Raw genomic sequence first — 557,806 nt, forward strand, 5'->3', positions numbered from 1 at the left:
ATACTACGTATTTCCAGTTCTCCTTTCTCACTGTCAGAGGAAGTATGATGAACGTGGTCGAGGTTTTATAGTCTTTTTGCTCTGTTTCTTATTTTTTTAAAAAAAAGACCGATATTAGATTTTCCTTGGAGATTTCTCGTTGGGAAGGACAATCATTTTTATCTTACCCCCTTATCAGTGTCAGTCCTAAAACAGAACGGGGATGGGATGGGTCATCTGAGAGCTGGCATGGACAGGACGGGCTGAATGGCCTGCCCTTGCTGAGGAGATTCCCGTCGGCGTGCGATCCCGGAACGTTTGTTGGGGTCGTGGCAGCCGGGGGAACGGCTGCGGCGGAGTGTTGGTGCCGGAAGTGTACGTGGGGTGGCGGTCGGCTCGGGCAGTGATGGACGGGGCTCCTGAGATGACTGAGATGTACGACCAGGCGCTGCTTGGTATCCTGCAGCACGTCGGCAAGATCGAGAACTTTCTGGAAGTCTTCTTCGGGTTCCTGTACAGGAAAACCGACTTCTTCCGCCTGATGGTGCTGAAGGAAGATCGGCTGGGCTTCCCGCCCGGGGTGGCCGAGCGGCTGGCGCTGAGGGTGAGGGGTGAGGCTGGGTGCGAGCGGGGGAGGGATGGAATGTGGGGTGAGGGTGGCGGGCTAGAGGTTAATAAGAGTGGTGAGGAGATAGGGAGGTGGTGAGGAGATAGGGAGGTGGGGCGGGGGAGTGGTAAAGTTGGAGTGCTTGGAGGAGGGGCAAGACGTGGAGTGTGGGAGAGGGGAGGCAGAAACGGGGGGGATGGAGATGGGGAAGAGAGTGAGGGGGAGTGGTAGGGGAACACGGACAGAATGAGTTGGGAGTTAGGAGGGGAGCTGAGATGAGATAGGAGGAGGGATGAGGGAAGGTAGGGAGGGGTAGGTGGTAAGGTGTGATGGGGTTGAGGGGAGGGGAGCGTATTGGGGTGGGAAGGGATGTATTGTTGATATCTCAGGATGGAGAGGGAGGGAAAAGGGAGGATAAAGGAGGTGGGTAGTGAATAGTGGTAAGATGGGAGGAGTAGGGGAATGGGAAGTGGGTGGGGAGGAGTGGGCAAAGGGGTGCATGGTTGTCAGGGTAGGGGTGCGAGGGTGATGATGACGTGGATGGGGGTGAAAAAAAGGAATGTAGGGAAATAGTCGAGTCACAAGAGAATGGGGCAGGAGTGGGAGGTAGGGACTCAGTTGCTCTGGTCCAACCTGAACCAGTGTCTACTCCCAAATACACATCTTACCCCCACTACCAGAACGTCTCCACCCGTCCGAATCCCCCCCTTCACAAGGATTTTGGCAGGATCAAACAGCCACAGTTACAGGGAGAGGTTGACCAGACTCAGTCTATTTCCATGGAAAGTGGGGAAATAAAGGGTGACATTATAGATTAAAATTATGGGTAGGGGGCGGGGGGAGACAGAAGGTAAACAGTAACAGTCTTTTCCCTGGGGTAGGGGAGTCCTAAACTAGGGGACTTTGGTTTTGGTTGGGAGGGGAAAGTTCTAAAGCTCTTTCACAGACTCTCACATGGTGGATTGGATAGTGGACTACTTGACAGATAGACCTCAGTATGTGCGGTTGGGAGACTGTAGGTCTGACACAGTGGTCAGCAGCACAGGAGCGCCACAGGGAACCGTACTCTCTCCGGTCCTGTTCACCCTGTACACATCTGACTTCCAATATAACTCGGAGTCCTGCCATGTGCAGAAGTTCGCTGATGACACGGCCATAGTGGGGTGTGTCAGGAATGGACAGGAGGAGGAGTATAGGAAACTGATACAGGACTTTGTGATATGGTGCAACTCAAACTACCTGCGTCTCAATGTCACCAAGACCAAGGAGATGGTGGTGGACTTTAGGAGATCTAGGCCTCATATGGAGCCAGTGATCATTAATGGAGAATGTGTGGAGCAGGTTAAGACCTACAAGTATCTGGGAGTACAGTTGGACGAGAAGCTAGATTGGACTGCCAACACAGATGCCTTGTGCAGGAAGGCACAGAGTCGACTGTAGGTTGGCGTCATTCAATGTCTGCAGTGAGATGCTGATGATGTTCTATAGGTCAGTTGTTGAGAGCGCCCTCTTCTTTGTGGTGGCGTGTTGGGGAGGAAGCATTAAGAAGAAGGACGCCTCACGTCTTAATAAGCTGATAAGGAAGGCGGGCTCTGTCGTGGGCAAAGTACTGGAGAGTTTAACATCGGTAGCTGAGCGAAGGGCGCTGAGTAGGCTACGGTCAATTATGGAAAACCCTGAACATCCTCTACATAGCACCATCCAGAGACAGAGAAGCAGTTTCAGCGACAGGTTACTGTCGATGCAATGCTCCTCAGACAGGATGAAGAGGTCAATACTCCCCAATGCCATTAGGCTTTACAATTCAACTGCCAGGACTTAAGAACTTTTTTTTTTTTTTTAAAAGCTATTATTAATGCTTTTTGAGTTAGTGATTTAGATGCATATCATATTATTACTGAGTTAAGTATTGTATGTAATGAGTTTTTGCTACAACAAGTGTATGGGACATTGGAAAAAAATGTTGAATTTCCCCATGGGGATGAATAAAGTATCTATCTATCTATCTATCTATATGGAATGAGCTGCCAGAAGAAGTGGTTGAGACAAGTACAATAGTATCAGTTAAGAAGCACTTGGATGGGATGTGCTTGGAGCATGTGGACCAAATGCAGGAAGTTGGGCGGGCACAGTGGTCATCATGGACTTGCTTTGCTAAAGCGCCTGTATCCGTGTGGAGTTGCTCTGCGAATCTCCCGACCAAATCTACCACCCCACCTCCCTTGGGCCTGTGTATTGGAGGACAACCTTTTACACTTGCATTATGCGTGAAACTAGCGTTAGCCAAAATTCAGGTAGCCTCTTTTTTTCCCCAAATAGTATGCACCAATACACGGTTTGAATAGGTTTCTCTAACATCTGACCCCCCTTCACTCAATCTCTGTCTTTGTATCCCTCACATTGTAGAACACATTCCCAGCTCTGGATTCCTGAACCATTTGCTTCATCAGAGGGACTTTCACAAAGGTCTGTTGCATTCTGTTGGAAACATTGCTGTCTCCCTGTGACTCCAGAATAGAATCGCACACCATTTTAGAGGACATGGTAATACTAGCAGTATATACAAAAGTGCACTGTAACGAGGTTCCTTTATAATTACATCAGCATGGAAATACCCCTCTGCCCCAATATCTAAATCTTTAAACACTCCACCATTAAAGAACGTCCTGGTTCAGCTCTAGCAAATTGCATTCCGATTTTCCCTTTATGTGTTACGATTCCTAGGATTGAAAAAGGTCCAGAGGAGGTTTACAAGAGTAATCCCGGCAATGATAAGTTTAGTCTATGAGGAGCGTTTGATGTCTCTGGGTCTGTACTTGCTGCAATTTAGAAAAATGAGAGGGATTGCTCTGAAACCGACCAAATATTGAAAAGCCTAGATAGAGTGGATGTGGAGAGGATGTTCCCAGTAATGGGAGAATCTAGGACCAGATGGCACAGCCTCAGAATAAAAGGAAGTTCATATAGAGCAGAGTTGAGGGGAAATTTCTTTAGCCAGGGCATGGTGAATCTGTGTAATTAATAGTTGCAGATGGTTGTGGAGGCCAAGTCGTTGAGTATATTTAAAGCAGAGGTTCTTGTTTAGGAAGGGCATCAGAGGTTATGGGGAGAATACAGCCATGATCGAATGGTGGAGCAAATTCAATGGACCGAATGACCTAATTCTGGCCCTATGTCTTACTGACTTATTCTGCAATCCAAAGGTTTCCATGAGGGTAGGTGAACTAGCCACTGGAAATTATGCATAAGGTGGGTGAGTGTTGGTGGGCATATGAGAGAGAATAGTTCAAAGTAAATTTATCAATACTCATTATAAAATATCTGTCACCATATACAACCCTGAGATTCATTTTCTTGCGGGCAGACACAGTAAATTGAAGAAGCACAATAGAATCGAAAGACCACACCCAACAGGACAGACAACCAACCAATGTGCAAAAGACAATGAACTACAAATATGAAAGAAAAAATAATAATAAATAAATGAGCAATAAATATCGGGAACATGAGATGAGGAGTCCTTGAAAGTGAGTCCATGGGTTGTGGGAACAATTCAGTAATGGGGTGAAATTATCCCCTCTGGTTGAGGGGTAATAACTGTCCCTGAACCTGGTGGTTTGAGTTCTGAAGCTCCTGTCCCTCCTTCCTGATGGCAGCAGTGAGAAGAGAGCATGGTCCGGATGATGGGGGTCCTTGATAATGGAAGCTGCTTTCCTGCAGTAGTGCTCTGTGTAGATGTGCTCAGTAGTGGGGAGGGCTTTACATGTGATGGACCGGGCCATATTGATTACTTTTTTGTCAGATATTCAGTTCAGGGGAAATAGGCAGAAAATGGGATTGATGAATTTGTGAGCTTGCATTGGCTCAGTGGACAGTGAGCCTCCTGTGTCATAAGGAATATGTCCCGCTTGGTGGCGCAATAAGATCAGCGCCAGATTCCAGAGTGAAGGTTGCGAGTTCCAATCCAAGTTGGGTTGAGCGTCGAGCTAGCAACTCGGCCTCGTAAAAATAAGAATGGTTTGCTACGGAAACACCGTCATGACGGTGCCCCGATAACTCCACTGCCGAGTTAAGGGCTATTGTCCTTCATAAGGAATATGAAATATATGATCCAGAGTCAATTGCTGTTTGTGGAAAGAGAGTTCTGTGGCCATGCATTTTGAAATTTAAGCTTAATTCATAAAAGATCTCTTGATGACTTTTCAAATTGTGCCTTTTTTTTTAAACTTACCAACTGTGGAAGTACTTTTACTCTCTTGTCTCAGTTCATTTTAGTTGCTTTAACTTTAAACCAAACCTTCCTAAACTTGTTGACTCTGTGAGAACAGAATCCCAGTATGTAATCGTCCTGTGTGATTTAACCCGTGTATCGTTCTGGGGTGGATATTCTGCACTCCCAAAGGGTGGTGTTCAGAGCTGCTCACAACACTTCAGATGTGATGTTGCCAAGGTTTTGAGAAGCTGTAATGTGACATAATGCACCTTGTACTGTAGATCCTCCACATTTGAAAGGCCACCAGTCTATTAGTGTTTGTGATTATGTTTTTGAACATGACCGTGACATTTCATTCATCTTGGATGCACCTCCTGGTGGTATCAAGAAACTTGGAGAACTAGTCACAGCTGGTTCTTGGACGTCATAAGTAATTGCATCTCTAGCCAAGCTGTTCTAGTACAGTACTCTACTACATAGGTCATCATAAACCTGATGAAGGGTCTTGAGCCGAAATGTCGACTGTTCACTCTTTTCCGTAGATGCTGAGCTCCTCCAGCACTTTGTGTGCATTACTTTGATTTCCAGCATCTGCAGATCTTTTCTAGTACAATACTGGCCTCCACCAGACGCCGTGAAAAATAACTTTGGTATGTCTCGCTCACAAAACCTGAACCAATTCAATCCAGCAAGTTATTGTCCGATCAGTATACTCTCAATCATCAGCAGAGTGATGGAAACTGTCATCAGAAGAATCCTTACTGATCAATAACCTTTTTGCCTGTGCTCAGTGTATCTTTCACTCTAACCACACTGAAAATGGGCCAAGAGCTGAATTCTAGAAGTAAGGTGAGAATGATTGGCCATGATGTCAGATCAGAATTTGACCGAGAGTGGAACTGGGATATCATGGTAAAAGTCAATGGGAGTGAAAGGGAAAACAGCCCAGTGGCTGGAGTTGTATTTTGCATAAAAGGAAGGTGGTTACATTTGTTGAGGATAAGCATTCTAGTTCCAGGACATCACCGGAGTTCCTAGGGGGCAGTGTTCTTTGCTCAACCATCTTCAGCTGCTTCATCAATGACCTCCTTCCAACATAATGGAGATGTTTTTGCTGATGATTTCTCAACTCAGTTTCATTTGTACCTCATAGTTGAACGCAGCAAAACCAAGAAAATTCTCAAGAATGTGTTGATAATTGACAATTAAGTCTTATGGCTTTCAAGTGTCAGGCCATTTCCGACAAACGAAAGTCTAACTCTCTGTCCCTGATTCAGTGACATTACTATCATTGAGTAGCTCCATTGTCAGCATCTCTGTTGACCAGTTATATGAATACCATGGCTGCAAGAATGGGGTCAGAGCCTGGGTATCCTTCAGTAAAGACTCACCTCCTGATACCCCAAAGGCAAAAGTCAGAACAGAGTAGAAGAATAATAGAATACCAGCCTTTATTGCAAGGGTAGGGAGGTTTTGTTAATTGGTATATAAAGAAGGCTTGCATTCGAGGCTGTGCAGAGAAGCTTCACTAGATTGATTTCTTGAAAACAGTTACTGGATGGATATAGAAATGTTACAGTGTGGAATAAGATGTGATGATTTTATTGAAACAAGATTTGGTGGAGGATTAAGGTGTCATTGAGTAATACAGCGTCGAAACAGACCCTTTGGCCCAACTTGTCTATGCTGACCAAGGGTCCTATCTAAGCTAGTACCTTTTGACCCTGTTACGTACCCCATAACTGGGTGTCAGACCAGCAAAGATAGAAGTATCCGTTGGAGTCTGGTGGTACCAAACTAAAGGTGTTTATTAGTAAACTACACAATACAATATCAAAAATGCAAATATACATATAAAACAAGTTAGCAGTAATAAACCTAAAAGTGTAGGAATAATAATAATCAATAATAAACAAGCTCTATTGATGTCAAGGGGTAAATGAATTGTCATAGGAAAGTATAGAGTTCACTTCATAAATGCTGAAGTAGTTATGGTTGTTGTATTGAAATCTTTGGAGAGAGAGAGAGCGAGCGAGATGTAACAGCAACAGTTGCGGCAGTCAAACCTTTTTGTGGCCTTCTTAATTCATCGTATCGTTGTGGTCATTCAGTTATGACCCCTCTGGTCTTCAGCTAGACCGTTCTTCCGTGGTGGACTCGTCACTCTGGCACGAGTGGACACACACACAAGTCCCCACCGCCTCTGCTGTAACACTGTGGGCTTTACTGACAGATCTCCTGGTTCAGTCTTTGAAGCCCCCACCTTTCTGTGGGTTCCCAACACTCAATCAGTGTCCACTGGTGTGTCTGAAGGGTGTCTCTCCAGACCTGTCTTTTATCCCCACTCATGGGGTCTCAGCTATCCATCAACTCTGAATGACCGTGTTCATCAAATCAGGCCACTCCTGCTATCTCCTGAGGAATGTTAACGAGCAAAGTACAGTCCTTGTAGTAGAAGGTAAATAATCCTTGTAGAAGTCATGATACAGTACATCAACAGTCTCTCTCCCCCTCTTATCTGTAGCAAATGTTCTTGCCTGTGTTTCATCTCTCTCTATCATGAGCAGCATAGCAACAGCAATAGTTCATGGTTCTCAGGGAGGGGGGATGGGTAACTCTGCACCCCATTGTCCATCAGATCTGTTCATCACTCATAACAACCCATTATCTGCCTAAACATCTCCCATACACATATTTATCCAATTGTGTCTCGTGTCTTTATTGTACTTGTCTCTCTGTCATCCTTGGTCATTGCTGACTTATTCTTGCTGTAGGACTCTTGTCTTTACAGAGTGTAAAGTGATTGTATGACAATAAATGTCTTAAGCACTTCCCTTCATACCCCTGAATTCCATTTGATATTACATTCACACACTATTAAACTGTTAACTAACTCGTTAAATCCAGTATGACTTTCTCCCTTAATGTTTCTAGGGCATTGTTACTAAAAACTATCTTGTGCATGTTCCAGAAATGTAAAATCTTTCAGTGAAGAATAAAGACATTGTGGGATTTTCTCAAGTTTACTTGAAAGAATTCAACTTCATTCCTCTGCTTGGCATCTACTGAAATCAGATTGTTCACAGTCTTGGAGCTGTAGTTCTCCTTACGAGTTTGCAGCTACATATCTGTGCCACCACTTAAGATCTCTTATTTTCACCGCAATAATTTTAACCAAACCTATTCCACTTTTGGCTCATGATCTGTTGAATGCTTTTGTTACCTCCAGACGTGATAATTGTAACGCTCTGTAGACCAGGCTCTCATCTTTCACCCTTTCATAACTTGAAGTCATTCAAAACTCTGCTGGTATCAAGACTCACAGAGTCCCTTTGATCTACTACTGTTCTGCTTTCTGACCCATCTTGGCCAGTCCAGTAGCACTTCTTCCCTTCAATTCTCATTCTTTATAAACTCTTTTGTTGTTTTGTCCCAATTCTGCTGTTTTGTGACCGTCCAAAATCTCAGTGCTGGTTTAATTCTTGCTCTTTGCACATCCCTGATTTTAAACATGCTATTTCAATTGAACTGGAATCTGAGCCCTTGCCTGATTTTATGCCTTTCCTCACTTCTTGTCTACAAGATTCTTGAAGCCTTCCTACCTCTCATTCATACTTGCTTTTGCTGGAAAGGTGAAATGAAAATAGAAGGTCAGACAGCGCCAGTGAAAATAGGAGCAGATTTAGCATGGCAGGACAAAGACATTTGGTATTGAATTGAATAGGTTTTATTTCTTACATCCTTCACATACATGAGGAGTAAAAATCTTTACATCTCCGTCACAACCGTTAGGACTAGCAAAGAAAGAAATTAAATTAGTATTAATTTTCAGTTCTAATCAGTGGCCTTTTTCCTGAAATATTAACTCTTGCTTCTCTTTCCACAGACCTGACTTTTTCCAGCATTTTGTTATTTATATTTAAATACATGTTTGTATGTCTAAATCTCAGTTATTGTCCAAAGCAGTACGAGATCCTTAAAGCATTTTGAGTTAGAGTATAAATACAGGTTGCTGTGACCTGGATGCCAACTATATTACCTGTTCTGCAACTAACTAGCTCAGCTAAGACTAGGAATCCAGTGATCTTGGTGGGTGTGGTGTGGCTTGGTAACAATGTATTTCAACAAATTAAATGATCATCTCATGTAGATTTCTCTGAAATGCTCGTGCAGAGTACAGTTTGAGTAGATTATTGACAGCATATTCAAAGGCTGCAGGATTTACTTGTCAGACATTATAAGTGGAGACCATCATTTTAAAAAGAAGTCCTACTCAGTCCACGGTAGCTACATGGACCTCAAACAGCATCCCATGCAAATCACTTACTGCCAGGATTCCTACTGTGTGTCATTAGTGTCAAAGATCTCTCAGGTGACCTCAGAATAGAGAGTGCCCAGAGGGCTATTTGAGGTGGGAGACTGAAGCCTTGCATCTGTTCACTGAGCTATGACACAGATACAATATCCACAAATATTTCCCTTTTTAAAAAAAAAATGTGTTGTCACTATTTCTTTGAGCTTCCATTCTACACAATTCTTAAAATTTGTCTTTGTAATGGCCCTGCCATGTGCTGCTTCCTGACGGTTCATTACCAGGCAGCCAACTGAATGATGCACGTTGCTTAGTAATGAACCATCAGCAGCTCCTCAAGACGAGCCCTGAAAGTTCGGCATTTTAGTTTGTCATTATTAATGAAGTTGACCATTTTAGACATTGTCATTGATATGAGGATAGGCCCTCACCTTTCTTTTTTTTAAAAAGTGAACGCAATTCACATCCCCTCCATCACCCTTTGAAAATTTAGGGAAAAAATAGAAATTGATACATTTAATTTGGTCTGCTTGTATGGTTTTAAAATGCACAGTGTCACTTTACATTGTATTGTTAAGCATTGTGTTCTGTGTTTCATTGTAACATTTTATGATTTAGTTCAAACCCATCTTGGTGATTCTTTCCAGTTCCTATATAATCAGGAAATTTCAGTTTGGATATTGCCAATTTAACTCTGTTGGAAGTCATTAAGCTGAATGCAGACCATCTAGAATTTAGGTTGCAGCTGTTCCCCCACACAGCCTCAAACAAGAGTAACTCAAACCATGTTGGAGGGTAGCTAGCACAATTTAACTAAGTACTACATTCAGTACTCATTCAAGCAGCCAGTATATAGTGGGTAAAATCATCCTGGGATTGTTTTTTTTTGCACTTCCGGAAGTGACTGAAACTAAAATTGATTTTAATTTCCTCAACACTCAGTCCCTGTGGAATACCTCAGTGTTTCCTGATCTGACAATGCTTCAGTTGTAAAGTTCTTAGATTTGTTTTCAAATCCCTGCATGACTTCCTTTACCCACTTCTGTAATCTGATGCCCGCGGTCCCCTAGAATCTCCGTGCCTCCAGTTTTGAATAGTTGTACCTTCTGTGCTCTACTGCTGTGAGACATGCCTTGAGCTGTTTGGGTTTGAGGCTTTGCAGTTCCTGCCCTGAATCTCCGTCTCACTGTTTTCCTTTCTTTTAAAATCTTTTTATTAATTTTAAACAAACATAAATGAAACATGAATACAAAGTTTGAGAGTACATAATAGGTTAAGTATACATTCAGATAGATGATAATCCATATATAATAACCTCCCAAACTCATAGTAATTGCGATAAAAGGAGTAAAAAAAAACCCAAAAAAGAAAAGAAAAAAAAACCTAACCAACATGGGCTATTGCATTATGTCAAATATACACAGTAGCGTCATTAACTCCGTACCTCCATCCAAATAATTAAGGATAATAGAAGCAGGGTTTAGGAAAAGTCAGTTTAACTCATATGAAAATGTTGGATAAATGATCTCCAAGTTTCTTCAAATTTAACTGAAGAATCAAAGACAACACTTATAATTTTTTCTAAGCTCAAACAAGAGATAGTTTGAGAAAACCACTGAAATATAGTTGGAGGATTAATTTCTTTCCAGTTCAATAGGATAGATCTTCTAGCCATTAATGTGACAAATGCAATCATCCGTCAAGCTGAGGGGGATAAACAACTATTATCCACCATTGGTAAACCAAAAATTGCAGTAATAGGATGCGGTTGCAATTTGATATTCAGAACTGTTGAAATAATACCGAAAATATCTTTCCAATAATTTTGCAAACAGAGGCAAGACCAAAACATGTGGGTCAATTCAGAATGACATCTGTCACAGGTTGGATTAACATAGGAATAAAATCGAGCAAGTTTATCCTTGGACATATGAGCCCTATGTACAACCTTAAATTGTAACAGCTATCTAATAAATACAATTTACCTAAAACTCATTTTTTTAGATATTTGCAAGTTAGAAATTTCTTGAATAATATGTTAGTCATTTCCGAAATTATGACCAATGGACATTACGGAAAAAATTTTAGCTCTGAATCCTTGCCAGAAGGGTTTAGTAGCCACCATTTATAATATGATCATGAAAATACAGCCAGAAGTATCAGAAAAAATTAAGAAGGAATGGGAAAAAGAACTTCATTGTCTTACTGAACAGTGGGAGAAAATTTTACAATTAGTCAATTCTTCTTCTATCTGTGCTAAACATGCCCTAATACAATTTAACGTCTCACTTTTCCTGTAGGATAAGTTTTTGATCGCCTATACTAATTTTCCCTTATCTGATTTGGTATCAAGTTATTTGGATAATTGCCCTAGTGAAGCCCCATTGGCCATTAACAATGCCAGAAGTTCTATATAATTGCAACTTATTGTTGATTGTAATGGAAGATAGTGTGATTATGTGGCTGAAAGCACCTGGATATAGGTTTTCTAAGCTCATTCTGTATTAGGGTTCAGCAATTTTCTTTCAGATGTTGACATTTTAGTAATCTCTGCAACACACAGTGTCCATGCTTATTAATTTGGACAGTACCACAACAACAAGGAATAATTTGTGTTAAATGGATGTTTTAAGGAAGGAACAGGAGAAGGCCATTTAAACAAATAGTTCACCGTGATCATGTACCTCATCTTCCTTTTCCTGGTTTTGCCCAGCAATCCATCCACATCCTTGCCTAATGAAATTATCTTTTGGTCACAGCCTTTGAAATCAAAGTGCAACTAATGTTCCAACTCCTTTTTTTTTAAAAGGCTTTTAAGAAGTTTGAACACTACTCTATTCAAGACAATGAGAGACGGATGAAAGAGATAGAGGAAAAACTCAAGAATAGGAAAATGGAGGAAGAGCAGTCGTGCGTTCCGCCTCCTAGTCAGGAGGTGGAGGTTGATTCAACACTTGAGGAGCAGCCTCATGCAGTGGAGATTGCAGCAGATGCACAGCACCCGGCCAGCGTTGCTGCAGCCTCTGGACCCTTAGAGGGCGCCACCGCTGCACCGGATACGAAAGAGGAGCCCAGCCAGCCTTCCAAGTATGTGCGCACCACTTAAAACACAATAAGAAATAAGATTCAATGTCCAGATCTCTTGTATTCTGAGGAGACTGATAGTTGGTGTATCCCCTTTCAGCAGGCCCAAGGCAGGAGGTCTCAGCTTCTCTCTAAATGCATTTGGGTTCCATTTCACAATATAAGATAATGCAGACAGTCTGCTGCATTGCAGCTGTGTACCTGCAGACACACTGGGCTTTTTGTTTCTCTCGGTTTGATTGCTCCCTCATTAACATCATACCTGACTGAACCTTGCTCTTGCAGCTTGAAAGACACCGACTGAGATGGATAAAAAGGTTTAAAATGTCAAGTGCATGTATGTTGGAAGAACAAAGTGGAGTGATGTAATCTAACTAAAACAAAACGATGAGAAGCAACAAAGAAGCCTGAAGATTCTATACATAAATCTTTCAAGATGACAATCTAGGTGATGAGATTGTTTCCTTTATAAGAATATTTATAATGAGAAGAATAAGAACACAAGAGAAATGAAGTCAAGCTAAGTCTCCCTAAGTAACACTTGAAGCTTCAGATGGAGTGTTCTGACTATATCTAGGAACTACACTTTGAGAAAAATGTCAAGGCTTTAAGAGGGTAAGAGATTCACTGGAACGATAGCTCAGAGAAACTAAAATTGTTCCCTTTCAAAAGTATGAAGAGCATTCCAATTATAGTTTTGGTAGAGCAAATAAGGGAATGTACTATTGGCAGTGCTATTGTCCAGAATGCGTTTATTTAAAATAATTAAGAAAAGGTCTGAGGTGGTGATTTTTCTTAATGCAGCTGCGATCCAAACTGCATTGCCCTAAAATGGTGATGGAAGCAGATCCAGTTGTACTTTTCCAAGGGAATTGTCTATCTGGCAGGTTAAAAGCAAGGGCAGGGATGTAGAATTAAATGGGCACTATAATTAAGAGCTTACAGAGGGATGATGGTCCTTTTGTGATTTTTTTTATATAGAGTGAAGAGATAACGTCAATGTAATGATGTAATTTGCTCCAATTTTTTCATCATAATTCGCTTCCTGTTCCTTTGTGCTGGCTGTACGTTTGAATCTGGTAAGGTTTTGCTCTAGTTAGGCTTGTTTTTCCACTGGGCCATTGTGGGGTACTCCCCGTGATGGAACTGGTGAAGAAACTTTCACTACAGATGATGTAGCTTTATGGAGTAGCTCTCCACAGGCTGCTTGCCTTTCTCCTCTCCTACCAGCCTCTGTTCCACCCTCCAAAACACTGCTATACACTGGCAATCTTTCTTATTCCCTCCCAATCCTGATGCAGGGTCTTGACCTGAAACGATGGCTTACCCTCACCCTTTTTTCTACAAAGATACTGCTTGACCTGCTGTTCTTCCAGCATTTTGCATTTTGTTTCAATGCAGACTTCGTTTTTTAAAACAAGTATCGATCTGTACTTTGTCCACTTTGTTTCTTGTGGGTGTTTCAGATTTCATCCAGTGAGATCAAGTAGAAGTGTCTTAAAGTGTAAGAAGCCATTTATTCCCGTTGAGTATGAGTAGGACTGAGTGTACATAGATGTCGTGAATGGAGAATGCAGAAGAAATCAGAATCAGGGTTATTATCACCGGTATGTAACATGAAATTTATTAACTTAGCAGCAGCAGTTCAATGTAATACATAATCTAGCAAAGAAAAAAATAATAATAAATAAAAATTTTAAAAATAATAGTAAATAAACAAGAAAATCAATTACCTATATTGAATAGATTTAAAATAATGTGCAAAAATAGAAATACTGTATATTTTTAAAAAAGCAAGGTAGTGTCCAAAGCTTCACTATCCATTTAGGAATCGGCTGGCAGAGAGGAAGAAGCTGTTCCTAAATCGCTGAGTGTGTGTCTTCAGGCTTCTGTACCTCCTACCTGATGGTAACAGTGAGAAAAGGGCATGCCCTGGGTGCTGGGGGTCCTTAATGGACGCTGCCTTTCTGAAACACCACAGAAGGAAGTAGCAGAAATGAGAAAATTCTTAACACACAGCAGTTTTCAAAGTCTATGTTGAAAATTTAGTTCCAATTCGATAGAGCGTTTCTGTGGAATTTAAGTAACTGACTACAACGATTAATAGTGTGTCAGATATTTGACTATTCACAGTTAAAGACACCCAAAGTGCAGAATTAGAACAGAACTTGACCTTTTAATTTCTTTTGAAGCCAACAGCAACTTTTTTGTGGGCACTCATGGGTTAACAAAGACATAAATTCAGTCCCATCCATAACTGCACTGAACATCACATCTTCTGGATTAAATAGGTTTCTCTGTGCAACAACGGACATACCCGTTGTCCTTCTTTTACTCCATCTGTGATAACCCTTCCAGGCTAGGCACTGTACCTGTACCAGTATCACATTGAATCTCTTCAGGTAGACATGCTTGTGATTGGGGTGGGGAGGGAGGGAAGGATGATCTGTGTGCTTTTCCTTTTAGAGTGATGTTACTTGGATTTTTCTGTAAATAAGTATACCAGTTTGGTCCTAATGAGTCTACATTTCTTTTATTTGCTAGCTATTGGAACGACCTAGTTTGGGCATCACCAATAGAATTCTAATTTGCTGTGTGTGCACAATACAAAACCAGTTCTTTTTTTAGTACCATTTAAGAATCATACTTTGAAGGTACAAATGAGATATCACAGTAGTGTAGTGTTTCTCTTCAGTGGCCTGCTATTGATGGCGTTGTTAACCTAAGAATACTTACTGACAAAGGGCTTGAAACAGGAAAAACAAAATATACTGTACTATTAATATCTTGTCAGTGTTGTGAATGTGTTACATAAGTTCCACGCACTTACCAATCTGTGTTTTTAAAAAAACTGCATCTTGACATTCTCCGTATACTTTCCTCCAATCATCTAATAAAATTATGCTCTCTCATGTTAGCCTTTTCCGTCCTGGGAATGAGGTGCTGACTGTCCACTTATGTATGCCTCTTATCATCTTATACACTTCATGATTTTATCTGTTGGTTTGCCTACAGAAAATGTGAAGAAAATTTTGACAGCTATAATGGGGCAGTGAGAGACAACTACGTTTGGTCCCAGGATTACTCAGACCTGGAAGTGAAAGTGCCAGTTTCCAAGCAGATTGTTAAAGGAAAACAGGTAATAGCTAATCACCTGAAATCATCAGTCTCAAATTTTAATTTTGGGCTGGTTTAATGTCCATTGCTGATGACTTCCAGACCCCTGGGCCAGGAAGGACAAGTCATCACCCAAGCTTTCTGTTCCTGCACCATCCAGTGCTGTCTGTTGGAAAGTGTGCTTGTGCGTGTGGGTAGATCTGTTGGATATAATTGGAATTGTGCTTGGCTGTGATGTTTTCATTGGTCCAATATCTTACTGTTAGTCAATATATGGACTACAGAAGAATTATTTCTTGAGTGGGGAGCTGCCAGATGGCCGAAGTCTATGAAACCAAACCCAGGAGGAGTAAATGCTTTGCAGAATAATAAGACTAGAGCAAATTGGTGCTAAAAACTGATTAAATTAGAACTGGATAAATCTTAACACTAGAGGGCCTAGAACATAGAACACTACAGCACAGTACACCACTATGTTGTGCCAACCTTTTAGCATACTCCCTAATGTATCTGCACAGTCCTCGGGGGGCCACTGGGTCCTAGTGCTCTTGGAGGTGTTATCAAAATTCTAAGATTTATTGAATGGCCTGTAGTTCAAACTAACTGTAGTTCATATTGGCCTCTTTCAGCTCTTTTTTTTCTCTTGTTCTGGCCTGTTCTTTCTTTTTGCAAATTGGTGGTCTGGAAGTTTGGGTGATCTGGTAGTTCTTGCGTAAGGGGGGCATCAGGGGTGTTTGGGGTTTGTGAGTTTTTGCTTCATTTTCTTTTTGTGCAGGGAGCGATTGATGTCTTCCTTTCAATTTTCTGTATTCCATGGCTATCTGGAGAAGATAAGTTGCAGAATTGTATTCTGCATACATGCTCTGATAATAAAATGAACCTTTGCCTTTACCGCTATCTCTATTTAAATAAATCCTACATCTGACATTCTCCCTATATTTTCCTCCAATTATTGAATAAAACCATGCTGTCTTGTATTAGCCTTTTCTGTCCTGGGATAAGGTGCTGGCTATCCACTCTTTGCCTCTTATCATCTTATACATGTCAGTCTCCTTTGCAGCAAAGAGAAAAGCCCCAGCTTGCTCAAACTTTCCTCATAATACATGCTCTTCGATCCAAGCAGCATCCTAGTAAATCTCTGCACCTAGGTTTAAGGTGAGAGTGGGAAAGTTGAAAGGAGCTGTGCGAGGCAAGTTCTATTCTAACACTGCAGTACTTATCCAGAATGTGGTGCCAGGGCAGTGCTAACAGATACAGCAGCAAGGTTTCAGAGGTATTTAGATGGTACATGAGCTGTCTGGGAGTAGAGGGATACGGGTCCCGTGCAGGAAGATTGTTATTAGTTAGATTGGCGTCATGGTCAGCACAGACGTGGAGGGCTGAAGGGCTTGTTATTGTGCTATACTTCTGAAGAAGGAATTGATTAAGTTGAGATGCAGCAGTGTGTTGATGGTGCAATGGTTTATCAGTCACACACTGACCTGCAGAGTGCATCAGTGTTTGAAACCTTTCCTTCATCCTCATAAATATTTTATCAGTGGTGTTTTTCACTCAGTCGCAGTATATGTCACTGAAGCCTTGATTCAGTCTGTACTTGCGCAGTACAATATAGATTTTGGCAAACTGACTTGTCAGGATTAGACCACAATTTGTCACCTCAGTAGAGTTCTTCCAATTGGACATATCTGAATTTTATTTTAGAGATATAGTGCAGAACAGTCCCTTCTAGCCCAAGGAGCCTCGCTGCCCAGCAGCCCATCTACTTAACCCTAGCCTAATCACAGAACAATTTACAATGATCAATTAACCTACTAACCAGTACGTCTTTGGACAGTGGGAGGAAACCAGAGCACCCGGAGGAAACTCACACAGTCACGGGGAGAACGTACAAACTCCTTACAGATGGCTCCGGAATTCAACTCCAAACTCTGATGCCCTGAGCTGTAATGGCGTCGCGCTAACCATTATACTAGCTCAGTACATAGTACTGTGGGATTAGACTGTCTGCAAACAGCCCATAAATTGCTGCAAACAGGAAACTGAATGGTCACTGTCATGCAATGTTTCCCAAGTTAATCCTGCATTTTTGAATTAATGCTGAGTTGAAGGAGATGGTTTGTACATTTAAAAGAAAATGTGTAAACCCCCAAATCCATGGTACTCCCAGTGTTATTGCCTGTGTGACCCACAAAGGTGATGGGAAGCTTTTAGTAATGTGTCAAAATTTCACAAAGTACTGGCTGGTGTTTTAAACTGAGTTTGGCCGCTTGGAACTCTGGCATATAGATTATAAGTTAGAGTGTGATATAAAATTTTGCTATTAATCCAGGCTGATGCTACACTTCTGTTCTTGGGACACATCGCACAGTTGAAGATGCTGCCATTTGGTCACCATGTCTATTCTGACACAGTATTCAATCTCTCTTTGGGTTTGAAACTCTGTCAGTTTTCTCATTCTGATCGAGTCTCAGCTGTGAATGGTGACCTCAGAATTACGTTCCTGCTCTCTCAAGAGCATTGATTCCCTTATAGTTTGGGAGGAAGGCTGGGTTGCAGACTACCTGTGACAGAATAGCAGTAAAAAAAAATTGAAGACTCCTTGGCCCATCAAGACTACCTGCACTCTTTTGAAGAGAAGTCCAGTGATTACACCCTCTTTCCTCACATCAGTAGAATTTTTGTTTCTATTAATTATTTATCCAGTTTTCTTTTTAATTTTGCTATTGAACTTGTTCCCACCATCCAGTTAAGCGTAACATTGCAGAACTAATCACTCATTGACTGATGTCCTTTGGACACTAAATCTCCCATTTCAATTGAAGGAAGAAATGCTTCACAATGTCGCCCAAAGACCCTGAATTAAATGTTAATAACAGATTAGAAACATGGATTAGTTTTGTCAATTATCAGGTCTCAGAAAACTGAAGATTAGCACCAGATTGCAGCACTGCATGTAAAATGATTTGAATCTTTCCAGACAGATGTGAAATGTACTTTGAATATACCAGTAATGTGTTAAAAATATGAAAGATGATTTGAATTTATCTTGCAGGTGTCAGTTGACATACAAAACAACTGGCTGCGTGTGGCTGTGTTTGAAGGAGGGAATGAGAGAGTTATCGTGGATGGAAAGCTGACACACAAGATCAACACCGAAAACTCCATGTGGAGCTTAGAGCCAGGGCGCTGTATTTTGGTAAGTCTGCTAGCACGTGATATACTGTAGATGTCCTCAGAAGCATGCTGTTTGGCCCAGTTGGTCCAAGTTGGTGTTTATATCCCGTGCAAGCTGCCTGCTGAACAGTATCATCTTACTTTGTATGCTTCTCTGCGTCCCCAGCTTCCTCTTAAATCCACCATTAAATCAAACGCGGAAAGTAATCAGCACACGGTTTAAAAATGCAAATTCTCAACCTAAATCATGGTAGAAGTTGTGTTAAATTTGTTTTGTGTTATATGCACATGTATCATCCTTTTTTTGTTTTACCTTCACCACCCTTATGTCAAAGCCAAAACACAGGGCCTTAGCCCGAAGGCTATAGAGGAATAGCTTAACTAAGTCAATTATTCCCATCAGTCACTGGCTACTGATTTGGCAGCGGCAACATAGGCTGACACTGCTTCTGTTCCTATCTTAGGCCGGCAGTTAAGTTGTAACATCAGTATTGAAGCTAAATTAGCACAAACCAGGAATCAAGCCAATGTCTTTTTATCTGAACCTAGTGTATTTATTCACTGGAGCAGCAAAACAGATTTTACCTTATTGAAGTTAAAAGTCCAAGTTGAATTTATTGTCAAATGCACAAGTACACATATTGCACAAATAAAATGTAAAGACTCTTCATTTATTACCAAAGCATGTATGCATTTTACAAATCTTGCAGCCACATCACAGGTTCATGGCATCATTTAATTAAGTTACTTAAACAATACTGTTCAAAATTTTTCAACTATGCAAGTCTGGTTTTGTTTGAATCAATGTACATGAGGCAGAATTGGAGGAACTGGCACAAAAGAAGGATTGAGGCCAGGATAGATGAGCCACGATCATGTTGGGTGGCAGGTTAGGCTTCAGGGGCATGTGTGCCTACTCCTTCTCTTCGTTATTGTGTATTGTTTTCTTTATTCACTAGTGGATGCTGGAATGAATTGGGCCTGTGTTTTGCAATGAATTCTCTTTTCAGCAAGTAGCATTTTATACTAGAACAATTAAAGTTCACTTGTTGGGGAGAGTCTGGGGATGTGCTGGAGATTGTGGACGAGAAATTTATCCTCTGTGTGCATGGAAGCCCAATACTGTAACAGGTGCATGTAAACTCTGTGTATGATACTCATTTCTATTGAGGTTCACTGAAGGGGAATTAAGCAAGCAACTGCCCACGTAATTCAGAAACAAGTTTCCACCCACGTAATTCTGAAAGTAATTATTGGGTTTCAGGTTTCAGCCGTGATAGGCTTTTCTTAATGAGTATGTGCTTGGTTCACATACTTTCTGCTATTAGACTGTCCCAGAGAGCGTACTTTAACTAAACTTGGGCTTTCTGTGGGCCTCCATCTTTATACTGGAATCCTTGCTGGAAAGTGCGTATGTACTTAATGATAGGTGTTGATGATCCATTTTTGCATATTGGTTCATTTCAGTTTGGTCAAAATACACTTTGTCAGATATACTGTAGCTTGATCTGTGAAATGGCCCTGGAGACTATGATACTCAAACCTCTAGATAGTAAAGTAGCGCACACAAAATGCTGGGGCAACTCACTCCTTCGGCATTTAGTGTGTGAGACTTAGATTTCCAGTATCTGCATATTTTCTCTTCTTTGTGAAATAGTTGAGTATTTGGCTCTGTTGGAATTTAATTTCAAGTCAACTTATACCAAGGTGTCTGCAGAAGTAATATTTGCATATTGTGGAGTGGTTTTGTGTCTCTGTTTTTGTAGTTATTTTGCCTCCTGTTTCCAGACTTTCTGGAATTTACATCTCACTGGCAATTTTTAATGACTTGAATCTTCTAATCACTGGGGAAAAACTCACTTGCAGAATCAAAAAAAAAATGCACAGTGGTAATTTAGTATTGATTCTTTGATAGCTTGGAGGTCCCAAAACAGTTAGGCTGCCCATTGTGATTGCTGGATATATTTTAACACTGCACATGCACACATCTTTGTGGCAGCTCCCACTCTACTTGATTAGTTTAAATCTATTGACTCATCAGGTTCTGCTACCATTGGTGAAATGTATTGAAATGTGCAAATGTGTCGGGGTGGGGGGAGGAATGTTTAAAGGGAACCCAGGTGAGGCCATATTTTGTTGCTCTTTTCATCTAAAACATCTATGTTTGGATATTTGCTGATTTGTCACTGTTACATAAGAATGTTTCACATTTTTCGGAAATAGAATAATCTTACCGGAGTAACAATATTAATCACGTCTAGTGTCATTGCTTTAAAGCCATAAGAACAGGCAGCAGTGGATCTATATCTGACTATGCTGTGGGCCCGAATTTGCCTCCATATTAACTGGCTTCCATTAGGCATAGAGAAAACAAAGGCACTTTGACAAAATGTATTACAAAGTTTTGTCCCTATGTACTGGTTTCCCTGGACATCAAATCAAGTTGTTTATTGTATAGTGAAGCTCAGGTATCAGTGTCACAGGCATGTAGGAATGCACTTTTTGTGTGGCAGAACGTAGTAAATGTTTTCATTATCAGAACATTCAGGTTAAGTGCCTCATTTATGATGGAAGCCTGCAAAAGCACAGTATTGTGTATAGAGTACCGAGGCAAACGGGCCAAGTAGTTATCTCCACCAACGCAGCAATAGTGAGCTAAATTTAATCTTCATTTCCCAAATCCTTTGAAGGAAAGGAAGACATCAGCCTGGTTTTCTTGCCTAATCATTATCCTAGTCTTAAAAGAGTCAACTGAGCACAGGTATAGGGTTGTTAGTGGAGCCTTGATCTTTTTGCTGTCAAATAATCATGTAAAAGCTCAGATGCTGTTACTCTATTTGAGAGATTTATGGAATTGGTAGTGGTTCCTGTCAACCCCTAAGTAGGTATTTGTCCTGAGGGAAAATTAAATACTCATTTATCCCAATAAGAAAGAGGAATTCTGTGGGAAATGCACAGCATTTTGGTTAAGGGCAATGTTAAATCAAAATGTAGGGCACTCAAACTACTGAGAGGCTAATGGTAGACAGAAGGACTGGGAATTTTTCAGGAATCAACAGCAAAAAAATCAGAATCAAGTTTAAGATCCTCTTGCATTTGGATCTCCAGCATCTGCAGAATCTCTTGTGTTATGAACTTTGTTGTTTTGTGGCATTACAATACAAAATAATAAAAGCTATAAACTACAATAAGTGTATAAAAACTAGAAAAGAAACAAGTAGTGTAAAAAGAGAGGAAAAATATAGTAAGGTAGTGTTGATGGGTTCATTGTCCGCTCAGAAATCTGATGGTAGTAGGAAGGAAGCTGTTCCTGAAATGTTGAGTGTGCCTCTTCAGGCTCCTGTATTCCTCCTTGATAGTAACAATGAGAAGAGGGCATCTCCTGAGTGATGGGGGTCCTTAATGATGGATGCTGCCTGTCTGAGGCATTACCTTTTGAAGATGTCTCGATGCTGGGGAGGCTAGTGCCCACGATGGCGCTGGTTGAGCTTACAACTTCCTGCAGCTTTTTCCGCTGGCCCCGTCCATACCAGACAGTGATGCGACCAACTAGAACACTCTCCGCAGTCTGTCTGAAGAACGTTGTAGTTTTGATGACAAACCAAGTCTCCTCAAACTCCTAATGAAATATAGTCACTGTTGTGCCGCCTCTGTAATAGATCTTCAGTGATGTTGACATCCAGCACCTTTCCTCTGCTGATCTCTCGATGAGGACTGGTCTATTTTACCTCGACTTCCCCTTCCTGAAGTCCACAGTCAGTTCCTTGGCCTTACTGACGTTGAGTGCAAGTTTATTGTTGTGAAACCACTCAACCAGCTAATCTATCTTGCTCCTGTACACCTTCTTGTCACCATCTTAAGTTCTGCCAACATTAGTTGTGGTATCAGTAAATTTATAGATGGCGTTTGAGCTGTGCCTAGCCACATAGTCTTGGGTGTAGAGAGTGGAGCATTAGGTCAGGGACATATCCTTGAGGTGCACCAGTGTTGATTGTCTGCAGGGAGGAAATGTTATTTCCATTCCACACAGACTGTGGCCTCTGAGGAAGTCAAGGAACTTCTGATTGCAGTAGTGAGAGATTGAAGACGTCCTTGAACACTCCTGCCAGTTGGTTGGCAAGGGTTTTCATTGCCCTACCAGGTCCACCATCAGTGCCTGATGTCTTGCGAGGATTCACTCGTTTGAAAGACGTTCTGACGTCAGCATCCAAGACAGAGACCTATGATTCGTACAGGTATATTTTAAAATCTTACAGGAAAGAAGAACATTGATTTTGAGAACAAATTGATTATAATACCAAAACAGTCGATGTTTCTGTAGCTGCGTAAGTGGAAGAGAGTCAAAGTTTCGTGTGGGACTTAGAATGAATGAGACTAGGGAATTAATATAAGGAAACAAGGAAATGGCAGATACCTTAAAATGATTAGAAGGACTACTTCAAAGGATGAAGTCTTAAGAGAAATTCACAGGAATAAATGTGGCTACAAAAATAGGAAACCTGTAGGTTAAGGTTTTTCAAAATTCACCAGAAAACAGCAAATGTCACCCCTGTTCAGGAATAGAGAAAGATAAAGGTGGGAAGCTGTAGGCCTGTTAGCTAACATCTGTTGTTGACAAAATGCTACAGCTAATAATCAATAAAGCAATGACAGTTGTATATAATAAAACCAAGTTGTGAAGCTTTCATCAAAGACAAATCAAGTTTGACAAATTTGTTTACATTCTTTCGGATGTACCAAGCAGAATAAATAGCGAGAGATCTATAGATGTAGTGTATTTGGACTTCCAAAAGGCATTTGACAAGATACCATGTAAGAATCCGTGGTACTAAATGAATTATTATATAAGAAAGGATTGAAAACTTGGTCATCTGATAGAAAACAGAATTCGTATTGTTACGTAACCTCGTAACCAGGTAACTTACCAGCAAAGATAGCGGGATCAGCTGAGTCGGATGCTACTATTTTCAAACGTTTTATTCAAAAAGGGGCACAAACGTATGGTTAATACAAAACATTCAGATCATATACATCGTCAAAACTCAATCTAAAACACCGGTGTAATAATAATCAATCAGAAATAAGCTCTATAGTTGTCTAGGGGGTAATACTGAGTCCAATTGAAATATAAAGAGTCACTCAGAAGTCTGCAGGCTTTTCCCTTTTGGGAACCGCTGGGGTTTCATGTTGTGGAGAGAGAGAGATGGTTGAGAAAGGATAAACACTTGCCCATTGTCTTTACAGAGCAAATCCTTGGAATCAGGGGAGCAGGCTTCCCCGTTGTTAGTTAAAAGCGGTCTTCCGTTGGTTCTAGCCACAGATTCAAAATTTGGAATCTAACGCACGTGGCTTCCTTCAAAATGGCTTCCCGCTCCCACGGGAATCGGTATCGTGCTTCCTTGGTGTCTCCTTGGTGCGTCTGAGGGTTGTCCCCCCCTCAGACCCTCCTTTATACTTCTTCACGGGATCGCAGGTGTCAATCAGGTTGCAGGTGATGCGATCTCTCTCTCAACCAGCCCACTTTGCCCGAGGGCTTTTCACGTGGTCTCCATGAGACAATAGTCAATGTCGCCTTTATTCTGCTTCTCGGGAGAACGTGGTCTTCCGCACGTCTCCCTCTCTCTCTCCCATTTCCTGTGTCTATTCAGCACGTCTCTCCCCCTCTTGGGTCAGTTGACCCCCCCCTTGACTAGGGCTCTTGCGATTCTCACAAAGGAGGGGGCCGAGGGCATAACAGTATGAATCGGATCTTTTTCAGAATGGTAGTTCTAATAACCCAAGTACCCCAATCATTTTAGCCATCAATCATTTTCCATTTATATTAGTATGCTAGAGAAGACAATAAGACACAATAAAACCATAAGATATAGGAGCGGAGTTAGGCCATTTGGCCCATTGGGTCTGCTCCATCATTCAATCATTGCTGATCCTTTTCCTCCTCCTCCTCAGCTCACTCCCTGGCCTTCTCCCCATAACCTTTGATGCCATAATATCCATTCAGGAACCTATCAATTTCTGTCTTAAATACACCCAACAACCTGGCCTCCACAGCTGCCTGTGGTAACAAATTCCACAAATTTACCACTCTCTGGCTAAAGAAATGTCTCGGCATCTTTGTTTTCAATGGGCACCCCTCTATTCTGAATGTGCTCTCTTGTCCTAGACACCCCCCACCAAGGAAAGCATCCTTTCCATGTCTAGCCCTTTCAGTGTTCTAAAGGTTTCAATGAGATCCCCCTTCATACTTCTAAATTCCAGTGAGTACAGACCGTGAGCCATCAAGCATTCCTCGTATATAACACTTTCATTCCCAGAATTATCCTTGTGAACTTCGTCTGAACCCTCTCCAATGTCAGCACATCTTTTCTTTAAATAAAGAGCCCAAAACTGTTCTCAATACTCAAGGTGAGGTCTCTCCAGTGCTTTATAAAGCCTCAGCGTCACATCCCTGCCCTTACATTCAAGACCTCTAGAAATGTATGCTAACATTTAATTTGCCATCCTCAACACTGACTCAGCTTGCAAGTTAACCTTTAGGGTGATCTGCACAAGGTTTCCCAAGTCCCTTTGCATTGCAGATTTTTGGATTTGCTCCCCATTTAGAAAATAGTCTGCACGTTTATTTCTACTACCAAATTAGATGACCGTGCAATTTTCCGACATTCATTTGCCACTTTCTTGCCATTCTCCTTCTGCAGCCTTCCTGTTTCCTCAACCCTACCTGACCCTCCACCACAGGGTGACATTGGAGCAGAATTAAGCTATTTGTGCCTCCTAGTCTGTCCTACATTCAAACATGGCTGATTTGTTTTTCCTTTCAACCTTATTCTCCTGTCTTCTCCCCATAGCATTTCACACCCCTACTAATTAAGAACCTTTCAACCTTTACTTTAAATATACCCATTAAGGGGAGGGGGGATCTCATTGAAACCTATTAAATGTTGAAAGGGCTAAATCGAGAGGATGTTCCCTATGGTAGGGGAGTCTAGGACTAGAGGACACAGCCTCAAAATAGAATGGAGATAAGGAGAAATTTCTTTAGCCAGAAGATGGTAAATCTGGAATTTGTTGCCACAGGCCGTGTATTTAAGGTGGAGGTTGATAGATTCTTGTTTAGGGCATGAAAGGTTTAACATGAATCACAACAACCTGACATGCAGGCAAGTGCAGCATGTAGCATACACGAGGAAATTTGCAGATGCTGGAAATTCAAGCAACACACACAAAATGCTGGTGGAACGCAGCAGGCCAAGCAGCATCTATAGGAAGAAGCATTGTCGACATTTCGGGCCGAGACCCTTCGTCAGGACTAACTGAAAGAAAAGATAGTAAGAGATTTGAAAGTAGGAGGGGGAGGGGGAAATCCGAAATGATAGGAGAAGACAGGAGAGGGTGGGGTGAAGCTGAGAGCCGGAAAGGTGATTGGCAAAAGGGATACAGAGCTGGAGAAGGGAAAGGATCATGGGACGGGAGGCCCAGGGAGAAAGAAAGGGGGAGGGGAGCACCAGAGGGAGATGGAGAGCAGGCAAAGAGTGATGGGCAGAGAGAGAAATAAAAGGGGGATGGGGTAAAATAAATCAGGGATGGGGTAAGAAGGGGAGGAGGGGCATTAATGGAAGTTAGAGAAGTCAATGTTCATGCCATCAGGTTGGAGGCTATCCAGCCGGTATATAAGGTGTTGTTCCTCCAACCTGAGTGTGGCTTCATCTTGACAGTGGAGGAGGCCATGGATAGACATATCAGAATGGGAATGGGACGTGGAATTAAAATGTGTGGCCACTGGGAGATCCTGCTTTCTCAATAGCATATAGCAATAGCATATTGTTTTTTTATTATAGGAAGGCTGGAAATTAAAAATAGGAAAGTTTTGCTCTACTTAAGGTAAGGTGCCGCATAAAAGACTTACCATATGGTAAGGATGCATAGAGTTAGGGGGTGATATAGTAGCACGGATAGAGGACTAGTTAACCAGTAGAAGGCAGAGAGTTGGATATATGGGTGTTACGCTGGTTGGCGATCCGTTGAGTAGAACTAGGGGATTTAGGACGGAGATGAGGAAGAACTGCTTTTCCCAGAGAGTGTTGAATCTGTGGAATTCTCTGCCTAGTGAAGCAGTGGAGGCTACCTCAGTAAATATGTTTAAGACAAGGTTGGATAGATTTTTTTATAGTAGGGGAAATAAGGGTTATGGTGAAAAGGTGATGAGTCCATGGCCAGATCAGCCATGATCTTATTGACTGATGGAGCAGGCTCGATGGGCCAGATGGCCTACTCCTGCTCCTATTTCTTATGCTCTTAATTGTACAGCGTGTTCGGGGTCACACCTGGCTTACTGTGGGCATTTTGGGTCCCCTTGCCCAAGGCAAGATACTGTACCATTGGAGATAGTCCAAAGAAGATTCACCAGGCTAATTCCTGGGATGAAGGGATTTCCAGCCTCAAGAGAGGCTGGAAGTTTCAAGGGTACATAGTTTCAAGAAAAGAGGCCAGTCATTTAAAACTGAAATACTTAGAAATGTCATCTCACAGGTATAACGAATCCCTGAAATTCTCTACACTGAGTTATGGAAACTAGGTCATTAAGAAGTTAAAGTGGAGATAGTTATCTTTTTGAAAGTTTGGGGGATCAAAGCTATGTGGATCTAGCATAGGGGAGAAACTGAGGACTGGCATAGATCAGCCATGTTTGTTTTGAATGGTAGCAGGCTTAAGGTAGCTTGCTCATATTTGTTCATATATCTTGGACCTTTTGCTGATAATCAAGACTTAAAAGACCTAACGTGAGGTTAACTGATCCAAGTAATCTGCTTCATCTATTTCATCTGCTTCATTCTATATAAAATGAGATAGAAATATATAAGAGCATGGTTGACCTTTATTTTTTTTAATATTATCTTCTTCCAGCTAAATAGTAGTGTCCTTTGCCAGTTTTGTTGAAATTTAGAATGTTAGTATGGTATAAGGGCTTGTAGTAATAATGCACTACTAAAAGACAATACAGGCAACCCCCCCCCCCCCCCCAACCCCGACCACCACCACCATCTTATGGAGGAGTTGTGTTTCTAGAAATCTGTAGCACACACCACCTTTTCCAATTGAATCTTCTGTTAAAAGCGGAGGTGTGTTCTAGCTGGGTGTTTTTCTCTCTTGTTAAGCCATTTCATGGCACAGTGACAGAGTGCCATTATTTAACAGCCAAAGCAAACATTAGACTTGGGGGATGGACAAGGTTTGTGGATTAGGAAAAGGTTTAGGAAGTGGAATATCAGGGGGAAAAGGGTGGTTGTCATGGATCAGGGTTATGGGAACAAGGTGGTGGAGTTGGAATTCAGGGTTGAAGCATGGATTTAGTGGAAGTGGACTAATTCTGGGGATTAGTTTAAGGAGCTGATTACAGCCACTGTGGCTCCCCACAGTGCAGCACAAAGAGGAAGTATTAGCAGATGAAGAATATGGCAGTGTTGCTACCTGAGAGGTCCATTCACGTATCCTCAGACTGGAGAGGTTGTGGCAAAGGAGGGACTCCAATCGACGTGATGATATCACATCCAAATCTTAGTGCCCTACAGTACTGAGTGATTACAAATAAAAATGAGACAAGTTATCGCTCTCATTTTTTATTTAATTCCCACACATCAAGGCTGAACTGGGGTGGCAGTGTAGCGTAGTGGTTAGCACAGTGCCTTACAGTACCAGCAACTGTCTGTAAGGAGTTTGTACGTTCTCCCCATGACTGCATGGGTTTCCTCCGGGTGCTCTGATTTCCTCACCACAGTCTAAAGGCGTACCAGTTGGTAGGTTAAATGGTGATTGTAAATTGAGCTGTGAATAGGACTGGGGTTAAATCGAGGGTCACTGGGCGGCAGGTCTCAAAGGCCATAAGGGCTTGTTCAGTGCTGTATCTCAGTAAATTAATCAATCAATTCCGGTCCTCATTTCCTCCTCTGTGTTAGATCCACATAGCTTCAAGCTCCCCCATCTTTCAAAAAGATAACTATCTTCTCTTTAACTACTTAATAAGCTAGTCTCCATAGCTATCTGTAGAGAATTCCATATATTCGTTGCACCTGGCAAGATAACATTTATAAGTACTTAAGTTTTAAATGTGTATTTTGTTCTATATGTCAAATTTTTGGGTAGTGATTTGTGAATTTTATTTCCCAAACAGCCTTAACGCAAGAGCCTCTCATACTAAATGTTGTGCTTCTCAGTTTGCAATTTATATTTCACCTGACAAGATGGTGATGATTGGTAATTAAACATGTCAGGCTTCTTTCAAATAGAATGGATTTGGTTTCACTTACCTTGACTCGAAAGAATTTACTAGTAGAATTCTAAGCAAAATGTATTCGAAATGCATGAAACTTTTGAAGATACTGAATGGAGATAGAACCAGCCAGATGTAGCATGGGGTTTGTTAGCTTTTCAGTTCCTTGGTCTCAGCAGATAATGACACATTCTTGTATGCTCAGCAGCAGCTGGAAGTTTGTAACACTGGCCCAAAGGCATCTGAATGGGAAAATAGCAGTGTCACCAGCTATCACTTTTCTGTTCACTTTTTTCCCTGTGTGCTTTAATGTCTTTGATAATTATTTTTATTATATAATATTGTTCCTGTCTGCAGATTGCTGTTCCACCGTACACACTGCCCAGTGAAAAAATAATATTTGTAGCTTGCCATGAGATATCATTATTACAAACAGCAGTGTATTTTATAAGCCACCTGCATGGAAAATGTATTAATCTTCTTTCAAAGCCACAAAACCTCAAGCATAACAGATTTCCCACTTACTGATATTTTGCAATATTTAGACATATCTGGCAGGCACATGATCAGTTTCATCAGTTTGTTGAAATAGTAATAATTCTTTTAAGTTTGGAGAGAATTATCAGTGATTACACCTTTTTTCTTTCCTGTCCTATTTTCTGTTGATGAGACCGGGTTCTGAGGCCGTCCTCATTGAATAAAACCAGATTAAGCAACATGCCCATTCCATTGATGTTCAGTTAATTAGCTTGTTGTTCCCCTCATTTCCCAAAACATTGATGTCAACGTGCATGTAAGAAGTGTTTTTTAAACTTATTATTTCATTGATTACTTTTTAATGCTGTCTATTTTTTGCCCAGAGATGTTTGACCATCTCTGAAAAAAGTGAAAAACTTCTTGCTGTCACCTTCACACAGATCCTCATCTAGCTATAAAGCCCTACCCATGATCCTGTAGTTCATGGCTAGCCTCAGGAAATAATCCTTAAATTGTTCCAGTGTGTGAAGAAAATTCTCCACAGTCACATGATAAAAACCACCAACCCAAATTTGTGCAAGTGAAATTTGGAGTGCCAACTCCATTTTATCAAAAACTAACAGTAAATTTATACTGCAATTCCAGAATTAGGTTAGCATTTTGAAACTGCAAGTGGTATTTTTGTAAATATGGGGCAGCTCATTATTGGAGTCAGCTGTCTGTAGTTTTAAGTAGCAAATTAGCCTGGGCTGTACATGAACAATTGGTTTACCTTGTTTGGAATAAGTGGACAATGCAATACAAAGGATCTTTAGACTTGCAGTATGAATGCACCAGAAGGTGCATTGGGATAAGGACTTGCTCTCGAACCAAATATCATCAAGGTAAGAGTTAGGAGCAATCTTCTTTAGCATCATCATTTGAAATTTCCATCTCATATCCCAATCTGAATTCAGCCACCTAGTCTACTTGAAGAAAGCTCGATGACTTGTGCTCAGTACTTTTGTGATTGCCTTGAATTCTGAAGATGCTTTCTTGGGTTGTTTCCGCTCTCAACATGCCCAAACCTTTTAAAAATGTATTGCATTAATGTTGGTTATGGTACAAGCTCTAAAATTGGAAGATCTGATTGAGCATTGCACCTAAACATTGTCAGTCACAACAAGAAATGTAGCATGATTTTGTACAAACACCTTGGAGTGACAGGAGTTATCTATGGAAGAAATGCACAGAAATGAGAAATAATTTATACATCGTCTTTTTTACTTGCACTACAAAAATACTTGGTCAGTTGTGGGTCCATTGCTTACAGTCTCATCTCTCTTTGAGTCAGAAGGTTTTGTAGTCAATTCCCATTGCAAAGACTGGAACACAAAAATCTGAAATAACACCAGCGTTGCAATGTAGAAGGTGCCATCTTTTGAATAGCAGCTTAAATCAAGGTCAAGTGGAGTAAGAAGCCCTTGGCAATATTCTAATTAGAGATTTATTTCTCCCTCAGCTAACAATACAAAATATTAAGCAAATTGGCTCCTCACATCACTACAGACCTTGGGTCATCTATGTGTGGTGTTTTCCTGTGGCCACGTGGAGAAATCCAGTTTACTCCTACATCCCAAGTACGTGCGGGTTGCCCCTAGTGCGTAGGTGCGTGGTAGAACTGGGTTGGAGTTCATAAGAAAGTGGAGAGGATAAGACAATAACAATTGATGTAGAATTAGTGTTATGGGTGGTTGAAGGTTGGCACAGACTTGATGGGCTGAAGGGCCATTTCCCATGCTGAACGTACCATGCCTCTGCTTGTTAATTTTCCCACATTACAACAGTGGCAATGCTTCAAAAGTAACTTGAAGTACCTGTTTAAAAAAATAACTTCTGAAAGGAATTTGAAAGGTATATAAAAGCAAAGCTTTTATTCCATTTACCCTCAATACTTTTGAGTCACAATTATTGAGATTTGTTATTAATGAGAACTTATATTTTTGCCTGTTACAGTAATAGAACTGCAAATACGGCAATCTGAACAACAGTCAACAATAATCATTTTTAAGGAAATATTAGTCAGAGTTCAGTGTTTGGGCTCAGTGTTCAGCCCGAGTATGTTGATAATGTATTTGTTAATGGCATTATTCTTACAATGCCTGTTGTATGAAACTGGTAAATGCATTTAAGTCTCTGGATTGTGAATTGCTGTTGCTCTGTCTAATAAAGAAGATTTATTCATTGGAGTAATAGTCAGCATGGCTTTGTGAAAGGTAGGTCATGCCTTACGAGCCTGAATGAATTTTTTGAGGATGTGACTAAACACGTTGATGAAGGTAGAGCAGTAGATATAGTGTATATGGATTTCAGCAAGAGAAGGCATTTGACAAGGTACTCCATGCAAGGCTTATTGAGAAAGTAAGGAGGCATGGGATCCAAGGGGACCTTGCTTTGTGGATCCAGAATTGGCTTGCCCACAGATGGCAAAGAGTGGTTGTAGACAGGTCATATTCTGCACGGAGGTCGGTCACCAGTGGTGTGCCTCGGGGATCTGTTCTGGGACCCTTTCTCTTTGTGATTTTTATAAATGATCTGGATGAGGAAGTGGAGGGATGGGTTAGTAAGTTTGCCAATGACACAAAGGTTGGGAGTGTTGTGGATAGTGTGGAGGGCTGTCAGAGGTTACAGTGGGGCATCGATAGGATGCAAAACTGGGCTGAGAAGTGGCAGATGGAGTTCAACCCAGATAAGTGTGAGGTGGTTCATTTTGGTAGGTCAGATATAATGGCAGAATATAGTGTTATGGTAAGACTCTTGGCAGTGTGGAGGATCAGAAGGATCTTGGAGTCCGAGTCCATAGGACACTCAAAGCTGCTGTGCAGGTTGAGTGTGTGGTTAAGAAGGTATACGATGTTTTGGCCTTCATCAACCATGGGATTGTGTTCAACAGCCGAGAGGTAATGTTGCAGCTATATAGGACCCTGGTCAGACCCCACTTGAAGTACTGTGCTCAGTCCTAGTCACCTCACTACAGGAAGGATGTGGAAACTATAGAAAGGGTGCAGAGGAGATTTACAAGGATGTTGCTTGGATTGGGGAGCATGCCTTATGAGAATAGTTTGAGGGAACTTGGCCTTTTCTCCTTGGAGCAATGGAGGATGAGAGGTGACGTGATAGAGATGTATAAGATGATGAGTTTGTTTGCTGACTTGGGTCCATCATTGCTGGCCACACACACCAACTACTCTGAGGTGCATTTGCAAGTGTTTTGCAAAGGAAATAACTTTTTAATGCTTATTCTGCTCACAGATTAACCTGAATAAAAATGGAGAATATTGGTGGAATGCTATTCTGGAAGGTGAGGAAACTATTGATATCGACAAGATAAACAAAGAACGGTCGATGGCAACAGTGGATGAGGAGGAGCATGCGGTTCTGGACAGACTGACCTTTGATTATCATCAAAAAATGCAGGGCAAGCCACAGAGTCATGAAAAGGTAAGTAGATGGCTAATCACAGAACACACAACTGTGTCAATAATTTTCAGAAATATCTCTGCTTCCTTTCCATTGCTTAGAATTCATTTTGGAATCAGAAAGATAGTGCAGTCCCTTCATCTCAATGAGTGCAGGCCCACCATTAACCACTCACTTCCACATCCAACATGAATCTTGTCTTTCCCCACAGTCTCATCAGCTCCCAGCAAATTCTACCATGTGCTCATACACTAGGGGCCAGCTAACCTGCCAGCTCGCATGGCTTTGAGATGTGAACGGAAGCAGGAGCACTCCCGTACAGACACAGGAAAACGTGCAAGCTCCACGCAGATAATATCCGAGGTCAGGATTGAACCCGTGTATCTGGCACTCTGAGGCAGTGGCTGTACTAGCTACGTGCCACAGTGCCACCCCTTTAAGACAGACATGACAGGCTGCAAGAACAACTTTTTTTTTGTTAAAGGGTCAGGTTGTCCCCAGGTTATGGCACGGTTCAATTCCCGCAAATGGTTTGTAACCCAGACCGTTTGCAAGTTAGAAGTGCAGCAATGGAGAAAGTTTCCTACAGCAGAAGATGTCAGCAGATCCATCCTACTACCCATTTCCAGAACACTCAGTCAATTGTACAGGTTGTACACAAGTTGGGCACTTGTGAGCTGGAGCCAAAGGTGCTTGTATATATTTTTACAAAAATGCTGTTGTATTTAATACTTCCAAACAAGTTTTTCATGGGGAGTGGTAGTTATACTTTGGCATTTATATTCAGAAATGTGGCATTACTGCCTCAAGCTGTAGGTGTGAGCATCGACAGTATGAGTCAGCAACCTGTAAGCTGGATGATCAACTGTATTGCATCCTCTGACAAAAATCTATTTGTTTTTTAAACATGTTTAAGGGCATATTTGGAAAGCTTTATTGACTTAAAATTTATTGTGTAATTTATAACACTCAGTAGAAGGTCTGTACCATACTTGAGAGAGAGAGAGAAAAACAAGAGGAGGAACTAACTGTTGCAGTTTTACAGGTCTTTTAATTAAGATGTTAAAACTTATATAAGTTTCAGCATCTCGGGTCTTTTTCACCGGTCTCTCAAATTTAAGCAATTTCCCTCAAAAGATAACTGGCAGATCAGCTTTTATTAAACTGCACTCCTATTTTCAATACCTAAAACTATACAAGATGCAGACTCAGTTGACACCAGCTTGAAACCCATTTATTTAACCTTGCTTTTAACTAACATCTTTTTGTCTTTTATTTTCATATTTGTACTTTTATCCCATTGTAAAGCACTTTGAACTACGTGATCTGTATGAAAAGTGCTCTACAAATAAAATAATTATAATTATTAAGTTTTGTAGCTCTGAGACATTCAATAACTTTCTGAATCCTCATTTCAGAAAACCTAAAATAAAATTTAGAAAATACACTGAAAACTTCCAGTTATTACCAGTTGATTAGTTTTATTTAAAAATGAACTATCAGTTATTGCATCTGCGTTACAGGAATTAGATTATCTTTTTAGCAACAAATTGCATTATCCCAAACATCATATTTGTACTTGACATTCTGTATCGATGCTGTCAGTTCCTTTCTCAATTCACAGATTGGTTATCTAGAGAAATTGAGTCCTATACTGTACCTTTAATACAGCTAAGCTCATTCATTTGATAAAAAGAATCCTGAAATGTTGCCAGACCCCAGAATTCCATTGGCGTCGTCAGACGATCCTATAGCACCTCTGCTAATTTGTAGGAAGTCAGTATCAGAGCGGTCATTTTGCTGAGTTTAGTAAGAATGTACAAGGCATATGGAGCATAAATATAGGAATGTTTTCAAAACCAAGTCCCGGGAAGCTTTGATGGAGTTTTCCAAGGTGCAGATAAAACTGAGCTTGGAACAATGTACACAGTTTTGGTCTCCATATTTCAAGATTGGTACATTTGCATTGGAGGTAGTGCAGAGAAAGTTCACTGGATTGACTACTGGGATGAATGGGGAGAATGTATGAAGAAAGACCGAGTAAGTTTGACATATACTAATTAGAATTGAGAAGATTTAATTGAAACCAATATGATTCTGAGAATGAGGATGATTCCTTTTGAGAGGTGTTACTTCACAATAAAAGCGTCCCTGTTTCAGACAGAAGGGGAGGAATTTCTTCTCATAGGAGGTTGTGATTATTTTTGGGTTTGTGTTGCTGTGGAGGTGCGAGTGGTTGAATACATTCAGTGCAGAGACTGACAGCTAGTTCAACAAAGTGGTGTTGAGGCAGGTCTGGATTAACCATGAGCTTACTGAATGGTGGGCCAGGCTCAGTGGCCTTCTGGTTCTTTCCTTCTTCACACACTCGCCGAGAACATTTCCTTCATGTCTGTAGTGTGAGGTCAAACCACTGAAAATAGGATGGGGCAAAATGAAAAGGTGAAAGCTAATCCATAATTAAGCACCTGAGAGGCATATTTAAAAACTGACAATAAATTATAATGAAGGTTCAATTAAACATTTGTTTCTGAGTTTTTCATGAACTTGAGTTGGAAGGTATAAAGTGCATTATATTACAATACTGTGCAAATCTAATATATAACTTCATTGTTTATGTGCCATTGCAAACGAAACAAGCTAGCTTTAATTCCCTTTACAATCTCCCAGTCTTGAGGTGCAGCTCACAAGAACTGCAATTGTGTGTAATTTTAAAATGGGTGGTAGGGGAATCACTGAGGCAATGTGCTACAGAAGTTGGATGATCTACTGTAGAAATGTCTTTCGCATGATTGTAACTTAAGCTCCACATTACGATAACCTTGGCAGGAACTTATGAAAATACAGTTTTAAAATGTTTTTATTTACTTAAGTGAGTACTTGTATTATGACATCCTGCTCCTCAGGGGCTGCCTCATATCATGTATCAGCGTTTATTTGGGAAAGTAACCAGTGTTTCAGCTTGTTCGAGGGTCACATTTCAGTCTATATGAGTAGACCTATTTCCTATAACGTTATATCATCATTTCATTTCATTTCCCCAATGTCTTTTCTTGGGCTTGGTGCCAGCCTTTGTCAGTTAATGCCTTTGAGCATCTTACCACATTACAAGTGGTAAATGAATCCAAGCTGTTGATAACTTCCGTGCTAAATTACAGCATTTGTTCATGCCCTTGTTTCTCCGTTGAGGGACTGTGGATGCAAGCGTGGCTGCAATCTAAGCATTAAGCTGACATTCCAGTGCAGTAACAAGGGAGTGCTGCACAGTCAGCAACATTGCAAAAGGCCCATTTCCTTTTTCTTGTGACTCATTTATGTGTTGGATATTTTATAGCACCATTTCAATTACTGTTGGACTTTCTCCCCAACACCAGCAGCAGATAATGCTGTTATGTAGTTTTTTTACTTCGTACAAAAGGATTGCTGCATATACTTGTGGAACAAAACGTACTATAATGAATTTTGAAACTTTAAAATTAATTTTGTCTGAAACAATTGGACGACATTTGACAGATCTGAATTCTTTTGTAATCAACCAATGATTTCAGATTTTTCTCGTTTCTCTGTTGTGCTCTTGCCATTGTATCAATTCATTTTAATTCCTCGGCAGCTGTGGGAGGAGCATTTAAAGAGTGTTGGGTTACTTTTTGTGCTATAGATTCTGCATAGTCCAAGGCTGATCTCTCCAAACACTGCTATTTCTACTTTGTTCTTTCAGTTGTTAATAATTGTCTCACTATGGTTGCATTTTGTTGCACAGCGAGCAGCAAGGCTCCTGAAGTGGAATATTGTTACTCCTATATAACTATGATACTATTGGCAAAGTATTTGACTGTAGGTAAATGTTCAGTGAGGAGCAATATCTTAATTACATCTAAATATAGATTTGTGCTGATGACAGAATGAAATGGCAGCCAAACCGGTTGGATCATTAGAATCTGTTTTAAGGAATGCTGAACTGGCACTTTCATCTGCTGAATGCTCCAGGCAAAAGCAGATAACTTTGCCTTCTTTGCCTTCCATTTCTAAAAGCTGCGTTGAAGACGTTAAAATTTTGCTTTGGTCTCACTTATTGCTTAAGTCCAGTGGCTAGATGTCGCTTACCTCAATTCACATTCTAAATTAAAAATGTTTTAAAAATAAATCTGTAAATGCACGGCATGTCAAGCGGCGTCTTTGGAGAGAGGAATGAGATAACAGTTCAGTCCCATGAACTTCCATTAGAACTAGGAAAGATGGGGGAAAATGTTTTGCATGGTGTCTCAAAATAAAAGGAATTCCCTTTAAAATTAAGATGAGCTTAATGGTGGTGAACCTGTGGAATTTGGCTGGAGAGGCCAAGTCATTGGGTGTATTTAAGGCAGAGATTAATAGGTTCATGATTGATAACGGGATTAAGGGTTATAGAGAGCAAATGGGAATGCAGAACAGACTTGATGGGCTGAATGGAAGGGAATGGAGTGGAAAGAGCAAATGAGATTTCTGTGATGGGTGGAGATCGAGAGATTACAGGGGTCTGGAGAATCTCTGGAGGCAAATGAACAGTTGGCGTTTTGAGCTAAAGCCCTTCATCAGGAGGTCTCGGCTCAAAATATCGACTTTTCATTTCCCTCTATAGATGCCACCTGACCTGCTGAATTCCTCCAGCACATTGTGCATGTTGCTCAAAATTTCCAGCATCTGCAGGTGGATAAAGAAGAATTGTTAAATGCAATTGTTGCAGGTGTCAATAGAAGGAATGAAAATGACATGCTGGAACCTTGAGTTATAGAGTATTTGCAGTGGCTGGAAAATCTGAAATAGGAAAGATTCTGGAAACATGGAGAGAACTGCACGTTTTATCAGATATGGTCAATGGAAGATCTGATGTTAATATGCAAAAAAAAACACACACAAAATGCTGGTGGAACACAGCAGGCCAGGCAGCATCTATAGGGAGAAGCACTGTCGACATTTTGGGCCGAGACCCTTCGTCAGGACTAACGTTAGTCTCGGCCTGAAACATCGACAGCGCTTCTCCCTATAGATGCTGCCTGGCCTGCTGTGTTCCACCAGCATTTTGTGTGTGTGTTGTTGTTTGAATTTCCAGCATCTGCAGATTTCCTGGTGTTTGCTTGTTAATATGCTAAAGTTGGGTTTAGTTGGAGCATTCATCTGAACTGCTCTGAGGTTTAGAGGTGTCACTTGCACATTAGAAACTCAACAAAAGGCAGATTATGATGGAAGCAAATGGTAGCCGGGGGAACTCATTCTAAAATGAGAACCTGGCTTGACCCACCTCTATTTCTCCTGAAACATTGCAATTCACCAGGAAGTGTGCTAGTGAGTGAATTTGTTGAGTAGGTGTTAACAACGTGGTCGTTAATATGCTATGTTGATTAGTATGTTGCACTGACCTTAGTATATGATAGGCTGTGGTACTTTCATAGAGTCCTTTGATGTTTGACAGCTAGTGCAACACAAGATACACCACAGGATTAATGTTTTGCTACAGTAATATGATTTTAGTTCACACAGCTCCACCCAGCAAGGTTTCTTTTTCCTAAACCATCTGATCTTAAGACCTCTACAAATTTAGCAGCAAGAAATATGGGTGGTTTCATATCATCCATGTGCTGAAAATGAACTGGATCATTCATTTTCAAACCAAATGTACCATCATCGTAAGAGTAATGTTAGCCTACTTTTTCCAGCAGGCTGTATTGGAACTGAGGTGAGGTGGTCTCTTTTAATCTATTGCTCTGTCTTATCACAACCCTTTCTACTCCCTTTCACTCTTTCATTGAGTTGTTCTGGTTCCCTGTTTTAAATTGCAGTCATGAATACAAATCCAAGCAAGAATGAACAGAAGAGAGCAAGGGGTGGCCACTCAGCCCATCAAAGATATCCCACAGTTCAATATGGTCATGGCTGATCTCTGCTGATCTCTTCTCTGCCGGGTCCCATGACCCTCAGTTCCTCTATCTGTCAAATACTTATCTGTCTTCATTTTAAATATATCAAATGATCTGGTCTCCACCACCCTATGGGATACTGCCCTCTGAGAGAACAAAATTTCTACATACCTCCATTTTAAATCATTGACCCCATACTTTGCAACTACGTCTGCTTGTTCATGACCCTTCCCCCAGTGGAAAGCAAAGACTTGTGTGTGGTTTATTCTATCACAACCTGAAAAAAGGGGTAGGTTCTATCTTTTATTTCCTCCCACCCCTTACCTAGACATCGTTCTAAAGTTGTTGCTGATTGGTTGATCTTTTTTCTAGAAAGTGCACGAAATGTTGAAGAAAGGCTGGGATGCTGAAGGCTCACCATTTAAAGGACAGGAGTTTGATCCGTCTATGTTTAACATATCTCCTGGAGCAGTGCAGTTCTAATTCCTCCTGCCAGTGCCTCGAGAGTGCAGAAGACACAGACCTGACCCTGACCCCACCGAAGATCAGCACAAACCGTGGATTGCAGTCTGCTCTTGAGCAACATGAGACTTTCTCTGAGCTTTGAGTAAGGTCATTGCAAACCATCAGTTGCCAAGTCTTTGTCGTGGACAAATGTATTTATTTCTGTTAATTTTGCATATTTTATGATTTTCCTGAGACTTCATTTGCTGTCTCATTAATTGGGAGAGATGTTCAAATTCCTGGTTTAGGTTGCTTCCCTGTGAATAGTGAAAATAGTGTTTGATATTCTTCATTTTCTTGACCTGATATTTATATCCTTCTCACAGTTTTGAAACTAAACAATAAAACATTTATGAGTGAACATTATAACAATGTGGTCTAACTTAATTTAAGCTTAATGTAAATTTAAAATGTGTTTATCTGAAAGGAAGTTGAGATAAGAAGGACTTCTGTCCAGTTTTAGCTTACTGGAAGTTAATTTAATCCAATCACATTATAGAAGTCCAGCTGCATGAAAACCACATCCCCAAGCTACTCTGATCTAAATAGCATCAGTTTGTTCTGTTATCTCTGGGCAAAGTTACTTGAGGGAGGGGTCAGGCAACAAAATTTCACAAATAAACTAAATCACACAATTACATATTTAAAATGCAAGCTAACTCATAAAATTGTTAATACATATAACTATTAAGTTCTTTTCAATTGTTGGTTTAACTGCTGTTAATGACAGTGTTACAACAACCAGTCATATGGGAGGCAGGGTTTAAGGGTTGGCACAACATTGTGGGCCGAAGGGCCTGTACTGTGCTGTACTATTCTATGTTCTATAGTGGAGATGATTGGGTAATTTCCCTGACAATTAAACTTGGGGACCAGAATCAATATTATTGATTAAGATGGGATGAATCTTCTTAGCTGCAACCGATAATTCCAAAGGGGTATTTCAGTATTTAGGAAGCATTAAATACTGGACTTCTGTAAGTTCAGGATTTGTTAGGTATCAGATGCCCCTGTGACTGTCTGTCTGCTGTCTCAATGGATTCACTGTGGCTCTATCAGCAAAGCCAGGCTCGCACTTTGGAATTGCCTGTCAGATCCATAGCATTAGATCTGCTGAAAGGTGAAGGCAATTTAAAAAAAAATATACATTAGATTTTTTAAATGTTTTCAGTGAATTGTGTTTTGAAGAACATTTTTATTTAAAGATTTTTTTAACGTTCTTTACATGTATTTTAATTATTTTAAATGTCTCTGAATATCAGCAAAATTAAAAAACAACCAAAATGTCTCTCAAGTTCAACAGAATTGAGAACCTGTACGGGTGTTCCAGGGTGGGGACCGTGAACCCAAGTCACCACCTGAACCAGAACACCCAGTTCCATGTTGTAAAGGGCCTGCAAGGCTGGAAGCAGAGACATGAAATTTCTCCATTCACTGCATTTGTCCAGAGAAGTTGTGCTGTTATAATGACAAGTTTGATGTAGTTTCTATTATTTTCCTTTTTTTAAATCATTGTTTTGAATAAGCCATTTTTGCTTGGCTTGCCACACCTCCAACTAACGCTGTGGTGTCCACAAAACTTCAGACAGAATCTGTAAGTTAGTTGCAAATTAAGAACCATTCATTTGAAACACAAGAGAAAATCTGTGGATGCTGGAAATCCAAAGCAGCACACACAAAATGCTGGATGAACTCAGCAGGCCAGGCAGCATCTACAGAAAAGAGTAAACAGTCAACGTTTCGAGCTCATGGTTTTTATTTTCATTTGAAATACAGGTTTTTGAAAATAATTGTTTCATTTTCCTTTGTGCCTGGGAAGCCTGAAATATGTTAACAATTATTTCAAAATTGGGTAGAGATATACTTGAGGATCATGTGATGTTTACGCTGCTTGTGTTTATGTTAATTTTAATTAACTAATTATCTGAATTAAGGGCAGTCTGAAATAATGTTCTCTAGTTTTAACACAAGCAGGAGGTTCCAGCAGAAGTGCCAGGATTGATCCATTGTCCAACACGCATTCCAGTATTTTTGTACTAAAGCTTCCTGTCAGAAATTTAACCTAATTTCAACAATCTGTGAAAACATTCTGGATACTATAGTAAGGTAAGATTTGTTTTTTTTTTATGGTCATTTGAGTACCTAGAACCCAAATTGATTGGCACCATTCTGTTTTTGTTTGTCTCTGCCATAACATTGTGACACAGTGAGATTGCCAGTTAGACCAATCTGGCCTTGGAAGTTCCTTTCATACAGGTGACGAGAAGTATAGAGGTGCTGTAGCATTAACAGTCCTTGATTTTCGAGATTCTCTTTCCCTCCTTGCTTCCTCCATTCTAGCTTTCATTGACTACCCTAAAACCTTTGTACCAGACCCAAAATACACTGTGATTACTCACAGTAGTTGTCAGCACCTCGACATCCAAAGGTATGGTCATAATTGCTGCCAGGAAAGGTTAACCTCCAGGTTGAGTTGGTGGCGAAGAAGGCAAATGGAATGTTGGCATTCATTTCTAGAGGTATAGAATATAAGAGCAAGGATCTGATTTTGAGGTTTCTTTAAGGCACTCGTGAGACCACACTTGGAGTATTGTGTGCAGTTTTGGGCTCCTTATTCTAGAAAGGATATACTGACATTGGAGAGGGTTCAGAGAAGATTCACAAGAATGATTCCAGGATTGAAAGGGTTGCCATATGAGGAACGTCTGGCAGCTCTTGGGCTGTATTCCCTGGAGTTCAGAAGAATGAGGGGGGATCTCATAGAAACGTTCTGAATGTTAAAAGGACTGAACAGATTAGATATGGCAAAGTTATTTCCCACAGTAGGCGAGTCCAGGACAAGAAGGCACGATGTCAGGATTGAAGGACTTCCATTTGGAACAGAGAAGCAGAGAAATTACTTTAGTCAGAGAGTGGTAAATCTGTGGAATTTGCTGCCATTAGCAGCTATGGAGGCCAAGTCATTGGGTGCATTTAAGGCAGAAATAGATAGGTTATTGATTAGCCAGGTCATCAAAGGGTATGGGGAGAAGGCAGGGGAGCTGGGATGACAGAAAGAATTGGATCAGCCCATGATTGAATGATAAAGCCGACTCAATGGGCTGAATGGCCTATTTCTTCTCCTATATCTTATGGTCTTAAGAAATACAAGGGCTGTTGGTCTATGGTAACACTACCCCTTGCAGTTTCTGTTGAAGTCGTGTACCAAGTATGTTGCCATCCCTTCATTGTTACGGAATCTGAATCCTGGAATGTCCTCCTCAATAGTAATGTGGAAGTTTCTGAATCAGAAATTCAAGACTCTGGCACACCACCACTTTCATGAAGACAATACATAAATAAATTTACAAAAAGTTATTTACTTTTGATTTAGTGATTCAGCACAGTGCCAGGCTCTTCCAGCCCAATGGCATGCATGTGAGCAATTAACTTATAACTTGTACGTGGTTGGAATTTGGGAAGGCACCAGAGTACTTGAAGGAAACTGCACATGGTCACAGGGAGAATGTACAAATTCTCCACAGACAATGGTAGAATTGAGCCTGGGTCGCAAGCGCTGTAATAGTGTTACGTTAACCGCTATGTTGTCATGCCAATTCTTCAAGTTAAGCAGATGAAAAAAGTCAAGAAGAAGTCATATGTAATATAAGTTAGCATATGGCAAGATCATGCGAGGGTGTATTGTAGATTTCTGCAGAAGAATGTAAGAGTATCAACAGAACAAAATTATTAAAATATCTATTAATAAGTGTGATCTTCATTATATTAAAGTCACGCTTTAAAAAAAAAATTGAATATTGGGATACTGCCAGAAGAGGCTGCAGCAAAATGCAGTAATTATTGTACACTTAACAGCTCCACTGAAATTGTCTGCGAATATCCCTTGTCCAGGTGCAGTTACATTTGTGCTTGCTTTTAGATGCCCTCAATAACAACTTTATTAGGTACACCTGTACACCTTGTTAATGCAAATATCTAATCAGCCAATCATGTGGCAGCAACTCAGTGCAGAAAAGCATGCAAGCAATTGTTCAGTAATTGTTCAGGGCAAACATCGGCATGGGGAAGAAATGAGTGACTTTGACCGTGGAATGACTGTTGGTGCCAGACAGGATGGTTTGAGTACTTCAGAAACTGTTGATATCCTGGGATTTTCACTCACCAATCTCTAGAATTTACAGAGAATGGTGCGTAAGAGAAAAAAAAATTCAGTGAGCACAGTTCTGTGGGCAAAGTTGCTTTGTTAATGAGAGAGGTCAGAGGAGAAAGTCCTCACTAAAATCATTCAGTCTTCCCCAATCAGAAGCCCTGGATCCAAAATCAGAGGCATTCAAGTCTGATGACCAAGAAGGTTACAAGAAGTCCAGGAATGATTTGCAGAATCACGGTCCAGCCATCTCACGGGCGAAGTGACAATTTCACACCAAACTTGAGTCAATGAAGGATGTTCAATAGTTGTGGCAAGGCTTGAATACTACCACATTTTGTTAAGTTAAATCAAACTACATAGAAGATAGCAGGGTTTCACTTCCAGATGAGCTCACTTTGACAGTCCCCATCCTTCACATCTCCCGATAATCTTATGATTTCAGTCTCTGAAGTTGATATGCAAGCAGCCTTCAGGAGGGTGAACCCACAGAAGCATCCGGCTCTGTTAGGGTACCTGGCCAAGTACTAACGGCCTGTGCTGATCAACTGGCTGCTGTGTTCACTGAGATCCTTAACCTCTTGCTTCAATGGTCTGAGGTACCCACTTGCTTCAAACAGGCTTCAATTATACCAGTGTCTAAGAAGAACATAGTGACCTACCTCAATGTCTATTTCCCAGAAGCACTTACCTCCACAGAGATGAAGTGTTTTGAGAGGTTGCTGATGAAATGTATCAACTCCACCCTGAGAAGTGACTTGGATCCACTACATTTTGCCTATTGGAGCAATAGGTCCTCAGCAGATGCCATCTCATTTGCTCTTCACTCAGACTGGAAAATCTGGACAGCAAAGATACATACATCAGGATGATCTTTATTGACTACAGCTCAGCATTCAATACCGTCATCCCGTCAAAACTAATCAATAAGCTCCAAGACCTTGGCCTCAATGCCTCCCTGTGCAATTGGATCCTGGATTTCCTCACTTGCAGACCCCAGTCAGTTCAGATTGGCAACAACATCTTCTCCACGAACTCCATCTGCACAGGTGCACCACAAGGCTGTGTGCTCAGCCCCCTGCTCTACTCACATTACACTTATGACTGCGTGGCTAAGCACAGCTCCAATACCATATTCAAGTTTGCTGATGACCCCACTGTCATAAGCTGAATCAAAGGTGATGATGAATCAGTATAAAAGAGGGGGGTTGTAAATCTGGCTGAGTGGTGTCATAACGACAACTTCTTACTCAATGTCAGCAAGACCAGGAGCTGATTACAGTATAGTCTTAAGGAGAAGGAAACCAGGGGTTCAAGAGCCAGTCCCCATCAGATGTTCAGAGGTGGAGAGGGTCAGCAACTTCAAATTTCTTGGTGTTGCTATTTCGGAGGACCTGTCCTGGGACCAGCATGTAATTGCAATTATGAAGAAAGCACAGAAGTGTTGCTACTTCCTTGGGATTTTGCGAAGATGTCATACCAAATCTAAAGCTTTGACAAAATTCTATAGATTCAGTGGAAAGTGTATTGACTGGCTGCATCACAGCCTGGTATGGAAACACTAATGCCCTCGGATGGAAATTCCTACAAAAAGTAGTGGATATGGCCCTGTCTATCAGTGGTAAAGCCCTTACAACCATTGAGCACATCTACATGAAAACTGTTGCAGGGAAGTAGCATCCATCATCAGATGCTCTCTCCTCACTTCTGCCATCAGGAAGAAGGTACAAGAGTCTCAGGACTCACACTACCAGCTTCAGGAACAATTACTGAACCTCAACCATCAGGCTGTTGAACCAAAAGGGAAACTTCACTTGCCCCTTCATTGAAATGTTCCCCAACCGATGGACTCATTTTCAAGGACTCTTCATCTCATGTTCTCATTATTTATTGCTTATTTAATCATTATTATTATTTCCTTTATGTATTTGCAGTTTGTTGTCTTCTGCACCCTAGTTGAATGCCCTTGTTGAGCGACCTTTCATAGATCATGTTGTTATTATTCTATAGCATTATTGAGTATGCCCACAAGGAAATGAATTTCCAGGATGTATATCTACTTTGATAATAAAACTTACTTTGAGTTTACTTTGGAAGTTGAGGAATGTGACTAGAATATTGCTACCTGATTACCAGCTAGCCTTGCACGATATCCTTTTGCTATTGAGTAATTCACACACAGACTAACAAAGTTGATGGGCCGTTGTAAATGTAATCACAACTTTAAAATAAGGTATTGACTTTGCTAATATTTGACAGATAATTTAAAGTTAGAGGAGTGTAATTACAGACGGTATCTTTGAACAGTACTCTGGATGGCTATGTGCTTCATTTGACTGTGTTCTGGGGAACTTGGCAGCATTCCACAAGGTAAAATTCGATCTGACTTTCAGATCAAACAGTGCAAGTTATGCATCTATTCTGCTGCAGATTCTGCCCTGATATGGAGTCATTGAAACACAATGTATCGTGGTTGATAATTATGCAGTGAACACCCTCATAAATTGTTCATGGATCTAATGCATCTTCACATGAACTCCTTTTTCTCATTTCTTTCCTGTTTCCTCAGCCTGTGCATCTTTGCCAGGTGGTTAAGTGAACATTGTTCTGTTGGGGATTTGCCAGCAGCGTACTCCCACTGTGCATCTTGTACAACCAGCGAACTGAGAGTGCAATGGTTTGCATTCAACTTCTCTGCCTGATCACTGAGTTTACTGCTTGGAGTCTGTAGTTTTGCTGTTCACAGGCTTTTGTGAAGATTTCTACACAGTTTCTTCTGCCGCCTTGGGATTCATCAATGACATTAAATCCGTGATCAGAAGAAGGGGAAGAAATAAAAAAATTATGTGGAGGCATCAAGTTATAAGCAACTGAGTTAACTTCCATCGGGGTACAAGTCTCAGGTATGTAGAAGCAAGAGAAAAATCCTCAGTTGTGTTAACTTAAACGCAGTCCAAATGGATATGGGATTTCAAGAAAGATTAGGGAACTGGTTTTGAGTCTAAAGTGTCTTTATTCTGCATTACTCGCTGTATATTGCACCAGGCTGTGGTTTCAGAATAGCCACACGGGGCAGCTTTGGAGTTTTTATTTCTAATAAAGCTATTATTCTTATTCAAAGGTTCCTTTTATTCTCAAAGTATACAACTCTAAAATTCTTCAATTCTCTGGGTAGCCATGAAACCAGAAAAGGAAAGAAAGGTAGCATGATCGCCAATCCCAAATCATACCTCCCCGTTAAAAAAATCAGGCACATCAACCCCCAAATCTCTCCTCCCACACAAAAACCAGATCAGGCACATCGACCCCCAAATCCCTCCACCTGCAAAAAAACTATGAGCAAAATAGATTAGACACATTGACCCCCAAATCCCCCTCCCCACTCAAAAAAAATTACTGAAACCAGGTGAAAAAACACAGAATATAGAAACTGGAAAAAGAAGATTTTATAATCCAAGCACACATCCAAAACTCAGAAAAATCCTGGGCAACGCTCTCCACGTGGCAGTCTCTCTCCTCTCCAGTTGTGTAAAAGACAGGAGGATCGGCTCACTTCAACTGCCCTCGTCGCTTTAGTCGGCTAACAATGGAAACATTGGAGCCAAACATCAGCTCGTGCCCCTGTCCTGTGAGGTTTGCACACGAACAATGGAAGCTGTAATCGGCAAAATGGGGTCAAACGTAGGCTGACGCACCATCCTGCAGACTTCTCGCCACTTGTTTTGCTCACGCTGCCTCTGCCTGCTGGAATCTCGGAGTCTGCAAAGTGCTGAAGCACCCAAGCAATCTCCAGACGGCCAAACACAGGCCCCAACAGTTCCAGAATCACACTCAAGATGAGAAACAGACCTAAAAGAAGTGAAAAAGATGGTTCAGTGACCTATCCAGAAGGTACCAACCAAAGGTGTGTTGCACACAGGCCAGAATTGTTAGTAGTAACAGATATAAAATATATATCAATTTGAGCCAATTGTGTAATAATTTTAACCTGCTTTTACTGTAATGTCTGTTCTTTGTTGGTTGTTGAACCAATGTGCAATCCAGGAAGCTTCCTGGCTTATTTCTGTTTTTGTTGGGAATGGCTGGCGTTTGGTTTGGAAATTTGATATCTCAGTTGAAACATTGAACAGATTGTTGTGAAGCCTGAAACTGTGATCTGTTTACAACTTATCAGTCTCTTGCTGAAAGCAGCAGACAGGACTTCATATACAGTCGATTCCAGTTAATTGGGACACATTGGGACTAAAGCATTTTGGCCCAATTAGCTGAAGTTTCATGGAAATAATTTAAAAATGTATAAAAAAGACTAACTGCAGTTTAACTAAGTAACGAATTATGTACGTAAATAAAATACAGATCAAATTATAACACTACCAATGATATAAAACTGTGTGTTAGTTCCTGGTAGTTATCAAAAGTTAATTTATCAGGTGTACACTGCCATGTTCTTTAGATTGACTGTAAATGAACAAGATCAGTGCAGATAATGGAATTGCCTTTATACAATGCTGTCAACAATTGATTCCTCCAAGTCTTCATTTTCATTGTAACAGTCAAGATGATTGTTGATGCCTTCAAATACTTCATTGTTCTTAATTTGTTGAAGTAGTGAAATAGTTTCATTTTCACTCCTGGCTGTCTCTGGCAGTGAAAATGCTTGAACCTGCAGTGAGCAAACCATCCTGAATTCTCTTACCGATTTCGCTTTCATCAGTAACTTAAGTTGCTGTTTTTTGAACACAAACACATACAACTGATGCTATTTAAAAACCATTTATTCTAAGCGTGGAGTAGTATTTAATGGTCATGCAACTGAGGCTAATTAGAAACTGTTCGGCAACAGTCCGGTCTTAAATAAGCTGCCTTGATTCACCGATAGCCCAATTAACCGGAATCCACTGTATTTGAAAATGAAAGCAATACAAAATGTATTTTATAAAAGTACAAAGCTACAGATGCTGATCGCTTTTCTGATAGAGTCAATTGAGTGAAAATGTCTTTCATCACAGCCGCTTACTGACCTGCTAAATATTTCTAGCTTTTTATAACATGTGTAAAATGTTCTTTGATGCCTGTTGGCTGAAGTCCAGGACTCAAGTTTAATACAGTGAAATGAGATGCCTTGGGGATGGCTGTAATTGAGTTAGAAATGGGAAAAGTGATCAGGATTTCCTTTCTTAGTAACTGACGAGAAACCCAAAGCAAGATCCCAAGCAGAGGAGGATAGACTGGGTATTAGGTCCTAGAATTTACTACCACAGAATATTGTAATTCCACCTATAAACCATTTTAAATAACAAATTGTGCTTTCCCTCTCGTCTTCCTTGCCACTGCTTTTCCTTTCCTGAATGTGTTCATTTCCTATCACGACAGAATATATTTCTCAGACTTTGTTCCTTTGTTCCACAGTTGATTCATCTGTCCCACTGACAGAACTTTGGCTGCAGTTTACCTTTCTGCTTTGTCAAGCAGATGTGCTAGCAAATCATAAACACAAAAGATTTTGCAGGTGCTGTAAGTACACACAAAATGCGGGAGGAACGCAGCAGGTCAGGCAGCATCTACGGGGAGGAATAAACAGTACAGGTTTCAGGCTGAGACCCTTCATCCTATTTATCATCTCCGTAGATGCTGCCTGACCTGCTGAGTTCCTCCAGCATTTTGCATGTGACCTAGGAACCCCAAAGGTGCTTTTCAGAATTCTTACTTGATTGTTACATTGAGGATCCTCACTGAGAATCAACAAACTCATTCGTAAGGCCGGTGATGTTGTGGGGGTGGAACTGGACTCTCTGACGGTGATGTCTGAAAAGAGGATGCTGTCCAAGTTGCATGCCATCTTGGACAATGTCTCCCATCCACTCCATAATGTACTGGTTAGGCACAGGAGTACATTCAGCCAGAGACTCATTCCACCGAGATGCAACACTGAGCGTCATAGGAAGTCATTCCTGCCTGTGGCCATCAAACTTTACAATTCCTCCCTCGGAGTGTCAGACACCCTGAGCCAATAGGCTGGTCCTGGCCTTATTTCCACTTGACATAATTTGCCTATTATTATTTATGGTTTCTACACTATTCTTGGTTGGTGCGACTGTAATGAAACCCAATTTCCCTCGGGATCAATAAAGTGTGTCTGTCTGTCTCTTAGTACTGAATTGACTTTGGAAGCTGGACTGTTGATGTGATGCAGAATGTTTTCTGTATGTAAGGCTAGAAGATATCTAGCTGGTAGTGACGAAGAAGGGTAGATAGAAAAGTAGCACCAAGGGAACTCTCTGTTCTCCCAGCTTGCTCCTCGTGACAGCTGCGTGTCATGAATCAGCTGGAAAGGGAAGAACAAATGTTATGTAACATTTAAAGAAGGGAGCAGGTACCTGGAAAAAATTGAAACGTTTTACTGTAAACCAAATGCAAGTGCATCAACAGTCTCTTCAAAGGGAGGGAGCCCTTTCGGATGACACAGTTAACTAAGTAAATGAATGCATACTGTTGTCACATTAATTTCTAACTAATATAAAACAATACAGGTGCAACACTGTGGAGTTTCGCTGGAACAATTAAAGTCTTCACTGGACATTTAGCAAGCTAAGGGGCTGCGTACGGCTGGAACAACAAAGTACAGGAGGATGAGAGTGCTGAATCCCTGGACACATTGTGGTGCTGGTGATGTATAACTGCAATCGTTATAATTCCAGCTAGGTCACAAGTGTGCGCCACAGAGTTAGTGAAGCAATAAAGCCTCTGAGTGACTGCTCCAGCATGGTTAGAGTGCGTATGATCCTTACTGTTATGAATGATAAGAGTTATAAAGACCCTCTCGTGGCTCAGCAAGATGGCATTGCTGTAAGATGGATCATGGGTTTGGAAAGTTCTTCTCTTCCTCTGTTATTAAAGGGGCTCCTTCACCTCTTATTGTTGGTCAGCTTCTGATAATTAGCATTCTTGTTTGGAGCAATCTAAATTCTGGAGAAGTTAATAGTATTATGTTGATAATTTGCATTTCTAGCAGCCATTGTAATGAGCAGGAGCAGAAACCTCGGCTGATTTCCCCCATATACTCAGGCTGAACGTATTTGTAGGTGAAAATAAGATGGCAGATGCTGGAAATCTAAGCTGAATGCTGGAAGTACTCGGCAGATCAGGCAGGCTCTATGGGAGGGGAAAGAGTTAAAGCTTCAGGTCAAAGACCCTCCTGCAGATGCTACCTGACCTGCAGAATGTTACCAGTGTTCCTTGTAATAATTACATGAAAGCATTTGCGTTTTATCTGCTTCAGCATCATTGCTTGCACTACTGGTTAGAAATATATAAATATCAAATATGTTAAATATTGTCGGGGTCTTAACGAAAGCAACACAAATGCAGATACAAAGCACAGAGATCGGCTGCTTCGCTGAAGCCTGAGAGGATGGACCTCAGACTGGAACATGCAAATCGTGTCAGCACTGCCCTCTGACAGTTGAGATCCACGACAAGACCCTGGAAAACATGGTCCATTTTCCCAGTCTTGGGAGCCATCACTGGGCAAAGGCAGTGGTTGGTGACGATATAAGATGATCAGCCAGGCACAGCCGGACATTTATGTCGGGAGATTGACAGAAGAACACAGAATTGATGGGCTGTTGCTGGCATTCTGTGTACATGACATGCTGGCACCTGGAGATTGCTGCACATTAAACAACCGTGAAATTCCCTGTTGAAAATTCTTCAAATCCTCATTAAAGACTTGTTACACATGAAGCAAGAAGGCTTAAGTGAAGATTTGAAGCATTAATCTGCACTTGTGTGACAACTTCAGGTATTGAAACTGTACTTAAGTTTGTCTTCTTTGGTTATCGTACCATGTGACATTAGAATAGTTCGGCTTCACTTACTACTGTATATCAAATTTCTTAATGCATTTTAACTTTTATATTACATCTCCCCATTCCTTTTGGCTGCTTGGAAACCAGTCAGCTTCCTTGAGCATTTTCGATTCAAAGTTTATTCAATGATTGCACTGTCACAATAAAAGCCAACATACAATCCTCAAGACCACATAGAACATCTGGACAGTGAAGCAAACACTTCCAGCGGGCCTCCCTCACAGCTAGCCAATCAGAATCTTCTACTGCTAAACTGTTCAGTGTTTTTGAACCAGCCGACCAGAACCCGACACATCCATTCGGACCCCGGGGGAGTATATAAGCCAACATTCTGAGGAGACAACACCCTCAATTGTGTACTAATGAGGGCTTCTTGACTGGAGCTGAAACGTTGACAAACATTTCATCAAGCTCAGCGATCAACCAAACTTACATAAAACACACTATTTATGGTTTCAAATTAAAATACCATCATTACTATCTCGAACACACGCAAGCCTCTTGGGGGGGGGGGACAAGCCATGGGCTTTCAGTAGTCATACAGCCCTGGTACCATTCTAGTGGATCTCCCAAGCCTCGATGCCCTTCTTAGTCCTCAATTCTGATTAAAAGTCACCAGCCTGAAATGCTAACTGTTTCTGTCTTCACAGATAATGCATTTCCTTCTGAGTATTTTCAACTTTTTAGTGCCAAAGATGTTAAATAAAATTGATAGGATAGGTTAAAAATAAAGGGAGAATCAAGAAGGAGGATTCATCATTAAATTGGAACTGAGCTCTTCAGGGACACAATCAGGAACTCTTCCAACTTGCAGTGATAGAAATCCAAAATTCTTTAACCTCAGGAACCTGTAGATGGTGATTGAACTTTTCAGGATTCTGATCTTTCAGGCCAGATTTCTGAGGCGTTGAAGGGCATAGAACATACAATAAAACAGTAGACGAACATGCTCTAAAATCCTCAATGTTGTTCCGAACTCAGTAACTATTAATCAAATATTACGTTCTGCCTACACAACTTCATAACCCTCTGTTAGTTGTATATTCATGGACCTATCTAAGAGCTACTATCGTGAATAAACTGTGCTCGGGCTTCTGGCAGGTATCAATTTTAACCCATGTTTCGATGACAAACTCTGCCATTTTCTAAACGTCATTTAAAATCGATTCCTGTACCTGGATGGAAGCCCAAGAAGAGTTTACTCATCATTTTACGCTGGGAAAGCACTAGATCCTTTGGCCTCCATTAAAACCCCTGGTGGTGCATGCACCCACCACTCAACATAAATCTACGTAAGTCTCCTTTGAACTTACTCCACTCATCATAAATGCATGACTAGTATTAGACGTTTCAACTCTGGGGGTGGGGGGTGTTGGATTCTGGCTGTCTACTTTTATCTATGTTCCTCATAATCTTAAACTTCTATCAGGCCAGCACTCAACCTCTGCTGCTCCAGAGAATATGACCCAAGCTTGTCTGACCTCTCTTCGTAGCACATGCCCACTAATCCGGGCACCATCCTGATAACCCTCTCCGACGCCTCCACATTCCTCCTGTACTGGGGTGATCAGACTGAATGCAATAGTCAATCCTGGAGAAATGGAGTTGGGGTGGAGATGGTTGTGATTGAGATGAATGGTTTATGACCGGTTCTTTGTGAGATTGTTTTTAAATGCTAGTAAAAGATCAATGTGTGAACTACAGATGCCAGCTTAAACTGCACTAGGGGTTAGCAAAATAAGAGGGCTTAGCAAAACTCTCTGGTGCTAGCCGGTGACTCGTCACACAAAGAGTGTCTGCTGAATTAGCAGAACTGACATGATCTATAGTTGCCCTCAGTGCCACTGATACCCAGTGGACAGAGCTGACAAGAAAATGGTGGCTGAGATGTGAAGATGATAAAGCCGTCAGGCAGAGGCAAAATGCCCTAAGCCACAAATGAAGCAATGAATAATTTAATTCTTGTAAAAGCACAGAAAGATTGCTCAAATCGAAATGGATCACTAATTCATGGGGGATAGATGATGTGATAACCTCCCCTCTTGTTTTATGGCATTAATTTTCTAACCCTCAGCTAATGTCTCTAAAGGGGTTCAGCAGTTTGTATAATGGCAACAGGATATGATAAAAACAACACTCAAGCTTACATCGAAGAACAAAATAAAGCATCTGCTCTCAATGCAGTCTGCAAATATGGGCGGGATTAAACCAACCCCAACAGAATTTGACAGTGTTGTTTATTCAGTGCTGAAGTTAACTTTGCAGCATTTTTAACTATTTCTTTACCCTTTTTTGTCTAACATCTAACCACCTGGCTCTTAATTTTATAGTCCGATCAGATTATAGAAGCATAAGACAGTCTGAATCGTGCACTGTTAGCTATTGCCCCCCCCCCCCCCCAGCTACACCATCTCCCTGGGACAGTGTGGGTTTGCCTTAGGTGTGTGAAAACTTCACGGGGTACAGGAACTTAAGGAGAGGGGTACCAATGAGACTACTGGGAGATGGCATTTGTCCTTTGGGCTGAATGGTCTTCTACAGCATTAATAAATAAACAAGCACGCTCAAGTCAATCAAATCAGGTAACTCTCGTTTGGATTCTCACGAGCTCTGTGATGTCCTTCTAGGACGGTGGTCCCAGACCTGGCTATAGTTCAGCAGGAGATTAAGCAGTGGTTTAAAAAAACTGACAAGGGATCCATGCCCTTATCAAAAGCTTTCATTTTATGCCCACATTGTTACATCAGGTGTCCCCAGAGATCTTTCCTTGGCTCCTTCCAACATTTTTACATCTCATTTGTGATATTATAGAAACTACAGAAAATCATAATAATCATATGATTTTTATCATCATCTTCCACTGCTACACTGGCGACTACCATTCCATGCATTGTCCAATTGCTTCTCCAAAATTCACTACCAACTGGAGTAGGAATTTCCTCCAACCAAATATTGGGAAGGACATTGCCATTGTCTTTAGTCTTCATTGCTGCTATTCACTGGATGTGTCCCATCCCCAGAACTCTCTGAGAGAAACCAAACTCTTTGCAATTTGAGCTTGGGTTATGAGTTTCTGTCTGCTTCGACCCATCTGTTACTGAAAGCTTCATCTATATTTTTGTTACCTTCCGGGCAACTGTTCTAGTAGAACAAGAAAAGGATGTGCTGGGAGGACTCAGCATGTGTGGAAAGAGAGAGAAAGTTAAAATTACAGGTCAATGGCCCTTCATCAGACCAGGTCATTGACTCTGTTGGACTCTTGATCTCTCAACCTACCTCATTATGATCTTTCAACTTATTGTTTACCTGCACTCCATTTTCCTCTGTAGTTGTTACACTCCATTCTGCATTGTTATTGTTTTAGCTAGTCTACCTCACTGCAGTGTTATGATCTGATCTGTATGAGGAGTGTGCAAGAAAATCTGCCACTGTATCTCAGTACATGTGATAAGAATAAACCATTTCCAATTCCCATACCACACATGCTGCCTGACCTGCTAAGTGTTTCTAGTACTTTCTGTTTCATTTTAATTTCCAACATCTGCCTTTTTAAATTTTTCAGTAACTATTCCTGTGGACTTCCATGGTCCTCGCCTGTGTTAACCTGATCATTCCTAACTCTATGTTCCTATCTGTATAGTTCCTGCAGCGACTGAGCTGTACTGGACTCTCATTAACCAGCAATGTCATATTGCCGTGACAGTTTCCATTCTGACCACACCCTCTCTGCCCCACTCCAGCCCTGGTAATAGTTCAGAATATTCAGTCAGGGTTGCCCACCTTGAAGAGCTATCTCTGGATCTTGGGAAACTGCTGGATCAGCCGGGATTACGACCTGCCTCAGCTTATGTAACCTGCCAGCACCACGTGGCTAACCCTCACTAGGGAATGGCCAGTCAATTCAGCGTTGTCAGTAGTTTGTGGAGAAAAGGTATTTTTAAAAACTTGTGCAAGAAAACTGTACAACTGAGATGTTGCAGTCCATTGAAAATTCATTTTTTTCTGCCTTGTTTACAAAATGTTTACTTACTCTGACTTGATGATATGAATTATGTTGTTTGGCCACTGTAGTAAGTGCAATGACAAATTACTGTAAATTACAGAATAAGTAAGTGATGCAACAGAAAAGAAACAATGAGATAGTGTTCATGGCAGAGGGAAGGAAGCTGCTCTTGAATGGTTGAGTATGGATCTTTAGGCTTCTGTACCTCCTCCCTGGTGGTAGTAACCAAGAATAAGGCATGTCCCAGATAGAGAGAGTCCTTAATAATAGATGCTACCTTCTTGTTGGGCCATCTCTTGAAGATATCCTCGGTGTGTGCCCATGATGGGCTAGCTGAGTCTGCTCTTCAGGTGACTAGATGTCGTGGGTGTTGAATGTTGAAAGGCTTTTCATCTATAGGAGTTTTGCCCCTCCAATCGTGAGACAATTCTCTTACTTCCCAGCAGAGGTCAACGGGAATAGAATCGAAACAGAAACCCGTGTTGAATTTCTCCCCGGTTTTGCCCCAAACCCAAAGGCATTTGAAAGCCCTCCCGGGACGTCTCAGCCTCACGCCTGCTGGAGCAGGGGTCCGATTGTTGTCTGGGTGGATCACCCCAAGTCCTTGACATCGTCTCCAGCACGAACCTGCCGCAGCCATCACCAGAAGCAAGCACGGGCAGAGAAAGCAGTCTGATCTTCCCTTAGCTGGGCTGTGGGAATCTGCAGTGGGACGCCTGGAAGGTGATATAAGAACACATTTTGCATGCTCTGGGTTTTAATGCTGCCAGTTACTTGTTCTTTTTATAGTTTTCCATTCCCTTTAGATAATCTGCCAACTTCTGTTGCAAATGTTTCTACCTGGCCCCTTTTTTTTAAACCCAGATTTATCTTTGATATCTGCATTAGAATGCCATTAAAAAAGCTTAACCTGCCCCTTTAAGATGCCAAAAGACTAATTATATACTTTAGCTCAAAATTGAACTCTGTGTGTCCTGCTGCGAAAGAGTGTTGATTGGCTAATTGCAATCCACTATCTTGGAGGTGAGGTGACAGGCGTGGGTAATAAAGGAAAAGCTTGCAAGCACAAAGCACCTTCCATGTTGAAATGAGTCAGCCATTAACCCACTTTAAGCTGATCTGCTATTAGAACTGTGGAGAATTTATGGTCTTAAAGGTGGCTGATTGCTCGTTGAGGGAGTTTTGCGTAACCAAAGCCCCCTTCCTTTGCCTTTGGTCACTTTCATGTCAGCAGCTTGTGGTCACGGTCCTTGGACCCAGGCATTGTTTATATGCGGTGAAGATTGTGGTAAACTATGCGTATACCTGTCTGGACACGCCCCCCCCGCTGACTGCTCCTGTGGCTCCTCCCACAGACCCCTGTATAAAGGCGATTGGAGGCACTGCTCCTCCCTCAGTCTCCAAGATGTTCTGATCACGTTTGCAGCTAATAAAAGCCTATCTTTTGCCTCCCGTCTCCCAAGAGTTATTGATGGTGCATCAAAGATACACTACAAATGCCAAAACAGAGGATACCCCTGCGGAACGTAAGGGAGAGGCCTACTGAGGCACCAGCACATGCGAAGTTTCCAGCTGGGGGGGATAAACTGTTCATCCTGTTCCAGCACCAGCTTCTACCTCTGCTGAGGCTAGCAGGAGTAAAAGTAATGGGGGCAGGAGTCGGAAGCTTATGATGGGGGCATGCATTGAACATGGGGGGGTAGGTTCAAGGAGGATGTGAGAGGTATGTCTTTTACCTAGAGTCGTGGATGCCTGGAATGATGTTAGAGGCAAATACATTAGAGGCTTTTAAGAGACGTTTGGAGAGGCACGTGGATGTAAGGAAGTTGGAGGGATTAGTGTTTAGGTTTTTCGATTTGCTTTCTGGCTGGTTCAGCACAACATTGTGGGCTGAATGGCCTGTTCCTGTGCTCCACTGTTCTATGTTCGATGTTCTAAGGCTCTTTCTCCTCAGCCCTGTCAAGCAGTGAGTCCCTTGTGGTGGAAAGGAAATCCCTTCTCAATGTATGTCACTTTTTGAATCGCTCTACACCCTTCCCAGTTGTTCAGTCAAGGTCCCTCAGAATTTTATGCCTCTCAGTTAAGTCTTCCTCGGCCTCCTCTATTCTAAAGAAAGTATCCCCGTCTTATTCAGTCTTTCCTCATTGGTAAAACATTACAGCCCTAGTAAAGCAAATCTTCGCTGCACCTTCTCTGAGGCAATCTAATTTTACCAGATGAAGAATCATAACCAAACTATCCATTTCCCACACCCACCCCCGCCACAGATTCTGCCTGATCCACTAGAGTTCCTCCGGCATTTTGTTCTCCGTGGAAGTCTGTGAAGACGAGTATTGCAGGTTGTATACCGTGCACACTCTCCATAATAAACAGAGCCATCTGCAATCATCTGCCATCAACCTGTCCCACTTCTCCAACGACGTGAATGTACCTTTGTTTTTCCACATCTCTCATTTATCTGCACAATCATTGTGCATTCCCTTGGTCTTCCTGCACCTTCTCAAATGCAGAGGAATGAGACTACTGCATTATATTCACTGCCACGTACCTGTGCATCTCAGCACATTTCAAACACTAAAGCTTCCTTCCTCATTCTAGCCCACACAGCCTTTTCTATTCATCTGGAAATTCATTTGTCAGGTTCCCCTGCATTTATTTTCAAGCCATTACAACATACTGCAAAATGTAATGAATCAGGTAGAGCCTTCTAATTACAAAAATATCTGTTCACTGTTTAATCTTTGCTTGCAGCCGCTGAGCCAACCTTGAGTCCCATTTCCCATCGTACCCTGTCAGCTGCAAAAAGTTGTAAACTCACCAACCTCCATCATGGGCACTTGCACCCCAGCATCCAGGATACCTTCAAAAGGCAGCTTTCTTCATTAAAGACCCCCATCACTCAGGCCATGCCCTCTTCTCATTACCACCATCAAGGAGGAGGTACAGGAGCCTGAAGACACACACACAACATTTCAGGAACAGCTTCTTCACAGCCATCAGATATCTGAATGGACTATGAATCCATGTACACTACCTCACTATTTCTTCTTCTTCTTCTATCTTTTTACACTGCATATTTATTTTTATAAATATATACACACACATACCTACAATGTCTATAAAACATAGTCACCCTCCCCCTTGGAAGTTTTCATGTTTTATTGTTTTACAACATTGAATCACAGCAGATTTAATTTGGCTTTTTTGACACTGATCAACAGAAAAAAAGACTCTTTCATGTCAAAGTGAAAACATCTCTACAAAATAATCTAAATTAATTACAAATATAAAACACAAAATTATTGATTGCTTAAGTATTCGCCCATTTAATATGACACACCAAATCATCACTAGTGCAGCCAATTGAGTTTAGATGTCACATAATTAGTTAAATGGTGATCACCGTGTGCAGTCAAGGTGTTTCAATTGACTGTAGTAAAAATACACCTGTATCTGGAAGGTCCAACTGGCTGTGAGTCCGTATCCTGGCAAAAACTCCAGCATGAAGACAAAAGAACACCCCAAGCAACTCCGCAAAAAAAGTTAAAGAGAAGCATGAGTCACAAGATGGATACAAGAAATTGAATATGACACAGCTGTAAATCTGCCTGGAGTATTCCTTCCTCAAAAACTGAGTGACTCTGCAAGAAGGGGACTATTGAGGGAGGCCAGCAAGAGGCCTATGACAACTCTGGAGGAGTTACAAGATTCAGTGGCTGATATAGGAGAGACTGTGCATACAACTGTTGCCCGGGTGCTTCACAAGTCACTGCTTTACGGGAGAGTGGCAAAGAGAAAGCCACTGTTGAAAAAAAAACTCGCATGAAATCTCAGCTAGAGTTTGCCAGAAGGCATGTAGGAGACTCTGAAGTCAGCTGGAAGAAGGTTCTGTGGTCTGATGAAACCAAAATTGAGCTTTTTGGCCATCAGACTAAATGCTATGTTTGGCGTAACCCAAACTCACCACCCCTACTGTGAATCATGGTGGTGGCTGCATCATGCTGTGGGGATGCTTCACTGCAGCAGGCCCTGGAAGGCTTGTGAAGGTATAGGGTAAAATGAATGCAGCAAAATACAGGGAAATCCAGGAGGAAAACCTGATGCAGTCTGCAAGAGAACTGCAACTTGAGAGAAGATTTGTTTTCCAGCAAGACAATGACCCCAAGCATAAAGCCAAAGCTACATAGGAATGGCATAAAAACAACAGTTAATGTCCTGGAGTGGCCAATCAGAGTCCAGACCTCAGTCCAATGAGAATTTGTGGCTGGACTTGAAAAGCGCTGTTCACTCGCGATCCCCATGAGCTTGAGCAGTTTTGTAAAGAAGATGGGGAAAATTGCAGTGCCCAGATGTGCATAGCTGATAGAGACCCATCCACACAAACTAAAACCTTTAATCGCTGCCAAAGGTACATCTACTAAATACTGATTTGAAGGGGGTGAGTAATTACGCAATCAATTAATTTGTGTTTAATAATTGTAATAAATTTAGACCAATTTGTAGAAATGTGTTTTCACTTTGACACAAAAGAGTCTTTTCTGTTGATCGGTGTCAAAAAATCCAAATTAAATCCATTGTGATTCAATGTCGTAAAACAATAAAATATTAGAAAGTAAAATATTTTTATAGGCTCTGTATATATTGATTATGATAATTTATAGTTTTTAAATTATGTATTGCAGTGTACTGCTGCCACAAAACAACCATATTTCATGACATATGCCATATGATTCTGATACTTTTTTGACTAACCCACTATTTGAGACCTTGCCAAAAGCCTCAGTGAAATCCATTTAGACCACATCAACCGTACCACCCTTATTCTTCTTGTTATCTCCAAAGAAATACAATCATTAGTCAGACACAAGTCCAAGTTGGCTCTCCTTAACTACCCTATGCCTTTTAAGTGCATACTATTAGACCATACCATAAGATGGACTAAGGTTATATCGTCCCTCAGGATGTGAGAGTTAAATTGGCTGGCAATGTGGTGATCTGCTTTTATCCCTTCTTCCCTCTCACGTTTTGACCTTCAGCCACTGATCTGCTTTCAATTAAACCCGGACATCCCAAAGCATCTCAAACCCAAGCATTTCTTGAAGAAAAGTCAGAATTGAAATTTTCCGTGAAATGCAGCAGCCTCCATCTTGCTAGGTAAGAACTGGAGATCGCTACCACAGCAACCAACCGAGGGTTACTTGTGATGATGTTGGGTGAAGGGTACTTGTATAAGAATTGCCAGTCAAATGGTGAGGTGGGGTTTTTTAATGTCAGCTCTAGGGCTTCGGGGAAGCCTCATTTTAGAGTCTCGCCAAATGGCAGTACGTTTTAAAATGCTCTGCTGGAGAGTCCCGGAGTTTGTGCTGAGTGTCTGGATGGGACTGACCTACAGTGGTAGAAGTGAGCTGAGCCATTTCGTGCACAGTAACTGCTCCCCGCTCCACCGAGGCGCATCGCGGCTTTATCGCTGGCGCCTACAGAATTAAGAAACGTGCAGTAATAGAGCACTGGCATTCTGATGAGGCACTTTCAATACAATCTTGTATCTTCATACTCTATTCCCACTCTCTCCTTAGCCCCCTCAATACCTTTTGTATCCAGAATTCTATTTTAAATATGCTCAGCATGTTGGCCTCTACAGCTTCTGTGCCTGAGAGTCCCAGACGTTCACTAGCTTCTCACACAGTCAGCAAGAGTCGTGGGGTAATGATGCAGCTCTATAAAACTATGGTTAGGCCACACTTGGAGTACTGTGTCCAGTTGTGGCCACCTCTCTATAGGAAGGATGTGGAAGCATTGGAAAGGGCACAGAGGAGATTTACCAGGATGCTGCCTGGTTTAGAGAGTATGGATTATGATCAGAGATTAAGGGAGCTAGGGCTTTACTCTTTGGAGAGAAGGAGGATGAGAGGAGACATGATAGAGGTGTACAAGATATTAAGAGGAATAGACAGAGTGGATAGCCAGCACCTCTTCCCCAGGGCACCACTGCTCAGTACAAGAGGACATGGCTTTAAGGTAAAGGGTGGGAAGTTCAAGGGGGATATTAGAGGAAGGTTTTTCACTCAGAGTGGTTGGTGCATGGAATGCACTGCCTGAGTCAGTGGTGGAAGCAGATACACTAGTGAAATTTAAGAGACTACTAGACAGGTATACAGAGGAAGTTAAGATGGGGGGTTATATGGGAGGCAGGGTTTAAGGGTCAGCACAACATTGTGGGCCAAAGGGCTTGTACTGTGCTGTACTTTTCTATGTTTTATAATTCAGGAACAGCTTCTTCTCCTTTGCCATCTGATTTCTAAATGGACACGACCCATGAACACTACCTCACAACTTCTTTATTTCTGCATCTTTTGCACGACTTATTTTGAAATTAACTATTTAGTACACAGATATACTTACTGTAATTCAGTTTTTTTCTCTATATTTATTTAGCATGGATTGCATTGAACTGCTGCCGCTAAGTTAACGAATTTCACGACGTGTGCCGGTGATAATAAACCTGATTCTGATTATCTGAGTGAAGAAGTTCTCCTCTTCTCTGTGCTGAATGTCTGACCCTGTTTGTTGAGATTGTGACCCCCACTTCTAGTCTCTCCCTGCCAAGAGAACATCCCCCCTGCATTTGGCTTGTCGAGCATTGTCAGAATTTTGCATTTAATTTAGAAAGGTGCTCCTTCCATGTGTTGTACGCTTGATAATGAACATAAAACAAAGGTTCCATTATCAGGTGCTACCGCCAGGAAAAATCTCAAACCATTATCTGTTCATTTTCAGTAAATGTTACTGTCATCACAAAGCAACACATCTTCCCACACGCTTTATTGTGCAGCCTAGTGCAGTGGGCAGAAGATAGTTGTTCTCCTTCACAGAATCACAGAATGGTTGTAGCCAGGAATCATTTAACTCATCAAGTTTAGTCAGATGGGATCAAGTAAATCCTTTGAGTGTTGGGTGTGTAGGAGTACGCCTGAGAAGGAAATCCAGAGGGCAAGAGGTGGACATGATCTATCATTGGCAGATAAGGTAAAGGAGAATTTTAAGAGATTGTGTATTTATATTAAGATCAAAAGAGTAATGAGGCAGAAAATACGTCCCCTTAATGGATCCTAGTTGTGGAGACACAGGAGATGGACTAGATCAAAAATGAATACTTCTCATCTGGAATAATTCATTACATGAAGGATGTGGAAGCTTTAGAGAGGGTGCAGAGGAGATTTACCAGGATGTTTTTCTGGACCAGAGGGCATGTCTTATGAGCTAGGGCTTTTTCTCTTTGGAGCAAAGGAAGATGAGTGGTGACTTGATCAAGGCGTACAAGATAATAAGAGGCAAAGATCGAGTGGACAGCCAGAGACTTTTTCCCAAGGGCAGAGATGGCTAATACCAGGTGGCATAATTTTAAGGTGATTGGAGGAAAGTATAAGCGGTATGTCAGAGTTAAGTTCTTTACACAGAGATTGGTGGGTGCATGGAACACCCTGCCAAGTAGTAGATAAATTAGAGGCACTTAAGAAACTCTTAGATAGGTGCGTGGATGATAGAAAAATGGAAGCCTATTTGTGACAGAAGGGTTAGATTGATCTTACAGCAGGCTAAAAGGCTGGTGTAACTTTGTGGGCCGAAGAGTGTGTGCTGTTATGTTTTATGTTCTAAATGTGGAAGCTGGTGAGTTCAGGACAAAGAAAAGTGGTGTCTTGAAACATGTTGACATTATGAAAGAGAAGTCATTGGGTGCTGAGGTGCATATCGGTGGATCAATCACTTGGGTCTGGCCAAGTGTATCTTAGAACACTGTGGGAAGCAAGAGAAGTTAGCATAGATTATTGGGGTTCCGCTGGAGATTTTGAACCTTCTTTAGCCATGGATGAGGTACCAGAAGGTTGGAAGGTGGCTAATGCCTTTAAGAAAGGATGCAGGGGCAGAACAGAGAACTACAGGCAGGTGGGCCTAACCTTAATGTTGGGAAAATTACCAGAGGGGATTCTGAGAGACAGGACCTCAAGTTCAAGTTTATTGTCACAAGGTATAAACGCCATGAAAATTAGCTTTTTGGAGCAGATGCACAGTACATTACAAACATGGCAGATTTAAGTTAAATAAATTAACACATTACATGTCACGTGACAAAATAAAAATAATGTAAGTGCAATTTGAGAGAGAGACAGACAGAGAAATATGGCTTGAAGTAATGTTCATGTTTTTCAGGCTAGTTCATGAACCTGATGAATCTACCAGCATTTGAAAAGGCAAATACTGAATAAGGGTAATCATTGTGGCTTTGTGTGTGGGGAATTGGATCACAAGAATACTTGTGTATTCTTAACTGTTAACTGTTTAACTGTTTATAACTGTTAACTGTTTATTATTTTGTTTGAGTTTTTGTGTATTTGCACAGTTTGTTGTATTTTGCTGGTAGGTTGTTTGTCGTCTTGCTGTGTGTGGTTTCTCATTGATTCTTTTGTGTTTCTTTGTACTTACCGTGAATGCCCACAATAAAATGAACGTATATGCACTTTGATAAAAGTTTACTTTGAACTTTGAACCAATTATCAACATCAGAGTCCAAATCAGGTTTATTATCACTGACATGAACGCAGTGGCCACTTTATTAGGTACACCTATACGCCTGCTTGTTAATGCAAATCATCAACCAATCACGTGGCAGCAACTCAATGCATCAAAGCATGCAGATATGGTCAAGAGTTTCCATCGACTATTTGTGTATTTCCAATGACAGTCTGACCTGGAGAGTTCCTCCAGCATTTTGTGTGTGTTGCTTTGGATTTCCAGCATCGGCAGACTTTCTAGTGTTCATGAAGAGGTTCAATTGTTGTTCAGACCAAACATCAGAATGAGGAAGAAATGTGATCTAGGTGACTTTATCCATGGAATGACTGTTGGTGCCAGATGGGGTGGTTTAAGTGTCTCAGACACTGGTGATCTCCTGGGGTTATCATGCACAACTGTCTCTAGGATTTACAGGCAATAGTGTGAAAAAACAAAAAACATCCGGTTAAAGGAAGTTCTGTGAGAGAAAACACGTTGTTAATGAGAGAAGTCAGAGGAGAATGGCCAAACTGGTTCAAGCTGATAGGAAGGTAACTCAAATATCCCTCTGTTACAACAGTGGTGTGCAAAAGAGCCTTTCTGAATGCACAACATGCGAACCTTAATGTGGACGAGCAGAAGACTACAAACATTTAATGCAGACAAGTGTGAGGGGATGCACTTTGGGATGACCAACCAGAGTTGGTCTTACACAATAAGCAGTCAGGCACTGAGTAGTGTGGTAGGACAAAGGATTCCGGGAATACAAGTCCTAATTCATTGAAAATAGCGTCACGGGTAGATAGGGTCATAAAGAAAGCTTCTGGCACATTGCAGCACATATTTTAAAAAATGGAAGAACTCAGCAGGTCAGGCAGCATTGATGGAAATGACAGTTGACGTTTCGGGCTGAGACCCTTCTTCAGGACTGAGAAAGAGGGGGGAAGATGCCAGAGTAAAAAGATGGGGGGAGGAGAATGAAGCTCTCTAGAAGGTGATAGGGAAAGGTCAAGGGCTGGAGAAGAAAGAATCTGGTAGGAGAGGAGATTGGAACACAGGAAAAGGGGAAGGAGGAGTGGACCCAGGTGGAAGTAATATGCAGGGGTGAAAAGTAAGTGATCAGAGTGGATGCATTAGTGATAATTTTTCAAAACTCCTTAGATTCTGGATTAGTTCCTGAGGATTGGAGGGTGGCTAATGTAAGCCCACTTTTTTAAAAAGGAGGGAGAGAGAAACCGGGGAATTAAAGACCGGTTAGTCTGACATCGGTGGTGGGGAAAATGCTAGAGTTGGTTATCAAAGATGTGATAACAGCACATTTGGAAAGAGGTGAAATCGGACAAAGTCAGCATGGATTTGTGAAAGGAAAATCATGTCTGACAAATCTTATAGAATTTTTTGAAGATGTAACTAGTAGAGTGGATAGGGGAGAGCCAGTGGATATGGTATATTTAGATTTTCAAAAGGCTTTTGACAAGGTCCCACACTGGAGATTAGTGTGCAAACTTAAAGCACACGGTATTGGGGGTATGGTATTGATGTGGATAGAGAATTGGTTGGCAGACAGGAAGCAAAGAGTGGGAGTAAACGGGACCTTTTCAGAATGGCAGGCAGTAACTCGTGGGGTACCGCAAGGCTCAGTGCTGGGACCCCAGTTGTTTACAATATATATTAATGATTTAGACGAGGGAATTAAATGCAGCATCTCCAAGTTTGCGGATGACACGAAGCTGGGCGGCGGTGTTAGCTGTGAGGAGGATGCTAAGAGGATGCAGGGTGACTTGGATAGGTTAGGTGAGTGGGCAAATTCATGGCAGGTGCAATTTAATGTGGGTAAATGTGAGGTTATCCACTTTGGTTGCAAGAACAGGAAAACAGATTATTATCTGAATGGTGGCCGATTAGGAAAAGGGGAGGTGCAACGAGACCTGGGTGTCATTGTACACCAGTCATTGAAGGTGGGCATGCAGGTACAGCAGGCGGTGAAAAAGGCAAATGGTATGTTGGCATTCATAGCAAAAGGATTTGAGTACAGGAGCAGGGAGGTTCTACTGCAGTTGTACAAGGCCTTGGTGAGACCGCACCTAGAATATTGTGTGCAGTTTTGGTCCCCTAATCTGAGGAAAGATATTCTTGCCATAGAGGGAGTACAGAGAAGGTTCACCAGATTGATTCCTGGGATGGCAGGACTTTCATATGAAGAAAGACTGGATCAACTAGGCTTATACTCACTGGAATTTAGAAGATTGAGGAGGGATCTTATTGAAACGTTTAAAATTCTAAAGGGATTGGACAGGTTAGATGCAGGAAGATTGTTTCCGATGTTGGAGAAGTCCAGAACCAGGGGTCACAGTTTAAGGATAAAGGGGAAGTCTTTTAGGACCGAGATGAGGAAAAACTTCTTCACACAGAGAGTGATGAATCTGTGGAATTCTCTGCCGCAGGAAACAGTTGAGGCCGGTTCATTGGCTATATTTAAGAGGAAGTTAGATATGGCCCTTGTGGCTAAAGGGATCAGGGGGTACGGAGAGAAAGCAGGTACAGGGTTCTGAGTTGGATGATCAACCATGATCATACTGAATGGCAGTACAGGCTCGAAGTGCCGAATGGCCTACTCCTGCACCTATTTTCTATGTTAATAAAGGAAGGAGGGGGAAACTTCGTTCACTGGATGGAGAAATCAATATTCATACCATCAGGTTGGAGGGTACCCAGATGGAATATAATTGTCGCTCCTCCACCCTGAGGTTGGCCATGGACTGACATGTCGGAACAGGAAAGGGGATCAGAATTAAAATGTTTGGCCACCCGGAAGTCCCACTTGCAGCAAATGGTGCGGAGATGCTCGACAAAGCGGCCGTCCAATTTACAACAGGTCTCACCAGTGCAGAGGAGGTCACAGCGGGAGCACTGGACACAATAGACAACCCCAGCAGGTTCGCAGGTGAAGCGTTGCCTCACCTAGAGGGACTGTTTGGGGCCCTGAATGGAGGTGAGGGAGGAGGAGAATAGGCAGGTGTGGCACTGAGGCCATTTGCAGGGAAAAGTGCTGGGAGGGAGATTGGTGGGGAGGGACGAGTGGACAAGCGAATCGTGGCAGGAGCAATCCCTGGAGAAAGCAGAGGTGGGGGTGGGGGGAGGTAAAGATATATTTAGTGAAGATGGGGAAAGTTCCGGAAGGTAATGTGTTAGAATGCAGAGGCTGATGGGATGGTAGTTAAGGACAAGAGGGACTTTATCACTATTAAGGCAGCAGGAAGTGCGTGGATGTACAGGAAATGGAGGAGATTTGTACAAGGACAGAGTTTAATGGTGGAGGAGGGAAACCCTGTTCTTTAATGGAGGAGGACATTTCTGGTGCCCTGGATTGGAAAGCCCCATCCTGGGAATAGATGCACATCGGCCTCCGTGGATCGAAGTATTGAGCGCAGGAGATGTTGAAGTTGGGTAAGACGTTGGTGAGGCCGAATTTGGAGTGTTGCGTGCAGTTCTGTTCACCTGCCTTCAGGAAAGATGTAAATAAGTTTGAAAGAGTACGGAGAAAAATAACAACAATGTTGCTGGGACTGGAGAGCCTGAGTTATCGGGAAGGATTGAATAGGTTAGAACTTCATTCGCTAGAATGAAGAAGATTGAGGGGAGATCTGATGTGTTCTACAATACTATAACACCCAAGCTTCTACAGATGTACCATGGAGAGCATTCTGACAGACTTCATCACTGTCTGGTGTGGGGGTGGGGGGAGCTACTGTACAGGATCGAAAGAAGCTACAGAAAGTTGTAAAATTAGTCAGCTCCATCATGGGTACTAACCTCCACAGTTTCAAAGACATCTTCAAGGAGCGGTGTCTTAGAAAGGCAGCATCCATTATTAAAGACCTCCAGCACCCAGGGCATGCCCTTTTCTCACTGTAAAAAATCAGGCAGGAGGTACAGAAGCCTGAAGGCACACACTCAGTGATTCAGGAACAGCTTCTTCCCCTCTGCCATTCAAATCCTAAATGGACATTGAACCCTTGAAAACTACCTCACTTTTTTTATTATCTCTGTTTTTGTACTACTATTCTTAATTTAACTATTTAATATGCATATATACTTACTGTCATTCATTTTTTTCTATATTATCATGTATTGCACTCGCAAAGTCAACACATTTCACGACATATGCCAGTGATATTAAACCTGATTCTGAATGATGAGGGGCATAGATCGGATAAATGCAAGCAGGCTTTTACCAATGAGGCTGGATGAGTCTATAACCTGAGGGCATGGGTTAAGGGTGAAAGGTTAAAAGTTTAAGGGGGAGCATGAGGGGAAACTTCTCCACTCCGAGGGTGAGAGTGTGGAACGAGCTGCCAGTGCAAGTAGTGCATGCAAGCTCAATTTCAATGTTTAACAGAAGTTTGGATAGGTACATGGAGGGGAGGGGTATGGAGGGCCATGCCCCAGATACAGGTTGATGGGGCTAGGCTGCTTAAATGGTTTGGCATTGACTAGATGGGCCAAAGGGCCTGTTTCTGTGCTGTAGTTTCTATGACTATGGCATGCATTAAATGGTCACTTTATTAGGTAGAGGAGTTACTTAATAAAGTGGCTATTGAGTGTATGTCATGAAACTTGTTTTTTGTGTCAGTGGGGCATTGCAAACTGTTAAGAAAAACTAAGTTACAATACAAAAAAAAGTAGTACAAAAATAGAAAGTGAAGTAATGTTCACGAATTGATGGACGCTCATTAACCTGATGGCGGAGGGGAAGAAGGCTTTCCTAAAATGTTGAGTGTGCATCTTCAGGCTCTTGTACCTCCTTTCTGATGGTAGCATTGAGAACAGAGCATATCCTGGGTGGTGAGTATCCCTAGTGATGGATGTCCTCTTCTTGAGGGACCACCTTTTGAAGAAGTATCAATGATGGGGCTGTATCAGGTTAAAACCCTCTGCAACCTCTTTTGATCTCGTGCTTTGGAGCCCGTGTACCAAGTCAGAATGCTCTCCACAGTACATCTGTGGAAATTTGTTAGAGTTATATCATATCTCCTCAAACTCCTAATGAAGTTTAACAAGACCTTTAGCAGGGATTTAGCACGGACTTTAGTAAGACCTTTGACGGGCCGCTCTGGAAGGTTGTGTCACGCGGGATCCCAGGTGAGCTGGCCAATTGGGGAAATATCTACTGACTTTGTGGAGGGAGTTGAGTTAGGAGGGCGGAAGTGGAGAGTTATTTTTCAGATTGGAGGCCTGAGGCCAGTGGTATGCCACAAGCTCCAGGTCCCCTGTTGCTTGTCATACTGTATGTTAATAATTTGGGTGAGAATGTAGGTGGCATGAGTTTGTGAGTGACACCAAAATTGGCGGTGTGGCGGAGAGAGATGAAGATTGCCTAAGGTTGCAACAGGATCTAAGTTAATGGGGCAAGTTGGTGAAGGAACAAGAGATGGAATTTAACTCAGAGAAGTAGGAAGTCACACATTTTGGTAAGGTAAACAAAGACAGTACAGACACAGCGAATGGCAGGGCCCTGAGGGATACTGTAGATCAGATCAAGCCAAGGCTGTAGATCCCTGAAGGGGGTGACACAGGTAGAAAAGGTGGAGAAATGGGTGTTTTGTTCACTTGCTTTTATCCAAAGCACTGGGCAGATTTGGGACGTCATGTTACAGTTGCATGAGCCACACCTGAGTGCTCTGTGCTATTCTGGCCACTGTACTATAGGGAGGAAGCGACTGAGTAGAGGGGATGCAGAAAAGGATGTTACCAGCATTGGAGAGCTTGAATTTAAAGAGAAACCTGGACATCTGGGGCTTTTTTCTCCCTGGAGCATTAAAAGGCTGAGAGCTAAAAGGATTGTAAATTTGTAAATTCATGAGGGGCATGGAAATGGTGAAAGACCAGAGTCTTTTACCCAGATTAGAGAAGCCTAAAATTAGACGGTATAGGTTTAAAGTGAGACCATAAGACATAGGAGCAGAATTAGGCCATTTGGCCCATTGATTCTGCTCAATCATTTGACCATGGCTGATTAATTTTTCCCTCAACTCCATACTCCTGCTTTCTCCCCATAACCTTTGGCTCTCTTACTGATATAAAACCTATCCACCTCTTCCTTGAGTGCACCCAATTACAGCCTCCAAAGCAGTCTGTACCATTAAATTCCACATATTTATCAACCTTTGGCTAAAGAAGTGACTCATTTTTGTTCGAAAGGAATGTCCATATATACTGAGGCTATGCCCCTGTCCTAAACTCTCCCACCACTAGGAGTCCTGAACACTACTCTACATCCCATCTGCAACTTCTTTGCCAGTCCTTCCAACCTATGCAAGTCTTTCTGCAGACTCCCTGTTTTCACAACTCTACCTGCCCCTCTACCCATCTGTAAAGCCATCAGTTCTGTCATCCATATCGTTAACATATAACGTGTAAAATAGCAGACCCCTGTGGGAACACCACTAGTCATTGCCAACCAGCCAGAAAAAAGGCCCCCTTTATTCCCACTCTTTGCCTCTTTCTAGACAGCCAATTTTTCTATCCATGCAAGTACCTTTTTTCTGTAGTGCCAAGTGCTCCTATTTTGCTTAGGAGTCTCATGTGTACACCTTGTCAAGGACCTTCTGAAAAGCTAAGTTAACAATGCCCACTGAATCTCCTTTGTCTACCCTGCTTTTTACTTCCTCAAAGAATACCAACATATTTTCATGCAAGATCTCCCCTTGAGGAAACCATGCTGCCTATGGCTTATTTTATGTGTTTCCAAATACCCTGATACCTCGTATTTAACTTTGGGTAGTTGAAACTCCCAATACATCACTGGCACCAGTCTATGCCATGAGAGCCTAGTGGCTAGGATGACACTGTAACAGCTTGGGGCCTTGGAGTTCAATTCTGATGCTGTCTGTAAGGAGTTTGCACGTTCCTCTCAGTGAACGCGTGAGTTTCCTTTGAATGCTTCGGTTTCCTCCCACATTCCAAAGATGTTATCACTTAGTAGGTTAATTGGTCATTGTAAATTGTCCTGTGATTAGGCTTGGGGTTAAATGACACACACAAAATGCTGGAGGAACTCAGCAGGCCAGGCAGCATCTATGGAAAAAAGTACAGTCGACGTTTTAGGCCGAGCCCTTCCGGCAGGACTTGGTCGAGTCAGCCCAAAATGTGGATTGTACTTTTCCCAGCATTTTGTGTGTGTTGCTCGCATTTCCAGCATCTGCAGATTTTCTCTTGCTTGGGGTTAGGTGGGATGCTGGGCAGTGTGTCTTGATGAGCTGGGAGGGCCTGTTCCGTGTTGTATCTCTAAGTAAAATCACATCAAGAACCACCATCAAGGAAATGTATACGGAAGGGTGCTGGAAAAATGCCAGCAATATCATGAAGGATCCCACTCCCATCAGGGAGAAGGCTACGCAGCATCCACGCCAGGACCACTTGACTCAAAAACAATTACTACTGCCACGATGAGGCCACACTCAGGTTGGAGAAGCAACTCTTTACATTCCATCTGCGTAGCCCTCCAACCTGATGGTGTGAATATCAATTTTTCAAACTTCCGTTAATGCCCCCCTCCCGCCACCATCACCATTCCCATTCCTGTTTCCCTCTCACCTCATCTCCTTACCCGTCCATCACTCCCCCCAGTGCTCCTCTCCCTTCCCTCTCTCCCATGGTCTTCTACCCTCTCTTATCAGACTCCCCCTTCTCCAGCCCTTTACATCTTCCACCTATTGACTTCCCAGCTCTTTACTTCACCCCCTCCCCTTCTCCCGGTTTCACCTATCACCTACCACCTTGTACTTCATCCTCCCCTCCCTCATCTTCTTGCTCTAACTTCTCATCTTTTTTTTTCCAGTCCCGATGAAGGCTCTCGGCCCGAAACTCTGCTGCCTGGCCCGTTGAGTTCCTCCAGCATTTTGTGTGTATTACTTCCCCCAAGCTGTCAGGCTGATCAACACCTCCACCATTAACCCCACCCCCCACCACCACAACATCCACATCACCTGGCGTCAGCTTATGTACATAAAATCGGACTGTGCATATAACAGTCACTTGTACACTGTGCTTTAAAGGATTGCTTTTATAGTTACATAATTGTGTTCTTTATGCATATATTTTATTTTATAATCCCTCATCAGATCTGGAGTAACAATCATGTTGTTCTCCTCTACACTCAAGTACTGAAGGATGAAAATGAACAAAGTTGAATCTTGAATCTTAATAATGAACTCTATAATCTTGACAACCTCTGATATTAGGCTAACTGGCCTATCATTTCCTGCCTTTCGCCTCTCTCCTTTCTTAAAGAGCGAAGATACATTTGCAATTTTCCAGACCTCTGGAATTGTTCCTGATTTTCGGGATTCTTGAAAGATCACTACAAATGCATCCACAGTCTCTTCAGTTACCTCTTCATGAAACCTGGGCCACCTTCAGATCTTTCCCAAGTACCTTCTCCTCAGTAATACTCACTACAGTCACTTCTGCCTCCAACTCTAGAAGTTCTAGGTTGTTACTGGTGTCTTCCACTGTGAAAACTGATGCAAAATACCTATTCATTGGCTGTTTCTTTGTTCTCCATTATTCCTTCTCCAGAATCATTTTCCAGCAGTCCTGTGTCCACTTTTGCTCTTTCTATATCTGAAATAAAAACTCTTGGTATCTTCTTTTACGTTAAAGGCTGATTTCTTTCTTCTTTTCTCCCCTTATTGCCTTCTGTTGGTTTTTAGATGCTTCCCAATCTTGTAGCTTCCCACTATTTTTTACAATCTTATATGCCCTCTCTTTTGCCTTTATGCCATCTTTGACTTCCTTTGTCGGCCACACCTGCCTCATCTTCTCTTTAGAGTGCTTTCTTTTCAGGGTGAGATGATCCTACGTCTTTTCAGAAACTCCAGTTATTGCTGTTCTACCGACATCCCTGCCAGTGTCCTCTTCTAATCAAGTCCTCCCCCGTGCCTCTATAGTTTCAATGCCCCCTGCTCAACATAATATTGATACATCTGATTTAAGCTTCTTGCTCTCAAACAGCAGGGTGAATTTTATGGTACTATGATCAATGTCTCCTCAAGGTCCCTTTGCCTGAAGCTCCCTAATGAAATCTGGTTCATTACACAACACCAAATCCAGAATTACTTTTCTCTAGTGGGCTTGACAACGAGCTGCTTGAAAAAGCCATCTGGAACATAGAACAGTACAGCACAGGAACAAGCCCTTCAATGCACAATGCGGTGCCAAACCAATTAAATTAGTAATCTAATGGCCAACTAAACTAATCTCTTCTGCCTACACAATGTCCATATCCTTCCATTTCTCTCACATTCATGTGCCTATCTGAATGTCTTGTAAAAGTCCCTAATGTTTCTGTCTCTACCATCAACCCAGGCAGAGTATCCCAGGCACTCACTACTCTCTGTTCAGAAAAAAAGTTACCCCTCACATCTCCTTTGAACTTGCCCCCTCTCACCTTAAATGAATGCCCTCTGATATTAGACATTTCAACCCCAGGAAAAAGATACTGTCTGTCTATTTCATCATAATCTCCTAGGCATTCTACAAATTCCTTCCCTTGGTTACTGCCTAGAGGCCTGTACATCACTCACACCAGACGTTTCACCCTTGCAAGTTTCCATCTCTGCCCACAAGGATTCTGTATCTTCTGATCCGATGTCCCATCTGGCTGAGGAATTGATTTCACTTTTTACCAACAGAGCCACCCCTCTCCCCTGCCACCTGCCACTTGATAGGATTTGCATCTTTGGATGTTTGGCTCCCAGCTGTGATCTTCTTTCAGCCACAACTGTGTGATGCCCACAACGTCATACCTGTCGATTTCTAACTGTGCTATAATAAGCTCGTCTATCTTGTTCCATATATTGCTTGCATTCAAGTATAACACCTTCAGTCCTGTATTCACCATGCCTCTTCTCAAATTTGTCACCATGTTCCACGAAATTAAGGTTTTATTCTTTTCTAAACTTCCTTATTTTTCATTCTCTCCCATACTCTCCTTCCATTTTACTTTATCCGTACTCTTCCGTTCTGTTCAACCCACAATTTAGTTTAAAACCCTGTCCACCGCCCTAGTGACGCTGGTCCCAGTGTGGTTCAGGTGGACCCCGCCCATCAGAATGGCTCCCTCCTTCCCTGATACTGGTGACAATGTCCCGTGAATTCAAATCCACATCTCCCGCACCAATCTTTAATCTGCTCATTTAACTCTCTAACCTCAGTGACCCCGTGCCAATTTGCATGTGACTCCAGTAACAATCCAGAGATTGTTCCCTATTTGGTTCTGCATTTTAGTTTAGTATCTGGCTGCTCAAATTCTCTCGGCAGAACCTTGTTTCTACCTACGTTGTTGGTACCCACATGGGCCATGACAAGTGGATCTTTTCCCTCCCAGTCCAACTTCCTCTGCTAGGTCAGATGAGCTGTCCTGAACCTGGGCACCAGGAAAGCAGCCTTCAGGACTCTTGATCCCTGTGGCAGAGAATTGTGCCTATTCCCCTGACTATATTATCTATATTATCCCAATTACAACCACATTTCTCTTCTCTCCCCCCCCCCCCGAATGGCTCCTGAAACATGATGCCACGTTTCGGACTCATCTTCACAGGAGCAAACATCTGCATACGAACCTAAGAAACTGGAGTAGGCCATCCGGCCCGTCGAGCCTGCCCCGCCATTCAATAAGATCATGGCTGATCTGACCACGGACTCATCTCTGCCTACCTGCCTGATGCACCATCAATAACTCTCGGAGACGTGAGGCGAGATAGGCTTTTATTAGCTGGAAGAAAGCACTGTCAGCAGCAAGAGACCTCTTCCAGCTGCCTATCACCTCTCTCATGATTCTGCCTTCTTCTACTACCCATAGTGCTTTCCCCTTACATTCCTCCTTCACCTTTCCTACCTATCCCCTCCCTGCTTCCCCTCCCCCACCCCCTGATCTTTCCTCTGATTGGTTTTTCACCTGGCACTTCCCACCTTCCCCTCAACTTCTTTATAGGGCCCCTGCCCTGATGCACCATCAATAACTCTCGGAGATGGGAGACAAAAGATAGGCTTTAATTAGCTGCAAACGTGACCACAACATCCTGGAGACTGAGGGAGGAGCAGTGCCTCCAATCGCCTTTATACAGGGGTCTGTGGGAGGAGCCACAGGAGCAGTCAGCAGGGGGGGCGTGTCCAGACAGGTATATGTAGTTCACCACACTGCCTCTCCCCCAAAACCCTTACTTCCCCTACTATGCAAAACTCCTTCCAACCTTGTCGTAAATATATTTACTGAGGTTGCCTCCATTGGGCAGAGAATTCCACAGATTCACCACTCCCTGGGAAAACCAGTTCCTCCTCATCTCCATTCTAAATCTACTCCCCCGAATCTTGAGGCTATGTCGCCTAGTTCTAATCTCACCTACCAGTGGAAACAACTTTCCTGCCTCTATCTCGGCTATCCCTTTCATAATTTTATATCGGAGCTCAGACCTATTAGGCAGGCTCAAGGGCTGACACTCCACCAGCACTACCTCCTCCACTCCCCTACCAGGCTCACTCATGACCCCAGCCACAGAGTGAATTTGGAGTACTTAATCTAATGGGTGTGACCACCTCCTGAGACACAGTGTCCGGGTAACTCTTCCCCTCTCCCTGATGTGTCTCCGTGTTCAAAACTCAGATTTGTAGCCGTCAATTTTGAGCCTGAGTTCCTCAAGCAATCGCACTTGCTGCATTCGTGGTCCCCACGAACAAGAACAGGGGTTCATCGTCTTCCACGTCACACAACCACAAAGCATCACCTGATCCTACATCCTTAATATAATTAGTTGTACTTTGGAGTCTTTTTATTTAAATACTTTGTTTAAGATGCATATGGACCCAGTATAAGCCAATGGGACCAGCTGCGGAAAGCACCTTGGTGAGTTTAGGTGATTTGACCTAAAGAGCCTGTCTCTGTGATTCTAACTGTATGGGTTCTCTGTAGCAGACCCTCTCTTCCCACTGTCCTGAAAATCTGCTCCTTTCAAGCACTGTGGTTGAATCTCCCTTCATGCATGTCACCTCTGGGTGGGTCTCAGGCAACAGGTTGGAAGCTCTCAGTGCCATATGTCCTTGTAATGTTCCAATCTCCGACGTCTGAACACTAGAAAGCTTTTGACAAGAACAGGCCATTCAGCCTAACAAAGCGTGCCAAATTCCGACTCACATAGTGTGTAGGAATAACTATTGAGTTTAGATTTGGAAGTCTCTAAGATACCATTCTCAACTACACAACTAGGTAGTTCATTCCATGTGTTCAGAACTGACTGTGTAAAGAAGTGCTTCCAGGTGTTCTCTGAATTCTCCCTTTAACCAGTCTCCACCTTGATGATGGAATAATTTTGAAGCAGCAGCTGGCATCTACCTTACTTATACCCTTCACAAACAAGAGAAAATCTGCAGCAACACACACAAAATGCTGGAGGAACTCAGCAGGCCAGGCTGCATGTATGGAAAAAAGTACAGTTGACGTTTCGGCCTGAAACGTACTTTTTTCCATAGATGCAGCCTGGCCTACTGAATTTCTCCAGCATTTTGTGTGTGTTGCTTGTACACCTAATGATTTTGAACACTTCTGTCTTGTCTCCTCTCAATCTATGCCTACTTAGGCTAAAAAGATTTGATTATTTCAATCTTTCTTCATAGCTCATACCCTGCAGACCTGGAATGAGTCTAGTCTCCCTCACCAGTGCCTTCACATCCCTCATACAATACGGAGACTAAAATTGTACATAGTGTTCAAGGTGTGGCCTCAAAAGCACATTATAGAGCTTAAGGAGAACGTCTCTAGACATGAACTCCACTGAGCGCATTATATTGCCTAACATTCTTCCTAATTGTAGGTCAGAAATTAACAACAATGCTAGAAAGATCCTCAGCCACCACCCCCTGCTGTTCTCCGGCATTCTAAACTTGTTGAAACTAGAATTTGATAATTGTTGATCTTTTTTAAAAGAAAACACGGAGTTAGATATTGCGCCATTGATGACGTGGCTATAATGGGGATGGTGTACAGTATTCTAATTGTCCAGGGAACCAGTACACTGACCACTGCATGTAGAGGAAGTATGATATCAGTGCTGAACACCTGGCCTCACAGACGAGGATTGGGTGCTTTGGTGTCAAGGCAGCACTGTAGCTGAATGCATGTGACATTTTTGCAGAAGTATGTCTACAGGGGTGAAGACAAAGGAACTTGTCTAATTCAATTGAAAGGACATGAAAGCAGACTGAGGAAGATTCTTCAAATGAGACTTTTCATCCAAGATTTCTTCCAAGTGGATACAATTGTGTAGAACAGGCAGTGACAAGCACAACATGATCTGGGCTGAGGTCTGTTTCCGTACAGGTAAAAGCACCATCAGCTTATTGTACTACAGCTAAAGTAACATAAATGATTAACTATCCTGGCTGTGGTAAAGCAAAATGCTTTTACATATGCATTGTGTTTTTTTTTAAACCAGTCAGCTTCCTCTCAGCTGTCCATCAGAACTATTACTGGAAAATACACTCGGTGGCCACTTTATTAGGTACCTCCTATATCTAATAAGTGTTGGCTCGTGGCCAAGTGGTTAAGGCACTGGCCTAGTGATCTGAAGGTCGCTAGTTTGAGCCTCAGCTAAGGCAGCGTATTGTGTCCTTGAGCAAGGCACTTAACCACACATTGCTCTGCAACGACACCGGTGCCAAGTTGTATCGGCCCTTGCCCTTCCCTTGGACAATATCGGTGGTGTGGAGAGGGGAGACTTGCAGCATGGGCAACTGCCGGTCTCCCATACAACCCTGCACAGGCCTGCGCCCTGGAAACTTTCCAAGGCGCAAATCCATGGTCTCTCTCGACTAACAGATGCCTATATATCTAATAAAGTGGCCTCTGAATGTATGTTTGTGGTCTTCTGCTGCTGTAGAGCATCCACTTCAACATTCAACGTGTTGTGCATTCAGAAATGCTCTTCTGTACACCACTGTTGTAACACATGGTTATTTGAGTTACTCTCGCCTTCCTGTCAGCTTGAACCATTCTTCGCTGACCTCTCTCATTAACAAGGCCCACAGAACTGCTGCTTACCGGATACTTTTTGTTTTTCGCACCGTTTTCTATAAACTCTAGAGATTGTTGTGCGTGAAAATCCCAGGAGATCAGCAGTTACTGAAACCATCCTGTCTGGCACCATCTATCATTCCAGGGTCCAAGTCACTTAAGTCACATTTCTACACCATCCTGATGTTTGTTCTGAGCAATAGCTGAACCTCTTGACCATGTCTGCAGGCTTTTATGCATTGAGTTGGAGCCATATGATTGGCTGATTAGATATGTGCATTAACAAGCAGGTGTATCGACTAAAGTGGCTATTGAGTGCTTAACCAACAAAATACTTCAAAAGGAGAAGACAGCTAGCGTCTCTAGTTCTAGCCATAAGGGGAATAAGCCTGAAAAAGTAAATTTATACCGGAATTAATGAAATGAAAACCCAGAGTGAGAGATTTATTTGCATTGGTTGGTTATTTTTTCACACTGAATTTAATTTGCAACCCTATTGATTAGGTGGTTAAGGTCAAGACATTTAGGTAACAATCAGATGTTGCAACGTGACGACATTTGAAGAGTATTCTGGGAGGGTGAGATCATTGAGATGAAGGGTGTTCTTCAAACCTGTTGTGTGACCTTGTTCTTGCGAGGAGACCTGACTCTGGCTGGAAACCAAATCTTCTGCTGGAAAATGAGGTTAAAACCATGAATACATATTTCAAAGGGACGAGAGTAATCATTTGCACCTTCACTGCAAGACTTTTATTTTGCAAAATATTGCCTCTACTCTGACTGATAACCTGAAATTGTCTTTTCACAAAAGGTCGTGGCAAATGTCTGAATTAGAATCTCTTGAAACCTTTGTTGCAAAATTGATGTTATCAAAAATATTAAAATTTCACCATTGTCAGGAGAGAGCTAATTTGGTTTAATAATTACAACATGATCAAGATGCATTTTTTTCCAGAACAGGGAATGTAGGAACCCTGCAAACATTGACTTGCCAATGTCTCTTCAACATGACTTCAGTTTAATTCACCCTTAAAAGGAGGTAAAAGGTGTGATGCAAAGGCAGGATTTTCACTTTCTTTATTAGCTTTCTTTTTCCATTTCCCCCTTTACATGCACGGTTCTAAAAATGTATTTATATCAGGATGGAACAGGTTGTCGGGGTGCTCGCAGAGACCCAGATGTGATCCTAACCTCAGGCCCTGTCGCTGTGGAGTTTGCACGTTCTTCCTGTGACCCCATGTGTTTCCTCCGAGTGCTTGGGTTTGCTCCCACATCCCAAAGATGAGGGAATGGTGGGTTAATTGATCACTGTAAATTGCCCCCGGTTCGTCAGTGAGGGGTAGAATCTGGGGGGGGGGGTAGAAATTGATGGGAATGAAGGAGGAATAAAATGGGATTAGTGTAAATTGGTGCTGATGGTCTGTGTGGACTTGCTGGGCTTCTGTGCTGTTTGACTCTGATTCAGATTTACTTATCACATGTACATCTTGAACCAAACACTTGCATCTGCTCTTGACTCTCCATTTACAATCTCTTTTACTGTTTTTAATTTCATTTATTCTTCCCATTCTCCCATCATTCACTGTCCTCTCCTATCATATTCCTTCTTCAGTCCTTTATCACTTTCACCTCGAACCTTGCAACTTCTCAGTCAGTTATTCCCCCCCCCCACCTCCTCTTCACCCTCGCACTCCTCTTCGCTCCGTCTTGTTTGGGATTTTGCCCCCTTCCTTTCTAGTCCTAATGAAGGAAATATCTGTCCCTCCATAGATGCTGCCTGACCTGCTGAGTTCCTCCAGCATTTTGTGTGTCTTGTTCCAGATTTCCAGCCTCTGCAGAATCTCTTGTGTCTCTGTTTGACTCTGTGATATGCAGTAACACAGAAATGTTCTCCCTCTAATTGCACTAACCTTTGTATGCTTTATCTGAATACAGAATTGTGAGCCCACCAATCTAGTTCCCTTTTTACTTCCCTTCAGTTCAAAAGTTCATAGTACATTTATCATCAAAGTATGTGTTCATTATATAACCTCAAGATTTGTCTCTTAGCAGGCAGCCACAAAACAAAGAAACTCAAAAGAACCCATTTTACAATAAAGACCGCCAAACACCTAATGTGTACAGAGAGAGAGAGAAAAACAAGTCACGCAAACAACAAATGCAAGCAAATAGCTTTCTGGACTGAATCTACAGAGAGAGTCCGTCCGAGATCCTTAGTTCAGTGCAGAGTAGAACAGTGAGCTGAACCGGCCCGACTCTGGCCTCACGTCCCGACACACTGACCATTTTTGTCTGGCCCGGTGCCAAAATCATTGGCCAAACATTGGGTTCTGTTGCTTCGAGACCCTCTGGGGCCTGGGCCCCACCACCTCAATTTGGCCTGTACCCAACCTTTCCGATTCAACCTAAATCTTTATCCAGGATTGCACCCGTCCCATGATGAGACACAACTTCATCCGTACTGGACAACTTGCCCGAATGGCTATTCAGTGTGTTTTACCTGGTAGAATGTCTCTCAATTAAAGCAACATCATCGGGGAATTCTACTCTAACCTCTGCTGACAACTTACAGAGGTTGTGTAATATGGTATATTGTACGTCACCAAGGTTGTCAAGCCGAGGAGTGGTAGTCGGGACAAGCTCCCACTACCTAAAAGTGCTCCTCACGGCATGCGCCTCAAATAGCCTCTGACAACCAAGTCCAACTCCTGGCCTTCTCCTGTGGCTGAGCCTCTAAGCCCGGTGGAACTGTTTCTACTGACAGGAGAAGGGGCGAAGGCAGATCCTGGCACCTTAAAACCAGTGCTTCGGGTAGGTGGAGCTCATCAGCCTGGGAAGGCAGTCCATCTAAGAGAGGGAAAACTCTGATTTCAAACCTCCGCTGCCTTGCGGCCATAACCACTCATGAGAAAGGCTTTGGGAGTAAACCCTGAGGACAAATCCAGAGCTCGAGTCCCTAAGGCAGTCGGACATTGCCTTCAACCTCACTCTGGCAACTCCTGCGACAACACCAGTGCCAAGCTGTATCGGCCCTTGCCCTTCCCTTGGACAACATCGGTGGCGTGGAGAGGGGAGACTTGCTGCTTGGGCAAATGCCAGACTTCCATACAAGCTTGCCCAGACCTGCGCCCTGGAAACCATTCCAGGAGCAGATCCATGGTCTCGCGAGACTTACGGATGCCACCACGTCACCAAAGATTCTCACAAATTGTTACAGATGTACCGTGGACAGCATCCTAACTGGCTGCATCACTGGAGTGGAGGGGCCACTGCATGAAATCAGAAGAAGTGCAGAAAGTTGTAAACTCAGCCAGCTCCATCATGAGCACTAGCCTCCCCAGCATCCAGGACACCTTCAAAAGGCGATGCCTCAAAATGGCAATTTCCATCATTAAGAATGCCCATCACCCAGGACATGTCCTCTTCTCATTGCTACCATCAAGGAGGAGATACAGGGGCCTGAAGACACACATTGAACATTTTAGGAACAGCTTCTTCCCTCCACAATTAGGTTTTTGAATTGGCCTATGTACAGTACCTCAATGTTAAGTTTTCCTTTTCTGTTTAATTTTTGCGCTATTTATTCAATTTAATTATTTATTCTTGTCATTTGTTTTTTTTTGCTATGTATTGCAATGTAGACTGCCATAAGCAACCTATTTGACGACATCTGCCAATGATATTAACCTGATTGTGTTAATCATTGTGAATTGTAATATCAGATAACTTTGCTCTCTTAGGGCCATTTGAAAACAATTACAGATACCCATTTGGTGCCTCTAAGTCTCTGACTCAAGAGTTGGAGTTGCAACAGTGAATGGCTGGCTTTTTTTCCTCAGTTATTAAATGTAATATATACTCTAGAACTGCAGCACTGCTTGGCAAGTACTTGTACTCTCTAATGGTGGAGGGGCTGGAAGGATAGATGGGTGATTTTATAGAAATGCATAAAAAAGACTTATATTTATGTAACACCTTCTACATCTTATTCAGGATGAACCAAAGCACTTTATATGAGTCAATTATTTTCAGTATGTGAGATTGGGGTTTGATTGCCGCTGCTGTCTGTAAGGATTTTGTACTGTCTCCCTGTGGGTTTCCTCCAGGTGCTGTCGTTTCCTCCCACCTTCTAAAGACAAGTGGTTAAGCTTAGTGAGTTATGAGCACGCTATACTGGGGCCAGACGCTTTCCCAGTGTCACTAAGCCTGGCCAGAACAGTTCTGGCAAACGCTGCATTTCACTGTGTGTATCGATGTACATGTGACAAATGAAGCTAATCTCTTTAATCTTGCTTTTGTGCTGGAGATAGTGTCTTAATGCACAACAAACCTTCACTAGCAGCATTGGCATAATGACTGTTTTTGTTAGTAATGTTGAGTGTGGGATAAGCATTGACTAGGCACCATCCCACCTGTCTCCTGAGTCATTCCTCCTCCTTGTAAGATACCTGCAGTACATCTCCTCAGTGCATAGATTTGTCGGGCTCAGATGCTCGAGTTCCAAAGCTTGTCATCACTGGATTCTTCCTGGTGTTGCAGGTCCTCCTGTGGGGTTCTCAGTGCAAAGACTTCCCTTTGAAAGGAGTGAACATCACACACCCACATTCAGCTCCCTGAAGCTGTTAGTTGTGATGAGCTGCTTTCGCCCAGAGGGTGCCGAGTACCTGGAAAGAAAGTGGTGGAAGCGGAGTCACAGGCCAGCATTTAAGGGGTGTCTGGACGTGCACTTCAATTAACCAGTAATGAGCTACAGGCTCAGTGCCGTAAAATGGGATTGGTGCAGAGCGGTCCGGAAGCAGATTTCGTGACTGCCCTGTTGATGGAACAGGGGTGCGATGTATTAAAAAAAAATCTCTCTGTGCAGACATGGTGATTGCGGTGCTGAGGAGATAGAATGACTGAAGAGTGGCCAGTTAGAGTGCCTCGTACCTTCACAAGTCGGCACCTGGTAAGTTCCCCTGTAACCAGAAGAAGGACCTCAAACCGAAATGCCACCTGCCCATTTCTCTCCGTAGATGCTGCCTGACCTGCCGAGTTCCACGGGCTTTTTGAGTGCTGCTCCGGATTCCATCACCTGCAGTCTCTTGTGTCTTCAGGCTTCTCTGTACAGTTTTAGAAGCAGATCTGTGATGTTAGCCACTCAGTGCCATAACTTGATGACTCAGTGCTGATGTTTCATTCTCCTCAGTTGCAAATGTGTTTCTCAAAGTTCAAAGTAAATTTATTGTCAAAGTACATACAATATATTTAATACCCTGAGACTAATTTTCTTGCCGGCATTTGCAATAGAACGGAGAAACACCAAGAACAATTTCTATTCTAATGTAGAATCAGTTCTACACACAAAGGCTGACAAATAACTAACGTGTAAAAGACAAGTCATGCAAATACAAATAAAAATCTAATAATAAATAAACCTGAGGACTCGAGTCGTAGAGTCCTTGGAAGTGAGCCTATACAAACAAGAGAAAACTTGCAGATGCTGGAAATCTATAGTGAGTCTATGGGTTGTTTTTGTCTGTTTTATCTCAACACCGGTCCTGGACTGAGCCATGACTTTGACCCGACCATTTGTGACTCTGAGTCTGCAAGTTCGGAGACTGACCTCTGCTCTGGGCAGTTTCAGGGAGGGGGAACCAGACTACTGACTGGTTTTTGTGTGGGCTCCCAGTGTGGTTGAGTTATCTGCTATCTCATTGCTGTCATTGTGAGAGCTCGCATACAGGGTGAGCTGCTCTATCTGTGGGTTATAACGATGGATTTAACTGGATTGAACAAATAATGGAGGGTCTCGAACTGAAATGTTGGCAGTCCCTTTGTTCCCACAGATGCTGCTCAACCCGCTGAGATCCTCCAACAGTTAGTCTTTGCTCCAGGTCCCAGCAACTGCAGTTTCTTGTGTTTCTGAACAAATAATAAACTTCTCACTTCTCGAAGGAAGGTATGAAGGTACGTAAACATTAACCGAAAAGTCTCCAATGATGACCTCTCAATCTCCTACATCAAAGTAAAATGCAAAACAAAAATAGACATGAATAATACTATGTTTTTTTTTTGTCAAGGCTTGGCAGCGGCATGGGGGAAATTTGAGTTTCTGGAACAACCTAACAAACTGAAAACCTCCATGTGATCGGGACTTTGCTGCAAGTTGTTGGCAGGAACCTCAGCTGCTCTGGAGACTGCTATGGAGATATGGGACCATAAAATATAGGAGCAGGATCGATCCATCGAGTCTGCTGATCACGGCTGATCCATTTTCCCTCTCAGCCCCAATCTCCCGCCTTCTCCCCGTAACTCTTCACACTCTGACTAATCAAGAATCTATCAACCTCTGCTTTAAATATACCCAATAAATTCCACAGATTCACCACTCTCTGGCAGAAGAAATTCCTCCTCATCTCCATTCTGAATGCACATCCCTCTATTCTGAGTCTGCGTCTTCCGGTCAAAGACTCCCCCACTATAGGAAACATCTTCTCCACATACACTATACCGAGGCCTTTCAACATTCAATCGGTTTCAATTAGATCTCCGCTCCCCCCCACACATTCATCCGAAATCCAGTGTGTAGGCCTAGAACCATCAATTAGTCCTCATATGGTAACCCTTTCATTCCCAGAATAATTCTCGTGAACCTCCTCTGAACCCTCTCCAATGTCAGCACATCCTTTCTTAGATAAGGAGCCCAAAACTGCTCACAAAACTCAAAGTGAAGCATCACCAGTGCTTTATAAAGCCTCAACATTACATCCTTGCTTTTATATTCTGGTCCTCTAGAAATTAATGCTAACATTGCATTTGCATAAGACACACCAGTTCTGTGAGTATGTCTCCGGGAGCAGCCAAATACAGGGTGGCCACTTGCCCAGAGAGAGGAATGAAAGTGTGAACTATTGAGTGTTTGATGGCTCTGGGCCTGGCTTGGAGTTTAGAAGAAGGAGGGAGGATCTCATTGAAACCTATTGAATGCTGAAAGGCCCCAATAGATTGGACGTGGAGAGTATGTTTCCTATAGTGCGGAAGTCTTGGACCAAAGGGCACAGCCTCAGAATGCAAGGACACCCCTTTAGAACAGAGATGAGGAATGAATTTCTATAGCCAGAGGGTGATGAATCTGTGGAATTCATTGCCTCAGACGGCTGTGGCCAAGTCATTGGGCGTACTTACAGTGAAGTTGATAGGTTCTTGATTAGTAAGGGGGTCAGGGGTTACAGGGAGAAAGCAGGAGAATGGGGTTGAAGGGGATAATAAATCAGCCATGCAGGAATTGTGGATCAGTCTCGATGGGTGGAATGGCTGAATTCTGCTCCCACATCTTTTGGTCGCATTCAGCATTTGTAGGGGCCGAGACCCTGTATCAGGATCCCAGGTACCAGAGTCCAGATACACTTGCGCTCCTCCTAAAGGTCAGTGCAGGCTAGCCAATGGAATGTTGCTGTCCTATGACAGAAATGTCCTCAAAAACGTATCCCCACTAAAATAAAAGAAAGATAAAGGACAGTAAAGAGAAAACCAAACCTGAACCTCAATGCATGTAAACAACAAGTTTGAAATAATTTAGTTGAGAGGCAAAAGGACACTGTTTTGATAGCAGATCTATAATGTGACATGCCAAGTCAGCATTGTCAGTCCAGTTGAAGTGCACACCTGTTTCTGTAATAGTTTGGGGACTTTTGACTGATTGGTTCAGTCAGTCCCAGCTAGACATCCTCTGACCTACAGACCACACGAGTAGGGTTTCAACCCAACACCTCCCCAGATCTGCCTGACCTGCTGAGTTCCACCAGCAGATCATATAAAAAAAATTGTCTTGTTTATCTGATTTAGAAAGTTTGTGCATTTGATTGAATCAGCTATAATAACACTGGGGCTGAGTAACAGTAGGGGTGACAGCGTGGCCAGTGCTTGTGGCTCTGTCTCTGTGTGGGTATAAGTTAACGTTGTACAAATGGGGAAAGGAAGAATGTTGGTAACAAACGAGGAAATCTGCAAATGCTGGAAATCGGAGCTACACACACAAAATGCTGAAGGAACTCAGCAGGCCAGGCAGCATCTAGGAAAAGAGTACAGTCGATGTTTTGGCCTGAAACGTTGACTGTACTCTTTTCCTAGATGCTGCCTGGCCTGCTGAGTTCCTCCAGCATTTTGTGAAAGTTGGTAACAAGCTAATACTCTAAACAAGATTTATTCTGTCTGTCATGCCTTTAATGAAAGTTTGCTGATTATCCTCTTAGTAGATAATCACCTTTCGTTCCTCACAAGATTACCTGCCTGCATTTCCTCCTCCTCAGTTGGTTAATAACCAATGTTCACAATCTGTGCAACTGCTCTTGTAAAACTGGTCTCTCCATTTCAATTTCAGTCCATTGCACTTTTCTAAAACAAAATGTCTACCCGATCTCTTCCTCGGAGCAATCTTTTCTCAAGCACATTCCATTAAGAACATGAGCATCCATCATTGAGGACCCCCATCACCCTTTTCTCATTGCTACCATCACGGAGGAGGTACAGAAGCCTCAAACACTCAGTGTTTTAGGTATAGCTTCTTCCCCTCTGTCATCAGATTTCTGAATGGATAATGAACTCTCATACACTATCTCAATATTTTTTCTTTCTCTTTCTCTTTGTACTACTTACTTAATTTTTAAAAATATACTTCTGTTGCAATTTATAGTTTTTAAAGAAATTATCATGTATTACAGTGTACTGCTGCCACAAAACAACAAATTTCACAACATATGCCAGTGATATCAAATCTGATTCTGATCTCGGAGAGTGAAATAATTCCTCACCACAGGGAACAGGATTTCTCTGTGAACCAATACAGGCTTGATGGGCCAAATGGCCTCTTTCTGGGTAACGCACAGAAGCCCAGCCGAAGTAGTGAAAGGAAAGCAGCATTTCATAAATTGCCCACATCCGTGCCCCAGCAGGTTTAATGCCCCAACTGTGGGCAAATCTGCAGCTCCCACACTGGCCCCAGGCACCTCAGAATCTACAGAACCAAGGCAGGTGCAGGTCATCCCTGATCACATAAGACATAGAACCAGAATTAGGCCATTTGAGTCTACTTTGCTATTTGATTGTGGATGACGAGAGGGATTGATTACGATATGCCTTATGAGAATAGGTTGAGTGAACTTGGCCTTTTCTCCTTGGAGTGATGGAGGATGAGAGGCGACCTGATAGAGGTGTATAAGATGATGAGAGGCATTGATTGTGTGGATAGCCAGAGGCTTTTTCCCAGGGCTGAAATGGCTAACATGAGGGGGCGCAGTTTTAAGGTGCTTGGGAGTAGGTACAGAGGGGTGTCAGGGGTAAGATTTTTCACACAGGGAGTGGTGGGTGTGTGGAATGCACTGTCAGCGACGGTGGTGGAGGCGGATACAATAGGGTCTTTTAAGAGACCCTTAGATAGGTACATGGAGCTTAGAAAAATAGAAGGCTATGCGGCAGGGATATGCTAGGCAGTTTCTAGAGTTGGTCACATGGTTGGCACAACATTCTGGGCCGAAGGGCCTGTAATGTGTTGTAGATTTCTATGTTCTTGATGCACCATCAATAACTCTCTCTGAGACGTGAAGTCGAGATATCGGCTTTTACTGACTGGAAGAAAGAACAAGCAGTAGATGACCACCATGCTACATCCTGGAGAATGAGGGCCGGGCTCAGGCCTCAATCGCCTTTATACCGGGGTCTGTGGGAGGAGCCACAGGAGCAGTCAGCAGGGGGCGTGTCCAGACAGGTATATGTAGTTCACCACAGTTCTATGATTTAACATACACACCATCCTACTGTCTTCTCCTCGTAACCTTTGACACCCTTGATGATGGCTGGTTCTTTGCTTGCAAAGATGATTTTTTTCCCGCCTGCGCTGTGTAGGTTTATGGTGAGGATCGGTGTGCATGGACTCCAGGGGGACATTCCATAATGGCACGGTGAGCTGCAATGACTGCAAGGCTGTAGGTTGAGTATCGGAGTTTTCCTTCTCTTAGACAGGCCGCCTGGCAAGGCTAACAGGTCTCATCTACCCGGGTTTGGAATCGGAGTTGTCCTTCTCCAAGGCTGGCTGATGAGCTCAGCCTGCCCGTCCAGTTATACCGCTGGACACCCAGTCGCGCCATGACTTACCAAATGCAGTAAGAACAGGGATGCCACATGAAGGTGTTGCTATGGACACAGTAGTGTAGGAGAGGCCATATGTGAGTGACGTCCTGCATGGCAAGCCAAACTGCGGTGATCACAACACCTGGAAAGGAGAGGCTATGGGAGACGCTTCACCTTCCTTAAGTGAGCAGGATGTCCTGCCCAGGACTCACCCGTCCTCTTTGGCACCCTTACTAATCAAGGGCTTATCAACCTCCCACATTAACAAGTCAATGTACCCAGTGACTTGTCCTCCACAGCTGTCTGTAGCAATGAATTCCACAGTCTCTCCACCTTCCTCATCTCTGTTCTGAAGGGATGATCTTCTATTCTGAGGCTGTGACCTCTGGTCCTAAATCTTCACCTATTGGAAACATTCTCTCCATACCCTCTCTATAGGCCTTGCAATATTCTGTAAGGTTCAGTGAGATCTCACCAACAACCCCCCCCCCCCCCCACCATTCTTCTAAACTCCAGCGAGTACACTCCCAGAGATATCAAACGCTCCTCATTCGTCCAAACACTTTCGTTCCTTGGATCCTTTTCCTCATGAACCTCCTCTGGATCCTCTCCAATGCCAGCACACCTTTTCTTTGATATGGGGCCCAAAACTGCTCACAGTACTCAGCATTACAGCCCAAAGGGCAGCCTCAGACAAACAAGGTCATTCTGTGTGGTAGTGGGCTGTCCATCAGATAAGATGTTAACTGGAGTCCTGTATGCTCTTGAAGTGAAGCAGCAAATTCTACACCATACCTCGATGCAAAGGAAGAGGGATTTAAACTTAGGGATACAGCACGATAACAGGTCCTTCTCCCAAAGAGCCAGTACTGCCCGATTACACCCACGTGACCCATCAGGATTTCCATTATCTGCTGAATCCATTGTGTTCATAACCTACTAACCCCTATGAAACTGGAGTACCCGGAGGAAGCCCATGGAGTCAAGGGGAGAAGTCCTTACAGACTGTGGTGGGAATTGAACCCTGGTCGCTGGTGCAGTAAAGCGATGTGCTGACCTCTATGCCACCGTGCCGCAATTTATTGAGTTGTTGATCAAGTCTGTGTTGGGCTATTGTTTCTATTTCTGTGACCCTGCCATGTATAAAGTGGCTGCTGTGTTTACAACAGTGACCATATTTTAAAAGTACTTACATTTATAGAGTTATACAGCATAGAGACATAAAGCCCAACTGTCCATGGCAACAAGTTGCCTAGTTAGTAGCGATTGTCTGCATTTGGTCCAAACCCTCTTGAAACCTTTTCTATCCACGTATGTAGAAATGCCTTTTAAATATTGTCATCGTACCTGTTTCATGTGCCCACCACCCTCTGTGTGAAAACTTACCAGTCACATCCCCTTTCACCACAACCACCATCAGCACTGCCGCAGCACAAGGCTGTGTGCTTAGCCCCCCCTGCTCTGCTTGCTTTACACTTATGACTGTGAGGCTAAGTACAGCTCCACGGCCATCTTCAAGTTTGCAGCTGACACCACTGTTGTTGGTCAAATCAAAGGTGGAGATGAGTTGGCATTTAGCAGGGAGATTGAAAATGTGGCTGAGCGGTGCCTCAACAACAACATCTTACTCAACATCAGTAAAACCAAAGAGCTGATGACTGACTACAGGAGGAAGAAGCTGGAGGTCCACGAGCTGGTCTTCATCAGGGTCGGAGGTGGAGAGGGTCTGTAACTTTAAATCCCTTGGTGTTATTAGAGGATCTGTCCTGGCACCAGCACATAGTGTCATCACAAGACATGACAGCATCTCTACTTTCATAGAAGTTTGCACAGATTCAGCATGTCACCTAAAACTTGGACAAACTTCTACAGATGTACAGAGAGTATCCTGATTGGTTGCATTACAACATGGTATGGAAGCAGCAATGCCCAAGAACAGGAAAGCCTTTAGAAATTGGTAGATGCAGCCCAGTCAGTTTCAGGAAAAGCCATCCCCACCACTGAGTACATCTACAAGGAACACTCGCAGGTAAGTAGCATCCATCATTAAGGAATCCCAACATTCTGGCCATGCTCTCTCCCGGTGGGGCGGGGAGAGAGGCCTTAGGTCACATACCATCAAGTTTAGGAACGGTTATTACTCTTCAAACTTCAGGGTCCTGAACCAGTGTGGATTTCTTCACTCAGCTGAACTCTGAACTGATTCCACAATCTATGGACCCATAGACTCACTTCAAGTGCTCAGTATAATTTATTGATTAATAATTTTATATTTCACAGATGCCATAGTGTAGCCTTTTGCTCCACCCGACCGCTGCTGCTCTGTGGTTTGTCAGGCTCTTCGCAGCCCTCCTCCAGGCTCTTGCCTTCCATTGGAGGGGGGGGGGTTCTGGGAATAGCTTTGGCCCCTGCAGCGGTGCCAGGGGTTGGTAGCTGTGGTGCCTTGGCCTGGACGACAGCCTGGGGTGCTGCGTTACATGATGCAGTCTGGCTCAGCAGCCTTGGCCAGCAGCCAGTCGAGGAACAGGGCAACTCAGACTCTGAACCCCGTCCGACGGAGCATAACCAGGAGAAGGGAAACTCCGATTCCAAACTTTCAGAAGGTCAATGTGTGCAACCTTGGATCCATGGATGTGCCTTGAGCATCCACCAACCATGCCCCAGCCATGGTAAAATGGCCTGCCGCCTTGTGGGCCAGTCTCAGGAGAGACAAAGGCTAAGGGAGCAAACCCTGACAGCAGATCTGGAGCGGAGCCCCTAAGGAAGCCTAAGGATGGCATTCTCTGCCTCCTTCTGGCAACTCCTGCAGCCAAGCCGGTACAAAATTGTTCTGGTTCTACCTTTCCTTTGGATTATATCAGCAAGGCCAAGAGAGGGATCTTGTTGTCTGGGCAGCCCAAGGTCTCCAAATCGCCTGTCCAGGCTTCTAGCACCCTGGAGAGGTCACTCCAGTGACCTTGGTACAAACAGAAAGTGGCAGTTACCGTTCCAAGTTCATACCAATTGGCTTAGGAATGAATGACAGTGGTCACTTCTAACAGTGGGAGAGATGATTGCATCTCTTTGGGCAGCTAATACCTGCCACAAGCTGGGCAGCCCCCAGCCAGTAAGGTGCTTCACCACTTCACAGGCTGCGTGGAGCTTAGAGACTGCCTCAACAGGCTGGCTGAACCTCCACGCCAGACAAACCTAGAGGAATCAAGAAGACTCCAGCTCCTCGGGTTGCAAACTGGAATGTCAGGAATGACATCCAACAGGTCAATGAAGCATGCAAGCCTGCCGTCATAGACAGAGAACTCTGCATATTGATATTGCCTGCCTTCAGGAGACTCGTCTGGCAGACAAGAGTCAAACTACACCTTCCTCTGGCAAGGGAAGCCTCAGCGTGAGCCAAGTCTGTCTGGTGTCAGCTTTGCGGTGAAGGATGCACTTGCCACGGCTGTTGAGCCCCCATTGGGGGGAGCAGACAGAATCCTTACTCACTGACTGTCAACATCTCCTGCCCCAGTCATCTTTGACAGCATCTGCGACCTCACTCTCGGTGCCACCCCTGAAGATGAAGATCTCTTCTATGGAGCATTGGATGAAGATCACTTCTATGGAGCACTGAATGAAGATCTCTTCTGTGGAGCAATGGATGAAGATCTCTTCTACAGAGCACTGCATGAAGCCGAAGCATTGTCCAAGATGTCTAGCACTGAAGGGTCGTACCTGTTGGGAGACTTCAATGCTAAAGTTGAAGCCAACAGCGAGGCCTGGCCCACATGGAGTGGGAAAGGTAAACAAAAATGGGCAGAGGCCGCTACCATGGAGTGCGTGTAATCGGCACATACTTCCAGTGCAAGGAGCTTCACAAGGTCTTGTGGGGACATCACGACCTTGCCACTGGGACCAGCTGGACCTTGTCATCAGCAGTGTGTGGATCTCAGAAGCATCCTTTTCACCCCTAGCTGTCACACTACACTGACCACTCCTTGGTAGCCAGCAAAGAAGCTGTGTCGCTCTAAGAGGAAGGGGCGGCCGTGCGCCAACACTTGCTGTGCACTCGGTGCCGAGCGAATGCAGAGGTTCATTGGCCGTTTTGAAGCTGCTGTGACAGCCTCCACCCTTGACAATCAAGAAGCAAGTGGCTCTGTCTCCTTGATGCCATCTACAACCCAGCCATCACTGCCTTTGGTAAGAGAGAACGCACACAAGCAGACTGGGTATGAGGAAAGCTGGGAGGAAATGGAACCAGTGAATGAAGCCAAAAGGAGAGCCCTCCTCGTCTACAAACACTTTTAAGGCAATGAGAAACAAGAAAACTGTCCGCCGATGTGCCAGCAATTGCTGGCTGAATTTGTGCAGCGGTAACCAGACTGCAGGGGTTGGACGAGGCATGTATGAAGGCATCAAGAAGGCCACAGGACCTTCTGTCACTCAGACTGCCTCTCTGACGTCTAAGACTAGAGAAGCCACATCTGATCAAGGCAAGCTGCAGCATCACTGGGTCAGGCACTACGTAGGGTTGCATTCAGCCCCGGACTGCACTCGAGGCTATCCCAGATCTACCAGTCATAAAGGAGCCAGATGCATTGTCAACACCGGAAGGCTTCCAGTCAATATGGCACCAGTGTACAATGCTCCCTCAGTTGACATCTTCTGGACAGACCACCAAATCATTTATTTCACTTCTTTTACATCTGTTTTCCATCTTAAGTGTGTTTCTGGAACTGTTAGAGCCTGTGATTTACAGTTTGGAGGTCGATTGAGTCACCTTGCCATCTCCGAGAAGATTCTGGGAAGCGACCACGAGCCTCAAGGCGAAGAAGTTGTGAGATGGTTTGACTCCATTTTGCCGATTAAAGTGACGAGGAAGATTGAAACATCGAGGCGAATGCAGAAGGCGAGTGAGGGTTCAGCGCCGACTACCTGCCTTCTGATCACTGATAGGATGCCTGTGCTGCCAGAGCAGGAGCCTGGGTGGCCTATTGCTGTGCTCCAGGAGCAAGCCTCTGCATATGAGCGGTGTCGCTCTCTTTTGTTGATGTCAGAGGTTCTGTGTTTATGGATTTGCACTATAGACTAAGGACTGGGGACTTTTTCAGTTTTACAATTTTTATATTCTGTTTTATTTTTGATATCCCATTCCTTCTTGTTGTTTTTGTGAAGGAGGAGGGTTTTGAACATACCAAACTGTTCTTGGTATGTTTTGTGTGGGGAGGGGGATTTAGGGGTCAACATTCCCATTGTTTTTTTGTGTGCGGGGGGGGTGTTTGGGGTCAATGTTCTCATCATGATTTGTGTGGGGGAAGGGGTTTTGGGGGGCACTGACAATCGTGTTACCATTTTTTTGTATGTGGGGTGTGTTTCTCTTTGAACTGACTTCCATGGTTTTCTTTGTTTCTTGCCTATCTGGAGAAGACGAATCTCAGAGTTGAAATACTGCATAGATACTTTGATAATAAAATGAACCTTTGAAACCTTTTGAATCTTTGACTATCTCACTTGAGGAAAGACACTGGAAATGACGGTGTCCCTCCAGAAGTTTTGAAGAGCATTCCTGCACACCTGCACGAGCTCCTCTCCCTCTGCTGGGACAAAGGCTACGTACCAATGTGGGAAGCCAACATTGTCACCTCGTAAAAGAACAAGGGCGATCGCAGTGACTGTAACAACTACTGCGGCATCTCCCTCCTCAGCATCGTGGGAAAGACGTTCGCCCAAGTCGTTCTGGCATGGCTGCAGCACCTTGCTCAGCCTGTCTACCCAGAGTCATGGTGCGGTTTTAGAGCAGGCAGATCCATTGTGGATGTGACCTTCTCAGGAGAAATGTCGAGAGCAGCAACAATCATTCTTCACTGACTTGACAAAGGTGTTTGGCCCGGTCGGCAGAAGTGAGCTCTTCCGGTTGCCGCAGAAGATAGGCCGCCCTCCAAAACTGCTGGGCATGATCACTTCCTCCAGTGAAGACATGCACGGTATTGTCTGCTTTAACGGCCCAACCAGAAGCCTTCCCAGTGAGAAGCAGAGTAAAGCAAGGCATTCCGGCACCAATGCCCCTCGGCTACTTCAGTATCCTTTTAGAGAATGTGCTGAGGGTGTCTACTTGCGTACCAGAGCTGACGGCAAACTCTCCAACATTGCTTGCTCACCTTTGTTACAAAACCAAGATGTGTGAGATCTTCATTCGCGAGCTGTGGCTCGCTGACGATGCAGAACTGACTTCCCACACAGAAGCCCAATGCAGCATCTCATCGAGCACCTGCCCCATGCCTGCAAGGAGTTCGAGCTGACCATCAGCTTGAAGAAGACAAATATGATGGGGCCAGGACACTGACTCCCTCCCATCCGTCACCATCGATGGTCACACTCTAGAGGTGTTTGACTCCTTGGGTCAACCATCACAAACACTCTGCACCTTGATGCTGAGCTGAGCTGTCATGGCTAGGCTGAGCAAGAGAGTGTGGAGCAAGAGACTGTGAATACCGAGCTGTGATCTTGGCACTCTGCTCCACAGCAGCGAAGCCCGGACAATCCACGCTAGCCATGAGAAGAAACGGAACCGCTTTCACCTCAGACAGATCCTGCACACACCTTGGCAGGACTGAGCCACTAATACAGAGGTCTTACAATGTCCAGGCACCCCCTGCATGTTTGCCCTCCTCAGCTGGAGGTGGCTCAGATGGGCTCTGGTCGCATCCGGAAAGACCTGCCGTCTGGGCAGGTGGCAGAGGGTGCAAGCAAAGTTGGTGACCCACAGCCTCACTTCAAGGACGTCTGCAAAAAAAAGATCTGAAGCTGGCCAGCATCGATGTGAAATACTGGGAAGACGTGCCGTTTGGACTCCAGCAGTTCAAAAAGGCATGCAAAGAGCAGAAAGTACCCACGTCAACAAGCTGGCTGTCCAGAGAGCTGGACGGACAGAGAGGGCCTCTCCAACCAGACGCCCACCTTCCTTCGCCTGCAGCCAGAGCGGGAGAGACTGTCACTCCAGAGTGGGACCCCTCGGCCACTCTTGGGAATGAACCACCACGAGCATTTTGAGACAGAAGGATGCCAAATGAACTTGCACAGATTGTCTTCTTTTGCACATAGGTTGTTTGTCAATCCTTGTGTGTAGCTTTTCACTGATTCTATCGTATCTCTTTCTAAATAACTGCAAGAAAATGAATCTCAGGGTAGTATATGATGACATTTGATAATATTTTTACTTTGAACTTTGAATGTTAAACCTTTCCCCTACGTACCTTAAACTTTCAGCTTTTAGCTTCAGGCACTCCTTCCCTGGGAAAAAGACCACGGCCATGATTTTATAAACTTCTGTAAGATCTCCCTTCTGTCCCTTAACTTGCTGTGTCTCTAGATTCTTGATTGGTCAGGGCATTAAGGGAGAAGAGGGGAAGGCAGGAGATTGGGGCTGAGAGGAAAATTGGATCAATGGCAGAGCAGACTCAATGGGTCAGATGGCCTACCTCTTCTCCTATATCTTATGGTCTAAACCAGAGGAGTCTGAAAGATGATTTTATTAACTTGTCTTTTAATGCTTAATTAAAAATGTTGTTGTGAAAGCCTGGGATTTATTTCCAGCCTGGATCTGAGATGTTTGTCAAGTTCATACACTATCTCCTAACTCCTAAAGACATTTATTCCAACAAAGAGGAGAAATGGATAGATGCTTTCTTAAACTTCCCCCAGGTATTTTCTTCAACTTCTCATTCTTCCCCCCCCCCCCCCCCCCCCCCCGAGCAAGATGGGGAAATAAATGTCAGAAGCTTAATTTAGTTCAAGCTTTGTGTTTTTTCTGTGCACCCAGTTAGTGTAATGGTTAGTGTGGCGCTATTACAGCTTGGGGCGCAGAGTTCAATTCTGGAGCCGTCTGTCAGGAGTCCGTACATTCTCTCCGGGACCACGTAGGTTTCCTCCCACAGTCCAAAGAAATACCAGTTAACTGGTCATTGTAAATTGTCCTGTGATTAGGCTAGGGTTAGATAGGTGGGTGACTCCCCACGTTTAGCAGTAAGGGCCTGAATCTCCGAATAGAATTGTCACTTTTATTGAGTTCTACACTGAGTGCCGCTCCTGCGTTTTTTCTTCCCAAGGAATGGTTGAATTTCGAAGCCAATTGCCTCAGATGATCGCTCTGGGATGGAAGCCAACCCATCTGTTAAATGACCTGCTGCATGTTCCCAGCTGCTGCCGTTGCAGGGATTGTTGTCGTTTGCGTGTTACTCGCCCCAGCTCCACGCTGCAGTCTTCCCGATTCCTGACAACATTGCAAAAGGAACAATATTAAGGAGAGGTCTTTTTTTAAAAAAAGAAAATCGACGAGAAACGCAAGGCGTCGGAGTCCGACGTCCTCCGCCCGCTTCGGGCGAGCTGTCAATCACGGGTCTGGCCCGCCCAGATTCTCCTCTCGCGAGAGGAGGGGCGGACGGGGACGGGCAGAGCTGTCAATCACCCGGGCCCCGGCAGCTCGCGCTCTCAATCTCTCAGTTGCAATTTTCCAACATGGCTTCGACTGGAAAGTGTACCCGGTTCACCGATGAATACCAGATCCACGAGGAGCTCGGCAAGTAAGTGACCCAGCCTCCTTCCCTCCCCTGCTGCAGCCCTCCCCGGCGCCCTGATAGTGCGGGCTGAGGCAGACCTCCACACCCTCCCGTCAACTCCCCTGTTGCGGAGACTGCAACAGATAGAACCCCTTTAATGTGTGTTTGTGTGTAAAAAAATAAAAAAAAATCCATTTTCTTGCGCGACATTGTGTCTAATTTTTGTGTTGTGTGCATATTCTGTCTATCCAGAGGCGCTTTCTCCACCGTCCGCAGATGTATCAAACTGTCGACAGGGCAGGAATATGCCGCGAAAATGATTAACACGAAAAAACTCCCTGCCAGAGGTTGGTAGCTGAATGTTTTATTGGAGTAAATGATTTCTCCCCCCCACCCCACATCGAGCCACACATTGCGGGCACAGTTTTGTTTTGGGGGAGTCTGTAGGTACGTGGATCTGTCAGTCTGCACCCACCCACCGAGTATGAGGTGACAGCGACGCCGAAATTTGGCCGTATTTTAACCTGTTAAATTTGATGATGTTTATAAAATGCGCCCCTCTCCCAGCCCCGCTTGTCATTTCCCTCGCCTGACATGTGCGGGGCTGAGATCTGATAACGGTTTATATTATTCTGTGCTTTGCAAAGCAGGTGGTGGCGGGGAGGACGTGAGGGACAAGTCGATGTCAATCCCGTGTATGCAACTTGTTACTGTATCAATCGGGCACTCGGGGCTGTAGCTGTTTTGACTGCGGGCTTTGCAGCGTGTTTATTTTCCTTTTCCTTTTCTCCTTATATGGCGATTATGCTTTCGCTATTAGCTTGCTTTTCGTTAGAATTGCATACAGCAGAGGGCCGTAACATCGCAGGAGCGGGGCGAGCGGGAAAATTTAGAAAGATTCAGTTTTCGCACGGGCGTGTTTTTTTTTATTTTGCGCTGTTGTGTAATTCGATGGAAAGTAGAGTGGTTCTGACTGCAGGAAGAAGCGTTCCGCTGCGGCGGCGTGTGGAAGGCAAGGCTCGGTAAAACGACGGGCACCGCTTCTTGTGAATTGCGCGGAGGAGCCCTTTTTAAACCGAGCATGACCCAGCTCATTTCACCCACCCCCCTCCCGTCGCTCCCCACCCACTAAATATAATTGTGCAGCTAATTTCAGTGAGCGTTGGATTTCTTTTACTAACCACGTCTCCGTGACGGTGCAGTCTGCTGTGTGAGGTGACTCCTGAGATTCGCCTCACCGATAAAGAAGGCGGTGGGGGGAATGAGTGCAATCTCTGATTAGTTTTAAGCAGGGGTCTTTGAAGAAGGCTTGCTTATAAATTGAATGGGAGGGGGGAAAAGACGTTCCTATTCTTGTCTGGTTTATATAAATAAATAGTTTTTATCTTGGTTTGTTTGGCTCCAATTCTTTTGCAATTTCATCCCATATGGAGTGGACACAGGACAGGTTGACGCGGGGTGTTACTGAAGCCAGTGGCATTTCTGTTGCTGCAGATGCCAGGCGTCTGTGTGTGTTTGGTGGGGGTGGGTGGCGTCTCTGGTGGGGGTGGTTCAGTTGGCACCGCGCAGCCTGCCCCATGATGGAACGCACTGGGGTCGCTCCCGATTTTAAAAGCCTGGCCCTTCATAAACCGTGGCCTGCTCCGGGGTGGGTGGGTGGGACTGTGGGCTTGGACTCCCCGAGTCCCCCTTCACCAGTTGCTTGTTTTCGCAGGCGCGGAGTGACCCGCTTCCTCTCTCCCCTCCCGACCCGTGCTGACAGTCGCTTGCCTTTTATTCCTGGGGAACGGGGGGGAAGGAGGCCTTTTACTGGCGGCGGGTGGTCGGGGGAGAGCGAAGCAACGCTGGTGTTTGGAGGGGAGCTTTTCAGAGGCAAGCAGGAGGGGTTTTTAAGAGAGGAGTATTGAAGGGGGTGGGTTCCATGTGGTGGAGAGGTGTGTGAGACTGATGAGGCTGCAGGCCTGATATCAAAGTCACTTTATTGCCACCGTTTACAACCTTGATAGTCGTTCCCTTGTGGACATTCACAGTGTATGCAAAGAATTAATTAATAAGCAGCAAATATCGAGAACATTACGATGAAGAGTCCTTGAAAGTGAGTCCATTGGTTGTGGGAACAATTGGGCGATGTGGCTTCAGATGCAGGGCCCCCAGTGTGGACACGTGGGGAGGGGCAGGGCCCTTCCCTTTGGGCTCATGGGGGGAGGGTACCCTTGAGTGTGGGGTTTTTGAGGAGTGGGAGAACTCTTCGCTCTGGGCACGAGGGCAACATGCTTGTGTGTGTTATATCTACAATCTGTGTGCCCTTTCAACAGTCTTCCGGAGTACCAACTGCTTCCCGTAGGTGTTCAGGACCATTTTTGTAAAGAGTGAGGAAGTGAAGTGCTCCATATTTATTTAGAGATACAGCGTTCTCACAGACTGCTGTTTTTCTCCATGGCTGCATGCGTCAACCGTTGCTCTGAGCGGGGATCGTTTGTACGGCCTGAAAACCGCTGCGGCATTTTAAACGTTTAACGGTTGAGAGAATCCTAGCTGCGTGGCAACAAGGGTATGTGAGCGGGAGCGTTTCAGTTACTGTGCGGCCACGGGTCCCAGCAACTTAGAAGGAGCAGTGGGAGTGGGCCCTGTCGGCCCAACCAGCCCCCGTCGCTTGGTTGCAACGTGACCAATTAGCCGGCAGAATAGGAAACTGGAGCACCCGGAGGAAACCTGCACACTCACAGGGCGAACTCCTCACAGGCAGTGGCGGGAATCGAACGCGGATCGCTGGCACTGCTAACTCCTATGCTGTCCCTTTGCGGTCTCGCGTAGCTGTGTGTTAGAGACCGGAAACTGTGCCCAGCCTGTGCTCAGTGCATCGGTAGAGACGTTCAGTCTCGCCTCCCTCCCTCCCTCCCTCCAAGCCTTTTGCGGGTTGGTGGCCCTTGCAAGCTCAGCTGCTCTTTCAAGTGTGGCTGGTAATCGGCAGATTTCAGGCCCTGCAGAGAGCTACGGGTTGCTGTCCGCTCTCTGCTTTGCACCCAGTATTAACACACGGTAGCCTTACACGCAGCCCCTCTTGTCGGCCGGTCGTCGTCTGGGGTCCAGCCAGAGGTGTGACCCGCGTGAGCCCATCTGTTTGTGCTGTGGATTCGTGTTGGGAGCCACCTGGCAGAGTACCGTGTGCCAGGTCTGCCACTCCTCAGGCGGGCACTCAAGGCCCGGGGGGTTGGACGTGCTGCATCAGAACCGAAGCAGGGATGGTGGGGGGGTGGGGGGGGGGGTGGGCAGGGACTCCTGCTCTCTCCGAACAGCGGGGATTAGAAGTGTAGTTTTGCTGGAGCACGGTTGGTAACTGGAGAGCAGAAGTTCGGCATTTTGTGCACAGCGTGACTGGTGGCTGGAGAGGTTTTCCTGGTGTGTTTTCTTTCCCAAGCGATACACGAGTTGGGGGAATCAGAAAGTCAGATGCCTGAGATGTGTAATTTCAGAAAGGAAACCTCTCTACAGCACAGCCAGGGACATCGTTGGGCACAGTATTCTGTTCTGGACTGGAGACCTGTAGTTACAAGAGGTGATTGGATAGGTTGGGTCAATTCTGAGTGGATATAGGGGCGAGCTATAGACATTGCACAGGGCATAAAAAGGTCCTTTCCCCAGGGCAGGGGAGTCTGGAACCAGAGGGCACAGGTTTTAAGGAGGAGAGAACTGAGGGGTAGGTTTTTAACACGAGGGTGTGAATACCAGGAATGAGATGCCAGAGGAGGTGGTGAAAGCAGGGTTCAATTGCAGTGGTTAGTGGTTAGTTCAGGAAGGGTGGAGGGTCGCAGGCAATTCCTGCTGCCGATTGGACGATGGGCATTGCGGTCGGTGTGGGTGAGGTGGACTGTGAGGGCCCATTTCTGTGCTGTACGCCTCTCTAATTCTGGTCGTTATCCTCAAACAGCAGAACTGAACGATCTGGTTCTGTTCATTTTGTTTGAGGGATAGTTACCTGCCGGGAGGTCGTGGATCACCCCTGTTGAGAACTGAGTCACCGACCGGCAGTGAGCACAGCCTCAGCGTCTGTTCAGCTTCCAGGCAGAGAGAGCCCCCTCTTCCCGTGCTGACCTGATGGTCAAGGGAGGCGATTGTGCTTGAAAGGGATTTGTACCACTTGAAAGCTCAAGTGGTAGGAGTAACTGCAGAGTTCTGTCAGCGAGCCGTCACGAGCCCAGCCTGCTGAAAGGTCCCCTGTGCTCCATCGTTTGAATTGCCTCCACGTGCGAGAAGATTGTGGGTTCAGTCTCCACCATCAATAGAGTCTACGCTGAGGCTCAGTGTTTGGTGTTGCTCTGAGAAAACCACTGCCTTCTGCCTGAGACAGCCCAAGCCGTGTTGGCCGGCAATGCCGGCGGGTGCTGAGGATTGCCCAGTGTTTAGAGGGCGCTCAAAGGGATTCTTTCTGAGCCAGCACACTCGTCCTGCTTGGAGAAATTTTGAGGTTATAGGTGAAAGTGAACCCAGGTCTATTTTGAATTTGTTTCTTTGCTGCTTTGTTGAAGGAAGTGGTCTTGGTCATTCAGGTGAGGCAGAAGGCTATCTGCACCCCACCCTGCTTTCCATCTCCTTTCTATTCCCCCTAATCCCCTTGTAGAATAGGGATGGGGAGGGAAATGGGGAAGAATGGGCTGGTGCCAACCATTTGGCTTCATTGTCTGCCCAATGGTGATGGAGGGAGAATGTTATCAGATAGGGGGACCAACAGCAAGTAGGCGTAGGCACTTTTTAACAGTAACTATTTTAAGGATAGTTTTTTTTTTCAGAAGCTTATTAATTACATTAATTGCACTAATGATTTGAATAAATTGAAGCTTTTGGAAGGTGGCAACACAATTACGGTAACTGTCACTGCTGCTAAAATTATATTTAAAGATCAGTTATCTTACAGGCCCGAGTAATATGAGAAGGAGCAAAGCAGGAGGACTGCGAGTTCGTTTTAAATCATCTCCCCGTTGTCTCAAAGATTTAATGTGATGGCGTAGTTGTTACACGACTTGGAGGCTGTTCCTCCACTGGAGATAGGATAAGTTAGAGACGACATGATGGAATGTATACAATTGGCAGGGGTGTTCCTGCTGTGGGGGGGGGGGGGGGGGGGGAGGATCTGGAATAAATGTTGCCCATTGTTAGATGGAGATGAGGTGCATCTTTTTTCTCTCAAAGTTCAAAGTAAGTTTATTATCAAAGTACGTATATGTCACTGTATTCATTTTCTTTCAGGCATTAATGGTAGAACAAAGAAATGTAATAGAATCAGTGCAAACCTACGCACACAGACCGTCTAACAGCCAACGTGCAACTTGAAAATAATAAATAAATAATTTGGGTAAATAAATAATACTGAGACCATGAGTTGCAGGGTCCTTGAAAATCCATCCGTAGTTTGTGGAATGAATTCAGTGTTGAAGTGAGTGAAATTATCCACGCTGGTGCAGGAGCCTGACGATTCCTGAACCTGAGTGGTGTAGAACACAAGGCTTCTATAGCTCCGTCCCAACGACAGCAGAGAAGAGAGCATGCATGGCCTGGATGATGGGGTCCTCGAATGCTGCCCTTTTTCTGGCAGAGCTCTTTTTAGATGTGCTCAGTGGTGGGAGGGCTTTGCCTGTGATGGACTGGGCTGTGTCCACCTCCCACCACTTCCAGTAGACCAGGTGGTCATGAACTCTCTTCCTCAACAAAGAGTGAAAGCAAAGTCTGTCAAATTTTTTTTTAAGGCAGTGGCAGATGGAATGGTGGAGCTGATTTTTAGGGACGGTGTGACCTACTCATGTACCTACAGTAATTTGCAAGTTGATATATCTTTTGGATGCCGACCTGAGTATCAAGTTCTGGTGGTCCTGAGTCCTATCCCAAAGGGCAGGTGAAGATTCTGCTGCTCTCACTGGGTTATCAGGATTGAGTGGGATTGAGAAGCTCAAGTTCTGGACTAAAGTTAAGTTGCCTGTGTATTTATCATAATGGATGGGGAAGTGAGTCAGCTTTCTACTGGGAATGAACTGTTCCTGCCTGATATGCCAATGTTCTCTGCCTCAGGGGATACCTGGGATGAGATAAACCAGTCCTGAGCTGTTTCTTAATCCTTGCCTTGATGCCACAGGTTTGGAGATAGCAAATCGTGGGAGGTTTACTTCTAAGATTTGCTTGATTTTATTTCGAGATACAGTGCGGAATGGGCGCTTCTGTCTCTTGGAGCTGCACCGCCCAGCAGACCCGCCCCACTTTAACCCCGGCTGAATCATGGGACAGTTTACAACGGCCATTGAACCTGCTGACTGGTACCTGTCTGGACTGCGGGAGGAAGCCGAGGGTGTGGAAAAGGCCTGCTCGTTCCACGGGGAGGTGGGTGGACATCCAGACTCCCCGTAGATGACGTCAGAATTGAACTCCGAACACTGCCGCCCAAGCTGTGATAGTGTCGTGCTAACCGCCATGCTACCCCATTGCCGGAGTTACGTTATTCCGAGACCCAAAGCATGCCGTTTTAAACACTTCTGGCAGATCTTGTTGTCCTCCAGATTGGTTGAATTCCACACTCTTGAGTTATATTGTCTACCTACACTGCACTTTCTCTGTAGCTGTTACATCTCATTCCTCATCTGTTAACGTTTTATCTTGTACTTCCTCAATGCACCGTGTAATGATCTGTATGAACAGTGTGCAAGATATGTTTTTTTTTACACCGTATCTGGGTACTTGTGACAATAATAAACCAATTCCAATTCTGCAATGGGAAGTACTCTTGAGCTTCATACCCAACTGCAGGCTTTCAGTATCTGATAGAAATGGGTTTAGAACTGGCATCTTCAGACAAATTATTAGTTTTGATTCATTTTGCTTCTCGCTCCTCTTCCGTCTGCCTCCCATCTTCAGTATTTATCTTGCGTACAAGCCTAAGGTGATTCACACTTGGGTTGCTCACTTCCTGACTGACATGGCGTTCATCGTCTGTCCTTTAGTATTGTCTGTACTGACCAGAACCATCCGTGATTTGAATTTAAAGCTGTCCTTGAAATCTGATCTCTCTGTCCGTCTCTCTGCCTCTTCCCTCCCTCCCTCCCTGCTCTCTCCCCCTCCTTTCTCAGTACCCACCTTCGTTCCTTAGTTATTTTGTTTAAAGTTTAAAGTGAATTTACTGTTGCAATACCTATATGTCACCATTTATATCCCTGAGATGCATCTTTTTGCGGGCATTCACGGTAGCGTGACGCTATTACGGCTTTTGGTGATTTGGAGTTCAGAGTTCAATTCCGGCACTGTTCTGAAAGGAGTTTCTATGCATCCTCCCTGTGGAATTGTGTGGATTTTCTCCCAGAATCCAAAGATGTCCCGGGTAGGATAATTGGAAGTTGTAAGATTGCCCTGTGATTAGGTTGGGGTTTATCAGGTCTGTTGGGGGTTGCTGGGGCAGCATTGCTCGAAGGGCCGAAGGGCCTTCTCTGTGCTGTATCACCAAAATAAAATAGCAATGAAGAAGTACAATGGAAAACCGCATACAACATGTTTGGCACAACTTTGTGGGCCGAAGGGCCTGTATTGTGCTGTAGGTTTCTGTATTTCTATGTTTCTAACAAGATCAATATTCAAAAGGTGACCAACTGTGCAAATACAAAACAAAACAAACACGATGATAATAATAAATAAACAATAAATGTCGAGAACATGAGATGAAGAGTTCTTGAAAGTGAGTCCACAGGTTGTGAGAACAGTTCGGTGATGGGACAGGTGAAGAGTTCACCTGTGTTAGTTACTGATTGGGTCACATCTCCCAGCTCTTGGTTCAACACTTTGGGAAGAGTGTCCAGGTCCCAGACAGCTGTGGAGGAGGTGCATTAAAGTGGCTGCAGGGAGGAGGGAGTCTGGCTGCAGGATCGGACCGGAGAAGCTCTTGCTTTTTATCTTGGTGTGAAGGAAGTTGAGGAGAGATTTGATGGAGGCGGACAGGAGCAGGAGGGGTTTGGAGAGGGGAGGGGTATCTGTTTCCATTAGTGGGCTCCAAGACTGTGAAACATTGATTTTTAAAAAGCAGGCAGTGAAGGAGGTGTATGAGGGAAGAGGTTTTACTGGGAGAGTAATCGGCTGAAAGCTGGTGGGGCCAGGAACCAAACAGAGTTGGGTAGGCCCTTGAGAGGGGATGATTTGCTTGGGGTATTGGTTTGATGGGCTGAATGGACTGTGTCACAGCACAGCTTTGTGGGGCCGAAGGGCCTGTATTGTGCTGTAGGTTTCCTAATTCCGGAGGATCCTTCCAGCTCTGCTTCCTCCGGCATCCCCCGACCATCATTTACCATGCCAACAGCTGCATTCCTCTCCTCCCCCCCCCCCCCCCCCCCACTTTAAGATGATTTTTTATCACCCACCTCAGTTTGTGCTTGGTTCTAATACTCTTGTGCAGCTCCTTGTGAAGAAAAGCAGGTTGTATGGCCACATGATGCTGGGTTTGTGCGAGCACTACCACACCTTGGGTGTATCTGCATCCTTCATCTCGTCAGCATCCTGTTTTTATGTATATTTGCAGAGGAGAACAGCTGGGGAGGCTGAATCCTTCTCACCCCGTGTACAGTTTGAAACTCCTGCGGATGCACGCCCTGCACAGACAGGGAAGCTCACCAGTAGCGCTACTTCTGACGAGAGCTGGACTGTGCACATCTGTACTCACGACCTACAGATGTGCAGTGAAGAACATTCTAATATGCTGCATCACTGCACTGTGGCAGACAGGGAGCCTCTACAATCGGGAGTCAAGACTGCCCAACGCACTCCCCGCCACCTCATCAAGAACATACAGTATATACAGAAAGATGCAGGAGAGGGGCCAGTAACATCATGCAGGATCCCACCCACCCTGCTCATGGACTGTTTGTTCCACTCCCATAGGGAGGCTGCTGTGTATCATCCACAACAGGGCCACCAGACTCAAAAACAGTTACTGTCCCCAAGCAGTGAGGCTGATCAGCAGCTCCACCCACTGACCCACCCCTCCGCACCCCCAAACACCACTACTTTATCATTTCCTGTCAGAGTCACCTTACGTACAGACACTCCTGTGCCTAGCGTCACTTTATGGGAACACAATCAATCTATTTATAGAAGCTATTTTATTATTGTGTTTTTATTTTCTACTGCACCAACTCCAGAGTAACAATTATTTCGTCCTCCTGTGTACTGTAAATGTCATTAAGCAATCTTGAATGGGTGATAAGGTGACATGTGGAATTAACCTCCGGAAGGAGCCATTGGGCTCAGCTAGGCCATGGTACAGATTGAGTCTGTGTGACACAAACCTCACCAAAAGCTGGACTGCTTTGAATATCGAAAGGTCTAGATCAGGGGTTCTCGACCTGGGGGGACTTTTTTTAGTCCATGGCATAAAAAAAGTTAGGACCTTCCCGCTCTAGGTAGAGTGGACATAGAAAATCTGTAGATGCTGGAAATCCAAGCAACGCACATGCACAAAATGCTGGAGGAACTCAGCAGGCCAGGTAGCATCTATAGGGGGGGGGAAAGTACAGTCGATGTTTCAGGCTGAGACCCTTCAGCAGTGAGGGTAAAGATTAGCTATATTTGTCATATTATAGCAAAAGGCATCGTATGCATCAAATCAAGTCATCGAGTACGGTGTGGCGATGCTTCCGACACTAACGTAGCATGTGCACAACTCACTAACCCCTCTTGTACCACGCAGTCACACACAAACTCCTTACACACAGTGGGGGGGTGGGGTGGAATCGAACTCTGATCGTATAGCTGGTGCTGTAAAGATATGTGCTAACCACAGTGTTACTATGCTGCCCCATAATGTTTCCATTAGTGCGAGAATCTAGAACCAGAGGGCACGGCATCAAAGAAGTTTAACCCGCCAGAACAGAGATGAAGAGGGATTTCTTTCGCCAGAGAGTGCTGAATCTTTGGAATTCATTGCCACAGATGGTTGTGCAGGCCAAATCATGGGGGTAGATTTAAATCAGAGGTTGATAGGCTCCTCCTTAATCAATCAAAAGTTCCCAGGAAGAATGGGGTTGTGGGTGGAAATAAATGATGGACTGTAGAGTGGGCTTGATGGGCTGAATGGCCTATTACGGTGTTCAGACCATATCCATCACAGCTCCAGTATGATAACATCTCCTTCCACATTCCAGAGGCATGAGTACACAAATGTGTAACTCCAAACCTTTCAAAGATCGGGACCTGATAGGCTATAAATAGATTGTTCAACAAAGCAACTCCCTGAATAATAATCTGGTCCAAAGCAGGGAAGTCATTAACTTTTTGAGGATGTATATCAAAACTCGGGAGGCCGGTGGTTTGAAGGTTGACTGAAAGGCTTCAATTAGAAGAGCTATCTGTGTGAAATTATACCTTGTGGAATTAGAATTGGTTTATTATTGTCACATGAGCAGTGACGAGCTTGTCTTGCATACTGCTCATACAGATAAGATCGTTGCACAATCCATTGAGCTAGAAAAGGGTAAACCAGCAATGATGCAGAATGAAGCGTAACAGCTACAGGGAAAGAACTAAAGGGGGAGCGATCTACCTCGTTACGATTTTTAATTTCAGAAAGATCATAACGAGGTAGATTGTGAGGTCAAGAGTCTGTGTTTGGGACTAGGGAGCCATTTAGTTGTGGGGCAAAATCTTAATTAAAAACAACCTTCCCTTAAAGATAATTGGAGTGAAATGTGCGTGCCATAAAACAACAGTTGGAGGACAGGAAAACTGGGAGTGTAGGCTGTTGTGATTGCTTCACTTGAGTTTATTGCTGTTCATGACCATGATGAGGCATAGTAACAATGAAAAGAACTTGCAGCAGCGTTGCAGGCAAGTTGGTACTGCCAACACACAGTTTAAAATTAAACATATTATGCATGAAATTGTATCGTCTAGTGAACGGAGAGCAGGGGAGAAAAAGACTGCAGATGCAGGACTGGACGCAGTCAGGGACCTCTCGGTGAAGGTGGTCCGTAATGTCCCATGGCTGAAGTGGGGGTCGAGGTTACGCAGGTCGGCTGGAGGGAAGAAGCTCTTCCTGAATATGCTGGTGTGGATCGTCAGGCTACTGTACGTCCTCCCTGACAGTGGCAGTGAGAAGGGGGCATGACCGGAATGGCGGAGATACTTGATGGGATGCCGTCTTCCTGTAGATTCTGTCAGAAACACCACTGCTCCCGGAGTATCTAGAACTTCCGAACCTGAATGAAGCTTTGGACCCTGGGCAAGACGGTGCGCGCAGTGGATGAACATCTTGCATTTATTTTGCAGACTAAATGGCGTTGGGACGTCCTGAGAGTGACCAGGCCAGTGCAGTGCTGGTTGAAATGTAGCAAGTGAGACAGCCAGTTTAGCCCAGGGCTGACCATGTATTAATGATGCGATCATTATGGTGTGAAAAACAGACATCAGAAAGCATCACCCACTGTTCTGAAGTGGGACTGGGGGATGGGCTCCCGAGACGGGAAGGTGGCGTTTTAAGCGAGATATCTCTTATGGGTGGTGCCCTGACACGATGCGGTGCTCCCTTGAGTACTGACCGAGTCTAAGCCAGCACAGTATGCCGATGAGGAGAGAAGGGTGTCAGTCTGAGTTAAAACTGGTGCAGGGCCCGGGCACTGAGGTGGGACTGCCATTCTCACTCGTAGTCACAGCGTAACAGAGCACAGAAATGGGCCCGTCAGCTCAACTCATCCATTGAGATGTTAAAGAATAATTTGTCCTGTTGACGTGCAGAAAATTAGATGCTTTGAGGTGATTAAGTGGCCTTTATCAAGTACTATTGAGATGTTAAAGGATAAATTTGTCCTGACAACATGCAAGAGTTTAGATACTGATCGCACACATTGTTCTCGGGTGGATGACCATTGTGACTGCTCGGGTATTCTTTGTCTCGTGCTATCACTGTTGCCAGGCACATGACTGTGGGGTAGCTAAAAATTGTATCTTGCATACGTGACTGACTGTGGTGTAAAACCCTATTAAAAGGGAGGATTGTTCCCTTGTTCGGGGAGCATCGCTTGACTTGGCTCTGCGAGCACTGCGAAGTTTGTTAAGTGATCCTCCGAAAGGTTTATACTTGCTTAAGTAAAAGAATCGTGGCTATCGACAGAAGTTAGCGCATTGCATTTGTATCAAGTGCGTAAGAATCTCAAGAGAACGGACCGACATGACACCACGGTGCTCACCCAAGCTAGTCCCACGTCTGTGTTTGGCTCGTAAACCCCTCCTATCCACGCACTTATCCAGTGGGCTTTTGAATGTTGTTCTTGTGCCTGCTTCAACCACTTCTCCTGTTGGCTCGTTCCACACGCCCACTCCCTATGTGCGAAGAAGTTTCCCCTCAGGTCCCCTTCACCTCTCTCCTTAAACTGATGTCCTCAAGTTTCTAGTTCCCCTTCTCTTGGGGGGGGGGGGGGGGGGAGAGACTGTGTGTGTTTACCTTTTCAATAGCCCTCATGATTTTGTGCCCCTATAAAAGATCATCGTTTGATCTCTTTAACTTGCCCCTCAAATCTTCATAAATGTTCCGTATACCCTTTCCAGCTTGATGATGTCATTTGTGTAATGAGGAGACCAAAACTGTACGCGATACTCCGGCACTTTAACGTCTTGTTCAACTGCAACACAAGACAGGCCTTTCTGTGGACAGAATCCTGTAGATGAGTCAACAGCTCAGTATGGGGTTTTGTGGTTAATTATTCAGAGCTATCATTTAGCTATCAAAACAGAAGTAGGCATGAGCTCTTTGTGGCTGATCCACTGTTCAATCAAGTCATGACTGATATTTTGCCGCAGCACCACTGTCCTTTGCTAATTTATACTTCCCTTAATGACGAGCGAAGGGGAGAGAGTGAGCAATTTCAGATTCCTGGGTTTCTCAATATCCGAGGACCTAACCTGGTCCCAACATATCAGTGCAGTTGTAGAGGAGGCATGCATGATCAGTTTGAGGAGATTTGGTTTGTCACCAAAAACACTGGCAAATTTCTACGGGTGCACCGCGGAGAGCCTCACCGTCTGGTATGGGGAGGGGCTACTGCAGAGGAATGAAGAAAAGTAGTCGGCTCCAACAAGGGGACTAGACTCGGCAGGACATCTTAAAGGAGCGGTGCCTCAAAGAGGCGGTGTCCATCATTAAGGATTCCCATTACCCCTCTCCTCATTCCTTACCATCAGAAAGGAGGTACAGAAGCTTGAAGGCACACACTCAGCAATTTCAGGAACTGATTCTTCCCCTCCATCATCTGGTTTCTGAATGGACATTGAACCCATGAACACTACTTCACTACTTTTTCAATTTTTTTTTGCACGATTTAATTAATCATTATATATCTCTGTACTTCCTTTTGTCTATTGTTATGCAATGCATTGTATTGCAGCTGCAAAGTTAACAAGTTTTTTGTCATATGACGGTGATACCAAGCCTGATTCTGAAAAAGAGTGTTAAAATCTGCCTTGAACGTACAGCACCCAGCGTGAGGGATTCTAGAGATTCACCGTTGTCTGAATGAGGACATTTCTTCTCGTCCATCTTTACTGACTGCCCCTAGGGAGAACCTCATCCCGGCGCTTCCCCTGCCAAGTATGTAAAAGAACAACTTTGTACATTTCAATGAGGTCACCTTTCATCCTTCTGAACTTGAGAGTCTTGTGCCCTAATCTCTCTTCTGTGGCTATATCTGCTGCCCTGGGATCAGACCCACCCTGGCGAGTATCTGCTTATAGAGTGAGAGCAGACGTGTGCAGTGTTTCAGATAGTTTTGGCAGAGCTCTGTATACCTCGAGCAAGGCGCTCTAGGACTCTACCATCTTGCCTTCTGAATTGCTTGCTGAATCTACATATTAACTTGAAGGATACTTAGGACCCTGTGAGAGCTAACTCCTACCTTTCTACTACTGGTGTATGTAGCAGGGCTGCAGTCTGCACCATCTTAAAAAAATACTAAACTCACCTTAGCTCCTCTGATGCCACCTTTCACCGTGAAGGTCCAGGCAGTGGGCACGTGGGCACTGTCCTCTGTGCTGCTCCCCCATTTCTACCCTCTCAGCATCCTTGTCACTTGGATATATTACACCTAATCCCCTCCATCCATGTTATTAACACAAACTGTGAGCACCTGGAGCCCTACTGCGGCCGTCCCCTGGCGCAACCACCCAGCTCAAAGCTGGTCCGTTCTGCTTTCCAGCCCTGCTCTCGCTCTGGTACAGAACCCACAGCCGCTCTGTTTCGCATTCTTCTGCAACCCCCTCACAGAGTCCCTGTGCGCACTCGCACTGGTTTGCTCTGGCAGATCCTCTGGCTGCAGCTGCAGAAACCCCGGCAGGTTTGTTCAATGCGATGTCCCTTCGATAACTTCACATCGACTCTGCCCCATCTTCTTGCGCCTGTTACTGCTTCTGAAATAAAATATTCCACTGGCTCCCCAGTCATTTAGTCGACACTTTTCTGGCTTTGCTCCCCATCCTTGCACGGGGGGGGGGGGGGGGGAGGGTCACATTTATTGCCTTCCAATATGTGGGAACTGTTTGGGAAGTGAGGGGATTTTGGATGGTGACAGCCAGTGTACCCATTCTCCAAAACCACCCACCCCCTTCAAAACCTGAGGACACAGATCATCATGTTTGGAGGATTGATCACCTTTCAATCCTATTAATTTTCCTACCAGTGCTAATTTTTTTTTCCTGGCTCTCATTCACCCTGGATCTATCGTTCTGTGCTACCTCTGGGCATTTTTACGTTCCCTGCATGGAGGCAGACTCAAATTAAGTGATTTGAGTTCTCTGTGGAGCAGCAGTCATGCTGTTTGATTTCTCTGCTGCCTCCTTAACCCTGGCGTACTTTCAGGAAGTGCAGGCGGTTTTCAGAGAACTCTGTCCCAGGTTTTGTCTGTGACCGTCACGTCAGGTACAGTGCCATTGGTTGTCTCTTTATCGCCACCTTGAGATGCTGCTCGGGTAATCTGTGCTCGGTCAAGAACCAGTCAGCCACATTGCATCCTTTGCAGGTTGCACCATCTGTAAAATCCATTGCAGTTATTCACTTCGGCTTGTCTGACACCATGTCCCACCAAAAACGTCACCAAGCAAGTGGGTACTCCGCCCTTTCTTGATTTTGGAACTGTGTCACGACCACTGGTCTGAATCCTGGAATATTCTCCTCACAGGTTTGTTGTTCTACTGAGATGCAGTGGAATGCTTCTATTAGCAACCCACCCAGACAGGTCGCTCCAGAATGAAAAGCAATTGCAGAGAAAATGGAGTGCAGATAGGCAGATGAAGTGTTATGTCCATGACGAGCTAGATTGGGGAAAATCAAGCGCCCATATGTTTCGTGAAAGAGGTTTGTGGGCGCCACGTTAGCGCGCGCTATTACAGCGCGTGGCGTGGGAACTCGGAGTTCAATTCTGACGTCCTCTGTAAAAATGTTTGTATTTCCTTCCTGTGAGTGCACGGGTTTCGTTCCACAGTCCAAAGACAGACAGGTCAGTTGGTCATTGTAAACTGTCCTGTGACTAGGTGAGGGTTGGATGAGAGGGGTTTGGAGGGATATGGCCCAGTGCAGGTCAGTGGGACTAGGCAGAAAAATGGTTGGGCACAGCCAAGAAGGGCCAAAAGGCCTGTTTCTGTGCTGTAATGTTCTATGGTTCTAACTATGGTGCGGCTCGTCAGGCCTTGCTGTACCCCCAAATAAATAAAAAGAAAGATGATCATGAGTCTTCTAACAGCAGGATCGAAGCTTGGTGGTACTTGCTCTCCAGCTCTTGTGTCTTCTGCCCGATGGGAGGGGTGGGAGGGAAGGGGAGAGAAGGGGAGAGAATGGGAGAGAATGGGGCGGATCCTTTGTTATGTTATGTTATGTTGGCGGCTTTCCTGGGGTCGCTGGAAATGTAGCCGGAGTCGGGAGAGGAGAGGACTGGTTCGTGAAATGGACTGATAGATAGATAGATAGATAGATAGATACTTTATTCATCCCCATGGGGAAATTCAACATTTTTTCCAATGTCCCATACACTTGTTGTAGCAAAAACTCATTACATACAATACTTAACTCAGTAATAATATGATATGCATCTAAATCACTAACTCAAAAAGCATTAATAATAGCTTTAAAAAAAGTTCTTAAGTCCTGGCAGTTGAATTGTAAAGCCTAATGGCATTGGGGAGTATTGACCTCTTCATCCTGTCTGAGGAGCATTGCATCGACAGTAACCTGTCGCTGAAACTGCTTCTCTGTCTCTGGATGGTGCTATGTAGAGGATGTTCAGGGTTTTCCATAATTGACCGTAGCCTACTCAGCGCCCTTCGCTCAGCTACCGATGTTAAACTCTCCAGTACTTTGCCCACGACAGAGCCCGCCTTCACAACTCCACAGTTGCTTGCAACCTTGGGCAGAGCAGTTGCCATATCGTGATGTGGAGCATCCAAATAGAATGCTTTCTCTGCTGTGTCTTTTTTTTAAAAAAAAACAAGGACGTGGTTCCAGATGGTGTTATGGGCGTATAGGTCCCTGCTGGCTGTATCTGTGACCCGAAGTGCATATAGCAGCTTTGCTTTGCTGCACCTGAAGGGAGTGTGGATCTCTGCACAGAAGTGATTCCCTCTTCAGAGTGAACTATGGCTTTGGTCAAAATTTGGCTGCTTTGTCCTAATGGCCTCTCCTGCAGCTTTTACTGCATTACTGGTGTTGGTGAATACAGTTCTGCAGAGCAGGATGCCACCACTGAGGGTCGGATATTACCCCTTTTTACCTGTGTCTACAACTTAAAATAAAATATTAGCCTTGTTTTTGTCTAACTCTTTGGATGAAAACAGTCTCAAATCCATGGAGAAATATTGTTCCCCTTCCAGCTGGGTATTCTCTCTGTTTGTACCCCGAAAAACGGCTGGCTTTTATACGGAGTTCTGCCAAGTGCTGTCTTGTGTCTGCAGGCCTGTTTAGTGTTTGAAGTGGTGGAGAGCTTGGCTCCTGGCTGTATTTATTTAATCCCAAAGCCTCCCAGATTCCCCTCTGAAAGAGCTGGTGTTGTGATGCGTTGAAGCTGTTTGGTCGGGCTACAAGTGAAGTGGAGGTGGGGGCTGATTGGAGTGTCGGTGTCCAACGATCAGAGGCTCCGTGAGGCAGCTTTGTTTCCTGGAATGTGGATGCTTCAACGGTGACTTAAAGTTTTGGGAAATGAAGTAAAAAAAAGCCTTGAGAGGAGAGCATTCCAATTTTAAGGCAGGTTTGACTGTAATGCCAGAAGTTAATATCAGTAGTGAATATCAGGCAGCCCTGAAATCATAAAGAAAGGAGAAGGTTTTTTCTCTTTTATATAGAGGTACAGCAGAAAACAGGCCCTTCCAGCCCAGCTCCACCCAGCAACCTACCATTTAACCCTGGCCTAAAATTACTATGACTGTTTAACCTACTGACCCGTGTGTCTGTAGACTGTGGGAGGAAACCAGAGCACCTGGAAGAAACCCATGTGGTGACAGGGAGGGCGCCCAAACTCTTTGCAGCTGGTGTGGAGATTGAACTACGGGCTCCAACGCCCCGAACCGTAAGGGGGTTGCTGCCGCGTTTGGCCCGTTGCGTTTCCATCCTGCAGTCGCCCCTCAGGCCACGCACTGTCGCGGCAGTGTAGTACGTTGGTGCGGCACTGATTCAGCTCAGGGCATTACCAGAGTTCCGTCCTGGCGCTGTCTGTTAGGGGCTTGTACGTTCTTCCCGTGACTGCGTGGGTTTCCTCCGGGTGCTCCAGTTTTCTCCCACAGTCCGAAGACGTACCGGTTAGTAGGCTAATTGGTCATTGTAAATTGTCCTGTGATTAGGGTAAGGTTAGCTCCACACTGTTCCACATTTTTCCACACTGTATCTCTAAATCAGGGGGTCCCAAACTTTCTTTATGCCATGAACCCGTACCGTTAACCAAGGGGTCTGTGGACCCCAGGTTGGGAACTCCTGCTCTGAATAAATAAATTACAGGATTTGATTCTCATTGAACACCCTCTGCACTATTTACAAAGGTCTTCTTAGAATTGGCAAAGTTATTTCCCGTGGTAGGGGATTCTAGGACAAGAGGGCATGACTTCAGGATTGAAGAACTGAGATGCAGAGATATTACTTTTAGTCAGAGGGTGGTAAATCCGTAGAATTTGCTGCCACGAGTGGCTGTGTAGGCCAAGTCACTGGGTGTACTGTATTTAAGACAGAGATAGATAGGGAATGGGGTGAAAGCAGGGGAGTGGGAATGACTAGAAAATTGGGATCAGCCCGTGATTGAATGGCAGAGCAGAGTTGTTGAGCCAAATGGCCTACTTCTGCTCCTATATTGTACGGTCTATGGTCTTCTGTCTGGCTCTGTAGTATTCTGCGGCCTGCATTACCTCAGATTGTATTAGCAAGAAACTGCTGGATACATTGCCATAGATTCACAGTTTTAAGGCAGAGCACTCAGTAGTTGCAATGAAATTTTCATGTCATGATTACCGTGGATACCGCACCCACTGAAATAAAAACATTGTTGCACACGTGCAGATAATTGTAAGTAAATACGGTTGCTAGATATTTACATATTTTCAATGTAACAAAGGTGTCCCGGAAGACTTCCTGGTGGGACCAGGCTGGAGGATAACAGAGGAGATGCTGGTTTCCACAACTGGATACAAAGTGTTCAGGAGCTTCCTGTTGGAATGAGAGGCTCTACTGTGGAACTGATCCCACAGCCGTGGACCACCTGCGGGAAAACAAGGAGACAGGAGGAGGAGCTGGTCACTAGGCCCTTCAGACCTGTCCTGCCCTTAACTGTGATCATAGCTGATCAATTTCCCCTTCTGTTCCGTCATCTATCAAATATTTAACCACCACCTCTCAAAATTCAAACTGTATCACCGTGCACCGGGGCAGGGAATGCTAGGGATTCACCACCCTTTTGGGGAAGAATTCTCTCCTGTAATGTGCAGCGTGCAAATGTGGCCGCCATCGTGCCAGTGAATGAACGAGCCTCACCGGGTTCTGGGTGCCTGGAGGCAGAATGCTGCTGTGGGTGGCAGAGAGGCTTGTCTGTCGTTGAGATTGGGGTGGGTGGGGGGAGACGGTGCAAAATCGGGCTCCTCCTCCCCACCGAGTTGGCACCGAGTGTCAGCCACTCGTTTACACTAAATACACAGGAATCCCATTCTCCCTCTCCCTCCGGGTCCTCCTACTCCCCCATGTAACAGGAGCAATTTACAATGGGCCGGTTACCCTGTCATTCACCACGACTTCCGGATGTGGGAGGAAACGAGGGAGCTGTGGGGGAAACCCCACCTAGTCACAGGGTGAATGTACAGAGCAGGTTAGGACTGAGCCTGGTGATCTGGCACTGTGAGACAGCATCTCCACTCGCTTTACCGCTGAGCTAGTCGCGGCATGGCAAGAGAGTTAAGACCTTAAGGCTCAGGCACAGCCCGTTGCTAGTTGCTTTAATTTTCATTCCCAGTCCATTCTTGAATGAAAGACCTGAAGTGTCAACTTTAGAAACTAATCCTGGGGTATAATCGTATAAGGAGCCTGTACCGCCTCGATCAACAAAGAAGGAAGTCCCTCTTGTTCCTCTACCCTCTCCTTGGAGATTTTGTTTCAGTTTTTCAGCCCTGTTCCCTTATGAAGGCTTATTTTGACTGTGTTGCTTTATTCTAAACCCCCTCAATTTGCCTCAGCCGTGTCTGGTCTGGTTGACACAGTGCGGAAACAGGCCTTTTGACCCAGCTGATCCCTGCTAACTGTTCAACCATGTGACTTAATACATCAACCCGTGTTTGGCCCACAGCCCTCCAAACCTCTCCTACCCACGTTCTTGTCATGGTGGCATTTATGTGCCCACCTCGACCAATAGTTCTAACTGCTCATTCCAGATACAAGCCATCCTTTCTGTGAAGAACTTATCCCTGATGTACCTTCAAGTCTCTTGCTTTTGGGTCTTAAACCCATTTCCTCTTGTTTTTTGCACCCTTTCCCTGTGTAAAAGATCGTACTTCCACCTTGTCTATGCCCTCTTGATCTTGTATAACTCCACCAGGTCACCCCTCAATCTCTGTTTTATGTAACCTCTCCTGACTCAGGCCCCAAGTCCATGCATGACCGTGTAAATCTTATTTGCACTCTTTATAATTTAATAAATCCCTCATCACAGACTTCTGGGGTGAATGTCTTGTGTGCACTCCCAAAACTTTTATTTTACTAAGATACAGCACAGAGTAGGCCCTTCGAGCCACACTGCCAGCAACCCCTGATTTAACCCTAGCATAATCATGGGACAATTTACAATGACCAATTAACCCACCAGCTAGTATGTCATTGGACTGTGGGAGGAAACCGAAGCATCCGGAGGAAACCCACACGGTCATGGAGAGAACGTGCAAACTCCGTACAGGAACCGAACCCAGGTTGCTAGTACTGTAAAGCATTGTGCTAGCCACTACGCTACTCTGCTGGCCCCCCCCCCCCCCCACCCCACCAAACTTTCAGATCCTTCCTGTTGTGCTGAGTGCTGGATCAGGTGCAAGTTAGCCAAGTTTTACGTTTGGCAGCGTGACCCATTCTTTCTGATAACCTCCTGACCCCACATTGGGGTTGAGAGTGATGGCAGGCCCCCTTGGGATTGTAGATTTGTCAGGCAGACTTAGTGGAACTTGTGTTTGATTTCACTTTGTGCTCAGTTGGATAACTTTGTTCAGGGTGCTGCTTGGATTACAGGAGGCGCCTGCCGCTTCTCAGAGCAGGAAAGGGTAGGAGAGGTCTCGGTCCTGTGCTCCCCTGTCCGCCCTGAGCACTTGGAGCAGCAGTTGAACAACCACTTTGGCAAATGGGCTGCACCCCCCCCCCCACCCTCACGCCGCGGTTCCAAGAACTTGCCGGATTAAGGCTTTTTTTCCTTTACGACCTCCCCTTGAATCTCACTCCAGTGGTCACTCGTGCGAGTGAGCCTCTCCTCAAATCCATCGTTAAGCTGAGGCCACCATTCCCACCACAGTGGCTGGAGCATCTCATGTCCAGCATCGGAAAGAGGGAAGGGATGCCTGGGCTGGTTTCTGTCCCTGGAGTAGATTACTTGCCGTTATCACGTGGCTGAGCGTGGAGCCCTGTTGTGTACAGGCTGGCGCCTGGCTTTCCAGATCTCATCAGAAGCTGTGTTCTAAGCAACACACACAAAATGCTGGTGGAAAGCAGCAGGCCAGGCAGCGTCTATAGGAAGAAGCACTGTCGACATTTCGTGCCAAGACCCCTCATCGACTGTACTTCTCCCTATTGACGCTGCCTGGTCTGCTGCGTTCCACCAACGTTTTGTGTGTGTTGCTTGAATTTCCAGCATCTGCAGATTTTCTCCTGTCTGCATTCTAAGCAATGTTTAATTGGCTTTGGGATGTCCTGAGGTCGTGAAAGATCATGTGTAAGCACAAGTTGTTCTTTTGCAGCACTAAGCGCATGATGAACTCATTCAAGTCTTTCCTCATTGAGTTGCTGAACCCAGCTCAGTGTGGTCCTGACACACAACGTGGATGTGTTCATCAGCCTCCGGCGTTCCCTTGTCACACCAAAGTACTTACTCGCCCTTTTTTTAAATTCCCTTCCCAAGTGCTTTACTGTGCCATTGTCACTGTTCCAACTTTCTCTGCCCAGCTAAATGTTTTTTGTCTGATGTAATGGTGTGGCTCCCAGATACTTGCTCAGAGTAGAGAGCCCCTCCTAGTTTTGGGTTTGGCTGTACATCTCTGTCCCAGTTGGATGGGAGCTCTCCGTTACGCACTGTTACTGATGAAATAGGTGAAATATTTAACTGGAACTCCTGGGTGGGAATCTTCTTTACTCAGAGGATGTTGGGAGTGTCAGAAGAAGCTGTCATCAGAAGTGGTGGATGTGGGTTCAGTTTCAACTTTTAGGATAAATTTGGATGAGTCCATCGATGGGAGGGGTATGGAGAGCTGCGGTCCAGATGCAGGTCGGTAGGAGTAGGCAGAATAACTGTTTATTTACTTCCTGCCTGTTATGCCACCGGTGGTTAGGGCAACAATGAAGGTCCTCCGTCAGTGTTCAGGGCTTCCTTCATTACGTCAGTGGCTTCTTCGTGATTTTCACTACTGTCAGTCACGTGAGTCCTGGGTGGAATACCATCACACTCAGATGTAGGAGGATTCTTTGCTGCTCTTTCCGTAACAGCTTTGTTTGACCAGTCAGGGTTGTTAGCCCTGAGCCGGACCCCTGGAACCTGGAGAACCGGTGGACCACTCTTAGTCTGGTCTCTACCCTTTGAGCTATTTGGCATGGGTGACCCTACCAAGAACCAGAGCACAAAGCCCTGACTCCAGCCAGCAATGCTCTCTGTGTCATTAAGGCATGCAAGCCTCCAAGCCAGGAAAAGGTTGTGGTCCTCTTGAGGAGAATAACAGTTTGGCATGGACTAGATGGGCTGAAGGGCCTCTGTGGACTGATTCGCAAAACTCAAGGCTAGTTTGCTGCACCAGGTGTTAGTTTTGACCCCCGAGTGTGGCAGTGCAGTAGGTAGTGCTGCTGGCCCAGGGTTAATCCCAACCTCCGATCCTGTCTCCGTGGAATCTGCACGCTCACCCCTGTGATCATGTGGGTTTCCTCTGGGTGCTCCCATTTCTCCCACGTCCCAAAGGTGTACCCGTTGGTACACGGTTTAAGTCGAAGCCGAGGGGGTTTGACAAGTCAGAGTGAGAGAGTATGTTAGGGACAGAGGGAGAGGGAAACGGGAGTCGTGTGATGTTCGGCATGGATGTGACACGCTCTGCATCGGTGGGCGTGCCCGATGGGAAACGGGCGGCTGCGAAGGGGCTTCAGAGTTCAAAGGCAAGAGATCACTTACCGGTGAGAGATGCGTTGTGACTGGCCATCATCGAGAGCTCTTGGAACTGGCAAGCCTACTGAGGGTCTCACTGATACCATTCAGCCTACACGACAGGCACCCCATCGACAGTCATCCTGTTAACTACACTACAGTGTGTACAAACCACGTAATGCATTGCAGCAACTCACCAAGGCTCCCGAGGCAGCAGCTTCCAAACCCCACCACCTCTGCCAGCTGGAAGGCACAGGGACACCGCATTCAGAATCAGGTTTAATATCTCTGGTGTATCTGGTGAAATTAGTACAGTGAAATACATGATAAATCAATATAGAGAACAACTGGGTTACATTAAATAGTTAAAAAAGTAGTGAGGTAGTGTTCATGGGTTCATTGTCCAATTAGGAATCAGATGGCAGAGGGGAAGAAGCTGTTCCTGAATCACTGAGTGTGTGCCTTCAGGCTTCTGTACCTCCTTCCCGATGGTAAAAATGAGAAGAGGCTGTGTCCTGGGTGGTGGGGATCCTTAATGATGGAAGCTGCCTTCCCAAAGTACTGCTCCTTGACGATGTCTTGGAGACTTGATGAAGTTGATTAATTTTGCAGTTTTTCTGGAACTTACTTCGATCTTGTGCGGAGGCCACCCCCTCCCCCCCCCCCCCCCCCAAACCAGATGGTGGTGCAGCCAGTCAGAATGTTCTCCATGGTATATCTGTAGAAATTTGAGATTGCTTTAGCTGACAAACCAAATCTTCTCAAACTCCAGTCAAACTACTGTCAAGATGAAGCCACACTCAGGTTGGAGGAACAACACCTTATATACCGGCTGGATAGCCTCCAACCTGACGGCATGAACATTGACTTCTCTAACTTCCGTTAATGCCCCCCTCCCCTTCTTAACCTATCCCTATCTATCTAATTATTATTATTATTATATATTTTTTTTCTTTTTCTTTTTTTTCTTCTTCCTTTCTCTCTTTCCCTCACAATAACTCTTGCCTGCTCTCCATCTTCCTCTGGTGCTCCCCTCCCACTTTCTTTCTTCCATGGCATTCTGTCCTATGATACTCCCCCTTCCCTAGCCTTGTATCCCTCTTGCCAATCAACTTCCCAGCTCTTAGCTTCATCCCTCCCACTCCTGTCTTCTCCTATCATTTTGGGTCTCCCCCTTTGCCCTCCCACTTTCAGATCTCTTACTGTCTCTTTCTTCCGTTAGTCCTGACAAAGGGTCTCGACCCGAAACATCGACTGTACTTCTTCCTATAGATGCTGCCTGGCCTGCTGCGTTCCGCCAGCATTTTGTGTGTGTTGTTTATTGAAGGCTGTCTTGCCTTCTTTATAGCTGCATCGGTATGTTGGGCCCAGGATAGGTCCTTGGAGACAGTGGCACTCGGGAACTTGAAATTGCTCACTCTCTCCACTTCTGATCCCTCTGTGAGGATTGGGTCGTGCTCCCTCGTCTGACCCTTTCTGAAGTTCACAAGCTGACGTTGTGTACAAGGTTGTTGCTGTGGCACCACTCAGCTAACTGGTATATCACGCTGCTGTACACCTGATCGTCACCATCTGAAATTCTGCCAGCAACTGTCGGTGAATTTATAGGTGGCATTTGAGCTAGGCACCTAAGCACTAAGGGTTCAGGCGATGACGATTTGAGCTGTGCCTAGCCGCACATTCATGGGTGTAGAGGGTAGAGCTGTGGGCTAAGCACACACCCCTGAGGTGTGCCAGTGTTGATCATCAGCGAGGTGGAGATGCTATTTCCGATCTGCACAGATTGGGAAGTTATCGCTGGGAAATTGCCCTTCCAAGTCTATGGACAACTTACATGGACTCACTTTCAAGAGCTCTTCATCTCATGTTCTTGATATTTATTTTTTTAATATATATATTTTTTTCTTTTGTATTTGCACAGTTTGTTGGCTTTTGCATGTTGTTGGTTTGTCCGCCCCATTGGGTATGGTCTTTCTTCAATTCTGCTGTGTTTCTTGGATTTACTGTGTATGCCCGCAAGAAAACGAATCTTGGGATGACATATTGATAAGAAATTTACTTTGAACTTTGAAACTTTGAAGTACACATGCTCCTAACCTGGGAATACCTCACTGGGCCAAGATCCTGAAACTCCCTCTCTGGAAACATTGTGTATGTGTACCCACACCTCAGGAGCTGCGGTGGTTCAAGAGGGCAGCTCTCTTCCGCCTTCCCAAGGACAGTTAGAGCTGGGCAATTAACTGCAAACCCCACAGCCCTCGAGTGAACAGAAAAGACTCTCTGACTGTGAGTGCACACACTGCTGCTTTCCTGGGTGTGATCTGCATTCATTTAAACCCTCTAGAATTATATATTTGGCCAGCACTAATTCTCCACTCCAGTCATAGGGATGACGGTTTGCCCTTTAGAGCCAATGTTTGGACTGAATGGGGACCTGGTGAAGGGGGAACCTGGAGGTGGTGGCATTTCCCGGCACAGTTATTCTTTTCCTCCCTTTCACCACACCAGCTGTGTGGTGAATAAGGCACAACAGCGCCTCTTTCACCTCAGACGGTATGGGCCCCCGAATCCTAAGAACTTTCTACAGGGGCACAATTGAGAGCATCCTGACTGGCTGCATCACTGCCTGGTATGGGAACTGAACCTCCCTCAATCGCAGAACTCTGCAGAGCCCAGATACAGCCCAATGTGAACTTCCCGTGATTCAAGATATTCACAAGGACAGGTGTGTAAAAAGGGCCCGTAGGATCATTGGGGACCAGAGTCACCCCAACCACAATCTATTCCAATTGCTATCATCTGGGAATTGGTATCGCAGCATAAAAGCCAGGACCAAGAGGCTCCGGGACAGCTTCTTCTACCAGTCCAGCAGACTGATGAACTAAAGCTGACTTGAGTGTATTCTATATTACATTGTTCTATTTATTATAAATTATTATAAATTACAATGATTGCACATTCAGATGGAGACGTAATGTAAAGACTTTTACTCGTGTATGTGAAGGATATTCAATGGAGGGTCAAAATGGCAAGTTTGAGAAGTGCGTTGATGGTGGATTGTTGAGCTGCATCTTGCAAACGTTGCCCACCACAGCGGTGGCCGAATTTTGACGCGAGGTTGCTGTTGTCGCCATTTCTAAACTGGCCACCCAACTTGGTGTGCAGTCGTTTTTCTCGCACCCCCCCCTTCCCACTTCTTGATCCCATTCATTCCATGTTAGAACTAGCAATTTCCTCGGCCCTACCTTGTACATCACTGTACTTTGCCATTAACTTGGTGGAATTCCTCAGAAATTGATTAAATTCCTCAGTTGGCGAACCCCTCCCCAGGCTCGGGTGAATTTGCCTAGGTACGAGAGGAGAATTTCCCAGACTCTTCCTCTCCAATTTAGCCGGGGTGGTTACTAACCAGTTGCTCCTCTAGGCAAGTATGTGACATTAGGGTGGGGTATCTCTGCATAGGTCTTTGTTCATAGATTAAATTCTGGACCAGAAATAATGGTCTTATTGTAGTTAACTGTGAGGTGCAGAGGTACGTAGGTCAAACTCCTGACGAGAAAGCAAGGGAGAGTTTATCATTGAATTCAGTTGAGTCATTCATATACTTTAAGTCATTAAAGTTCTTGGTTATAAATGGTTCAAAGTACTTTGATAATCATTCAGGGGCATTTATTGCCATTTTCAAGTTTGCTGATGACATCACTGTCGTTGGCTGGATTAAAGGTGGTGATGAATCAACATATAGGAGGCAGGTTGAAAATCTGGTTGAGTGGTGCCTCAATAACAACCTCTCACTCAATGTCAGGGAGAACAAGAGACTGATTATTGATTTCAGGAGAAGGAAACCAGAGATCCAAGAGCCAGTCATCACTGGGGACTGCATCAGAGGTGGAGAGGGTCAGCATCTTCAAATTCCTCGGTGTTGTTATCTTGGAGGACCTGTCCTGGGACTAGCCTGTGATTGCAATTAGGAAGTTTAGGAGTTTGCAAAGATTTGGCATGACATCTAAAACTTTGACAAACTTCGATAGATGTGTGCTGGAGAGTATATTGACTGGCCGCATTACAGCCTGGTATGGAAACACCAGTGCCCTTGAACGGAAAATCCTACAGAAAGTAGTGGATACAGCCCACTTCATCACGGGTAAAGTCCTCCCGACCATTGAGCATGTCTACACAAAACGTTGTCACAGGAAGGCAGTCTCCATCATCAGGGACCCCCACCACCCAGGACATGCTCTCTTCTCTCTGCTGCCATCAGGAAGGAGGTACAGGAGCCTCAGGACTCGCGCCACTAGGTTCGGGAGCAGTTACTACCCCTCAACCACCAGGCTCTTGAACAAAAGGAGGTGACTTCGCTCAACTTCACTTGCCCCATCACTGAACTGTTCCCACAACCTATGGACTCACTTTCAAGGACTCTTCATCTTCATTCTCAATATTTATTGCTATTTAGTTATTATTGTTTATTTTTGTAGTTGCAGTTTGTTGTATTTTGCACACTGGTTGAATGCCGAAGTTGATGCAATTGAGTGGTGTGGGCCCATTAGGCAAGAAGGGCTTGTGTCTCTGAATAGATGGGTAGATATCACCACACTATTGCAGTTGTGTGCCTTTGGGTGTGTGATTTTGTAGGGATGGATACAGGGTAGTTCTGGGATGGTGTTGAAGTAATTCAATTATTAGGCATTTTGCCAGATTGTGACTTAATTTTCCCACCAATCCCCCTCTCCAGGTTTGCCTGTAGAACCCTTCTTCCCAGCGCAACCCAGCATCTGGTACCTGTCTGGACACAGTGAGCAGAATGGTCACTGCTCTGTTCAATAAGGCTTAGTTGACAGTGGACATGGTAACCAGCAAGTTCAGTAGGAGCTCTCATCATTTCGACTTGCCTTTGGAATATTGTGTGAGTTTGTGTGCGAGAGGGGGAATGTGTTGAGTGCTCTTCCTAAGAAGAGCACTTCCTAAGAAGGTTGGCGTCATTTAATGTCTGTAGTGAGATGCTGAAGATGTTCTATAGGTCAGTTGTGGAGAGCGCCCTCTTCTTTGTGGTGGTGTGTTGGGGAGGAAGCATTAAGAAGAGGGACGCCTCACATCTTAATAAGCTGGTAAGGAAGGCGGGCTCTGTCGTGGGCAAAGTACTGGAGAGTTTAACATCGGTAGCTGAGCGAAGGGCGCTGAGTAGGCTACGGTCAATTATGGATAACTCTGAACATCCTCTACATAGCACCATCCAGAGACAGAGAAGCAGTTTCAGCGACAGGTTACTATCGATGTAATGCTCCTCAGACAGGATGAAGAGGTCAATACTCCCCAATGTCATTAGGCTTTACAATTCTACCGCCAGGACTTAAGAAATTTTTAAAAGCTATTATTAATGCTTTTTGAGATAGTGATTTAGATGCATATCATATTCTTTACTGAGTTAAGTATTGTATGTAATTAGTTTTGCTACAACAAGTGTATGGGACATTGGAAAAAAGTTGAATTTCCCCATGGGGATGAATAAAGTATCTATCTATCTATCTATCTATCTCTTGCACAAGCTCTGAGCATTCTTGAGAAACGGACCTAGTATGTGGTTTTCCTGGAAGTGTAATAAGCAATGAATAACCCAGATGGCTTACATTGCTCTACCATTGCTTCCCCTTTCTGAACAGGAGAATTTGAGTCCTGATTGCAAACAATAGATGCTTGGAATGTGCAGGAACGTTTGAAAAGTGAAGGAGGGCACTGAGCTGGTTTTTATCCAGGAAAAAGTGCAGTAAATTCAGAGTCCACTTTGAATTTGCTTGGTTCCCTCTGTTTTTAAAAAAATTATTAGTCTTTAGCAACATTGATTTCCGTTGTAAAATAAAATGCAGTTAAATGGTTTCACTGCAATGTGCTGAGTGTGGAGAGGAGGATGTTTTCAGAGGGAGTTGTATGTTTGCACATCTTGGGCATTACATTTTAACTTACTGTATTACAACACCTCTACTTAAAAGTTTGCAAAGATTTGGCATGCCATCTAAAACCTTTGATAAACTTCTATGGATGCATAGAGGAGAGTGTACTGACTGGTTGCACCACAGCCATCTATGGAAGCACCAAGGCCCTTGAATGGAAAAGCCTACAAAAAGTAGTGGATATGGCCCAGTCCATCACTGGAAAATCCCTCCCCTCCACTGAGCACGGTCTACAAGGAGCACCGTGCAGGAACGCTACATCCACCATCAAGGACCCATCCATCATCCTGGCCATGCGCTCTTCCTGCTGCTGCCGTCAGGAAGAAGGTGCAGGGGCCTCAGGTCCCACACCACCAGGTTGAGGAATGTTTATTATCCCTCAACCATCAGGCTCTTGAACTAGCATGGGTAACTTTACTCACCCAAACACTGAACTGATTCCACACTCGCGCTCAAAGACCCTACAACTCATGTTCTTGATATTTATTTCCTATTTATTATCATTTTTTTTTGTATTTGCACTATTTCTTGTTTTTTGCACATTGGTTATTTGTCTTTGTGTGCAGTTTTTCATTGATTCTGTTGGGTTTCTTGGTAGTTTCTGTGAATGCCCACAATAAAATGAACCTCAGTGTAGTATATGGTGACATATATGTACTTTGATAATAAAATTACTTTGAACTTGCATTTCCTCCTTGTTGTCATTGAAATGAAGTGGAGTTTTTTTTTACACTGGATCGCAACTGGCTATGACCTTTTTCAAACTACCTCCCTGCAACGGATAGTGAATTGTTTTCAAGAGCCTCTGGCAAATACAAGTGACAGAGTTGCTGTGCTGGGAGCCCTTTGGTGGAACAGCTCACCACATTTCCATCCTGTTGAATCAAAGGCCACGTCGTCACCCACAGGAGATGCTGGTGCAAAAGCAAAATGCAGCAGGGACTCAGCAGGTCGAGCAGCATCTGTGGAGAGAAATGAGCAGGCAGTCAGTGTTTCAGGTCGAGATCCCAACCCTTCATTTTTTTTTTCATGCTGGCCATCTCCCCTCTCCCTCTCCGTCTGGATGAAGGGTCTTGATCCAGAATGCTGACTGTTCATCCACCTCCCCCAGATGTTGCCAGACCTGCTAAGTTCCCCCAGTTGGGTTGTTACCATCTAAAGTAGGTCCTTGTGCTTTCTCGTTTCTGCCGTCTGCGACTGCTGATGAGATCGAAACTTTTCATTGTACCTGAAGTCGTGTAGGTTCGTTGAAATCTGAGAGGTGGTTTTGTTAGTGGCCAGAGAAGGAGCACCTTGCAAAGTTCTTTCAGATGTTGCCCCAAGTTCCTTGACTTTCAGGTAACACATTAACCTTTCTCACCCATTTCCCCTCTGTCTTTTCTCTCCCAGAATATTTCACCACCGACCTGTGTAACCCCCTCGCACTGCATGCTTACTCTGTTCTTGTGCACAATGCATGTTCTCCCTGTGACCACGTGGGTATCCTGCGGGCGCTCCGCTCTCCTCCCACGTCCCCCCGGTAGTGTGGGTCTGTAGGCTGGCCCCGGCTTTGTCGATGGGTGTCGGGAGAATTGGAGCAGTGAGGGAGAATCAGTGGCAGATTGAAATGGGGGAATGTGATTCAAAAAATACCAAACAGCCAGAGGAACTCAGCCAGTCAGGCAGCATCTGTGGAGGCAGAGGGGTGGTATCATGTATCAGGGAATGGGATTAGTTTGGGAGTTGGCATAGAATCAGCGGGTTGAATGGCCTCATCATAAGAAAGTATGAACTTAATGATTTTTTTAAAAAAGGTTGCATGGTCTTGAATGCCTGTCAATAAACTGAAATGTTGGCAATTATTGCTGGGGCAGTGAACAAAAATAGAAATCTTCCTGTGAGTAGAAACCATGAGTGTGTGCTGCTGGCAGATAGCACATACTGGGTTGACCAGGACAGGGGCAGTAAGTGGCCATCCCTTTACACACTCGGTAATTTTGCCTCGGTTTGATCAGGAAAGGGGGCAGTACGGGGTCGTCGCTAATACACTCGGTAGCTTTGCCCTGGTTTGTCCAGGAGAGGGGGCAGAAAGCGGCCATCCCTTTACACTTTTGGTAACTTTGCCCCAGAAGAAGATGGAGAGCATTGACTATCACTAGATGTTAAACAGAATGGCCAGAGAAGGTGGGGCCGCCAGTGAAGGAGAACAACATGTCTGCAGAGATTCACATAATCTACTTAGCAAGAACACTGCAGCTACTTACGTGAGTTATTTTACTGTTCTGTCTGAAAACTGAGCTGTACTTACTCTATCTTCTGCGAGACTTCCGAGATCTGAAAATGTGAGAAGCTGGACAAACCTGGGTTGTTTTCTCTGCAGTTACAAAGGCCGAGGGGAGATTTGACGGAAGTTTATGTGAGACACCGATAGAGTAGACGGCCAGTATGTTTCCCCCCCTCGGATGAAGTATCTAGTACTAGAAGGCATGTTTTTAAGGTGCGGGGGGTAAGTTGAAAGGAGGTGTCAGCAGCAAGTTTTTTTTTACACAGAGTAGTGGGGGCCTGGAAAATGTTGTTGCCGGGGGCAACGGTGGAGGCAGATGCCATGGGAACGTTCAGAAGATTCTGAGATAGGTGTGTGAATGAGTAGAGAAAGGAGGAGTATGGTCAATGTGTAGGGGAGCAAGGGCAGGGAGGAATTAGAGGATGGTGAATCTGGGGAATTCATTGTAACGATGCCCATGGAGGCCAAGTCATGGGGTATAGCTGAAGTGGAGATTGATCAGTAGGGAGAAGATGGGAGAATGTGTTGAGAGGGCTAATATGTCAGTCGTGATCAAGTGACAGAGCAGACTCGGTGGGCTGAATGGCCTAATTCTGCTCCTGCAGTGTGTCCTTTTGAAACAGATTAGGAGTCATTGATTTAATTAGTTCAGCTGGCTCCCATGGGCCGACGCGCCTGTCCTGTGCCGTTCGGTTCAGTGTTATGTTTAGAAAGTGCTGAAACTGCAGTGCCTGCACTTTGTTTTTTGATGGCTGTCTCTGAAGCTGCAGCGATAGCGTTGACCCCGCTCGACCTGACGTCCTGCGCCTGACAGTCGAAGGCTCTCTGACATCCGGTTCCTTCCCGAGTGGTGTGGTGCCTTCAGCAGGATCTGCGCCCGTCCCAGTTGTAGCACCTCTGGAGGTCAGGGATCAGTGAGGGAGCGTCATTATCTGCTGATCTGGGCATGGAGTTGAAGGGGCAGGGAGAGGCACCCGGTGGCCCAGGTGTCTGCTGTTTGCTGAACAACCATAAATCCGGCCCATGACTCTGAAGTCTTCGCTCCTGGTCCTCCCTCACTTTCCCCTCTGTGATTCGGGGTGGATGGACGGGGGATTACTCCCCTTCTGTGAAAGCTGCACACGCCAGCGTGGCTGCTCTGGGGCACCAGAGCGTCCTCCAGCCGTGCCGAACCAGTGCAGTTATAATCCTACACAGTGGGAGGCTTCTCAATCCACTGGTCAGCCTTTGCAAGATGATTTGTTTGGACATTTCACAGTTTATTTATCCTCGTGATGAGGCCATTCGGCTCCTTGAGCTTCTGCTTGCTCTTGGTGGCCTCCCTCTCCACTCCCCCGGTAACCTGTTCTCTTTCTCTCTCATATCCTGCCCACCGATTTCCCCCCCGACCCTTCGTGGACAAGTGTGGGCAGTTTCACACCGGACGATTAACCCATCCCGTGGTATGTCGGAGGAAACCGGAGCAGAGGGAGGAGAACCCGGCTTGTGGTGGAGAGAATTGACACGACATGGCAGCGTGGTGGCTTTACAACGCCAGCCGTACGGTCACCGGTCGAGATTCCTTTCTAGCCACTGTATGTGTGGAGTTTGTACATTGTCCCCATGACCACGTGGGTTTCCTCCGAGTGCTGTGGCTTCTTCCCACATTCCAAAGAGGTACGGCTAGGGTTAGTGAGTTGTGAGCCTGCTGCGTTGGCGGTGGAAGTGTGGCGATGCTTGCGAGCTGCCCGTTGTAAATGGCTGATTTGATGCGGACGCCCCATCTCAGTGTATGACAAGTCAAGCTAATCTTTCAAACTCCATGCAGGGAGGGCCTGAGGTTAGGATGGAGCCCAGGGTGCTAGAGGTGTGAGACAGTGGCAGTGGCTGTGCCCTGCGGTACTGTACTTGGATAAACTTTCCTGGCCAGGGAGGCAGAAACATCCAACAGGGTACTTTCCCCGGGCACCAACACTTGCTGGAAAGCTGGTGTGAGTGGGCAGCGGGTGTAGATGTGATCGGGCACACCGCAACAACAGATGGAAGAGCATTCCGAGCGAAGGTCCACACACGTAGGGAAAAAAAACAACTGAAACAATGGAAAGAAATTCCCTTTCTAGCCACTTTTAACAAATGTGGGAGGAGATGGTTTGGTATTTACCTAGTCAAGTCAAGTCAAGTGACCTTTATTGTCATTTCGACCATACTGCTGGTACAGTACATAGTAAAAATGAGACGTTTTTTCAGGACCACAGTGCTACATGACACAGTACAAAAACTAGACTGAACTACGTAAAAAACAACACAGAAAAAAAAACTACACTCGACTACAGACCTGCCCAGGATTGCATAAAGAGCACAGAACAGTGCAGGCATTACAATAAATAATAAACAAGTTTAAATCAAGATTGTCTGGGGGAAATCTGAGAGAAAATCTTCGAGAGAGACTGTCGGAAGTAAAGGAGTGTCACTGCAGGCCTAGGGTTTGATGCCCAGAATTGGCTGGTGGCCTTCAGTTCAGTGTTTAATATCCCAACATGAAGTGGAAATTCTTCTGTTTCCAATCATTCATGGCTTCGGGTTGGTTACTGAAGTGCTCTGGAGGTGTAGCCAAGCTTGTGAGGGCTTCTTACTAACTGGATGCAGTCAGCGGTGGTGGAAATGACCAGGTTGGGTGGTTTGTTTTCGCTGACATTTGAGGGGGTGACTTGAATCGGACTGTGTAGAATTAAGAGAGGCATAGTAAGGGAAAATGATCTGAGTCCCCCCCCCCCCCACCCCCCAGGATGGAAATACTGAATATTAGAGGGCTTAAATTTGAAGTGAGAGGGAAACTTTAAAGAAGATTTATGTAGCAAGACTTTTTTTAAAGAGTGGCAGATGTCTGGAACACGCTGCTGGGAGAGGTGTTGAAGGGAAATATGACAGCAATGCTTAAGAGCTATTTGGATGACATGATGGACAGGGAATGGAGTGGGGTAGGCCATGTGCAGGCAGATATACAGTTTAAATTGAAACCGTCGTTGGCACAGACATTATGGGCTGAAGGGCCTGTTCCTGTTTTGTACTGTTCAGTGTTTGATTTGACCTATCTCTAATTTCATGAAACTGGAACCTTGGCTGAACGAGATGAATTGCTGCCGGGGGCAGTAATTCTTGGCCAGGCAGCTGCTTCTCCAGGTAGCAACAGATGAGCGTTAAACGTTCAGATGCCACGTTCTTGGAGCGGGACGTGTACTAATATAAACCACGGAGTTTAAAGTTGGATCTGAGCTGTGACACTAGTCACCAACTGCATCTTTATAATTAAACTGTTCGGTCCCCGGTAAGATTTGCTTCTTTTTGTTTTGATTGATTTGCTGAACGCTCGGGGAATGAGAGTTTACGCGCAAATGGCATTTGGATCACGGAACAGTAAAGCACAGGAGCAGCCCCTTCAGTCCACCGTGTGGGGCTGAACTGATTAAGATAAAAGACATCTAGTTTCTTCTGGGTGACACACACAGAACGCTGGAGGAACTCAGCGGGCCAGGCAGCTTCTGTGGTAAAAAAAAAAGTACAGTCGACGTTTCGGGCCGAAACCCTTCCATGGTCTGTGTGGTGAACTACATATACCTGTCTGGACACGCCCCCTGCTGACTGCTCCTGTGGCTCTTCCCACAGACCCCGGTATAAAGGCGATTGAGGTCTGAGCCCGGCCTCTCTGTCTCCAGGATGTAGTATGGTGGTCAACCACTGCTTGTTCCTTCTTCCAGTCAATAAAAGCCGACATCTCGCCTTTACGTCTCAGAGAGAGTTATTGATGGTACATCAGTCTGTATGCCTTTATTCTCTGAGAAATCTTATTTGCTTCCCTCTCCACCTCTGGCAGCGTGTCCTCGGCACCTTCTGCGAGGGCAAAAAAAATACAGTGTGCATTTTTTTTTAAAAAAAGGAAAACGAAAACGAATCAAAAAAAAATCCCACCCTGCTCATCTCCTCTGAAGGTTCCCCTCTCCCTTTAAATGTATGTGCTCTAATATTAGACATTTCAGCCCTGGGGATGAAAGACACCAGCTGTCTATCTAATCTTACAGGTCTCCCATCAGCGTCTGCTACTCCAGAAAAAGCAAACCCCAGTTTGTCCAGCCACTCCTGACAGCCCATGCCCTCTAATCCACACAGCGTTCTGTATCAACGTAGTCAGAATCAGGTTTAATATCACCGGCATGTGTCGTGCAACTTAGCGACTGCAGTACAATGTACTACAAGATATATAGGGAAAAACGTAAATTAGTAAATCAATTGCTGTAAGTATATTCATGCATATTAAATCTTGAGGCCTCTGCCGTTCAGAGTTGACGGTGAATATTGCGTCCTAGCTGTCTAGATACGCAAGCCTGGGCAGAACGATACGGAGAGCAAGCTGTTGCCCATGTGGCAAGATCCCTGTCTCCATGCCTGTGATGAACCTAAAGGTACTGGTGCTGAAGCAAATGCAAAAGCAGGTTCTGGAGCCCCAAGTACCAACGGGGCGGCTGCGATGCGGAGGCAGCCAGCGTGGAGAGAACCTGTCGGCCAACGTGGATTACTTGCTTATCGTGATGCAGAAAGAAACGACTTAGCCACTCGGATCCGTCCCGGTCCCGGCAGAGTAGCTCTGTCACTTCTACCCCCCCCCCCCCCCATCTCATTTCCCTGTAGCTCTGCAGCTAATTATCTCCCACGCAACCCCTGTCAGCTCTGCATTGATTCATCTACCGTTCACCTACTCTAGGGAGAACTTATGACAGTCAATTAACCTACCAGCCGAGCATGTTCATGACGTGGGGCGATGTAAGAGCAGTGGAGTGGGGGAACCTAGGTATTCACATGCAAACTCTGCTCAGACTGGACCTAGGATTGATTTGATGTCTCTGAAGCTGTGATAAAGCTGTACCAGACTCCCACCCCACCAAAAAAGAACAAAGTCCATATGAAAGAGTGTGTAAAATCATTAACACTGATCCTCCCTTTATAGGTGCTGCCTAACCTGCTGAATATTTCTAGCATCTCAGTTTGTATTTCAGATCTCTGCTGTCTAGTCATTTGATTTGGATTTCCTCCATTGTTCATGCTTGCTCAGCATGTTGGTATAAGGGGCTCGTATTAATTTTATACATAATTTTTATGGCTCGCTCCTTATCTTGTTCCATTTTCCTCCTTGAGAAATTAGCCTGGTATTGTTGGGAGAAGTTTACTGCAGTTCATTTTTTGAATTAATTTTATTTTACCTTATCGATATAGCGGGGAGTAGGCCCTTCCAGCCCTTCGAGCTGGGCTGCCAGCAACCCCCAACGACCCCGATTAACCCTAACCTGATCACGGGCCAATTTACAAAGGCTGATTAACCCAGCAGGTACATCTTTGGACTGTGGGAGGAAACCCACACGGGGTGAATGAACATACTGAGACTCCTTACAGAGGACGCCGGGATTGAACTCTAAACTCCTGAACGACCCGAGCTGTAACAGTGCTGCGCTAACCACTACGCTACCAGTGGCGCCCAAAATTTTCTCTTTATTCCTCAAAGATATCCTTGTCTATTGAACACTATATTGTTGTTTGCTATGCGATAAACTAGTGAGACGAAAGCCCGACCTGACTGGTATTTTTGACAATGTAATTAGCACGTACTCCAGCACGAGTGCTACAGATGTTCACCTTTATCAGGCAGCACCTTTATGGAGAGGGACGACAACCGTTATAGGTCAGCGGGTTTGTTTAGAGAACGGGCGTCAACCTGGGGTGCTAATTCTGTTTCTCTCGGCCCTGCCGTGGCAGGTAGTTCCAGTATTTTCTGTTTTTAGTTTCATTTGGAAGTGTTTCAGTGAACCTGTCAAACAGGCGGTTGTTTGGGTGTGGGAGTGTTCTGCTGCGTTGCTTTGCAGAGAGTTTGCCAAGAGAAGAATGCGCTCAGTGCATGACTTTAGCCGCTGCACTGAGGAACCAGCGTTCTCGGGGAGTGGCTGTTCAGGTTATCTGGCAGTTTATTATCGACTGCATAGCATTTCTTCTAACCATAGAGACTAATCTTCTCATGGCCTGATCAGAGTCCAGATTTTGGTTGTTTCGATATCCTGAGATAACAGAGTTCTGGCACTACTCAGCCTGGGCCGACTGTGTCTCTGGAGGGATAAACTCGGATGTTTCGGGTGACAGTGTTTGATTGAAGGTCTGGAAGGCACATCAATCTGAAATCTTGACCTTCACCCTCCACCGATGTTGCCTGACCAGTAGAATGCCTTCAGCCTTTTATGATTTTATTTCAGATTTTTAGTATCTCCCAATGTTTTGCTTAAGAAATGCCTGAAATATAATTGGTTCTTTAGGCCGTGCCAAGGGACTGTGTGTTCTTGTTGGCACCACCTTTGTAACGATGCTGACTCTCTCTTCTTGGCAAATTTTCATTTCACCATGTTCCAGTGCTGCCTCAACTGCTTTGCGTAAATTAGCCAGCCAGTCCAAGCGTCTGCCTACGGTTAAACTTAAAGGGCAAAGCCGGCAAGTTGCATCTGTTTTTGATTTTGCCCTTTCCTCATTGTTTCCTCTCTGTGATTTCCACAATTCAGTGGTTAAAGGGATGATAGCTTCTGCATGGCTTTGTACTGCCCTGTTCTAACAGAATCTGTGATTGGTATAGAACACCTTCCACTCCGGTTGCTGGCCTGGGCTACTTCACCCTCCCTTGGTACACGGGGGAATCTGTTTGGCTTCAGTCCGCAGCCTCCCAGAGAAACTGAAGGAGTTTGCTCCTCCGAGGTTTTGTAGCACTGAGGCAAAGAGAGTTCTGGACTTCCTTTCTGCTCCCATCCCAATATGATTAAATCAAACCCTGGAAAACCCGTCTAATGCATTAATTGTTATTTTCGTAGTAATTGCCTATTCCTGGTGATTTGTACTGTTGTTGGTAATTAATAAACAGATCGTTTGATTAATTCAGCTTCTCATTCTGCTACTGTGTGTGCCATCTGAGTTAATTAAAACGTACCTACTTAAAACCTAGCTAGCTGAGCAGTGCAGCAAGGGTATTTGTTAGCCACTGGCCCTCATCGGTAAGGTGGTGATAATGGTCTGTGAGACGTGGTTCATGATGGACAAATAGATTGTGCAGCCTTTGAAAGAAGTTGTCCGAGGAACACAGTGGGGACTGATGAAAGAGGAAACTCAAATGAACCCAATTCACTTGTGTTTTCTCTCTCTCCTTATTGTAGCTCAGCAGGCAAGAGTGTTGTCTCTGAATCAGAAGATTGAGGTTTACGTTGTCTCTGGATTTCAGCACAACACTCTTGGTGCACCTTGACAAGCATCTTGGAGTGCAGATCACAGATGATCTCACCTGGCCCCTCAACAGCAGCATCTTGGCCTCCTGAGGGGATTGAGGCGAGCGAGGCCCCCATGTGAATGCGGAAGCATCACTATCTGGTATGGTAACTGTAAGGCATCTGACTGCAGGACCCTGCAATGAGGGCTGCTGAGAGACTCATTGGGGTCTCTCTTCTGACCCCCCTCTCCCAACGCCATCCAGGACATGTACCCGAAGTGCTGCATTCGTAGAGCCCTCAACATCGTCAAGAACCTCTGTTAGCCCACCCTCAATCTCTTTGACCTCTTACTGTCAAGCAGAAGGTAGCACAGTATAAGCAAATAGGCAGATACTGGAAATCCAAAGCGACACACGCACACCCCGAGAGGAACACCACAGACCGTGCACGCAGCGCCAGTGGAAAAGAGTAATTTGGGCTGAGACCCTTCATGAGTCCTGATGAAGGGTCTTGGGCTCAATGTCGACTCTTTGCTCGTTTCCATTAGATGCTGCCTGGCCTGCTGAGTTCCTTCAGCATTTTGTGTGTGTGTGTGTTGCACTGCCAGTCCTGTATGTTACATCTGTGGCCCCACGTGCTTGCTCAAAGAGAATGCTACAAGGAATGTTGCACCCCCCCCCCCATATGTGAGCCTTTTACGTAAACAACAGCGGCACCAAAGGCAGATGTGCGTCCGTCTCCTGTTTGCGTTGTGTTGGAAGTGCAAGTTTTGTGTTTCTTCATTGTTGTTGAACCGTGGAGCTGGACATAAAGTTGCTTGGGATGAGACAGAGGAAGTTGAGTCCACGCTGACTTATTGGCAGGCATGGATTTAGAGATCATTTTCAGGTCACGAGTCTTTAATAGAACTGTCAAGCAATTATAAAAAGTTAATTATGAGCTAATCAGCAATTTAATTGCAGTTAAACAAAAGTACCATTTATTTTAATAATCTAAAGAAAAGTGCTGTGTCTTTAACTTTCAGTGAACCAGTGGAAAATATTTTAGCATAATAACTTGTGATTTAAATCCTTTGTGGGTTTGCCCTATCTGATAACCTTTAGCAGTGTTTTAACTCGGATCTCTGTTCTACCCTCTTGGTTATGTTTGCTGTCGAAATTGCATTTAGACTGTGCGTTGAAAGAGGGAATGAGAGGCATGGTGGTGGGTGTTTTTTGGGGGGGTTTCCTCACTCGTCAATGCCCCAAATTCCCCCTTTTCATTGCCCCTTCCCCACATTTGTTCCTTTCTCTGTTCACCCTCTAACTTTTCCCCCCGTTGATTACCCCCCCCGTGCTCCCACTTGCCCTGGGGTTGAGCGGCAGTGAGAGTTGAACATGTCACAGCAGGGAGAATGTGCAAACTCTACGCTGAGGTGTGTGAGGCAGCGGCCCTACCAGCTGCGGCATTCAGCTGCTGATATCGTAAGTTGCAGGCGAGTGAGGTGAGATTCTCTGCCTCGACCCTCTCTCCACTGTGGAAAGCATAAGTCAGGTCTCTGCACCACCAGTGCAGGGAGAAGTGTTTTCAAGGATCAACTTTACTCACCATGTGCGTTTACATGCTGGAAGTAACTCAGAAAATGAGTTGATTGGGTTGAGTTGTTCTCTGATCTTGGCAATCTATTTGCAAACCTTTCGTCATGAATCACAAAAGGTTGGTTTGCAGGTGCAGCAGGCTATCAGGAAGGCAAATGGGATGTTGGCCTTCATTGCTAGGGGGATTGAATTTAAGAGCCAGGGAGGTTATGCTTTAACTGTATAGAGTACTGGTGAAGTTGCATCTGGAGTGCTGTATGCAGTTCTAGTCTCCTTACTTGAGGAAGGATATGAAAATGCAAACACGAGGAAATCGGCAGATGCTGGAAATTCAAGCAACACACACAAAATGCTGCCTGGCCTGCTGTGTTTGTGTTTGTTGCTTGAGGAAGGATATACTGGCTTTGGAGGCGGTGCAGAGGAGGTTCACCAGGTTGATTCCAAAGATAAGGGGGTTAGACTTTGAGGAGAGATTGAATCATCTCGGACTGTACTCGCTGGAATTCAGAAGAATGAGAGGAGATCTTATAGAAACATATAAAATTATGAAAGGGATAGATAAGATAGAGGCCGGAAAGTTGTTTTCTCTGGTAGGTGAGACTAGAACTAGGGGACATGGCCTCAAGATTCGGGGGAGTAGATTTAGGACGGAGATGAGGAGGAACTGCTTTTCCCAGAGGGTGGTGAATCTGTGGAGTTCTCTGCCCAATGAAGCAGTGGAGGCTACCTCAGTAAATATATTTAAAACAAGGTTGCATAGCAGAGAAATTAAGGGTTATGGGGAAAAGGCAGGATCAGTAATGATCTTATTGAATGGCGGAGCAGGCTCGACGGGCCAGATGGCCGACTCCTGCTCCTATTTCTTATGTTTTTGTACGAGGAGACATCATCAGTGCACTGTTAATTTGCACTGTTAATTTGCACTGTCCTCTGAATGCTTGACCTTTGGTAAGCATATAAAGGTCAAGCATTTGGAGGACACACTGCAAATTAACAGCCGATGTTGTTTCCTCGTATGGTGATGAAACATTTGTAAATGGATTGCCAGCGTCGGAGAGCAACTCAACCTGAACATTTACATGCATTAGGAATTTGCTGTGGTGCATTGGCACTACGAGGGGTGATTGATAAGTTTGTGGCCTAAGGTAGAAGGAATAAATTTTAGAAAACCGAGCACATTTATTTTTCAACATAGTCCCCTCCTACATTTACACACTTAGTCCAGCGGTTGTGGAGTTATACAGCTCTCGTTACATGCACATGCAGGTCAACTCTTTGAGTGATTATGCAGGAAGTTTGAAGTTAATAACTCGTCTCGTTCTACCTTAGGCCACAAACTTATCAATCACCCTGATGAGTTATTAACTGATGAGTTAACTTCAAACTTTCTGCATCATCACTCAAGGAGTTGACCTGCATGTGCATGTAACGAGAGCTGTATAACTCATCTCCTTCTGCCGTGGGCCACGAACTTATCAATCACCCATATACATACAACAAAAAAAAACCAACATTTAACAATTATACAGGTTAAATCTTTCAGTGAGCTGGATTGGTGTTGGTGCAGTGGAAAGGAGAATTTGAAATGTTGCTGGTGTTTGCCAGATGGCATTGGAAGGGAGGGGTTGCCCCTCGTCTCGCATTTCCTAGCTGGATGTGGAGACCACATCATTGACATCAAACCATTATCACACCGAGTAAGGTTTGTGGACAGGAAGTACATGGCCTTCGTAAGATTTTTGAATAAGTTTATAGGTTGTTGTTAGTGAACCACATTGGTTTCAGAAGAAGGAAGTTATTACTACCCACATGGTCCTGATTACATACATCGGTGAACTTTGGAACATTATTAAGCTTCCAGTTGTCAGCAGGAGGTAGATGGTTAGTTAGACAAAATCACTGAGTATTTCACATATTTGCTTCATGCAGCACCCTGAAATGCTGATAAATCTTGTGTACTAGCCGACAAAGTACCCAGGACATCTTCAAGCAGCGGTGTCTCAGAAAGGCAGCGTCCATTATTAAGGACCTCCAGCACCCAGGGCATGCCCTTTTCTCTCACTGTTACCATCAGGTAGGAGGTACAGAAGCCTGAAGGCACACACTCAGCGATTCAGGAACAGCTTCTTCCCCTCTGCCACCCGATTCCTAAATGGACATTGAACCCGTGAACACCACCTCACTCTATTAATATATATTATTTCTGTTTTTTGCGTGATTTTTAATCTATTCAACATGCATACACTATAATTAATTTATTTATATTATTATTTTTTTTCTATATTATGTATTTTGCATTGAACTTCTTCTGCTAAGTTAACAAATTTCACAACACATGCCGGTGATAATAAACCTGATTCTGATATCAGTCACTTACCACTGAAGGTGGTCCTGTGAAAAGATCTGTTAAAACTCGCTCTTTGTTTCTTGGGTCGAATGGCTTAATTCAGCTCCTCTCTCTTATGGAGACTGCAAAAGCTGGAATCCGATCAGTTCAATTGTCCCGACCCGAAACATAGGCTGTCCATTTCCCCACACAGAAGCTGCCTGACCTGCTGAATTTCTCCAGCATCGAAGTTTTGTTTCTTCTTGTGTCAACCACTCTACTGGACTGTTTAAATCACTAAATCCCAGAGGTCAGATGTTGGCCATAGTGTAAATCTGAACAGAGTGCAGATGGACACAGGGCAGAGGAGTAAGTGGGATTTTTATAGGAGAGATGCCTTTCAGGAGAATCTGTGGAACTAGCTGTCCCATAGTCTGGTGACTTGATCTGCTGTTTCATAGACATCATCTTATCCAAGCTCTTCATCGCACAGGGCTTCAGTTTCCCTATGTAGTTGATGGTCTTTTGAGAATCCATGCATTTAATATCAAATGTAGTCGGTCAAAAGACCTGTAGGTCTGACAAGGTGGTCAGCAGCACAGGGGCACCGCAGGGAACCGTACTCTCTCCGGTCCTGTTCACCCTGTACACATCAGACTTCCAATATAACTCGGAGTCCTGCCATGTGCAGAAGTTCGCTGATGACACGGCCATAGTGGGGTGTGTCAGGAATGGACAGGAGGAGGAGTATAGGAAACTGATACAGGACTTTGTGATATGGTGCAACTCAAACTACCTGCGTCTCAATATCACCAAGACCAAGGAGATGGTGGTGGACTTTAGGAGATCTAGGCCTCATATGGAGCCAGTGATCATTAATGGAGAATGTGTGGAGCAGGTTAAGACCTACAAGTATCTGGGAGTACAGTTAGACGAGAAGCTAGACTGGACTGCCAACACAGATGCCTTGTGCAGGAAGGCACAGAGTTGACTGTACTTCCTAAGAAGGTTGGCGTCATTCAATGTCTGTAGTGAGATGCTGAAGATGTTCTATAGGTCAGTTGTGGAGAGCGCCCTCTTCTTTGTGGTGGCGTGTTGGGGAGGAAGCATTAAGAAGAGGGACGCCTCACGTCTTAATAAGCTGGTAAGGAAGGCGGGCTCTGTCGTGGGCAAAGTACTGGAGAGTTTAACATCGGTAGCTGAGCGAAGGGCGCTGAGTAGGCTACGGTCAATTATGGATAACTCTGAACATCCTCTACATAGCACCATCCAGAGACAGAGAAGCAGTTTCAGCGACAGGTTACTATCGATGCAATGCTCCTCAGACAGGATGAAGAGGTCAATACTCCCCAATGCCATTAGGCTTTACAATTCTACCGCCAGGACTTAAGAACTTTTTAAAAGCTATTATTAATGCTTTTTGAGATAGTGATTTAGATGCATATCATATTTTTTTACTGAGTTAAGTATTGTATGTAATTAGTTTTGCTACAACAAGTGTATGGGACATTGGAAAAAAGTTGAATTTCCCCATGGGGATGAATAAAGTATCTATCTATCTATCTATCTATCTATCTATCTATCATTGATGAGAGTTCAGGAAGTTTTTGCGAAGTTCTTAGACTTGCCCAGTTTGATTCCACCTGGATTCTGAACGGGAAGTGGTTGCTCCATCATCCAGTCCGCTTTCTGATCTGCAGCCTCGCAGAGAAGATCCTGCATCAGCCAGCAGGAGCAGCTCATTCCAGCAGACATGGGAACTGAACTGTTTGTTACTGGGGTGGAGCAAGTAGAACATGGCTAAACATGGATCGTGCATGTGTACACGTCTGTCTTTCGGTTCATCTGCTTACGTATTTGTAAGTTTCCTCTTGACCATTACCACACTAAATACTGTTTATTAGTATAGATAGAGTAACAGAGCACAGAATCTGTTTATATAAAAAAGCAGGAGATTATAAAAAAGGATAACATGCATTCAAGAGTCTGACAGTGGGATAGAAGGCATCCTTGAGTCTGGTGGGACATGCTTTCAGGCTTTAACAGGTTCTCAAGAATTGCGTATAAAAGAGAATACCAAAAGATTTTCGGATCTGTAAAGGGTAAAAGTGATGCGAGTGTGGATGTAGGGCTACTGGAAAATGACACCGGAGAGGTAGTGATGGGAGACAAGGCGAAGTAGTAATGGAGGACGAACTTAAAAAGTATTTTGCGTCTGTCTTCACTGTGGAAGACAGCAGCAGCATGCCAGGAATTCGAGAGTGTCAGGGTGAGTGTAGTTGCTATTACTAAGGAGAAGGTGCTGGGGAAGTTGAAAGGTCTGAAGGTAGATAAGACACCTGGACCAGATGGTGAACACCCCAGGATTCTGAAAGAGGTGGATGAAGAGATTATGGAGGTATTAGTAATGGTCTTTCAGGAATCATTAGATTCTGGATTAATGGAAAGTTGCAAATGTCACTGCACTCTTTAAGAAGGAAAGACAGCAGAAGAAAGGAAATCATAGGCCATTTAGCCTGATTTCAGCGGAAGGGAAGATGTTGGAGTTGATTAATAAGGATTGAGGTTTTGGGGTATAGAGGTGCATGATAAAGTAGGCCAAAGTCAGCATGGGTTCCTTAGAAGAATTCTTACTTGACAAATCTGTTGATATCTTTGAGGAAATAACAAGCAGGATAGACAGAGGAGGGTCCATGGATGTTTACAAGGTGCCAAACATGAAGAGGCTTAACAAGCTAAGAGCCCATAGTATTACAGAAAAGTTACTGGCTGAAGATTGGCTGACTGACAGGAGTCAAAGAGTGGGAATAAACAGGACTTATTGTGGTAGTGTTCTGCAGATGGCTTTGTGGCCAATGATAGGAAGATAGGTGGAGGGGCAGGGAATGTTGAGGAAGCAGGGGGTCTGCAGAAGGGCTTGGGCAGATCGGGAGAATGAGGAAAGAAGTGGCAGATAGAACGTGGGAAGCGTTTGGTCATGCACTTTGGTAGAAGGAGTAAAGTTGTAGATTATTTTCAAAACGGGGAGAAAATTCAAAAATCAGAGGTGAAAAGAGACTCGGGAATCCTTCCTTGTACAGGGTTCCCTGAAGGTTAACTTGCAGATTGAGTTGGTGGTAAGGAAGGCGAATGCAATGTTAGTATTCGTTTCGAGAGGACGAGAATATAAGAGCAAGGATGTAATGCTGAGGCTTATAAGGCACTGGTCAGCGCACCTGGAGTACTGTGAACAGTTTTGGGTCCCTTATCTAAGAAAAGGAGAGCTGGCAATGGAAAGGGTTCAGAGGTTCATGAGAATTATTCTGGGAATGAAAGGGTTATGAGGATTGTTTGATGACTCTGGGCCTGTTCTTGCTGGAGTTTAGAAGAATGGGGGGGGGGGGATCTTATTGAAGCCTATTTGAATATAGAAAGGCCTGGATAGTGTGGATGTAGAGAGACTGTATCCTATAGAGGATGAGTCTAGAACCAGAGGGTACAGCCTCAGAATATAGAGACGAACAGAGAGGAGGAAATTCTTCAGTCAGATGATGGAGAATCTGTGGAATTCATTTCCATAAATGGCTGTGAAGGTTGAGTCATTGAGTGCATTTAAAACATAGGTTGATAAGCTCTTAATGAGTCAAGGGTATCAAGGAGAATGGGGTTGAGAGGGACAATAGATCAGCCATGATAGAATGGCGGAGCAGGTATGATGGGCCGAATGGCCCGATTCTGCTCATATGTCTTATGGTCTTAACATGTTGGTGGAGCTCTTCTCTATCCCCTGCAGAGTAATCATGTCCTTCCCAGAGTGTAGTGACCAGAACTTTAAAAGCCTGATAACACGTACCACCAGGCTCAAGTGCACCTGTCATCAGACCCTTGAACAGACCTCTTGTATGAGAAAATGGACTCTTGTCCTCACGTGTATGATCTTGCACTTCGTTTACCTGCACTGTAGCTTTTACACGGCATTATTGTCGTTTTAACTTATTCCAGCTCAGTGCACTGAGTAGCGATTTGATCTGTATGAACAGTTTGCAAGTCGAGCTTTTCACTGGATCACGGTGCATGTGACAGTAATAAACCAGTTACAACTGAATTCAGGTGCCTCAGACTCCGGGTGTCTGGATTATTACATCGATCACCTTTATCGATGTTTACAGATGCAGCGTAGGAAGCATCCTGCGTGGGTGAGTCATGGCTTGGCATGGTAACTGCTCTGACCAGGACCGCAGGAGACTACAGCGAGTTGTGAGCCCAGCCCAGTCCATCTGGAAAACCAGCCGCCTTTTCCCGGTCCTGCCTGCACTTCCCACTGCATCGAGAAGAGCAGCCAACATAATCCAGGACCCCTGTTAGGGAGTGCTTCAGAGTTAAGTTATATAGCAAAATATTAACTTCAGCAGCCAATCTTCAGACCTGAACATGGACTGTGGGTTAAATTTAAAATGCAGCCCTGGACAGTAGATTCCTAGAGCTGTGGACAGCAGTTAATTGAAAAACCAGACAATGCTGATTAGCATTCATAAACAGGAGGAAATCTGCCGACGCTGGAAATCCAGGCAACACACACAAAATGCCGGAGGAACTCAGCAGGCCAGGCAGCATCTATGGAAAGGAGTACAGTCGATGTTTCGGGCTGTGGCTCTCCATCAGGACTGGAAAAAAGAGATTGGGGGTAAGAAGGAGGGGGAAGGAGAGGAAGAAGTGCAAGGTAGTAGATGTTAGGGGAGGGGTGAAGTAAACGGCTGGGAAGTCGATTGGTGAAAGAGATAAAAAGCTGGAGAAGAGGGACCTACTACCTTGTACTTCTTTCTCTTCTCCCCTCAACTTCTTACTCTGTCTCCTAATCTCTTTTGTCCAGTCCTGATGAAAGGTCTCGGCCCAAAACATCGACTGTTTACTCCTTTCCGTGGATGCTGCCTGGCCTGCTGAGTTCCTCCAGCATTTTGTGTGCGTTACTTTCGTTAACGTTCATTTTGGGGGGGGGGGGGGGGGTTCTGGAGTGTGGGTGCAAAGGAGGCGTGAAAGTCGTATGTAATTCAAAGTAAGCATTGTAGATACAGAATTGTCCTTTGATATTTGGCATATAAAATGTCGTGTAATATTGGGTCTTCCTCTTCCTTTAAGAGTGTCTTGGTGTGATGCCTGGTTTTTGTTGGAAGAAAAACCACATCTATATCTGCTGGCTTCAGTGTCTCTCCAGTGACTTTGTTCGCATTGCAGCACTCCTCCTACCTCAGTCATTCTCTGTCCTTCCCCCTTCCGTTGGGCAGAAGGTACAAATGTTTCAGAGTATATCCCACCAGGCTCAAGGAAAGCTTCTATCCCACTGTTAAAAGACTTAAATGGACCTCTCATACGATAAAGACCAACTCTGGATCTCTGTCTACCTCGCCGTGGTATCTGCACTTAGTCTACCTGCACTGTACTTTCTCTGTAGCTGCGATGTCATATTGTGCATTCCTTTACTGATTTTTTCCTCTCTGTTTGTACTACCTTGAAACACCTCTTTTGGAGTGATGGGTATGGAGGGCATCCAGATAAAACTCTCAGTACATGTGACAACAATAACCCAATGACTACACCCCTACCGTTGGGTCTTGCATCCTTCTAACTTCTTTCTTGAATCTTACTGGGCCTGCCTTCCCGTGATTGCTACAGTGTTGTGAAGTGTACCCATGTCGAGGCGTTTTCTCTCCCATTCCTTGCAAGCAGCGGTTTCAAGCAATTAGCATTTTCTTAAAATGAGCAAATCTTCCATCGGGCATGACGAAACTAGCTGAGGTTACAGAAGATACACTTCTGGTTGGTGCTGCTGTCTGAAGTGTGGTGGGTACAGTAAGTCTTGACAGCTCAAGCTGATTTTTATCTCCCGGCATTTGCAGAGTCACAGCTGTAAAGTGAGTTTACAGTGTGACCAGCCTGTACCAGTAAGCTGCAGCCACAGATCTACTTTGAGCAGACCCAGTACGACCGTATAGAACTATGCCTGATCACCTGCATGATACAGGGATGAGGGTCTGTGTCCCGAGCGTGTGGGTGTGTGTAGTTCTGCCTTTGCCAATGGCGAGGGGTGAACTTTTGGATCAACTTTTGTTCCAGCAATTGTTTTACGGAGTTTATCTCTGGGTGAGCTGCAGCAATCTGTTTTAAGTATTTAGAGAACATCATAAAAACTGGTTTGGTGTGAAATAAACAGGTCTGCGTATGTATAGTGGACACCCTGCAGCAGTCGTCTGTGCCCACACTCACGGCCTTTGTATTTATGTGAGTGCAGAGGAGACTGGGTTCATTTCTCTTGCATAGTCTGGGCATGACGCGTTTCTTTCACATGCACTTTGAATGTCCCGTTTAGAAACATTTCTTTTTATTATTTTTTAAATGAGTTTTTACAATGCGACAAAACAATAAAAAAAGAGGTTTATACAGTGCAAAACAAACATGAACTGTATTTTGATATAACAGTTAAGTAAAGCACCCATAGTAGAATCGTATAAAGTTCGTTACCACCCCACCCTCCCACTACCCAACTCAAAGCCAACCTTACGATATATAAAAAAGTTTATCAGAACTATATCACTACAGAGCTGTATTTATAAAAAGAAGGTATATTGCCTACTACCTAATCTATAATATGTTTTCACATTAAAAAAAAACCCCATAAATCTTAACCGTAAGAAACTAGTAATAAGGGATTTAAATGCAAAAGAAAAAAAAGGCAGGGATGCACCCTTAATCTAAACGGGAATTATGAAAATATCCAAGAAAAGGTCCCCACACCTTTTGGAACTTTATGTCTGAATTAAGAAGTGAATAATTAATCTTTTTAAGGTTTAAGCAGGACATAATATCTCTAAGCCATTGAGCATGAGTGGGTGGGGCAGCATCTCTCCACCTAAGAAGGACTGCACGTCTGGCCAAAAGAGAGGCGAAAGACAATGTACGACACTTAGTCGGAGTTAAATGCATGTCAGCTTCTCCCGAAATTCAGAAAAGAGCAATCGGAGGGTTAGGTTCCAAATAGCAATTAAGTATATGAGATAAAGTTTTAAAAAAAAATCTCTCCAGAATGTCTCCAAGCTAGGACAAGCCCAATACATGTGAATAAGAGAGGCCTCGCCCCCTTTCCACTTACCGCAACAGGGATTAATATCAGGATAGAACCGCAACCATTTAGTTTTAGACATATGAGCCCTGCGTACCAGCTTGAACTGTAAAAGGCAGCGGCGAACACATAGAGAAGTTAGAAACATTTCTGATGTTCGTGGTGTTTCTGTCAACATTAGCCCTAACGTATGTGTAGGGATGTGCAGGAGCTTACGAAGCTCTGGACAACATACCAGGGTAACACAGTTGGTCATTGGGTGGTAAAATGTTTGGTTCGGGAGGGTACTTAAGCCCATCACCGACGGTAGCTTGTCAAACCTCTCTGTCCTGGGCCAGCCCTTCATGTTGTCTCCATCTTGGAGTCAGAACCTTCCTCCCCCAGGGATGAGGTGTCCGGAGCTTCTGTTGGCATTTCTATAGCCTTGGGTTTTTTATGTGATGGGGTTGCTGGCCCCATACCCAACCCTCCTGCTTTCGCAGCCGGCCCTGGGGCCGCCCATGGCGGAGTTTTCGAGAGGGTAGATTCCCAAAGTGTTTCCAGAGACGTGACGGGAGTTGAGTTGAGGGTGTGTGATTTCTATTTCACGGTCACTGTCGAGCAGAGCGTTCGCCTCACTTCCACAGCCCCTCTGTCATTCTGCGGCACGGCACGACGTGCTCGTCCCCCTGCTCACGACGTTCCCCGTTTATCACAAATTACTCTTCAAACCTGTGCTTCTCTCTGCAGCTTATTTGATGCTGACAGTGTGAGCCGTACCTGCCTGTTTACACTGGGTAGGATGGGGTTAATGAGTGGAAAAGCCAGTGTTAGTTCCAAAGTTCGTTTTTGCTGAGCAGCTGATGTCTGTGCATTTTTATTTAGACTGCTCATCAGTGTCTACGAGGTCTGTGTGTGTGTGTTTTCACACCTGTCTCCGTGTACATACATGTGTCCATGCACACACGTATGTGCAAGCCTGCCTGCGTCTCTGTGTACACCTCCCTGTGGTCTGCGCTGGTGAGCTCCTGCCAGCGTGCACAAGGCTGCGTTGGACATGCAGCCACTGCATTGCAGGTACTGGAGAGCACGTGCGAGGAGCTGAGCCCGGCTCCTGCCACGACAGGGCGCTGAGTGGCCCTGGGGTTACAGAGCCACCACTGGCCGACTCGCAGACTGCTTCGCTATTGGCTCGTGGGGTAAACCAATCACATCCTGTCCTGCTGCTTGTGATGTCACTGGAGGGGCAGCAAGTAAAGTTGGTTGATGTGAAGTGAATTTCAGTGTCTGCTGCTTCAGGGTGGCTCTAACGTCAGCTGTGTTCTGTGAAAGTGTTGTTCGTGAGTAGTGTTTGGTAGTCTGCTGGTTTAATGTTTCCCCCCCGATATATACCCCCTAACCGTGGGCTACGCAGCAGTTCTCCCCCCACAGAAGTTAATACCAGCTGCCTGACAGCGACACGCCTTCAGTTTATTGTAAGTGAAGGAGATGTTAGTTTTACTTTTTGTCAGAACGAATTGGGAGGCTGTGAGGGGAATGGAGATTGATAAGGGGATTAATGATTGTATGAAGTCGTTTCCTGTACGCCCATGCGAGGGAGCACAAAACAATTGCTACTCCAGATCTGATACAGCACAAGAAAAATAATAAACGCAGTAAACATAAATACGTGAGATAGCTTTTGTACATAGATTGTATGTCCATAAAGTGTCAGTACATAAGGGGACTCTGACAGGAAATGATAAAGCAGTGATGGTGGGTTGGGTTAGCGGGTGGAGGTGTTGATCAGCCTTACTGCCTGGGGAGAGTAACTGTTTTTGAGTTTGGCGGTCTTGCTGTGGAGGCTACATAACCTCCTCCCTGAAGGGAGTGGGACGGACAGTTTGTGAACCGGGTGGGTGGGATCCTTCACGATGTTGCTGGCCTTTACCTAGCACTTTTCTGTGTATGTGTCCACGATCGCAGGTAGGTTGGTGCCGGTGATGCAACGGGTAGTTTTGTTTACCTGTTGAGGAGCCACAGTGCGGTTTCCGTACCATGCAGTGATGCAGCTTGTTAGGTGTGCCCTGCTCTGCATCTGCAGAAGAACGAGTGTAGATGTGCAGAGTCCAACTTTCTTCAGCCTCGTCGGAAAGCTGAGCTCTCCTGATGGTGTGGAATGTGTACTCGGACCATGACAGGGTGTGCACTTTCAGACTATGCCACTGACGAATAGTGCGAGTTCTCTTGAACTCAATAACCATCTCCTTCGTCATCTTAGCATGAGGAAGAGGTTATTTGCTTGGCATGAGGCCTTGAGCTCTTTCACCTCCTTTCCGTAGTCCCGTCTCATCGCCGTTGGTAATGTTGAGTCATCGGCGAACTTGACCATGCGATTACTCGTGTGTTCGGCTTTGCAGTCATGTGTGAGCAGAGTGTATAGCATTGGGCTCAGCACACAGCCCTGGGAGCAGCCATGTTGGGGATGATGGGGTGAGTGGAGCGGTTGTGCAGCCTGACCATCTGAGGTCTGTTGGTTATGAAGTCCAACACCGAGTTGCACAATGGTGTATTTAGAATGAGGAGTCGGAGTTAGTTCATACCAGGAGGAACTGTAGGAGGTGGAAAAATCTGTTGTGACAGTATGTTTTTATAGAACAGTACAGCCTAAGAACAGGCCCTTCGGCCCTCCATAGCTGTACTAGCCATATCCCTCTATTCCCTTTATTCACGAATGTGTCTAAATGCTTTTAAAACATTGCTATTGTATCTACTTTCACCACCTCTGCTGCTGGTGAATACCAGCCACCCACTGCTCTATGTATTTAAAAAAAAACTTGCCTCTCCAAACCTTGAACCTCTGCCTTCCAGTTTTCAACATTTACAACCCTAGGGAAAAAGACTCTGACCAGAACCTTTCTATGTTCCTCATAATTTTAGATACCTCTACCAAGCCCTCCCTTCAACCTCCACAGTGGTCGAAATTTATCCACACTTTCCTTTTAGCTATGATTCTCCAATCATAGCCCTTCAGCACCCTCTCCAATGTCTGCACATGCAGACTGTATGCAAAACTCCAAATATGACCCAACCAAAGGTTTATACAACTGCAACAGGACGTCCTGACTTCTCTAGTTAATGGCCTGCATGATGAGGGCAAGCATGCCATTGGCCTTCTTTACCACCCGATCCATTTGTGTTGCCAATTTCAGGGAGCCTTGGCCTTGGCCCCCAAGATCTCTCTGTGCATCAGCACTGTTAACAGTGCTGCTATTTACTGCATGCTTTCCTCTTCTGTTTTATCGTCCCAAATGTAGCACTCCACGTGTCTGGATTAAACTTCACGTACCGTTTCCGGTGCAGATTTCCAACTGGTCTGTGCCCTGTTACATTCTTTAACAACCTTCCTTGCTGTCCACAACTGCCCAACTTTTTGTATCATCCAGAAATCTATGAATCAGTCCACTTACATTTTGATCCAAGTTACTTACATGGATGTGCCATGTAAGCAAGGTCACAGCACTGATCCCTGTGGAGAACCACTGCTGGTCATGGAACTCCAGTCAGAGTACCAGTGATCCCCATGTTATGGTTATCGTAATGGAAATGAGGTCTTACAGAGTTTGCAAATCACCATCAAGACATCAGGAGTACAGAATAAAAATCCACTCTTACAAAAATGAATAATTTTTAAAAAAAAACCTTATTCCTTGGCGACGTAGCTTCACATTACGCAGTCTTCCCATAATGTGGGGAATCACCTGTAACACTTCCCCACCACTACCCACTGTCTTCTGTGACCAGTTATGAATCCAGCCGACCAAGTTCTTGTGGATCCTGTGCATCGTAATCTCCTACCATGAGGGACCTTGTCAGATGCTTCACTGAGGTCCGATCCTCAGTCACCTTCATCACCACCTCAATTTGTTCATTCAAGTTTGTGAGATAGGTCCTGTCTCACACAAAGTCATTGTATCTGCTCTTTCTAAATATGAGGAAATCCTGTCCCTCAGAATCTGATGTTCCCACCACTGATGTAAGGCTCACCGGCTGATAATTTAACCTGGTTCTGGCACTTCTAATTCAGAACTGTGATGTCTGGTATTTGAATCTTCCGAAGTTTTTTTTTATTTCACTGCTTTAAAGGTGGTATTGGCTCAGTAGGCACTGCCCCTTGTCCCTCCCTCGCTGCTCTGGGCTCACTAGGCCATAGCTGAGTAGGCAGTGCGAATAGTTCTTTGGCTCTCTGGACGAAGCCAGATCTTCTGTTCTGGGCACATGCAGTGTCGCCCCAAGGTTTAACTCTTGGACCCTGGTAGTGTTGATTCTCTGTTTTCAACTAAATCCATTGACTTCTTGTAGTTCACAGTATTGAGTTTTACTTCAGCTGAATAAAGATCCTTCATTCCGATACATCTCAGACAGAGGTGTTTTATCACAATTAAACTTTTAGGGTTTTGTTTTGTGTGTGTAAGTGAACGAGAGAGAACTCTTGGCCAGTTTTTTTTAAATATAGCTTTGGCCACTATTGTTTTCTGTAAACTTCACAGTGTGCACTTACTTCGAGAGCTGACAAGCTGACTCACTGCAATATGAGATCATCTTTCAAATAAAGCCACAGATTGAATTCTGAAAAAAAAAATTGGAAAGCTTCGAATCACCTCATCATGTGTTTTGTGGATGGGTGAGGTAATTAGAATGTTGCAGTTGCCTTTGCTGTGAATCAGAAACACCGGCGATCTATATCTCATATAAATTAGTTAGGGCCATTGCACGTTCCATGTGCTTCGTTGTGAATTGATGTGGCGAACTTCTAATTACATCTGCGCTTTAAATTTCTCCCCCCATCCGCTTGAGCCTTCTAATGATCTCCAGCTGGGGAGACTGAAAACACTTGTCTCCTTCCTTTTAATCCTGAGTTTGTTGCACAAGGAGAAATTTAAGCAAACTTTTGTGCTCTTGAGTTTAGATGGGGATGATTTCACTGAAACCTACGAGGTTTTTAAGGGAGTTGAGGGAGAGAGTGGGGGGGGGGGAAGGTGGGATGCTCTTTCCCTATCTTGGGTGTTTAGAGGCACAGGCCGGAATCAAAAGGTGGGCTCTGCTGTGCCTGACAGAGATGAGCAGAATTTTATTCATCCGTCAGACCATGAATCCGTGACATTCTTTCCCTGGGGTGGGCTGGGCCCCTTCAGTGAGTATATTTTACACTTCTGGGCAAGTATGATCCCAGTGCTGAAGTAAAAGATCACCTATAATTGGGGTGTCATGGTAACGTGGTAAGCGCAATGTGATTGTAGCTCGTTGGAGGGGTTGAGAGTTCAATTCCTACGTCCTCTGCACTCCTCCGGTTTTCTCCAAAGACCTACCAGTTAGTAGGTTAAATCGGGGTTGTCAGGGTTGCTGAGTGGTATGGTTCGAAGGGCCTGGCCCATGTTGTACTTTTAAATAAAATCAATAATCTTATTGGAGGGCAGAGCTGGTATGTGGGGCCAAATGTCCTCCTGCTCCTGCCCAGTGTTTTAATGTGACTCCCTCAAGTTACGCCTGAATAGTGTCTTCGCATTGCACTTGAATTATTGGAGATTTCTCCCTCCTCATCGCTCCTTGTCTGATTACAGATGAGACAGGAAGCCAACTGTATAGTATGAGTACCCCCCTGGCCAGATTCTCTTTTTTCCCCTTCAGACCTCATCTTTTTTCTCTCCTGTCCTGCCGAAGGGTCTCGGCTGTAATCTTCTCCATGGATGCTGCCTGGCTTGCTGAGTTCCTCTAGCATTTTGTGTGGGTTGCTCGGATTTCCAGCATCTGCAGATTTTCTCTGGTTTGTGACCTTCTTGGGGACATGTTCGTTTCTCATTTTGATCCCCAAGCTGGATGGGCACACAGGCCCTCCTCTCTTCCCCCATCACCACCCCTCCAGCCCTACTGCTTCATCCCATTCTGAACACACTGCAGTTTCCAAGAGGCAGCACCAGGACTCTGTTAGGTTCAGTGAACACACCTTGAACAAAGCAGGGCCTGTATCTGCTCGAGCTGACTACACCGTAGAGGGAAGAGTGATGTCCAAGGATGCACCAGGTTCTGATAGAGTCGACGTGGGGCAAGGCACTTTCACTGAATTAGGTGAAGGGCAGATGTGAAAGGAGTGCTTGTGGGGCATAAATATCACTGTCTAAATGGGTCAAATGGCCGATCTCATCATTTGGAAATGGCCAGACAGGGTAAAATGACCAGCATTTATGGAGCAGCTTGTATAGCTTTGGTTCATGCTGGGGTGCTTGAAGAGCATTGAAGTGACCCTGCCTTTGTACTGTGGAAACCTGGCTATCAGCTCCTGCACAGTAACCTCCCACAAGCAGCGTCAGTTCCTGCACGGTAAGCTCCCACAAGCAGTGTCAGTTCCTGCACGGTAAGCTCCCACAAGCAGCGTCAGTTCCTGCACGGTAAGCTCCCACAAGCAGCATCAGTTCCTGCACGGTAAGCTCCCACAAGCAGCGTCTGTTCCTGCACGGTAAGCTCCCACAAGCAGCATCAGTTCCTGCACGGTAAGCTCCCACAAGCAGCGTCAGTTCCTGCACGGTAACCTCCAACAAGCAGCGTCTGACCCTGCACAGTAACCTCCCACAAGCAGCGTCAGTTCCTGCACGGTAACCTCCCACAAGCAGCGTCTGTTCCTGCACAGTAACCTCCCACAAGCAGCGTCTGTTCCTGCACAGTAACCTCCCACAAGCAGCGTCAGTTCCTGCACGGTAAGCTCCCACAAGCAGCGTCTGTTCCTGCACAGTAAGCTCCCATGAGCAGCGTCAGTTCCTGCACAGTAACCTCCCACAAGCAGCGTCAGTTCCTGCACAGTAACCTCCCACAAGCAGCGTCAGTTCCTGCACGGTAAGCTCACACAAGTAGCGTCTGTTCCTGCACAGTAAGCTCCCATGAGCAGCGTGCTGACTGAACCTTTGCTCAGGTTTTCTTGACACGTAGACAGAGTGAGGCTTATTATTAGTGACTTGAAATTTGTTTTGCAGCCTCAATACAGTGCAGACAAAATTAGTATGAATTACAAAATAAATATTGCAAAAAAAAAGGAAGATTGGCGTAGTGTCCATGGACAATTCTGAAACTTAATGGCAGAGGGGAAGGAGCAGTTCCTGAAATACTGAAAGTGCGTCTTCAGTTCCTGTACATCCTTGTGGTAACAAGAAGAGGGCATGTCCCAAATGGTGAGGATTCGGCCTACTTAGGTCACTGCCTGTTGAGGATGTCCTCGATGGTGGGGCGGGTTTTGCCCTGATGAAACTTGCCGAGTTGACCTGTGCAGCCTCTTGTGATCCCGTGAAGCCTCCAGAGGAGGCAATGTTGCAACTGGAAGCTCTCTTCTGCACATCTGTAGAGATTTGCAAGAGTCTTTGATGACATTACCAATCTGCTCAGTAGAGCTGCTGGTGAGCCTTTTCATGATTGCATTAATGTGTTGGGTTCGGGATAGATTCTTGAAGATGTTGATACCCAGGAACCTGAAGCTTCCTCACCCTTTCCACTGTTGACCCCCTCGATGAGGACTGGTGTGTGTTCCCTCGACTTCCCCTTTCTGAAGTCCACAGTCATGTCCTTGATCTTGCTGGCGTTGAGTGCAAAGTTGTTGCTGTGACATCACCCGACCAGCTGATCTATCTCACTCCTGTACGTGTCCTCATCACCTTCTGAGGTTCTTGTCAACAATAGTGGCAATGCCAACGAATTTATATCCATCATTTGAGCTGCTTCCAGCCATTCAGTGGTGGGCATGGAGAGAGCAGAGCTCGCACCCTTGAGGGGTTTGTTGTGACGCTTTTACCCCCACCTACACTCTTGTGGCAATATACTGTGCAAAGTTTGTCATGTGATCTGAAGAAATGCAAAAAAAAATGCTGAAGTGATGATAATGGAGTGACCGAGAGGTGACGCGCATTATAGCCGTCTGGTGGTGTAGCTTTGAGACAAGTGGTCCCAGGTTCGAATCCGGCCGTCTCCTTGCACGCTTCCCATCCATGCTGGGTTGAGTGTCGAGCTAGAACTCTGCCTCGTTTAAAAAAAAACCACACTCCACTTAGAAAGCTTAAGGAAACAGCAAAGGTTGCTGCCCGATGTGCCACAAGGCACGGAAAGGAACAAAAAAAGCATGATGAAGTCTGTGGAGAAACTATTGGCCGTTTTTCCTGGGTCTCCGTGCTCCTTTATCCTGTTGTTAGGGCTCAGACCCTTACAGTAACAGCTCAACTGAAGGCGATCTGACATGACTTTCAGAAAATACTCTGCTGGAGTTTTGTGCTGTTTACGTAGAGAAGGAGTTCACCATTCAGCTACCTGACATAGTAACACCGTGAACGTTTATCCCTTCCTTAAGCTGTTTTCCCATGATCTCCGCTGACGGGGCCGTGCTGGAAGCTGCTGTAGTCCTGGGTGAGACATCGCTGGCTTTTCTCTCCTGAGCTTGCTGTGGAGAGGGCCTCTTGGGGAAGGGTATCAGAGGGCACATTCGGAACCATATCCCCCAGGCAGCACCTCTCTCAGGAGATCCACTTACACCAACCTGCTGGTCCGTGTCACTCATCGAGATCTGCAGTAATTGTATCGGTGCCCTGGCTTGGCCATTGCTCTCGAGACAGGGACCTCCTGGTCAAGTGTCGTTAGGAATGTGGATTTTCAGAACTAGTATGCAGCTTAACAGTAAATTCTTATAGTCTGACTCGTACATATCATGGAGTGTGGCCTTTCTCTGACTAAAAGTACAGCTCAGCTGTTTTTATAAATAGTAATTTCCATACAGATATAAACAGACAAACAGGATACTTAATCCACACACTTTGATGCAGCCCTCCTCGAATTACAAACAATACTCCTTGGGATTTTTCCAAAGATCAGAATTTGCATGTGGAGTATGCCTCCTTGACATCTTCTGTTGTGTTCCTTGTGACCCAGAAGTGGGGTTAACCGGGGGTGGGGTGGGGTGCACGCACTGAGACAAGTCCTTGGAGTGGCTGGGAGTTAGAGTAGGCCCCTGGTGCCGGAGGCGCTGGCCTGGTGCGAGTCCCTGATTGATAGTGGCTGCAGAACTGAAGACCAACGGTGTGCGTAGCATTGGGGAAGCCCGTTACAGCAGCTTTGTAGATATTTTTACCCTATGCTACATCAGAGCTTTGAATTTAAGGGCTGGTTGGGCCTACTGAGGGCCGTTTGCTTCACAGCCTTCATTCTTGCCTTTCTTTCATGTGAAGGTGCACGTTGTTAAAGCATTGAATTTGTGCCCAAACGTTGTGGTTTGCCAAAATGAGTCGGTTTGATTTTTAAAAAAATTCTGTTTGAGAGGAGTGGAGAACTGTCATGGGCTCATGATAACCTGATTGGTTGCTTCTTCGATTGTGATCGTGTTCACTCAGCTTGTGTGAGAAGATGGCGCTTTGTGAGGGGGTGCACTGGGTGGCTAAAATTGCCATTCGCTTATTCGTTCTTGTGTTTGATTGAGTCTTGATGTGGATAAAGAATGAGGCCAAAGATGTAGAAAATAACTTCTGTTAATTTATCACTGTGTATAAGTCAGTCTCAGTCATTTGGGGTGCCCATCTTTGCCTTGTTATCTATCCATCCATCAGTCCATCTACTATATTAAAGTTCAAAGTAAATTTATTATCAAAATATGTAAACACTCAGTGGCCACTTTATTAGGTACACCTGCTCGTTAATGCAGATATCTGATCAGCCAATCACGTGGCAGCAACTCAATGCATAAAAGCATGCAGACATGGTCAAGGGGTTCAGTTATTGATCAGACCAGACATCAGAGTGGGGAAGAAATGTGATCTAAGTGACTTTGACCATGTTGGTGCCAGATGGGGTGGTTTGAGTATCTCAGAAACTGCTGGCCTCCTGGGATTCTCACACACAACAGTCTCTGGAGTTTACAGAGAATGGTGCGGGAAAACAAAAATAAAGAACATCCAGGGAGTGGCAGTTCTGTGGGCGAAAATGCCTTGTTAATCAGAAGGGTCGGAGGAGAGTGACCAGACTGGTGCAAGCCGGCAGGAAGACGACAGTCACTCAAATAACCACTCGTCACAACAGTGGTGTGCAGAAGAGCATTGAGCTGCTGCCACGAGTGCACTGCACGTCAAGCCATGAGGTAGATTGGCGATAGGCGGATAGATACTTTATTGACCCAAAGGAATTTAGTGTCACAGAAGCATTATAAGTGTACAGATATGCAAATATACAATAGCAGCAGAAGACCACAGCCATACACTCAGTGTCCATTAGGAGCAGGAGGTATCTAATAAAGTGGCCACTTAGTGTATGTCACTATATGCCTTGAGGTTCATATTCTTGCAGGCATTCGCAGTAGAATGAAGAATGTAATAGTCAGTGGAAAACTACACACAAACAAAGACTGATAAACAAGCAGTATGCAAAAGACGATAATCTATGCAAATAAAAATTGGGGATATCCACCTGTTGAGCGCATTGATGCCTTTGAACTGTGGTGCTGGAGAAGAATACTATGCATCTCTCAAAGAACAAACAAATCGGTCTTCAACGAGATCAAGCCAGGTTTCTGTCTGGAGGCTCAAATGACAAGGCTCTGCCTGTTGTACTTTGGGCATATCATGCAAAGAACCAGCTCCCTGTGAAAGGACATCATGCTCAGCAAGGGGGAAGGACAACGGAGAGAGGAAGGCCACCAATCAGATGCACAAAATAGGGACAGCTATGAACGCAACGTTATCAAAGATGAGCTGCCCTTGCGAGGATTGAAACTCGTTTCGGGCAGCTATCCACAGGGTTGCAATTAGGCGACGACTCAGTGGGACGTAACGACAACAACAGCCCACTGAACAGCCATGAGTCACAGTTAGGTTTATTATCATTGTCAGATGTCCTGAAGTGTGTTGATTTGAGGCAGCAGTACAGTGCAAGGCATAGAAAACACCATAAGCTACAAAAATAAATAACTAATGCAAATGAGGAGTGATGAGGTAGTGTTCTTCTCTCCCTCAGTTGCCCATCAGCTTCCCTCTGATGCTTTTACCCCCTCACGTAGACAACTTGCAGTGGCCAGTTACCCTAGCTGCCCTACATCTTTGGGATGTGGGAGGAAATCAGAACCGTCAGGGAAACCTACTGAGTCACAGGGAGAGCATGTAAGCTCCAGACAGACAGCGTCTGAGGATAGGGTCAAACGTGGGCCTTTGGAGCAGCGCAGCAGAAGCTTTAACTGCTGTGCTGTCATAGTTACTTAGCAACGTGCTTGAAGCTTGGCCCTGAAGATTCCTCACCTCCTTGACTGCCTGTGTGATGCACTTCTTCCACGCCTCCTTGGAGCAGCCATCTTTGAACCGGTGATGGCCACCTCATTACCCGCGCTCCAGCAAGGCGACTTCAGCTCTCACTGGCAGGTGTGGGGGAAGCAACTGGTCGCTCCATGTAACAACCTGGGTACTTCAACAAAGAGCAGAAAAGCTTCTCGCGACGGCAGATGGACTCTGCAGCTTTCCGCATTGGGAGGACACAGAGCCGTGGCCAGCCTACAGCAGCGGCGACGGTTCGCACCCACCATCACGTACGGCACACAGTGAATACTGCCGATTGGACTGGGACTGATCTCTGGTGGTTCACTTACTTTTCTTAAGCCAAGTCCTGCTCAGCAGCATTGAGGCCCTTTGCAACATTGGAAGGAGCCCCAGTCGGACCTTGGCACTAAACAGGAGTAGAGCGTCGGGTCTTCTAGCTTCTCTGCTCTCATTTCACTGCAGCTTAAGTACATTTTCAAGCCAACCTGAATGCAATTCCTTGACTGATGCCCGATTAACCTTTAAGTAATTTAAAGACAATATTAATTATCTTTTGTTGGGGGTTGGTAAGTGGGTGTGAACTATTTACAATTTCAACGGAATCGAATTATTCTGATTACTTGTAATTTCCTGGTTGCTCAAGTTAGAAGATTGCAACAGATGTTTCCATCATTAATCTAGTGAGGAGCTTTAAATTGGTAATTCATTTACAGTTGTTTTTCGGTGTGAAATCTCATTGTTCGTAATGATTCTGCTGGTTTAGATTGCAGTTTTACCGTGTGCTTGCATCTGGGGAAGAGTCAGTGCGCCTTCAAAGCAGTCAACAGAATCTGGGAAAGGCTGGAGAAAGTCGGCGGCTCTGGAAATGAATAAGCAGTCAGACGTTTCGGGCTGAGACCCTGCATCAGTACTGGAAAGGAAGGGGGTTATTAAGCGAGAATAAGAAGGTAGGGGAGGTGAAGGAATGCAGGGTAGAAGGTGACAGGTGGATGGGTGAGGAGAGGGTGTGGGGGATGAATTGAGAAGCTGGGAGGTGACGGGGGGAACATGTAAAAGGCTGGAGAAGGAGGAATCTGATAGGGGAGGAGAATGAACCGAGGTAGTAAGGGAAAGTGGAGGTGCGTTTGGGGGAGGTGATAGGCAAGTGAGGAGAAGAGGTAAGAGGGGAGACAGAATAGGGAATGGATGAAGGGGGAAGGGAGGAAAAAATACTTGAAATTTGAGAAATTGATTTTCATGCCATCAGGTTGTTCATAACGGAATCTGAAGCCTTGCCTACATCCAGTTTGTCAGGCTTTGTTACGTAGGAAGCGACAGAATCAGAAACAGGTTTATTATCATCGGCGCGTGTTGTGAAACTTGTTAACTTTGTGGCAGCAGTTCAATGCAATACATAATATAGAATAAGTAAATGTTCCCAAAAAGTTCTTGAAGGCATTTCGCACCCCTTTTCCCGGTCCATTTTCTTCAAATGATCGAAGCAACGACGATGGTTATTAATCCAAAGAAACAATGTCCACAATGGCTACAGATTAGTAAACCCAGGGTTCTGACTTCGAACCTAAGTAGCAAGTAACTTTTTGGAAAGTGTCGCCTGTTGTTCACATCACCTTGTTGCCTGTGTGAAAGGCACGGAATGTAGAGGATGAAGCCACGATCTGCGCTGTCCAGGAGTAATGTACCCAGGGCTGGACTGGCCTCTGGGGGATAAAAGCTACTGGGGACAGAACACTCCAGGGTCATGAGAAAATGCCAGTGAAAGAACAACACGCTTGTTGAGACTGAAGTGCAATAAGTAATGAAGCAGAAGTGCCCTGTGTCCAGGCTGGGTCCGTTCAGTTATTGTGCCTGATTTTTGTTTGTCTAAAGATATTTTTGGAAATGTGAATGCACTGCATTTATAGTAAAGCAACTGAAAGAGAATAACAGTAAGCACAAAATGCTGGAGGAACTCAATAGGTCAATGGAGAGAAATACGCAGTCGACATTTTGGGCTGAGGTCCTTCATCAGGACTCATTCCCCTCCATAGATGCTACCTGACCTGCTGAGTTTCTCCAGCATTTCCAGCATCTGACAAACCTCTTGTATTTAAGAATAACAATAAAATTTGTTTATCTATTTGTGTATTCAAAAATAATTTGGCAGAATCCATGGCTTGGACTTCTTCCCGGTGGACTTTAAGTACCAGGAAGGATTTATCGTCCAGCTTCCCGGACGCTTTCTCTGTCTTGACATTAGCAGCAGTTCAGGAGACTGACACCAAGGTTAGGGGTGGCACAGTAGTGTAATAGTTAATGTAAATCTATTGCATTACCAGCAACCTGGGTTCAATCCCACCGCCGTCAGTAAGGAATTAGTACGTTTTCCCCAGGACCGTGTGGGTTTCCACTAGGTCCTCCATTTTTCTCCCACATCCCGAAGACTTGGGGGTTAGGAGGTGAATTGGTCACGTGGGTGTGATTTTGCAGTGTAGGCTCATTGGGTCAGGAGGGATTGTTGCCAAGCTGTAACTCTTTTATAAAAAAAATATATATATAGATAATGTCATAGGCTGAGAACTGTCAGCAACTTTCATTGGGGTGACATTCTCCTTCGCCGTTGATAATGCATCCCCTCAGTGTGGAATCATGAGGATGACAGCTTACAGCGATTGATTGAAAATCCCTCTATTTGGGTGGCACAGCTGGTAGAACCAGTGCCCCTCACAGCTCCAAAGACCTGAGTTTGATCCTAACCTCGGGTGCTGCCCACGTGGAGTTTGCAGTGCCTTCCCTGTTGGGGGGGGTGGGGGTGGTGGTGGGTTTCCTCCAGGTGCTCCTGCATCCTCCCACCTCCCAAAGATGTTGACGGTTGGTGGATTAATTAGTTACTGTACGTTGCCCTTGGTGTGTGGGTGAGTGGGAGAATCCGGGGGCTGGTGGGGATGTGGGTCCACAGACCCAGGCTGCCCTGAGGGGGTGACTGCACAGCTAGGAGCCCTGCCTTTCAGGTGAGGTCTTCCTCTGAAGCATTGCCCACTTGTCCAGGTGGACTGGAGGAGTTGGAGCAGGAGCAGGCCTCCGGCTGTTCTGGCCAGTATTTATCCCTCATGAGTTCCGCGGTGGCGTTGCGGCGAGAGTGATGTTTTTACAGCCGGGGCATCAGGCTGTGGGTGTTCACTACCAGCGGCTTCTGTAAAAAGTTTGTCTGTCCTTCCCGCGGGTAAGTGAGTTTCATCCGGGTGACCCGGTTTCCTCCCCCAGTCTGAAGACGTGCCGGTCAGCAGGCCATTGCAAATTGTCCTGTGTTTAGGCTAGGGGTTGGTGGGCGGTATGACTGGTTGTGCTAGGGAGGGCCTGTTCCACACTGTATCTGTGGGAGGGTTCCTCCAGCAGATTATTTGTTGCTCCCTCCACAGACGTGGGTTCGACCTGCTGAGTTCCTCCCAGCAGTTTGTTTCAAAGTTCAAGTAAATTTATTATCAAAGTACATCTGTACACCACCTGAGATACATTTTCTTGTGGGCATTCACAGTAAGTACAAGAATTAATAAGAAACCACACACAGAGAGGGACAACCAGTGTGCAAAAGACAACAAACTGTGGAAATACGAAGAAGAAAAGAAACCCCCAAATAATAAAAGTAAATAAATAAACAGTTGTGAGATGAAGGATGATGATGTTGCTCCAGATTCCAGCATCTGCAGTCTCTTGGGCCTATATTATTGAAACTGCTGTCACGATGCGATCTGGAATGTAAAGAGAGAACTACGCTGTCCTGCATTGCCAGCTCCGGATTACATAGAACACAGAAATCTGCAGCACGTTACAGACCCTTTGGCCCACATTGTTGTGCTGACCATGTAACCTACTGTAGAAACTGCCGAGAATTTCCCTAGCACGTAGCCCTCTTTTTTTCTAAGCTCCAGATACCTATCTAAGAGGCTATTAAAAGACCCAATTGCTTCCACCACTTTCGCTGGCAGCAGTGCATTCCATGCACCCACCTCTCTCTGTGTGAAAAACTTACCCCTGACATCCCCTCGGTACCTCTTTCCAAGCACCTTAAAACCATTACCCCTCGTTCAGCCCGAGGAGGAAACCTCACACGATCAACGCCCACCTCCCAAGGGTGGCAGGTGCACATCTCCCCATCTGAGAAATTGTCAGGAATCGGTGTTTGCTTCTGCCCGGCAGTTGAGGTCCTCCGGCACCGACAGAACAAACACCGGGTCAACGTGAACCAAGTTCATCTGGTGAGCCAGGCTGATTGCCTGCAGCTCTTCTGCTTGACCACGAGAGGCCGGTTGGCCGTTCATGCAGAGGTGGGGGGGGGGGGGGCCGCAAAACCATTGCAGGAAAATAGAGAAAAACAATAGAATTGATGAAAAACTATACACCATAACAAAGAATGACCAATGTGCAAAAGGAGACAAATCGTGCTAATTATGCAGGGCCCTTGAAAGTGAGTCTAGCCTGCAGGTTGTGCACTCATTTCAGCATTCTGGTGACTGATGTCACCCCTACTGGTTCAGCAGCCGGATGGTTGTTGGGTACTGACAACTTACCGTGCTGTGGGACCTGGGGCCCCTGTACCTCCTGCCCGATGGTAGTAGTTTCAGGTTGACCTGTTGCTGTCATGTGAGGTGCTGTCTGACTGTATTGCAATAAAACAAAAGGTGATGTCAGCATTTTAAGGCTTGTTTTAACTGGGTACAACATTATTGGTAACTGGAAGTTAGCAGTGTTGAATACAGTGCATATTAGTTTAATTTTCCATTTCCTGCTTCCCCCTTGGAAATAGCTGAGTGAATCATAACTGTAAGCTCGGCGGCTGATGTGGTTTGTAAATACAGACTTGTTTTGAAGCCTGACAGTCTGCCCTCGTCTGTTACTTTCCAAACTTGATAATAAGCATGGCAAGTTCATTGAACCCCGTTACGAGAACGGCTGATGGTTGCATTGATCCTGGAAGCCCTGTCAGCAGGATTCAGCCCTACTCCACTTCTCTTTGAAACCGGCTGCCTTCGTTTGTCACACGCGAGTGCCCAGGCTGCTTGAGACTCTGAAAGATTTCTCGAAGCTTTCTCTGCCGCGTTGATTGCAGGATGTGAACGGAATGTGCTTCTGGGTTGTTATGGGAATTGTGTATTGGGAATGACAGGTGGAGTCCGATCTGGAGAAATGTGGATGATACACTTTGGAAGATTGAGCTTGAAGGCAGAGTACAGGCTTGTACATGGTGCTATGATAATAAATTTACTTTGAACTTTGAGTGTGTGAGGAACAGAAAGATCTTGGGGTCCAAGTCCAAAAAGTCACGCAAGATGATAGGTCATGGTTAAGAAGGCAAAGTGTTGGGAGAATTGAAAGTAATGTTACAGCTCTGTAAAATTTAGGCCTCACTTATTTTGATCAGTTCTTGTTTCATCATCATAGGAAGGATGTGGAAGCTTTGAGCAGTGGAGATTTATCAGGATGCTGCCTGGGTTAGAGAACGTCTTATGGGGAAAAGTTGAGTGGGTGAAGGCTTTTTTTTCCTTTGGAGTTAACAGAGTATAAGAGGCAACTTAGGGTGCCGTGGTAGTGTGGTGGACAGCACAGGCGACCAGGGTTCAGTTCCTGCCGCTGTCTGTAAGGATTTGAATGTTCTCCCCGTGACCGTGTGTGTTTTCTCCAGGTGCTCTGGTTTCCTCCCACTCTCTAAAGACGTACCGGTTAGTAGGTGAATTGGTCATTGTAAATCGTCCCGTGATTAGGCTAGGATTAATCGGGGGATTGCTGGGTGGCACAGCTCAAAGGGCCTGTATCTACACTGTATCTCAAGCAAGTAAATGAGTGACTTGACAGAGATGTGTGAGAGGCTTAGAGTGGACAGCCAACTCCTTTTCCCCTTGGTGGGAGTGGTTAGTACCTGAGGATATTATTTAAGGTGAGTGGAGGAAAGTTTTGGAGAGATGTATTTTATGCGGAGGATGATGCGTGCCTGGAACGCACTGCCGGGGTGACGGCAGAGTTTGAGACGATAGGGACATCAAAGAGACTCTTACATGATTGCATGGATATAAAAATTGGAAGGATGTGTGCTTTGTTGGAGGGAAGAGTGAGATTGATCATGGAATAGGTCGTCACAGCATCCATGGCTGAAGGGCCCGTGCTGACTTCTGTTGTTCTACATTCCATAAATTCCATTCCACAGCCAAAAATTGAAGCTCTAATCAACTTAGGATAACGAGATGCAAGGTTGTGGAAGCAGGCTGGAGAGCGTAATTGGATAAAATTACGATTTCTTTTGTCGCCAGCCTCTCTTGGCTTAGGTTATTTTGGTATCAAAGGCATCTGGCTGAAAGAGCTTATCGATAGTTGATGAATATGAGGAAGTGGACCCGTCCCCTTGTGTTCTCAATGCTTTCCGCAGTTAGTGCAGTGCTGGACCCAATCTCATCACGCATTTTCTGTTGTGAAGGCTGTTTAGGATGTCTGCTTTCAGAAGCCGTGGAAGGCAAGATTTATTGCGGAGTCCTCTGCGGGATGTAGTGTTGGTTAGGGGCGCTATGGTAGCATAGCGGTGGCAGCTCGGGGCGTCGGAGTTCACAGTTCAACCCTGGCGTCCTCTGTGAGGAGTTTGTATGTCCGCTGTGTGTGTTCTCTAGGTGGTCCGGTTTCATCCCGCACTCTGAAGATGTACCTGTTAGCAGGCTAATTGGTCACTGTAAACTGCCCCCTGATTAGGCTAGAGTTAAATCGAGGGGTTGTGGGCTCATAGGGCCTGTTCCACACTTCACCTTAATAAATAATTAAGGTCCTCATTAAAACTTTTATCCTGGACCCAGTCATCACTGTGAACCACAAGGCAAGATTTCTGCACCGTTTCTTCACTTGTCCTGTTAACCTGAAATTATTAACCTGCTCAGTTGAGGAAAAACACCAGAGACACGAAATTACCTCTGAAACGGTTTTTATTCAGAGAGGAGTTCGCAGCCCCACGCACTTCGGGCGTAAGGTAGCCAACTCCCAATTTGTCGGTTTACGAAGGTCATACTTATACCCAAAAGCAGGGTACTACATTCGCAAATATGGTTACCGATTCAAATTCATCGATTGATTGGCTATTGCATAGCTAAGCACGCAAAATACTCAGAATAAGCATAGACGCAAGCGTAATACTTGAAATGGGTATGGATGCAAGCAAAACACTCGAAATAGGTATATAGCTCAGAATACTTTGCCGAACACATTGTCTTGTGGTCGCAAGGTTCCTCTTCTTTGTGGTTGCCACATGCTGTCTGGAATCTCATTTTAGCGACCTCTTCCCTGTCCTCCTACACTTCCCCAATGACGTATCCTTTCCCTGATCCTGTCTACATATTTTGCTACACTTACCCCTCGCCCACCCCTTCTACACGTACCCCTTACCCTCTTCACATTCTCAGTCCGGTCTCTTTCTGTGTCTGATGAAGTAAAAGGGGAGCTCAATACTTCATATATTTCATACATAGAAGTTGCCAAGTGTAACTTTTTGATCCTAGGTGTTTTGTATCATTATTTAGCTGAGAATGACTGAACACTCTGCTGTAGTTTCAGCATCAAGCTGGCCTTCCAGTTGGTACCAGTGTTTTCCTCCACCCAAAGCTCTTGCCCTAATGCCCGTCTGATCTTGATTTCCCCATATCTTAACGATGTTCATGCGCAAGCATCTGTCCAGTTCTCTAAGGGAACACAGAAGATGCTGGAGGAACTCAGAAGGTCAGGCGGCATCTGTGGAGGTGAATAAACAGTTGATGTTTCAGGCCGAGACACTTCATCAGAACTGACGTTTTGATGAAGATTCTCAGACCGAAATGTCAATGGTTTATTCCCTGCCACAGATGTTGCCTGACCTGCTGAGTTCCTCCAGCATTTTGTTCATTGCTTTGTATTTCCAACATCTGCAGAATCTGTGTTTTACAGTTTTCTCCAAGGCTGTGTTGAAGCGAAGGCTTCCAATGATGGGGAAGACATCCAGGCCTTTCACTACCCTGTGTATTACCTCTTCATCCAGGTCCCAGCTGAATGGGTGGCTGTTAAATGTGTCGCATTGTTGCTCTGTGTCAATGGGTAGATGTCAAAACTGTCCCGTTGTTCTGTGTCAATGGGTAGATGTCAAAACTGTCCTGTTGCTGCTCTGTGTCAGTGAGTGGGTGTGAAAGCTGTTCCATTGATGCTGAAGTAAACACAGAGTATTCCAGTGACTTTCTATTGAGACCTGTTACTTCATGGGGTTGGTAGTGTGCAGTTGTTAAATTAATGAGCTTCATAACCCAGCTTCAAATCCCACCATGGTAGCTGTAGACCTAAAATTCAGTTTAACCATCTTGAGTGTGATGCTGCTGCAGTTAGTGTTGTTGCCTGACCTCGGGTGCTATCCTGGCGAGGTCACGCTTTCTCTGTACTATGCAAGTTTTTCCCAACTACTCCAATGTTGCAAAGGTGTTCGGGCAGATGACTTGGCTGCAGTAAATTGTCCTGAGCATAGGTTGATAATAAACAGAGTATCAGAATCAGGATGTGTCGTGAGATTTGTTAAAATAGCAGCGGCAGTTCAATGCAATACGTAGTAATATAGAAAGAAAAAATAGATATATTACAGTAAGTATATAAGTGTATATTGAATTGATTAAAAATAGTGCAAAACAGAAATAATGGATATTTAAAAAAATGAGTTAATGGGTTCAATGTCCATTTAGAAATCAGATTTCAGAGGTAAAGAAGCTGTTCATGAATCACTTCAGGCTTTTGTACCTCCTACCTGATGGTAACAGTGAGAAGAGGGCATGTCCTGGGTGGTGGGGTCCTTAATAGCGGAATTCGCCTTTCTGAAGCACTGCTTCCAAGATGGTGCTGACTAATTTTACAACTTTTTGTAGCTTCTTTTGGTCCTGTGCAGTAACTCCAGCCCATCTGAGATTCTACCAACAATTCTATCATCAGCAAACTCATGGCATTTGAGCAATGCCTAGCCACACAATCATGGGTATAGGGAGACCAGAGCAGTGGGCTAAGCACACACCCCTGAGGTGCACCAGTGTTGATTGTCAGCGAGGAGGAGATATTATCACTAATCTGCACAGATTGTGGTCTTCCATTCGGAAGTCTAGGATCCAATTGTAAAGGGAGGTACAGAGGCCCAGGCCCTGGAGCTTATTGATCAGGGTTGTGGGAATGAGCTATATCGATGAACAGCATCCTGACATGGGTGTTTGTGTTGTCTAGGTGATCTGAGGCCGTGTGAAGAGCCACTGAGATTGTGGCTGCTGTAGACCTATTGTGGTGAGAGGCAAATTGCAATGGGTCCAGGTCCTTGTTGAGGCAGGAGTTCAGTCTAGTCATGACCAACCTCTCAAAGCATTTCATCACTGTCAATGTGAGTGCTACCGGGTGATAGTCATTAAGGCAGCCCACATTATTCTTCTTTGGCACTGGTATAATTGTTGCCTTTTTGAAGCAGGTGGTAAGTTCAGACTGTAACAGTGAGCAGTTGAAAATGCCCATGAATACTCCTGCCAGTTGGTTGGCACAAGTTTTCAGAGCCTTACCAGGTCCCCCCATCGGGGCCTTCCACCTTGAGAAGATTTACCCTCCTTAAAGATACCCTGGCATCGGCCTTCGAGACAGAGATCACAGGGTTCACCTGGGATCTTCACAGCTGTGGTTATATTTTCCCTCTCAAAGTGGGTATAGAAGACATTGAGATCACCTGGTAGTGAAGCATTGCTGCCATTCATGCTATTGGGAAGTAAAATATACAGTATGGGTCAGGAGAGTGAAGGGGTCCTGAAAAGAAGGTTACTCTGTATGCCGTGATTTCCCATGTCGCACTTGATTACTGAAATGTACGCATTTAAGCTTGGGAATTGCTGATCAGTTTGCATTCCATTCCATGGGAATGCCTGGAGTTCATCCTCCACGCTACCTTGGCATTTTGGTGGGCAGCTAAAAGACAAATGCATCCTGGAGTCACGTTTGTAGAACAGATCGAGTGAGGTAAGCTTCCTATAATCCCTGATTGACTTGGGAACTGGATGGGTTGTTTAAGGCACTACGGTCGTTCGTGCAATGCTCTTGCACCTCGGGGCATTTCGGAGTGCAATTCTGCCACCATCTGTAAGGAGCCTATAATTCCTTCCCGTGGAATATGTGAGATTTCTCTGGGTGATCTAGTTTCCTTCCACAGTCCAAAAATGTACCGGTAGGTTAATTAGTCATAAGAATGTAAGAAATAAGCTATCTGACCAGTCAAACTTGCTCTGCCATTCAATAAGATCATGGCTGATCTGGCCATGGACTCATCTCCACCTACCTGCCTTTTCCCCATAACCCTTAATTCCCCAACTATGCAAAAATCCATCCAACCTTGTCTTAAATATATTTACTGAATGTGTTTGTAAATTGTCCCATGATTAGGCCAGGGTTAATCGGGTTTGACCGGAGCAGCGTGGCTCGAAGAGGCTACTCCGTGCTGTTTTGCTAAACAAATAAATAAATACAAATTTTGGAATCCCATACTTGCTGCCAGCTCTTGATTTTTCAATTTAAATTCCCAGCTACGTTGGGATTTGAGCCTGTGTCTCTGGATCAGTCCGAGTCTCTAGATGCTAGTCCAGCAACTTCACCACTATGCTATAGTGCCCACAGTTCTCTCTGCAAGAGAGAAATCTATATGAAAAATAATCACGTTGTTCAGCTTTGAGCTGGCTTTTCGTTGCTGTCCATACAGCGGACCGTGCAGTTACTATTATCTGAAATGGGTCCTTCAAAAAGGTTTGATGTCAGTGTGAAGGAATGTGAAATACATCACAAAGGAAGCCTTGTAGTTCATAGAAATGCTCGATCAGATCATAATGTGAAATTAAGATATCAGCTCTATGACCATCCGTCTCCACCCTTCTTCCTCCTTTATGCTTTCCTTCCTGATTCCATCCACGTCTGGGTGTTTTATTCCTGCATCTGAGCTGACATGCCATCTTACCCTGTCACCTCCCCCTGGTGCCCCTCTTTCTTCCCTTTCTCCCATGGTCCACTCTCCTCTCCTCTCAGATTCCTTCTTCTCCAGCCCTTTACCTTTCCTACCCACCTGGCTTCACCTGTTATTACCCTCTAGCTTAATCTCCTACCCTTCCCCTCCACCCCCACGTTATTCTGGCATCTGTGTTGGCGTGTGGCCAAGTGGCTAAGGCGTTGGCCTAGTGATCTGAAGGTTGCTAGTTTGAGCCTCAGCTGAGGCAGCGTGTTGTGTCCTTGAGCAAAGCACTTAACCACACATTGCTTTGCGACGACACTGGTGCCAAGCTGTATGGGTCCTAGTGCCCTTCCCTTGGACAACAACGGTGGCGTGGAGAGGGGAGACTTGCAGCTTGGGCAACTGCTGGTCTTCCAGACAACCTTGCCCAGGCCTCAGTCAACATCAAAATCGATGGACAGCCGAAGAAGAAGATGATTCTGGCATCTTCCCCCTTTCTTTCCAGTCCTGACGAAGGGTCTCAGCCTGAAACGTTGACTTTTCACTCATTTCCATACATGCTGCCTGACCTGCTGAGCTCCCCCCACCTCAGCATCTTGTGTGTGTGACCGTGGGAGGATGTGTGCTTCACACCACGGTAAATGCTTTTGTCCGGGAGCTCAAGGGCTGCCGAGCACATTTTGAAAAAGGGGCAATTGATGTAAACGCAGTCAGTTTATGTACAGGATACACAAAAGAACGATGACCTTCAGCCCGAGTCTCCTGCGTTACAACAGCGAACGCACTTTGCCGTATCTTCTGCACACGGAATGCTCTGGGACATTCCGATGTTCAGGAAAAGTGTGATTGATACAAAGGCAACACTTCCTTCCTTCAGTGCTGTAAGCTTGTGCTGGTAAACAGCATCAGATTTTCCCCAGCTTGGCCAGATAGGGAGTGAGCTAAAGTTGCTGGCACTCAATCACACTCTATTAGATACGCCTGTACACCTCGTAAATGCAAATACCCGATCCGCCAGTCATGTGGTAGCATCCCAGTGTGTAAAGGTATTCAGACATGGTCAAGAGGTTCAGACCAGACATCAGAATGTGATTTAAGTTACAAACAAGAGAATATCTGTAAATGCTGGAAATCTAAACAACACACACAAAATGCTGGAGGAACTCAGCAGGCCAGGCAGCATCCGTGGAAAAGAGTGCAGTCGACGTTTCAGGCCGAGACCCTTCATCAGGACTCGAAGGGTCTCGGCCCGAAATGTCGACTGTACTCTTTTCCACAGATGCTGCCTGGCCTGCTGAGTTCCTTCAGCATTTTTGTGTGATCTAAGTTACTTTGGCAGTGGAATGATTGTTGGTGTCAGGCACGTGGTTTGAGTTTCTCGGGAACTCTGTGACTGCTGGTCTCCTGGGATTTTCATGCACAGCCGTCTCTAGAATTTACAGAGAATGGTGCAAAAAAACAAAAAGCGTCCACTGAGCAGCAGTTCTGTTGGGGAAGACGCCCTGTTGATGAGCGAGGTCGTAGGAGAGTGGCTAGACTGGTTCAAGCTGACAGGAAGGCGACAGTAAGTCAAGTAACCACGCGTTACAGCAGTGGTTAACAGAAGAGCATCTCTGAACGCGTCGGACTTTGAAGTGGATGGTTTATAGCAGCAGGAGACCATGAACGTATTCTCAGTGACCACTTTATTAGGTACAGGAGGCACTGTGTAAAGTGACGACTGAGTGTATATCCTGTGCTTAATTGGTTCTGCCGTCGTCCTTACCTACCTCCCTCCCCATCCCACACCCTCTCTGGGCTCTGCAGCCCGTGCACTGAGTGTGAGTAGTATCCCTACCTCAAGATACACAGAGCATGCCGATCACTCAGTAGAAACTAACAATTAGGTGCTGTTTCTCACTTCCTTTAGTGTGAATGCAGTTGGGGGCCATAGTGCTGTAAACTGAGGCTCTGGCTAATAAGTTGGTCTGTATGAGGTGCGTTGATTGTGGCAGTATCTATCAACTGATCCAACAGGCAACTTGGGGGGTGGGTCATACCGAAACTTTTTGCCGGCTTATTTGACACCCTTGGCGTTTCAACTGGTGCTTCATTTTGGACAGTGTGCATTCCTTTAAGCAGGTTGTTAGACCGTGAACAGCGCCACGTTTCAGTGTGACTCTGATGTCATTCGCTGGCCTCCTCTTGTGTTGGCGTGCACCTGCTCTTTCAAAGGGGTCCCACGGTGAAGGAGAGCAGAGCTCATTCCGGGTGACTTTTTGTCAGTGTTTGTCACTCCAACATCATAACAGGAAGCACGTGATCTGGCCCCCTGCAATTGCTACAAGGTGCATAGTTGGAGCCCATTCATTGGCTGCAACCTATTCTCAGAGGTTTGCTGGTGCAGACAGATTTTATGTTAATACAGGTGTGTTTTCCCATTTCTTTTTAAACTTTCTCACTTTTACTTTCATTATCATAGAGTTTTGCAATGAAGCTTCCCTGTCACCCAGCTGTGATCTGTGGAATTTTGAAATGGGGAACAAACATGACTACTTTTGATTAGAAAATAACTGCTTGCCAGCATTTATGATGACAAGCTCCTTATGCCTGTACTGGGTGCACGATTGCCATGTTCCTGTACAGTTACTGTGCGATTGACGCGTTCCTGTACAGTTACTGTGCGATTGACACGTTCCTGTACAGTTACTGTGCGATTGACGCACTCCTGTACAGTTACTGTGTGATTGACACGTTCCTGTACAGTTACTGTGCAATTGACGCGTTCCTGTACAGTTACTGTGCGATTGACGTGCTCCTGTACAGTTACTGTGCGATTGACGCGTTCCTGTAGTTACTGTGCGATTGACGCGTTCCTGTACAGTTACTGTGCGATTGACGCGTTCCTGTACAGTTACTGTGCGATTGATGCGCTCCTGTACAGTTACTGTGCGATTGACGCGTTCCTGTACAGTTACTGTGTGATTGATGCGCTCCTGTACAGTTACTGTGCGATTGACGCGCTTCTGTACAGTTACTGTGCGATTGACGCGTTCCTGTACAGTTACTGTGTGATTGACGCATTCCTGTACAGTTACTGCGATTGACGCGTTCCTGTACAGTTACTGTGTGATTGACACGTTCCTGTACAGTTACTGTGCGATTGACACGTTCCTGTACAGTTACTGTGCAATTGATGCACTCCTCTGCAGTTGCTGCGTGCAGTCATTATTAAATTTTCAGCAACTTATATTCAAGAATAGATTTGAAAGAAGAGACCTTAGAAATAATCTTTAGCTTTCCCTCCCTCCCCCCCCCCCCCTGCTTTCCACAGGGATCGCTCCCTACGCGACTCCCTTGTCCATTCGTCCCCCCGTCCCTTCCCACCGATCTCCCTCCTGGCACTTATCCTTGTAAGCGGAACAAGTGCTACACCTGCCCTTACACTTCCTCCCTCACCACCATTCAGGGCCTCAGACAGTCCTTCCAGGTGAGGCGACACTTCACCTGTGAGTCGGCTGGTGTGATATACTGTGTCCGGTGCTCCTGGTGTGCCCTTTTATATATCGGTGAGACCTGAGGCAGACTGGAAAACCATTTCGCTGAACACCTAAGCTCTGTCCGCCAGAGAAAGCAGGATCTCCCAGTGGCCACACATTTTAATTCCACGTCCCATTCCCATTCTGATATGTCTATCCATGGCCTCCTCTACTGTCAAGATGAAGCCACACTCAGGTTGGAGGAACAACATCTGGGTAGCCTCCAACCTGATGGAATGAACATTGATTTCTCTAACTTCCGTTAATGCCCCTCCTCTCCTTCTTACCCCATCCCTTATTTATTTATTCCCCCCTTCTCTCCTTTTTTCTTCTCACAATCATTCCTTGCCTGTTCTCCATCTCCCTCTGGTGCTCCCCCCCTTTCTTTCTCCCTGGGCCTCCCATCCCATGATCCTCCCCCTTCTCCAGCTCTGTATCCCTTTTGCCAATCAACTTTCCGGCTCTTAGCTTCACCCCACCCCCTCCTGTCTTCTCCTATCATTTCGGATCTCCCCCTCCCCTCCCGCTTTCAAATCTCTTACTATCTCTCTTCCAGTTAGTCCTAACGAAGGGTCTTGACCCGAAACGTCGACTGTACTTCTCCCTACAGATGCTGCCTGGCCTGCTGCCTTCCACCAGCATTTTGTGTGGTTTGCTGAGGATATGGCGTTTCTATTTTCCTTCCCTCTTTCCCACCCTTGGGACTCAGCTTCCAGTTATTCCCCCTCTTCTCTCGAAGCAGCAGCCCCCGTGAGCTGCAGGTGTTCTACGGGGGATTTGGTCTTTTGAGACGTGCTGAGGGTATGTTTGAGGAAGAGTCACCTCTACATTTTCAGATTTCCTGTTTGAAAGCAAAACCGGCAGCACACTGTTAGAGCCGTTGCCTCACACCTCTGGAGATCCATGTTCCGTCTTAAACTCTGCTGTCTGTGTGGAGTTTGCAGGTTCTCCGTTTAACCCTGGGCGCTCTGATTTCTAGTTGGTGGGATAACAGACTGCTGCAGGTGGGTGGTACAGGGATTTGGGGGAGTTGACAGGCTTGTCGGAGGGAATAGATGGCAAGCAAATCAAAGGGTGGAAGAGGACTAATGCTACTGCTCAAAAGCCAGCAGATTCTTAATGGGCTGAATGGCCTTCTCCGGTCATTGGAAATACAAACCAATGATAATTGTAGACAGTTCTCCTCCATGTTCACCAGGACGCTGATTGAAATTGTGATTGGATAGCTGGTGTTTATTCTTACTAGACTGTATGAGGCTGAGGGGTGGCCTTATGGAGGTTTATAAAATAGTGAGGGACATGGATGGGAAGGATGGTCAGTGATTTTTTTCCCCAGGACAGGGGAGCCTAGAATTAAGGAGCACAGATTCAAGGTGAGAGGGAGATCTGAAGGGGGAGTGTTTTTCTCCAGTGATCTGGATTGAGCTGCCCGAGCTGGTGGTGGTGGGGGTGCATTTTAAAATGCATTTTGGACAGATTGTTGGATAGGAGAGGTGTAGAGCAGGGGTTCCCAGTCTGCCGTTCACGGTCCCCTCAGTTAATGGTAATCCTCTATAGCATAAGAACGGTTGTGAGCCCTGGGTCTAATGTGGACAAATGGGACTAGAGTAAATGGGCCAGCACAGATGAAGTGGGTCAGAGGCACCGGCTCTCATTCAGTCTGATTATTAGGTAGGGAGCAAACTTGACTTAATCTGCAGCCACCACGGGTTGTTGATAAATGTATTGTGGGGGAGGGTGGAGTTATCAGATGCTATTGTGTTGGGATTTAACGTAGGTGCTCACCGCAGCAGAAGTACCTTGGAGCTGCTCTTTGGAAAGCGCAAGTGTCCCCATTTCCTAATTAGTTGCCAAAAGTTATCTTGCAAACACACAGGGCCTTAAAGACCATGCTTGGAATTTGACTAACGGTCCTTGCCTCTTCCTCATTCTCTCTCCCAATTCTTCCCTCTCCTGCCCTCTAGTATTTCTCCTTCTATCTCCCCGTCGCTATTCTCTTTACTTGTGCCAATCTACCTGACCTCCCTTGCAATGTTCCACTGTCACCACAGTCCCTGAAAAATGCAGTCAACGTTTTGCATTTTAGATTTGATTTGGGAGGTAATAATCCCTTGTTAGTTCAGGCATGAGAAACATTAACTCAGCCAATCATCTTTTCTCTAAACTTTACAGTGCCAGTGTCTGTGCATTGTTTCGTGTAATGGTTGAGGTAGCAGTTTGAGTGTAGGATGCGTAATCTCGAAATGTATTCTCCAGGGCACAGTCTTTCACTTGAATAATGACACTTCTGCACCTTTTCAAAACCTCCAGGCCAGCCAAGCTTTTCATGACAAAGCTGTGTTCAGGTTTGCAGTTCTGTGGCCTACAGACGCTTCTGCAACATTGAGTCAATTAAGAACCTACCTTCTCCAACATTTATTTCCCCGAATCAATGTCAGTCTTTGGCCGTAATTCCTCAGATCCCAGGGGATGAGAAGGAGGGCATTGTCCACCATCCACCCTTCTCTCTAAAACGAGAAAAGATTTTCTCATTTCAGAGAGAACCGAGTACAGTCTTTTCTACAGATGCTGCCTGACCTGCTGAGTTCTTCCAGCATGCTGTGTGTGTGTGTGAGAGTGACTCTACTTTCCTGTTTGTGTTCTTTCTCCCACCCTCTCCTCCCCCATGAATGGTCCCAAAGAGATAGGTGATTTCCTTTAGTTTTGGTTTTCCAGTGCAAAACAAAATGGGGAAAAAAAAGATCCAATGTAAAAAAATGTAAAAACCAGCAGGGAGTTAGAGAGAGACACACAAAATGGTGGAGGAACTCAGCAGGCCAGGTAGCATCTAGGATAAGGGTAGAGTCGACGTTTTGGGCCTTTGGCGGGGTTTCGGCTCAAAAAGTCCACTGTACCCTTTTCCTGGACACTGCCTGACCTGCTGAGTTCCTCCAGCATTTTGTGTGTGTTGCTCGGATTTCAGGCATCTTCAGATTTTCTCTTGTTTGCGAAGGAGTTAGAGATACAGTGTGGAATAGGCCCTTCCGGCCCACAGAGCTGTCCAGCAACCCAGTGATTTAACCCCAGCCCAATCACAGGACAATTTGCAATGACAACTAACCTCGTAACCAGTACGCCTTTGGACTGAGGGAGGAAACCTGAGCACCCGGAGGAAACCCGCGCGCACACGGGAAGGAACGTACAAACCTGCTGATGTGGGATGCTGGAATTGAACTCTGAACTCCGATGCCCTGAGCTGCGATGGTGTTGCGCCAACCTCTACATTGCTATTGCGGCCCGTTTTAATGAAAATCAAAATCAAAAAAAAAGACAGAAGGTGAAAATGTGGGATAAAAATGAAAAGTGTTAGAATCAGAATCAGGTTTAGAATCACCGGCATTGGTGGTGAAACCTGTTAACTTTGTGGCAGCAGTACAACATAATACATGGTAATAGAGAAAAGAACCTGTCAATTACAGTAAGTTAAATTAAATAGGTAGTGGAAAAGTAGAACTAAAGACAGTAGTGAGGTGGTATTCATGCATTCAAAGTTCATTGAGAAATCAGATACAGAGGGGATGAAGCTTTCCTGAGCTGTTGAGCATGTACCGCCAGGCTCCTGTACCTCCTTCCTGACGGTAGCAATGAGAACAAGACATGTCCTGGGTGATGAGGGTCCTTAATGAAGTGCTCTTCAGATACGTGAGAGAGACAGTTCGAGTTTCAGGTCAATGACCATATGAAGGGTCTTCAACCTGACATGTTTCTCCTTTCACAGTTGAGTAATTGCAGTGTTTATTTTTGAGTTTAAACCAATTTTCCTGATTGTGGCTTTGTTGGAATTTATTGCCTGTTCCTCGTTTCCTTGTCAAAGTGATAGAGCCCCGTTAATGTACTAAGTCACCACATAAACGGCTCATTAACTAAATGCAACTAAAGTTTCTTTGAAACTAAAAGCATCTTCCACTATCAGGTAATGGACATTTTCATGCAGATGGGTTGTACTTTGTCCAAGGCTAGGCAATGAACACTACCCCTCGGCTCACAAAGCTGTGCCAAACATGTCCCTACCTTAGAACTACCTAGGTTTTACCCATAGCCCTCTATTCTCCTAAGCTCCACGTAGCCATCCAGGAGTCTCTTAAAAGACCCTATCGTTTCTGAAGCATTGAATCCACTTCTGGTTGCTGCTCTTTGGGAGGGAATGGTGTGGGTGTAGAGATGATGTACAGGAATGGGTCCAAGGTTGAGAAGCTTCAGCTACCTGGTTAGACCGGAGAAGCTGAGTGTGCCCACTTTAAAGCAAGGGAGGTTGAGAGGAGATTCAGGGGATGGGGACAAGATCTTGGAGGATTCGGAGAGCTGAAGCAGAACATAGCTGTTCCCATCAGTGGCTGGTTCAAGTTCTGTAACTGTAGGTTTCAAACTTCGGGCAGGGAGGAGGCAGGATGTGGAATTCACTGCCTGTGGGGACGGCGGAAATGGTCAGAAAGAGGCTTCGAGGGAACTGGATGTGTGCTCCACATGGGACAGCTGTCAGGGCTGTGAGGATGAAGTGATGGGATGGGACTGATGGGATCACCTTCAGCAAAGACCCGAGGGGCTGAAAGGGCTTCCCTCTGTGCTTAAAAAAAAATTCACTGTGTGTCCATAAAGTTGTTAATGATTGCTTGAGGAGCTTATAATTTCATAACCACTCCCCCACCCCCTCCCCCTCCCCATTGCGCCAACACCCGCAGAAGGATGCTAGTGAAGTCATGAATTTTTGTCATTGAGGCTTGCTTCGTTCATTAATAGTCTGGGTTAATAATGAGACTAGAGACATAATTTAGTCTCTTATTTTTTAATACTTTTTTTGTCTTGCTCTTTGACCTTCATTTTTGTACGTGAGCAGCACTTTCCACCGGGATGATTTCTTTTCTTTGAGCTGGCAATAAGTCAGGATTCCCCAGATGTTGGTATTTATTTGTACAGCGGCTGGTTCCCAATATTAGAAGAGTTGGAATGTCACCAAAATAAAATGCACATTAAAATAGCTTCACACAACTATTTGGGTGTTTTAACTGTAATTTTATGTTTTTAGCACTAGCTTTGTAACATTGCAAGTATCAAATGGATTGTACATTTCTAGTTGGAAATATTTCCTATGGTAATCCAGTGTTTCCTCATCAAATTTTCAGTGGTAAGATATGACCTAACCTATTATGGAAAACTCTGAACATCCTCTACATAGCACCATCCAGAGACAGAGAAGCAGTTTCAGCGACAGGTTACTATCGATGCAATGCTCCTCAGACAGGATGAAGAGGTCAATACTCCCCAATGCCATTAGGCTGTACAATTCAACCGCCAGGACTTAAGAACTTTTTAAAAGCTATTATTAATGCTTTTTGAGATAGTGATTTAGATGCATATCATATTTTTTTACTGAGTTAAGTATTGTATGTTATTAGTTTTGCTACAACAAGTGTATGGGACATTGGAAAAAAAGTTGAATTTCCCCATGGGGATGAATAAAGTATCTATCTATCTATCTATCTATCTATCTATCAATGCAGGCTGAAACTATATTTGTCTTCCTTCATCAAGGTATTGAGAGGCCCTGTACGTTACGGTCAAAGGGATGTTCCCAGATTAATTACTTTAATCCTTCTTTACTTGTCAAAAAAGTGGCAAAACTTTATTCCACTGAAATTTATTTTGTGTGTGTATGTATATGGAGATTGCACATCCTTCTTGTGGCCACTTCCCCACTTCCATAGCCCAAAGGTATGCAAGTTGGTAGGATAGTTGTGTAGCACAGGTGGGTGGCAGGACCATTTGGGGGGGAGGGGGGAGGAGAGAGAATGTTTCTGAACTCCAGGGGGCCTGGCTTGCTCAGCTGGGAGAGGTGTGGACCTGTTGGGCCAACTGCCCCCCTCCTGTGCTGTAATAATCAGGTAGGTGCACTTCAGGGTCTTTCCAGTGTTTGGCAACCAGCCGAGAAAATTTATTTGGAGTAGTTCGCAGTGGGCGGAGCAGTCCCAGAAACATTAACAAGTCTAAACCTGCTGCTGAGTTGGTTGAAGAATGGATATTGGACTGGGGGGGGGGGGGGGGGCCGGTGTGGACAGTGAGATATTCCTCCCCAGTCACTGCTCCGGGCTTTCAGAATCCTTCCGGTGGGATTTGTTTGCTTCTAACAAGCATGGCCTTCCCTCAGCACCACACTGACAAGTCAGCTTGTGTTGGGCAGGATTTGAACTGCACACTACGGGGCCTCAGATGGAGAGTCCCAGCACTAAGCCGAGGTGAGCATCTTGCCAGTAAAGCCGCGATATTAATAAGTGTGAAGTGGGCACACTCATCCTGTGCAGATTTTGGTCAGGATGTTTGCTGCTTTCGGTGAGCCTTGTGGTGAAGTTTCCCAGGCAGCTGAAGTGGTTCTCTAATACCGTCCCCTGTAAAGATGCAACACCATTTTGAGTGCTTCTCTAACGAGTGTTATCGTTGTACAAGCTGCTGTTTTATCAGCTTCATCTTCAAGGCAGTGTGTTTGATGGCTTTGAACAAAACAGTGTGAAGCCAAGTTGTTAGGTGTGTGTGGGCCAGAAGAAGGTTATTTGGTGAAACCCATGGCTGCTGAATGTTTAATGGACAGGGGTAACCCAACTTGGTGAAAGTGTGTGTGAGAGGATTACTTGTGATGGTCTTTACCCTCCACTGTTACTCTTCATCGTGGAGGTGTCACTCCCTTACAGAATTATTATTTCAGTACCATGTTCTTTCTGTGCTGGATGTGTCTGCCTTCCTCTGGCCAAGAGTCCAATTCCACTGCTCCCAGGCCACAGAGAGACGCGCACCTGCTTAAAGTGTCTTCACGTTTACCCCAGACTGTCTCTTCCACCCTTGATATTTTCCCTCTTCATAGAAACATAGAAAACCTACAGCACAATACAGGCCCTTCGGCCCACAAAGTTGTGCTGAACATGTCCCTACCTTAGAAATTACTAGGCCCTCTATCTTTCTAAGCTCCTCGTACCTATCCAAAAGTCTCTTAAAAGACCCTGTTGTATCCGCCGTTGCCAGCAGCCCATTCCATGCATTCACCACTCTTGAGTAAAAAAACTTACCCCTGACATCTCCTCTGTACCTACTGCCCAGCACCTTAAACCTGTGTCCTCTTGTAGCAACCATTTCAGCCTTGGGGAAAAAGCCTCTGACTATCCACACAATCAATGCCTCTTGCACCACTCCACCGGTTACAGTAATCCATGAATTGCTATCATCCTCTGGCTTCTTTCGGAGCCCGAGTCCAAGCAGGACTGGGCATGGGTTGGACACTTTGGCCAGTGTGGGAAATCCTGGAAGGAGAAGGGAGTCGCCTGTTGTAGCCGCCCAGGGAAGGAGTCGCCAGAGCTGGAGTGCCTGCTGGGTTGGGGGCTGGCCCCCAATGGTGCTGCCCTCTAGTGTTCACTCAGTGGCAGATGAGTTGGGTTGCGTTCGGCTGTGGCTGCACTAGTGCATGATGTCCGGACTGCCACACCATCAAACTACGGGCCATGTTATTCAGCTTGCAGATGCTTGTGACTGTGTCGCAAGTGCTGTGTGTGACTGTCAGTACTGTTTTATTCATTCATATGTATGGTTAAACAACAATGAGACTAGAACTTGAGAGTGAGAGAAAGGAAAGCTGGTGTTGGACCTTTGAGTGCCCACTTTGTCCATTTGAGTCCTTGGGTTTTCTAAGGATGATCCCCAGCTGTGGAAGCACCAGCACTCCCGTAATGTAACAAGTGTGGTGCACAGCAAGGTCCCACACATAGTAGGCTGCTGGTTCTCGAGGTCAGATAGCGCCGTTGGAATCAGGAGCCTTTGTCTGTTTAGCTCTCGGGTGCCAGTCTGTGCGCATGTCCAGAGGATGGATCCCAGTGTCGTGGCTGTGGCCAGACTGCTGTCCACGGTGTGCGCTCACAGATCCAAACTTGTGGACAAGTGGCAGGGAAGGGTCTCCGAAGGAAACCATCACTGGCCCTGGGGAGTGCTTGAGTGGGTTACATGCCACCTATTCCTCGGCTGGCTGGTGAAGGATGCAAGCGGAGCCTTTCGGTTGGTGTGGAGTTTTGGGCCCTGTCTGTTCCGGAGTGCGAGATAGACCGTGCGCAGGGGGTGGCCGAAGTGTGCTCTGCCTCAGATGGCATCTGCTGGCACGCCTCCTTCAGCCTTGGGTCTCGAGCTCCACCTAAGCCCACGCAAGCCTTTTTTCTTTCATTAAGAAAAGTTCCTTGCAGAACTTAATTAGTGACTGGATCTGTCTCACAGATTTCAAAAACAGCCAGCCATGCATTTAGATTCTCAATCTGGATCTGCCAAAGCAGCTGATGTAGACAGAGGCCAGACTTCCTTGCGTCAGGGTGCCAGGCCTGCTCTTTTTTTGATGCTGGCTGTTCACCCGTGGAGGCGTCACAGCAAGTCCGGTGCAGGGCTGGTCTCTGGCCCATATTGCACACTCCCCGAGGAAGCTGATAGATGAGACTGCCCAGCCTTTGCCCTTTTTCTACCCCTTCCCCCCCCACCACCACTACCACCACCACACTCCATTTTGGCTGCTCCCTTAGAGCGCCTGGGAACTTGCTCCCACATGGTAGAGTGGAAGATGTCTGAGGGAGCATTCCTTTCATGCAGGGTGGCTCTTGACTGCTACCTAGCACATAGAATTTGACAGCAAGGGCTTAACCCAAAGGCCAGAATGCCCTGAAACTGCGGAAGGCAAGGCCCTGCTGATGGCCAGGTACATAAACTGCTCACATTGTGTCACAGTGAGAATGTGAAGAGGGTAAGGGGTACGTGTAGAGGGGGTGGGCGAGGGGTAAGTGTAGCAAAATATGTAGACAGGACCAGGGAGAGGTACGTCATTGGGGAAGTATAAGGAGAGGTAGCTAAAATAAGGTGCCAGGTAAGACGTGGAAACCACAGGGAAAAGGGAACAAGACAATGTGTTTGGCAAAGTATTTTGAGCTATACCTATTTCCAGTGTTTTGAGTGCGTCTGTACTTAATTCCAAGTATTAGCGTTGCGTCTTTGCTTATTCCGAGTATTTTGTGTGCTTAGCTATGCAATAGCCAATCAATTGATGAATTTGAACCGGTAACCATATTTGTGAATGTAGTACCCTGCTTTTGGGTATAAGTATGACCTTTGTAAACCGACAAATTGGGAGTTGGCTACCTTACGCCCGAAGTGCGTGGGGCTGCGAACTCCTCTCTGAATAAAAACCGTTTCAGAGGTAATTTCGTGTCTCTGGTGTTTTTCCTCAACTGAGCAGGTTAATAATTTCAGGTTGACAACAGAACCACTTCTGTCACATCTCCTTGCGCAGCACCTCCCCTCCCGTCCGATCCCCCCCCCCCCCCGCGGCAACACCAAATCTCTTCCATCTGATCCTTACAGTTCCTTCTCCTTCTCGGCCCCCTTCTCCTCCAACCCACCCCTCTGTGCTCTTCCCTTCGACTGCCCGTTCTCCCCCTGTGGTGAAGCCGCATACTCGTTTCCAGCTGTTCGTCACCGCCAGCTACTTCAGGCCACGCCTCGACCAGTAGCTCCAGGCGTGGAGGTGAACCTCGTGATCAGGCCCATGCTGAGAGAACCGAACCTCCCCAGTTTCACTGGTCTGGGGGTCACCCAGCTTTGTCAGTAGTTCAATTCAATAACAAATACTGCCTGAAATCCTTACTCTTCACAGACATCCACAAAATGGAGAAAACCCCCAAAGAATGAATGAGGAAAACACCGGAAGCCCTAAGCCCGCTCACCCCTCCCACTCACAAGCGGCAGCTAAGGCATCAGCCCTCTCCGCCCCCCCCACTTGCTCCAGTAAAAGCATTAACCTCCACCACCCATCATGCAAGCAACAGCAGAGCCCCAGAGACCCTGATCTAGAGTCCATCAGAAACTACCGTCCACTTTGGCATCTCTGACAGGCTTTCTCTCTCACTAGCAAGGGAGAAGGAGAAGCCGCTCTTACCACAACGAGAGGGAGGACCAGCAGCTCGCTGTTTCGATGTCTGCTGCGTTGCTTGTCCGAGCCCCCTGGCTCAAAGACCAACAGACTTACTCAGCATAGAGAGATTGCTCAAGCGCAGGGGCCTCCCGACGCCTCCCGCCATCTTCGATGCTTCAGTCTCCTGCGACGCTGCATTGGAGGCATCGGATGGAATCCAGTCATTTACAGGACCGCTTCCCGAAGGCTCACGTCTTCCAGGCTGCTCTTGGAGATACTGAAACGCCAGGCCGCTTGCCCAGTTCCAGGAGTGAGAACCCACTGCCAGTGAAGAACCACAGTTTGTGCTTCAGCTGTAGATCACGGACTCCGACAGGAGCCCAGCCACCTTGAAAAAAGGGAGAAAAAGGAGACACGAGAAGAGCAGAAATAAACAGCTTCACAGACAAACTGGAAGAAATCGCCCAGGTCCACAAAAGCATCAGGTGCCATCTTTAGCTCCCTCCCATAAACGTACTCGTCGTGAGCACAGTGCCTAGATTACCTTTCATTGCCCTGAAATGTGGCAGTGTGGCTGATGTGAGTGCTCCCACCATGATAGCTCACTGTTGTGTGCGACCTGGGGGCCAGTGACATTTTCCTGCCTCTCCTCCCTTGACTTTCCAACTGATGGAGACCATGGATTGGAGGGTGCAGATAGAGGAGCCCGTTGGAGTTCCTGTGTGTGGGGTGGTCAGTGTGCAGAGGGATCAGAATCAGGTTTATTATCAGTGATGTCTGGTGGGACATTATATTTTATTTTACTTTGGCGATAGAGCCAGAAAGGCCTACTCCACGCTCATCGAGCCATGCCACCCCGACGACCCTAATTTAACTGGAACCTAATGTCCAATTAACCTAACCTGCCCGGTACGTCTTTGGACTGTGGGAGGAAACCGGAGCACCCAGGGAAAACCAGTGCTTTCCACGAGGAGGGCGTACAGAGGCTCCTTACAGAGGTCACCGGAATTGAACTTTGAACCCTGACACCTGGATCTGTACTGGTGTTTCTCTGACTGCTGCGCGACCAACAACTAACGCCACAGCAGTACAGTGCAGGCATAGCAAGTTATGGCGAGTCGTAATAAGCGTCAATGAACAGTGCAAGAGAGGCAGTGTTCAAGGGTTGTTCAGAAGTCCGACGGCGGAGCGGGAAGAAGCTGTTCCTGAAACTGCGGCTGTGGGGATTCAGGTAGTGGTGCAGCGCCACAGCGCCACTGTCACTGATTGGGATTCAATTTCCACCGCCGTCTGTGAGGAGTTTGTACGTTCTCCCCGTGACCATGTGGGCTTCCTGTGGGTGCTCCGGTTTCCTCCCGCAGGCCGAAGCCTTGCGGGTTAGGGTTAATCATTCGCGGGCGTGCTGTGTTGGCGCCAGAAGCGTGGTGACGCTTGACGACTGGTCTCAGCGCGACGCTCTCTGATCAGGTTTGACGCGGTCAGTGCATCTCACTGTACGTTTTGAGGTCCATGTGATAAGTAAAGCTAGTGGATGGTGGTAATGAGAAGTGGGCAGATCCCAGACAGTGGAGTCTGATTTGTTTGTTATCCAGGTGGAGACGGTTAACGTAGTAGCTGAGGGAGAAGGTCGCTGTGAGTGTGACAGAAACAGGCCCTTTGGCCCAACTTGACCATGCTAACCCAAGGTGTCTTCCTAGGCTAGTCCCATTTTGTCTGAGTTTGGCCCATCCACAGACCTACCTTGTGTCTTTAAAATGTTGTACTTCAGAATCAGAGTCAGGTTTCCTATCACTGGCACAAGCTGTGAAAGGTGTTGTTTTGTGGCAGCAGTGCATGGCAATACATAATAAAAACAGTAAATTACAATAGGAAAGTCTGTGTGTGTACATATTTCAAAAAAGAGAGAGGAAAAAGTACTGAGGGTTCTTTCAGAGGTTCAGTGTCCATTCAGAAGTCTGATGGTGGAGGGAAGAAGCTGTTCCTGAAACACTTCGGGCTCCTGTACCACCACCTCGGTGGTAGCAGTGAGAAGAGGGAATGAATGTCCTTACTTGACGGATGCTGCCTTTTTGAGGCATCCTCCTGTTGATTGGGTGGGGGTTTGAGAGCCGCCCGTGGGTGCTGAAACTGGGGGCGCGTCAGTGTGGGTGCGATTGTGCCCTGGCCGGCCCTCGTGATGTTTATCATCCGTGCGGGGTCAGCAGGCGCTCGTCATGTGAGTGAGTGGAGGCCGAAGGTTGGCCCTTTCTGTCGCTCGGCACGATTCCTGAAGAGCAGCCAAGCTGAACTGGCCGCCTGCGGTCCGTGTCCTTGCTCCCCTCGTCCCTTATCTGAACACTGCGGCGTCACCTGGGGAGGAGCTGCTCACCAGATGGGATTTTCGTGCCAATGTTCATCACGTTTTTACATGATGAAGCCCCCACTTTGAGCGCGGTGGGCGGGGGAGATCAGCAGTGCGGCCGGGAATTTAATTAAAAGATGACAGCCTGCCCGGGCGCATCGCTCCCGGGTGCCGTGTGGCAGCTGCTCGGGGTTGGGGAGGAGGTCTGTGCTGCCGCGGTCGTCTCGACTGTACAGCCGCAGTGAGCCGGCAGCAGAGCTCATGTCAATGCGGCACGGCGCTCTGCGGAGCCGATCACCTCATTGTGGGCTGGGCTGGGCTGGGCTGGGCTGGGCTGCCGTGGGCGGAATAGTAATTCCTGCCCCCCAGCCGGCTCCGGAGCTGCCGTGCGGTGGGGGGAGCTCGGGATCACTGTCCACACGCTCCCCAGCCCCTGCCTCGGAAATATTTGCTGGCACTGTTGGAACAGATTGTTGCCGCGGGCAGAAAACAGCCAGGCTTTTGCAAATTGGGCTCTGGCTCTGGGTGAACGGTGTGACAGGTTCCTTCGAGCGTTTTTCGTACCCAGTAGCGTTCTGTCCCCTATTCTAGTTTCGCCGACCCGGTTTTAAAATGTCTCGATCTGATGCCAAAGTTCTACGCCGGAGCTCCACGTCATTATACCTTCTGATTCGGGGGGGAGGTGAGGGAAAAACTCTGCTTCTCTTCTCTGCCGGTTTCCTTGGTTACCAACATTGCTGCCAGGGAAATAATTTCCCCATTTTCTGCATCAGAGCTCAGTATTTTGTGTAGTGCTCTCCCAGTGCTTCCAGTCCACTAACTGGAGTTCCTGTCCCCTTCCCTCTCCCAAGTGCTTTGCCTTTCTTGGGAGTGTAGGGACCAGGGTTCCATGCTGCCTTGTTTCACCGTTGGCACCAGGCTCAGGTTGTCAGTTGTCCAGCTCACTTCTTCCTTGCCAGAGGAGAAATGTTCCCACTCCCCTTTCTCCCAGGACCCTGGCCCCACACAGCTGTGGTATCGTTCAGCAGTGAAACAGGCCCTTCGGCCCACTGAATCATGCTAACCCCTATCAGCTCTCCCACACCCCCCAACCCCCAGATTCCACCACTCACCTGGACACGAGGGCAAGTGAACCCTGGGACATGGGAGGGAAGCAGGCCAAGACAGGGAGATGCACGCCATCACGAGGAGAGCGTGCAGACTCCACGCAGATAGCACCTGAGCTTGGGGAAGAACCGGAGTGTCTGGCAGTGTGAGGAAGCAGCGTTACCTGCTCGTCCAGTTTCTGACGGGGTGCAGAGGATGGGGGGGGGTAGCAACCCCAGTGTTGGACTAGCAGGGTGACTTCTGCCCGATCTACACTAGTGCTGCCAGTCTCTTAGGAGGTACAGAGTGCAGCTGGTTCCTGGTCAGTGGTCCTATTGGGAATAATTGCTGGAGGAATTGAATCTGGAACAAAGATCAGGATCCAAGATTTTTTTGCTCAGTGATGTGAGGGGGTTCTATCCTCAGCAGGCTGTGGAGGGAGTTGTGATTTGACTTTGATTTGGTTTTTTTTGAAGCAAAAGGTGTAGGGGTTTAAGCTGGTTCTGTGCATGAGGGACAACATTGGTCATGATTGTGTAGAAAAGTAGAGAAGGGTAGAGAGGCCGAACTTCTGAAGCTGCTGTCCAGAACCCACATCTCTATCTCCTTCCCCTTCCTTCCCCCCTCTTCCCCTCCCCCCCCCCCGCCTTCACCCGCCCCCCCCCCCCCACTCTGTTACGGAGGAGGCCTGGTGGTGGGAGTCTCCCATGCCTTCCGTTGGAGAACAGGCAGATTGCAGGAGAGTAACCAACCAATCTGTGGTGGGCACAGGGATGGAAGTGTGCTTGATTTGTGCTGGTTCAGATTTGTAACCAGCACGGCAAGGGCTTCAGCTGATGTTAGCCCCAGATAACCAGACCTAGTTGTTGTTAGAACCATTCCCCAATCTACAGGGGGGACTCAAGTGGTCTAAGTAGTGTCTGTGGGGAGCGGGGAAAGAACTTCCAATGTTTTGGAAGAAGAATCTGCTTCAGGAGCTGAAATGCTATCAGTTCCTTTTCCCCCTGTGGATGTTTCTCGACCCGCTTCGTTCCTCCTGCAGATTGTTTGTTGCTTCAGATTCTAGAGTCCTGTGTGTCTCAGGCCGGCCTCTGTTGGTGGGCGTCCAGTCTTTTGCACCCACCCCCTTCTATTGATGCCCTTTGTTTCCCTGGAGAAGTTGCTAGCCAACGTTTTGTTGAAGGCCCACTGTCAGCTCTCCTGAAGAACTGTTCCTTGCACCTGACACCAGCTGGTGAGTGTCGAAGGACAAGTAGGTGGCCATGAAGGAGCTTGGCATACTGGCCTTAGTCTGTCAGGGCACTGGACACTGGACAATATCATATTGCATGTGTACAAGTCTTTGGCGGGATCACACTTACAAGGATTGTGTACAGCTCTGGTTGCCCAGTTTTAGGAAGTAAGACGTCATTAAGCTGGAGAGCATGCAGAAAACTTCACGAGGATGTTACCATGACTAGAGGGCTTGAGATATAAGGAGATACTGGATAGGCTGGGGCTTGTTTTCTTTATATAACCATTTTATTAATAGACAATAGACAATAGGTGCAGAAGTAGACCATTTGACCCTTCGAGCCTGCACCGCCATTCTGAGATCATGGCTGATCATCTACTATCAATACCCGGTTCCTGCCTTGTCCCCATATCGCTTGATTCCCCTATCCATAAGATACCTATCTAGCTCCTTCTTGAAAGCATCCAGAGAATTGGCCTCCACTGCCTTCCGAGGCAGTGCATTCCAGACCCCCACAACTCTCTGGGAGAAGAAGTTTTTCCTTAACTCTGTCCTAAATGACCTACCCCTTATTCTCAAACCATGCCCTCTGGTACTGGACTGTCCCAGCATCTGGAACATATTTCCTGCCTCTGTCTTGTCCAATCCCTTAATAATCTTATATGTTGCAATCAGATCCCCTCTCAATCTCCTTAATTCCAGCGTATACAAGCCCAGTCTCTCTAACCTCTCTGCGTAAGACAGTCTGGACATCCCAGGAATTAACCTTGTGAATCTACGCTGCACTTCCTCTGTAGCCAGGATGTCCTTCCTTAACCCTGGAGACCAAAACTGCACACAGTACTCCAGGTGTGGTCTCACCAGGGCCCTGTACAAATGCAAGAGGATTTCCTTGTTCTTGTACTCAATTCCCTTTGTAATAAAGGCCAACATTGCATTAGCCTTCTTCACTGCCTGCTGCACTTGCTCATTCACCTTCAGTGACTGATGAACAAGTACTCCTAGATCTCTTTGTATTTCTCCCTTACCTAACTCTACACCATTCAGATAATAATCTGCCTTCCTGTTCTTACTCCCAAAGTGGATAACTTCACACTTATTCACTTTAAACATCATCTGCCAAGTATCTGCCCACTCACCCAGCCTATCTAAGTCAATTATATATTGTGATACAGCACAGAATAGGCCTTTCTGGCCCTTTGAGCCTCACTGCCCAGCAGCTCACGATTTAATCCGGGCCTAATCGTATTGCAATTTACAATGACCAGTTAACCTACCAACCAGTATGTCTTTGGACTGTGGGAGGAAACCAGAGCACCTGGAGGAAACCCACACAGTCATGGGGAGAACGTACAAACTCCTTACAGGCAGCGGCAGGAATTGAACCCGGGTCGCCTGTACTGTAAAATGTTGTGCTATCCACCACGCTACTGTGCCGCCTTTTGGTCACAGTCTTATTTTTTTCTCAAACCTAGAAGTGAAGGGAGAAAAGTTTAAAGTGAAGCTAAGGATCGTGTCTCTCATGCAGAGGATGCTGGAAACGTGGAACGAATATGGCAGAGGCGGGTACGATAACTTCTAAAAGGAATTTCGACAGGATCGCTAGAGGGAGGTGGGACGAGCTCAGTTAGACAGCTTGGCCGGCATGGTTGAGTTGGGCCAAAGGGGCTGTTTCTCTGCTTTGTGCCTCTGTAAGTTACAGGATTCTCTCTGGCAGGAACTACTGAGCAGCAGCGAGGAAGAGTAAGATCCCAGCCCAGCCTTTCCTCACTCCCCCTGACTCATTGTCACCAGTGAAACCAGGCTTGGCAACACCCCTTGGTAGTTATAAGCTTCGTATCGTACCCCGGCGAGCTGACCCGCAGTCTGTGCACAGCTCGGCCGGGGTGCGTTTTGAAACTGACTTCTTCGCCCGGGACGGAGGTGAAACCACAGAGCGTATCAGAGATGTGATCTGGCTGCTGAGCAGCGCTCTCGATCTGTTTGCACAATGTTGTGATGTAGATTTAATTCCTTATTTGCTTACTCCCGCTCTGTGCCTGCCGGGGAAGTTTGTGACGGGCTGCTTTGCGTGGGCATGCTGTTGCTGCACCTTCGAGCACTGAGGCACACGCAGCCTGCGGATGTTGCTATTTAAGACGGTCGTGTCTTCAGAGTGAGAGCAAGGTGCCAATAATCTCATTACATCGTGCAAGAGTCTGCAACCAGGGTACAGCTGGATTATTTTTAGTCTGCTCTCAAGGAGCGCCAGATGTTTATTCTTGATGGGGTTATCACTCCTTTCTTGCAGCTAAGGGCAGGTTTTAGAAGAGGGTTGGTATCGCGCACAGCAGTGGTAACCGGGCTGATTCGGGCTTGATTCCTGTGAGCACCCACCCGGCTGAGCAGTCAGCGCAGGGTGACTTAAAACCAAGAGGAGTGGAACTGTGCATGATGGGACCAGGCCTCGTGTCTCTGTGAACCCCAGTGGACGTCCCACTGCTGGATCCCGTGCCCACCTACTGTTACGTCTTCTCTTTGGACCCCCGCCCGCACCAGCCTAGTTCCACCCGTAGTTTGTTCCACCCACCCCACCTCCACCTGTACCTCCCCCAACCCTTCCACATAAGTTTGCCCCTCCAGCTGTGGAGGAGGGGCTCTCTGGGTGGGGTTGGCAGTGTTAGTTGGGTGGTGTTGGGGGGGATGTGGATTGTTGATGATCAGGGAGCTGCTGCCTCGGGTTTACTTATTTGCCCCCACTGAGGGTGATGGAGAGGTTATGAGAAGGGTTTGTACGCTGTGTTTTGGGAAGCTGCATCACTTCTACAGCAGGCTGTTGAGCCCCGCTGAGTTAATTCTTCAAAGCAATTAGCTTCATTTGTCATGCGGACGTCGAATTGAGACATGCAGCGAAATGCTCTGTTCGCACCGACAGTCTACGCAGTCCGAGGATATGCTGGGGACAGTCCGGCAAGTGTCGCCTTGTATCCAGTGCCAATAGCTCACTAACTTGACCCGTACGTCTTCGGGCTGTGGAAGGACACCCACAGGGAGATGTTGGCACTGGAGATGTTCACCCCAGCACGCTCCTCACACACAGCGGTGTGAATCGAACCTAGGTGGCTGGCTCTGTAACGGTGTTTCACTCACTGCTACACCATCGTGCTGCCTTATCTGTGCACCTCTGAACTTCTCCATTCACGCGATGGGGCATTACGTCCGTCACAGCTACTCTAGCTCTTTGGCCCAGCTACGCAGATAGTCCCCTACAGATATGAGTGCACAAAGCAGTAGGAGCTGGAAATGTTCAGGTCTGTGGGGAAAGGAACAGTTACTATTTCAGGCCTTCCACCTTTCACCTTGCTTGTTCTATCACTTCTCTCACTCTCTCTTCCTCCTTCATCGCTCTATCACACCCCCTTCATCGGGATCCTCCTTTCACCTGCCTGCTCTGTCTCCACTAACAAGAGAAAATCTGCAGATGCTGGAAATCTGAGCGATGCGCACAACATGGTGGGGAGGCACCGCAAGCCATGCAGCGTCTACGGGAAAGAGTAAAGTGTCGACGTCTTGGCCCGACATGTTGACTGTACTCTTTTTCCATCGATGCTGCTTGGCCTGCTGTTCCTCCAGCAGTTTGTGTGTGTTTCTCCGTCTCCACCCACCTCTCCTTTCCTCCAGCTCTACACTGGCCATCTCCCCCTTACATCCAGTACAGACGAGGCCATTTCCCTCCATAGATGCTGCCTGACCCACTGAGTTTCTCCAGCGCTCCTCCAAGTTTCAGCTGATGACATTCTGACAAAAGGTAGTTGATGAAAGATCATTAGCCTGAAACATTAGCTCTGTTCCCTTTCCACGGAATGCTGCCTGGCCTGCTGAGTATTTCTGCCATTTTCTGATCTATTGTACCCAATTAGTTGCACTTCCTGTCCTCACAAATGAGTGTTTCATTTATGTCTTTTTGTACATCGGGCCTCGTGGTAGTGTGTGGCAAGTGTTGGCATGATGGTTGGGGCACCAGCTTTGAAGGAAAATAATTAAAGCTGTGCAACAGGGCTGTAGCATTAGTGGTGGCTTTCTGTGATGAAGCCCTAGCACAGGCTTCCCTGTGGCCCTCTTTGTCCAGATTGCCACCATGATGATTGGCGGTGGTCAAAGCAACTTGAATGAGCTCCCACTGTCCAGGCTATGCCCTCTTTTCGTTGCCACCATCAGGAAGGAGGTGCAGGAGCCTCAAATCCCACACGGGCAGGTTCAGGAACACCTATTGCTCCTCAACCACCAATCAGACCCTTGAACCAGAGGGGACAACTTCACTCACCCCAACACTGAACTGGTCACTGAACACAGCCTCTGTATTCATTTTCATGGACTCCACAACTCGTGTTCTCGCTGTTTATTGGTTATGTATTTATTGGTTTTTTTTTAAATTTTTGTCTTTGCGCAATTTGTTGTACATCTCTGTTCATCTATTCTGTTGTTTCTTTCTATTTACTGTGAATGCCCACAAGAAGTGAACCTTAGGGCAGTGTATGATGACATGTATATATTTTGATAATAAATATACTTTGAAATTTTTAAACTTTGATAGTGCAGAATAGTTAGCAGTCAGAAGCAGTTCCTGGAATGCCCAGTTGCCGGCAGCCCGAGGAACAGGAGACAACGAGCAGAAGGAATTCGGTTTATCGGCCTTAGTCTGGCATAGTGCCTAATTGTCCCATCTGCCCTTATTGCCTTCTGCAGGCAGGGACTTGTTGCTACTTGTGGACCGTACCTTTGCAAGAGCTTAGCATTTATGCTGAGTCTTCTCTTCCCCAGTGACTCAGCACAATTTTGCGACAAGCGCTGAAAGTATCCTGAGTGGGTTGCAACACCGGTTGGTACGGCAATTCTGATGTAGGGACGTTATCGCAGGCTCATCCCTCCCTTGGTAGTATCTGCATGTGGTGCTACCTCACAAGATAAAGGATCTGTTATCGGAGATGCCAACCATCGGGCCATGCCATCTTTTTGCAGCTACCATCGGGCAGGAGGCACAGAAGCTTGAAGCCCAACACCGCAGGTTCAAGAACAGCTACTTCCCTTCTGCCGTTTGGTTCTTAAACCAAACTGCACAACACTAATTGCTGTTTCAGTACAGCAACACTGTCAGCACTCTTGATTATTTTAGTTTTCTAATTGTTTCTCTTATTTTGTGTATTTTTCCTTGCTAATCTGTTTTTTTAAACTTGTGAATGTTGTGTATCTGCTGCAATGTGTCTGATGCTGTTGTGACTATTTCCCATCGCACTTGTACATACGTGTACTTGACAATAAACTCAACTTTGACTTTCTCTTTTGGGGAGGGGTGGGGGCTAGTCTGTTTGTTGTGTACTAGCAGCGCAGAGGTCCAGTTGAAAAGAGTACAGTGGGGAATTTTTGATCCAGGAAGCAATCTGCTGTTTGAGTCTGTTACAAACGCCCACATTGTTCACGTTCCTTCCACAGCGATGTGAAGCTGCCCACTGACAGCCGAATCGGGTCAGCGCTGTGCCCGCCGCTCTGTGTAACTTGTCAAGCCAGATTGGCTGGAAGTTTGTCTCTTGCTTAAGCCCATGTTATAGGAATGTGTGGAACCCTGCTCTGGAGGAGCTCAGCAGTTCCGAGCAGTGCTGCGGAGACAATCCTACAATTGTCACCAAAGCTCCACATTCCTGTTGCGGCAGCCTGCTGGTTGATCAGTGTGTTTGGCAGGGGGGTGGTGTGGGGAACCGCCGAGGCTTCAGGTCACAACCCTGCGACAGGAAGGATCGTTCCTCTCCCCTGCCACAGATGCTGCTCGATTGCTGAGTTCCTCCATCTGATTGTTCGTTGCTACAGTTTGCGGTGTCTGCAATCTCCTGTACTTTCACGTTCCTGTCTGTTTACGGTTACCATTCACCAGTTTCCTTATCAAGAATCTATTACTGTCTTAGAAATAGATATAGAGATAGACATCTTCGGCTCACAGTGTTGTGTCGACCATGTAACCTACTCTAGAAACTGTCTAGAATTTCCCTACTGCATAGCCCTCTAGTTTTCTAAGCTCCATGTCCCTATCTAAGAGTCTGCTGAAAGACCCTATTCGCTTCCACCACCGTCGCTGGCAGTGCATTCCACACGTACCCCCCACTGTTTGGGTGAAAAGCCTGCCTGTCATTACCTACTTCCAAGCACCTTAAAGCTATGCCTCCTGGTGTTAGTCATTTCAGCCCTGGGAAAAAGCCTCTGGCTATCCACACGATCAATGCCTCTCATCATCTTATACACCTCTGTCATGTCACCTCTCATGTTCAAAGACTGTGGAAGAAAGTTCCAATGACTACCCTCAAATAAGACAATCATTCACCTCTCTGTGAGGTTGCTCCCCAGTTCTTTAGCTGTGACCTCTGGGTGCCTGTGCACACGTGTGTCTGGTCAACATGCAAAAGGTCAGTGCAGCAAAACCTGGTCATGGGCCGTCTGGGATCTCTGTAATACAGGACCACTCTGTGAGGAACGCGTGATAGATACCTGGTCCATAACAGCCCACCCCGTGTTTAGGGAAGGTTGTGCACAGACATCGTCCTCTCCCCAGCATGCTGGGGTCATCTCTCACCCCCAAACGGACTGAGGAGGAAGGAAAAGATGATGTGCTTGACTCTCTGTACCAATGGACAATCTCAGAGCACTGATGGTTCTTTAAGAGTTGTCCCAGATAAGCGGCTGCCCCCGATTTACCGATGGCCCAACCGACCGGGAGTCCACAGTATCAGAAAGAAGTGGGATCCAGGAGCTGCTGGGGTGTGGAGGGGAGAACAGAAACGTGGCTCTGAAGTCAAAGTTGGATTGATGGTAACATGCTCAAGTACAGTGAGAAGCTTGCTGGCAGCCACATCACGAGCACAATGTTTTAGGTAAGCAGCATTCACAAGGAAAAAAGAGCAAATTATGCATAGAATTTACAGGTAAGAACACAATTGGAGGAAATTAAAGTTTGCTGTAGTGCAGAACCGTCAACAGTTTTGCTCTGCTGTGCTAGTGTACAGGTTGGTGCAGCCGTGGTAGTATTAAAGGGCTGAGCAGCCTCACGGGTCAAATGAATGGCCTACTATTTTCTACATTTCCTGCTTCTCTGTACCCCTCTGACTGGGGGTTCTGGAGACTCGGCTGATGAATGTTTTAAACCACTAGTGGGGGGTGGAAGTCATAATGACTGAGCTCTCTCTCTCTCTTCTCTCTCCTCTCTCTCTCTCTCTCTCTCTCTCTCTCCCTCTCTCTCCCTCTCCCTCTCCCTCTCCCTCTCCCTCTCCCTCTCCCTCTCCCCTCTCCCTCTCCCTCTCCCTCTCCCTCTCCCTCTCCCTCTCCCTCTCCCTCTCCCTCTCCCTCTCCTCTCTCTCTCTCTCTCTCTCTCTCTCTCTCTCTCTCTCTCTCTCTCTCTCTCTCTCTCTCTCCTCCCTCTCTCCCCTCTCTCCCTCTCTCTCCCCTCCCTCCCCTCCCCCCCCTCCCTCCCTCTCTCTCTCTCTCTCTCTCTCCTGCTCTGCGAAGCTGGGGCTGAGAGCTGCTGACTGACGTGTCTTGGGTTGACAGATGTCATCTTTCATCCGTGCTAATGCCCTCTCAGTTTTTGCTCACGGGGATTGGTTGAGACGAGGTATTGGAGCTCTGAGTGAGAGGGTGACAGGGCTGTAGTTAGAGAACTGGTCTTGTTGATAGAGTGGATATGGAGAAGATGTTTTCTATAGTGGGGGAGAATAGAGGGATGTCCATTTAGAACAGAGACGAGGAGTAATTTCTTTAGGCGGTATATCTGTGGAATTCATTGTCACAGATGACTGTGAAAGCCAAGTCATTGGGTGTACTTGAGGTTGATAGGTTCCTAAATAGTCAGGGTGTCCAAGGTTACGAGGAGAATGGGGTTGAGAGGGATAATAAATCAGCCGTGATGGGATGCCAGAGCAGACTCAATGGGCTGAATGGCCTAATTCTGCCATGCTTATAGAACTGGCTCCTGGGGATGGTTTTGCACAGTTTGAGTGGGTTCCGCCTTGCACGGGCCCAGGGAGACAGCAGAGTGACATGTTGAGAGCTAGTCTTCTCACTGTCACCCTGTTAACCTCAACATCCCTTTCCTTTGTGCAAAGAACAAGTATGACGGTCAGATGTCAGTAGATGGAAGGTGCAATTCCAGCAGTTTTAAACTAGACGTGTCAGCTTATTTATTAACTGAACAAGGAAGAGTTGGTTTTAAGCGGCTTTTTGCATTATCTTTAAAAACAGGTTTTGGCACCACCTGCAGATGTCGGTTTATATTCTTTAACCAAATAAATCCCACCATTGCATGCTGAGTACGCAGTGTCCCATTCAGGTCAGGTTTGTTTAGATCTGTGGGTCAGTAAAGGCCACTCCCCGATCCCTTCACCTCCCCCGGCACTGCTGAAGCTCGTCAGCCGGATAGTCTGGTGCCTTGGTTCCCGGCTTCAGATGTGACCGGCCAAGTCGCTCCCCTTTCCAAGAGGGAAGGGGAAAATCTGATAGTCTGTGGTGGTGGGCAGAGGGATGGGATGGGGCATTGGTCCTATGAGAAGGAGCCAGAACTACTTGTCGGCAATGGGATTAGTGCTTCATGTACTCACGATTCAAGATCGTTTAATGGCATTTCCAGTTCACGAGTGTGAAGGAGGTCTAAATGATTGTCACTCCGGATCCGATGCAGCACAAAAGGGATGCAATGACAATAAAAAAACCCCACAATAAATATAAATACATAAGATAGCTTATATACATGGATTGTATGTCCATAAAGTGACGCTAGGCTAGCAGAGATTTATAAAATAATGAGGTTGGGTAGCTTATCTCAGTATCTTCTCCTATCTGGGACATCTAATATTAGGGGAGATGTGACAGGTGTACGTTTTCTACACAGGGGAACAAGCTACCAGTAAAGTGGCAGATGTGGGTACAATTATAACATATAAAAGACTCATGGACAGGTACATTGATAGAAAAGGTTTAGAGGAATAAGGGCCAGAAGCAGGCAAGTGGAATTAGTATAGGTAGTCAGCTGGGTTAGAATGGGCAAGCTGGGCCGAAGAGCCTGTTTCCATGCTGTATTGAATGTTGGAGTAGGACCAAGGGGCTGATGGCCTCCTCCTTGTCTTATTTCTTACGTTTGTAAGGAGACCTTCCACATCTGAACACGGTGTGGTCAGGATTTATGGCAACACTGCTTGTGAACAGGTTCTCTCTGTGAGGAGAAGAGATTGTACCAAGGTGACATTGATCTTCTTCTGGGAATTACTGGAGAGATGGTCAGGAGATGACAAGGAGTTGTCCATCCTGTCTGGAAGAGTGGTCTCAGATCTGAAGTACTTCGACAGAAGCCTCTGTCAGAGAATCGATAGGGAGACTAGACCCTCCTAGTACCAAAAGCACAATTGCTTGTAAATTGTGCTGTCAAGTGCCTCATCCATCTTGGTTTAAAGACTGCCAGCTGGGCCCTTGCTGCTGCTGTTTCCTTATTTTTGTATCTGTTCGTGAAGGAAACGATAGCTCACTAAGTGAGTAAATAAGGAAGTCTCCTGAAGCACTCATGTGAAGCGGAGGGAGGAGCGGTGTTGAGCGGTGAAAGTTGTCTTTGTTTAACAACGGGACATCGACAGGGTGCAGAGCTAGACTGAGAAGTGGCAGATGGAGTGTGAAGTGATTCACTGTGGAAGTCTGAACGTGACATTATTGTAGGCCGGAAGAGCCTGTACTGTGGAAGGCTGAACATGACATTGTAGGCCGAAGAGCCTGTTATGTGCTGTAATATGCTATGTTCTATATTCAATTCCATTTTTCCAACAATACCCTGTCCCTGTGTTCAAATCACAAATCAATGGGCAAGAAGCATTACCTCACACTCTGAAAGCAATGCAAATCGTAAGGAAATGCTTCACAAGATAACCTGTTGAAAGAAGGCTCAGCTACTTGTAGAATAGCCACAGTTGAGTCTGGTTTTCTTTTGCCTTCAGGACTGGTGGGAGGTTTTGGACGGTGTTAAGAATTTTGTGCGACGCTCTTGGCATGCGCGTAATCAGTTTGTAAAGGTTAATGATATTCATGTTGAGATTCTCTCTGGTAGTTTTGTTGCAGCGATTGACAATATGGGTGTCTGCTCACACTGGGAGCCATGGCTCTGGGCTCAGCCTTCTCGCTGAAAAGGTGCCCATTGATTGTCTTGATCAGTGTCGTGGTGCACTGTTTCCATGGCAACCGGCCTGCATCTTGGTGGGTGGGAACTCCCAGGTACTAAGAGGCAGCACTAACCCGACCCCACTTTAGAAGAGTGCTGATGGACACCTCCAAAACCCACCCATCCCCATGTGGGCTCAGATGATGCTGCCCCAGATCCCGCTGTTTGGTTTGTTCATGTGATGTTTCATGATTACCACCTACTGTCTGTCTCTCTCTCACTGCCTGTTGTGAGCTCTCTCTCTTTCTGCCTCTCAATTGCTCTCTCTCCTTTCTCTGTCACTCTCTCACTCTGCTTTCTGTCATGCCCTCTCCCTCCTCCCCCTCCCCATCTCTCCCTCTCCCCCTCCCCATCTCTCCCTCTCCCCCTCCCCATCTCTCCCTCTTCCCCTCCCCCATCTCTCTCACCCTGCCTTCCTTGCCCTTCCTCCTCACCTTGACTCACTGTTTGCTTGTCTCTCTCTCTGTTCTTGTCCCTCCCTCTGTCTCTTCTCGTCCCATCTTCGTCTCCACCCATTTCTCTCTCCTCTTCTTCCCCATCTGACTGTGTACCTGTCTCCCTCTCTCTCTCTTTCTCTCTGTACTTCTGTCTCTCTGCCTCTCTCTGTGCCCCTCTCTTTTTCTGTCTGTCTATCCCTCTGTCACATATTCTCGCTCTCTTTCTCTCTCTCACACCCACACAGACACACATGCGCAGACGCTCATTCTATCTCTCTCACACACGTGCACACACTCACTCTATCTGTATTTCTCTCTCACACACACAGACACGCGTGCACACACTCACTCTATCTATATCTCTCTCTCACACCCACACAGACACACACGCGCAGACGCTCACTCTATCTGTATTTCTCTCTCTCACACACAGACACGCGTGCACACACTCACTCTATCTATATCTCTCTCTCACACCCACACAGACACACACGCGCAGACGCTCACTCTATCTGTATTTCTCTCTCTCACACACGCACACACTCACTCTATCTATATCTCTCTCTCACACCCACACAGACACACGCGCAGATGCTCACTCTATCTGTATTTCTCTCACACACGCACACGCTCACTCTATCTGTATCTCTCTCACACACACACACACACGCGCACACACTCTCTGTATCTGTATCTCACCCACTCTCTCTCCCCCCTCCCCCACTTCCCCTGATGTTGCTGTACCATTGACTCACAGGATGTATAAAAATAGTTCTGACAACACTTTCTGGGGAAAAGCACTCATAGAAAGTGACAGTTGAAAGCAAGAGGGAATTGTTCAGGGGCTAACTTTCAATGTCTGACTCACTGCTTTAGGCTCCTGAACGCTGTGGATGGTTCCAGCTCAGTGGTGAACACTGCCGCGCTCTCCTATTCTCAAGCTACCTCCTGCGGCCACACGGTGTGGTGCCTCACCTTACTCTGATTCCAAACCCCAGTTTTCCTTGATGGGGCATTCTGACAGGCAGTATCTGGTGTTTGGGACCCGTATCTAAGGAAAGACATACTGGTCCTGGAGGCAGCCCAGAGTGATCCAAAGGAACATTTGATATCTGGTCCTGAACTCTGGAGTTCAGAAAGATGAAGGCAGATGTCACTAAGACCTATTGGCTACTGAATGGCCTGGATAGAGTGGACGTGGAGAGGATGTTTCCATTAGCAGTAGAGTCTAGGATCTGAGTCCATAGCCTCAGAACAAAGGACTTTCCTTTAGAACTGAAATGATGAATTTTCTTCAGCCAAATGGTGGTGAATGTGTGGAATTGTTGGCAATAGAGGGCAGTGGAGCCAACTCATTCGTTATATTTAAGGCAGAGATTGTTGGGCTCTTGGTAGGTAAGGGGTGTGGTTAGGGTTATGGGGAGAAAGCAGGAGAATGGGGTTGAAATGCTTTTCTGTTTGGCTGCCAGTCACTGGTGGTATTCCATAGGGGTCAGTGTTGGGACTGCTTCTTTTTATGCTGTATATCAGTGATGGAATAGATTGCTTTGTTGCCAGGTTTTCAGAAGATATGAAGATTGGTGGCGGGGCAGATAATGTTGAGGAAACAGGAAGGCTGCAGAAGGAATTAGACAGATTAGGAGAATGGGCAAGAAAGTGGCAGCTGAAATACAATATGCATGATCATGCACTGGTAGAAGAAATAAGTGTGTAGATTATTTTCTAAACAGGGAGAAAAGGGGTTATCTTACGAAGAATGTTCCTTGGCTCTGTGTCTGTACTCACTGGGATTTAGAAAGATGAGGGGGGGATCTCATTGAAACCTTTTGAATGTTGAAAGGCCTAGACAGAGTAGATGTGGAAATGATGTTTCCCATGGTGGGGGAGTCTAGGACAAGGGGGCACAGCCTCAGGATAGAGGGGCATCCATTTAAAATGGAGATGTGGAGAAACCTCTTTAGCCACAAGGTGGTGAATTTGTGGAGAAGGCTGGGGAGTGGGGCTGAAGGGGAGAAAGAAAGATCAGCCATGAATAGGTGGCAGAACAGACTTGATGGGCCAAATGGCTTAATTCTAAATACTGCCCCTATATCTTATAGTTTCAGAAGAAAGGCTTGAGGAAATTTTCACCCAGTTCCTAGAAGCACTTTAGAAGGTTTCCCCTCCAACCTGCATGCCTTTGGAACATGGGAGGAAACTGAACACCCATAGGAAGCTCATGGAGCCACAGGAAAAACATCCAAACTTCACACAGGCAGCACTTGAGGTCAGGCTTGGACCTTGAGTCCAGAGCTATGGGTCAGCAGTACTACCCATTGCTATTTCTTTCTCCACCTCCACTCACTCCATCTTCCATCACCCACGCACTCCTCCCATTGTGTCCCCTCCCCCCACTGTTCCCATCTGTCCATCACTCTCACACCCCTCCCATTAGGTCCCCTCCCCCCACTGTTCCCATCTGTCCATCACTCTCACACCCCTCCCATTAGGTCCCCTCCCCCCACTGTTCCCATCTGTCCATCACTCTCACACCCCTCCCATTAGGTCCCCTCCCCCCACTGTTCCCATCTGTCCATCACTCTCACACCCCTCCCATTAGGTCCCCTCCCCCCACTGTTCCCATCTGTCCATCACTCTCACACCCCTCCCATTAGGTCCCCTCCCCCCACTGTTCCCATCTGTCCATCACTCTCACACCCCTCCCATTAGGTCCCTTCTCTCCACTGTTCCCATCTGTCCATCACTCTCACACCCCTCCCATTAGGTCCCTTCTCTCCACTGTTCCCATCTGTCCATCACTCTCACACCCCTCCCATTAGGTCCCTTCTCTCCACTGTTCCCATCTGTCCATCACTCTCACACCCCTCCCATTAGGTCCCTTCTCTCCACTGTTCCCATCTGTCCATCATTCTCACACGCCTCCCATTAGGTCCCCTCTCTCCACTGTACCCGTCTGTCCATCACCCACACACTCCTCCCACTTCCCCTCCCCCCACTGTACCATCTGTCCATCATCCACATGCTCCTCCCACTTTCCCCTTCCCCACTGTACCTATCTGTCTGTCACCCACATGCTCCCCCCACTGTACCCATCTGTCTGTCACCCACACACTCCTCCCACTTTCCCCTTCCCCACAGTACCCGTCTGTCCATCACTCTCACACCCCTTACATTAGGCCCCCTCCCCCCACTGTACCCGTCTGTCCATCATCCACATGCTCCTCCCACTTTCCCCTTCCCCACTGTACCCATCTGTCTGTCACCCACATGCTCCTCCCACTTTCCCCCTCCCTCCACTGTACCCATCTGTCTGTCACCCACACACTCCTCCCACTTTTCCCCTTCCCCCACTGTTCCCATCTGTCTGTCACCCACACACTCCTCCCACTTTTCCCCTTCTCCCACTGTTCCCATCTATCCATCACCCATGCACTCTTCCCACTTTTCCCTCCCCCCACTGTACCCGTCTGTCCATCACTCTCACACCCCTTACATTAGGCCCCCTCCCCCCACTGTACCCGTCTGTCCATCATCCACATGCTCCTCCCACTTTCCCCTTCCCCACTGTACCCATCTGTCTGTCACCCACATGCTCCTCCCACTTTCCCCCTCCCTCCACTGTACCCATCTGTCTGTCACCCACACACTCCTCCCACTTTTCCCCTTCCCCCACTGTTCCCATCTGTCTGTCACCCACACACTCCTCCCACTTTTCCCCTTCCCCCACTGTTCCCATCTATCCATCACCCATGCACTCTTCCCACTTTTCCCTCCCCCCACTGTACCCATCTGTCCATCACCCACACACTCCTCCCAATGGGTCCCCTCCCCCCAACTGTTCCCATCTGCAATTCCCACCTCCATTATTTAATTTCAACCTCCACCTTTTCTATCAGCTTCCATCATCTGCATCCCACTGTTGCCTCTCACCACCCAGCCTTTGTCACTATTTCCACTCTCCTCTCTGCCTTTCACCTTTCTCCTATTGCCTGTCAGCTCCAACTCCATTCCTTTCCCTTGCCTCTTTATACTGGCTATCTCGCTCTCTCTTTCCGTTGATTGGCTTATTTATTGATTAATTGAGAAGCACGGAGTAGGCCCTTCCAGCCCACTGCCCAGCAACCCACCAATTAAACCCTATTCTAATCATGGGACCATTTACAATGAGCAATGAACCTACTAACTGGTACATCTTTGGACTGTGGGAGGAATCCGGGTCACCCGGAGGATGCTGGAATTGAACTCCAAACCCCAATGCCCTGAGCTGCAGTAGCGTCGTGCTAACCACTACGCTACCATGGCACCCCCCCTCATGGCAGTCTAGAATGAACGGCCTCAACCGGAAACTCCATCTGTCCAGTTCCCCCTGTCAACGCTGCCTGTCGCGCTGTTCATAGCTGAGATTCTTTTGCCCTGTTCCTTTGATCAGAAGGACGAGGATGAATCATAAGAATAATCTGATCTGCCCAGTGATGGATCTTATTCATCATTTCATTTTGTCTAGTTTTAAGCCACAGAACGCTGAGGTCTTCTGATTGGCAGAGTAAAGCACAGAAGTGACATAAAATTTGATTACAGTTTTGTTTGGAGAAAAAACAATTGATAATAAAGGGGATTAATCTCGAGTCCGGATGACATCACGCGCATCTAGCTCTGAGAAAGGACATTTCATTAGGTGCTATTCTTGTCCTGTAATGTAGGAAATTACATTAAACTTAAGCAAAGCTTAAATTATAAAAGACCCAGCAGTACTTTGTTCTGTGCTAGTCAGTGAACGGTGGGTGGGTGGTGCTTTCAACGGGTAATGGGGTCCTTTCCTTTTGAGATCCGAGTCAAGTTCTGTTTGACACTTGGAAAATCAGCCTCTCCACTGACGAGTGGTGAGTTAATGGTCCACTTAAGCGTCTGAAATGGGTTTTAAAAAGAAGATGCATTAGTCCTGAGATTCCGACAGTGATTTTTGCAGGGTGGTGCAGATTGAAGTCAAGGTGGGGTTGATTAATGTACGCACAAGTACCTGTAGGCGCAGTGAAAAACCTACCGTACTTGCTACAAGTTAACCTTGGCATTAGACAGGAAGCATTCACAAGATAAGCATAAACTTTATTTTTTTTTACAAGAAAGCACACAACTAGGACAAAAAATAGTCTCTCTTTAGTGCAAAATGTTCAGAGTGGTTATAGTGTCCCTAACCTCTCACTAGGGTTGAGCCAGTTGGTTCAAGAACTGAAGGAGTTTGTATGTTCTCCTTGTGAGTGGGTTTCCTCCGGGTATTCCAGTTTCCTCCCAGAGTCCAAAGACATACCGATTAGCGGGTTAATTGGTCATTGTAAATTGCCCTGTGATTAGGCTCGGGTTAAATAGGTAGGTTGCTAGGCAACGTGGCTCAATGGGCTGGAAGGGTGTATTGCACATTGTTTCTCTGAATAGATAGATCCCTCCCCCCTTCCTATTCCTCACCCTGGCCTCTTACCTCTTCTCTTCACCTGCCTTTGACCTCCTGCTGGTGCCCCTCCTTCCCTTTCTCCCATGGTCCTCTCTCCTCTCCTATCAGATGCCGCCTTCTCCAGCCCTTTACCTTTCCTACCCACGTGTCTTCACCTGTCACCTTCTGGCTTGTCCACCTTTTTGTCTCCTCCCTTTCCTTTTCCAGTCCTGGCGAAGGGTCTCAACCTGAAAGGTCGACACATTTTTTTTCTTTGCCACGGATGCTGTCTGATCAGCTGTTCCTCCAGCATTTTGCGTTGTTGCTGTGGAGTTGAGAGAGGGGGAGCATCTTCTTGAACCCGGTGAAGATGCCACTGCGGTCGTCTGAATGATCAGCAGCCTCTGACCTCTGCATTTGTGAAGTGGCCACCAGACAGAGGGGATGTGTGACTGTGGAAGCTGCCCACACCTGGGATTGCATATAGAAGAAGCTTTTTAAAATTCGTAGATCTTGGAAATGTCTTTCAAAAACCGTACAGGTATTCCAGAGTCAGCCAGGCAAATGTGCGGGCCAGTTTGTGCAGAGCAGCAGCCAGGAGAAAGTTTTTAAAAATACAGTGGAGCTTTTTAGAGGACCATACTGAGACCTTGCTCTTTCCCACCCACTCCTGTCCTCCTCCTCTCTAAACAGCACCACAGATCTTTCATGTCCAGAGGGAGGCAGGCATGTGGTATAGCATCTCTGCACACTTTGCCCTGAGGGAGAGTCAGGAGTACCTGGGAGCTGTTCACTCTTCGAGAGTGCAGGGATAACCGCAGTGGCCGTTGCTGGGGCGGAACTCTGTCGGGATTGAAACTTTGGGCCAGTTTGAAGCAGCAGGACCCAGACCCAAGAGTGAAAACTGGACCGATGTTTAGCCGACTTAAGCATAAAGCCAGGCTAAAAAGATCAAGCCGCTAAGGCCGGAAGCAAAGGATGAACACTCAGTTCAGTTCACTCCTTCTTGAGGCTTTACTTCTCCCAGTGCTGAACTGGCTCTGTGGCAGTGGGCCTGCTCTTGGGGACTTGGCATTTCATGCCCTGCATATTATTTGCTTACTTTGTTACTGTTTGCGAGATTTGTTCTTTTTTTGCACATTGGATATTTGACTGTTTTTGTTGTGTGGGTTTTTTCCCCTGAATTCTGTTGTGTTCCTTTGTTTTGTGGCTGCCTGCAAGAAGATGAATCTCAAGGTTGTATATGATATACTTTGATAAATGTATTTTGAACTTTGAAATGTTTTGAATTGTGCTGTGCTGATTCCAATATTCCATGTAGATTGCTGCCCTTTTTATTTACTCCATCGGCTTGGCCGTTGATTCCTTTCTCATATTTATTAAATTACCATAAGCAGTTTGGGCCTTCATCATCCAGCCTGCTGTTCAGGAAGCTACGGGCTCCCCAGTGGTGTGGCAGGTAGCTTTGCTGCTTCACAGCTCCAGGACTGCGGGTTCAGTCCTGGCCATGGACGTTGCCTGCACCCTCTCTCCATAAGATGCGTCTGGGTTCTCTGGTTCCCTCCTGTGCCCCGAAGAATAATGGGCAGCTAATCAGTGTCGGTTAATAGTAACCAGAATCAAAGATGTGTGAGCTACAGGAAAATAGGACAGTCTCCTAGGACCTAATTTGGAGCAGATGGGCTGAATGGTCTCCTATGTCATTATCAGATATGGCTGGCTGTGAAAAGTTCCACCGAGTGTATGTGCAGTTGAGATCCATCTGTGAGATCCTGGTGCTTTGCTTTCTCAGAGTGGAGGTAGAGGGCAGGCGAGGTGAAGTTTCTACTCTGGAAGGAAACTTCAATGCAGGATTCACCAGGCTGGTATGACTCCTGGAGTGTACTCAAAGTGCAAACATACAAAGTAAATTTATTATCAAAGTACCTACATACAACCCTGAGATTTATTTTCTCGCGGGCGTTCACAGTAAATGCAAAGAAACGCAGTAGAGTCAACGAAAGGTCACACACCAGGTAGACACACAACCAGTGCGCAGAAGGACAGCAAGCTGTTGTCATCCTGGCCAACGTAACTAGCTGATCACTCTCAACCACGGGGCACAGTGCTCTGTAAAAGGAAGGGCATATGATGTCATTGTGATGCTTTAAAAAAACTTTGGTTTGAGATGGTTTGACTTCCAAAACACCCTGAGCTACAGTGACATCTGCCCAGAGGGTCAAGGAAAGCTTTGAATATTTAATGAAGAAGGAATCAGCATCTAAAACGATTGCTGCAGGATAGATTTTAGCGCAGGAGTATTTAACCCTGTCAAATCCTGCTCTTAAAACTAAGTTTGATCCGTCTACCGGCACCTTTGGGCAACTCAGAAGTTTTCTCATTGTACTTTCTGGTGGCTTTTGAGTTCAGCTTGAAAACACGTAGGGAAAGTCACCTGGAAATTAAAGGAAAGATCTGAAGTGATATTAAGGGAAGAAGTGCATCTTGGTGGGATTTCACAGCCAATAAATTACTCTTGCAGCCTCTTATTTGGGTAGAGCTGGCAGCTCATCTGCGCACAGCAAGATCCCACAGACACAGGTGACAGGGATGCAGGGTGTCGCTGGGTCACGAAACGAGTTCTGGTTTTATGAATGTCTGTGAGTCAATTTTGTCCCCAAGTATGAAAATACACAAAAATCACTCCGTGGTATCAGCATGGATCACATTAAAGCATACACAGGAGTGACAGGAGAGAATAATTACTAAAACTGGAGAGAAAGAGGGAATTAGTTCTGCTGTTCATAGGAATGAAGGTCTGTACATTTGTTAGACTTCTCAAATCAATAACGTGATGGAAGGTGCAAGAGTCTCGGGATTCACGTCTCCAGCTTCAGGAACTGTTACTACCCCACAACCATCAGGCTCTTTGAACAAAAGGGATAGCCTCACTCACTTTGCCCAACCATTGAGATGCTCTCACAACCAGTGACCTCACTTTAAGGGCTCTTTTATCTTGTTATTTCATGCTTTTGTTACTTATTGCTATTTAGATTTGCGTTTGCACAGTTTGCTGTCTTCTGCACTCTGGCTGATCTTTCATTGATCCTGTTATAGTTACTGTTCTATAGCTTTGCTGAGTATGCCCGCAGGAAAATAACTCTCGGGGCTGTATATGTATTTTGATAATAAAATTCACTTTGAACTTTAGAGGTGTTCATAAGTTGGACATTAGTGACCCAGAATGGACTGCAGGCAGTTAAACTCCATCAGTGAATTTGGTTAAAGACGATGTTTTGGAGAGAGGTTTGAGAGAGTGACTTGTTTAGTTCTTTCCAACTAATCTCTTGGCCAGGCACCTGTGAGCATCTCACCTGAGGGAAGAGATGCTTCAACATTGCAGCACTCCTTCAGTGCGGTGTGAGGTTCATCACGTAGTGAAGGCACAGCTCCTTGGTAACCTTCCCCAGCACAACAGTTGATCCGGTATCTCTGATAATGCGGCGATCCCTCGGTCTTGTGGCCAGAACGTAGGCCCAGTGTAAACTTCAGTCACAGGAGACTTGGAGCTCCTCGGTAACTGTAAACCAAGCAGAACCAAAACTAACCTTTCCTCCCACCTTCCTTTGGCTGTCACTGATTAGAAAGTCCACAGACTTACTCCGAGCGGAGATTGCTGGTTGAGCAGAGGTAGAGAGTCAAGTTGTGCTCAAAGTTTCCTTGGAAAGATCCAGTATTCCCATTGGCTCCTTGGAATCTCGGGCCCATCAGCACTCCAATGGAGAAGGACCATGCTGGAGCAGGCAGCAGCCCAGCGTAAGTGGAAGAGGAGTACGTTGCCTCACCAGTTACTCCCCTGTCACATCTGTGGAAGTATCAGCGGTTCCTCCTCAGGGTCCACAGAAGTACTTTGGACACAAGCCACCCCCCCCCCCCCACCCCGAGCCCGAGGAACTGCCCGTAGGAAAAGCAAGGAGCCAAATGAGTGCTTGTTCTTTCTATCCCGTGACAGAGCAGTCCTGCTGCTTCATTGCTTAGCAATTTGTAAACCACATGATTTATAAGTTTGTGGTGCAGAGTGTGGTGCTACTGTGCCGAGATCCATCCGCTGTAAGTATGCACAGACTGCGCCCTTTGCACTCAGGCAGAGCTCTGGTCACAGTCGTTACTGGCATGCACTCAGAAAGGCCCCTTCAGCTGAGAGGAAATTTCATTTTAAGCCATCAGGGGAACCTTTTTAATTTCGTTGAGTTGATACGTGAGCTGTGCTTTGCAATCTGTCCCTTACCTTTGGGATATAATATTAGGCTGTTGGCATAACATGTTTCCAAATGTTATTTATTATGATGACAGCTTTGCATAAAGCTAATCTTTGAATTAGTGTGCTGCAGTTTAGTGCTTGTTTTTGCGCGGTTAGTGCTTTAAATTGATGTGTTGTGGGTTCAGCTAGACCAGAAGAGGATGGCAAACTTTTGTTTATTAAGTAAATGCATGCTTATCTGTCAGATGTTTAGAAGCGTTTTTACCATGGGCAGATGGGGGCAAGAGTCCACCGACCCACCAGCCTTAGGCATTTTTAAGCTCAGGGCAAGCCACGTCATTCCTGGAAAAAGTCAAACTATAGCCCTGGGTCAGTTAAGGGGAAGCATTTTGCTGAATTTGACCCACGCGATTGAAACGCAGGCTGTAGATCAGTCACACTAGTCACTGATCTGCACCACAGGGAGAAACCCCTTTAGTGTCTTTAAGAGCCGACTTTCCCAATGATTCTGAAGACACGTGGAATACTGGCGATGCTAGTCAGGGCAAGAAGTAGAAGAGCTGGGAGGTTATGCCCCAACTTTTTAAAACATAGGTCAAACGCCAGCCGGAGAACTGCCTGCAGTTCTGGTCACTACATTCTGGGAAGGATGTGATTGCACTGGAGAGGATAAAGAGGAGCTTCACCAGCATGTTAAGAATTAAAGACATAGGTGCAGAATTAGGCCATTTGGCCCATCAAGTCTGCTCTGCTATTCCATCATGGCTGATTTATTATCCCCCTAAAACCCATTCTCCTGAAACCTTTGACACCCTGACAAATTAAGAATCTATCAGCCTCTGTTTTAACTATACTCAATGACTTGGCCTCCACAGTCATCTGTGCCGATGAATTCCACAGCTCCACTACCCTCTGGCTAAAGAAATTCCTTCACCTCTCTGTTCTAAATGGGCACCCCTCCATTCTGAAGCTGTGCCCTCTGGTCCTAGACTCCCCTCTATAGGAAGCATCCACTCTGTCCAGTATTCAGTAGGTTTCAATGAGACCTGCCCTCGATATTCTAAATGTTGCCTGGGATGTTGTGACCCCTTCACAGCCCTTGCTCGTTCCGTGTGAGGAGAGGCCGGAGAGGAGGAGGCGAAGAGGGGGTCTGATTGAGGTATACCAAACTATGTGAGGGATAGATAGCGCGGACTGCAGGAACCTTTTCTCCTAGTCAGAGAGGTATACAACTGGTTGTTGTTATTATAATACGGAGATAGAGGGAAAAGCTTGCCTTGCTTACTGTCCTTACAGAAAGTAAAACGGTAACAGCATGCTGAAAAATAAAGTGCAACAACTGAAGAGAGAGTGCACAATAAGGTCAAGATCATAACAAGGTAGACTGTGAAATCAAGAATCTGTCTTATCGTACTGGAAATCATTTTGATTATTACAGTGAGGTAGAAACTGTCCATAGGTCTGGTGGGAAGTGTTTTCCACCTTTTGTATCAACTTCCGGCTGGGAGAAGAAAAAATGTGTAGATTTAGAGGAGATCAAGGGTAGGTGGAGAGTGCGGGGAATCTTTTTTTTTAACCTGAAAATCACTGGTCACTTGCAGCATTGAAGAGGCTCTCAAATCACCCGGGCCTGGAGAGTTACGGGGATTAATATGGATGGGATCCCACTGCTAGCATGAATGTGGTGGGCTGAATGGCCTGATTCCATGCTGTGCATCTGTGTGACACAGCTGTGCACATCTAGCTCCTCTGTTAGGACGGTGTCCCCTTGCTCTCGTGGACCAGCCGGTGAGCCGGCACCCTGCTCCAGGTTTCCAGTACTGTGGTGTTCAGGGACGGTAAAATGGCTGTCCGTTTCATTTTGGTGTCGTGGGCAGCCTCTCCTCACTCACCTTGAAGCCCGTGAGCTGTCTCACAGCTTCATCCACACTAGCGCCGATGTGAATGAGTCACTGTCCACGCAGACATGGCCGCATGTCATACAAATACCTAGAATCAGATACAGGTGTACACACGTGTGCCCTTTCATATGTATGTAAGCATGCATGCACATATAACACAGAACAACACAGCACAAGAGCAAACACTTCGGCCTGCAATACTATGTCCAGCCAAATAAATGAGTAACCAAATGGCCAACTAACTAATCTTCTGCCTATGTTCTTCCATTTTCCTCACATTCATGTGCTTGTCTAAACATCTCTTAAAAGTCCCAAATATTATCTGCCTCTACCACCACTCTCTGTTAAATAAAATTGCTCCCTCTCCACCTTAAGTGCGAGCCCTCTGGTATTAGACACTTCAACCCTGTGAAAAAAATTGCTGCCTGTCTACCCTGTCTCTGCCTCTCATAATCTTTATCAGATCTCCCTTTCCTTTGCCGCCCCCAAGTTCGTCCGGACTCTCGTTCTAGCACGGGCCCTCTAATCGAATGCATGACAGCGGGTCGACGCACACAACTGAGCATCCAGGATGAAGCTCGCAGGGAGCTACGGTTTCCTGGGAGCGCAGTAAGCAGCGGAGTACAGAGCTCCTGTGGTTTCTGCCTGCCGGCTCCGCGCCGCTCAGTAAGCTGCCCCGAGGAAGATTCTTGGCAGTGCCATCTGTGCTCCCTGTTGGAGGCTTTCTTCGCTCCGAGCTGGAACTGCAGTGGAGGAGCAGATTGTCTGCCAGCTCCCAGTGCCTAATTGTGTAAATGAAGACAGATCACCACCGATGCACGCTTCCTCTGGGACAGTGATCGCCCACCTCTTCGCAGACTGTGGATCTGCTAGAAGGGTGTGGAGAAGATTGCAAAGGTCTGACCCCAGCAGCTGCAGGGCAGAGGACTCATCTACTTGGAGAAAGGCGCCCTTCAGACTGTCTGAAATGTTTTGGTGTTGCAGCACGGTGGGATTCTGCATCAGTGCTGCTGACTGGCGTGTTGCAAGCTGCAGCAGTACTTGCTGAGCGACATGCAGCCAGTGCAAAGGCTCTCTGGTGAAGGTACGCAAGACGTGGTGGGCCAGAGTTGAGTGGGTGGGCCTCTTGAACGAGGAAAGGATTATAAACTCGTGAGGGGCAATGGTGTTTTTCGTTGAAGTTCACACTACTGAACGTTACAAAGGTTAACTTTTGTACCGTTTCTTCCTTCTCATATATCTTTTATTATGAATAAAATTTATTTTGGGGGGGAAAAAATCTCCCAAAAGTTCAAAGTAAATTTTATTATCAAAGTACAGGAATGTCACCATATACGGCCCTGAGATTCATTTTCTGGCAGGCATATGCAACAAATCTATGGGATATTAACTATAACAGGATCAATGAAAAATCAACCAAAGTGCAGAAGAGAGTAAACTGCAAATGCAAATATAAATAAATAGCTATAAATAACGAGACCCTGATATAACCAGATAGTCCTTGAAGTGAGATCATTGGTTATGGAATATCTCAATGGGTGGGCAAGTGTGTGCACACTTCAATCTCGTGTCCTCATCCCTAAATGGGTATCTGGAAACAAAAGGGTGATAAAACTTGGTGGTGTCCACTTCATGAGAATCCTCAGGGGCTGTCCAGAACTCTGATTCTGAGCTCAGAATTAATCCCCGTGAAAATTGTCAATGCGTTCTCTTGTCCAGTTTCCAACCCGTTTCCCCTTTACCCTATTTTGTATGGTAATTTTGCAGAATTTCCCTTCTAGTTCCACAGCTTCTTTGTGGGCACCTTCAACTGAGCCTAACATGAGATCAGCGTGTTAGTGTCTCCATGAGAGTTTAGCACGAGGGCGTGTTAATGTATCTGTGAGGGTTTAACTTAAGCTCAACGTGTTAGTGTCTCTGTGAGGGTTTAACTTAAGCTCAACGTGTTAGTGTCTCTACAAGGGTTTAACTTAAGGTCAACATGTTAGTGACTATGAGGGTTTAACTTAAGGTCAATGTGTTAGTGCCTGTATGAGGGTTTAACGTGAGAGCAATGTGTTAGTGTCTCTGTAAAGGATTAGAAGTTCCAGTACCTCATGCACCTATTCTCATGGGTTTGTTTGTCTGATTCTCTCTGCAGACCATCAGAAGTTGGAGAGGGAAGCTCGGATCTGTCGGCTGCTGAAGCACTCCAATATCGGTGAGTACGGAACGACTGATTAATGTGTGTGCAGGAAGGTGGCTGTCCCTCACTCAGCCCTGTCCCATCTGGCTGTCTACACAGAATTGCCTTCTTAACAGAGCGCTCTGTTCGGCCGGCGGTGTAGTGGCACCCGCACCTGACTTGATTCCCCGGTGTGTGGTCCCTGGTTCGAAACCAGCCAGCTCCTCGCGCACTTTCCATCCATGCTGGGTTGAGCATCGAGCAGGTGACCCAGAAGCATAAATCAGATGAGGACTAAAGAAACAGCAGGGCTGCCTCCTTATGTGCCAGAGGGCAGGGGGAGGGATTAGAGCTGAAGCTTTCTCTTCATGGTTGTGTTAGCTCAGCGGTTAGTGCTACTACCTCTAAGCTCCTGAGTCTCGGGTTCAATCCCGGCCTCTGGTGCTGTCCACACACGTTCTCTGTATGGGTCTCCTCCAGAAGTTCCAGTTTTCGCCCATATCCCAGAGACCTGAGGCTTGGTAGTCGATTGAACACTGTAAATTGTCCCTGGCCTAGGTGGATTGTGGGAGAACTAAAGAGATATGGATATGTGAGAGAGAATAGGTTTCGGGGAAATAGATGAGAGGGGAGTGGAATTAGACTGTTAGGATTGTTTAGCGAGGTAGCATACTCGACGGGCTGAATGGCTGTGTCGTGAGAGACCTGAGATTGGAAATAACTATCAGTGGGAAGCAAAACTGGATCCATTCACTGGGAGTTGCTTGTTACTGTTCCATTAGCGGTAACTGTCTGTATGAAGCATACAGAATTGTTACATGTACTGGCGCCTGTCAGTAAGAATTCTTGGTACATCAGCGGGAAATTCCCTGAAACAGGCAGACACCTGTAGGAAGTCAGGAACAGGTGTTTGGAATCACTGATAACCAGTATTAACTTGCTGAAATTCTTACTGGTAATTAATAGCAATGGAGGTATCAGGTTCCACTTGCAGTCTGCAGTAACCCATCATCAGTAGATGACGAAATACCAGTGATATGTGTAATGCTTAAAAACCAATAGGCATCAGTAGTTCTCTGACACCAGTGGCAGGGTAAGTGCTCACTCCCTCAAGTCAAGTGCTGTAGAAATCCCTTCTGCTTCTATTTGGCAGGAAGGTCAGTTTGGAATAAATATTCCCAGTGCTTTCCCCCTTCCAAAAGTTATTCCTGGATGGCCCGATCACTGTCGAGGAATCTCTTCCTCATTCCCAGTTGGCTCTGAATTGAGGAGGAAGTTAAGAATCTACCATCTTGGATCTGCAGATCGCATCTCGGTCAGATTCACTCCCGTCAACGCCACTGGTGAGCCAGACCGATTTTTGTGGCAGTCCTGTAGTTGCCATCACCAATAACAGATCTTTAAAAAATTCTGGGTTTATATAATCCATGAGTTTAGTTTCCTTAGCAGTGTGGTCAGATTTGAACTCTGGCTAGCCTTCCTGTCAACCTCACACTGTCGTACCCCGAGGGAAATTAAACTATGTGAATAGCGAACAGCTCCAGACAGCTGCAAAGGTTGTAACAAGTGAACTAGATTGATCACAGGCTGTGATGGGCCGGTACTCCTGGTCCTGATTCTGGAGAATCGGAGTGGTGTTGTTCTTGGACAGCTGTGGACAGCAGGCTTGCTTGGACAACCCTTGTTCTTTTCCCATGACATTCCCTGCAATGCTCAGAACATCAGTCCTCAATTCCAGGGAATCAGGGAGGGCTGAAATCCAGCTGCTTCAAGTCAGAGGATTGTTTCTTATCAGTGGTCGTTCTTGGTCCAAGCTTCTTTCGGAAGTCGATAACGAGGCTTAAAGTGTCTAGCTTCGCTAATAGTGCTAATAGAATAAAAAGAATTGGAAGCAGATAGTAGCTGTAGTCTATTAGGGGAAGGGAAAGATGAAGCAAAGACTAAAAAAGAATGAAGACCAAAGAAAATAAAGATGGTGAGTTTGTGTGTTCAGCTCTTTTTATGCCATTGATAAGAAACATTTCTTTCAAATATGTAGATAAGAATTAACCAATCAGATAGCCCCTGTAATAATGTGATATCAAGCGAAGCTTCCAGAATCATACAGATGTAACCACTGGGGGGTGGGAGAACACTGAACAATTGCATATACATAATCTGACCACTAGGAAACATTTATTAGACAGTTACGTGTATGTGGATAGTTATATAAAATACTAGCAGGCATAAATTGTTAGACTGCAAAGAAAATAATAATTATACAGTCTAAACCAACAGGCTCTACTGTCTTTCACAACAGAGTCTGAAGGATGGTTCTTTTCTGCAGAAGGGTTATGGATTCCTACTCAAAAACACTCTTTGGGGGTAACTTCCCCACTGCCGGTGGGTGGTGTTGCTGCCTCACAGTTCTTATGACCCAGACTCAATCCTGAGCTTGGCTGCTGTCCGAGCAGTCTTCATGTTTTCCCTGAACTTCACTGGGTGGCAGATTGTGAGAGTTTCCCCTAGGTGGTTGGAGAATAACAGGGATGTGGGCGGTGGGGGGGGGGAGTTGGCTCCAGGCAGCAAAGTGAGCGAGCGGGATTACTCGCGGAACTGGCAAAGACTTGATGGGCCAAGTGGTCGGCTCAGATGTCATAAGTAGTGAAAGGTCAGCAGCTCTCCGCTGACTTGTGGAGGTCCGTCAGGGAAAGGGTAATGGATGTTGGTCTTGGCAGTGACGCGTACACATCCTGAGCAGTGAAAGTTTGGCTGAGGAAGGGCAGTGTGAGTAACAGAGAGCTGGTAAATCGGGTGTGATCTGGGACAAGCCACTGTTCGAAACAGGCTCTTCAGCCCAACATGTCCCATTTGCCCATGCTTGCCTCGCATCTCTGTAACCCTCTCCTGTCCATGGACTTATTCAAATATATTTTAAATGTTGTTATTGCACCTGCCATCTGCCTTAACCACTTCCTCTGACAGTTTGTTCCATATACCCATCACCCTTTGCATGAAGAAATTGCTCTTCAGGTCCCTTTTAAATCTTCCACCTCACCTTCAACCTCTGCCTCCTATTTTTCAGTTCCCCTTCCCTGGGAAAAAGACAGTCTTTATCTGATCAGTGTCCCTCATGATTCTGTGCACCTCTGTAAGGTCACCCCTCAATCTTCTGCGCTCCTAGCCTACCCATCCTCTCCCTATAACTCGGACCCTCGAGTCCTGGCGGCATTTTCATAAGGCTTGTTTGCACTCCTTCCATCTTAATGATGTCTTCCCTATAACAGGGCAATTAAAACTGTCCACAGTTCTGTGAGTGCGGTCTCACCAGTTGCAGGAATCAGACCCACCAGCACTGATAGTTGTGATAACAGCTTCTTAACGCAGTGCATCGCGATGAGATTGGCATTCCCTTGGAGAGCAGAGCCGTTTAATTGGACAGGATGCATGTAGTTCAGACACCCCAGGGAGATGAAGGTTAATAATCAAACTTTATATCTTGGTCAGCATATCTTGCAGAATAGTCAAGATGGTTTTGAATTATAATGAGGGGAATAGATAGCTTCTGTGCTGAGTGCTTGTGCAGGGAACTGAGTGACAGTAATGAAATTATAGTGAACTTTAGGAGCTGGGCTAAATACAGCCATTATTAACTTGTCCTTCTGCATTACAACTCGTTCTTCAAAGTTGTTGGGACTGTCAGGTCAGGAACCCTTGTTTAAAAGGAGTAGCTTTATAGTCCACACTTAGAGCTGCCTGTGTGAGTTGACTGCTTTGGGAAAAGCAGCAGAATGCGATCATAGCTATGATGACGTTTGACATGGGCAGAATTTGGTTTTCAAAAGACCTTTGGCAAAGTTCAAAGACAGATCGAAGCCAAAAGTGTCCTGTCTATTCCTGATCGGACTGTCTCCTCATCTTGGGTACCAGTGGAGTTTGTTCAGCACTTTCCAACAGAGAGTGCCTTGATTTTGGTCAGACCAAATTATTGAACAATGGGAGGATGAAGACTGACAGCTGACACTTGAAGGACTGGGCACCGGGGGAAAGGTTTCTGCATGCTGGTGTGTGGGCGGTGTGTGTGATTCTTGGCAGAACTAGTAGAGTGCTACTCCTGGTTGAACCTGGAAATACAACAGGGAAATAAGCCCTGGATCCATTCTACTTTTGGCGTCTAGGCTACTCTTTACATCCCAACCTCCGAAGGACAGGAGATCACCACCACTCTTCAAATTCCGTGCTTCCTATCCGAAAGTAGAATGGATTACGGTTAATTGGGCTATTGGCTCATCGTGGTGTCCATTTATTTTGGGACAACTCTTGGAGAACAAAAACTATCAGAGTAATTAGCCAGGTTTCCCTTTGCCGATGGTCTCTCTCCCTTGACGTTGTTGAAGGACGGTACCAGATTTTTTGGGTTTAATCGGTGCAGGTTGTAGATCGGACTCTGCAGTTCACGTTAAGATGTGTTTCTGGCTCTGGTTATTCCTTTTTTTTTGTTGTTGCTGTTTTTGATGATTTTATTCAGGATGTCCTGCAGATAACAAACCTGAGCATGCCTGGACTCTTCCAATTCTATGTTCTTCACTCGTTTTTTTGTTTCCGTTTGTGCGATTTGGTTTTGTTTTGCGCGTGGGGGGGGGTGTTTGATCTTTTTCTTTGAACGGGTTTCCATGGTTTTCTTTGCTTTTCTATGTTACGGGGCTGTCTGTGGAGAGGATGAGTCTCAGGGTTGTATGCTGCACACATACTTCGATAATAAATGTACTTTGAATCTTTGGGATACCATGCCATTTAATTGAGATGGGAAGCTGTTGTCGAGCAGTTTCTAACTAGTGTTAGTCACGTGCGGCCATTTAACACCGTGCTTAGAGTGAACAGTTTTTAAATAGCGTCAGTTGCTTGTGTTTGTGTTCAAATAGCAGTGATTTTTGTCACTGATAGTTGGCGAGAAATAAGCAGTAAGACGATTCAGAACTGTTTTGCTTCAAGCATTCAGGCTTGGAAATGCCAGAAACGGCCGGGAGTGAAAAATGATTTCACTACTTCAGCAAGTTAGGAATGGCAAAGAACTTGAAGGTATCGACAATCATCTTGAATGTTACAATGAAAATGAAGATTTGGGGGATACAAAGGTTGAAAGCACTGTATTAAGACAATCCATTATCTTCAATAGGTGTCTGCACTAATTTTGTTCACTTACAGTCAATTAAAAGAACAGGGCAGTGTACACTGGATTAGTTATCCGTCGATAGGTATTAAGAACTAACATACAGTTTTATAGTACCGTGGTTCTATTGGTAGTGTTCTAATTTGTTCTGTATTTCATTTAAATACATAATTTGTGTCTCAGTTAATCAGTAGTTCGTCTTTTTTACTTCTTTATTACTTTGGCTAATTGGGACAGCTGTTTAATTGGGCCAAAATGTGCTGGTCCTGATGTATCGCAATTAAACGGAATCTACTGTATATCACTGATCCTTTTTTTTGTCAGTGGGTCCAAATCCTGAAGCTCCCTATCTGAATAGTTGTATTGGGGCACCTGCCGAAGGATCGCAGTAGTTCCTGATGGTGGGTCAACATCACGTTCTCTTGGGATGTTGCTGGCAGATATTGGCTTTGCGGGGGGAGGGGTTAAGGGGAGGGGGGCTGGGTAACATTTTTTTTTCTCATACACTTTTATTTTGTAACTATTTGAAAACAATAAAAAAAGTTTAAAAAAAAAGAGATAGGAGCAAACGAGACAGTCAAATTCTGCAGAAGAACTGTTGCAAGTTCTCCAGGATGTTTGGAACAACCTACCAGCCGATGTTCTTATAAAACTGCATGACAGTCCACCTAAGAGAATTGATGCAGATTTAAAGGCAAAGGGTGGTCACACCAAATATTCATTTGATTTAGGTTTTATTGGTTACTGTTCTTTATAGTAAATATTTGATTTTTAAAAAAAAAAGATATTGGCTTTGCTAGTAGCATCCATGTTCCTTACTTGAATGAAGAGTGTGTTTGGGGACTGGGGCTTAGTACTGGGGGAATCTTCCCTGGAAGAAGCAGCACAGATGGTTGAATGGAAGGAATAACCTGCAATGGGGGATTTGTGCACTGGAGTCCGTTATCTCTTGTGCCAACTTCTGTTTAGATTCCTGTCTGAAAATGGATGCATTGTGGTCAGAGGGTGGTTGAATGGAGTGGGAGTCAGATTGGGCATTGAACTCAGGTCTGTTAGTAATCATCGTCATTATGTGCTGTGTCATATGATGTGGGTGATCATGGTCTGATGACCACGACTGTTCTTGGCAAATAGTACTACAGAAGTAGTTTCCTTTGGTTGTAAACTCTCCCACCATAGGAAACATCCTCTCCACATCCACTCTATCGAGGCCTTTCACTATTCATAAGGTTTCAATGCGTTCACCCCTCGTTCTTCTGAATTGCAGTGAATATGGGCCTGGAACCACCAGGTGCTCTTCATACGACAAGCTGTTCAAACCTGGATTCATTTTCATGCCACAGAAAAACATACTGACGAAAGTAAGGATGTAATTGCAGTGATAGGGGTGCGGAGACGATTCTCCTGGATATTGGCTGGGTTGAAGTGTTTCTGGAGGAGAAACTGGGTTGTTTACCCTGGAGAGGAGTCGCCTGAAGGTGGCTTGACAGAATTGTATGACATGAGTAGATAGGAGTACTCCTTATAGCAAAATTGTCTGTAAGCAAAGGTTTATGGTTCGGGGGCAAGAGATTTGATGGAGAAATAAGGAAGAATGTTTTTACTCAGTGTGTTTCGAACCTAGAATGCACTGCCTGGGGGGATGGTGGAGGTAGAGACTCTCTCAGCATTTAGATGAGCACTTTTGAGTCGCCAAGGCAACGGAGGGGGCAGACCAGGTGCTGGTAAATAGCGTTGGCACAGATGAGTACTTGAATGGATGGCATGAATGTGGTGGGCCGAAAGGCCTTTTTCTGTGCTAGGTGACTCTAATCACGCAATGGCGTCCATTCAGGATTGGATCAGTGACCGAGAACAAAGCAGAAATAGCCGGTTCATTTTGGGTTGGGTGTCGTGACCCTTGTCGATGATCCAGATGAACGTAAGGAGCAGAGCTGGAGGATCTTGGCCCACCTCTAAATCTTGTTTTGCCCAGTCGGTAACATCAAGAATAATCCAATCCTGGCTTTGGCATCAGCTTCTCGAGAGCTCTCTGGACCTCGAGTTCCTTGTAATCTGAATGTTCGTGTGGTGCAATATATCCAGCAAGACACACAAAATGTTGGAGGGACTCATCAGCAGCATCTATGGAAAGAAGTACAGTCAACGTTACGGGCCGAAACCAGTCTTTTTCCTGTAGATGCTGCCTGGCCTGCCGAGTTCCTCCAGTATTTTGTGCGTGTTGCTCGGATTTCCAGCACCTGCAGATTTCCTCGTGGTTGTAATATATCCAGACTGGGTAGTGATACAAAGCTGGATGGTATTGTGAGGAGGAGGCAAAGGGCCTTCAGGAGAATGCAGACAGACTAAGCAAACAACTGACAACGTGGCAAATGGAATATAGTGTCGAAAAATGTGAGTCACCCACCTTGGCAGAGAGGAAGAAATATGAATAAGGCAGAGTGTTTCTTCAAATGGTGAAAGAACGAAAACTCTGTCTGCACAGGTGGACTTGGATGTCCACATGAGTCACTAAACGAGGATGTGCAGCGAGGGAGGCGAGTGGTTTGTTAGTCTTTTTTGAAAGAGGAATTCAGCACAGATTTGAAACTGCAATGTACAGAGCCCTGGTAAGACACACAGCATCTGAATTATCATTTACAGGCTCACCTCTCTCCTCAGGAAGGATATACGTGATCAGGGGAGTGGAGCAAAGGTCCCTGGGACGGGCGGTGGGAGCGGTTTGTAGTGCAGACTGGGCTGTTCGGAGTTCGCACAAGTTACAGACGATCTCATTGAAATGTACAGAATTCTTCTGGGGCTTGACAGTACAGATGTTTCCCATCAGACACTGCACGGTCTCAGAAACGAGAAGAGGGCAATGAGTCTTCTCATTTCTCTCCCTAATGGGCTAAGGTTTAGGTGTTGAGCAGATTGATGGATTTGAGGATACTGAGGGAATTGAGAGATGTGGGTTTAGTGTGGGACAGTTGCACAGAAAGAAAGACCTTGTTGGATCAGGGAATAGCACAGGGGGCCAAATGGCCTCCTCTTCTGGTTCTTACTGGGACTGGAGGCAGGAGACAGTATATCACAAAGGGTGATGGTGCAGGGGGAGAGAGAATGGGTCACAGAAGAGGCTACAGGATGGCAAATGGGATTAGCAGAGTCACAGTCAGAAGTTATTTCACTGAATCGGCTGCAGGTTTATAATCTGACAGGTTTACCCCTGCCTGCATTGCAACGTGGAGTTTGGGCGTTCCATGTTTCTGCAATGAACATACAAATGAAAAATAACTGGATTTTCTAGCAGCTGCCTGCAGCTCAGACCACCAAGAGGACCACAACCTTGTCATAGGGTTTGGAGGCTTGCGTGCCTCATCGACGCAGAGAGCGATGTTGGCTGAAATCAGGGCCTTGTGCTTTGGCTCTTGGTAGGATAGAGGCCGATGCAGATTGATCCACCGGTCCTCCACGTTTCAGGGGTTCAGCTCAGGGCTAACAACCCTGACTGTTCCAAAAAAAAAGGTTACTGAGACAGCAATGAAGAATCCTTCTATATCTGTGTATAACAGTACAGGTTTCCCCCGCTATCCGAAGGTAGAGCATTCCTGTGAAACCATTTGTAAGCCGAAAATGTGTAAAGCGAAGAAGCAATTACCATTAATTTATACGGGAAAATTTTTTGAGCGTTCCCAGACCCAAAAAATAACCTACTAAATCATACCAAATAACACGTAAAACTAAAAATAACAAGAACATATAGTAAAAGCAGGAATGATGTGATAAATATACAGCCTATATAAAGTAGAAATATTGCATGTACGGTGTAGTTTCACTTATCAGAATCGGGAAGAGTGAGCTGCCAAAATTGATTTGGAGAAAAAAAATCAGCAGGTACACGCATGCGCACACAACTGCCGCACAAGGCTTCACAGTCATGGTAGTTTTTCTTGGGGTAAACACACGTATAAGGCGGGCACCTTTTTTTGTAAAAGCAAAAATCCTCTTTGGTTAGCAAAAACAGGTACTAATGTAGGTCTTTCATAACAGCGAGCTGTCGTAAAGTGAATGTTCAAAAAACGGGATTACCCGTATTACCGAGCCACCTGTATTACCGAGTCCCCACTGGGATTTGCTCGAGTCCGGTGAAAACCGAGAGGAAGCTGTTGGCAGGGTGAAGGATGTTCTGAACATCGCCAGGACCAAGACCAGAATTAGTTCCTGGAATGTATGAACCATGTGCAACACTGACAAGCTAGCACAAATTAACTGCAGAAATGTGCCGTCACAGCCTACGTATACTGGGCATCAGTGAAGGCAGATGAACAGGGTCTGGCAGACTAAAGGCAGCAACTGGTGAAACAGTTTTATAGTCAGGAAAGGAGGATGTGGCGTTCACACCAAGGTGAAGCTGTACAAAACTGTCCACACTCTTGTACTGGCCAGAATGCTGGCGTGTGACACAGATTGACCTTGCCAGGCAGTCGTCATTTCACACTTTTGGAAGCTCCTCCATATTTTCTGAAAGATCTCCAACCAGGCCCCACTCCTTCAGTGTCATCAAGGGGACATGGGCACAGCTGAGTTGAGGAAATGCTGGAGATGGATTGGGCACATGAAGAGAAGAGAGGCCAACTCCATCATCAAGACAGTACTTCATTGAACCCCTGAAGGACAGAGGAAGACCAAAGACAACTTGGCGCCATAGCATAGAGGGGGAGATGAGGACCCCAAATCACACTTAGGGCTAAGGACAGAGAGAGATGGAGGACCATCATTGCTGCCCTCAATGCCAACAGTGTAACAAGCAGTAAATAAGTAAGAAGCCAGCGACTTCACAGAGGGAGAAAGAGAGACTTGGGAGAGATGAGTCCTGTTGTCATGGAAACATGATTTCCTTCCCCATTCGAGAATTTTTTTTCCATTCCTGCTTCTTGCTCATAGGCACCAGTGCTCCATAATGATTAACATCGGAGAACTGCAGTTTTAGAACAGAACAGAGCTGGATTCCTGCATTTCATGCGCTGTGAGAGTGCCGCTCGTTCAGCCGGTTGCTGGCGTAGGCTTTACGAGCTGACTTTGAGAGAGGTACAATATCGAACGATCCACTGGAAGTTTTGGACATCAAGGTGTTCCTGCAAGAGATTCTGCAGATGTTAGCAACACAAACAAAATACTGTAGGACTTCAGCAGGTCAGGAAGCATCTGTGGAAGGGAATAAGCAGTTGATGTTCTGGGCTGAGACCCTTCAAATGGACTGGAAAGAAAGAGAGCAGATGCCAGAGCGAGAAGGTTGAGGGTAGGGGGAGGAGTAGAAGCTGTTAGCAATTATGGTATGCTCTGAGAGCTGGTATAGGTTTTGGGCCAATGGCCTCCTTTACTCTCATAGAAAATATACAATTTAGAATATACTCTCAGTAGCCACTTTATTAGGTACACCTGTACACTTGCTCATTAATACAAATATCTAATCAGACAATCAGCCAACTCCATGCATTAAAAGCATGCAGACATGGTCAGGAGACTCAGTTGTTGTTCAGACCAACCGTCAGAATGGTGAACAAGTGTGACCTAAGTGACTTTGACAGAGGAATGGTTGTTGGTGCTAGAGAGGGTGGTTTGAGTATCTCAGAAGCTGCTAATCTAGGAGTTTCATGCAAAACAGTCTCTAGAACTTACAGAGAATGGTGTGGAAAAACAAAAAAAAAATCCAGTGACAGGCAGCTCTGTTGGCGAAAACTCCTTGTTGATGAGACGGGTCAGAGGAGAAAGACCAGACTGGTTCAAGCTGACAGGAAGGTGACGGTATCTCAAGTAACCACACATTGCGGTAGTGGTGTGCAGAAGAACGTCCCTGAATGCATGACACTTTGCACCTTGAAGTGAATGAGCAACATCAGCAAACTAGCACAAGGCTTTACCGTACAGGCGATCTATGTTTGTAAGGAGTTTGTACATTCTCCAGTTTCCTCCCACAATCCAAAGCTGTACGGCTTAGTAAGTTAATTGGTCATTGTAAATTCTCCTGCGATTAGGCTAGGATTAAATTTGAGGATTGCTATGCAGCAAGGCTGGAAGGGCCTGTTTTTCGCTCTATGTGAATAAATAAAGACAACACCGGGTTCTACCCCTGTACAGATTAAAAAAGATCACTGAGTGTACTGTATACTTTCTTTCACTAAACTAATTTTCTTTCAACTCTTGCTGGGAGAGGGGACGTGTGGGAGCACGTCCTGTTTCCCGTGTGGACAGGGAGTGCCCATCGGAAGAGTTCTGAATGTGTTGGCAGGATAGCGCTAAGTTATAACCCGCAAGGAGAGGGCAGACACCTTAACCTGTTGTTGTTATTTAATTCATGCTCTCAGATCGTTTGAAATAAGTGCGTTGAGTTCTGTGGAGAGGGAAGTAAGTCGGCACGTTGGTCTTTGGTACTGTCCTGAGGAGGTGTATGCCTACACTGATTAACTTTAAGTACCCTCTCTACAGATACACATGTTTATTTAGTTTACCTCTGGGCCCACTTGGGAAGGAATGCTCCTGGTCTGCCAGCTCTGATCTCATCTTTTCTCTCCTGGATTCCCCCACAGTGGAAGTTGGTCCTGTGTGTGTGTTCTATCAAATCACTTCTAATAGTGGCTTATTGTCACATGTACAGAGAAAACCTCTGCTTGCCATCCAGACAAGTTGTGCCATGAAATACATCGTAGCAGCAGAAGGGAAATGCACTCAGTGGCCACTTTATAAGGTACCTCCTGTATCTGACGAACCAGCCACTGCGTGTATCTCTGCGGTCTTCTGCTGCTGTGGCCCATCCACTTGACATTCAGAGCTGTCCTTCTGCACGTCCCGTTGTAACATGGCGGCCATTTGAATTACCGTCGCCTCCTTGTCAGCTTGAACCATCTTCAGCTGACCACAAAGCGTTTTTGCCCACAAACTACCACTCTCTGGATGTTTGTTGTTTTTCGCACCGTTCTCAAGTGAAGTTGTGCGTGAAAATCCCAGGTGATCGGCAGTTTCTGAGATACTCAAACCACCCTGTCTGGCACCAATGGTCATTCCGTGGTCCAAGTCACTTGGATCACATTTCTTCCCCAACGTAATGAACAACAGCTGAACCTCCTGATGGTGCCTTGCATGCTTTTATACATTGAGTTGCTGCCACGCGACGAGCAGATTAGATATTTGCGTTAATGAGCGGGTGTACGGGGGTACCTAAAGAAGTGGCCCATGGGTGCAATAGTGTGGCAGTTTCAGAGAATATGCAGTGCAGGTAGACAAAGAAAGCACAAGGGCCACGACATGCCAGATAGGGAGGACAGGAGTTCATCTTTAGTGTAAGGGACTTGCTTTTAAAAATGTCTTTTTGATGCACACTGCCTTTGAGTCTGGCGTTATGAGTTTATACCCGAGGTGGGAGGAGGCTTTGATTTTGTTGGCTGCTTCCCCGAGAAGTGTGGACGGAGTCGGTGAAGGGGAGGCTGGCTTGCACAATGGTCTGGGCTGTGTTCACAACTCTCTGCAATTTCATGCGGTCTCGGGCAGAGCAATTGCTGTACCAAGCTGTGAAGCATCCGGATCAGATGCTTTCTGTAAAATTGGTGATAGTCGTTGGGTCCATGCCAGGCTTCCTTAGCCGAATGAGGAAGTGGAGGCGTTGGCATGCTCTTCAGGCTGTGCCATCAACGTTCAGGCTATTTACTGACACAAGGCAACAGGCAAAAGTTTTGAGGTGGGGTAGAGAAATACGATATGCAGCAAGCAGTCAGTTGTAGTACAGCAGTTAATTTACACAGTAGAGGAAGCAAAAATTGCAGTTATCTTCTCCCAACTAGAGTGGGATGAGTTCTCCAGAAGATCCTGCGAATGGAGGATAGCTGCGTGTCAGTTGCACGCATAATGTTATCTGTCACTTAAAGCAACATGGTCACAAAGATGAATTGAAAGGGGCGCATGATTCCGACCCAAAACATGGACAGTTTTCTTCTCCGCTGCAGATGCAGTGAGACCTGCTGAGTTCCTCCAGTGCATTGTTTGCAGCTCCAGCAGTTTGATGGGGGGGGGGGGGGGTTACCTCTCATCTCCACTCTGCTTGGCAGTCTCACTGTGACTATGTGCAGTCCTTGCAGTTTTAAACATTGCCAAGTTCTGCTGTGTAGTTGATGTGCTCCCTGGAGTACATCCGATCTGAGATGTGCTGTTTGAGCCATGAGCGCTTGAGATGGAGCCTGATCAAGGCTCTGAATAGCTTAGCACGTTTTTATTTCACTGCTTTGAGGCAGGGCCAGCGTGCCATGTAACCACCTGGGTAATTAGCTGCATACCTGACTACTTTCGGCGACGTGCACCATTCGACCCTCAATCATTTGCTCCTACACAGCTTGTGGACTCCCACTGATGAGAAAATGCTCTTATTTTGGCTCCTTTGGTAGACCATATGAACTCTCTTATTCCTCTAAATCAGGAATTCCCAAACTGGAGTCCACGGACCCCTTAGTGGCATTGCTCCACGGCACAGAAATGGTTAGGACCTCCTGCTCTGAATTTAAGTCAATGTCTTTCACACTCACTTAATCCTTTGTGCCTTCAGGTTCATCTGAGTGATAAAGTGTGCGTATCACGTCCTCCCCTTTCCAAATCAGGCCATACCTCTCCCTGACCTCAAGGTGTGAGACTGGGTCCTAGGCGTCAATCTTTGGAGAGCTCTGTGTGTCTCATCCGGTCTCATTGTCTCCCATCTCTCTGTCCTACCTCCCAACCCACTTGCTACTCACCTCCTATTCTGAGCTCCTTTACTTTAGCTAATTAATGAGCTCTCGTGCAATCATAAAAAGAAACAAATTGAGAGAAGGAGCAGGCCATTCACCCCTTGCGCTCGTTCCATCTTTCAACAAGGTCTCTACCTCAACTCCACTTACCTACGCTAGGTCTAAAACTGTTGGATCTCTCTTCAGAATCTCTTGGATAGAGAATTCCAATCATGTGGCAGCAATTCAATGCATAAAAGCATGCAGACATGGTCAAGAGGTTCAGTTGCTGTTCAGACTAAACATCGGAATGGGGAAGAAATGTGACCTAAGTGGCTTTGTCCGTGGAGCGATTGTTGGCGCCAAAGGTAGAGGTTTGAGTATCCAAGAGACTGCTGATCTCCTGGGATTTTTCACGCACAACCGTCTCTCAAGTTTACAGAGAATGGTGTGAGAAACAAAAAAAAATTCATCTGGTGAGTGGCAAAGATGCCTTATTAATGAGAGAGGTCACACAGTAACTCAAATAAACATGCAGAAGGGTGTCTCTGAACACACAATGTGTCAAAAATTGAATTGGATGGACTACAGCAGCAGAAGACCTCCCTCTTCCCTCTCTCTCCCACCGACTTTATTAGGTACAGGGAATGCCTAATAAGTTGGCTACTGAGTGAATATTAATGATGTGGGTGTAGAAGGTACAATCAAGTTTACAGTTGACATGCAAGTTGGTGGTGGTGGTGTGGATGCTGAAGAAGTTGATACGAGGCAGATATAGATCAGATAGAAAGTTGGCTGAAATGTTGGCAACTGCAATATTATCAAAAATGTGCTCGGGCACTTTGGGAAGTCAAATGGGGTATGACCATAGACATGGGGGAATGTTTGGCCCATTCGGCCCATTGAGTCAGCCCTGACATTTGATCACGCATATTTTATTTTCCTCTCACCCCCTTTATCCTCCCTTCCCCCATAACCTTTTACACCCTACTAATCAAGAACCTATCAACCTCCGTTTTAAATAAACCTAGTGACTCGAACTCCACAGTCCTCTGTGGCCATGAATTCCACAGATTTGTGATAATCCTCATCTCTGTTCTAAAGGGACATCCTCCTACACCAAGGCTGTGCCTCTGGTCCTAAACTCCCCCACTACTGGAAATGCGTTGTCATGTCCACTCTGCCCAGGCCTTTCTGTATTCAGCAGGTAACCAGATTTGGGCCCCATATCTAAGAAAAGATGTGATCGCATTGGAAAGAGTCCAGTGGAGGTTTGCAAGAATGATCCTGGGATTGAAAAGATTAACATACGGACTGTTTGATGGCTCTGCCTGTCCTCACTGGGGTTTAGAAGAATGGGGGGGGGGGGGGGGCATCTTTTTGAAACCTATCAAATATATCAGAAGATGCAGGCTCTATCCGGTCTCCACAGATGTCGGACTCCAGTACTGAGGGGTGCCACACTCTCAGCACTGTCGATTACTGGACAGCGGGATTGCTTCTCCCATTGTCACTCATCTTCTCTTCAGAAGGATTCCACTGATTGCAAATCCAGATGCTCTCAATACGTTTAAGAGGCATTTGGAGTGATGTTTAAATAAGCAGCACATAAAAGGATGTAGAACCGGTACGAGCAAAATAGATTGTGTAGACGGGCGAAAAGGTCAGCACGAAAGTGCCGGCCTGAATGGCCTGCTTCAGTACTGACCCTGTGATTGTAATTGGCGTTTGGTTAAAAACAGAGGAGAGTCTGTAATGTGATTACTTGTCAAGTTTCTTTCTTTCCCCCTACTCATACTGGCATTTGTTGTATCAGAACTTGCTGTTCTTCCTGTCTGAGCTGGGATGACAAGTACCACCGCTGCCTTTTTGATCCTGTTATGTCCAGGCAATCTAGCCAGCAGAGCTGTGGTCCATCTGCCCCCTCCTTCCCTGTACCTCCCGCACTGCCACCGTGCTCACTGTCCAGGGAATCAAGTGTCGAAGACAAGGCGAGAATGAGGCAGAATGAAAGGATGGGCAAAGCACATCAGGGTCACTATTAAACACTTCCATTTAATCCACATTTCCCGTAGGCAGAACTGCATGTCCTGTGGGTAGAGGGCGTTGGAAATCTAGTGGTTATATTTGTGAAGTTGCTCATTATAGGTGTAAAAGGTTCCTGATGTTTGGAACACATAATAATACTGAGGAGACAGTATTTAAATAGCTCACTCTCACCACTTCTATTGCTGCACTCCTGACAGCCCTTCGCCCACACAGATCTCGGAGGAACAAAACAAAAAACCCACGAGATGTGTCCTTACAGAATCCGCCACTAATTTCATTCTGAGATTTGATTAATAACATGCCAGACGTATCTGATGGCTTAAAATGCCTAGACAATCAAAATTGGGTTGTCTAAGAACGAAATGAATAGGGTGAGGAAATTTAATTATTAATATTCCTTTCCTTTTATTATGTGTACTTACCTGTGCTGTTATTATGGGGATTTAAAAGCCAGCCGGTAATATTTTGTTCAGGAAAGGTTGTCAAAATAGCAGTTCATTCCTTCCAAAGTCTAACTGAAGAATGACAGGGAGATTGGTGCAATTTTCTACAGTTAGCATTGCCATACAGCTTGGCTCCAAAAGGAAGTGATTGTGGGAGCTCATCTTACCAGGTAGGGGTGGGTCAAACCCATCCTGTCAGGGAGCCAATGGCAAGCATCTCGTCTTATGGTACAACAAAAGCAGCTGTGCATTGGCATAGCACCTTTTCTAGGTGGTCAATAAAACATTGCAGTCCTTGGAGTTCATCTGATGGTTGGGTGCAGTGACAATAGGGGAAATTGCCTTGGTTCTACATGGAGAAGTTTTGTGTTCACCGTTACTGAGACTAACTTTTTTTTAAACAACGTCTGCATTGAAGTAAAATTCAAGTGGATTTGAGCACGTCTCTCAGTATCCCGGGACTCTTTGTGCTGGTCACTGACAGAGCCACTCCATCAGCACCTCTTGAGAGGATACAGCTCAGCAACTTTTGAGCCAGTTCAGAGCTTGGGGAAAGTGGGTGGAGAGATCAGGCAAAGCCTGAGCCCGATCCGAGCCCAGCCCGGAGTTGATCATATCCGGACCCGAGTGAGTCCCACTAGGTTAGCCTGAACACAGCAGAGTCTAGCCAGGCTACGTTACACCCAACCATGCATTGGACCCAACAGAGCCAAACCAGGATAGCCCAGGTCCGACTGTTCGTGAACCGGACCAAATCTGACCAGGTAAGGCTGGACTCAATGACCAGGGCAGTCTGGACACAGCTCGACCCCTAGATGCAAATGAACATGACCACTATTAGCATGCACCCAACTGTCCCTGGAACTAATCAAGGGTGGTGGTCCCAAGTGTGATTTGAGGATGGCTGCCCCAATACCAGCCCAACTCAACCCGACCACAACCACTCTCAAATCCTAACCTGAGGCCTACAATTTTTTTTCCACATCCAACTTGTTATGGAGGCCTTTGGAAAGTGGGAAAAGCAAAAACGCGTGCAAGTGTGGGAGTTGATCCGGGGTACGGGCACGCACGGTAATGTGGTAAGTATTCTATTCTGCACAGACTCCTGAGGAGGACTAGGCAAGGCCTGATGGCTCTGGTGAGTCAGGCGTGTGTGGAGTTTGGTGTGCAAACAAGGGCTGTAGCAAATTTCTACCAGTGTTTGCTAGAGAGCAGTCAGACTGGATACATCACCATCTGGTGGAGGCTCTAACGTGCAGGATTGAAGGATTGTAGACTCAGTCAGTTCCATCACTGGCACAAGCTTCCCCCATCATCGAGTGCATCTTCAAAAGGTGCTGGGCCAAGAATGTGTCTTCCATTATTAATGACCCTCACTATCCTGGACATGCTCTCTTCTCTTAGCTACCGTCAGTGAGGAGGCCTAGGAGCCTGCGGACCCACTCTCAACGATTTAAGAACAGCTTCCCCCACCACCATCAGATTTCTGACTGGTCCAAGAATACTACCTTGCTATTTTTCTTTCACACTTTTTATTGTAACTTGCTGTAATTTTTTTATGCCTTGTATGGTAGTGCTGCCTCAAAACTACAAGTTTCGTGATTCCTGATATGGGCCATCGTCAGGTCATTTATCTCAAGCCTGAACTGATGTCATTAAAAAAAACCATCCACAATTCTCACGGTAGTCATGAGAAGAGAGCACGGCCGGGGTGGTGAGGGTCCTTAATGATGTACCGCGTTTTTGAAGGTGGCTTGTATTGGTGAGCCAGTTGTGCCGGTGGTGGAACTGGCTGGGTCTGCAACGATCGATCGTGTGAGAGCTGGCTGGCTGCTGCATTCTTGGTGCAACAGCAGTGACTGAACTTCAGAGCTAGTTAATTGCAGGTTGTATACTGAAGTCAGCTGGGAGTTGATTTTGGACAGGCTAACTGGAGAAATGGACAAGCTCCCTTGTTCTTCAAAGCGAGTCTAGCTGAGAGATGGACGTGGTTTAACATCTGATGGCTCCTTTGGGAACATGGGCCGCTGTGACCTCAGGCTGGTGTCTGGACCTCAATTGTTGATTGCGTCCAGGTACATCTGGTAGAGTTCTATGCTGTGGAGTTGTGAACTCTTGTTTTGAGTGACCACTGTTAAGCCAGCTAATCAGTGCGCAAGTCAAGAAGAATGTGGCACCATAGATTTTATTGTGTAATTAAATACCTCACCTAGCAAACACAGTTTTACAGTAATTATAAAATCAGTTGGAACAAATCCTTTCTTGGGTTGACTTGGATGCCCTTTGCATCATCAAGGACACATCCATCCACCATCCAGGCCATGTTCTTTTCTCGCTGCTGCAATTGGGGAGGAGATACAGGAGCTTGGGCCCCACACCACCAGCTTTCCAAACAGTTATTGCCCTATAATCATCAGACTCTTGAACCAGCATATAGCTTCACCCACTTTAACACTGAACCACCTATGGGTTCACTTTCGAGGACTCTACAACTCGTGCTGTTAATATAATTTATCCATCTATTTATCTGTTTTGTTTTTACACAGTTTGTCAGTCTTCATAGTTTTATACTGATTTCTTTTGTACTTTGTTCTACTGTGGATGCCTGTGAAACCCCGGTTTCTTTAGTTGCATAAGTCTGGGGAATGCACACTCCGGTCTCGCCAAATTTGTGAGATTGGTTTTGGCTCCCTCTGCCCCAAACCCCGGTTTGTGTGGATGCTGTGTAATTTGCTACCCTGTTACAACTCGGTGCTATGAAATAAGGCAGGAAACTGCATACGATTAAATGGAATATATTTATGAACGTTAAATTAGCTAAAGAGTTAGTAATTAAACAGTCAAATGTGCACAAGTTGGAGCTCAACTCTTCCAAAAGTCATATTCACTGAACCTCAGTAGACCCCCGCACCTTGCTCCATCGAATCATGGTCCCCCACCAGGTTGAATCCTACGACCAGTTCTAACCAGAGTCTTCTCTCTTAAACTCCTGTCGAACAAAGATCCCAGCTCACAGCAGTGTCAGGCAAACAAAAAAGCCCGCTCCCCTCATTGGACGGCTCACATTCCAAAACACCTGTTATTTCTAGCCATATCCCAAACACTTTCTGCTTCTACAGAAGGACCATTACGTTAGCAATGAAACCTTTGCCAGCGCGTTACACCTGCAAGAAAACGAATATCGGTAGTATATGCGTACTTTGATAATACATTTAATTTGAACATCTGAACTTTGCTCGTACTTGGCACTTTATTCCACTTTGTTTACTGTTGCCCCAGTTTGGTTCCAGCCTTGGGACGTGAGAAGCAGTCGTTCAGTTTGGAATTTGGAGGTGCTAGTGTTGAGATGGATTTCCCATTCGCCTTAAACGTCCTGTGGAGTTTTGTGCCTCATGAAGGGAAGTTGGTCGTGGCCACGGGGCAATGGTTCTCCTTCCCAAAGTGTTTTGAGAGCTGCATTTTTGAAGCTTTCCTAAGAGGCGTCGGACTCTCCTTGCATGCAAACATTCCTCCACTGAGATACGAACGCTCTTATCTAAGAAAAAAAAGTCCACTTGCACGTTGTTCAGCTTCTTGACCACCCTATCTACTTGAGTTGCCACTTTCAAGGATCTGTAGACTTGGACCCCAAGATCCCTCTGTTGTTAATGCTCTTTAAGGACCCTGCCATTAACCGTATCCTTTGGTTTAATATATGATGACCTAAAGTGCAACACATCACACTTGCTTGTATTAAACTCCATCTGCTGTCTCCCTGCCCATATCTAAAACTGATCTGTATGCTATCTGTTCTAAGAGCCAGGGTGTAAATTATTAGCCTGGCCAATAATTATTATTATTAATAATAATAATAATAATAATAATAATAATAATAATAATAATAATAATAATAATTATTATTATTATTATTATTATTATTATTAGCCTGGTCACTCTGTGGTTTTCCAGAGATATTTGAGCCTTCAGTAGGAGGGTATACATGGTTTACGTCCAACATGGGCCTTAAACGTAACCGTTGACGCCAGAGGTATCGCACTGAATGGTCAGTTGCCACAGAGAGGTGTTCTAGACCGCTGGAATGTGTGGGACTCTGAGGGCCCAATGCTGCAGCCACTCCTAGTGCTGCCTGATGTCATTCTGATGATATTCAGTTGATGACTCCTGGATTGCTTCTGGTTTTATTTTCATTTGCAGTCATCTCTATTCGAAGTCTCTAATGTATCTGCCTCCGTCGCCACCTCGGGCAGTGCATTCCAGGCACCTACCACTCTGTGTAAAATAAAAACTTGCCCCTCACATCTGCTTTGAAATTAAGCATACCCGCTGAAATTAGACAGTTTAGACCTGGGAAAACGATGCTGTCTACCCTATCTGTGCCTCTCATAATCTTACAAATCTCCCCTCAGCCTCTGCTGCCCCAGAGCAGGCAACCCAAGTTTCTCCAGCCTCTCATGATAGCACATGCCCTCTAGACCAGGCAGCATCCTTGTAGAGCTCTTCTGCACCCTCTCCAAATCTTCAACACCCTTCTTATAATGGAGTGAGCAGAGCTGTAAGCAATACTCCAGAAGCATCCTAACTAGCGTTTTATAAGGCTGCAACATAATTACATGATCTTTGAACTCAGTGCCTCAGCTAACAAAGGCGAGCATGCCATGTGCCTTTTTAATCAACCTGTGTAGCAGTTTCAGGGAGTTATGTACTTGGACCATAAGATCCCTCAGCTCATCAGTACTGTTAAGGATCTTGCCATACATTTGACCTATCACTGTGCAGTACTTCACATTGGGCCAGATTAAACGGCATCTGCCATTTCTCCGCCCGCATCTACAACCGATCTATATACTTTGCCAGTCTTCTACGCCATCTACACCACCACCAATCTTCGTATCCTCTGCAAACTTACTAACTCACCTATCCGCATTTTCATCCAATCTTTTATATACATCACAAACAACAGAGATCCTAGTACAGATCCCTGCAGGTCACTGCTAATCACAGAGCAGCTAGAATAAATCCCTTTGGTCACCACCCTCTGTCTTCTACAGGCAAGCCAGTTCTCCAAAAATATAGTGCAGAACAAGTCAAATAAACAGGATTAATGCAACATGGCATCTCCTTGTGACAGCTTCAGCTAGCAGTTGTCATTAGAACACACTGAACCTTGGTTCCCTGGCAGAACGTTACAATGCCTGTGGGGATTAAAAATCATGTTGTACCACTGTTTCTGTGGAGGAATACTGTTTTTGCTTTTCTGATTCATTTCGCAGCCCGTTCTCCATCTTAAGCTCCCAGACAACAGTGGCTGTGCTGAAGTGTGTTTGCGCTGTTTGTGTGTCGCTGCCCAGCCTGACCTGAGTCCTGTGGGAAACCCTGGTGTTGTCTGTCTCTGTTACGGTGTATAAAAGGTTAACACGAAACTCTCCCATTCTCGTGCGCTCTCGCACGTGTTCCCTCACATGCACTCTTCCTTCCTCGAGGCTTTCTTCCTCCCCTGACCCAAGGCAGCTGTGAGAGGGATGTTTCTTCTTGAAGGAGAATCTCAGTCTGGGGTGGGGGGGGGGGGGGCACTGTTTAGAAACAAGGCTTTATCACTTTGAATGCAGAGCAGTTAGATCCTGACCTTCGGTACTGTCCGTGCGGAGTTTGCACGTTCTCTCTGTGACTGTGTGAGGATTCCATGGGCTCTGTGCGCTTTCCACGCACAACCTAGCTGCAGGTTAATGATTTGACAGTGAATAGAATCTGGCGACGTAATGTATGTGGGGGGTGGGGGGAAACATGGGTACTTCATGGTCAGCATGGAATCAGTGGGCCGAATAGCCTTTGCTCTGTAACTACTTTCTAGAGAGAAACTATAAAGGTACCAGAAGAAGCCTGCTAACAAGGGACATTCTCTCTACATTTGCCTTGAGGTTGTGACTGCTTTGGTCAAGTGCCCTCTGACCTCCTGTAAACTTGACTTTAGCCAGTGCAGCCCCTCCTGATAAGACAACCCAGCCGTTCCAGATGTTAAACAACAAGCTGCCGTCAACTTCTGCTAACTTCCTCGGGTAAGGAGACAGGTGACTGTACTCCAGCTTGTGTTTGTGCTCAGTTCCCTAGTAAGTGTCGCTAGCATTTGTGACGCATCTAATGGCTGTTCCTGCCCATGGTCCTTTCGCAGTGGGACAGTCAGACCCTGCCTTATTCCTGACTCCCACCCACAGCTTCTGACTCTCTTCCCCCCACATCCACATCTCAGAGCTCTGCACTCTCTCACTTTTGCCTAATAATTTTTTTTTGCCATTGTTAGTATTTCACAATGCTTTACTTGATTGGTGAGACCTTAACCAACCTACCCATTGGGGTGCCCTTATAGTTAAAGAGTACTGCAGCACAGAAACAGGCCCTTCAGCCCACCTCGTCCATGCTGAACTCTTATTCTGTGTAGTCCTATCGACCGCAGCCCTGCTGTCCATGTTGAAATCAAATCCACTACTTCCTCTCAAAGTTCATTTCATACGCTCACCACCTATCTACACCTCTATCAAATCTCCCCTCATTCTCCTACGCTGCAGGGTATAAAGTCCAAACCTATTCAACCTTTCCCTGAAACTTAGGTCCTCAAGACCCGGCAACATCCTTCTAAATTTTCTCTGCACTCTTTCAATCTTAGAGATATCTTTCCTGTCGGTAGGTGACCAGAACTGCACACAGTACTCTAAAGTTGGTCTCATCAGCGTCTCTTGCAACTCGTGACTCCTTTACCCTCTATCAGGGGTTCCCAACCTGGGGCCCACAGACCCCTTGCTAAATGGTTTTGGTCCATGACATAAAAAAGGTTGGGGACCTACCAATCAATATGTCAGCAACAGAGTTAGCACCATACCATCAGCACCTTCATCCACATTATTTATAGGTCCCAGCACTATGTGCCGTAAACCTCCGCTCCTACACATTGTTGACTAAAACAAGTCCTATTTCTGCCCCTGTGTCATAGAGTCGTAGAACACTACAGAACCAAACCAGGCCCTTTGGTCTGTCTAGTCTCTGCTGGTCCCATTGACCTGCACCCAGGTCATGTACCTCTCCCATCTGTGTACCTATCCAGATTTCTCTTGGATGTTGTAACCGAGCCCACATTCACTGCTTCTGCTGGCAGCTTGTTCCACACCCTCACTGTCCTCTTCCACACCCTCACCGTCCTCTGAGTGAAGAAGCTCCCTTTCATCTTCCTGCAGTCCATCACCAATCCGCACCAGTGTGCTACCTCCCGCTCCAAGTGATTTTTACTTTCCAAAATAAGCATTGATGCAGCACCTTATTAAATAACTTAATGACGCTAAATTCTAAATATAATAATTAGTCGCTCCCCGGGCTGTGTGGGATGTGTGTGTACTTTTTTTGTGTAGTAGCTTTGGGCTTATTTTTTTTAGATTATTATCTGTCCTTAAATCAAAAAGAGCTGCCGAGTTTAAACCACAGCAACAGCCTCCTGGCTCACTCAGCCTCACAAGTATTTCAGCTTTATCAAACTGCTTCTCCGGTACTGCATTTAACTCTAGTCACCCTATTACAGGGAATGTGTAGAGGCTATGGAGGGGATGCAAAAGAGGTTTACCAGGAAGGAAAATACAAGAGATGCTGCAGTTGCTGGAAATCCAGAGAGAGAGAGACACACGCAGAATGTTGGAGGAACTCAACAGGTCAGGCAGCATCTGTGGAAAAGAGTGAACAGTCAATGTTTCGGGCCACAGCGCTTTAGCAGGGCTAGTTTCGATGGCATGGTATGAGGAGAGTTTGGACAAACTTGGCAAACACGAGGAAATCTACAGATGCTGGAAATCCAAAGCAACACACACAAAATGCTGGAGGAACTCAGCAGGCCAGGCAACATCTATGGAATAGAGAAAAAGAGTCAACATCAGCAAACCTGATGAAGGACCTTGGCCCGATACATCAACTATTACTCTTTTCCATAGATGCTACCCGGCCTGCTGAGTTCCTCCAGCATTTTGTGTGTGCTGGACAAACTTGGGTTGTTTTCTCGGGAGTGGCAGAGCCGGAAGAGAGACATGATGGGGGTTTATAAGATCATGTGAGGCATTAGGTAGAGTAGGCAGCCGATAACTTTATCCCAGGATCAAAATGCCTAATACTAGAGAGTCACATTCAAAGTGAGAGGAGGAAGGATGAAAGGAGATGTGCAGGGCAAGTTTTGGATTTACTCACCAAGTGCTGAGTGCCTGGAATGCACTGCCAGTGGTGGTAGTGGAGGCAGATACAATAGGCATGTGAACATGCAGAGAATAGAGAGATACAGGATAGAGGGAAGAACGAATTAGTCCACAACATTGCAGGACGAAGGGCTTGTTCCTGTTCAATGTTCTGTGAATCTGCACTAACCCATTTACACCAGTCCCGTTTTCGCCACTCACCTACAGTCTCGAGTCAATTTACAGCTGCCAATTAACCTACATCCTTACAGGGAGAGCCTGCAAACTCCACACAGTCAGCAGCGGAGGTCGGGATTGAACCCGGGTCGCCCGGGCTGTGAGGGGGTGGTTTTACCCGTTGTGCCACTGTGCACACTGAGCTGAACACAACTCACTTTGTTCAGCCCAGTGATCCTCCCACGACTGGCACCTCACACGCACTGTTGCTCGGCTGGTGAACCGGCAGAGGGTGTGTGGGCATTAGTACAGGGCACTGGACGGCACGGGTTGACAGAGCCCACGTGCCCATCGGCTCTGCGCCTGATCCGACGGGGTCGCGGGGGACTGCAGATGCTGGAGTGTGGAGCAGATTACAAAATGCTAGGGAACCCAGCGGCTCAGGCAGCGTGCGTGGACGGAATCAGGATTCCTGCAGTCGACGTTTTACACCGTGACTCTCCATCCAGCACCTTTTGCTGGTGACCCAGTCTGGTGTGAGTAGCTGGGTTGTGCTGTGGTCAGGGCCAGGGAGCCGGGCTCCAGTCCTCAGTACTGTTCACAGTGCCTCTCCAGCATTGCTCTCCCTAGTCTTGTGACCTCTGTGTTCGTGGCAAGTGTTAAAATTTCCTGTCTTCGCTAGATTATCCTGCTTCAATTAAGCAGTGCTCTGCCACCGGCATTTCTTCACTACCAAACAGCATCTGAATCTCTGAAGTTAGAATAACGTGTAATTTCCTGTTGATTGCAATGGAGGATATATAAGCTGTTTTGCTTTGTACATTCTGGGGTTCTTTATCTCACTTTCATGCTTCTCACATTAATTGTGTATTCTGTCAGGTTTCACACAACGATAACGCTGTTGGTTTGTGAGGAGATTGTGTTTCCTCCCTTCATTGCCTGTCCTGTCCTCGTCAGTATTTGCATCTCAGTGAACACCATCTACTGCACTGTCCTGGGCGTTCCCATTCACTCCAACTCTTCCATTCTCACATTTACTATTTCTTTTTTCCTCTTCCCCATTGTTCCCCTCCCCCATGACCCCACTCCCCCGTGACTCCTACTCCATGCCCCGCTCTTTCCCTCCTGCCCCTGTGCCCCTGTCCCCCTCTGCCCCTGCCTCTCCCCTCCCCTGTCCCCCTCTGCCCCTGCCCCTCCCCCTCCCCCTCCCCTCCCCTCTTCTCCTCTCTCCCCTCCCCCCGCTCCCCCCTCCCCCCTCCCCTCTCTCCCCCCCTCCCCTCTCTCCCCTCTCCCCTCTCTCCCCTCCCCCTCCCCCTCCCCCTCTCCCCTCTCCCCTCTCCCCCCTCTCCCCCTCTCCCCCCTCCCCCTCTCCCCTCCCCCTCTCCCCTCTCCCCCCTCCCCCTCTCCCCTCTCCCCTCCCCCCCTCTCCCCTCCCCTCCTGTCCCCTCTCCCCCCTTCTCCCCTCTCCCCCTCCCCTCTCCCCCTCCCCTCTCTCCCCCTCCCCTCTCCCCTCTCCCCTTTCTCCCCCCCCCTCTCATTCAAAGTCAAGGTAAATTTATTATCAAAGTACATCTACTCCCTTGGTGGAGAGTACTGTATTATTGACTGGTTGCATCACAGCCTGGTATGGAAACATCAACGAAAAGTCCTATATTTTAAAAAAAAGTATTGGATATGACCCAGCCCATCACGAGTAAAGCTGTGCCCACCGTTAAGCACATCTACACAGCATGGTATTGCAGGAAAGCATCATCCAACGTCAGAAACCCCCACCACCCAGGTCATGCCCCCATCTCGCTGCTACCACCAGGAGCCTCAGGACTCACACGAACAATTATTACCTCTCAGCCAACAGGCTCTCTTGAACCAGAGGGAATTCATCATCACTCTAACCATCACTGAACTGTTCCCACAACCTATGGACTCATTTTCAAGGACTTTTCAAACATCTCATCTTATTGATATTGTATACCTGCTCATTTATTATTTACTGATTGTTCGACTGATTCTTTTTTCCAGCTATTTAGCTATCATTTATCGATCTGTTTACTTACTCACTTTTTTCTCTCTCTTTCGCTTTTGCACAGTTTGTTGTCTTTTGCTCATTGTCCCTGTTGGGTTCAGAATTTTGTTGATTCTATTACGGTTCTTGGTTTACTGAGTATGCCCGCAAGAAAGTGAACCCCCGGGTTCTGTATGTGACATACGTGTACTTTGATAATAAGTTTACTATGTACTTTAAACGATATTGAGGTTCATTTTTCTGGTAGGCAGTTACAGGAAAATAAAGAAATACAATATAATTTATGAAATCGGTTCATAAACAAATCAAACAACCAATGTGCAAAAGAGAACTCATGTAAATGAAAATAAATAGGTAAATAATACTGAGAATAGTGCACTCAGTTTGTGTTTTATTTTATTCCATGATGCAGGGCAGAACAGGCCCTTCCCACCCGACGAGCTGTGCCAGCTAGCTATTTAACTCTAACTGAGTCACAGGACAATTTACGATGGCCGATTAACCTACTAACCGGTACATCTTTGGACTGTGGGAGGAAACTGGAGCACCCGGAGGAAACCCACACAGTCACGGGAAGATCATAGAAACTTTCTTACAGAGGATTCCGGAATTGAACTCTGAACTCCCGATGCTGTAATGGCACTGTGCTAGCTGCTACACTGAAGTGTTAATTTAAAAAACCTGTGTCTGTTCTTACTCTTGTGGTCCCATTTAATGGTAGATCACTCAAATGATCAGACCAGGTTGTCAGCTGAGGTGATGGTGACACTAATCCCGCTGAATTCTGTTGATGGCAGCCAATCATAATCGATAAGTTGTTGGGGTGGGCCATCAGTTTTCCTTTCTGTTTATTTCACTGAGACACAGTGCAGAATAGGCCCTCCCGGCCCATTGAGCCAGCCGCCCTGTGGCCCCCTGATTGTAAGTGAACGGCTGCCATTTCCTATTGTACGTGCAGAATTACCACACAATGTGGAAATACTAAGTGTGCTGGCCACTTTTGAGACTTCATTCCCCGGAATGTAGGAGAATGAGGGGAGATTTGATTGAGATTATCAAAATCATGAGGGTATAGACATGGTGAATACAAAACAGGTTTTTATTCCACTCAAAGCACACAAAATGCTGGAGGAACTCAGCAGCATCTAGGAAAGAAGTACAGTTGATGTTTGGGGCTGAAACCCTTCGCCAGTCCTGCTTGAAGGGTTTTGGCTTGAAACGTTGACTGTACTCTATTCTGTAGATGCTGCCTGGCCTGCTGAGTTCCTCCAGCTTTGAGTGTGTATTGCTCAGAAGTTCAGCATCTGCTGATTTTCTCTTGTCTTCTGAGCGAGATTAGAATTAGAGGTCATAGGCTAAAGGTCAAAAGTGAAATATTTAAGGGGGGACATGAGGGAGAAGCTCTTCCCTAAGAGGCTGGTGTGAGTGTGGAATGAGCTGCTCATGGAAGTGGTGGGTGTGATTTCGATTTCAACATTTAAGAGAAGTTTAAATAAGTACTTGGTTATGAGGGGTGTGGAGGGCTACAGCCCAGGTGCAGGTCGACAGGACTGCAGAATCATAGTTTGGCATGGACTAGATGGGCCGACAGGCCTGTTTCTGTGCACTAGTGCTCTTAGGATATTGTATTGTGAGTTGTAGCGTCCCGAAACTGGGTCTGTCAGTTGTGGAATCACTCCAGAATTGAGGTAAGTGAAGTTATCCATGCTGGTTTGGGAGCCTGATGGCTGAAGGGTAATAAATGTTCCTGAACCTGGAGCTGCGGGACTTTGAGGCTACATCCACACTAGACCGGATAATTTTGAAAACGCCGGTTTCGAGTAAAAACGATAGGCGTCCACACTATGCGTTTTTGAAAATATCTCTATCCACACTGAAACGGAGATTTCGGCGAATCTCCTCTTCCTGCGCATGCACAGGACCCATCTACCGAAAACAAGCGACATGTTTGGTGTCGAATCTCGCCGTAAAAGTGCGCGTTTGTGTAGTTACAGACTAGGAAAACTTAAAACGACGGACAGCTGTTGGCTCTCGCACAGGAGAACTTAAAACTAAAGAAAAAACAAATACTGGAGCTTACGGCGGCAACGGACAGATTGACCCAGCTGATGATGAACATTGGAAAACTTCTCTGTTGCATTAATAAAGCACCTTGTTAAATGTATAAAACATATCTGCGTCAGTGTTATCTTGTATTTCCATACAATGTTACATTAGGCTGTTGCACATCTATTGTCAGAGAAGTACTTGCATAAATAGGTAAACCACCTTTATACGAGCAAGGACAGAAAACAGGGCAAAGTGAGTACAGTATACTTATTTATTCAGTAAGTTATGGGTCAGAGTATTTGGTGAGTGCATTTCAAACTCTTCTGGCTTCAGTCTCTTTGCCGTCTGTTCTGAAATTGTTAGGTTGTGTTCAAGAAAACAATGAAATAGCGTGCTGCCGTCTGATAGCGTTTTCAGAAGTCTCCGGTTACGCTGTCCACACTGATCTGCCCGAGCAGCATTTTCAAAAATAACCCACCCTGGAAAGTGTTTCTGAAAAGCTCTGTTTTCGGGGGACAAAAACGCCGTTTTAGTGTGGACGGAGGGTAAAAACGAAGAGAAAAAGCTTCGGTTACGGATTTATCCGGCGTCGTGTGGATGTAGCCTAAGACTCTTGCATCTTCTGTTGTATAGTAGTTCTGAGATGAGAGCACGGCCTTGATAATGGATGCTGCTTTCTTGTGGCATCGTTCCTTGTAAATGTGCTCAGTGTTGCAAGTGGTACACTGGACACAACACAACACATCCTAGAAACCAGCCTCCCCTCCGTGGACTCTTCTCACTGCCTCGGTAAAGCAGCCAAGACATGCAAAGCCGCTGCCCACCCTGGAAATACTCTTCCCTTCCCCAATCCCCCACATCGGGTGGAAGATACATTAACCACATAAGCCGAGTGTAATGTGATCTTAATGGATTCTTGATTGGTCAGGGCAGGGAGAAAGCAGGAGATTGGGGCTGAGAGGGAAAATGGATCAGCCATGATGAAATGGCGGAGCAGATTCGATGGGCCAAATGGCCTGACTGTTTCATAGACATAACAGTGGGGTTGAAGCTGTTCTTAAACCTGTTGGTATTTAGCTTTTAGGACCATAAAACCATAAGATTCAGATCTTATGATTTTATGGCCTGAAAGCTACATTCCACCAGGTTTAAGAACAGCTTCAACCCCACTGTTATAAGTTTATTAAATAGTTATGTAGTGCAGTAAACTGAAATCTTGACCTTGCAACCTACCCTGCTATGACCTGGCACCTTATTGTCTCTGTGCCCTGCTCTTTTTCTGTGTGCGTGGCACTTTATTCTCCATTCCTTTAATGGTTTACCTTGCCTTGACTCAGTGATGATGTAATCTTTATCGACAAACTCTTCCATGTTTCTTGGTACGTGAAACAGTAACGAAACCAATTTGCCATTGTAAGTTGTTTTCTTCTTCCTGAGACCCTTGATTCCCTTTGGGCTGCATGTTTAAGTGCTAATGAATTTGTATGTTTGTGTTGGCTACGATGATTTAACACAATAAAGGCAAAAGGGAATAGATTGAATTCCCGATTCATTTGTCATGAGCCTAGTTAATTGACATCACATGGGAACTGAATTCTCAGCCCTGGTCAGCTCTGATGTGATATTTAGTAAAGCACTGGCAGCATAGCAGGCGTTCCCCTTCCACTTTAGGGGTCTTGACTGTACCCCAATTAGTGCTGGTAACTCGTAGCTCCAGACCTTCACTGTCAGTGTGGAGCTTGTGGGTTCTCCATTTTCCTCCCAATAGCCATTGGAAGGTTAATTGACTGTTGTAAATTTCCCCCAGTGTAGGGGACGGTAGGAAAATCAGGGCAAGTTGATGGACCTGTGAGAGAAAAGGTTGCAGGAATATGGGGCCGATGCAAATACAAAGTCCAAGCATAGATAACTGGATGGGCCAAATAGCCTCCTACATTGTCTTAAGGATGGAAGATGGCCATGCAAGGAATGCATTGACCTGTCTTGTAAACTAAGCCAGTTATTAGGTCGCTGAGGTGGTGGGTAAGTGATTTACAGAATACTCTCTGCAAGTGGGAAAAATGAATGCTCTAGTTGAAATTCACCAAGACCTTCCAGGCTGTTTCTCCTGGCCAAGACCTCCAGGGGGGTCACAGTCTCAAAATAAGGAGCTGATGTGCAGGACAGAAATTAGAAGAGGGCAGGGAATGGTCAGAATTCTCTGCCCAACAGTCTCAGAAAGCTCATTCACTGAGGAACAGTCAGCTTAACGGAGATGGAGCTGGACTGCTTGGAGGGATATTGGTCAAGGGCAACAGAGCTGGACTGAGGAGCTTCCCAGAAACTGGAGCCTTAAGAACTTGGTAAAGTTCTTGTGGGTCTTCAGAAGGCATTGTGGAATGTTCCAGAGTCATAGAGCTCTAAGCATGCCATTCGGCACATCTAGTCCACGCTGATCCAAGCTTCTGCCTCGTTCCATCTACCTGCATCTGGTCTATATTATGCCTAAACCCTCCCATCCATGTACCGATCCAAACCTCTTCATATTGAAGGCTGTATGATTGAAGGGCGGCTGGGTGAGGATGATGGCCGAGGGAGCTGATTTGTGATGGACGTCTGCTTTCCCAGGTGGAGTGCTGTCTCCTGGTGTGGTGCTTGCTGAAGGGACAATTCCACTCCCGGGTGTATCACAGTGACCTCACAGAGTGTAACTTCAGAGTTTTCGAATAGTCAGAGAGTAATAGAAAGCTACAGAACCAAATCAGGCCCTTCAGCCCATTTAATCCATACTGAACTATTAATCTGCTTAGGCCCATTGACTTGCATCTGGACCATAGCCCTCCATACCCTTACCACAGTGTATCTATCTAAATGTCTTTTAAATGTTGAACTCCACTTCCGCTGGCAGCTCATTCCACACTCTCACCGCCCTCCAAGTGGGGAAGCTCCCTCTCATGTTCCCCTTAAACGTTTCACCTTTCACCCTTAACCCATGACCTCCAGTTGTAGTCTCACCCAGCTTCAGTGGGGGGGAAAAAAAACCCTGGAAGTGTGAAAGACGGAGAGAGAGACTCCAAGAGGAATGGGCAGACAACTCCAGATGCGGGTTCGGTGCAGAGGGAATTCCAAAGAGATCTATCTTGGTAGACAGCTGTGGATTTGAGGACAAAACGAGGCCTAAATTAACATCCAGGCATGGGTAGCTTACAGACTGCATGCTGTCAACCCAGGCAAGAAAGGTCTTTGAAGAGTTTAGCTTCCCTTTCGTGTAGCATGGGGCTGGGGCCATTTGGCACACCAAGACGAAATGAGGATGTCAGACAGACAGACATACTTTATTGATCCCGAGGGAAATTGGGTTTCATTACAGCTGCAGCAAGAATAGTGAAGAAATATAGCAATATAAAACCATAAATAATTAAATAATAATAAGTTAATCATGCCAAGTGGAAATAAGTCCAGGACCAGCCTATTGGCTCAGGGTGTCTGACACTCCAAGGGAGGAGTTGTAAAGTTTGATGGCCACAGGTAGGAATGACTTCCTATGACGCTCAGTGTTACATCTCGGTGGAATCAAGGATGCAAGGCACACACTAAATATTGGACAATGACTTTACTACCTTTGGAGTATTATTGGCAGTTAGCTTGTCAGATTCAGAATCAGGTTTAATATCACCAACATATGTTGTGAAATCTGTTGTCTTTGAGGCTGTAGTACAATGCATCGCCTGACAATGGAAAACTGCAAATTACAGTAAATATATATGTTAAATTAAATAAGTAGTGCAAAAGAGGGAAATAAAAAAAAGTAATGAGGTAGTGTTCGTGGGTCAATGACCATTCAGGAAATCAGATGGCAGAGGGGAAGAAGCTGTTCCAGAATCGCTATGTGTGTGTGCCTTCAGGCTTCTGTATCTCCTCCATGATGCTAGCAATAAGAAGAGGTCACGTCCTGCGTAACGGGGTCCTTAAAGATGGATGTTGCCTTGTCGTTTCTATTGTTTATTAAACCTGTAATATTGTAATGTGATTGGTGAATCTTCATGCAAATAAGGAATTTGCACACACACATAAAGTTACCAATTGGTGTGTTAAATGAACAGTTTGGTGACGAGCCACGCTATTACCCTTGTGCACGAGTAAATAAAGTGTGATTGAGGAGTAAGTGCGAATATATAGAGCTCAGTTACTTGGTGACAACACAACGTAGAGTGACCGGAAGGTACAGCATTGTAACAGTCCCCAAGTGTGAGATGTGCACCAAACCCCATCGACATCACAGCAAGATGGTACAAAGGCAATTGGGATCTGGTGTCTTCTAAATGGATACAAGCACAAAAACAAGGATAAGATGGTGAACTTGTATAAATCTCAGTTGGCGAATCAAGTTCAACTTTGGGCATTGCACTTGAGAAAGAATATGGTGCACAGGAGATGTACTTACTGGACGGGTGTTGGGACAGAGAGAGACGAGCATTCAGCTCGTGTGGTTTTGGAGGAAGTTCAATAAACGTATGCAAAGTTGGCAGTGGTTTGGAGTAGTGAGAGCCTTGGCAGGCAGGCCACGAACTCCAGGTAGCAAACTTACGATGACTGGGGATGTGTCCCTTTAAATCTCTTTCTCTGCCCACAAGACACAAAAAAAATGCGGCAGCTGCTGGAAACTGAAGATGAGGATACAGAATGCCCGAAGCAAACAACAGGTCAGGCAGCGTCTGTGGGGAGAGAACCTGTAAATAAACAGCCTTTCCTTGGAACACTACTTCCCATCTAATTTCCTTCTGCCTCACCCTGGGCAGCAGCCGCACCCTCCTTGGATGGTCGCACTTGACCTTGTTTCCCCAGGCAGATACAGCTGCCCCACTCGCAGTTAATGAATGACGATTTGATGCTAACTGGGGAATGCAAGATCGGGGATTCAGCACTCCCTAGGTAACTGCCAGTGTGGCTATTTATAGAAGCCAAAGCTACATTCAGTGCCGCTGTTACTTAAATTGCCCTTTACTTCAGTGCGCTAAATCTGTATTCTTCTCGAGCTGTGTGTGGAAAGCAGGCTGTGGAGACTTATTTTTGTATTTCAGAGCAATAAAGCTCCCAGTTCCTGTCCCTGCTCTTCTGCACGACCAGGCTGTTCAATAATTTACGAGATCCTTGCCTGCAAGCTGACATTAAACCGAGGCTTTTTCCCGTGAACAGACCCTGCTTCTAATGAGCAGGAGCTGCAGAATCAGAATCGGGTTAATATCACCGGCGTATGTCGTGAAATAAGTTGCTATGCAGCAGCAGTATGTTGCAACGCATAATGAGAAACATCCTATAGATTACAATATATATTAAAAATTAATTAAATAAGCAGAGGAAAAAGAGAGCAAAATAAACAGTCAGAGGTAGTGTACATTAGTTCATTGTCCATTTGCAAACCTGATGGTGGAGGGGAAGAATCTGTTCCTAAAACTTCGAGTGTGTGTCTTGAGGTTCCTTCCTTTTTGATGGTAGCAATGAGAGGAGGGTATGTCCTGAGTGACTGGGGGGGAGGGGGGGGGTCATTAATAATGGATGCTGCCTTTTGAGGCATCACTTTTTGAAGATAGCCCGTGATGGAACTGGCTGAGTTTACAACTTTCTGCAGCTTTTCCCGATCCCGTGCGTCGGCCCTTTCATTCCAGGCGATGATGCAACCAGTTAGAATGCTCTCCACGGCATGTCTGTAGAAATTTGCTCGACTCTTTGATGGCGTGCTCCTCAAACTCCTAATGAAGTATAGCCGCTCTCATGCCTTCTTTGTAACTGCACCAGTATGTTGGGCCCAGGATGGATCTTCAGCGAAATGCACACAAAATGCTGGAGGAGCCGTGTGTGTGTGTTGATTGGATTTCCAGCATCTGCAGATTTTCTCTTGTTACTTCGTCAGGCATTTTGACACCTGGACTCTTGAAGCTGCTCACCCTTTCCACTGCTGATCCCTCAGATGTGTTGACTACACTTCCCCTTCCTGAAGTCCACAATTAATTCCTTGGTCTTTCAGATGCTGAGTGCAAAGTTGTTGTTGCGACGCCACTCAACCAACTGATTAGGGATTTTTTCAGGAAGCAGGGCAGGTTGTGACACAACTCACCCGGAGGGATCATCTCCAATGTCCTACACGTGGAAGGAGCAACAGGGGGGGAATTTGGACGAGGTCTTGAATATCATTGTAGACCACAGTTTTGGATTATGCTGGCTACTTGGAAGAGAGAGCAGTGTCTGAAAAGACCAGAGGGAGAATGAAAGGCTTAATGTGTGAGGAGCGTTTAATGTTTCTGGGCCTGTAGTCGATGGAGTTCAGAATGCTGAGGGGAGATCTCACTAAAACCTACCTGATACTGAAAGGCCTGGATGGAGTGGGCTTGGAGTAGATGTTTCTAATTGTAAGGGAGTCGAGGATCGGAGGGCTCAGCCTCAGAATAAAGGGACATCCTTTAGGACTGCGATGAGGAGGATTATCATCAGCCATTGGGAGGTGGGCCTCTGAAATTCATTACTGAAGGGTCTGCGGAGGACAAGCCATTGGCAGAGTTTAGTAAGGGGGTTGAGGGTTACAGGGCAAAGGCAGGAGAATCTGAATGGGTTGTGAGTTTATTGTCATACTCGCCAGTTTATGTATGGACAGGTGCAGTGGAAAACTCATTTGCAGCAGTATCACAGGCACACGCTGTACCGTCGGAGATGCGACATTCGCAACAAAAGCCTAACCATGTGAACTGTACACAATTATGCAAAAAAAAAACACAAGCAGAACCAAAAATAAGTCCAGTGTAGTGTAAAGTCATTGTGTTGCTATGCTGAGGCAGTGTGGGGAGGGTGCTCCTCATTCACATGATTGTAAGAAGATGTACCTACAAAAGCATTTGCCTGTGACATCTGATGGGTGCAGAAAATCAGCCAGAACTGTCTCGGCCAGTCTCCTTATTCTCACTGATAGACAGAGTCAGGTTGTTACTGTGAGTGGGATCTTGCTTTTTGCACATTGGCTGCTGGGTACCTGGTTTGAAAAGGATGCTGCACCTTGTGGTGACTTCATTTGCATTTTGCCTTCTGGATTGAAAACTTCATAGACGTGAAAGACCGCCTGTTGCTTAAAAGCCAGGAGTGAGGCAGGTATTTTTATTTACATAATAAACTGTGGAATGAGTTTTTTAAACCTGCGTTAAACCAGTGCCCACTGTCAGTGGTGATCTGATAGTCCATCCAAAATGCTGCTCCCTGTCAAAAGCAGAGAAGGATTGTCAGATCTCCCTGTCCATAGCACGTAACGGTGAGTATTGAAACCTGACAACCACAGACTCACCAAAACGCACAAAATGCTGGAGGAACTCAGCGTGCAGGCGACATCTATGGAAAAGAGTAAATGGTCAATGTGTTGGGCTGAGACCCTTCATCAGGACCGGAGGAAATAAGATGAGTCAGTTAGAAGGCGGGTGGGCGGAAAGGAGGGAGGGAGAAACACAAGGTGACAGGTGAAACCGGGAGGGGGAGAGGGTGAAGTAAAGAACTGGGAGGTGGATTGGTGAGAGAGATACAGGGCTGGAGAAGGGTAATCTAATAGGAGAGGACAGAAGGCCTTGGAAGCAGGAAAAGGGGAAGGAGCGGCAGATAAGGAGATAGAGTGTGACACACTGTAAGGACCCTTGAACTTACTGACCAAATTAGTAACATCATAAATGGCCTCTACATTCCTGCCTACCTCAGTGACCTTTCACCCCCTTGTTTTTAATCATCTGTCTCCCTCTGTTTTGAGAATAACCAAAGACCCTACTTCCATTGTCCTACAAGGATGAGTTCCATAGACATAATCCACAATCCCCAATCCGTTAGATCCTGCTCGTTCTTCTAGAAACCAAACATACATCAGCTTAGTGTATGAGTTCCCAGGCTCCTGGGTCAGAAACACAGTGCGCTACTGCTCCTTTTTAGTCTGCATTTGGCAACTCTGGTGACCACAGCCCCCTTCCCACTTTGGCGCTAACGCGGTCCAGCACGTCGCAGACACCCGGACAAACTTCAGCGGATGGAAGTATCTTAACTGGTTGCATAATAGTCTGGTAAGGCAATTCGAAAGTGCAGGAACACAAGAAACTGCAGAGATTTATGGACCTGGTTTATTTAAAATGTCACTGGTATGTCCCTCCCCATTGGTCAGTATCTAGGTGAGGCTCTTCCGCAAGAAGGCAACGTCAATCATTAATGATCCCTACTACCCGGGCAATGGCATCTTCTTGCAGCTAATATTGGACAGGAGGTTGAATCCCATGCCCCCAAGTTCAAGGGCAGCTACTTCCCCTCAACCATTCAAGTCTTGAACCAAGCTGCTGCTAAGGGGGAAGCTGAATCTTACAAGTCTGAGTTTAACAAAACATCGATCATCAAAAGAAGCTGTCATTGCTGACGTGCTGTCAATGTTTTTTCTGTTAAATAAAACAGAAAATATTGGAAACACTCAGCAGGTCAGGCTGCAGAAGAGAAGAACGACAGAATTAACATTTCAGGTGGAAGAGCCCTCGTCAGAACTGAGATGCAACCCCTCCCTCCCTCTCTCTGCAGCTTGAGAAGCATCCCGAAACATCAACTATACTCTTGCCCATAGATGCTGCCCAGCCTGCTGAGTTCCTCTAGCATTTTGCGTTGTGTGTGTTGCTTGTGTCTGCTTCCCAGTTCTGAAGATGGGTTTTCAACCTGAAACATTGGAGTTTCTCTTCCTACGTGTGGCCCGAGTACTGAGTGTTTCCAGCATTTGTCTTTTGGTAGACCACTGTCTGGAACCTGTCAAGGGACATGGATGAATAAAGATGACATGTTCTTAAGGCTGGACAAAGAGGTGCTGAGGGAACCTCCCCTGGCTGAGCAATTGGCAGTTGGAAGCCACTATCTCTGGAGAAGTTGTCCACCTTTTGGCGTGGCTTGAGATCTCTTCATGCAGCGAGTTGTGATTCTGCGTGAAGCTCAGGATGTGCTGCTGCTGTCTGTATTCACAACTTGCCAGTAGATTTGGATACTAAGAGCTGAAGGGGAAATAGGGGAAGGATGGGACAATGCAGCTTAGCGGAACAATTTTGGCAGCCAGAGTTCTGGATCATCAGTGCAGAGAAAAGGATTCAAATTCCATGTGGGGAATTTAAGTAATGAAGTAAACCTGGGACTTTTGTTTGAAAGCCAATCTCAGTAACAGCCAAAAACCCATCTGGTTGTCTCAGGTCCTTCGGGGAAGTTAATCCATAACCATTCAGCCTCAGATGTGACCTCAGTCCTGCCATTTCAGGTTTAATTAGGGTATGAACAACAGGACATAGTCATAAGATACAGTAAAACGCTGCTCCCTCAGAGGCTGGTGAGACTCCGTAATTCTCTACTCCACAGGCTTAATCATTAGTAATACTTAAAGCGGAGATAAATACATTTTCAAAAGAATTTGGCCTCAGTTGTCATTCAACCATACATGAATACCCATGAATACACCCAAAAGAAACAGTGTTCCTCTGGGGCTAAGGTGCAAAACACAGTACCAAAGATCACACACACAACAAGGCACCTATAGCACATATAATTATGATAGCAGTAAATAAACACACAAAATAATAATCTAGCCCAAGTCTGAGTGTCATGCCCTGTAGATTGCTGGTGCATGGGATTTTGTCCTGGAGCATGTTTATGTCCTTTGCATACTCCGTCTCGACTCGCAATATCGACCGTGCCTCTGTCTCCAGATGCTGCCTAACCTGCTGAGTTTCTCCAGCAACTTGTTTTGTTTTGCTCCAGATTCCAGCATCTGCAGTCTCTTGCGTCTCTGGCACAGAAGTGTCATGGTCAGAGGTTTTCATTGCACCTGTGGACTTGGCCATTGATACACGAGAGCTTTGCTTGCAGCATTCACGAGAGAAGTTTAATCATTAATCGTACAAAATTATACAAGAGCAAAGTATACGAAGTCAATCGTGCAAAGCAGTCATGGTGTTGCTGTACTGAGGCAGTGACTAGAGTTTTGCCAGTTTGTTCAGGAACCAAGTGATTGAAGGGTGGTCGCTGCTCTTCTGCCTGGTGGTGTGGGACTTGTGGTTTCTATATCTCCTGCAAGAAGATGGCATGACCCAAAGAGTATCGTAATTGGTTTATTATTGTTGCATGTACCAAGATGCAGTGAAAAGCTTGCCTTGCATACTGTTGCAAACTGTAACCCAATTTCCCTCTGGATCAATAAAGTATGTCTGTCTGTCTGTTCATACAGATCAAATTGTACGCAGTGCATTGAGGTTAGCGAGACCAATGCAGAATAAAGTGTAAAAGCTACCGAGAAAGTGCAGCAAAGAAGGTGCAAGGTCATAATGAAGTAGATTTTGTTTTTTTTTTGTAATTTATTTTTTATTGAAGTTTATCATCAAACAAACATTTCCATAAGATGTATTTCAGATACTGTACATATATATCATAAAATCATATATGTCACAAATCTCTACATAATATTTATCTGAGGTATACACTTATAGAAAAGAGAGGAAAGAAAGAACAAGCGAAAGGAGAAAACTATGTACAAGTAGGGAGTGATCTTTTTTACAACATATTCATTGATTTGTGAGAATAAAATCAGGCCTATGAGGCGTTATATAGTTAAACCATTTTTCCCAGTATGAATCAAATTGTTCCAAGTTACGATTAACAGATGCTGTTATCTTCTCTATTTTGTAAATGTCCATTGTAATTTCCATCCATGCATTTAAAGTTGGGCTCTCCTGTGATAACCATTTCCTGGTAAGGGCCTTTTTACCAGCCACCAGCAGTATATTCATTAAATATTTATCTCTTTTAAACCATTCTTGAGGTATATATCCAAAATATATGGTCTTACCCTCTAAGGGTATTTCACATTTAAAGATGTCTTATAGGGCATTATGTAGCCCACTCGAATAGTCTTTGATAACAGGGCATTCCCAGAAGATATGATTTCCACAACTTCTCTAGCAAACAGGGATGTTACTATCATAACGGGATTTCTGAAGCATCCAACTTATCATCGTACTAGGGAACTATTTAATAGCCTTTTAACAGCAGGGCTGATACTGTACTTGGGTCAGGCTTTTGTGCCTTGTGCCTGATGCGAGGGGGAGAAGAGGGATCTTTGATTATGCTGGTGGCTTGACTGAGGCGGCAGGAAGTATTGACAGAGTCCATGGAGGGGAGGCTGCTTCCCGCGACGTGCTGAGCTGCGTGCGCGACTCTCTGAGGTACTGTATCTCGTGGTCACGTGCCGAGCGGTACCAAACCAAGCTGTTGTGCATCCAGATAGGATGGGTCGTATGGCACATCACTATAAATTGGTAAGGGTTGACGGTGACGTGCCCAAAGGATCTTTGGCAGGTTCCGACTATTGTTCAAAGTTCAAAGTAAAATTTGTTATCAGGGTACATACACGTCACCGCGAACAACCCTGAGATTCTCTTCTCTTTTTTCTGTGGCCATACTTGCAAATCTATAGACTGTAACTGTAAACAAACTCTGTAAGTGCTGATAATAAATAAATAGCAATAAATGACGAGCATGAAATAACAAGATAAAATGATTGAATAAGTGTCGTTATCCCCTTTTGTTCAGGAGCCTGATGGTTAATGGGTAGTAATTGTCCTTGAACCTGGTGGTGTGAGTCCTGAGGTTCCTGTACCTTCTACCTGATGGCAGCAGTGAGAAAAGAGCATGGCCCAGGTGGTGAGGATCTTTGATGTTGGATGCTACTTTTCTATGGCAACGTTTCATGTAGATGTTCTCAATCGTTGGGAGAGCTTTACCCTTGATGTACTGGGCTGAATCCACTACCTTTTATAAGATTTTCCACTCAAAGGCATTGGCGTTCCCATACCAGGCCGTAATGCAATCAGTCAGCACGCTTTCCACCACACGTCTATAGAAGTTTGCCATTGTTTTTGATGACATGCCGAATCTCCGCAGACTCCTGAGGAAGTAAGGGTGCTGCTGTGCTTTCTTTGCCATTATATTTATATGATGGGTCTAGGACAGGTCCTCTGAGACAGTGACACCCAGGAATTTAAAGTTCCTGACCCTTGCCGCCTCTGATCCTCCAATGATTACAGGTTCATGAACCTCTGGTGTTATTCTCCTGTGTCTCCTGTCAGTTCCTTGGTCTTACTGACATTGAGTGAGGGGTTGTCGTTATTACACCGTGGGAGACATGGAGGTGCATGATGGTTCCTCCCTGTTCTAGTGATCAAAGTGACCACAGAAAGCATTTTTCTCATCCGGAATCGAAGCTTTGCTGTTCCCTATGTCGCCAGGTTTAACTTTGTAGGAGGTTATGGCATTCTAACCCTGCTACAATTGTCAAGCATTCCTTGTTGATTCCAGTCTAATCTGAAATCTTCACTTAGTCCAAGAGATGGCTTTCCAGCACTTATGCCTACACCTCTTGTAGCATTCTTGATCTCCAGACTTGAATGCCTCTGATCTGGCTCTCAGCAGATTCCAGATTTCGTTGTTCGTCCAGGGCTTCTGATTGGGGAAAACCCCAATGGGGACGCACTCATCCACAGCTGTTTCAGTAAAGTCTGCATTGACCCTGGTGTAGTCATTCACGTCCTCAGATGAGTTGTTGAACATGGTCCAGTCCACTGACTCAATGCAGTCCTGTAACTGTTCCTCCACCTCCCGTGACCACCTCTTAGTTGTCTTGATCACTGGGGCCTTGTTCTTGAGGCTCTTTCTATATGCAGGTAGCTGGAGTACAGCAGACGATCCAACTTGCCAAAATGGGTCTTGGGAAGGAACGGCAGGCATTCCTTATCGTAGTTTAGCAGCGGCCTGGTGTGTTGGGACCTCTGGTGCAACAGGTTAAATGCTGGTGATAATTCGGCAGGGTGTTCTTCAACAGGTCTGGTTAAAGTCACTGACTATAATTTGAAATGCGTCGGGGTGGGCTGTTTCTTGTTTACAGACAACATCGTGCAGTTTCGCGGGTGTTTGCTTCTAATCGGCCGCTGGTGGGATGTAAACAGTGGTCAGAATCACGGGTGAGAACTCCCGAGGCAAATAGAATGGTCTCCATTTGATCGATAGTTGCTCTAAGTCAGGGGAACAGGAAGTTGTTGTAACCCCAACGTCCGTGCACAAGAACTGACTAAAAAGCAGCCACTGCCATCTTTTTCTTTACCAGGCTTTCTGGTTCAATCCATTCTCAAAATTGTCAAACCTTCTGGTCATATCATTTCATCTGGGGTATCCGCACTTAACAAAGTTTCAGTGCAACAAACAGTTGAGATCTGCCTCACCTGCCTCTGATACAGCAGCCTTGCCCCGAGATCATCAATCTGATTTTCTAGTGACTGCTGTTACGAATATGGAGCAACTCTGAGGGGCCGAAGGGTACAAAGTCGCCCCCTCCTTTTTGAGAATCGCAAGATCACTATTATTTCAGGTCTGAGACCCAGGAAATGAGAGAGATACACAGCATGTCAGTAATGGGAGAGACACAGGATAACAGCAAAGGCAGTTGTTATAGACACCGCAGAATACACAAGGTTTGGAATGTCTCCTGACATAAGCAGAACGGAACCACTGATTACTGCTGTTGTCTCTTGGAGACGGAATTGTGTATTGAGTACTGTACTATTCATTGAAACCCCTCAGGGGTCAACCAGAGTGGTCTGGTTGAGGGATTGCATCATCCCAACCTGATTGACATCTGAGACCCCGTGAGTGAGGATAAAAGACGGGTCTGGGGAACACCCCTTAGACACACCAGGAGAAACGCTATAAGTCCAGTGACAGCGTTTTATAGCGAAGCCGGTGAGAGCTCGTGTGCGTCCTCCCTTGCCTGAGTGGCGGGCTCACACGGAAGAACGGTTTAACTAAAGGAGAGGTCACACTTGAACGGCCACAACAACGAGACTCCGACGGATCGAAATCATAAAGGAAAGTCGGCAAGTTTTTCTCTTTCTCTCTCTCTCCAACAATTGCAACACAGCGACAAACAAATGACGGCAGCCTGTGTGAACTGCAGCGAACTTTATATTTCCATCGGACAATTCATTATCCCCTAGACAACGATAGAGCTTATTTCTTATTGATTATTATTATACCGGCACTTTTAGGTTTAGTACTGACGACGTATATTATCTGTATATTTGCATTGATATTATTTTTGTGTATTTTTACTAATAAATACTGTTAAAAATGTTATCATCAGACTCCAACGGACGTCTCTATCTTTGCTGGTAAGTAACTCAGCTACGGGGTTCGTAGCACTGCATATTCACCAACAAGATAGTAGGTAGGGGAGGTCTCATCCCTCTCTCCACTTCAGGCCCATACCTCTCTCTGCTTCAGCCTAGTTTGAATTCTGCCTCTCCTGCCACATTTTCGGCCATGGCCTTGACCCTGAAAGGCGCCGTGCTAAATTGCTCTGCATTTAACCGCCGAATGTGAGATCTGAAGATCACTGGTGTAACTTCGTAGTCTGTTGTTAAGAGGAAATTTGCATGCTGCAGATTGCAGGGAAAGAAGTTCAAAAGGAGTATATTTAAGAGGAAATCTGGTACAATTTCCTGTAGCCCGCAGAGAGTCGCCGACGTACGCTGACGCCATCTTGCATGTGTTTTATTATATGTTGAGGTGTATCAGTGGAGCTGAAACCTGCACCGGGTCAGTCGTGATCACACTGAATGGCAGGCAGGCTTGGTGGGGTCAGACAGATCACTCCTGCTCCCATTTTTGTGTGTTCTTGTGACAGTAACTGCTGGTATTGTCAGTGGTGCCCAAACCTGTGAAGGTACAAATATAAAAACATATCAGCCATTGCTTGAGTGGATGGCTGGAGAAATTGTTCTCATATCAGCCTTGGTTTTAACGGCACATACTCTAGAGCAGGAGTTCCCAACCTGGGGTCCACATACCCCTTGCTGAATGGTATTGGTCTGTGGCATATAAAAGTTTGGGAAGCCCCTGCTCTAGGGGCTGAGTGTACATTCCCGATGTAGGGTCGGTTACAAAGTATGGCAAATGTTCATCTTGGTCTAACCTCACTTTGATTGACTTCCCAGGGGTCTGCAATAAATATTGAGCTTTGCAAGACAACCGGAGGACAAATCAGCAGCTTTCTTTTTAAAGAAGCAAGTATTTCAAGTCCACGATCTGTATGATCATTAAAGATCCTCACTTGTGTAGTGTAGGCCTCCGTTGATCTCAATAGACCATGGATTTGCACCTTGGAAATTTCCCAGGTTTTTTTTTTGTGGAAGACCGGCAAGTCTCCCCTCTCCACGCCACCGATGTTGTCCAAGGGAAGGGCATTAGGACCCATACAGCTTGGCACTGGTGTCGTCGCAGAGCAATGTGTGGTTAAGTGCCTTGCTGAAGGACACACACGCAGCCTCGGCCTAGGCTCGAACTAGCGACCTTCAGATCACTAGACGAACGCCTTACCGCTTGGCCACGAGCCGACATCCTCATTTGTATGGTATTGGGTCACAAGCCTATCCTTTCAGTAATCAAAGCCGTAGAACTCGTTCAGATTGTTAATCAAATGTTTCAATCAAGAAAGCTCACGCTGCGTTCTTTTATTTTTCAGTTCGGCTCCATGACAGCATATCAGAAGAAGGATACCACTATCTTGTGTTCGACTTGTGAGTACTAATTGGGTAAAGGCTCCTGTAAATTCCCAGTCCCTGTCTTGGATTTGTGTCCTGAGCGACAGTTGGGGAGCCAAGGGGGAGGAGGAGGGTGAATAGTGGGAGGCTGGGATGCAGAGAAAGTGGGAAAATAGGTTGGGAATGAGATGGATGGTGGGAGGCTGGGATGCAGAGAGAGAAGCTGGGACAGGAACAGACTGTGGAAACGGGTGACTATTGTCTGCTCATGATGGGTTGGAAGATGAATCACAATATTGCACTGTGCTTCTAAACACGGTGACGCTTGGCTTTTATAACTGTGCATAATAGGTGTATCTGGGTCTGCTGAAGAATTTAATTTCAGCTTTGAAAGCTTGAAAGAAAAAGCTGTCAAATGCGATCTCCTGCCCTGGATGCTTAAGATGCTGAAACACAGTCATCATGGAGGCGTCGAAGGCTTTGTTTCAATGACCTGTCGACACCTCAGTTCAGACTTGAAATGCTTCACAATTTGGAAATCGATTTGCAGAAAACGGGAAATGAGAAAATTTAAATTAGATCACAGAATCTGTTGGTGGGCAGGATTACCCAGCGATGAGGGGGAGGAAGTACTAAGAATCTTAGACTGAATTTGCATATTCGTGTGGAAGTATGGGACCATATGTTAATGCTGTTCATCTGCTGGCATAACAGTGCCTACATCCTGTGAATTCAGTCCTATTTTTGCACAAGCAGATTTGGACTTAAACAGCACCATGGATTAAAGAATTTTAATCACGGCAATGATGAGACTGTGCACTGCACCACGTAGATCTCATGTTAACAGTTACAGCCGGAGGAAACTCTTCCAAGGGGTGCTGGAAAGTTTTGAGCTTTGCCTCATCCCCTGGCAGACAGCAGCACACTGCAGACTTCGTGTAAAATGCCGTAGATGTTCATCTCTGCTTTGGAGCTTGCTGTGTGGGGGGAGAGAGTGTATGGGGCCGTCTCGCTGGAACTGAAGTAAATGAAAATGATTAATGTTGATCTTGGCAAATCAGCTGTATGACGGGCTGAATGGCCTCACAATCACAGATTACTGGCCCCCTTGGTGCTTTGGGGTCTGTCAGTTTGATGGGAGTGCTTGAAGGTGCCCCTGTGAGGATTGGATTATCTCCAGATCAGATTAAGCGCGAGTTAAATTGTAGTTCACTTTTTTCCTGTTGTTGTGCCAACAAAAGTAGGCTTGGACTCTTCCTCTGGGAATCCCACAAACACTTTCTGAGACTGGGTGTAGTCATTTCCCACTCGGGTAGTAATGGTCTTATTTAGAGATACAGCACAGAGCAGGCCCTTCCAGCCCAGCCTAGCAACCCTTCTATTACCACTAGCTGAATCGCATTTACATCGACCGATTAGCCTCCCAGCCGGTACGTCTGTGGGAGAAAACCAGAGCACCTGGAGGATGATGGGGGGAGCGTACAAACTGATTACAGAGGACGCCGGGATTGAACTACAAACTCCCGACACCCTGAGTTGTAATAGTGTCGTTCTAGCCACTACTCTACGCAGCCTGGATGGCTCCTTGATGCCTTTCTTTAATTTTCCTTCTCTATAATCATATGTTTGTAGAGTTGCTGTCTCTGTTGAGACCTTTACATAATCTGGACCTTGGCCCAGTCTGCTGTGAAGGACATTTCAGCCTTGGGCTTGTGTCTGCTGTGACACACATTGATGGTGGCAGCTCCAAAGCAGATTTCCCGGGGGAGAAGATGTTATTTTAGTATTGTTCGCTGTGACACAACTGCAGTGATGTAAATGCTGACTGTGGGCTTGTCTCAGCTAGGGATATGCAGAGGGAGCCTGCATACATCCGTGAATAGTAGCAGACTGCTGCTCCTCTGCTCCTTCCGCCAAAAGAGTTACTTTCCGGTGGCCCAACATTTTAATTACGATTTCCATTCCGACCCATTGGTCTGTAGCATCCTCTTGTGCCACCCTTGGTAGAGGAGCGACACCTGGGTAGCCTCCAACCTGATGGCATCAACATCAATTTCTTCCAGTGGAAAAAAAATTCCCCACCCCTTTCCCTCTTCTTCAGTTTCCCCACTCTGGCCTCTTACCTCATCTCTCCTGCCTGTCTCTTCCCTCTGGTGCCCCTCCTCCCTCCCTTTCTCCTATGGTTCACTCTCCTTTCCGATCAAATTCCTTCTTCTCCAGTCCTTTATCTTTCCCACCCACCTGGCTTCACCCACCAACTATCCTCCTTCCCCTCTTGCACCTGTTGACTCTGGCATCTTCCCCTTTCCTCTCCTGTCCTGAAGAAGGGTCTCGGCCCGAAACGTCGACTGTTTGATCATTTCCACTGATGCTGCTTGACCTGCTGAGTTGTCCTTCGGGGGTGGGGGGGGGGGGGGTGTTTCGAGTGAACTTTTCCACCAGCCCTTTCACCGCAGCTGCCCCATGTTGTGTGGGGTTTCTGATGGTTTGCAGTCGGCTGATCTTAACAATAAGCCAGCCTGGAAGGTGGTGTAGCTGTTACCTCCCAGCTCCACTGACCCAGGCTTATTCTGTGTGAAGTTTGCACCTTCTCCCTGTGACTGCTTGGGTTTCTTCTGGGCACTCCTGTTCCCTCCTACGTCCCAAAGTATGTGTGTTGACTGCTGTAATATTGCCCCTAGTGTGAAGGTGAGGAGTAAATTCAGAATCAGTTTTAATATCACTAGCATATGTTATGAAACATGTTGTTTTGCAGCACCAGTACAGTGTAATACATAGTAAAATTATTAATTACAATAAGAAATAAGTATATTAAAAATGAAATAAGTAGTGCTAAAAGAGAGCAGAAAAATAGGTAGTGTACATGGGTTCATTGTCCATTCAGAAATGTGATGGATATTTTTGGAAGCATTTGCTTGGAATATGATGGGAAACTTGATTGCTGTGTGGGCTAGCATAGACTCGATGGGCTGAAAAGGCCATATCCTAAGGAAATTTGGTGGAATGCCAAGGACTGTAATTGTTTGCAATGTGAGGATTTGCAAATTAGCCGGAGCACAGGTTTTAAATCTGCATGCAAGCTGTGAGCTACCTGTGAGGCTGACCCTCCCTCTTCGTTGGACTCTTTTGTCAGAGAATTTCAAAGTCTTGAGCAAATTAATGTGGCATGTTCAAAATACCACGTCTCCTGTTCAGACCCCAGCTAAAAATCTTTTCCCTGAAGCAAGGTGAGCTTAAAAGCAGTGTGATTGACAGACTGAGGGAGGAGTTTGAGGGTTAGAAGGAGTTAAAGTTAAGTGGCATCTCTTTGGCCTTGGAAGGTACGGGGCAAGATGTTCCACGAGTAAGGGTGGGGGGGACTCGGTGGAAACGGCTGGAGCCTGTACGGAGAAAGCTGGAAACTTCTACGTGGAGCTGTGCACGAGGCATTCGCAAATTTGCATTTGAAATGAAGTCATTCCATCTGGCGAGTGCAGAGAGTGTGACAGCGGTTCTGGTCCCTGAGTATGTGCCATGGTCTGCCTTCAATATCTCTGCATTATTCAGTATTGCTGATGAAGGGCACGGTTTGGGGAATGACTGACAGGAGCCTGCAGGCTCTGAAGAGTCTTCACTGCAATATGGTATGAGTTTATTAGGATTTGGGAAGTAGGAGCAGGAGAAGCTAGTTGCCCCATGGAGCCTGCTCCGCCATTCAGAAAGATCCTGGATGATCTGGCGGTGGGCTCAGCTCCCACCCACAGCCTTTTCCTCATTACAGTGAATTCCCCTCACGTGCAACTTTCCTTGACTTTTATATCGTCACAGTGGGAGACAGAGCAAACATCCCAGAGAGTACAGAAAGTTTCAAAAAGGACGGAAGAGCCTGTGCTAACTTCAGCGATGAAGGAAGAAGTTGTGGAAAATAACCAGTGGTGTTAAAGGCAGACGGGTCACTAAAAACCAGGGTCAAAAGGTGCTGCAGCGATAGTAGAGTGACCAGTTGAGTTCATCCAAAACTTGCCCAGTTGCACGGCGGCTGGAAAATCTTGAATATGACTCCTTTGTTCAAGATAAAAAGTTGGGAAGCAAGAGGACAGTTAGCTTTATCTTTTGTTGGGAAGATGTTGTAGTCAATAATCTCGGAAGAAGTAGTCATTTAGTAAAAAACAAGCTGAACACAATGAAGGCTGAACGTTGTTTTTGTGAAAGGGATATGACGTTTGAAGTGTTCCAGAATTCTTTGAGGATCCGACAAGTTAATCTGCCGTTCAAAGTCAAACCTGAGTTTGTTGTCGTGCACAGGCACAACAAAAAGTTCACTTGCAGCGGCAACGCGGGCCCATCGCGGTGGAGACGCAACACTCGCACGCGGAACGTGAACTAAACATAGACTGTACAAAATGGTACAAGGAACGACACAATTAGAACCAAAAAAAAACCCAGCCCACTGTCGTGCAGAGTGGTCATCGTGTTGCCATTTTGAGGTGGCGACGAGGGTTGTGCCGGCTGGTTTGAGAATTGCACGGTTGAAGGAAAGTGGCTGCTTTTGAACCTGGGTGGTGTGGGATTACCATATGGACTAAGGTACATGCTTTTATTTTGCATGTCATCCAGAAAGATCATTCCATACGTAATAATGCAAGTTACTTCCCTCAAGGAGTAAGGCTGATCAACACCTCCACCTACTGACCCGCCCCTCCACACCCCCTACCACCACTTCTTTATCATTTCCTGTCAGTCACCTTACGTACTGACACTCCTGTGCCTATCAATCTATATATGTAAGCTGTCTTATATATTTATCGAGTGTTTTTATGATTGTGTTCTTTATCTTATTGTGTGTTTTTTTGTGCAGCATCAGATCCAGAGTAACAATTATTTTGTTCTCCTTTACACTTGGGTGCTGGAAATGACATTAAACAATCTTGAATTCTGAATTCTGATCGAGGTAGTAAAAGGAGATTGATGCAGAATATTATGTTGCAACGAGAGGAGAAGTGCAGTGCAGGCAGACAGGTATAGTGCAAGGGAATGATGGGGTAGGTTCGGAGATCGAGTTCAGTCCATTTGGCTCAGCCATTCCACTTCTGTACTACTCTGTTAGCTTTCAGCAATGCCATTCTGATCGTGTCTGTCCGTAGCTTGGGGTGAGCTCCCTTGCGTCGGAGGAGGGACTTCTCACTGCCCACTGTGTCACAGAGCGGATATGTGCATCTCACTGGAGCCTGATCTTCCACCTACAGAGCACACCAGTGAGTCCTGTATGGAGATGGTAGGTTCTGTGAAGGGAGGAGAGGTTGTAGGTGAAGTGGCAGGGAATCAGGTTGTTATCCGCTTTGCACCTGTTGTGGGCGAGGGCTTTACACGGATTCTTCGAAATCCCTTCAGATCCTTGAAAACCTCGGAGGAGTTACTTTATTGTTGATGAAATTTGATCTGTTGGAGGCACACGTATTTGTTGAGGGACAGCATGCTGTGCAGAATGCATGCTGGTGTGCAAACCTGCAGCAATGCGCATGTGTAAGTATACTCAGGCACAAATGCGCTCACTCTCGTGTAAGTGTTCTTGCACACGGACTCATCAGTGGCTCCGCACAGGGACGTGTGTCTGTGCTGACCATAACTAGAGGTCATGGGTTAAGGGTGAAAGGTGAAATGTTTAAAGGGGAACATGATGGGGGAAACTTCTTCACTCAGAGGGTGATGAGAGTGTGGAACGAGCTGCCAACGCAAGTGCTGGATGCAGATTTGATATAAAAGTTTAGGAGGATTTGTTTAAGCGCGTGGACGGGAGGGGTATGGTCCAGGGACAGGTCAGTGGTACCAGGCAGATTAATAGGTCTGCATGGACTAGATGGACCAAATGGCCTGATTCTGTGTTGTAGTGCTCTATGATCCTGATTTCCCCGAGAGCGGGGTCTTGCTTCTCCGGCACTGACCTTGGAATTCTGTCCCTCTTCCCAGGCTGAGTTTTCCTGACGTGAGCGTTCCCGAGCGACTGTCCCTCGCCCAGGCGCTTCCTCAGCGGCTCTTCCATAGGGAGCTGGTTAGATGAGCGCTGAGGAGCAGGGCCAGCTGGACCGTGTCCAGAGTATAGTTTGTGCACTGAGTAGCGCTGTGGCACAGTTTGAACAGCCAAGAGCCGCAAATGCACTGAGATAAGGCTGTGCAAATGACTGTCTCCAGCCTTTCAGACACTCCCTCACCCTGTGGTGACTTACAGAACAGTGCACGTCGGAAATGTGGAACCTAGTACTGAGCAACTGCTTCCTATTACCCTCACCTGGAGTCAGGATCGATGGGCTGAATGGCTGAATCCTGCTCCTATGTCTAATGGTCTTATTAAATCCGATTGGACACAAGGCCCAGGCATAAATCATTCAGCCCAGCAGATTCATACTAGTATTTACTCCCCTTCCACCATCATAACCTCCCGGTCCTCTTTTCCCACATGATTATCCAGCTCTCCTCTGCTGTTATAAGAATGAGTTCCATTTTCTCCCCTCCCTGTTAGAAAGCCTTCCTCAATTTTATGTTCCACTGCTCTCTTTCTGGTCCGAGTTTCTTTGCACGTTGATCGTGTCAGCAATTTGCGGGTTAGGGATTGCCTATTTAAAAAAGAAGTGAGGCAACTTGACTTTTTCTCTCAGAAGGGCTGTGCGTTTTTGGAGCTCCCCTCCTCAAGAGACAGTGGGAGTGGTCTTCCAATTTTTTTTAAGGCCGATCAAGGGGATGAAAGGTTACTGTGGTGATTGGAAGATGAGGTCACAATCTCAGTCTTTTTGAATGTTGCAACAGGCTTGACATACTGGGTGACCTAGTTCTCCTAGTTTCCATGTAACAGATCATCCACATGCAAGTGCTTTTAACACTTGGGACTGATTTTTGTCGGGAAAGGAGACAAGGAATCCTCCGGCCACAGCATTTGAAACAACCGTTCACCCCAATGCCTCTGTTTTACAGACCTCTTAGTCCCAATACCTCCCATCCTTCCCCATAGCTTCCCAAGAATTCCCCCTTCAAGTCTTTATCCAGTTCCTCTCTGAGTTGCTGTTGTCTCTCCTATGCTTGGGCAAGTTGGAAGCGAGGTTAATCTAACTGTGTGAAGTGTTCACAGCAAAGAACTCGACATTACCAACGTCACGGAGCTGTCGTACTGATGTAGTGATCCAGACGCAAGGTCTCAACCCAAAACGCCAACCATTCCCTTTCCCTCCACAGTTGCTATTGATATTAATATTGGTCTATTATTGTCACATTTACCGAGATACAGAGAAAAACTTGTCTTGCACGCTGTTCATACAGATCAAATTGTTACACAGTGCATTGAGGTAGAACAAGATAAAGTGCAGTGCAGGTAAATGATATATCACGTTTACCAGGTAAGTGATTTACCACGTTAACCAGGTAAACGATTTACCATGTTAACCAGGTAAGGGATTTACCGCATTTACCAGGTAAGGGATTTACCACGTTTACCAGGTAAGCGATTTACCGCGTTAACCAGGTAAGGGATTTACCGCGTTTACCAGGTAAGGGATTTACCGCGTTAACCAGGTAAGGGATTTACCGCGTTTACCAGGTAAGGGATTTACCGCATTTACCAGGTAAGGGATTTACCACGTTTACCAGGTAAGCGATTTACCGCGTTAACCAGGTAAGGGATTTACCGCGTTAACCAGGTAAGGGATTTACCACGTTAACCAGGTAAGGGATTTACCGCGTTTACCAGGTAAGCGATTTACCGCGTTAACCAGGTAAGCGATTTACCGCGTTTACCAGGTAAGCGATATAAAGTGCGGTGCAAGTAAACGATGTCATTATTGTGCAAGAGGTCTGTTCAAGAGTCTGTTGACTGGGGTATTAGCTGTCCTCGAGCCTCGTGGCATGTGCTTTCAGGATTTTGTATCTTACGCCGGATGGGAGAGGGGGAGAGGGAGTATGTCTTTGGTGGGTGGGGGATCTTTGATCATGCTGGGCTGCTTTACTGAGGCAGGGAGAGGGGGGTGTCTGGTTCCTGTGGCGTGCTGAGCTGTGTTCACAACATTCGGCAGTTTCATGCGGGCACTTGCAGAGCTTTTGCCAGACTGAGCATCCAGACAGAATGCTTCCTGCGGTGCCTCGATAAAAATTGGTAAGGGTTGGCGGGGACACGCGGAAGTAGAGGCACCAGTGAGCTTTCTTGCCGTTGCGTCGACGTGGTTGGAGCAGAGCAGGCGATTGGTGATGTTCAATCCTGTGAACTTAAAGCTCCCAATAGCCTCTTGCTGCTCGACCCGCTAAGTTCCTGCAGCAGACTGTTGTTTAAGAAAACCAGGTGTTGTAGTGCTGTCGATATTGGATGGCATCAGTATAAGGTGTAGACAGGATCATGCATATTCAAATCAGTTTGTTTGTAACTGAGAAGTGGCCGAGGACAGAAAACAGTGCTGAGGTTGGTTGTAGATGTTAGTGGGAGGGGTGTAGCCTCTGGTATAAAAGGACAGGTGCATGTAAATTGGGTAATGTAATCACGTGGGACTTCGATCTACCAGTGGACTGGGTGTAATCAAGTTAGCAGTAACATGGAAGGTAAAGAAGATAAGCGTAGTGAGGAATGGCCCTGGCAGCGGGCGGGTCTCACATCCAATGTTGTGCAACAGGAAAGGGTTAATTGCCTTGTTGCGAAGGAGATGGTGGGGAATTGTGTGACCATCATTTATTGAATCTTAACACTAAATTTGAAAGTAATTGAAGTCCACGTGACTCTAAACCAAGGAAGCGATGAAGGATGCTGACTGGGGTAGACGATGGGTCTGATGGTGGACAGGTGGAGGCTAGCATTGACGGAATGCTTGATCTATACCAAATATATATTCCTTTAAGGCGGGAAGGAAAAGTGGTCCGACAATGGATTACAGGAAGAATTAGTGTAAGGAAAAGGCTTTATAATGTCTTCAGACAAATAGAATTGAGAATTGTGGAAGTTTTAATATGTTAGAAACAAAAGGAAAAGAGCAGGGAGGGCTGTCAAAGAGGTGGGTGAATTAGTACCAGAGAATAAGGAAGTGGTAGAGAATGATTGATATCTGGAAGATATTCCCAGAAGAGGGGATGAAATGAGATAGTAGTTCTAAGAGGCACTTAAACAAGCACTTTATGGGATTAGTGTAGGAGGACAAAGCAGATCAGCATAGACTTGATGCACTGAGAGGCTTGTTCCTGTGGCTCTCTGACTCCCAGAATGGTGCTGGATCAAGGCTCCAGTGCAAGTGAGAAAGTGAAAGGCATTAGTGTGAGTAAAGAAGTTCTACTAAAGAAATTAATGAGTGAAGGTATAAATCCCAAGGCTCACATGATCTACATATCAGAATTTTGAAAGAGGTGGCTGCAAGGGTAGTGGATGCCGTTAGACCATAAGATATGGGAGCAGAATTGTGTTGGCACGTGGCTAAGGTGTCGGTCTAGTGATCTGAAGGTCACTGGTTCAAGCCTCAGCTGAGGCAGCGTGTTGTGTCCTCGAGCAAGGCACTTAGCCACACATTGCTCTGCGACGACACCGGTACCAAGCTGTATGGGTCCTGGTGCCCTTCCCTTGGACAACATCGGTGGCGTGGAGAGGGGAGACTTGCAGCATGGGCAACTGCCAGTCTTCCATACAACCTTGCCCAGGCCTCGGTCAACATCGAAATCGATGGACAGCTGAAGAACGAGGAGCAGAATTGGCCCATTTGGCCCATCGAGGCTGCTCCGCCATCATCTGTTGGTTAACGTTTTTCAAATTTCGATGGATTCAGGAATGCTTGCTACAGGCTGGATGATAACATATGTGAACCTCACTACTTAAGAGAGGATGGAGAGAGAAAATTGAGAACTAATCTATTTGATTGCTTTGAATATGTACCCAGTAAAGGGGGGGGGGGGGATCAGTGGGTGTGATGTATCGAGATTTTCAAAAGACTTTCAGTAGAGGAGCTTGGTGAGTCAAGTTTGATTGTGGATTGAGAATTGGTTAAAAGGTAGAATCTAAAGAACAGGAATAACAAGATGCAGGAAACGATTGAGGTGAAGGAAGAAACGAGAAACTTGGTTGTCATTGGGATAGCGATGTTCGGGGAACTGACAGTGGTCTTCACAAAGGCAGAGAGTCCTGAATGAAACAATTAATGTGACTTCCTTTTTCAAAAAAGGGACAAGACAGAGGAGAGGAACTATAGAACAGTTAGGTTAACATCCATTGGTGACAAGATGCCAAGGTCGATAATCAAAGGGGAATTAACTAATCCTTTAGGAAAGCTACAATGAAACATGGTCATTATGGTTCTAAGAAAGGTAAATCGTAGTTGACAATTTAGTCTGGACTCTTTTGAGGATATCCTGGAGAGAGGAGAAAGAGGGGGACCTGTAGATGTAGAGTACTTAGATTTCCAAAAGGCGTTTGACAAGGCGCTACCTAAAAGGCTGGTGTATAATTTTTAAGTCTGTAGCGTCGGAGGAAGTGCGTTAGGAGGGACTGAAAACTGGTGGACACATAGAAAACTAAAGAGTTGGAATAAATGGCTTTATTAGGCTGGAGGGATGTGACGAGCGAGTGCCCCAGGATCCGTTCTTGGCCCTCAGTTATTCACTATGTACATGAATAATCTGCAGGAGGGAATAATGAAGTCCAAATGAGCACATTGGAATCAGGTTTTATGTCACTGGCATAATCATGAAATTTGTTGTTTTGCAGCAGCACATTGCATTACATAATTAAAATGACAAATTAGAATAAGAAATATATTTTTAAAAATTAAATTGATTAAGTAGTACCTAAGGAGAGCAAAAAAGAAAGAGAAATGTACTGTGGTAGTGTTCATGGGCTCATTGACCGTTCAGAAATCTGGTGGTGGAGGGGGAAGAAGCTGTTTCTGAAATGTTGAGTGTGTGTTTTTAGGCTCCTGTGCGAACTTCTCGATGGTAGCAATGAGAAGAGGGCATGTCCTGGGTCCTCAATGTTGGATGCCGCCTTTCTGAGGCATCGCCTTTTGCAGATGTCCTCGATGCTGGGGAGGCTGGTGCCCACGATGGTGCTGGTGGAGATTACAGCTTTGTATAGCTTTTCCCGATCCTGTGCAGTGAGTGGCCCCTTCGTACCAGACAGTGAGACAACCGGTCAAACTGCTCTCCACGGTACAACAACTGTAGAAATTTGCAGGTGCCTTTGGTGTCATACCAAGCCTCCTCAAACTCCTCATGAAGTAAGGGACACTCAACTAGGTGGGAGGGTGTGTTGTGATGAGGATATTGTGGGTGAAAACCTGGCAAATGGAGTTTACTGTGGGGAAGTGTGAGGTCGTGGTACGAGGGATCTGTCTCAATGGAGACAGACTAAATGTTAGCATTCATTTCAAGAGGACTAGAACATAAAAGCAAGGATATAATGATGAGACTTCATAAAGCACTGGTGAGGCCTCACTACGACTATTGAGGGCAGTTTTAGGCCCCTGAGAAAGGATGTGCGGAAACTGGAGAGGGCTCAAAGGAAATTCACAAAAACGATTCCAGAGATTGAATGGCTTGTCACATGAAAAGTGTTTGATGGCTCTGGGCCTGTATTCACTGTAATTCAGAAGACTGAGGGGTGACCTTACTGAAACCTATTGAATGGTGAAAGGTCTTTATAGAGTGGATGTGGAGACAATGTTTCCTATGGTGAGGAAGTTTAAGACCAGAGGACCCAGGCTCAGAATAGAGTGGCGTCCTTTTAGAACGGAGATGATGGGGAATTTCTTTAGCCAGAGAGTGGTGAAGCTGTGGAATTCTTTGCCACAGGCAGCTGTGCAGGGCAAGACTTTATTGGGGCTGAGAGGAAAATTGAATCAGCCATGGAAAAATGGCAGGGCAGACTCAATGGGCCAAATGGTATAATTCTGATCCTGTATTTATGGTCTAAGTGAGTGAAGTTCAGAGGGATCTGGGTTCTCTAGCGCATGAATCTCCAAAAAAAATTAGCAGGTGCTCTGACAAGTAGTTAAAAAGGGAAGCAGCGTATTGGTCTTCATTGCAGAGGTTGAACTTACAGAAAAGAGAGGTTTATTTCCAATTGTACAGAGGTTGGTGAGGCAGTCCAGCAAAGATTCACCAGGATCGCCCTGTTGTCGGCAGAGGGTGACAGTATTGTGCAGAGTTCAGAGCAATGAGAATGATATAAAGTCCTAAGGGGGATTTGATATGGTGGCTGCTGAGATGTTTTCACTAGTACAGGGATTGTCAACTTTTTTATGTCGTGGACCCCAAGACTGGAGCCCCTGAATTAGTGGGAGAGAAGTGACGGGAACGGTGCTGAGGTGTGTAGAAATTGCTTCTCTCAGGAGGGGGATTGAGGCAGCATGGATCAGCCATATTCATATTGAATGGCCGGATAGCTTGAGGGGTCAAGTGCTCTACTCCTCCACTGTACTCTTGCAGTGAACAGGTCCTTGTCGCATTGCCCGGCTGTGAATCAGAGACTCGGCAATCAGCAATCTGTCCAAAGGAACTGCGTGTAACACCTGCAAGCTGGGTGATGACAAACTGTACGATCAGGTGAGGATGTGAGCATCGATGAAGATATTCAGAGTTCAAAGTAAACATACATACACTACCCTGAGAATCGTTTTCTTGTGGGCATTCACTGTAATTGCAAAGAAACAGAATAAAATCAATGAAAAATTGCACACAACTAGACAGACAAACCAATGTGTGTAGAAGACATCAAACTGTGCAAATACAAGAAGGAAACGATAAAAGTCAGCAATCAATATCGAGACTGTGAGATGAACTGTCCTTGAAAGTGTGTCCATCAGTTGTGGGAACAGTTCAGTGTTGGGGCTGAGTGAAGTTATCCCCTCTCATTCAAGAGCTGATGGTTGAGGGGTATTAACTATTCCTGAACCTGGTGGTGTGGGTCCTGAGGCTCCTGCACCTCCTTCCTGATGGCAGCAGTGAGAAGAGAGCAGGGCCTGGATGGTGGGGTTCCTTGAGTTTGCAAGGGGCGAGAGGCAATCCGAGTCAAGGGGGCAACAACTTGTGGAAAACTGCAAAGTTCTCCATATTTTCTTAAATAGTCATAAGGTACAGGAACAGACTCTTCGGCCCACTGTGTTCATGCCATCCATCAGGTCCCTGTCAATGCTTATACCATTCAGCAGGACATAGTGCCTTAGCATAACATAGCAGCTTATGGTGCCTTAGTGATTCAGATGCTTGTCTAGATATTGTAAGTGAATCTGACTTCACCACCTTCCAGGGGAAGCAAGTTCTTCCTCAGATCTCCTCTAAAGCTCTCAGAGAGCGATCAGTAATTTGGGCGTTGTTGATTAGAATGTGAGCATACTCATTAAAAAGACAAATGGAGAGTTGGTCTTAATTGCGAGAGGTTTTAAGTACAAGGATAAATATACCTTTCTGTAATTGCACCAGGCTGCAGAGTGCTGCTTGGCGTTCTGGCCTCCCTGCTATACGGCGAGTGTTCTCGGTACAGGTGCAATGCAGTGAAGGTTCTAGCAGTTGCTTCTTTGGCACTGTGGGTCAGTTACATGAGGAGGGACTAGGCAGGCCAAGCCTCTAATCTGTGGAATTGAAAAGAATGAGAGGAAGTGTTCAGGGTTCTGAAACTGAAGGTCTTTCTTCTGGCCGAGGAGTCTGGAACCTGTGGTTCAGAGTCCCAAAGTAAATGCTTAGCCATTTGGGACTGAGGTGAGATGAATTTTCTTACTTAGAACATAAAACAGTATAGGCCCACAATGATATGCAGACCTTTTAACCTACTGCAAGATCAGTCTAAGCTTTCCTCCCCATATAGCCCTCCATTTTTCTCACATCCATTTGCTCACTGTGAGGGGAGAGAGTCAATATGTTCTCACCCGGAGGCCTGTAGCGGTTTGGATGTGAAATCATTCAGAACTGAGATGAGGAAAGGCAAAAGCGAGTCTCCACTTCACTGCTGTACTCGGCAACTGAATTTCATAACACTCACATGTTTCATTTTTTGTTTTCTTTCTCTCTACAACACCGGGGAGGCCCTTCGTGCAGTTTCAGCAACTCCCTCAGCGCTAGAAAAAGTGAGGGGCACAGAGGCAGGGACCCTGACAGAGTCGGAGAGACAGGGACACAGACGGAGACGGAGAGACGGGGACACAGACGGAGTCGGAGAGACGGGAGCGCTGATGGAGAGACAGGGACACTGACGGAGTTGGAGAGACGGGGACGCTGATGGAGACGGGGAGATGGGGACACAGACAGAGACGGAGAGGTGGGGACACAGACAGAGAGATGGGGACGCTGACGGAGTTGGAGAGACAGATGGAGAGATGGGGACGCTGATGGAGATGGAGAGACAGGGACACAGACGGGGATGGAGATGGTGACGCTGACGGAGACGGGGAGATGGGAGTGCTGATGGAGAGACAGGGACACAGACGGAGATGGGGAGATGGGGACACAGACGGAGAGACGGGGATGCAGACGTGCAGACACTGGAACAGAGACACAGACGCAGAGAGAGGGGAAGCCCACAGGCAGAGACACAGTAGTTGGAGCTCATTAAAGGGGCCACGGTAGAGATAGAAGTGGGATGGGCAGAGGTAACCGATTGTGAGAGAACCAATAAGAAAATGAGAGGGCGAATATATGGAACAGGATTAAGCTGGTGGGTTGCTGGGCAGCATGGCTTGAAGGATGTTAGGGCCTACTCAATAAATAAATAAACAGGATAAGAGGCTGGAATCCAGATTTTAATTGAAAGTCGAAGCAGATAATCTGTGTTTTATTGCTTGGGTCCCCCTCGTTACGTTGTGAATATGTTGGTCATACATATAGACTGTTCTGTTGTTTTTGCCAGAGCAGTCACCTTTGTGGTCTGACCTTTGGAAGGTTCTGCATGTGACAGGAGTGTGTAGGCAGTGGGAATGTCACTATCCTGTGTTTGAGAGGCAGCCGAGCTGCCCACTGTGGGTTACTTACCAGCTTGTTCTCATCACAGCTCAGCTGACTGACAGAGCTGGTGGCTGTGTGAGGCACAGACGCCACCCCCCCCCCCCCCCCCCGCACCAGCGTTTGATTGTGTATGTGAAACAAAACAAGAAACTAGAAATGAAATCACGGATTTCTGAGTGAACTGACCACCAGGGAAATGTACTCTATCATGTCTCAGGATGCAGCTCGAGAGAAAGCCACTGGTTTCATTATGCTTGTCCCAGCTCTCAGTGAGAATATTCAGTAGTTCCTCCTCCCTTTCTCTGACTCTCCGCTCTATAACTTTTTTTCTTCATTTCCTCATCTCCCTTGGGGCAACTCTGCTGTATATATTGAAATATGCTACTTCCTCCTGATGTTGTTCTCCTTCCCTTTCTCCCATGGTCCACTCTCCTCTCCTATTTGATCCCTTCTTCTCTAGCACTTCACCTTTTCCACCTAGCTCCTAGCTTCTTACTTCCTCCCGACTCCCACCCACCTGGCTTCACCTATCACATTCTAGCTTCTTACTTCACCCCCACTCCCGCACCCATCTGGCTTCACCTGTCACCTAGCTTGGACTCCTTCCTCTCACCCCACCATTTTAATCTGACATTTTACCCTTTCTTTCCAGTCCCGTAGAAGGGTCTCAGACTGAAATGTCGACTGCTTATTCATTTCCACAGACGCTTCCTAACCTGCTGAGTTCCTCCAGCATTTTATGTGTTGTTCACATAAATACAGTCTGCCTCTTGAACAGAAACTCATTGCTTTGCGTTTAATCTGATGGAAGGGGGGAGATGAGAGATTATTCCCTTAAATGTCAAGTCAAGTCACTTTTTATTGTCATTTTGACCATAACTGCTGGTACAGTACACAGTAAAAATGAGACAATGTTTTTCAGGACCATGGTGTTACATGAAACAGTACAAAAACTACACTGAACTACGTAAGACAACACAAAAACTACACTAGACTACAGACCTTCCCAGGACTGCAATAAATTGCACAAAACAGTGCAGACATTACAATAAATAATAAACAAGACAATAGGCACAGTAGAGGGCAGTAGGTTGGTGTCAGTCCAGACTCTGGGTATTGAGGAGTCTGATGGCTTGGGGAAAGAAACTGTTACGTAGTCTGGTTGTGAGAGCCTGAATGCTTTGGTGCCTTTTCCCAGAAGGCAGGAGTGAGAAGAGTTTGTATGAGGGGTGTGTGGGGTCCTTCATAATGCTGTTTGCTTTGCGGATACAGCATGTAGTGTAAATGTCCGTGATAGCGGGAAGAGAGACCCCGATGATCTTTTCAGCTGACCTCCCTATCCGCTGTAGGGTCTTGCGATCCGAGATGGTGCAATTTCCGAACCAGGCAGTGATGCAGCTGCTCAGGATGCTCTCAATACAACCTCTGTAGAATGTGATGAGGATCGGGGTTGGGCAAGAATCTTAATTCATTTCTTGCTCTGTGCCGTCTTTAGCTGGATGTTCAAAGTAAATTTATAATCCAAGTATGTATATATACAGGAAAATTAAGAAATACTATAGAATTTATGGAAAACTGTCCTTAAAACAAGGACGAATAAGCAGCCAAAGTGCAAAACTGTGGAAATAAAAATGAATAATACTGATAAAGTAAGTTGTCAAGTTCCTGAAAGTGAGTCTGCAGGTTGTGTAATCAGTTCAGAATTGAGGTGAGTGTACGTACCCATGCTGATGGTTGTAGGGTAATAACTGCCCCCAGACCTGGTGGTGTGGACCTAAGGCTCTGGTACCTCCTGGCCAATGGTAGCAGCAAGAAGAGAGCCTGGCCTGGGTAGTGGTTTGGGGGGGGGGGGGGGGTGTCGTTGATGATGGACGCTACTTTCTTGTTGCAGTTCTCAATAGTTGAATGAGAATGGGTACATTTGAGTACACAAGGCTCTCCTTTGCCAAAGTGATCATTGCTCTCAATTATATGCACAAAGAAATCCAGGAGAAAGCACTGCTGTGGAAATCCTTGATGCATCAATTTAAAAACCCTAGTTTCGTATCAAATCCCCGACGGAGCACTATAGTAAAATAGCGTTTAGTGCAGTGGTATTACAGCTCGGGGCATTGGAGTTCCGTGTGTTCATTCCCAACGTCTTCTGTAAGGAGTTTGTATGTTCTCCCTGTGGAATGCATGGGTTTTCCCCAGATGCTCCAGTTCCCTCCCACAATCCAAGGGCTTACTGGTTACTAGGTTAATTGGTCATTGATAATTGTCCCATGATTTGGTTAGGGTTGAATAGGGGGTTATCAGGGGTTGCTGGGGGTGCAGCTCGAATGGGCCAAAAGGGTCAATTCTGAGCTGTATCTCTAAATAAATGATTTCAGAAATAAATCTATCTTCAGTGAAACCCTTGAAGAAAGGTACTTTTTCTCAATTTTATATGATTAAAATTATGGCTGTGTGTTATGAAATGATTGCAGACTTTGTGTATGTACAAGTTTCAGGAGGGAAAATACAGGTGAAGGGTTAAGGTTGGGATGTGAACAGTGGGAGAGAGAGCTCTGTCAGAAATGCTTTGTTCTCATAAGATCTGTCATTTTGTCTGCATATCACTTGTACTTAAGCCGATTTTGATGATTAAACTTGCAACTTCCAAGCATAAATATTTATAAACGTTTCCAAAAGTGTCTTGTTGAGCTATCACCCCTGTTAGTGTGGGCTGCTTACATACTCGTGCACTGGCAAAGGGTAAGTTTGCCTGTAATTGATGATGAAGTGGGTGGTGAGCAGTAAAAGGACTGTAATAATGTTGTAAACCATCTTACAGTCTAGTACTTTTTAACATTTTATTTAGAGACACAGCATTGAGAAGGCTCTTCCGTCCTGTCAAGCAGAGCCACTTTGCAACCCCTGACAATCAGGATTTAACCCTAACCTGATCATGGGACAATTTACAATAACCGATTCTGGGCTGTGGGAGGAAACTGGAGCATGCGGAGAAAGTCCAAACATTCCTCTGGGAGGACTTACAGAGGACACTGGGATTGAACTCTGAACTCTGATGTCCCAAGCTGTAATGGCGTCGCACTATTTGCTACGCTACCGAGCCTCTGAGAGCTCCTGCTCTGTACTTGTGCCGAGCAGCTATGGACATTTCTTCAAAACGCCATACGTGTTGCAGGATCTGGTGCAGAGTCTCGACCCGAGGCATTAACACATTCCTTTTCCCTTCCACAGATGCTGCCAGACCTGCTGAGTTCTTCCAGCAGTTTTTTTTTGCTTCAGATTCCTGTGTCTGCAGTCTTTTGCGTCCTCATGTGGGCAGAAGGTTTTAAATCCGGTTAACGGGCTCTGCAGTAAGAGTGAAAGAGTACAATTTTGATATAAACTTCAGGCATATGTCAACGTTATATGGTGTTCCTGACAGGTCATTCTTTTTCAAATTGCAGATGTGTTCTCTCTCAAGGAATGAAGATGTTTAATGCTGCTGTCCCATCTCATCTGTCTGATCAATTCATTCTTGTTACAGTCAGCAGGAGAATTCAGTGCAGCAGACTCTGTACTGCAGAGTTGTGGCACAGAGTTGGTCTGAAGACCAGCACAGATCCGTCACTTGCACTCTCACCACCGATAGCAAATGTCATAAAATGTTTTACAAACAAATGCCAGGGATGTGAGCTGCATTCCCCAGTTGGCTTAGCAAGCATATTTGACCATTCTGCCCGTCTGCATTGACTCACTTAGCTGCCATCCTCCTCGCAATCCTGATCTCCGTCTGACTCGCAACACCACCTCCTCGTCCAGGCCCCTATCTGCCTCGTAACCCCCCCCCCCCCCCATCTGCCCAGAGCAACCTTTCACCAACTTGTTTATCACTTTGCCTTAAAATATTCAAAGGTTCTGCTTCAGCACCCTTTAACAAAGAGAGTTCCAATGACTCACCACCCTCAGAGAGATCTCTGCTTTCGATAGGCAGCCCCTTACTAATTTTAGACTATGACACTCTGTCCCCACCCCCCCCCAGTTCTAGATGTTCCCTCATTGTGTAATCCCCTCCACATCTACAAAACCCCCATAGGATCTTTTGATCTCAATTGTTAATTCCTATCTTCTAAACCACACAGATACAAGCCTGCCCTGTCCAAACCAGCCCTAAGATAACCCAGCCATTAGAAACATAGAAAACTTACAGCACAATACAGGATCTTCAGCCCACAAAGTTGTGCCGAACATGTCCCTACCTCAGAAATTACTAGGTTTACCTATATCCCTCTATTTTTCTAAGCTCCATGTACCTATCCAAAAGTCTCCTAAAAGACCCTATTGTATCCGCCTCCATCACCGTTGCTGGCAGCCCATTCCATGCACTCACCACTCTCTGAGTAAAAAATTTACCCCTGACATCTCTGTACCTACTCCCCAGGACTTTAAACCTGTGTACTCTTGTGGCAACCATTTCAGCCCTGGGAAAAAGCCTCTGACTATCCATACGATCAATATCTCTCATCATCTTATACACCTCTATCAGGTCACCTCTCATCCTCCGTTGCTCCAAGGAGAAGAGGCCGAGTTCACTCAACCTATTCTCATAAGGCGTGCTCCCCAATCCAGGCAACCTCTTTGTAAATCTCCTCTGCACCCTTTCTATGGCTTCCACATCCTTCCTGTAGTGAGGCGACCAGAACTGAGCACAGAACTCCAAGTGGGGTCTGACCAGGGTCCTATATAGGTCTAGTAAACCTGCTCTAAATGTGAACACGCTTGCATCTTCAAATGAGAGGACCACAGCACTCCAGATGAACTGAAACAGCCTTCCTCCTTTCGGATTCTTCCTCACTCCTCCTACCTCCCTCATACGGAGGGAATGAGGGGAAATCAATGAATATGGAGGTTTTCAACAAGGCAGAGTTGTTGAACAAAATTGAGGCCCTCCACTGGTTGGGATCAACCATGGATGTAGTGTCCTAGTTGTCTACAGGACAGTATGATACGGAGAGCAAGCTGTTGCCCATGTAACAGGCTCCCCCTCTCCACGCTGCAGATGAATCCAAAGGAACTCAGCGCAGGACTGCCTTAGGGAGTTCCGCTCCGGATATTTCCTCGGGGTTTACTCCTGAAACCTTTTCCATGGGTGGCTGTAGCCAGAGGCAGCCTAGGGCTGAGATCAGAGTTTGTGTCCTCGTAGTTGAGCTGCCAACCGTGGCTGACGAGTTCCATCTGCCCAAAGCAACTGGTTTTAAAGCACCAATAACCCAACTTTTCCCCTTCTTCTGTCAGTGGAAATGGTTCTGCCGGGATTAGTAGCAAAGCCACACGCGAAGGCCAGGAACTGGTCTTTGTTGTCTGAGGCTATTAGAGACACAGATCACTGGGAGCATTTAATAGGTAGTGGGAATTCATCCCCTACTACTCCCCAGCTATGGCAACCTTATAGAACCTGAACAAAATTAATGAATGTGGAGTTGGTGACCAGGGTTGAGAATTGGGTTAACAGATAGAAAACAAAGGCTTTGAATAAACTAGTTCTTTGCTGAATTGGCTGTGTGATATGTGAATACAAGCTGTTCACAGTTTGACTCTGTGACTTGGCAGATGGGACCATGTACAGCATCTCCAAGTTTGCTGCCGACTTGAATCGCTGTGGGAATATGAGGAAGGGTGAGGATATCAAGCTGAGTGAGTGGGCAACAGTGTGGCAGGTGGAGCACAGTGTGGGAAACCAGGAGGAATCCCACTTCAGTGGAAAGCCCAGAAATGGTGAGAGGCTGGGAATGGCGATGTGCCGGGAAACTTGAAAATTCTTGTATATGAGCCAGTGAAAATTAACAGGTGCAGCAGGTGGTTAGCAAGGCAGAATTGGTTTGTATTACAGGTGGGTTTGTGCACCTGGGTATACATGACTTACGCAGGGTCTTGGAGGGCCCATACCTGGGTAGGGATCTATAGTTTTTTTTTTCTCTCCTAACCTTACAAGGGATATTTTTGGTCTACCAGGGATTTCCAACCTGGGGAACAGACCCCTTGCTTAATGGTATTGGTCCATGACGTATAAAGCGTTGGGTACCCCTGCTCTAGAGTGAGTGGACTGGTAGATCTGTCATGGGAGAGATTGAATAGCCTTGACCCCTGTTCTCTAGACTTTAGAGGCATGAGAGGCGACCTCGTTTGGACAGACAAAATTCTTTGAGGGCTCGATGGAGTAAAGGCCAAGAGGAGGTTTCCCTGACTAAGGAGTCCGGATCCATCTGTCATGGTCCCTAAATAAGAGGTAGATGATTTAAGGTTCAAATGTGAGTGGTGACTCTTGGCTGCAGTTCTCCATCCCAGAGTCTACGCGGGGCTCTAGTGCTGATGCCGCTTCAAACAGAGATTGGCAGAGTTTTGAATGGAAGGATACTTGGACACGTACGTGAATGAGAAAGGTTTAGCGTGATAGGGACCAGATGGGACTAGCTTACATGAGCACCATGCTCCACCTTAGTTGGAGTGAAGAGTCTATTCTCTTATTGCTTGACTATCATCCTTTACTCTGGAATCTTGGGATATGGGGATTGGACTGGACAGTGGAGTTGAGGTAGAACATTAGCCACAATCTTGTTGCATGGTCAAGATGGACTCAAGGTCCTAGTGCCACTCCTGTGAAATTCAAACTATTGTTTGTGTGTAGTGCAAGGTTGGAATGGCTGTAAGAAGCTTGCTGTCGGAAGGTGAGGTGTTATTCCTCAAAGATATTTTGGGCTTTGTAACCATGTTGGGGGACCAAAGATGAAGATCGGCGTGGTAGGCAGAATTAAAAGGGACAGGCTGTTTGAGGTAACACCCCCTGCAAAGTGTTCTGCAAAGAGGCCACAGTCTCCATCATAGAGGAGACCACAGCATGCTAAAGAAGAAGTAAATGGCAGTTTTACTGGAAGGATGTTGGGGAAGGGAAGAGGTAACTTTGCACATGTTGCAGCTCCTGTGATTATGTGGGACAGTGCTATGAAGAGGAAAGTGGTTATCGTTGCTCCTCAAACTGTCATAGAGCCGTATGGCACAGAAACAGGCCCTTTCTGCTCACCTCATGCATGCTGACCGTGGTCCTATCTACACTGGCCCCATTTCCCTGCCTGGGCTTATATCCTTCCTCAACTTACTGTCTGAGCACCTGCCACCCAAACACCGTTTAAAAGTTGTGATTGTATCTGCCTCACCAGCCTCTTTGAGGAAAACATGCCCCTCAAACCTCCTTCGAATTTCTCCCCGCTCACCTTAAACCTGTGCCTTCTAGTTCTGGACTCCCCTGTCCTGGGAAAAGATCTGACCACCTGTCTTGTCTGTGTTCATCATGATTGCATAAATCTCTGAGGTCATCCCTCTGCCTGCTGGGTTCCAACATCGCCAGTCTCTGGTTATAAGTAAGGCTGTTCATTGCAGGCCACGTCATAGCGGAATCCCTTTCTGCATTGTTTCTGATGTGACCATGTCCACCCGATAATAGGGTGCCGTATGGTCAGTGTTTGGTACAGTTGCAACATGACATCCTAACTCTTGTACATAATGCCTCGGCCTATGGAGGGAAGCAGTCATCGTGCCCTATCCACCCTCTACCACCACTTTCAGGGAGCTGTGAACTTGCACCCCAAAGTCCCTCAGTACAGCAAAATCCCTCAGGTCCCCTACCATTTGCTGTAGATGTCCTGACATCTAAAAGCGCCTCACCGCGCATTTGTCTGGTAAAACTCTGCCACAGCTCCACCCAGCTATCTAACTGGTTAATGAGCTTTTCATCCCCTTTGCTGCGGACTTCTCCACCAATGTTAATCCTAACTGCAGATATAGTAATCAGTGTGCCTCCATTCCGATCCAAGTCACTTCAGTAAGGGCAGTCAAAATGTCAATTCATAACGTGTGGACGGTGAGGGTTGTTGTGAAGATTAAACAGCGTTGGTGAGATGTTACTTTTAACGATGCAGCCCTGTTTTTACTTCTAAAATATATGTTATTCATAAAAATCTATACAGGAAATCCAATACAAACACTGGCTGTAACATCAAATCAATTTTGTTCTGGTACAGTGTGCTATTACCACTCTTGCTTTCTCCTTAATGTCCCCCTGAAGCGTTGCACACTTCTGAGAGGCTGTGACACACAGCGCAGCTTCTCACTGACTAGTGAACGATGGCTGGACTCTCGGCTGTGGTACTCTGCCACAGGACCTTTACACTGACTGCGCCGAGCTCCAGTGCCTCCCTCTGCACGTACGCCTGCAGCCTGGGGTGTGTTGGTCAGCGGCATTCTCTTACAGATAACTCCACACTCTGGAAGACCAGCACGTTTTGCATCTTTCACCGATGCAGAACCTGATATTTGTCTCAGTGTGTGTCCCTGGGAACAGCCCGTAGATCAGAGATCTGATCGGCGTGAACCTCAGAGACGTTTGCATCCTCCAGATCTTTTATTGTGCAAACAAAGAGATGGTGGTATTTCCTCCTCGCTGCTGCTGTCATCAGCACGGATTCCATTGGGATTTTGACTCTGTCCTTACTGAAAGCACCTGACAGGAAGGATCCCTCAACTGCCAGAGGAATGAGGCTCTGGTCTTGTCGTTGTGTTCTGGCGATGAGGTGGTCTGCTGAGTGACTTCGCCTGTCTGCTTGGGAAAACAGGCCCACGGGATGCGCTGTGTCCTTTTGCAGGACGTTTCATGCTGACCCCTTCTTGTTAGACTTGTGGTTGAAAGTGTTTCTTAGCAGAAACTTTTCGACAAAGACCAGGCCCAATTGACATGGTGACGTGATAGGGGGGTACAAGATGATAAGGGAATAGATCGAGTGGACAGCCAGAGATGTTTTTGCAGCGCAGAAATAGCTACTGCATGGGGGGGGGGGGGGGCAAAGTTGAAGATGATTGGAGGGAAGATTAGGGGGAGTGTCGGAGTTAAGATTTTTTACACAGAAGGTGGACTGTGCTGCTGAGGGTAGTGATAGAGGCAGATGCATTAGGTAGACACACGGATGATAGAAAAATAGAGAGCTATGTAGGAGGGAAGGGTTAGATTAAATTAAAAGGTTGGCTGAAGGGCCTATACTGTGCTCTACTGTTCTATGAATGGAACATTGGTTGGCAGCAAGGCCAGGCTATTCTTTGCAAAGCCAGGGGTGGACAGAATCTTGGCACATCATGACACTTGGGGCTTTGTGTTGGGAGACCTGTTGGATGTGACAACTCTCAGTCTCCAGGTGGAATGGAAGGTGGTTCAGGCGATGCATGAACAGATTTGTGGGGTACTGGCCCACAACACAACACCACAAAGCACGTCACAGCTCATCTCCAGACTCCTGTCTGCATTCCTCCCACAATCCCAATTTTGTGCTTTACCTTGTTTGTTCGCTCCAGCCAATTCTTGCCAAGCAGCTCTGCGGTAGCGATGCCAGGCTGGGCTCCGGGATACTTCTGGTCTGTGCTTTCCCGTTTTGAAATCTCATTCAGGTGCTGGCTGCACACAGACCTCTCTCCGGCCAGTGCCAGCAGCCCCTGTTGGCTTTTCAGTGAATGCCCAAGTCACTCCTCCTCGGAGTCTCTGCAGCTGGACAGTGCCAGTGTCTAGTATCCTGCTGCAGTTGTTGTTTGCCTTCACTTTGACATGTTCATTTTGTGTGTTGAACATGCTGTGTACCGGTATCCCAACATCACTGGTCGTAGAGTCTGTTATACAGTGCATCTTCTGTCGTATCCTGGGAGCTTTCCCGAGACAAGGTCAGGACCTTGTTACCCTTCCACAAAAGTTTGGGGGTGGGGGGAGCAGTCAGCTACCAAGTAATGCCATGGGGCACCAGGGTAACATATTACAGCTCAGGGTTTGGAGTTCCCGTGTAAGAAAGTTTGAACGTTCTTCCCGTGTGTGTACGGGTTTTATCTGGGTGCTCCCATTTCCTTGCACAGTCGGAAGACGTATCGGTTAGGAGGTTAGCTGGTCATTGTGAATGGGTTGTGGTTGGTCTAGGCTTCAGCTGGTGGGTCGCTGGATGGTGTGGCTTGTAGGGCTGGGAGGGTCTGTTCCACGCCTTATCTCTAAACCAACAAATCAATAAATGATTGGTGGTGGTGACTGTAATACAGAGTATCCTCTGTCGTATCCTGGGAGCTTGCCCAAGACGAGGACAGGTTATGGTGACGCTTCACTGTGTCAGACTCCACAAAAGTTCTGGGAGGGAGGGTGTGGGAGTGGGGGGAAGGGATTGGATCAGTCAGCTGCCAAGTAACTCCATCCCACATAGCGACACAGAGAATCAGGAAGCATCGCTGTCGGTGACTGGGAAGTGCGGAAGAGTTAACAGATCATTGGTACACCTCTGCCACACTACTGTCACTCAGGTAGTAAAATGAAACGGCTTGCGTTAAGTACAGTTGGTATCTGCGTTCCGCTTCACCGAGTTTGTGAATTGTGTGTTAGTTCTGCTTTGCTACAGGAGCAGAAAAGGCCAGTCAGCCCATTGAAGCTGTGCTGTCTCCTTTATAAGCTAACTAACTAATCAGTCCCAGTTACATTAGCAATGTTTCAGAGGGTTAAGAGGAGATTAAGTGTTGTTTGGAAGAAGGTTAACCCACCTTCTTGTCAAGAGGTTTGGTGGTCAGTGGGCAGTCTTTGGACAAATGACAGTCCTGTTCCTGACTCTGGTTTGAAGAGAAGAAACTCATTCTCTGCATGACTGAAGCATTGCGTCTCTGTTGGGAAGCCGCTAAGTCTTCTCTACGCGGCCCTGATCTCCGTTCTGCATTGCGGAGCCAAAACAGAGGTAAAAAAAAAACGTGAGTATTTACAAAGTGCTAAATGCCCGTTTCTGTCTCCTGCAGGGTGACCGGGGGTGAATTGTTTGAAGATATCGTAGCCAGAGAGTACTACAGTGAAGCAGATGCCAGGTAAGTTGTTTTGTCAGTCACCCCTCACCTAGAGCCTTTCAGGTGCTTCAGAGTAGCTTGTACCGCAGACATCATGGCTGTACAGGGCGCAGCAGAGAGGCTTTCAAATCCCCCCCGGTGTTGTGAAGCGCCTGAGCCCCACCACAAGTACAACAGGAACTGCTGCTCAGTGCTGGTCACTGGTGTGATGCACTGCCCGATGTGAGTGAGACAGGGACAGGGAAGGGAAGGTTTCACCCCTGCGCAGAACACTGGGTTTAATCGGATCTCAGGGTTTGAGACTCTGGTACCTTCCCCTTTATCCAATCCCAAGCCCTCCAGCAGCTGAGAGTCTGAACTCGGGGCTGCTGCCTCACTGACGCAAGTTCGATCCTAACCCCAGGACATTCGCCTTTACCTGAGCGCTCCGATTTCCTTCCGAAGTAGGTTAATTGGCCGCTGGCGTAGGTTGGTGGCAGAAAGAATCGAAGGGGAAATTGATGGTCCTTTGTCGGAGAAAAGGTCTCCCCCCTTCAGAGCCGGCCTCCTGCACTGATGCCAAACTCTGACAGAACGTGGGGGAGGGAGGGGTTAGGTTGGTGGCAGATTAGGTTAAAAGGTTGCCACAACGCTGTGAGCCAAAGGGCCGAGGAAACATGGAGCAAATTAAACGTCAAAGCCGCCGGTCTTCATCCGTGAGCTAAACTGGAGTCCATCCCGCCTTTTACTGAGCCAACAAACAGCTTGGCCCTCCAGTGGTTGCGAGCTTTCCCCGGTTAGCCAGCAGGCGTGAGCAAGGATTTTCATTGCACCCTGGTGTATGTGAGAGATCTGAGATGCTGACTAAGGGGAAGAGTGCTCAGTCACGTTCCTGTCAGTGAGTAATTGCTCCGTGTTCTCACAGATCCATTGAATGCTGTGATATCCTGCAGAAAGCTGTATCATACTTTTGGTGCCTGGGGATCTGGGTGAGTTTAGAAGAATGAGAGGGTATCTCATTGAAACCTGTTTCAGTAAAGGTTTTGATAGAGTAGATGTGGAGAGGATGCTTCCTATAGTGAGTCTGGGACCAGAGGGCACAGCCTCAGAATAGAAGGATGTCCATTTAGAACAGAGATGAGAGGGTGGCGAATCTGTGGAATTCATTGCCACAAACAGCTGTGTAAACAAACATTGAGTATTTTTAAAGAGGAGGTTGATAGGTTCTTGGTTAGTGAGGGCGTCAAAGATTACAGGGAGAAGTCAGGAGAATGGGATTGAGAGGGATAATGAATCAGCCATGATGTGAATTGTGGAACAAATGCGATGGGCTGATTGGCCTATGTCTCACAGATCTGATTCACCATCAGTGCGATGAACGTGTCTGCCCCACAGGGACGTTCAGTGAATCACAGGGGTTTGCTGCTGTTGTAACATGAGGCTTGAATTGGCAGGTTACGAGGAGAAGGCTCAGCCTAACGTTCTCATCTTAACAAGTCAGCATCACAGTCAGACTGATAGGATATCGGAGAGGTACAAGGTCAAAATGCAGTATTAAATAAAACCTTCCCCAATCTCCCACACTGTTCACCTACATTCAATCCTATCAAGAGGAAGGTCAAATTACTGAAGGCAGGAAAAGCCATGATGTCTGCGGAACAACTTGTATTTTTGGTTGTAATTTTCTGTCGAAAGCAGTGATCCTGTTTAGCGGTGGAGTGAGTTGGGGAACTGATCTAGGCTTCATGACACACATCTGCTCAGTGCAACCTGCCCAGATAAATCGCTGTGGAGGAACTTCAGTAAAATTAATAACGTTTTGTCGATGATTTAAAACCAAAGTGTGCTCTGAAGGCTAATTATGGGTAGAGCCGTTCTGATTGGCCACGATAGCACTGAGAGTAAGGTAGGGAGGAGGAGGAGGACCTGTGACAGATTTGGCCACATCAATTGAACTGTTGCTGCTTTGGTGAATTCAGAAAATAAGTCATCCTGATGGGGCGTTCCATGCTGAGACCAGGAAGTGAGGAGGGTTGTTACCCATAATGCAGTTGCATTACTTTACTTAGAGATACAGCGGGGATTAGGCCCTCCCGGTCCTTCGAGCTGTGCTGCCCAGTAACCCCCGGCAACCTCTGATTAACCCTAACCTAACCTCGGGACAATTTACAATGACCAATTGACTTACTAACCGGTATGTCATTGGAGTGCGCGAGGAAACCGGAGTACCCGGAGGAGACCCACGCGTTCCACCGGGAGGAGGTGCAGACTCCCTGCGGAGGATGCCGGGATTGAACTCTGAACTCCAATGCCCTGAGCCGTAATAGTGTCGCGCTAGCCGGTACGTTACCGTAGCGCCCACTGAGTTTACACTGAGTGCTCGGTGATTGATGAAGTTAGGTTCTCAACTGTACGAGTGGGGAGAGGAAGAGAAGTGCTGAATGGGGCACAGGAGCAGAGTAGAAGATCACACATCTGTGCTGTGTATGAAGAATGTCCACCTCTCCCTCACCCCCGCCTCTTGCTTGTATAACAACAGCCTTGGAGCTCGACCCATTCCTCTTCCATTCAGCTGAAACTCAGACAACCCTCCCTCTGATTCACTCAGGTCTGCAGAGCGTAGGATTCAGTTGTCAGTGTTGGATAGGTGTTCACGGGCTTCGCATAAGAGATGAGATTTGGGTCTCTGCTGCATAATCGTGCCCAGTCCACATTCCCAGCTTCTTCCCAAGTTCCTTCGTTTCTAAAAAAAAATTACCTGATGACTCAACATCTTCAAGCAAGTGTGTGTTAACTAATCCCAGTGACCTCAAATAAATTCCTCTTCATCTCAGTCCGGGAAGTGTGACTCTCAAATGTTGAGTACAGTGGAGGGAAGTGCATTGCCATGTAGAAGGAATAGATGGAGAGACAGTTTTCCAAATGAGGAGCGACTTTGGAAATCAGAAGTGCAGAGGGACTTTGGAGTCCTCGTGCAGGATTCCTTGAAAATTAACTTGCAGGTTGAGTTGGAGGTGAGGGAGACAAATGGAATGTCAGCGTTCATTTCAGGGCTAGAATATAAAAGCAAGGTTGTAATGCTGAGGCTTTATAAAATATTGGTGGGACTGCACTTGGAACATTGTGGGCAATTTAGAGGCTCAGAAGTAAGAAAAGATATGTTGGGACTGGAGATGGTCCGGAGGAGGTTTATGAGAGTGGTCTCATAGTGTATGGTGGCTCTGTGCCTGTACTCGCTGCAGTTCAGAAGAGCAAGAAGGGATCTTGTTGAAGCCTGTGGAACATTTAAAGGTTTTGAAAGAGTGGAGAGAATGTTTCAGATAATGGGAGCATCTAGGACCAGAAGGCACAGCCTCAGAATAGAGGGGTGTCCCTTTATAACAGAAATGAGGAGGAATTTCTTTAGCCAGAGGATGGTGAATCTGTGGAATTTATTGCCACATATGGCTGAGGAGGCCAGGTCGTTGGGTAAAGTTAAAGCAGAGGTTGGTAGGTTCTTGATTAGTGAGGGTGGCAAAGGTTACGGGGAGAAGGCAGGAGAATGGGGTTGAGAAGGAAAATAAATCAGCAGAGCAGATTTGATGGGCTGAATGGCCTAGATCCGCTCCTATGACTGATGGTCTTATGCTCCTTTCGGGACCACCCAATGAACACCCAGCATCTTCCCTGTCAGGGTATTGACATCTGTCTGTGGTCATCTCCCTACCTTCTGAAATCCAGTGAGTACAGGAGCCAGACCTGCCAAACTGAAGATTCCCAGGGCGGTGCATCCCAGGAAAAAACAACTCTTTGAACGGGAGTTGGGAAGCTGCACACAGACAGGGCCAGAGCGGGACGTATTCTCCACCTGTGGACAGCACCCAGCCACAGCCTCCATTCCCTAATGCAGCACTGCCTTGGGAGTGTGGGGTGGGGGAATCAGAGTCATGAAATTCGTTGTTCTGAGGCAGCAGTACATTACAGTCTATAATAATAAAGAAACTATAAATGAGGATAAGAAATACATATAATTAAAAAGAATTAAATTAAATGAGTAGTGCAAAAAGAGCAAGTAAAAAGTAGAGTGTTAGTACACGGGTTCATGTACTAACTGAAATCTGATGGACATCTCACTGATGACTTGTGGGAGAGTGCAGAGAGGAATATGATTGAGAAGCTCGGGGGTGTGGTAGAGATTAGATAGAGAGCAGCTGGGAGAGAGAGAGAGGCTACTGACTGGGTGGCTCTTGTAGAGACTGGTGCCAGTCTCCTGCCTGTACAGTCCAGCATGTCCGTCAGAGTCCCATATAATTAAAGGCATTGCATCGCTGCGGGAAATGGGACTGTTGCTGTTCTCCACTTTATGATTAGGGATGCACTCAGTCCCATAAGGTAGCCGGATCTTTGGGCTGGGGTGGGGGAGCATCCGTTTCAATTGGAGATGGTGTTGCACTCAGTTAATGAGTTGGGGTGGTGGGGTTTCACTCTAGAAAAGCACTGCCAACTTTGCTGGCTTTGAGCAGAGGGTCTGCCCGCTCAAGGTCCATCCCATTAAACTGTTTCTCTGCAGAAGACTGGGTGATGCAAATCTGTGAGGGAATGTCTGATTTGGTCACAGCGCCTGGTTAATTTTAGCCGGGGAGAGGAAATCAAAGCAGGTGTGAATTATGTTAACAGGATCACTGCACTAGGGGCTGTCTGCTTCAGTCACTACTTCCACCAGTGCCAGTGACTAAACTGCAGACTGGTACCCTGCTATACGACAGTGTGGACGGCCTCTTCATTTGGATTAATTCTCAGGAGAATGATTGGTGAGAGTGTGGGCTGCCACCCCCCCCCCCCCCAAGTCTTGCACAAAGTATTTAAAAATCCGGTAGTACAACACACCAGCTGTTTCTTTACTTGTGTAACTAAAATCTCATTCCTTATGCACTTCAGCACTGCCTCCTCCTGTGTTTTACTGTTTGCACATCTTCACATCTAACAGCTTCCCTGCTGAATGTTTTCTATGTCTTTATTCCCCTTGTTTGATGTGCTGATCCAAGTTCTGAAAAGGACTTTTTTCTCTCACTAATTGCGAGTGAGCTAGGGAGGAAGGGTAAGGTACTTTCTGATGCCTGGACGCCCTCGAAACCTCGCTGATCGAGGTGCTGAACAGAAAATTTGGTTGTTGTGTAGTTGGAAAGGTGGCCCGGAGCAGAGATAAAGAAAAGCGGTACCAAGGGGAGTGAATCTTCAACGCGGTCACTCCTGCGGAGGAAGCTGGGCAGGCAGTGAAGTCTTGGAGTCGTGCTTGTTAAAAAATGAGATTGTGTAGCATCCCTACTGTCCTCCTGAGCCCCACCATCCCTGGTTGAGCGCTGCAGTGTGGCAGTCGGCCCGCGGCCGGCTTGCGTCAAATGATTGCATCTTTGCAAAAATAGTGTGTTATGGGATGGCCGTAGCTTGAGGCCCTTGATTCGGGCCCTCGTGACGGGGAGTTGAGTGGGGGGGGGGGGGGGGGGGGGGGGGTGTTGGCGGGAACTGTCCGGTGACTGGGCTTGGAAGTGGATGATCTTCTCTTCAGCCTCTGAGATGCCACCTGGACAATGGTGGTGGCCACCGGTGTTAGAAAACGCCAGCAGACTCAGTCTCTCACGTGGAAGCCTGATGTGGCTCAGTGAGCCCCAGGGTGCAAACTGCTCTGCCAGGTGAAAGAACAAACCGCTGGACTAACTCCAGCTGGTCAGGCAGCGTCTGTGCAGGGAAATGAGCAGTTGGCGTTTCAGATCAACCCTTCATCTGGACTGCCTAACACTTCAGAAGTAAATTGGAGGGGAGATCTTCAGTGAAGTGATGTCATGGCAGATGGTGGCATTGGTGGGATTGTAGTCAAGGGCCAAATATGAGGAAGTCTCCGAGAGTTGCCATCCAGCCTCTGCAAGGTTAGAGGTCAGTCCACCAGATTACAGTGGCACCACTAGTCCAGATAAAAAATCTCGAGCTAAAACGTCGACCGTTTAGTTTCTTCCACAGATGCTGCCTGACCCACTGTGCTCTTCCTTTAGGTTGTTGCGTTTTGCTCCAGATTCTGGCATCAGCAGTCTCTTGTGTCTCCAGTGTACGGTATTTGCTGATTCTTTAACACAGGGTTCCCTCACACCTTTGCTGCCTCTGTTAAACGGTGAACCAGATGAGACATAAATATAGCTCAGAAACAACACTGAACTCTATTAGTAGGAAAATCCAGTGAGAGATGCAAGGAGTCAGTGGGAACATTTGAACAGGCCCACACCAGCCTCTCTAGGGAAGGTGGATGTCTTAATGGAACATCCACCCCAGGGGGTCATTCCCCTCCCCTTCCCCTCCCACCTCTCTCAGTATTCTGATGTAGGTGCAAGAGACTTTGCAGGTAGACGAGAAGATCTGCAAATGCTGGAAATCCAAGCCCCACACACACAAAACACTGGAGGAAATCAGCAGGCCAGGCAGCATCGATGAAAAAGAGTGAACAGTTGATGTTTTGGGCCGAGACCCTTCATTGGGATTTTGCAGATGCTAGAAATCTTGAGCAACACACACACAAAAACACTGGAGGAACTCACCAGGCCAGGCAGCATCTAGGGAAATGAATAAACAGTTGATGTTTCAGGCCAAGATCCTTCATTAATATTCTATTGTAATTGGAAATAATGGAAATAAATAGCTGGATCGTGGACATTGTTTAATTATCCAAGCGATGGTCCTCTTAAGGCCATTCAAGTCACAAAACTGTGGATGGATTGGCCTGGTACTGAGCCAGAAGTGAAAGGAACCATCACTCAGTACTGATGAGAATTGACACGTGCTGAATGTGCATTAACGTATAGTCACATTAACAGGCACACGTAAACATGTACGAGGACTACTGGCCCACTTCACACATTACTTGGCAGAGCCTTGTTTAGAAACAAGTAGGTTGTTATCCTCTCCATACCGTAATGTATAATTTAGTCCCTGCAAAACTGCTTCTCTCAAGTGATCACTGTTATTACATTTAATTACAATCATTAGGCAAGAAGGAGATGGCCCATTGTTTTACATTGGAGGTGATGGAGAAAGGATAAAGAGGTTTTGTTTGACACGTAGTGTTCCCCCTTGTTGTGGTTTTAAATCTCCCATTAGCAGACCCGCCTTTATTTGGACCGGTATCTAAAACCTTGGTGACACCCTCGATATTGTTCCAACTGCCCAGGGACCCGGGTCAATGGATCAGTATCCAAAGCCTTGATGACGCCATTGATGTTGTCTCCAACTGCCCAAGTGCTCAGGGTCCTGGCTCCCTGAATCTTTGCCTTCCCCGAGTACCACTCCCAATTCATTCCAGCCGTGGGACAGGTGCCACAGATCGCTGGCGAGATATCGGCAGGGGAGATGGATGAATAGGTAGGAATTCCTCATCAGGAAATCCTCCAGCACTAATTGAGGTTTGATTTTCTTCTGTCTGTGTGTGTGTGCGGGTAGACTGTCTCTTGTAACTTTGAGCCAGCAAGGTTAAATTCTGCTCTCTAGCGTGGTGTAGGGAACAGGCTGCCAATTGGGGCATAGCAAGTTCCCAGAGACAGGGACGTGACCCAACCAGGGCACTGGGAGGACTCCCTGCTCCCTTGTGGATGTTGCTTCGTGTCTTTCAGTGCAGTCGCTCTCCTGAAAGGCAGTGCGCCCGAGCAGGCCCCTTCCCGGCACTCTCTGAAGCCTGAGCCTCGATTTGTTTGTCAGTACTTGACGTGAAGGCGATGGAACCACACCACCAAAACTGTGGTGGTAGTTTCACAAGGCTGGAGCACCTGTGGGGCATCAGGGCATGAGGTGCTAGGTGGAGAGGAAGCTCGGACTGCTGGGCAGCTCCGCCACAGTGACCGTCAGTGTCCGTGAGCCAGTGCGTGAGAGTGAGGAACACTGCACAAGTATTGCGAAGAGGATTCCAGACCCCTCACCGTTTTAGACTCACAGGATATTCTGTAGATGCTGGAAATCTTGAACAACACGCACAAAACGCTGCAGGAATTCAGCAGGTTAGGAAGCATCTATGGGCAGACATAAACAGTTGGCATTTCAAGTCCTGTTAGAGTCATGGAAAAGTACAGCACAGAAACAGGCCTTTCGGCCCATCTAATCCTTGCCAAAGCCATTTAAACTGCCTGCTCCCACCAACCTGCTTCAGGACCATAGCCCTCCATGCTCCTACTATCCATAGAAACATAGAAAACCTACAGCATAATACAGGCCCTTCGGCCCACAATGCTGTGCCGAACATGTACTTACTCTAGAAATTACCTAGGATTACCCATAGTCCTCTGTTTTACTAAGCTCAATGTACCTATCCAGGAGTCTCTTAAAAGACCCTATTGTATCCGCCTCCACCACCATTGCCGGCAGCCCATTCTACGCGCTCACCACTCTCTGTGTAAAAAAAAAACTTACCCCTGACATATCCTCTGTAACTATTTCCAAGCACCTTAAAACTGTGCCCTCTCGTGTTAGCCATTTCAGCCCTGGGAAAAAAAAACCTCTTGACTATCCACAAGGTCAATGCTTCTCATCATCTTGTACACCTCTATCAGGTCACCTCTCATCCTCCGTCACTGCAAGGAGAAAAGGCCGAGTTCACTCAACCTATTCTCATAAGCCATGCTTCCCAATCCAGGCAACATCCTTGTAAATCTCCTCTGCACCCTTTCTATGGCTTCCACATCCTTCCTGTAGTGAGGTGACCTGAAATGAGCACAGAACTCCAAGTGGGGTCTGACCAGGGTCCTATATAGGTCTAGTAAACCTGCTCTAAATGTGAACACGCTTGCATCTTCAAATGAGAGGACCACAGCACTCCAGATGAACTGAAACAGCCTTCCTCCTTTCGGATTCTTCCTCACTCCTCCTACCTCCCTCATACGAAGGGAATGAGGGGAAACCAATGGATATGGAGGTTTTCAACAAGGCAGAGTCGTTGAACAAAATTGAGGCCCTCCACTGGTTGGGATCAACCATGGATGTAGTGTCCTAGTTGTCTACAGGACAGTATGATACGGAGAGCAAGCTGTTGCCCATGTAACAGGCTCCCCCTCTCCACGCAGCAGATGAATCCAAAGGAATTGCAGAGAGCAGTACCACTTGGCATCACCAGCATTGCCAGTCAGTGCTGAACTCAGCGTAGGACTGCCTTAGGGAGTTCCGCTCCAGACATTTCCTCAGGGTTTACTCCTGAAGCCTTTCCCATGGGTGGCTGAAGAACTGAAAATAGTTTCATTTTCACTCCCAGCTGCCTCTTACAGCGAGCAAAACGGCTCTGAATTGCCTTACTACTTATTCCTTGCCAACTATCGGTGGCAGAAGTTATATCTTTTTGCACACAGACGTGCACAACCGACATTATTAAAAACCTGTTTGCTCTAAGCACGGTGTAATGTCTAATGGCCGTGCAGGTCCACGTAACTGATGTTAGTTAGAACTGATTCAGCAGCAGCCTCCTGACCCAATTAAGCGGCATAGTGTCCCAAATAAATGAAGGAAATCCCAGCTATTTTCTTGATTAGAAAGAGTCGTCGCAAATAAGCGGCTGCCCTGATTAACGGGTGGCCCAGTTAAGCTGAATCCATTGTCTTTGATTGGAGATCTTGTGAGTTTCCTGTAGCTTTTCCTTGTCATGCTTTACCCACTCTGTGATCCCTAGTAACACCACATCACAGGTTCGGCTCGTCTTGCGTCTCGTGTCAGCTTCCTTGCCGGGAGAAGTTAAGTGATGGGAAGGGGGCACCAGGCAGTGAAGCAGGAAATGCTGAGGCCCCTTGGGCTGGGCGCCAGAAGTTACAAGCATCGGGGATGTAGTTCTTTTGAGGTGATGTTCTTGAGTTGCAGCCCTTCTGGGCAAAAGGGCCATTCTAGCTAAAAGACAGAAGGGCAAGGAGGCTCAGAGCAAACACAATCTTTTATTTCAGCTCTTCTTTCCTTGAGTCACTCCAGTGTCCTTGATTCCCCCTAACACCCAGAAATCTGCCTTCAGAATACTCAGTGACTACCTTGGGTAAAGAATTCCAAATATTCATCATGCTCTGGTTGAAGAACCTTCCTGTCTGTCATTTATGGCTGACCTCTTGTTCTGAGACCAAGTTAGACCCCTGGAACTAAACTCTCTGCCAAGGGGACACATCCATTGAGAGAACAACATGTGCAAAATACTGAAGGAACTCAGCAGGTCAGGCAGTGCCAATGGAAGCAAATTCCTGCTGCAGGGTCTCGGCCCGAAACATTTTCCTCCGCGGACATTGCCTGACTCTCTCAATTCCTCCAGCATTTTGTGATCCACATTTCCAGCATCCATGGAATATCTTGTGCCTCGGCCATTTTGTGTGGTTCTTTGGGATAGCCAGCATTTGCTCTAAGTTCTTTGGAGTACTGGCCCAGTTGGACCACTCTCAGAGGGGCCAGTGTGGTCAACCTCCCTGACCCTGGACTCAAAGATCAAAATAAATTTTATTGTCAAAGTACATATACGTCACCATATACAACCCTGAGATTCATTTTCCTGCTGGCATATCCGGCAAATCTATAGAATAGTAACTATAACGGGATCAATGAAAGGTCAACCAGAAGGCAACAAACTGTGCAAATGCAAATATAAATAAATAGCAATAAATAATGAGAACATGAGATAAAGAGTCCTTAAAGTGAGATCAGTGGCTGTGGGAACATCTCAATGATGGGCCAAGTGAGGATAGTTATCCCCTTTAGTTCAAGAGCCTGATGGTTGAGGGGTAGTAACTGTTCCTGAACCTGGTGGTGCAAGTCCTGAGGCTCTTGTACCTTCTACCTGATGTTAGTAGTGAGAAAAGAGTATGACCTGGGTAGTGGGGATCTCTGATGATGGACGTTGCTTTCCTACGGTGGTGAGTGAGCCACAACTGTCAGCTGCTGCAGTCCGAGTGGGAAGCGTGTTACGTTTGTGTCCCACGTGTTGCAGCTGGGCAGGGTGGTCCAGGGTTTCAGACGCAGTGAAGGTGAAGGGGCACGTTAGAGTGGTGTGTGATGGAGACAGCTGCTGCCGGGCACTTAGCATGCAGGTCCTTGGAGGTGGTAGATGTAGGTTTGATCTTTTGACGCTGAGGTTGAACATGGATGGTCATGGAAGTCCCACACAGTGTTGGAAGGATGGTCCTTGTGGCTTTTTTGCCAACGGTGTCTGCGAGCTGAAGAGGATGGGCTGGGAGAGAGACAACACAGGGTACTTCCTCTGACTTCTTCCCAGCCAGATGCACTGGATACATTCACTCCCTTGGAAGAAGTGGGGTACGACCCAGTCACAAGCTTTAAAGACTTGGGAATGATCATTGCCTTGGTATTTGTTTAAAAATCGGTGAACCAAAAATCAGAAATTACCTTCCAAGTGACTGCACGTGTCCCTGTGCTCGCTCACTCTCTCAGTAGATGTCTTTTCCTTAACCTGTACGAGGCTTCCAGCTGAGGCAGGGGTCTGATTGCCAGTGTACGGAGCCAGCATCACCTGGGTGTTTGTTGTGTCAAAAACAAACTGTCCGTTTCTTCCTCCTCTGTAGTGGTTTCTCCTGTTCTCTCCTGCAACATTTACTGGTCCTATGGTTCTCCCCCTCCCTCTCCCTATCCCCACCCTCCTCCCTCACCTGTCTCTCCCTGTCCTTCTTTGTTTTACAGTCACTGTATCCATCAGATTCTAGACAGTGTTAATCACATTCACCAACATGACATTGTACACAGGGACCTGAAGGTCAGTATCTTCTAACATTTACAGAAATGAAAAAAAAAATAAAACAAAAAAAAAATTAAAATAATGATACGCTTGAGTCTAAAGTAATGTGATGTGTACAGGTGCAGAGTTTATTCTGCCTCTTGTTATTCGTTTGTCCTCTTTTGTGTCGTTATTTTACATTTTTTTTTAAAGGCCTCCTCTGCATGGCTCTTTCTACCATCCCAAAAGTCTCTTGGGTTCTAGGCTGTGAGAGGCAGTTGAAAGGGAAACCATCAGGCAGGGGGGGGGGGATTAATAATCGGCCTTCCCTCCCCAATCGCTCACCTCCCCTCCCTCCACACCCCAACCTACATTACCCTCACCTCGAGTGCAAGGTTTAAAACAAAATTTGAAGCTTCTTGTGCGTTTTCAGAGATGTCCACTGACCCACGGCCCAAAAAGAAAATGCCTTCCCCCCCTTTGAAATCAAACAAAATCTTGTTCAAGCGGTATCCTCTTGGTGGCCTTTGAGACTTCAAGGGCATGACTGCACTTCAACCCCCCCCCCACCCCCACCCCTTCTCGAGTCTGTCACGCTTTATTGCTCTTGACGATGTTCTTTCAGGGATGCACAGACTGGTCTGTGGCCAGGGCCAGGCACGAGCTTGTACCCACTTCCGCCTCCTGGTGGCAGCCACAGCAACTGCAGTCCTGGGGTCAGTGGCGGGGGCTGCCGAGGGTCAACGATATCGTCAGGCAACATTGAGGGTCAGAGAGGGGCTTACGGCCAACAGCAGGGTCGATGGGGGTCAGAATCAGGGTTAATATCACTGGCTTATGTTATGAAATTTGTTTTTGGGCAGAAGTACATTGTAATACATAATAAAATAATTGTAAATTTAAATAAGAAATATATTTTTTTTAATTAAGTTTAGTTAAATAGTAATAAAAAGAGCAAAGAAGTTGAAATATCGAGGCAGTGTACATGGGTTCATTGTCCATTCGGAATCTGTCGGTGTACAGTGGGGTCAGAGTTCGGACACTGCGGGTCAGCGAGGTGGTTGGAAGGCTGGTCACTAAGCGTCCCCAGCAGGGTTGGGCTCCAGGATGGATGCTGTTTTAGATGTCACAGCTGGCTTTTTGGGTCAGCTGCACAGGGAAAACAGTTGGAGGCGTTTCTGATCAGGCCCGGAGGGGGCAGGTTCCAGGGGCTCCCGTTACTGAAGCCGTCACAGGGGTCTATCGGGCATTGGGTGCCAGTGTTGCGTCTGTAGCTGTTGAGCAGCACCTGGTCCTCACTCTGTGGACAAGCACCCACTGCCCCATATACTGTGGGTCCACTCACTGCAATAGCTGCCAGGAGCCTGATCAGAACAAGCCCGGGGGAGCCCCACACCGTCACAGGGAGAACGTGCAAGCTCCACACAGACAGCTCTGTATCAAACCCAGGTCTCTGAGCTGTGAAGGTTGGATTTTAACCTCTTCGTTGGTCAGGACAGTTAGAGATGGACAATGAATGCTGGCTTTGCCAGTGATGTCCGTGCTGGGAAACTGAATGATAAAGCAAATTAGGTCCCGGAAAGAGGGGAGTGACAGAAATGGAGAAAGCTGGGGAGATTCAGCAGGTCAGGCAGCATCTAGGGAGACTCGGCGGTCAGGGAGTGTTTGGGAAGACTCAGCAGGTCAGGCAGCGTCTGAGGAGAGAGAGACGGGGCAGATGCCCTGTTGATGACGGGGCTCGGGAGGTGGGGTTAGGGTCAGGCTTCTCTGTTCCCCATGTTCTGCTGCTGTTGTCACCAGGCCACCCAGAGAAAGAATCTGCCAGACAGAGCGGGCGACAAAATCAGCCCAGGGAAGGCACTACGCGACCACAAGACAGCGACTGGCCGAGAGGGCTTGGCTGAGTGGGCATTGTACGTGGAGGGAGGACAAGGGCGCTTTTCAGGGTGGCCGCCTTGACGTGCGTCCTGATGGGAGGCCGCCAGCCTGAAACCCCCCCGAACCGCTTCTCCCTTCTCGCGCTCTGCCCGTCCGCCAGAGTGTCTCCCGTCGCCTCAGACACCCAGGGTCGGTAGTCTTCCGCTGTAACACCCCCTGCCTCAGTGCGTGTCTACATTTGGCTCTGTGGACAGCACCCCTCCCCGCCCTTGCTCTGTCTGACAGACTCCCAGTGTGAAGTGCGGATCAAAAACAATCTCAAAACTACTCTAAAGGAGGGGGGGTTAATTGAAAATGAAAACAAAAATAAATCTGGTAACAGAATTTTGCCTTCTGAGGGATGGGGTTCAGGTGTGCCTGCTGGTTGAGCCAGCCTGGGTTTAGTCCTGTCTTGCTCTGGCACACCCCTTCCGCTGAGATGAGATGTGTTGAGACTGCACCAGTCTGTGCCACGTTAGACTCACCTGCAACTAACACGCCCCCTGGTGTTTGCATGCAGTCATTGCATCCAACAGATCCTAGAGGCCGTGCTCCACTGCCACCAGATGGGGGTTGTCCATCGAGACCTCAAGGTGAGTTCCGCCGTAGCAGCGACGCCAAGGTCGTAACCCTCGCAAGCCACGTCTTTTTTACATCCTCCGTTGAACCGTTCTCAACTCCTCTGCTACTCTGCCGGTCTGGTAATTTTAATGCAAAGCGGGCCGCAGCCAGTCCTTCTCTGGGATGTTGCAGAAGGATTTCAGTTGCTGAGGGGGGACGGGAGCCTCATGACCTGGGAAGGGTGTGCAGTCTTGGTCGAGGTCCATCCGGAAAGTGGCAGCAGTCCGTCTCCTAGACTTGGTGTTCCTGGATGTTCTGAGGACGGGGTTCCAACCCCCAGTTTGCCGGAGTGGAATATGGACCAGCGTTTCCAGTGATTAGCTGCGGACCGTCTGTCCCAGGCTGCCCAGGAACCTCCAACGGCAGTAGTCTCAGTTCACGCCCAAATCTCGCTTAGGGTATGTGGGATAAGCCTTGTAGGAGGGCAAAGGAGGCCTAGGGAACAAGGAGTGTGGGTATTGTTTGAGGGCAAAAACAGACTAGTGAAACCTCAGTCTAGTCAGCAATGTAGATCCAGGTGCCGATCGATCCCTGAACTTCAACCCAGTGAGGTGGTAACCGGGCCGACAGCAGATGAGTCTTTCCAAATGCACGGCAGGCTGTGGGAAGGGGACGCATCCCTGGTGCTGCAAAGGTTAATTTGGAGGTTTTTCCCAGTGGGGATATGATTTCGGCTTTTGGGGCTCTTGTTAAGGTCACGACCTTGTGTTCAGACCACAGCAGCACCTGAGCACAAGGTTGGCAGAAAGCGGGCCACCATCCCGTCACTTCAAACTCCCTCAGGAGTGCACCCTTGGTAAAGTGCTGCTGTCTGGGTGGGTGGTAAAGGCCAGGAAAACCAATTACCTGTTTGGATTGGTGACCTAGTGCTGCAATAAAATTACCAGCAAAGCACTTTCTCTCTCTCTCTCTCTCTCTCTCTCTCTGTCTCTCTCTCTCTGTCTCTCTCTCTCTCTCTCTCTCTCTCTCTCTCTCTCCTCTCTCTCTCTCTCTCCCCCTCTCTCTCTCTCTCTCCCTCTCTCTCTCTCTCCCCTCTCTCTCTCTCTCTCTCTCTCTCTCTCTCTCTCTCTCTCTCTCTCTCTACCCCCTCTTCCTCCCTCCCTGACTCTCTCTCTCTCTCCCTCTCTCCATTCCCCCTCTCCCTCTCTCCATTCCCCCTCTCCCTCTCTCCATTCCCCCTCTCCCTCTCTCCCTCTCTCTCTCTCTCTCCCACCCCCTCTCCCCCCCCCTCTCTCTCTCTCTCCCTCTCTCACTCTCTCTGTCTCTCTCTCCCTCTCTGTCTCTGTAGCTTGAGCTTTGCTGATCCCGTTGCTGCCTGCTTGCCTTTCCTGGCTGGGAAAGCTGCTTTACAGGATGCATTGGAAATCGCATGGCAGCTTTGAATTGGAATGTGTGCTGTCTGCTGTGTGCTCGCTTGATCTTAGTGCTGAGGATTCGTACATTTACATCAGTGTCTTATGTGCACATAATACTGTAAAAGACAAATGTCTTTATTTAAAAATAAATTAATATATTTATGCATATACTTGTGTGTATAAAACACAAAGTGTTCACAGAGTGTTTTGTTGTGTGCGTGTGTTAAATTTTTGCCATTTCACTATTTAATGTACGTGATTGTTGGGAGTCGTTTTGAGATCTTACTGTGTTCTGTGGATTCAGTGCGATTCATCGATCAGGGCGTCCACCACCTCACCGCAAGATCCGTCCACTCTGGGGCTGCTTCTGCCCGAGTCCCTGACAACTTGGCCGATGTGTGAAGCCCTACTCCCCCCGCCCCCACAATCTGCCTCTGACAATCCAAACTGGCCCCCACTTCCACGCCAGCGGGTGATCACCGTTTCCACCCTACTCCTGCACTCTCTCTTCCCTGCTATCTTCAGCCCCCAGATCAACACCCCTTCCTCCAACGTTCCCCTGGACAACCTGGTCACTAGATCAACCCTCCCTCCCTACCCTGGACAACCCAGTCACTAGATCAATCCTCCCTCCTTCCCTCACTCTACCCCTGGACAACTCCATCACATGATCAGCCCTCCATCCTTTCCTCCCTCCCTTCCCCTGGACAACCTGGTCACTCGATCAACCTTCCCTCCTTCCTTCACTGCCTACCCTGGACAACTCCAACACTAGGTCAGTCTTCCCTCCTTCCCTCACTCTCTACCCCTGGACAACTCCATCACAAGATTAGCCCTCTGTCCTTCCCTCCCTTCCCCTGGACACCCCGATCACTAGATCAGCTCCCCACCTTCCCTCCCTCCCTCCTGTTTCTTTGCCCCAGGGTGATATCTCCCCAAGCCCCAGAAAGGCAAGGCCCTGTGTTCTGTGCCTTTCCAGCTCCTGCTCCATCCCAAAGTCAGTGAATACACAGACACAGGCCCCACCCTTGTCCTGACGTCACTGAACCCTCAGGTTGAGCTATGCAGGGTGAATGTTGGCCTGAGGCAGCCCCTGTGACCCTTGCCTCCCCTCACTCACTACCCACATGACCACCCCCGCCCTCACGACTCTCAGGCCAATCTTCCTGGGTGAGTATCGGGTTATTCCCAGCCACACCCTGAAGATCAGCTCCTAGCTGGAGCGCAGGTTGATGACACTGCAGTCCTTCAGCCACAACACAAAATTAGAAATGTTTCTTGCATGAGTTATTCAGCTGAATTAAAAATTTTAAGATAATAATCCACAGAGAAATAAAATCAAAGTTCTTGTCTGTTTTAATATCTAAGTTTACAAACACACCCGCCTGCTCCTTTTCCTTGCCACAGAAGTTGATGTTTCAAGGGGACATGGATCCTCAGAGCCTGGTTACTCTCCATAAGTCTGGGCAACGAGGCCTCGGACTGTAGGAGACTATGCCTCCTCACCTGCACAATTCCCAGATTCCGATCTCTGGTTTCCTTCCCCTTCCAGCCATCGGAAGTGAGTCTGGCATGACTCTGGGATTGATTCTGGCTTCTGGAGGTGTGACTCCTCAGCCTGTGGGTGTTTGTGGCCACAGATTTGCCTTGTTTCCCTCCGCCCCCACAATTTGAACATAGAAATCTACAGCATATTACAGGCCCTTCGGCCCACAATGTTGTACCGACCATGTAACCTACTCTAGAAACTGCCTGGAATTTCCCTACTGCATAGCCCTCTACCTTTCTAAGCTCCATGTACCTATCTAAGACCCTATGGTATCCGCTTCCAACTCCATCGCTGGCAGTGCATTCCACACACCCACCACTCTCTGTGTGGAAAAACTTACCCCTGACATCCCCCTATACCTACTCCCAAGCACCTTAAAACTATACCCCCTCGTGTTAGCCATTTCAGCTCTGGGGAAAAGATTCTGACTAATTCTGACTCTATTAATGCGCCTCATCATCTCATACACTCCTATCAGGTTGCCTTTCATCCTCCGTCTCTCTAAGGAGAAAAGACCAAGTTCATTCAGCCTATTCTCATAAGGCACCCTCTCCAATCCAGGCAACATCCTTGTAAATCTCCTCTGCACCCTCTCTGTGGTTATTTGAGCATTATCTTTGAACTGGCAGTCACTCTGAGCACCGAATTTGAGGATAGGAAGTTGTTATTTCCACCACCCTCCTGCCCCCAGACCTGTTCCACCCTCCTAAGAGTCTGAAGGAGGCCACAGGCCATCTAGACCATGCCAATACAATTTAAACAGCCTACTCCCATTGACTTGCACTGGGACAGTAGCCCCTCCATACCCCTACCATCCATGTACCTATCCAGACTTCTCTTAAAGGTTGAAATTGAGCTCACGTGCATCACTTGTGCCGGCAACTCATTCCACACTCTCATCACCCTCTGATGAAGAAATTTTCCCTCATGTTCCCCTTAAACTTTTGATCTTTTGCTCGTAACCCATGACCTTTGGTTGTTGTCCCACCCAACCTAGCAGAAGAAACCTGGTTACATTTTCCCTATCTATACCCCTCACAATTTTATATACCTCTATCAAATCTCCTCTCAAGCTTCTATTTTCCAAGGAATAAAATCCTAACCTATTCAATCTTTCCTTATGACTCGGGTCCTCCAGACCCGGCAACATCTTTGTAAATTTTCTCTGTACTTTTTCTCTTTCTTGCAGGTAGGGTGACCAAAACTGCACACAATACTCTAAATTAGGCCTTGCCAATGTCCTGTACAACTTCAACATAACATTCCATCTCCTGTCCTCAATACATTGATTTATGAAGGCCACTGTGCCAAAAGTGTTGTTTATGACTCTTATCTACCTGTGACACTGCCAACAAATTATGTACCTGTTTTCCCGGATCTCTTTATTCTGCCACACTCCTCAGTGCCCTATCGTCCATCTGCCCTTTTTCAGCCCATTTCTCCAACTGATGCAGATACCTCTGGAAGCCACGATAGCCTTCCTCACTATCCACTATATCACCCAGTCTTGGTGTCATCCACAAATTTGCTGATCCAGTTAACCACATTGTCATCCAGATCATTGAGATAGATAACAAGCAACAACAGACCTGGTAACTATCCCTGTGGCACTCCACGAGTCACAGGCCTCCAGTCAAAGTGGCAACCATCTACCACTACTCTCTGGCTTCTCCCACAGAGCCAATGACTAATCTAATTTACTGTCTCATCTTGAATGCCGAGCAACGGAACCTTCTCGACCAAGCTCCCAAGCAGGACCTTGTCAAAAGCTATGCCAAAGTCTGTGTAGACAGCATCCACTACCTTGTCTTCATCCACTTTCCTGGTAACTTCCTCGAAAAACTCTATAAGATTGGTTAGGCTTGACCTACCATGCACAAAGCCATACTAACTACCCTTAATCTACCAAATTCTTTCTTAGGTGTTTTCTTGCATTTCTTAGAATCCATAAGCACCTCATTTGTTCCTACCTGCCTATAGCTGCTATGCACCTCTCTTGAAAACCAACATTCCCTACTCTTGCTATCTTTACCTTTTATTCTGACAGTCACATGCAAGCTTTGTACTCTCAAAATTTCACTTTTGAAGACCTCACACTTATCAAGTACACCTTTGCCAGAAAACAGCCTGTCCCAATCCACACTTGCCAGATCCTCTCTAATGCCATCAAAATTGGACTCTCTCCAATTTAGAATCTCAACCTGTGGACCAGACCTATCTTTGCATGTTTACTTTGAAACTAATGGCAATGTGATCATGAGATGCAAAATGTTCCCCAGCACGAGCTTCTGTCACCTGCCCTGTCTCATTCGTAATAGCAGATCAACATTACATACTCTATTGTTGGAACTTCTACATGCTGATGAAGGAAACTTTCCTGATCACATTTGACAAACTCTATCCTAACTATTCTTTGACAGTATGAGAGTCCCAGACGATATGTGGAAAGTTTAAAATCACCTCCTACAACAAACTTATGTTTCTTGCAACAGTCTGCAGTCACTTGACAAATTTGCTCCTGCAAATTCTGAGGAATGTTGGGTGGTCTGTAATATTAGCCCCATTAATGTGATCATACCTTTCTTATTTCTCGGTTCCACCCATAACGCCTCACTAGTTGAGTTCTCTAGTCTGTCTTGACAGAGCACTGCCGTGACATTTTCCCTCCTCCTTTAATCCCTGCGGTTCTGGCACGTCTAAAACCCCAGAATATTGAGCTGCTAGTCCTCCCCCTCCTACAACCAAGTCTTACTAGTTACTACAAAGTCATAATTTCAGTTGTTGATCCAGGCCCTGAGCTCATCCCCCTTTCCTACAATACTTCTTGCATTGAAATATACGAATCTCAGGACACTAGTCACACCACGCTCAACCTTTTGATTCCTGACTTCGTCTGAGGTCTTCCCAACATCAGCTTCTACAACCTCTCCACTAACTGTTCTGGCACTCTGGTTCCCCCCACCGCACTCGCCTGCCCCACAACTCTAGTTTAAATCCCACCGTGCGGCATTAGTAAACATTCCCGCAAGGATATTAGTTCCCTTCCAGTTGAGATGCAAACTGTTCCTTCTGTACAGGTCCCACCTTCTTGGAAGAGAGCCCAATGATCCAGAAATCTTATGCCCCGCCCCCCACAGCAACTCCTTAGCCACTTATTAAAACTGTATAATCTTCCTGATTCTGACCTCGCTAGCAATCCTGAGATCACAACCGTGAAGGTCCTGCCCTTTAACTTAGCATCTAACTCCCAGATATCCCTACGCAAAATCTCAACACTTGTCCTACCCATGTCGTAGGCTCTTAACTTGTTAAGCAGCCTTATGTGTGGCATCTTGTCAAAGGCCTTCTGAAAATCCAAGTACACAACATCCACTGATCCTGCTTGTTATTTCTTCAAAGTATTCCAACTGATTTGTCGGGTAAGATTTTCCCTTAAGGAAACGATGCTGACTACAGCCTATTTTATCACGTGCTATCTAGTGCTCTGAAACAATCGACTCCAACATCTTCCTGACCACTGAGGTCAGAATATCTGGCCAAAAATTTCCTTTTGTCTGCCTCTCTCCCTTCTTGAATAGTGGAGTAACATTTGCAATTTTCTTGTCCTCCAGAGCCATTTCAGAGTGTAGTGATTCTTGAAAGATCATTACTAATGCCTCCACAATCTCTTTAGCCACCTCCTTCAGAATCCTGGGGTATAGACCATCTGGTTCAGATTACTTATCTACCTTCAGACCTTTCAGTTTCCCAAGCATCTTCTCCCTCATAATAGCAACTTCTGGCATACTACTAGTGTCTTCCACAGTGAAGACTGATGCAAAATATTTACTCAGTTCGTCCACCATTTCCTCTCAAGCATCATTTTCCAGTGGTCCGATATTTACTCTCGCCTTTCTTTTGCTCTTTAGATATCTAAAGAAACTTTTGATAATTTATTTAATGTTATTGGCTAGCCTTATTTCATATTCCATTTTCCCCCTTTATGGCTTTTTTAGTTGCCTTCTATTGTTTTTTTAAAAGCTTCCCAATCCTTTAACTTCCCATTATTTTTTGCTGTATCATATGCCCTCTCTTTGGCTATTTTTGTTGGCTTTGACTTCTCTTGTCAGCCACAGTTATGTTACCCAGCCTTTAGAAGACTACTTCTTTGGGATGTATCTAATTGCTCCCAGAAATTCCAGCCATCGCTATTCTGCCATCATCCCTGCTAGTGTCCCCTTCCAATTAACTTTGGCCAGCTCCTCTCTCATGCCTCTGTAATTCCCTTTACTCCTGCGCAAGTTGCAATGTGAATTCTATTGCATTATGATCACTTCCTCTAAGGGTTCTTTTACCTTAAACTCTCAAATTAATTCTGTTTCATTACACAACACCTAATCCGGAATAGCTGATCTCCTCATAGGTTCAAGCATGAGTCGCTGTAAAAAGCCATCTCACAGGCATTCTACAAATGTTCTCTCTCGTGATCCAAAATCAGCACCAACCTGATTTTTTTCTCAGTTTACCTGTGTATTGAAACCCCCCATGACCATCGTAACATTGCCCTTTTGACATGCATTTTCTATCTCCTGTTGTAATGTTTAGTTCAGATTCTTGCTACTGTTCGGTGTCCTGTATATAACTTCCATCAGGGTCTCTGTACCCTTGCAGTTTCTTAGCCCTACCCACAGGACTCTACACCTTCCTATCCTGTCACCTCTTTCTAAGGATTTGAGTTCATTTTTCACCAGTAGGGCCCTCCCACACCCTTCTGCCCACCCGCCTGTCCTTTTGGTACAACATGTACCCTTGGATGTTAAACTCCCAGGTATAATCTTCCCTCAGCCACGTCTCAGTGATGTCCACAATGTCATAGTTACCAATCTCTAACTGCACTACGTGATCATCTACCTTATTCCATATACAGTGTGCATTCAAAGATAACACCTCCAGTTCTGTATTCGTCACCCTTTTCGATTTTATCCCCCCCTTTTACACTGCAACTCATCCCACCCACTAACTGCTATATTGCCCTATTGAAATGCCCAACAGGTCAAGCCACACCTGTTGGAAGGGAAACAGAGTTCTGCCAAGTATCCCCAGTATGTTCTGTTTTTATTTTAGATTGCCAATATCTGCTGTTTTTTTCCCCCAATTCCCTTCACCAACACGTCCATATCGAATGTGGAGCTTGTGGCTGACCTGTGGTCAGCTGTTTGAGGACAGTGCACAAAGGGCCGTGCCCCCACATCCCGGTCTGTCCCATCACTTTCCCAGCTGTCATCAGGTCCTGCTGTCTACCGAGGAGACGGCAGCCCCCTGCCTGTGTTCAAACTGTGTGGGAAATCAGTTCTCACTGAGTAAAATGGCTTTTCTGAAGCTTGTTGCTCGCGGGACTGCTTCAGCTTTGTAAATTCCGCTGTGTAACTATGGTGATTTTCCTTCCACCAACGCCCTCGTCCCAAAGCCTGAAAACTTGCTGCTCGCCAGTAAGTGCAAAGGTGCGGCAGTGAAGCTGGCTGACTTCGGACTGGCCATCGAAGTTCAAGGAGAGCAGCAGGCATGGTTTGGTAAGTCCTGTCGCTGGTCCCGGGGTGCTCTGTGATGTAACCCCTAACAGCTCTCTCACACACAACAACAGATAACAGATCGCCTACACAAGGTTATCAGTCCCCAAATCCCCAATCCCTCCCTCGCCCTCTGTTGTAAGAGGACGTTGACTTGTAACTTGGCCACAGAGTGCGCTCAAACGCAAGCACAGTCGCAGGCTGCAGCTCGGCTGTAGGGTGGGTGCGACCTTGAATTTGGAGCGTGGTCGCTGCACGCTGCGCTGTTTCCCGTTCACTCTGATATCGCATCACTGCCCTGCAACCTGCAGTCTTGCGAGAAAGACTGCAAACAGTGTTTGCCTCTGTGTTAAGTACATTGGTTCAGACTGTGGCTTCCGCTGCCCACAGGCACTTGCCTCTGGTTTGGGATTCCTACACAGAAATGTGTCTGCAAGCGAGGGTTTGACAGAAGTCCCAGGGAGAGCAGTTTCTATGATGGACTCTGGAATGATTATGTTCTACCGCCTGAGTTGCAGAGCTGGTAAGTCTGCACACTCCAGGTAAAGGCCAAAGATCTGACGGTGCTTTTCCAACCACTTCCAGGTTTTGCAGGGACACCTGGATACCTCTCCCCTGAAGTACTTCGAAAAGAAGCCTATGGGAAGCCAGTGGATATCTGGGCATGTGGTAAGCTATGAAGCAAGATTCAGGACTGTTTAATGTCATTTCCTGTACACAGTGTAAAAGAGAGCAGAATAATTGTTTCTCCAGATCTGACGCAGCACACAAGAAAACAAAGAGCTCCATAATAGAAAAACACACAATATAAATGCCTAGGGTAGCTCATATACACAGATTGAATGACGGTAAAGTGAGGGTAGGCACAGGAGTGTCTGTACATAAGGTGACTGGCAGGAAATAATAAAATAGTTGGGGGTGTAGAGGGGCAGATTAGTGGATGGAGGTGTTGATCAGCCTCACTGCTTGGGGAGAGTAACTGTTTTTGAGTCTGGTGGTCCTGGTGTGGTTACTATGTAGCCTCCTTCCGGATAGGAGTGGGACAGACAGTCCATGAACAGTGTAGGTGGCATCCTTCTTGATGTTAGTGGCCCTTTCTGTATATACGCCCAGGTGCTGGTGACACGTTGAACCCTTTTGACTACCTGTTGCTGTCTCTGTCATTTGGAGACAGACGTTAGAAGAAAGGGTTTTTTTTTTCCAAGCGTCCTTGAACATCTGGGATTGTGAGAATTGTGTCAGGATGTTAACTGGGTGAGATGCATGACCAGGCCTCCTTTGAATATGGGTGACAAACTTCACCATGTTGTGCTGGGAACCAGTCAGCTTGTCTTCTGATAAATGGATACTGGAGGGCCCCACCACACTGCTTCTGCCACTCTGGCGGAGCGCACCTCTCTCCTGAGTGGCTGCAATCAGGCAGCACCGTGGCTTGGGGCCTAGTCCTTACTACAACCGAAGCTACATGCGTGGGATAGAGAGCATGCTTGGTGGCTGCTTGCTGAAATTGGTCAGGACGGGACTAAAAGTAGCATCGTGAACAAAAACAGCAAACACATGTTGGAGGATATTTTCAATTCTCATTTCCAGGGCAACAGGCCTGGCTGTAGCGAGGGGTGAAAGTATGCTGGGTATTGGGCCAGCTGGTAATGCCACAGAGAGTTGCAGGTGAATGGAACTTATGGCTCAGTACATCTCAAACTTGTGCTCATGAACGGTCAGACACACAAGGGCTCCAAGTGGCATGGAGTTCAGTCACTGGCACCTCTGATCTCCTGCACGTCCTGGGGTTGGAGGGATGCTGTGGATGCGCTTCCCACCTGGCCCCTCAGCTTCACACAGCTGATTGTGGTGGGAGCCAGACTGCGTGGTTGGTCCAGTGGGAAGGATGACTGATTCACTGACTCCATCAGCGAGATGGGGGGTGGGCCTACAAGGCTCCGATTGTAGCGAGGATTGGGCCTCAAGCCGCAGTGCCATCTGCTTGCAGCCAGTCAGGAGAGAGGCACGCTGCACCTTAGTGCTGGAGACAGTGTGGCCAAGTATCCATACTGGAGTCGCTGCTGCCCCCAGTTTTCGCTCGCCAGAAGACAAGCTGTGTTGTGTTTAACTGCAGACTGACGCAACGTTCATGGACTCGGGAACTTGGACTGTATTTCTTGTGTGACTGTCTTACTGCTATCTTATACGTGCTTTGTGCTGTGTATGGCTGTTGGTACTGTGGTTTGTACCTTGGTCCCGGAGTAACGCTGTTCTGTTTGGCTGCATCCATGGGTATTCATGTGACAATTAAACTTGAACTTGAACCTGTTTCAGCTTTACAAAACGCTGGTTAAGTTGCACTCAGAGTTGTGTATGCTGTTCTAATCAGCACGCTATAGGAAGGGCATGGTTACATTGAAGGGAATGCAGAGGAGATTCACCAAGATGTTGCCTGGATTGGAGTTATGGGCAATCACTGGATATGTTGGGCTTGTTTTCTCTGGAGTGAAGGAGACTAATAGAGGCATATTACAGTATAAGAGATATAAATAGGGTAGATATTCAGAATTATTTTCATATGGTAGGGGGACAAAAAGCAAGAGGCTTTTAAGGTGAGTGGAAGGAATTTTAAAAGGCACCTGGAGAGCAAGGTTCTTTTTATCACATAGAATAGTTGGTACCTAGAACACATTGTGAGAGGGGGTGGTAGAATCAGGTTTGGTGTTTAGATGAAGTCTTTGATAGGCATGGGAAGGTACAAACCTAATGCAGACAAATGGTAGGTGGGCAGAAATGTCAGCATGTGCATGATGGGCTGAAGGGCCTGTTTCTGTGCTGTAAGCCTTATGACTGATAGTGGAGGTGGCCATTCAGCCCATCCAGTTGTACTAGCTCCTACAACAATCTCATTAATCCTGTTTTGCCCCATTCATCTCTCGCACGCTCATCAACTCTCCCAGCTCTCCAGCTAGGGGTAGTTTCCTTTGACCAGTTACCCTACCAGCCCTCATGCCTTTGGGATGGGGGAAGAAGCTGAAGTAGGTGGGGGAAGCCCAGGTGGCCGCAGGGAGAAAGGTGCAAACTGCACAAAAGAGACGAGCTCTTGTGCGGCACCTGAGACTCGGCACAAACTCTTGAAGGCATGGTAGCGTAACAGTTCGCAGTGCCAGAGATCATTAATCGGGATTCAGCTCCCACCACTGTCCGTAAGGAACCTGCCTGGTCTCCCGCTCATGGTGTGCGTTTCCTGCCGTGTTCCAAAGATGTATTAGTGGGTGAAGACCTGTGGGTTGTGGGCATGAATGTTGGCACCGGAAGTGGGCTGCCCCCTCCCATCCTGGGGCGATGTCGGTGGTTGACACAAAGCATTTCACTGTATGCGTCAACGTTTCAATGCACATGTGACAAAGTTTTTCTTTTTAATTTCTTTAACTCTTGAGTCCGTGGTCCAGAGCTGTATTTGTTTGGTGAGTGATACTGCTGTTCCCTCGAGAGGCTGTGAATGGTCAGTGGGTTGTGGTGTTAATCTTTGGAACTGGGGGTGTATTTGACTGAAGTACCTTTATCTCCTTCTCCTTTCAGGAGTCATTCTCTACATCTTGCTTGTTGGCTACCCGCCCTTCTGGGACGAAGACCAGCACAAACTCTACCAGCAGATTAAGGCTGGCGCTTACGATGTACGTACAAGGCAGCAACTCGGTTTGTTTCCACTCTGACCCCCATCACAAGAGGAGCACCTTCCTGTTCCCTTTCTGCACAAGTTGCAGCCATGCCACACATACTTAAAGGGAAGGTCCCAGTGTTGCCCCAGCCTTGAGCTGTGTGCCAAATTCTGGGTGAAAGCATCCATCACTGGCCCAGTTTGTAATCTTCCACACCACCACCCAGCCACAGCTGGTGACAGAGCACCATCTTGTTTTGATTTTTCCCTGTAGTCGAAATCGAGTGTACTGTCCTAATCACAGTCCTAATACTGTCCTTCTTCACGCAGATGCGTGGCATCCTGTATACAGCATTCAGAGGAAAAATATAAATTAGCACAAGTTTACAGAAAGAGGAAAAACAAATTCAATTCGTTGTGGAGATGTTAGAGGAGATTTAAACGTTTTAGTGAAAGTAGGCTGTGCAGGAAAGTAAGTTTTTTAATTTTTATTTAACGATACAGCGGAGTAGGGCTTCAGGCCTTTAAGCCATGCTGCCCCAGAAACCCTATAACAAAACCAATTAACCCTAACCTAATCACGGCACAGTTTACAATGACCTGTTAACCCACCGGTGCACCTTTGGACAATGGGAGGAAACCAGAGGACCCGAAGAAAGCCACGCATTCCATGGGGAGGGCATAGAGAGTCTCCTTACAGAACAGTGCCAGAATTACACTCCAGAGCACCCTGACCCACAATAGTGCTGTAAACCACTAGGCTGTCGTACAGTCGTACGCACAGTTTCGACCCCCCCCCCCCCCCCCCACCCCCCACAATCAGCAGCTGGTAAGCTCCTCACTCCAGTTCCCGGGTGAGCGTCAGTGCTGCTGCACAGAGCACCCTGGGGTGATGGAGTGGAGTCAGTAGAGAGAGAGAGAGAGAGAGAGAGAGAGAGAGAGCGAGAGCAGCTGATTTCAACGCTGTCCCATATCTGACCTGACACACAGATAAGTCAGCTAAAACAGGGTTTGAGCAAATAAAACTGTCTCAGCCTTGCATAACGCAGCCCATTGATGTGTGACTCGGAAGTTATTGGAATAAGCCAGCAGCCCACATCTTACTGCGGAAGCAGATTTATCATCACTGTCTTATAAGATGTCAAAAACAAATTTTAATAATCTATAATTGGCAATAAAATAGTGCAAAAAGAGAGCAAAAAATAGAAAAGAAAATGGTGAGATTGTGTACAAGGGTGCATTATCCATTCTAAAATCTGATGGTGGAGGGGAAGAAGCTGTTCCTGAAACATTGAGCAACACACAGACATACAGAATTCTGGAGGGACTCAGCAGGCCAGGCAGCATCTACAGAAAAGAGTGCGGTCGATGTTTCGGGCCGAGACCCTGAAACGTTGAGTGTGTGTCTTCAGGCTTCTGTACCTCCTCCTTGTAGCAATGAGAAGAGGGCATGGCCTGGGTGATGGGGGACCCCAGTGATGGACGCCACCTTCTGTGGCCACAATCACGGCCACAGTCTGCGCAATAAGCCAAGGACCTCTGGGTCTGCGGTTCAGTCTAAGTTTATAGTCAGATGCGCAAAGACGCGTTTGCACAGGTGCAATAAAAAACTAACCTGCAGCAACATAACTTGTAGCAAAATGTAAGCAGCACTCACCAAAAAAGAATTAAGCATAAATGATACAGAAAAGCAAAGACATTGGAGCTGAGGGGGAAGGCGCCCAGGTTCAGCCCTAGCAATGGTACTCTGTTGCTGGTGGTAGTGGGAAGAGTGCAGCCCACATTGCTGTCTGGCTTGTACCTATGGTTAGTCAGGCCGCTGGTGGAACCCAGACAGCCCTGGAGTTCCTACTGACCGTCCGCAGTGCCTGGTGATTGGTTGTGTCCGAGCATGGCAAGGACATTTCCCTCCTCCACCAGCGTAACAGACGGAAGTCACTGGACGTAGAAGGACTTTCCCTTCACTGGCTTGGTGCTGTTGTTGATCTCAAAGTAGATTCACTTCCTGCGTCAGTCCACTTATTGGAGCAGCCCTTTAAAACTTGCAACATTGAAGAGTACAGTACAGAAACAGGCAATTCGGCCCACAGTGTTGAGCTGAGCCAGCTAAAAAGCAAATCGAAAGCACCCAAACACTATTCCTTCCTACCTACACCGTCCATATCCAGCACCCTCCTTAATCATGCGCTTGTCCAAACATCTCTTGAAAGCCTGTAATCTATTGTGCCAGCAACACAATCCAGACACCCATTACTCTGAGCAAACAAAAACTTAACCCTCACATCCCCCTCCTCTCATCTTCAGTGCACGTTTACAACCCATTTATTTCTAAAGAAAAATAAAGTCAGATATCAGGCACTTGGACTGAGTGATTCAGCCCCTGATCTCCAAATGTTCTGACTCTGGAAGACTTCCATGCACATTTCTTGTAACCTCTCTGCCTTTTTCTCTGTTCCCCTCCCTCAGTTTCCTTCCCCTGAGTGGGACACAGTTACTCCAGAGGCCAAGAATCTCATCAACCAGATGCTGACGATAAATCCTGCCAAGCGAATCACTGCCACTGAAGCCCTGAAGCATCCGTGGGTCTGCGTAAGTTTTCTCCTGCCGCCGGTAGTCTGAGGCACGTTTACTCCTTCTCAGCCAACTACAAGCTCAGAACAAGCCCTTAAAGTGCAAACTTAATTCTGTCCATAATTGTATTATTGAATTAGATTTGTGGGTTTGGTGATTGAGACAGAAAACAGACTACGAGTAAGTAGTAATTATTTGTTTACAGACAATAAAAATTTGACCAAGCATCTATGTTCCCCGAAGTTACACAAGCTACAAAATTAAATATTCGACAAACTTAGTTAAAAGTATGCCTTCCCAAGGGTTCCGTGTGTGAGCCCCAGAGACAAAGGAAAAGGGAAGAAGCTTCCACATGTGCTAGTCTTTGTAACCCGGGTGTCTGAAACTGGACACTGGGTACTGTGGCAAGCAAGCCAACCAATGGGAAGAGCAGCTGCAGTTTCCAAACTGACCAATCATGATGGAACTAGCTTTCGACAAGCAGATAAGCTACGTCCCCACAGGACAATGACGAACGAGAAAGATTGCACACGAGGTTGGAATTAAACAGCTCACAATTATTTCAGTAATAATTGCTTTGAATTTGGTTTCTCCCTTTGTTAGTAAGGCTTGCTCACCGGTTTGCCACACCTGAGGCAGTGAGAACTGTCCCAGTTATAGAAGAGAAGGAGTTGACCCTGAAGAAGATCAAAGTCAAAATCGAGTTTGTAGTCATATGCCCAAGTACATGTATGCACATAGCATTAGCGAGACAACATTCACAAGAAAAACATAAAATATACAAAATTAAACAGGAAAGAACAAAATTAGAATAAAAGAACAAAGAGTCCACTATGGTTCAAAGTGATCAAAGTTTACTGGAGGATTTGGGGGTTAGTTGGCTACACTGAGACCGTGGTGCCAGGTTGAGGTGGGCGAGCTTTTGTCAGAACATCTGGTTGAGATTAAATACTCTGTTCATTTCCAGCAACGATCCACTGTTGCATCTATGATGCATCGCCAAGAGACCGTGGAATGTCTGAAGAAATTCAATGCCAGGCGAAAACTGAAGGTGAGAGTGGTTTTTTTTTTGTTTTGCAGTCAGTGCCAAGAGTTGAGGCCCAGTGTGGAAGCGTGTGGTTGTTGGTGACTGATGAACGAGGGTTTCAGAATCTTTATATTTCTTCTCCTGTCATTGGTGAGGTGCACCCCAGCTTCAGCTGCCATGCATTTATCCACTCATTCACCTCGCTCAGAGTTTCTTCTGAATCAGGTCTGTTATCACTGATTTTATGAAATCTGTTTTGCAAAACATAAAAATTAAACGGTACAAAAAAGGAATAATGAGGCAGTGTTTGTGGACCATTGAGAAATCCGATGGCAGAGGGGAAGAAGCTGTGCCTGAATCAATGAGTTTAAGGCTGTACCTCCTCCCTGATGGTAGTAACAGAAGATGAGGGCAGGTCCTGGATGGTGAGGGTGTTTAATGAAGGGTGCCGCTCTCCTGAGGCAGTGCCTGTTAAAGATTTCCTGTGCCCATGATGGAACTGACTATGTCTGCAGCCCTCTGCAGTCTCTGCACTCCTGTGTATTGGAGTCTCTATGTCAGTGATGCAGCCAGTCGAAATGCTCTTCACCGTCTCATCTGTAGGAATTTCCAAGAATCTTTGGTGACATACCAAATCTCCTCAAACTGCTAATGAGGTGGAGCCACTGGCCTGCCTTATTTGCGATTGCATCCTTCCTATCCTTTGGCTATCACAACAGACCCCTTGCTCTATCTGCTTTGGGATTCCTTGTTATCCGCCCATGTTGTGGGCAAGCAAAGATCAGAGACTTCCTGATAACAAACTCATAGAGTGAAAAGGGATCTGGTGCTCTCCCAGCGTACATGACGAATGACCTCTTCTTGGGCTTCCAGCCGGGTACAGATATCAATTATAACCGACACTTTGATGACAAATTTCGCCATCCCTGATGAAGATGGCAGAGTCTGTCGTCGAAATGTCAGCTACAGTCGATACCTGTACCTGGCTGGAAGCCCGAGAAGAGTTTAAACCCACGGACACTCTCTGAGGCTTGGCTGCCTAGTTCTGAATGTTGCCTCTCCGAATCCTCTCAACCCAGGTTAATGAAGGACTGTGACTATTTGCAATGTAAATGGAACAGAGCAAATGGCAGCCAGTCTCAATTGTAGCCAATTAATTAATATCTCTGTTGACTATTTTCAAACGTTCACAGAAAGTAATCATTTCTGGCCACACGTTCAGCAATGACTCACATTAATGTAGTTCATCTAATAGAATTAAAGTGCAATGGGGTGTAGACACAGGCCCATGCTGACCGTCATTCCTATCTATATTGTCTGCATTAATACCACATCCCTCTGCATGTTGCACATTCAAGTACATGCTCAGATACCTTTAAAATATTGATACTGCTTTTGCCTCCCCCCACCACCTTTGGCAGCTTGTTCCAGATGCCAACTACTCATTGTTGTAATCAGCGATGCACCCTGTCCCACACAACTTGCACGTTGCTGTTTCCTGTCTGGTGTGTTCTGCACTGCACAGAGAGGGGCTTATACCCATGGTCCCCAGAAACAGGAGGAAGCTTGTGACCCACTCTACCACAGCTGACATCACACAATATCATGATCATGAAATAAAGTTAATCTTTTTTTTTTGTCAACCTGAGAGCTCAGATTGAAAGTAGGTTCCTGGTTTATTTTCAAGAAGTCAAGTCAAAAAGGGATTTGCCATTTGGGGTAAATCACAGTATATGCTTTTCTGCAAATGAGAAACTGTTTTACAAATAAAACACTTAATCTGTCTCAACTCACACAGCAGATAAAATTGCATCTCCACCCTGCCCTCTCCTATCTGTTCAAGAGCATTATGAATTGTGTGGCATCAGTTATAGTTATTTTAGAGAAAGTCCTTTGATTTAAAATAGATTCAACCCTCAGTTTTACAACATTGCTGTCCCATGCCATGAGGCTGTAGGTTTGACCCCAAGCTCTTGTTTAGAAAGGGAGGGGAAATAATTTGAGGTATTAAAAGAGTAAGAGACCGGGGTTAACTGTTCTCATTCTGTAGTTGCTGATTCCAATTTGGAACTTAAATCACAGAACAGTACAGCACAGAAACAGGACCTTAGGCCCATAATCTTGTGCTGAAAATCTTTCAGGTTAGACTTGTAAGTTTGGCTTACTTGTAACCTCTCAAGTCGAGGGTTGTGGGTTCAAGCATCCAGTCTTCCACAGAAGCTGCCAGGCCTGCTGAGTTACACCGGCAATTTGTGTGTGCTGCTCGGATTTCCTGTTCCCAATCTGGGCTGACTCTCCGGTGTGGTGTCAGAGTGTACTGCCCTGTCTGACGCCTCATGTTCCAGGTGTGCCATTAAATCAAGAGCTGCCTCTTCTTCCAGGTGGATGTAAAAGCTCCTTTCAATTGTTGGATTAAAAAAAAATTAGATTTATTTGATGCGTGTACCTTGAAACATAAAGCGAAACATGTCGATTTGCGTCAACGACCAACCCAGTCCGGGGTGCGTGCTGGGCCGCCCACAAATGTCGCCACACTTCTGGCGGCAACGTAGCATGCCCACAACTCCCTAACCGTAACCCGTCCGTATGTGGAACGTGGGAGGAAATCAGAGCACCCAGAGGAAACCCACATCGTCACAGTGAGAACTTATGGGCTCCTCACAGATGACGTCAGGAATCAAACCCCAATCGGTGATCATCTGCGCTCTAAAGCAATGCACTAAACTGTTACGCTGAAGTGCTGCCCACTGGGGAGGAGCAGGCTAGGCTTCCCTGGTGTCCTGGCAAACGAACAGCAGTGAAGTGCATGATCTCATGTTGCTATTGTGGGAACTTGCTGTGCACTGTTACGTTTCACACATTGCAAAATTCCTCTTGCTAAGAGCTGTGTCAGTTGTGTATCGGATGGGTTTGCTTTGTGCTCAAACACAACTGTCATGTTATCTGATATTGCTGACACTGTCATTCTCTCCCATACAGGGTGCCATCCTTACAACCATGTTAGCAACACGGAACTTCTCAGGTAGGCTTCCGCTAAAGCAGCTCCTTCTGAAACAGCCAGTAGTCCAAACTTGGCAAGTGAATACAGACTGTCAGAAAGTCTTAGTGTTTATTTCATGGTGCAGAGTTCTGTGGTTAAAAACAAGGAAAAGAGTGTGGTGTGTAGTTTGTGCTTTTGATGAGACAGCTTCTACACGAGGGAAAGATAAGAAGGCAGTTCACATTGTATAACACCCACGAGACGCACTTTGGAAGCAGGAGGTAATGCGTCATGCCAGGTTATTCAAGGGGATATCCCAAAGCACTCCTCACGTGAATCAGTGGTGTCAGCACTGTTGTGGAACAGAAGTTAAATTACCCTGATTAGCAATCTGCAGACTGAGTTTGAAATGGAGGGTGTATGTTTAAACTATTACGGTGTACTGATGGCAGCAGTGGGAATTTAATGATCTGGCTTTGCTCTACTCATGAAAAATGATGATCACAAAACGGCTAGATCGTTGGAGAAACCCGGCTGGTTCATGTCCTGCTGGAGAGGAAGCCTGCTGTTCTTATCCGGTCTGGCCTCTGTGTGACTCCGGGCCATCAGTGGATGACTGCAGAGTGCCCTCTGAGATGGCCTCATCTCGTGGGTAATTCAGGGCAGACAGTGAGTGCTGCCCTGACACTGGGAATGGAATTAGTGTAGTCAACAGCGAGGGGAGATCTGGGAAGGAGCATATGGTTGGAAGCCCAATCAGAAAGATTGGTTTGGAGGAGACCTGTACAGAGAGGGGGTCTGGGAGGGGATTTCACGGGATCTAAGGAAGTGTAAAGTTTGAATTGGGCTGTGGTTGGGGTGAGGGAAGGATTTGGGAGTGGAGCTGTTGAGGTTCAGCCGTTTCATGAACGCAGATATTACTGATCCACACACAGACACGCTGTGTCACACCGTGACCGTTTCTGGAGGGAACGTGGAAGCTTTGCGGAGGACGAGAAAGAGTCTGACTGGAATGATTCCAGGGACGATGGATTCCCCAGTGAATCTGACATTGTTCCCCAGAGTAGAGGACGGGGCTAGAGAGGAACATTTCCCCAGGAGAAGCTGGTTGGTGGTGATGCACTAAAGAGAAAGTGATGGTGTTCAACATGAGGCTAGGATTGGGAACGGGAAATCTGTAGTTGCTTCGTCAGGGGAGTTGGATAAATGCTCGAAGGAAAATAAAAAGCAGGGATATGGGGAAAGAATTGGGAGGGGCAAGTGATATAATGGAACTAATTGGATTGACCAAATTGGTTCGGTTCTATAGGCTGAGTTACAGCATTCTTTGATTCAATTGGACATTCAGGTCTTGGCGCCACCCAACCAGGGCTTGCCGTCATCCCAATACACTGAGTGTTTGGTGCCAAAGTGACTTGTGTGGCTTACAGTTATCCATTTCCTTTCATCTCACTCATTCAGGTTGAACTCCCAACATTGACGTTACTCAAAAGCTCCTCCCCCACGCCCCCTTTCCTTGCCCATATCACTGGAAGCCAATTACTGTGGGTGCTGGGAATCTGAAATAGGTCAGGTAGCAGCTGTGAAGATGTGAGCTGATCCAGCGTTTCACAACTGAGACAGGCTTTATACAAGTGCAGACAAGAAGAATGGAGATGGGGCAGGAGGCATGAAGATGAATTCAGGAGAATCCTCCAGACTGACCTCCTCTTCTCCCACAATAAGGCCATTCCGTAGTTGGAGGACCAACGCCATATATTCTGTCTGGGTATCCTCCAACTTGATAGCATGACCATTGATTTCTTCAACTCCGAGTAACTTTTCTCCCTTCCCTCTTCCCTCTTCCTCATTTCCCCACTCTGGCCCACCCCACCTTACCTCTTCTTCTCACCTCCCTGGTGCCCTTCTGCTTTTCATTTCTTCCATGGTCCACTCTTCTCTCCTGTCAGACTCCCTCTTCTCCAGCCCTTTACCTTTTCCACCTATCACCTCCCAGCTTCTTACTTCATGCCCCTCCCCCACCCACCTGGCTTCACCTGTCGCCCTCCCCAGGTGATACTCCTTTCCCTCCCCTCACCTCCCTTTCCAGCCGCGATGAAGGGTCTCGGGCTGAACATCGACTGTGTATTCATTTCTGTGAATGCTGCCTGACCTGCTGAATTCCTCCAGTATTTTGTGTGCGTGTGTTGCTCTGAATTTTCAGCATCTGCAGAATCTCTTGTGTTAAGAGATTTGTGCAGAACAGTGATTAAAGATTGTGTATCAACTCGTTGGCCCTGAGCAAGTCTAGAATTCCAGTTTGACTTTTGCCCTGTGTTCCTCCTGCCAGTGATTGTCCTAGACTTCACTGTGAATTCTCCAATATTCCCCTTATAGCTGGATTATAGAATCCCTGCCATACATAACCTACTCTACCCTGTGATAACCAGCCGCACTGCTCCCTTCTCCCTATACAACCCCCTCCCTTTGTCCCTGGTTAGATACCCTCACTACACCCCACACTACAGCTCCCTCCTACTACATGCCCTCTCCACTCACCTTGGAGGCGAGGCAGAATACAGTTTCACGGTGTTGAATTCTGATGCTTTTGATCCAAAGTTTCTACAGGAGTTGGGAAAGAGGCACACAACTTTCTGCTTCAGGATGGTTTTGCTAAGCATTCATAGAACACAGGGAACAGGAGAGGAAGCTGGCAGCAGAAGACAAAAAGACTAAGGTGGCACTGCCTTGTGATTAGTTACAAGATAAAGAAAAATCCCATTCAAATTTATTGATAAGAGTTAACCAATTAGGAAGTCATTATTGAAATAATGCAGAACAAAGAAGCTTCCAGAGCTTTCTGGAATTATACTTTATGTAACCACTAGAGGCATATTGAACTTGCAAATACACATAAGAATTACTTAAAATACAAGCAGATAATTAATTGTTAGACTGCAGAGAAAATAACAGTTAAACAGTCAGATTCAACTATAGAAACTTGTTCACCTCATCTGGGACCAGACTGAAGATTCACAATGAGCAGCTATGGAACATACAGCCCCCCCACCCCCACCACTGCTGGCCCGGAGACGGGCCTCTCAACTTCGATCAAGCTGCTGGGATTATCTGCTTGTCCATGTTAATGGCGTGACAGCTTCTGACCTCCTAGTTTTCCAGGGTGGGTTGATGACAGGGCGTCTCCTGTACCCCCTTGGTGCACACGGACAGTGAGAATGAGGAAAGGGGGATGGGAAGGTTAATGACACTGCTGCTTCTGGGCAGAATCTAGCTACAGTTATGAGAGAGTGAAGTTAATAGAATTTGGCAAAGCGTGGAATTAATGAAACTTCTGATGCAGGGAGGGGATGGTCCACGAGTCCTCTTCGGTCCACGCTGTGGTAGAGCATGTATCTGAGTGGTGAACTGGAGCCTCGGTGGAGGTCCTAGTTGTAGCTCCCGTTTCCGGGCAGTCTTCTCTAGGCAGGATATATAGAGCAAGAACGACATTCGCAGCCTGCGTCAGAAATGGGACCCCAACAAATGAGAGAGAACCCCCCCCCCCCCCTTCTGATATGCAACAATGAGGCAGATGCTGGAGAGTTCTCCCAGTCTGGTCACTAGACACTAGACAAGATCACAAGACAAAGGAGCGGAAGTAGGCCATTCGGCCCATCGTGTCTGCTCCGCCACTCCACTAAACTATTTTCCCATCTAGTTCCAATTTCCAGACACTAGAATATTACAGCACAGTATACTCCTTTAAAAAAAAGTACTAAACCCACACTGCCCCGTAACCCTCTTTTTTTTTCATGCATGTGCCTGTCCAAGAGGCTCTTAAATACCCCTAATGTTTTAGCCTCCACCACCATCCCTGGCAAGTCATTCCAGGCACCCACAGCCCTCTATGTAAAAAACTTACCCCTGATATCTCTCCTAAACTTCCCTCCCTTAACTTTGTACATATGCCCTCTGGTGTTTGCTATTGGTGCCCTGGGAAACAGGTACTGACTATCCACCCTATCTATGCCTCTCATAATCTTGTAGACCTCTATCAAGTCCCCTCTCATCCTTCTACGCTCCAAAGAGAAAAGTCCCAGCTCTGCTAACCTTGCCTCATAAAACTTGTTTTCCAATCCAGGCAACATCCTGGTAAATCTCCTCTGCAGTTCAGATGATCAGTGCATCTGGAGTGAGTGAAGCACAGCCAATTTACTTTTATGATCGTAGTATAGGAAGAGTTCTGAAGCAATGCAACTCTTCCCCTTTCTCGATGCATCGCTGCAGATGCAATAGTTTAACCAGAAATGCAGCAGTGTTTTTATTTAGAGGTGGAGCTGGAACAGGCCCTTCCGGGAGCCAGCCAGCAACCCCCAATTTAATCCTAGCTTAATCTCAGGACAATTTACAATGATCAATTAACCTGCTAACCGGTACGTCCTTGGACTGTGGGACGAAACCGGAACACCCGGGAGAACATGCAAACTCCTTACAGGCAGCGCCGGAATTGAACCCTGAACTCCGACGCGGCGCCCTGTCTGGGCAGCGGCGCTCAGCCGCTGGGGCAGACGTGCACGGGGGGGGGGCTCCCGTACAGGCGTGCGGCCCAGGGACGGGGCTGCACCCGGAGCAGAGGCGGCGCGTGGTGGAGCGGCGGTGACCCTGTTTTGCTGACGTGAATTGCTTTCTTTTTATTCCCACCGACAGTGGGCAGGCAGACCACTGCACCAGCTACAATGACCACTGCTGCCAGCGCGACCGTCGGTCTCGTTGAACAAGGTAGACGTGTGCGGGCGGACACTGCAGGTGGAGGGCATGCTGAGAACTAACGCTCTTGCTTCCATACCTTGTGAATGTTCCTTACCCCGTGTCAATGTTGTCTGGGGTTTTCCGTCCTGTCCTAGGTGGCTGGGTAGCTGGGAGAAGGCTTTGGGTGAACATTTAACAGAACTCTGTCTAGGGACATCGTTCTCCAGCTGAACTGGGGCATCAGAGTTCCCTTTGGAACTAATTTCTGGCTGCTTGTGGTACCACAGGAGCTGATGTGGGACTCTGAGTTCAGTCTAAGCATTAATGCCGGACCAGAGGAACACCTCTCAGTCAGCCATGCATCCATGCTGTGGGCCAGTGAGCTGCCATCCTGACACTTTCAGATAGGAGTGGCAAGTGGGAAGCTCCAGTTTATTATGTCCTGGTTTCCATGTATCTGACCTCTCTGTAGACTCAGAGTCTGTCTTGTTGGCTGCAGCCCCGTATGTCTGTCCCAGCTCTGCAGAGGTATGTGATGCTTCATGTGCACTGTTGTTAGTCCTCTCGTCGTGCCGGGTCGAGATCCACTGTGGCCCTTCGTCTTTGGGAAGTGTGTGTGTGTGTGTTGTTCATTGGATGCCCGTTTCAACACCAGTGTATAGAGTGTTGGCTTGTCTTTGCACTTGGTCTCCGAGGAGCTCTACACCAACGTCTTCAATTCTTCCAGGAGACTCTCAGGACAGAGCCTGTATTAACCATTGAGATGAGAAGCCTGCCTGGGCAAACGCACAGCGGTTAAACAGATCCTGCCCCCTAGCCCTTCTCTACTCTGAGCGGGTGAGGTTGGAGTTGGCTCTGGGTGAAGAAAGTGGAGGGTCAACCCGACTCTGCTCGCTGACCACGGTGGGAGCAGGCTGCCTCACTGGCACCCGTTAAGCAAGCTGTGGGAGGTGCACCCGTCGAGCCCCATCTCCTGGAAGAGAGGAGCTTTCACGCAGAGGAGATTGTGGGTGCCAGGGATCGAGTGGCGTGGTGTCACAGTGCAGTCATTCTCATGACCTGCACGCGAACCTCTGCAGAAGATCAAGAAATCTCCTGTTAAAAGAAGTTGGAAATTATTTTGCCGACATCTGTGAGGAGAAGTTCTGAGAATGCAGGATGGACAGAAATTCTCATCCTAAGAGGCAAGACTTACTTAAGCAAGTACCCATTGGCATTATTAACATGGTGTGTTCAGCCGGACACCAGAATTCCCAATTACTACCATCTGCACCACAGATATACCTCCTGTAGGTTACAGCCCTTAGTAACAAGGCACTGAGGCCACTGTAAAATATACAGCCCAGTTTGTGTCACCCTCGGGAAAGGCAGCTAGAGGTGGAAGTTCTAGACTGTCATGGGGGGAGAGGAATGAGGAGACACACGAGGGAAGGGGGGGTTTGGGGAGGAGTGTTTTTTTCCCCCGCCCGACTGTGATCTTGTCGCTTTGGATTGTGAGAGGCTGCCCTTGCACTTTTGAAAAGTGAATGTTGCATGCCGGTAAGAAAGAGCCAAGTCTGCATGCGATCACCAGCTTGCCTGCTCCTGTTTGTCGTTTGTTCTGGGACTTCTCTCTGCCGCAGCGTCGGGGAGAGGTGCATGTGTGGCGGTAAGACCGTGTGAACGCACTCTGCAAGGTCTCTGGCGGGCGAAGCGTTAGATGTCTGATGATTTAACTCGAGTGGCTTAAATGATGTGGGCACGCTGCTGCTGGTTAAGGCTGGAGCTCGGGTGTGGGGCTCTGTTGCGCCGATTGCTGTGAAAGCTGTCTGTCGAAGCTCGGGAGTCACTGTGCTGTTCCGTCTGGGGAGCTGCAAGTGATGTTCCTCGGGGCAATGCATCAAGCAACAGAGCATGCTGTCGGCGCACAGCATTGGAATTGCTTGATAATTTATTCCTTTTATTCACTGGTACCCTCCCCAAGCCAATGCGTGAGGCCAGGGTTCCAGTGATGCAAACCACTTCAGCAACTTAATCCAGTAATCTTGGTTCATTCCTCATTGATTCAATGGGTTCAATCTTCCTCTGTTACTCAGTTTTCCCCTGGGGTATCTCCTCCATCGATCAGTTGGGATCCATCTTTTTTAATTGGGCTGGGATGTCCTCTAAGACTCAATCATCCAGTTGAGATACCCTGTCCCATCCCATCTGGGGATTCTCTTCACTCCTGAACAATCAGACTGGACTATCCTCCCCCAGTCCTTCAGCAATCTTGCTAGGGCACTGTGCTTCCATCGTCTGCATAATTTCTTGAGGATATTCTTGCCCTTCAGCCCACCGACCAGCGTCATCTCCTTCATCCCTCCACAATCCAGACCTCTCCTACTACCTCAATTGTCCAGCTTAGATCGAAGTTCCCCACTCTCCTGCCCCTGCAATAACCCGGTGAGGCTGGGGTCACTCCCACCACCTTCCCCATTGCTTGGGTTAGAGACCATTCCCTCTCCTCATTAAAGGCCTACCAAAAAGTCACGACATGGCCATTAATCAAAACTGGCACTATTCACTCCTCTTTATCCTGGTCACCAGCACATAATCATTGCACCAATTAACTGGCTGGGGTCTCGGACATCACTTTCCAGAATTTGTGTGCCCTGGAGGTATCTCCACTCATGACTTCAGCCAGGGGATGTTTGCCGCAAAGCGGACATTTCACCTGCCCGAGTGTTTTCTGCCCAAGGGACTGGGTTGATGTATTGATCTAACTGTATTTTGAGTGTGATACTTACTGGTGGATAGTTCTAACTACAGGGATATGGAGGTTTGAGTTCCATTAAACACTGAGGAACTAATGAAAACTAGCCACTATCTGATTTAATTTGTCTTTCTCTTTTGATCCTTCTGTCTCTTGACACTACTTCTACTTACTGCAAGGTAAGGAGGGCTTCCACTCAGCCTCTGCCGTCCGTTCTTACAAGCTGTGTTCTCATTCTTCTAACGCTGATTTATTTCGTCTTAACCCCTCTTCCTCTTTTCTCGCTCTGTGACTGGTCAGACCCATTTGTGTCATGTTGTTTGAAGTGAGGGCAATACATTGTTATTGAGTATAAAGCTTTGTACCTTTTGGAAGATTTTTTTTTTGTAGAAAACGAGGCCCAAGTAACAGTCTCCGAAACTCTCCTTCCTTTTGCTGTGCCATGAAAACTGTTATCCTTTCCTCCACAATGGCTGAATCTATGTACAACACTCAGGTTTAAGGTCGGATTTCTGCAAACTCCTGTGGAAATAAAAACAGCTCAACTCGTGATAAAATAATGCCTCAATTTGCGTCTGGTCTTTTAAGGAAAAGCTGAAGGTTTTGGTGCTTTTAAACTTGGGAATTCTGATTTTCTTCAAAGGTTGTGTTTTCATCTATTCCCTTGTCAGTCTGTGAGCAGTGAACAAACTGGAGGAGGCATGAAATACAGTCTCTTTAAATACCCATGCGCAATCTTCAACCAACTGATTCCTCACTTGCTGCCTGTCTGAATGGTGCTCAGGCCCCAAATCCCCACAGAGCGGCCCAGGGCCGCAGGGTGTTAGGAAAGAACGGGAAACATTTCAAGCCAAGCTGAAGTACCACTCTTGAGGGAAGCGGGCGGTGCTAGAAGCGGCCACATCCGCAGGTTCCCAGTTTGTGTTGTAGGTCAGGGTTTGATGATGATTGCATTTTATAATGCTCAGTTCAGCCAGAGGTAGCCATAAAAATAAAGGGATGGGCTTGTAGAGAGGCTTGATTAAGCGCACACTCCATGTCTGAAGAGAATATCTTGCTCTAGATTTCACATGTGACTGTATTCACTGAACCATGTCCATTTTACATCAGTACAGACGGGATGAATTTCTCCCCGATTTGTTTTGACCAAGGGCAATGTCTTAGTCGGACTTTTGGACTCTGTGCTAATGGGATAATTTTCATTCTGAGCTTTCTGCAGGAACACTTCGTGTTGGCGTCACTATTTAGAATTGCAATGTGATGGTTCAGTGCTCGGGCTGCAGATCCATCGCTTTGTGACTGTGCGTTTAAAGTACAGAGCCACTCCGTCACCAGGCAGATGGGAACAGTGTGTGTCACAGCACAGGGCAACCTCCTCCAAGGATGTGGTTCTGACTTACAAAAACTATTCTTGCAAGGCCAGTCAGGGTGCTTATTGCTTGGGGGCAATAAACAGCCTGAGAAACCTTGCAGAAAAATTGCCTGGCTCACAGTAACCTTAGGATTTAGTCTTCAACACAAAGTGATAAGATAGATTATAAGTTTTTAGCAGAAAGTGCTTGACTGTGATTGCAAGAACAAACTGGTCATCTTATGATCTTGTTCCAGCAGTTCGCTGTATTAAGTGCCTCACGGTGCACTTCATCAGAAATTCCAACGCCAGTGTCCCAGTTGGAAAGCTAAACTCTGCCTGGGCAGTTTGACTGTGGTAGATGGGTATAATCATGGAGGTGGGTGGTGGGAGGGGGGGGAGGAAGGAAGCCGTCGGATCTTATGGGTTAACCAAGCATGGCCATAATTCAGTCATCTCAAGGATCTGGGAATTTGGCTCGGACGTTCCTCCTGAGTTACGAGGCGGGTTAGAACTCTCTTGACAACTGGGGCAACCAGGCCCTTTTAGATGGCAGACACACATAACAGCGGGTTTTACCCTGTCCAACACGGGGGAAGCAGGTGAGTAAGCGGTCCTGCCTGAAGAATATCAGAAATGTCGCTGTTCCTTCACTGCTCTTTCTGGGTGTGTGGTGGGTCTGTTCGTACACAAGGTGACGGTTCTATTACACAGTTAGGACATTAGTCCTGAAACTGAGATACAAAAGTAATTTTGTTTCTCTTTCCTCTCCCCAATGCAGCAGCCAAAAGTTTACTAAACAAGAAGGTTGATGGAGTGAAGGTAGGTTTGCGATTATTCTATTTCCTTCCTTCTCTTCACAGTTGGTCAGCCCTTTATTTTTGCTTTAATTAGTAGCTTTAGTTTGCATTTCTGGCTTCTATTACCACCTGCTATCACAGTTGAACAATACAAAAGGGAACAAAATACAAAGGATTGTGATGATGTTTGGATGTTCAAACTGACCGGCATATTGGCAGCTGGTCCAGCTGTAGCCACACAACGTGTGTCTGTGGGTAAAGCATTTCACCTACAAGTAACCCAACTGAGAGTGGATGGGGAGCTGCAAACGTTTAACTCCATACATTTCTGCATTAATTCAGCAGAGATTGTTTTTCTGTTCTCCTCCCAAACCCCTCCTCCACACCCCCCCACTTCACCCAACAATACATTGAACGTCTCCTTCACACCACGTCATGCATCCAACACTGAGGTGGTGCATTTGATCTGATTGATGACCAAGCATGCTTGAGGAATAATCAGAGATATTGTGCGAGGTCGGGATGCGGGGACAGTTCGAACAAGTTGTACATGGTTGCGTCAAGCTAGGCAGTGGGCAATTAAAACCACTGGCATGTAATCAAGGTTGGAGGTTTTCTTTCCATGACTGTGACCTTGGAAGTGTGGACTGTTTGATGTTGACTGTTTAGTGAGAGCCAATTAACCTTGTCTTAATGTTACAAGGCACTGGGATCGGCTGTCTTCCCTGTACTAACAGTCGTCCTAGAATTGGGGTTGGACCTTGAACGATGACTAGGCCTCAGCGCAAGCCCGTGTCTGTCCTAACGGTGGAGAGGTTGACACAGTGAGATCCTTGCTCCTTGAAATGTTCAGCTGCCAACACCAAATGGTGCTGAACGGGTGTCAATGGGGACAACCTGTTCCTGCTTCTGTTGTTGAGTCAGAGCCCTTGCCTGTGAAGCTCCATGACCTGCCTCTGTTGGTGCAAAGAACATAAGAAATGGGAGCAGGAGTTGGCAGCACGGCCCCTCAAACCTGCTTCACTGCTCAATGAGAGTCTTAGCATCATCCTCCAGTCCTGAATCCAAACTCCTTAGTTACTGTAGTGTCCTGAAATCTGTTGTCCTCTGCTTCAAATAGGCCTTTAAGCTCTCTGTGGTAAACAATTCACCACTCTCCAATTGAAGAAGTTTTGCCTCATTTCCTTTTGATGTGGCTTGACCCTTAAGACTGTGACTCCTAGATCTCGACTCATTATCTGAGGGAGCACCCTCGTCACATCCACCCTACCGTGCCCTCTAGGAATCTTCATTGTTTTAGGGAGATCACTTCTACAGGGAAAGAGAATGGAGGCTTGGCCCGTGCACGGAACAGACCCAGAGTACGACAGAGCAAAGATATGAGAGCAATAACTGTTCAGGCAGTTAACAGACATGGGTTGTCGCACTTGACAATACAACTGCATTGATGCAGTTTAATGGCAGGACACTTTAATGGCAGTTAATTAGTCTGTAGCTTGCTGACATCACTCTGAAGGGCTTGGTTCAGTTAGGAAGAAAAATTACTGATTGTAACCAGAGAGGGGTTTCAGCTTTTTTTAATTGCCTAACTTTTCCAATAGAGAATACCTCTGCCACTTTTATGGACAGTTGGATATATATACTGACTCCCATTGGTCGGTTACTTGTTAGCACATTATTACTAGCCTGGCATACTCTGAGAATTGGTCACGCTCAGTGCTTTCACTATTTCCCCCATGTCTCTTAAACTTAGCTTGTACTCTATTGATGCCTGTTGCTTTTGCAGCCCCCTCTGGACTCGAGGCCAGGTGGAAACTCTGGAGAGTACAGACAGACAAACTGAGCGGCCAACTCACAAAAGTGTTTGGGGTTTTATTGAGACCTTTTCAAGAGTGGGTGAGGTGCTGGTGGGGTTAAATAAGTCAGAAAAACATTGTTTGTTCAAGGGGTTTGTGTCTCATTACTTAACAAGCATTTGCACTAAAGGGAAGAGGCCGCAGGGTTCCAATTCCCACAACCAATTTATGCTAAGCAGTAAAATTGGTAACTTCCAGCCAAAAACAATATACTGCGCTGTGAACCAGTGGGAATCGTAATCAGAATCCAAAACAGCTTTAATATCACTGGCATATACCGTGAAGTTTGTTGTTTTGCAGCAGCAGTACATTATAATACATAAAAATACAGTTTACGTATATAAAATTAAATAAGTTGTGCAAAAAGAGAGGGAAAAAAAAAGAAAAAAATCAGTGAGGTAGTGTACATGGGTTTGTTGTCCGTTCAGAAATCTGATAGTGCATGCCTTGACAACAAGGGGTTGTGAATTACTCATCCAGACACAGGCAGGTAACTTGTCTCTCTGGATTGGACAGCCCAGACTTGTGCTCCTGAATGAAGGATGGTACTAGCAGGAACAGGAAACGCTGGAGCCTCTCAGTCAAACGTGGCGTAGCGGGCAAACTGCAGAGAGGAAAAGGGAGTGAGGTTTTATGAGGACCCTGTTTACGGCACAGACTGCAGTTTTTATTCACCAGAATAATGGTTGTATCTGAGTTAATTGCGCAGGTACTGGCAGAGGAGAGAACTGATCATCAATGTCCATCTGGACCTCGTGGTTGGCAGCCAAGAAAGTTTGGATGCTTGGAAAAACAGGCAAACCTTAATAGTGGCCCTTAACTTTACTCAGTTTTCAAGGTCTCTAGTTATTCCATGTTGCCATTCTGCTGGGACAAAGGATCTATTTGACTGAGGCCAGATGGAAGCTCCAGAGCGTGCAGGCAGACAAACGAACAGCCAACTTACAAAAGTGTATTTTATTGAGACCTTTTTCAAGAGTGGCTGAGGTGCTAGTGGGGTTAAATCAGTGAGGAAAAGTAGACCGTTTAAGGGATTTTATTTGCAGGGATCATTATTTGCAGTCACATTAGACGAGTGCACTGATCACACTCCTGGGAAAGGTGTTTAAGCGCCCACTTGCTTTTTATTCACTGTCAATGTGCGTGCATACTTCTGTGAGGCTGTCACTTGCTGCCCGTCCCTCAATGACCTTAACAAGGTGATAGTGGCGATGAGCTGTTTTCACGGGTGAAGGGTTTCCTGCGCTGTAGCTGGGGTGGCGCTTCCAGCGATGCAGACAATACCGTGCAAAAGTCTTCGGTGCACGTATAGAGCTGGGGCGCCTATGACTTCTGGACGGTACTGTATTTGTCAATGTAGAGCGGAGAGTGAGTTTGTAAATCTGGGGGGAGCAAAGGAGGTTGGGAACGGCGAGGGTGAAGCACCGTGGGAGGGGTGTGGGACAGGTGGCAGAGAAGGAGTGGCAGGGGCGGGGGGTGACGCGGGTACAGACACACCCAGCCCTGAGACATCAGGCAAGGTCGTTTGATACCAAACAATTGGTTTATGGATCATTACAGAATGTCTCTCTGGTGATGCCCGCTCCCACCCCTCTCTGTTCCCCTTCTCCCAACTATGATTCCGCTCTCCCTGCCCCCTTCCTATTGTCAGTCCATAATAGAGACCCATATCAGAATCGGGTTTATCATCTCTCACTTAGGTCATGATTTTTTTTTTACGTCTGCAGTGTAATACATAAAATTACTCCAGTCCTGTGCAAAAGTCTTAGGCTCCCTAGCTATATAAATGTGCCTAAAATTTTTGCACAGTACTGTAGCTCCCTTTTGAGATAGCAGTTGACAATGTTAGACTTCGCATGCATTTCCTTGTCCTTAAGACGTGTTAGAGGGGCAATCAAGTTCTGCTCAGTTGTTACAAGAGTTCAGCCTCAAGTATTTGCAGTAAGCGGGGCTTTTAAAAATATACATGGTGTCCAGGTGAATTTTGTATGATTTGAAGTTCCACAAACTTAACTATTCAGGTAGTAAAAACAATCACCATTGTACGATCTGGTTTCTTCCCAATAGTCTAGACTGCATTTTGTAAGAGCAGGATAACATCATTAAAACAAGGATATTGTTGCATATATCCTCCAGTCTATGTGTAGCGTCTGTTACTATGTGAGTACAGGGCCTTAATTTGATATTCCAAAGAGAGAGGGAGCGGGGATAAGTTTATACAGAGTTCCCCCTTGGGTAGAAACTTCCAACATTCAAGATTCCACCTGTTCCCCTTCTTATAATCACCGGTGCTCCCGGGATTAGGAACTTGGAGCCCGTACATACAGCAGAGTGTTTGGGAGAGCAGCTGGATCGACCTGCTGACTGCTGCAGGGATCTTTTGTTGAGTTACAGCCACGTTTCTGCCTCGTTGACTGTTCGGGATACAAACAGCCCACGGGAATGGATCTCTTCTATAACCTGGGGCAGGCGCGTGGAATACTGCCCTTGCATGACACACGAGATTCTGCAGACGCTCAGAATCTTGAGCAACACTCGGAAAATGCTGGAGGAACTCAGAATATCAGGCAGCATCAATGGAGGGAAATAAACAGTCAATGTTGTGGACCAAGACGCTTCATCGTGAGTGGAAAGAAAGGAGGCAGAAGCCAGAATAAGTTTCTTCCCCTTCCCTCATCTTCCTGTTCTGGTTTCTGCCCCCTTCTTTCCAGTCCTCACAAGGGGTCTTGGTCCAAAACGTTGACTCTTTATTTCTCTCCATTGATGTTGCCTAACCTCCTGAATTTCTCCAGCATTCTTGTGTGTGTTGCTTTTTCCAAGAACTGGGTATGTATCTCTAGGGTAAGTCTGTGCACTTACAGAGTCCACATCTCTTCCCTCCCATGCGTCAAAGCAACTCTCTCTGCTTTTATAGATCTTAATGTGATCCCTCATAGTCTTTTCTGGACCTGAGAGAACATTGGCACCTCTTTCGACAGAGCAGAATTCCTGTATGCAAACAAAAACGTTGGTGAAAATCTGGGCAAAGATGAACAGAAGGAACTTTGCCCTCTTATTGTAGCTGTGGGTTGCTGAGCCAGGGTACCATTCAGAAACACTCCATGATCGTTCTGGCTGACACTGAGATTTCTGTGCAGCTTTATGGGGCATGTGATGTGGTAATAAACCCTCCAGCCTTGGAAGGAGAGCTACGAGCAACTAGTCACGTCCCAAGCATTGTGCAGGTATTTGTGTGAAGCTCTCTTTCAGCCTGAGCTGGCGGGGGCGGCATATCAATCACTCTCTTCCTGCAATAGGTTAGTAATTAGGAAGTCCACACATTGGAGCAACATGAAGAAATTAAATAATCATTTCTGAAAGATGCAAACTTTCGAGGGATTGAATTAATAAGCAGCTATTTTAGCTGCGTGACTGACAGAGGCAGAATTCAAATCGCAGCCAATTTTAGCTCTGGTGTCTTTCGCAAGATCTGTAGGATGTGCTGAGCAACAGCGACAGACTGGTTGAAGTAACTTCACCAGCACCAGAGAGAACCAGGCACCCAGTCAGAGGATGAGAAATGAACGGTTCGTATAGTAACTGCCCTTTCTTCTTTACGACACTGACGGCCAAGAGCAGGGAAGTGGCAGAAAGCCCTTCGACATCCACACACTGCTTTATTTTAAAAATAAACTTTGCTCATAATAAACACAACATTAATAAACACAGTTCAAAACTTTTTACGTTGTTAGTGTCATCTGGTCAGGACATTCAGTAGTGTTAACCCTTTTTAAAATGATAGCACCTTTGCCACTAAAGTGGCCCTTTCGATGTTTGAGGGGCTACCCTGCCCATCTCAGCCCCTCCATGTGCTGAAGTGGAAGGAGCCCAGATTGAGGTCCTTCCCTGCGGAGCCCTTGTGGCGGATGCACCAAACTTCAGTGCGTCCCTCGGCACGCACTGCTCCTGCAGCCTGGAGTTTACCGCTTGGCAGCCTTGCCTTACGGCCGTCTTACTGCGCTGGGAAAGCAGCGACTTTCGGGCAGACCAGAGGGAGTTTTTAATCACTGAGTTGATGACTCTTCAGCAGCACTTGATACCTGCCTTGGCTTGTGATCCTGGGAGCAGCCCATAGATCAGAGAGTCCTCTGATACGGCGCAGCTTTGGCCTGTGAAGAAGGCACAGTAGCCCACCAGCAACCTGACACCTAGAGAGCAGACTCTGACTTTAAACTGGACATTTGCAATAAAGGTTTGAGTCCGTCCCACCCCAGAAGTAACGTTGCATTCAAGAATGTCAGTTTTAAGTCTTCACATGATGGAAGCAATATTAATTGCAGAAAGTCATTAATCCAGTCCATTTATGTCTATCAGCACAGCAGTTCACAGTCCTTGTCGACCAGGAGATTCCGTAGATGTTGGAAAATTTCAGCCACGCAAACAAAATGCTGGAGGAACTCGGCAGGTCATGGAGCACCCAGCCAAAATCCTGGGGGAGCATTTCCTCTGCTGTGCATCAGGGTCCCGATGAAAGGTCTTGGCTCGAAACGTCGGCTGTCTAATCCCCACCGTAGGCGCTGCCTGCACTGCTGAGCGCCTTTAGGATTTTGGGCGGTGTCGCTCACAGCTGCACTAGTAGTCATGAGGTGGATTTCTGTTGGTAGCTCAGACACAGAAAATCACAGCCAAGCTCCTAATTCTGGTGCGGACACAGTACTGAGTACACCAACAAAAACAGACAGGGTTTCCCCATCCTCCTGTGACACAGTGAGGCACAGAGTTCAACTGGAACCATAGTGCGTTAGCTCCCACTGCCATCTGTCACAGGTCAAGGTATTTCTCTCTGCATTGTGTGATGCAGTCTTAAAAGTCCGAAATTTGCCCAATCACTGGCACTTATTGTGGTTTCAGGTAATGTTGCTGTGTTTAACTCTACCTTAGAGATGAGAGCTGTTGATTGGGAAGACATCAGCAGTCCGACTATGCGGTGTTTTCGGTGTACCTGTGAGGGATGTGTCCCGAGCTTTGGGCACTGAGTGACACAAGAGGCTACTGACATTGTAAACCTGGACAACGTACAAGGCCGCTGAAGGAACTCAACGGCCAAGCAGCATCTATGGAGGGGAATGGGAAGTCGGGAGTCAGGGCCCAAAGTTTCATCTGTCCACTTCCCTCCACAGGTGCCGCCTGACCCACTGAATTCCTTCAAGTGTTGGGTGCGGCTCACCTGCACTGTATCAAGTACTTGTTGTGCAGTTTGGTCGGCAATGCTTCCTACTCCACAGCAGAGTTACGTTTTATTTTGGAACATGAGTCGGTATTTGGGTGGTAGTTCTAACGATGAGAACCTGGATATAAAATGGAGGTACTGAAAAGCACAGACATGTGTTGCCTCTTACTGATGCAGCATCCGGGGTCAGCCCTGTGTGGTTCGTTAGGCCCAACAGATGTTGCCATGGCAACTGCTGGAAGAACTCAGTGGCTCGAGCAACGTCTGTGGGAGGAGGAAAGGAGTTAAATGCCAGTGTTTCGGGTTGAGGCCCTGCGTCGTCAGACGTTGCTGTGACTATGAACAGGAATCTGCAGCATCTCACCAGCAGTGAGAGGCTGGTGGACAGCAAACGTGGAAGGCGTTGCTGCTCTAGCCGAGCGACATGGTCGTTGCTGTCAACGCAGGAAGTGCAAATCTGATATGATGTCTCTTCACAGTGGTTATTTATGGAGAGAGTGAAGAAGATTGGGTAGGAACTCCTCTTGCTGTTCTCTGTGAAAGCGAAATGGAGATAAAGTTCCCTGCTGTAGTTTTCTTGAATGTCTCACATTCCTGAACCCTATGCTGCCCTTTGTACAGTCAGGTAGTGATCTCTCTCTCTCTCTCAGTTTCTTCTTTCCTGCCCCTACTCAAAATGAAACTGCTTGCTGCCCTTGCTTGTGATTCACCAGCTCAGATAGACAGTATCAGGTCGAGCCTCCCCGTCAGAATCTCACTCAGCTTTGTGCGAGTTGTGATTCCAGCACTCCTGTTTGCAAGTGTTGAGGTGATATCAGTTTCACCAGCCTCCGAATTAAACAGCCAGGCAAGCACAGCATTCTACCTGGGAAGGCAATCAAAGTGCAGATGATGTAGTCCCCTCTGGAGTGCATGACTTCATTGTGTGCAATGGGCTATTAATTTCAGTGACACCATTTTATTCACAGGTTTTTGTTCCAGCAAACTCTGCGAACTTTCTCATATTTTGCATGATGCAGATTTCTACTGTAACTTACGAGTATGTGTTGTGATTGCTAAGAGAATGTATCCCTTCCCCATTTCCTCTTTGCAAATTCTGGAATGGCCCAAGGCTTCTGCTCTGCGTTTATTGAGCCACCCACTCTCCAATTAGGTCCTGCACCTCTGAGTCAGAGTCCTTGGAGAATCCTCGGTGTGCTGTTCAATTCCATTCTCCCCATCTTCAGTTGTTACGTAAAAGTCGCTGGGTTAGTGGCCAGTGTTCTGGACTTTATAGTGTCATTGAGAGATAATAGTGTGGAAACAGGCCCTTCAGCCCATAGAGTCCATGCTGGCTGTCAGACAGCCATTTATTCCAGGGGTGGCTTGCTTTAGACAACAAAAGCTGGCATTGCTAGAGAATCAATCTCCATGAAATGCAAAGGTGCTGGTTTCCATTACTGTCCAGCCTTTTAGGTATAAGGTGAAGCACGTGAACTCTGCTTATTTTTCAGAAATCTTGCGTTCCCCAGCTTATTGACAAATGGCAGTAGTAACCTGGATGTCCGGTTGCTGTTACCTTTTCATGGATTTTGTCTTTTTTCTCAAAAGAGCCGGAATGGTTTCTAATTAATTGTATGTGCTATTGAGAATATTTTCCAGAATATCTGTTTCTAGGGATTAATCCACTTGAGATGTCTGTTTCTCAGGATTTTTGCCTGCTTGCAGGGGTTGTACTCTCTCAGTTTCCTCTGCACACTTTCTTTGAGTTGCTGTACATTTACAGAAACTGCAGCAGTATGGCCACTAATTGACAAACGTCTTAAGGATGAAAGCCTCTGCTTCGGGTCTTTTTAGCTGACAGCAGAGATGTGCAGGGCTTTGGGGGGGGGGGTGATTACTGCGGGTTTTAACCTCTGCAGTCAGTTCTGTGCGCTGTGGAAGGCACGAGCGGAGGTGAGATGCTTCCCTGCAGACAATGGGAGGGGGAGAGCCAGTAGCTCAACTTGCAAAGGAAATTACAAAGAGGGCGTGCTGGGCAAGAATCAAATGGGGACACTTCTGAATTCCCTGTGGATTAATCCCTGGATTTAAAGATGTGCAAAATACATTAATGACACTAATGCTTCGGTGACTGGTTTCAGAGAAGTATAACGTTAACACAAAACACAGCAGCAAACCCCTATGGAAGCACAGAGAGAGTCATAAAGGTAGAGCAACGTCAGGTCCATCCTTGCATTGTGCATGAAACTTCTATCCTTTCCGTGAAAACCCTTATTTGAACAAATCCTTTGATCATCCATTTTGTTCTGAGAATTATTGTTTGTTTCTCGTTTGGCGTCGAGCGGGGTGGGCAGGAGGGAAGAAAGCCGTTACGAGCTTGGTATTGTTCACCTGTGTGGTAGGGGTTTCTACATTCTACCTAAAGCCTTGGTTTCTCTCTTGCTTCCTTTTGACAGCACTCTGCCCTGTCCAGTCCCCTTCTCCTTTGATTTCTTGTTTTGATTTGCTGATTGTCTAACCAGGCTGAGCTTCATTGTCCCCTTGGTTGGTGGGATGTTGGGGAAACCAAGTGGACATGCATTCTGGATCTAAAATTGGAGTTTCATCTTTGTATCCCAAAGCAGCACCTCAAGATCTACAGGGAAGTGCATCTTGCCATGACAGTACTTTAGCTAAGCACGGGTTTCTTTACAAATTATTGGCTTGCTCTGATGATACCACTCTCTTTCTGGGCACCTTCACTCCAGGCTCGTTAGGCTGGGGTGTATTCTCTCTTCGCGAGAAGGGGAGATGTGAGAATTGGCAGCAACAAGACAGCACAACCTTCAGTACCTTCCCCCAAACGTGAAACAGAAATCTCCAACAGAGGTCAGAGGTCCACTTAACAATTCCCGGCAGAATGCTCGCTGAGGGAGCCAGTGAGAGTTGTCTGTTGGCTCAGCTTAGCGGTCTCCTGCTCCCCTGTCCACCGTCTCCGGTCCCAGTCACAAGGCCCCTCCTTCCCACACACTGCTCCTCAAACTCTCGGCCCAGCAGGGACGGGGGACTTTCCATCTCTGGGAGAAGCTGGGAGCGTTCTCCTCGGACCACAGAAGGCTAAAGGGAGATTTAGTTGAGGCATTCAAAGAGGGGAGGCTGGCCCATTGAGTCAGAATCTGGTTTATTTTCGCTGACTTAAATGTTGTGAAATTTATTGCTTTGCTCAGCAGTGCAGGGTCCCTCATAGGAAAGAGATCTGGACAGGGTATAAATTGGAAAGGACAGGTTTGCAGAGCCACAGAGGAAGGGAGTGTCAGTGATAAGACAGCAAAGGGACGAGAATAATCAGTGGAGTCTCCGTCCGTGTTGCCTGGTCCTCCAGTTCTTTTTCTTCCCTGTTAGTTGAAGTGATTTTTGTCGCTGTTCCCACCTGAAGTGCTTCCAGTTTCTAAATAAATTTCAGCATTCTGGTCAGTTAAGTTGCAGTCCATTCCCACAGCAAGGAAACATATCAATACTGGAGCTTCCGATGTCACCAGGTAACACCTGATGGTTTCATATTAGAAACCGTCATGCAAGCCTGTTAGATTGCCGCTGTATTTCGTCGCTCCCGCAAAGTAGAAAGTGAGCCGGATTGTGCCGGGCTGGTACCTCAACCCGTCAAAGAGCTCTACACCAGCTCCTGGTCTCCAGTCCTCTTCCCATTACAATCCTCATAGAGTCATAGAACATTACCACACAGAACCAGACCCTTCAGCTCATCTAGTCCAGGCCAAACTATTTCTCCGTGTAGCCCCATCGACCATAGCCCTCCATACTCCTCCCTCCCATACATGGTCCAATCCAAATTTCTCTCAAGTGTTGAAATTGAACCTGCACCTTTCACTTGTGCTGGCACTCTCACCACCCTCTGAGTGAAGAAATTCCCCCTCATGTTCCCCTTAAACATTTCACCTTTCACCCTTAACCCACGATTTCTGATTCTAGTATCTCCCAGCCTCAGTGAGAAAAGCCTGCCTGCATTTACCCCGTCACTACCTCTCATAATTGTGTACATCTCTGTTCCCAGCCGAGGTGGGGTGGGGGGGGGGGGCGTGCGTGGGGCAGGCCCCTCGGTTAATGGTAAGAGTCCATGGCATTAAAAAGGTTGGGAATTTCTGCTCGAGGGAATAAAGTCCTAAGCTACTCGACCTTTCCCTATAACGTGGGTCCTCGAGTCTTGGCAACATTCTTGTAAATTTTCTCTGAACTTTTCCATTCTTATTGACATATTTCTGGTGGGTAGGTGACCAGTACTGCACAACAATGTCAAGTATTTATCAGCCTCTCCCTTTGTGAATCGAGTCTCCTGACAATAGACAATAGGTGCAGGAGTAGGCCAGTCGGCCCTTCGAGCCAGCACCGCCATTCAATGTGATCATGGCAGATCATTCACAATCAGTACCCCATTCCTGCCCTCTCCCCATATCCCTTGACTCTGCTATCTTTAAGAGCTCTAACTAACTCTTTCTTGAAAGCATCCAGAGAACTGGCCTCCATTCCCTTCTGAGGCAGAGCATTCCATAGATCCACAACTCTCTGGATAAAAAAGTTTTTCCTCAACTCAGTTCTAAATGGCCTACCCCTTATTCCTAAACTGTGGCCTCTGGTCTGGACTCCCCCCAACATCGGGAACATGTTTCCTGCCTCTAGTGTGTCCAATCCCTTAATAATCTTATATGCTTCAATCAGATCCCCTCTCACCCATTGAGCCTGTAGCTCCACATCCATACTGTCTGGCCTGGTCTGACAAGTGAGATATGGTCGGCTGGCGGTCTCGTTGACCCCTGACCTTCATAGTTTATCTACAGGAATTATGGGATGTGGGGCAACTACCACCTGCGTTCATAACCCTTCTCTCCCCCCCCCCCCCCGCCACCCATGGGTGGCAGCAAAGATTTATTGAGGAAAGTAAAAAAAAAAACATTGGATTATGAGGGAGGGTTAAGTGAGTTAGGGCTTTCCTGTTTGGGGCGAAGGTGACTTGATAGCGGTGTGTAAAATAATGAGGCACATATCAAATGCCTTTTTCCCGGGGAGGTAGTGCCTAATGAATGGGGTTATAATTTTAAGGTGATTGGAGGGAAGTATAGGGGAAATATCAGAGGTAGTTCTTTTTTACACCGAGGGTAGTGGGTGCATGGAACGCACTGCCAGGGATGGTGGCAGAGGCCGATGCATTAGGGACATAAGCCCAGGGATCTGAAATGCAATTGGATACTCTGCCCTTCAACCTCTGGAGTCCAGGTAAATATCGACTCTGCACGCCCTTCATTCTTAATGCTCCAGGTGTCATCTAGCCAGATCTTCGTGCAGCCAGAGCCTTTTGGACCCTGTAGTACTTGAGTTGTAACGGCCAGTATTCTTGACCCAAAAAAAGCACAGGATCTTAAACACAAAGACAATAATTTTAACGTGGATTCACTGGGGCACTGTGAGTCAAAGTAAAATAGTAGATGTAGCGTTGTGGGCCTTTGGAATTTTAAGCTGAATAGGTTGCCAGCGGCAGAGATTTTGATGAGGTGACGTGGTCCAGGCATGGAGAAGCTAGAGAGGGGAGCATTGGAGTGGTGGTATCCAGGGGCAATAAAGGTGTACCTTCTGAGCAGAGTTGGTCAGAATACTGCCGTGAAGCACGGTGTAGACTGGAAGAGCTGCAGTATGGATTAGTGGTGACTGTGCAGGTAAAAGGTTTTATCAGAGGATTGGTTTAAGGGGGGTGCTGCTGGAGATATGTGGTGGTTCTGTTGATAGAGGCTGTATGTGGGTGGTCCTGGTGATGGGGAGTGTAAAGGTAGAAAGATCAGCTTGCAGTAAAGCTGGATCCCAGTTGTACGCTCTGTCTAGTTCAGGCTTGAGGTTGGCCAGGGAGTTGGTGGTATTGAACCGTAGAGGCTGCGCTTTGCCAGTATTAGGCTAGAGGTTGGTGAGACGTTAGGCCGGGTGCTGTGGAGGTGATTCCTACCCTTAGAATACAAGTAACCCTGTGGGGTTCAGAGACGAGAACTGAAATGCTGGAAGAACTCGGCCAATCAAGCAGCATCGGCGGAAGGAGAAACCAGTTCACATTTTGGATCAGTGACTCTTCCCTCAGTTCTGAGGGAGGGCCTCTGACTCAGATCATTAGCTGGGTTCGCTTTCCACGGGCGACTGGCAGAGTTTCCCCGGCATTTCTGTTGTTACTTCAGACTCCTGTCCACAGCCACCATCCCTTGCTCCTCACAACCCCTCTGACATCCCTGCCTATGTAACCTGTACACAGAGAACCTGTCTCAGTGGCCCAGAGCGCAGATGACTCCAGTTGTGACCAGGAATCTAGCTCATTAGGAGACCCTGCTTCTAAACGTCTTTGACAGCTGGTGAAGTCCCATCCCCAGATGTTCTACATGGAAAACATCTGAGAGGATTTTAACTGTTTCCACATTCAGAATTTAAAACGTGAATGTGAGGTTAATCATATAAATTAGTAAAAGCTATCTCCTGAATCTAAAAATATATGAAGACATAAAAGCATTAAACTGAAGTGAAGTAACAGTCAAAGCCTGCCTCCCCCCTTTGCCTCCTGATCCATGGCTGTTCCATTCCCAGTTGGGGTGCCTCTACTGAGAGGTGAATGCTGGGAAACTGTCGGGTAGAGGGTGTGATGGACCAGAGTGGAGAGAGGCACTGGTCAAGGTGGAAGGGAATTGGCCTGCTTGGCAATTGGGGAATTGGAGAAGTGGATTGGGAAGACAAGGATTTTGGGAATCCGGAGGTTTTTGCAGATGTGGGAGGAGAAGTGCCTGGCAGGTGATTCTTGTGCGGTGCCAGAGTGGACAAGAGTGAGAGGACCCTGACTGGGGTCCATTCAGAGCAGAATGGTTGTGCCATTTGTGTTGGAACTGTATATAGATCAGAAACAGTGTGGAACAGTGCCCCACATCACCTAACCTGTCACCAAATACAGACAGAGCCAGCACCATTTTCCAGGTCCCATGATTTTTCTTTCCCAACCCTGAGTGTTGTGAGCAGCATCCCAGTATGGGGGTGGGGAATCAGACTCCCTGGACCTCTGTGAGTGGGGTGAGGGGGCAGCGATGGGACCGCTTGCTGAACTGTGCAGCTTTATTTTCCCATTACATTCCTTTCCTTTTGCGTTCAGTTTTATGGGCAAAGCCAGCCGTTGTTACCCACCCCTAACTTCCCATTGCAAAGGTGGAGGTGAGCTGCCTTCTAAAACTCCAGAAGTTTTTAGGTGCTAGTATTCCCAAAGTGTCCAACTATGATTGAAGAACTCATTACAACTTTCCTAAGCCGACAAGCTTTTTCTCCTGCCATTCTTGCATCTTTCTCCATGAAGTATGGCCTAAATTAGATACAATGATACGCAGGGAGTAGGAAAGGTTTCCCTATTCTTCATCGGTCTTTGGCCCTTCCCCTAATTCTGCACCCTCTGAGGCTGCCAGGAGGCAAATTCTGATCCTGAATGCCTCTACCGTGTGGCATTCCACTCTGACACACAAGTCGTCCTGTCACGAGAGTGGGACCTTGGCTCTCAGCCCCTTCTCAGTCACAGTGTAAAATCGGACACTGAATTCAGGAGAACCAGCGGTCTAATACTTCATGATATTTATTTCAAGAACTCGATCACCTTTAAGTGAAAGTTAGTTCTCCCATGTTTTGATTTCTCCTTCCCTTGGTGTGAAGGTCAGCTGGGTGGAGAAGGGGTACAAGTGCGTTCCAGGTACAATCACTCAGTATTTGACGAAGCCCCCGCCCTTTCTGTCAGTGATTTGGCATGCAAGACCAGACCTGTGAACTTGGGTCATAACTTTCCACAAAATTGCCCTGTGGTGATCCCTTGCTCACTCAAACGGGAAAGGAGTTTCTTCTGATGGGGTGAGGGTGTATTTTGGCCCAGATTCACTTCCAGTAGTAGATTGAATAAACCTTGGTTCAACACAACATTTCTTTAGTAACTCAGTGTGAATACAGCTGAAAAAAGATTATATGCACTTTTATTTCAAGATGTAAAAGTTTGAAATGTGTGCAGAAAAACGGGGTCGTTAAATTGGAGATGGGGAGTTGATGTTGGAGGTTACCCTGCCTGCCAGCAGCTCGTTACTGTCTGACGTTCTGACCTACTGGTGCTGAGTGTGTGAGGGGCAGCTGTTGGGCCTTGTAAGGGAAGAGGGTCCCATCTGTAAGGCCGACAGGTGGCTGGGCTAGGAAGAGAACCGGCCATACAGCTCATTTAATTTTTATTTGGAGATACGGTACGGTAACAGGCCCATCAGGACCAGCAGGCCCAAGCGGTGCAATTATACACCCATGTGACCAATTAATCAGCTCACCCGTACATTTTCGGAATGTGGGAGGAGACCGGAGCACCCGGAGGAAACCCTTATGGTCCTTATAGACAGAGACGGAACTGAGGAGGGCCACTGGCACTGCAGTAGTGTTACCCTAACCGCTATGCTATGTTGCTGCCGTCTGCAACCAGCATTGCTTTCTAGGTCCCACTATCTTTCTTCCCCATCCTGAGAGCCTCGGGCAGCGTGCCTCTGTGTGGGGTGGGGGGGAGGTGGGAGCAGACTCCCTGGACTTGTGCGAGTAGGTCGTCACCTCAACCCCGGGCCTTGCCCACTTGCTCAGATTGTCACCCTTCCGTCTTAAAGCATTACGTTTTGGTGATAAATTAGGCCTCAGATTCCTTTGCTGTACAAGCCCAGCTACAAATAATAGACCACTCAAGGAGATAAATGGGCTGGGATGTTAACGACATTGAAATGTTAAAGATCAGATGATTTAAAAGCTTCCTCTAAGGCTTTTGAACATCCGCTTTTGAACTTCTTTCATTTGAACTGCAAATGGAGAATGTTCAAAGGCCACGTCAGTGTAGATCTGAAGTACTGTCACTGGGATGCAAAAGAGAAAATGATGCGTTCTGTCACCGCTGCCACACTAGTTGGTGAGACCAGATTAATGGGAAAGCATATTAAATAACCTTGAGGAAAAGGACAGGAGAGAGGTGTAAATCTCTGAGCTTTAGTAAGGGTGGATTGTAGTGAGAACGGGGCCATGCACCCGAGGGCTGGGGGAACTGCTTATCTCACTTGCCAGGGCGGGTGGGGCGGGTGGGGGGGGGGGGGGGGGGGGGAGGTATGCTGCATGTTCTGCTTTGCATGTTCCTCAGGCTGGTGCTGGGGCAGAAGGATTGGCGGCTGGCCAAAGCGGGACAACCCCAGCAATGAACACGCCGCCCTGTTGCTTCCAGAGGGGCCACTTGACAGATCCATGAAACGTTGTCCACACGGGTTTCACAGCCAGGGATAGGATGGCACAATGGCAGTCGGAAAGGGAAGCAAAATGTCACATTTTTAACCAAAAAAAAAAAAAATCATCAATGGTCCCACTTAAGAATGAGCATGAAGTGTGGTTGGGGAGCGGGCAAACAGGAAGGATTTAAATATGATTCAGTGATGTCTTACATAAAGTGCATGATTGAAGCAAGCTCAACTAATGTCGTACTTTACTCCAAAGTGTATGCATGTTCACAACCCTCCCTCTGAGCATTCTACCCAGTACGGAGCCACCCTTTCACCAGCACAAAGTTTCCCGGTGGTGGCTAAGGGCAGCCATCTCATTTTAAATTGGTGTCGCAGATTTGCTCTGCCTCTGTGACGACTCTCTTTGCAATGCCACCTGCCGAGGTTTGTGCAGGCCGCTGGCATCTCACCAAAATGAGGTTCACGTGAAGGTGTTGTTTCCTGCTCGGCCTTGCTGCCCAGATTCAAACAAAACCTTTCAGCAATCCAGCTCCCAGGTCCGATTGATTTTGGAATCATTGGGCTGATGAAAGGGTGGAAAAGGAGAGTTCGTTTTTGGTTTTGTTCTTTGATTTAATGTAATTGATGCTAAGAAGCTGCAGCATCCTCTTCACTGTTAACCTCGAACCGTTTGTGCACTGCTGCTCCACAAACACATCGTCACAAGTGACCCGAGTTATGGGACCGGATAATCCCACAGGAGCAAGGATTTTTTTTATTAAAGGGATCAGTGCAGGCAGGCGCTATATTCACACTTTTGTTCACCTCCCCGAGAAAGTTGAGGTCCTCCACCCATTCCTACTGGCACCCAATGGCCTTCGGGAAGACATCACCCAATTAGCAGAGCATTCCCGAACTTCCAGGCAAAGAACAAAATGCTTCCCCGTTAAACAGAGAGTCTGGCTGACCCAACTTTCCATTCAACCCTACTTTTATTTTTGACCACCCTTATTTTTGTTAGCCCTTATTCCTATTTCCATTGTGTCTTTGTTCTCGGACATGTTCCACAGCCCTGAGTATTCAGTCTTGTCTATGAAAGCACTGCGGTGGCATTCTTGCCACAGATGGACTTGGCATGGTCCAGCCACCCAGTGCACCCTGCAGGGTGGTTTGTTCAGCTTGTTGCCCTCCCCCCCCCCAACTATCATCTTCTCCTTCCCTTGTGAGTTAACAACTCCATCATCTCCCATCTCGAGGCAAATCCCAAGAGGACAAGCCTTTAGAGAAAATATGGCATCCCATCTCCCAAGGGAAGAGGTTAGATTTATAGCTGTCAGCGTGCCGGATCCACTCATGCAAATTGGTGGGGTAGGAGGAGGAGGAACGATCATTAAAGCAACCAGGGATTGGAGAAATCTGAGAACTCAGGCTGAACATTCGACATGCAAATAGAACCCTTCAGAATGGGATACTGCAGCTTTGATTCTGTGCTCGTTATATGATTTGCACTTTTTTCAGGATTCCAAGACATTTTATGTTTCTGACAATGTCCTTTTTTTAAAAAAAATACACTGACCCTAAGAATTAGTCTTTAGGATTGTGTACCTCATCGGGACCTGGTGTTAGCAAATCTGCCACATCTGCAACAAATCACCATTTCTTGTTTTCTTTCCTTTTTCTCGTATTGGGTCTCTATTCAGAAAAGGAAGTCAAGTTCCAGTGTTCAATTAATGGTGAGGACCCTTTTGAAATTTCAAATTCACTTCACGTTAACCTTGTTTATTCTCTTCCCCACTCTCTTCTCTGCCAGGAGATGACAGCGTCATCTGTGTGTGTTCACAGCTTTTCATTACTTAAATCCCCATCAGAACAGAAAGTCTGAGAGCTGTGCATGTTGACCGCGGTTAGAACTTCATCTCGATAAATAGCATTGAACTCCCTTCTAATGCGTCCTTCCTTCTCTCTCTCTCTCTCTCTCTCTCGCTTTGCTCTCCTCCATTTTGTTCTCCTTGCAAGGTTCAATGACGTGTTTTCTGGAGCGCTTTCTAGTGAATGTAAAACTAGTTAATTAATCCAGTCGTTTGCCAATAACAAAATGAGGGGGGGGGGGGGTGTTGATTGGATCCTCTGCACGGTGTGTTGATGTATTAACATTTGGTTTCAGTTGTGTGTCTGTACTGCTGGGAACGAACAAGGGGAAACACAAAGAGAGAGGTGTCCAGTGTGTACGACTGCCATGGAAACACTCCCCGCTTTGAACACCAATCAAAGCATCAAAATCCCTACAAAAACATTATACTGAACACCGTTCTAATTTTACGAATATTTGTCAAACCTCTCACACCCCAGTAAACGATAAAGAAAGCACATTTACTGATTGTTCTTCAGGACTTCCTAACCCACCGAAGGGCCTTCTCCGAAACCTCTCCATTGTTTTGTCAGCTGGTTTGTGCCCAGCAAGCTCCCGCAGACAGCAGGTATTGCTGATGCTTGCCAGTGAGAGTTTGTAGGTCAGGGCACTCCATGTGCTGTCAGCGGACACACTTGTGTCAGCAGAGGTGTAGCAGATAGAGACATTACTTCATATCTCCAGGAGCCTGCGTTCAATCCTGGGCTTGGGTACTGTCTGTGAGGAGTTTGCAGGCTCTCCCTCCGGTTGTATGCGTTCCCCCCCCCCCCCCACCCGTGCCCGGGGTACTCCCGTTCTCCAGTGACGTGCTGCTGGGTTTATTGCCCTCTTGTTGTCGAGGTCACAGGCAAAAGAACCAGCCAGGGGTTAATGAGAAGTGTGATCACCATTCAGGTAACTGATGGGCTGAATGGTCTCATTCTGTGCTGTAATAAACGCGTAAGCCCAGGAAGAGACGCCAACAGGCAGGCTTCTAGTTTTGACGTCTGTTGAGGCTGCATATTACCTGAAGCGGGATTAAGTTTTCAACTACTTGCCACAACTTTACTGAAGTGACTGAGTATGACATTCCCTGGTGAAGGATCATCACACCATCACCTACGTCAGTGATTACGATGATTACTGGTGGGATCTGTGGCACCTGCACTTGATGCAGCTTGCTCAGACAGACATCACTCATCAGTGACTGGATTACAGATAGCTCGCCGGATAATTGCCCTCATTAGTGTGATAAAATTAGATTTTTTTTTCATATAATGAGGGGAACAGTGGTTAACAGAAGGGGTTAACTGAATGCAAAGCTGTTTAAGGTTGCCTCCCGGAACTCTGCGCGTCTTGTTCAATACAGGTCTTGGCGCTCAGCCTTTGCTCAGTGTAGCCGCGGTTCTCGGTAATAAAATAAAATGTGAAGAGCTTCAAAATCAGGTTTATTCTCGCTGACGTGTTGTGGAATTTGTTGTTTTGTTGCAACAGTACAATGCATGAGATAAGAAATCACTGTAAGTTACGAGGAAAAATAAAGACTGCAAAAGAGGAACAGTGTGGCAGCGTTCACGGACGGTTCAGAAATCTGATGGTAGACAGATACAGAATTCTCTCCACGCTACGTCTGTAGGAACTTTCGAGAGCCTTTGATGACGCACTGAATCTCCTAATGAAGTCGAGCTGCTGGTACGCCCTCTTTGTGATTGTATTAATATGATTGGCCAGGATGTCCAGGAACTTGAAACTGCTGCCCCTTTCCAGCACCGACCCCTCAGTAAGGACTGGTGTGCATCCTGCCCGACTTCCCCTCCCTGAAGTCCACAATCCGCTCCTTGGCTTTGCTGACATCGAAGGCAAGGTTTCGTTGCGACGCCTCTCGGCCAGCTGCTCTATCGCGCTCCTCAGCACCATTGGAGCTTCCCGAGAACCTCGGCAAACAGAATTTGGGACAGGTTCAATTAAGGAAGTAGTTGAGGTGTGCCAGGCAAGGAAGGTTTAAAGGGGCCAAGATAGAGTGCTAGAGCTGCACAACATGGAGATAATCCCTTCAGCCTATCCCAGCCATGATGACCCCCTCCCAGGCTACCCAGCTGAGCTAGATGCCAAACTGAGAGAGGGGGTCTCGTGTTTGAACAGCTGAAGGCGTGGTGGAGCGGTTGAAGTCAGGGCTGCAGTGGTGGTGGGCCTGGCCTAGTGCAGAGCCAGGGCTGAAAGACTGGACAGAGTGCTGAGCTACCCCATTGCAAATGTGATGATGGTCAGGTCAGAGAGCGCCTTTGGTGCATGAACTGGACTTCACAAGAGTTCTGTACCGTCGGCAACGTGAGTGGTGCCCCAGATTGTGGAAGCACCATTAAATAAGAGGATTGGATCTTCCAGGACTTGTGAAGTCGTGTTGGATGCCACATGGCGCAGTGGGCCGCTGTTTCTACTGTCAGGCCCGACAGATCACCAGGACTGCCAGGGGCGCTCACTGAACCAGTACCCTTTGCCCCGTCCATGCCTGCCCCTCCACCCTTGAAGAGGCCTCCTTTGCTGAGAGTGCACAGCCTCTCGCTAGCTACATTGCAGCCACTTGGGGGGGGGGGCGGTGGGTGCTCTACATGGAGGATAGGCAAAGGTGTATGGAAGGCGAGCGCTATGGAGCGGGGGGGGAGTGGACAGGGGTGAGATTGTGACATTGTAGGCTTACTTTGAGATGCCTTTCACCTTCACGTTGTGATAAAGTGGGTGTGAAGTGAGGGCCTGTGCACGGATACGGTAAATTGGTTTACTACTGCCACGTGTACCAAGGTCACCAGAAACTCTGATTTTCATTCCACCTGTACGGATCATTTCATCACAGCAGTGCATTGAGGTAGTACAAGGGAAAGCAGTAACAACGCAGAATAAAGTGTGACAGTTACAGAGAAAGGCGGTGTGGGCAGACAATGAGGTGCTAGGGCCACATTGAGGTAGACTGTGAGGTCAAGGGTCCATCTTATTGTACTACCACCTCTCACCTTCCAGCTTGTACAAGTCTCCCTCACTACCCGAAAGTAGAGCGTTCCTATGAAACCGTTTATAAGCCGAAAAGGCATAAAGCAAAGAAGCAGTTACCATTAATTTATTTGGGAAAAATTTTTGAGTGTTCCCAGACCCAAAAAATAACCTACCACATTAAACCTAAAATAACACTAACATATAATAAAAGCAGGAATGATATGATAAATACACAGCCTATATAAAGTAGAAATAATGTACAGTATAGTTTCACTTACCAGAATTGGGAAGATTCGGCCAAAAACCGATCTGTAGAAAAAAAACTCGGCACTTACACGCATGCGCACACACCTGCCCGCGCAAGGCTTCACAGTTATGGTAGTCTTTCTCGGGGTAAACACAAGTTTAAAGCGGGCGTCTTTTTTCGTAAAAGTGAAAATCCTCTTCGGATATCTTTCGGTTAGCAAAAACAGGTACTAATGTAGGTCTTTCGTAAAAGTGAAGTGGCGTAAAGCGAACTTTCGTAAAGCAAGGGACACCAGTACTCCTTTCCCCAACCCACCTTCCTATTCTGGCTTCTTCCCCCTTCCTGCCCAGTCCTGATAAAGGGTCTCGGCCCGAAACACCCACTTATTAATTCCTCTCCATAGATGCTGCCTGACCTGCCGAGTTCCTCCAGCATTTTGTGTGTGCTACTCTTTGTACTAAGAGCCTGTTTAATAGACTCGCAATCTTATCAACAACTGTTTGATTCGTCTAGATGTCACTGGCAAGATTAGTATTTCTTGCTCTAGCTGCCCTTAAGTAGTGGTGAGTGTGGCCTTGAACCGCTGCTTCCTCTGCGTGCCAGTTAAGGGGTTGCTAGTGTGAAGTTCTCCTCGGATGCCTGAGCAGCGAGTCCTTCTCGGTTACTCCTTCCTCCTGCCCCACTCCCGCTGACACAGGCTCAGCCCTCGGGAGGCTGAGGCCCTGCAGTGGGCAGAGGACCACCTGGGTTGACCACCTGCTCAGTCCAGGCAGCACAAACACTCTGTAGGCTCGGTACCCATGGACCCCCCCGCACTCCATGCCACCAGAAGCCAGCCTTCTCAACCCAGATGCCGTCATTTGATTTGCTGGGTGGCACAGTGCACTGGCAGGCGTCAGTGATGCCATTGACTGCACCCGCATGTAACTCCACCAGCTGTGTGACCAGGGAGCGGAGCCCCCGCCATATCTAGTGGAGTTGTGTGTGTGTGTGTGTGTGTGTGTGGGCAGTCCATGTCACCCCTTTTCATGGGCGTATCTGCTGTCCAAGCCTCTGTGAAGATGGATGAAACGTCTGATGAACCCCAGTTCGGGGCAAGGTTGAAAGTAACTCCAGATCCCCCGGGAAGAGATGGGTACTAACAGCATTTGGCCATAGTTACCATGACAACCCTGGCAGCGTGCTCCTTTCTCTGACGAAGGGCCTCAGCCCGAAAAGTCCCGACTCTTTATTCCTTTCCATAGATGCCGCCAGACCTGCTGGGTTCCTCCAGCATGTCACTCTGGACTTCCAGCAACTGCAGAACCTCTTGCGTGTGCTTCTTGGCCTGCTGTGCGGCTGTGGAGCAGTGGCCGCAGCAAGCGGTGGACTTTCTAGGAGGACATCAGTAATGAAGTACAGATACTTCACACAGTGATTCTACACCAAGGTTTGCTGGCTGAATGCCCACAGTGGAGGGGTTCCTCAAGCTGAAAGGGCTCTCCCTTTCCTCTTCTTCTTTCTCCCCCACCATTCCGCTGTTTGACCAGTTCTCTGGGCCTGACCCTTCTTCTCCCAGTCCTGTGTGGTTTACCAGGCTGTAACTGAGCTGCTGGCTTGTGGGATTCAGCAGAGTCCCTCATTGATGAACTTACCATTTCCTTTGGACTTCTACATCTTAAACCAAACAATAATAAGAAGAAAGCCCTTAACTCCGAGTGGAGTCATCGGGACGCCATCACAACAATGTTTTTTTTAGCAGGCTTTCTTTTTTTCAGGAGGCCATGCTCAATGCTCAACCCAGCACGGATGGAAAGTGTGCAAGGGAGCCGGCTGGATTCGAACTCTCGAGCCTTCGCTCCAAAGTCCGGTGCTGATGCCACTACACCACCAGCCGGCCCATCAACAATAAGTGTATATATAATGCAAACATGAGGAAATCTGCAAATGCTGGAAATTCAAGCAACGCACACAAAATGCTGGTCTAGTCAGGACTAGTCCTGACGAAGGGTCTCGGCCCAAAACGTCGACAGTGCTTCTTCCTATAGATGCTGCCTGGCCTCCTGTGTTCCACCAGCATTTTGTGTGTGTTGAGTGTACATATAATGTTGGTCGGCACAACATCATAGGCCGAAAGACTGCTATAGTGTTTTAATATTCAATATCAAACCAGCAATCTGCTTAATTCATCTAGATGTCACTGGCAAGATTGGTGTTTCTTGCCCTAGCTGCCATTGAGAAGTAGTGGGGATTGTTGCCTTGAACCGTTGCCTCCTCTGAGTTCAAAGTTCAAAGTGCATTTATTATCAAAGTACATATACTATGTACAGCCTTGAGATTCGTCTCCTCACAGGCAGCCGCAAAACAGAGAAACCCAGATTTCCCAATGTGCAGAGAACAAACAAATCGTGCCAACAATAAAAGCAAGGAAATGGCGTTCAGAACTGAAGTACACGAAAGAGAGACTGTCCACAGACACGAGGAACCGCCTCAGTTCAGTGCAGAGCCGAGTAAACGTGGAGCAGCGCGCTAAACAGTTCCGGCCTTGACACCCTGACCTTTCCAGTCTGGCCCAGCACTTAAATCGTCATCCAAATATCGGGTTCTGTTGCCTCGAAACGCTCTGGGGCCTGGACCCGACCTTTCCAATTCGGCCTGGCACTTACGTCGTCATCCAAATGTCGGGTTCTGTTGCTTTGTCGTGCTCTGGGGCCTGTACCCGACCTTTCCAAATTCAGCCCAGCGCATAAATTGATCAAACTTCAGGCCTTTCCTCACTTCGGCGATGGCCGCACTGCCTCACCTTGCCCCATCAACTCAAGTCCAAAGAGAAATTACATGCTATTGCTTGCGGTTATAGTTTATCCAAAAAGGTGTGATTAACAAAGTACTTAGCTGTTTTCAGTCTTTCATTGAGCTTAAACCTCAAACATAAACAATTGCAGGTTCCATTTGGGGATGAATGAAGGGTCCTTTCTCTTGATCGACATGCAGTTTGCTCAGCCATGTATGAGAGGGCAGTAGCTCCAATGCGACAGCGTTGGCATCCAGTCAATGGTCAATACTGATTGATCACGATCCAGGGGCACCTGTGCATTCTAGTTTGACTCACACCACGTACATGTACGCTACAAGCTGTCACCTTGTTGCCCACTACAGGCATCAGATCCCAGTACTTCTGATTAATAATGAGAATTATTAAGCATTGGAGGAACCTGTGGAAAGCGCTGCTGACATTAAGGATCAGACATGGTCTCTTTGGCCAGCACGATGGACATCTGCAGGGCTCACTCCTGCTTTTATTTCATAACTGGCTTTATGGACTTCCATGGCTGAAAATAGTGTTCGGAATTTGAGCGAAACTTCTGGGAAGTAGTTCTTCTGCAGGCATATTTATGGACATTTAAAAGTCAGAGTTTAAAGTAATATTTAATTTCCTATTATATAATCAAGGAGGCCATTACTCCTGGACACAAAATGAGTTAATTCTAGGCAACGCCCCAGATGTCCTCTATTTGGCAGGCTGTGGAGTGGGCAAGTTTACATAGGCCTTCTTTCAACCAGCTCATTGTGATGTAGTTGACACATGTAAAGGCCAGTCATTGAAAGAATGAGTAACAAACTACGTGAACTCCGAATCAGGTATATTATCACTGATGTATGTCATGAAGTTTGTTGTATTTCAGCTGCAGAATAGGCCGATACATTAAATATGAGGTATATTTTAAAAGACAATAAGAAATATACAGTATATATAGAGCAAAACTAGTGAGGTACTGCTCATGGGTTCGTAGACCGTTCTGATGGTGGAGGGGAAGAAGCTGTTCCTAAAATGCTGAGTACTGATCTTCAGGCTTTTGTTCCTCCTCCCTGATGGTAGTAATGAGAGGAGGACTTGCCTGAGTGGTAGGAGTCCTTTGTGATAGATGCCACCTTTTTGAGACAACGCCTGTTGAAGATGTCCACGATGTTGGGGAAGCTCGTGCTCGTGATGGGGCTGGCTGAGGTTACAGCTCTGTGCAGCGTTTTCTGATCCTGTCCACGTTCCCCCCCCCCCCCCACCCCCAGAGCAGTCAGAACACTCTCCACGGTACATCTATTGAGATGTTCCCAACGAGAGGAACGAAAAGTTGAGCCGGACCTGAATGTGTATTTCATATCTGGATCCATCTGAAAGCCAGTTGCGCTGGGAACTGGTTACCTGCTGGATCTGCCCTACGTTGAATTTCAGGTGTATGTTCAATCTAGCGTCCCGCTCCAGTGACGGATGCTGGTTAAAAAAATAAAACCTGGTGCAGGATGTGAGGGAAAGGGACCTACATGAATGAATCAGATGTTAAAAAACATGTTAATGCAACCCCAGTGGAGAAGGAAAGGCCAGTGACTGAATTCTTCTCCTCGATAATCTGGAGACGACCTTATGTTTGACAGGTCACCACCCCGGTTAACACAGCAAGGAGATCCACGGGCAGCAGGTTCTTGGCTGAATCTGAATAATGAAGCCCTGATCATTGTTGGCATACTTACCACCAAAAGTAAAAGACTCTGTCACATGGTCCTAGAATCTGATCTACAGGAACTATTTGACCACATTTTGTGAACAAGAGATTGCCATCTCTTATTTTTAAAACTTTTTGTTGTTAGCAGACCTTCTCTTTTTTATGTCCAAAACAAGCTTTTCTGTTTTGTTATATATTAACGTCTCTCTGGTTAGGGGAAGGACAAGAATACATGTATAGTTAATGTACAGCGAGCACTGGGTGGCTCTGTTAAATTGCTGATTGTTGGTTCGAAAACAATTAGCCATTTAACACCACTAACTGTCCCAACATTTAATGTTGGGACACGATGTTCAGCTGTACTAGTGAGCATTGGGGGGACAGTTTTGGAAATGGTGCTGTTAACTTTAATGTTTGTGATTCTTTCTTCTGCTTTTCTAGAGAAATTGAACTGTCTGCTGTGCCCCACTTGCACTGTGCTCACAGAGCAATGAATAGCTTAGAGTGAAGTGCCGTTCTCACAGCCCGCTGTAACAACATCTAATTTGATGCCATAATGCGATAGCCAAATCCTTTCCAGGAGCATAAATGCAAAAATAAAACAATTTAGTCCTTGGTTCCCAACCTGGATAGAAGTTGTTACCCTTCTCGTTGAATTTGCACTGGCGTGCCTCATTATAAGTCCTGTCTGAATACTCAAGGCTGGTATTGCTTGCATCTCGCAGGTGCTTGGAATGGGGATCCACACCGCAGACAGTTCAGTGTCTACCAGCTTGACCTGATCTCTGTCCCGTGTGGGGCTAGCGGCAAAAGCTGGACATGAAATAAATCTAAACCCTCTGTTGTTTTCTGCGCAGCCTCAGACAAACAGCACCAAAAACAACGTAGTAACCAGTCCCAAAGGAAACATTCCCTGCCCTGCACTGGTACTGCCTCTCTTCTTCTTATACCATCTTCCTCCACAGGTACTGCTGAACCATGGCTGAATGTCAGGGCTTTCTGTCCCCTAGGATGTTGAGTTGAAAAGGTTTTCCCACCTTGAAAATTGAAAACCACAGTTACTTCTTAGTCAGCAGCTTAATAAACACATTGAAGCTGATCAGGCCTGCTGGGTATCTGGCCCAGTGCTCTCCAGTATATGACAGTGAGTGTGTTACATGATTATCTGGCCATCTTGCTCAATTGAATGAGCCATTAAACATCGCTGGGGGCCTGGCTCCTCCATTGAGGGCTAGCTGAAAGCCATGTTTCACAAGTACCTCCTGTTTCAGTTTGTCTTGCTGTTTCTTGTACTGACTTTTTCTCTTTGCTAATGAATTTGATGTGATTCGACAAGTCTGTGAGTGGTGTGTTAGTGACAAGAGGTGCTCAGTGACAGTTCTCATCCAGAACGAGGGTTTACTTTTAATTAAACGCTACAAATAGATCTTGGCTATTTCACCTCATTACTGGCCATTCTGGAGGGGTGGGGACGAGTCATAAAACTGCCAGTGGTGGTATTTTACTGCGCCCACTCTTGTGGTTAGCTTTGATGCAGGAAAGCTGGGCCTTCTGGTTCGCATCTTCCCCCGTCTCCCTGTGAGGTTAGTGGAAGGGGGGGGGTGCATTGGGAAGCAGGAAGAGTAGAAGTGAGTCTCTCTCACCAGTGTAAACTGGGAATGAAGTACAACTTAACGACTGGATCTAACCAGACCAATTTCCAGAACTTCCATTTGCATGGGGCTGCACTATCAGCTGTTGGAATTCACAGTCTATGTTCTCGGGTAAAACAAAACTCTGGAGTAGTGTGATATCGTCTGCTTCAAACAGTTGCTGAAGCCAGGTTCTGCATTAGCATGCTCGGACTTTTAATTATACAGAACTGCAAATCACCGAGCACTAAAGTCATTGAAACGGTGTTGGTTATTTTTGGTCGATTAACGTCACCCATCTTCCTTCCCACCGTGTTCTGAGGATTGATTTCCATTCCACCGCTGGCCCTTGTCTCAGCTGCGAACAGTGGACATAATTTAAAACCTGGTTTCATTCTGGGACATCAGAGTTAGAGGAACTGGGTCAAGGCTTTGTTTGGTCCCATATGAGACAGAGCGCAGCACCATCATTCTGCAGTTCACTGCCAGGCCACGTTAGCAGAGTCTTTCCATCCAAGACCCGATTTGTGATTCATCCATACTTTATCCATTTCTTGCCACTCAGAGCCGTTCATTTTTTGTATAACTTTCCTAGCCGAGAAGTTTCTTTTAACCTCTCTCTGTTTATGACCTTATACTTTCTGACTTCCTGCTTTTATTTTTGTTTTGTTTTGGTTTGAAACCCTCTTCCTCCTCACTAAAATTTGCTTTTCTATATCTACCTTCATTCTCTTTAGGAGCCACAAACTACTGTCATCCATAACCCTGTGGATGGGATAAAGGTACCATCTGTCTGTGGTGTAGTCTTTCACGATTTGTCGCTTTTCTGTTGTGGGAAATGTCCCTGTATACGAGCTAGGTTTTGACTGCAGTGTCTGTAAAATAAATGTTTGAGGGTCTCCCTCTTGGTAGCTGCTGAGGGAGACTGGAGATCCGAGTTTGGCACTTTTGGTCTGCTTTTGGTGAAGGAAAGTTTCTACTTTCTTGTCTCTCTGTTGGTTGGTCAGTGTCCCCTTGACTATGTGTTATGCTGTTTCTTTGGCCTCTACTCACAACTTTCCCTTTGGTCAGGGACTACAGCAAGACTGTCAAAGAAGGCTTTAGCCTTCGGTCAGATACGTTATCGTCATTTTTTTGCCCTATAGCGAGGTGAAGAGAAATCTGTATGACCTGGGATTGAAAGGCAACAACAGCTCTAAAAGGACAAAGTTCTTGCCTTCTGCTGTAATCTTGTAAAGTGTTTTGTGTTGGCTCTAAATTTTGGGATTAAGGTTCCCGTTTAATTTCAGTCCAGTAAAAACAAACGTTCCCGACCTGCAGTCAGCTGGGGGTACATTTATATCTCACTGCATGTGTGAAGTGATAATTCCGGCCACCGAAAACCATTCCATTCTCCCTGTTACATTAAAGATGGATCGGGGGAGAGACCAGATCATTAATCTATCACATTGTGAGTTCTGTTCCAACTTCTGAACAGAAACGTTCCTGGCTGTAAAGATTGACGTAGGAAACTAGGTGTAATTAGACGCCCAGCACTGGGGACATTTTGGGAACACCTTTGGAACTGGCCCATCACCAAAAACAACCAGGCAGCAGTTTCTGAAAGAGAGTTTCATTCAGAGTGACAGCAAGGACTGGGTCACTCTGAATCTTGTTGTCTGGCAGGTCAGCGCAAGATTTTGTTTCTGAATGAGCCTGACAGGAGGGGGGGGGGGGGGGTGCGGGGAATCAACTGTGAAGTGCTGTTGTCAAGAAAGTGAGCCATTTCCATGCCCAGCTGTACTCAATGGAGTCAGAGGTACTCCTGTGCCAGCAAGAATTTCAGGAAATAGGTGTAGATACAGTCTCTTACAGAATAATCCCTAATTTAGAACAGTGATAGATGAAGTGCTCATTAAATAAATTGGGTAATTTGCTAACACTTATATCACTGAAGTGTTCCTTTTCTCAATCTCTTCACAAGGAGGCTGAAGGAATATTCTTCAAACCCTAATGGCCCCAGTTCTCTTAGCAGAAAGGCAACAAGAAGTAGGAAGGGTGAAGAGAACGTGGGCCTCGACTCCCTCTGCCTAATACTGGCAAGAGACAGGCAGGCTGTGTGGATTCTGTTGACCTCGCTCTCAAGTCAAGTGACTTGTCTGCAGGCCTCAAGTTCTCTGATGATCTCACTTTTTTTTTTGTAGAAGGACTAGTAATTAAAATGTCAGTAACTTTTGGGACACAAGAGACTGGAATCTGGAGAACCAAACCCTGCTTTAGAAACTCAACAGAATGAGTAGCTTCTGTGGAGGGAAGAATTGTCAACGTTTCAGGTTGCATCGGAACTCAAAAGTGTTGACAAATCCTTTAGCCCCACTGCTTGGTCAATAGCCATGTCTCTATTTAAAAGGAAAATGCATGGTTTAATCCCCCATAAGTTGGATCCCTTTTCCTTCTCTGCTCATCTTCATGCTCTCTCCTATCCTGTTTCGCTCAGTTCTTAAGCTTTGTCATTTTCAAATCACCGCTTTCCTTTCCTTTTTTTCTGTTTTCTGCACTGAGTTCAGTATTGTGCCGTTAACACCGTGCCAAGCAGCGAGCTTGCGGAGGATCCTGAGTAATGACTTCTCTGTTTTGTCTACAGGAGTCTTCTGACAGCAGCAACACAACAATTGAAGATGAAGATGTTAAAGGTAAGTAGTGTGCTGATGGTGGATTTCAGAATGTGCCATTGCAAGATGGCAGTGTTTTTAAAACAAGGTTACATGGATTGATTGCATCCTTTGATCTTGTGTTTATTTGAGCAATTTAGTTGAAGAGACTTCATTTAATTATAGGGTATAATTTTACCTGAGATTGCTGGCTCTACAGGTACACACGGAGCTGGGGGAGACAGGGAGTCAAGCTGTCTCCCCAGGGAATACTTTGTGTTATTTATTGTTATTTAGTGATCCAGCATGGTAGCTTGCCCTTCCAGCCCAACGAGCCCATGCGCCCAATTACACCCATGTGACCAATGAACCTCCTAACCCATCTGTACGCCTTTGGAACGCGGGAGGAAACCAGAGCACCCGGAGGAAACTCACGAAGGCACGGGGAGAACTTACAAACTCCTTACAGACAGCGGCGTGAGAGGAGCGGGGGTCGTTGGCACCGCAGTAGCGTTCTGCTGACCGTGGAGGCCGCATGGATCGGTAAGAGAGGCTGCCGGCAGAGCACTCCAGTCGCGGGGTATGTGAAACCAGACCACAGACTGGAAGCACCCTGCATGTCTGGCAGCCTCGGAGGAAAACGGGCCGCAGTTCCGGAGGGGGCAGTGGAAAGTGTCGCAAATTATCGGCGTTTAAAGCCGAGCACAAGTGGGCAAGGGGTGGGAACTGAAATCGTACGGGGAAAAAGCGAATGGCCTGTAAACGGAGCTGGGGGTTGGAGTTAGTGAGAGAGAATGTCTGCAGGGGCCGGAGCGGAGACAATTTGTGCTGGATACCAGAAAAGCTCCTGTATTGGGGGGCAGGTTGCAAACGGATGTCCCTCCCTCACTGCTGTAGGAGGTTCCCTGCTATTTCCTGTGCTCGGGGAGAGGTGTGCATCAGGTGCTCTCTCAGGCTGAGTACTTTGGATAGCATGGGGTTGGATCGTGGGTAGATCCCAGGACAGAAGGATATGCTTCACTTCACCACAGGTAAGCAGTGTGTTTAGATGGTGGTCAGGGTGAGTTTTAATCCAGTACTGAAACTATCCTCCTGAAAATGCCAGCACATCCCTCTGTCTTCCCCTCTTCTCACTCTCTGCTTCCCACCCTCTTTACCCCCCCCACTCTCCCCCATCCACACACCCTCCCACACCTACTCTGCCACTCCCCCATCCTCTTCTCCTCTTCCCCTTCTCCTACACCCCCACTCTTCCTCTCTCTCTCTCCACCATCTTACTTCCTCCCCTTTCCCAATCACCTGCTCCCCTACCTCCTCTTTCCAATCCCCTTCCTACTCTCTTCCTCCTCTCTTCCCTTCCACTTGTCCATGCCCTCCTACTGTCCCCATCCTTCTTGCCTCTTCCCCTCTTCCACACCACCTACTCTGTCTTCCTGCAATCCCTTCTCTTCTCCCCTTCCCCTCCCTCTCCCTCCCCCACCCTCCTCTTCCCTCTCCCCATCCCTTCTCCCCCTCTCCCCTCCTCCTTTCCCTCTCTTACACCTTCTCCCTCTCTTCTCCCTGCCTCTCTCTCATCCCCTCCTTCTTCCTATCCCCTGCTTTCCTTCTCCCCACCCTCCCCCACCTGTCACTCCCATCCCCTGCTTGTTCCCGTCCTCTCTCTGCCAAAGAGAAAATGAAACTTCTGGTGACTTTAAGATGGGTCTTGTATTCGGAGAGCTGTGATGCTTGGAAGTCACAGAGGCTGATTCGGAAAGTTGGCTGATAGAGAGCTCCGTGTTTCACTTGGGTTGTGTCCAGGCACATGCATGAATTCGTGACACAGTGAGGCCTGCTAGTGCGAGAGGTTGGAGCAATGGATGACCTCCTCCTCTTCAGGGTCTGAGATCTTCTCAGAGGCTCGGAAGATAGTGAAGGTATACCACTTGCCCTCGTTGTGAGGTGCCGAGGGATGAGAGGCGTGGGAGGGTGATGGGCAGAAGAAGGCTGCAAAAACATCTTTTGTCTTTGGAACCACAGGTAGGGTGGTGGAAGCACAAAATGGTGTTAGCTACAAAAGATGGGAAGGGGGTGGGGGCTGTTGGAATTGAAGGTGAGGTAAAGGGAATTCTTTCTTGGAATGGATGGGCTGAACAGCCTCCTGTGCTGTAGCCTTTACTTGATCACAGTTTTGGAAGGGGGTAGCAAAGTTTCTGGGCAGTAGACCAAGCTGGTGAAGGGAAGGAACTTGCTTTATTGCGAAGGCCGTCATCGGATGGTGGGAGGCAGAGGACGTGAAGAAAAACGATGCAGTGCGATGGAGAGAAGTGTAACTCAGTGAGGAAGAAAGGACGCGGTGAGATTCAGAAGGCACGAGTGAAATCATGGTGTGACATTGGTCAGCTGTTACTCAAATGTCACTCCACCCTTTAAGAAAGGGAGGGAGGCAGAAGAAAGGAAATTATAGGGCATTTAGCCTGACTTCAGTGGTTGGAAACATGTTGAAGGCTAGGTTTTGGGGTACTGGAAGGCACAAGAGTCAGGCCAAAGTCAGCATGATTTTCTTAAGGGGAAATCTTACCTGATAGACCTGTTGGAACTCTATGAGGAAATATCAGGCAGGTTAGACAACAGAGTCAGTGGATGTTGTTTATTTGGATTTTCAGAAGGTCTTTGTCAAGGTGCCGCATATGAGGCTGTTTAGCAAGATAAGAGCCTGTGGTATTATGGGAAAGGTACTAGAATGGATAGAAGATGGGCTGACTGGCGGGAGGCAAAGAGTGGGAATAAAAGGAGCCTTTTCTGATCCACTTCTGGTGACTAGTGGTGCTCCACAGGGGTCGGTGTTGGGACTGCTTCTTTTTACTTTATATGTCAGTGACTTGGATGAAGGAATTGATGGCTTTGGGGAAAAGTTTGCAGACAGTGTGAAGATAGGTGGAAGGGCTGATAGTGTTTAGGAAGCAGGGTGTCTGCAGAAGGAATAAGGGTGTGGATTATTTTCTAAATGAGGAGAAAGTTCAAAAACCAGAGCTGCAGAGGGACTTGGGAGTCCTCGTGCAGGATTCCCTAAAGGTTAATTTGCAGGTTAAGTCAGTGGTGAGGAAGGCAAATGCAATGTCGGCATTCATTGTAAGAGGGCTAAAATGCCAAAGCAAGGATGTGATGCTGAGGCTTTATAAGGCATTGGTCAGACCGCATTTGGGGTCCAAAAACATTTTTGGGGCCCCTTATCTAAGAAAAGATTTGCTGGCATTGGAGAGGATCCAGAGGATGTTAATGAGAAAGATCCCAGGAATGAAAGGGTTAACATATGAGGAATGTTTGATGGCTCTGGGCCTGTACTCACTGGAGTTCAGAAGAAATAGGGGGAATCTCACTGAAACCCATCCAATATTGAAATGTCTGGATTGAGTGGATGTGGAGAGGATGTTTCCTATAGTGGGGCAGTCTAGGACCAGAGGCACAACCTTAGAATTGAGGAACAGCCATTGAGAACAGAGATGAGGAAAAATTTCTGTAGCAGTGGGTGGTGAATCTTGTCAAGTTCTTTGCCAGAGACAGCTGTGTAGGCCAAGTCATTGGGTATATTTTAGGCGGAGGTTGATAGGTTCTTGATTAATCAGAGCGTCAATGGTTACAGAGAGAAGGCAGGAGAATGGGGTTGAGAGGGATAATAAATCAGCCATGATAGAATGGTGGAGCAGACTCATTGGGCAGAAAGGCATAATTTTGCTCCTGGGTCTTACAGTCTTAACTCAGGCTTGAGAGGATGACCAGCAGCCTCCTGACCAGTGGGCCCTTATCTCAGCCATGGTCTAGCTGTGACAAGGAGCCATTCAGCCCATCGAGTCCATGAAGGGGCTCCCTTTATCCTCACCTCAAGCCTGAATGTGGCAGCTGACTTAGTGATCTGCTGAGGTGAAATTATAGACGTTACGTTTCCGTAGTTGACCTATGTTTATGGTCATACCCAGTGAAGAGTTGACTCTTTGTCACAGTTAGAAGTAAATATAATCAAATCAATGAACAGTCAGTGTGACACTGATACAGCTCGTTGGAGTTCTGAACTCAATTTCGGCATCCTCTGTAAGAAAATTTGTACATTCTTCCCCGTGACCGTTTGGGTTTCCTCCCACAGTCCAAAGACATACCGATTAGTGGGTTAATTGGTCATTGTAAATTGTTCTGTGATTAACCTACGGTTAAATCAGAGGGTTGCTGGGTGGGGGCACGGCTCGTTGGGCTGGAAGGGGCTGTTCCACACTGTATCGCTAGGAAAAACAGGTTCCATTAACATTCTAAATCACCAGGAAAACAACCCGGTACACTGCAGCTACCATTTAAGCCAAAGATTAAAGAAGTTTTTGTTGTTTCTCGTCTGGCCCTGTAGTTTTCACTGCAGGATGTGTAGCTTTAGGTTAGGACGTTGCAATGACCTTTCGGCTGGCTGCCTGCTACACTTATTCTACACCCGTCAGCCAGAGCTTAAGGTTATTTCACTGCAGTTCCTGCATCTGCATTGCACCTGTGGGTTGTGCAGGGCTCCCAGGCTAAGGTGGGTCAGTAGGGGCCTCCAGCCTCGCATTTACATACACTGTTCCTTCTGATTTTTGAGAGAGGTACAGCGAAGGAATTGCTGCAGTCACGGGGGCAGTGATGGAACCACCTCTGATGTACCAGGACCATTTGACACCAGGATGCATTCAGCAATCTCTACCTTTATCAGTGCTTACAGTCTCAGGCAAAGGTCAAACTATGTATACTATGTACAACCTGGAGATTTGTTTCCTTGGATAGACAGCAACAAAGCCTAGAATCCATTAAAAAAGACCATGAAGCACCCGATGTGCAGAAAAAAACAATCCATGCTAGCAGTAAAAATAAGCATATACTGTTCAGAACTGAAGTTCATGAAAATGAGTTCACAGCCATGAACCCGGTCACAGCTAACCCACGAACCCGTTTCAGGCCACAGCCTCAGTTCAGCGCAGAGACGAATAAACCTGGTGAACAGCGAGGTGGACACCAGCCTATCGCTCACCTCCAGCCCCAACACCCTGTCCATTTCAATCTGGCCCAAAGCTTAAATTGAACAAACAGTGAATTGTTCCTCGCTCTTGGCCCTGCCTCAATTTGACCCATGCCCGACCCTTCCCATCTGGCCCAGCGCTTGAATCGGTCAAACATCGGCTCGCTCCTCACTCTCTGAGTGGGGCCCTGCTGCCTCGACTTGACCCGTAACTGACCTTTTCAATCTGGCCCGTGGCTTAAATCTGTCAAACATTGGCTTGTGCCTTACTCTCGGGCTTGAGCCCCACCACCTTGACTCTGACTTGGCTCTGTTCTGCTGTTTTGAATCGGCTCCAAATTCACTCCAGAAGTGGCCAAACATTGGCTCATTCCCCATTCTTGGGGTCCGGGCCCTGCTGTCTCAATTTGGCCCACACCCGCCACGTCGCTAACCATCCTGCAGCTTTGAGACTTCAGTTCAGACTGCAAAAATGCCAGGTTATACAGGCAGTTCAAAACCTCCAAAAGGGAAGTTACAGGCAGTGAATGTTGTACAGGAAAGGGCTGATGAATAAAGTAGCTAATAGTTTTGTTTGCTGCCAGCAAGTCGTCACTGTATTTCACCCGCGTCATCTTAAATCGGGAGTTTTGGATGGTTAGAACAAGTTCTGTACCATGAGCTGATGATCAGTTATGATGCTAGATGGGAAGTCTAGTTCAAGGTACCTCTACCTCAGTCTTAGCAACATTGTACCCTGTCGCATCAGATACTGTCAGGTGGGCACCCATTTCACTTCAGGCAGGTTTCTCACTGTTGCTTCCACAAACGTTAGATTAGATTCAACTTTATTGTCATTGTGTCAAGTACAGATACAAAGCCAAATGTAATGCAGGTTAGCATCTAACCAGAAATGCAAAGAATAGTGTTATTTATAAAATAACTGCAAATAAAAAGTAAGTGCTACAGCACACAAATATAAAAGTACTGAGACAGGTCAATATGGGTGCTTATCGCTGTGATGTGAGGTTCAGCAGGGTCACAGCCTCAGGGAAGAAGCTCTTCCTGTGCCTGCTGGTGCGGGAGCGGAGGCTCCTGTAGTGCCTACCGGATGGGAGGAGAGTAAAAAGTCCATGGTTAGGGTGAGTTGCATCCTTGATAATGCTTTTCGCCCTGACCAGACAGCGTTTATGGTAGATGTTCTCAACGGTGGGCAATTGGGTGCCGATAATTTGCTGGGCAGTTTTCACCACACGCCGGATTGCTTTGCGGTCCGATACGGGATAATTGCCATGCCACATTGAGATGTAGTTTGTGAGTATGCTCTCAATGGTACAGCAGTAAAAGTCCGTCAGTATCCTGGGACAGAGAAGAGCTTTCTTGATGCTCCGCAGGAAATAATGGCGCTGTTGCACCTTTTTGATCAGGATGGAGGAGTTCAGGGACCAGGTGAGATCCTCGGAAATGTGGACACCAAGGAATTTGAAGCTTGATACACACTCCACTACAGCTCCATTGATGTAGATGGGGACGTGAGTGTGGCTCCTAGCATGCCTGAAGTCCACAATGTTCTCCTTGGTCTTCTGGGTGTTAAGGGCCAGGTTGTTGTCGGCACACCACGCGGCCAGGTGCTGGACCTCGTCCCTGTAGGCCCTTGGTGCAAGTGCTATGAGGAAGCAGGAAAACGTGACTGTGCTGGATCATCCCAGAGCCGGTTGTATTTGCCTTTTGAGGTGCACCAAAGGGAGCAGAAGAATGAAAGGTAATCTTATTGAAACCTCTCGAATATTGAAAGGCCTAGATAGAGTGGACATGGAGAAGATGTTTCCGATAATGGGGAAGTCTAGAACCAGAGGGCACAGCCGCAGAACAGAGGGTCGTCCCTTTAGAACAAAGATGAGGAGGAATTTCTTTAGCCAGAGGGTGGTGAATCTGTGGGGTTCGTTGCCACAGATGGATATGGAGATTGTTGTTGGTATATTGAAAGCACAGGTGGATAGGTTCTTGATTAGTAAGGGTGTCAAAGGTTATGGGGAGAAGGCAGAAGAATGGATTTGGGATAATCAGCCATGATGGAATGGCAGAGCAGACTCTGTAGGCCAGATGTCCAGGTTCTGCTCCTACGTCTTATGGTCTTGTATCACCCTGACATTCTTTGGAAACAGCAGTGCGTGTAAGCAAAGGATACCCATTTGCATGCATACACTCAGTGTCCTTCCTACAGCGGGCTGAGCCGTGCACCACGGTCTCAGGGTGGGGCTGTGGTTGGCCTGCACTGAAGATGGATCCAGACCAAGGAGACAACGGTAGGTGTGAGGTGCCTCGGCCCAAACCAGAGGTTTCTGGTGCAGCCTCCGCGGAGCCAGCCTTCTGCACCGGCTGCCTCACCAGCACTGGCCTGTGCTTGAAAGAAGAATAGAGCTGCTTTATGTACATCGAAAAATCCAAACATACAGTGAAGGGCGTTGTTTTGTGCCGACGACCAGCACAGTCCAAGGGCCAGCCCACAGGTGTCCCTGAGCTACCCATGCCAACACAGCAAGCCCACAACTCTGTAACCCCAACTTTATGTCTTTGGAATGTGGTAGGAAACGGGAGCACCTGGAGGACGTGGTGTCGGAGAGAATGAACAGATGGTGGCAGGAATCGAAGCCCGACTGGTAATCACTGGCACTGTGCAACGATTGTGCTAATTGCCACGGTACCGTGCCAGTTGTTCTGCCTGTTACCTGTGCTACTGTTAACTACTCTGGATGGGCCAAAGCCGGCCTGGTTTCCTGAAAGGAAAATCCTGCCTGACAAACCTACAGAAATTCTTTGAGGAAATTACAAGCAGGGTAGACACAGGAGATGCAGTAGACGTGGTGTACTTGGGTTTTCAGAAGGCCTTTGACAAGGTGTCGCACATGAGGCTGCTTAGCAAGATGAGAGCCCATGGAATTACAGGGAAGTTACTAGCGTGGGTGGAGCATTGGCTGGTCGGCAGAAAACAGAGAGTGGGAATAAAGGGATCCTATTCTGGCTGGCTGCTGGTTACCAGTGGAGTTCCACAGGAGTCAGTTTTGGGACTGCTGCTTTTTACGTATGTCATTGATTTAGACTATGGTATTAATGGATTTGTGGCTAAATTTGCCAGTGATACAAAGATAGGTGGAGAAGCTTGTAGTGTTGAGGAAACAGAGAGCCTGCAGAGAGACTTAGATAGTTTAGGGGAATGGGCAAAGAAGTGACAAATGAAATACAATGTTGGAAAATGTATGGTCATGCGCTTTGGTGGAAGAAGTAAACAGGCAGACTATTATTTAGATGGGAAGAGAATTCAAAATGCAGAGATGCAAAGGAACTTGGGAGTCCTTGTGCAAGATACCCTAAAGGTTAACCTCCAGGTTGAGTCGGTTGTGAAGAAGGCGAATGCAATGTTGGCATTCATTTCTAGAGATATAGAATATAAGAGCAGGGATGTGATGTTGGGGCTCCATAAGGCACTCGTGAGACCACACTTGGAGTATTGTGTACAGTTTTGGGCTCCTTATTTTAGAAAGGATATACTGACATTGGAGAGGGTTCAGAGGAGATTCACGAGAATGATTCCAGAAATTAAAGGGTTACCATATGAAGAACGTCAGGCAGCTCCTGGGCTGTATTCCCTGGTGTTCAGGAGAAAGAGGGGGTTTCTCATAGAAACATTCTAAATGTTAAAAGGCCTGAACAGATCAGATATGGCAAAGTTATTTCACATGGCAGGGGATTCTAGGACAAGAGGGCATGACTTCAGGACTGAAGGACATCCTTTTAGAACTGAGATGTGGAGAAATTAATTTAGGGTGGTAAATCTGTGAAATTTGTTGCCACAAGCGGCTGTGGAGGCCAAGTCATTGAGTGTATTTAAGGCAGAGATAGATAGGCTCTTGATTAGCCAGGGCATCAGAGGATATGGGGAGAAGGCAGGGGAGTGGGGATGACTGGAAGAATTAGATCAGCACATGATTGAATGGCAGAGCAGGCTTGATGGGCTGAATGGCCTACTTCTGCTCCTAAATCTGATTATCTAAGTCAGCATTTGGAACCCTGGTGGTAGAAGTTACTGTAGAACCAGGCCATCATTCCTAGGTATGGCAAACATGGATTTGAACCAGGGCAAGGCTACAGTGATACTAAGAAGCAGCCCTGTGCTGCTCTGAAATCTGCCTCTTCAGAAAAAGTCCGTCATTTGCCTTAGACCAGTGCAGAGTGTGAAGCTGCATGCCCTGGCACTTGCTGCTTTCAGTCCCCCCATGTCTCTCTTCCTCGTTCCACCACAACTGGCCACACTGTACACTTTCAAGTCAAGTGTACTGTTCTGTGCAGGAGTCATATACAGTGTCTATAAAAAGTATTCACCCCACTCCCCAGAAGTTTTAATGTTTTATTGTTTTACAACATTGGATCACAGTGGTTTTAATTTGGCTTTTTTTGACACTGATCAACAGAGAAAATCTCTTTCTTGCCAGAAGTGAAAGCAGATCTCTACAAAGTGATCTAAATTAATTACAAATATAAAACACAAAGTAATTAATTGAATAAATATTCGCTGACTGTCCCTTGGAGTACAGTTAAGTCATTCATCAGGGAATGGAAGGAATATGGAACAGCTGTAAATCTGCCTAGAGCAGGCTGTCCTCAAAACCTCAGTGACCGTGCAGGGTGGGTCTAGTGAGGGAGGCACCCTACAACTTCTGCACAATACTGTGCATATCACCAAGGGTTTTTATACCAGACAGAGAAGCAGAGGAGAGCACATCTGAAGTTCGAATCTAACACATTAGCTTTGGTGTCAGTGAAGACACCCACACAGTGATTTGAATGGATGTTGAACTGAGTTTTCCCTTCAACAGATGTGTGACAAAATTACAGTTTGTACTCATCCTCCCTCCTTGTTCTCGGTGAGATTACAGTTTTCACACTCAAAATAGAAATGCAGGGAACACTCACGGGTAACATCTGTGTGATAGAGTAACAGTGGTATTGTTTCAGGCTGAGGACACTTCATCAGCACTGGGGAGGTACAAAATAAGTTAGCGTCAGTTTTGAAAGTAATGTCCTCCCAATTCTGTCTCTGACTTGAATCACGAACACTGCTTCTCTTTTCATAGATGCTACCTGACCCGTGTGTGTTCCCTGCAATTTCGGCTTAATCTCACATTTCCAGCATCCATAGTTTTAATTTTGATTTTCATTTATAGATTCTGCAGATTACACAGTCCATACACTGATCTAGTCCTCGGTTCTGCAGATTACACAGTCCATACACTGATCTAGTCCTCGGTTCTGCAGATTACACAGTCCATACACTGATCTAGTCCTCGGTTCTGCAGATTACATAGTCTATACACTGATCTAGTCCTCGGTTCTGCAGATTACACAGTCCATACACTGATCTAGTCCTCGGTTCTGCAGATTACACAGTCCATACACTGATCTAGTCCTCGGTTCTGCAGATTACACAGTCCATACACTGATCTAGTCCTCGGTTCTGCAGATTACACAGTCCATACATTGATCTAGTTGGCAGTTTTGCAAATTACACAGTCTGTACACTGATCCCGTTGGTAATGCTGCAGATTACACGGTCCGTACACTGATCTAGTCAGCAGATGTTTCTGCACATTAAGTCACTGATAGATTGTAAACTGCCCTGTTCCCAGGAGTGACAGGAATTTTATTGCTTTCTTGCTCCTAAAGCTGACACTTACGTTTTAAACCCAGCATTAGTGGATTTTGCTTAAAAAACAGTTAACTGAGAAGTTTGCTGATGTTTGAAAGGCAAGGCAGAAGCTGCAGGGCACGTGCTTTGTAGCGGTGAAGAACATGGCCTTGGTCAGTCTGATGAGAGATATTGAAATCCTTCTCGGGGCCTGAGCTCATTCTTCTGATGTTTGGTAATGTCGAAGCGCTTTTCTGTCTCGGTGTTCTGGCTGATGATGGCTGTCGAGATCCACTTACCAGAGTAGCTGGCTGCTCTCTCAGTTCCAGTGACCGGGGATGGATGGGCAGCCATTCTTTCTGCTATTGCTGAGTAATCATTGTCTGGTCACACCCCAGACTCGAGATAAAAAACAAAGAACTGCAGAATGTTCTAGAATATAAATTCAGCTTTGGGCTCTGTGCCTTGAGGAGTTCCCATACCTGACTATCCTAGTGAGCTGCTAAGTGCTGAGGTCCCCGGGGTACCTTAAGGGAGCGAGTTCCAGGATTCAGACCCAGTGTCAGAGAAGGGAGCCTGGATAGTGTTGTGACTTGGAGGGGAACCTGCGGCTGGGTCTGTTTCCTTGCACCCCCTAGGGGCCTTTGTCCTTCCTGGTGCCAGGGGTCGTGGTTTGCAGAAGTGCCCTAGGAGAGTGACTCGAGTGTGATTTGTAGATGACGCAAACTACTGCTACAGTGAGGGAGCGGGGAATGACACTTCCGGGTGGCGAGCGGGCGCCAAGTAAGGATGCTGGAAGTGCAACCACTCTACTGGAAATACTCACCAGGTCAGTTAGCATCCGTAGAGAGGGAAACAGAGTTAACGTTTCGGGTCGGTGACCGCTTAACAAGGCTGTAGGGTGGCTGTGGATATTGTGCGGAGTAACTCGGGTTCGGTCCTAACACTTGCGAAGAGTTTGTGCTGTCGATGCTTGGGGAAGGTTGCCCGAGGCTGCTGAAGTGATGCAAGCTGTGGAAATGTAACCAAGAAAGGGAAAGGTCGACTGTTGTCAGACCTACTGTAGGAAATACTTTGTTGGTTCACCAACAAAGAAAGATGTGCTTGTTCTGTGTTGTGTCGGAACAGGACTGGGTGATTCAGTTGCTGCTGGTCTGCCTCATCTTTGTGGGATCCACCAACCACAAGTCCATATCCTTTTAGAGTCATATAGAGTACAGAAGCAAATCCTCAGGCCCAGCTCACCCATGCCAATTCAGATGCTGACCTGACCCAATCCCATTAGCCCCCATATCCCTCTAAATCTTTCCAATCCACTTTGTACGCTCTCTGTGTACAACAGGACACTAACCTCCCGCAGACACGAAGGGACTGCATTGGCCCTGTTGGGAAGTCCTCACCCGAGCTCCCTATGAAGGAACAAGTACGGTGCCTGAAATCCGAGCCCCCACTAACTAAAGCAGCAAAATAATGCGGCTTCACTGAATATGAGGCCACAGTCTGGGCAGGTCCTCACGTTACTATAATGGAGCAGACGGCCACAGTCTGGGCAGGTCCTCACGTTACTATAATGGAGCAGACGGCCACAGTCTGGGCAGGTCCTCACATTACTCTGATGGAGCAGACGGCCACAGTCTGGGCAGGTCCTCACGTTACTCTAATGGAGCAGACAGCCACAGTCTGGGCAGGTCCTCACGTTACTATGATGGAGCAGACGGCCACAGTCTGGGCAGGTCCTCACGTTACTCTAATGGAGCAGACGGCCACAGTCTGGGCAAGTCCTCACGTTACTCTAATGGAGCAGACGGCCACAGTCTGGGCAGGTCCTCACGTTACTGTAATGGAGCAGACAGCCACAGTCTGGGCAGGTCCTCACGTTACTATAATGGAGCAGACAGCCACAGTCTGGGCAGGTCCTCACGTTACTCTAATGGAGCAGACGGCCACAGTCTGGGCAGGTCCTCACGTTACTCTAATGGAGCAGAAGGCCACAGTCTGGGCAGGTCCTCACGTTACTCTAATGGAGCAGACGGCCACAGTCTGGGCAGGTCCTCACGTTACTATAATGGAGCAGACGGCCACAGTCTGGGCAGGTCCTCACGTTACTCTAATGGAGCAGACGGCCACAGTCTGGGCAGGTCCTCACGTTACTCTAATGGAGCAGACGGCCACAGTCTGGGCAGGTCCTCACGTTACTCTAATGGAGCAGACGGCCACAGTCTGGGCAGGTCCTCACGTTACTCTGATGGAGCAGACGGCCACATTCTGGGCAGGTCCTCACGTTACTATAATGGAGCAGACGGCCACAGTCTGGGCAGGTCCTCATGTTACTATAATGGAGCAGACGGCCTGCTCCATCCTCCATTTTCCTTGGTTGGTTCAAGCTGGAAACTTTCTCTCTTGGGTCAGTTAACCTGCTGTAGTTGGTGCTACTTGTTGTCAGTCCCGAGCTGCACCATCGAGAAGAGGGCTGATGTTAGTTTGGTGAGTTGACAGTACATGGAAGTGTATAGCACTAACAGGCCTTATAAATTCAAGCATGTTTAGCCCAAAATCAAGCTATCCAGACAAAAGTTTCATGGTAGCTTTCAAATAAAAGATTTGTGCAGCACTTTTTACGGACTGAGGTACCCTGAAACGTGCAGATCAAGCTCCAGTGCGACAGCAAAGTAGTAATGACCGGGTAATAAGTTTTCATGGTGTTTACTGAGGGGTAAATATTGGTGGTAACACTCCTCAAAATAGGATTGATCCGAGAAGACAGAGTGAACCTCAGTTAATATCTAGAGAGGAGGGTAATGCTTCCCACACTGCAGACCACCTCCACCCCCCCCCCCCCCCGTACTACACTGGAGCACGAGGCTTGACATTATTCTTGTATGTACAACTTTGTGAATTAGATAGACAAGCAAGGTTTGTTCTACCAGATTTAGCAAAACAGACAGACAGACATACTTTATTGATCCCGAGGGAAATTGGGTTTTGTTACAGTCGCACCAACCAAGAATAGTGTAGAAATATAGCAATATAAAACCATAAATAATTAAATAATAATAAGTAAATTATGCCAAGTGGAAATTAGTCCTGGACCAGCCTATTGGCTCAGGGTGTCTGACTCCAAGGGAGGAGTTGTAAAGTTTGATGGCCACAGGCAGGAATGACTTCCTATGACGCTCAGTGTTACATCTCGGTGGAATGAGTCTCTGGCTGAATGTACTCCTGTGCCTAACCAGTACATTATAGAGTGGATGGGAGTCATTGTCCAAGATGGCATGCAACTTGGACAGCATCCTCTTTTCAGACACCACCGTCAGAGAGTCCAGTTCCACCCCCACATCATCACTGGCCTTACGAATGAGTTTGTTGATTCTGTTGGTGTCTGCTACCCTCAACCTGCTGCCCCAGCACACAACAGCAAACATGATAGCACTGGCCACCATAGACTCATAGAACACCCTCAGCATCGTCCGGCAGATGTTAAAGGACCTCAGTCTCCTCAGGAAATAGAGACAGCTCTGACCCTTCTTGTAGACAGCCTCAGTGTTTTTTGACCAGTCCAGTTTATTGTCAGTTCGTATCCCCAGGTATTTGTAGACCCCTTGGATGGAAACAGGGGTCACCGGTGCCTTAGCCCTCCTCAGGTCCACCACCAGCTCCTTAGTCTTTTTCACATTAAGCTGCAGATGATTCTGCTCACACCATGTGACAAAGTTTCCCACCGTAGCCCTGTACTCAGCCTCATATCCCTTGCTGATGCATCCAACTATGGCAGAGTCATCAGAAAACTTCTGAAGATGGCAAGACTCTGTGCAGTAGTTGAGTCCGAGGTGTAGATGGTGAAGAGAAAGGGAGACAGGACAGTCCCCTGTGGAGCCCCAGTGCTGCTGACCACTCTGTCTGACACACAGTGTTGCAAGTGCACGTACTGTGGTCTGCCAGTCAGGTAATCAATAATCCATGACACCAGGGAAGCATCCACCTGCATCACTGTCAGCTTCTCACCCAGCAGAGCAGGGCGGATGGTGTTGAACACACTGGAGACGTCAAAAAACATGACCCTCACAGTGCTCGCCGGCTTGTCCAGGTGGGCGTAGACACGGTTCAGCAGGTAGACGATGGCATCCTCAACTCCTAGTCGGGGCTGGTAGGCGAACTGGAGGGGGTCTAAGTGTGGCCTAACCATAGGCCGGAGCTGCTCTAGAACAAGTCTCTCCAGGGTCTTCATGATGTGGGAGGTCAATGCCACTGGTCTGTAGTCATTGGAGCCATTGGGGCACGGCATCTTCGGTACAGGGACGAGGCAGGATGTCTTCCACAGCACAGGATCCCTCTGGAGACTCAGGCTCAGGTTGAAGACATGGTGAAGTACTCCACATAGCTGGGGACCACAGGCTTTGAGCACCCCGGGGCTGACACCATCTGGGCCTGTAGCCTTGCTTGGGTGGAGACGTTTCAGTTGTCTTCTCACCTGTTCAGCTGTGAAGCCCACCGTGGTGGTTTCAGGTGTGGGAGGGGTGTAGTCACGAGAGCAGGGTGGGGGGCTGTGAGGAGGGGTAGGAGGGGAGAGTGGAGTATGTGTTGGTTGGGGGCCGACAACAGATGAATCATGAAACATCCACATTCCCCCTGGTATTATTCTTTCCCCTTTTCTGTAAATTTATAACTCTTGATCCTGAATCCAACCCACTGTAAGTTTGCCATTTATGTACAGTTTAATGTTGTACTCATTTCATTAGGAGCGTTCAACATCACAGCACCAACATGCCTGAGCAGGATCGAGTATTAAATCAGCAGTGCTTCCATTAATATTCAGAGGCTGCTAAAAGTGGAAGACAGTCAGCAGCCTCATTCTCACATGTCAGAATGTTCTATTATTGGGCTAAAAATAGCTTCGAGCTTGAGAAATGTTTCCAACCTAGCAAATCTTCTGACAGAATTTGCTGTCACTTCTGCCTGAGAGCTTTACAGCAAAGTGGCAGGGTCAGTGTCCGGCTGTTGAGCTTAGACCCCGTCCTATCAGACAGTTACTGGGAAATGATTAACAATGCAGATAAATACTGAGCAGTTGGACATTTTTCAGAGCAAGCGTTTGTATCCACGCTGACCTCATTAGCATCTCTCAGCGGGGATGCTGTTTCTATTAGCGAATGTGAACCTGTCAGTGGTGTTCGTTCCAAGCAGCCTCTCTAGAACAGGCTGCAGTGAGTCGTGACGCTTACTGGGGACGTCGGACTAACAGGATTTTGGTGCGGTGTGCAGAAGCACCACCATATGACAATATTGCTACTGGTAAACAAAGTGCCTGCGTCTTTGGTAGCAGGGCATAGCATCTTCAGTAAGTTGGGGGGACCGCTTTGTCGAGCACCTCCTCTCCATCCACCAAAAAACAGAAATTCCAAATGGCCAACCATTTTAATTCCTGTTCTGACATGTCATTCCATGGCCTCCTCTTCTGCCATGATGAGGCTCCTCTCACAGTGGAGGAGCTTCTCTTGTGTTGGAACCTCCCACACAAGAGCACCTCATCTTCTGGTCTGGGTAGTCTCCAACCTGATGAACATCGATTTCTCCTGGGTTTTTTTTTCTCACCTATTCCCCTCTCTGACCTCTTGCCTCTTCTCCTCGCCTGACATTCGCTCCCCCTGCTGCCCCTCCTTCTTCCCTTCCTCCTAAGGTCCACTCTCCTACCAGATTCCTTCTTTTCCGGCCCTTTACCTTTCCCATCCACCCGGCTTCACCCATCTCCTTCTAGCTAGTTTCCGTTCGCCTCTACTCGCCCCCACCTTTTCATTCTGCCATCTTCACCCTTTCCTGTCCTGAAGAAGGGTCTCATCCTGAAGTATCAACTTTTTATTCATTTCCATAGATGCTGCCTGACCTGCTGGGTTCCTCCAGCATTTTGTGTGTGCAGAACCTCTTGTGTTTATCTTCAAAGAAGGGTGTACAACTGTGGGAAGGAAACACTCACAGCCCATGTATTCCCTCAATCTCCTCCCCCCTCTCTGGTCTGCTACGAGGTGTCAGGAAGACACGCCAGGGTTCTGCGGGTGCCCGAAAACACTTTCTCTTCCCTCCGCTCTGCAAAGACCCAGTTGGTGTCCCCTTGCGAGGGTCTAACACTTTCCCCTCCCTTGTGAAGTTACAGCTGAAAGGCACCAGCTACCCGGTACTACCTGAAGAAGAATGCAATGTCCCTGATCTCGGACACTTGGTGTGGTTTATGGAAAAATATACTCAGAGAGAGAGAGAGTTAGGTGGGTGGTTCCAATACAAGTTGCTCACAAGATGCATACTGCTGTGGCCAGTTCTACCAGAGGGTGGACAAGTGGAGAGTTCGCCCAGCTGTCAGGGGTGATGACAGAGGCAGATATATCAGGGACATTTAAAAAACTCTTAGTTAGGCATGTGGATGATAGAAAAATGGAGGGTTATGTCAGAGGGTAGGGTTAGATTAACCATAGAGTAGGTTAAAGGGTCAGTGCAAACATTGAGGGCCGAGGGGCCTGTACTGTGCTGTAATGTTCTGTGTTCATGCCAGTCCCAGTAGATTTCCTCTTGAGGTCACTGAAGTGCGATCTCTTGCCTGTCCCAGCGTAATGTGGTTAGGGCCTCAGACTCTGACTAAAAGCCAAGCCGGTAAGAGGTGAACAAGTCAAAATCAGTGTTTGGGCCCCTAAGAGAGTTTCAAACTCCTGTGGCATGTTCAGCTGGCAAACCGTCTGTGCAGGTTCAGTGTCACCACCGTGGTGCGTGTTTCCGACTTTGTGACTGGTTGCTACAGGTCTTCCACAGTTACCTATGTTGACCTTTGTCGCCTCCCGCCGATGGAGGTATCTGCTGTGTCGTGTGTGTGTGTGTGTGTTTGCGTGCTTTTTGTATTCGTATTGTAGAAGTGTAACTGCCGAAGATGCCCAGAGGGCCGGCAATGAATGTTGAGTGAACGTGTCCTGTGCCATTTATCGGAACTGTTTCCACCCCCCGGGGCTGTGTGACCTGACCTGGGAACGTCCGTGTGGTGAGCGCTCTGCTCACTGGGAACAGGCTACCCCTTCCTGCAGCGCCAAGGAGACTCCTCACTCCTCCTCGTCCCCTCCCACACACCCAGTGTTGGAAGCATGTGGCACTCCGTGGGGGGAAAGGCTGTGAGGTTTCATTCAGCCTTGCTGTTTTCTTTAATCGCCATTCTGATTTAAACAATTACCTTTTGGGACTTGCAGCGTTTCTGCCTTACCTGCATGTTTCCACCAAAGCTTCCATAAACTGCAAGACTGGGAACAAACTTTTGAGCCTCGTCCCGTGGTTATTTGGGGGGGTGGGGTGGGAGGGCCCCTTTCTCCTCTCTCACCCTGTGTTGTTTGCCATCAACTCATTCTGTTTACGGTGTAACATGCTCTGTGTGTTTGTTTTCATCGTCCTTTGCATGCTGCCTCCAGCCAAGGGCGCTGAGAGCAGTGCTGTAAGGAACCAATCTGGTGCTGTGCCTCAGGCCGAGGTGCTTCAGTCTTCACACCCTCCGCCTCCTGTACTCTGTAAGTTGTCTGGGCATGCTGTGTTCTGCATTTCACGTGACTGCCTGTGTGTGTGTTTCCAAGAAAACGGCCATCCATAAGAAGCGAACAGCTACACCTAACACTTGACTGTCCGGCTTTGCCAGTCAGGAGGGAATTAAGAGCGAGCTCTTCCTTGCCCCTCTCCTCCTCCCCCCAACTATTTATAGATGCCTACGGCTTTGATGTTTGTCAAACTTATGAATAATTAATTAATTCCAAAGCAGCTGATTGGCCCAGAGTTTTTTTTTAAATCTTTCTGCATTTCATACACATCTTCTAGAAAATTTGACAAATTCAAGTAAAATGTGAATTATTCTAATTGTTAAATAGTCGGTAACCAAAATGCATTCTCTACATAAACATTGTAATCACGCTGAATTTAACCCTCAATCAGTAAACGTTGTTGAAATGTAAATATTATTCGTCTACAGGAAGCGTTAAGTCATAAAGTCTATTCCGCCATACACGGACTAAAATGTTAGCTGAGTGCAAGAGGGATATTTAATTAATAGATTCAAATCTAACATTTGAATTTAGGCAATAGTATTGGAAAATGCTGAAATAAGCTGCCGTCCCACCTCCCAATAAAAGAGAATAGAAATTGTTCTAATGTAATTTTAGTATCTCCAAAACAGTGGTTTTTAATTGCATAAGGGCAGCAATAAAATTAATTAATTTTATTTTCAGTGCTTCAGTCACTCTGGTAAAGCATCAAGCTTCTCGCATAAATTGCATTAGTAATGGCACAAAAAACACCACATTTAATCGGGGTGATGTGACAGAAAATGCAAATACAGTCACAGTTCTTTAAGTATTTCTATCAGTTACCGAAGCAGCATCGCAGCTGATGATCAGAATCAGAAACAGGTTTAATTTCACTGGCATATGTCATGAAATTTGTTGTTTTGTGGCATCTGTACATTGCAATACATAATTAAAAAAACTATAAATACAGTAAGAAATATAAGTATATTGCCCACGGCTTAAAAAATCGTTATCCATTTCACCATCATAGTATAGAAAACTTGAGAATTTCAAGTAAAATGAGAATAAATATGTTGTAATCATACAAAAGATAAAGCTCAGTCGATAAGTATTTTATTTATATACAAAAAATACTAAAAATATAACACAAGAAAGTTTGCAGATGCTGGAAATCCAAAGCAATACACATAAAATGCTGGAGGAACTCATCAGGTCAGGCAGCATCTGCAGAAATGTATAAGCAGTCGACTTTTCAGGCTGAGACCCTTCTTCAAGACTAATTCCTCCAGCATTTTGTGTGGGTAGCAAAAAAAAATGCGATTAGTCATGGCAACTTATAAAGGGACCCAAAAACGCAGAAGAGGATTTTATGCCAGCTGACTTAACAGATCAGTTGAATGAAAATGTGCTAGTGCACTGACAAAATAAAATCTCTTGTTTCTGGTGTTCCCTCAAATTAAACTATTCTGAAAGTAAAACAATCTGCTAAACTTTCTGTTAAATAAATACTTTAGCAACAAATTTTAAGTGTTGTAAGTTTTAGTTATTAATTAATTCAGTATACTTGGAAGTTATTGGTTGTGCTGTAGAGGGGATTGGGTTGGCAGGGTGATATTCTTCATGGAAAACTGATCTCTTTAATACAGCCCAATAACTTGATACAAAAGTGGTAAAATAGATTATGGAACACTACAGCAGAGTGAAATATTAGAAGCTGCAATTGATTAATGATGGAATGACTTTCCAGCCCCTATGCTGGAATCTAAAACAAATTAATTTATTGGATGATAATTCGGGATTTATTATGAATGGCCTAAGCTTACAAAATGCATGATATTCAGCTTCAGCACCTCTGGCTTAACCCATTGGGACTGTTTTGCGCCTGTCCTCATCCTGAGGTACAGGACCTCATGTTTGAAGTTGCATGACTTGTGATTTTGCTGTCAGATGATTGGAAGGAATGGGTAGAGCCCACGCCCACAAGATATGCCCTTCCAGACAAAGTTGCCCCAGTGGAGAATTCATGGGCTTCAGAGGGCATTACTAAATAAAAAATGGATGCACCGGCCACGTACAGTCTTCTCCTTCCAGTGGAGAAAGGCTCAGTGTATCCAGAGAAGAAATGGTCCATCCATCCAAGAGGTGGCTTTTCCTTACCTAGATACCGTGCTGTGTAATTTCACCAGCAGATCCCAGAGTGCAGGAGGAGACAGATCTGGATTTAATTTGGTGCATTTCACAGATAGATGCCAAATGCTTTTCCTTAAGGAAAGCGTTTTTTCTTCCTCTCTCTTGGCGCCCTCCGTGCTACACATTCCCCATTCTTTATCTTGTTCTCCGGGCGTGAGTGGTGCAGTGTGCCTGCACTTATTGCCCTGCCCTGAGAAGATTGGCTCCCTCTGAGTGCTTAAAGGATGGGTCATGGGGCAGGGGTGGTGTAGTTCAGGTTCAGGCTGAGGTGGGGGGGTGGGCTATGCTGAAGGAAATCTGGGAGCTAGTGGTCTGGCGCCTTCTGTCGTGGTGTCACTGCAGTGTGGTGCTGCTACCTCACAACTCAAAGGACCCAGGTTCGATCCTGACGTATCCCTGTGACCCTGACACTGCGGTCTCCTCCCACATCGCAGAGACGTGCCGGTGGGTTAGTTGCCCCTGTGAATTACCCATTAGTGTAGGTGAATTGCAGAAACGGTCAAAGTGGAGTTGATAGGCATGGTTGAAGGAGAAGCTATTGCAGGAGGACAGGAAGCCAGCCTGGGCCCGATAGACTCAATAAACTCCTGCGTTCTTCTGGTAAGAGTCAAAGTTCCCTCCTTTCATGCCACAGTCCCAATACCCCCCCCCCCCCCCCCCCACCCAGTGCTAATATCCTTCCACTGTGATCAGGAAGAGAGGTATACAGTCTCAAAGCTGACTACTGAGCTCAGCAACACTTGTCCAGCCCCAGTGAGCTGGGCAACAGACGGGAGGTGATTAAATCAGCCTCTTGGCTGAGGAGGTGTCGGAAGCAGTTGTCAACCCGTCGCACATTAAACGTGCGTTTCCAGAGAGGCGCTGTCAATCAGTGATCAAGGAGCATTGCCTAATGGCACCAAAATGTGGGTTCATGCAGCTTTAATGTCATTCATCTGCAACATTAAAACACACAGTGTTTGTCTCAGTCACCTCCAGAGTTTCCTATACTTCTGGTCAGATGTCATTCATAGGTTTGTTAATGGCCTTGGCTGGGAGGCAAATGTGACATTGAAGCCAAGTTATAGGAAACTACATGGAACATCAGAGAACCAGTCATCTGTTTTCTTTTTCTTTTTTAAAAAAAAACTGCTTTGTTGATTCATGTTTAATTGTGAAAATGTTAAAATGTCTGTTTAAATGAAGAATGCTATTGTGTTGTGTTGGTTATGATGGATAGCTGACTGGAACAGCAACGTATTGCTCATTGGTGGGTCAGGGCGGAAAATGCATCAACCGTTCATTACTATGGGCTACTGGGGAATTGTTCCCTGTCCGTACCGGTCAGCTGTCCTCGTGTGGTTACAATGTTGAAAAGGCTGATTGGATTCATTGAATTAGAAACTCCTGCCCCCCCCCCCCCCCCGGCTCAGGGATTAAATGGACTGACACCTGTTTACTCTGCCTGTATTCGAATCCCGTTACCCAGTGAGGCTCAGTTTATCACCCGACCACAAGTTACTGCTCTGGACCAAAGTCCAAGTGTGCAAAAATACCTTCTCTTTTTTTCTGAAATACTCAAACCCGTACCCAACAGTATCCCACTCCTATGAAGGTTTCGCCAGAGTATTGAAAATTAAGAGGATATTTAACGTTGCCTTGTACTTAACCCAAATTGGCTGACATTAATTGAGTTCTGGTGGGATGTTCTCAAAGTTTCTTCAACTGAACTTTGGGAAATTGCACTTTACTTCCCCCAGAAATGGTTAAGTATATTAAAAGAAGCCTTTGAACCTATGCTCTCCTGCTCCTCGCTGTGATCTCAACATCTAAACATTTGGGGCACCATAGTGGTTAGCATGGCACTATTACAGCTCAGGGCATCGGAGTTCTGGCACCGTCTGTAAGCAGTTTGTACGTCCTCCCCGTGGAATGTGTGGGTTTCCCTCCAGGTGCTCCAGTTTCCTCCCAAAATCCAAAGACGTACTGGTTAGTAGGTTGATTGGTTATTGTAAATTGTGTCGTGATTGGGCTAGAGTTAAATCAGTGCTTTACTGGCAGTGCAGCTCGAATGGCTAGAAAGGCCTAGAAAGGCTAGAAATAACCTCACTGAGCCAGCATGTATTATGCTGTTAGCATAATGTTGAGGAGGAGAAGTTAGCGTCCAACAAGGCAGGATCTCTTCCAGCATTTAGTCTAGCTCAGCTATTGGCGATCATTTCAATTGCCTGAAAGCAAAGGGTGAAACGGATTAGAGAGAGTTTAACGTGTTAGTGGTTTTGTTTGAGTTAACAAGTGTGGGGTAGGATCTTGCTGTAAAGTTCATCGCTGTAAATGGAAGAAGCTTTCAGAATCATGCACAAAGTGCCACAGTACGTTGGAGAAAGTGCCCATTCCTGATCTTCAAAAGAGAATGTATTTTTCTTCCCTTAAAATGCAGGGAGAACATTCTAAATAGTTGATGGGTACTGAATAATTCCCAGTGAAACACAGAACAATTTAATATCCACCATGTGCCCCTTCAAATCTTCAGGTTCTAATCATAGCTTGCTCACAATGCAGCATTTGTGTGTACACCCATTCAGTGAGGGAAGGGTTGGAACAGCATTTCCAACTTTGTGTCTTCAGCAAACGTTCCCTGAGTTACAGTCTACCTTCCAGAACAACACCCTACAGGCAGGTTCAATAAAAGTGTTTCATCTGCATTCAAGTGACAAACTTTCCACAAACTAAACACCAAAGTTAAGACCCCTAACCTATTACAGGTGAATCAGACTCAGAATGTTTCTTATTGTACTATTGAACTTCACTGCATCCGTAGGCATTTCACTGTCAGCCTGTGCTGTTTTGGAACTCGACTTCATTATTCCTCATTATGTAATTAGAGTAGCTTCATGTCTTTGCACAGTACTATTGTTGCAAAGCAACTTTCATGCCATATAACATTTCAATAATAACAGACTGAAAAACACTTACTCTCCCCAAGCAGTAAGGCTGATCAACACCTCCACCACTAACCCAGCCCTCCACACCCCCCAACCATCACTACTCTATCAGTTCCTGTCAGAGTTACTGTGATGCTGTGCCTAGCACCACTTTATGGACATACAATTAATCTATGCATATAAGTTATGTAGTTATTTTATTGTGTTTTTTGTGTTCTTTATCTTATTGTGTTTTTTGTGCTGCGTCAGATCCAGAGTAACAATTATTTCATTCTCCTCTACACTTGTGTACTGGAAATGACATTAAACAATCTTGAATATGATAATAAACCTGATTCTGATTACACTTTCTAATTTAATTCTGAACTGTAGTCTCTCCCCTCCACATAATAAGGCTTTTGATTAGAATCAATTATCATTTGTTCCTGCATTTTCTCCTGAATATGGGCCAAATATCTTTGTTCTTATGGTCTCATATAGACCTTCAAGCAATTGGTTAAGCTTTTCCAGTGAGGGAGGGTGAATGGAGCTGAGCTACTTTCACTATGTATCAGCCGTCTGAGGGCACCCTGGAACATACTATTCAGCCGAGATTTCCTTAGACCACCAGTCTGCTAGTCAGTGGGAAAATGGGCACCCTCCTCTTCTTCGGCTATCAATGTTTGACACTAAATGCACATTTAAACTTGTTACAAGGTGAAACAAAACAATTACTCGGAAAGAAGAAAGATGCAAAATCCCCAAAGTTCTGGAGAGTTTTAAATTATAACTTTTTCCTATCAGCTGGAATGTTTTTTCCGCAGGGAAAGGAGGTCCTGGCTGCTAGGAATCCACAGGTTTGATGCCAAGTGCGGAATACTGGAGTGTGGGTTTTTAACTGTTGCACTGTTTGGTATTTACGGTCAGCAGCAGGCTCGAATTACTGCTGCTTATCGAACTGTGGGCACATATTTCCGTATTCTGTTCTGGACTGTTACATGTGTTTTTTTTAGAGTAAGGCGGGAAACGGTGCGCTTGGTTAAATGTGGCCCCGGACTTGAATCCAAACCTTGCAGCGGCAGCCAAGGGGAAGGTTACTTGTGAAATGTTAACTTTTGTTTTTTTAAAACCAGATAGAATTCCAGACTTGTTGCAAGTGCGGGACCTGTTCTGCAGTGTGTGAACTGTCCTCTTTCTCTCTTTCTTCAGCCTCTCTCTCTCTGTCAGTGTCTTACTTTTTTTCCTTGTTCAACTTACGGAAAAACAAAACATTGAAATATATTGGTAAATATCACATGTCATAGCACATACTTGTTAAATCTAATATATTAATTACAAACAGCACAGAACATTGATGTCAGACATGTAAATGTGTGTTAAATCCATTCGTGTTCCATCAAGCTGTTGAGGCCCATTTCATGCCATTTCACCGTAACAACGTAAGAAATATATTTTAGTTCAATTTTGCACAGGCATTGTTATTTGTCCAGCTTTTCATCCAGCCTCTGTTCGTCTCCTGTTATTAGCTGCAAAGTTTACAGATGTTCTTAGCAGTGTGCGGAGAGGGTCAGGCACCTTCCCTGAACATGAAGGCACCCCGATTGCTGCTCCACAGCCGCAGATACCTCCTCTCACTCCCTCCTCCGTGCCTTGTAAGTAAGTGTGTTACTAACGACCCGCTGAGCATGCAGCAGTTCACAGCATGCGCGTCCTGAACGGCCCATTTGGTGACGTTTTGTACGGTTAATCAGCAAGAGGGACTGACAGGTCAATAGTGAGAGACGGGTTTTTGCAAGGCAAGATCTGCTTTTAACCCTCATGGGCGACGGATTGGGGGTGAAGCCTCTGGTTTGTTGTGGTTACATGTGGAGCTCGCGGCTAATCCATAGAAAATCCGCGGACGCCGGAAATCAAGGTAATACACACAAAATGCTGGAGCAACTGAGCAGGCCGGGCAGCGTCTACGGGAAAGAGTGAATGTGTCAGCTGGTTACTCTTTTCCATAGAGGCTGCCTGGCCTGCTGAGTTCCTCCAGCATTTTGTGTGGTACTACCTGTAGATGAGTTTGCCGTGGTGGCCACTTCCACCCAAACTCGGTGATATTTCCAGGCAAATCATCTGGGTGTGTCACGTCCATCTTGCCTGTGGTGCCTCAGCTTAAGGAGCATCACTGCCCTCAACAGACGTGTCAGTATATTGCCAGTTCCTGGGAGAAAGCTGACACTGCTGTTAAAGTGGCTGCTGACTTCACCCCCTGAAGTGGTGTAACTACAGGCAGGATGGACCCTCCTCGACCGCTCAGTTCTTAGCCAGAAAGTTTAAAAACAGTTGAAGCTAAGGAATCATTGCTGGCACCGAGGACTGCTGTACCCCTCCCTGATAGGGGAGTGTTGTTTGTCATTGGACTCGAGTCTTTCAGCCTTCAGCTGGCTTCATTCAGTCTCTGCTTCCTGCCAAGTCCTTTGTGCCACCAGCTTAATGTCCTTACCCTTCTGGTTAAACCTCTCTCCGACCTCTCCTGCCCTTTCTCTCTGTATTTTCCAGACCAAACACTCTAAAGTTTCTGAGGTTTTGGCCTTCAGCCACACTCCTCCCTCTCCAATCCCCAACGATGTACCTCCTTGCCTAACATAGTCGTTGTGACCAGGAGTTAAATTTCAGCACTTCCCTTGATGAATAAAACAGAAAGTTGTTATCTGCAAATGAGGGCATTGTTTTACAATGGAGTCTTGTCCATTGGTCAGCTAACATTTGACCTGCATCTTGGAATAGACCCATGCCAAACTACTTACCTGCCTATCGACCTGAACGCCGAACTATTGGGACAAATTTCTATTAAATGTTGAAATTGAACCCACATCCTCCACTGCCGCTGGCAGCTCGTTCCACACGCTCAGCACCATCTGAGTGAAGCAATTCCCCCCTTATGTTCTCCTTAGCATTTCACCCTTCACCTGTGACCTCTAAATCTAGTCTCACCCAAAGTCCGAGCCTGTTCAACCTTACCCTGTAGCTCAGGTCTTCAGGTCTTGGCACCATCCTTGTAAATTTTCTCTGCCGAAAATTAATACTTAAATCAGTAAGTGTTACAACGCTTAAACATAATGGGATCAGGAAAAAGAGGACAAACTTCCTTTTGCTCTCGTCCGTTTTAATGACAGAGTCAGTTCACTCCAGTAGACCCATTAATTACGTTCAAGGCCATTCCACAACTTTGTCAGGAAACTTTAGGACGTTTGTGTTGAACAAGGTGAAACTCGTGGAAGTCCCGGTCATTATTTCTGGGACGCTCTCAGAAAGGTGCCTGCTCGGAATCGTCACAGCTGTTATTTAGCAAACTGCAGCTTTGCTTGTGTGTTGTGTGTGTTTCCGTGTCGGGTGTTGTACGGGTCTGTGTTGTTACACATCTCTCCACCTTCCATCCTCAGCACCAAAGTTTACAGACGTTTTAAAGAGTGTGCGCAGAGGGTCAGCGCCTCTTCCTGAACCCGAGTGCGGCCAATCTGTGCAGACACCACCTCTCACTCCCTTCACCTCCTCACCCCGTAAGTCAGCTTCCCTGCCTGAATCTCTTTGCTCTGCAGAAGGCTCAGAGAACCTTGTGTGCTTCCGGCATGTTAAAGGCATGTGGTCAACACACGTTCCGTATGGGGGAGAAGCAAACATGGCGAGGTGCGAGGTGCGCGGTACAAGCCTCGGCTTACAACCTAGTGTTGCTTGCAGCTTACGGGGCACTTCTAACAGGTCAGTGGTAAGTGCGCCCCCACCAAGGCACACTCGTCTCGGAATTTTGCTCCAGCCGTGGGCATAACCGACACTTGACCAGGCTTTAGATTTTGGGCATTGCCTGATGTATTTCCATTCTGATAGCTGTCAGTAATATGTAATGGAAGTGAGTGCCTCATTTCGCATTTCTGAACAAATACAGGCTGATTGCCGTCGGGTTTTGAACAGCGAAGCTGGCACCCTAGTCCTCTTCAGGGCTGAATCAATCCAAGCTGTCATTCTGCCTCCCAGCGTTGGGTAACCGGCCATGTGTGCATAAGCATTCACCTCGCGTTTCCATTCTCAAAGACTCCTAAAGTTACCACTCCCCAGCCGCTTGCCAACGGGGGCTGGTTGGATCTCATTCACACTGCCGAGACCGTCAATGTGTCTAAGCAGTCGGTGACGGGTAGGGAAGCCAGCCACTGATCTTTATGCCGTAAAGTAATGCCATTTTAGGAAGCGTCACGTTTGAAATAAAATTTACTTTTCTTTAGCTGACACTTGAGGTAACAAAATGTCCCCCTGATGCACCATCAATAACTCACGCCGAGACTTAGGAAGTGAGATATCGGCTTTTATTGACTGAAGAACAACACTACATCCTGGGGAAAATGAGGGAGAGCAGCAGGCCACAGTCGCCTTTATACAGGGGTCTGTGGGAGGAGCCACAGGGGTAGTCAGACAGGTATATCTAGTTCACCACACCCTCTTTTTCAATTTATGGTTAATTTCGAGATAAAACTATACCCTGATTTGCCCGAGGTTTTTATATTTTCCCTGTCGGGAGAAATAATTAACCAATTTTTGTTGCTTTGGGCCGCTGGAACTTGCCAGCCCTCCGCTGATGGTGAATGAACGAGTTTGTCCACGGTCTGCCGTCCTGCCCCCTCCCCCCTCACCTCTCACCTCGAGCCTTTGTCCCACTCACTCCCCGTCGCTCAGACCGCTGTTCTTCCACCACACCTTCTCGGCGTCGAGCATGCCGTGTTCTTACTTCATTCTGAGGAAGTGAAATGGAAATACATTCTCGCACCGTGGCTGGAGGTGTCCTCTGAAAATCGTGCCGTGCATGGCGGGAAAGCAATCTGGCAGCTGACCTCCCTGACTTGCTCTGCCACTGAATGCGATTTTATTTAAAAACAAATAACGTCCATGAAATTGCCGCGAGTTAATGCTCAGAAATTCACCGTCCATTTGCATGTTTGCTATTGTGCTTCTCCGATCAGCACCACACCTTAATTCTACCAGCAATCGCCACATCACAACTCACTGTCAGGAAGATGCCCTGTTGAATTATAATAAATGTATTTTGGTCACGGGCGGTTGCCAGAGTCTTTAATGGATAAAAACACAGTATAGACGTATACAAAGCAGTGGGTGTAGCGGTTAGCGAAGGCTATTACGGTTCAGGGTGTTGGGGTTCGATTCCGACGTCCTCCATGAGGAATTTTGTACTTTTCTTCCCAGGGGTGTCCCCCGGCTGCTCCAGATTCCAAAGATCGGCCTCAGTAAACTCATTGGCCATTGCAAATTGCCCCGTGATGAAGCTAAGGTTAAACAGGTGCCGTGGCGTGTCTCGCAGGACCGGAAGGCCCTGTTCGCGCTATATCGCTAAATAAGAAAATATTTATGTGGCAATAAAAATGTAAGATGAATGTGCTGCGTGCGGAAAGTTGACAACTTCTCTCCACGTGGCTTGCTGCCAGGAAAGCTTGCACACCTGAGCTGCAGCACAGAAGCCAGTGCGACACGAGCTTTCGGACAGACTAGCTTGTCGTTCGGCCAGGTTCTAGTGGGTGCCTTGGGGGTTCTATCTTACTGGCTGCGGCGGGTAAGAATTCGTTGCCGTGTCGAATGCTTTTTTTTAAAATCGTCTCTGGATAGTAAATCCATCTTCTTTGTCTGTGACCCCGCCCAATGAATTTATTACTTTTGGACATTATGCAGTGAGCAAGTCAGTTTTAACGTTAATATACCCTACAGTGGCACTATTGGGATTCACAGCAGTGATGGATCTGACCCTCTCTTGACCTCTATGAGAAGGCAGAACTGCTCGATAGTCTTGAGTGAGTGATTCTGCAAAAGGCTTAACCCTCACACTGAACCTGTTAACGACTGTGGGCATCTTCCAGTCAACCTTTGTGACTCTTTAAGCCCAACACACAGCCTGGTTTTTGAATAACCTAACCTAGTTCCTGGCGGCACTGTTCGTGGTGTTTATTACTTAATCTCCATTTCAGAAGTGAATTTGCTCTTTGCATTGAACCAGTTGGGGGGGGGAGAGATATATTTGTTAAATGAGTTGCATCGTTAAGGATAGGTTAGCGGCTTTAAAATGTTTCAGGGTATTGGCGAGAAGGATTTAACAGGCAGGGTAACATGACAGCGCGACACAGCTACAGCATTTTGTTTCCACTTGCCCAGCTGGGATGTATGTGCAGCGTGCTTGAGTGTGCTTAACGTCCACACCAAATTTATTTGCTCTTGGTGTAGACGGAACCCGCAGCGAGCGCATGTCTGGTGTGTAACCGAGTTCCAGGCGCTTGGATCAGTTAAGTGTTTTCTTTGAGTCGGTCCCATTGGCACCACCCGACCTTTGACTGGTTTCATTTGGTTTGCTATCTCCGGCTGATCAAATTCATACATTTAAAAAACATTCAGATATAGTCAGAGCCGTACATTAAACTAATCCCGCACCATCACATGGTGCTACATGATATGATTCAGTGAATTAACTGTAATCCATGCCGAGGAGACTCACGCATCAGCCAATAATGGTTGTGGCAAGTCTATGATTTAATCCTTAAAGCTATATTCTCTTTTTAAAAATTCTGATACCTATTGAAAGAGTAAGATTCCGAGTTCTTGGGGTGTCGAACTTTCGAAGTTACTTACCGCCCACAACTCGTACCCAGCAGGAACCCCAGTCTCTGTAACGGCCAGGACTGGGTGTGAGGAATGCCAAGGCTGGACTCTGATGAGTGACAGAGACTGGGAACAGTTCGCCTAGTTCATTGCCAGCACAGTGGGGCCCGGCTCCAGGACTGGGAAGCAGAGGAAAACAGACCTGATTATTTGTCCAAGTTGTACATCATGCAAAATACTAATAGCGTTTACATAACCCATAGTGTTATAGCACACCTGTGCAGTTAGAAATCTGGAAGTCAGAATATAAACCCTGTGATCCTCGGAACTCAGCCCAGGCTAGTCTAAGATAGCATGCAGATTTAATCTTATTGGTGACTTTGACCCTCATAATCCACAGCAGAGTGTTAGTTGTTTCCCCCTGGACTTTCTACCAACACCTTAGCTCTGATCAACACAACGAGTTCTCGTAGCTCTTTCATGGGATCTCTTGGGCGAAGGTCAGCAGCAACACTTCAGAACTGTTTCATTGGCTGTTTTGGGCATCATTCTTCCTGTATCTGTAACTTACCAAACAACTCTGAAAGTTTTTGTTTCTGTTCCAATTTGAAATAGAAGTTATTTATTGCTTTGAAAAGAGAATATGGCTTTAATTTGCATTTGGGAATTCATTCCATCAAAGTTTATTTGGTTCTGTTATGCCATGCATCCTTCACATTGTGTATTGTTTCTTCCATAAACTTAGTTGCTAAAGGTTTGGACCGAGTAAGTGTAAAAAGTCAATCCAATGATTCCAAGAGGCCCCTCAGTTCACCTCCTCCGACACAGTGTAAGTGTTCCGGATCTTAGTTTGTTCGTTCGTTATGTGATCGTATGACGTGGGCAATCACGGTCTTTCCCTGACCGTGATTGTCCTTGGCAAATTTTTCTACAGAAGTGGTTTGCCATTGCTTCTGGGCAGTGTCTTTCCAAAATGGGTGACTTAGCCATTAATAATACTCTTCAGAGATTGCCTGCCTGGCATCAGTGGTCATATAACCGGGACTTGTGATGTACATCAGTGCTCATATGACCATCCACCATGGGATTCGTGTCACATTGATCGGCGGGGGTAGGTGCTGCACCTTGCCCTAGGGCAACCCACGGGCTAGCAGAGGGAAGGAGCACCTTACAGTTCCTTTTGTAGAGACGTTCCTCCACCCCATCGCCCATCTTAGTAGCCTACTTGATTAAAGGTACCATTAAAGTCAGAAAAATGCATAAAGCACTCTGCTGTGATGGTCTACTATAAGGAATGAGCTACACAATTTTATTTTAAAGGCATCACAGTAGCATAGCAGGTGACGTAATGCTTCTTCAGCCCCAGCCATAAGATCGGGGTTCGATTCCCACTGCTGTCTGTAAGGAGTTTGAACATTCTCCCCATGACTTTGTGGGTTTCCTCCCACATTGCCAAGACATACGGTTAGGGTTCGTGAGCTGTGGGCATGCTGTGTTGACACCGGAAACGTGACTACTCTTGCACAATCCTCACTGATTTGATTTGATGCAAATGACGCACTTCACTGTATGTTTCAATGTCCATGTGACAAATCAAGCTAATCTTTCATCTTTTTTAAAAAAATCTCTAAACACAGGATTTTAGTGCTTCCTTAGATGGAGTATCAGTAAAGTTCGGGGGAGTTAATATTTGATTGAAGCTGGCATACATAAATGTTGAACCATTTTTCTTCAATAATGTTTGATGCTTGGGTGGGGCTGTGATGGGCAGGGTGGAGAGGACGATGCACACTAGAATACAGCACTTTGTAAAGTCTCCGACATCCTGGGAGACCCAACTGTCCAAACTGATGTACCAAGGTTAGAAAAAAATAGAAAGGGAGGAGAGGAGCGGAAGATGAGGAATTATGTTGTTTGTTTCACTTGAGACAACTTTAGAGTGCTTCCACACACTGCCATGAAAAGGTTAAGAATGCCTTTCTAACATTCCTTGTCAGATAAGTTTTGGCTGAAAAGTGAAGGCTGGCTCCTTAAATTTACATTTCAAAATCTGCAAGATGATACTCGCGTTAACACAAAGGAGCATTTCCAGTAGCCAGCCACAAGGGAGATGGTGGTACCTGCTAACACCTTCTTCCATCTAGTATCACCTTGGAAAACCTGTGCCAGAGAAGTCACATGACCAGTTACCTATTCCTAGCCACCACCAAGTGTTCCATTTTAGAACTAGAGTTAAAAGGAACATTGGTACAAACTGGACTTTATAAAAGCTTCATATTTATGTTGATTGGGAGCTGGAAATGGACCTCTGTTCTCCATTTGATAAGCTTGTGCCCAGTCTAATCTTGGCCTCAAGCTCCGTTACCCACCTGTTTTCTAAGCTCCCGGCACCTCAGCAGTGTAAAAGTCACCCTTGTAAGTGCAGTACGCAAATTGCTGGAGGAACTCAGTAGCTCAGGCAGCATCTGTGGAGGGAAATGAACAGCTAGCATTTCAGGTTGAGAGCCCCCTGACTTCCTCCAGCACTCCTCACATTCCAGATTCCAGCATCTGCAGTCTCACGTCCCACTCTGGTACAGTATCAATGGCTTTCCCTCCATGGCTCTCAGAGGCTGAGAATTCTTGAGAGGAGAAACTCCTCCTCATTTGCAAATTAAATGAATAACCCATTTCATTTCTTCGTTGGGTAGAGGGAGCATCCTCCCTAACTTCACTGATAAGCCCCCATCACTTCCCAAGATTCTTCTGTTCTTCAATAACCAATTCTCATTTCATTTAAACTCTCATGAGTATCAACGCAATCCTCATGACAACCCCTACGTCCCCTGAAGCAGTCTAGAAATTCTTCCCCTAAACTGCCTCTTTAACTTTTGACTAAAGTTTCCAGTGCTGGAGCAAGTTGTCATTTTTCTGGTGTTACCTTGCAGTTTAATCGTCTCCAGAAAATCTGCTCTGCACGTATTGTTTAAGCCACATTTCAAAAGCATCCAAATGATGCCAGAATGTGGATGAGTGGACCTGAAGTGTGTAGATCCTGGTGGGATATAGATTGAGTTTAGTGCTCTTCATGGGTTGCAGCTGTTGGTGTCAGGTTCTGCCTATCTCTGCATGCTCTAGAGTACTGGAACATACAGAGAGATCAGCTTTGGGGGATGGACCTGTTCTTGATCCTAACCTTCAGGAAAGCAGCATTGTAGGTAGATAAATTCGTAAAGAGAGTGCTTGGCACAGTGGCATTCATAAATCAAAGCATTGATTACAGGAGTTGGGATGTTGAAATTGTATAAGATGTCGGCGAGGCCACATTTGGAATATTGTATGCAGCTCTGAGCACTACCTACTGGAAAGTATCAGTAAGTTTGAAAGAGTACAGAGAAAATTTACAAGGGTGTTTCCAGAATCTGAAGACCTGAATCACAGAGATAGTTTGAATAGGTTAGGACTTTATGCCCTGAAGCGCAGGGAAATGAGGGGAGATCTCACAGAGGTGTGTCCAATTATGAGGGATGTAAGTGGGGTGAATGCATGCAGGCTTTTGCAGGAGAGGTGAGACCAGAACTAGAGATCATAAGTTAAGAGTGAGAAGTGAACCATTTAAGGGGAAATTGAGGTGGTGAGAGTGTGGTGACAGCAGAAGTGGTGGATACAGTTTCAGTTGTAACATTTAAGAGAAGTTTGGATAGGTACATGAATAAGAGGTAGGGGGGCTATGGTCTGGGTGCAGACAGATGGGACTAGTCATAAACCCAAGCTGGCAGAGAAAGGCCTCACTACGATTCTGTGATATCCCCATGCTTGATTTTCAAGGCCAGTGCTTTAGGCTGTGTGGTTAAGGAAAGAATGAACTGAATACATTTGATGAGTATTTACATGAACGGTAGTTAGTATTTCCCAATTTATCATCTTAAATCAGAACCTAAGTGTGTCCTCATGTTAACTGCTGGATTTCTGTGCCACTGCCCTTCTCAAGGTACAGCTCCTGCAGGGTCAGTAAAGATGTGGCTTTAACCTTTTAGTGGTGGTTCATATCTCAAGAGAAACCTGCATTGCAAGCAAGTGAAGGGACTGACTCCACTTACAGTCAATGGTGTTTCTGTCAAACGAGAATTTCAGCTGGCAGAGGTCAGCACACACACACCCAAGTCTGATTCTAGAAATGTTGACAGTTTTAATCTGGTCAAACCTGACTCCATATGAGATGAAGGGAATCTAGATCTCTAAGTTGCCTTCGAAAGAAGTGAAAGAGTTCAAAACTTTAGGGATTCAGGATCCTTAATATTGCTGGCATGACTAGTGACCTCACAGCGGGCAGATGGGCAGGAGGAAGTTAGACAATGGAAGCAGCCGGGGGAGAACTTTAAAACCAAAGCCAATGTGGGTCAATTAGCTCAGCAGACGAGGTGCGTAGGGCTTGGTGTGAGTTGGATCACAGGTTACAGAGCTTGAATGGCCTGAACACGATGGAGAATGGATTATGACCCAGGAATGGCAGAGCACAAAGGCTCGTATTCACAGATGAGGGATCCTGGAGCTGAGGGCTCGAGGAGGCGGACTCAGGCTTTGATGCAGAGGTGGATCGACTTGCTGATGGTGCGGGGTCTAACATTACCCCAAGAGGGGCTTCCTCGGACACCTGCCCCGGTGTCAATAATAGGAAACAGAGACCATTGTCAGAACTGAGACAAGGACTTTGGAGAAACTTAGCAAGTCAGGCAGCAACTATGGAATGGTTGACATTTCAGGACAAGACCCTTCGTGCGGACTGGAATGGAAGGGGGTGGAAGCCAGTAAGGAAGTGGGGAAGGAGAAGGAACACGGACAGGCTGGCAGGTAAAGGTGAAGGAGGGAGGCCTCTCAGATCCCCTCTTCCTCAGCCATCAACCTCTTCCACCTGTCACTTACCATCTTCTCGCATCATCTGCCCTCACCCAGCCGCCCACCGTCCCCCTCTCCTGCTGTCCCCTATCACCTGCCAGCATGTGCCACTAATTCTGTGATGTTTGAAGCAGTCTTCCCCTGGGCAGAATGGTTCCTATTTCCAAGCAAATAGTTTGTTATCATTCCTTCCATTTAATCCATTGTCAAACATTATTTATGTGTTAAGAGATTTGCTGCTATCTAGAATCAGTCATAGAGCATGGAAGCAGGCCTTTTGGCCCTACTGGTCCATGCTAACCAAGGTTGCCTGCATTTAGCCAATAATTGTCTAAACTTTTCTTATCCATCTACCTGTCCAAATGTGTGGTTTTTTTTAAACATTGTGATTGTACCCTCCTCTACCACTTCCATCTTGTACCAATTACTCAGCACTCTCTGTGTGAAATGTCTGTCCTCAGGGTTCCCTTTCAGACGTTTCCCCTCTCGCTTTAAACCTCTGCCCTTCAGGTTTACACTCTCCTCCCCTGAGAAAAGCACTCCAACTGCTCAGCTTGTCCACACCCCTCATGATGGTCATCCCGCAGCCTCTTACACTCCTGGCTAAACAGTCCCAGACTATAAGACATGGGAGCATAATGGGGCCATTCAGCCCATCGTGTCCAGTCCGCCATTTCATCCTGCATCCATTCAACCTCATACACCTGCCTATCCGTTAATGCCCTAACCAATCAGGAATCTACCAACTTCTGCTTTGAATACACCCATGGACTTGGTCTCCACCACAGTCTGTGGCGAGCATTCCACATATTCACTGCTCTTTAGCTAAAAAAAAACCTCCTTACCTCTGTTCTAAAAGGCTGTCCCTCAATTCTGAGTCTGTGCCCTCTAGTTCTGGATACCTGCACCAGAGAAAACATCCTTTCCACATTTGGTAGGTTTGAATGAGATCCCCGCCCCCCCACCCCGTTTTCTTCTGAATTACAGTGAGAAAGATTTGGTCTCTCTGTATAACTGAGGCATCCACTTCTGGAAACACCGTTCTGAATCTCTTTTGTCTCAATCACATCTGGAAGGTCGATGGCTGGTCGATCAGAACAGGGTGTGGTCAGGTCAATGGCTTGTACAGCAGCACTATGATATCCCAATTCTTGTACTCAGTGCCACGGACGATAAAGGCAAACACGCTATCATCCACTGTCTTCTTCACTCTGTCTACCTGCATCATCACCTTCAAGGTACTATGTACTTGTACCCCAGGGTTCCCTTACATAGTGAATGTCAGAGCCCAGGGAGGTTTGTTCTTAAAAGTCACTAGGACCCGTCATTTACTGTGCAAGTCCTACTGTGGTTGATCCGGATCCTGTAGTAAATTTAAACAGCCTCGCTCTCACTGTCCATCACACCACCAATGTTGGTATCATTCACACTTTCATTCAGATAAAACCTGATAAGGCCCTTGTTAAATCAAAATAATAACATATTTATAAAATAATTAAACCTGAAAAGTGATTGATTTTCTAGTGGGGGAGACTGAGAGATATGAAATTCCACTGAAAATACTGTAGATGTTGTGTGGGGGCTCTTCCAGGGAATAGACCAGATGTTGGGTCAGATGTCTCCCAGACATTAGACCAGGTGTTGTGTGGGATTCCCCCAGCAATCACCCCTGGGGATTGGACAAGGTGTTGGGTGGGATCTCTACCTGTAGGTTAGACCAGATGTTAGATCAGATGTCTTCCAGACATCAGACCAGGTGTTGTGTGGAGGTTCCCTCAGGGATTAGACCATCTGTTGGGTCAGATGTCTCCCAGACATTAGACCAGGTGTTGTGTGGGATTCCCCCAGGGATCACCCCTGGGGATTGGACAAGGTGTTGGGTGGGATCTCTACCTGTAGGTTAGACCATCTGTTGGGTCAGATGTCTCCCAGACATTAGACCAGGTGTTGTGTGGAGGTTCCCTCAGGGATTAGACCAGATGTTAGATCAGATGTCTCCCAGACATTAGACCAGGTGTTGTGTGGGATTCCCTCAGGGATTGGACCAGATATTTTGGGAGGGATCACCGCTGGAGATTGGACCAGATGTTGGGTGAGATCTCTACCCATGGGTTAGACCAGTTGTTGGGTGGGACCTGCCCCAGGGATTTGGCCTGATGCTGAGTGTGTAGTTGCCCAGGGGTTAAACCAGATGTAGGGTGGGTTTTCTCTCAGGGAACAGGGAATCTTTTTCTGGAATTTGTGGCAACTTGTGGGGTGAGTGCCACCTCCCTGCGTGGCCATAAGGAAACTGGACTGGTTCGTAAATTGTCATCTCATCTCAGCAGTGCTCCTTTGTCCATGATGACCCTGATGCTCATCTGCACTGATCCTGTGGGAGCCATCTCCCTCGACTCCTGTCCAAATGTCTTTTTTAAATTGTATCAATCCCTACCCACCTCCTCTAGCAGCTCCTTCAGGTAACCAGTACCCTTCAGATCACTCTTAAATTTTCACCTCTTACCTTAAACCTGTACCCAACCATGGGCAAAAAGCTATCTATCCTAACTATGCCCCTCATAACTTTATAAACTTCTTAGCCTCCTATATTGCAGTGAGAGTAATCCCAGTCTCTCCTAATGACTATAGGCCTCTATTCCAGTAAACGTTCCATTCACCTGGGTTAGTGCTTGCTTGGTTCATTTCTCCTCTCTCTCCGTTCACCTAGTTACATCTACTAATCATCCTTCCATTATCTGGTTCTACCTATCACCTACCGGCCTGTTTCACCCCTCCCTCAGTTATTTGCAGGGGTCCATGGCATAAAAAAGGTTGGGAACCCCTGCTGTAACAGATGTACTGGCTATAGTCCCTCTACAGTCTCAGTCCTGATTGGTCAGGGTCCTTACACAAAACATCAACCATTCCTTTGCCTGCACAGATGCTGTCTGACCCGCTGAGTTCCTCCAGCAATTTGTTTCTCGATCAATGTTCCCCCTAAGGTGTGCACTTGTACACGTGCACTCACCTTTTGCTACTAGTGCACAAGGGAATTTAAACTGTGCACAAAAGGTTGTCACCCTCTGCCTCGTTGGCACGTTAAGTATATTTCATGATCGTACACAATCACATTTCCTTTTCCAGTTTCTGATGTGGACGGTGTTGACAACGTGGAGTTTGCCATGATTTGTCTGCAGATTTTAGAACCGGCTTATACTGTTTTTATTGAAGAAGTTATTCGGTGCGCAGACTTGTCATTACAAATTAGAGTGAATATTGTTCTTGATTCAAGTTCCAGCATCTTGCATTTTCTTGTGCCTTCATTCGGGTGTGTTCACATAAACAAGGAGAGCAAGAACTCGGGGTGCCACAGTAACTTGGGGGTCAGTACGATGCTGTTACAGTTCAGGGCGTTTCGGAGCTAAAAGTTCAATTCCAGCGCCATCTGTAAGGAGTTTCTACATTCTCTATGTAACTGCGTGAGTTTCCTCACACAGTTCAAAGACATACCAGTTATTAGGTTAATTGGTCATTGTAAATTGTCCTGTGGTCAGGCTAGGATTAAATAGGCGAGCCACTGGGCACTGAGGCTCAATGGGCCAGAAGGGCCTCTTTCAAACTGTATCAATAAAGAAAATTCCAACTTCAGACCCTGACTAGTACAAACCTTGTGTTGTTTCCCTGTCCCCTTTCTCCAAACGCAGGAACATCTTTATCATTTCCTTAAGCTAGCACTGCTGCTTCATCTGTTACCTGCGGCTTTGGTTTGTGCCCCGCCACCCCATAACCAGTCTTACACTGTTTAGCGTGCCCTGTGTTAAAGAATGGCCACTCACACCACTGATCTATTTGCATCCCTCCCTATTTTGCCACTTTTCTTTAATTTTGATATTTGTCATGTATATCACATGGAGAGGCTGTAACACTAAACACTGAGCTGGCACCACACACACCTTCCCCAATGTGCCCGTCCCACCCCATACTCCCCAGCTTTAACTTCTTTACCCACAATACCAGATGCTGCCCATTAATTTTCATTTAAGGCAGCATAATGAGAAGTCCTGCATAGCCATTGAAGGATTGCACAGCAGCCAGTGGGTCCCATTCCCCAAGGCGTGCAACCATTTTCTCTCGTGCCTATCCAGCTGGCTCTTTCCACCAACCTTATGGGTCCCATGTCCCTCACCTCTCCTCTCACAGTATGTCTCCTGCTCATTGCTTTTAGTCCACCTCCTCATCTACAAGGAGCACGGTCGCAGGAAAGCGGCGTCCATCATCAAGGACCCCCACCACCCAGACCATGCTCTCTTCTCACTGCTGCCATCAGGAAGAAGATACAGGAGCCTCAAGTCCCACATGGGGGAGGTTCAGGAACAGTTGTTACTCCTCAAACATCAGGCTCTTGAACTGGAGGGGATAATTTCACTCATCTCAACACTGAACTGTTCCCACAACCTATGAACTCACTTCCAAGGATTCTTCGTCTCGTGTTCCCAATATTTTTTGCTTATTTATTTCTATTTATGTTTTTCTCTTCTTGTATTTGCACAGTTTGCTGTCTTTTTGGTATTGACTGTTTTGTTTGTGTGTGGTTTTCCATTGATTCTATTGTGTTTCTTTGTATTTGCTGCGAATGCCTGTAAGAAAATGAATCTCAGGGTTGTATATAAAGACATTTATGTACTTTGATAATAAATTTACTTTGAACTTAGAGCTATAGCCTTCAATGCTCTGCTGTCAGGAACAGCTTTGTTCTGATCTAAACCAGTATTTGGAGCATTGTGAGCAATTTTGGGCACCTTATCTAAGAAGGGCAGTGCTGGTGTTGGAGAGAGTCCAGAGGAGGTTCACAACAATGATCCTGGGAATGAAAGTGTACTCACTGAAGTTTAGAAGAATGGAGGGGGGTGGAATCTCATTGAAACCTATCAAATATAAGAAGGCCTAGATAGGGTGGACATGGAGAGGATATAGTGAGGGATTCTAGAACTAGAGGGCACACCCTCAATAAAACGACGACCCTTTAGAACAGGGAGAACTTCTTTAGCCAGAGCTACTGAATCTGTTGGATTCATTGCCACAGACAGCTGTGAAGGCCAAGATATTGGATGTATTTAAAGCAAAGCTTGATAGTTTCTGGATTAATAAGAATGTCAATGGTTATGAGGAGAAGGCAGAAGAATCGGGTTGAGAGGGATAATAAGTCAGCCAGTTGAATGGTGGAGCAGACTCAATGGGCCAAATGGCCTAATTTCCCCCTAGGTCTTGTGGTCCAAACCAGTCACAATATACCGTAGTCTGGCTTTATCTCTTTATTCCATGACATTGCACGTCACATTCAAATTAAAGTCAAGGAAGCTTAAAATCCACTTCAGGTGAATGGAGGGAGTTGGGGGGTGGGGAGGTGTTAGTGGGGTGTAATAACACACTTGTACCTTTCTACATGAGCAGTCACTGTTACAGGTTTTAAAACTTCTGAGCAGCCACTAGGCTACTGCCAGTTAGAATCAGTAATCTTCTCTCATCCCAGCTCAGAGTGGCAGGATTTATCCTTTCTGTGCTCAATCTATTCTCTGATGAGCAGGTAATAATTTTTAATCCTTTTGGCTGTCAAATCCCTCTCCGTTCCAAGTTAAGGACTTCCATTTATAATGAGCCAGAGATGACAGCTAGGATGTCAGAGAATCTGAAAGGACACAGCACGCTAACTAAATCTGATCGGAGGACAGCTGGATAAAGTGTAATGTGGGTAGGTCACTCGGCTTAAATATCAGCTCAGTGTCAGCAGTGGGTGGATATGGCCAAGCAGTGACAAAATGACGAGCAAAGAGGCAGGTATGTGAAACTCTGAGAATGCTTCCTCAGCTCTTCGAAACAAATTGACTGTGTTAACATTTGCAATGTACTGTTAGCCCAAGAAAGCTCCTGTTCCCTTTGGGGGAAGGGAAAATGGGAGAGTTTGAAAAGGAAAGGCAACCTGGCTTGCCTTCATTTGCCTGGAAGCTGATCAAAGCAAAGCTGCTAGTGAGTGGCCATGAGTAGCTGATGGACAGCCGAGAGCTGGGGCCCAGGTTGCTGCTCGCTCACATACCTCAGGAGCAGCGTTCGCTGTTCTATGTCAGGAACACTGAAGTGAGACAGCATCATTCAGTGGCTGATCTCAGCGGGGCAGCAAACTCTCAGGTCTTGTGCAGATTGCAAGCTTAAACACCTTCAGATTTCAAGCTGAAATAAATGAAAGCCACTGAGTAAATTTTATTTTGTCCAGCACAGGGTGTAGAAGTTCGATTTTGGGGTGGAGGGGCTAGATGGATAAGTAACAGGGTTTGGGGTCTTCACTGAAGGGAATCTCTCAGGGTTTTGGATGGTGAACTACCTGGAGGTAGAAATTATGCTGCTTAACATCCCATTCGGTTTGATTTTTAGCCACAAGTCCTCTACAAACTCATCCACCTGCTCATTTGATCCCATTCCCGCTAAGCCGCGGATACTCGCCCTCCCTGTTAGATTAGTGATCCTCTCGCATTCTTACATAGAGCATTACCGCACACTACAGGCCCTTCGGCCCACGATGCTGTGCTGACTTTTTAACCTATTCTAAGATAAATCTAACCCTTCCCCCACATATCACCCTCTATTTTTCCATCGTCCATGTGCCTATCTAAGAGGCTCTTAAATGTCCCTAATGTATCTGCTTCTACCACCACCCCTGGCAGTGGATTCTGCACACTCACCACTCTCTTTAAAAAATCTATACTGTGTTTCAGATGGATCCCGAGTTGGATTTTGGACCTCACTGATGCTGTTGCTTCTTCCACCACTAAGACATTAAACCGGTCTGACCCAATTCAGTCGGCCTGCAGCTGGAACTCCCGTCCACCCCTTAGTCACCGACAGGTGTGGTCAGTGTGGCCTGGTCGCTGTAAATCTCTGGTGTCTGTGCCTTAATTGGCCACTGGGATTGCTCCCCCACCAGCCCCATTCACTGATCTGACCTTCTCCTGGTGGAGCAGAATCAGGCTTATCATCACTGGACGTCGTGACATTTGCTGTTTTAAGGCAGCAGTGCAGTGTAATTTAACAATTACTGTACACTGGAATAAGGAATATGAAAATAAATAAGTAGTAGCGAGGTCATGTTCATGAACTGTTCAGACATCTGAAGTTAGAGGGGAAGAAGCTGCTCTTAAAACATTGAGTACGCATCCTCAGGCTGCTGTACCACTTCCCTGATGAGAAGAGGGTATGTCCTGGATGGTGGGGGTCCTTAATAATGAAAGCCACCTTCCTGAGGCATCACCTTTTGAAAATGTTCTCAGTAGTGGGAAGCCTTGTGCCTGTGATGGAACTGATTGAGTAGTTCTTTTAAGTCCTCTTTGCCAGTCAAAATGTTCTCTGTGGTATGTCTGTAGAAGTTTACTACAATCTTTGGTGGCACACCAAACCTCCTCAAGCTTCTGTTGAAGTAGATCTGCTGGTGTGTCTTCTTCATAATTGCATCAACGTATTGTGCCCAGGTAGATCCAAAGAGATGTTGGCACCCAGGAATTTGAAACTGCTCCCCCTTTCCAGTGCTCAATGAGGACTGGTGTATGTTCTCCCATCTTTTCTTTCCAGATGTCCATAATCAATGCCTTGGTCTTATTGACGCTGAGTGCAAGGTGGTTGTTATGGACACCACTCACTGGCCGCTCTGCCTCGCTCCTGTACACCTCCTCATCACTGGAACTGAGCAGCACCTCAGTTCAACAAATCTCATAGTTGCTTTCACACCATTCTCTGCCCCTCGTGTAACCCTCTGCGACAAATGTGCTACTCTGACAAGTCTAAAATTATTGGGCATGGGTTTAAGGTGAAAGGGAACGATTTAAAAGGGACCTTGGGGGCAACAGTGGTGGTGTTTGCCTGGAATGAGGAAGTGGTCAAGGCAGAGACAATTACAATATTTTAAAAGAGGTTTTGGACAGGTTCGTGGTTTGTGCGTATGCTATGTTGGCACCAGAATGTGTGACAATACTTACGGGCTACCCCCAGCACATCCTTGGTTGTGAACACAGTTGAGGCATTTCACTGTGTTTCGATGTTTATGTGATAACTAACTCAAACACTGAACCTGGGTAGGAAATGTATGTAGAGAGGCAAAGGAGACTAGCTCAGGAAGGCAAATTGGTGAGTTGGGCTGAAAAGCCTGTTTCCATGCTTTCCTGAACTTAGTTCTCTGCCATTAATACTTGTACCTTGAATTCCCAAGGCCCCCTCTAGAATTCCCACCACAAATGAACCAGCCTCCATTTGTTTTCCCTCAGTGCACTCTTGAGAGATCTATCTCTGGTCATTTGCCACAGTATCCAGTTCTCTGACTGGTTGCCGGTTTTGTGTTTAAGGAGCTATCCTTCAATTTCCAGTCTATTGTTTCTTCCTTAGAATTGTACCCTAGGCATGTACAATATGCATAGCCTTATCATAGTCTGTCTCCACAAAGCACTGGCGGGACATGTAACGGGTCTGTCAGCGAGTGAAATGAGCCAGGCTGGTTAATTTACGAATGTGATGTCTGATATGATGAAAGACTGGAGACTGAAGTATTGTTTCCTGTGTAATGCCTTTCAGATGCTATTGTGCAGTCCTTCAAACAACCCAGTGTCAGCTGGTTAAGCGGTTAACTGTTCAATGCTCTACTTTTCCTGCTGGCCACTCGTTGAATGATAATTCAGAGCTCCCGCTCCTTTGAAGAGTCTGGCGCAGTCAAATGGCAACTTTCTCTGCCAGTAACTTTGCCTGAGACCCTTGGTGACCCTTCAGCATAAGGTGTCAGCTACCTCTCTGATCAGTGGGTGCTTTTCTGATGGCTTGTTTATCAAGTGATCCAGTCCTATCTCAAAAGTAGATGCAGGTAGCTCCAGCTAGGACACGGTACTACGAAGGAATACCAGCCAGTCTGCAGTGCAGCCACTCTCGGGCGAGTGAGCATATTGGAGAATTCTGCAGGTTCTTCCAAGGGCAACTCCATTTGTATACTACTGGGCAGTACCACACAGAAATAGGTGCCATGGCTGCATCTTCCCTTGCCTGAGCCACAGTGGGTGAATATAGAGCATGTATCACAAAGCCACAGCTGAAATCGGGTAACACCACCAGACCAGAAGTCATGCCTGTGGTTTTCCTGCCCTTTTCTGCTCGGAAAAGGAACTGATGGATCCTAAACATAGATCATGAGTGAAGGTGTGTTCACGTCAACTCATTTTCTTTTGTAACAACATCAGAGTTTGGTGGCAGTAAGGGGGATAGTTTGTAAGTGAGGAAACTTTTCCCAGTTTGCATTATAACTTTTAATGTGTTTGTACACTCGGTGCACTTAAAACCAATTAACTGGTCAGAAGACAGTGAATTGCGTGGAAGCCAAAATGAATAGCCGCTGTGAAGGAATTGTAAAACTCTCATACAATTCTTGATGTACCTTCTCCTGCAACATTTATCTGGGGCATTTAATTAACTAGACACTTCCAGAAGTGAGCATGTAGCAATCTTTCATATTAGAATTATCATCAAATAAAGTTTAAGGCACATGTTCAGTTATTTTGCAATGTAGTGATAGAGAGAATGAACTTGGTTTGATCAGTCGGGCGAATAGACTAAGTAAAAGATGCCGAGTGAGAGAGAGTTTAGGGGAATATAAGTACAGTGGATTCTGGTTAACTGGGACACATTGGGACCTGTACATTTTGATCCAATTATGTGACTGTCCCAATTAACCAAAATTTCATGGAAATAGTTAAAAAGGTATAAAAAAAGTAACTAATTATGTACTGAAGTGAAATACAGATCAAATTATGACACTATCAATACTATTACAGTATAAAAAACTATATTAGTTCTCGACGGAAGAATTCATCTAGCTGCCATGTTCTTTTGATTGACAGTAAATGATCAAAATCAGCGCAAATACCTACTGTAGATATTGGACTGCCTCAAGCAATTTTCAACAATTGCCTCCTCCAAATCTTCATTTTCATTGTAACATTTAATATGATTGTCAATACATTCAAATTCTTCGTAGTTCCAAACTTAGTTCACTAACTTAGTCGAGGAATCATTTCATTTTCACTCCCGGTTATTTCTGGCATCTCCAAGTCTGAATGCTTGAAACAGCAGTGAGCAAAACACTTCTGAATTGTCTTCCTGCTTATTTCTCACCAACTATCAGCGACAAAAATCACTGCTTTTTGAACACAAACACCTGCAACAGACGCTTTTAAAAACTCTTTGCTCTAAGCACGGTTACTAACGGCCACACAAGTCTGACGCCAGTTAGAAACTATTTGGCAACAATCTCCTGCCCCAATTGAGTGGCGTGGTGTCCCAAATAAACAAAGGGAATCCTGGCTATTTTCTCGATTCATTTTTGTTCTTTGAGAGTTGTCCCAAATAAGCAGCTGCCTCAGTGAACCGGGATTCGCTGAGCTGAGCTGTGGGCAAGGGAGGAGAAGATGATTGTAGTGATGATTACTGAAGCTTTATTAAAATCTTTTTTTGTTGACAAATACATTGCACCAAAGGTCTGCAATTTTTCTGCCAAGTAATACTAGTGAACTTTTTCTCATTGTACACTGAGGAAGGTTGGATGTATATACACTCTGCCAGCTCATATCTGGACACATTTTCGCCAATCAATTAAACACTGACGTGCTGAGGAGTGAATTTTGATTACAAACAAAACTGTAATTATTGTGTTTGTATTGGATGAAAGCTCTGGTGCTAGTCTAATTGATTGTGGAATCAAATCTCTTCCAAAGATGATTGCATGCTAAACATAGAACTGCCTGTCGACACACACGTGAGTTGAATTTTTGGGCACTGACGTGAAGGCCATGTGTAGTCTAATACTTTGGGGAAATGCAATAGAGGCTTGTTAGCAAGCATAAAGTGAGCCTGAGCCTGAGTTTGCTGTGATGTAAAACATAATCTTTGCATGTTTGGCAAACTCTTCAGTCTTGGCCATCACAGGAGCATCAGGAAAATCTTTGCTCTGTACCCCACAGATTGCAGTTGGGTTTTTTTCTCTCAAAAGAACCGATATGTGGCCATCACAAGAGCAACAGTAGCTGGTGAAATTGCCCTTCATCTGTTCCCTTCCAGTTGAGAATGAAGGTTAAAATTGGGTAGGGGCAGGGAAGTAAGATAACCAGCAGTGTACCATAGATTGCTGTAGAAATGCACATGTTTCTTTAATTTTAACCATTAAGTGTCTGATTCACTGTTTTTGCCAGGTTATGATTACATTAGGCCTTTAGCACTCCCGTAGAATAGCAAACTCTCATATAAAATATTAGGAAATGTAATATCGACTTGGAAATCTGAGTGGTGTTACATCTTGGGTGTAAGCAGTATTAGTCTGTATAACATCAAGAATGTCATAGACAAAGTTTTGAGGATTAAAGGGCACTTCTGACACACTCATGCCTGCATCATCATTCGGCGTCACAATGATGGAATATGCATTTGCTGTTACAGAAATGTCTGTGTTGTGACTAGCTCTGACTCACAAGTGAGGGTAAGGGCAGAGGGTGCTTGCCTGTTTGCGTGTCTAGAATCAAAGAACACTGATGGAAGCTAACACTGTGCTGTATCTTTTGTTGCACGTTATAGAGAAGGTGGGGGTAAATTTTTATCACATTGTCAGCTGTTTAAAATTACACAAATCTCTATTTTCAGCCCTTGGTTATGAAGCTATAGCACAGAGTATGCTTTGTCATTGGAAATAAGCAGTATGTGTCAAATGTTCACGAGATGAATTTGGGAACTGGCAGAATTCTAACATTTGAAGCATATTAAAGCAAATCAGCATCGTATTCATAATCTCTTATGGCCCAAAATGCAGGGACCAGGATAGAGAGTGCAGAATGTCATTTGCAGGAAATGACTGTAAATAGTAACAAAATAAAATATTTAACAAATCAAATCTTTTTAGCTCAGTAAAGTGGCAAAACTTCATAAGACCTGGGTACTGTCTCCAAATTAATAAAATCGCGATTGGAATTTGTCACCATGTTCTACACCTTTTGCTGTACATGGATTTATGATATTTTTAGATTGAAATCTAATGTACAATTGCTGCTTACAGCAATTTGGATGTATGTTTATTTGTGGTAAATAATGTCTCACAGTAATTTTTATTGACCACACATTGTCTGTGTGTTGAAGGCCAGCACTGCTAATTCAAATGGCAGAGGTTTCCATCACTGTTTTTAATGAAAACAATACCACTATACTTTTTAATATACAGTCATTGCGAAGGTTATGATGTTTCAGTCATTAACAAGCCACATCCATACTTGGAGTTTCTGGGAATATTGTTTAAATAACAATTCTGTTATGTGTGATGTCTTGTCTTTTGAAAGCAAGCAGCTAAAAGGACATCGTGGCTCGGCGGGTCGCAAGTCTTAAGTAATTACCGTACTTTCACGAAAACAACCTGCAGGGTTTATCTTTTTAAACGTATTCCAGAGGCAATGTGGCTTGTATTCGTGGGCGGGTTATATGTGCGACTTTTTTTGCAGATGGCTGGCCAACTTCGGTCTTCCTACAGGTAAGAGGTAAGTCATTGCAAAAGTGAAGATGGCTAAGATTTTAATCTGTGTCTGTGAACAAGGGAACTGTTTTAGCGTGTTTCAAAATGGGCTTTAATCTTTAATCGAAAGGGTGCTTTTATCAGGCATTGAAGCGGGATGGGCTTATTGTACGGGATTGAGTTTCTTTCTCAGAAATGGAATGTAATTGTGGTAATTAGGTTACAGCCCAGGTTTTTTTTCGTGAAATTACGGTAACAATCCAAAGTATGAGCTTACACTAATTAAAATTAATTGTAAAAGTTAATATTATCATCTATTCTAGGCTCCAATTTTAATTAGCTACTTAATGAAATGAATTACTCTAAATGGGAATTGATACCATTAGGCAGGGGATCAAACTGATATTTTTTTTATCCCCAGTTGTAATGATGTTTGGATGGTATCAAATGTCCCATTTTCTTTTTGTTTCTTTTCCAGCTCGCAAGCAAGAAATCATCAAATTAACTGAACAGCTTATCGAAGCAATTAATAATGGGGACTTTGAAGCATATGCGTAAGTTTTGGGTTCATTTTTGCTATTCATTAACACTTGGCCACTGTCATCGTACCAACTAGTCAACCCATTCACAGAAACATTACAGCAATTTGTGACTTAATCCTATTCAGGAATGTGTTCAGATTTGCTCTGATCACATCTCTGAGTGCAGTAATGTAATTATTTTACATTTTACATTTGAATTAATTTTTCATTGCTTCATTCCTCTATTTACAACCATTTATGCTGTAACACCATTGTCTTTTTATATTGATTTAATATAATCTATTATTGATATAATCTGTACTTACACTTGATTTATTTTTCATTGAGGTAAATAGTGTGGAAATCCCCAGTTCAAAAGATTAGACAAAGATGTCCTTTTGACCAATTTTACAATTGACTAATTTTAATTTACAAAATTTAACTTAACAGAATGTTTTCTCCTTTTGTGAATCGAGGAATGGCTGAATAAATCCTCAAAAGATCAGTCTGCCCCAGCATTAATTTGGTTTGATGGAAGAATAAATTTACTTTTTTTGAAGGACACTTAAAATCCTGAAACAATTCTTGCAGTGTTGTTTTCCAAGTTTCTGATTCGGCCCTTTGTGTTCCCTTTTTAAGATCTGGGTTGACCCGTGTCATCACCCATTGAAGAGTGAAGAGGTAGTGTTCTCAGATAAGGTTAATCACAGCTAAATGCAGAGTGGATGCTTCTCTACTCTGCCTCACTCTCGAGCTAAAGCACCAGTGTGCCATTTTATCCATTTTCCTTTCTGCCTGGTTAGATAATACCTTTACTGATTGTTTACAGGAAGATTTGTGACCCGGGACTAACATCGTTTGAGCCTGAAGCACTGGGCAATCTCGTTGAAGGAATGGACTTCCACAGGTTTTATTTTGAGAACTGTAAGCAAGTTGAAACTATTAATTCTGAATTGAGAAGTATGTAAAATATTTCAGTGTGGAAATAGTACTGTAACAATGAATATCTCGCCTGATCTCTCCAGGAGAATCTGTCCTTGCATCAGCTATGTACATACATGGTTTCCCTTTTCTTCTAGCATATTGATTTGCACCTTCAGTTATTTCATGCCAACAGCAAGTAATTGATTAAAGCAAATATTCCTGTTCTCCTTTCATCTTTTAATGTCCACCTGGTAGTCCGTCCAAGAAACACGATCAGAAAATGAGCTCCCTAAGTGCATGTCATTTTTCCATTTGTTCTGTCACGTACAGTCTGACTGAAGCTGATATAGAAAGATCCTTTCTGATTAGACTTGTGACACCAGCCCTGCGGTGCTGTGGCACAAACATTTTTACTTCCTCCAATTCAGTGGAAGCTTGTCGAATCCACCCACTTCCCTTCTGCACTGCTCGCTGCTCCTGAGATGCAGAAAGGCAGCTTGTTCCCATGACTCCACCAGTCTGCTTGAAACGCCTGCTCGCCTATGTGCGGAGAGCTTGGTTGTTCTCCCTGCCTGAACATTATCTCTGCTCCTCCCCAGCTGTGTGCTGAAGATCGGGAATTCAGTACAAATATCCAATTGAGTTTTACCACTATAATCCTGTTTCAGAATTGACATAAGCACCTGCACCATGCATTTATACATTGAGGAAATTATAATTTCAAGTTAAGGATCGCATGCATAATTACTGCTTATAATAGCTTAAAATGGAAATGTGTTTTCTATGATAAGTTTTCTCAATGCTTTTTTGAGACCTAGTGATAATTCAAGATTCGAGATTGTTTAATGTCATTTCCAGTACACAAATGTAAAAGAGAACAGAATAATTGTTACTCCCAATCCGTTGCAGCACAGTAACAAAGAACACAAACACAATGAATATAATTACATTAGATAGCTTACAGTATATATTGTACATTGATTGATTGTATGGCCATAAAGTGACGCTAGGCACAGGAGTGTCTGTACATAAGGTGACTCTGAAAGGAAATGATAAAGTGGTTGGGGGTGTGGAGGGGTGGGATAGTGGGCGGAGGTGTTGATCAGCCTTTTTGTTTGGGGAAAGTAATCATTTTTGAGTCTGATGGTCCTAGTGTGGATGCTACGCAGCCTCTTCCCCGACGGGAGTGGGACAAACAGTCCATGAGCAGAGTGGGTGGGATCCTTCCATGATGTTACCGGCCCTGTTCCAGCACCTTTCTGTACATAAGAATGATATATTTGTACAATATGGAGGGAGATCCGCGGGTGGTGTGATCCCATGTCCTGTTTGGTATTGAGGGGTGCGGGTTTGGGTGGCACTGTATGTTGCAGATGACAGAAACCCCAACCACAGGTGAAGGAAGTGTATGTGGCTTTTAAATAGGTGAGTGAGGGACTTGGATCAAATGGATGCAGTAAAGATGTAGTTTAATTTGGCATCGTGTTTGGCACAGACATTCTGGGCCAAAAAGCCCTGTAGAGTTTTGTATTCCGTGACTGGCAGGTTGACGGGGTACCTTTCCAATCTGGATAATGTTGAGCGGGCGCGTGGACAGTATGCCGTCACACTCCTCTCAGATGATGGAAAGGCTTTGGGACGCCAGGAAATGAGTCACTCGCTGCAGGATCCCTAACCTCTGACCTTCGCTTGTGCGTCCATGGCCCAGTTGAGTTTCTGCTCAGCAATGGGCAAAGTGAAGGTATTGATGACGGGGCATTCGGAAATGGTGATGCCACTGAATGTCAAGGGTTGGGCTCTGCCTTGTTAAAGCTGGTCATTACCTGACACTTTGCCACTCATTGGCCCAGGAACAGTAGCACCTGTTGATGGGGTCACTGTGAAGTGCTAAACTGAAATGATAGAATAACTACTGTTCTTTTTTTTTTCTCTCCTGTAGTGTTATCAAAAAACAATAAACCCATCCACACAACTATCTTGAATCCTCACGTCCATTTGATCGGGGAGGATGCTGCCTGCATAGCGTACATCCGACTCACCCAGTACATAGACGTTCAGGGTAGGCCGCGGACAACTCAGTCAGAGGAGACACGAGTCTGGCACCGTCGGGACAGCAAATGGCAGAACGTTCACTTCCACTGCTCGGGTGCCCCAGCAGCACCACTCCAGTGAAGGTATGATTGCGGGCTTTCGAACGAGTGGTGGTACACCCAAAGGAGGGGAAACTAAGATAGTTTAAGCCAGGGTTCCCAAACTGGGGTCCGTGGACCCCTAGTTTAATTATATTGGCCCATGGCATAAAAATGGTTGGGAATCCCTGGTTTAAGCAGACCAGCTAGAATAGCCACACATTTGCTTCATTCCTTTAGCCCTAGGTTTCTGCTTCACCCGTGAAAACCTCGTGATCCTCATCTATCATGTCTGTATTGCACAAACGCAAGAGATTCGACAGATACTAGAAATCTTGAGTAACACACAGAAAATGCTGGAGGAACTCAACAAGTTAGACAGTATCTATGGAGGGACGTTTCAGGCTAATCCTTCTTCACGACTTGAAAGGAAGGGGGCAGAAACATTTTACCTCTTCCACCTCCCTCCCAACTTCATACCCCTTCTCTATGACTTATCGCCTGCCAGTTTGTGCTCCTTCCCCTCCTCCTACCTTATTCTGGCTTTTTGCCCCTTTCCTTCCCTGTCCTGATGAGGGGTCTCAGCCTGAGACATTGACTGTTCATTCCCCTCTATAACTGTTGAGTTCCTCCAGCATTTTATGTATGTACTACAGTCACAAGACTCAAGTAAATTCTGATGTTACTCAGCTGTGAACCTTCCTCCCTAAGTCATCACCTTTTGTAGTTAATTCGTAACCGTTTCCATCCCCCCCCCCCAACCAATTTAACAGTTCCTAACACCCATTTATTTTGCAATGATTGTTGAATTCCACAACTAAAGAAGGGCTCACTCGTTATTCATGCTTCCTTAGAACTGCAGCTCCAGGTCATTTCACTGATCCATTTCCTCGACTGGCCTTTCAGCTGGCAGGGCCACACCTCTCTCCTCTCATTTTATTGTGATCTCTGTGCTCCAGAGATAAACTTTACTCATCCGTGGTTGTGTTGCAAATGGCTTTAACCTCGTCGCTGTGCGCTGTACTGTCCATTAATCCATCTGTTAGTATTCAGTGATCCACATATATGGGTTTTTGTGAGTAGGCATGCTTGCCTTCGTTAGTTAGGGCATTGAGTATTAGAGTCAAGTTTAATTATCGTTCAACCATATATGAACGGAGCCAAATGAAACAGCATTCCCCTGGGGCCAAGGTACAAAACTCACTACCAACAGCACACGGCAAATAACACCTATGGTTACAACTTCAGAAAAACAGTCACAAAGAGAAAAAATGATATTTCCCAAGTCTCTGAGTGGCATGACTGTTGATTGTCCTGGTCTAGCTTATTCTTCCACAGAGAGTAGCACCAAAAAACTTTGGTTAAATCTCATTTGGACCAGTGTGTACAGTTCTAGTCGCCCCGTCATAGGAAATGGGTGGCAGCTTTGGGAAGGGTGCAGAAGAGCCTTTCCAGGATGCTTCCTGGATTAGCGAGTTCGAGCTGTAATGAGAAGTTGGGCAGAGTCAGGTTGTTTTCTCTGCACCTTGGGAGGCTGAGGTACACCAGATAGAAGTTTTCTAAAAATCATGTGGGAGGTGTAGATGGGGTGGCTAATCGATCTTTTTCCCAGGGTAGAAATATCAAAGACTAGAGTGGATAGCTTTTAAGATGAGAGGGTGAAAATTTAAAGCGTGCATGGGCATTTTTTTAAAGAGGGACAGGTTCCTGAAATGTGGTGGGAACAGGCAGGATAGTGGCATTTAAGAGGAGTTTGGGCAGGAACATGAACATAAAGGAAATGGGAAGGATGTAGGTCATATGTAGGCAGATGAGATTTTCATTTGGCATCATGGTTGGCCCAAATATTGTGGGCTGAGTGGCCGATTCCTGCAATGTTCTCTTCTATGAATACATCTCATTCAGGGTCTAAAAGAGAAACTTTTCAGGCTGGAGGGTCTCGGCCTGAAACGTTGACTGCTCGTTTCCATGGATGCTGCCCGACCTGCTGAGTTCCTCCAGCGTGTTTGTACGTGTTGATTTGACCCCAGCATCTGCAGTGTACTTTGTGTTTAAAATGCAAGAATGGCTTCCTGGCTTCCTTTTGAAATCTGTGTTCACGTTAGATCTAGGATCTCTGCCAAGCTGTCCAGCTCAGCAAATGCCAGGGTCTGCAGCGCCTCTCTGTACATGTTTGCTTAGTGTAGCGACAACTCCACTTCGGCCTCATTGTACTCTAACCTTGCTCTTGCTTTTGGTAAATCAATCTGCCTTTATATTTTGTTTGTTGTTCCCACAGAGCTGAAGGAGTTAACAGAGTTGTGTTCCGAGCAAACATTCTAGCCGAGCCGCGATCTGGTGGCCTCTGAAGACCAGCAGTGACATGCACGTGTCCGCATGCACATTATGCTCCTGGTGGCTGCATAATTGTCACGTTTGTGGAACTATATGGTGTTTCTTTCAGCCGTCTCAAGATGCAGACATTTAAAAAAAACAAAAAAAATTACAAAAGGCTACTGTATATGTACTTTATATAAATCATATTTGATGGCAGTGATTTGTACAATTCATTCAAAACATTTGCCAAAGCATGAAGGTTAAAATTTAATGGTGATTATCCTAATGTTGGAGGGTTCGTGTTCCATTTTACATTTTCTTGTACACTAAAGATGTGTCATTTGTTCTTTGGAAAGCATAGATTTTGATGTAGTTATGCTTGTCTCAGTGGAACTCAGGGCAGTTGGAAACAAGGCCCTGCTACTTCCACTGGCACTTTTTGTGTGGTTTAAGGCAGAAGACAGCCAACTAAACAGTCAACATTTCATTCAAACCGGCCTCGTGACTGGATGTTAACTGGGAAAACAAAGTAGTCTTCTGCCATCACCAAATTGTGACAGGAAGTTGCTCCTGTGCAACTTAAGTACATGAAGAAATATGGCAACCGGATTTATCATTTCTTATGCCTTTTGTGTGTGTATTGAAAAAGTTAGCTCAATTTATGGATTTTTCTCTTGTTTTGTGTGAAATGTGTTTATTTGATATAACAAAGTTTAAAGTAAATAACTTAAAAAGGTAACAGGTACATGTGAAAATTTAAAAGTTTCAGTAGAATTCTTCCCAGATTATATTCATTTAAGAAGTGAATGAGTTAACTATATCATAATTAAAGTAGCAAGACCCAATACAGTGTTCTTTACTGTTTCCTTAATACTGTGCTACCGACTCTAGAGTTTATGAGAAACCTGTTGCCATCTATTAACTGTATATGCATTTTTACAGAGTTGATGCATGTTATATATTTATAGCCAATAATTTTGTGTTGAACTGCCAATATGGGTTCAGATGATGTACCAAGTTTTCCTGCTTTCAATTGCACATTCTTGGATGCGTGTAGTAATACAATGTGATGCCGAAGCTCTGTGTGGCTGGACAGCCTCTCAGAAAGGCATGATCACTTTGTTGTTTCTTTGTTAAGCTTGTGTAGAAAATAGTTTACTGAAATGGACAACGGAATTTTTTTGCATGACACAGTTAACCCTGTTAGTTTCTAAAATGATTGCCTGTAGAGCTATACGTTTCTCTTTGCCTCTCCTTTCTGAGCTTAGTAACAGCAACATTTTTGTCTGATGATGTGTAATAGAAACCTGGTTTGCATGCATTCTAACGACCGTTTAACGATTTTGCGCAGGGGCTGTGAAAACGCATCAAGAGGACTCCTCTTTTCGTTTTTATGGATGTTTTAAATTAGACAGCAAGGGGTCTTAATTGTAATGAGCTGTGCGTGGATCATATTTTTTTATTTTTTTTTACGAGGGCTGTGGAACCCATGAATTAAACAAATGAGTTTTACCTCATTTTATGCCTCGCGTGGCTTTAAGTGTGGAAAAAGTTGATTTTGCTGGAGATATTTTTACGGTTGAAAATGATGGACTATATTTGCTTTTTACACAGCAACTTGCCTGAATATGAAATGTGATTTCTTTTTAATTATTCAAGTTCTCTGCAGCTGAAATTCTGTCAGGTCTGGTTTATATGAGGACAAAAACATTATGTTACAGGACGTGGTCTGTGTGTCCCTCTCACCATTTAAAAATTGTTGATATGTCAGAAATAAAACTTGACTCTATGACTATTGTGCGAAATGCTTGTTTTGTGAATTAATGATTTGTATGTTACTGTAAAATTAGTTTAAGGTGGGAATAAGCTGTAGTAGTCCTAACGAAGACATTTGGGGAGGGTTGAAAATCACCATCGGTCCCACAGTGGCTGCTTTGGGTGGTGGTGTTGCAGTGGGACCCTATCCCACTACCCCTTTCCCTCTCACATTTTCTTCTTCCTCATACCTCCATTCAGCCTCCACCTCCTGTTCCCCCCCCCCACCTCTTCCACATCCTCTCTCCATTGCTTCACCCACCTTCCCTCTTTAACCCCTTTCTGTTCTACTCTTACTCCACTGTAACTCCCTCTCTCCATCTTACCCCACTCTCACTTCCCCTCACTGCCAATGGCCTCCTTTTTTCCCTTCACCCACTTCTCACCAATCAACGTGATCCTGTCTGATCTATACTGGCCTCAAGATCTCTTCCCCATAACCCTCAATTCCTCCATCCCTCAACACTTTCGATACATCTGGTCAGTATGAGAAGCTGGTGCACATCACAAGTCCTGGTTATGCGACCACTGGTGCCAGGCAATCTCTGAAGAGTATTGATAATGGCTGGGGTCACCCGCCTTGTAAAATCATTGCCCAGAAGAAGACAATGGCAAACCACTTATGTAGAAAAATTCGCTAAGAACATATATGGTCATGGGAAGATCATGTCATATGACACAGCACATAACAGACAAACGATCTGGTCTCCAGCACCCTCAGGGCATAGAATTCAAGAGATTCACTTCAGATTAGAAATTTCTTGCAATTCAGTTTTAAATGAATGGCATCTTATTATGAATCTATGTCGCTGTTCCACAAGCGAAAACATCCCAACATCCACCTATCAAGTCTCCCTAGGGTTTTTTATGTCTCAATCAGATACACCTCATACTTATATGTATAAATAGTAAATAATTGAAGGCCAAGAACTGATCTCTGGGGCTCTTCACAAGTTATATACCTCCAGCCTGAAAAGAACCCATTTATTCCAGCTCTGTTTCTAGGTAGTAGTTTTAAATCCAGTCAAAGGAACTTCTAACACTAAAATTTTATGCCCCACCCTGTTCAGACTTTGCTCATCATTTCTCTTCTCGATCCTGATGCAGGGTTCCAACCCAAAATATTTGTAAATTCCAAGACCCCCTCCCTTCCACAGTACAAGGGGCACCCAATAGCGTAGTGGTTAGTGTGACACTAGTACACTCAGGGCACAAGTTCAATTCTCACACCATGGGTAAGATGTTTTACGATCTTCCCATGAGCACTTGGGTTTCCTCCCAAATTCCAAAGACATTATCGGTTAATTGGTCATTGTAAATTGACCTGTGATTAGGCCAGGGTTAAATAAGTGGGTTGTTGGGCGGTGAGTTGGAAGCAATTTCTTCTCAGAAGTGAATCCCTTGAATTAGCAGGATGAGTGTGGTCCTTGATGTAATCTCTACATAATGAATAAAGAACAGTGCAAGGTCTACTCCAATATCAATCTAACTCTTCACTCCCAAAAACTGTAACCCTCCATTTTTTTCTTTCATCCATGTGCCTTTCTAGGAGTCCCTTTAAAATGTCCCTAATGTATTACCACCACCTCTGGGAGCACATTCCATAAACCGTGTAAAGAAAAAATGTCTCCAAATACCACCCCCCATACTTTTCTCCGGAACACATTTTAAAGTTATGCCCCCTTGTATTAGTCACTTCCACCCTGGGAAAACATCACTGGCTGACCACTCTATTTATGCCCCATCGCCTTGATGCTGAGTTTCTCCAGCAAACTGTTTGTACCCCTCCTACCCCATTCCCTTTTGATTTATTCACCATCCCTCTATTCAGATTAAAGCCTAGCCCACAACTCTATTCCTGTGATTGCCCAGAACACTGGTCTCGGTATAATTCAGATGAAGCCCATCCCAGAGAAAGGACTCTCCTGCTCCCCAGGACTGATGACAACGTCCCAAAGATTGGAACCCATTTCATAGCAATACCAAGCTTCAAGTCACACATTTACCTCTGTAACCCTACAGATCTGCATGTGTTTGCCAATCTGCATGTGGTTTAGGAAATGATATGGAGATTATCACCCTTGTAGATCCGCTCTTCAATTTTGCCCCAAGGTCCTCATAAGCCCTCATCAGAACCTCTTTCCTGGCCCTGCCTGTGTGGTTAGTCCCTACATGGACCTAGGACCCACAAATGGATTCTATCACACCTACTCTCTCCAGTGCAGGTGTCCTTAACACTAGCTCCAGACAGATAGCACAGCCTTCCGTACTCTGCGGCAGTGAACGGTGTCTTCTATCCTATCCCCTACGACGATAATGTTTCTCTTTTCTTCCGCCACTTGAATGGCTTCCTTGCGAGATAGTGCTACGTAGTCCCCACCTCATCCACAGGGTGCAAAAATCTGGTACCCATTTGACAGGGGTGAAGGGCTGAAGGCTGGATCCCCCGGTCAGAGTCCTGTCTCTCAACATCTGCCAATTCGCACTCCAGGATCTGGCAGCATTGATGGACGGGTATGGAGAATTGCTGCAGATTCCCAGCACCTGCAGTCTTCTGTATCTCCAACACAACAACCCTGATCAGAAGTTCCTGGAATAGCCTCGCTTGCCCCCTCTCTTGCCCCCCTACTTCCTTTTGTCCCACTCCTTCTTCACTTTTCTCCCCTGCCATACATCTTTCCTCCTGTTCACCTTCCATTCCTCTCTCACCCCGTTCTCTCGTCCTCTATTCCTTCCTGGGAAAGGGGCAGAGAGATTTAAAGTGTGTAACATAGGCTTGAAGAGCACCAGGGCAAAGACAGTGTTATAAAATTAATATTTATTTTTAAAATTTGAGTTTGTATGTGGACCCTGATGTTCTGATTCAACTGGCCACATTTATTTACAGTGATGTTGAGAGGGACTGGGCAGATAATTCCCAAGTCACGGATGGTATTCACAGACATAGAATAGTGCCAAGACAACAACGCTGCACTCAACATCACTAAGACCAAAGAACTGATTGCAGACTTCATGAAGGGGAAGTCTGGGGGACACAGAATTGAAGGATCAGCAATGGAAAAGGTGAGAAGTTTCAAGTTCCTGTGTGTCAACTTCTCTGAGGACCTATCCTGGGCCCAACATATTGATGCAAACAAAAAGAAGGCATGACAGTCGCTATATTTCATTCAGAGTTTGAGGAGACTTGGTATGTCACTAAAGACTCTCGGCAAATTTCTACAGAAGTACTAAGGACAGCATTCCAACTAGTTAGTTGCCTTATCGGGTATGAACTGCACAAGATCAGAAAGAGTTGTATAAAGTTATAAACTCGGCTAGCTCCATCATGGCCACTGGCCTCCCCAGCATCAAAGACATCTTCAAAAAGTGATACCTCAAATAGCCGGCATCCATCATTAAGGGCCTGCTTCACTCAGGACATGCCCTGTTCGCATTGCTACCACCAAGGCGGTACAGGAATCTGAAAACACACATGGAACGTCTTAGCTTCTTCCCCAGCACCATCAGATTTCCGAATGGACAATGTTCACTACCTCACATTTTCACCTATCCCCCTGTGTTTACAGTAGTTTAATTTAATTATATTACACATGCATGTTTCTAATCGTAATATAGTTTCTATTATTATGTACTGCAATATACTGCCGCCGCAAAACAACATTTTTCACGGCATATGCCAGTGATGTTAAGCCAGATTCTGATTCTGATCTATTTCTGGCTCAAAGAGCTTAGTACAAACACTCCAAGAGCTGCTCACCCTTTCTGTTTACCGCCTGCCTTTACAAGGTCTCTCCATTCTCCCCCTCCTCACCAATCTATATCTCCCCACCCCACAATACCAATCAACCCCTCATCCAACCAGTCCTCCTCTTCCCCTGACCGCCCACATACTCCAGGGAGCAACACTGCGCCACGGTCCATGAGATTCACTCTCTGACCCTTTTCGGCCACAGCCGGAGGGAGCATCGCGGCCCGGCCTGTCCGTTCCGATCACAAGGCGCCCCGAGGTCACCCACGTTAAATCCCCGGGCGGGAGCCTCCCACCCCACCCCCGCCCAGCTCTTGGCTGAGCATGCGCACAACTCACCCGCCGGGCCCGGTCAAGCATGTGCGTAGCACCTTAATCCAGTCTGCGCATGCGTAGTATTGCGACCCTGCTCGGCCGACCGTGCGCGCGGTTCGCTCCCCGCCCAACCTCTACCTACGAGTGCAGTTACCGTTAGCTACTAAATCGTTTCAAAGTGGATTATGTAAATAGTTCATCTGCTGTCAATTATCCTTAATGTAAAATAAGTACGCGTCTGGATTGTGAATATCGCGATTTGAATTATTCCCTCCTCCCATAATCCTGCGCGGATCCATCATGGCGGCGCCCGTTACGGCCCGGAGCTGCAGTGCGACGGTAAATGTCAGCGGTTTCATCCTCCCCTTTGCCAGTTGCGTCCGTGTATGTTTGTATGGGGCTCTGGTCCGTCGGTTCTTTCTTTACATCAGTTTACCTGTGAAATTTCATCAAAAGCCTTGTTTACAAATTACAGAAAACATTGAAACGGGATGCCACCTGAACTAATCAAACAAGTAAATCAAACCACCATCCTTGGCAGCGCATTGAGGTAACCACCTCTGTGTAAAAAAAACATTTCCCCGCACATCACTTTTGAACTTTTCCCTTCTCGCCTTAAATGCATGCCCCTACTCTTAGACATTTTAACCCTGGGAAAAGAAATACTGATATTTATGCTTCTCATAATGTTATCAATTTAACAAGATTCTTCTTAGCCGCACCAGAGTAAACAACACAAGTTTGTCCAACCTCTCCCTACAGCACACGCACTCTACTCCAGGCAGTACGCTGGTAAATCTCTGCTACATTCTTCCCAAGGGATCCACGTCTTTCCTATAATGTAGCAACTATAGTAGAATGCGATGCACCAAATGCAACCTAATTCACTCAGACATTGTGAGCCGTCAGGCTCTGACGTTCCTCAGTGTAAAAATAATTATTATATGCACAGGTACAATGAAAAACAAATACAGCAGCAGTGCCGGTACTTGACATCAGATGCACAACACCAACAACAAAAAAATTCTATAAGAAAGAGCAGAGAACAAATGAAGGGCTTTGGTACTGCAGAGTACTCAAAGTGATCATGGTATTGTACTGAGGTAGTGATTAGGGATATTTGGATTGGTTAAAGAAGAAATGATTGAAGGGAAGTAGTTCTTCACCTTCATGACTTCATGGTGTGGGACTTAAGGTTTCTATACTTCCAGCTTGATGGTAGCTACAAGAAGCTGGCATTGCCCAAGTGATAAGACTATAGCATACAGGAGCAGAATTAGGCTATTTAGCCCATCCGAGTCTGCTCTGCTGAGGAATTATATGCAGAATTAAAAGGGCTAAAACCTAACTGACTTATTTGCAGCTTGGCTAATAATGTTGCAAAGGTAACTAAAGAACAAAGGAGTGTTTGTTGCATGAGAAAGCTGCTCTGTGTACCCTTATCAGAGTATGTTTGTGACAACAAATGTTTAACAGCAGCCCCAGACAGCACTGGGGGCTGACTTGATTTGCAGATTTTCCCGAGCTCTATGGGAGGTGCTCTGTAGTTCAACTGAGCAACACAAGCTTGCTAATAAACAGGATGTAATTTTAAGTAAACTGTGTTTGACAGTTATTCCCTAGGTCTGAACCTGAAGTCCTCTGGTAGAGAGGCAGATCAGCACTGCCATTTCATCATAGCTGATCCATTTTTCCTCTCAGCCCCAATCTCCTGCTTTCCCCCCCATCCCTTCATGCCTGACTAATCAATAATCTATCAACCTCTGCCTTAAATATACATAAAGACTTGGCCTTCACAGCTGCCTGTTGCAATGAATTCCACAGATTCACCACTCTCTAGCTAGAAATCCTCCTCCTCCGTTTTAAAAGGACGCCCTTCTATTTTGAGGCTGTGTTCTCTGGTCTTAGACTCTCCCACCACAGGAAATATTCTTTCCACATCCTTCAAGGCCTTTCATCATTTGATAGGTTTCAATTAGGCCACCCCTCATTCTTCTAAATTCTAGTAAATACAGCACAGAGCCATCAAACACTCTTCATGTGGCAAGCTGTTTAATCGTGTAACCATTTGTGAACCTCATTGGAACCCTTACCAGTGCTTTATAAAGTCTCATCGTTACATCCTTACTTCGAAGATAGATGTTGCCTCATTTGGGTAGATACTATCACTGATATAGGAAGAAAGTGTACTATTTTGTGCAGCTTCTTTTGTTCCCACACAATCAAACTGCAGTACAAAAAGGTTCATAATGTACACTAAATAGTTTCCAATGATTTAACAATGGCCAAAACTAAACCACCTTTTACTAGCTGTCCGTCTTTTCCTCCTTTTTGAAATTCTGGCGTATTTTTGTTTTATTGTTCATCTGATGTGACTCATAATCAGGGAGGGACGTGGCGAAGCTGTTGTTAAAAAGTTATAGTCTTTGTGCATAACCATGGATGTATTTCAGAGGTACTGCAGTAGTGTAGTGGTTAGCACGACGGTATTACTTCTCAAGCATTCCAGAGTTTGGGGTTCACTTCCGGTGCCATCTATAAGGAGTTTGTACGTTTTCACCATGTGTGGCTTTCCTCCAACGAGTTTCCAAACAGTTTAGACGGGGTTGTAGATCACAAGAGCAACACTTTTTATTTTAATCAATAGTTATTGCTGAGAGGAGGAATAACTTTGGAATCTGAGAAATTTGGTCTGTTCTCCTTGGAACAGAAAAGTTAAAGAGGAGTTGAACTATCATAAAATAGTTTTGATGGAAAATGTGAGAACAGAGTGGCTCCAGAGGTAGGAAGTCTAAACCAGGCATGGGCAAACTACGGCCCGCGGGCCATATGCGGCCCGTTAAGCTTTTTAATCCGGCCCACCCCTGGTCTAAGGGGAGGAGAGGAGAGCCTTTGTTTAGAAACTTAGTGAGCTGATAAGATCCACAATACACTTCTTGGAAGATATTTATTGGATAAACAAATCGTTTGTGGAAGGGGATCAGACAGCTCTTTCAAAGAACTAGCAGCTGCAGGATGGGCCACATCCTGTACGAATCGGTCGAGGTTCTATGATTCTTTAAAGTGATCTTCTCCTTTGCTGCCAGTTACATAGAACAGTTCAGTACAGGAACAGGCCCTTCAGTCCATCAAGTTGTGACGAGCCAATTAAATTAGTAATCAAACGGCTAACTAACCTAATCTCCTGGATATATGGATAACATCCATTAACCTTTCTCACGTGCCTATCTAAACGTTTCTGATGGTCCCCAATGTTTCTGCCTCTACCATCAGCCCAGGCACCCACCACTCTGTGTTAAAAAAAAGCTTAACCCTCACAGTTTCTTTGACCTTGCCCCCTCTCACCTTAAATGCCCTCTGATATTAGACATTTCAACCCCGGGAAAAAGATACTGTCTCTCTGCTGTATCTATACTGCTCATAACCTTAATCTCTATCAGATCTTCCCGAATATATCATTAATTGTGTATTTTAATAAATATTAATAAATAAAAGCGGATAGGAGATATTTAAATTGTGGGTTTAAGGCACAGCATTGCTATATATAATGAAAAATGGATTTCAAGCTAATGTGATTTAAGTATGTGCAAAGCATTGATTCAAAATAATCACTTTACCCATGAATTACAGGTTATGTCACTTTGGCAATGCATTTGGAAGAGAAATATTCAGACAACAGCATCATGTTTAAAGGTAAAGAAAAAGGATTATCAAGTATTTATAACCAATCCTCCATCATCTCTAGAGATTGACCGGAATTAACCCATTGACCTAAAAGTAACTTGATAGATTTTTAACTGGTGAGGGGTTTGTTGTATGGGAGCAAAGGAAATGAAATAGAAAGGTAATTGACTAGATGTCATATTTAAGAATAATCAGCTAAAGAACTAGAGAAGTTGACAATTTCTCAACAGTTGCCAATATAACAAACACACTGCCTGAAATGGTGGGAGATCCACAAGCAACTGAACATTTCCACCAAACCCTGAAAAATTCTCTCTCTGCAGGTAACAGGCTGTGGTGGGAATCTAAATCATACAGCTCAAGTGAGCTAGCATGGGTATGAGATGAATGGCCTCCATGATTTTGATTCCAAGCCCTAAATTTCAAAATATAACCCATTGTCAGTTAGCAGCCTTGAAATTACTGTTGGCAAAATTAACCAAACTCCAATTCTGATTCTCATTTTTAAAATTAATCATCTGGCATGTTGGTAAATTGAGAATCTATAGAAGTGAGGCAAAGCAAAGTGAGTCCAACTTCATGGACTCTATACAGATTGCAGAAGAGGTGGTGTTTGCTGTTCTGAGGCAAATTAGGGGGAATAAATCCCCAGGGCCTGACAAGGTGTTCCCTTGGACCCTGCAAGAGGCAAGTGCAGAAATTGCCAGGGATATTTAACTCAGCAACAGGTGAAGTACCTGATAGCCAATCTTATCCTGCTGTTTAAAAAAGGCCCTACAAATAAACCAGGAAATCGTAGGCTGGTGAGTCTGAAATCAGTAGTGGGACAGTTCTTGAAAGGTATTCTGAGGGACCGGATATAAGTATTTGGATAAACTTGGACACAGCATGGCTTTGTGCATAGTAGGTCACGTCTAACCAATTTTATAGAGTTTTGTGAGGAAGTTACCATGAGAGTTGATAGATAGATAGATAGATAGATAGATACTTTATTCATCCCCATGGGGAAATTCAACTTTTTTCCAATGTCCCATACACTTGTTGTAGCAAAACTAATTACATACAATACTTAACTCAGTAAAAAAAAATATGATATGCATCTAAATCACCATCTCAAAAAGCATTAATAATAGCTTTAAAAAGTTCTTAAGTCCTGGCGGTAGAATTGTAAAGCCTAATGGCATTGGGGAGTATTGACCTCTTCATCCTGTCTGAGGAGCATTGCATCGATAGTAACCTGTCGCTGAAACTGCTTCTCTGTCTCTGGATGGTGCTATGTAGAGGATGTTCAGAGTTATCCATAATTGACCGTAGCCTACTCAGCGCCCTTCGCTCAGCTACCGATGTTAAACTCTCCAGTACTTTGCCCACGACAGAGCCCGCCTTCCTTACCAGCTTATTAAGACGTGAGGCGTCCCTCTTCTTAATGCTTCCTCCCCAACACGCCACCACAAAGAAGAGGGCGCTCTCCACAACTGACCTATAGAACATCTTCAGCATCTCACTACAGACATTGAATGACGCCAACCTTCTTAGGAAGTACATTCAACTCTGTGCCTTCCTGCACAAGGCATCTGTGTTGGCAGTCCAGTCTAGCTTCTCGTCTAACTGTACTCCCAGATACTTGTAAAGGCAAGGCAGTGGATGTTGTCTACAAGGACTTTAGTGAGACATTTGACAAGGTCCGCCATGGGAAGATGGTCAGGAAGGTTCTGTCCCTTGGCATTCAGGATGAGGTAGTAATTTGGATTAGACAGGAGAAGCCAAAGCGTGGGAGTAAATGGTTGCCCTTCTGACTGGAGGCCTGTGACTAGGGATCAGTCAACACGTACAAACAAGCTGGATGAACTCAGCAGGCCGGGCAGCATCCATTGAAATCAGCAGTCAACGGATGCTGCCCGACCTGCTGAGTTCATCCAGCTTGTTTGTATGTGCTGATCTGACCACAGCATCCGCAGTGTCCTTTGTGTTTACTAGGGATCAGTGCTGTGTTCATTGTTGTTTGTCATATAAATCAATGATCTGGATGATAATATAGTTAACTGGGTCAGCAAGTTTACAAAATTGAGGATGTAGTGGACAGTGAGAAGGTCATCATGGCTTGCAGCAGGATCTGGACCAGCTGGAAAAGGCTGAGAAATGGCAGATGGAATTTAATGCAGTCAAGTGCAAGGTGTTGCAATTCGGTAGGAGAACCACGGTAGATCTTATACAGCGAACGGTAGGGTACTGAGGAGTGCGGTGGAACAAAGAGATCTGGGAATACAGGTTCATAATTCATTGAAGTGGTGTCACAGATAGATAGGGTCGTAAAGAAAGCTTTTGGCACTTTGGCCTTCATAAATCAAAGTATTGAGTGCAGGAGATGGGATGCTATGTTGAAGTTGTAGAAGACATTGGATAATTTGGAGTATTGTGTGCAGGTTTGGTCACCTACCCACAGGAAAGATGTAAATAGGTTGAAAGAGTACAGAGAAAAATTACAAGAATGTTGCTGGGTCTTGGAGGATCTGAGTTATAAGGAAAGACTGAATAGGTTAGGACTTTATTCTTTGGAATGTAGAAAATTGAGAGGAGATTTGATGGGGTATACAAAATTATGAGGGGTATATATAAGCAAGCAGGATTTTTCCTAACGAGGTTGGATGGGACTACAATCAGAGTTCATGGTTATGGGTGAAAGGCAAAAAGCTTGAGGGCAAAACGAAAGGGAACTTCACTCAGAGGGTTGTGAAAGTGTGGAACGAGCTGCCAGTACAAGTGGTGCTGATTTCAACATTTAAGAGAAATTTGGATAGGTACATGGATAGTAGGGATATGGAGGGCAGTGGTCCCAGTGTAGGACAATGGGAGTAGGCAGCTTAAATGGTTCTGTGCAGACTGGTTGGGCTGAACATTTCTCTGACTATGTTTCTAAGACTGTCCGAGTAATGTGTTCAAAGGCTAATGTATCAGTCATTTCTGGATATAATATTCAGCTGGTGTCATAGACTTCCCTATTCAGGATTGGAGAACCTGTGTCTCCCACCACTGCTCCAATTCAGCAGCTAAAGTATCAATTCGAGGCTAGCCCGAACAACAGCAGAAAGTATACACAAAGTACACTGCAGATGCTGTGGTCAAAGCAACACGTACAAACAAGCTGGAGGAACTCAGCAGGTCGGGCAGCATCCGTGGAAACAAGCAGTCAATGTTTCGGGCTGAGACCCTTCGTCAGGACTGAAGAGGGAGGGGCAGGGGCCCTGTAAAGAAGGTGGGGGGAGGGTGGGAAGGAGAAGGCTGGTAGGTGCCAGGTGAAAAACCAGTAAGGGGAAAGATCAAGGGGTGAGGGAAGGGATAGGCAGGAAAGGTGAAGGAAGAATGTAAAGGGAAAGCACTATGTGTAGAAGGAGGCAGAATCATGAGAGAGGTGATAGGCAGCTGGAGGAGGAGGCAGAGTGAAATTGGGAAGGGAGAGGATCTCCCGGTTGCCATCCACTTCAACTCTGCTTCACATTCCCATTCGGATATGTCCATATATAACCTCTACTGCCATGATGAGGCCAAACTCAGGTTGGAGGAGCAACACCTCATATACCGCCTGGGTAGACTCCAGCCCCTTGGCATAAACATTGAATTCTCCAACTTCTGGTAATTCCCTCCCTCTCCCTTCCCCCATCCCAGTTTCACTGCCTCCTCCTCCAGCTGCCTATCACCTTCTCATGATTCTGCCTCCTTCTACTACACAGTGCTTTCCCCTTACATTCCTTCTTCACCTTTCCTGCCTACCCCCTCCCTCACCCCTTGATCTTTCCCCTTACTGGTTTTTCACCTGGCACCTACCAGCCTTCTGCTTCCCACCCTCCCCTTACCTTCTTTATAGGGCCCCTGCCCCCTCCCTCTTCAGTCCTGATGGAGGGTTTCAGTCCAAAATGTTGACTGCTCATTTCCACGGATGCTGCCCGACCTGCTGAGCAGAAAGTATACATCACCTTATTTATGTTAATGACAGTTCACCTGTCTTCATCTATATATTATAAATAAATAACTTAGCACAGTTTATTTCTTTTTCCCCTGAATCATAATTGGGCGACTTTTTAATACCAATGTAGAATACTAGGTAGCTTTTCCGAATCTTGCCTAGACCCTCAACTACAGTTCCGGCCCACGGCAAAACCTGCCTCTTTGACTGCAGTGTATGTACATCAGAACCTCCATAAATCAGCCTTTGTGATGCATGCTGAGTAACTACAGATTGTTGACTTTTGGCTTGTTTTATTAGCAAGGGAGGCATAGGGTCGTGCTTCATCACCTCATTTTGAGGAGAGGGTGTAAAGTTTTTCAGCTGCTTCACAATGTTACAAGAAATAGATAACTAAAACGTAGACTCCTGTTTCTAGAACCGAGCAGCCCGAGTTCGAGTTGCCAAAGGTGATAAGCCAGTTACTTATGAGCAGGCGCATCCACCTCACTACATTGCTCACAGGAAAGGCTGGCTGTCCCAGCACACAAGTAAGTGACTTGTAACTTTTTGTTTATTGGACACTGTTTGCTCTTGAACACTAAAAATCTTTTTATAAAAAAAGAAATGCAACTTGCAGAAAGGTTTTTATAAACTTCTTCCCAATAAAGCTGAGAAATAGAAGCCTAGGCCATTCAGCCTCTTGGCAACACACACAAAATGCCAGGGGATCTCAGTAGGCCAGGCAGCATCTATAGAAAAGAGTACAGTCAACGTTTCGGGCCGAGACCCACTGCCTGGCCTGCTGAGTTGCTCCAGCATTTGTGCATATTGCTTAGATTTTCAGCATCTTCTGATTTTCTCATTTGTGATATAACCTTGGCCTCGGCAACTCTTTCTCTGCACCTTTCTTGATCCTGAACAGTTAAAGTGTCTCTCAGTCTTCATTTGGATATGTTCATTGACAGGTTTCAGAGAAGAAATTCATAGAACACAGAATAGTACAGGCCCTTCGGATCTTATATTGTGCTGACCTTTTAATCTAATCCAAGCTCAATCTGACACTTGCTTCCTACATACTCCTCCATTTTTCTATCATCCATGTGCCTATCTAAGAGTTTCTTAAATGCCCCTAATGGATCTGCCTCTACTACCAATGCAGTGCATTCCATGCACCCATCATTCTGTGTAAAATAAAAAGCACTTATCTCCAACATATATCCCCCCCCCCCCCCCCAAACATTCTTCCAACCAGCTTAAAATTATGCCCTCTCATATTAGCCATTCTGGGAAAAAGGAGCTGGCTTATCGTCTCATACACCTCTCATCCTGTTCTGCTACAAAGAGAAAAGCCTTAACCACTCTCCCTCCTCGTTGCCGACGTTATGCCCCTAATTCTTGATAAACTTAAGAGTTCAGATTCAGCCTACTCAAACTTTCCCACTCACATTAGCAAATTTAACTCCTGTACACTTATTCCCTTCTTCATCCAAGTCATTAATAACAGTTTTAATTAGTTGAGGGCCAGCACTGATCCCTGTGGCAGATAACTAATTACTGCTAATATGAAAATAACCCATCTATTCTAACTTTTTTTCCCATTAACCATTTCCAAACCCTTACAAACTAATGTGGAGTTATCTTTGTGGTACATTATTGAGTGCCCTCTCGAAATCTAAACCCCACTACTGGTTTGTCTTCTTTATCCACCCATACAACCCTGTTATTAAATCTGCACTAATCTCAAAGGTGCTGGGATACAGCCTACCAGATCCAGCAACTTGCCAGCATTTTGCCCACAAGTTTGCCTGCTACTCTGCATCCCTAAGTTTCTCATTCCCTGTAGCACCTTTACCTATTACTACTGGGGCGTTTCTGGTGTACCTATGGTGAAAACAGATCCCATGCAATTAGAATCTGCTATTTTTCACTTTCCCATTCCCTTCTAATAGACCAATGTTAGTCTACTTTGTCTACTCTTCTATCTATTTGCAAATTAACTCTCAAACTGCCTCTTCCCTCTTAGGAAAATTAAGGAACCAGCTAGGGATCATTTAAAATTACATTCTCCTGCTGCAACACAGTGTGCCCTTTTATCAAATCATACAGACCCTCCCATCTCAATGTGATACCATTCTATGATGATTTCATTTGCCTGCATTAGGCCTGTCTCATTCTTCACTTTACTATCTTCAGTTCCTGTCTAAACTCATTTTAAACATTGTATCTGCTTCTACACCTCCACTGGCAGCTATTCACCACCCTATGAAAAAAGTTACCTCTCAGATCTAAATTTTCCCTTCTCACTGTGAATCTGTTCCAGAATCTTCTGTCCTAGGAAAGGTCTATGCTCAATTTTATACAGTCCCAACTCAGCCTCCTATGTTCTGATGAGAATAAGCAGAGCCTCTCCAATCTTTCCCTTACAATTACATCCTTCTTGTAGCATTGATCGGAACTGTATACTTTTAAGTGGGATCTAAGCAGCTGGAACATGTTGAACCATGAAGGTAAGCATGCCTGAGGCCTTTATTTCCACTAACCTGAATGGCTGTACCTCTGCTTTAAGGGAACTGTGGACTTGCACTGCTCTTTCTACAAACAAAGATTCTTGGACCCTTCCTGCATCAGAACTCCAAAGATTTAATCTCTATGTCTACCAGAATTCAACCTCCCAAATTACATTTCCTCATCTGTCTAATTTTCCAGCTGAACTATGTGTCCTGTTTCCTTGGAGAACCTTTTCTGCTATCTACAGTTCCAATTTCCGTGTCATCTGAAACCTTAATCTGGTGACCTACCAAGTTATTAATTGACATAACAAACTATAGCAGTCTCAGCACTGATCCCTGCAATACACCACTTGTTACAGATTTCAGGTCAATAAAAACACCCATTCACCATTCTGCCATGCATGGCCCAGCCAACTTTAGATTCATCTTGCGAACACACCTCAAGAAACTTTCTGGACCAACCTCCCATGCAAAGCATTGTTAAAATGCTCTTTGGGTTAAATACAACTCAGGGTTGGTGTATCCTTCTTTTCGGGCAGGGACCCGTCACAAATGGTAGGGATTCCATGGCATAAAAATGCTGGGAACCCCTGTTTTAGAGCCTTTTTCTCCCTTTAGAAATATACTTCAATTAAGATTAATAAAATTTCTTTTAAGTGTTTTCCCATTGGAAAAAATAGTTCGGAAACTAATTACACATTAGCACATGAATTCTTAAATGTTATTTAATCTGCTCTGTTGTTCTGTTTTCAAATAGCTAGTTCTAGGCTCACTCAACCTGAGGGAAAAAAGACTGCATGAATTCACCTCAATTTCCTTAAAGATCTCCCCTCATTTGCCTGTGCTCCAAGGAATAAAGTCTGAACTTATTTAACCTTTCCCTGTGATTCAGGTTAAGCGAAGGACCAGGCCAGTATATACTAGATGGGCCAAAGGGATCGCTTCTGTGTTGTACTCTATGATTTTATTAATATCTTGTAGCTGTAACAGACTAGCTGAGCTATGGCAGTATGCCTGCCTGAAGGTGGTGCTGTTGAGCGCTCTCCACAATAAATCAGTGCAGCTCACAGTTAAAAAAGCATCTTTAATATCTTCAGGCAACCTGGATGGTGAAGACGGAGCTGCAGGTCGCACCATTGAAGATGTTTTCATCCGCAAGTTTATTTATGGAACATTCCACAGATGTCTCGCCAATGAGATTGTGTTGAAGAGAAGAGCAAATACCATTGTTATCTGTGCCATCTTCATTCAGAAACTTCCTCCACAGAAATTTTATTTTCTAATAGGCTATACAGAGACACTACTCTCCCACCTGTATAAATGCCCAGTGAAGATGGAAGTGCAGACAGTGGATAAGAAAGTCGTGTATAAGTATATCTGACAGTCTGCAAAGCTGGATATTGAATGAGTGGTATAATCCAATTTATTTTAAATAAATATTTGCTCTACTTGTGGATCCTAAAGTGTTGCAATTATTTGAGATGAAATTTTTACGCAGCCTAAAAACTGCAAAGCACTCTATGTACAACAAAATTCCAGCTATGCATTTCAGTTTCTGCTTTACTATGCACCCACACAGCTTCAGTGCCTTCTCATATTTTTGGCTTTTAGCTGCCTTCTCAGAGCTGTTCTATATTCATGACTGCAACACCATAAGTTCAAGTTTAATTGTCTTTCTCCCTCCCCCTCCCAGGGATGTTGCCAGGACTAGAGGGCTTGGGGAGAGAGAGGAGAGATTAGAGAGGCTGGGAATATTTTCCCTGGAAGTGAAGGAGGCTGACTTAAGGTTTATAAAATGATGAGGAGCATAGCATACAAATGGTCACCGTGCTCCCCCCCCAGGCAGGGGAGTCCAAACCGCGAGGGCACAGGTGAAAGAAACATTTAAAGGAGAGCAGTGAAGCAAGTTTCTCTCCAACACAGTGTACAGTATATGGAATGGGCTGCTGGAGGAAGTGATGGAAACAGGTAAAATTATATAATTTAAAAGTCATTGGGACAGATATATAGAATAGGAGATAGGTTTTAGTGATGTGGTCAAACACAGGGTCTCGCTCAGAGAGGTTCCTTGGACAAGTACGGTCAAAGGGGTTTGTTTCCATGCTGTGCAACTCTGACTCCATGATGTACTGTACATCTTCTCCACACTTGGTTTAGGGTTGGTACATGCCGTGATGTGCTTTGGTACTTTGCTACATTACGGCACTATACAAATAGATGTTTTAGGTTAGGTTGGAAGGTAAAGTGCTTCCTGATTATTTGTCCCCACAATTTTCTACTTCTTTCCAAATCCCAACAATCTGAAACAAAGCTACCTCACATGGTTTTAAACTCAGTAATTGTTAAATGAGTTTATTGTTGTCACATACAGTACTGTGCCAAAATCTTACATTTGCACTGGTCTGTAGTGATTCTATTGCACTGTACAGCTACTAAAAAAAAAATTCATGACATATGTGAGTGATGATACACCTGATTCTGATATGGGTCTCTATTGCGGACTGAGAGTGGGAAAAGGAAAAAGGAGAGAGGAAAGGGCAGGAAGCACCAGGGAGGTATTCTGTAAGGGAGGATAGGCAGATGATAGAGAAGGGACACACTCAGACCAATGGTTTCAGATGTGTCTATTTTAATGAGAGGAGTATTCTGAACAAAGCGGATGAGCTTAGAACATAGATCAGCACTTGGAGCTATGATGTTGTGGCCATTACGGGACTTGGATGGTGCAGGGGCAGGAATGGCTACTTCAAGTGCCGGGCTTTAGATGTTTCAGAAAGGACAGGGAGGGAGGCAACAGAGGTGGGGACATGGCACTGTTGATCAGGGATAGTGTTACAGCTGTAGAAAAGGAGGAAGTCGTGGAGGGGTTGTCTATGGAGTCTGTGGGAGGAAGTTAGGAATAGGAAAGGGTCAATAACTCTTAGGAAGTCAGAGATTGCATAGCATTAAAAAAAAAGGAAGTATGACAGAGCTAAGGTGAGTGGGAGGACAGATGATTGGGAAGTTTTTAAGGAACAACAGAACTTTAACTAAAAAGACAATATGGGGAGAAAAAATGAGGTACGAACGCAAGCTAGCCAGGAATATAAAGGAAGATAGCAAAAGCTTTTTTTAGGTATGTGAAGAGAAAGAAGATAGTTAAGAACAATGTTGGGCCCTTGAAGAATGAATTGGGTGAAATTGTTATGGGAAACAGAGAAATGGCAGAAGAATTTAATAAGTACTTTAGATCTGTCTTCACTAGGGAAGACACAAGCAATCTCCCAGATGTATGGATGGGCCAAGGACATAGGGTAACAGAGGAAATGAAACAGATTGACAGATAGATAGATAGATACTTTATTCATCCCCATGGGGAAATTCAACTTTTTTTTTCCAATGTCCCATACACTTGTTGTAGCAAAACTAATTACATACAATACTTAACTCAGTAAAAAATATGATATGCATCTAAATCACTATCTCAAAAAGCATTAATAATAGCTTTTTAAAAGTTCTTAAGTCCTGGCGGTTGAATTGTAAAGCCTAATGGCATTGGGGAGTATTGACCTCTTCATCCTGTCTGAGGAGCATTGCATCGATAGTAACCTGTCGCTGAAACTGCTTCTCTGTCTCTGGATGGTGCTATGTAGAGGATGTTCAGAGTTTTCCATAATTGACCGTAGCCTACTCAGCGCCCTTCGCTCAGCTACCGATGTTAAACTCTCCAGCACTTTGCCCACGACAGAGCCCGCCTTCCTTACCAGCTTATTAAGACGTGAGGCGTCCCTCTTCTTAATGCTTCCTCCCCAACACGCCACCACAAAGAAGAGGGCGTTCTCCACAACTGACCTATAGAACATCTTCAGCATCTCACTACAGACATTGAATGACGCCAACCTTCTAAGGAAGTACAGTCGACTCTGTGCCTTCCTGCACAAGGCATCTGTGTTGGCAGTCCAGTCTAGCTTCTCGTCTAACTGTACTCCCAGATACTTGTAGGTCTTAACCTGCTCCACACATTCTCCATTAATGATCACTGGCTCCATATGAGGCCTAGATCTCCTAAAGGAAGGAAACGGTGATGAGAAGACTGATGGGACTGAAGGCTGACAAATCCCCAGGTCCAGATGGTCTGCATCCTAGGGTACTAAAGGAGGTGGCCCTGGAAATTGTGGATGCATTGGTAATCATTTTCCAATGTTCCTTAGATTCAGGATCAGTTCCTGAGGATTGGAGAATGGCTAATGTTATCCCACTTTTTAAGAAAGGAGGGAGGGAGAAAACAGAGAACTATCGACCTGTCAGCCTGACATCGGTGGTGGGGAAGATGCTAGAGTCCATTATTAAGGATGAAATAGTGGCATATCTAGATAGCAGTGATAGGATTGGGCCAAGCCAGCATGGATTTACCAAGGGTAAATCATGCTTGACTAATCTGTTTTTCGAGGATGTAACCAGGAAGTTAGACGGGGGAGATCCAGTGGATGTAGTGTACCTCGATTTTCAGAAGGCATTTGATAAGGTCCCACATAGGAGATTGGTGGGTAAAATCAAAGCTCAGGGCATCGGGGGGAAGACATTGACATGGATAGAAAACTGGTTGGCAGATAGAAAGCAAAGGGTATCGGTGAATGGGTGTTTCTCAGAATGGCAGGTGGTGACTAGTGGGGTGCCACAGGGCTCGGTATTGGGACCACAGCTGTCTACAATTTACGTCAACGATTTGGATGAAGGCATTGAAAATAACATCAGCAAATTTGCTGATGATACTAAGCTGGGTGGCAGTGTGACATGTGATGAGGCTGTTAGGAGAATTCAGGGTGACTTGGATAGGCTGGGTGGGTGGGCAGATACTTGGCAGATAACGTTTAATGTGAATAAGTGTGAGGTTATCCACTTTGGGAGTAAGAACAGGAAGGCAGATTATTATCTGAACGGTGTAAAGTTAGGTAAGGGAGAAATACAAAGAGATCTAGGAGTCCTTGTTCATCAGTCACTGAAGGTGAATGAGCAAGTGCAGCAGGCAGTGAAGAAGGCTAATGAAATGTTGGCCTTTATTACAAAGGGAATTGAGTACAAGAGCAAGGAAATCCTCTTGCATTTGTACAGAGCCCTGGTGAGACCACACCTGGAGTATTGTGTACAGTTTTGGTCTCCAGGGTTAAGGAAGGACATCCTGGCTGTAGAGGAAGTGCAGCATAGATTCACGAGGTTAATTCCTGGGATGTCTGGACTGTCTTACGCAGAGAGGTTAGAGAGACTGGGCTTGTACATGCTGGAATTAAGGAGATTGAGAGGGGATCTGATTGAAACATATAAGATTATTAACGGATTGGACAAGATAGAGGCAGGAAATATGTTCCAGATGCTGGGAGAGTCCAGTACCAGAGGGCATGGTTTGAGAATAAGGGGTAGGTCATTTAGGACAGAGTTAAGGAAGAACAACTTCTCCCAGAGAGTTGTGGGGGTCTGGAATGCACTGCCTCAGAAGGTAGTGGAGGCCAATTCTCTGGATGCTTTCAAGAAGGAGCTAGATAGGTATCTTATGGATAGGGGAATCAAGGGATATGGGGACAAGGCAGGAACCGGGTATTGATAGTAGTTGATCAGCCATGATCTCAAAATGGCGGTGCAGGCTCAAGGGGCCAAATGGTCTACTTCTGCACCTATTGTCTATTGTCTACTATTGGGTGGTCTATAAAAAACACCCAGTAACGGACATCAAGGAGAAAATAGGGAGCAGATTCTGCAAAGGAGTAATAATAACAGGGTTGTTGTGGTGGGAGATTTTAATTACCCAAATATTGATTGGCATCTCCCTAGAGTGAGGGGTTTAGATGAGGTGGAGTTTGTTAGGTGTGTTCAGGAAGGTTTCTTGACACAATATGTAGATAAGCCTACAAGAGGAGAGGCTGTACTTGATCTAGTATTGGGAAATGAGCCTGGTCAGGTGTCAGGTCTCGCATTTTGAAGATAGTGATCCCATTTCTATCTCCTTTACCATAGCAATGGAGAGGGATAGGAACAGACCAGTTAGGGAAACGTTTAATTGGAGTGAGGGGAAATATGAGACTATCAGGCAGGAACTTGGAAGCATAAATTGGAAACAAGTTCTCAGGAAAAATTATGGAACAGATGTGGAAAATGTTCAGGGGATATTTGCATGGGGTTCTGCATAGGTACGTTCCAATGAGACAGGGAAAGGATGGTAGGGTACAGGAACCATGGTGTACAAAGGCTGTTGTAAATCTAGTCAAGAAGAGCTTACGAAAGGTTCAAAAAACTAGGTAATGATAGAGATCTAGAAGATTATAAGGCTAGCAGGAAGGAGCTTAAGAACAAAATTAGGAGAGCCAGAAGGAGCCATGAGAAGGCCTTGGTGGACAGGATTAAGGAAAACCCTAAGGCATTCTACAAGTATGTGAAGAGCAAGAGGATAAGGTGTGAGAGAATAGGACCAATCAAGTGTGTATGGAACCAGAGGAGATAGCAGAGGTAATTAATGAATACTTTGCTTCAGTGTTCACTACGGAAAAGGATCTTGGTGATTGTAGGGTTGACTTGCAGCGGGCTGAAATGCTTGAGCATGTAGACATTAAGGAAGAGGATGAGCTGGAGCTTTTGGAAAGCATCAAGTTGGATAAGTCACCAGGACTGGACTCTCCTCTAGATAAATGTGAGGTGCCGCATTTTGGGAGATCAAACCAGGGTAGGACTTGTACAGTGATTAGTAGGGCCCTGGTGAGTGGAACAGAAGGGGTTCAAGTGCAGAGTTCACTGACAGTAGCATTGCAGGTAGACAGTGGTAAAGGCAGCATTTAGCATCATCAGTCCAGCACTAAGTCTGAGGATTGGGAAATTATGTTGCTGTTATAAAAGACATTGGTGAGGTTGCACTTGAAGTATTGTGTAGAGTTTTGGTCACACTGTTATAGGATCATTGTTAACAAACTAGAGTTGCAAGGAGAGGTTGTGTAGACTGGACTTTATTCCCTGGAAGATAGGAGGGGTGACCCAATGGAGGTATACAAGATCATGAGGGGCAGAGATGGGGTAAAAATTTTCCCAGGAAGAGTGTGCTAAAAACAAAAGGGCATAGGTTTAAGATCAGACATAAGATTTAAAAGGATCTTTGGGGCAGCATCTTCACACAAAGGGTGGTGCGTATTTGGAATGAATTATGTACATGGTTAGGAGAGGTTTAGAGGCCATGTGCCAAGTACAGACAAATGGGACTAGCTTGGCAGAAAACACAGTTGTCATGGAGAGGTTGCGCTGTAGGACCCGTTTCCATGACTATAAGACTTATCGCCCTTGGAACATCCTCAACCATTGTGAAGGCTAATCTTGTACCTCATTCACTTTCCCACCCAATCCACATTCCACTGAAAGCTTGCTTAAAAATTCTCTTCATTTCAGCCATGAGAATTCCCAACTCCTTAGCTCTGTTGCTGAGCAGAGAGATCGTGGGATCCAAGTTCATGGATCCTTGAAAGAGGCTACTCAGGTTGATAAGGTGGTTAAGGAGGCTTATGGAATGCTTGTTTTTATGAGTCAAGGCACTGAGTTCAAAAGACAGGTTATGTTGCAACTTCATAAAGCTCTGGTCAGGCCACATTGCATACAGTTCTGGTTGTCTACCTATAGGAAAAATGTTGAAGCTTTGGAGTGGGTGTGGAAGAGGTTTACCAGGATACTACCTGGTCTAGAGGGCATGTGCTATCACAAGAGGCTGAATAAACTTGGCAATGCACACAAAATGTTGGGAAGCCAGGCAGCATCTATGGGAATGAGTAAACAATTGGCGTTTCGGGCTGTGAACCTTCGTCAGGACTGAAAATAAAAAGGAGATATCAGAGCAAGAAGGTGGGGCGGGAATGGGAGGAGGTAGTACAAGGTGGCAGGTGATAGGGTGAAACTGGGAGGAGGAGGGGTGAAGTAAAGAGCTGGAGAAAGGGGGAATCTGATAGGAAAGGACAGAAGACTGTGGGAAAAGGGAAGAGGGAGGAACACCAAAGGGAGGTGATGGGCAGGTAAGGAAATAAGGTGAGAGGGGGGAAACAGGAAAGGGAAATGGTAAATGGGGGGGGGCAATTACTGGAAGTTACACAGCTCAGTTTCCCCTCCAATGACTGTCTACACTTCTCACTGCCTTGGGAAAGCAATCATCAGAATCAAAGAGCCTTCCCACCCTGGTTATTCCCTTTTCTTCCCCCTTTCCAACAGACAGAAGATTCAAAAGCTTGAGTCATGATCTCTTCTCACTGCTGCCATCAGAAAACTGGTACAGGTGTGTCAGGACTCACACCACCACCAGCTTCAGGAACAGTTATTACACCTCAACCCATAGGTTTTTGAACCAGAGGCGATAACTTCACTTGCCCCATCACTGAACTGCTCTAACAACCTATGGACTCACTTTCAAGGACTCTTCATCTCATGTTGTGGGTATTTACTTCTTATTCATTTGTTTATAATTATTATTATTCTTTTCTTAGTGTATTTGCAGTTTGTTGTCTTTTGCACACTGGTGGTCCTCCCTGTTGGTGCAGTCTTTCATTGATTCTATTATGGTTATTGGATATATTGCAAATGCCCACAAAAAATTAATCTCTGGGTTATATGTGGTGACATGCATGTACTTTGATAATAACTTTACTTTGAACACTATTCACCAAGCTCAAAGACAACTTCTATCCTACTGCTACACGACTGAAATGAACCTCATATGATAAAGGTGAACTTGATCTCTCAATCTAACCTATCATGGCTCTTGTACCTTTTCTGTGTACCTGCAATGCAATTTCTCTGTAACTGTACCACTATTTTGCATTCTAGTTTCCTTTCATACACCTCAATGTATATGACTTGGTCTGCCTGGATGGCATACAAAACAAAGTTTTTCCACTGTTTCTTGCTATGTGTGACAATAATAGCCAGTTCCCTATTACCCAACAATTCAACAATCTCAAATTTGAATATTCTCAACTCAGCAAACACCTCTTTCAAGGGCAGGATATTTTCAAGATTGACCATTTCTGAGAAGAAATATCTCCTTTCAGTCATAAATGGCCAAATTCTTATTCTTGGACATTGTTACCTATACTCATCACACCAAGGAAATAGCATTCAGGATCTCCTCTCAATGAAATAACCAGTCTTCTAAACCATCAGCCCATCTCAGTCAAATCCTCCTCTGTTCTCCTGCATTTATAACAAATAAAAGGTAAACCTTCCAATTCTATCAGACACTTGGACTTTTAGATAGATAGATAGATACTTTATTCATCCCCATGGGGAAATTCAACTTTTTTCCAATGTCCCATACACTTGTTGTAGCAAAACTAATTACATACAATACTTAACTCAGTAAAAAATATGATATGCATCTAAATCACTATCTCAAAAAGCATTAATAATAGCTTTTAAAAAGTTCTTAAGTCCTGGCGGTAGAATTGTAAAGCCTAATGGCATTGGGGAGTATTGACCTCTTCATCCTGTCTGAGGAGCATTGCATCGATAGTAACCTGTCGCTGAAACTGCTTCTCTGTCTCTGGATGGTGCTATGTAGAGGATGTTCAGAGTTATCCATAATTGACCGTAGCCTACTCAGCGCCCTTCGCTCAGCTACCGATGTTAAACTCTCCAGTACTTTGCCCACGACAGAGCCCGCCTTCCTTACCAGCTTATTAAGACGTGAGGCCCTCTTCTTAATGCTTCCTCCCCAACACGCCACCACAAAGAAGAGGGCGCTCTCCACAACTGACCTATAGAACATCTTCAGCATCTCACTACAGACATTGAATGACGCCAACCTTCTAAGGAAGTACAGTCGACTCTGTGCCTTCCTGCACAAGGCATCTGTGTTGGCAGTCCAGTCTAGCTTCTCGTCTAACTGTACTCCCAGATACTTGTAGGTCTTAACCTGCTCCACACATTCTCCATTAATGATCACTGGCTCCATATGAGGCCTAGATCTCCTAAAGTCCACCACCATCTCCTTGGTCTTGGTGATATTGAGACGCAGGTAGTTTGAGTTGCACCATATCCCAAAGTCCTGTATCAGTTCCCTATACTCCTCCTCCTGTCCATTCCTGACACACCCCACTATTTGCAACTTGATTCCAATCCTAAGAGCAAGGTAGTTACATACTTACCTGCATTTTGCTGCTACTTTGCAGGTATTTGCTCTTTCATCTTTGCTGGGGTGTGAGACTAGGTGAGGAGCTTTGTGTCCAAATTATGGACACTACTGCTGAGAAACAGATGGTGAGCTGATTCTTTGAACTATTACAATTTTTACAGCATTAAGTGCTGTTTTATGTTTGGTTGGATGATTTATCTGATCAACAACCAAAGAGGCCAGGATTTAATCTGAATGATGTGAAGTTTCCAGAGTTTGGCTTTGGACTCCAAGCCAAATAATGGTTACTGCAGCCACCAGAATGATGCCAGTTCACCAACCGGCAGAAGCAACAAATCCCATAGGAGGCTGGTCAGCCCAGTCAAAAAAAACCTAATGGCAATTTTGTGCTTTCATAATCATTGTCAAGCTTATGGACTCTGGCTTCTTCTCCACAAGAACTTACTTACAGAAACCTTGTCTATATAACACCTGTTCCTGAGAGGAGCATCAATAGCAAAGATGGATCCTGGCACTGGACAGTGGCATTGGAATCAAGGTTCATTTTTATTGACGCATGTCATGAAATTTGTTTTGTGGCAGCAGTGTAAAAGAGGAATAGCAAGGTTGACTGTTTTAATTGACTGTTCTCATGACAGTAATGAGAAGGGGGCAAGTCCCAGATGATGAGGGTCCTTAATGATAGATGCCACTTTGTTGAGGCCCTCCTTTTCAAGAGGTCCTCAATAGTGGGGTGGATTGTACCCATGAAGGAACTGGCTGAGCCCAAGACCCTCTGCAGCGTCTTTCAGTCCGGTACATTGGAGCCCCATTACTGGGCAGTGATGCAGAATGCTCTCCACTGTCCATCTATAGAAATTTGCTAGTGTTTGGTGACATACCACATCTCCTCAAACTCTGAATGAAATAGAGCCACTGGTGTGACTTCTTTGTAATTGCATCAATATATTGGACTCAAAGTGGGATCCTGGCAGCTGGATTCCCTCAAAGACACTTCTCTGAACTTGCCTCTGTCAAGATGGAAAAGATCTTAGCAAAAAGTCATATACACAGAATATAACTATCTGGAGCAGCACACAAAACTGAGGATCTCTCTGGGTCACACAGCATCTATGGATGGAAACAAACAGTCGATATTTCAATTCAAGACCCTTCATCAGGACTTCTTCATATAACCATCTAGGATTTAATATGGGAGCTCTGTTGCCCACGTCCCAACGAATGAACATCGCAAGTATTCCATGAAGCTTGTTGTGGCAAGGTTTCTATTCAGATTGGTTATCCAGACTATTTACACAGCCTCATTGTGCTGACCATCAAGAGCACCATTTTGAGATTTATTACTTTATAACTTACCTATACTTTCTTGGCAACCTTCAGCAATCAGAGCACGATTTGAAATGGAACAACAATTCACAAGGCTTCACCACTTCAGTTACTTGTTTGCACCATCAAAAAAATCCACATGGAATGGACAATGCCAGGCTCACATGGAACTAGTCTGTGAATTGAGCCAGGCCTCCTGAGACTGTGACTGTGCTAATACTTCAGTGTGGTGAGCACACCCCTTGCATCCATCATTCTGGCCCATCAGTCAATATACAATAAATGTCATCTTTATTTGGAACTTTACCCAAGACCAAAGTAAGGAAAAGGCATCAACCACTTCAATTGGGTGCAACTCAACAGTTCAGAACTGCCTCAGGTCTTTGAGTTCAAAGACTTTGTTTCTTCAATATCGCTCTGCTATGACCAGAACAATGCACTTTCAGAAAATGTCACTCAGTGTAATGGTTGAATAGAATAGATTTGTTACTTTGAGTACAATGGAGCCACAGGTAATGGTGGCACCTCGCAGCTCCTGCTATCCAGGTTCCAGCCTAGCCTCCTGTGCTGTCTGTGTCGAGTTTGGATTTCCCCTGGCTGATGCAGGTTCCTCCCACATCCCAAAGACATGCTGGTGGGTATGATAACTGGCTACTGTAAAATACCTCTAGTGAAGGAGGGTGGCTTGAAAGGTGATGGGTTACAGTGAATAATCGGGAATGATGGGAATCAGTCTGAGAGCTGGTATGACCTGAGTTATTAAATTAAATAATGTAAGTAATTGCACCGCAAATCTTTTCTGACAGTGACAATCACTGCACGTTAGCCTACATGCATGATTTGTATTGCTCCTATCATATAATTTGAAGGAAAGTTATACTCTCACACCTGATTAAGAGCAATAATATTTCCTATCCACACAAGAAGAGTGAAACAACTTGTCAAACTACCCAAGTGGCTCACACACTTCTGCTGGTAAAACTGTATTAACCACAACTGTTTATTATAAATCCATTCCACAAGGCAATTGTAATCCTTTGCAAAGTTTTTTTTCAATATATTTAATTTATTAAGGACAACACATGTTATAAAACATCTCTCTGATTTTGCCAGCACATCTGATACCAGCCATTCACAATTAAAATAGTAAACATTCTTGGAAATACCCCTCTTCCAAAGATGGATAGGAGGGAGACAGGATCTGAGCTTTTGCATGGAAATTCTTACATCCTATAATGACAGATATAACCAGAACAGTCAACAACAGTCAAAGAAAAGTTAGTGTCACATGACGTACAATCCAACCATTTAGTCACATATGGCAACACACTTAAAAAAAGTGAAGTTTTAAGAAAAGGGGGAAATAAAATAATCCACCACTGGTGCATTTCCTTTTATCGACCCACTGAAAGGTTTTTCAAATGACTGTGTGAATCAAGTTCAATTAAAAAAAGACTTGTAGCACCATTCCAAGAAATCCCAAAGCACTCTATAATCAGAAAGTACTTTTATGGTCACCGCTTTAATATAGGAAGGGTGCCAGTCAAATTTGTGCAGAGTGAGATCCCATAATAACAAGCAATGTGGTATTAACCATACATTCCATTTCAGTGATATTGATTGAACATTGAATAGGGTACAGGAGAACTCGTATAGTTCTACGGGATCTTTAAAGTCTGCCCGAGACAGCAGACAAGGATTCCGAATATCAGATGTGAAAGTTGACTCTTTACATCCTCCCCCAAACACAAAATACATTTTGTTTATTATTTCTGCTAGGCAGTCAGTAAGCCAAGGAGCTGGTGGGAATGGAGAGCTAAAAATGGATCAGTTTCTCCTATTACAACTTTACGGTTTATTCTTAGCCACACGCCAATCCTCATTCCTTGATCTCCTCCACTCACAACCCAGTTTCAGCACATTACCCATGAAAGTCTGCCTAGCATAATAGACTGTACATCATGTCACTACAAAAGTGCTGCCCAGACAGCCACATTCATTTGTTGTAAAGGTCTTATTTTTAAATGAGGTTATTCACAAAGGTATTAATTAATTTTAAAAAACCATATTTAAATGAAAACACTAGTTCTAAATGGGGAAAATAAAGAAAAAAAGTACCACCTTCAAGGCAGACAAGTACCCTCACTTGTATAGTGGTGCATTGCACAACAGCATCATCGTGTAGTGTATTCAATATTACAATTGCACAACAAAGTAAAATGCTTAACACAAGTACAGACATTACAATTCTTAGTTTGGTGCTCCAAGCTAGTTGGTGGGGAGAAATTGGTAGAATCTATATTAACAAAGGGGCCAGCCAACCTTTAAGGCCTTGAGCTGTTTCTTGGAACTTCTGCCACTGGGCTATCCAGAGTGGTTTACATTATGACCAGATGAATGTGGGATCACTGACAAGCCATCCTAATTTAAAGCCACTTATGACCATAATCTCCTACAGTAAATCTGCCCATACCATGTTGACTGACTTCCCAATAACAGAAATAAATATGGTGGTGCTGGATGACTTTCAAGTTATCTGATCTCTACCCAGTTGAACTTTCAGTGATGAGATCAGGGTGGTGGTGGGTGGGAGGAGATATTCATTCCTGCTTCCAGATGTGTTATGAATCAACTGTCTGTAACCCACAGTAACCCATAATGTCAGGAGATCTGTGGATGCAGGCTGGGTGACTTATCAAACTTGGCAAATGGGAGCATCTTTATCTAGAGACTTAAGGGCTGCACAATCCAGTAAGGACAATGTGGCACCTTCCATTGACTTGTTTTGAAAAAGGAACTTAAGGCTGTCTTTCCATAAAGTGTGAAGGAGGAAGAGGAGGGGGAATTAGGGCAGAGAAGGGGGATGCAGTAGATCGAGAAAAGAAGCAATTGTCGCTCAAAACAGTGAAAAATCAAATGCAGTGTTTATACATCGGTCAACAATGCAAAGCTTGAATCAAAACTGAACAGAAGCAATGAAGAGGGCCAGTGCCCGCCACCACTGTCAGAGCACAATGTTCGTTTTGTTTCACTAAGTCTTGAAGTTGGTGACAGTATCAGATTGGGCACAGCCTACGAAAAGATGCAGCAAAGTTTTAGGAAGGAGATTACTTACAAGTGCAGACCTGTTTGGAACTAGATCAAGAATACATCTTCTTCAATCAGCTAGGTTCTACAAAGATGTTTTATATATAGTCACAAAAAAGCCTGAGATAGAAATCAAATGCTTTTGATGAAAGCTTACTAAAATATTTTCCCAGTTGTCCCACGTTTCACTATCCAACTTATACCATTGACCATACATGGTTAGTTCACAGGAACAGTTCTTGGTTAATGTTAGGGATTTCAGAACATCACCAAAAGCAGGGGTCATTCAATGATGACTCAGCAACCAGTGGAAGGTATACTCAAAGGGGAAACGGAAAGTTGAGAGGAAGGTGGAGAATTGGGAAAGACAAACATCAAAAAGACTAGCTACTGGAGAAACGGCAGTTTAACTTAGAAATTTTTTTTTGAATGGATACCCTGAACTTGCAACATTTGGATGCAATGGATGAGGAGAATTTTTTTTGCTATTAAATATAACATGTGAATAATGCTGAAAAACAAAAATCACAAGTTTATTCTACCAGTTCTAGTATCTGAATGAAAAAAGGTGTAAGGTTATTTTAGATATACACATATATTTAAATGCTCATTATATACAGAGGTACTTCATAGAATCATAGATTCAGAGTTTAAGAATCAGTTTACTCAAAATTATGACACATTTGTGTGAGAGATAAAAAAAGAGAAGAATGGCCTTTTTGTAAGAGTGGTGTTAGCAGATATAATAATGAGAAAGGGAGGGGAATAAGACCGCTCTTTGAGAGCTGCACAGGTACATTGGGCCAAATGGCCTCCTCCTGCACAATAATGATTCTATGATTCTAGGCATACTTTCAATTAGTTGAGTATTTTATTTGTTCATAAAACACTCATCCTCTTAAGAACAAAGATGACATTTTAAGTTTCAGTTTTAAAAAAAACATGGATTTTTCTATCATAATTTTGCTTTTTACATATAAATGTATAAAAATAATAAAATTACGTCTGTCAACCTGTAGCCATAATGGTAGTGCCAAGAACACATAATGAACTTCAAAAAGCAAAACTCGAATTAGAATGCTCACTTATACATGTGGAGAAAATACGACTGTAAATATTACAAGTAATTTGGAGTAAATCTGGAGGTGTTCTCCACACTTGGATATCGGTGAACATCCAAGGCCCCAAAACAAAAAGTTTGCGTTTTCCGAACCTCAAGTAAACCATTGCATCAGCAGCTGCCGCCCACCGTCCTGGGGCCGAGACCCGTCATATTCCCTTCCTTCTCCTTGCAGATGTTGAGGCTCATAACCCATTCACCACTTCTAACAGGGATTTTAAATTCCCCTAATCCCATCTAGCAGATCCTGGCCCACTGCAAGATCTGTAAAATTAATGAAGTGCTGTACAAAATCCACTTTCCATTTTAGAGACTCTGGAGAGGGAGTGGGCATCCCATATCCCATCACAACCAACCAGTGAACCTCATTGTCCATTGTCTTCTTTCCCTCTCCCAAACCTCCCCACAACCTGTGGTTAATTTAATATTTAAACAAGCTACATAACATTATCCTTAGGTTTTGGTTTTAGTGGAGATAGGCGAGGTTCCCTTCAGACATCAAATATCGGACACAAGTACAACAATACACTTGCAATTTTGAAATAAAAAAACAATTAGAACACCATTTTCCAATCGTGACAATAATTCTTAAGGAGTAATTACCAGCTTTGTCACATTAAGGTGTCCACAATTTTTTTTTTAACTAAACCAAAAGAACATCAAAACAATCGTTTGGTCATCTTTACTAACTCCCTCAATACCTCTGAGTTTTCCACCTCGTGATTTACAATCCCCAGAGCCCTTTATCGTGGAATACTAAAGGTCACCCTGATAAATATTACAGTCAAACTCGTCTCCACTGGGAAAAGTTCATTCGTTGGTTTCCTCGCTGGTATCCTCAGCCGCCAAGTTGTTCTGAAGACTGACGGAGGAAGACAAGTCAAATTCTGCCGGGCAGTTTGGGTCATGCTCAGAGCAGCAGAGACGACCATCCAGTGCTGAAGTAGTCAGGGCTCCCTTCTGGTGCTCCTTGCAGTACGAGTTCGGGCAGAAGTCACAAAAGGAAGCGGATGTTTTGCCACAAACATCACAGTGGTGCCAGGGACATTCCCACTTCCCTACAATTGAAGCAAAAATGTGAAGGGAGAGAAAAAGAAACATTTAAATAAAATTTACTGCACCTATTCACCACCACATCTTCTTTTTAAAAGTTGATTATCTATCCCAGCACCCATTACACACAGCAGTCCAGCATTGTAGATTAATATCACCACTGCCTCCAGGCACCAGGCTTTCTCCAAAAAGCTGGAGATGGAAGTGACTGCAGATGTTGGAATCTGGAGCAACAAACAAGCTGCTGGAGGAGGAAATCAGTGGGTCAGGTAGTATCTGTGGAGGGAAATGGACAACACACATAACACACACAAGAAGCTGGAGGAAGTCAGCAAATCATGCAGCATCTATGGATAGGAGTAAAGAGTTGACATTTTGGACTGAGATCCTTCATGTGAACCCACTGGACAATGCTTTGTCTTGAGACCCTTAATCTGGTCTCCATCCCACACACCCATTACAATGGAATGGGCATCTCATACATTCATTCCCAGGCAATGAGTTTATTTCAGCGATCATGCACATCATTATCCCAATTACTGTGTGTATCCAATTCTCCACACAAGCTCCAATAGCATTCACTGCCTTCCAAGATGACAATAGAGTGAAGTCACAGGAAGACAAAATGGAGCTTTCATACCAAACACTGAACCACCATGTTTTGTCCTCATTAGCAATACAACAGTTTATTTTGACCGAAGATATTAACGCCACCTTGAGCCTCTGTCTCCCCACTCCCCTCCTCATGATACTGGCCATCTCGCCTCTCCACTCTGAGTGATACAAGGGTCTGAGCAAAACATTGGCGATTTCTATTCTCCATAGACGCTGTTCAACCTACTGAGTTTCTCCAGCAGTCTGTTTGTTGCTCCAGATTCCATCACCTGCAGTTTTGTGTCATCAATTAACAGATTATAACAAAAAGGACACCATTTCTTCCCACCACCTCCTTGTGCTGGAGTTACTGACTTTCACATTCTCGACTGCAAATAGTGCCCCTTTTCATTTAGTACCCACTAACTTAGTAGGCAACCTTAAAATGTGTTTCTGTGACTGTTAGAGCCTGCGATTGAGTGATCCAGTACTTCGCTGTCTTCAAGATTCCAGGAAGCGAGCGCGCACTTGGACAGTCTCGAGGTGAAGAAACTTTAAGCTGAAGTTCAAATCTATTTCACCGATTCAAATGTCCATTGATCGCTGATTAAAGCGGAGAGCAAGACTGAGACATTGAGGTGAATGAAGGAGAGTGAGAGTTCAGCGCCGACTGCCTTCCTTTTGACTGCTGCTGAGAATGAGTCTGTGAGCGGCCTATTGTTCTGTGGCTCACAGTGGCAGGTGGGTGGGCCCCTTGTGTGCTGTCCCTCTCTTTCAACGATGAAGGAGGATGTCACTGTGGTTCTGCGTTATGGATTGGACTATTGTGTTTATGGACTATGAACTTTCTCAGACTTGTGGTTTTTCCATTCTGTGTTTCTTTGCGCATTTTTTTTGCTTTGTTTTTAAGGGGAGGGGCTTTGTTCTGTTCCATTTTGTTCAGGGGAGGGGGATCCGAGGGGAGGGTTGATGATCAGTGTGCTGTTCTTTTTCACTTGGGGCTGAGTTTGATGTCTCTCTCCGAATGACTTCCATGTTCCTTTTTTGTCTTGTGGCTATCTGGAGAAGACTCATTTCAGAGTTGTATATGGATACGTACTTTGTTAATAAATGAACCTTTTAAATTAATCTGCGCTTTGCTCTTTCTAGAAGCCCTGTTGAATGCCACAAGAGACACCCATAGAGGTGCCGATTATTCCTACATCCCTCCTTGGACACTTTTGAGATAGATGTCAGCATTCAAACAACCACCACACCACATTACTTTGTCATTGGTATGGGCAACAGACTGCAAACTTAGTTCCACAAAGCCTTCATAAACAAAAGCTTCGATAATGGAACCACATTGATATCACAGACAAGAGAGCCATCTTATAGGAAATGATTAAACTAGACTTCTTTTCTCTAAGTTTGGAAGAATAATCTTGTTGAAACAGGTAAGGATCCTCAGGGGTTTAACAAGGTTGATTCTGAAGAGCCTTCTTTTTAATTAGCAGGTACAAAACCAGGGAGAATAAAGAATTGCAAATTTGGAATCAAGAACAATTTCTTCACAGTGGGAATCCTTTACCCGAGGGGTGTGGATGCTCAGAAACTACAGGGCTAAATGAACAGATCTTTTGGAATGCAGAAGACCCAAGGAATATGTGGATTGAGCAAGAATGGCTCAATCAGCCATTATCCTGTCAAACAGCCAAGGGCTGAACAGCCTATCACTGCTTTTTCCTGTGTTACTATATCTGAACAAAGAATGCTTCCTGAAAATCCCAAATAGCTTCATCATGGTCTTTACTACTTCAACACTTACACAATTCACAGCCAGAACACACCCAAACATAATGAATGATGGCCTGTGATGAATGGCTTTTCACAATTCTTGAATATGTGTTTCTCACAAAAGCCTGGTTTTAGCAACATTGTAAAACAGTAAGATGTGAAAATGCAAAAAAAAATTGCTGTCATCTGCATTTTCTTCAATAACAAAATACAAATAACTGGAGAATATATTTGTAACAAACTGCTCTGATAACTTCCTCACACGAAGAACAGTAAGATTCAAGCGGACAGTTTTGCTGCCGCGTTTGGGGCACTGAATGTACAAACGGATGTCAGAACTGCGACAGCCAGGGCCATGGTGGCCACCTATAACCACAACAGTGTGCCTTTATGTAGCACCTTTCATATGCAGATCACTTCCATGCAGCAACATAGTGGCACAGAACCGGTGATGCTGCTTCACATCTCCAGTGACAGGGGTTCAATTCTGGCTTCTGGCACTGAATGACATTTACATGTTCTCTTTGTGACGGAGTTTCTTCCAGGTGTTACAGTTCCCTCCTCCATTCCCAATTAAGCTATCGGCTAGCTGACAGCTTAACTGGCCAATGTAAACTGCCCCTGGTGCTGGTGAGTAGATTAATGGATCATAAGAGCAGCTGATGAGCAAGAGAATAAGCTGCAGTGAGTTGGAATGGGCCCGATGAGTACTGAGAGATGGCATAGACTCAACGGGTCAGAAGGCTTCTTCTAGTTCAGAAGAATATATAAAAGTACATAGCATATGCCAAAGAGGAATAGAGTATCAGTAGTAATTATTTTGTTATATCTCATTACAATAAAACAGACGGGCACTTAATACTTACCAAATGGTGGTTTGGTTAAGTTAAGGCAAGAGAGGTGATATGCTTTGGGGCAATCCTTTTTATCACACATCACCAGCTCGCCTCCGTCACAGCAACGGTAGCAATAGTCCTCATGCATTTTTCTGACATCTATCTTGGTTTTGCGTTTCTTTATCTTCTTCTTTGCATTCTTTGCCTTTTCTTCATTTGCTGTCGCAGCAGCAGTCTGAGGTGCAAAGTCAAAAGAGTTTCAAAAAATTTCTTACCATGCATAACATCAGGATTTTTGAAGCTCACTCCTGTGAAGTGAACAATGCAGTTGCATGTCTGACTTATAACATAGAACACAGAAATTTACACAGCACATTACAGGCCCTTCGGCCCACAATGTTGTGCCGACCATGTAACCTACTCTAGAAACTGCCGAGAATTACCCTACTGCATAGCCCTCTATTTTTCTAAGCCCCATGTACCTAGCTAAGAGTCTTTTAAAAGACCCTGTTGTATCCGCATCCACCACCGTCGCCGGCAGTGCATTCCACGCACTCACCACTCTGTGTGAAAAATTTACCCCTGACATCCCCTCGATACCTACTTCCAAGCACCTTACAGCTATGATTCCTGTATTAGTTATTTCAGCCCTGGGGAAAAGCCTCTGGCTATCCACACAATCAATGCCTCTCATCTTATAGACCTCTGTTGGGTTAGCTCTTCTCCTTGGAGTGAAGGAGGATGAAAGGCCAAGTTCACTCAACCTATTTTCATAAGGCACACTCTCCAATCCAGGCAGCATCCTTGTAAATCTCCTCTGCACTCTTTCCAAAACTTTCCCGTTTTGTTACTGAGATAGGCTGACCCTCAAAATACATCATAGAACATAAGAGACAGCAGATGCTGGAAATCTGGAACAACGCACAAAAAGCTGGAAGAACTCAGTGGGTCGGCAGCATCTATGGAGGGAAAAGGATAGTTGATATTTTAGGTCGAGGCTCTTTATCAGAAGTGGGAAGAGGGGAGACAGCCTGCTTTGAAAGCTGGAGGGAATGGATGGAGCAACAACTGGCAGGTGACAGATGGAAGCAAATGAGGGCTGTGGTAGGCGAATGAGGAGGGGGAGAGTGGGAATGATGTTAAAAAGCTGGGAAGCGTTAAGTGGGCTGAAGATGGAATCTGTTCGAAGAGGACAGTGAACCATGGAGAAAAGGGAAGGTGAGGAGGGGAACCAGTGGGAGAAGTATGTGGATAATGGCAGACTGAGAGGATGAGGGAGGGAAAAGATGAGTGATTTATTTATTTAGCAATACTGCATGGTGTAGGCCTTTTTGACCCCTTGAGCTGCGCCACATCAACAAACCCCCAATAACCATAGGACAATTAACTTTCCCGGTACATCTTTGGACCTTAGGAAGAAACCAGAGCACGTGGGGGAAACACACACATTCCACGGGGAGGACGTACAGACAGCACCAGAATTGAACTTCGGGACGTCCTGAGCTGTAACAGTGGCACACTAACCGCTATGCTACTGTGTTGCCCCAATGGGGGTGTGTGGGTTAAGGGAAGAAATGGACAGAGGTAAGTGGTTAACAAAACAGAGAAATTAATGTTCATGACAACTGTTCTATATTCAATGAACAACATATCAAATTGACATGCATAGTTCATAGAATATAGAACATAGCACAGTAACAGGCCCTTCAAGCCCTTGTATATGATGACCATTATGTCACTTTTACTTATCCCATCTGACTGTAGAGTACAGAATATCAATTGATCACAAAATAAGAGGGGTTGGATTTTAAATCTGAATCGATTTTGACTTTTGGCCAAGATGAAGATGCCAGAAATGACAATTGCTCCCAACAAAAGAGAGGAGACTTGTCACTGCTGAAGCATTAAAAATATAAAGATCAGGCTCAATAGTGAAGCTATCTACAGACAAAGAATCTGTAACAGCCCAGCAACAAATCAACATCTACAGGTAACACAGAAAACTGGCTTTAGAGGAGAGAACATCTTACAACAAAATGTCACAAATGAAGGATACAAGACAGGCAGCATGGCTGCGGTAAAGTGCACTTCAGGCTACCATTTCCAGCAGCTGTTCTATGTCTTACAAATAAATCTCTCACTAATGGGATAAGGTTTCTGCTACAGAACAAAAACAAAATATATTTACTGTATTTGATCTATACTTACAGGACATGAAACAGCCCCAGGAAATTGTGAACACTCCTGTTAAACATGCAAGGCTCACAAAAATGTTCACTGAAACATTCCTTTGGTTAACTAACTTACTGTTACCTGCTGGGTTGGAGAGAGGGGAGGAACAATAAAATTTCCATCCAGAAATCCAGCAATACACATGAGGCTAAAATAAATTAATGGTATTTGACTTAAAACAATAGCTCCTTTTCTCCCTGCACAAATACTACCTGACCTGCTATGTGTCTGAAACATTTTCTAGTTCTAATTCTGATTTCCAGCTCTCAGCAGTTTTATTGATTTTCATCACTTGCTGGGGCCACATGAATACCTCAAACCACACTGTCTCCTTACTCAAGTAGGTTATTCTCACTAGCTGTCCTGCTTCATTCATGGAGAATGTCTATTGGAAAGAGGCAGCTGACCAGCAATGGAGCCAAGACCAAAAAATGTTTGGAAAAACAGAAAGTGTGGTGCAAAGGAAACCACAGAGTCGCCACCCAACCTTTCTCCACCTCTGCTGTCAGAGGGAAAATAGGGATCTATTTAAAGACAAGCTTAAAAATAAAAGTACAAGAGTCCATGTTAGTCCACAAGACATAGGAACGGGATTCAGCCATCATCCCATCACGGCTGGGATCATTCCCCTGGACCCTCTCCAATGCCAGCATATCTCTTCTAGGATAAGGGGTCCCAAACTGCTCACATTTGGCCTGACCAATGCCTTATAAAGCTTCAGCATTATATCCTGGCTTTTGTGTTCCAGTCCTCTCAAAATGAATGGTAACATTACATTTGCACGCCTTACCACCAACTTAACTTTTAGAGAATCCCTTTGCACCTGATTTTTGATTTTTCCCCCCATTCAGAAAAAAAGTCCATGCCTTTAATCCTTCTAGTAAAGTGCTTGACAATACACTTCCCTAAACTGTATTCCATCTGCCACTTCCTTGACCATTCTCCCAATCCAAGTCCTTCTGCCCATCCACCCATCTTTATATTATCCACAAACTTGGCCAGAAAGCTGTCAATTCCTTCATCTAAATCATTGACATGCAGGGTCACAAAACCGACCACTGTGGAACGTCACTAGTAGCCAATCAGAAAAGGTTCCTTTATTCCCACACTTTGCTTCCTGCCAGTCAGCCAACCTTCTACCCATGCCAGTATCTTTCTTGTAATACCATGGTCCCTTACCTTGTTAAGCAGCCTCACGTGCAGCACCTTGTCAAAGACCTTCTGAAAATCCAAATAAACTACATCCACTAACTCTCCTTTATCTATCCTGCCTGTTATTTCCGCAAAGAACTCCGACAGAATTGTCAAGCAAGATTTCCCCTTAAGGAAACCATGCCGATTTTGGCTTATTTTGTCACGAGTCTCCAAGTACCACTAAACCTCATCCTTAATAGTAGATTCCAACGTCTTTCCAGCCACTGAAGTAAAGCTAACTGACCTCATTTCTGTCCTTCTGCCACCCTCCCTTCTTGTTTCTCTTGATACTATATCACCTTTTTAAGGATTTGATTCCATTTCTTTTTTTTATTAAACCAACATGATACCACACCTCTCTGCCTACCTGCCTGTCTTTTCAATACAATGTGTATACCTGGAAATTATCCAGCCACGACTGGATCTTCTTTCAGCCACAACTCAGCGATGCCCACAGCATCGTACCTGCCAATCTCTAACTGTGCTACGAGATCATCTACCTTATTCCGTATACTGTGTGCATTCAAACGCGACACCTTCAGTCCTATATTCATCACCCTTTTTGATTTTGGCTCCATGTTACATTTCAACTCATCCCACTGACTGCAATTTTGTCCTATCAGCTGCCCATCTTTCCTCACAGTCTCTCTACACACTGCATCTGGTTGTATACCAACTGCCCTATCCTTAGCCCTATCACTCCATTTCCCAACCACTGCCAAATTAGTTTAAATCCTCCCCAACAGCTCTAGCAAACCTGTCCGCAAGGATATTGGTCCCCCTTGGGTTCAGGTTACCTTCTCCAGAAGAGATCCCAATGATCCAGAAATTTGAAACCCTGCCCACTGCACCAATTCTTCAATCATGCATTCATGCATTCAGCTGCCAGATCATCCCTTTCTTTCTCTCACTGGCACATGGCAAAGGCAGCAATCCAGAGGTCCCTGCTTTTCAGCTTTCTACCAAACTCCCTATATTCTGTTGGACCCAATATGTACCATAGTTCTGGCTGTACACTCCCCTGCTTTAGACCAGATCTGAAACGTCCCTGACCCTGGCACCTAGGAGGCAACATACCATCCGGGTGTCTCTGTCACACCTACAGAACCTGCTATCTGCTCCTCTAATTGTAGGATCCCTCATCACAACCTGGATTGGGGAGCATGCCTTATGAGATTAGGTTGAGTGAGCTCGGCCTTTTCTCCCTGGAGTGACGGAGGATGAGAGGTGACCTGATAGAGATGTACAAGATAATGAGAAGCATTGATCCTACGGTTAGTCAGAGGCTTTTCCCCAGGGCTGAAATGACTAGCACGAAAGGGCATAGTTTTAAGGTGCTTGGAAGTAGCTACAGAGATGTTGGGGTAAGTTTTTTTAATGCAGAGAGTGGTGAGTGCGTGGAATGGGCTGCCAGCAGCAGCTGTGGAGGCGGAAACAATAGGGTCTTTTAAGAGACTCCTGGATGGCTACATAGAGCTTAGAAAAAAGAGGGCTATGGATAAAATCTAGGAAGTTCTAAGGTAGGGACATGTTCAGCACAGCTGTGGGCTGAAGGGCCTGTATTGTGCTGTAGGTTTTCTATGTTTCTATGTTTTAACTACACTTACCTTCTTCCCCCCCCACCCCCTTCCTATGAGCCACAGAGACAGACTCAGTGCCGGAGATCAGGTCACTGCGAACTCCCCATTAATTTGTCCTTTCCAACAGTATCCAAAGCAGTATACTTACTGAGGGGACTGACCACAAGGGTACTCTGCAGTGGCCTATTCCCCTTCCCTCTCCTGACAAATACCCAGATACCTGCCTGCTGCAGCTTAGGGGTGACTACTTTCCTGTAGCTCCCATCTATCAACTCCTTATTTTCCAATATAAGCCCAAGGTCATCCAGCTGCATCTCCAGTCTCTAAGGAACTGGAGCTTGGTGCACTTTGAGCATATTTAGTTAGCAAGGAGACTGGATGTCTCCCATAGTTCTCACATCTCATACAAGGAACATACCACCAATTCTGGTCTCATTTTTAGCACACTAGCTATGTACTAACAGAAAAAATATTTATGTATTAATAGAAACTTATTGATTGCCCAAAACCTATTGAACCAAAGCCCCACAATTCTAACACTGTCCATTCACAAGGTTGCTCCACTTACATCTCAGTTCCTTTAATATGGCCCCTGCCAAGTGTCTAATAGATCATCATGACTGCAGCCCACCAAAATGTCCCCAAAAGCACCTGAGCTCTTTTTAAACCTTGCATTGCATCACCACATCTTTGTCTACCTTTTTTTCTCCAAAAAGTCCTAAAGAATTCATTACTGAAATAAACTGCACTTTATGCGAAGGGAAGCCTAGCCATATCCTTGTGGCACTCACCTTTGGACGTACACCTAGGTATCCACTGCAGTTGGGAGCTCCACATTTACACACAGTCTTTCCATTGCCCAAGCAATCCAAATTATAATTGAAGGTTAGTTCCGAATCTAAAGATAAAGTAAGGGGGTGTTACTTCACAAATAGCCTGTACCACTTGAGGCCACAATCTATTTAAAAGACTGAAAACATACAACTTAAAGTCAAGCTTGAATTAGCTATCTAGAAGCTGGAGTTTTAGTTATGCCCTGAAATACTGAAATCTCTGTCTACACAAACACAATAACAATGTATAACTGATGATCAAAAAGAAAGTTGAGTTGGGGTGAAGGAGAGTAGAGGGGAGCGAGCAAAGCAAGGTCAGAAACCCAGGAAACTAAGTTACAAAAGCTCCTGCAAGTGTTCTGTACAATACTTGCTACAAAGCTTCAGATTAACAAAAACTTCAAAGAAATAGCAAGAAGTGAAACCAACTATGCAACCACTATTGATACTGATGCAAAAGTTTCATATTTTTAAAAAAATCTTTAATTAAAAGGAAGCAGTGCTACTAAAAACTCTGCCCTAGACGGGCCCAGGCCCATCTATGAAAGGAGGGATGGGCATGGGGTGAGAAACCCCATCCCGCAAAAACCCAGTGCTACAGAAGCACAAGAAGGAAGCACCAAAGACCTCATCCCTGGGAGGGAAAGGATCTTTGATGGACTACACCTTAAAAGACTGACCCAGGGCAGAGGACTCTGGTGGGCTTCCTTGGCAGCCTATTTCTCAGTAGGAGTGAAAGGCTTAAGAAGTTATTTAATTAAAGAATGATATACTAAGAAACAAATACTATCAATGGTTGTTTTATGCTGTAGGCAATTCTTACAGTACAAGAGTGGAGGAATGAGAGACTGATAACCCAAAATCATTATCACCAGCTCATTACAGTTCATTCATTCATTCACAGATATTGATATAAAGTAGTAAAATCAGTAATATGTGGATTTCTGAATCAAGTTCCATTTTCAACTATGCAAAACTGCCCATCTCCAGCAGCGGTCAACACACCTGCTCGTACATCACAAAGTGCAAAGAGACCAACACGTGTGTCACCCATCACCGTCCACTTCTGTGTCTCACAATTTGGATTGCAACTGTGATTCATGAACCGTGAGAAATTCCCTTTGGGCCCAGCATCGATGATACGATCCTGGAAAGACAAATGAACATTGTTTTTACCGTGCCTTTAGCTAAAGGGAATCAACACAAAGCCCGCACCCACATCATTCCTGTATGAACTGCACAGAGAGTTATCATTATGATATCCAGCTTTCAGTTTTCCAGAGTTAAAGTTTAACTTACCTTCGACAACCAGCAAAGCAGTCTGTGCAGAGCTTTATAATGAAGACAGTGGCCACTTACCTGATGGAAAAACCTGGCAGCTGAAAGGGTCCTTCCAGCTGAATCCTATTCTCTTTTGGTCTCATACTTCAAACTCAAGGCACTTCAAGCACATAGCTAAAAAAACTATGACGAGTTCAGGAAGTAAATTCCAAGTTCTTCTCACATTCTGGGTGAAATTTATTCTTGCCCAATCCCACCTAATTCTTCACTTGTGCATCTACCAAAAACACCGAAAAGGTGGACTTTGCTTACTGCTACTTCTGCTTTCAAGCCCTTACTATTCACTTCAGATCCCTCAGTTTTTACACCTCATCTAGGTACCCCTTAAGCTGCCCTTGGTCATAAAATAATTACATACTGTAAAAAAAATCCCATGGCTTAATAAATCTCCAAACCTCCCTTAAGTTAGCTTCTCCTTCAATGTGATGACCAGAATTGGAATCATTCTCAAGATCTGATCTAATTAGTGCTTTACCCAGCATTACCTCCCTTTCCTTGTTCTAGGCCTTGTTTTATAAAGGAAAACCAGCCAGGTAGCCTTCCTAACTACCTTGCCTGCCTACCTAGCTACCTTCAGAATGCAAACGTTCATTCCATGTGCCACTGTACCTCTATTCCACTCACCATCCAGCCTCCTACTTCAGCTTGATGGCCTATTTAGATGCAACACTTCCATTCTCCATTTACACTTGTGTATGCAAATAGTGATGTCTCCCTGCAGCCTAAACCATCAAAAACACTGCCAACTTTTTATTAAAATCACCAAACTTTTAAAGTCATGTCAATATCTTTACTATATACTTCTCCAAACTGAATTCCATTTGCTACTGTGCCTTTTGCTGTTCAGTTCAACAATCTTTTACTCCTCTAATCCCACTTTTTCTCTCAGTTAACATTCCTTTCCCTCTCAATCTTGTCTGAAAGCCCCATGGCCAGACATGCTATTTTGCTGAAATCTTTCCACAACTACCCTTGCCCTTGTTTATTCACTACATTGAAACATTTAAAAAAAATATATCTATGTCCTGTGAATATCCCTGGCAAAGCCAACATTAGTTGCTAATCTTAACATAGAAACATAGAAAACCTACAGCATAATACAGGCCCTTCGGCCCACAAAGTTGTGCCGAACACAACCTTAGAAATTACTAGGCTTACCTATAGCCCTCTATTTTATTAAGCTCCAGGTACCTATCTAAAAGCCTCTTAAAAGACCCTATCATATCTGCCTCCACCACCATTGCCAGCAGCCCATTCCACCCACTCACCACTCTGAGTGAAAAACTTACCTCTGACGTCTCCTCTGTACCTACCTCTCAGTACCTTAACCCTGTGTCCTCTTGTAGCAACCATTTCAGCCCTGGGAAAAAGCCCCTAACTATCCACATGATCAATGCCTCTCATCATCTTGTACACCTCTACCAGGTCACCTCTCATCCTCCGTCGCTCCAAGGAGAAAAAGCCGAATTGACTCAACCTACTCTCATAAGGCATGCTCCCCAATCCAGGCAACATCCTCGTAAATCTCCTCTGCACCCTTTCTATCTTCGAACAAAAGAGACACATTCGAGGGTTTGGGATCACATGTAGGCCTCAGTGAAGACAAGAAATTGCCTTCCCTAAACATCTGTGATCCTTGACAGGTCTTTCAACAATCATGTTTTCATGGTTACCGTTAACAAGATTAGATATTCTTTTTAAATACAGATTTTATTTAATTTCTTGAATTTAAATTTCCTAGTAGGATTCAAATTTGCGTCTTTAAATCAAATGTCCAAAACTCTGTCCACTTCTCCAATTACTTAATCATTACTCCACCATTCCCCTGTAAGGAACACCAAACTTCCCTGTCATTTAATTTTTGTATAATTTCATCAGTCTTGCTCATCAACTCCCAGGCTTCCATTGCTCACTTCTAATCTGCATTCAGTTTCCCGCCCACAGCCAACACTTCCTCAACAACACTAATGTTTTCCTATAAGAATGTTAGTCCTACTCCTGCTGACTAATAATGTAATTTATACAGATCCCACCTCACTCATGACAAGCACCAACTGTCTAGTAATCTTCCTGTACCATCTTTCCTCTACTTTCATTATCAACGTCCTAGACAATTTTAAGTCTCTTTCCCAGCTCGCTATGAACTGTCTGCATGACATCATTCCCCAGTAACCGAGTAATGCTCAGCTGCAGAGAATGCAGAAGTGTATCAAAATGACTGCAGAGATGAGGGACTTGCAATAGAAACACTGGAAAAATTACCTTGGAACAGAGGTGGTTGTGAGGTATCTGCAGGGGTATTTAAAATTTTGGGTATGGTAAATTGATAAGTAGTCAAGGTCTGTAAACCATTGCTGGAGTTTGGGGAATGTGTTGGTGCAACGGAGGAAATTTCAGCTGATAATCTAAAAAAGGAGAGAATTTGCAGTAGTATGTGGAGAGCGCAGCCCTGTGGGATTGCTTGCACAGAGCTGCAATAGATCTGACAAACCAAATGGTCTCCAACTTAGCTACACTGGTATTCTGTGACTGTACACCTTTCCACAGTGTTCCCGGAGCACCTGATGACAACTCTGCAAATACTGATCAGCTCCACCAGGTCGTGACTTGAGCCTATCAAGCCGATCTGTATTGTTAACACTAGATTTTGTAGTGTTCGTGGAAAAACTGGTTTTACTCAATTCAGTTCCTTGCTTTGAATTTGGGGAATGAGTCTTGGTTGACAATGTGTGGTATAAAATATACAAGAGACACTCAGCAGGTTAGGCTGTAACTGTAGAGTTAGTATTATTTGTCATTGACCTTTCCCGAGTATTTCCAGAATTTTGTTTTTCTTTGAGATGTCCAGCATCTGCAATTTTTGCTCTCTGGAGACATAGTATAAAGTTGGATTATTAAGAATGAAAGTAATGCCACAGTGGAAAATACTTGAACACTATACTGAACACTAAGATTGAGGACTTGTTATGGCAGATTATTTATATAGTTCCTATAATAGGATATTGAACACTACAGAAAGTACTTTTATTGGCTGGAAAGCTCTTTAGAACATTCTTTAGTTGAGATACTACAAAAAAAAGAAAGCATTTCCCATGGTCTTTTAAACAGTGTATTGCCTCTGTCTCCTTAGTAATGCAAACTTCATCTATGTTAGAGGCCAAAGCCATTGTGTTAATGTTTTCCCATTCCAGCTTTCAGTAATCCCACAAAATGAAAGTCATTCATTCTTACCTTGGTTAAGGTCAACAAATAGAAATTGGTAACATTGGCTTCATGAGCGTGCTTTATGCGGTTTCTGCATTCTTCTTCGTCAATTAACTCACCGACATATTCAGTCACAAATTGCCCCTGCAGGGTAGAATGACAGATGTGTTTCTTAAGAACAGAAAAAGGTAGCTCTGACTGACCTTGTTAGAATATCTATACAAAGCTTACCATGCAGTAGGACACATCACTAATCAGTGGCATGTGCCTTTCATTTGCATGCTATGACGAGACTGAAGAAAGCATCACAAAAATCACCTTTTTAATGTCTACTTTAGTGCGGAGGCCCCAGCCACGCACATCTGTTCTCACAAGTTCCGTTTCAGGGTACAATCGCTTGGTGAAGCACTGGTTCTGACACTTCTCTCCGGCTGGACAAACAGAGGGATGGCACTCATACATCAGAATTCGGTTCAAACATTCTGAGTCCAGCCCACAAGGGTTCTCATCAGTGGGTTTACAGTTGCACCGTGGGATTTCTGACAGGTCAGCAATGCGAACCTGCACTTTCCCAACTGGCTTGTTTGCCTGTTGTAAAAAGACATGAGGAAGTGGGACATTTTATTCACACAATTAAAGCATTTTAATTAATTTGCACAAGTTTTATTTAAAATGAGCAATTAAAAGTTGAGACTCGCTCCACTAAAATATTTCAAATTGAAGGCAAATTTTTTTGTTTATCGTTTTTTTTAAATTAAAAGTTCAATGGAGTTCTGGGCCATGAAAACCAGATGGTCTGTGCTGTATTTGACATTAGTCAGGGAACTACAACTGCAACAAACAAGTCTACCCATAGAAAAATGTGGGAGTGGTGGAAGACGGGCAGGAGGGAAACGAGCTGTGAGGTGGATCACAGAACAGAAGGCAGTGAAATGTAACCAGCACCTGACCTTTGAAACCTGAGAAATGACCAAGGTAAAATTCCAAAAAGCTGCAGCTATCATTGCTTAAAAAGTATATTGAATTATAAGGGGACATTCACTAAGTTATGGGTAAACATTTACTGTGTTGACAAAGCATTCTTGAGTCAGTCATTTTAATAGAATCATTAATCCTTTTGGATAAATAACAAGCTACTATAGTGAAACTCACCAAACTTCCTTTTTTTTTAAACTAGGGGTATCTCTTCACTTAATAACTCTTGAGATCTATGGGATTATGCCCTCTTGTACTAGCCATTTCTGCCCTAAGAAAAAGGCTCTGGCTATCAATGCCATCTATGCCTCTTATCATCTTGTACTCCCATCAGCTCACCTCTCATCTTCCTTTGCTCCAAAGAGAAAAGCCCTAGCTTGTTCAACCTACTTTCATAAAACTTGCACTCTAGTTAATGATTCTATTTCCAGGGTCACCATGGTGTATGACTTGGAGAGAAACTGAAGGAGAAATGTTCCTGTGCACCGGCTACCCCTTTTTCTTATTTGGTGATACAGTGTGCAGGTTTGTGAGATTCTCTGAGAGCTCAGGCAAGTCATTGCAACATTTGTAGCTGCTACACACCACAAACACAGAGCTCTGGAGGTAGTGGAAGGAATTACCATTTTAAGATTATTGAATGAATATCAGTCAGTTTACTGCATCCTGAATGGTGTCGTTGGAGCTCCACTCACCCAAGTGAATAGACAGTAATTCATTATGCTCTAGACTTGTGCCTTGCAGTATAGTAGAAAGACTTTGGGAGGCAAGTCAAGAGATCCTGTAGCAAGTGACTTCTATTACAGCCCTACTATTTATACAACACATTGAGTTTCTGGTCAATGATGTCACCATCCTCCCTACCCCACTAAGGATGTTGAAGTGGGGTCTTAACAATTGTACTGGCAGTGAACAGAGGGTAGGTGGTTAGATTTTCTCCTGATGTAGATGGTCACTTCCAGACACTTTCCATGTATACTTCCAGCAGTATGGTAATGTGCTTGGATGAAGCAGCTTCTACGCAGCTAGAGGTGTTATTGTCTTTTTTAAAACGTACTTGTTACGATTGTAAGATCATGGTGGACACTAAGAACTTAAAATATTACACGTCTACCCATCAGGGAGTTGCTCATTGACAGAAAAAGTGAAAGAGTTGGACAGTGCAGATCCTGCTGCTACATGCATCAGAGAGGTGTTGGTGCGTGATGGCAGTGGGCAGTTAAAAAGAGACTGATTGTCTTGTACTCAGAAGACCCTGATGGACAATGGTAATGTAGAATGCTGTAACTTCGATTTACCGCTTTATTGGCAAGTGGCAGGCAAGTTGTGTGGCCTTGGTCATCAAGCCACCCAGGAGAGTGTTTCAACAGAATGCTGGAGACAGTGTGGCCTGGTGTCCAGTGGTGCTGCTCACCAGTGTTTGATCAGCAGAAGTCAAGATGGTTATACCAGATACTTCTGCAACATTCAGACTCTGACTTGGACTATTTTTTTTTGAGATACTGTATTTTACTGCTGTTTTATATGCGCTGTGTGCCTTGTAATGTGAATACCGCTGGTACTGTCTTTTGCACCCTGGCCCTGGAATAATGTTGTTTCCTTTGGCTGCATTTCTGGGTATTCATGTACGGTCCAATAACTTGAACTTAAATGTTAGATACCCATGCTTGAATGCCCCACACCCATGCATGGACTGTTTCATTTGCTGGGATGTTGTAAATTGAATTCAATATAACTCAATTATCAATGAAAATTCCCACTTCTGACCTTATGACAGAAACCAAGTCATTGATAATGGAGCTGACGATGGTTGGATCTCAGTGTCCTGGGACTGGGATGATTCATCTCAAATAGTATATCTTCCTTTGTACAGGTTCTGCTACAACCATCAAAAACCCCTGTCAGCAATTTACTTTCAATTTTACCAGGGTTTCTTTGAGCATGGGTGACATGAAAATACTTTCAGGAATATTAGAGCAGATGACCACAATCTAGATACTGGTGGCTTTTAAAGAGTGCTAAAGGAGGTGAGAGATAGCCAGGCTGGTGTTTAGGGATAGAATTTCAGATTCAAGAGAGAATTGAGGTCTATGCCAGGGAAGGATTCCAAGACGTACTTATAATTTAAAAAAAGTACACCTCACTCAAGCCTGTTCAGGTGGTAAGCAAAGCATCAGTGGGTAAACCAATCTAGCTGCAAGTTGTGACAAAAGGAGCAGTGTTTTGAATAAGTTGAGTGGGCAAAACAAAGAGGGCGATACTGGAATTATGGAATCAATGCCACCTTGCAGGTCAGTTTGACTTGACTCTGAGTCACCACACTTACTTTAATAAATTTAAATGCTGGTGGCTTTTTTTCGTTGCGTTCATTCTCTAGTGCTTCCTTGCTCTCTTTTAGTGCTTTCAGCTCTTGGAATCGTTTTGCAGCTTCTTCCAGTGCTAGGAGTGAAGGAAAGTGATATTTTTAAATTGGGATCAACTCAATTCCCCATTCTATTTTGAGCCATTAAAGAATGTTCAAAAGGTTACTGCTACAGACTTAGATGCAATGAACTACCCAATTCAAAGAATAACTATCAAGAATTCAGTAAAGCGGTATTCTCAACTAGAAAATACATTTAATATTCAAAGGGCACGTCAGCTCCTCTCCTCAACAGAACAAGATGAAAAGCATTAAGAGCTACCTGCTTCCCTCCCAGAACTAGAGCACCATTAGTGGTCCCTATTACAACTCGTGGTGGAGTTCAGAGTGCCATCTGTAAGGAGTTTGTACGTTCACCCCTGCATGGGTTTCCTCTGGGTGCTCTGACTCCCCACTCCCACAGTCCAAAGGCATACCAGTTACTGGGTTAATTGTAAACTGTCCTGTGATCAGGCTAGGGTTAAATAGGTGGAATGCTGGGTGGCATGGTTCATTGAGCTGTATCTCTAAACCAAAATAAAATAAATCTGAAGTCTGGTTCCAGAAGCTGAGTGGAAGTCTTTAAATTGGAGTGTTTCATCACCTTATGACAAGGGCTGGTAATATAAAGCAATATAAAGAGGCAAAAGTTTTACAGCATCTTGGAAAATCTCACCTTACACCAATGACTTTTACCTTTTTTGAAAATTTCATTAATACCACCAGCTCGCCCATCTGACACATTGCCTTTGTCGCCTTCTAAGTACGGAAAGACTCTGCCCTGATGCACCCAATAATAATCATTTGATCCAAAGAAACGCACAGGGAATTCTCCGATGTGATGCTTCATTGCCTGAATGTTAGCTGGCACAGATTTGGGATTACAGATCTCAGCTGGCCACCACCTGAAGAAAAGAATCATGATAAGGATAGCTGCCAAACAGTTTACCACATCACACACAGACAAGTCAGAGTTACACTGACTTCTACCCCATGAATAAAGACATCAATAAATCATAGTAGAAATTTTCTGTAACTACTACTGCATGTCACCCAAATTGGAACGAAGCTTTCAAGAAAACAGAGACTGTACTTTGTATTTGACCATCAAGATGAAGTAGCTGCATTACTGTCACAGGTTGAATGTTAAGATCTAGCAAAAATGCTTTCCCACAAAATACTTTTGCAAAAGAACACTTTACTTCTCATTTTCTTATTACAGAGGAGGCCATGCAGTCCATCAAGTCTGTTCCAGCACTCAGAACAATCCTATCAGTCTCAACCCCTCACTTGTTTTGATGCAACGTAATCATTTTCACATGCCCTTCAACTCCCTAGGCTATTCTCCTACGATCCACATATACACTAGGGGAAATTTAAAACGAACCCATCAGCGTGTCTTTGGAATACGTGAGGCAATGGGAGCCCCTGAAGCAAACTATGCAGTTACAGAGAGGACATGCAAGTTCCATGCTGTAAGCACTGAATTGAGTTTCATCCCAATCATGATTATGCCTCTTTCATCTCTGCAGTTCATTACTGCCAAAGTTACCTCTGACCAGTTCCCTCACCAATATACTCTGTTTCACTTCCCCCAGCTTGTAGCTCTGGAGTGAAGTCATTCCGTTTTCCAGCTGTTCCCAACTTTGGCCCTGAATTTGAATCAACTTTTGTTGCTTCTGATTTAGATTCATGTACAGCATGGAAACAGCTCCCTCAGCCCAACTCATCAACAGCAGTCAAGATGTTTATCTAAACTAACCCTAACATGTTTGTCCCACATCCCTCCAAACATTTCCTAGAACAGTACAGCACAGGAAAAGGCCCTTCAGCCCACAATGCTATGGCAAATCAATTAAATTAGTAATCAAATAGCCAACTAAACTACAAACACGAGGAAATCTGCAGATGCTGGAAATTCAAACAACACACACAAAATGCTGGTGGAACACAGCAGGCCAGGCAGCATTTATAAGGAGAAGCACTGTTGACATTTCGGGCCGAGACCCTTCGTCAGGACTAACTGAAAAGAAAGATAGTAAGAGATTTGAAAGTAGTGGGGGAGGGGGAAATGCGAAATGATAGGAGAAGACCAGAGGGGGTGAGATGAAGCTAAGAGCTGGAAAGGTGATTGGCGAAAGTGATACAGAGCTGGAGAAGGGAAAGGATCATGGGACGGGAGGCCTCTGGAGAAAGAAGAGGGGGGGAAGCACCAGAGGGAGATGGAGAACAGGCAGTGTGATGGGCAGAGAGAGAGAAAAAAAAACAACTAAATATGTCAGGGATGGGGTAAGAAGGGGAGGAGGGGCATTAACGGAAGTTGGAGAAGTCAATGTTCATGCCATCAGGTTGGAGGCTACCCAGCCGGTATATATCTGTCTTCAACCCTCCTCCTCTTCATGGACACCCCACTCTGCTCTTCTGCCTGCTCTTGATCTCTTTATTGCTAATTGCTGACGGGACATCAACTGTCTCAACTTCACTGCGCCCTGTTCCAATTCCAACCTCACTCCTTCCAAACGCTCTGCTCTCCGCTCCCTCTGCACCAATCCCAACCTCACTATAAAACCTGCTGATAAGGGGGGAGCTGTTGTTGTCTAGCGTACTGACCTCTACCTGGCCGAGGCACAGTGACAACTCTCTGATACCTCCTCTTATTTACCCCTTGATCATGACCCCACTAAGGAGCACCAGGCCATTGTCTCTTATACCATCACCAACCTTATCAGCTCTGGTGATCTCCCATCCACTGCCACCAACCTCATAGTTCCCACACCCCGCACTTCCCGTTTCTACCTCCTACCCAAGATCCACAAACCTGCCTGTCCAGGTAGACCTATTGTCTCAGCTTGCTCCTGCCCCACCGAACTCATTTCTGCATACCTTGACACTGTCTTATCCCCCCTTGTTCAATCTCTTCCCACCTATGTTCGTGACACTTCTCACGCTTTGAATTTTTTCAATGATTTTAAGTTCCTTGGCCCCCACCGCCTTATTTTCACCATGGATGTCCAGTCCCTATATACCTCCATCCCCCACCCGGACAGTCTCAAAGCTCTTCGCTTCTTTTTGGATTCCAGACCTAACCAATTCCCCTCTACCACCACTCTCCTCCATCTTGCGGAATTAGTTCTTACTCTCAATAATTTCTCCTTTGGCTCCTCCCACTTCCTCCAAACCAAGGGTGTAGCCATGGGCACCCGTATGGGTCCTAGTTATGCCTGCCTTTTTGTTGGCTTTGTGGAACAGTCCATGTTCCAAGTTTATACGGGTAACCATCCCCCTATTTTCCTTTGCTACATCAACGACTGCATTGGCGCTGCCTCCTACATGCATGCTGAGCTCGTTGACTTCATTAACTTTGCCTCCAACTTTCACCCTGTCGTCAAATTTACCTGGTCCATTTCTGACACCTCCCTCCCCTTTTTTGATCTTTCTGTCTCCATCTCTGGAGACAGCTTATCTACTGATATCTACTATAAGCCTACAGACTCTCACAGCTACCTGGACTATTCCTCTTCCCACCCTGTCTCTTGCAAAAATGCTATCCCCTTCTCACAATTCCTCCGTCTCTACTGCATCTGCTCTTAGGACGAGGCTTTTCAATCCAGGAGGAATGAGATGTCTTCCTTTTTTAAACACAGGGGCCTCCCTTCTTCCACCATCAACTCTGCTCTGAAACGCATCTCTCCCATTTCCCGCACATCTGCCCTCACCCCATCCGCCCACCACCCCACTCAGGATAGGGTTCCCCTTGTCCTCACCTACCACCCCACCAGCCTCCAGGTCCAACGTATAATTCTCCGTAACTTCTGCCACCTCCAATGGGATCCCGCTACCAAGCACATCTTTCCCTCCCCCCCCCCCCTTTCTGCTTTCCGCAGGGATTGCTCCCTATGCGACTCCCTTGTCCACTCGTCCCCCCCATCCCTTCCCATCGATCTCCCTCCTGGCACTTATCCTTGTAAGCGGAACAAGTGCTACACCTGCCCTTACACTTCCTCCCTCACCACCATTCAGGGCCCCAGACAGTCCTTCCAGGTGAGGCGACACTTCACCTGTGAGTTGGCTGGTGTGGTATACTGCGTCCGGTGCTCCTGGTGTGCCCTTTTATATATTGGTGAGACCCAACGCAGACTGGGAGACCGTTTCGCTGAACACCTACGCTCGGTCCGCCAGAGAAAGCAGGATCTCCCAGTGGCCATACATTTTAATTCCATGTCCCATTCCCATTCTGATATGTCTATCCATGGCCTCCTCTACTGTCAAAATGAATCCAAACTCAGGTTGGAGGAAAAACACCTTATATACCGGCTGGGTAGCCTCCAACCTGATGGCATGAACACTGACTTCTCTAACTTCCGTTAATGCCCCTCCTCCCCTTCTTACCCCATCCCTGACATATTTAGTTGTTCGTTTTTTTTCTCTCTCTGCCCATCACTCTGCCTGTTCTCCATCTCCCTCTGGTGCTCCCCTCCCCCTTTGTTTCTCCCTCGGCCTCCCGTCCCATGATCCTTTCCCTTCTCCAGCTCTGTATCACTTTCGCCAATCACCTTTCCAGCTCTTAGCTTTATCCCACCCCCTCCGGTCTTCTCCTATCATTTCGCATTTCCCCCTCCCCCCACTACTTTCAAATCTCTTAACATCTTTCCTTTCAGTTAGTCCTGATGAAGGGTCTCAGCCTGAAACATCGACAGTGCTTCTCCTTATAGATGCTACCTGGCCTGTTGTGTTCCACCAGCATTTTGTGTGTGTTGCCAACTAAACTAATTTCTTTTGCCTATGCTATGTCCATATCCTTCATCTTCTCTCACATTCACGTGCCTATCTAAACGTATCTTAAACATTCTAATTTATCTGCCTCCACCACCACCCCAACCAGTGCATTCCACGCACCCACCACTCTGTGCAATAAAACTTGTCCCTTACATCTCCTTTGAACTTACTCTTTCTCACCTGAAATGCATGCCCTCAGGTATTAGATATTTCAAACCCTGGGAAAAGATACTGTCATCTATTCTATCTACGCTTGCCCTCAATCCAGGCAGCATCTTTTGCACCCTCTCCAAAGGCTCAACATCCTTCTTATAATAGGGCAACCAGAACTGTATGTAATACTCCAGATGTGGCTTAACTAGTTTTATAAAGCTGCAATATAATTTCCTGAATTTTGAACTTAATGCTTTTACTAATAGAGGCAAACATGCCATTTGCTTTCTTAACTATCCTATCAGCTGCTTAGCCACTTTCAGGTGCTATGAACTTGGACCCCAAGTTCCGCTTGCTCATCAACAATCATCATCATCGGGTGCCATGCCCAGTTTGAGCTTTGACTGCCATGGCCCACACACTCCTGTTTCGGGTCATTGGTATTCATTTCCAGTTCTCTGGCTGCAGTCTCCATCATTATTTGTCTTTGCCTTCCTCTTGCTTTCTTCCCTTCAATCTTTCTCATAATTACCGTGCATTCTAACTCCTCTTTCCTAATCACCTGTCCAATGAAGTTACAATACCATGCTCTTATCAGTGTACTGTCTCTTTACATTTGAACTACCACTGTGCAACACTTCACATTTGGATGGATTAAACTCCATCTGCCATTTCTTTGCTCATATCTGCAACTGATCTATGTCCCACTGTATTCTTTGCCAGTCTTCTATACCAACCTTTGACTTATCTGCAAGCTTACCAACCCACCCATCGGCATTTTAATCCAGGTCTTTTATATACATCACAAACAGCAGCAATCCCAGTACAAATCCCTACAGGTCACCACTAATCACAGACTAGAATAGACAGGCTAAAACAAGTCCCTTCAACAACTGCACTTTGTCCTCTATAGGCAAGCCATCTCTGAATCCAAACAACCAATTCACCACATCTTAATCTTCTGGATGAGCCTCATATGAGGGACCTTGTCAATGCCTTACTAAAATCAATGTAGACAGCTCTACCTTCATCATACCATTCATCAGAAAACTCAAATTAGTAAGACATGACTTGTTCCTGTACAAAGCCATGCTAGCTCTCTCTAATTTGGCCATGGTTTTCCAAATGTCCATAAATCCTATCCCTCTAAATTCTCTCCAGTAACTTCCCAGCCACAATAGCAGGTGCATGTGTTTAGTACTCCAAATTTTTCACACAAAGTCCCAAAGTATGAAAACATATGTAAATGAGGAGCAATATAACATTATATACTTACAGATATACAATACAGTATTTATACAGATCAGTATCAATACTTACACCTTCCTCAAATTAGCTCACAAGCACCTACCACAATTAGCATCCGTTTCCAACCATCCCTGGGGAATGCACTGAGGCACATTTTGTACTTTTAGACCCACTCACTTGCATATACATTGGCAAAAGGCAATTAATACACAAGAAAATTATCTACTACATAATATACGTATAAATCAATTTCTAAATCATCACATAATGTCTTTTGTATTTATCATCTTTCATACATTTTAATTATTAATTCTTCCCCCACCCCAACTCCTTGGCATGTTCCTTCTGTTCACTGCACACGTGCAGTTTCACTCCAGCATGAATAATACCAGCTTGGAAGCAGCGCCTCAGTTTTGCCAAGATGTACCCGAAACCGCAAAACCACAAACAAATGAACAAACAGACCAACAGAGCACTTAAAACAAATAAACATTTATGTACTAACTGTTATTCCCTGTATGCGTGTGTTAATGGTGTATTATGGCAACTACATATACATGATGTGAATGTATATGTTCATGCATGTACAATGCATGGAAGCTGCTTTCAATGTTATGGGTGTGCATCCCCGACACTGTCCGACAAGATATAGTACCAAATGGTTATTTGGATGTAAAAAGGGAAGAGAATGTTAATTCAAGGCTGTGAAATTATTCCAATGCCGCCAAAGGCCAGTGAAGACTCCTCTGTCACAGTGGCCTTGCCCTCTCTAGTTATCCTCTTGCTCTTGATATACTGTACAGAATACCCTGGGATTCTCTTCAATCCTACTTGGACTTTCCTAATTCTCTGGAGTTGTTTCTGGCTTCTTTATAATCCTCAAGGGCTCTGTTTGATTCTAGCTTCCCAAGCTTTACATATGCTCCCTTTTTTTCTTGACTAATTACCTCTCTCAACATCCAAGGTTCACTTACCTTGCCATCTTTATCATTCCTTCTGACTGGAATATACCAGTCCTGTACTCTGTGCAGTTGGTATTTAAACATTTTCCACACGTCAGATGTAACTTGCCCAAAAACAACTGTTCCTAATTAATTCTCCCTAGCTCCTGCCTAATGCTCACATCATTTGCCCTGCTCCAATTTAATACTTCCCCACAAGGTCCACACCTATCTTTATCTTTCGCTATCTTAAAACTGAAGGAGTTGTGGTCACTGTTCCCTAACTGCTCACCTACTGAAAAGTCGGTCACTTGGCCAGGCTTATTAACCAGCACCAGGCCCACTACAGCCCCTCCTTTTGTTGGACCATCTACATCTTGATTCAAGAAACCTTCCTGGATGCACCTATCGAATTCTGCCCCATCTAAATCTCTTGCATTAAGAAGGTCCCAGTTGAAATGAGGGAAATTGAAGTCCCCCATGACAACAAACCTATTATTTTTACTGCAATCCCAGAGTGACTGGACCACTTCTATATTTTAGTTCTACTCATATAAACTCATGCTACGTCCACACTAGGCCAGATAATTTTGAAAATGCTGGATTCACGTAAAAACGATAGGTGTCCACACTAAGCGTTTTTAAAAATATCTCTGTCCACATTAAAACAGATATTTTGGCGAATCTCCTCCTATTGCACACGCACAGGACACATCTACAGAGAACAAACGACATGTTTGGTGTTGAATCTCGCCGTGAAAGACTTGGTGTGCATTTGTTCAGTTACAGACTAGAAAAGCTTAAACGACAGACAGCTGTTGGCTCTCGCACAGGAGGACTTAAAAGTTAAAAAAAACCAAATACTGGAGTGTATGGAGGCAACCGACAGGGAGTTCACGGACAGTGAACCGGCTGACAACGAACATTGAAAAACTGATGAACTCTGTTGCATTAATAAAGTCCCTTGTTAAATGTATAAAACATGTCTGCATCAGTACTATCTTGTATTTCCATACAATGTTACATTAGGCTGTTACACATCTATTGTCAGAGAAGTACTTGCATAAATAGGTAAACCACCTTCATATGAGCAAGGACAGAAAACAGAGCAAAGTGAGTACAGTATACTTATTTATTCAGTAAGTTATGGGTCTAAGTATTTGGTGAGTACATTTCTAACTCTTCTGGCTTCAGTCTCATTGCCGTCCGTTCTGAAATTGTTAGGTTGTGTTCAAGAAAACAATGAAATGGCGTGCTGCCATCACCATCTGTTCTGGCACGTCATGACAGTGTTTTTAGATTTCTCCAGATACCCCGTCCACACTGTTCTGGCCAATCCAGCGTTTTCAAAATTACACACTCTGGACAGCGTTTCTGAAAATCTCCGTTTTCGGGGGACAAAAACGGCATTTTAGTATGGACGGAGGGTAAAAACAAAGAGAAAAAAGTTTGGTCATGGATTTATCCAGTCTAGTGTGGACGTAGCCTCAGTGGGTGAGCCCTCCATTACATCACCTCTGAGTGCAGCTGTGATAACGCCCCTGATTAATAGTGAGACTGCTGAGGAGAAGAGGAGATGCAGGAAGGATCCTACTATCCAAGCGCCCGTTTCCCTGCTGCTCCAGATCCAGAATTGGCCTCTACAGTCAGCGATCGTGCTGTCGCACCCCTCAGATCTTAAACCTACTTCTAGGTTTCTGACAGAATGCCAATAAAAACAATGGAAGAGGTTTACTAAGAGTTGTTGAATGTGAGCTTTTCGTGAGTAATCCTGGCACCTAGGGAAAGAGAGGGAATGATTCATGGAAAGAACTGTTTCATATGGCATGCTACTGTTTATTGATTAGAGCTTGGCATTTAACACCATCATACCCTCACTGCTAATCAATAAACTTCAGAACCAGAGCCTCTGTGCCTCTCTGCAACTGGACCCTTAACTTCATCTAGAGGGCGGATTGGTATTAACGTCTCCTCCTCGCTGATAATCAACACTGGCATACCTCAAGGATGCATGCTTTGCTAGCTCACTGTTCTACTCTCTCTACACTCATGACTGCGTGGTTAAGCACAGCTCAAATAAGTTCACCAATTTCATCAATGACAATACTGTTGTTGCCAGAATCACAGATGGCAACAAGGAGGTGTACAAGGGTGAGACAGATCAGCTAGTTGAGTGGTATTGCAATAACAATCTTGCACTCAACGTCACCAAGACAAAGAATTGATTGTGGACTTCAGGAAGGGAAAGTCAGGAGGACACACACCAGTCCTCACTGAGGGGTCAACAGTGGAAAGAGCATGCAATTCAAGTTCCTTAGCGTCAGCACCTCTGAGGATCAATCTTGGGCCCAGCACATTGATGGAATCATGAAGGAGACACCCCAATAGTTGTACTTCATTCAGAGTTTGGTATGTTAACAAAGACTCCGGCAAATTTCTACAGATGGAACATTCCGACTGGTTACATCACCAGTGCACTGGATTGAAACAGGCTGCAGAGGGTTGCAGACAAAGCCAGCTCTATTATAGGCACAACCAACCCCACTATTGAGGACCTCTTCAAGGGGCAGTCCCTCAAAGAGGTGGCATCCATCGCTAAGGAACCTCGCCATCTGGGATATGCTCTCTTCTCATTACATCTGGGAGGTACAGGAGCCTGACTACCTACAGTCGATGTTTTAGAAATAGCTTCTTCCCCTCCAGCATCAGATTACTGAATAGCCCATAAATGCATGAACACTACCTTACTATTCCTCCTTTGAAATATTTTTTGGAACTTAACAATATATTTTTTTATGCCCTGCAATGCGCTGCTGCCACAAAACAAATTTCACATCAGTTCTGATCCAGCTGTTGGAGGAACTGGGGAGGGAGACAGAATGGTCAACTATTAATACAAAAGGTCAAAGGAACAGGAAACAATCCCCCGGCCCTGAATTAACTTCTGCTCTGACCTTGTGCGCTGCCATTCTCATGGTTTCAAATGCCTTTACAAGACCTTTGCACAAAATGTTATGCTCTTCCATCTTCTTTGCTTAATACTCAACACTAACCAAACCTTTTACCACTTCTTGTAATTTCACCCATTTTGACTCAGTACTTACTCTTCAGTACCATTAGTGACGCACCGTGCACCCTATTTCAGGGTACTGTATCATTGATTTAATACTGATTAATGATAAAGCTGAAAGGTGCTCTTTCTCTCTCTCTCTCTCTCACACACACATCCCCAAAGCTAGTAGCATAGGAATTTGTGTGACAGCACCTTCATTGAGCAATTAAGACACTAATTTCAATTCATGATCCTTTTCCCACATACTAATATTTCCTTTGATTAAAATAATTGCTAACTTTTTCCTTAATTGGTGTAGTTTTACTTTCTAGCCATTGCAAGCTTCCACTAACAAAGATTTTATCCAACAGCACAACCAGTATAGTTCCACAAAAACTGCAAATGTAATTTGTGACTATAGGCCTTGGGACTTCCTACCAATTGACATTTAAAATACAGTCTTAACTTTTTTTTTAAAACCACAATATTCAACAATTCCATCAACCTTTTTTTGGTTCAAAAACATACATCAACAATTTTGTAAAACATTTGGAATTCATTTCTGAAACCGAGTTATATTACAGGAAGGCGGAGGCAGAGGCAAAGCAAAGTTAAGACGGCGCTAAATGGAGACTCTTTTGATTGCATCTTCGGAAACAGCTCTATTTCTATCTTTAATATCTTTATTTTTCTCTTGGCCTGAACTGGAGTTATACGCGGACTTCAGTTTTTTGCGGGAATGGGACCCGTTCTCAGGGTTTCAGTACTGGCTGTTGTTCGGCATGTCAAGGGTTTAGCCTGAAAGTCCGGCTCCGATTTGGAAGCTTAAGATCTCGGGGCTCTGGAGATCAAAGGTCGGTGTCACGGCAGGGGAGTCGGAAAATCTATTGCTGTGTGCCTGAAGACCCAGGATCTTTGCGATCTTCAGGCACAGAGCTTGAAAAAAGCCACATAGAATGGACTTTAAACATCGTAAACCAGTGAGTTGTTTGTTATGTCTCTCCGCTCACTGGGAAAATGGAGACACCTCCTTCTCCCTTATTAGGGAGAGAGAGAAAAAACATGTGGTATATAAGAATGCCGGGTGAAATGCAAAGTCTTTGGGGTAACTGCAAGTCTGTGTCTTTTTTTTTGCCGGTGGGGGGGGGGGGGGGGGGGGGATTTGTTGCTCGCTGCCGCTTACGTGTGGGAGGGAGGGGAGCTGGGGTGACTTTGGGGTTCTTGCGCTTAACTGTCGTTTATTCTTTGGGGCACTTCTCTGTTTTCATGGATGTTTGCGAAAAAAAAGCATTTCAGGATGTATATAGTATACATTCCGGTGACATTAAATTTGACCTTTGAACTAAGACAAACTGAATGCTGAAAACAAACTTAAACAGAAAATATAACCAGTCAGGCAGCATCAACGGATGGAGAAATGGTTGAAATTTTGGGTCAGGAATCCTTCAATGGAATCTTTCAATATTAAAAATTATTTAAAGCATTTTTTCCTGCCAAAAAGGTGTAATCTAAATTTAAAAACAAAAAATTGCAGATATTAATATTACGAGAGTTCAATATAAGCTCTTAATTGTTTTCATCAATTAATTTTATCATCTGTAAGTTTGAAATATAGATACAGGAAAAAAATTAGCCAGTGAGAAAAAAAGCTTAAGAATACAGGACTGATCAATCAAACAGAATTCACTTTAGATGAGCACAAGGTAATGAATTGAAAGATTAACCCCCCCGCCCCCACAACAAGGACAATAGGGAATTGAAACCTATTGCATGCTAGGGTAACAGGATGAAAAACTTAGATGTAGAACTGAAGTACCATAACCACTGGGAATCAAGAGTTGGATAGTGAGGATAAAATAGATAATTCTTCTATCGTGGATATAATGGGCTGAATAGCCTTTTTCTGTGGCAGGTAAGACTATCCATGAACCTATACTTTAAACACTTTCTTGGACTCTCCATAAACTTTTCAGAATTTTAGTTTGTTCAATGTGATCTATTCCTGTCATCTAAAATTCAATATGCAACCTAAACTCTCACATACACCAAAAAAAACATTAATCCAAAACAACCTTCTTTTCCTAATTGACTTTAATTAGCTATGTTGCTTTTTCCAATTCAATTATCAACCCTGAAATGAAACTGCAACTCCATCACAGATGGCAAACTATTGAACAAGTGTCACTTTCTCTGATTTCAGTCCATTAATTTATACTCTCTAATCCAATTTCAGCCCAACAGCTGCTTTAACTATTGCAAAACACCTTCTGGCCCAATGCCACGTCCTCCTTTACAACATGAGTTATTAAAGACTTATGATATAAACTTACCTGTAGATGCCCAGCTTGACCCAGACTATTTCTTTATACCGTGATTTCTTGCCAGCTTTACAATCGTTGCAATACCAGTTTCCTTCTGGCATCTCAATATTCAGGCATTCAGGATGGAAAGAAGCTGGACAGGATTCACAGCATAATAGGCGGCCACCTTGATGCACAAAGAATTTTGTTTAGTTATTGTGTAAAATTGCACAATTTTTGCATTATACAGCTTCTAGTGGTGCTCGTTGTTTTCCCAGTTATAAGCTGCACTGCAAGAGTCACCAGTGATTGCTCTTGTAAAACTTGGTCTTAAAAAGAGTTGGATTGATTTATAAAAAAGATCCCAAACTGGAACTCTAAAGGCTCCATGCATGTTTATTGAAGCAATGACTTGTGAGAACCACCTTTTCATCCAGTTTGAAATCACAGTGGAAGACAATCCTTCATTTCAGAACAAGATGAGGAACAAAAGGTACAAAGTTTTTAACTCAATTAAGCACAACTTGTGATAGAAAATTAGAATCACAAATTGAAATTGAACACATATGAAAATTAGCCCTGTTACTTCTAACAACATTGACTTATTTAAAATAATAATTTAAAGCAACTATTGCCAGTTACTTTTCTGTGTAAGATATATAAATGCTAACCTGGTGATAAAATCTGTTTTTATTAGCCTGCGAGAACCAAACTCACTCTGGTGAAGAAACAGTGCTTTGTGCATCAGTTACAGTTCAGAGTTCCAGCAATAGTGGTCACTTTTGATCCCCAAACAGCATGTTTCTCATTCAGTTCTCAACTGAAGCTATATGGCTGAAGAACTTATCACTGTAAAGTTTTGGTAACTGCTGAAATGACAAATGTTCCTTACCTAACCTGATCCAGATATACAACTAAGCACAGGAGAAATTCTAAGGAAACATTTAGCAAAAAGGAATTTTAAAAAATAAATCACTGTTATTTTTCCTGGATTTCAAAATGGCCAGTAACAAAAACTCCCAAATGCTGCTGTGGATCTCAAAAATACGAAATACATAAACAGCATCAATGAGATCAGCGCTGACCAGACCACATCAATTGATGGTTCCCAGAGAATAATTAAGATGATGATGACCAGGGCCAGCTTGTCCTGCAGAAATGCACATACTTTTAGTATAAACACAACCGTCGCTGGAAAAACTGTTCCAGGGATGCAATCTCTTCCCCCCCCAAAAAACAAAAGAGTCTGTGGAGATGAGAGCAAGTGGAAATGAATGAGAGCACAATGGATTAACAAATACTGCAATGGCTACATAAAGCATGCTCAAGAATTTTCATTTCTGGGAACTCCTCCTTCCTTGGAGAAGAAAAACAAAAACATCTTTCTGGGCTTTCGATGCTTATATCAAGTCACATGCATTTATGCCAGAACAACTCTCAGCTGATGGAGAGAAGGGAAAAGGGGTAGGAATTGACTTTTGACTGTCACATACTTTGCCTTATTGGCCAAGACAAATTTCTGCCTCAAGTATCTCTTTTGTTTTAAAAGGGGAGCCTCAACAGCAAGAAAGTTTTCTCTTCAATGATTCTACAAAATATTTGTCAACAACCCAACTTGTCCATCTAATACATGAAAGCACGAATGCACTATTTTCAGTTAGCTGGAAGGATAGGAGGAGTAAAGCAGAAACTTGATTAAAACAATAAGCAGGTTAACATCGCTGACCTTTAAAGGTAGCGTGTCTGCAAAACCCCATTCATGCTAAGCAAGTCGGGCTCAAAATAATCACAAGTCATCTGCACCAAAATGTAATTGGGTAGAACAGATACATAGTGAAATATAACTTGAGATTGCAAAACCTGGTTAAATAAAAAACAGAACACTATAAGAAGCAAGCAGGTCCAGCATTATCTATGGAGGCAAAACAAGTACATCAACGTTTTGGTTTGAGGTCTTGCATCAGATCATGATACTGCTTGATCTACCGAGTTCTTCCAGAGATCTGTTTTCTGTTCCAGTGTCTTCAATCTTTAAACTTCACAGCAAGACCAAATAAATTCATTTTAAAAAGGAGCTGCCTGCAGGGTTATCAGAACCAACTAAGGGTGTTCGGGTTTTAATAAAGTTAACTGAGCCTAATGTTTTGTGTTTATGTATGTAGAGACTCAGGAGTAAAAGGAAAAATTAATTACAGATCAATCCTGCTAAGTACACATGGGTCTAAAAGCTTTAAATGTTAAAAGGCTCAATCCAGATCATATGCTTCTTATCCTCACCATTAGAAAATGGGTTTTCATGAGGCAGAATCAGACAGCATCAGTCTATCAGGATGACGAAACTGCTCAATAGAATGGATGGGACAGTCAAGACAGATCCAAGCATTATCAGGCATGTCACAATTTCTAGCAGGAAGCATTAAAAGGACCAAAAAAATAAGGCCAATTCTTCCTTAACTCCAACTAAAAAGTTCAAAGAGCAATTGCATTTTTCCTGCACCCATTCCGTACTAGATTAGCTAGCTTGGATCAGACTACCCTTTAATGAAGGCTCACTAGATTAATACAGTTGAAGGAGTTGTTTCATGAGGAATGAAAGCATAGTTTGAAGTTATAAATTGTGGGGTCTAGAGGAATGTGGGTGAAACATTAAAGATTAAAGGCAGGTGGTTTTCTCATTGGATATTCAGTATTTGTTATTGTCCAGAATGGGATATCTAATGAGCATCAACAGTTTAAGATATCTAATTAAAGATTAGATTGACCTTGCAATTACTTCAAGCCCAGGATTACCTTTTTTTTTATTATTTCTGCTTATTAAACAGAGCTTTTGATTTGAGATTATTGAAAAAATCAATTCACACATTTTCATGACAAGATCACATGAGATTTAATAAAGCAACAGGTTTAGCAGATGCGGGGTGGGGGAAGGGGTGAAAAAGCATGGTGGATGGGATTGGAGGGGTGTGTGGTGGTGGTTAAGAAATTCAAGCACATATGGTTCCAGAGATAAACTGGTTTTTATTACCTTTCCCACATTTCTTTACTGTAGTTGACGGTGAGGGAGGAATCATAGGTTTTTTCAACAACTCAGTCGAACGATTTGACTCGCTCAGTAGGTAGTGCGACTTATATGTATATGAACTGATAAGGGTTTCAGATTGGTCTTGGTTAATTACCCCTACACAAAACAGATAAAAAACATGAGCTGCAATGAAAATACCCATGATTCCCCCCCGAAAAAAATCTGAAAAATATTAATTTAGTCTTGAAGTTTTTTTTCCAGAAAAAAAAGAGGGAGGTAATTTTTTTTTAAAGAAAGAAGTTAATTAATACATGTTTTGTTTAAAGTTAATGTATTATTTTATCTTCAGAACTAAAGAAAAATTGCCTTACCTCTGGCACAGATAAAGCACCAGCTTACATTTACTTGGAGAGATGCCCGATTGTTTTTCTTCAGACTGGAATGGTTGTTGCAAATGATGCTATGGGATGAAAGGACCAGGCTGCCAGCTGCAATACAGCTCTCCCCCACGTGGTAAGCCACAGGACACCGTAAGCAGCGCATCATGCGACCTGATTTCAGATGCATCAAAATAAATCAATTGATCTTCAAAGACCTTTTAAAATGTATCAAGAAAAATTAAATTTCCAAATACATAGTCCCACGTCTTGCTTATTAGAAAAATTCAATTTGAAATAGTTTTTCAGAAATGCTCACTAACACCTAATGTCAGTTTCTTCAATGATTTCCTAAGGTCACTCAGAGGAACCCATGTAACTCTACATTTTATTGGACTATTTGTTTTTTGGCTCCCGCCTTTGAAATAATTCTTAAGTTAATTTGCTTAGATAAGGAAAAGTATCAACTGGGACTGAAGTATGGGGGAACATGAAATTACAAGGGAATGGTATAGGCAGAAGTAATAATGATTATAGGTCACTGTAGAGAGTAAACATTCTGATGAAGGGTCTTGGCTCCAAATGTTAACTATTCATTTCCTTCCATGATGCTGGTTCATTTTATTGTCAAAGTATAATGCAACTCTGATATTTGTCTACTCCAGATTTTGTATTTGCCTAAATACAAAAAGACCACGAATGTTGATGAAAGAGAATACATCAACTCTCCCTAACGGGCACAAAAAAAAAAGAAAAAATACGATACGCGCAGACCCTAAAATACGCACCCCCACCCCTGGCCCACAGCAAAAAAACAGCACAATAACAATCAACAACCCCCTACACATAACAATCCCCGACCCCCTCATTCGCAGGAAAGAACAGCAACAAATCCCCGACATCATCCCACCAGTATTTTGTTTACATTGAGATTTCCAGAATCTCAAGTCCATAACAGGGGTGAGTGTTCCATTTCCTCACTAATCACTTTACAATTCTCTCCTCTACTCAAAAAGAATTGCCCTGTATATTTTGAGTGACTTTTCCCTGCAATTAGTTGAGGTGAAACGCTATCTAACTCAATGCAGAGTGCAGCAAATGTCATAAGCATACTGTATACAGAGAACCATTACACAGAAGCTCAGCATATTAAAATACTGCAGAAATATTGGCTGATACATCAGGGACATTTAATATACTCTTAGATAGGCATGTGAATGAAAGAAAAATGGTAGGTTACAAACAACGTAGGAGGGAAGGATTAGATTGAACATGGAGTACATTAAAAGATTGGCACGACATTGTGGGCTGAAGGGCATATACTATTTTATGTTCTATAACACAAGATTGTAAATATCAAAACAAAACCATGCTTCCCAAGTTAAGGGAAGCACATCTCTCTTTAGAACAAGCAGTTAGAGCAGACCGCCACAATCTTTAACATTCACTCTATTTCATGATACAAATTCATGCTTTCCAACAATAATGATAAAATCATTAAGCTTCTTGCCAATAATGTACGGCTGCTCTGAATGAAATGCAGCAGTCAGAACATTAGTCCGCTGATAGTTCTGACCACTGATGTCACAGTACTATGTTGAACTAATACTTAAGCAAAAGAGATGAAGCAGAAAAATAAAACTACTGTTAAATAAGTCAGGCAAATTTAACCGGACAAATTTAGATCCCAAACAACTTCCAACAGTATTTTAAAATTACAGTTGTAATTTGATCCTTGAATTGGCATGAGAGATCAAGAATAATGGGTGATATTGAAAGTGAAGAGGCTACAGGATGACATTAATCAGTTGATAAACTGTGCAGAGCAATGATAAATAGAACTTAATCTAGGCAAGCACAAGCACTTTCGGAGGACTAATAGGGGCAGGACATAAAAAATGTGCCCTTGGATTGGAATAAATGAACAATCGGCATGGACCTGGTAGGAAAAAAGGTTCATTTCTGGGCTTTTTGACTTGAAAATTCCTCTCAGATTGTTACAAGATGAAATCACCTTGATTTTCTCACCTTTGGTTGCTTTAGCTATTTCACAGTTGTCTGCCAAGCATGCCAAACAGCAGTGGAGGGGACATCGGAATCCTTTTCCTTCAAACATGGCCGAAGAATAGCCCCGCAAACAGGATTCATGATAAAATCTTCCACACGAATTCACTGAACACCTTTTTACAACCTTTCCAGATAACTTGCAAGAAAAGCACGTGTGATTCCCTGTATGAAGATCAGTGTACAAGTAGAGAAATATATCATTCACTACAGGCTAATGTCTTCATGCCACAACATTCATTTTGAAAACAAGTGAAACTCAAGCTGGTGATGATACTGGACACTGCTAGGTGGTCACGTTACAGGTATCTAGTTTCATTCTGACTGAGCTCTGGGTGGAGTAAATAATAATAGTGAGGTGCTATGAAGAAGCTATTCATTAAACCAATATATGATCATTCCTCACTACCAGCACAGGAGCATAGCGGTTAACACAATCACTTTACAGCATCAGCAATCACCAATCGGGTCCAATTCCCACCACCTTCTGCAAGGAGGTGTACGTTCTCCCCATGACAACGCTTTCCCTCCCACATTCCAAAATGTACACTTAAGGCAAGTCATAGGCATGTTCTATCTATCTCACAGCACTACTGACACAAACAACACATTTCAATGTATATTACGATTCATATGGGACCCAAAAAAAAGCTCATTTTTATCTTCTTTTTATCAATGAAACAATGACCATATCATTAGTGATAACTGCACTTCAGCCATCACCAGGAAGATGAACAAGGATTAAAATGAAATTACTTAAAGTTGCGAAGTTTAATGAAGAACAGGAAAATAATGAAATCACATTCCCCATTACCTGTAGAACATTCCATACATGTAAACTTCCCGTTGGGCAGCTCTGCTAGTCCAAGACACTCTAAATGAAAGACTCGACAGCACTCGCCTTCACAGGGCACCAGAGACTCACCAGGTTTCTCACAGATCTGAGACAGCAGATGGTCACAAAACAATCATTAAATCCAGTTTCCTGAATTATCAAAATATCATAAATAAAATTTAAGACATTTATAAACAAGAGAAAATCTGCAGATGCCGGAAATCCAAGCGTCACACACAAAATGCTGGAGGAACTCAGCAGGCCAGGCAGCATCTATAGGAAAGAGTACAGTTGATGTTTTGGGCCAAGACCCTTCATCAGGACTGGAGAAAAATTAAGGAAAGTCAGTTTAAAAAAAAGGTGTGGGGAGGAGAGGAAGAAATGCAAGTAGTAGGTGATAGGTGAAACTGGGGAGGGGGGCAGGAGGGGGAGGAGTAAAGTAAAGAGTTGGGAAGTCGATTGGTGAAAGAGATAAAGGCTTGAGAAAGGAGAAATCTGACAGGAGAGGATAGAAGGCCATGGAAGAAAGGGAAGGGGGAGGAGCACCTGAGGGGGGGCATGATGGGCAGGTAAGGAGATAAGGTGAGAGAGGGAAATGAGAAAGGGGAATGGTGAGGGCTATTATTGGAAGTTTGAGAAATTGATGTTAATGCCATCAGGTTGGGGGCTACCCAGACAGAATACAAGGTGTTGCTCCTCCAACCTGAGTGTGGCCTCATCTCGGCAACAGTGAAAGCCATGGATTGACATGACAGTGGAAGTGGAATCAAAATGGGTGGCCACCAGGAGATTCTGCTTTTTCTTGTAAATGGAGCATAGGTGCTTGGCAAAGCAGTCTACAACATTTGTGGATGGCAATTCCCCCACCCACTATGGAACAGAAGAGGTCCAGAACTTGCCATATTCTACAGTCATAGAAAAGTAAAGTTCAGAAATATGCCCTTCCGCCCATCTAGTCCATGCCAAGCAATTTAAGCTGTCTACTCTCTTCAACCTGCACAGGGACCATAACCCTCCATACCCACACCATCCATGTACCTATCCAAACTTCTCTTAAAAGTTGAAATCGAGCTTGCATGCATCACTTGCGCTAGCAGTTCGTTCCACACCCTCACGACCCTCTGAATGAAGATCCCCCTCATGTTCCCCTTAAACTTTTCATCTTTCACCCTCATGACCTCTGGTTACAGTCCCACCCAACCTCAGTGGAAAAACTCTGCTTGCATTTACCCTGTCTATACCCTTCATAATTGTGTATAATTCTATCAAATCTCCTCCCAATCTTCAATGTTCCAAGGAATAAAGGCCTAACCTTTTCAATCTTTCCATACAACTCAGGTCCTCCAGACACAGTAACATCCTTGTACATTTTCTCTGTACTCTTTCAACCTTATTTCCATCTTTCCTGTAGGTAGTAGACCAAAACCGCACACAATATTCCAAATTAGGCCTCACCAATGTCTTATACAACTTCAACAGAACATCCCATCTCCTGCACTCAATACTTTAATTTATGAAGGCCAATGTGCCAAAAGCTTTCTTTATGGCTCACCAAACTGTGGTGCCACTTTCAATGAATTATGGACCTGTATTTCCAGACCCTTTGTTCTTCCACACTCCTCAGTGCCCTACCATTCACAGCGCAAAACCTTCTTTGGTTGGTCCTACCTTGCACTTGTCTGTATTAAATTCCATCTGCCATTTTTCCTGCTGCAAACTATGGTAGATTTCTTCACTGTCCACTGCACACTCAGTCTTGGTATCATCCACAAATGTGATGCTCTAGTTAACCACATTATCACCCAGTTCATTGATATAGATGACAAACAATTTTTTTTTTGAAGTTTTATTTCCTTAATTGCTTCAGGCCACATGATAGCAAGTGATAAAAGGTTACAATAAGATTGTCTTGCAGCTGAATTGGGCAGCTTAGACAGACACCTCAGTCAGTCAGTATGGACGAGTGGGCTGTCTCTGCACTGCATAACTCCAAGACAGGATCACTGCTTCCAGGATTCAATCACAACTAAGTGATTTGTGTTAGAATGGGCAGAAAACTAATTTTCACACAAAGGAACTAAGAAGTTCCACAGAACATACTAGATTTCTGTAACAAAGTTACTGAATGTGAGGCAATTCCAGTCAATGGGTATATGCATATCATAGATATAATCACATTTCTATTAGCCAATCAATAAAGATTATTACGTATAGGCAATCCAAAATCATGGCTCAAAAGCCTCATTACTCTCATCTTTCATCCTCACCTGACAGATGTTGTCTTTTCTTGACGATCCTGTACCACGCCTGGATACACATGAATCCATTGATGTTTCGTCTGAGACGTCAGCGTCAGGAGGAACTACTGGGCTGTCCGCTCTCTTCTCCAAACCAACCTTCAATGCATATACCGAGTGGTTAAAAACCTCACCTAGTCAACACAATACTCGGAAATAGAATGCAGAGTGACCAAAATTGGGGAGGGGAAGACAAATGCTCTAGACCACTAATAATTTATCCCTACTGGAATCCAGTTAGTTAAGGACAGAGCAATCCTTGGATGACATGCCAAGTAACTGACACACAATGATTAATGGGTGGTGGAATTGTCTATGGGAATGATTAGTTTCCATTCAACCGCACCCCATAAGAAAATGAGAGGAAAATGTACACTGATTGCAAAAGTATCTAGTCTATATCCCTGGATTCTCAAACAGGTACAGGATTTTCCTAAAATTGAAAGCATAGGCGACTATTTAAATCACTCCATATCACCAGAAAGCCTAATATTATGGTTATGCTAAGCATGGATTCATAAAGGACATCAGTACAGATTCAACGCACGCACACACTGAACTGGCGTTGGGCCTAGTCCTGTTCACTAGTCTTCCTGCTATGACTCCCGAGACTCATAAAACAGACTTCATCGTTATAATGGAAGATGATCCACATTGCAACCTCCCTCTCCCCCACTCTTTTACTCATTGTCAATTTCTAATTCTGCATTCAAACCCCAATATTATATTTGGGCAAATTAACAGAATCAGATCCAGTCAGTACTCCTGCCATGATGAACCACTGGCTAAATAGAAGTCATTTTCAATATTTCCCTATGTGGGAAATTTAACTACAGTCCACCTTCTGATCTCATCTATCTTTTTCCTTTTAAAATCAAGTTGCTGCCCAGACAGATAGAGGTCCATGGAACAAGGGTCTGAGAAACACTGGGACAGCAAGAACCTCAATGGAGAGACTGCTGAAGGTCATTCCACTCTGTTGGTATTGACCTCAGTTTATAAGACCATTGCAGACAACAGCGAAACATTCAACTGGTGCCAGTTTAACATGCCATGATACCCTACAAGGTGGAATCAACATTTTATACATTCATGCTGACATTTCCTTGTCAAGCATGTTTCTGTTTGCAAATTACTCTCAATCAGATAAAATACTTGCCACAAGGTGGAGTTAAAGCTGATATTTTCAGGAGTGGATGGAGAAGAAAGTTAGTCACTTGTGTTACTGTAACCAATCAATGAACACAATCCATCCGTTCTTAAACTCGGCCGTGCCAATTTAGCCTCCCAATATACTCTACAATGTTAACTGCTGAACATGCTAGATGGAAGTTCACTTCCCAATCAGCAACTATTACACATCAAAGCAGCATGGTAGAGTAGAGTTAGCTGAACACTATTACATCGCAAGGGTTCAATTCAGCCATTGAATGTAGGGAGTTTATAGATTCTCACCATGACTGTGTGGGTTTCCTCCCACATCTTAAATTTGTACAGATGACAGGCAAATTGGTCACATGGGTGTAATTGGGCAGTGTGAGCTTATTGGGCTGGGAGGGCCTGTTCTCGTGCTGTATCTCTAAATATAAAAAACCTCACCCACAGTATGGGATTGTGAATTAAACAGTGAAAATTCTGTAAACCATAACAGGGAATTCAATGTGAAATTAAGTTTAGAAAGAGAAATTAGGAAATAAATGGGTTAAGAGTGAAATAAAGGGCAAATATGTTTAAAAAAAAAACAGGAATTAATACCAGTTAAACCTCAAAGGGATGAGATTCCACAATAATAATCAGCGATATTTCCAACTCTATGAGAGCATTTAAACACACACAAACACACAATTTAAAGGATAATTAGAGCTAAAATTGCCTTTGTGGGTTTGAATTTTATACAGAGCAAAACAACAAAATGTCATTTTCACCTTGCCAATTGTATAGTGACAAAATCGACTGCAACTTCTCAAATTTACATACCTACTTGGGCATTAGAACTCATATGAAATTGTTGTGGCATGTGAATGGATACAGGAGTAAGTTTAATCAATATTCTGTTGGTAAATATTTTAGTCAAATATTCAACTTTCCAACTTTAGAATGAAAACATCATCTTTTCAATGGCACTGATAGACACTATTATTTTGATTTTCTTCGTGCCTATTATGTATGATCAGTGCTCAATTATAACTCACAAGGGAACTATTTTTGTCAGACAATGCTTCCCCCACTTATTCACTAAACAAGTTTTGGGTTTGCTGGCTCTAATCTTAAAACCCATGAACCATTCTTTCATATCCGACTGTCAGCACCTCATCTATAATATGCATATTTACTTAACACACACACGCACCTACCCCAAAGAACAAAAGACACCGTCACAACATTGTTGCATCTTGCCATACTCCAAAAACCAAACATCAGCCTGGGTTGAAACAGATTATGACTCAGCTGAAAGCATACTACTTGCGGTAGTGAACCAAGTGGAGTTGGAAAAGCATAACAATGAAGGTCTGCTTTTTTAAAAAATATTTTTCATGAAATGCCAGTTAATGGGTTTAATCTGAACATACATCTTGGTATTTTATCTACTGCTGTAGCCTTTGTTGATTTCATGGAAGGGTTGGGGGTAAGTGGAACAGTGTCTTTTGAGTTGCATTTATCCAACCCGATCAATAATCTTGGTCAAGGGTAAATTGCATTTAGAAAATGGCCAAGAACCAAGCAAAACAACCTGGGGATAAGGGAGGTACTTGGGTCATGCTACCTTCATAGGCAATCAATCTTAATAATTAAACAGTAAAAGCCTGTTGAGCCCCAGGCTCTTTGTCACAATGTCTCAAAATAACTGCACCACTGCTCCACAGAATGCACAACAAACCACTAAAATCAACTCTCACGGTGAATACAACTTAACTGCAGTGTGCAAAGGCAGCCTTCAATATCAGCTTGACACCAAATACTGAGCATCTCTAACGAAAAACTGTACACCCAAGGATTTCCTTAAACCAGTAAAATCACTGGTGACACGTTAAATTCAAACCACCCGACAACTCCCTGTGATATGTACTGCAATTAACATCGGAAAGCTGGATGCAATTTTAAAAGCTACTGCCACGTTTACACTGGAGTATTATATGCAGTTCTGGTCAGCACTGTAGGAAAGATGTCATTTCACAGGAGGGGTTCAGAGGGGATTCACCAGGATGCAGCTCAGATTGGAACATTTCATTTACAAAGAGGAACTGGATAGGCTGGGTTTGTCATTCCTGGAATATCCGAGGCCACCTGATGAGCAGATTGATGTCTATAAAATTACGAGAGGGTTAAATTGAGTAGACAGTTAAAATCTTTTACCATTGGCATCTAAGACATGAGGGCACAAGTTGAAAGCAAATGGAAGGAAGCTTAGAGGGCACCTGAGGAGCCTGGAACCACTGCCTGTAAACATTTACATAAGTATTTGAATTGCCAAGGCACAGCAGGTAACAAACCCAATTTAGGGTAAAATGGGATTGGTGTATGTAGGTACAACGGGACCAGTTGTGTACAACTCTGTTTCTGTTTCAAACTCACTGTGAAGCAATCAGAATACCCAGACATTATGCTACTCAGATTAATGTTTTTATTACTGCATATAAGCCACCTAAAAAAATGCCGGGAGGATGATGACTCATGCCTATCTGGCTACCCCTCATTCCCCGAACAGACTACCAATACCTTGTCATTGTAATGCAGATAAGTGGAATGGAAAGGACAAATTGTGTGAACAACAAAAAGTAAACAAATAACACAGAGAACATTAACCGCAGAGGTTCCGAAAGCCAGTCCACAGGTATGGAGCCACTGAAGTGAGTGAAGCTGGTCCAGGAGCCCAATGGCTGTAGGGCAACAGCTGACGGCAAGGGATTCAAGAATCCTGCACCTCCCACCTAATGACAGCAGCAAGAAGAAACTGAGACCAGTCAAATGATGCTGAACACCTGTCCATTTTCCGCTCTCATCCACAACGATTCCAATCTTGCTCGATACTTTAATTGCCGCAGAGTAATGGAGCCAACCAAAGGTTTGTGCTCTGACGCAAGGAATCTACCAACCACCCCAAGCGATGGCCACTGAAGATTCTGCTCTCATCCACACTGAATCCCCCAAGGAGATCGCAAAGATGGCTTAGTCAGCTCAAAAATTACAGGCTGCAATTCGATCGCAGTTCACAAAAAGCAGAGTAGCTAGTTGTTTTGTGAGCTGCCAGCAACATGCCACCAGTGGTCGCTAGCGCCATCTTGCTCTTGAAGGTTAATTGGTCACTACAAGTTGTTCTTGTTATGTAGGTAGAGTGAGAGAGAACCTTGGGGGGGTGACAAAATACAAGGAGAGTTTTTTTTTATATGTGATTAATATATGAGTCGTATAAATGGGTGGTTAATTGTTAGAGGGTGAGCTGAAGCTTCCATATAGTGTCTTTCTATGACAAATCACACTTCAGTAAACAATAACCTGAACATTGCCCCAATTGCTCCTTAATTCACATCCCTACCTCACTTAGTGGTCCTCTGGAATCAGAATCATTAACCTCTCTGTACCCTGGACTTGCCATCTCCATGTCCGTGGAAGCCCGACTACGCTTTTTGAGTGGCTTACAGGAATCAGAAAGCTCACTGGCACCTAAGGGCAAGAAAAAAAAAGACCATAAGACATTGTAGCAGAATTAGGCCATTCAGCCCCTCGTGTCCGCTCTGCATTCCATCTCTCTCAACCCATTCTCTTACTTTCTCCCTGTAATCTTTGATGCCCTTAGTCATTAAGAAACTATCAACCACCACTTTAAATACTGTATACCCATTGACTTGGCCTTCACAGGCATCAGTGGCAATGAATTCCGCAGATTCACTGCCCTCTGGCTAAAGAAATCCCTCCTTATCTTTGTTCTAAAGGGACATCCCTCTATTCTGAGGCTGTGCCCTCTGGTCCCAGACTTCCCCACTATAGAAAACATCCTCCTGACATCCACTCAATTAAGGCCTTTCAATATTCAATAGGTTTCAATGAGATCCCCCTCTCCCCATTCTTCTCAGCTCCAGGGTGTACAGGCACAGAGTCATTAAGTGCTCCTCAACGCCACGTGGCAGCTGGGTACTGTTTTGTTTTGCATCTATTTCAACAAAACTGTAACTAAAAGTAGAACAAATCCAGTCAGATCCGCAGTTGGAAGTTGCATTCTAAATTACAATACAATCATTTAGCTTCAGACATCTTCACTGTAGAATGTGAGATTATCAGTGCTTTACCTGGCAGAGCTGAACTTAATGTTGTTCCATGTGCATGGGGTACCGACGAACCTCTCTGTGTACATATAGTCTCTGCTGTTGTTGGAATGGTTTCCATCTGTCAATCAGAACACAAGCAAGTCAGCATAATAGTGAATCCATAAATGTCCAACATTATCTTTATGTGACAATCAATACCTTGTACATATAATGATATTGTATACCAGGCACTTTTCATTGAAAGCTTTTGAAAAGTACCTTTAATTTGCATTGCTCTTGACACTTTACAGTTAAGAGTACCAGCTAATGTGAGTGAAAGTACTAGCTTTACACTAAAAACTGAAAATCTTAAAGAAGTTTACAATTTTCTATAATAATGTCTCCTTTTAACTATAATTTCATGTCCAAAATAAGGTTTTACTAGATCAAAAATTCAAAGATTGATATATTTCACAATAACAGAGCACACTGATTCACTTAATTAGTTTTTGATTTCCTGTCAAGTCTTTGCTTGAATTTCCTGACCTCACCCGAAAGGCAAGATGAAGGCGGTATTTTTGTTCAAATTGATGACTCAGATTCTAATCTGCAGACAAAACTGTGGAGTTTTTCTTCACAATTAACAGATAATCTTGATCAGCAAAATTTAAAATAAATGAACTTTTAAAAATAAAGCCAGAGCAGGGTGACAGTCATTTTCCAATTAAAAGCCCTCAAAAGCACAATTATTTCACTGGTTTGTAGTCTCGACATCAATATTAGTCCAGTATTTTCATTAAAAGAAAAAGTCAAAGCAGATGATGAACCCACATACATGGGAGATAAAAGACCATGCTAATGAATTATATCAGTGCTAAAAGTTTTAATGTCAAAGAACATCAGAAAAGCAAAGAGATTACAAGTCAGAGTTCTTTCTTCCTCCATATTGAAACTTGATTTTAAAAAACTGCATTACTAGGGTTTAAGGTGTGGGGGAAAGATTTAAAAAGGGATCTGAGCAGCAACTTATTCCCACATGACTGTGTGGCTCAGCACAACTGAAACGCAGTCTATAAATTCGCCAGTGACATTACTGTTTGCAGAATCTCAAGATTCATACAGGATCGAGAAAAATTGGCTGGTTGACTAATATCACAATAACAATAACAACCTTGCACTCAACATCTGCAAGACCAAGGAATGGATTGTGGACTTCAGGAAAGTTGGGAGAACACACATGAGTCCTCACTGAGGGGTCTGCAGTGGAAAGGGCGACCACCTTTAAGATCCTGGGCATCAACATCTAAATGGATTTAACCTGGGCCCAACATATTGATGCAACAATGACGAAGGCAGACCAGCAGCTATTCTCCATTAGGAGCTTGAGAAGATTTTGTATGTCACTAATGACCAGCGAATTTCAACAGAGGTACAGAGGAGCGCACTGTAACTGGCTACATCACCGCTTGGTATGGAAGCTCCAATGTAAAGGATTGAAAAAGGCTGCAGAGAGTTCTAGACTCAGCCAGCTCCATCACGGGCACAACCCCCTTCACCGTCAAGAGGATCTTCAAAGAGCAGTGCCTCCAGAAGGGTGCATCCACCATTAAGGACACTGACCATCTGGCTCTCTCCTCAGTTCTACCTTAAGACCCACAGTCAACATTTTAGGGCCGGCTTCTTCCCCTCTGCCATCAAATTTCTGAACAATCTATGAACACTACCTTACTATTCCTCTTTTTCATTACTCAACTTTTTAATTGCAATTTACAGTATTTCCTTGTACTGCTGCTACAAAACAACAAAATTCACTACTTTTGTCAGTGATAATACAACTGATCTGATTTTGGGCATATGGGATAGTGTGTATATGGAACAAGTTGCCAGAGGAAATGAGAGGGGTGGGTGCAATTACAGCATTTAGACAAATACAAGGGTAGGAAAAGTTCCAGAAACAGAACCAATCAGGTTTATTGTCACCGATGAGTCAAGAAATTTGTTATTTTGCAACATAACAAAATTTTAGAAAAGAGTAAAACAGGCAAATGGGTCTGGCTCGGCTAGACAAATTGATCGGCACAAATGAGTTGGGCTAAAGCCCCTGTTTCTGTGCTGGATAACTGACTCCAAAATGTTTGAAGGGATTGGAGGATCCATGAGAATCTAAGCCAGAGAACACAGAGATTTAAGGGGAAAGCTGACAAGTTTTTCCTTCAGGTCCAGCAAGCTGACAGATTATTTAACAAATTTGTTTATATAAGAATGAATTTCAAAATAGCTCATGAAAAGAAAATTTTAATTGGAGAACTGAGATTATAGGGTCAAAATGAAGAGTTGGGCTGTTCAGGTAGCACTTTGGTCATTGTGGAGACCTGGAATTCTCCAATCAATGACACTGTCGATTCTGATCAAGATGGTGACCGATAGACCAAACAGAAAACTTCAACTTAAAATATCAACTGTTTCCTTTTCTATGCATCTGCCTGACGACCTCAGTATTTTTACATGCTGTGTTTGTTACCGATAAGCTTTTTGCCAATTACAGGTATTACGGATTTTAAATGAAGACAAACAATTAGCCATGATCTAACTGAACGGTGGAAAAGACTAGTGGGGCTAAATTAATGTTCAGCTTCTCACTGATGCAAATGTACCTCCACTCAAATAACCAGCGCTATCACATACCTGCTCTTTTCTCATTTTCTTTTTTGGTATAGCCTCAACCGATTTCTCAGATTCAGAGCGGCTTCTAACTGACCTCCTTTGTGGTTTCCTTTCTGAAAGACATCAAGGAGAATTTTAAATGAAGGCAAAAGAAATGTGGACATCATTACTAAAAGTTGAAAATAAACCAGTATAAAAAAAATTAAAAGCATTAAATGAATTGATTTTTTAAAAATCAGCTGAATTTGAAATATTTAACTGCCAAGATAAAAGTTAAGCTACACTCCTTAACTAACTGCACACTCCCCCATGCACAGAACAAACTAAGCAGCTTGAGAACATAATGTTATGTTACTACACTAGCAATGCAAAACCACCGCCCAGATGATCACCACAAGAGTTGGGAAACAATTTATATTAAGTATTTTAAAAAAGTCAAGCAAAATCAAAATTAAAAGTTACCATAGGTAGAAGCGACCATAAAACAACTTTCTGTAGTAAACGGAGTGATTATACCAAGGTCCCGCAGGAAAGAAATTCTACCCTCCTTACTTTATCTTCTAACCCACTGACAATTTTAAATGCCATCACTTACATTAAAACCATTATAAAAGCGGGATGGTATGAGAACCTTGGGTCCATGCATTAGATATTCAGGTTAAACAACACTTAACCAGTTTGTCATAGATTCATTTGTCCATGACACAACTGGGTCTACCTCCAACACGGTCACAATAGAAAATATCGTGCTTCTTCATACTGCTGACAGTCTCCATCATTCTGTGCAATACCATCACTGTACTAGATGGGTCAACTTCAGAACAGATTTGACAACTTAAAGCTGAGCACCCGAGGCATCATCAACTGCAGGCCTGCTTTGTCACAATCAACATATGCTCGCTCTGTTACTGACATAAAGCCAAGGACAGGCCCGATTCAGCTGGAAGTGTAGAAGAGCTTGGCACAATCATGACTTTAATTCATAATCACCCATGCTTGCTGGCCTACACTGTTGCACAATTTACAATTTTGAAATTCTTATTCTCATTTTCACTCCTACCATAGTCTGACATAGCTCTCTAGTTTTTTTAATACAACTTCCTCTAGCAGTCTAACTTTCATATTACCATTCTTCTAATCTGATTTAAGCATTCCCAGTTTTAAAATCACTACTTACAGTAGCCATGGCTTCAGTTACAAAGACCCTAAAGTCCAGAATTTGTTCCCTAAATCTCTTTATTCTTTCTATTTCTTCAATATGCTCCTTCAAATCCACCTATTTGACCAAGTCTGTCCTAAAATTTCATTACATGGCTAAAAGTCAAATACTATTTGAAGATCTTTTCATTGCAATAATTGTACTACATACATTTATTGGATAAAGTTGGAAAGATACTACAAAAGTAGGTTAGAGACCATGTTTTCTGTAGCAAGTAACTCACCTCCTCTCCTTTTCACCATCTAAAAGATTAAGTCACAAATGTATTGCAATATTGTTAAGTGAATCTGTCCAGCTCCAAAATCTATCAAGGATCTTAGCAGCATGCAATATAAACTAGCTCACTTGAATGGAAAACAACATGGTCAAAAGCATCATTGTTGCATTGCAACTGCAGTGCTATTTGCAGGATTCTTAGCAATAACTTTCAAAGCCATGAGCACTACCACATAAAGGACAAAGGAAGCAGGCACACAGCAATGACACTTCCTGCAATTTCCCTTTGGACACATTCCCAACTTCAAAATATTCCACCGTTCCTTGATCATGGGTAGGTTACAACCCTGGAACTGCCTCCTGAACACAGCTGCAGGAGAAAATTCACCACACACCTCGTGCTAAAGGTGATTAGGGACAGGCAAACAATCCTATTCCTAGAAAAAAAACACCCACTTCCTGTGAATGATTAAAACTCATGGTCCAACAAGTAAACTAAATGATCACGACATTCAGCAGAGAACAAAGCTTTATTCCACTTCTCACTCGCTGTTCATAAAAAAGCAGGAATGGGATTGGCTTGGCTCAGTTCCAGACAGTTATGCCAAGATCTGGCTTGGATTATCATCTTGGCTTTATTTCATAATCTTCAAATTGCCTGGTTAAAACTGGAGATCAGTGATGTGACAATATATAATATGTCATGCTCTATTATTGGTTCATACAAATAACTGAAAGTACAAGCTAATTAAACCAACAGTGTCATGGAGACTTGCTGGAGTGACTCCACGCTTTCTCCTCAATGCAAACATACAGACCCTGCATGCAAAGGCAAAGCTGTGGCCAGATGCAGCAACTACATTTTATAAGAATATCATTTGTTGGTTGGTTCTGTATTTATGGTTATGATTTTATAGTAGTTAAATATCAACTCTCCCTAGTGGGAATAAAAACAAATACTCAGCTGGCCAAGCAGCATCTATAAAGAGAGCCTTTCACTATAACCCAAACATCAGGAATCAATATACCGTATATGCCAGATCATAAAATATGACGACAGAGAGACTATAGTGAACCAAATGGTTTCTACCCTGTAATTCCCATCGTCAATGCTGGCTTTTTTTTTTAGATTCCAGATTTATTAACTTCCAGATTTATTCAACTTAATTTCTTCCCAGCTGGTTAGTATACGAGTTATACATATGAATCATTAGTATAGGCCTCGGGAAACAAGTCAATGATGTAATTATTATGGTACTATACCTCTCAACTACTTCCTGTACACTGCAGGAATACCAACAGAAATGGTGCAAGATTTAGGAGAGGGAACAACAATGAACTTCTACCTGCTGAAGCAGGGTGTGCCTCGCCACGTGTACATGAGTGCAGAGGCTCCACTTCCCGTTTCTCACTCCGAAGGCTTAATGGTGTAATCAGAACTTCATCCACTTCTTTTGGTGACAGCTCTCTCTTAATACTCGCTCCCTTCTGGAAATAAAATGATTTCATTACCTACATACATCAAGACCCTCAACCAGAAGTCTTCCTTCCACAAGGCAACCCATGGAAATCAAAATATCAGACTGAGAAATAAAGAAAAAAATTTTCTTTAATATCAAGATTGTGATGAAAATGCAGATTTTTAACTTGCATGTTCAGACTGGGAATATACATCATTCTTTTAATCACTCAGATCCACAAGCATCACAACGTTAATTTATTTTAAAAATAAGATCAAATAAAGAAAAATAATTTATTTTATTAATAGACATAAGAAACACTGCAAATGCTGGAAATTTGGAGCAACACACAAAAAATGCTGGAGGAACTCAGCAGGTTAAGCATCATCGGTGGAGGGAAATGAATAATCAAAGTTTCAAACCAGGATCCTTCATCAGGATTATCGTGATGAAGCGTCTTGGGCCAAAACATCAACTATTTCTTTCTGTATTTGCTGCCTGACCTGCTGAGTTCCTCCAGCAATTTTTGTACGATACTTTATTAATAAAGTAAATAAAACTCTATAAACAAAAATATATTATAACTCTTCTGCATCTTGTAAGTAAAATATATGAAACTCAGCATAGCACAACCATTACAGGGGCATGGTTTTGGCCAAATTGTATTAGGAATGGCACTGACACCAAATGCTGTAAAACCTACTCAACAAATTCAAAACTCTGATCATAAACAACTTCTTGCCATCTTTGAAATTTTGATTTTACACGCTTCAGCTTTCTCAAACTTTCAAATGACCTCATTCCATAACTACCAACTGTTTTCCTGTAGCCCTTCCATGTCACCTTCTGATTTTGGTCTTCTAGGAATAGGATGGATTTGCCCATTATTTTAAAATCATCAGCTGTAATCAGCTAAATAGACAGTTATCCTTATTCAACATGGCATAATCATCACTGAAAGTATGCCAAGAGACAACATTTGCCTTTTGGAAGAAATACCCATGTTATATTCATTCCAGATTGATTACAAGACCTTTGTGGAAAGAAAATGCCAAATGAAATATCTCAAATGATCACGGCAGCTTTTAAACTGGAGAAATGGGAAAAGCAAGCACAAATGAGATGGTTTCCTTTTTTCTAAACTTACATGGAAAACAAACTAATATTGTGCACACATCATATAACCCTACACTATTATAATGTATACACAATACACAAAGATGCAGTAACAGATACATGATCAGCACTCCAGGACATGATCAGTACACAGTAGAATAACGTGCCTATACATACCATCAACATTTAACGTTCTGCCACCAATGAAGGGTGCACAGCCAAGCTCAGATTACAATTTGAGACAAGCATCAATGAAGAAATCTTCATCTCTTGCAAGAATTAACTCACAGTAATTCTTTCAATATTGGCTGCTTGCAGCAAACATACAAAAATATTCAACATGGAGCCTTTGTAAAGTATGGTCCCATCTTGTCTGTTTGATCCCAGATTCCACATACCCAGCCTGTGCAGACACACGCAGAGCATGGTTCAACAGATAGTGACTGTATCTTGATACTTGATTACTTGGCCAATCATTCAATACATGTCCAGACAGCGCAAACAGGGTATTTGACTCAGAAAGAGCTTCAGAGGCAAGTCAATTTCTGTCCTCCAACAAACACACAATATTCTCTTTCTCAGGAGGAACAGAATAGCACTCACATAAGTATTCAGAAGAGACATGCCTGGCTTTCTTTAATTTTTCTTCCCCATTTCTGATATTGGCATCAAATCCAAGGAAATGAAATATACAGTTCAGGTGAACGGACATTAAATGAGAGGAATATGGTGGATTCCAGTTAATTGGGACACATCCAGACCAGTACATTTTAGCCCAATTAAGCAGCTGCCCCAATTAGAAGTTTCATAGAAAAATTTAAAAAGTATAAAAAAGGCAAACTGCTTAATTGAGTAACAAATTATGGCTTTAAATGAAATACAGAACAAATTAGAACACTACAAATACTATCACAATACTATAAAACTGTATTAGTTCCTAGTACTTATCAACACAGGAATTCATCTGCATCGTTCTTTTGACTGCAAATGAAAGAGCACAGACACCTGCTGATAATGGACTGCCTTCAAACAGTACTTTTGACAACTGCATCCTCCAAATCTTCATTTTCATTGTAACATTCAAGATGATTGTCGATACCTTCAAATTCTTTGCAGTTCCTAACTTGAAATAGTTTCATTTTCACTCTTAGCTGTTTCAGGTATTTCTAAGCCTGAATGTTTGAAGCCACAGTGAGCAAAACAGTTCCGAATTGTCTTACTGCTTATTACTCGCTATCAGTTTCAAAAAAATCATTGCTTTTGAATACAAGCACACACAAGTGATGCTATTTAAAAACTGTTAATTCTAAGCTAGTGTAGAGTCTAGCGACCACAAAATATACAAGTGACTGACGTTAGTTCGAAACTACTTGGCAACAGTCTCCTGTCCCAATTAAGCAGCATAGTGTCCCAAATAAAGGTAGAATCCTGGCTACTTTCTCGATTTGTGTTTGTTCTCTATGTGTTATCCCAAATAAGAGGCTGCCCTGATTAACCGATGGCCCAATTAACCAGAATCCATTGTATATTATGGATGCCATAATGCTTCAGAAGTGGAACAAGTAACCAGAAGATAATTGAAAGTCAAATAAATCTAATTATTTTACCCAATTAAAAATTTGATGAAAATTAATAGCTATTGGACAGTTTAAATGCCCGACATGCAAAAATAATAATCATCAAGATTGCCAGTATATAAAGGACAAGGGGAAAAACAATTAAATGACATCTTCCTGATCCTTTTAAAACAATTATGCAAAAATAACTAGGGACAATTACATACTTAAATCAGTAATTAAATTAAAAAGACAATTTCCCGCTGGTGTTTCACTCCTGCATTTCAAATACCTGATCACTTTTTCTTACTGGCAACACCTCACAGTCAGGACTGCCACCATTTCTTTTCTCAGCCTGGTTCCCTTTGAGGTTTGAAAGAGAAGGTGGCAGAGATTTTCTAGCTGCTGCTGTTCTCCAAGTCATTTTGGGGGCAGGCTCTTTGATATCTGCTTGCCTCTCATCTATATGCGGGACTGAATCATTAGTAGCAGGGGCTGCAATAACTGATTTCTGCACTGCTGTCCGATCTCGTGGAGGACTGGATAAATTTTCATGTTGTTTATTTTTCTTCCCTTCAAGATTTAATGAGGTTGTTGTATCTGCTGATGTGTCGGGTTTCTGGTCCACATAAATGAAGGTGTACTGTTCTATCCTGTCCTCCCGAGTTAATCTCAATGCATCCTCGACTTGAGATATGCCAACTTCCCACTGAGGGCGGATCCTTTGTGCTATGGGCTTCAGAATCTACAGGGGAAAATGAAAATACATTAAGTTATAATCCTCATCTTTCAACACTTAACTTAAGAAAAACACACTCATTGGAAGTCTCAAAATTCTGTTTTTTTAAGAAAACTAGAGTGATTTAATTTAAATGTTAGTTACTGAATTATATCTCAATCATAATCTAAACTAATCATATTTCTCATCAAATTGTGAAATATTGTTGGGAATACTAAGGTAAAGCAGTTTTTAAACTGGTTCCAATAACCAATTTTTTTTAAACAAGCTACAGACAATTTCTCATGCTGTTCCAAAATAAATCAATAGCCTTAGATCAGAGCATGAACACTGGCCAAAACCTTGCATTTTAAAATGCTAGAACACAGATCTATACCTGTAACAGAATATGTAAGAGCTTCACTGCACTTGCTTCTATCAAATATATTCTGAACAGAATTTTGGGTTTGAAAAGAAAGGCTGCAATCAACCAGGGGGCATTTCTTGTTAATATTGACACTATAATGGAAAAGAAAGTTTCTCATAGTAAGGCAGCCAGCTACCTAATCTTGATGCACAGATAAAAGTAATCTTCAAAATTTTACAGATATATTACAAAGTATTGGATGAAATGCTGTTTTAAATTTCTTGGACTAACAGGTTCAAATTACTGCAGGTATTACTTGTGGCTGCCTATCTGATGGTTCTGAATGCAATCAGATCCTTCATTTGTGCCACTACACACATGGGAGCTTCTAGAAGTAACTGAAAATCTACACCCCTTCCCCTTCTGAATCTGTGCACATCTTCCAGCTCTGCCTGCCATTCTCTCCACAACTTCTTGCAAAGCCCACAGGTTTTTTGTTGTTGTTTGTTTTTAAACTGATTTTATCTGGAGGAATTTAGATTCAGTGAACTGGCAGACAAACATACATATAGTTTAGGAGCAGGAGTAGGCCACCCAGCCTTTCAAGCCTACTTCATTTTATAAGATATGATTGATTCTGACTAAACTCCATTTTCCCATCTACTCATGGTAACCTTTGACTCCTTGCTTATTAAATATCTACCTCTGTCTTAAAAAAAATTAAAGATTTTGTTTCCAATACCCTTGAAGAAAAAGAACTCCAAAGACTTTTGCTGAGAGAAAAAGTTTTATTTTTTAAATTTTATTTCAAAATTCATCCTGTTAACAAATATTCCATAAAGGAATACTTCCCCTATCTTTACCCCATCCTTTAATTGTCCTCTAAAATGCCTCAGCAGGTCAGATGAACAGCAAGTCACTAATCCTTGTGTCTCATAAGTGAGCAAAAACATCTCTTAAGAAAGCTAAAGAACAGAACTAACAGTTAAAGATATGAATGCAAGCTCCTAATTATGAAAACAACTGGAGTTGACATTCACCAATTGTGTTTTCAAGCAATAATGGTCATGTTCTTCAAAGTAGCCTGTCTCTGCTCATGGGAGAGCCTTGAACATGCAAAGAAGATTAGAGTGTATGCATTAAAACCAAAGTATGAAGCAATATTGCAATGGATTGTGAATTGCTGAAATTCATTTACCCTGCAGAGTTTGTGGAATCAGCATTAATGGAGAGAATTAAAAGAGATGGTAGATAAATTTTTGAAAGAAACCAAGAAATTAAGGTCTATGGGGAACTGGCACAAAAGCCAAGATGAGGCAGTTTATCCATTACTGAGTGGTGAAACTGGCATGAGGGCCAGGAGCCGAGTGGCCTACTCCTAGTTTATGATTCCACGTGTTTTTAAAATATCTCCACAACTTTGCACTACATCTTCCATTGGATGCTAATGCAATAACGTAATTCTTTTCAAAGCAAGAGATTTGCAAGTTTTCTAAAGGAGTTGAGGGCCAGGGAAACTGTTTATTTTCTTTGCTGTTTCATGGTTCATGGATTCCATTAGCAATGTGATATTTATTGTCCATTCCTAATGGGCTCTGAGCTGTACAAGAAATTCAGAGTCAACCATAGTGGTGCATCCAGACTGCATAAAGGTCAAACCAGAAAAATGATGACATACACCTTCCTTGAAGGATATCAGGTAACACCCAAGCAACAAGGTGGCCATGTCAAAAGGGAAAACTGAGTTCGTGGATTGGACACAAATTTTCAACTAAATAACTTTGGTTAAAATTTTCCAGTGATTTAACTGAGATTCCCACACTTTAAATGATATTCAACTCCGGTCTGACTATGCCCATCATTATAGTTAGTTTATCATAATGGATACCTTTTGCTTCTCTGCAGCACTGCTGGCTTGTCTGGCAGTATCAGCGACAAGTGCCTCATATTGTGAGCGTCCCTGGTAGGAAGCTACCCTCTTCTCATGGATCCAAGCTCTTTCTGGCACGGTCCCAAAAAATTGCACATGGTATTCACGAGCACCTGAATCGAAAGACCAAAGATCACAATTTATAATGAGAGATCTGAAAGAAAACCAGACTCTGAACATCAAGAAATTTTAAAGTAGGTATGCAAGCTTTAAACAGAAAATAAATAAATTCCTATACTAAAAGAATGTTCAAGACTTGTGTGCAGGTGTGACTTTCATACTAAATGTCTACATATTAAGACAATATGCTACTTCCAGGGAAGCATATTTCTCCAATTAAACAAAATGCCATTGCTTTACAATTATGAAAATATGAACCACAGTATTCAGTACAAAATGTGAACCACAAATTCAAAGTTCAAAGTAAATTTTATTATCAAAGTACATATACATCTCCATATACAACTTTGAGGTTCATTTTCCTGTGGGAATACACAGCAAATCTATAGAATATAGAAAGGTACTCAGGGCATCATATCTGTGCAGTGTTAACACTGGTTGCTCCATTGCTTTGTCCTTACTGTTCTGTTGATCTAATGAAGTCACTTAACTGAAAGTGGACCAGTTATTGCCATTTATTACACATGGCTGGCAGTACCACACTGAAACGGAGTAATTCAGGGCTCTACTGTATTGTGATCAGCTTTGTTTTTTCCCCGTATTTTTTCAGCATTTAAGATAAATCTGGATAAGTACATAGATGGGAGGGGTATGGAAGGCTATGCTCCAGGTATTGGTCAATGGGACTAGACAGGATAACAGTTCAGCATTGAATAGATGAGCAAGGGCTTGTTTCTCTGCGCTTGTGCTCTATCACTATCTTCAACATTTCTCCACATGACTGTGACTTGTCAGATAAGCTTTGTCAGGCCGTTGCAAATACTACGAACAAGCCAATAGTTAAAATATCAGACTGGCTTGTGCTGAGTTAGATCAATTTTCCATCTCCAGAGGAATGGCTTTATGGTGAGAAATCCTAATAAGGAAGTCAGTGGATACAGTTTGAACCATAGAGCCATACTCTAGTTTCATAACTCTAAATCCAATAATCTTGCACTTTCATGTGCACAATCCTTCAGTCATCAGGTTTTCAGGAAAAGTGAGTTAACCTGTTGCAATCAAGAGTGAATAAATTGCTAAAACAATAATAAGGAAAAATTAGTAACATCATGCAAAATCTAATTCCATTTGTGCAGATTTTTTGCTGTTTTCACATAAGAAAATAGGATAGGTTGAATTAGTATTCACTTCCTGGTCACACTCCCAGGGAAATATACCAACTTTTGCAAAGGCAGATGAATGAATTATCAACATAAAATATACTTCATGCTCAAGTAAATTGAAACCACCAAATCTCAATTGAAGACATGATCCAATTTATGTTCTGAATTTTCTTAAATAAATGATCTAATTATAAATTCCACAGGGAACAGTTTAACCACTATAAAAGGTATGTTTTTAAACACTAAAAGTGTCAGGTTGCAAACGTAAAGTTACTTGAAACAGAACAAACACCCATGGGAATAGTTTGCAACTGCTCAGGGAAAAAAAGCAAACTTGTGAATAGAGGAATATTGGTGTTGATTGGGGTAAGGGCACAACATCTAATCTTGTATCATAGGTTATGACGATTTGTCACACTATCTTTACCAACCTGTTGATAGACCTTTCCTATTAGCCCTGGTGTCACTGCTCCCTCTAAGCTGCACAGGAGCGCAGTAAATGAAATGCTCCCGCGCACATGGCCTTTGTTACCATGCAGCTGGTATTTTCTTTTATATAATTTAATTATAAAGTGCTGCGCAGTTTTCAGGCCATGAAAAAACTTTCTGCTCAGAGCAATGGCTGATTCGTGCAGCTGTAAAAAATAAATTAGAGGGAATGCTGTCTGGTGTCCTGTTCTTTCCCAATCTTCTTGTAAATTTCCCGTTCAGGGTTAAGTGCAGTTCCTTTTTCAAAGTTGCTACTGATTTTGTCTCTATTTCTCATGTAACCTGGGAGCACAATTTGCCTTATCATTTTTATAAATTTTCACTTTTCTGAGTCATACGGGGTTGAATAAATCCCATCATCAAAATGACAGAACTAATCAAATCATATACTGTTATACTGTATATATGTTGATATAAAAGCTATACTGCAATTCACAGCATTTCCAATAACATACAATTTAGAATTAGGGACTATAACAAACTTACCTGAAATTTGGGAGTTTTGAAGTTCAAAGTATATTTATACAAACCTTGGGATTCATCTCCTTACAGGCAGCCACAAAGAAACCCAGTGGAACCCATTTAAAAAAAAACTGTCAAACACCCAATGTGCAGAAGAAAAACAAATCATGCAAACAATAAAAGTAAGCAAATAACATTCAGAACTGAAGTTCACAAAAGTGAGTCCACAGCCACGAAGCCCATCATCACTAAGCCAATTCATGAGCCCATTAGTTGCAGGCCACAGCCTCAATTCAGCGCAAGAGATGAGAGTAAACTTCGCTGAGTAGTGAGCTGAATCAGCTCATCCTTCACCTCCATCCCCAACACTCTGACCTTTTCAATCTGGCCCAACACTTAAAATCAGACAAAGCTCATGTCATTCCTCACTCTTGGAGCTGGGCCCTGCCACCTTGATATTCTCTTGGGCCCATGACCTGCTGCCTTGATTCTGCCCGACACTTAAATCGGTCAAACCTCAGGAATTTCCTCATCCTCGTGCCAGAGCCTGGTCACCACCGCCTTGAATGACCTCTGTTCTGCCACATCAAATCAACATGTCGTAAGTCCGCTTTAACAACGGCTCATTCCTCATTCTCAGGCCCAGGCCCCACAACCTCAATTCAGCCTATACACGTCACATGACATCCGTCCTGCACCTTCCGGACTTCAGTTCACGGCATAAAAATGCCAGGTCGTACAGGCAGTTCAAAAGCTTAACTCCGAAAGAGAAGTGACAGGCTGTTGATTGCAGTGATCATATCAGAGAAAGTGTGATTAATACAGTAACTTATTTGTTTCATTTGCTTCCAACAAGTCGGTGTCTTCACAAGTGTCATCTTAAACTGTAAGTTCTTTTAACCATATAACAATTACAGCACGAAAACAGGCCATCTCGGCTCTTCTAGTCCATGCCGAACGCTTACTCTCAACTAGTCCCACCTACCTGCACTCAGCCCATAACCCTCCATTCCTTTCCTGCCCATATACCTATCCAATTTTTTTTAAATGAAAAAATTGAACCTGCCTCTACCACTTCTACTGGAAGCTCGTTCCACACAGCTACCACTCTGAGTAAAGAAGTTCCCCCTAAACTTTTGCCCCTTAACTCTCAACTCATGTCCTCTTGTTTGAATCTCCCTTACTCTCAATGGAAAAAGCCTATCCATGTCAACTCTATCTATCCCCCTCATAATTTTAAATACCTCTATCAAGGCCCCCCCCAACCTTCTTCGCTCCAAAGAATAAAGACCTAACTTGTTCAACCTTTCTCTGTGCTGAAACCCAGGTAACATTCTAGTAAATCTTCTCTGTATTCTATTTTGTTGATATCTTTCCTATAATTTGGTGACCATAATTGTACACAGTCCTCCAAATTTGGCCTCACCAATGCCTTGTACAATTTCAACATTACATCCCAACTCCTATACTCAATGCTCAAATTTATAAAGGCCAGCATACCAAAAGCTTTCTTCACCACCCTATCCACATGAGATTCCACCTTCAGGGAACTATGCACCATTATTCCTAGATCACTCTGTTCTACTGCATTCTTCAATGCCCTACCATTTACCATGTATGTCCTATTTGGATTAGTCCTACCAAAATGTAGCACCTCACACTTATCAGCATTAAACTCCATCTGCCATCTTTCAGCCCACTTTTCTAACTGTCCTAAATCTCTCTGCAAGCTTTGAAAACCTACTTCATTATCCACAACGCCACCTATCTTAGTATCATCTGCATACTTACTAATCCAATTTACCACCCCAACATCCAGATCATTAATGTATATGACAAACAACACTGGACCCAGTACAGATCCCTGAGGCACACCACTAGTCACTGGCCTCCAACCTGACAAACAGTTATCCACCACTACTCTCTGGCATCTCCCATCCAGCCACTGTTGAATCCATTTTACTACCTCAATATTAATACCTAACAATTAAACCTTCCTAACTAACCTTCCGTGTGGAACCTTATCAAAGGCCTTACTTGAAGTCCATATAGACAACATCCATTGCTTTACCTTCATCAACTTTCCTAGTAACATCTTCAAAAAATTCAATAAGATTTGTCAAACATGACCTTACACGCACAAATCCATGTTGACTGCTCCTAATCAGACCCTGTCTATCTAGATAATCATATATACCATCTCTAAGAATACGTTCCATTAATTTACCCACCACTGACGTCAAACTTACAGGCCGATAATTGCTAGGTTTACTCTTAGAACCCTCTTTAAACAATGGCAACACATGAGCAATATGCCAATCCTCCGGCACCATCCCCATTTCTAATGACATTTCTGTCATTAATGAACTATTTCTGTCAGAGCCCCTATTTCTACACTAACTTCCCTCAAGGTCCTAGGGAATATCCTGTCAGGACCTGGAGACTTATCCACTTTTATATTCTTTAAAAGCTCTAGTTTCTTGGTAAAGTTTCTTTTGAAAAGCACAAAGCTAAGGATTTTCCAGTCAATACTTGATTAGAATGACTGACACAATCTTTTGGTGATCAGTGATCAACATAGTTAATGGAAATTGGCTTGAACTTACAGTTGGCTTCTATATTTTGGGCAAATTCAGAATACTATTTTAGCCAACGAACAAGGTTGTACCTTGCAAAAGATATTGTCTAGAGACAAAGTCAATGCAAGATTTCAGTAGATTCTCCGTAACATATCAAAAAGCAATGGGCTGAATGGCCAAATTCTTCTCCAATATTTTATGGTCTAGGTGAAATGTATTTCCATATTGTTTCAGATGAATACAGAAAACACTGGAGTCATTTAAAAACCAAATAGAACTTCCAGTGAAGGAAGAGAATCTGCAGACTCCTCCAGGGTGAAGCAAATGTCTGCCTCCGAGATCTTAAAAATGTGTGGGAACTTGTGTTCCTGTTTATATTTATTGCTGCACTGCCAATGTAACTTATGACATAGTGACCACAATAATTTACAGCAAGCCTTATGTTTCACAATAACAGTTATAAAAGGCTAAAAACAAGGCTAAGCATTGGACATCATGTAAACTGACAGCATTTCATTCCAACAAAAGCAATAGTTGGTAATTTCCAGAGAAATTCCCTCAACAAGCTAATTGCTGAATTAGTCCCACACCAAAAGCTGAAATACAGTATTCTATCGATAGCTGGCTAATTCAAAGGAAGAGTTTTGCTTCAAGGGAAACCTCATAATGCCAATTATTCTTGTTACCTCTTGTGTTGATCTTGGTATGAACCTGCAGTAACGGATCACAGGACACCATACAAGGCCACCAGGGATAAGTGCCAACCTTAGTCCACACCAAGTCTCCAACCTGGTAAAACGTTGAAACTACCAACTGATTTCCAGAGTCTGGTAACTGATAGGCCTGAAACAGAGAAGATGACAAGTTTAGTAAACAGGATGTTATCACAGCAGATTATTTTGGCACAAGCACAGGGCAGGAAGCTAAAATACTTTGCTTTCAAAGGCTTGGCATGGCCAGAAATTAGGAAGCAAAGACCAGAGCAAAAGAAAGACCATAAGACACAGGAGTAGAATCAGGCCATTCAGCCCATTGGGTCTGCTCCGCCATTTCATCATGATTGATCCATTTTCCCTCAATGCCATTCTCCTGCCTTCTTCCCATAATCTTTCACGCCCTGACTAATCAAGAACCTATCAAACTCTGCCTTAAATACACCCAATGACCTGGCCTCCATGGCCTCCTGTGACAACAAATCCCACAGATTCACCACCCTCTGTCTAAAGGAATTCCTCCTTATCTCCATTCTAAATGGAAATCCCTCTAAGGCTGTGCCTCTGGTCACAGACTCCCCCTCTATAGGAAACATTCTTTCCACATCCACTCTATTTAGGCCTATCAACAACATTGAATTGAATTGACTTTATTTCTTACACCCTTCATATACACGAGGAGTAAAAATCTTTATGTTACATTTCCGTCTAAATCTGCAATGTACAGTAATTTGTAATAAATAGTATGCACAACAGGACAGTCAATATAGCATAGAAATACAATTGTATTAGCATGAATTAATCAGTCCGACGGCCTGTTGGAAGAAGCTGTCCTGGAGCCTGTTGGTCCTGCTATTATGCTGTGGTACCGTTTCCAAGATGGTAGCAGCTGGAACAGTTTGTGGTTGGTGTGACTCAGATCCACAATGATCCTTCTGGCCCTTTTACCCTCCTGCCTCTGCAAATGTCCTGAATAGTGGGAAGTTCATATCTACAGATCCGCTGGGCTGTCCATTCCACTCTCTGCAGAGCCCTGTGATTGAGGGAAGTACAGTTCCCATACCAGGCAATGATGTAGCCAGTCAGGATGCTCTCAATTGTGCTCCTGTAAAAAGTCCTTAGGATTTGGGGACACGTGCCAAACTTCCTCAACCATCTGAGGTGAAAGAGGTGCTGTTGAGCTTTTGTCACCACACAGCCAGAATGTACAGACCACGTGAGATCCTCGGTGATGTGTATGTCAAGGAACTTAAAGCTGTTCACCCTCTCAACCCCAGATCCATTGATGTTAATAGGGGTTAGCCTGTCTCCATTCCTCCTGTAATCCACAACCAGCTCTTTTGTTTTTGTGACATCGAGGGAGAGATTATTTCCTTGACATGACTGTGTCAAGGTGATGACTTCTCTGTAGGCTGCCTCATTATCATTTGAGATAAGGCCAATCAATGTAGTGTCGTCAGCAAACTTAATTATTAGATTGATCTGCTTCCATCTGGTAGGCGCTTCAGATCCCTCCAGACTAAGACTAATAGGCACTGGAGAAGTTTTTTCCCTACTGCGGTCACTTTGCTGAACAGTTAACTGCCGGTTAACTGTCGGCTAACTATTACTTGGATTGCACTACCTGTATGTATAATCTATATTTTCATTTATATTTATCATTATTATTGTTATAAGCAGAGAGACAACATCTGCCGGAAGTAAATTCCTTGTATGTGCATAGGTACTTGGCGATTAAAGTCTGATTCTGAGCTGTAGGTGGTGACAGTCATGGGTAAACAGAGAGTAAAGGAGGGGGCTTAGGACACAGCCCTGAGGGGCAGCTGTGTTGAGGGTCAGAGGGGTAGGTAGGTTTCAATGAGATCTTGCTTCATTCTTCTAACTTCTAACAACCAAGGTACTAACCAGTGTCCTGCCTAAATGACTACCGTCCCGTTGCACTTACATCCATCATCATGAAGTGTTTCAAGAGGCTCGTCATGAGGCATATCAAGACCCTGCTACACCCCTCACTGGACCCCCTGCAGTTTGCATACCGTCCCAACCGCTCAACAGATGACACCATTGCCACCACCCTCCACCTGGCCCTAACCCACCTGGACAAAAAAGACACATACGTTTGGATGCTATTCATAGACTTTAGTTCAGCATTCAACACAATCATCCCTCAGAAACTGATTGGAAAGCTGAGCCTATTGGGCCTGAACACCTCCCTCTGCAACTGGATCCTAGACTTCCTGACTGGGAGATCTCAGTCAATCTGGATCGGGAGCAGCATGTCCAACACCATCACACTGAGCACGGGGGCCCCCCAGGGCTGTGTGCTCAGTCCATTGCTGTTCACTCTGCTGACCCATGACTGTGTTGCAACACACAGCTCAAACCATATCATCAAGTTCGCCGATGACACAACCGTGGTGGGTCTCATCAGCAAGAACGATGAGTCAGCTTACAGAGAGGAGGTGCAGCAGCTAAAGGACTGGTGCAGAGCCAACAACCTGTCTCTTAATGTAAACAAAACAAAAGAGATGGTTGTTGACTTCAGGAGGGCATGGAGCAACCACTCCCCGCTGAACATCGACGGCTCCTCGGTAGAGATCGTAAAGAGCACCTAATTTCTTGGTGTTCACCTGACGGAGAATCTCAACTGGTCTCTCAACACCAGCTCCATAGCAAAGAAAGCCCAGCAGCGTCTCTACTTTTTGCGAAGGCTGAGGAAAGTCCATCTCCCACCCCACATCTTCATCACATTCTACAGGGGTTGCATTGAGAGTGTCCTGAGCAACTGCATCACTGCCTGGTTCGGAAATTGTACCATCGCAGATCGCAAGACCCTGCAGTGGATAGTGAGGTCATCTGAGAAGATCATCGGGGTCTCTCTTCCCGCCCTCACAGACATTTACACTACATGCTGCATCCGCAAAGGAAAAAGCATTATGAAGGACCCCATGCACCCGTCATACAATCTCTTCTCCCTCCTGCCATCTGGGAAAAGGCTCCGAAGCATTCGGGCTCTTACGACCCAGACTACATAACAGTTTCTTCCCCCAAGCTATCAGACTCCTCAATACCCGAAGCCTGGACTGACACCTTGCCCTACTGTCCTGTTTATTATTTACTGTAATGCCGGTACTGTTTTTGTGTACTTTATGCAGTCCAATGTAGGTCTGCAGTCTAGTATAGCTTTCTCTGTGTTTTTTTTTTATTAAGTAGTTCAGTCTAGTTTTTGTACTGTGTCATGTAAACCATGGTCCTGAAAAACATTGTCTCATTTTAATACTATGCACTGTACCAGCAGTTATGGTCGAAATGACAATAAAAGTTGATTTGACTTGACTTGACCTCACTTAGGATAAAGACTCACACCATTTATCTTTTCTATGCCCTTCATGATGTTATAAACCTCACTGTGATCATCACTTTAGCTCTTTCACTGCAAGTAAAACAGTGCCAGCCTATCCTTTATCTCCTTATAACTCAACCCTTCCATTCCCAGCAACATCCATGTGGCGTGTGATATTACTAGCGTCTTAACACTGTATCATTATGTCTCAGCTTTTGTACTTAATGTCCAATCCATTAAGACAAGTGCCCCATGTGTCATCTTAGAACCTTATTTACCTGTGTCACCACTTCCATTACATTCAATTCTGGAGTCACCTGCTAAGTTACTAATCCTACCACCTAAATTCTCATCCAAATCATTAACTATATACATGACAAACAACAGAGGACACAGCACCAGTGCCTGCGCCACAACACTGGCCTCATGCCTTCCATCAAGAAAATCCACTCTTAACCCTCCCTCCCACCAAGGTCATCTGGTTTCCGATTGTCTAGCTCACCCAGATCCCCATATAACCTCATCTTCCCAACCAGTCTACTATCAGGACCTTGACAAAAGTCTTGTTAAGTGCTGACACAAAAAAAAATTAAAAGAGTTCAACTGATTCTGCACACAGTGTTATCAAGACCAAGGAATTGATCATGGACTTCAGAAAAGGAAAGTTGGAAGAGCACATACCAGTTGTCATTGAGTGCTCAGTGGTGGAAAGGGTGGGCAGCATCTCAGAGGAGCTAACCTGACCTAAATACAATCATGAAGATGGCACACCAATGTCTATACTTCATTAAGAGTTTGCGGAGATTTGGTACGCCAGCAAAGACCCTTACAAATTTCTATAGGCTTATGACGAGAGAATTCTGACTGGCTGCTTCATACACCAATGCACAGGATCGTAAGAGGTAGAGGGTTGTAGACATGGCCAGTTCTATCATGAGCATTAGGGTGAGGGTTACCATCAAGGTCATTTTCGAAGAGGCAGCACCTCAAGAAGGAAGCATTCATCATTAAAGACCCTCATCATTCAGGACATGTCCTCTTCATGTTACTACCATCAGGAAGGCGAAGGAGCCTGAAGACCCATGCTCAATGTTTTAAAAACAACGTCTTCCCCTCTGCTATCAGATTTAAGAGTCCATTATCTTATATTTCATCTTTTGCACTATTTATTTTGTAAGTTATTGTGATTTGTATGTCTTGCAATGTCATGCAGCTGCAAAACAATAAATTTCACAATATATGTCAAGAGATAATAAATATGATTCTGATCTACCATAATGAAGTGCTACAAGAGCTTGGTTATGGCTAGAATCCACCCCTACCCTGGACAGGCTGCAATTCACCTACCATCACAACAACAAAATACACACCAGGCTGCTCTTTATTGATTACAGCTCAGCATTCAATACCTTTATCCCCTCAGTATTAATCACCAAGCTTCCAAACCTGGGCTTCTGTACCTCCCTCATCAACTGAATCCTTGACTTCCTCATCGGGAGTACTGATCAGTAATAACATTACCTCCTCACTGATAATCAACACAGGGGCACCTGAAGGATGTGTGCTAAGCCACTGTTCTACCCTGTCTCCAATCATGATTCTGTGGTTAAGCACAGCTCAAATGCCACTTGTAGACTGACAAACAACATCACTGTTGTTAGTGAAATCTCAGATGATAATGAGGAGGCATTAAAGGAGTGGGCTGGTTAAGTGATTTCACAACAATCACCACCTCACACTTAACGTCAGCAAGATCGAGAAATTGACTGTGGATTTCAGGAAGGAGAAGTCAGGAGGGAACACTCTTGTAAACTCTTGTAAATTTTTATAGATATACAGTGGAGAGCATTCTGACAGGTTACATCACAGCCTGGTATGGAGGCTCCAATGCAAAGGATTGTAGACTCAGCCATCACAGTTACAACTCTCCCCGTGATCAAAAGGATCTTCAAAATGCAGTGTCAGAAGAAGGTGGCATCCACCATTAAGGACCTCACGTGCCTTCTTCTCAATACTACCATCAGGGAGGAACTTGTAGACCCACACTCAATAACTTAGGAACAGCTTCTTCCTCTCCATCACCAGATTTCTGAACAGTCCCTGAACTTATCAACACTACTTCATTATTCCCTTTTTTGCCCCATTTATTTTGTAATTTAATTGTACTACTTTTCATATTTCAATTGGTAAAAAGTGTTTCCAAGTCCATGCCCTACCATTAACAGATTCTGTCAACAGATTCCAAAACCCCACCTTCATTTGCATACAGCTGCTACTCCAGTTAATATTTCATTAGGTCTACATTTTATTTTGATGAGTCCAAAACTGAAGGAGTGGGTTAAGAAACTATATTAGTGAAAGATGGTAGTGGAAGAGAAGAGTAAAGGTGGGGTGGGAGAAGAGAAAATAAAGCAAGGGGAGATACAATTAGAGGGGACTATAGTACTGTCATTTGTGGCACTACATTTGTGAACTATAATAAAACTGGTCTCTGGGATTAAACTTGGTTTCTTTCTTAAATGAAAATCTCTACAAATGTCAAATTCCTACTTTTGCTGGCAGTGGGAATCTCCTAGGCTGTGAAACAGACAAGTGCATTTCTAAGGAAGGGTTCAATGGTAAAAAGAGGAATGTCCCAAGCATAAACTTCTCAAGTAAACTCTTCTCGGGTTCCAGCCAGGCACAGGTATCGATTTTAACCAAGGCTGAAGCTGGTATAGTTTGTCAATGAAATGTCGGTTAAAATTGATAGCCCAAGAAGAGTTTATTTGTCACAGACACTGGGAATGCACTAGATCCTTTTTCATAAACTTCCCAGTTCAGTTGTAAAATTCATACAAGACTCCATGAATGCCTATCGGCATCCGAACCACATTAAAGAAACTTACTTGCTCAACATCACCTTCTGCCAAGAGTTTTGCATATAATCAGAGTTTAGACCTCAGACTAAACCTGAAAATACTGCACAGGAAATCAAAAAATTTGGTAAGCTGGGAGATGTACCCAAATAGTGTACAGGTTATAAAATTACAGATAGAATTACCCAGATTAACACAGGTTGTGCATTTTAATTGTTCTCCCCCAGCTACTGTCTTTCTTTAAAAAGTTACTGAAACATATTGAAACTGATTGATTTGCTTTGTATACTTTAACACAGTTTCTTTCCACACCAGACCTTTTTCAACCCACATCTCTCATTTCCACTCAGCCTATGTGCCACCACAAAGCATCTCAGAAAGCTGGGTTACATCATCAGCTTCCAAATCACCAAAAGATGTGCAGCACTACCTTATATGGCTTAGCTTAGTACAAAGAAATGTGACACATTAGCTTCTTTACTCTAGTATGAATGCTGGCATTACTGAGCAGAAATTTACAAAATAATTGATCAAAATATTTTAAATGTGTTTTTCTATGTATTACTGAGAATCAACAGAAAGCATCCCAGAAAAAAGGGTTTGTGGAATGAGAAGCAATGATCACAGTCTGAAAACTGAACAATCCAATAAGCAAAATGATAGGCAAATAAATGGTGTGATGTATCAAAGATTGCAATTCATGCTACGACCAAGACAAACTTGATCAAGAGAACCAACTGAAGGTAGTGCAGGCACATTTCTAACCAGCCAGGTTACAAAATAAATGCCTAGGTATGACCAGCATAACAAACATTCAGTAAATAGTTTACATCACTGCAAGATATAAAGTCAGCATTATCATTGACTGTTTTTCAGTTTTTGTAATGGGAGTTTAGCAAGAGAAGAAAGACTTGCACTGCCAAAGTATCTTTCAAAACTATATCTCACAAATTCTCCCAAAGGGCTTTATAGCCAATTTAGTGGCTGCTGCAATGCAAAAAAAGACAAATCTATTTCTGCACAGCAAACTCCCAAACTGATCTTGATTCTGGTGTTAGATGAAAAATAACTTGAACCTATTCTGGAGAGCAAAAACGGAAGAGGAGCTCCTAATAAAGAAGCTAACGAAAACCCCATTACTGAATTTTCCTCCAACTGTAACCATGAAGGGTGATCTTGGTTGTCTATATCATAAATCCAAAAATTAATAAAATGAATATTAATTGCCCAATAATAAAATCTAAAGTTTGGTAAAGCCAGTCCTCCATCTTTTTTTTATTTTTGCAATAAAAGGTAATTCACTCTAGAGCTTTTATTATTCCAAACATAAGACAAAAATCAGAGAATCTATTTTATCAAAAAATGTTTTTGGAACAAAAGAGGGAACTGCTTGAAATATATATAAAAATTTCAGCAGAGTAACCATTTTTATAGCATTTATTCAACCTATCAATGACATTGACATAGGTGACCATTTAGAAAACGCCTGTTGAGTATATTCAACTAAAGGGAAGAAATTATACCTATATAGGTCTTAAATTTTTTTTAGTAATTTTGATACCAAGTAAAATGGTTTTTGGCAATATTAAAAGGTATTTTATCAGAATAATTATTAATAAGAAATAACTCACTTTTATGTAAATTAAGTTTATATCCAGAAAAAATACCAAATTCCATAAATATAGATAACATAAAAGAAATAGATTTCCTAGGATTTGAAATGTAAACTAATAAATCGCCCGCGTATAACGAAACCTTATGTAATTTATGCCCTCTCCTAATACCCTGCACAGAATTAGAATCCCTAATCCCTACTTAAAAATTTAGTTTCAATTTCGTAGATTTTTTGAATTAAATGATTTTCTACTTTCTAGTAATATTTATTCTAATTTCTTTTTTAAAACATCACCTTTGGATAAGGCTTTTTTAACATGGAAAATTAATGGAATAAAAACTTTTTTAGATTTGTTTTTACAAGACTGTTTAATGTCTTTTTCACAGTTAATGGATAAATATGTTATCTCTAATACAATTTTTTCAGATATTTACAGGTTAGGAATTTTTTGTGATTTTTTTTTACCGAATTACCCCTCAGCCTGCTCTTTAAATTTGACTTATGCTATTTTTCAGTTTAAAACTTTTCAAAAATGATTAATAGCTATCATTTATAAACAGTTAATGAATGCTTGCATGTCGCCTAATGAAAGGGTTCAAGCATCTGGGAAGTAGAACTTCAACATTCACTTTCAGATAATCAATGGAGTAAAATTTATTATTTAGTCAATAATTCATCTATCTGAGCATGCCATACCTTAATTCAGTTTAAGATAGTACACAGGGCCCATATGTCCAAAGATAAATTGGCGCATGTTTTTCCTAATATAAGCCCTATTTGTGACAGATGTAACGCAGAAGTGGCTGCTCTAACTCATATGCTTTGGTCATGTGTAAGTTTAAACAATTTTTGGAGGGATGTGTTTGGAATATTATCTAAAGTTATAGATGTGGATGTTCAACCTAATCCACTTACAGCAATTTTTGGGATTATTCCAGAGGAAGCAAGCAAGGTGTCTGCTTCCGCCCAACATGTGATAGCTTTTTCAACTTTACTGGCTAGGAGAGCTATTTTGCTACACTGGAAAGAATCTAACCCACCTACTGCTTTTTTTATTGGCTCTCCTCCATTATGTCATGTCTAAGCTTGGAAAAAATTAGAAGCCGGACATTTGATACATCCTTTAATTTTGAACAAGTCTGGCGACCCTTTACTCAATATTTTCACATGATTTAATTTATTTGTATTTATTTATTTTTCTTTATTTTCTTTGGGGAAAATCCTTATCCATGAAGGTTCGGAGATGACTGGAAGGATGTTTTTTTTTTCTCTTTTTTAAAATTTTTTATCCTCAATTGGACTGCCCAATCTTTCTTTTTCTTTCTTTTTTTCTTTCTCTTTTTTTTGTTTCAGTTTAGTTAGTGGGGTTTTTTTTCCTTTATCAATAAAATTTCCAATCTTTTTTTTATGATTGCTATGAGTTGTTTTTTTTTTGACCATTGTATATATAACAGCGTAATATTATACCTATTTGATTTTGACATTATATACTTTGTTTTATTATTGCTGTTTATGTCTTTCATATTATCTGTTTGCTAAACTCCTCCTCTGATTTGTATATTCTTTATTTGAAAATCAATAAAAAGATTGAAAAATGAAATGAAAAATAACTATTGGCTGAACACCAGGAAGAGTAACTGTGCTCTCAATCTCAAATTTATCTTAACTGTGGATACTTTTAATTTTAATTTAAAAATAAAAAATGCAGCTCAACTGGTCAGACTGTTTCTTTCTCCATGGATGTAAAGCTTGTGATTCATGTCAGAACCAGAATCAGGTTTATTATCAAATTCATTAACTTAGCGGCAGCAGACAATGCAATAAATGATAATATTGAAAGGAAAAGAATCAGGAAATCAATTACATTAAGATATACATGTATATTAACTAGATTTAAAATTGTGCAAAAACATAAATAATATACATTTTAAAAAAGTGAGATAGTGTTCATGGGTTCAATGTCCATGTGTGGCACAGGGGAAGAAGCTATTTCTGAATCGCTGAGTGTGTCTCTTCAGGCTTCTGTACCTCCCACCTGATTCTAACAACAAGAACAGGGCATGCCCTAGGTGATGGCGGTCCTTAATAATGGACATCACTTTTCTGAGGCACCACTCTTAGAAGATGTCTTGGATACTACAGAGACGAGTACCCAAGATGGAGCTGACTAATTTTACACTTTCTGTAGCTCCTTTCAATCTTGTGCAGTAGCAACACCCTATACCAGACAGTGATCAATTACTTTAATTACATTTATGAAGGTAAACAAGGCGACAAGAGTCTGCTCACAAGACCAACATGTCAGCTTTTATCAAGGTCTTTCTGGAGTTCGGCCATATTGATAAGCTAAAGGAACTTTCTGTGACTTGTCCAACTATTGATGCTGGCACACACAATCTAAATTGGCAATATACTTAACAGCCAGCTTTAGAAAAAAAAAGAATTTCACAGTGCTATTTTTAAGTAACATAGGGTTGGCTTCTCCATTTAATAGTATATATTTATTCGACAAGAATCAGCTGCAATTCAGATTACATTCTCATTACAAAATGGCACTCACTCAGGCACCATAGTATGAAATCCTTTGCATTTTCCAAGTGCCTGCTTTCCCATCCTAAAAAAATTGGATTATTGATTTTGGGAACAGCCAAGCTTTTTCAAAACTTTTCATGGATGCTGTGCACAGCACTGATTCTAAGCAAGTGGAAAGTACTCATCATCTTGGCCGAGTACTCATCTTGGCATTCCCTGACAGTGGCACAAAAGCTTTTTGGATTCAGGTGGCAGGCACTTTCTGTAGGATCCTCAAACTTTGACCTATTTATTAACTGTAGTCAGAGTATTTATATGGAGTCTCTCCAAATGTAAACTGTGGGAATTTCAACAAAGTATTTCCACTGAGTAATCAACTCTCTTTTTGGGAGGGGTGAACAGAAAGGGAAGAGTGCAAGTGACTGGGCAGCAGACAGACAAGTGACCACACAAGGGCAAATGACTTGCAGGAAAACATGATTAAACAAATAAGCATAGAATATGACAAAATGAGAAAAACAAGAGGAGGTTAATATTGCAGGGACCATTCTTGTCTTTATGTTCAGCCCACTTAATGTCTTACACAAGTCTTCCTTAAATTTCATTATGTACAGCCAGTTTACGAGTAGCCTGACATCTTCACCTAACCAGAACACCCCAAAAATCTGTTATAAAATATATTGCTACTGCTCCAAATATGCACTGTTACATTAAACAGGACATGCGTATGGTCTTATAAACTGAGTATTTAATTACTGAACTAATTAGTGAATTTCCATGTTTCATCAGGTTTTCTAAGTATCTAGTCTGAAAGGGCCATTCTTCTGTTTGCCATCGAGCTGTGCCATCTTGGGCTGAGAAGAATAAAACAAAATGGATTTTGATTATAGCAACTCCTAAGATAGTAAAAAAAAAGAAAAATAATATAAAGGTTTTGTTGTTCATGAAGGATAGGGAGTAGCAAGCACTGCCTGCGGATTAGTAAAAAAACCAGGCGCCATTTTAAAGCAAATGACATCTAAAATAAAAGGCTGCAATGAATTAATGCATGTTAGTTTCAGCTTGACAAATTAAATATACAAGCACTCTGGACTCCAACTCCAGCTGCACACCTACCCACTTCCAAGAACCCTACAGACTCTACAGGATGTCCCAACTACAGACATCCTGCATATACTAAATCCTTGGGTCAAGTCCACAATCACCAAAACAGTGCCGCTCTTCATTGACCCATTTGAAATGAAAAGGTCAATCTTCTTGAAAAGAACCTTAATGTCACTACAAACTCACTGACAACTGTGCTCATGATGACTCATTCCCAAATCGAATTTTCAGAAAACATCAGTTGCTCCTTTGTAAATTTATTTTACATTTCTAACATGTTTTCCCACACCAACCTCTCCCATCCCACTTCATTATCTTTGTATGATATATATATATCTGTTTAGATCCTTTCACTGGACACAATTAAACAAGAGCAAAAAGCCAACTTCTATAGTACAGATGTTCAAGCAGTTTATATGGATCACAAATTATCAACAGTACTCAACTTTAAACCTCTTTCCACTCTCTTCTTCCACACTGTAACAACTCATTCAAGAGCCAATTCTCTCAAAAGCATGGATTTCCTAATTATTGAAATATTCTTCACTTTTCCCCAAATTTCAATTGAATGTGTTTCCCTGAATGAATCCAACATTCATAATTCATGAATTTAGATGTCATCCAGCAACATCTGCACTTTACAGTGTAACAGCAGTTAGTGGAGAATATTCTGGGAATTAAAATAATATTCAAAATGTAGCCATCAATTTATGATGGGAATGGATTTGTGGAATTTTAAAACAAAAATCTACCAAATTTAGAAGTGTTATACTTTGATATAAAGGGTGACTTTCACGTGCCATAAATCAGAAAACACTGTAAATGTTCAGTGGGTCAGGAAATACCTAGTGAGAAACCCAATTAATACTTCATGTCAAGAACTGCTGTGACTGGAAAACTGAAACAAAAATAGACAATACTGGGAATACTCAGCAGGTCAGACAGCATGGGTTAACCTTTTCTCAGAACTATGAAATCGTTTTACTTTATTCCCCATCTTCCACCCTCACATTTTATTTAATATTTCAGATTGATGACTACACTCTAAACCTCATGTTTAAACATTTATTCTGTGACCTTGAATTTAAGTCAAAAACAGGTGAAAAACTGTTCCTTTTCATACCACATTGATACAAACCTTTTTCCAAATTAATGAAGAGGATTCAGAGCCGCTTGAAGTTACTTTTTATAAAATGTAGAATCTTCAGGGTTGGTATACTCAAAGCTTTTTAAACTGCTATTATAGTTAATCTGAATTACAAGAAATGTTTTATGGATCTCTAATAGGAAATTTCCTTTAAATTATATTAAATTCAGCTGAAAACAATTTTTAAAAATCAACCTTAGCTCATTCCTCATCCTACTTTTAGTCTGATCCATGTGCTTTCATATGCTTTTGCTAGTCGTTTACAACAATTTTGCTATCAATACCAAATTGCTTCCTTCCAATGCAGTTTAATATCCTCCATTAATAGGGCTGCCCTAGAAACTCACTATCTCCTGACCACTTAAACACAGATTGATTCTACTATTAATGTTGTATGATCGTGCAGTTAACTAATGTATTACTTAAGACTACTGCTCCTCACAAACTTTGGCCAAAACCTTGAGTAGACTTTCTTTTCAAACCCTCTTCCTCACTACCAGACAGAAATACCCAGGATGACACTAGCCATCACAGCAATGATGATATTTGACATACTATTATGGCTCGTCATTAGCAGGCAAGTATCAGAGAGTCAAGAGTATCCAATTATACAGTTTGTAGGTTTCAAATCACAGCAATTCAAGAATATGTCCATGCTCTACCTATCAGTCCTCGTGTGAGTCATTCATTGACTACTTTGCTGTATACTTGAGTTTGGTTATAACTTGTTAAAATGACTAACATTTGTCAGAAAATAAATTATTTTATGCACACCACAAGCAATGAAAACCTTCAGAGAACACAAATCTCATTGTTAATCTTGTTCTATTTCCTTTCATCTCTATGTTGCCTGTTCAGACTATACTGATATCTGCAAAGTGAAACAAAAAAATAATTCCAAGTCAGTGACAATATTAGTAGGTGAAAAGCATATAGTACTAAACAAACACCTGTAAATAGCTCCTGCCAACTACACAACTTTCCTCCAAATAAAACACTGAGGAACTGCCTAACAACATAGGACAGTACAAGATTCATTCACTTCTGAGTCAGAGGTTTGATTCCTTCCAACTAAACGTGACTGAGGTCTCCTTTCACAGTCAGGTTTAAACATTCCAGAGTTTGATATGTCACACCAACTCTTCACTGTCAAAATTCTAAAGGTAAAACTATGCCAAGTTTACTCATGCACTGCCAGGTCACATTCAGAGTTCTGTGGAATTACTGCACACACTAGATAGTGTTTTCTGTTCCAGTGTGGAGATTAGTGGATGGTTAATGTTAGGTACCAAAATGGTACTGTTCTATTTTCCAGATTTTACCTCCTTCACTTCATTGCAAAATTTAAAAACTGTTTTCAAAATATTAGATTTCACGTTTGCTCCCACTTCCCTTAAGATGCTGACTCACGTCAGTTGACCAATGTACTTTTAATGGCGAGTCTATTATAGGAGTAGATTCAGGCCATTGAGTCTGTTCCGCCACTCCATTACCCCCTCAAATCCCACTCTGCCTTCTCTCCATAACCTTGGCATTCTTACTAATCATTAAACCTCTGCTTTAAATATACCCAAAGAATTGGCCTCCACAGCCATCTGTGGTAACAAATTCCCCAGGGTCACCACCTACTGGCTAAAGAAATTCCACAACAGCTCCAAAGAACATCCTTGTATTCTGTGACTTTGGCCTCTGGCTCTAAACTCCCCCACATCCTCTCTCTTCATACCCACTTAATCTCCCACTTTCAATATTCCTCCAATGGGCAGGAACATTCCGCCAAAGTCCAAACTTTGAGTCCCACTCCAGTGGCTTGAGCACGACGCTGTCAGCTGAAATTACAGCTGTATTAATTCTTGGTTCTGCAGCACAGAGTATTTTGTGCAACTCTGGTCAATCTATTGTTCGAAAGGATTTGGGGAGTGTGCAAAGTTCACAAGTATACTGCCTGGATTAGAGGATATCAGGTACAAGGGGAGGCTGGATAAACTAGGGTTAAGCCATACAGGACAACAGAACAAAAACTGAAACTGATCTATGCTCAAAGCAACACATACAAATTGTGGGCAGGATTCAGTTGGTCAGGCATCATCTATGGAAATGAATAAACAGTCAACATTTCAGGCCGAGAGCCTTCATCAGGACACTAATATGTCAGTTGTTTATTCAGTTCCATAGATGTTGCCTGACCTACTGAATTCCACCAGCATTTTGTGAGTTGCTCTGGATTTTCAGCATCTGCAGGATCCCTTGTGCTTCTGATCTATGCTCACTTAATATTAAGGCAAACAAGGCCTGTCTGTAATTCAATCTGTAGTAAATTCATAAGCTTTATTTTCCAATGCAGAAAATGCAGTTCATGCACTTTTTGATTTTTAAAGGATTTTTGGATAAAATGCCACGTAGTAGATTTGACTGACGGGGATTAAAAAATAGGCTAAATGAAAGAAACTTTCATTAGTGATGAACAAAGATAAAGGGTAATTCTCCAGAGATCAGTATGAGCATCACCACATTCTTTAATATTTATTGATCACTTAGATTTGGGTGGCAAGGCATAATTTCCAAATCTACTGATACCACAAAACTTAGAAGCATAGAGAACTGTAAGAAGAAGAATAAGAGATCCACAGCAGCAGCTTGGTGAAATGAGTAGATACATTGCAGATGAAACTTAAAGAACAATGCAGTGTTGAACTTCATTAAGAATAAGGTGATGCAATATAAATTGAACGATATCTTCCTAAATGGGTGTAGGAACAGAGAAGTGTGGGGTTGTGTGCACAAACTATTGAAAGTGCAGGGCAGAAACTGCTAAAAACACACAGGATACTGGGCTTTACAAAGAGGTAAAGTAGATGTGCAAGGAAGCACTGACAAAATTTAATTTAAATTAATAGTTCACCCATTACAAATGTATTGCATCTAACTCTGTTCACTGTCGTTTTGTAAAGACAAAGGTGGGGGGGAGAGGGGATTGTGCTTGCTGCCGCTTACGCGCAAGAGGGAGGGGTGCTGGGGGGACTTTGGGGTCCTAACATTTAACTGTCATTCATTATTTGGGGCACTCCTCTGTTTTCGTGGATGGCTGCAAAGAAAAAGCATTTCAGGATGTACATTTCTGACATTAAATGTACCTTTGAAGCAAAGCTCCTAGAGGCAGGGTGCAGACATATACCAGAATGAGAATTTCACACAATATAGCAACAAGAAAATGTTTCATGGAACTGAATGCTTAGGTGTGACCACATAAGTAATTTAGATCCACATCACCCACCATCAGCAAATCTTTCTGATGCTGTAATCGGTAATTCTGTAAGGATTTAGCTACTGTTCAAGAATGTATGATGTTTCCTACTTAGGTTGGGGGCTATCATTTAATCGAGATAAAAATACTGTCTTAATAAAAAAAAGACTTTTCGTATTATGAATATTGCTGCACAGGTTTCCTTGACACCTTTATAAATAAGAGGTTTACTTCTTGTGTATTTTAGTACTGTTTTGTACTGAGAGATTACATCATCTTCTGTACTTGGGTTGCTCAATACAGGATGACAGAATGTTGGCAAGTAGCTGCAAAGGATTAATTCAATAACATCAAAAACCACGAGAGCAAAGCTGCAAGAGCCTAATCAGCTAGCACAATCTTTCAAGTCTTTTAAGCCTGAAAAATATTTAATCAGGTGATACCACACACTTTATAAAGTTGCAGAATTGCTATTTTTTTTACCCCTGATATATGGAGAATATTTCATACATGAAATCTGTAATTACTCAACCTACTTGGGCTGTTTAAGCTGAGATACTCAGCAACAATTCAGAAGGAGCCATATAGAAACTGTTCACCCACAGCCAATCCCCAACACTCCTGAAATATACATACTCTACTATCACTTCACCCTTCTGCAGGTCCAGCCAAACTCACATACAAAAAACACCTCTAACCACAAAACATGCATTTAAATACACCTTAGATATGACAGAATTGTAAAAACATTCAGCACAGAAATGGGCCCCATCAGCCCAATTCTCCAAGCCATCCATGCTAACCCCTGTGCCTGCATGAGGCCTGTATCCCTCTGATTTTCCTATCCAAGTGCTTTCCCAAACACATTTTAGACACAGTGATTGTATTTTCCTCTGCCACTCTTTTGGCAGCTCATTCCAAATGTTCACCTTTCTATGGAAACATCCAACAGATCTCTTAAATTTCTCCTCCCTCACCTTAAACCTGGGCCCTCTGGTTCTGGACTCCCATGCCTTTTTTTTAAAAAAAAAGATTTTATCCATCTTATCTATATTTTAGCCAGGCAGTTACAGGCCCAACAAGACTGTGCTGCCCAATTACACCAAGGTAAGTGATTGAACTACTACCCTGTAGGTCTTTGGGATGTGGGAGAAAACCAGAATACCTTGAGCAAACCCATGCGGTCAAAGGGAGAATGTACAACCTTGTAACAGACAGCGGCAGAAATGAACCCGGGTCATTGGTGCTGTAATAGCATTTGGCTAACCACTACTCTCCCTTGCTACCCCACTGTAGTGCATAATTTTATAAACCTCTCTATGATCACCCCTCAACTTGCTATACTTCTATGAGAACAACCCCAGTCTATTTAATTTCTTCATTGTCCAGGATGTCACCCTCCATCCCAGGCAACAACCTGGACCAGCTCTTCAGCATCCTCCCTGTTGCAACTGTAGCGTGTTGGCCAGAACTGTGGAAAATATTCCAAGTGCAGCATAACCGCTGTTTCGTACAGCTCCAACATGGTGTCCCAATTATTATGCTTAATTCATCTGCCAATGAAGACAAACATTCCAATATCTGATCCATCAGCATCACCACTTCCAGGGAGCTACGGACTTGCACCCCAAGGTCTCTCTGCCCATCAACACTAAGGTCTGCCCCCATATCCCACCAGAATCTGACCTCCCAAAGTGCATTGCCTCACATATTCTGGACCAAATTCTATCTGCCACTGCTCTGACCAACTTTTCAGCACATCCATGTTGCATTGTATCTTTGCTCTATTTTCTTTGCCATTTACAACTCCACTTTTTGTGTCACTTGCAAACTTACTGATCATACCTCTTATATTCTCATCCAAGTACAAAGGTCCCAGCACTGATCCCTATGGTACACAACTTGTTTTCCCTGCAGAAATTTATATTGATGCCATCTTCTCTTAATTAGTCCCTGCCTTTCCAAGTAGACATAAATCCTGTTCCTCAAAAGCTTCTATTTCTCCACCACAGTACAAGGCTAACCAACTTGTAGCTTCTACGTTTATTCCAAGTGCCCTTTTTGACCAAGAGGACAATATTAACCATCACCTGTGGCTAACAAAGATGCAAATATCTGTCAGAGCCCCACTACTCTTCCCTTATCCTCCATGATATTCTTCAATAGATCTTGCATTTTCACCTTCCTGATATGGATGTGTTGTGGCGACCCACTTTCTGCACATGCGAACCGGCTCACAAATAGCCAGAGCGCGAGGGGAGACTTTGGTAATGCACCTCTGATGTCATTTCCACCCGGAGAGGGTGGGCGCTAGGGATTAAATGCCAGCGCCGTGAAGTTTGAATAAACTAGTCTCGAAACGACTTACCGACTGCGTGTCGTTATTTCAGCGCTGTGTGTAGCACATCGCTACATTGGTGACCCCGACGGCCCAAACGGGATTTGGACCAAAGATGACCAAGTCTTCATCTGTTCACACAGTTTCGCTAAAACTGCCGACTTTCTGGACGCCGCGACCACGCGTGTGGTTTAGCCAAGCAGAAGCCCAGTTCCAGATTCGGCAGATATCCTCTGATTCCACGCGTTACTACCACGTGGTGAGCGCCCTTGACCAGGAGACGGCCGCCCAGGTTGCGGATTTCATACAGTCGCCCCCGGAAGAAGGCAAATATGAAGCATTCAAAGCGCTGCTCATTGGGACCTTTGGCCTCTCACTGCATGAGTGGGGTGCCCGCCTGCTTCACCTGGACGGTTTGGGAGGCAGACTGCCGTCAGCATTGATGAACGAGATGCTGGCCCTGGCTGACGGACACAAGCCCTGCCTCATGTTCGAGCAAGCGTTCCTAGAGCAACTGCCCGAGGACATACATCTGCTGCTGGCCGACGCAGATTTCAGCGACTCTCGGAAGGTGGCGGCCCGGGCAGACGTGCTGTGGAAAGCCAAGAGGGAGAGCGTGGCGTTCGTCGGTCAGATTACCAGGCCACGCACCCAACAGCGGACCAGACCAGGCCTGGCAGGGGGGCGCACACAACACAGAGGCAGGAGTGAGGAGGCTAATGAACAGTGGTGTTTCTACCACCAGCGGTGGGGCACAAAAGCCCGCCGTTGTCGCCCACCCTACAAGGGCCATGGCCATCTGCCGCTAATGACTATGGCGGCCGGCCACCAGGACAGCCTCTTGTACGTCTGGGACAAACAGTCCGGGCGTCGCTTCTTGGTCGACACCGGAGCGGAAATCAGCATCTTGCCCCCGACGGGGTATGACACCTGCAACAGGAAGCCAGGACCCACCCTGAGGGCCGCAAATGGCAGCACGATACGGACCTACGGCACCCGCACAGTGCAGCTGCAGTTCGGCACCAGCTGGTTCACGTGGGACTTCACACTGGCCGCCGTGGCCCAACCACTCCTGGGGGCGGACTTCTTGCGAGCTCACAGCCTGCTGGTCGACTTGCAAGGGAAAAGACTGGTACATGCCGAGACTTTCCAGATGTTCTCCCTGGGTGAAGCCAAGTTGCCGGCCCCACACCTGGACTCCATCATGCTGTCGGACAACAAATTCACCAGAATCCTGGTGGACTTTCCATCGATTCTGGCACCGCAATTCACGGCAGCCATGCCCAGACACGGGGTTCAGCACCACATCTCGACTAAGGGACCACCCCTCCACGCCCGCGCACGAAGGCTCCCCCCGGAAAAGCTCCGCCTGGCAAAGGAGGAGTTCAAGAGGATGGAGGAATTGGGGATCAAACGGAGGTCCGACAGCCCATGGGCCTCCCCCCTGCACATGGTGCCCGAGTTGGTGTACGGCACACCTCTGGCCGTGCCGGGAGAGTTCATACCAGCCCCAAGGGGGCAAGAGGAAGAACCCACAGCAGTCCTGGACAGACTACGCGAAAGGCTCAGCAACCTGGCCCCCGCACCGACTTCACAGCATGGACAGACCCCGACCCATGTACCCAAAGACCTGCAGGACTGTAAGTTTGTGTTTGTACGAAGGGGCGGACACCGGGCACGTACGTTCTGGACATTGGGGGGAAAGAGGAGGTTTTCACAGTGGACCGACTCAAACCAGCCCATGTGGACTTGGCGCAGCCAGTCGAGGTTCAGGCACCGCGGCACAGAGGCAGACCTCCCAAACAGAGGCTGATCCAGACTGTGGACATTGGGGGGTGTGTCGCCGGTTCTGGGGGTGGGGGTGGGTTATGTGGCGACCCACTTGCTGTGCAGGTGAACCAGCTCACAAATAGCCAGCGCACGGGGGGAGACTTTGGTAATGCACCTCAGATGTCATTTCCGCCCGGAGAGGGCAGGCGCTAGGGATTAAATGCCAGCGCTGTGAAGTTTGAATAAATTAGTCTCGAAACGACTTACCGACTGCATGTCGTTATTTCAGCGCTGTGTGTAGCACATCGCTACAGTGTTTCAGAATGTCAGTGTAATTCTCCTCAATTCTCCAAACTCCATCACATATCTTTCACAAATACACCAGCCTAATTAATCCCTTTTAGGATTTTACCTACTCATTAAACAAACAACACAATTTTAAATCTTACAACTTTCAGTTACCTTGAATTTTCATTTTTTTAATAGATTCACCTCAAAGTTATAAAAGCAGTCTTCCATCTCAAACTACAGACTTTTTCAAACATTAATTCTATTTTCAGTCAACCATGACGGCCAATTATATTAAAAACCGTGCAATGATGGACTTGCTTTACCAGAAACAATCAGTGGGGAAAAATATTCTGCAAGAAGGATAAGGAGAGCTCAGTAACAAGTCACTTCAAACTTGAAGTTTCAGACATCCATTCTAGATGTTGCTCATGGTACTGTAATGTGTCCAACAAGCCAAATACAGGTGAATAATAGTCTCTTCTATGTTCATCTGAGTAAAAAAACACAACTCGCACCAGGATCCAGAATATAGACAGTAAAGAAATATTCTAGACTCCTAATCTGGATCAAAGCCTAGGTATTTCAAAAAGAAACATAAATGCTATTGTTCAATGATGGCAGATCAGGCCGTACTATGAAAGTTACATCAACATTGCATCTGTTTAACTGCACCTAAAATAAGATAAGAGGGGGTAGGATTGTTAAAAAGATTGACAGGATTTAAATTTTTAAAAATTGATTGCCATCAAGTTTATCAAAATTGGATTGTCAGGATATGTTTTTTTGGTATGCCTCCAATAAGCATATACAACTGTTCATCTATGTGACAGGAAAACACACAGATATAGTACAACGTATAGTATAGAACACACATAGTACAATAGTCTGCTTTATTATTTTGTACATTATTGCATTAGTAAATTGTTTATATTATTCTGTACTTTATTAGTTAACATTATATTTATTATTATTGCTAAGTTTATTTTTAAAAGCTGTTGTTGTAATAAAATAATTTCCCACTCGGGATCAATAAAGTACTTATTATTATTTTCCTCGATTCGCACTCAATCTTTAGAATTCTAAAAATAAACAATACAAGGTGAATAATGAAAATAATTCAATGGCAGCTTCAAAAATCATGCCAGCTCACCAAGGAAGCTACTACTTAAACAGTATGAACAAATACAAGATGGTTCCCTTCCCTAATAATTTCCTACCCAATGCAACCTTCTAGAAAACAAAACTGGTGAACGCCAAAATTTCCCTACCACCCAAGGATGAAACTATGGTGAAGAGATTAATGAAATGGAGTTATTGCATTCTCCCACAAACTGCAGCAGAGGTATCGGCAAAAGGCTTCAGTTTCACTTATAGTACATCAGCATCGACTTCCAAAATTCTCAAACTGCACAAAAAAGGGTCTGCACTAGAATTTTAATAGCCAAAGCTTCAGCATAACATCCTCAATCTATTACAATATGTTTTTTGAGTCTGTCCCTGCCAGACTTACAACTTGCTTACAACATCTCCACAACCAGAACCATAGCTCCAGGATTCCAACACGTGCAGAAGAAACTTTGGGTGTAAGCAATCATCTTACGTTATTACAATGAACTGGAATGAGGTGCAGTAAGTCCTCTCAAGTCATTAACTAAAGTAGAGAAGCAATATGTGCAGCTCTCGCATTTTCATGCGCACAAGAATGCTTCAGCGCCTGAAAGGATATTGTTTCACAACAGAAGAAAACTCAAATGTGCAAAGAGTATAATTATTTCTGCCAAAAATGTAAAAGGATATTCCAAAATTTCATCATAGTTTGAAAAAACCCAGGGAATAAATAATCTTGACATCATACTAAGTTCCAACAATAAGACAGTACTTACTTTGTTTTAATGTCTTTCACTGCTATAATGTTCATTCTTTTGCATCAGTACTTCAAATAAAGAGCAAGTTAACAATAGATGCACACTTTTCACCACCACTAAAGGCACAGAAATCTGCTGTGAAACTGGCTCAGCAATAAAGTGAAGTAAGACTTCCTCTTGAAGGAGACAAGAAAATGCAGATCCTGTAGTCTGGAGCTACAGAAAACAAACTGCTGGTAGAACTCAATAGAACTAGCAGCATCTGTGGAGGCATAGAGCCTCTACATCAAGGACTTCTGGGGGAATTTACTTCATTATAAGAGCAGGCCCTGGGAACATTTACATTTTAACTACAGAAGGAGTTAAAAAAAAGTTCATCCACACTTTGATAAGCTCTGGCCTTACAGCACACATCTTCTTTCAAAGAACAAGTTTTTAAAGATGCCATCATTGTGCTCCAAAAAAAAGTGAACAGAAAACAGAATCCTAAAAGCAAAACATCACTTTAACCAATTTCTTGTAAATGCAATGGAAAATACATGGAAGCTATCCAATAAAATGAACTAGTTTGCAAATAATAAAATCTATGATTACACACTCAAAACATGGGATACAATAAAAGCACATTAATAATCCAATCTTGCTTTGGATGTTACTGAGGTGTATTGTCTCAATTCACTACTCTTAGTCACACCAATCGAAACGCTACAATTTTCTTGGTTGTAGGCAATGAAGCGTTCCCTATTTGGCACCGAAAATGGACATAGAGCATATATGTCAAACTCAAGGCCCGCGGGCCAAATCCGGCCCGCGGTGGAATTATCTTTGGCCCGCGAGATAATATCTAATTACTATTAAAGCTGGCCCCAGTAATCGAAGCGCCTATGGCGTATGATATGGCTAATGCTGAGTTTATTCAGGTACCAGGTTTTCAGGGTTTTTAGTGTTTATTCGGCAGTCTTCTTCATAAGAAACGGAATTTGTAAAGTGAAACACTTTGTAGTTATAGCAGAGACTGAGACACATGAGAGCAGGCTGAAATAACGGAGGCAACGAAAGCTGCGTTCGCACGCGTCCGACTGATCCGGCCCGCATGAAGCTGCATTTTGCTCAATCCGGCCCGTGACCTAAAATGAGTTTGACACCCCTGACATAGAGTATTTATAGGGACAAATTATATTATATGGAAACAGCAACATACATTTAAAATACTTTAAATGACCCAAAGAGATCACCAGACAGAATTTGACAACAACACAAAGATATTAGAATAGATATCCAAAGTTTGAAGTGTCATATTGAGGACAAGAGAGTAGCAGAAATGGAGTTTTGGTGAGGAATAGCCAAACCTAAGAGCCTGGGCAGCTGATAACTGATTGCAAAATAATGGCAACAGGTAAGTGCACAAGAGAACTGGAGATAGACAAGTGTTTAGAGAATTGTAATACCGGACTACTTTACATAGTATAGTCTATGGTGGAAAGCATGAAGGGAAGGGCACCACTGCCGAATATAAATAAAGATCTTCATAGATCAGCATGGAGGTTAACATACATCAGGATGACAAAGGAATAATAACAAGTCAAGAGAAGAGAGATTAGATTCATAAAGGGATGTATAGATAACAGAGCTTGGCCAGAAGAGAGGCCATTTTAAGGTACATTATCTCACTAGTGTTGAGAATGGAACCTGGTGAAAGTAGTCCTGAGGCATCACATGTTTGTTTAAATTATGCCAAAGAATTCTAACAAGTAGTCTAAGCAGACAAAGGAAAACAGCCTGTTATGTTTACGGAATCAAACAGTAAGAAGAATTATAATGGAAAACAATTACATTACAATTTCTTTGGATATTTGATGAAAGTGAAGTTGTACCTTATTTACAGAGTTTCCACAGTCTGTCTTGCATTCCTCATGCTCTACCTTAATGACTTTATGTTCCTGTCTCTCAGCACTGACAGATTCATGTTTACTTCTCTTCTTCTTTTCCCTTTTCTGCTTGCGAGACAATGCGGATTCAGCTGCTAGAGCCTGCTGTTCATTTAGAAGATCCCCACAGAGTGAGGACTCAAATAGCGTCTTCCCATTGTGGTAAGTCTTAGTTATTCGCAGCTTGATCTCCGGAGAGCCTGTCTTCTTTGGGGTGACAGGTTCAGGAACAGGTGGAGAGGGCACTTTCTCCTGAATTTCATGTTGCTTCACCAAGTAGTTTTCTCCTAAGTAATAGTCACTGGAACCAAAATTCCTATATGTGCCATAACCGTTGGCAGACCCATTGGGGAGTTGGGAATATGCTGGGTATTTACTCGGTGATTCATACATATTAACGCTTGAGTAGCCATTGGTAACTGGTGGAATAGTATCAGCTCCAGAAGCAGGATAAGTAAAGCCTTGTTGTAGGGAAGCCTCATACGATTGCCCTCTCTCTTCCCCAATGCCACCACTGGCATTCAGGACGTCAGGAACCTGCCTCATATTGGCTGAATCAATAAGTTGTTGTGGCAGTTGAATCGTGTTTCCCATGATACCTTTCATGAATGTGAAGGAGAAATCCATCGTGTTGCCCCAGCATCCTCAACTTTCCCTCTCTCCAGTTGAGCCTATGGAATGACGACAAATGTACATTGTTAATCTTTACCCACCATTTAACAAGCGGCAACTCACAACAAAGTTCCTGCTAAAATAAGGCATGCAAAACACAACCCATAAATTGATATCAGACACTAAATTCACAGCATGACACAAAAAGTCAGCTAAAATTATTCTGACTTAACAAATAATTGTTTTTATTCTACGAACATTCAAGATTTTGTACAAACTCTTGAGTCTTCCATTACATTCCAATTCTTTCAAAAAATGATTAGACTAGTCACCTGGTTTGACAGTTTAGTGAATTACCATTGAAACAAGGGAAGCAAAATACTGGAAAAGTTAAAACACTTAACTCATTTGAAGGCAGTAACACAACAAATGATTATTCATAAGAAATTTTGGGTAAGAAATATTTCCTAAGAAATGTTTCCTAAAAAAACATTGGGGACATTTTCCTACACACAAGGTCTGGTGTCATTTGGTCCCATTTGCTAGCTCTGCACAAATCCTTTTACGTTGTTATAATTCTAGTGCTTCCTATTTAATGACATGATTTTCTTGACTTCAATAGCTTTTTGTGGTAAAGTCGTCCATATGGCAGAAAATGAGAGTGAAAACTTGTTTCGAACTTCATATGGAATTAATGCAAACTTTTTTTGTTAGACGCAGCAGCCACTTTGGTCCAATCAAGGCATGCCCTTTCATTGTGTGTATATATATTTTTTTAATGATCACAACTCACTACTAGAAACTAAGAACATTAAGTACTGCAGGTCCACCCCATCAGTGAGTTCCTCAATAGCGACGGAGCTAAACTTATTGCATACCGTTTGTTGTGTCGCCGCATGGACTTATTGCGTACCGTTGGACAGTGCACAAGACTGTCTCGGACATTTTTATTGTGATCGCAAAACCCTGTTTGACATTAGTAATATAGAATAAAAGTCCAGTTCACTAGACTGATGGCAGGGCAGCTACGTTACCTTGGTTGTGGCAAGGCCTAGGCCGACCAGGAGCGAAGATGACAAGGTGGTGTGGGTACCTGCAGGGCATGCTGGAATCTGTACTCAAGTTGGAGGCTAGACCCTCCCATCAGTGCTGCCCTCCAGTGTTCACTTGGTGGAAGAATAAACTGGACTAGGACAATTTACCATCAATTCTACAGACATGCCACTAAGAACCTTGGGCTTCTTTTTTGTTCCTTGTAACTGTTTTTCTGAAATTGTAATCATATTTGTGCTCTGTGCTGATGGTAATGTGTGTTACATCTTGGCCTCAGAGGAACACTGTTTTGTTTGGCTATATTCAAGTACAGTTGAATGATAATTGAACAATACAAAATCATTCAGAACTTCAAAGTGTTTGAATATTTTATTTAGATTTCCGATCCTCAATGCCGATACTCCCTTACAAACTCTTGCTCCACCAAATACCAGTCTTTCCTTAGAATAATACTGTCTCTCACTTGAGAAACACCATTGTCTGTTGCTAACCCATTCTCCTCACAGGGAACTGAAGACACAATATTGTTCACAACTGCAGTTAAACTGCGAAAAAAAGGGACAACAAATTGACCGTTTGCTCTGCTCCATTGTTACTGATGTGCAAGTGATTGGCACAAGGCAAAGGCTGTGTGATTGCAATTTTCTTTAGCCACATGCATAACCATAAGAATCATAGGCCAAGGAAAACACCAACAATCCTCATCATCAGGTTCAAGATGTACTGCAGACTAGTGAATAACTGACATCAAAAGTACCCACTATGAAAAATGATTGAACTCAAGTCTTCCATGGCAAAATTACTTAAAAGCTCTGCTACAGAGAAGGCATCCAATTAGCCTCAGGCTATATAACCTCAGGGAAAACAATTCACCTTAAATGGAACATAACAGAAGGAAGGTTTCTGTGCACACCTACACAGGTGAGCGGGGGATCTGTGTGTATCCTATCACCTGATGAGTTCTGTTCATAAAGTAACTTTCAGGTGTCATGAGATTAGTTCATGGGTATCCAACCTCTACATTGCTCGAGATAAAATTCTGAAACACACTTAATTTTATCTACACTGAAACTCAGTTTGTACATTGCTTGATTGCAGCCTTTCTCCCAAAAAGTGTTAATTTGTGTCGCTTTTACACTGCAATAAACAAAAAACAAAGTGCTATTATTACAGACATACAGTTAGACATGTCACGCCCAAGAATAACAAGCTAGAGCATTTATAATTTATTGAAAATAACTTAAAACTGTGAATCTGGAGTACATTATCATAAGCACATTAACCCAAAGGAATCACCCCAAAAATCAGTCATTTAGACACTTAATGCCTAATGGAAGGGATTTGAAAATAGCAGTGAAAATGAGAACTTCCCTTCATGAATCACCAAATTACAGAAAAACAAGTACTTTCCTAAAATGGAAAAGCAGGGAAGGCTGGGGGTGATGACAAGGAAGATGTAGAAATGATGTGAAGATATCTTCCTTTAAATATTTGATCGTCTTCAAAAGGAAAAATATCCCATTTTCAACCGCCAGATAAAATGTAAACTAAACTAAAATGCAAATGCAGGCAGAGTGATTTTTATCCAAGGTATTGGCTGGTTTAAGGTGATAAGATTTCACAGAATCACTGCTGAACATTCTTTATAAATCTGACAAGACACTTCAAAAGCAACTCCTTATCAAAACATTTGCAAGCAATCTTGTTGGAATCCATGCACTTCCTCTTCCTTTCTACTATGCATGCCTACTCACTCAGTTTCACGCAAAAGATGCAAGGACTGCTGAGAGGCTTTTCTATTTTTAAAATGACAGCTAAAAATTACAAAACTGCAAACGTCATGGCACCTCTTATGCAACAAGGATGCAGCCCTAATCCAATAAGGAGCTACATAAAAGGTAATATATCTGTCAATCTTATTCCATTACCAATGAGAAAACTGACATGAGGGAAAATTAAATTTTGGATACAGAATTCTAAAGTGCTCCTTTCAAAACCAAAAAATCATCAATCTGTTAGAAATGACTCATTTTGCAAATATAGTGGATTCCAGTTAATTAGGACACATTAGGACCAGTACATTTTGAACCAATTAAGTGGCCGCACCAATTAGCCCAAGTTTCATGGAAATAGTTAACAACTTAAAAGACAAACTACCATTTAACTGAGTAACAAATTACATATTTAAATGAAATACAGAAATCAGAACACTACAAATACTATTATAAAATTGTGTACAGTATTAGTTCCTGTTAAGACAGTATGCTGCTGTTCTTTTGAATAATTATAAATGAAAATCAGCAGACACCTAGTGCAGATAATCGACTGCCTTGATACGCTTTCAACAAATGTGTGCAAAAAATCTTCATTTTCATTATAACATTCAAGATGATTGTTGATACCTTCAAATTATGTGTAGCCCCTAACTATGTAGTGAAATAGTTTTATTTTCCCTCTCAGCCATTTCTGGCATCTTCAAGCCTGAGTGCTTGAAATCACAATGAGCAAAACAGTTTGAATTATTTATTTTTATTGTGATAAAGCACTTATTCTTCACCAACTATCAGTGACAAAAATCGCTGCTCTTTGAACACAAACACACGCAATTGACACTAGTCAGAAATTGTTGGGCAGCGGTCTCCTATCCCAATGAACTGGCACAGTGTCCCAAATAAATGAAGGGAATCCAAGCTATTTTCCCAATTAGTTGTTCCAAAGAAGCAGCTGCCCGATTAACCAATGGTCCAATTAACCAGAATCCACTATATATGGGAAATATAATTATTTTCAATACATTACAGCTGGCAAATCAAATTATAGTGTCTTGCCCCTTCATATTGGATTAAACTCTGCCACTACATTTTCCATAATTTCCAAATATGCTGTTGCACTTCAATCCGTGCTTCTCAGTAATGCAATGCTCCCTTCACAATAACTTCTCAACAATCATGCAAAGTACTGCATGAACAATATTTTCTAAAAAATCTAAACAGGTCATTTTACTTTACATTTAATGAGTTTCAAACAAACCACCATTTCATATGGTCACATATACAGAACTCCTTACAGATCTTACTTTGGCACATCAAGCATTCAAAGAAACTTGATGGGTTAATGCACCAGTGTAATATTAATCCCCGGACATCAACTGAGGACTCAACAGTCAAATCAACACAAAGTACTACTACATTTCTTTTCACCCCATTAATTCAAGTTTTTGAGGAATTATATTTTACGTAACTTCTATTGGGAGTAAATCAAGTCTGGAGAAACAAGTATGTGCTCACTTCTATATAAGCACTCTCAAGAGTAATGAATTGTCTGACCTAGAGAAATCTAACTTTACATAAATTCTCCTATACATTTTTAAAACAATAATTAAATATTTCATGTTATTCATGAATGACTGGATACAGTATGTGGTTCATTAGTTTCATTATGGGTAGTGTTAGCATGATTATTGAATGAAATGAGAAAATACATCAATGTACTATGTGGCAGCTATGTAAACTGGACATTTCTGACTTACAGCTTATAGACAGAAACAGAATCTGGCAATCCCCTACATAACCTGGGGACTGCCTATCCCCCTCTACCCTCTCAGTCTTGTTCAGGAAATGCCAAACCTTTGCTTCCACAGATGCTTTTCAATCCACCGAGTTCTTCCTGCAGTTTATTTTTTATTCAAAACCCAAGTCTATTTGGGTGAAAGTGATAAAAGTGGCACAGCAATAGGATTTGGGGTTACAGGCCTTATCACCAAAGCCCTTGCTGGAATATATAGTTACACAGAAATCAGGCACTTCAACAGAAGGCAGGGAATTCTGGAGGGAAATAGAAAATTGGATTACAAAATAAAGTGGGACTGGGGGGGGGGGGGGTGGGGCGTGGAAAATCTCAAACAGCTGAAAGCTACAAGGACACATCACCAGATAATGCAATTTGATGGTCTGTTTCAGTAAGCAGCACTTGCATTTTTGTGGTGCAAAACAGAACCCAAAAAAGAAATTAGTGTTCGAAACACTGTAAGGCATGGAGTAAAATGGTAATAAATAACTCTGATGGCAAATAAGAAAATGCTTCTTCACTGTTTATCTTCTACAAGCATTAAATGTTCATTTCGATGTCTCACTTTCCTGACATGCTACATTTTCTTTGCCTAAAAGGGTGGGAAAAAAGCTGCTCATACGTTTTCTGCTAGACTGCTGAGCTGCACAGAATGACTCAGCTGCTCATATTGCCTCTCTATGTACTAGAGACCAAGAACATGATTCTGAGCATGAAGCCACATCCTTTCAGCATCACCTGCCCTATTCAAATCACAACATTTTTAAGTAACAAAGCAGACAGAGCTAAACCCCCAGCTGCATCCTTCTCCTTGGAATGAAATAGAATCTTTTTTTCTAAAAAATCAAAACTGTGTTTCTGAAAGATGACACGAACTGTGGGAATCATCAGAAGCAGTACTCTGTTCTGAAAGGTACGACATATTCAACAACATGTTTTTCTTAAACCAAGATCATGATCAAATGAATTTTACTTTCCAAATCTTGGATGGACAAAAAATACCTATAGGACCTTGACATAGGAGCAGCATTAGGCCATTCAGCCCATCGTGTCTGCTCTGCCATGCCATCATGATTCCCTCTCAATCCTATTCTTTTGCCTTCCCCCTGTAATCATGCACACCCTTACTAATCAAGCACATATCACCCTCTGCTTTAAACATAACAGTGACTGGGCCCACACAGCCATTTGTGGCAATGAATTCCACATATTCACCACCCCTGGCTAAAGAAATCCCTCATTTCTGTTCTAAAGGCTGTCCTTCTATCCTGAGGCTGTACCCTCTGGTCCTAGACTCTCTCACTATTAGAAATATCCTCTCTGCACCCATTATCAAGACCTTTCAATATTTGGTAGGTTTTATTGAGATCCCCCTTCATTCTTCTGAACTCCAACAAATGCCCAGACCAATCAAACACTCCTCATACGCTCACCCTCTTTCTCCAAGGATCATTCTTGTAAACCTTCTGGACTCTCTCTAATACAAGCAGATTCATTCTCAGATTATGGGGCCCAAAATTGCCCACAACTCTATCCTCTAAAACACGGTCTGCCTTATAAAAGTTCGTTGCTTTGGCATGAAGGAAACAGAAGATACCCTGAACTGGAGGTGAAATACTTTCTTGAAGCTCTGTCAGTGTGGATGTACCTACTGAGACAAGCTAATATTGAAAAAAGCTTTAATCAATTTCAGTAGCCACTCTAAAGAAATTTAACTATTTGACATCAATCTAGTTCAATGGCGCTTCTCCAGGAAACCACATTATAACTCTCAAGGTATTCTTTTATCTTCTCTGTTCAACGGAGACATTTTGTTACACAATATTAAAGGGCTCACTGCACACAAAATACTATCTGATTATATTAAAATGCAGAATTTGTTGAAGGAGCTTGTGGCTCCATTTTCCCCTCTCTTAATATTTTTCAGAGGATTCAATACAAAGGTGGATGAGGTTCCGCATTATATTATGCCAACTCCCATCCCTCATGTATAACCCAAATGACTTCCATCAGTTTCCAATGTCATCTGAAAAACAGCGTTTGTGTACTAAATATTACATCCAGTAGTATCTGCAAACCATCAAGTGGTTAATGTATTTAAAGTTGTTCTGGCAAGTACAAGACCAATACGGTACACTGCTCTTGCTCTTCCTGGATAAACAATATCTCAAATGGTAATCAAGTGATAAATTTTGCACTTGCCAATTACCTTAAAAACACACTTTTTCTTAATAAAAAAAAGTTGAAAAGGAAAAGTTGTCTTCACATGAAATCTTCAAATCATTCTTGTAAAGACAAAATCTTCAATGGATCAATTCAGAGCCAAGTAAGTCAGTAAAAGTATCAGGATAAACAAGAGGGCACAGAAAATTAAGAAACAAAGTCAAAGCTTCCTTGCTATAGGCAAGTAATACTTTTCAATATTCATAAAAGATTGCTACTGATGTTAGAGGAATGGGAAAGATAGTATAGCAATTAGAGAGCATAATAACCGATTTAAAGAGGGCACTCAAAAAGATACTAGTGCTCAAGGTCATTAATCACCTAGTCTGAATATGATGCATCCTTGGCTACAGAGAAAAATAAGGCTAGAAATAAAGGCCACCCTAATTTTAGTTTCCTTAGGGTGCAAAAGTGATGCAAGAGAACTGAAAGATTATAAAGTGTAACACTCCCATCCCACCAGAGAAAACAGCTTAAGCTGTTGCTCCTTTGTTCACTGTGGGGAAATTTGATAAAAAAAATAAACTAAGTTTTAAAAAAATCATCAAAATAATTTGAAAAATTATCAAGTAAATAAGTGACAGACAGCTTGCTAAACACAAACCACGGATGACAAAACCAATTTTTGTGCTTTGTTGATAATATAATCAGGGTTGATACAGCATAAATGGACTTTCAAATTGGTTTGATATGTGGAATTTGCAGGGCATGCTAGTGAAATGGGCGTCCACTGAATTGGGGAGTTAATGGCAGCATGAATGCAAAGCTGATAAAAGTGTTGCAATGAATTGTTTCATTTTCACATTGATGTACTGCATCACGACTACTGTTCTCTTTGTCAGATATGCAAACAATGCATAATTATGAAATCTGAGGTGATAAGAAACTCAGAACTCAGAAGCAGTGAGAAAAACAGAAGCAGTTTGCATTGATACATGGTAAACAAAATTTAATGTGTAAAGTGAGACATTTTGGACAGGAAAATACATTATAAACTGAGAAATGTATTATCACACAAGATTCTGGAAATCTACAGCAATATGCACAAAATGCTGGAGGAGCTCAGCGAGACAGGCAGCATCTATGGAGGGGAATAAACAATGTTTCAGACCAAGCTCTTTCATCAGGACTGGAAAACACTATTAATAAATTTGAAGTTGAGAGCTGGAAGATTTGTGGGTGCACAGATACAAATATGTTGGCAGCAAGGAAAAAAGTGTGATTTATTAAAAAGATTGCCAACTACCTGGCCCAGCATGGAATAAAAGACAAGCTATGCTGAAACTTATAATTTGTCAGGTCTCAACTAGAATTTGGTATTTGATTCTGGGCAGAATAGCAAGGCCTTGGAAAGTGTGCAATATGATAAACTACAATGATACTGAGGATGAAGGAGCTCAGTTAGGCACACTAAGTATTCATGAGCAGAAAAGGATAACTGCAAACCTTGATTAGAATCATCTTAACTATAAAGGTTTTTGAAAGGGTAAATAATGATAAACAGTTTCACCCTACACCACAGAGGTAGATGCTTGAGCACGTGTGTGACTGTTGGCAGCAGGGTGGTAGTTAGCCCAGAGGCAGATTTACTACAACCACCTAAATGGCCAGAAGGGAAATAACATTATTCCTTAAGCATTGTAGCGTAGAACCTAGGCTGAAGGGATACTGAAAGTAGATTTTAAAATGTGCTGAAGAGAATTGAATGCATAATGAAAACCAAAAATCTGCAGGTAGGACAAGCTTGTACAACTATTTGCACAAATCTTTCAAATGGACACTTTGCAAATGGCCTCCCATTTTGTTCCATCTTTAAAAAAAAAGAAAACAGGCACAAAAGGAAATACTTAATATATTTATTACATAAAGCCACACAAGCTCAAAATTATACAATAAACTGCACCAGCAAATAATCATTCTTTGCATAAACATCCACCACCATACTATAAATGAAATCAGCAGTTACCATTATAATCACCCTTAAAATCCATATTTATAAACATCAAAAAAAGTAAAAGAGCAAGAGCATCATCAGGCAAAAGTACTTATTTCAATAATCTCACAGGCATAATAGATATTTCCTTGGACAATTCAGGCAACATTTTCAGCACCTCATCAAATTGCAATCCAAAAGAAAAAGGAAGAAAGAAATCTTAAATGCTTTGAAGTGCAGGATTGAGAAAGGAAATATTCATTGCCAGGAACAAAAATGGAATTGGGATTTTGAAATAAAACTGCAACTTCATTTTGTGTCCCCAGTTAGCAAAAAAAAAGAGAAGTAACAGCAAATATGGCTGCCACTGGCCCTTTAAATCCAGCAATGTAGCCACCCATCTCCATCCTCAACCCAGTAAGAAAAACAATCCTAACCCTAGTGAAGTGTTTACTGAAAATTAAACATTTCATGGTACAGTGTGCTTCTGTGGATGATGAGGAGGAGGAAGAGAGAGTGAAAAGGAGGGAGAGATATAATGAAGACAAATGACAGTGTAAATACTACCTGCAGTTTGTTCCATTCTAATCAGACCCAGGGAAGCTCAACTTGACGGGGATTCACAGTAAATCAGTCCAGCAAAGGGGAACAGGATGTCCAGGCCGCTTTCAGTTTAAAGGGAACTGCTCTGTACCTCAGCTCCGCTCTCGCTCAGCTGCCTGACTCTCCATTCTCGGCTGCTGGGCGGGGAGGACAGTACCGACTGTGCGTTGCTAAGGAACGGAGGGAAGGGAAGGCCAGGCGGGGAGCTGGGGCTCGGGCCGCCACTGCTCACCGTTGTTATTGCCGTTTCTTTCGCTGCCGCACAAAGGCCCCGGCGGCGCATTCAGCGCCGAAAACGCCACGCTCCCATTGGCCGCAATGCTCTGCACAGCCCGCTTGGCCTCACGGGAAATGTAGTCCCATTGCTCCCTGCAGGCCCAGAGGCGCAGTAAGCGCCCAAACCTCCCCCCACCCGGCTCCCATTGGCTGCGCCGCACTGCACAGCCACCCAGCATAATGGGAAATGTAGTTCCTCCTGTCATTCACTTAATTCACACACACACTCAATTCGTCCTTCTTATCGCAAGCATTGTTATATCTGGTACGCACACAGTCCTTTTTCTGCTGCACACCTTTCAAAAGCAAATCAAATCAAATCAGGGCAAGGTTGAGCACTGTCGAAATGCCCTCCTTAGGATGAAAAGTTGAAGACTTAAATAACTCTCTGAAAGGTTATTGAACTAAACTATTAACTCTGGTTTCCTCCCTCCACAGTCCATCCTGACCTGCTGGGCGTCACAAAGGCTTTCTGTTTCATTGCAGGTTTCCAACATCTGAAAATTGAACTTAGTTAAAGTCCAAATACAAATTACTGCTCACTCTCAGGCACACATTAAAATGCACTTAACCGTACAGGAATTAAAACTTTCAAAGGGGGATCTTTAGTTGCATAATATACACAACATATAAAATATTATTCACATATTTAATAACTATTGGGAAGGGGGCCAGTCCCAAACACCCCCTCCCAAATTACGCACCATGGAAGTTCAAAGTTCATGTATATATTGTTCATACACTCCGCTAATGTAATGAGAGAATGACAGAGATCCTCTCATCTGGATATGATGTTAAATATAGCTCTGTTCTTTTAGGTCAGCATAAAAAATTCCATAGCAATATTTTGTATAAAAATAATGGAGTCCTTTAACCCCTGCCAAAATAGTTTGTTAATATTGCATTGATTTTCTTCTACCTAAATTAATTGTCATTATTTTCATGTTACAATAGGTATTACCATTCCATAAAAAAAGTATTTCATTGCATCAAAGAGGTACTGGGGCCTGAAGACTCCCATTCGGTGGTTAAGGAGCACCGTCTTCACTTCTGTCATCAGATTTCTGAATGGTCCAAGAACACTCCCAATGTACTTTGCACAATTTACTAATTGTGTAATTTATAGTAATTTTTATGCCTTTTTAATGCAAATTTTGTGCCATTTAAGACAGTTGTATTAAGACTGATTCTGAACTGATTGACAAGGGGAAAGAATTTCAGTTCACCTCTGAGGCTTAAAACCACAGCTGATAGCTAAACACCTGCGAAATATTATTCAGAACATCGAACAGTACAGCACATGAACAGGCCCTTCATCCCAGAATTTTTTTCTGAACTAATGAAACTCATAATTGAATGCCTAACTAGAGTAATCCCTTATTGATTACACATTGATATCAAAGTTCAAAGTAAATTTCTTATCAAAGTACATAATGTCACCATATACAACACTGAGATTCATTTTCTTGTGGGCATACTCAGTAAATCCACAATAGATAATAACCATAACAGAATCAGTGAAAGAATGCACCAACTTTGGTGTTCAACCAGTGTGCAAAAGACAACAAATTGTGCAAATACAAAAAGAAAGAAATAATAATAATGAGAAGAAGAAATAAGAAATGAATTTCGAGAACATGAGATGAAGAGTCCTTGAAAGTGAATCCATAAGTTGTGGGAATATTTCAATGATGGAGCAAGTAAAGTTGAGTGTAGTTATTCTCTTTGGTTCAGGAACCTGATGGTTGAGGAGTAATAACTGTTCCTAAACCTGGTGGTGAGTTCTGAGGCCTGTACCTTCTTCCTGATGGTAGCAACGAGAAGAGAGCATGTTCTGGGTGGTGGGAAGCCCTGACAATGGATGCTGCTTTCCTACGACAGCATTTCATTTAGATGTACTCAATGGTGGGGAGGGCTTTACTCGTGATGAACTGGGCTGTATCCACTACTTTTTGTATGATTTTCCGTTCAAGGGCATTGGTGTTTCCATAGCAGGCTGGGATGCTACGAGTCAATATACTCTCCACCACACGTCTATAGAAGTGTGCCAAAGTTTTAGATGTCATGCTGAATCTTTGCAGACTCCTAAGGAAGTAAAGGTGCTGCCGTGCTTTCTTTAGAATTGCACTTATGTGCTAGGCCCAGGACCTGTCCTCCATAATAATAACACCGAGGTATTTAAAGTTTCCTTCTCCTGAAGTCAATAATCAGCTCCTTGGTCTCGCTGACATTGAGTAAGAGGATGTTGTTAAGGCACCACTCCCTCCTGTATGCTGATTCGGCCTACGACAGTGGTGTCGCCAACAAACTTGAACATGGCATTGGAGCTGTGCTTAGCCACACAGTCATAAGCGTAAAGCGAGTAGAACAGGGGGTGAAGCGCACAGCCTTGTGGAGATCGTGGAGGAGATGTTGCCAATCCGAACTGACTGGGATCTGCCGGTGAGACCAATTGGCGCAACGTGGTATTGAGGGCAGGGTCTTCGAACTTACTGATTAATTTTGAGGGGATGGTGGTATTGAATTCTGAGCTGAAGTTGATAAAGAGCATCCAGATGCATGCATTTTTGCTCTCCAGATGTTCCAGAGTTGAATGGCGAGCCCGTGAGAGGGCAAGTGCTGTGGACCTGTTGCACTGGTAGGATTTCCATTTTCTGCACATCCATGTGTCTATCTAAGAGTCTTCAAATACTTCTATTGTATTTTCCTCCTCTACCACAGCTGGTAGTGACTTCCAGTCATCCACCACTCTGCGTAAAAAAACTTGACCTGCACATCTCCTTTGAACTTTTTCCTCTTACCTTAAATGCACGACACTCTCTAATAATAGACAGGTTGACCATGGGGAAAATAACATCGCTGTCTTCACCGTCTGTCTCTCATAATTCTATAAACCTCCATCAGGTCTCCCTTCTGCATCCTCCATTCCAGAGAAAACAACCCAAGTTTGCCCAGCCTCTCCTCTAATCCAGACATTGCCCTGGTAAATCTCTTCTACGCTCTCTGCAAAGCCAGGCAGAAGAAAAGTAAGTGGCATTTTAATGTCATTTTTTTGTCACTCCCACATTCTACGTTTTTTAAAAACCTTTTGAAAACAAGATCTACTGAATAGTGTACAAAATCATGAGGGGTTTGAAGAGGGTAAATGCAAGCAGGCTTGTTCCACTGAGGCACTGCAACCAGAGTGCATGGGTTAAGGGGTGAAAGCTGAGAAGTTTGAGGGGAACATGAGGGGAAATTCTTCACTCAGAAGGCCGTGAGAGTGTGGAGCGAGCTGCCACCACAAGTGGTCCATGTGAGCTCAGTTGCGACATTTAAGAGAAGTTTGGACAGGGGCGTGGAGGGCTATGGTCCTGGTGCAAGTTGTTGGGAGTAGGCAGTCTAACTGGTTTTGGCATGGACTAGATGGGCCAAAGGGCCTTTTTCTCTGCTGTGCTTCTCTATAACTTTAATGGTTTTGTGCCTTATCAAGGTCAACTAATACCTTGCCTGGAAGGGATATTGTCCATTTAGTGTAACCATCTCATGTGACGAGAAGAATACCTACTTCTGAACCTTTGCAATCAGCTTCCTCTCCCGCTTCCTTTCTTTCCGCTCCCCCCACAGTTTGCCTCCTTTAACTCTGTTCTTCTCTGATAATTGCCTCAAACTGCATACTTTGCAACCTTGATACACATTTGACATTGAGACCATGTAATCATTCCATCCCTAAAACTACCTCTGTGACATCAACTGGCCTCGATCTGCAAATAAACATCACTATCTCCTAAAACCTTTTAACTTTCTCAAAATAAAAGACTAATTCTTGTTCCTGTACCTATTCTCAAATTGAATCAATCCACTGTGATAGGTGCTTTAGCTTCCAAGGCTCTTACCCAGATCTCTTCATCTTGATCTCTTTCATTGGGTTGATGGCTCCAGGCCTGTACTCGCTGGAGTTTAGAAGAATGATGGGGGAGCACATTGAAATCTATCAAATATTGAAAGGCCTAGACAGACCGGAGGTTGAGAGGATGTTTCCTATAGTGGAGGAGTCCAGAACAGAGGGTAACAATCTCAGAATAGAAGAACGTCCCTTTAGAACAGAGATGAAGAGGAATATCTTTAGCCAGAGAGTGATGAATCTGTGAAATTTGTTGCCACAGATGACTATGGAGGCCATGTTATTGGGCACGTTCAAACGGAAGTTGATAGTTTCATGATTAATAAAGGTATCAAAGGTAAAGGGGAGGGCAGGAAAATGGAGTTGAAACGGATAATGAATAAGGGATAAGGAAGAAAATGGCGGCGTGACGGCAGCACACGCGGCCACTCCAGGAATGAATATCTGTTATCCGTAAGTAGGGGCCGTGCACAATACTGATTTGATGGGGGACGGACGTGAGAAGCACGGAGGAACATCTGGTGAAACTTCTGACATGCCTGTTTCACTGCCGCTACTACCGTGCAATCGAGAAATCTCCGGAGAGGAAGGCCCTGAATCCTCAGCTTTGCCTGTTGCTTGGCGGCCGGGGCCGAGGTCGAAGCGCTCGGCAGAGATGGTGCTCAGTGCTCGGTGTCGGAGGGCTGGTCGGAGGCTCGAAGTTTCTCGGACGGACTCGGAGTTGGCTGTGGTCGGATGCTTCCAGAGGCTGCATCGGGAAGCTTTGCGACGCTAGAGGTTCATGGCAGGAAGAGTTTTTCTTACTTCTACCGTCTACGTGAGATGATGGGCTATCGAGGGCTTTGAGACTTTCTTTTACCGTGTCCATGGTCTGCCCGTATCAAATTACAGCATTGCTTTGCACTGTTGTAGCTATATGTTATAATTATGTGGTTTTTGTCAGTTAGTCTTGGTCTGTCTTGTGTTTTTGTGATATCATACTGGAGGAACATTGTATCATTTCTTAATGCATGCATTACTAAATGACAATAAACGAGGACTGAGTGTCCTCACAATCTAATAAATCAGCCTTATTGGAATGGTGAAGCAGACTCAATGGGCTGAATGGCCTATTCTGTTCCTATGTCTAAGGGTCTTATAGCCTTTAAGATGCCCCTTGAAACTTAACTGTGTAATCCAGTATTTGGCTGCCTGCTTTAAATGCTCCTCAATCCTTAAGTGTCAGTTTTGTCTGATAATGTCCCTGTGAAGCATTGGGATATTTTGCTATTTCAGTAGAGCTACATAAACGAAAGTTGTTTTCTGCACAGGCGACTTGAGTTACCCAGCTGAGAAAATTGCAGCTGAACCCCTCTCCAATTCAATCATAGATAAAGGCGATGGCCACAAATGAGCCTTGTTTTTATCTTTCCCTTCCTTGCCTCCCCAGTGAATTAGGTCTCATTATTTTTCAAACAATTCAGTATGGGAGGAAAATATAAAGAAAACATGCATTTTGAACATTGCTGTTCATGCCCTCAGGGCAAAGCTGGTTAATTAGTTTTCAAAATGCAATCTCTGTTATGTCAGCAACACATGACAGTTGCAAACGATGCATAGCAAGGCCCAATCAAAACAACAGAAAAAAAATTATCTGTCTTTCTAACTGAGGGTTAAAGTTGGCCAGATAGGCCTCAGGAAAGTTTCCAATCCTTCTTAGAGGGGATCTTTCATTTATACCTGACAAGTAGGTGCATCTTTAGATAAATGTCAAAAGCCCCAGTCTTTTCCTCAGGTCTGAAGACGGAGAGATAGTCTTGAAGAGAGAGGGGAAAGATTTAAAGGGGAACAGAGGGGCAAGTTTTCACACTGAGGGGAGTGCAAGTATGGAAGAAAGAGTTGCTAGAGGAAAGGGGTAGAGGCACGTTTAATTGTTTAATTATGGTATTTAAAAGGCATTTGGGCAGGGACATGGGATAGAGGGATAAGGGCCAAATGCAGGCAGATGGGACTAGCTCAGTTATGTGTGGAAACAATGGGCTGGAGGCTTGCTTTCCCAGGCTTATCATCCTATGACATTATGACAAGGTTGTATTCCCGCAACATCACACTGGCCCAGTTTGGGTGCAATAGACACAGCTGAAGTTTGAAATGGAGGGAAAAGTCTGGAAACTAAAATAACATTAGTCACTCTTATATTGTTGGCTTCCATCACATAGAGCATAGAGATGAGATTTATCAAAAAATAAATAAATTGGTCAGTTGTTCCATGTCTTCAACTTTACCAAACCATTTATTGATTTAACCACGGGGTACTGGCAAGGCTGCCATTTATTCTGCATTCTTAAGTGGACCCATACTCAGCCATCTCAGGGAACAGTTAGACTGGAGCCAACCACTTTGGTGGGTCTGGAATCCTACACATTCCACATCCGGGAAGAACGGTAGATTTCCTTTCCTGAAGGACTTTAATGATGCCAGTAGGTTTTTACAACACAAACACGAGGAAATCTGCAGATGCTGGAAATTCAAGCAACACACACAAAATGCTGGTGGAACGCAGCAGGCCAGGCAGCATCTATAGGAAGGAGTAAGGTCGACGTTTGGGGCCGAGACCCTTCATCAGGACTTTTTACTGAATGTTTTTACAACATTTAGTCAGTTTCATGGTTAAATACTGTTTCTGGGGCAGGGAATCTAGGAACAAAAGTCTGAGCCTTTCGATACCTGCCTTAAGATTAACCACCTTGTTGCTGTATCCCCAATCTGACATGATACCACTAACAACACTAAAGCTAGCAGCACTTTTACCTCAGGCAGATCAGCTACATAATCTCAGGATTGCTACCTGTGCCACGTGCGAGTGAGGCAAGGAACAGAAGGATTATACAGATTAATACATTGCTGAGAGGATGGTGCAGGAGGGAGGGCTTCAGGTTTGTAGATAATTGGGCCTTGTTCCAGGGAAGGTGGGATCTGTTCCGAAGGGACGGTTTACACCTGAACTGGCGTGGTACTAACATTCTTGCAGGGAAGTTTGCTAGAGCTTCTTGGGGGGGGGGTTAAACTAAATTTGCAGGGGGCGGGGATCCAGAATGTGAGAGAGGATAGCGAGAGGAAGAATAAAGGACAGGTGGGGACTACACGGTTCCGGAATATTAAGTGTGTAGTAGAGGAAGGTGGGGCGGAACAAGTGATAAGGAGGACTCGTGTACAGAGGGATGGTCTGACGGAACATGGAGTTAAATGTGTTGAAAGAATAAGTAAATGTAGGAAGGACAACAAAATTCTAGGGGTGTATAGCCCGATGGGAGTTCGGGGAGCTGGGTTAAGCACAATAGGCAGCGATTCAAACAGAGAGAGGAGAAATGGGTTAAAAATTCTATATCTGAATGCACGAAGTGTCAGGAATAAGGTGGATGAGCTTGAAGCCCAGGTGCGAATGGGTAACTATGATGTTGTTGGGATAACGGAGACATGGCTGCAGGGAGATCAGACCTGGGAAATGAATGTACAAGGGTATACGTGCTATCGTAGGGACAGAAATGTGGGCAGAGGGGGTGGGGTGGCCCTGTTGGTGAGGAATGAGATTCAGTCCTTTGCAAGGGGGGACACAGGATCAGGAGAAGTAGAGTCTGTGTGGATAGAACTGAGGAACAGTAAGGGCAAAAGGACCCAAATGGGTGTTGTCTACAGGCCACCAAACAGTAGCATGGATATTGGGTGCAAGTTGAACAGGGAGTTAACATTGGCATGTGGCAAAGGTAATGTCGCAGTAGTTATGGGGGATTTCAACATGCAGGTGAACTGGGAGAATCAGGTTGGTGCTGGATCACAGAATAGGGAGTTTGTAGAGTGCCTACAGGATGCATTCTTGGAACAACTTGTACGAGAGCTGACCAGGGACAGGACTATTCTGGATTTAGTGTTATGTAATGAACAGGATTTGATAAGGGATCTCGCAGTAAAGGAGCCATTAGGAGGTAGTGATCACAATATGATAAGCTTTTATCTGCAATTTGAGAAGGATAAGGGCAGCTCGGAGGTGTCAGTGTTGCAGATGAACAGGGGAAACTATGGAGCCATGAAGGAGGAGCTGGCCAAAGTTGACTGGATGGATAGCCTAGCAGAAAAGACAGTGGAACAGCAATGGCAGGTATTCTTGGGAATAATGCACAAGGTGCAAAATCAGTTCATCCCCCAGAGAAGGAAGGATTCAAAGGGGGGAAAGGGGCCTCAGTGGTTGACAAAGGAAGTCAGAGACTGCATAGCATTAAAAAAAAAGGAAACATGACAGAGCTAAGGTGAGTGGGAGGACAGATGTTTGGGAAGTTTTTAAGGAACAACAGAACTTAAATAAAAAGACAATACGGGGAGAAAAAATGAGGTACAATCACAAGCTAGCCAGGAATATAAAGGAAGATAGCAAAAGCTTTTTTAGGTATGTGAAGAGAAAGAAGATAGTTAAGAACAACGTTGGGCCCTTGAAGAATGAATTGGGTGAAATTGTTAAGGGAAACAGAGAAATGGCAGAAGAATTTAATGAGTACTTTAGATCTGTTTTCACTAAGGAAGATACAAGCAATCTCCCAGATGTATGGATGGGCCAAGGACATAGGGTAACAGAGGAAATGAAACAGATTGACATTCGGAAGGAAACGGTGATGAGAAGACTGATGGGACTGAAGGCTGACAAATCCCCAGGTCCAGATGGTCTACACCCTAGGGTACTAAAGGAGGTGGCCCTGGAAATTGCGGATGCATTGGTAATCATTTTCTAATGTTCCTTAGATTCAGGATCAGTTCCTGAGGATTGGAGAATGGCTAATGTTATCCCACTTTTTAAGAAAGGAGGGAGGGAGAAAACAGAGAACTATCGACCTGTCAGCCTGACATTGGTGGTGGGAAAGATGCTAGAGTCCATTATTAAGGATGAAATAGTGGCATATCTAGATAGCAGTGATAGGATTGGGCCGAGCCAGCATGGATTTACCAAGGGTAAATCATGCTTGACTAATCTGTTGGAGTTTTTCGAGGATGTAACCAGGAAGTTAGACGGGGGAGATCCAGTAGATGTAGTGTACCTCGATTTTCAGAAGGCATTTGATAAGGTCCCACATAGAAGATTGGTGGGTAAAATCAAAGCTCAGGGCATCGGGGGGAAGGCATTGACATGGATAGAAAACTGGTTGGCAGATAGAAAGCAAAGGGTAGCGGTGAATGGGTGTTTCTCGGAATGGCAGGTGGTGACTAGTGGGGTGCCACAGGGCTTGGTATTGGAACCACAGCTGTTTACCATTTACGTTAACAATTTGGATGAAGGCATAGAAAATAACATCAGCAAATTTGCTGATGATACTAAGCTGGGTGGCAGTGTGACATGTGATGAGGATGTTAGGAGAATTCAGGGTGACTTGGATAGGCTGGGTGAGTGGGCAGATACTTGGCAGATGGCGTTTAATGTGAATAAGTGTGAGGTTATCCACTTTGGGAGTAAGAACAGGAAGGCAGATTATTATCTGAACGGTATAGAGTTGGGTAAGGGAGTAATACAAAGAGATCTCGGAGTCCTTGTTCATCAGTCACTGAAGGTGAATGAGCAAGTGCAGCAGGCAGTGAAGAAGGCTAATGGAATGTTGGCCTTTATTACAAAGGGAATTGAGTACAAGAGCAAGGAAATCCTCTTGCATTTGTACAGAGCCCTGGTGAGACCACACCTGGAGTATTGTGTACAGTTTTGGTCTCCAGGGTTAAGGAAGGACATCCTGGCTGTAGAGGAAGTGCAGCGTAGATTCATGAGGTTAATTCCTGGGATGTCTGGACTGTCTTACGCAGAGAGGTTAGAGAGACTGGGCTTGTACACGCTGGAATTAAGGAGATTGAGAGGGGATCTGATTGAAACATATAAGATTATTAAGGGATTGGACAAGATAGAGGCAGGAAATATGTTCCAGATGCTGGGAGAGTCCAGTACCAGAGGGCATGGTTTCAGAATAAGGGGTAGGTCATTTAGGACAGAGTTAAGGAAAAACTTCTTCTCCCAGAGAGTTGTGGGGGTCTGGAATGCACTGCCTCGGAAGGTAGTGGAGGCCAGTTCTCTGGATGCTTTCAAGAAGGAGCTAGATAGGTATCTTATGGATAGGGGAATCAAGGGATATGGGGACAAGGCAGGAACCGGGTATTGATAGGAATTAATCAGCCATGATCTCAAAATGGCAGTGCAGGCTCGAAGGGCCGAATGGTCTACTTCTGCACCTATTGTCTATTGTCTATTGTCTATTGTCTATAAAAGCAGAAGCTCATGATCAATAAAACACACAGATGATTCAAAATTCGTCTGATGTATTTGTAGCTGCGCTCGCTGCTCAGAGTCAAATAGTTCAAATTGGTTATTATTTCACCAAAATGAATCGATTGTTGTTTAAAGATGACAAAAAAAAACACCTCTGTGTAGTGATAACTTTTTAAAGTAGGCAATAAGACTTTTCAATGTAAATTTTAATTGGACTTTTTTTTGTACAAGTTAACAGCTGCAGGGCTTTTACCTTGGTGCCTTCTAATATCAGCATACAATACTCAATGAGTTATTTACAAACATTAGCACTGCTGTCTAGTTATCTTAAAATTACAGTTATTTAATGCATTAACTTCCTTGTGTTAGCCATTAGCTGAAAGCTAGAAACAAACTTGTACACTATTTCAAAAAACACAAAATGCTGGCAGAACTCGGGTTTCGGCCCGAGACGTCGTCACTACCTCCTCCCATAGATGCTGTCTGGCCTGCTGAGTTCTGCCAGCATTTTGTGTATTTTATTTATTTCCAGCATCTGCAGATTCACTCGTGTTGCCTTTGTACACTATTTCCTTTTGTTAATGGATGGTATCCAATATATGGAAATAGAGACTATATAAAATAGTCAATTTTTTAAAAAGCAAACACGAGGAAATCTGCAGATGCTGGAAATTCGAACAACGCACACAAAATGCTGGTGGAACACAGCAGGCCAGGCAGCATCTATAGGGAGAAGCGCTGTTGACGTTTCAGGCCAAGACCCTTCGTCAGGACATTTTAAAAAATTTTTAAAGATGTGTTTTTGGTTTTTATTTCATTATATTTAAAAGGGAAATATATAAGTTTATCAAACTAAGTTTGCTCCTTCTTATAGAATACTGCTTGAGTTCGGAAGACAATAAAAAGCCGAATGATATTTTTTACTATTTTAGGAATTCACAAGTTCTGATGTTGTAATTTTAGACGACAAGTCTTGGGTACGAAATACCAGCACCTAAAATTTGACAAAATTCTCACTTCACAGTAGCAGGCACAACTTTCATGGTCAAATGAATGTTGATAATATACTCACAGTATTTTGTCATGCATGCAGCAACTTAAAGGTCTCAGTAACAAGCCCACACAAGAGGTGTATCCTTTATGAAGTTGGCTTCTTCAATATACCATGCCTTCTCTGGTTCAGTGAATCAGTTACACGGCTGTTATGGTTATTCAGTGTTTTGTCCTTTCAGAGTTAAGCTGAAGCAGGACTTTGCTTCAGTCATCAAACCACAGAGCTCAGTCAAATAAAATGCTTTTTTTCTGCCACTGCAAAAAGCCTAATCCCTGGGATAAAACTGTGATTGTGCATTAGAAAAGTGAACCATGTTACTGAACACAGTTGTTCCCCACTCTGTTTTTTTTTTCAGTTTTCTGTTCCAAGCATTTCTCCAGACGAGGAGGTCCGCACACCAGTTGTTCAAAGTTTGGTCTTGGCATCCTGGCAGACCGCAAGATGTTATTGGGAAAGGAATAAGATGCAAAGCGCATTATCACACAGTCCGCTGACCGAGACTCAAAGCTCCTATAATAGTTTATCTAGAGACGTGCACAAGCTGTGTCTGGAAATGGTACTACAGCTCATAATCCAAATCATAACCCAGTTGCAATCTCACAAAAATCCCTGAATCATTTAATTTTTAATGCCACAGGACCCTTACTTTGCGAAATTAAAAAGATTAAATTCTGTGAACGTGCTGCAGGTCAGGCAGCATCTATGGAAAGAGTTAATACTTCCGGTTGAAGACCACTGGAACCTTCTCAATATTCATTTTCCAGTGTTGACCATTACCATGAAAGTTCAAAGTAAATTTATCATCAGAGTACATACATGTCACCACACACAACCCTGAGATTCATTTGCTCAGCAAATCTATAGAAGAGTAACTGTAAAAAGGATAAATGAACAACAAACTGTGCAAATGCAAATATTAATTAAGAACAATAAATAACGAGCATGAAATAACAAGATAAAGAGTCCTTAAAGTGAGATGGTTGGTTGTGGGAACACCAGAAAAAGACCGAATGTAGTTATCATCTTTTGTTCAAGAGCCTCATGGTTGAGGGATAGCAACTGTTCTTGAACTTGGTGGTGTGAGTCCTGAGGCTCTTGCACCTTCTACCTGATGGCAACAGTGAGAAAAGAGCATGGCCTGGGTGGTGAGGATCTTTGATGATGGATGCTGCTTTTCTACAGCAAAGTTTCATGCAGATGTTCTCAATGGTTGGGAGGGCTTCACCTGTGATGTACTGGGCCGAATCCACTACCTTTTGTAGGATTTTCCACTCAAAGGCATTGGTGTTCCCCTACCAGGCTATAATGCAGCCAGTCAGTACATTTTCCACCGCACATGAGAAACTCTTCAACTAAAATCACAGGGATTCTGGACACCAGTGTAACCTCTATCTAAGCCAGATGTGAGTGTGTGTTTGGTGGAGAGGGCAGGGGGGAATTAGCGAAGGTATTGCCTTACTGAGAAATTTACAGCTCATTGAAGTACTTTGACAGAGCAAGTATTTTTTGTTTGTTTGATAAACAATGGCCAAGTTCAGTCAGAGGGATGAGTATTATCGCCATTGTCTTTTAAGGACTAGCAATGTTCTAATGAATCTAAGTCATGATAATTGAGTTACAAAGTAATCTGGTACAACCATAGATACTGCAACTAGAGGCTCTATGTGGAATGGAATAGTCATAATATTAATCAGAATCAAGTTTCTTATCACCGGCATGTGACATGAAATTTGTTAACTTAGCAGCAGCAGTTCAATGCAATACATAATCTAGCAGAGAGAGAAAAAATAATAGTAATAAATAAAATAAAACATAATAAATAAACATGTAAATCAATTACATACATTGAATAGATTATTTAAAAAATGTGCAAAAACAGAAATACTGTATATTTAAAAAAAAAGTGAGGTAGTGTCCAAAGCTTCAAAGTCCATTCAGGAATCGGATGGCAGAGGGGAAGAAGCTGTTCCTGAATTGCTGAGTGTGTGCCTTCAGGCTTCTGTAACTCCTACCTGATGGTAACAGTGAGAAAAGGGCATGTCCTGGGTGCTGGGGGTCCTTAATAATGGACGCTGCCTTTCTGAGACACTGCTTCCCAAAGATGTCCTGGGTACTTTATAGGCTAGTGCCCAAGATGGAGCTGACTAGATTTACAACCTTCTTCAGCTTCTTTCGATCCTGTGCAGTAGCCCCTCCCATACCAGATAGTGATGCAGCTTGTCAGAATTCTCTCCATGGTAGAACTATAGAAGTTTTTGAGTTTATTTGTTGATATGCCAAATCGCTTCAAACTCCTAATAAAGTATAGCCGCTGTCTTGCCTTCTTTATGACTACATCAATATGTTGGGACCAGATTAGATCCTCAGAGATCTTGACACCAGGAACTTGAAGCTGCTCACTCTCTCCACTTCTGATTCCTCTATGAGGATTCATATTTGTTCCTTTGTCTTACCCTTCCTGAAGTCCACAATCAGCTCTTTTGTCTTACTGATGTTGAGAGCCAGGATGTTGCTGTGGCACCATTCCACTAGTTGGCATATCTCACTCCTGTACGCCCTCTCGTCACCACCTGAGATTCTACCAACAATGGTTGTATCATCAGCAAATTTGTAGATGGTGTTTGAGCTATGCCTAGCCACACAGTCATGTGTATACAGAGAGTAGAGCAGTGGGCTAAGCACACACCCCTGAGGTGCATCAGTGTTGAACATCAATGAGGAGGATATGTTATCACAAATCTGCAGAGACTGTGGTCTTCTGGTTAGGAAGTTGAGGATCCAATTACAGAGAGGTACAGAGGCCCAGGTTCTGCAACTTCTCAATTAGGATTGTGGGAATGATGGTATTAAATGCTGAGCTATAATTGATGAACAGCATCCTGATGTAGGTGTTTGTGTTGTCCAGGTGGTCTAAAGCTGCGTGGTGAGCCATGGAGATTGTGTCTGCCATTGGCCTATTGTGATGATAGGCAAATTGCAATGGGTCCAGGTCTTTGCTGAGGCAGGAGTTCAGTCTAGTCATGATCAACCTCTCAAAGCATTTCATCACTGTCGATGTGAGTGCTACTGGGCAATAGTCATTAAGGCAGCTCACATTAATAGAAGATTCTTACTGGCCCGGTCTGTGTGTCAGATGGCAACTGTGCTGGGAGATGATGGCTGGGGTCAGCAGGGTGGAAATCAGGTAGGTTCCCCCTTTCTATTGATTGCCTGCAAAAAGTTCACAGGTCCAGCACCGGATGAGGCTCGTAAGTGATTCCTCCCTGATCAAATCGTATGTGTGCTGAGAAAACACTTTGTTAAGGGTCATTGTTCTTGCAGCCATGATTTCTGGAACCCAACCCAGGAAGGGCAGGGAAAGGTTTGGAGGGAAAAATCAAGACAAGGAATAGAATGAAATGTTAAAAGTGAAGAGCAAGCATACTTCAAACACAGACTGCACTGGGCTCAAACATGTTTTAATGGAAAGGGTTGCGCTAATCACAATGCAGAGGTACTTCAGAGAGTATAAGAGGAAAAAACAGCAGAATTGTTGGACAAGCAAGAGTTTTTCTATTCATGAATATATAATCTGAAGCAATAAGGAAAAATGATTTAGTTCCAAATGTTAATATAAATTATTCTTGCAGCTTTTCTCATATATGAAAAGTTCTGATATAAAGATTTCCATTAAATCCCAAGTGCCACTTTCCTAAAGGGGATCTACATTTATTTCAGTAATGGGAAAATGCACACAATTGCACAGAGACAGTGTGACAAACTGACAGAGGCTGACATTATTGGGAATATATGCACAGTATATAAAAGAAAAAAGACAATTACATGACAGTTAATTAACATTATATATGGTTTTCATGAATGCAGTAAATATAAAGTGAGAAAGAGATAAGAACAGGAAGTAATTACATCATTTTTACAAAGACCATTTAGCCTATTTTTCCAGCAGAGCCTCTGTACAGCCCACACATCACATGCTCAGGCTTTGCTGGGTTTCATTGGTTATTAGACAAACCTGGGAAGGCCTAAGGCTTGCTTAATTGATAAAATAGTTTGGAAAGTACAAATGTGAAAAAAGGTGATCTGTGCAAACTAAACAATAATCTGTCCGAACACTTGTAGAGGAGAGAAAGGTATTTGAACTTTTGATTGCAAGGACAAATTTTGCCACTGTGTACTATGCTCTGCTCCCTGTATGTTGATGACTGTGTGGCCAGATTCGACTCTAATTACACGTACAAGTTTCAAATATTCAAATATTCAGAGAACGTATAAATTATACACCTTGAGATTTGTCTGTTTACGGGCAGCCACAAAGCAGGAAGCCTGAATAGCCCAATTTATAGAAAAGAAAGACCAAAAGCCACCGCGCAGAGAAAGAGAGAGAAAAAAAACACAAATCACACAAACTATAGGAGCCAGCCAACAGCCTTCCAAACCAGACTGAATCCCCAGATCCCTCCTGCAGCAGCCGGGGTAGGCCCAAGCCTTGATCCCAGTTCATCTAACGCCAGCGGGGCAGAATCATAGAACAGCCCATTCAGTTCATGCCTTGGCGTCACTTAGAAAGAATGAACCTTCGCGGGAGAGCGAATGAAATCAGCTTGACCCTCACCTCTGTACCTGACACTCGGGGTTTCTAGTCTATCTGTGCCGACGTTTAAATTGTCCAAGTACTTGGATAATGAGGCCTGGGCCCTGGCGCCTCATAATCCTTAGGCCGTGCAGCCCAAAGTCATTCTCAATCTCACCTGTTCGGCTCAGCGCTTGAAGTGATCCAACCTCGCAACCGGCTTAGGCAAACGGGCATCGAAACTCTTCCGCACCGACTCCTTTCCAAATCGCTGACTCCACCTCCGGCAGCGATAACGCCAACTGGGACTGTGAACCCAGGTCGAACGCGTTGCCCCAGCATGTCTCATCCCCCGAACCAGCCTCGCCTCCGCCTGCCTCCTCGCTATCTGCTGTGATAGTTCACCACAATTTGCAGAAGATCCCACCATAATGGGCTGCGTTTCAAATAACAATTGAGTTGGATTTCAGGAAGGGGAAACAAGACCTTGGTAATGTGGCTCCTCGTCCACAAGCTTTCTTTCAATATCAGCAAAACAGAAGAGCATGTCAGGAAGGAGGAGTGATACACACGCTCCTGTCTGCATCAACGGTGTTGAGGATGAGGGGCTGAAGGGTTGAGAGCTTCAAGTTCTGAGGGGTGAACATGATCAGTAGATTGGCCTGGTTCAACCACATAGATGCCATGACCAAGGAAGCTCACTATTGCCTCTACTTCCTCAGGAAACCATAGAAATTTGTCAAGCCCCCGTCAACCCTATTGATACACCATATAAAGCATTTCGGCTGGTTGCATCACAACTTGGTATAGCAAATGCTTTGCATGTGACCCCACAAAACTGCAGAGATTTGTGAGCACAGCTGAGGAATCATGGATTCCAGCCTCCTCTCCACAGACTCTGTCTACACTTCTCACTGTCCCATTAAAGCAGCCAGCACAATCAAAGCCCACCCCCTCCCACCCCGGACATTTTCTCTTCTCCCCTCTTCCACTGGGGAGAAGATAAAAAAACTCTGAAAACATGCACCACCAGGCTCAACATCACCTTCTTTTCCACTGTTATAAGACAGCTGAATGGTCTCCTAGCACAATAACATGGACTCTCGACCTCACAATCTCGCTCGTTATGATCTTACACCTCCTCCGATGGTGGTAATGAGAAGAGAGCATGTCACGGGTGATGGGGGTCCTTAAAGATGGATGTTGCATTTTGAGGCACGGCCTTTTGAAGATGCCCTCGATGGTGGGGAGGCTAGTGCTCATGATGGAGTTGACTGAGTTTACGACACTGTGGCTTTTTCCCATCCTGTCCATACCAGACGGTGATAACCAGTTACACAGTACATCTGTAGAAATTCACTAGATTCTCTGGTGACATATCAAATCTCCTGAAACTCCTAATGAAATATACCTTTGGCATGCCTTCTTTGTAATTGCATCGATACATTGGGCCCAGCATAGATCTTCTTAGGTGCTGATTCCCAGGAACTTAGAGCTGTTCACCCTTTCCACCACTGACCCATCAAGGAGGACTCGTGTGTCTTCCCCTGACTTCCACTTCCTGGAGCCCACAATCAATACCTTGGTCTAATAGTGATATCAATGAAACTTCTTCTAACCTAAGGGACATGGTCAAAGGTAGGTACATGGGGGTGAAAGTCACAGATGAACCATGAAGGGCCTCAGGAGTCTTTCCCCCATATTTTGGTATCCATAGAGGTAACTTAGTGAGTCACAGACTGGCACAGCACAGAAACAGGCCCTTTGGCCCACCAGGCCCATGCTGGCTATTGTGCCAACCTTAACCATTCCCATTTGCCCATGTTAGGTCAGTATTTTTATGCCTTGTCTATTTATGTGAATATCTAAACGCCCTTTAAACATTGTGATGGTATCTGCCTCCACTACCTTCTTTCTCAGCTTATTCCAAATATCAACCACTCTCTATGAGAAAAATGTTCCCCTTAAATCTCCTTCCTCTCATCTCAAGTCTGTGCCTTTTGTTTTTGATACTCCTACAATGAGATGAAGTACCTGACCGATGTTCCCTCTAAGGTGTGCATGCACACATCTTTTGCTCCAAGTGCACAAAGGAATTTAAACTGCGCATGAAAGGTCGTCACCCTCTACTTCGTTGGTATATTAAGTATATTTCGCAATTGTGCACAATCACATTTCCTTTCCTGGTTCCTGGTGTTGACAACGCGGAGTTTGCGATGATTTGTCTGCAGATTTTAGAACTGGCTTATTTATACCATTTTTATTGAAGAAATTAAAGAAATTACTCAGTGCGCACATGTTGTTGTCACTGGGCAAAAAAACTGCACAGCACAAGATTATTGTGCCCACCGGTCATTATGAATTAGAGGGAACATTGAATCTGACTATCTAGTCTACTTATGCCTCTCAGAATCTGATATATCATTATCACCTCGCCTCTTAGCCTTAATCATGTCCTTCTGATAGGATGGCTTCTAGAAGTGAATATACTGTATGTAACAGGTAACAACAGAGTGGTCTCACTTTGAAAAGCAGCTTTTCTCCCAGCAATGCATTTGTATTCTAGATTCTGTGCTTATGCTTATAGTGTCTTTCAAACCAATAATTTAACATTCGACTGTGCTATACAAAAGAGAGCCTCGTGCTGGTAAAGAGCAACAACTGGAATATTACACTCTACACCACAGCAATATTTAGACTTAATAATTTAACAATTCTTATTTATGAGTTTAGTTTTCACAAGTTACATTTTATTAAATTCTCTCACCTTGTTTATGTTATAAATGAGGTTGAACACTATTAATTTCCTAGTTAAAGCCTTCCGATGCTCATTATAATTTAACACAAGTCTTTCCCCACATACAAATCAGATACAAATTAACTTCCAGCCCTTAGGGGAAACATGTTGAAGAACAGAGATTGTAGGGATGGGTTCTGAACAATAATTTTGTCAGCACCAATGGAAACTTGATTTCTTTTATTGGGAAAGCAAATAAATCATCTGAAATCAGGAAGAAAGAGGTCACAGAGTCACATAGCATGGAGAAAGCCCTTCAGTACACAGTCTCTGTGTTGACCATTAAGTATCTAGCTATATTAGTCTCCTGGTCCACAGCCACATGGGGTTTCAAGTGCTCATCTAAACTCATCTTAAATGTGTTGAGAGTGGTTATAGAGTCTCACCAACTCCTCAGGCCGGGAGTCCCAGATCTCCCAACCTCAGCGTTAAAAGAAATCTTCTGTACATCTCTTTCCCGTTACATTAAACATTTATTTTCTTGTTATAGATACTTCTGCTAAGCCATTTATGTCTCTAATAATTTTATATACTGCACCCCTATTAAGCACCCCTTCAGCCTTCTTCACTCCAAAGGAAACAAAACGAAGCAACCAGTCTCCCCTTGTAGGTAAAATGTTCCATCGCATACAACATCCTAGCAAACTTTCCCCAGTGCAATCACACCCTTTCTATGGTGTAGTGTACTTTACCTGTGAGTCGGCTGGTGTGGTATACTGCGTCCTTCTATATATTGGTGAGACCCAACACAGACTGGAAGACCGTTTCGCTGAACACCTATGCTCGGTCTGCCAGAGAAAGCAGGATCTCCCAGTGGCCACACATTTTAATTCCACATCCCATTCCCACTCTGATATGTCTATCCATGGCTTCCTCTACTGTCAAGATGAAACCACACTCAGGTTGGAGGAACAACACCTTATATTCCATCTGGGTAGCCACCAACCTGATGGCATGAACATTGATTTCTCTAACTTTCATTAATGCCCCTCCTCCCCTTCTTACTTCTTACCCCATCACTTATTTATTTATCTATTTTTTTCTCTCTCTGTCCCTCTCACAATCACTCTTTCCCATTCTCCATCTCCCTCTGGTGCTCCCCTCTCCCTAGACCTCCTGTCCCATCATCCTTTCACTTCTCCAGCTCTGTGTCCCTTTTTCCAATCAACTTTCCAGCTCTTAGCTTCATTCCTCCCCCTCCTATCTTCTCCTATCATTTCAGATCTCCCCCTCCCCCTCCCACTTTCAAATCTCTTACTATCTCTTCTTTCAGTTAGTCCTGTATCGGCCCAAAACGTCGACAGTGCTTCTTCCTATAGATGCTGCCTGGCCTGCTGCGTTCCACCAGCATTTTGTGTGTGTTACCTCAAAATTATATTCCTTCAGCCATTTCTCTGCTCATCAACATTAATGTAGGGTTGGTGTAAATGAGTGGTTAATGGTGACTGATAACTACCTTCTTTATTGATAAACCTACTCGTTTTTGTGTCATCTGCAGACTTACTAATCATACCTCATCATTCACAGGAGGATTATTAAAGTATAGGCAGTCTCTTAGTAACAAACAAGCTCTGTTTTTAGAGACGTCCAGAAGTCAATGTTGTTCAGAAGAATCACTTGATGTTGTAATCATATCTCAGTGGTATTTGGCCCATCTAGTCTGTGCCAGCTGGATTTCTGCTGTCCCATCTACCAGCAACCAGACCATAGTCCTCCATGCCGCTTCCATCCACGTACCTAGACAGGGTGGATGCAGAGAGGATGTTTCCTACAGTGGGGGCTATCCAGAACTAAAGGGCACAGACTCAAAATTGAGGGGCGACCCTTTAGAACAGAGGTAAGGAGGAATTCTTTTAGCCAGAGAGTAGCGAATTTGTGGAATGCTCTGCCACGCACTGTGGTGGAGGCCAAGTCCATGTGTATATTTAAGGCAGAAGTTGATTGTTTCCTGATCGGTCAGGGTATCAAAGGACATGGCGAGAAAGCAGGTGTATAGGGTTGAGTGGGATATGGGATCAGCCATGAAGGAATGTTGGGGCAGACTCAATGGGCTGAATGGCCTAATTCTGCTCCTATGTCTTATGGTCTTATGTGCATATCCAAATTTCTCAAATGTTGCCATTCAACTGGTATCTACCAATTCTGCCAGCAGCTCATTTGACACTCAAGGTTCAAAAGAAGACAAATAATACAAATAATAAAAAAGGAAATGAATAATATCAAGAACATAAGTTGTAGAGTCCTTGAAAGTGAGTCCGCAGATTGCGGAGTCAGTTCTGCATTGAGGTGAGTGAAGTTCAAAGTTTCAGCTGTCAAAACCCTACTTAAAAAGCCAAACCTTAACAGTGAGGTACTAGCTAACTACAGGCCTATATCAAATCTTTCCTTCTTGGGCAAGATACTTTGAGGATGTAATTTTCAGCCAACTTAACAGCTTTCTGAATGAGAAGAATATTCTAGAAAAGTTTCAGTCAGGTTTTGGAGCAAACCACAGTGTGCAAATGGCCCTTACCAAAGTTGTCAGTGACCTTAGGCACAGTGCTGATGCCAACAGTCTCAGCTGTAATTCTTCTAGATCTAAGTGCTGCCCTGAAAACAATTGACTACAGAGATCACCTGAGATCACCTTGAGAACTGCGTTGGCCCCTGTGGTAGCACCCCAATTGACTTTACTCACATATTTCAGAGGGAAAATTGTTTGCCTGTCTTGGTGATAATTTTTCTAAAAGATACAATGAACCTTTTGGTGGTGCTCAGAGAAACTGTCTTGGTCCTCTACTCTTCTCGTTATACATACTCCCCTCAGGAGACGTCATTGGAGAGCATAAACGTGATTTCCACAGCTATGATGATGACACACAATTGTCTAAGTTAGTTGAGCCTGATGGTGATAACACCCTATCTTCTCTGACTTCTGCTTTGGCTGCAATAAAGAAATGGACAAGCAATAATTCCCCAAAACTGAATTAAGTTAAAACTAAAATGCTTTTAGTTGGTCCCAAGGCCAAAAGAGATAAACTTCTGGATACACTTGGGAGCTTGGCTCCCCTTGAAAAATCAGAAGTAATTAGCCTGGTTTTTAACCTTGATTCAGATTTGGATTTTAAATCTCTCATAAAGAAGGTGACCAGAGCAGCATTTCTACACTTCAGAAATATTACAAAGGTAAGTTATTTTCTGTCACGTAATGATGCTGAAAAACTAATTCATACCTTTTTGTAGAATAGACTAGATCACTGCAATGCAATCTATTAACAAACTTAAACTTAATTCAGAATGTCACTGTTAGATTTTTAGCAGGATGAGGGAGCATATCATTCCCGTCCTAACTACTCTGCAATGGCTTCCTGTACCTTTTCAAATTGTTTTTAAAGTTCTCTTGCTTGCTTTTAACACTCTTAGTGGTCTGGGCTGGAGTACATCAGAGAATTGCTTTTGTTTTATAATCCTGCTCGAGCTCTCAGGTATTTTTCCACTGCCTCTTAAATTTAAACAATCTCCCTCAAAGACAATTGGCGGTCAGCTTTCCTTAAATACGCTCTTAAACTATGGAACTCAATGCCTAAAACTATAAGGGGATGCAGGCTCAGTTGGCACTAATAAATGCCAGCTCAAAACCGATTTATTAACTTGCTTTTAAATAACATAATTTTGTCTATTGCTTTTATGTTTGCACGTTATCCTGTTCTAACTACATCATTTGTATGGAAAGTGCTCTATAAATAAGTTACTTTATTATTTTTTTCTCAGCTCAAGCTGGTAAAACCTGAGGTTCGGGCATAGACAAGCCAATTTACCAATTGCTAGGAACTTTCAGACTATTCTAGTGGTGTTTAGTATTGCGGTTTTCTGAAGATTTACATAAGTATTACTGTGTAGCTCTTATTGTTTAATGGTATTGTGTGATGCCTTTGGAATGATAGAAATTGTAGATATTACTATTGGGACAATGTATATCCTGTTCATGTTCCAAAGTCTTTCCTCATTTAATTCAGTATTTTCTAGTGATTTTTACTCATTGATTTCTTTAAGTTATGTGTGTTTGGTCGGTTAATTGGAATTTTCTTTACAGAGTTTTACATAGATTTGGTTTTCATGACACAATTATTAAAACTATACAGGCACTATATGACAACCCTACTGCTAGGAATAAAATCAATGGATATTTATCAAATAATTTTACCCTAGAAAGGGGCATGAGACAGGGTTGTGCATAATCACCACTACTCTTCACCTTATATCTGGAACCATTAGCTCAATACATCAGACAAAATTAAGATATCGGGGGAATTACTATTAAAGGGACAGAGCATAAATTGACCTGTTACGCGGATGACATTTTGATCTATCGAGGGCAACCAACATACTCTACCTAAATTGATGCAATCCTTTGAACAATATGGTCAATTATCAGGATACAAGATCAACATAGATAAAACCCAATTACTTTCATATTACTATAGCCCACCAAGAGAAATTGAAAGTAGATATCCCTGGGCATGGCAAACAGGGCCTTTCAAATATTTGGGCATCATTATGGCAAAAGATTTGGCAAGATTATCAGAATGCAATTAGCAGCCTATATATATATATATAAAATTAAGGAAGTTATAACAAGATGGAACCTAATTCCTTTTTTCAGTCTCAGTTCAATGATTGAATCTATTAAAATGAATATACTGTCCAGACTGTTATATCTCTTTCAGACCCTACCAACTGAGATTAATCGAAATCAATTCAATGAATGGAACAAAATGTTATCAAGATATATTTGGCAAGGTAAAAGGCCTAGGGTTCGTCTCAAAACTTTGCAATTAGCAAAGGAAAAGGGGGGATGGGGCCTACCTTCTCTTAGAGATTATTATTTTGCAGCACAGTTGAGAGCTGTGATATGTTGGTGCAACCCATCATATGACGCTCAATGGAAAAACATTGAGGAGCGGATACTTCCCATCCCCATACAGGCAATTTTGGCTGACAACAACCTACAAAGGAACATAAATACTATTGCAAACCCATGGGTGAAATGGACTCTTAAAATACGGAAAACTATTAAAAAAAGAATATAAACTAGAGGGAGATATTGCAATTCTTAAATGGTGTGCATATGACTAGGATTGAACGCCGAATAAACTGGATGCTAGATTTAAGGACTGGACAGCTAAAGGAATAACAGTTCTTTGCAATATAATGAAAGAAGGAACACTGTTCAGTTTTGAAATGATTAAAGAGAAACACTTATTAGAAAAACAAGACTTTTATTGGTATTTACAGATGCAACAATATGTTAATAGGATGGTTAAAAATGTAACTAAGGCAAGTACGTGTTTGATAGAGCTATTTAAAAAAGCATATAATTCAGATAACGGTAGTAGAATCATTTCAAGTGTGTATAAGGGTTTGTCAAATCTTAAAACACATTCGACTTCATACATTAAAACAAAATGGGAGAAGGAAGGAGGGATAATTATATCTGAGGAAGAATGGACAATAATATAAAGGTATCAATGGAAGTCCACCAGTTCACAGAAATGGTGGGAGTTTGGAAGGAAAAACTTGATAAGGTATTTTATTACACCTTCTCAGAAAT

General features: G+C 44.6%; 4 protein-coding genes and 2 long non-coding RNA genes across 59 annotated transcripts; 3 read left to right on the top strand and 3 right to left on the bottom strand.

Moving 5' to 3' along the window:
* The first annotated feature begins 323 nt into the window (after positions 1-323).
* nudcd3 (NudC domain containing 3) lies at positions 324-39,459 on the top strand. Its single transcript, XM_073057548.1, has 6 exons — positions 324-583; positions 11,921-12,198; positions 15,211-15,334; positions 18,365-18,508; positions 32,522-32,710; positions 38,956-39,459. The coding sequence occupies exons 1-6, from the start codon at positions 386-388 to the stop codon at positions 39,064-39,066; spliced, it is 1,044 nt and encodes a 347-aa protein (XP_072913649.1). The 5' UTR covers positions 324-385; the 3' UTR covers positions 39,067-39,459.
* A 56,748-nt stretch (positions 39,460-96,207) lies between these two features.
* On the top strand, positions 96,208-408,371 carry LOC140733858 (calcium/calmodulin-dependent protein kinase type II subunit beta). 50 transcript variants are annotated; one of them, XM_073057549.1, is made up of 27 exons: positions 96,208-96,385; positions 96,614-96,708; positions 210,422-210,481; positions 254,843-254,897; positions 280,605-280,670; positions 294,761-294,833; positions 303,212-303,314; positions 303,897-303,980; positions 306,876-306,970; positions 309,421-309,543; positions 310,493-310,576; positions 313,532-313,574; positions 318,219-318,290; positions 323,127-323,167; positions 332,334-332,399; positions 341,159-341,191; positions 349,917-349,985; positions 351,428-351,472; positions 353,314-353,362; positions 371,427-371,522; positions 378,148-378,273; positions 380,050-380,166; positions 384,000-384,083; positions 401,155-401,230; positions 402,027-402,121; positions 404,061-404,295; positions 406,529-408,371. In XM_073057549.1, the coding sequence occupies exons 1-26, from the start codon at positions 96,321-96,323 to the stop codon at positions 404,291-404,293; spliced, it is 2,148 nt and encodes a 715-aa protein (XP_072913650.1). In that variant the 5' UTR covers positions 96,208-96,320; the 3' UTR covers positions 404,294-404,295; positions 406,529-408,371. The 50 variants fall into 50 exon arrangements, with proteins under 50 accessions (XP_072913650.1, XP_072913651.1, XP_072913652.1 ...); XM_073057550.1 differs by lacking the exon at positions 371,427-371,522 and having other exon boundaries at positions 96,209-96,385; positions 318,219-318,317; positions 323,130-323,167; XM_073057551.1 differs by lacking the exons at positions 351,428-351,472; positions 371,427-371,522 and having other exon boundaries at positions 96,209-96,385; positions 318,219-318,317; positions 323,130-323,167.
* Positions 381,315-385,930, bottom strand: LOC140734171 (uncharacterized). The gene is made up of 3 exons (XR_012100491.1): positions 385,624-385,930; positions 383,285-383,433; positions 381,315-381,674 (listed from the first exon to the last, which is right to left on the bottom strand). It is a non-coding gene; the product is annotated as an uncharacterized lncRNA (long non-coding RNA).
* Positions 408,372-411,184: 2,813 nt separating the features above from the next.
* Positions 411,185-412,434, bottom strand: LOC140734183 (uncharacterized). 2 transcript variants are annotated; one of them, XR_012100493.1, is made up of 2 exons: positions 412,320-412,434; positions 411,185-411,841 (listed from the first exon to the last, which is right to left on the bottom strand). It is a non-coding gene; the product is annotated as an uncharacterized lncRNA (long non-coding RNA). The 2 variants fall into 2 exon arrangements; XR_012100495.1 differs by having other exon boundaries at positions 412,273-412,434.
* Positions 412,435-412,518: 84 nt separating this feature from the next.
* On the top strand, positions 412,519-424,044 carry mrps24 (mitochondrial ribosomal protein S24). The gene is made up of 4 exons (XM_073057820.1): positions 412,519-412,783; positions 416,075-416,137; positions 420,508-420,619; positions 423,679-424,044. The coding sequence occupies exons 1-4, from the start codon at positions 412,745-412,747 to the stop codon at positions 423,960-423,962; spliced, it is 498 nt and encodes a 165-aa protein (XP_072913921.1). The 5' UTR covers positions 412,519-412,744; the 3' UTR covers positions 423,963-424,044.
* An 11,022-nt stretch (positions 424,045-435,066) lies between these two features.
* nsd3 (nuclear receptor binding SET domain protein 3) lies at positions 435,067-533,666 on the bottom strand. Of its 4 annotated transcripts, none has more exons than XM_073057863.1 (23): positions 533,598-533,666; positions 523,321-524,045; positions 499,313-499,469; positions 493,772-493,926; positions 491,091-491,543; positions 488,013-488,154; positions 485,253-485,344; positions 482,610-482,706; positions 481,859-481,986; positions 477,295-477,423; positions 475,007-475,133; positions 474,157-474,357; positions 472,123-472,302; positions 471,755-471,907; positions 468,760-468,916; positions 456,956-457,164; positions 456,185-456,297; positions 453,202-453,471; positions 452,911-453,027; positions 449,344-449,485; positions 448,297-448,403; positions 442,530-442,734; positions 435,067-439,298 (listed from the first exon to the last, which is right to left on the bottom strand). In XM_073057863.1, exons 2-23 carry the CDS (start codon positions 523,999-524,001, stop codon positions 439,051-439,053), a joined length of 4,263 nt encoding a protein of 1,420 aa, XP_072913964.1. In that variant the 5' UTR covers positions 524,002-524,045; positions 533,598-533,666; the 3' UTR covers positions 435,067-439,050. The 4 variants fall into 4 exon arrangements, with proteins under 4 accessions (XP_072913964.1, XP_072913955.1, XP_072913947.1 ...); XM_073057854.1 differs by having other exon boundaries at positions 533,457-533,659; XM_073057846.1 differs by having other exon boundaries at positions 533,330-533,659.
* Positions 533,667-557,806: the final 24,140 nt, after the last annotated feature.

Source organism: Hemitrygon akajei, chromosome 1 (genome assembly GCF_048418815.1).
Source record: "Hemitrygon akajei chromosome 1, sHemAka1.3, whole genome shotgun sequence".
Classification (NCBI taxonomy): domain Eukaryota; kingdom Metazoa; phylum Chordata; class Chondrichthyes; order Myliobatiformes; family Dasyatidae; genus Hemitrygon; species Hemitrygon akajei.

Bases quoted from the DNA above. Each gene is read 5' to 3' on its own strand.
- LOC140733858 (XM_073057549.1), top strand. From the start codon at position 96,321: ATGGCTTCGACTGGAAAGTGTACCCGGTTCACCGATGAATACCAGATC. The intron at 309,544-310,492 runs GTAAGTTTTCTC...GTTCATTTCCAG, and splicing joins TGAAGCATCCGTGGGTCTGC to CAACGATCCACTGTTGCATC. The intron at 384,084-401,154 runs GTAAGTGTTCCG...TTTCTTTTCCAG, and splicing joins TTCACCTCCTCCGACACAGT to CTCGCAAGCAAGAAATCATC.
- nsd3 (XM_073057863.1), bottom strand. From the start codon at position 524,001: ATGGATTTCTCCTTCACATTCATGAAAGGTATCATGGGAAACACGATT. The intron at 471,908-472,122 runs GTAAGGCAATTT...TGTTTTGTGTAG, and splicing joins GTGCTTTATCTGTGCCAGAG to GGGTAATTAACCAAGACCAA. The intron at 457,165-468,759 runs GTAAGTTTATAT...TCTTTTCTTCAG, and splicing joins GTCAAGCTGGGCATCTACAG to GTGGTGGCCAGCTGAGATCT.
- nudcd3 (XM_073057548.1), top strand. From the start codon at position 386: ATGGACGGGGCTCCTGAGATGACTGAGATGTACGACCAGGCGCTGCTT. The intron at 584-11,920 runs GTGAGGGGTGAG...TTTTTTTAAAAG, and splicing joins CCGAGCGGCTGGCGCTGAGG to GCTTTTAAGAAGTTTGAACA. The intron at 32,711-38,955 runs GTAAGTAGATGG...TCTTTTTTCTAG, and splicing joins AGCCACAGAGTCATGAAAAG to AAAGTGCACGAAATGTTGAA.
- mrps24 (XM_073057820.1), top strand. From the start codon at position 412,745: ATGGCGGCGCCCGTTACGGCCCGGAGCTGCAGTGCGACG. The intron at 412,784-416,074 runs GTAAATGTCAGC...CATGAATTACAG, and splicing joins CCCGGAGCTGCAGTGCGACG to GTTATGTCACTTTGGCAATG. The intron at 420,620-423,678 runs GTAAGTGACTTG...TAATATCTTCAG, and splicing joins CTGGCTGTCCCAGCACACAA to GCAACCTGGATGGTGAAGAC.